Consider the following 473,120-nt stretch of genomic DNA (forward strand, 5'->3'; position numbering starts at 1 on the left):
CACCATAGAGTGCCTAACAACTTCCACAGTGTTTCTATAAACAATGGTTAACAAAATTAATCCAAACCATGACATAAAAACACACATTTAAATTAAACAATAATCAAATAGATTAAACAATAATCAAATAGACCTCAACAGATGGGAAACTCTGACATCTGATCGTTCAGCCTGGAGGCAGGCAGTACATCACGGCCTCTCCCAATTTGAAGAGACCCTTGTCCAGCAGGCTGAGGCAAAGAGGAAGTCACAAAGGAAGCAAAACCAGGGAGCTGGACAGGGGACAGATTGGATTTGTCTTCAGTGTGGAAGAGATTGTAACTCTCGAATTGGCCTCCTCAGCCACACTAGACGCTGTTCCAAGTCCTCCATACAGAGCACGCTACCATAGTCTTTCGAGACTGAAGGATGCCTGCTACTACTAATCAAATTAAGCAACTCAAAGGTTAAAACTTTAAAAAAAAAGGGAATGAAACAAGACACCACCACCCTGTCACACCCAGAAAAATAAAAAGTAAATAAAACAAAAATAAAACAATGGAGAAAGAAGAAAAACAAAACAAACAATAACAACAAACACACACACACACAAAATTTCTCCCCCTGCCCAAACCACTCCCAAACCATGCCTAGGTGTTAGGTACTGCAGTTACCCAGTTGCAATTGTCATAGGTGCAGGAAACCTTGAAATAGGCCAGCAGCTGCTTATGATCTTTGTGGCCAAAAGCCAGGCCCATGTTGAGTTCACTATAATTCCAGATCTTAAGGGCCACCCTGTCGTCGCGGCTGACTGAGTGTCCACACACAAGGACATAAATGTCCAGTGGGAGCACTTGGCAGACCAGATAATCACAAGCCCGGTGCGTCCACATTCGCTGTAGCACATGGAGACATTAGGTGCCAGGTGGTGGTCATCCTCGCTGAGGAGCACAGGGCCTCGGTGGCAATCCGAGGCAAGAACAAGCTCCCAGATGAAGTACAACTCCCAACCACCAGTAGAGCTTGGTCTGCACCTCATAGTGGTGGCAATGGAGGTCAGGAAGCGGGCGTTGAGACACCCCCAGCGCAGTGGGCATTAAGACAACCCTGACGGAGCACCACCACCTGGCCAGGTTGCTCGAGCACAGGTCCGTGCCAGGAAGCTCGCACAAGTAAAGCTGCAAGCTAAATGGAAAAAGCTTACAGGATGACACAGAAGACCACCAAGGCAGACAATACATTAAGCCCAGGTAACCACGAGACCATACACGGCATACGGAAGCTCAGGAGTGGCGGACGGCAGAGGCGAGGGTGGGGGGAGGGCTGGGCAGCCAAACAGTCCCACACCTCCTCAATGGGCCCTTTTTCTTCCTTCCCCCCTTCAAGAACCGCAGCTCACATATGTATGGCTAGAATGATTTTTATCTGTTCTGTGAATGGTTGGATGGTTTCTGAACATGTACAAGGAGTTATTCGAAACCTCCTTGTACAGGTGTAAGCTATGTTTGATTCAGTAGAGTGATCTGTGGTTTGCATAATGGAAAGATGAAGGTAAGCTTAAAGGCAGTTAGTTGGTGAATGCAGTTGGGTTGTCAGAGAGAGAGAGAGAGAGAGATGCTAACTTGGCCTCTGTTGCTGCACAGATTGCTGATCTTCACTGAAGTCTTTTGCTATGGCCTCTGAAAGGCAGCCAATAGCTGACTAGCTAATTAGGACCAGCAGGCTCCACAGTCCATGGTGTCCAACTTAGATGAACAAGAAATACATTGGACTGAAATGACTAGGTCACCAGTGTTGAAAAGTGAATTTGACCCCAGAGTGGTGACACTGGCTGGATGGGGAGTCCTGCACACTTTGGGAAGACACAAAGTGGGAGTATCTCCCTTTGATAGTTCATAGAACAGTGGTGTTTCAGTCCTTGGTTGAGAGTCAAGGCTCTGGAAAGTAATGTGGCCCATACTGAGTATGTGAGTTGATGAGATGAAAGACTACATTTGGAAGAGGAGGGAGGAAGAGGTGTTGGTACCTCAGTGAGAGTTAGGGCCTTTGGACAGCACTGGTTGGAGTGAGTGCCCAACCATATACTGTAATGCCCTCCTAACTGAGTCTGTCTGTTGAAAAAAATACTTAACCTTTCCTTATTATTATTGACACTAAATTTAGAGTTAGGAGTTAAGATTTCAACAAAAGCTGTAGTGCATGAGACAGGAAATAGTAAAGTGATCTATAGTGTTAACAATACAAATGTTAACAGTAGGAATATTAACAGGTTTTTTTTAAACAAAAGTGGGTATGTTAGTATAGTCAACCTTAAGATGCATTGTGCTACAAGTACTCACATCCTCTCTGACTAGTGTCTGTGCTGCCTTGAGATATTGAGATATGTAGTTCAATATATGTGAAGGTATAAAGAGGGAATGGCTGCTGTAGAGTAGTCCTGGAATGCTCATGTTGGATGGAGTTGTTGCATGGAATTGCTCTGATTTTTCAGCGTGTGTCTTGTTTAGATTGTTCCAATTATGGTTTCTGTGTGTTACAATGTATTTGGGAATTGTGATCTTTCATATTGAGGGTGAACAATGTTTCCAGTCTAGGAAGAAGAACACTTAGCAACTAATCTATACAGCAAAGAGAACTGGATGATCAGTGACCTATGCTGCTTTGCATAAAAATCTATGATGTGTTTGCAAGAATTAGAGTTAAATGCTTTTTGTTATTATTTCAATCCTTCATTTCTAAATTGACCTTTTTATCTGTTAATACTTGGAGATGAAACATGAGTGACAACATGTATCTATGTTATGTGGATCATTGATAGGGAGAAAAGCGAGACAGCTAGTTAACATTGCTTTGCACAAGCAATGACATAAAATCCCAAACTCTGGATAGCAAATATTTCTTTTTCTCTTAATACCATTAGAAGCAGCCTCAAAAAAAAAGTGGGGGGGGGGAGAACGTCCTTTCCTTCCTTTATAACAATAAAAGCTAAATTGAATTAAGCAAACACCTCAATCCAATTTAAAATTTCCAGCAGTAGGAAGGCTAGAATTAAAAATCTTCCCAACATCCAGTCCAGCCTTTCACATGATGTATTCTGCGTATAAGTTAAATAAGCAGGGAGAAAATATACTGTACAGCCTTGTCGTACTCTGTAACAGGCAGCCCTGACCTTACCTGTCCATCATAGTTGGGCAGTGAATCATTAGCCAATGGGGTGATGTAGGGTGGGGCAGAAGAGGGAGGAGCTGGAAGAAAAAGGGGTGTGAAGAGAGAGAGAGAGAGATCAGATCTGGAGTGTGAGAGAGAAAGAGCTTGTTTAGAGGCCTGTGTGCCGAAGTGTTCAGTGAGGGAAAGTCTGTGATTGATTAAATAGGAAACAGTGATTGACATCGTGATTAGCTACTTGTGATTTTCATATTTTATTATTATTATTATTATTATTATTATTATTATTATTATTATTATTATTATTATTATTATTATTATTATTATTATTATTATTATTATTATTTATTTATTTATTTATTTATTTATTTATTTATTTATTTATTTATTTATTTATTTATTTATTTATTTATTTAATTTATACCCCGCCTATCTGGTCGGTGAGGACCACTCTAGGCGGCTAACAACAATAAAATACAGTAACAATATAAATAAACAATTCTAATTAGGTAAAAACACTACAATACATTACATAGAGTGCAAAACAGAAACAGTAAAGAGGGAAGAAGGTCAAGAGGAATATGATTTATTTTGTTATTTCAATAAACCTGTTTCGTTTTGAAGGAAACCTTTGTCCTTCTTAAATAGTCATTACAATTGGTGGCAGCAAGTGTGAAGTAGTGCAGTGGGCATTCTGAGAGGCCTGAGTTGCCAGTGACATCAGAGTGGCCTGCTACATCACATACTCCTTTTCCAATTTTGAAGCAATCAGTTGTTCCATATCCAGTTCTAACTCTTGCTTCCTGTCCCACATATAGATTTCTCAGGAGACAGATAAGGTGGTCAGGCACTCCCATTTCTTTAAGAACTTGCCATAGTTTGTTGTGGTCCACACAATCAAAGGCTTTTGCGTAGTCAATGAAGCAGAAGTAGATGTTTTTCTGGAACTCTCTGGCTTTCTCCATAATCCAGTGCATGTTAGCAATTTGGTCTCTAGTTCCTCTGCCCCTTTGAAATCCAGCTTGTACTTCTGGGAGTTCTCAGTCCACATACTGCTGAAGCCTACCTTGTAGGATTTTGAACATAACCTTGCTAGCGTGTGAAATGAGTGCAATTGTATGGTAGTTGGAGCATTGTATTCTCGAAGACTTTCACGGCTGGGATCTGATGGTTGTTGTGGGTTTTTTGAGTTCTTTGGCTGTGTTCTGAAGGTTGTTCTTCCTGACGTTTCGCCAGTCTCTGTGTCCGGCATCTTCAGAGGACTGGAGCAGGAACTCTGTCCATGCTCTGAGATTTATCACAACATATTGAGTTCAGATGATACAGCAAAGATGCATTTAATTTAATCTCAGCAAAACTTACTGAGCCCCTTACACCCATTCTAGAGAAGATGGGGAGAAGAAAACCAAATGTGCAGTGTTGTCAGATCATTTTTGCCTCTCTAGATTAGTATGTTGCCCAGATATAGCCATTGTTTATTTATCTTTTTAAAGTGTCTCTCATCCCCCAAAACATGCTTGCTAGAAGACTGTTATTTCTTTTATGAGGTGATTTTAATGGTTATGTGTGCCACAGGATTTTTAAATTTTTCCACTTCAGATCAACAGCTCAGTCAGTTAAGTGTTCAATGTGTATATCATAGGATTGGTTAAGAGAGCATCTGTAAAACCAATTTGCTATTCTTTAGACTAAGAGAGGAGAACCTGTTTCTAGCATACTTGTGTGTTCATAGATTTTCATGTGCACTGTGGCTTCCTCTCTCCTTTTCTGAATTCAGAGGTGAACTCCATCAAATGCATGGACATTATCCATTCATAAAAAAATAGAAAAAAGGAAAGAGTCTGTGGAAACTTTAGCACTGACAAATTTATTTACAGCAAGTGTGATTTTTCATGGATTGCAATCTGCTTCCTCAGTTGCATTGAGTATGGAGAATGTTCAAGCAGTGAATATAATTATACAGTCTACATGGTGGTGGTACAGAATTAGCGTGAAATAGGACACACAAAATTACAATTGTATTGTTCATAAAATTTGTGGGTAAATGATTGTTTAAAGTTGGGGAGGGTTCTCTGTAGAAATACAAGTGAGTATATGCCTGACACCCAAAACCTGTAAGTTGGAAGAGTTACTGCCCAGAATAGTTGATGTTATGTAATTCTGGCAACAGACCATACAGCATGTATTATAAATCATGGGCAAGACTCTGCTCCAGACCCAAAAACTAACTCCATGCCCACCTTTACACTGGCAACACCGAGGTCCTAACAGTGTCACCCACATCATGAGTTCTTACTTAACTGTTAATGTGATCTGTGCCATCCTTTGCCAGCAGTGCCCTTCTGCATTCTACATAGGATGAATAGGCCAGTCTTTCTGGGACAGAATAATTGGACACAACTCTGACATAAAAATGGCAACACATAAATGCTAGTGTTGGAACACTTCAGCCTGCCAAGACAATCTGTCACTGATACCAAAATGGCTTTTATGGAACAAATGGATTTAAAGGGAAGATTTGAAAGGGAAATAGCTCAAATGGGACATATGCAGACATTCCACTCAAAAATTGAATAGGTGAAGAAATGGACTGACTTTTTAGCACACTACATATATTCATAGGCTTGTCTCACAACAGTTTTGAGCATTGTCATTTCCTGTCCCCATCCCCTTGAAATAAGGACTCTAGATGCAATAGAATGAACTAAGAGGGCAACAAAAGCTATAATTACTGGAAAGTAGAACTTATTCCTTTGAGGTTATTTAACAGCACAACAGCCTGGAACACATATATATTGGTCTACAGATGCCTATTGTTAGTACATTATCTTATGTTTATGCTTACCAGGCTAGATTTTTATGACCAGTTATAATTTTCTGTATCCTGTTACCCCCTTTCACTGTTCATGTAGATAGCAGATTTAACTGAAACTAAAATTTACATTATACACACATGGAGAAGTAGATTGCAATTAATGAATGTTCATATTTAAATAAAGCTGTTAGCCTTAAAGCAGCCGTAAGAGTAATGTTTTTCTTTCTTTTTTTCTCTTATGGAGACGCAGCTACCTCTTTGAAAATTCCTTTGTCATGGGAAAAACAAGGACACCATCTGAATTAGAGAGAGGAAGGAGCTGTACAACTGGGTGAGGGGAGGAAGTATTCTATCATAGTGGCATAAAGTCCTGTGCTTAAAATAAGGAAACCCTATTCTTTAGGAATACGACACAATACATGTCTCCCCTGTGATAGACTGGATATTCTGCCCTGATGTTTGCTTCTACTCTTTCTGTATTCTGTGACATACAAGTAATATTGTACCACGATAAGTCATATTTGCTTCTTTTACATCAAAGGACTCCTAAGAGTTTTAGTTTTCAACTAAAAACATGGCTTTATGTCCAGGCCTTCCCTCCTGCCAGCATTTAAATTAATTTAATTTATTTAATTTAATTTTTTATTTTTTCTTTTCTTAACTATTATTTATTATTTTAGTATGTTTGTTAATAATGGATGTTAATGGATTCATATTGGTTTTTTTTTTCTGTTGTTAGCCGCTCAGAGTGGTATAATTATACTAGATGGGCGGGATATAAATCAAATAAATAAATAAATATAAATAAATAAACATGGCAGGGATTGTGGATGTATTCTCATTCCTAGGTGTTTCAGTTTGTGTCTCTATCAGGAAGGATTAATTCCCCATGGGAAATACATTAGTTTTCAGACATCTTCTCACCTGTGTTTTCTGTGCTCACACAGTGCTGTAAAGCTGTTTTTTCAAGATACCTCATCCATCCCCATGCATTTGTTTTCTAAGCAACAAGACTAATGCTTTAAATCTCCTTGCCAAGCTTAGAAATAAGAATTATAGTAGCAATATTTTCAAAATGCCAGTATAAATATGCAAACATATTTGCAGTATTGGTAATAACCCTACATGATATTTTCTGATGTACAGGAGATGTAATAAGAAGTGGTCATGCTGGTTGGAGGATTCTGAGAATCAGAGCATCCTAGGGGAGTGGGGAGAAGAACCTTGCTCAAGCCCTGGTAATGGCAGAGGTTTATTTCCAGGGAAATGCAAGCAGAGGCCCTTCTTCCCTTTCTCATTTCTTCCCTTGCAAATCTACTGTTGAGGACTGGGGCTGTTCAGTACACCGTGCATGTAATGTTCACTTGAGAAAGAACCCTTAGAAAATAGTTAAGTTCTGCAGTGTGGAAGCAAAAGTACCTCCCAGTCAAGCAAGAGAGTCCCAGTTTGGAACTGCATGTTGGGCTTTTTAAAATGGGGGCCATATTGGCCATATTGCTTTGTCCTTTTGCACATTCTTTTGATTCATTGGGAGCTCCAAAGTTGAGTGAAGCCTACTCCTATCTAAGTAGGAATAATATTGTAAAATGTATTCTCGAAGGCTTTCACGGCCGGGATCTGATGGTTGTTGTGCGTTTTTCGGGTTCTTTGGCCATGGAACTCTGTCCTCTGAAGATGCCAGCCACAGAGACTGGTGAAACGTCAGGAAGAACAACCTTAAGAACACGGCCAAAGAGCATAAAAAAAAACACACAACAACCAATATTGTAAAATTTACACCACAAGTTAAAAGTGAACTTTAGTGTACATGTGGAAGACATTTGTAATTATAATGAGGTTTTATGTCAAGTTTTAGCCTCAATACTCTTCTTTGAGCCCCATGTTTAAGATGCGTAAGATGCTGTTGGACACTGACTGAATCAGAGGTTATTACCTCAGGAAGAATTGAGCTGCTGGAAATTGGCAGAAACAAGTTTCATCTGGCTGAATGACTGGAGGCCATCTGGGAGAGTATAGGGCTCTTTATTATAGATGTTCTGGTGGTGAGTTCAAGAGTGATCAGGAGTATCTAGCAGGTGTTCTGCTTTGATGTCCAGTTCTTCTGTACATTTATATCTGATTTGGCTGTCAGTTTGCTCATTAGTGAGATGCTCTGTTTTCATTTTGCCAGTTAATGAAATGAGAACACCAAAGATGTTGGTCGTACAGAGAAGTGTTAATGAACAAGTATATGGCCTGCAAAGGTATAAAAGGGCTGGGTACTTTGGCCATCATTGACTTTCAGTGTAGACCTGCTCTAGAGAAGTGTTGTCCAAATACTGAGTCCAAGAGCTGCCCATTCACCATTGTTTTGGGATCCCCAACAAGCAGAAGGAGCGTATGGTTGATCTTTCTCTGTACAGTGGTGCCTCGCAAGACGATGTTAATTCATTCCGCGAAAATCGCTGTTAAGCGAAAACATTGTCTTGCGAAACACGTTTTCCCATTGAAATGCATTGAAAACCTGATAATCCGTTCCAGTGGGAGCGAAAATTGCCATAGGAAACATCGTTAAGCGAAACACGGTTCCCAAGCGAAGACAGCCATCTAACGAAACAGAGACCATTAAAAGACTCATATAACGAAGCAAGACCAAGCTGTCAGAAACATCGTTAAAGTGAAAAACAGGGACCTAAAATTTAACCGTCTTGCAAGGCAAGGTCCCTAACATTGTAAAGTGAAAATCACCCATAGGAAACATCGTTAAACGAAGCGCAAGACTGCTCCGAAAACCTCATCGTAAAGCTAATTCGTCATTATGCGAAGCAATTGTCTTGTAAGGCACCACTGTATTCTGCTGGTTGTGCTTTCTGTTGTGTCGTCTCTGTAATAAATGTTTATGTGTTATCCTCCATTAGTGTGTCCATTGTCACCAAATCCAAGGAATCTCCTGATATTCTTGATAGGCATTGGAGGCTGATCCCATAAATTGCATTTTAGACTTGCTACCTTATAACCTAGCCCTGTGCAAGAATATGGGTTCAGAAGGGCTTAACCTAGTTAGGTATGCATTGGGATGCAGCCTTTATCACTGATTAGAATAATACAGTATTTGAATGTTAAAATGCTTGGGACACTTTTGCAAGTTGTGTCTTAATATTAAATATAGAGTTTTTCTGGATTTCTTAGCCATTTATTGTATGTCATTGCTCTGTCATTGAAACTGCTTCATACACCATGGTTGTCTGTACTCTTCCATTATTTATCCCTTTTATTTTAATTGCCTTTGGCAGCATGCCCCAGATGCAGAGGATTTAGTATGTAGCCTTTTGAGAGAATAGAACTGCTTGCACAATATGCTGAATATTTTAATAAATGTAAATAAATCTTACAGCACATAGTTTCAGGAGTAGTGGAAGATTGCCCTCCAAAATGATCTTGTCAAAAGATTTTTAAGCACTTGGTATTTCCAGCAGTGTTGCAAAGGAAAGAGTCATTTGAAGGAGAGTTATTGAAGTCATTTTCTTTCTCACTTTTAGAACTCTTAGAGTACAAGAGGAGCAGGGGGTAGAAAGTAGGTATTAATTCTAAAGCACCACACGATTGAAAGCAAGGTGTCAAGTACATCCTGGCAGATCTCATGGGTTTCTTAGTCATCTATTGCAATTCATCAGAGCCAGCTGTAGGTACAGGCTTTCACAGGGTCCCTGCTTGTATTAATTCTTCCACTTTTCAGGGTTTTCTTTCAAAATATCTTTGTGGTTGTGATAGTTCTGACCTTTTGGGATGGTAGAGGCCAAAGACAGCATTAGAGGATCTAATTCTTCTGATTTTATCCTATCTGAAAGCACATATTTACTATATAGAACTGCAAGATTGAATCTGCTCCTCTGAGCATTGCTGGGACTGCATTGTATCACATCTGAGTTGGTACTGGCTACATAGCAAAGCAGAAGTCACCACAGTCTTGAAGGGAGGACAGAGTTCGCAAATACATGTGGAGCAACCATTAACATTAAAAGTAGCCATGTCATCCACTGATAGAAACAAAAATTCTGGGCTGTAGGCCCACCTTTATTGGACTACTAAAATTGTGCAAATAAGGTGAGCCTCTGAGTTCTCCAGATTTGTTCATCAAACAAAGGTAGTATAAAACTTGGGGTTCCAGCAGAAAGTCCAAAAGTTGGATTAGATATGCCTGTGGCTCATAAAATCATGGCTGTTTTGGATCCCCTGTGCTGCTTTATTCCTCCTCAAAGAAGCATCTAATTCTAATTCCATTTCCAGTGTGAAAGTGAGAGAACTAAAATGCTACACACATTTCCTAAACTCGTAACTTAACCTAAGAATTTGCAATTAAATATGGCAGGGTATGAGCCTTCAAAACCAGGCTCTGAGAATTAATTTCAGAGAGGACTCTGATCTGTCCCTTGGTTTGATCTCAAGTTCCCAGACTGCACCAGCCAGAAAGCAGCATACAGACTTTGCTGTGTGATCAACATGAAGGACAGATGTAGTGCCACTGTTTAATTGCTGGCACAGATGGCTAGTTTCTGCAGGAGAAATGGTTCTCAAAATGTTACTCAGCATTGCTGCTGGCCTACCAAATTTTGGGCAGGCAAAATGCCATCTATTGAGATGTCTGTGGGGGCAGGCAGCCAAATGACTATCAGCTGTGATTATGAATAGTTAAGAACAAAAAACAAAGGCCTCTGCAGCTATACAGGGTATTTTGGCACTCTTAACATCACCTTAGTGAGTAGCATCTTAATAAAGTCTAGGCACAAGTTTGGGATTGTTTGTGCCAGGACACAGTTTGCTGTTGGGATACAAGATCTGTACTCAATTCAGAAGAAGGCTATATTCATCTGGAGCAACGAAAAGACAGATTGCCATGGACCTTGAAAGATGAACTGGGCTATTTTGGCAGGGTCTTTAACAGTCTCCATTAGTAGGTGCCATCGGAAACACAGAAAAGGCCAAGAAGATGTGTGTTGGAGAAAGAGAGAACACATACACAGTATACATGAATAAGAACAAGACACTGAGATACTAAAGGATGTGTTCACAAATAAGAAGCTTCTTGCAGTGAGACTGCCTCAAATAATCCTTGCTATTGTTTCCAGCTCCTGAGGTTTTCTGGGCCAATTTGAAGGCTCAGTTTCCAGGTCCAAACCCAGCAATAAAGATTGAAGCTTTGCCACCAGGCGAAATTAGGGAATAGCACTACTAGCCACAGTCTGACGGTTTACGTCATGACAGTCAGTCTAGAAATGAACGAAGACTTCAGCCACAGGAGATCATACTCTGTCCAGAGCTTGTGCTCCCACTGTCTTCAGATCATTAGACATGCCAACTATCATTTATCTCAGACTTAATCTAAATTGATTAACTTCCAGTGGTCTATTTTCTTTATGTATAATTCATTACAAGAAAGAGCAATGGTACTGAAGTAAATATGTAGGCTAATATTCTGTACCTCCAGCCAATACTTTCATTTCCCCTACTAAATGAGGCAAATGCAATACGTACATTTGAATGTGATCAAATATAATCTGTACATGCCATTTTAATAAATACATGACTAAAGGAAATGTCTAAGTTCTAGACACAAAAAGTATGTTTCATCCTAGACTGAAATGTATGTGTGAGGAATTAGTACTCAGAATTTTATACCACTCTGTGGATTTCAAGTGTCTATTCTACTTTGGAAACTCCTGATAGATTTTTAGGAATGGCACTGTAAGTTCAGAGCAATGTATACCTGTACTGTGCTCCATTTTGTACAACTCCTCTATATTTTTGATCAGGCCAAACACTGATCATATACTCCCAAATTGATCATGTAGGCTGGTTCTTTGTTTCAATGCACAATCATTACAGTTTTATGCAAACAGCCATGTACCAGAGTTGCTATTGTGCTTAAGCTTTTGAAGAGTCTCAGTATACAAAGGATTTACCTTTATAGTAAGCAGACTGATTAATAGGAATGCAGTTGTCTTGCTGAAGTTTAACTTAATTCTCATAACTAAAAACTGCACAGCAGTTATCAGTAATTTTATGTTTACCTTTTGTAATAAGAGGAGCCTGTAGTTCAGTTTTGTTGTTTCAACAATTAAAAATATAGTGTTCATTAGCAAAAAAAAGTAAGGCAAAAGGATCTTCGGACAAGCATGTTACATGTGCTCTTGTACTCTGATTAAAACTAGATATCAATTTTTTAAGAATGCAACTGAGGGTGAGGAAGAATAAAATTTGGGACTATAAGAATTGTAACAAATGTCTCTTTCAAAACGGATTGCAGTGACTCTCACAGGAATGCCGCCTTCCACCTCTTCTGCAGTTTATAAAGAATTTCTTCAGCACCTGCTGAGCCACCACTATATTCAGATAAAAGTTTAGAGGGCTTGTGTTGAAGGAACTCCCTGTCAAAAATCCTGATGAGACCAGGGATGCAGAATTGATTCAGTTAACAAAAGTAAATCAAAACATTTGTACAGGAGCTACACAGAACTGTTCAAGGCAAAGCATACAGAACCCTCTTAAATACTGAGATCTGAGGATAAACTAAAGTATCAAGAACTTGATGTTTGTCTAGAGGGGCACATAGAGGTGAACTGGTTTTGTTTCCAGACTGAGTTATAATTTACATATAGATGTATGCTAACTGACGTTTCATCCCTACAGGTGAGTGTGTCACTGCCAATGCCTCCACTGAAAAGTATCACTCTTGAGATGTGTCACTTGATTTTGCAGTTACTGAGTATTGGAGCATGAATTTGTGAATTCATTCCTGTTAAAGAAGTTGGAGAGCTTCCAGTGAATTAAGTGCCTGTGGTCCTTGACAAATGTACAGTGAAAAAAATTAAGACAAGCAGACAGAGGATCAACTCATGTTTATCTACAGTGTCACTAGGAACCACTCTGGTAATACGTTAGTGACGGGAACTGATGTCACCAGACGGCACTTAAAGTGGTAATCAAAGATTGTGCCCAGGCAAGCTTCTCTGGTTGAGAGTGTTCCATAGTGGAGGTGCGGTGATCAAATGGCCCCCCTTTCTAGTGAATACATGTACTGTACCTAATTTTAGATGGTAGGGATTCAGATGAAAAATAAGGGCTTTGTTCATGCGGGAAAATACGTTTATTGACATACTCAGGTCTTAAACTGTTTAGTGCTCAGTAATATAGTGGTTAGAGGAGTGCTGAGAAATGGATACACAACTACTTCTATCACATTAGGTTTATCAACAAAACATGGTAAATGTATACAAATGTATCCAAAAGCTAAAAGTAGATCTGTAGCCAGACTTACTTTAAAATCTTGATGATATTGAAATATTTCAGCTTCACAATGAATTATGGATTATTATAGGAACTATCCTAATTAATTTTTTACAAATAAATACCCCAAGAACTCTGCAAAGAATACATGTCTCAGGAATCTATTCAGTCATTTCCTGTGTGCTTATTGCAGATTCCTTGAGACTATTCTTTGGCATTTGCATTGATGAATTACAGTATATCTATTCCAGCACTATGTTACCCAAACTATAGATTTGAAGTCTGAGGAATGGTGTCATTGGCTCATGTATTCCCTCCTTTCCCTTTTTACATGGATTCCATTTTGCCCCCTTTGGTTTATATAATTACTATTTATCATGCTATAGTAACTGAGAAAATTCTAGATAGGACCTGGGGTCAGTATAATGGCTTCATAGGGAAGTGTGTACATCTCCCCATGTGTGCATACTTTCAACAGTGTTAGTCTTTCATAAGATGTCCCTTGTAATTCTCAAACTGCTCCTTAAAATCCCTTCACTTCGAAAGCAGATTGAAGGTTTCACACCAACAATCCTGCTAATATGCAAGCTCTGTGTAATTTGTTGTCTAAAAGCTTACACAATTTTTTTCCAAAGAACTAAGGGGTGAGAGAAATTCAGCCACTGTCCTTAACTTCTGTAAATAACTGTAAATATCATCTGAATGTCTAATTCTGGGCAATATTGCCATGTATGTGTGGGCTGACTGAGAGGAATAAGAGTTATTTGCCCTTACTAGTAACAGATCTAAATGAAAATTCAAGAACGATCAACTATGTGGGTATTCAGCTGCTAAGCACATTGTTCTTTTACAATTTGTTGAAATCAGCAGGAGAATTTTTTTTCTTAAACTGCAAGGATAACTGGATACCTATAGTTATTGCTCTTTGCATAAATTTAGAACTAGAAGTCAGTCAATACAAATTCTGATTATAAACCCTTTGATGTTTGTCTACAAGTGCTTTTGTTAACTCCACCTAAGAAACAAATACCATAATCTTTGTACCGTTTGTTCCAGAAAGTCTGGCTGAAACTAACATCTGTTTTACTATTCTGACTTATTTGGGATCATAGGTCCTGTTTAGTTGTGGATTTATTTTTGAGGATTTTTGCATTGCATTAAACTGTTTAGTGTTTAATGTAGATTAGTCTTCTGTAGGCAGCAGCAATGGAAATTCCAGCATTGTATTTGAAATCTTAAATAGGCATTAACCAGATGCTGATGTGTTTGTACCAGCTGGCATTAACCTATAGTTGAAGAACTGAAGTGTGTTTTTCATTCCCTTCAGTGTGAAACTGGATACTTTAACAGGCACAAGTAGCTGTCACCAATATATATCTCTTCTCTCTTGCAATATCTGACATAAAGACATGTGTCATATACAGTAATTGAGTCACGCATTTCTCTTCCTTATGCTGCAAGTAATGTGAAGCAGGGAAGTGTACAGTACAGTGCATAAGTATGTGTTAGTTATGTAAGGATTATATGTTGTAGAGAAGAGGGGAAGAAACATTGTCTTCAAACATCTGGTTTGGCCCTTAAATCCACATCTGTTTTTCCTATACTGTAGTGACTTGTAAAGTTACTTAAGGTAGAGTCTGTAAGACACCATCAATGTAATTATTTATTTTTAAAAGCATCTTATCCTTTTCTCAGTTGTTGAAAGGAACTTTTTGCATTGCTCATTACTTTGAGCTATCCAGGTTACTGCTACAGTCATTCCATTCACACAAAGAATTAAGGTAAAGGTTCCCCTTGACATTTAGTCCAGTTGTGTCCAACTCTAGGGCGCAATGCTCACCCCCGTCTCCAAGCCATAGAGCCAGCATTTGTCCGTAGACAGTTTCTGTGGTCACGTGGCCAGCGCAAGTAGACACAGAACGCCATTACCTTCCCACCGTGGTGGTACCTATTTATCTACCTACATTTACATGCTTTCAAACTGCTAGGTTGGCAGGAGCTGGGACAAGCGACGGGAACTCACTCCTCCGCTTGGATTTGATCTTACGACTGCTGGTCTTCTGACCTTGCAGCACAGAGGCTTCTGCGGTTTAACCCGCAGCTCACCACGTCATTGCCACTTCACCACGAAGTATTAAAACCCCACCAAAATTCAGAAATACAGATAATCTCTGGTATCCTCTAGTGGTCAGTTTTGATGTTGAAAATATATATTAAAAAAAAACAGCAGTGATCATTGTTGCCATATTATTTCCTGATTTATGGCAACCCAGAATTTGTAGATTATAACCACTCAGAAATGATTTACCAGTCCTTTCTTCTGGGAGCCCTCTGGGACCATGCAGCTTGTTCAAGGCTACACGTCACTTAGCAGGATACATGCCCCACACATTCCAGTTGATCTCAACTGACCCTCCTCCTGAGAGTCGCAATAGGGATTTCACTTTCACTTTCGTGTATGGTATGCATCAATAGCTGGTCATAGACATGATAAAACACCATGCAAACTAATAGCAAACATTTCCTTTAAAAACTGGTAAAGGATGAAATTATAACCATAAAACTGACCCAGTTAATGCTGAAATCACTAACTAGAATTGCTCCTAGGAACCAGGAGAAGTGAAGATCTTTTAATTACAGATGTGATGTGTTTCTTTTGAAACATAGCTGCCTTAAATTGTGTGAATTTTGCTGATCCTTCACATTTTTATCAAATATTATTCAAAGGAAGTCTTGATGCATTTTACAGAATTTGTTAGTTACTCTTACTAAGTTGCTGTTTCTTTTCTTCTAGAGATTAGAGCTCAGCTTATAGAGCAACAGAAATGTCTGGAGCAGCAGACTGAGATGAGGGTACAGCTTCTTCAAGACCTCCAAGATTTCTTCCGCAAAAAGGCAGAAATAGAGACTGAGTACTCTCGCAATCTAGAAAAACTAGCAGAAAGGTTCATGGCAAAAACACGAAGTACTAAGGACCATCAACAGTACAAGTAAGTCTGAGCTTGTTATACATTCGGTGGCACAATTCACACGTCACAGTCTTAAATCCTGTCTTATCCAGCCAGGTGTTTTGGTGTGTCTGTTACCTCCCACTAAGCCATGAGTGCACAAACAGGCAACTCCGCCTCCCTCCACACAGCTTTCTTCCACCCCAGCACAGCAATCACATTCAACCTCTTAGATTCCGGTCACGACGGAACCCTGTGTGGGAGGTGGTAGAGTTGTGCACGCACACAGGGGTGAAGTCATGAGAAAATGAGAGAGAGATGCAGAGCCCCACCGATCAGGGCTGAAAGTTAGAGGGTACATTGCCTCCCATTCTGACCTTAGGTGCAAGTATCCTTAAATATAAATGTTTCTCATGATGTTTAAATGTGAACATTCTGTTTTAGAGCTCCTGCCAAACTGGGGCATGAACTATGCACCATGTTTTTGTTTCTTACTCTGGTTTCAAGGGACCAATTAAACAAGTGCCTCAATCTAAATAGTCAGGCATCACAAGAAACTCTGGTTCATTTTAGTGTGGTCATGGCATCTGAACTTCTCCTATTTGTTCTGCTTTTAAAGGATTATTTTGCAGTTTGCCTGGCCTTTTGGCTTGGGGAGCTTTAGTGTGGGTTATTCACTTGTACATAATATTAAGATAGATGTATAAATTAATACATTTATTAATCTGTAGTCTGACTTGTAACAAGCAGTTGGCAGAATCCTATTGGTGATTTGCACCTGCTTAAAAGAAATTGAATAAGCCTTGGTAGCAAATTGTCATTCATTAATGAGGTGCAGGTTACATTCCTGGGTATGCACTTAGTTGCGCAATTAGGTCCACATCCAGAAACTCAACCTGCATCTCAGGTTATATAAATAGCGGTAATTTGCAGCCTAGGCTTATGTGATTCTCTTTATACAAGCATAAATCACTGCTAGGATTCTGTCTAGAATAATTTAGAATCCATCAGTTTTTCTAGTAACACAGAGAAAATAACTTAGGATGTTTATAAGATGAGAGATGGAGAGGTGAATGCAAGAGATATTGTCTGATCCTATTGTTCTAATTTAACATTGAAGGAGAGATTGTTAGAGTTCATGTGTCAGGGTTCTCACTACATATTGGACCATGCTGGCTAGACAGAATGATAGAGTACATAAGTTAAGCAGCAACATGTGCATTATTAAAGTACAACTTTTGTGACAGTTCTATAACATGTCAAGGTTGTGTAGCTAGCTTAAAGTGCTGAAAGAAGAAGAAGCATAAGACAGCCATTCATCTGCTTTGGACCACCAAAAAAAAATAGTCTTCTCAGTACAGCAAAAAATGTTCTTCCCAAGAGAGACCATGGATATGTCCTGTCCCTGAGTTATTTCCTTTATTTCCAGTTGCATGGTACAGCTTTGAATGAGAAAGGCTAAGCATGCTGTTTGGACAAGCTGTAATATTCTATTGTTTGTTAACTTCCTCCTTTACTTCCTGGTTATAGGCTAAAAATGATACATGTAGTACATATTACCAACATGCGAAAACCCTACACATTTATTTTTGTTTTCGTATTGACACAGTATGTTATCTATCTTTCTCTCTCTTTCTTTCTCTGTTAATATCTCTGTTAATTAAAGATATTTGCCATAACTGCTAAAGGTCATTAGAACCATCACCACCCTTCAGTATTCTTGGAAATTACTTATTTATCATTCTTAAATCACCCTGATTTTGAGCATCAAGCAGGTGCTTAAAATGTGGTAAAAATAATAAATGCAATTTGGAATATTTGATCTTCAAAAGTAATTGCTTAATGGGTTGTTGCAGTGAGATTATTGTGGCCACATTTTTGTTGAAACTGGCAGTGTTCATAACTATCACAAATTATGCAACTTTCCCTTATTAGGAAAGACCAGAATCTGCTATCTCCAGTAAACTGTTGGTACTTACTTCTGAATCAAGTGAGACGGGAAAGCAAAGATCATGCCACTTTGAGTGATATCTACCTGAACAATGTCATCATGCGCTTTATGCAGATAAGTGAAGATTCCACCAGAATGTTCAAAAAGGTACTATATAGTGATTTTTCAGCTTTCATTATGAAATTGCTGAAAGACATAACGTTTAAATGAATTATCTGCAGGGATCTTGGTAATGCCCTGCTTCAACATATTACTAATTCCCCTCCAACATTTTGTGTTGCAAATGTAGAGATGAAAGTGGTTTTTAGAATGAGATTGTTCTTTTGAATATTAGAAGGATAAAAGCAGCACTCTTCTTTATTAAGAGTTAAATTGTGTTATCTTCCACAAGGGAAAACAAAAAATAAATTTATCCCAATGTAGTAGAGGAACATTCTGTTCCTATTAAGTTACATGAAATAAATTTCATTCATGGTAGAAGATTGAGAATAATAGGTTGAAGCACAAACTTGCTCTATAATTAATTATATGATTATTAAAAGCTTTACTTGCATTGTATTCTCAAAATTACAATAAGCTGTGATAAGCTTTATAAAGTCTGTATAAATATGAGAAGTTAGTTTTGAGGTCCAAACTGAGCATGCACATTTGCTAAACCTGGACTTGTCAGCCTGAGAATAAACTGTCTCCATTATTCAGTATTGTCACTTAGTGGAGAATATAGGGACAGTTCACTGCTGATCTCTGGGGACTCTATTTCCTGACGAAAGCAGACACCACAACCATATTTAGTAGCCAGATATGTGTGTAATAAACATATATATATTTTCTTTTAATTAATCCAGATGTACCAAAAGTGTATATGTGTGTGTTTGTGTGTGTGTGTGTGTGTGTGTGTGTACACTCTCTCTCTCTCTCTCTCTCTCTCTCTCTCTCTCTCTTTTGGTAAACCTGGATTAATTAAAAGAAAATATACATTTGTATATCTTTATGCATATGCACATCACCTTTGGATATTCCCTTAGGTGCCATTACTGCTGTGCGCAGGTGAATTGGTTTATTTTATTTATGTAATTAGTTAATTATTTAATTTATACCCCGCCCATCTAGACCGAAGTCTACTCTGGGCAGTTTATAGTTTTTATTTTGTACATATGCTGTAGTAAGTTAAATCTTATGTTGTGTCTCAACTTGGCATCTTATACTGTGTCTCATTTATCATTTTAAAAAAGCACACAGTTCACTAGCTCTATCGCAGCTATAGAAATGACAGAATGAGACAGCAGATACCAGATTCTAGCTGGAAACCTATTGATGTTCACCTAAGATTTGCATAACTTGCCACAGCCTCTGGGGTGCATCTCAGTTGTGTAATCAAGTACGTGACAAGGCACACAACCAAGACACATCCCAGCATTTCATCATCTAGCAACAATTAGCTGTGACAAGTTCTACAAGCATACATGGGCCCCAGTAGGATTGTGGTTTCTCTGCTCTGTTGCATCTACAAAATACTGTGGAAGGGAATGCAGGATTGCATATCTAACATGGCAAATTAAAGCAAAGAAGAAATGTTTGAAGAGTTTTTGTACTTGACTGCTCCTAAGGGGAGTGTTCTTCTTTTTTCCCTTATGATTACATGAGATAGTACTTGCTATTTTTTTTAAAATTGAGAAACCTATTGCAAGGTCATAGGAACTTCTGTTCAGCACATCAGAAGCTTCTGTGCCTTCCAGTGTTGAATCATTCTATAGTCTCTTATATTATTCTGTTTTCTCTGTGCACTGAAGTATTTTTAGATGATTGGTATGTCCAGCAGTCATTTAACCATAGCCTACTTTTCAAAGATATTTTTGGCTTTGCAGAAGATGGCAGAACAAGCACCGATTGGGCATATCCACTGGGGCTTTCATGACTCTGCCCAGCTGTCAAAAATTAGCCTTTAAAAAAAATCTGTAGTGCTTCCCTATTCAGCTACATACAGATTGCTGCGTAGGGGAAGCAAAATCTGTATAGTTTGTGCCATCTGTCTATACCGTAACTTTTTTGTATTTAGGATTGCAAATAATTTTAACAGCATTTTGAATATCTGTCAGTGAAAAATAATAAAAATTATACTGACTTATGTTATTAAAATTATACTGGCTTAGGGGGCAGGGTTTTGTTTGTTTTCTTTTAATTTGTTTTATATGTCTTATATGGTTTTAATATTTCCAGCTGTATGTTTTATAATATTTTGTAAGCTGCCCAGAGTAATGGCATGCTCAATAAGTGGGCACAGTATAAATTTAAATTACAAAAATAAAATAAAATAAATCTTATGCCTTCTTAACTTGGGAGAACGTCCCATTGAGCACAATTGAATTTGTTGTTGTTGTTTAGTCGTTAAGTCGTGTCCGATTCTTCATGACCCCATGAACCAGAGCACGCCAGGCCCTCCTGTCCTCCACTGCCTTCCGGAGCTTGGTCAAATTCATGTTGGTAGCTTCGATGACACTGTCCAACCATCTCATCCTCTGTCGTCCCCTTCTCCTCTTGCCTTCACACTTTCCCAAAATCAGGGTCTTTTCCAGGGAGTCTTCTCTTCTCATGAGATGGCCAAAGTATTGAATTTAGAATGGAATTTACTTCTAGTAAATATGCTGTACATTAAAAAAATTTACATTGGATAGCTTTTGGCACATGTTTCATGTTGCTTATTTTCCTTCTAGAGAATCAAATAGTGTTCTTTGTTAAAGGACATAAAACAGCTATATAATTTCCTCACATTTAATTTAATTAGAATAAGTTCTCTTTTCAATTAAGATGTTTACCACAGTTGCACTATTAATTCTTTGTTGGTGATAAACATTCTTTCCATCTTTTTTCTTTTTTCAAAAGCAGGATTGAAATCTGTCCCTGTTTTCTGATTAGGGTACAGGGAAGAGACACACATTCCTTCTGTTTGCTGTCTAGATAGAAATGCTATTAGGGGCTTGTTGGGTTTAGGATCCCGTTAGCTGGAAATACTGACATTTGCTTTTTAATACAAATGTCAAGTAGATATTTATAAAAATTTCCAGACCAAATGTGAAGTTTCTGTATAAAAACATACATAGCATATCATCTTTTAAATATACAACTCAATGTGAAGTAACTGACCCTAGGACAATGATTTGATTGGTGACGATATACTGTACCTACATTTGAATATACAGTATCTGTTTGAGAGAGAGAGAGAGAGGTTGCTCAAAGCTTTGAAACAGTCTATAAAACTATAGGGCAAGGGTAAAAAAGCAGACTGGGGGTTCCAGATGTTGTGGGACTGTGAATTCCATGCTGTTACAGGACTGCTGGAAATTAGAGCCTAGCAGCATTTCAAGAGCCAGAGGTTTCTTACCCCTGCTGTAGTATCAGTGGAATGTAGTGTATTGGATATACTTTTTGCTTTTACTAAGTTCAGAGATGGTAAAATACTGTTCAGAGCACTTGCAGAGAACTTCAGAAGCCCTTGCAAAAACACCTCTAAGAATAGGTCTGCTCTTGGGAATGTAATGTCCTAGTTATCAATTGTTTAATGTTTTAACTTTGTACAACTGTGGCGGTTCCTTTCATCATCATGAGCAGGCGCTAAGGCTTCTAATATTAGGCACCTGTTTTTTTATGCTTAGTATCTTTAGACTGCAGTGGGACTCCTTCAGTGTTTAGATTCACTTGGCAGCAGCTAATGAAGTGGGACACAGTATAGTTACCAATATTTGTCTTCACTTCCAGCATTCTTACACAGTGTTTGAGGGCAAGCAAGTACAGGGGGTGAAGCAAAAGGCACAGGCATACAATCATATGAAAAAGAAAGCACACTGTCTTTGAATTCTATGGTTTTACATATCAGGATATAATAAAAAATAATAATCTGGTCCTCAGCAGGTCTGAAAATTAGGTAAATACTACCTCAGATGAGCAACACATGATATATCATATCATATCATTATTTATTTTATAAAAACAAAGCCAAAACGGAGAATCTATATGTGAACAATAAAGTACATCTTATGACTTAGTAACTTGTAGCAGCAATAACTTGAAGTAATCATTTTCTTTATGACATTATCAGTCTTTTACATTGTTGTGGAGGAATTTTGGCCCACTCTTCTTTACAACATTGCTTCAGTTCATTGAGGTTTGTGGGCATTTGTTTATGTACAGCTCTCTTAAGGTCCCACTACAGCATTTTAATTGGGTTGAGGAGTGGACTTTGATTGGGCCATTGCAACACCTTGATTCTTTTCTTTTTCAGCCATTCTGTTGTAGGTTTGCTGGCATGCTTGGGATTATCGTTCTGTTGCATGACCCAGTTTTGGCCAAGCTTTAGCTGTTGGATAGATGGTGTTACATTTGACTCTAGAATACTTTGATATACAGCGGAGTTCATGGTTGACTCAATGACTGCAACATGCCCAGGTCCTGTGGCTGCAAAACAAGCCAAAATCATCACACCTTCACCACCATGCTTGACAGTTGGTCTAAGGTGTTTGTGCTGATATGTCGTGACACTGTGCATTATGGCCAAACACCTCTACGTTGGTCTTGCTAGTCCAAAGAACATTATTCCAGAAGTCCTGTGGTTTGTCCAGATGCATCTTAGCAAACCTAAGCTGTGCTGCCATATTCTTTTTAGAGATAAGATGCTTTGTCCTAGCAACCCTTCCAAACAAACCATACTTTTTCAGTGCTTTTCTAATTGTACTGTCATGAACTTTAACATTTAACATGCTAACTGAGGCCTGTAGATTCTGAGATGTAAATCTTGGGTGTTTTGCAATTTCTCTGATCATGGTCTAATCTTGGGGTGAATTTGCTTGGACATCCTCTCCTGGGAATATTGGCAACTGTCTTGAAAGTTTTCCACTCGTGAATAATCTTCCTCACTGTAGAATGATGGCCTTTACATTGTTTGGAAATGACCTTATAACCCTTGAATCCATAACCAATTTATTCTCCCTGAACCTTTATTTAATTAGTATTACTTCACAGCCTATGTTACATTGCAGTATATTTTATTTGTATTTATTTATTTATTTCATTGGATTTATACCCTGCACCATCTGGCAACCAGGCCACTCTGGGTGGCTAACAACAAGACGAATAACACAATATCAAAACACGATAAAAATAAGATAATACAAACATTCAACAGATAGCCCTCCCCTGCATCTGGCATTCTGAGATACCTTCCTTTTAAGCCTGGAGATTATACATCCTCATTGTGACTTGCAACCTGCAATAGACTTTTCCTCCAGGAATCTGTCCAATCCCCTTTTAAAGGCATCTAGACCTGATGCCATCACCACATCCTGTGGCAAGGAGTTCCACAGACTAACAACACGCTGGGTCAAGAAATATTTTATTTTGTCTGTTCTCACTCTCCTAACACTCAATTTGAGTGGCTGTCCCCTGGTTCTGGTATTGTGTGAGAGGGAAGAGTATCCATTTTATACGTCTCAATCATCCCCTCTCTGCGCCTTTCCTCCAGACTAAAGAGCCCCAAATGCTGTAGCCTTTCCTCATAGGGGAGGTGCCCCAGCCCAGTATTCATTTTAGTCGCTCTCTTCTGCACCTTTTCCATTTCCACTATGTCATTTTTTAGGTGCCGCGACCAGAACGGTACACAATACTCCACGTGTGGCCCTACCAGACCTGGTTTTCTGCTTAGGAAAGGATGAAGGTGATCTGGGCATGGAGTGGCTCTCTGTAGTTTTAATGCAGTGGTGGGCAATTAATTTCTGTATGGGGGCCACATGAAAAATCTGAACTTTGTTCGGGGACCGAACCAACTTTACTTAAAAATAAAATGAAACAGTGATGTTATGCTTGTTTTTATTTTAAACTTGTTAATCTTCACAAATACTAAAGAGTTTTTTTTACGATATGTTAAAGATAAGCAACTGATCAAGTTTAGACAAAAAGGTACATATATCATCATATATGCGTGATGAGCAGCAACAATTGCTTCTCTATGATCATTGCTGATGTGTTTCCTCCTCGACATTGGATTAACACACACCTGAACGCTGCAGACCAGCAAACTGCTAAAACTTCAGCTTTTATAGAGGTGGTCATGCCTGCTGATCATCTTTTTTTTTAGACTAACCAAATGCCCAATACAAGGTCATTTGGTTAGCAGTACCTGGGTACTACTTAGCCTCTTAATTCCTTTGGAAGCAATAAGGATGTATTTAGTGTTTCACATATGGCTTCTCCATGTTGGCTTTATTTTTGTAAAATAACTCATGACATGATGTAATATGCCAGCTCCTCTGTAGCTGCATTTACCTAATTTTCAGACCTGCTAAGGACCAGTTGATTTTTATTATGTCCCAATACATAAAACCGTAGAATTCAAAGACAGCATGCTCTCTTTCACATGACTATAGCTTCTAACAAGGCATCCCCATAAAAGGGGTTTCAAAATGATTCTGATGACATTGTTTTCTGTTATTGCCCTTTGCAATAATGTGTCAGATGATTTTTCTGCAAATCTATAGTTATTTCTAAAAGATATTTAATTGCTGAACCATGTTAATGCATGTAAATTGATGACAGGACTCACATGTATAGCTTGGATGGAAGACGTATAGGAAGTAGGCATATTATTAGATATCATTAAGCAAGAAGCAGCTATTTATGGATTATAAGGGTGGGATGAGTAATAGTACTGGTCTCATGGCATAAGAGACAAGACTGTTTTAAGTGAAGAAAGGACTTCAAGGGAGGTAGATTGCAGTCAGCTTTAATACCATTATAGTTACTGCATTCACATTTTATGATTAATGTAGGTCACAAATAATCTTGTTAAGAAATAGAAATATCTGAAGTTTTTAAATGTTTAAGTATAGCAAAGTATGACACAACCTATGGAGCAACCTATCAATGATTTACTAAGTTAAACCAATTGTTGTTTGGGGTAGGAGCCAATTACTGTTTTGGGAGGAAATTTGTATCATTATTATATTATATTAATTTTTTGGTAGTTAAGAAGGATATAACTGATGTAATTGTACAAGCATATATATAATTTTATATGAGAGGACTGTTTAATTCTAAAGAAGGTTTAACAAACTAATTTTCTGTTAAGCTTTTAAATGTGTTGCTCAGTGAAACAGTATTACTAAATTACAAAGTCTAATTTTTCAGCATAAATGTTATTATAGTGGTTTGTACTATCATGAGCTTTACCACTAAAAAGTTGGTGACGGGGATAGGAAAGTGTTTACATCTTGTGGGGAAAGTTCTGGTCTATACTCTTTTGCTTCCAAACTTCTAGTGTTTCTTTTTATACAAGATATCCTTCCCATTCCCTGTCTATAGCTCTGCCTTCCCGAACCATTAGGAAGGGAAGGGAAAGGAGAAAAGAATTAAATGTAGAAAAGGGGGATTGGCTATGCAGGACTTTTAAGTTGTATTTATACTAGTTTTACTAAGTAGGAATCTCTCCAAAAAGAATGAATTAGAATAAATTAGACAGTATCTGGAGTATAAAATACAAATTTAATAGCGAGCAAAGGAGTTTTGTATACACTATGGCATTGCTGATTTCAACCTTAGAAGTAGATTACTGAGAAGATTTAATCTGATTATCTAGCTAAATCGGCTTTGAAGAACTTCATAGTAAAAACAGATCTGTTCCTCTGCCAAAGCAGTGGGAAGTCTTGGATAAGATAGTGGTGGACATCCTGTTGTGCAGTTATGCAAATCGCATAACTTTTAGAGATAAATTGCTCTAAGTTAAGAAATCTCTGTAGGAATTATCTGTTGCACGAAGAGTCACCTAAGTCGGTATGCAACAGAAAATGTCTACAGAGATTTCTTAATTTACAGCAATTATCTTCAAAAAGTTATACCTTCTGTGCAACAGCATGTCAAGATTTCAGCCATTGGGTTGTAAAGCATAAAGGAAGGAATACCTCTCTGTATACTAACTCCCCTTGACTTAAGATCGCCTAAGGAAGTCTTTCTTGTGCACCATCTGCCCGTTAACAAGGGAGAGAGTAGAGCCATCTTGTTTTTGGTGCTACAAATATGGAATATTTCCCTTTGAAGATACAGCTGATGCCAACACTGTAATTGTTTTAGTCATAATTCAGAATCTGTTCATTTATCTAGTTATTTATTTGATTGATTGATTTTGAGTGTTTTATTGTATTTGCTGCTTTTTTGTTATTTTGCTTTATTGTAATATTTCAGTTTTTAAAGTTGTTTTCATTATTGTTGATTGCCACCTTGTATCTGTAGGAATGAATGTTGGTTTAAACCTGTTTCAATGAATGAATGAATGAATAACTTATCACAAATTAAAAAATAATGAGGAAAGACAAGTGTTCATTTACCTCATAAGGTTGGCCTGATCACATTGTTCTGACGCCGAGGGAGGCCCGGAAGGAAAGGACTATAAACCGGGCCTTCTCAGCGGTAGCTCCTCGCCTCTGGAATAACCTTCCTCTGAAGATTCATGTGGCCCCTTCGCTGGGTACCTTTAAAAACCAACTGAAAACTTGGATGTTCGTGCAGGCCTTCCCTCCAGCTAATGCCTGACTTCTTTTTCTTTTTTCTCTTTCTCTTTCTTGTTATATTTTTCCTTTTTTCTTTCTTTTCATCTTGAATACCTTGTTCATTGATTGTAAAAATTTTGTTATATTTTATAATTGGTTTCTATGTTGGCAGCTGCGTAGAGTGGTTGTTTGACCAGATAGGTGGGGTATAAATACAATAAATCAATCAATCAACCAACCAACCAATCAATCAAAATTAGTTTATGCACTTTGTTTTCTTTTGACTGTTTCTGGAATGATACATGCATGACGACTTTACAGAAAAGCATAAGTTTTCAATAGACTGCAACAAAGTGTTATCCTCAAGCATTTTCCAGGAAAAAAATGTTGATTTTCTAGGGCTGAAGGGAATCTCTGTTTCTTTCATGGCTGTTTTTTTTAACTTGTTATTCTGATATTTCGGTCCCACTTTCTTATATGGTCTCATCTAGTTGGAGATTATAGACTCTGCAGTGATATCACAGTACCATAAAACAAATTAGATTTGGTTTACATGGTGATGTCCCTGAGGGTAGACAAGGCCTCAGTGCCCTAACTGAATGAATATCAGGAACAGGCAGCTCAGCTCCATTGTTGAAGCAAGTTTTCATCATTTCCTGTTTTGCTATGATAGATTTAATTGCTGTAGAGAATCAAAATGAGGAATATTGTTTCAATTGCCTTGTCAACAGCTGTGTCTTCCTTTCCGTAACACAAGGTCAATGGACATTTTCACACCTTTCTGTAAGGGGTATAAAGTATTAAATGAAAAATGTTAAATGAAAAGTACCATCCCTGCTCCTCCACTTTAAGTCTCAGTTCTACTTTTAAGTGACATTTCCTAATAATATCTTTTTAATTACAGAGCAAAGAGATTGCATTCCAACTTCATGAGGATTTAATGAGAGTGCTTAATGAGCTTTATACGGTAAGCATATTGATTTGGCTTTAGATGAAATAATGGCTTATTGAAATTCTATTTGTACATATTTGAAGTGTTTTTACTTAAATACATGTTATAGAATAATACTGTTTTTAGTGATATCAAGATAAATAAGACTGTTGGTTTAATCTCAAAAGACTCATTCTTCTAGAAGTTTCTGGTCTTCTTCAAAACTGACTATTATTTTAAAATCCACCAAACACACAAACAGAATTTAGATGAATCCTGGCTTGTTCCATTATTAATACGCTCTATTGGTAACTTTTAATTTGTCCCTTCATGTACTTGTATCAGTAATCAAATTTATTTTTCTGTGCATCCTGACTAAAGTAGCTATCTACTGAAACACTGTAGTCAGTAGGAACTTTTCATTGACTTGAGTGGAAACAGAAGAAAATGTTGAATATTTTGCATATTACAATTTTCTGCAGTTTTCTTTGACTTTGTCTTCCTTATGTGTTAGCAAACTCCTAAACTTCCTTTTTCAGAATTTTTACTCATTAAAAAGGCCTTTCTAACATGTTTTACCTTAGTCAGAGATAAGATAAAGCCTTTGACCTTGGTGTGTTTTATTCATTTACTTCCAGTCTTAAATGTACATAAAAAGGAAAGCGTTTTGTGACAATTTTTATCTAGTACTGTACTTCAGTTCAAAGTAGAAAGACTCAAATTCAGTGAATATCCCCACATACAAACCATTATTTAAACCATCAAATGTGCAGTTTCTCTTGTGGCCTTCTAGATGCATGCTGCCCTAAACCATATCTTGTCCAGACTCCTCTTCATAGGTTTCCTCCTCTCTTAAATAGCATGAAAGATAACTTTTAGACAATTTTTAAGTTTAGGGTTTTTTTTCCCCAAGGGAAGAATGCCTTTTGTTACAGTACACTTTAGTTTATCCTTCAGTACAATTCATACAGATAAAATACTATGAAATCTTAGCCGTACTGTTTTTTTTTATTATTATTATTATTATTATTATTATTATTATTATTATTATTTATTATTTATTTATTTATTTATTTCATTTCTATCCCGCCTATCTGACCAAATTCGGCCACTCTAGGCGGCTTACAATCCACAATAGTAAATATTAAAACCATTATATTACAAATACACGAAGATAGAGGTCATAGGAGAACAAAAGAAAAAGCCGTCAGGAATTAACTGTTGGAATTAGTTGTTGGGAAGGCCTGCTTATACATAAATGTTTTTAGTTGTTTTTTAAAAGTACCCAGCGAGGGGGCCGCACGTATCTCAGGAGGCAAGTTGTTCCATAGGCGAGGAGCCACCGCCGAGAAGGCCCGATTTCTGGTCTTTACCTTCCGGGCCTCTCTCGGCGTCAGGCTCCTCAGCCTTACCTCCTGGCTTGCGCGGGTGACACGGGTAGATCTTGGTGGGAGAAGGCGTTCCGCCAGGTATTGAGGTCCTAAACCGTTTAGGGCTTTATAAGTAAGCATCAGTACTTTGAAGTCGATGCGGAATCGGATGGGCAGCCAATGCAATGCGGCCAGGGTGGGGGAGATATGTTGGTATCTTCTCACTCCACTGAGTAGCCTGGCCGCAGCATTCTGCACCACCTGAAGTTTCCGCAGCAGCCTCAAAGGTAGCCCCACGTAGAGCGCATTACAGTGGTCTAATCTTATTATTATTATTATTATTATTATTATTATTATCATCATCATCATCATCATTATCATCATTATCATCATCATTATCATCATTATCATTATCATCATTATCATTATCATTATCATTATTATTATCTATCTACTCTTTAGATTGTTAAAATAAGGATGCTGATTAAAAAAGCAATAATGAATGATTTAATATAATATCTATTTGGGAATTCATTTATAGTTTGCAAAATGCATGTATATTAAATATAGGATGAAATTAAAGGGTTTTGCAGTCACATAGTGAACTAAATAGTGAACTAAAATGCTGAAATAGTGAACTAAAATGCTAAAATAGCCGCCTAGAGTGGTCTATCGACTAGATAGGCGGGATATAAATAAAATAAAATAAATAAATAAATAAATGAATGTCCAAACAAAAACTGCTAGGTCTTATTTGGCTCTGATCTTCAGTATTTCCAGGCCTGAACATGTTTGCACTGCAAACAGCGCTGGACATGGTGTTGTTGATGTAATAAAAACACTGAAATAATGTGTTAGTAGAGGTGTGATTAAAATTAATTGGGCTTTCATCTTGAACATCCTCTCTCTCTCTCTCTCTCTCTCTCTCTCTCTCTCTCTCTCTCTCTCTCTGTGTGTGTGTGTGTGTGTGTGTGTGTGTGTGTGTGAGAGAGAGAGAGAGAGAGAGAGAGTCTATAGATATATATGGATCTATAGGTATGGCTGGATGTTCTTTTCTATTATTATTTTTTTGACTCGATGTATGATTTTGGAAATACAAAATTTGTACATTATTACTATATGACTTTTTAAAAAAAAACTCCTGTTTGAGGAAAATTTACAAATAATTTCTCTAGATTAAGTAGCTCTACATAGACCAATGGTAATAAGCTTTATTAAGTATATGAGTGGCTGCATCCTGTAATAACTGGTGTCAAAGAGAGCCTTGCCTCAAGTATCTTACAAGTACAGCGGGGTCTTGACTTGAGAACTTAATCCGTATTGGAAGGCGGTTCTCAAGTCAAAAAGTTCTCAGGTCAAATCTGCATTTCCCATAGGAATGCATTGAAAACCATTTGATTCGTATCTGCTCTTTTCCGTCCATAGAAACTAATGGGAAGCTGCTATTCCGCCTTCGACCACTAGAGGGGGATATTTTGTTTCTTTTTTTCTTAGGTCAAGAAAGGTTCAGGGAAGGCAGGGAAAATACAGTCCAGGCAGTACAAGTACCAGGCAGTCCGAAGACTGTCTCCCAATCCACTCTCTAAACGCTGGGAGGAGTGAGGGAGCAGACAGGCTCCCTTTTCACTGGCCAACAGTTAACTGAAAGTTCAAATTTTGTACTTTCCCTGCCTCCCACATGGTTTTTTTTCAGTTCTTAACTCAAATCTAAGTATGTACGTCAGGTCAATATTTTCCTATGAGAGCGGTTCTTAAGTCAAAATGTTCTTAACTCGAGCCGTTCTTAAGTCAAGACCCCACTGTAGGCCATAGATGGTTTGTAATGTAGGTGCTGTTGCCACCACCCCCTCCCCCCCCCCCCACTATTTCCATGAATCACCTCTACAGTAATCCAGATTTAACCAGGGAATATGTAACATTATCTCTTCCCAAAGTGGTGATATATTTTCTTTAATTTCTTCCTTTTAAAATGCAGTCATGGGTCACAGTAAGATAACTAGAGATGGTTGTTTTTTTTTCCCTTCATACAAAAGCCAGACAAAAAATTCCTCTCCTCATCCCCATTTGACATAGCCATGTAGCTGCTATCCACCCTTGTTGCCTGAAGTAGAAGAATAACAGTTTGTTGCCTCTTATGTCCCCATATCTGGAAGCCTCTTTTTCAAAATCTAGAATTTACCAATATGACAGCTCAGGTCATCTTGTGAAAATGATTTAGATGGGGTCCTAAATGTCAGTAATTAATAACTAGTCCCTTTCCTAATCTGCCGTCTTCCAGAGGTGTTGACTACAACTCCTATCATCCCTAATCAGCATGACAATTATCTATGCTCAGTGGAGATGGTAGTTCAATTCCAAAACTTCTGGAGAGCCCCAGGTTGTGAATGGCTGAATTAATGTACAGTTTCTATGTGACCACATAACCCATGAAGCGTGTATATAAATAAGGGCAAACCTCCCAGAAAACAGTTGCCTTCATAGAAACAATCCTTTGTTTCAGGAAAATAAAAAGATGGGTGACTGTTGCAACGTTTGTTTGTTTTTGGGTTTTTTCTCTCTTTCTTGTAGGGTTTTTTTGTAATGAAATGAATTTTTTAAAAACAAATAACACAAGTCTTGACATCAAAGGTCCTCATTAGCATTCAGGTAAGTCATTGAACTGTGGAGTCACTGTGTGAAGAAAAGAATTAAAATATTTAATCTATTGCAGTAGAATAAGGAAAAGCTTTTTAAAACTATGTATGCTGCTAAAATTGACATTATTTTGTGCTAAACTGCAATATTGAATGACATTATGATATAAAAAGTAGGTAGAAGACTACTAATTAAACAATATACTATTTGTGAATTACTAATTTGAAGAGAAGTAAGGTCAGTATTCAGATAAAAATACCTTCAAGAATTTTGATTGAATTATTTCATATGAACCAGTCTAACAAAATTGGATCCTTTCAGATACAGTATATACTGCATAACTGCCAGTGAAATTCAGCATAAAAACAAGGAGGAAAGCTCTGGTTTCAGTTTAATGCCTGTATAGATAAGTTTTAATACTCTTATTCAGATATACTTTTATTATTTAGTTCAACAAATTTGAATGTGATTCAATCTTTCATTGAAAACAGTGACACTAATTACATTACAGGTATGTCCCATTGGCTAGGGCACTGGTTCTTAACCTTGGGTTACTCAAGAGTTTTGGACTGCAACTCCCAGAAGCCTTCACCACCAGCTGTGCTGACTGGGGTTTCTGGGAGTTGCAGTTCAAAAGCATCCGAGTAACAAAGGTTAAGAACCACTGGGCTAGGGCTTCATGGGCTATTTAGTTAACAACTCTCTGTTTTTTAAGCTATACTATGAACCATCTTTAAGCTATGTGTGTTTCTTTTTGCACTTTTTTTTCATTAGTGTTTAGTTTTATCTTGAGAAGTCTATGTGACTCCTTCAGTTTAACATACGTATAAGCTTCTCCATTCCAGTACGAAGTTTTACTTATTGAAAATACTGATTTCTGATAGGCTGGAAGCAAAGAAAAAGATCTGATAATCTCTTCTCATTGTGATGGCTGGGACAGAAGTGTGGTTGACATTAAGCTCAGGGACATTTTGGTGAGCCATTTATGAGCCCAGGTCCTTCCTGCTGGTAGGCACTACTCTATACAAATGGATGCCAAGCCCACAGAAAGCTTGACATTAAATAATATATGGGAGTGCATATGCTTTTAATATCCTATAGCAATAGTCTTTCAGAATTAGAAAAGATTTGAAAATTCAGGTGTGCCCTTAGCTCTGTTCCAAGGTTAATCAGTTTGTTGATGGGATGAGGAAAATAAAGATAAACAGTACTAAATTTGAAACAGTAACATGTCATTTGTACAAAGTCCGAATCACTAGACAAGTTTCAACAGACAGCACAGTGGCCACAGCTTCTGTGAATTGTATTACCTATTACATTTCATTGCCACATCTATATTTATGGACCTCAATAGATGGGAAACCTTGATGTCTGAGCGTTCAGCCTGGAGGCAGGCGGTGCATCATGGCCTCTCCCAATTTGAAGAGAAACTTGTACAGCAGGCCAAAGCAAAGAGGCAGTCCCGAAACCAGCAAAACCAGGGAGCTGGACAGGGGACGGATTGTATTTGTCTTCAGTGTGGAAGGGATTGTCACTCTCAAATTGGCCTTCTCAGCCACACTAGACACTGTTCCAAGTCCTCCATACAGTAATTGCATAAAAAGCCATTACTGTACCATAGTCTCTCAAGACTGATGAATGCCTGCTACTATATTTATACCCTGCCTTTCCTCCAGTGAGCTTACAGTGTGATGGTGTCCATTGTCCCCCTCCTCCATCCTTTATACTTACAAAAGTATCCTGACCCTGAGGGAATTATGACTAGCTCAGTTTCAAGCCATGAGTGGCACAGCCAAGTGGGGATTTGAATCTATACTGATTTCTTACCTTACAGCAATTCACTTCCAAAAATTAAAACTCTGGCGTTGTGTTGTTGTTTAGTTGTTAAGTCATATCCAACTCTTCATGACCCCATGGACCAGAGCACACCAGACATTATAGTTGAGGGCATAACTAGTATGATTCTGGCTATAATTATAACATTGTTTAGATGTAAGTAATATTTGCTTGACCATGCCAGGAGTGACCTTTGCAGGAAATGACACAATTAATACATATGGCTGAACAGAAGTGCTCATGGCCACAGTATCATATTTTTGGAATATTTTTTAAATGTAGTAGATGTAAACAATTAAATGTTTTTTTAGACAATGGAAGTCTAAAATGTTAGAACCCATTGAGAGAAAAGCAAGAAGAGAGAATAATTTGGTAGTGTTTTAAAGGGCCTTGGGCTGTTTTTGCATTCCTGGAATGTGAACTCAAATCAGTAGTATCACTTCTTTTAATAACTTGATTACATTTTCTAAAATCAACATAGATCATGCATAAGCCCACACATATCTAAAAGGGAACAGGCAATATTGGTATGATTTTCTGTTGTCCAATAAATAGTTTTGCATTGTTTGACAAAGTTTCGCAAATGAGCACTGGCTATCTCCTTTTTAAAAAAAAATGTTTATTTATTTTGGTAAATGGCTTTAATTTGGATGAATGCAGAATGAAGGTGACGGAAAGCATTTTCAGGAACTGACTGATACTTTGACTCTTAAGTAACAGTAGCAGGAACTCATTTTCAGCTACTTTATTATCAAATAATGGATGTCTTACCACTGACTTTAAAATATATTAGTCCATCACCTGAAATCAGTAGATAATTGGACATTACATGTAAATGAAAAAGAAATGGGTCCAAGGAGAAGAGGTGGCTGGAGTGTAATGCTGTTCCCACCTCCTGTTGAGAAGGTCTCGAAACATAAAAAGCCTTTTTGATTTTCCAGGGAGAAAAACTACCTCTTTTTACTCAATGGTGCTTTAGGCAACTGAAAAAGTGAGTTTCTCTGAAGCTCACAATGCTATCCTTTGAGATGGACTACAAAGAGTTTTGCAGAATGTTGAGTGCAGAAAAGTGAGATATTATGTGAAACATGCAAATAGGAATGGAAAATCTCTCTGAAACTCTCATCTTTATTAGAATATTAAAAACCAGGGAAAACTTGTGTAGCATAGTTGATTTGAAGAACCCAATTTTATCAGTGTTGAAGCATATACCAAGGTACGTGTTTGCTTCAAGTCTTCTCTTTCTGTCTTTTTGCTCATTAATTTGATATGTGGAAAGAGCATGACCACTATCCTTTGTAATTTGGATTTTTTTTCCAAGCTTGCAAAACTGGAGTGATCAGTGTGCACCCAACTTGAAGTTCTCTAAACCCAGTACATAGCCAGTATGTTTAATTTCCATGTAAGTTATGGAGCTTTTAGATAAGGTGAGGTTTGAGACAGTGAACACATAGAAACAAATACCTTAAACCTGATCTTCAATGAGTCATCTTAAAGACTGTGGATTTGGGTATGGGGAGGAAGATTTGGAAAACAGTCATCAGAAACATGCCAATTCCCATGTCTGGGCTTATGTTACAATCTAATTAAATTTAATCTGAAAGAAGGCTTTGCGGTTTTCATGCAGGATAAGGCTGTCAGTGGTATCACCTCCAGTGTCAGAGTATACCTCTTAATACCATTTCCTGGGGAACATGAGCTAGACATTGGCATGGCACTCATATTCTGCATGTGGGATTCTTGTGTGCATTTAATTATCCATTGTGAGAACAGAATGTAGGATTAGATAGGCTTCTCAGCCGAGTTGTATGGCTCTTCTTTTGTTTTGTTTCCATGAGGCGAAATATTTTCGGAAAATGATCAGTATTTAAACTTTAAAGGCTGAGGCAAAATACTTCTTGAATTAATAAATTAAATATGGCTGGTAGGTAATGTAAGATTGCTTCTTTTACTGTGTTCCTGTCAGTTAGATTTTTAAAAATAATGTCTCCTGCACCTCTCTGACTTCTTTTTCCTTTCAACATTCTTCTCCATTCTTCTCTCTTTAATTAGTATTGTATAACAAAGGTAACCCATACAACTTCTGCATGAAACACCTTTCTTACAAAAATCTTCATTAGGGTCATTCTTGGTATGTAACTATATCTGTAACAGGAGGATATCAGTAGCTCATGGGCCTAATCCAGTCTGTGAAGGGTCTGAATCTGACCCATGAAAACAAACGTGATCCACCCCCAGTTAAGAAGCAGGCAAGGGAGTCCCCGTAGTTTTATCCAGTCATAAATCTAAATCAGAAGTAGATGGTTTTTCACTTTCCTAATTGGGAGTGAGTTTGGCACACAGAGTCAGCCCTGAATGCAGCTACCATTTGCAGGAACCTGCTGAGTCAGTGCTCAGCTAGGGTCTGCAAGTGCCAACTGAGAGCCCTTCACTCCAGGGGCAAAGTGAGGTCTCTGGCCAAAGTGCCAGTGACTCAGTGCTGTGTAAAGAAGTACTTTCTTCTGTCAGTCCTGAACATCCCACTGGCCAGAATTATAGGATGGATCCAGATTCTAGGAGTGTGATGGGGAGAGATTCCCTATCCAGTTCTTACACACCATGCATGATTTTATGTAATGACTCTATAACTCTCCTGCCCCCAGTAAATAACCTCATAAAAGAATTGTTTCAGCCACATTTTGGTTGCTGTTTCCTATCCTTCTTCCAACTTTAGATTATACTTTCGGAGATGTTTTGATCATTTGTTACCACTCCATATTAGAAAGTTTGGTGTTATATTTTGGATCCCTTAGCCAGTGATCTGTAAAACACATTTTACTGTTTTACAGATGGTACATATTCGGGTGGCATTTATCCATTGTGACCCCAAGATCTGTTTCTCAGTGAGACTATATGTGTTCAGACTGTCCCCCAGCTTTTTTCCCCCTGTGCAGCAGCCTTCATTTACATTGAACTCATTTGCCATTTTAATGTGCATCCACTGAATATAGAGAGGTTCTCTTAGAACAATTTATAGTCACTCTTTGTTTTTACGTCCTGAATAATTTGATTTAATCCTTAAACTTGGCCATCTCCTTGCTCACTCCAACTCCTGGTCAATAATAGGCACATTTAGAAATGCCAGTTCCAGTACAAATCTTTCCCATTTTGAAAGCTGTTTGCTTTTTTTTTTACTGTTTGCTTCCTGTTTTTTAACATGGTACTGATTGGTAAGATCATTGTATTCTTAATGACTGCTAAGCTTGCTTAGGAACCTTTGGTGAGGGACTTCATCAAAAGGATTTTGAAAGTCTAAATACACAGTATCTGTGTAACCTGTTCTGAACCATAAAAATAGAACAAGGAATAAATCCAATGTGCCTCTGTTTGATGGGAATCCCCCCCCTTCCATTTTCTCTGATTCCACTTATTTTCTGTCATAGGTCATGAAGACATACCATATGTACCATACAGAGAGCATCAGTGCAGAAAGCAAACTGAAGGAGGCTGAAAAGCAAGAAGAAAAACAAATTGGCAGGTCAGGAGATCCTGTTTTTCACATTCGGCTTGAGGAAAGACATCAGAGACGGAGTTCGGTGAAGAAAATTGAAAAAATGAAGGAAAAAGTAAGAACACAAACAACCGTTAATTGTTTGACATAAGTGCAGTGTGGTTCCCAAAATTCTTTGCGGATGAGATACAGGTTTATACTAATGTCAGCCTGAAAATTCTGGAACTGAAAAGAATAATGTCCCTGTAAACATACCCCTCAAACTTCTTAGTTCTTGTAACGCAGGGGGTAAGGCTCAGTGTTTGATCAACTTCTTCAATGATACAGATTTTGTTTCTCGTTTCCTGTTCCCATGGGATCTAACTCCTTCCACAAGGTAAAAAAATCAAAAAAGTAGAAGTTGTACCCTGCCACCTCCATTGACTCTCCACAACAGTCTTGGAGTCCTCGACCTCCGATTGTTCTCCTTCATGGTCTTTTTTCCTGGCACTAGGAACTAATGATCTTTAGCCCTCCCCCCCAATCAAATTGTCATGTTAGTTTGAGTCAATGAAGTGGAGTGAACCCTCTTCACTGGCCTCTAAAACTGACAGGAATGTGTATGAACAAAATGGAGGCAGTTTATTTGAAGTTATGCTTCTTTTCTAGTTCTGCTAATAGAAAGTAAGCACAGCTATGCACCATTTTACGAGCATCACTATTCATTTTCTTGCTGTATTTTGGGTTTGTACATATGCCTGTTTGGGATTTACACATAGATGTTTTGCAAAAAGGAAATAATCAGGGCAAACTAATAAATCGACAAAATTTTACAGTAAATAACTTTTGCAGATGTCTTTTTTTAATTCTGTATTATGTTTGAACTCCAGATTCTTGGATTGCTGTTTTCTTTTTAGTCATAGGGAATGGCTAAAAATAGCAATATGCAGAAAGTACCAGCAATTTTTACATTCTGTATGTGTAGTAGTTTTGCTCTTATGTTCTGAAACACTCATGCATTTATAATTTGTAGCATTATTAACTGGGATAATTGAAGCACTTTGCCATCTTAACCTTTTCTTCTTTTTAGCGTCAAGCAAAATATTCTGAAAACAAGCTGAAATCCATTAAAGCCAGAAATGAATATCTGCTTACCCTTGAAGCAACAAATGCTTCTGTTTTCAAGTACTACATTCATGACCTTTCAGATTTGATTGATGTAAGTACTGGGTGCTCATGCAGTTCCTAAGCTGCAGAATCATGTTTGGCATTTCCATTGCTTATGTTGTTTTTGTTGCTCCTGTTGTTTACAAAGATTTGTGTAATGCTTTGTTGGTCCCAATTGTAATTATTTTCTAAAATGTACTGTCCATTTTGAAGTTACTTTATATTGGCCATGGTATATCACATCATTAAAACATTTAGGTAAGGGCTATTAGAATATTGTATATACTTGCATGGTCAACTCCAGGGTCTCACTCTAGTATTTATGTTCACTTGTCAGGTGTTTTGGCATTATAATAAAAGACTGAACAGAACTCAGAATCTTTCTGGAGAACCTGTTCCTTTTTGCTGGAAGGGGATTCCTTGCGTAATATTTGTGTGAACTAACATGTTGATTGGTTTTCCAGTTAAATAGTTGTTTAGGGTGCACTCAAGGAATATTACCATTTGCTTGAGAAATGCAACCTTGAAGTGGGTATACATATATCCAGTTACTTCTAAAACATGACTTCAAGCTAGAGATGGGAGTATTCGTATACGAATACAAATATCCCCACACAGGTGGCATTAATGAGGGTCCAGCCCCGTGGGGCCGGACGGTCCACTCACTGATCCAACGTGGACCGCGGGATTCTACCAATCGATCCGCAGTGCACTATCCTCTTGCCACTCTTCGACTTCACAGCGAGGCTCATTCTCCTGCATGCAGCCAGGAGTGGCGAGCAGATCGATTAGTAGCATTGTGTGGTCTGCATCTGTGGTGGATCGGTGAGTGCACCATCCGACCCCATGGGGCTGGAGCCTTGTTAACGTCACCTGTGCGGGGATATTCCTATTCGTATACATATACGAATACCTCCATCTATACTTCAAGCAGATACGTACATCTAAGTTAAAAGTATGTTTATGAGACTAGGGAATTTTAATATGTACACAGTAGCCTAGATTTACCCTGTCAGTTTAGGTTTGGGATTACCAGCTTGTCTTTTTGTCCTTCACAGTTTAATTTACATTTGAAATATACAGTATACAATACAATCAGTAATTTTCTAGTGCCTTCGGGTAATTGTTTAGCGGATACACCAGAATTTGATTAGAAAAGACATAGAACGTGCCTGTTCTTATAAGAATAACTTTATAGAATAATATAAAAAATGGTCCTCACTTCCCAGACACTCATTGCATTAGAATGCCCATTTCTCTTGAAATTATTTTTATGAGAATAGGTGATCATTATACCTTCTGTTAACCCAATTTTCTTAAGATTTCTATTCCATACTCAAGAATTTTGGGATAAAGTTTGCAGTATATAGATCTTCTGCTTTAAACATTTTTAACAATAATTGGGGTTAATTGGAAATAATGTAAAGATTAGTTAATAACTGCAGTGCTCTTGTTATATTACCTCTTTCTTCAAACCAGCTTTTTGATCTGCCAAACAGTGGAATGCTCTGCATTTTAAAATGGCATGATATTAGGAAGACCAATTGACATTTGAAAACCCGCTGAAGGTTAAAGAACCTGTGGACCTTACTATGTATGATTATTCTGGTCAACTCATCAGTTTTTTAGAATGGTATTGAAATCTGCTTTCACTGAAAACAATTTGTTTTCATTATTTCCCTTTAGTGTTGTGATCTTGGGTATCATGCAAGCCTGAACAGAGCGTTGAGAACATATCTCTCTGCGGAATATAACCTTGAAACCTCTCGCCATGAGGGCCTGGACATCATTGAAAATGCTGTTGACAATTTGGAGCCACGAAGCGACAAACAGAGATTCATGGAGATGTACCCTACATCCTTTTGTCCTCCAATAAAATTTGAGTTCCAGCCCCATATGGGTGATGAGGTCAGTAGCTGGTAACTCCTTAAGGAAAGAAAAAAGGAAAAATCCAAACAAGTTTTTGTTTGTGCCTAAATGAGCATTTCCCTCTGTTGCAAACTGTGATTTCCTTTTTGTTCATGCCTGGCTTTTATCCACCCAAACAAAGAGTCTAGTTAGAGTAAAATGAGAGCCAGTATTATTCATACGGGCACAAAAAAATCAGCAAATAGCCTACACCAAGAAAACTATTCAGAGAACATTTTGTTTGAACTTAATTTGCCAGCTGCTCTAAACAAATCCTGTGCCAAATGAACCCTTCATTATTGCCCATTGAAATCTGCCACAATATGGGTAAACTTGCTTGCAGCTTGGCCAGATAACAATGTCCAGCATATAAGCAGGGGAAGAAAAAGTTGGCTTTGTATAGCGTTCTAAGCTATTCATGTTTTTCTGAAGTAGCCGTAGGCACATTCTGAAGTATAGTGAGACACCAGCTGCAGATAGGGGATAATATTTGAAAAATTCAGGAGTGGTGCTGCATGATCATCTTTGCCCCCCATCTACACACTCATGTTGTGCATATGTTTGCCTCACCGTGATCTAAATTGTTTTTCATGTGTTTATATTGTTTTAAGCTGTTTTCAGGGGAAAGGTAAAGCTAGCTTTTAGCAGCTCATTGAGTTCTCCTGCATCTGGGTCTGGGGGGAACTTGCTGTGCACCCATTTGGGACAAATATCATGGACATAGGATTAAACTTTTCATATCTAAGGGGTCAGATGTGTGTGTAGCCACAGGACTATTCACTGTTTTTTAAATTCTTTCTTGTCCTGTTCAGCCAATACAGCGTAATCAATGTCATTTGTTTTGTTTCTTCCCCTAGCAGCTGTCTACTTGATTCGTTGCAGTTGAGCAGAATCATAAATGCCTAGTCTATATGAGCTTCCCTCTTGCTTGTAACAAATTTTCCTGTTTTTACTCATTTGTTAGGTTTCTCAGGTCAGTGCCCAGCAGCCAGTCCAAGGGGAACTTATGCTTAGGTATCAGCAACTTCAGTCCCGACTGTCTACATTGAAAATTGAAAACGAGGAGGTAAGATTTGCCTCTAGCTATGGTGTGAGATAAGTTTTTGCTGTCTCTAGAATGTCAAAACTGATCACCTGCACATTAATATTGAATTATGCTGATGAGGCATTAATGGCTAACCTTCTGGTAATATCTGACAGGGAGAATATCCATATCCCTCACCTCTTCCACATGTGGGTTTTCTTCTGTTTGCACAAATATTCATTCCTTGGTCATAGAGTTTTCATATTTTCATTGCTGAAACTGTAAGGCTTGAAATGATTTTTAAAAAGATGGCACATAGGCCATAAGCAAGATCAGCACCCTAAAACTCAACCCTGGGGACAGACTGATCAGCTTTGACATAGTATCCCTGTTCACTAAGGTACTGATAAAGGACACCCTGACACTCATCCAGCAGATCTTTCCAGAAGACATCAAGGCCCTCTTCCAACACTGCCTAATGACCAGCTGTTTCCAGTGGGATAATGAATTCTATGAACAGACTGAGTGGCCATGGGGAGCCCCCTCAGACCGGTTATAGCAAACTTCTACATGGAGCATTTTGAAAAACAAGCCCTGGCTTTGGCACCCCTCACACCCACAGTCTGATTCCGATATGTGGATGACACCTTTGCAATTTGTAGCCACGGTGAAGAAAAATTGGAAGAATTTCTGAACCATCTCAACAGCATCCACCCAAATATACAGTTCACCATGGAAAAAGAAATAGAGGGCCAACTCCCGTTCTTGGATGTCATGGTCCTACGCAAAACTGACCTCCGACTGGGACACAAAGTCTACAGAAAACCCACCCACACAGACCAGTACCTACACAAAAACTCCAACCACCACTCACAGCAAAAAAGAGGCATAATCAAAACAGTGGTAAACCATGCAAATCGGAACTGTGAAGCTCAGTTTCTCAGCACTGAACTCAACCATCTGAATTGGGCCCTACAGGCAAATGGCTACTCCAAAAATGCAATCACAAGAGCCATCAAACCAAGAAAACAACACCGAACTGAAGAAGGAAAACAGCCACCCACAAATAAAGTATTTCTGCCATACATCAAAGGGGTCACGGACCGCATGGGGAAACTTTTGAAAAAACACAACCTACAAACAGTATTCAAGCCCACCACAAAAATGCAACAAATGTTACGGTCAGCAAAGGACAGAAGGGACCCCCTCACCACTGCAGGAGTATACCGGATACCTTGCAGTTGTGGTCAGGTATATATTGGAACCACAAAACGAAGCATCCACACCAGAATCAAAGAACATGAGAGACACTTCAGACTAAAACAACCAGAAAAATCTGCAGTAGTTTAACATGCCCTAAAACAAGCTGGACATGAAATTCTATTTCAAAATACTGAAATACTGGACAACATCAGCAATCATTACGTCAGACTGCACGGGGAAGCCATTGAAATCCACATGCACCAGCAGAACTTCAACAAAAAAGAGGAAACTTTGAAACTGAACAAAACTTGGCTGCCAGCTCTGAAAAATACAGCGTGCAAAAGGTCAACGACCTCTACCCAGCCACAAGGAGCGGGGATCACTATACACAAAAGACCAGCTAATGACACCCATCAACCACAGTGACAGATAGTCTCTCCTTCTTATCACAACAATACACCCACAGTAAGACACACTAATCACCCATCTACAGAAAAAGACAAAAGCCCATCTCACAGCCATAAATACTCCACTCCCAAGCCAACTACACCAGAGCACAGAGTGCTGTCCTCTGAAGATGCCGGCCACAGAGACTGGCGAAACATTAGGAAGAACAACCTTCAGAACATGGCCAAAGAGCCTGAAAAACCCACAACAACCAAAATGTTGTATGTTTGCAATATCAGCATCTTGTTTTTTATGTTCGTATAATGCAATTCTAGTTCAATTCCTTATTTGGGTATTCCAAAGCTGAGTAATATTGATGTGGGGGGGAAGTGCATTACTTCACCCCTTCTCCACTACCATTTTCATTACCCACCACTGTGGAAGACTGTGTTATGAAGAGTAGGGGTTCCTCTATCCATGGAACTTATGCATGCAATTAAGAATACTAATTATCTTGATCTCAGTGTTACAGTCCATGGAGCACCTCCATGAATAGAAGAGGGTCTTCTTTAAAAACATTGACATTCATATGTGGAAGATGATGGAAGAAACCACACATAGGATTAGCCTCATGTATTCAGGTTCTTCAGTTTTAGAATGCCTGACTAAACTAACAGAGTTGTAACTAGTGATTTTTATGCAAGGGAAAAACAAACAAAAAACCCACAACTCTAGGATATACCAAATTAAGAGGGCAGAGCCACAACAATTGTCCTATGCTCTGTTGATTCTTTTTGAAAGCAACAAGGTAAAAGCAGTCATCCATGCAGCCTAAAACTCACCAATCAACAGTAAGAAGTAGAGCACTGCACAGCACCCTGTTGCCAATCTGTAGTCAGCCCCACCCCACCCCATTTACCATCCCCAGAGGCTGGAAAAAGAAAGAAAAGATTACTCTCCACCAGCATGCATCATAGATGCAAAAAAGAAGAGGCAGCTGTTTGCATTCTGAACTCCTTGTTCTCCTTTAATTGCTGGTTTCAAGGCGACATCCTGACAAGCAAAGCATAATGGGAAAGGTATATGGAAGTTGAGTCATGGCAACTGGACTTCTTTCTTATCAGGTTGAAACATTTTGCTACTCATCCAACTTGGAAAGAAGTCCAGTTGCCATGACTCAACTTCCAGATGATCTCACCTGGCTGAATGAGAATCTTCACAGATAGATGGGAAAGGTAGTGTAGTGTTGAGGTTGCTTGCATTTTGAAACAGAGAAAGTACCCTTTCCATGCGTCCCAGGACTTTCCTTTGACACCAGAATTCAAAGTAGAGCCAGGAAGTACATCAGCTGCTTTTTCTTTTTTTTTTTCCTCCAGTGGTGTGGACTGCCAGAAATTTATTTTTTTCTATGGGTTTTTTGTTTGTTTGTTTTTAGTGTCCAGGAGATTGCAATGGGGAGCTGAGTAAGGCTCGTTGGTAGTGGGGGACATGCCAGATGGTATTTCCCAGTACAGATGGTTTAGCTTGGGGCTCCATAACTGTCTATCTTTAGCTCATTGCTTCTGAGGAGGATCAGCAGAGGACAGGGGCATCGTTGTGCTGTGCCCTCTAAATTTGGTACCCTGGGATTTAGTCCCAGCTGTCCTGCCTTGGTTATGACCCTGACACATGCTGTATACTATGGTTGGTTTCACTCAAGTAGTTGCCTTTTCACGCTTGCTTTCCAAACTCATTCTGGAATATGTTTTTCTTTGCCCTTCTTTTTGTTTACCCAGATTAAGAAGACAACTGAAGCTACTTTACAGACAGTACAAGATATGGTCACCATTGAGGACTATGATGTTTCTGAATGTTTCCAGCATAGTCGTTCAACTGAATCTGTGAAGTCAACTGTTTCTGAGACCTATTTGAGCAAGCCTAGTATTGCTAAGAGAAGAGCAAACCAGCAGGAGACTGAACAGTTCTATTTTATGGTAAATGATTAATAATTTCTCAGCCATGAGATGTTCTCTCAGTATAGTTTTTTTTTTTCAAAGTCAGTAGAATGTAGGTAGCCAAAATGTAGATGTGACACACATTGATCTATATGTTTGCAGAAATTCAGAGAGTACCTAGAAGGGAGCAACCTCATCACAAAACTTCAGGCAAAACATGATTTACTGCAGCGAACACTTGCGGAAGGTAGGTGATTCAGAATAAATTTCGTACAAAACTTTAAAACATATTTTAGTGCAATGTGTTCTCGAAGGCTTTCATGGCTGGGATCCGATGGTTGTTGTACATTTTTCAGGCTGTTTGGCTGTGCTCTGGAGGCTTTTCTTCCTGACGTTTTGCCAGTCTCCGTGGCTGGCATCTTCAGAGGACAGGAGCTAGAACTCTGTCTTTGTTCTGATGTAGTGTGTGGGATTGTTGAGTATTTGTAGTTGTGGGATCAGGTTTTGTTCTTTTCAATATATTGAGTGATTCCTGTGATCAGGGTGTTTTTGTTATGGGTGTATTGTTGTGATAAGGAGGGAGATGATACATCACTGTGATTGATGGGTGTCATTAGCTAGTCTTTTATTTTAGTGCACTTTAACTTGGCTGAGATATGACAAGAAACCATGTGGACCAAAAGTGGAAAATTATTGTGTACAATCTCAGTAAAACTAAATTCAACTCTCTATGATGGCCAGACCTGGTAAACTGTTATTTGTTTGAACCAAACTTTGCATCCTCCACTCCTTGTTTATTATGAGCCATTTTTGCTGCAGTTTCTGAATGATAAAGCCCAAAACTACTGCCGTGTTTCCCCAAAAATAAGGCAGGGCCTTATATTAAATTTTGCTCGAAAAAACACATTAGGGCTTATTTTCAGAGGATGTTTTATTTTTTTCATGTACAACAATCTACACTTATTCAAATACAGTCATGTCATCTTCTTCTGATTGCTGTAAAATGCTGTACAATGGTGGAGGGCAGGGTTTCACTTAACTGGGGCTTATTTTTGGGGTAGGGCTTATATCATGAGCATCCTGAAAAATCACACTAGGGCTTATTTTCAGGTTAAGTCTTATTTTCAGGAAAACAGGGTAGTGGGAAAAAACATTCTTCACTCCTGCCTTAAATGATAAATTCTTGAGAATAAATGAGTTATAGACTGATTTCACACTTTCACACTTTGACATGTTCATCATAGATCAATCCCAAAATCCACGTTCCTGTTAGGAAATATTCCCATTCCTTTTTCGGTAAAAGAAAAATTATAAAACCACATACATCTGTGAGGATTCTCAGTCAACCAGGCGAGGTTATCTGGAAGGAGTCATGGCAACTGGACTGCTTTCTTATTATGTGGAAAAGTTTTGCTACTCATCCAGGTAGCTTCTTCAGTCTGAGGACGATTGGTAGGAGATCCCTAATATATCCTCCATGTTGGTTTCACTTTCCCCCATTCAGACCAGGGGAAGGTGAAACCAATGTGGAGGATTATATCAGGGGTCTCCTACCAACTCTCCTCAGACTGAAAAAGCTACTTGGATGAGTAGTGAAACATTTCAGAGTAATAAGGAAGAAGTCCAGTTGCCATGACTCAACTTCTAGATCAGTGGTTCTTAACCTTTGTTACTCGGATGCTTTTTAACTGCAACTCCCAGAAACCCCAGTCAGGACAGCTGATGGTGAAGGCTTCTGGGAGTTGCAGTCCAAAACTCCTGAGTAACCCAAGGTTAACAACCAGTGTTCTAGATAAAACCACATACACTTCCCACTCCAACAACGCTGGCATTAAGGGTTTCAGACCTCCATGTAGTTCAGAATCTGTGTATAATTCTTATGCACACACACCCCAAAATGTAACTACCATACTTCAAATGCTACCTTGGACAGACAGGCCCTCCTGGAGAATCCCTCCCTTGCCAACCTATTTCTTGGAAATGAGGGTTTTCTGTCTTGCACGGCGTACTTGCTCAAGCTTCAACCCACAGAAATGCCCAAGGACAGGATGGGAGGAGAAAATGGCTTCCCTTGCCATTTGGTTATAGGTGGAGGGGGCGGGGGAATTCACATATAACCAGAATCACACTATTTGGATCTGTGCAATTAAAACAAAAATCAGTGTTTTTTGTTTTTGTTTTTTTAACTCATTACAATTCATGGTTATTTTGAGGGGGCGAACCCAATTATGAATAATTACTTCAAAAAAGTCTGGAAGGACTAATAGGCAGGAGGAAATAAAAAAGAAATGGATAAACCTTGCTTTGGCAGAATTAGCTACCCCACTGTGTAAGACCATATGTGACCAATTTGTGTGTCAAATGCTCTGTATTATACCTCCTAGGAGTCATGATATCTTTCTCTCTTAATAGCAGTACCTTGCATCTTCTGCTACAGTATTTATTAACTGCTTCCCTCTAGGCTGAAATAGTGCCTGATAATGAGAAGAATACATTACAAACTTTCTGTACACCAGCATGGTGTCACCCGTTTGTTCATTATATTATTGAGAAAATGTGTCCTGTATTTCAAAGTGTACTCCTAGTGGAGTAATTCTTGTTAACAGTGGGATTTCTTGTATTATCATAAATCACAGAAAAATCTTCCTTTCATGTTTTTCAGTAGGATTAATAATCATGTTACTGGAGCCTTGCAAAAACAAGTTTAAAAATACGTGTTACCCATGTGATTTAGTACCCGCCTCACCTGCCCTAATCTGGGAAGGTCACTTTCAAAGCAATTAAGTCTGTTACTTTGGGGGAGGAATCAGAATGCTACAAACTGCTGGCCCCTGATGCAGAACAAATTCCATTCCCCTTGCAGTCGTTGCCATCTCAGCATCTACAAGAGAATCTAAAGCAGCAGCACAGGGAGCAGCAGGAGCCAGCATTTGAGCCATGGAATATGGTTCTGCCACCATTTAGCGGTGCTACACCACTTACGTTGTTGTTCTTGTTACGTGCTGTCAAGTCATCTCTGATATATGGCAACACTATGAATGAGTGATTTCCAAAATGTCCTGTCCTTAGTTGCCCTGCTCAGCTCCTGCAAACTGAAGCCTATGGCTTCCTTTAGGGACTCAGTCCACCTCATGTTTGGTCTTCCTCTTTTCCTGTTGTCTTCCACCTTTCCCAGCATGATTGTCTTTTTCAGGGAATCCTGCCTTCTCACGATGTGCCAAAAGTAGGACAGTCTCAGTTTCAGATTTTTGCCTCCAGAGAGATTTCAGACTTGATTTGATCCAGAACCCACTCATTTGTCTTTTTAGCAATCCAGGGTATCCGTGAAGCTCTCCTCCAGCACCACATTTGAGACAAATCATTTGTTCTTGTCAATTGTCCAGCTGTCATATACACATAAACACATACTTTCACACCACTACATGAACAAAAAAGTAACTCAGAAGTTTCATTTATACCAACCAAAGAATGAGGGCATTCCTCATTAAGTCCAGATCATAATGTAATTTGATTGTACCCTTCTGAAACTTCTTTGGGAAAGAAATTAATTACTTAAGTATTTGTAGCCAGCTACTTCCAAGTTCTTTACTTGCCTGTATCTGCTACTCCTTACACAGACATGATTCCTCAAGTTTGATTCATTCCAGAGTTTAGGATCAGTCTGCACTGCAGCAATAACAGCATATTCTAGAGTTAAAATCACATTCAGAATGTTCTGCCACCTAATTACTATAATTGTGTTAATTTAGTCTAATATTGGACTGATCATTTGCTGAACTAGCACATGTGGATTTATTTTCTGCACATGTGACTGAATTTACTGTAATACCTTGCAAGGCTTCTGTTCATTTCAGTGAAGCCATTGCAAGAGCTGCTAAGCCATGTCTGTTGAACTCAATGAGGGGTGCGCAACAGCAATAGTAAGTTAATGTGCACCACGTGTTTACATTACTTAATGTGAAGTTTCACATTATTGCGTAACAGTTATTAAATATTTACTTCCCTAGCTACAGCTACATCTAACAAATATGCATTTTTTACTTCGTGACTTATGGCAATATGCCTGGCAAGCTTTACATGTTATTTAAAATTTGGATAGCTCATTAAAATGTGCAAGCCCAGAATAGGAAAACGAAATGAAGTTTGTTTTGCTCAATGTACAGTATAAAACCTATTTACTCCTATAAGAGAGACGCTTTAGAAGACCCACTTTGTTCTAGCCTTGCCTTCTGAATATTTCAAAACATACTTTGGAAATGTTAACCATTCCCCTCAGTATCCAAGCATAAATATTGCAAAAAAAGATGAAAATTTGTAGTTAGAATTAAATTAAGATTGAATATGGTTTTTGTTGTTGTTGTGCATATTGAATTTTAATTATTGTAAGCCGCCCAAAGACCTCTGGGTAGAGTGGGCGGCATATAAATTCAATAAATAAATAAATAAATAATAGAATATAAAGGGAAACCACTTTCAGTTCCATCTGTTTTTACATTTTTACTCCTTGATCCCTTAGGTCACAGAGCAGAATATATGACTACAAGGTAAGACACTGACATGATTTACAATGGTTTACACTGTAGAGAGCTATGAATGTAATAAAGTTGACAGGTTAGAAAAAATATAGCCTGTGATAATATGTAAATCATTCTTTCCAGCGCAGATGCCACACATGGACTCCCCTGGCTTCATGGCTTACCATATACATTTGATGTCCTCAGCCAGCCATAGATCTGTGGAAAATGTATTGTAAGAAAGGAAGCCAGCCTCCTTGGTTAAGGCCATTGAGCATAGGCTCTATTGGATGAAACCAATGCCCTGGATCTGTTCCAGTCGGGCTTCAGGCCGCATCATGGTACATAAACGGCATTGGCCACACTGTTGGAGGGAGGCTGATGGGGGCAAAATGTCCTTGTTGGTCCTCCTTGATATCTCAGCAGCCTTTGATACCGTCAACGACGGTATCCTCCTGAGGAGGCTCTCCAAGTTAGGAATCGGTGGACTGATGCTTGCCTGGCTCCATTCCTTCTTGGATGACCATCGTCAGAGAGTACAGATTGGGGAGGGTGTTTCGGCCCCGTGGAGTCTCAACTGTGGGGTTCCGCAGGGCTCGATCATCTCCCCAATGTTGTTTAATATCTATATGAGGCCACTGGGTGGGGTCATCAGGTCATGTGGGGCCTCGTGCCATCAGTACACTGTACATCTCCTTTTCACCTACCTCAGTGGATGCCGTTCTGTCCCTTCAGCGCTATCTGGAGGTTGTACTGCAGTGTGTGTAGGTGAATGGACTGAGGCTGAACCCAGACAAGACGGAGGTCCTGAGGGTGAGCGGCCCCTCCATTGGTGGTTTGGGAAGCTCCCTCTCTCTTTGGGGGGGTGACTCTCACCACAAAGAGTGAGGTTCACAGCTTGGGGGTCCATCTGGATCCAGTGCTCACCATGGAAACCCAGGTGGCGTCAGTGCTCCGCTCCGCCTACTTCCATCTGTGGCGGATTGCCCAGCTGCATCCCTATCTTGATGGTGGGGCGCTTACCACTTTGGTCCATGCGCTTGTAATCTCGAGATTAGACCACTGCAATGCACTCTACATGGAGCTACCTTTGAGATTGATGAGGAAGTTTCAAATGGTGCAGAATGCGGCGGCCAGACTTCTCAGTGGGATGAGAAAACATCAGCATATCTCACCCACACTGGCTGCCTTGCATTGGCTGCCCATTCATTTCCACATTGATTTCAAAGTGTTAATGATGACATACAAAGCTCTAAACAGTTAAGGGCCTCGATACCTAGCCTTCTCCCACCTAGATCTGCTCGAATCACTCATTATAGCCAGGAAAGATGGCTGAGGGGCCTAATGCCGAGGGAGGCCTGGAAAGAAAGAAGAAGAAACTGGGCTTTCTCGGCAGTGGCCCTTCAACTCTGGAATAGTCTCCCGTCAGAGATTTGCCTGGCTCCCTCACTGGGTGTTTTTAAGAGCCAATTTAAGACCTGGCTCTTTAGGCAGGCCTTCCCTCCTGTCACTACTTGATCTTTACTTCTTTATTTTTCTTTTCTGTCTTTATTTTTTCATTTAAGTTTTATCTTCCCATCTTGAATGATATTGTTGTTGTTGTTTAAATTGTTGTATTAACTGTTTTTATGCTATTTACTGTAAGCCGCCCAGAGTAGACGTTGTCTAAATGGGCTATCAATCAATCAGCCAATCAATAGCCTGTGTCTGCTTGAAATATTGTTAGGCTCAGGTGAAGTTAAACTTCAGACCTTGTACCTAAGAAACAGAACAATAGGATGAGAAGAACAGTAGTGAGATGGTGATGGGACATATCAGCTATTTAAGGTTTACTGGTCCTGCAGTTGTGTACTTGACATGAGCAGATCTTTCTGGGCAAGAACTGCACAGGGTGGTGGTTTGGGGGCTGGGATTCAAAGCTGTACTTCACAGCCTTCATATAGGTGGACAGAAGTATGCTGTGTTTTGCTTTATTAAAATTCTCTGGTCTGTGGTCATCAGAATTTAAATATGTTATTTTATTAAATCTACACACAATAGATCCAGTTCACATAGTTAGCATCTCCTTGGAATTCCATGTTTAAAGACAGCTGTTGAACTGGCTTCATTTTTTGCAATCTAACAAAGGTTTTCAGGAAACAAAATTGAGATTCCAAAAGAAATTCTGGAGTATTGCTATATTTGATACAACACTCCACTTTCTCTAATGTCCTGTAACACATTCTTTCTGTGTGTTCTATATACTGATAAACATATTTCACAATATCAGTTCATAAAATAAGTTATTCTGTTCAGAAGACGTATAATTTTTGAAAGAAAATAACACATACTAAAACCTTGATTGCATTTTGGAAATGTGTATATTATGAAACTGATTAATTACTTTGTTCCTGAACACTGATACTTAAAACCTTATGAAGCTCCTTAGTCCTCCCCTTCTGCCTTCTGTTTGAATATTACCCTCCCTAAAACTCCAGGATCTTTCTTCTAAATGCTAAAAACAGGAAATGTTTATAGCTTGATCTGAACCAAACTGAGAACTATTATTTCAAATTGTTTCTCAAGATTCTGGTCCTGTCCATCTGAGTTGATGGTCTCAACATTTCTTATTACAATGGCCAAAGCAGGTCACTGTGTTCATGCATGTTCTAGGGATTTTCCTTCCTTCTTGATCAATAGAAAACTTATTAGAATTCAGAAAGGAAAAAAAAAAGAATATTATATATGAACACATTCACACATTAATATGAACAATTACTTTTTTAAAAATTAATCAACTTTTCCAGGTGTGACTTAATGCTGATTATTCATTCTGAAAGGCTGTAGGGCTCAAAAGGTGGCAGGGATGGAGGCATGCACATAAAACCCACTCTCCATGTCCCACCCCACCTGATATTCCCACAGACCTTAGTGTGATTGGTGTGAAAGTGGAGCAAGGCAGGAGTTATCTGCATCATCATGCTGCCACCACCTTTTGAGTCCTACACACTTTCAGCCTTAACAGCTGAAAAAAGCTTGAATAATTTCGTTATGCTTTCATTCTTGCAAATGTGAATTTATTATAAGCTCCTGGCCATTTGTAAGTACTTAGTTATTTCTAAGTTTGAAATATACACAATGATTCAAGCAATAACTAGATTTTGGGTTGATACATGTTTTCAGTCCATTAAAAAAGGCAAACTTCCATGTTGGTAGCCTGGCAGTTTTTGTGTGAATTCACTAGGCCGCTGCTACTAAAATATTCTATTATATTGGTTCTGAAAATGTAAGGTTCTCTATGTTTCTCTATGACTTTAGAAATTCCTTGTATTACATGTACATTTATTCTGAATTTTAAGTCTTCTCTGCTAAAATCCATCCTGTTTTTTTTCTGTACTTTCTTTCCAAATAACACTTATAGTCGAGGACGAAGGAACTCACACACAAGGCATCAGGTATCATGTACTGAGTTGAAGGTGCTTCATTTGTTTTGTCTGTCTTTTGTGTTGCCTCTTGTATGTTGGGGACAATTTGCATTCAGAAATGATAGAGGCATGCCACCATTTTCTGGCATTTTTCTACTGAAGTTTTAGATTTAGATTCAGGCTGCTTATCTTACATTAAAGGAATCCACTATATCCAGTGAAAGATGTATAGGCAGCATATCTCCCCACAGCACCACTTTACAGATGCTCAAACACTTCCCATAATACAGGGCTTTATTTGTCATTTTCGGAATAGCAGTTTTTTCTTCACAGTAAGGCAATGCACTTGCAAGACAAAATCTTCTGCTTACCCTTCTCACTCAGTGACTTGGCCTCCATTAACAGAAAAAAGTGCAATAGCAAGATTACTTCTCGTACAGAGAATTGTCTTCCACTCTAGATCCCTGTATCTCTCTCTCCATCATGGAGAAAGGAATTTGGTTAGTTTGCAGTACACAGGACTTATATTTATTCTAGCTAGCTAGCTGTATATCTCAGTGAACTGGAATATCAGGGAATTGCAGTTTGTTTCACAACTGCACCTCCTGGGGGAAGAGCTAACCTTTATAACCTTGAGCAAACTGCACAGTCCTAAAGCATCATCAGAAGTAGTAGAGTGGAGTGATGAAGCACATCTTAATACTGTATACACGGCAAGAGTTACGTTAAGTTGGAATTGACTTGACAGCACTTAATTGATTAATTAATCTGTCCCTCTTGCATTGAAGTTGAAATCTCAGAATTATAACAAACATTAGGATGTAGTATGTGTGAAACATATCTATTTTAGCCTGTAATTTTGTTTTGTTGGATGTCCCAAAATTGCTGCTAGCCACCTGCCTTGTCTTGTGTGCTTTTGTGATAGTTGATTGTTTTATGTTAATTATATTTTATGTTTCTTTTTATCTTTTGTTGCACACCACCAAGAGTAATGATTGTTTGGTGGGTGATATATAAACCAAATAAATAAATAATTAAATAGTGCAAACAGTAGCGTTTCTAGCTGCTTTACGTGCACTGCAGATTTAACATGTCATCAGTATATTATCTATCTCAACTATTTTACTTGTTATGTTGTAAGGGTTTCAGACTTGAGAAAGGACAGATAAATGCAGGAACAGCATTATGGTTTATTTGACCAAGACTGTTGCAGCTGAAAGAGACTGTAGTCATTGTACTTTATTTGCTATAGCAGAATTAATTGTGTTCAGTGTGGCTTCATTGTCATTATTAGCAAGCAGATTGCCATGTTTTTACAGATGATATGTCCCTGGTAGAAATATACTATGCATGTGCTATGTAAGCTGTGCATTCTTGTTCATTTCCTGACAATATTGAAGAAGACTTATTTTAGGTAGGCACTTTGACATTCAAAGTGCATTACTGATGCACATTTGATTTTGTTGTTGTTGTCTAGTCATTAAGTTCTGTCCGACTCCTCGTGACCCCATGGACCAGAGCACGCCAGGCCCTCCTGTCTCCCACTGCCTCCCGGAGTTTGGTCAAATTTGATTGAGCAACACTTAAATTTACAGACCATCATTGGTTTGAGGCTGTAGGAATGTTAATCCTTAATGATAATTAATTCCTCTTTGCAGAAATAACCTCTCTTGTAGTACTTGTGGTATATTTTGGGTGATTTTGTTTCCCACCAGGACTCAGGGCAGGCGATCCCCCTCATAGTAGAAAGCTGCATCCGATTTATCAACTTGTATGGTGAGTTCCCAGATGCCATTTAACTTAAACTTAATTGTTATTGTTGTCTTCCCATTATTATGGTCAGTAATTATTGTGCTTTTTCTAAATGTTTGAATCACTTTCTAATAATAGTAGGAGAAGTTAATGAAGCTTTAATGTTGAACTAAGGAGCCTCATTGCAGTCAACGAGGAAGATCAACCAAAGGAAAAAAGGAGTGTCTTGAAAAATAATGTAATGTGTAGAACAGAGGGGGCACACTGAAAGGCAGCTTTGTTTGTTTGTTCAGTCGTTTAGTCGTGTCCGACTCTTCGTGACCCCATGGACCAGAGCACGCCAGGCCCTCCTATCTTCCACCGCCTCCCGGAGTTGTGTCAAATTCATGTTGGTTGCTTCGCAGACACTGTCCAACCATCTCATCCTCGGTCATCCCCTTCTCCTCTTGCCTTCACACTTTCCCAACATCAAAGTCTTTTCCAAGGAGTCTTCTCTTCTCATGAGATGGCCAAAGTACTGGAGCCTCAGCTTCAGGATCTGTCCTTCCAATGAGCACTCGCTGAAAGGCAGCAGGATTAGCTTAATACAACAGTGATAAGTGAAATGGAGTTAAATGGAATATGCGGTGATTGGACAAGCAATGAATGTGCAGAAGAATGTTGCAGGGAGGAGTAGGTGAAGAGCTTTTGGTTGGAGGGAACCTGGTGTCAAAATCTAGTTACAACTGTGTGTCAAAAAGCTGTAAACTGATTTTAGGATCTGGTAGCTAACACCTGACAATAAGATATAAATGAATAAATAACAGGTTAATAATTATTTGTCATTTGCAATAGATTCGACTCTTAATAACTAATTTCACATATTTATCACTCTTATTTTTCAGGTCTTCAGCATCAGGGTATTTTCAGAGTTTCTGGTTCCCAGGTGGAAGTCAATGATATTAAAAATTCATTTGAGCGAGGTGATTATATATTCCCCCATGCATGTATAATTGTATTTTGGATTTCGGTTCACAAAAGCTTATGGAAACAAATCTGTTTCAGTAACATTAGCTCTGGCATTCTAAATCTTTTAATAGTGAAATGCTTCCATTCCTTGAAACTTAATAATTAAGTTTCAAGGGATACATACAGTGTCTTGCTGCACAGGATTCTGTGTATCTGACCTTGTGTGGAATGTGTCAGCTGTGCTAATGCTGCAGTTTCTTAGAATGACATGTATGTTTCCAGGAAATCAGTGCAAACCATACATGGGTTCATCATTTGTCACTTCTAACATTAAATCAACACCTTAGGAGCCAGCTGAAGCCATTGTCTGGACTTCCTTTTAGTGTTTCTGGACAGCTTATTTTTCCCAACATGCACCACAGTGTGGCCTGCAAACATAATATAACAAAAGATTATTGCATTGAATTATTCAGATTTAACAGGCGACAGATGCCTTGAGTCCCCTTATCAGGAGAAAGGCAGCATATAAATAAAACAAAGAAATAAAGAACAGTGGTTTCTCACTACATAAATAGGATTTTGTAACCCTCCTCCTCCCTTGTGTACCCAAAGAGGGAATTGAACGGGTGCACTCTCAGTTTCAAAATAACTACAATTCATTGTAATGACGAAACGTGGGAAAGAATTTCTTTAATCCAGTGCTGGAGAAATTTTCCCCTCACCCGTGTTTTGAACCATAACCCTTATAATCTCTTACCATTAGTCAAGCTGACAAGTTCTTTTAGGTCAAAAATGTCTAGAAAGCCAAATTCCTCCATCTTCGGTATATGGTATGGATCTTACCTCTTCTAACCTAGCTGCTCACTGATACTGGCATAGCAGCAATTAGATTATACCCCTATCCATGTATGTATGTCTGTCTGTCTGTCTGTCTGTCTGTCTGTCTGTCTGTCTGTCTGTCTATATTTATATTCTGCCCATCGAGTGGCAAGCCATTACTCTGGGCCTCTAACAGCAAACAAATACACATACACCCATCCAGCAACAGAGAATACCCAAATCGTGAAAACACCCCCAAAACCAACTGTGACAGCAAACTTAATTCAAAAACAATCGTATGGGACGGGGGGGGGGAATAATAGGAGGAAGATAATTCTAAAGGCCTCCTTAAAATCTCAGATTTCACATGTCTTGTGAAGGTCAAGAGGGAAAGAGACTGGCATATATCGGCATGCAACATGTTCCACAGTGTTGCAGCCACCACCAAAAAAGCCCAGTTTCTTGTAGTGTTTATCTGGGCTTCTCTTGGAGTGACCACTCATAACTGTGAAGCCTGCAAAAACCAGCCTGGGTAGATGATCTGAGAGAGGGACACTCTGGAACAAGTAGAGGTCCCAAATCATTAAGGGCTTTATAAGTTATTACTAGCACTTTGATTTTGGCACGGAAACAAACAGGGAGCCAGTGCTGATGCACTAGAAACACGGAGTTGTGGCTGTATCTCCAAGCTCCTGACATTTACCTAGCTGCTGCATTTTGCACATTCAGTAGCTTCTATATCACTTTCAAAGGCAGCCCCACATAGACAGCATTGCGGTAATTGGTCCTAGAGATTACCAACACATGGGACGCTGTGATCAGGTGTTTTCTGTCCAGGAAGGGCTGTAAGTGTGCAATCTGCTGGAAATGGAAAGAGGCAGACCTGGCCACAGCATAATTTTGCTTCTCCATGGAGAGTGCCTAACTCAGAAGCACCTCTAAGTCACTGACCTGATCATTTAAGGGGAGAGTGACCCCCATCCAGACCAGACAGAATCCCTCTAGCCAGCTTCCCCTCAGACCAGCATGATCTCAATCTTGTCTGGATTCAGCTTCAATCTGTTAGCCCTCATCCAGTCAATATTCGAGGTCAAGCACCACTCCAGGGTCTGAATAGTTTCCATAAAAGGGAGAGATAAAGTTGTATCAGCATACTGATGACAGCAAACTGCAAATCTCTAGATGACCTATTCCAACAGACTTCTAAAGATGTTAAAGAGCATTGGGGAGATGATCACTCCCTGTGGGAGTCCACAACATATAATCCCCCATGGTCAAAACATACTGAACCCTCTGGACATGGATATCAAGGAAGGATCAGAGCTAGAATAATGCTGAACTCCCAACCCCTAAACTTGACAGGCTTTCCTGGAGGATATCATGGGTGACAATATTTGTTTGTATGTTTGTTTGTTTGTTTGTTTAACTTATATGCCGCCCACACTACCCGAACGTCTCTGGGAGGCTTACAGCATTTAAAATACAATAAAAAGGCAAAATAAAAAGGCAAAATAATTAAAATGCAATTAAAATATATATTCTAAAAATTGCCATCACACCCACAGCTGATATTATTTCAGTTAAAAGCCTTCTGGAACAGGAAGGTTTTGACCTGGTGCCGAAATGTCATCAGCGTTGGCGCCAGACGAATCTCAGTTGGGAGGGCATTCCATAGTCTGGGGGCAGTTGCCAAAAAGATCCTTTCACTCCAGTATTGAGAGCCGTTGAAAAGTGAAGGAGGACCAACAAGGTCACACTATCCTAGTCGGCCTCCCTTAACAGGTTATCAAACTGAGTAACCAGAATAGTTATCAAACTGAGTAACTATGCCTCAGTCCTATGGCATAGCCTGAACTCCAATTGTAATGGATCCAGACTATCGGTATCTCCCAGTAACATCTGCAGCTAACCTGCCACAACCACATACATTGAACATACACAGAGAGGAAGTATATTAGCTGTGACCCTTTGCACATTTCTATCTAGTGACTTTCTGAAGAGGTGTGAATTCTGACTTTGACTGTTAATTCTGACATTGACTTTTGAATTCTGTGAACTTTGATAAAAGTGCTCTGCTTTTATGTAATGTAAAGCAACATTTGTTTGTTATGATTTTCTGAGGACACACCTGCTGTTTAAAAATTGCTTGTGAAAGGCATTGAGAATATGAATGCTGCAATGTTAGTGTGTATCCAGGTCAGGATTTGATACTCAGCCAGCAATTACCTCAGATTCAGATAAAACTAGGTACAATCATTTCTGAAAAGAATAGCAGCTATAAACACACATCCCTGCCCTCCTTTGGGATCTTGCTGACTACTTTTTAATTTGCAGCCAGACATTTACAGATTGTTTCTTCATTAAATAGATCCATGGAGAAAAGCCAGTTCTTTAAATAAAATGTAAGAGCAGGTTATAAAAAATTCTGTTAAGCTGTTCAACACCAGAGCACAAAAATCAAACAGATGGGAACACATATATGTAGAACAGATTTGTCTTTGCAGTTAATGTGTTTGGTGGAAAACATACTTACTCTATTACCTTGTGGTTTTTTAGCAGTGTTTCTTTTAACTCTTTCACTTCACACTCACTTATTTACTCACTTGTGCAGTTACATCTCCTTTCAACCATATAGGCCAATACCTAATTTCAAAATTAAACAATTCACTTTGAAACATTATATTGTGTGTTAAAAGGCTCAGTTTGAAGGAGATCCAAAATAAAATGGCTGACAGTACGTGCCTATTTAACAAGTCTGTGAGAAGCCACTCTTCCATTTCTGTGTACAAATTTCAGTTGGCCACATCTCCAGGAAGGATATTATGGATATTAATATCTAGGAAGGATATTATGTAGAAGGCACAGAAAAAGAGTGAGCAAAATGGCCAAAGGGCTGGAACAATTCCCAGACATTTGTTTTTGAGGCTTCTAATTTAGAGCAATGGGGAACAAGATATAGGTTTGTAAAATTGTATGGGGATACTGTATGGAAATATGTTTTTCTCTTTTTCTTATATTACATAAGCCCATGAATCATCAAATGAAGGTAAATGGTAGAGTAAAGATAAAAGGAAGTAATTAAACAGTGCATAGTTAAACTATGGGAAATGGTACTTACAAGCTAGGGTGATGGTCATCAGTGTATATGTGTTTTTTAAGTATACAAATGCATGGAGGATAAAACTATTACAGTCAACCCCTGACTTTCAAACGGCCCTAGTTACAGACATTTCGACTTACGAACCGCTCTGATAGGAAAATATGGACTCGACTTGCGAACTTGGATTTGAGTTACGAACAGAAAAAAGTGCGTGGAAGGCAGGGAAAGAGGGAAATTTGAACTTTCAGTTAGCGAAGAGGCTGCTTGTCTGCTTGCTCGCTCATCCAAGCGGTTAGAGAGTGGGAAGAGAGACCTGGGACTGCCTGGTATTGTCTTTTTTAAATGTAAAATTTAGTTTAAAAGATGCTTTGTTTGGGTTAAAAGGTGCTTTATTTGGGTTAAACAGTGCTTGGGCAAATCTTAGGTTTAAAAAAAAAGAAAAATTCTGCCCCTAGTGGTAGGAACAGATTAACTGGCTTTCCATTAGTTCCTATGGGAACTAATGTTTCGACTTACAAACTGCCCCTCAACCTAAGAACCAAAAACAGTCGGAACAGATTAATTGGTTTTCAGTGCATTCCTATGGGAAATGCTGATTCGAGTTACAAATTTTTCGACTTACAAACTTCCCTCCGGAACAGATTAAGGTCGTAAGTCGAGTGTTGACTGTACTAGGTCATAAGCATCATCATGACTTTGTGCAGCATGCCTCTCTGTATGAAACAATAGCAAGAGTGAGATATTGCATTCATTACCTGCACGTGGGTATCCACAAGCATCTGCTTGCACACTGTGAGAAAAGGATCCTGGACTACATAGGACTTTGGTTGAGTTAATCAGTCAATTTCATTATGTTACGTTTGTGTGGTACAAACCATTTTGTAACTCAAACCATTTGCTGTGATTCACTTGACACATTAAAAAATATTTTCTAAAGGACACATTGCCCAGATTATTGAGAGAAAACAAATTGTTGTCTTCATTAAATATCATTTACAGTGAAACAGTAAAACTCTTACTTTGGCTAGTTGATGTATCAGTTCACTAGTTAAAATGGAGACAGATAACCTATGAATAACCCTTTAATCTGCTGCCAGTGCTCTTTTCAGTACATGTATATAGTCTTTAAAATCCTAATCTTTCCCCCTGTGATTTGGCATTTAGAATCTGTTCTTTATAATTGCAATACACAGCAGCACATGTGCTCTTTAAATCTCTTTAATTACTTACTCAGTTCAAAGAAAGATGTGCAGCTTGAAAAATATCTTTATTTGTTTAGTATGTGACTTGACTAAAAATGTTGTAAAATTTGTTTAATTAATGCTATATTCCTCTTAACAATTTTTCCAAAGAATACCTAAACTTGGTTCAACTGGGCCATTATGAAATAGATACATTTAGTTTGCAAGTGGGTCAAATGAATTTGGTGGCCCAAATTATCTTCCCTACTGTGGCATGACTTTGGGAAGCAAATTGCCTTAAGCTTAAAAAAAAAAATCAACATAGACATTTTCAGTTGCATGCTGGGTTGTGTGACTTCAGCATGCAGTTTATAATGTCTACAGCATTGGCTTGATTTGGGGTAATTTGCCTCTAAAAGTCACACAACTATGCAAGAGGGTTTCAGCATTTTTGCACATCTATCTCAATACAGTACGTATATTCTTTCTGAATTGAGGCCAAGGGAGAACTGCAGAGAGTCTGGAACCACACCTGTCCCCTCCCCAACAACAACAAAATGGACTCTGGTGGGCAGATGTAGCACTTGGGGCTTCAGGATCTGCACAAAAGGCCTTGGTGGGCTACATGTTACTTGAGGGCCACACAGTTCCCACCTCTGACTTAAGTCATGACTAGGTTACATGACCAAGAAGAAAGTTTATTTATAACATTTGTTTAATTGCAGATTGGGCGTATTAGTCCTTATTTATTTACTACCATTCAGGATCCTATGTCCTCCTTTTTCTTTTTTCTTTTTTTAAGTATTTAATTTGCTTTATCTTTGCAGGTGAAAACCCTTTGGCAGATGACCAAAGTAACCATGACATTAACTCAGTTGCTGGTGTACTGAAGCTCTATTTCCGCGGGCTGGAGAACCCTGTCTTTCCTAAGGAAAGATTTAATGATCTTATTTCTTGTGTCAGTAAGTTGATTTTTTTATAGTCCGTGAGTTATTCTTTTAAAAAGTGTAGTAGCTGCTCAGAAAACCAGATGTATGCATATATTTCCCTAAGATAATTTGTTGTAATAGTTATATACATTGATTCCATGTTACTCAAACATGTTTCCTGATCCTATCTTTTCATTCAGAATGAACAGTATGCAATTTAAGTCTTTATAGATTGAATATATTTCTTGGAGATACCAGAGGGTATATTTAAATACCCTACCTTTTTCTACTGAGAGTAGGAAAATGGGAAGGCCTAGAATGAGATATGTATTGACACATTACAAAAACCCCAGCTGTGAATCTGTAGGATGGCTGTTAACTATAGTACATTTTGGAAGTTGTTCATAGGGTCAGTGTAAGTTCGAAACAACTTCAGAGCACATAACCTCTAGTAAGATCTGTAGCAGAGTCTGCAGAAGAGAGTATTCGCTGTCTAGTCTGTGCTCATGACCCAGGGTTCAATCCCAGGTAGCCGTCTCAAAGTTGACTCAACTATCCTTCTGAGGTCGGTAAAATGAGTACCCAGCTCACGGGGTGTGGGGGGGGAGGCAATGTGTAACCTGCATAATTAACTTGTAAACCACCCAGAGAATGCTTGAAGCACTATGGGGTGGTATATAAACAGCACACTTTTAAGCAGCATACTTTAGTTAGTTGATGCAGTATTACATAGGTATTATTTGTTCTGTTTGTGAATAGTGTATGACCTATATTCATATAGTGGATGTGCTTTATTCAGAGAGAGAAAGAGAGAGAGAGGGAGAGAGTAGTATTTAATGGTTAGTTAATGATTATGTATACACTAAAGATTCTAGACAGCCAGTCAGTGAACATTTAGAAAAGAATGCAGTGATTACTAAGACCTAATATGGTCTCTTAAAAACAAGTCATACTAAACTCATTTCTCTTTTTTGATACTGTGACAAGTTTGGTAGATGTGTATGCTGTCGATGTCATGTATCTAGATTACAATAAGGCTTTTGACAAAATATATTGCATTATTCTTGTGGCCAAGCTGATAAAATATGGGCAAGGTGTTTCTACTCTTAGGTGGATTTGTGACTGGTTCGTGGGTTGTACCCAAAGAGTGCTAATCAACAGCTCCTTATCATCCTGGAGGATAGTGGCAAGGGGGGATGTTGCAGCAATCTGCCCTTTTTTGGTATTTCTATGACTTGGATGAGGTTGTGGAGCGAATGCTCATGAAATTTGCAGATAAGACCAAACTGGAAGAGGCAACTATACCTCAGACTAAAGCAGAAGTGAGTTTCAATATGACCTCAACAATGGAGAACTGGGCCAACAATTTGAGATTCAGTGAGAAAAATATGAAGTTGTGCATTCAGGCAGCACAAGTCATATGGACAAATATAGGCAGGGTGACAGCTGGCTTGACTGGGAGCGTACTGTAGCATGCATTATAGGATCTCTTTTTTTGCAATGTACAGCAAGGTGAGTAGGAGCCTTGATCAGGATAGGGACTACAGCAGGATGTGGAGTGTTAAAGCCTTCTTCAGAGGTGAAGACAGGCTGTGAAAAAGTTTAAAAGCCATTCATTATGAGCTAGAGTTTGACTATATAGGTAATATTGACTGGAAACATTAGAAAGAATTCAGCTGCCTATTTTATACTGCTTTATATTCTTTACCCTCATATGCTACCTACATTCTCTGTTTCTGTATTGCAGGAATAGAAAATCTCTATGAGAGAGCTCTTCACATACGCAAACTCCTCCTGACTTTGCCCAGATCAGTCCTCATAGTCCTGAGATACCTCTTTGCTTTCCTCAGTCAGTAAGTTTGTTAACTTCCTATTCCATTGTTCACTCCCTCATATTATAAGCATGGAGTCAGTTACAGTACCGTTTAAAAAATAACTTGTTTAGTTCAGACATTCCTGCCAAGAAAAAGGATATGTCTCAAAGTCAAATTCTGACAGAGGCTGGAATGACTAACTCCACTCCTGGAAAGCAGGAATTGATGCAGACAGGCCATGCTATCTGAGAGATTCTGGCAGTTGTAATCCAGAAAAGCAGCTGAGCTGGAGGAAGTTTGCAAGAGGAGAAATTACTGGGGGCACCAATGTGAGACATGAGTTGGCAACACACCAGTTCACATTTGCTCTCAATGTCTTTCCCAAAATAGCTAATGCAGGATGATTAGATCATAAAATCATACACCAGCTGAATGCATTTCAACCCCTGGTCTTCCGCAGCAGCGGAACAATATGACAATTCTTGTCCAATTATAGAACACACTTAGAAGAAATCCTGTCTGGCACAAACAACTGTCAACCTGCTTCAAAAAGTTTCAGTTATGTAGAGGGCTTCATTCTTAAGATAGCATCCACCTGCTGATTTTTCAGGAATGAATATGGAAGCCTTTGGAAGAAAGGATTGGAAACATAGGAGATTAGCGAGCACCTCCCGTGATGCGGAAAGAGAAGTAAACTGTGAATGGATAAGGGGGGGGAAGGGGGGAGAATGTAGGTAAGGAAAATGGAGATGAAGATGCAGGAAAAGTGCAGAGAAGGATCATACTGTTGGGGGAGGGATAAAGATGGGAAAGAGGAATTGCAACCTGAGGCAAAGAGAGTAAAGGTTAACAGGGTCCATAAGGTTAACGTGTAGTGGAACATGAGTGTGCAGTATGGGATGCTAGGGAGAGAATAGGACACAAAAGCATTTGTGTTAAAATAATAATAAAAACTTAACATGATTTCTGTATCATGGAATGATATAGTTATTGTGAGTTAATAGAAATACAGTATAATTGTCCTTGGAGTGACCTGTAATGTTCACCCAAATGTTTACAGCTAAAAGCTCATAGCCTCCCCTACGCCTCTTAAGGTCTAAGGAAAATAAACTCTCCATTTCAATATTTGTGTAAGCCTCTGACATATTTGAAGACTTCCAATTCCCTGCTTCAATCTTTTTCCTGCAGTTCAAGTCCTTTATTATCTTTCCTCATCTATGCTGAATACTCTCAAAGTTGGTCTCCTACTCTAGATACATTTCCCAAATATAGCATTGCTATAGATCACTGTGTTCAAAACATGTAACCCATATATCTTTTCACCTTTGTCAGTTAGGAGAAGATGCCCGAGTTAAATTGCTTTTTAAGGTATTTAGTGCAAGATTAAACAACACAGTGAGTCAGCTGTATCATGACTTAGAAAAATGTGTTTTCAGCTCCTATTGTGTAGAAAGTTTTATGTATAATAATTTATTTGAGAAAACTGGAGAAGGACACACACACCAAAAAAAACACCTCATTTATTCTTTTAAATTTTTTATAAAAACAGCCTTTCACAGTACAGTGATGAAAATATGATGGATCCTTATAACCTGGCCATTTGTTTTGGCCCAACATTGATGCCAGTTCCAGACATACAAGAACAAGTGTCATGCCAGGCTCATGTGAATGAAATAATCAAAACTATTATTATTCACCATGAGATCATTTTCCCAGACACAAAGGACCTTGATGGGCCAGTATATGAAAAATGTATGGCTGGCGATGAGTACTGGTAAGTTTTTCAGTCTTTAAGCCAAATGAGCTTGCCCTGCTTTTCTCAGACTAAGGGATCTTTCAGATGGTGTATTCTCTGGAAAGTAGAGATTGATTAATCACTGCTGACATAGGTAAATTTCCCAACATTTAAATGATGTTAGGCTTCTTCATGACCCAATCAGTGATGTTGTATGATTGTTTTTGTCTCTTCCTGAAGCATATTCTTCTTTTGGTTGTTGTGGGGAACGGATTTATGCTGTTGAATTTCCCATTCAGTTCCTCAGTTACAGCTTCCCAGTTAGAAGCTTTCAGTTTGCACAGAAATGACATACCAAAGAAAAGGGGGCAGTGAATGACAGAGAGAACATTTTTAAAAAAGCTGCCAAGTGATTGTTCTTTTAATATTTTTTAAATAGTTTCAAGCTTTTTGGGGGGTGGGGTTGCTAAAGTACTGTTTGGATGCAAATCCCAGTAAGCTTGGTGCGTCTCCAAGGTGAACAAATATGAATTGGGATGTGGGGGGAAAGTTTTATCCCATCTGAAAGAGTCCTGACTCTTAACTTGTAAAGAGCCTTGCCCTTGTCTTCCAGTTTTTAAAACTGCATATTTCTGTAAATCTGGCTCAAACTTCACATCGATATTAATCACAGATCGAAAATGAGTGTGCCTAACCTGAAATGTTTCATTTCGAGGAAAGAACAGCCAGGAGGATACAATCTGGAACATTATACCCCTCATCCTGATCACCACCCTAAGCTCACATCAAGCTTTGGAAACTTGATCTGGATCAGGAATGTGTTCTGAATTCAGTCCCTACTCCTGCTGCTTCTCCAAAATAAAAGCAGTCTGATTAAGTATTCTTATTTTATTTATTTATTAATTAAATTTATACCCCGCCCATCAAAACCGAAGTCTACTCTGGGCAGCTATTTTAAATATGTGACTAACCCGTATGTGTAGTTTGGCCTAGATATTTTCAATCAGCCTTCCTATCTGCTCTATTAGACAAAGATTAGGGTACATCAGATGCACAGGTCAGAGTTCAGTTTTTGTGTACTTGTCTGAAGATACCATTAGTACATTCTCAACGGAACTTCAGTTTCAGGAAACAATTCCAGATAAGGCAAAACATGATGAATTCTTTCCCTTCAATTGAGGATTCCAGCCAGTTAGCCCTGCCTATTCAGAAGCAAAAGCCAGACATTTAAAATAAAGTAGTGGAGTTTATAATTAGATGATCACAATCTTTGGTTAGTGAGACATCTCATCCCAATGTTGTACCTCTTTCTGGTATAAATTGGCCACATCAATTTAAAATACATAAACATTTAAACAATGTCCTCCCAAGTCCATCACTTGGGAGGACATTGGGAGCTTGTGGCTCTCCAGATATTCCAGAAGTATACCTTCCATCATGCCTGACCATTGGCTGTAGTGGCTAGAAGCAGAACTTTGCCTTAACTGGAAATGTTAAGAGATGTTTGCAGAAGTGACAGATTAATATAACAGCTTGCTCTCTATCTGTCCATAAAATATTAATTCATGCTGTTCTAACTCTGCAGCGATAGTCCTTATAGTGAACACGGTACCCTAGAAGAAGTAGACTTGGATGCTGGTACAGAACCACACACCAGTGAAGATGGTATGTGCATTTTGAGTTGTCGGTAATGATCTTCTTCCTCTATTAGAGCAAATGCATACGTAATTCACAGAGGAAATGCTGTTTTCCTCATTTCCCCTCATTTTAAATGGATACTTTTTGGCACAATGGGCATTAATTCAAGCTTTTGTGTATATGTAATTCTTAACACTCATCTGTCACTGGCCAGCTGTTTCCTTGCATCTTTCCTGATTATCACACTTACAGGAAGGTCAAATGAAAATAATTCTGCATTTTCAGCAGAAAGTACTTTCTGGTGAAGTGTCACATTCCCAGTGTCGCTTTAAATGTTGTTGTGCACAACACCACAGCTCATTTTGTTGCCTTCTGTTCTTTGGAGAAAGGGAAATACTAGATTCTTGAGGGTACCATCTCTATTAGCATAGTTCCTGAGGTTTGGATGGGTTTTGGATAGTTGCAGATTTCTTTTGTTCTTCCACTGCTCCATCCTCTAAAAGTCTGCTGTCAGTGATGGAAAAGTGGGCAAGGGACTTCCCATAAATAGCATGGAAAGAGAGAAAGATATTGTTGCCCCATCAACAAACTAGGGGCTCCACCACCAATGGAAGGAAGAGGCGGTGGCAGATATGAAGAATTGGGTCTTCTGCAGCTTTCCAGCTGGGCCTGGATCACCGTTTTTGCCAGGATTGGTCTCATGGTTAACAGACCACTTTGAATCGTTGAATCTGAAGAAGTGGGCTATAAACAATTGGTTCACACAATGCAATACTTTAATAAGATGATAGTCTATATAAGATGCTATTTATGGACTCTGCTGTCACAACAAACTAGACAGTGCTAGACTTCTACTTAACAGCGGGAATGGCCTAACCATCATTCTTCATCAGGACTGATGTCTCTGTGATTTAGAGATGGTGAAGATGCCACCAGGATCTCCAGGCGCCATGACCAAAATAAGCCATCTTCTTTAAAGGATTAGCTTCACCTGCTAGAACCACACACACACACCTGATCAAAATTGTGCCCCAACCGCCTTTTGTTTCATAAGAGGCAATGCATGTGTAGAAAGCTATAACCTCTTTAAGACAAGAGTGGGGGACATTGACCCATCTTCGACTACACGTTTCAGAATCACTCACTATTAATTATGCTGATTAAGGCTCACTATTAATTATGCTTATTAAGGCTGATGAAAGTTGATGCCCTAGAGTTCACACTTTCCCCCCAATTGGAGACAGTTGTATGCCATATAAACCCCAGAGTATCCTTCAGTAATTTAGTGGGACAGTCAAAATAACAGCAGGGGCTGCATTCAATCCCTCGCAGCTGAATTGCTAGAATTCATGCTTGCTTAAAGGGTTGTATGTTTTCAGCCCTGGCTGTTAGATCAAACAGGTTGGGTTGCAGTTTGGGTACCTGCTTGGCATATCATAGTGAAGAGCATCTTCTAGATAACTATGATACCTAGTAAGTTCAATATTCTGTGGATCACTTGGCACAATGTCGGTGTTTTGCATACATTATATAGAAGCTGCATCCCATGAATATACAGTGGTGCCTCACATTACAACGTTAATTCGTTCCAGCGAAATCGCTGTAGAACGAAAATGTCGTAAAGCGAAAATAAAAAAGCCATTCAAACGCATTAAAACCTGGTTAATGCATTCCAATCGGCTAAGAACTCACAGTCCAGCGAAGATCCTCCATAGGGGTGGCCATTTTCGGGTGGCTGTGCAGCGAAAAATGGCTCCTAAACACAGCGGGGAGCCATTTTGAGCACCCGGCAGCCATTTTGAAAACCCGACAATCAGCTGTTTTGATCATCGGGAAGCGAAAATCGGTTCCCGAAACAGGGAACCGATCATTGCACAGCGAAATTCCCCCATTCAAAACGTTTTGCGATTGCAAAAACCTTGTCATAATGCGGATTTGTCGTTAAACGGAGTGCCCGTCTTGCAAGGCATCACTGTAATAAAAATGTTGTCTTCTCTTACTAACGAAAATCTTCTGGAAGAGTTTCACTTATTTGACTTTAAAGTAAATAAATTGTTTTTTTTAAACTGCTTGAGGTCAAGTACAACTTCAGGCTTCCTTCAAAACAGTAGGGTTCAATGCAGCTTGAACTGTGCATGGTAAAATTGTTACGCCAAGGCCCTTGGGAGGACGGAGTATAACTGAGACTGTAAAATATAGGGAGGGGATCTAACCTCTTCCTTCTAGTTTCACCAAAATCTTCTCCTCCACCTCACCCTGTTAGCCAAAAGCTTCCCTCCCAGGAAAAATAGCAGCTTTAAGCTGTGAGGAGGGATTTTTGGGAAGTTCCCACAATGGTAGAAGAATTTAACTGCCGTCCCTGCTCATCCAACAGGCTGTTGTTGTTTAATGCCAGAACAGGCACATTAAATACATTTCATGTCAGTGTTGTTTTAAGCTTTCCATGTGATAGACTGGAATACCACAGATGGTTTGGCCTTATAATATGTTGCAGCCTTGAGGGTGCAGTAAAATGTTGTGTTGGTCAGAATCATTTTGTGTAGGTATGCTAGTGGAAAGTAAATGGTGCAGTTCACAGTGGCAAGTTAATTAACAAGTCCCCATTTGGATTCCCAGTCATTCACCAAGCCACCCAACTGGTACAAAATGAGGATTCAGGGGAGCTTATTAATTCGTCACAATTTGCCACTGTGAGTTACTCTGTTTTCTTTCCATCAGTATGACTGTCCATTAGTATTCTGGTCAATTTTATTACATATTCCGGGGTTGTTTGCTTTTAAAATATTTTCCAATATTTTCAAGGGAATTGCCTCTTTAAATAGCAGTTGTCATTTATCATGTTGCACAGGTTGGATGCTAGACATTTTAGGGAAGGATAGAGAACCACAGGACCACAAATGACAGTATGCAACTGCATTGCATGCAGCATGATTGTACTCTGAAGTACAAGGCAAATTATTCTCCTAGGAATTATCCTTAGGAATGCATTCACTTGGAACAACCTTCAGAAGATTGGTCCAAGAACTGTGTGAGAACACATTTTACCAGCAGTATCTGCAATATTATGCAATTTATTTTGCTGCAGTTAGATACAAATGAAATAGTTTATGATAATTCATTTCCAAAGGAAATCAGAAAGCATTTCCTGAGGAAGCCCCAAATGTTGCTAACGTTGAGTTTGCACAAAAGTGATTTGATACTGTTATTGCCATGAAGTATTCTGTTCTCTATATATGTTTATAGATAAAAGGGAACAGAAAAGTTAAGGAAATTCTATCATTATAAGTTAGTGAAAAGCAGCTGCTTTGTTTTCCTGGGGCATTCATAACAGGGGAACACACTACAGATCACAAGACCTCTCTTATCAAGTCTCTGTAGGAGGTTGTTGTAACTTGACACCAGAATTATCTGTAACTGGAAATGGAGTTCATAGCATGGTTTGTTGAAGAGCAGAGGTTTGAAAAAAAGTATTTATTTGAATGACAATCTCAGAATCCCAAAGCTCACCCACCCACCGCCAGCTTTTCTAAGCTCTGACTTTAGGCCAGAGTTTGACTTCTGAAAGCAGAACAGAAAAGCGCAGTGTCAGGGATCTTGATATTTCAGTGCAAATAGCTGGCACCAAAATAATACACTTAACCAAGGCTTTGCAGATTCCATCCATCCAGCTTTGTTACTGATCCAAAGGCTTCTTTTTTACCTCTGCACTGGTCTCCCAAAGTATTGTAAGGAGATGGGAAAAAGTGCTACATCTCTTGGGTGAACACAAGGTTCTTTATTTGCCCCTGTGAGCAGTGGACCACACACACACACACACCAGAGATCACTCATAATATGATGCATTTTCTGCATCATTGTGTTTTCTTTCTTCACCTTCGCTTATTTTCAGTATAAACTCATGCTTGTTTCTCCGTGCTACTGGAAACTACTTCCCAGGTCTAAAATCTTACTGTTTTTTCTTCCTTTGTAGAATGTGAACCTATAGAAGCTATTGCCAAGTTTGATTATGTTGGAAGATCTGCGCGAGAACTCTCTTTTAAAAAAGGAGCCTCCTTGCTTTTGTATCATCGTGCTTCGGATGATTGGTGGGAAGGAAGACACAATGGAATTGATGGCCTTGTACCCCACCAGTACATTGTGGTTCAAGACATGTAAGCCATAGCTTACCGATATGAAAAGCCAAGCTGTTGCCCTACCGTAAATCAGAGCAGTCTATTCAAATACTGCCCATCAGCTGGCAAGAAGTCTGCAGGCCCTGGATTCAGAGTCAGCCCTACCATTATATAAAGAAAGATAAGCCTTTTAGAACCAGAAGAGGCATTACAGTTAATACATAATTAGAAAGGGGCTCCTTAAAGAGGTTGAATTCATTTGTTGCATAAATGACAATTCAGCTTGTTTTTGTTTTATGACTGGGCATCAAGATCTAAGTAGGAGTAAGTGTTTGTTTTTTCTCATGTCAGTCAGGGAAACATACATAATTTCTCTGGAGGGAAAATGTTCCATCACTTGCTAATTGTGGAAGATGGCATCTTCTGTGTTTCTGCTCTCGGGTAAACAGTGCTGAAGAGAGGTGGCCCTGGGGCATTGTCCTGGGCATCTTGACCATTTCCGTCTGTTGGAGCACAAGGCTTGCGTGCTACACAACTGGCCCTGCACTACCTAGAGTAGCCTTTTGCCACTTGGTGCTGTGGAGTTTGCTGTTCAATTTCCCCTCCTGAACGAAACTTCATTTACCAGTGCAGTTTGTGGAACTGGGATCAAGTGGTGGTCATGATATATTGTCTTATTTGCTTAAGCAGCAAAATGTTTCACCCTGCCAGAGGTAGAGTTTCTAAGATGGGGCCCAAGAAGCCAGGTAGTACGAGGGTATTTGTAAATGCTGGGAACATGGGATGATTTGTAGTTGGCAGACATGAAGCAGTGTCTGAGTACTATTGTCTCCTGTGTGTGGGCTCTCTTCCTCTCCCTCTCTTTGTGAGGGATGGGCGGAGAGGAGCAAACTCCAGTATTACAGTGGTAATTACTAGTTTGCAATCTCAGTCTTAAATTCAAACAATTTTCTCTTCTGAATAAAACATTCTTAGTCATTTGTAACTCACACATTTTTTCCTAAACACAAGATAGCATTTTTCCTGTTCTGTTTACATAAAATACAGCTTTATCTTTGAAAAGGATGTTTTCAGTCTTCTGAAGATATCAAAATTAGGTGATAAGATAATTTGAAGCTGTGTTACTTGTTTACTTAATGCAATCCCCTGTCAGTTTTCTTCTGGAATGCCAAATATCCTTTAGGGGACATTTACAATGCTGAAAGTAAAAACGTATTCTAAAGTGATGCCCTTGTAGGATGTATTTATTCCTCTTCCCACAGAAAGCATTTTGTAGCAGTCCTCATACTGCCCAACATTTGATTACATGTCTACCAAAGGTCTTTGAAGATAGTGGTGATAAAAGGTGACATCTGAAAATGAGATGCAGAGAAGAGCAGGTTACAAAATATGAGTGGTCATAGCAAGTATGTTGATATAATATATTTTCTGTTCAGGGATGATACATTCTCAGATACACTGAGCCAAAAAGCAGACAGCGAAGCCAGCAGTGGGCCAGTAACAGAGGACAAATCTTCATCTAAGGATATGAATTCACCAACAGATCATCATTCTGATTCATATTTAGGAAGGTAAATATAACCAGAAACTTGGTATACAATATTTATATTGCAATTGACAGTCTTCAAAGCATCTCACTAGCCTCTGCAACAACCTTGTAAGGTAACAATCAATTACAGTGGCATAGTGGAGCCATGGCTTGCACATTGGAGTACTGGGTCTTTTTGATTAACAGGGACAAACACTAGGCTTTCCTGTTCCTTCTGAGTATTTGCAGTCCTCCTCGTGCTAGGTGGGCAAATATATTTTTAGACTTATTTATGTTTTTATGTAAAGTACTTTAGGGTGTCTTCATTTTGAATGGACAGCTCAAGTGCATTAGATTTACAAAAGACATACTCGCAGTGTATATAAAAAAACTACTAAAACTGGATTGTCAATATGGATCAACACAGCTGCCTGCAGTTTTTGGATTCTCATTGGGGTTGCGACCATGGGACTGTCATTATGAGCAGGTACCCTTTGAAATTATCACTGCACCACTGGTAAAATAGATCAGTTTTATTGTGCATGAGGGAGGAAGGTGTTTATGCTTCCTGAATAATGGCTTGCCAACAGCCATCTAAAGAGTTCATGGGTAACAACATATTTTAATTTGTGACTTGCTTCAGAGTTCACATTCCTAGCAATGCACTGCTCCATCCCAACACATTTTTTCCATTATTCAGTGACAATAATTCTTTAGCCATTTTTGTCTAATTTTCAATTACTTTGCCTTTGTCTCCATTCAGGCAACGCAAGAGATCTGAACTCCCACTACCTGGCAGACATCCTGGCAGGACCAGTGATGGACATTGTCCAGTTCATCCCCCCCACACCCTTGCCAATTCATCACTAGAATTAGGTTCCCCCAGTCTAGCAAGCCACAACCCTTCTCGAGCTATTCTACAAAACCGCAGCCTCAACGCAGACAGCCCAGAGAGAAGGCGTAGGCCTGGCCATGGCAGCCTCACTAATATTAGTAGACATGAGTCACTGAAGAAGACAGACAGCCCTCCAATCAGAAGATCAACCTCATCCGGCCAGTACCCCGTTTTCAATGACCACAAGCCTCTTGACCCAGAGTCAATTGCTCAGGTGAGATTGGCAGATGCCTTTGCTTTGTATGTTTGTTTATTTCCATACGTTCTATGCAACACATCCTCATCGTACCCACAACTCTAGAATTAAGGATAAAAACATGTGGATTTGAATATACATGTATTTCTGAAAAAGCCCTTGAACCACTGACTAATGCATTGCCGTTGTCCTCCAAACAATCAGAAAACATCTAGTATTGTTCTTCTTTGGATTGTTTGCACCTTATTATGACTGAATAGCTCACACACGTGATATTCATTCTGACCTAACAAAGCCAGTTCTAAAATTAAACCAAGGCCAGAATCAGATTTAGTGATAGTGATGACTTAGAGGGGAATCCTTAACTAAGGAAAGTGTCTGAGTGTAACAGCAGGGGTTTCTCTTACTTCCAGGAACATGTAAGTTGGTTTGCTATGCTTCATGATTGGTCTTTAGGTCTTTGTGTGAGATTCACCTGAGGTCTGATTTCACAAATCAGAAAATCTTAACTTTTTCAACTTTTTAAAAAAAATTATTTCCAGGGTAAGGGGAAATGAATTGGGATAACAGGGAATATATCATGCCATCACATATTATCTGTACTTATGCATATCATTATATTAAGAACTTTTGTATCTGTTACTTGCTTAGATACCTCCAACTAGAATTATTTGACTATTTTGTATTAAAGTTACCACATTTGGCTTTCAGGTTATAGAATGAATCCAGTTTTTCAGAGTCCCATTTTTCAGTTGCTTCTTGGATTGAATTGTCTTTTAAAGCTTCTGTTACTATGTCCATCTCCGCCACTTCCATAATATTTTCCGTAAATTCTTCACTGTTTGTTATTTTGGTTTTCTTCCACTTCCATGCATATAGTATTCTGGCTGCAGTTATTATATGTATTACCAAATGACTCTCTCTCCTATCCAAAGTCTCTGGCAACATATTTAATAAAAATAATTCTGGTTTAAATTGAATATTACGTATTAGAATTTTCTGCATTTATGTGTTAGTATCCAAATTTTTTTGCTTCTCTACATGTCCACCACATACAATATACGAGAAGGTTCCCTCTTTTAATTTACATTTCCAACATACATTTGATGTACCTTTATACATTTTTTAATAACTTATCTGGTGTCATGTGCCATCTGTAGAACATTTTATATGTGTTTTCTTTAAAACTTACTGATTTTGTAATTTTTATATTAATTTTCCATATTTTTCCCAGTCAGCAATTTCAATATTATGCCCTATATTTTGCGCCCATTTGGTCATACAATTTTTTACCACTTCATTTTCCATCTTAATTTCTAATAACACTTCATACATTCTTAAAATCAATTTGTCATCTGTTTCTAATAGTATTTTATCCAAGGGTATTTGCCTTTTTCAACTTTCGAAGCCAACTAAGTTCTCATAGACTGATTCCCTCCCATGTCCTTGGTCAAGTACATGTTATTTAGTCAGAAAGCCATACAAATTATAGCTCTTGCTGTTACATTTGAAAACTTAGTATCTTTTGTTATCGATCTCTGTTCTTACAATGACTTATAAGTAGTTGGCTTCAGGTTTCTTCCCTCACTGTGGTTGGTTAAGAACCTCAATTCTATTGAAGTTAGACATCATTTTGGTTCCAACCCTATGTTAACCAATAAGCAAATTCCAGTTTATTCAGTGGCAGTTTGATACACATCAGATTTCATTGGCTAAAATTCTGTTGCATTGTTACACCTACTGAACGCAAACAGCTTTAACTTACAATGGCTTCTCACTGGCAATTCCTTAAATTTGTGAGTGCATGCCAACCCAGAGACTGGAGCATGCCCAGAAATCCAATCAGGGACTTGCTAATTGCCAGTGAAAAACAGCTGTGTGTTATACCATTTGCCTCCCACATGTGTAACTAGGCAACAGAATTTTGCCCGTTGTAAGAAACACTGAAAACAATGGGATGTTATTTAGTCACAACTAACATTTGCCATTGATTTCAGTAGAATGTTCACATCCAACTGGGGATTGGAGCCAATATTCTTCTATTCCATGAGTATCTATCTCTATATCTGTTTATATGCCTAAGTATTACTGGTGCTTGATTACTAAAACAGGTGTGCTTGCTTTTGTGACACAGTTACAATGCTTGAATGCCCCTAGTGCTATCCTTTGTATTCATTATTAATCTACAGCAGACCTGCTTCCTCTTCTTCTGTACAGGATATTGAAGAGACCATGAACACAGCTCTGAATGAACTCCGGGAACTGGAACGTCAAAGCTCTGCAAAACATGCGCCAGATGTAGTGCTGGATACCTTAGAACAAATGAAAAATTCTTCCTCTGGCACCACCTCGACAGAATCCTTGAGCCCTCGTCACAACATAATCTTAAGAAGCACTGAGCCTCAGATTCGGCGTAGCACTAGCTCTTCCAGTGATGCCATGAGTACCTTCAAGCCTATGGTGGCACCCAGAATGGGAGTGCAGCTGAAACCCCCGGCGCTTAGGCCCAAGCCTATAGTTCTTCCAAAAACAAACCCAAGCCTAGGCCCTTCCTCTCCTTCCCAAGGTCCAGCAGACAAGTCTTGCACGATGTGAAAGCCAGGCAGCTTGTGTGGCGAGCATGAAGTGAACTACCAAAATAATGGATCACCGTTGGATATCTGTTTCCATCACATCATTAGTTTGTGTTTATAATGGGAGAGGTTTTGTTTTTACCTGTTTATAATGTAATGTCTCAAGCTATTTACTACCTTCACATGGGCATTTTGACGTGAGTTCAATTTTTAAACTGGACAATTAAGTATGTAATTTTAAAATGACAGGAAAACACACTTCTACTTGAAGCTTCCACACAGCACCTTTTCTAATAAGAGCATCACAAGTCACTGCCAGCATCCCACACAATTCAATGAAATTGCATTGAGTGTAGCTTTTAGGCTTCATAAGGAATTACAATGATGGTTATTTGAAATGGATTTATAAATAGATGTTTTCTCTTCTATATCACTAGCTCCAGTATGAATCACATTTTTATAAGGGCTGAATGTTTCCATCTTGAGAATTAATAAGCAGCCTAGATAAAATGAATAGAGAAAGCAGGGTCACCCTGATATCTTTTTCAATATACTTGCTGGAGTTATTAGTGTACAGTACTCTGTTGGTAGAATATGGGGAATGAATTTACTTCTCATGCTGATGCAGATGGAAACTTTCCAAATCAAAGTTAAAGCCTGTTATTAGAATTACTGTGAATAGTTTCTAGTAGTTGTAGCTCAGGCTTACTGCATTGCAATAAGGCTAGCTTCTTCCTCTTCTTCTTTGTAGCCACTGATACCTCCAGGTAACTGTTCACAAACAATTCACTACAAAAATTGTTTACATTCCTATGAGCCAAGTGTTTGGATATGTCTGCAGATACAAAGTTTTAGCTAGCTAACCATTTATAACAGAACATTCCTGGAATGTATGAAAGAGAATGATAAGTTGTAGAACTTAGTTTGAATCTGCTAAATCTTCATGGTTATGAAACATGGGAAGAGTGCAGAAGGAAGAGTGGTGTTTCTTGAATTTATTGAAGCAGCATGTTATCTATTTTGAAACTGGAATAGCTCCATTTATTGAGCAAGAGGTTGTGCACAGGCAAAGATGTCATTTTCTATTCTAAAATATGAATAAACTATGTCAGAATCACTTTTTGTCCAGATGACAGTATCAGTATCTTTTATCCTGTATGCGTGCACGTGTGAGTGAAAGCTGTGAACTGGCATAGTGCTGCATTACTAGGATCAACTTTGTCGTTAGGTGTAAACTAACTGTAAAATTGTGTTGCACAAACTAACATTAAACTGCATCATCTCTATATGTTTTTTACAAGGTTACCTTTGCCCAGACCACAGAAAACTCCATTATACATTATTAGTCAAGCAACCACTTACGTACAATCATAAGTTGTAGTTCTGGACTGCAACACCTTGAATGGAACATAGACAAATGAAAGGAATTCATCAGATATCCATCAATTCATGTGAAACTAGATCCAAAGAAGGGGTCTTTTTCTCAGTGCCCTTGTTCTGTGAAGAGGTTTTTGTTTGTTTTTCTATTTGAATGCTTTTGTTCAGATCCTTTATATTAGATGAAATCACAAAAAAAGGGGAAGACTAGCTGTCTTGTGACAAGAATTGTTAGTGTGTAATAGTGTAAGGGCTTTGTAGCTTATTAGCATAAAGTGTGACTGATCTGTTTCTTGCAGTTTACTAACAATAATTAGGTGGGAATACTAAAACATTTGGGCATGATGAAGACATATCAGTAGCCATGCAAAGATGTTTGCAGTCTGTCCACACACATCCACACTAGTTCTTTGTAACTTAATTGGAGGTCCAAACAAATGGGGAGGTGAGGGGCTTTTATTAAGCTTCAAGGCTAGAGGCAAGATCCCCTCTCAGATAGTGAAGCTAATGTCTCTGTACAAACCTTAATTTGAAACTATTATTTTATGGATGGTACTCATTAATTTGGCAATCCACCTGGATAAGAAGGGGTCCACTTGGTAACTACAAGATATACTGGATCATTTTGTTTGAAACAGAACACTAAACTAAAATACAGTATATTGAATTTTTCTGTTTGCTGCAGAGACTAAAATATGGACACATATTATTCACCAAAGGTGCCACTATGAAGAGAGCAACTCTCAGATGTCACTGGAAACTTAATTAAGGTCCAAAGGACTTAGATACTGTAATTGCTGTTCATTGTAAAGCATTGCAGCGGACTCAGGCAAGGTTAAGAATTATTTTATTAAACTTGCCCAAATCAAGAACCTGTGGGACAAACTGACATGCCAGATTTCATCTAAGTGCATTCAGACTCATGTTTGTTTATTTTTAATAGATCATGTGGCATAATTAAGGTGGGTGCCTGTATCTTGAAACTGCATAGAAAAACTCCACTGGCCTCCATACTGCTTATATTATAAATTGTTTAGTGAAGAAAAATATTAGAAACAGTGAGTTTAGTGAATGCTTCCAGCTAGAGCATTCACATGAGTTAAATGTGTGTAGTTTGATGGTTTATTATTGCTACTTCAGGTTTAGTGAGTGGATATGTAACAGGAAGGACTGATACAACAGGCATAGTAAGGGGTAAATGCCTGTATACCTAATCAAATCAGTATTGTCCTTGACAGTTAGTTTGATAGATTGCAGTGCTGGTAGCTTCCTGCTTGTTGACTGTTACCTAATTGTGTCAATGTACATCTGTAAGTATGTACATGTGAAAGTGCCTTTACATTTTTAGAGAAGCTTTAGCTTTGCTCTTGTATTGTTGCATTTCCATCTCATTTTCTGCTGCTCTTGTGCTGCTTCATTTTCATGTAATTCCTTCCATTTTCAAATAACAGACGAGTTGCAATTGCACAGTCCTTAAAGAAGATGACAAAAAAGTACTGTTAAGCTGTTGTGACAATGCACTTTTATGTATAGTACTGTACATTTTGGCATGTACCATTAGAGGCTTCAGTATACTTTCAGATTTGTTTCTCATAATGTAACTTTATAATAAATAAGAATAGATCTGGCCATGTCTGCTTTGCTTCAACTTTTTTAACTGACAGTACATTTTGGTGTGCATATCCTTTTCTGTCCTCAATAAACAAGACCACATGGTATTTGTTATGCACTCCCCTTTCCCTAAGTGAAGGGAAGTTGCAGTCTTCTGTTTCCTTTGGAGGACACAGTACTGGAGTCAAAAGTTATTTGCTTACTGGTGTGCAGGCTGACCAGATGAATAAGCAGTCACAAGCAGCATCAAATATCCATGAAGAACAGCCATCCAGCCCAAAATATTTAGAACTGGTTTCCCTGTTGAGAAGAAAAATCAGCAAAGTTTTCTTTTAATTCCAGTTTAACACAAGTGAGTACTACACATTTTCAGAAGTTTTAAACAGTCACTGCCCATTGCAACCTTTTAGTCAAGATCCTGTTGATCATCACACTGAGTGCTGCATAAAATCCTGTACATAAGGCATCCTACACAGAAAACCAAGTGATTCCTGTGTCATAAATACACCAATCAGTCCTGTGTTCTACATGTACTAATCAGATGCAGGCTGTCCACAAAGATGTATAGTGCCACCCCCAAGTTCCTAGACATGCTTTATGTATTATGAAATTATGTAAAATATGCAGGGAAACAAGGCTTATGTTGAGATTTTTCTAAAGCATTACCAAGTTCTGTTTACATCAGGTGGAGAATCTGTGGTCCTCCATATGTTGATGAACTACTACTGCAATCATTCCTCACCATTAATCAGGCTGATGAGAACCAAACTCCAAGAACATCTGGAAAGCTACATGTTCCCCACCCCAACATGTATGTAATTGTATAATTTAACAGATTATGCATAAAGATGGAATTGAAATATACTTTGCCTTTAAAGGCAAGGCACGACACTTAACATATTCAAATTTATGAAGTGTAAACTTAATAAAACGGCCATAGAGTTCTAAAGATGGGGAAGAGGTAACCTGCAACCTAATGTTAAATGAAGATTGGGAAGTACAGTACCTGTTTTTCAGGTTGTGTATCAACACAAACAGAAATTATGCTGACAAATTATTTTACTCACCCATTATAGTATGGCAGATGTTGAATGTGGACCAGAAGTATTTGACATATAAGAGACAGTAGTTTCCTCCAACCATGGTTTATGGTTGGTGCATTTTTGGTGCTTTCAGGAGGAAAAACAGTTAAAACCCAATATACAGTACTTTTTTTATGTGCTCATGGATGCATGCAGAATTGCAACATGGATCACATATGATACCCATTTAAAAGGCTAATACAGAGAACAGGCCTTTTTCTCCATGTAGGGATTACAGAATATTCACAAGCTAACCCCACTAATACTCAATACTGTGGACATTTTGCCCCATTTTTCTTCCTGTGAGAAACATGAAGTTCCATGAGAAGGAGCTCTTTGGGTTTGCGTGTCTTTGTGGACAGCCTTGCTCAGAAGTCCATTCCCCCAGGGAACTGCAGCAGTAAGACCACTGCACGTGGGGATTTTTACACATATATGTTCGAATGGAAAATTGCATGAAAACATGCAATCTACTGGATGAGCTCATAAAGTTTTCTTTATATATAACCTTGGTGCTGGCCATTAATAAAAAAGGCAAATAAGTATGTGATACTCTTACCTTTCCATCTGTGCAGTTTTCCGCTCCTCCAACAGAGATTCAGCAAGCCAGTTTCCAATTACTTCAGCTTTCTCATGGCAATAGTCAGGATAAATCCACTGCAGGCACAAACTCAAGGGATTAAAAAACAGAGGACTTCGCCACTACAGTCTGTACAAACAAATGCACTTGCCTGGATTTATGAGCAAACATTTCAAAGGTGTGGGGTACATTTTAAGATATGTTCAGTGGAAACAGGAGAGCCAACAGGCAATTAGGCGTCATCTTTCAACATAGGCTGAGGAGACATGTTTAGTTCAAAAGCTGCTGATACACTAGTTCTCACTTGCATAGATCTTGCCAGGCCTCATTGCTCAGGGCTATTATTAAACACAAAAATAAGAATTAGGTAATATCCTTTATTTAGACCACCAAAATGTGAATAAGTGACAAGTTTCCGGTTCCAGATTTATGGAATTATTTATGTTTATTTTCAGGAAAGATATCTTAAATGGCTAAAATGTGTATAAGGCATTCATTGCCCATTCATTCCTTCTCCGCAATTCCTCCCCAGCAAGACTGTAAAATATTACAGTGAAAAAGGAAAACAGCCAGAATGAGGGACATAAAGAAGAAGCAGAAAGGCAGGGGCTGAAGCATTCTCTTTGCCTGTTGCGTATCGCCTAAGCATGTCTGAATTCTCATTAATATTTTTGACCATGTGTTTTACATTTCAACCCTCCTACCATACACAGACGTCTGCCTTCATATTGGACCTTGTTAAATACTTGTTTATAATTAGCAAAAGATGAAAATCTTTAGATTTAAAAATATGGGAAATGTCATTGGCAGCTCTACAATATGATGTAAAAACAGCAAGTAAGGCGGCATTCCTATGTCCAGTTACCTGGAATAAGGCCTTATTGAACTCAGGGAACTTAACTTCTGAACAAACATGTACAGCATTATGTGTGAAATAATGTTCCTACCCAAACTTGTAATACACGGGGGGGGGGGGGGGGAGACAGAGAAGGACCACAAGTTTCATCATACATGTCTATTAGAAAATAAAATACAGTAAGTGATCTTAATTGCCAGAGGTCTTTGTTAGCAAATCAGACAAAAAAGTAAGTTGAAAGCTGAATTTGGTACTGTTTTGTTACTGTCATTTAAATGTAATATCCTGCCCTTCCATCTATCAGGCATCAAAGACTTCTGTTAGTCACAAAGCTGAAAGCTGAGACTCATGGACTCTCAACTGCAACCACTAAGTAATATTACTTTGGTTTTCATCTGACCTCAATTGGCTAAACCTACTGAAATTGTTAAATTATCACCCTAATAGCCAAATAGAGGACTCTGAGTTTTCTGTGTCACCTCCCATCCCTAGCCAAACAGAAACATATCTGTTTAAAAGAAAGGCCAAATGAGGAGTGTGTGTGCATATGACTGTGGCTCTTTGTCTGAAAAACTGGGGTGTGACATCCAATCTACAGCTGCCTCAACTGTAACTTTAAAACAGCTCCAATGCAGCATGCATTTTCCCCAACTTACATCTAAGGAAAACATATTAGCAGAATCCATCTCACCAAGAACTTTTGGTCTTTAAATACAAGAATAATTTTCCTGGCAAAATCCATCTTGTCATGAACTTTTGGACAGGACATTTTGGAGATTGCTCGTTCATAAGCTCACCATATGTTGGAGGCAACTTAATGGTACATAAGGACAAAATTAGATCAAAATGCAGTGAGAATGACTAAACTGAGGCTATTGTATTGAAAGAGAACAAAAGAGAGATTAAATTTTCATTTACCTCACTTTCATTCAAATGAAACATTAGTTGTTAAGATCCTATGCTTTTCAGAACTAAATGAAAAACCATAAGACTAAAAGAAAAATTACCTCTTGTTATTGTTGTTTTTTATTTGTTTCAATACAAAGGTCCCATCCTTAGCCATACATCAGAAGAGAATTTGTGACATAACACTGAAATAAAGCAACTTAAATATCAGTCATGGTGGTTTCACTTATATTTTTATTGTATAGCGGCATGTCTTTTACTCTCTGCTGCTGATTTTATCATGTGCCATTTTATCTTCTGCTACTTTATCTCCTGCCATTTTATTGCAATTTTATATCTTACGATTTTCAATATATTTGCCAACTGCCCAGGGAGCATTCTAAAAATATAATAAACAAACAGTCTTGTTGACCATTGTTTGCAGCAAGGTGTTTCTTTATTACCTTGTTGCTACAGGTTCATATTATACTTTGCTGTGGCTCCAGAAATAACTCCCAGTTTCAACAGAAAGCTGTAGCTTGATGTTACTAAATGACGGAGTAGTTTTTCCTCAGTACAATTCTGTTTTTAATCTTGATGCCTGCAAAGTATCGCCCTTTATCTTTCCTGCCTGTCTTTTAAAATTCTTGACTGTGCATCCTTTTGCACTTTAACAAGAAGCTCGCTTCAATATTTAACAAATACAAATGTTCCTTATTATCTATGCAATAGGAAAGTGGTATCTGGGATATAAAGAATAGCTCTGAAAGGTTTCGTTAAAAGAAGACGTATCAATGTTCAACTGCTTTCCATCTCCTTAATGATAAAAAAATTAAAGAAAACCAGGAGAGGGTAAGCTGACAATTATGGAAAATCATTGTCTTTGATATCATTTAAACAGTGCACTGCACCTGCAGGTAGAAGAAAAACCGCTACTGCCCATTGACAGTGGTGGCTGGAGTGGTCTGGGAGCTGCCCGTCCAAATAAGTAATTTTTCCAAGTTCTGCAATGACCCCAGCCCCTGCTTCCTATCCCTTCCTATCCATGCTGCTGTCACTGCTGTCTACATGTACAAGGAGGGAGGAAAGTGATGAGATGGAGCATATCATCCATCCATACTTTGTCTGGCCAACTGGACTGCTACACAGATTTGGTCCTGATGAGGAGGGTAAACAAGTGGTTAACTGAATTAGTAGCAAGGAAGTTGTAGGCCCATGGAAGTAGTGGTGGGAGCCTTCTGTGGGCATCTTACGTAAGACACTCTCCCCCTGAAACAAATCTGGAATCTTGCATGGGCTTTTCCAAATAAGACTCTCCTGTGTCATCTTCTTCCCAATTAAATCATCCATTTATTGTTTTGAAGGGACAAACCAAAGAAGCTAGTAATTTTTGTAGAATAGATATAAGGGAAGACATACAGACAATTAACTTGTTTTATACAGAGTCAGACTGCAGGCTCATGTTTCCCAGTTTTGCCAACTCTGACTGGCAACAGCTCTCCAGGGTTTTAGGCAGGATTCTTTCCTAATCCTACCCAGAGATCCTGGGTATATCCTGGTGGTCTTCATTCCAAGTATTAATCAGCCCGAATCCTGCTGATTAGCTTCCAAAATCAAAGAAGATAAAGTATATTTACGTATTTAAGTATATTTATGGTGGTGTGGCAGTTAGGAAAATGCACAATGTTGCCATTGCAGCAAACAAGGAGATTACAACAAGTTGTAATGATAAGAGAATGGGCAGGAAGGCTTAGATTTCCACAACATGTTAAGTAGGGAGAAGCAATACATTTGGCACCAAAGCTGGTCTGGAGAGGCAAGATGCAGGAGGTACTGGCTTTATCATGTAGTCTTTCCTTTCCTTTGCTCCATACAATGTATAACTTTGTTGTATGCCTATATTTTATATCTAGACTATCTATGGCACATTGTACACTTTTGTGCAACATGATTATATTGAAAAATTGCCTGCAGTTGACTGTCTACAAAGAAATTGATGGGGGAAACTTGAGCACCATGGAAACTAGTACATCATTACCATAGTAACCAACTGAATATCATTAACTTCTAAAGCAAGTAGTGGTTGAATTATACCATAGGGAGGAAATTGTACCCATTGTAAACAGATTAGCCTTCTGAAACTAAGCATTCACAATTTCCTGTTTAGGACTGTTCCTGTATGACTAATTATCAACAATAAAACAGCTGAAGCATTGCCTGCCCATGTAAGAAGATGGTCAACTTTAACTAACTCTGTATTACAACCTAACTATAATATATGTAACAAACGCTGAGACTACAGTGGAGCACCAATTAAACTCATTACTTTAGGCCATCAAATAAAAATTGTGTCTCCTCTAGAGCAAATCCTTAAATCAGTGGCAAATTGGTGGCACTGCAGTAATAACAAGGAAGAGCTAGTCTGCTGCCTCTACATCAGCAAATTGTCTGATTGTTGTTAATTGCAGAGAATGCCTATTCCATTTATTAGCACAACTGAATCACACCAAGATGGGATTAATGGTGCAAAATATGCATTAGACATGCATGCTCTTCTTACAGGCATGCTTTTGAGTGCTGGTTTGCAAAATTTTCTTTACACAATATAGTAAATAAACATTAGCTCTTTTTTTCTCACGTTGCTTTGGGGGCAGGTTGTAATCAAGATTAAGAAATCATATATTTAATCAGTTAATTCCCAGTTTCTACTTTATTGCTTCTTTTCAGCAGGAATACCAAACAATACAGGTACTTTTTGGTGCATTACAAGCTTAAATATGTTACTCAATTAAGAGTTAATTTCACTCTTCATGAACTCAAACTATCACTACAATTGAGAACATCTTAAATTAGAGATTTCTCACTCATAGGGTTGGAGTGACTTGATGGCCCATAACAACAGTAGCAGCAGCAAAGGTCCTTTGCCTATTACCTACATTAAGAGACTCCATATGATGAAAACATAATCTCTGTTGACTCCATCCTCAACTCTGTGTGACACTGAACTGCATTCCATCAACTTTTTGTTGTGTTCAGAGGCAATCTGGGATGATTCAAAGGAAGGATCTGGAGACATAGCAGGCCTAAAGCCACAAGCGCACTGCCCTTGCCTTGCCACTCTGAGTTCTGAGATGCACTGTTTGTACTTAGCATAAGGCATTATTTAAAGGTGGTCCAGAGAAAGAAAAGGATCTGCCAAAATCTTCCCTCAGCTTCTCAGAGTCCCTCGTGAAAGAACAAAGCTTGGGGAAGTCACTTTTTGGAGTGCAAGAGACAGAATCTCCTGCTAACCTCATCACTAGAAGTGTTGGCTGAGGAATTCTGGAAGCTGACATCTTAAAAAGTAACTTTTCCTTGACAAGCCTCTGTAAATATAGCAACCGTCCTTTCAGCCACTGAAGAAGTGGGAATCGTGGTCAGAACCAGGTGGGAGAACCTCATGTTGGGTGTGGAGCCAAAAGTACCCTTTCACCACATGGAGGTCCTTCATGTAGATAATGCATGAAGAAGTCTACACATAGAACAAGGGATATGGTCATTCTAGCCAAATTGCTTGACAGGATGCTGTCCACATAAACTGTTTCATATCCATCAAGGATTTCAGATAGATATAACATTAGGATTGTACCCTACGTATCCCTGTAATGCCGTTTCAAGATGCTCAAGGAGTTGCAAAACAATTCATGGAGGGCTCCACTACACTGCAATTCATCCCTCTGTTTCAGCTGTACATGATGTTACCGCAAATATTTCCAGTCCTTTTGAAAGGCCATTTGTTACATTTTGCTTGTCCAGGAGGGGCAACTGTTTTTTGTACTGAATGATCGAATGCAATATCAGCAAGCACAGTGTAAATAAAAATTGTGAGCTGATAGAAAACAATAGAAGTTTCACAGTTTCTCTCTTTCTAGCGCTGCCTTATTCCAGTGCATGCTGTGTTGCTCTTATAAATGAAATGATTCTCCAGAAATAGTAGCAATCCACAAGGGACATCAAAACCATTGAGAGATGAGCAGCACGAGGTCACAAAGGATTATCACAAAGGGCTTACACTTACACCAGGGCAAGACTTGGGCCAAAACAGAGATGATGCAGATTTGTGGTCAGTAAAGTTGACTTATAGAAAACAGGGGGCAGATGGGGGTGGGGAGAGAGAAAACTTTCAGAGCATCCTGGGGGAAAGGATACTCCTGATCTAACTGGAGGAATGGCATTATCCCATGCTGTTTTCCTTACCAAACCAACTTTATCTCCAAAGCTCCTATTAATTTTGATTTTTGCTGTGGGGAAGGAATTCAGAAAAAAGCAGAGCTTAGAAATGTTGCTTTTAAAAGAAGGCTATAAGACCTAGAATTTCTCCAGCCAGCATGAACTACAACTCTGAGAATCCCTTGTCCAGGCCAACTTGCGGATTCTGGAAACTGTAGTCCAATCTCTGTCTTTGATCTATTAACTAACAACATGAACATAATCTAATAAAAACAAATACGTCCTGAAAGTACACAATATAGTAGATAAAATGGTACCTACAATGAATGGACAAAGATTATCTGGCTAATAAGTAGTCAGTATAGAATGAACAAAACTTAAATATTATGTTTAATTTCAACGTGGGAGACCTCTGTATCTACTACATGTATCTTAAATACTGCCTTTAGAAGCAGTGTTGTACTTGTGCTTGTCCAAAACCTTTTTCATGTAATTACCACAATGTAGCACAAAATGAATCACATGATTCATTAATATCATATATTACTGGTTTTGTGTTGAAAAACTGCTGGGTAGCTCAGTGGCATAGGTATCTGGCTGCAGATCCAGAGGCTGGGAGTTCAATTCCTCACTCTTCCTCCTTGACGGGCTAGACGCTGTGATGCATACACTCCCTTCCAGCTCTGCAGTTCTAAGATGAGAACTCAGGACACAGCATAGTAGAAAACTGAATCTGCTATTTTTTCAGGGTTATAGGTTTCTGCCTCACGATCTCCCCCTAGTGATACTTCCTGGATGGCTTTGATTTGCAGATTAAAATACTGTAGTGATCACCCTGTGATCTTTTAAATTTCAGATCTCTCCTGCTTCCCAGGATTGTTTGCAGAACAAATAATCCGAATATTCAGGGATCCTTTCAGAAAACTAGTTGCCTCCCCCAATGGCTACTAGTCATGATGGCTATATATTATCTGCAGTAGTGCAGGTGATAGACCTCTGAATGTCAGTTTATGGGAAGCAGAAATAGTAAGGCTCTGTTTCAGTCACATCTTTCTTATGGGCTTCTAGCTGGCATCTAACAGGTCACTGTGGGAACAGAATACTAGACCAAACAGAGCTTTGGGTAATGATCCTGTCAATAATCCAAAATTTGTCCCCCACTCCACCATATGTTTAGAATTGTCTCTCAAGTAAGAACCGACCCAGCTAAGAGCATGATTATAGGAGGCAAATATGCCCTAGTTCACTGGTTCTTAACCTTGGGTTACTCAGAAGTTTTGGACTGCAACTCCCAGAAGCCTTCACCACCAACTGTGCTGGCTGGGGTTTCTGGGAGCTGCAGTTCAAAAACATCCGAGTAACAAAGGTTAAGAACAACTGCCCTAGTTAACCCCTGTTAAGCTTGTTGTAGAAATTTCCAGTCACAAGACTCACAGCCATTATCAAATAAATTACCAGGCTAGTGAGGTAACCATAGTTTATTTCTCCCTCACCAAGAGGCTTCTATTATTTTGTTCTGATGGTGTATCAATATATTCCTTAGTGGTATGACATGTGTACACGACCCTATTGATTCTTTTCTGAAGCTAAGTCACTGGGGAATATGGCTGCCATTACTGCCACATGACTGCCCTGCTTATATAAATATATATTTAACTTTTTTTGCAGCCAGAATGTTGACACATAAGTAAACTTATATCAACAGCCAGGTATGTCAGGGCATTGGTAGATGTTGCATCACTTCATCTACTGCCTGGCAAACAACACAGTCCTGGATGTGCAATTGAGTGCAATACAGTTCTTCCAGAGGCACCAGTGCAACAGAGGAAATTTTACCAAAGAGGAACCCCTTTCTCACATAGTGATGTATTTTTTTTTAAAGACAAAGACAAAGTAAGGGGCTGTAGTGCCCCCCCAAAAGGAAATAAATAAATCAGTACTACATTATTGTTATTGTTATTGTTTGGTCATTACGTCATGTTTCAAGTCTTCATGACCCCATGGACCAGAGCACACCAGGCCCTCCTGTCTTCCACTGCGTCCCAGAGTTTGGTCAAATTCATGTTGGTAGCTTCGCAGACATTGTCCAACCATCTCGTCCTCTGTCGTCCCCTTCTCCTCTTGCCTTCACACTTTTCCAACATCAAGGTCTTTTCCAGGGAGTCTTCGCTTCTCATGAGATGGCCAAAGTATTGGAGCCTCAGCTTCAGGATCTGTCCTTCCAGTGAGCACTCAGGGTTGATTTCCTTTAGAATGGATAGGTTTGTTCTCCTTGCAGTCCAGGGGACTCTCAAGAGTCTCCTCCAGCACCACAATCAAAAGCATCAATTCTTTGGCGGTCAGCCTTCTTTATGATCCAGCTCTCACTTCCATACATCACTATTGGAAAAATCATAGCTTTGACTACGCGGACCTTTGTTAGCAAGGTGATGTCTCTGCTTTTTAAGATGCCGTCTAGGTTTGTCATCGCTTTCCTCCCAAGAAGCAGGCATCTTTTAATTTTGTGACTGCTGTCACCATCTGCAGTGATCACGAAGCCCAAGAAAGTAACATCTGTTACTGCCTCCATGTCTTCCCCTTCTTTTTGCCAGGAGGTGATGGGGCCAGTGGCCATGATCTTAGTTTTTTTGATGTTGAGCATCAGACCATTTTTTGTGCTCTTCTCTTTCACCCTCAATAAGAGGTTCTTTAATTCCTCCTCACTTTCTGCCATCAGAGTAGTATCATCTGCATATTTGAGGTTGCTGATATTTCTTACGGCAATCTTAATTCTGGCTTGGGATTCACCCAGTCCAGCCTTTTGCATGATTTATTCTGCATATAAGTTAACTAAACAGGGAGACAATATACAGCTTTGTCATACTCCTTTCCCAATTTTGAACCAATCATTTGTTCCATATCCAGTTCTAACTGTTGCTTCCTGTCCCAAATATAGATTTCTCAGGAGATAGATAAGGTGGTCAGGCACTCCCATTTCTTTAAGGCACTCCATTATTTGAGAACTTGCCATAGTTTGCTGTGGTCCACACAGTCAATGAAGCAGTCAATGAAGCAGAAATAGAAGTTTTTCTGGAACTCTCTGGCTTTCTCCATAATCCAGTGCATGTTAGCAATTTGGTTTCTAATTCCTCTGCCCCTTTGGAATCCAGCTTGTACTTCTGGGAGTTCTCTGTCCACATGCTGCTGAAGCCTACCTTGTAGGATTTTAAGCATACTATGGTGTAGCCGGCCATAACTATTTAAATACAGTGGGGTCTTGACTTGAGAACTTAATCCGTATTGGAAGGCGGTTCTCAAGTCAAAAAGTCTGTAGGTCAAGTCTTCATTGACCTACAGTGCATTGAAAACCGATTAATCCCGTAACAGGCCGTTTTTGTTCCATTTTGGTTTTTTTCTGGTCTGTAAGTCAATTCTCAGGCTGCAAGTCAAACCTAAATTTTGCAGCCAGAGAAGTCTATAACTCAAAAAGTCTGTAAGTCAAGCTGTCTGTAAGTCAAGGGTCCACTGTAGGAGAAAATGAACCTGCAATGTTAAAACACATTTGAGCAATCACCGTAGAATATATACCACATGGCTGTGATTCAATGCAACAGAGCTAAGGAAAATATAGTTAGAAGTAGGGAACATTTGCCTTGTGTGATCATGGTCTACGGCTTCTGGGGACTCCATCATTAATATCTCAACACACTAAGGCTAACTCTTGCCCTTCCCTTCTCTGATTTTGCTGTCCACCTCCATAGTGGCTAGTCAGTCTTTGTTTTCTTCTTTGGGAGACAGATTTCCTTATAATTTTTTTCAAGGGGAAGGTAAAGCTGCATATTAGCACATAGGCATCATTTGTGCTGATCATGTGCACCAGTGGCTGAAATCCTGGTGCCCATTGTAGTAAACTGAAACTAGACTAAGCCTACTGAATCACTGGGGATTTGGTGAGTCAACTCCTGCATGAGTTCCACTGATTCAATGGATCTACTCTAGTTGCTAAGCAACTGGGTTCAGCCTGCATGTCTGTCTGTGTCCATTAATACACACATTTAGGATTGGGGTGGCAGCTCCACAGACTTTTCAGCTTTGGGGTTTTCCTTTGTATCTGGCTAGTGGACTAGGAGTAAAGCTACGTCTTGAGGCCCAGGTGTGTTGGGGGAGGAGCCCTCCACCTGTCCCATTTTAAAAAGTTGAGTAAGTTATTCTTAAAGGTCTGATACTATTTCTGATGCATCTCTGCATAGTTCTTTAAAAAAATGTACTGAGCCGGACATTGGAATTGATCCAGTTTTCTCACCTAGCTCCACAGCTGATTAAACCTGTGAACCAGACTATTGACAGAAAAATGCTACCCTGGATGTATGGAATCTAAAGAACGCTCTTTTTAAAAATGTCTGTCCTTTGTTATTACAAGTATACACCTACATTCTCACTTATCCATGACATAAGAGTCATTACAACCTCAACAGCGATGACAAAAAGTCTGAGAAATACACACAAAGAATATCTAGCAGATTGTTCTACTTTGCAAAGCTGGAAGGGCAAACATGAAGGAGATTCCATTGTGAAATGAGAAGAATTAAGCCAGGCATCATTGCACTCCTCCTAGAGTAATTCATAGAGGTGCAATTTAAAAAAAAAACCTAGAAGTCTCTTTGCTGTCCATTCTTCTGAAAGAGCCTTGGAGTGTCAGACTTGTAAATGGGTGATCAGCCCTCTCCAAATCCAGTGTAAATCTCCAAGAGTCTACAATGCTAGTTCTACCTTGCCCAACCTGGGCCCTTCCAGGTATGGACTACAGTTCGTGTCTCTCCCTAGCAATGCTGAGAGCAGGTGACATGTGGTCCTACACACCTGGGTTGTTTTTAAAGAAAAAGGTAGCACAGGAATATTTTAAATAAATAAATCTGGAGGGCACCAGGTAGAGGACAGTTAGAAAGATCTAGTTAGCTGGTGGCACAGTTACAAAGTTTGTGTTTGTGTTTTTTGAAATGTAACTCCCATAATCTCCGTGTTGGGATAGCAGGCTGGCGTGTGTTTGGACACTGTAATAAAAAAATTCAAGCTCCAGTTCATGGAAACCATGGCATCACATTCCATAGCATTCCCCTGAATTTCCTTCTTGGTGCCACACATGTGCCCTCTGTGACAACCACTAGCTTTGCTGCTTTTGAGAGACAGCGAATCACATTATATTTTATACTTGAAGGCCAAGATACAAACAAGTTTTATGTATCATCAGATATGCATATATCATATTGAGTACTTCAGGGAGACAGCGGAATTCAAGCATGGGGTGAAGCAAATACTGTATAAAGAGTCCTCTAACACAGCCATGCCTTAAATAGTGGTGGAGTCCTGCCTTGTTCCTTTTAAAAAGATACAGGATAGTAGATCTAAAATAGCACCGCTTTTGTAGGGGGAAAGACTTAAGAAGATGCCATGTGTCCTCTGCAATCATATGTGTGCTCCAAAATATACATATACTTTATGTGTAAACTGCTATTCTCAGATGTCTTTTATCTTTCAGTGCAAAAGCTTCTTAGTCTTTGAGCTCCTTTGTTGGACAGGAGCTCTTCAAAGATGGAATTGTATCTCTGTGCCCACTAGAAGCATATATTGGTGCAGGGAAGCCAGATTTAAGCTGTGACCCAGTCTAGCACCTTTTATTTTCTTCTATTCTGTCCTTTAATGGATTTCATGAAGCAATAGCCTAGGTGTTCCTTTTTACCCTTCTAATACCATCCAAGCTAGTTACTTTTGTTTTACATCCCGAATCCTATTATAACCTGCTGCACTCTACGAACATATTTATTTTGATGTGTGATCATGGATCTGGGCAAATATCAAATATTCTTGCAAGGAAAATACAGGATTAGGCGAAAACAAGAACTCTCCTTTCTGTCCCCAACAAATCTGAGTGGCCTTCAGTTCATATAATGATTAAATCAGATGATTCTGCCTCACTCTTTCCTGCTGAATCTCCTGCCCAAGCATTCAATACATTCTTCCCCCTACCCACCCCAGGAAACGGTGTCTTTACTATTTTCCCCCCTTGCTTCACGGGAAATGCTCAAAACTTCACTAGCAAAAGGTGCACTTAGCATGTCGTCAAAAATTTAACACATTAAATATTTCATTTCCAGACAACAGCAAGCTGCAGAAGCAGTGTAGATCATTGTCTTTTCAAACTGCTTACTTGGGACAGCACAGCCTCAATCTACATGACAGTTCACTACAGTGTGAATTAGAAAAACAACACCACAAAGATCAAGTTGCTAGACATAAGGTTTATAAGGTAAGTATTGAAAATAAAGTTGGTTTTTGAAGTGGTTACATAACACTATAGTTTTAGATGTCTCGATCTTCATGGTATATAAAATATGCATATGGTTCACTCAAAATGCACATAAAACTGGGTTTACAGCCCTCTAACTCAGGCAAAAATGTTCCACAGAGATTTTAATTTGATGACTGCATTGCAATTTATCTGTTGCTTCAAAAACTAGTAAGTGGTTCGCAAAGCATCACATACCAACCCTGGGGCACATACCATGAAATCCATTCATACAGAAGACTTTCTCTATGATGTGTCAGTCCAGGTCATGTACTAAATTCAACAATTTATTTTATTTCTTTATATCTTTATTTATATAAAACACATACTATTTCCAACAGGGTCATCATAACCCATTAACAATTCAATATTAAGTTTGTTGGTACTTCTATTCATGCTTTTGGGTGATTTCTGCTTTGAGCGTAGCAAATGGTTTCTTGTCACTGTAGTCTATAAAGCATAGCCTGACCTTTTTGTTAATGTTCTTTGCTACACTCCAGTAGCCAACATATATTCATAATATCTAGCGTCTCTTCCTTTTCAGAATCCAGCTTGAACACCAGGTATTTCTTGCTCCACATACTGTAGGGTAAAAGTGTTTGTTCCAACTTTTTCAGCATTACTTTTAATGCGAGGATTCTATAGTTACTTCATTCCTTCTTGCCTCCTTTCTTGGGGACTGGTATGTATACTTAAAATTTCCTGACTGTGGGTCATTCATTGTTTTGTTTTTTCTATTTTTGCTGGCATATTCTACTCAGGATTCTGACAGATTGAAAAAGCCTGAAACAGCTCTATCAGTATCCCATCTACTCCTGGTGATTTATTTCAAGTGCTTTCAGAAGAGCTTTAGCTTCACTTTCGAAAACAGCAAGTTCATTACAGGATTCTTCTTCGAAAGAATTGGTCATCTTTGCATCTCTTCTGAATAGTTCTTTGGCATATTGTTTCTGCTTTTTCCATATTTCTGTCCCAGTCAGATCGTTGGTTCCATTAGTCCAGTGGTTCTTAACCTTTGTTACTCAGGTGTTTTTGAACTGCAACTCCCAGAAACCCCAGCCAGCAGAGCTGATGGTGAAGGCTTCTGGGAGTTGCAGTCCAAAAACATCTGAATAACAAAGGTTAAGAACCAGTGCATTAGTCTATCAGAAGGCCTAAACTAGGTTTAAATTCCACTTTGATTTCTTGAATTTTATAGACAAGATTTAATTTAACCTTTTTAGTTGTTCTCTTCTATTTTCTTGATTATTCTAACAATTCTCTTTGTCTCTGTGATAGTTGCCAAAAACCTGTGATTGTAAACTTATTTCCCTCACCTTCTATTTGCCTCTCATCTGTTATCAACAGGGGGGGCATGGTGGCGCTGCAGCTTAAACCATAGAAGCATCTATGCTGCAAGGTCTGAAGACCAGCAGTCGTAAGATCAGATCCACATGACAAAGTGAGCTCCCGTCACTTGTCCCAGCTCCTGCCAACTTAGCAGTTCGAAAGCATGTAAATGCGAGTAGATAGTTACCACCATGGTGGGAAGGTAACGGCGTTGTGTCGTTGCACTGGCCACGTGACCACAGAAACTGTCTATGGACAAACGCTGGCTCTACAGCTTGGAGACGGGGATGAGCGCCACCCCCTAGAGTCGGACACAACTGGACTAAATGTCAAGGGGAACCTTTACCTATCTCCCTTAAAGCCACCTTTCTGTCTGCCAAGGAACTGTTCTAGACTGCCCACTCCCCAAATAGTAGCCCTACAGCTCAATCAAAACGATCCCATTTGACATGGATCAACATTGGGCTGAAGTGCAATCCCCCGTATGTTGTTTGACTACTGAGAAACATTGCACTGGACTACACTGCGAGCACTCCAAATTGCAATGTATTTCCTTGTGTGATCACACACTGAATCTGGCTTTCACTAATCTGCTTTGGGGTACCCTGCTATGAGTGTAGAATCATAATGGAGTCCATCCTCCTAAGGGCAGTGCTCAAGGCTTCCTTGACGCATTTAAGCCCACTTTCACTATGATAAAGTGTGTATCCAAAAGACGAGGGGATAAGGATAGTCAAAAGCAAATCACACTATAATCAGCTACTCAACTTTCAGAACTTCTGGCTCAAAATTGGAACTGTTGTCTTTCTTTTTTTAGAGGAGGAAATACTGCATGTTAGAATGTTATTAAAAATGTAAGAGTTGCAAGAGTACTGGAAAAAAACTCTACTTTTAATACTTTCTATCTTGAAGGAAGACCTTTAACTGAAGTGACAAGATTATAAAATTTGAAATGTGAAAAGCTTTTAGGTTGCTATTCTGAGCAACTGGAGTGATTATGGAGCAGGCAAGTGCTTTATATTTAGCTATAGGAAGCTGCTGTAATACCAAGCAGACCAGCGATGCATCCTATCATTGCATCACTAACCTGAGGCCTTGCACATCATGCTTGCAAGACACCAAAGATTGGACCAAGGACATTGTACAGGCAGAAAAAAAGCTCTCAATTGCCTTGTGCCCTCAAAACTAGCCTGCTGCTTTCAAGTGTGATAGATGTTTTCTAGTCCCTGTGCACGCACGTACTTTTCTCTTCAAATGAGGACTTTGGATTGTAGGGAGGGTGGTGGCTTATCCAGACATGCAAAAATATTTGCTTTTTCAATGGCTTAGTGGAAAGTGGGGGCAAATAAATATCTTCCCATAATAACTGAAAGCAGCTGCTGCCTTTTATCCACAAAGCAACTGTGCAGGCACCACTTATGCGATAACTCGGTTACATTTGATAGAACCATTATACACAGTTTAAAAAAAACTTCTGAGGGGAGAAAAGTTACCCACTGGAGGGCATGTTCCTGCTGCACTGCCATACTACAGTCCATTGAAGACATTATGGTGAGCATCATCTGGGACATACCCACCACTACCCCTTTGGACCAATATAGGCAACAATACATGCCAGAAACGAAACAATGCACGCAGAATTGACACAAGACAGTAGCAGCTCCCTCCAGCCAAGCAAAATGTAATGGATTGACCATTTACAAAGGCTGCAGTTACTCAGAGTTAGCTTTATATTGTATAGCTGGGAGAAATTAAATTGAAATACAGTGCAAAATGCATCTCAAATAGTGTGATATTTTGCAGTGTAGTTGAGTCCCCAGTCTCTGATTCTCTGCACATCTTTAGTCATCTAAAACACTACAACCAATATATGTAGTGGGTTTTGGAAAAAACAACAACAACAAAAGGCTCATTCACAGGCATACCTCAGCTTGTAAATTCGGGTAAGTGCAGCAAATATGGTGTCTGAGTTTTAAAAGTCAGCATTTACTTTTCTAGTATTTAGATGAGGAAAATAATTCAATTATAAATCCCAGTATTGTCCTTTTAACCCAATTCAGTATTATAATTCTGTTTGTTTTGGTGCTATTTCTTACTTTAATCAAGCTTCCATTCCCATTTCATCTCTTGCAGAAGCATTTCTAAATTCCCATCTTTAATTCTATGCATGAACATCCATGACTGATATATAAATATATTTATGCTCCTAAGTTCTTAACATTTTACATATCTATATACACAACCTATGCAATAAAAGCATTAGATTTCAAATTTGTCCTGTAAACTTTAAAGTACTGAAGATGCTCTGTCTCCCGTTGTTAAATCACAAACAGCATCCAAAGGTAAAAATGTCAAAAAAACATGCATGTTCAGGACTGACATCTTATTAGGGAGTTAGAGGCTTCTAAAGAGTGATTGCAAACAAAATTTTCAGATAAGTAACCATAAACCAATGATGCATTTAATTTATTGCAATTATTTCCTTCCAAAACCTTCCAGTGACTATGACTGAAGAGTACTTTATGAAACAGATCTTGGAATAAAAAAAATCACCCCAAAACGCTATTCAAACTGAGTTTCCAGCAGATGTTAACCAGCAAAAGATAAAGTGCATATATTCCATTCAGGTAAGGTCAACAATGTATCACAGACTTAAAAAAATAATTAATACAGCAGTTGAGCAAAATATCATATTGATGATTTTAGTGCATATTTGTGTAGTTTTCATGTTACCAATTCAGCTTTATATCATTCAGATTCTTTCCAAAAATGTTTAATATTAATATTTACCATTAAATACTGAATAGCAAAATAATTACCTCCTTTAAAAAAATATGCAAAATGAACATTTCTAGGAGCCTAGAGCTTGTTGCTTCTTCACAGTCCAATATGCTGCCTTAACAGTCAATACTTTTACCCTTTAAATCCAGGCTTCAGACTTGCAAATGCTTTAGAGTTCTTAAGGGAATATGAAATTTCATTGAGAAAAGAGATAAAGTGGGAGTCTCTCTCAGACTTTTTGGATTCAAAAATAACTACAATGGTAAAGTGAGGTTCAGGACGAGTCAAGAAATATGTGCTTTGAACTTTGTCATCATAGAAGTGGACCACCTTTTCCAATGTGTTCAGGTCAGAAGCTTTGTCAGTCATAATCATAATGACATTGGGCCAATGCATAACTGGTCTATCATTAGGGAGAGATACTACTGCTGGATACTGATCAACTCCTTTTGGGGCTTCCCTGTAGGAATGTGGATGATGATAACCATGTCCCTGAAAGCTTTCTGATCCACGGTTATCAAAGATTAACGAGACATTAACAGCATCGTATTTCCTAATGAAGCTGGAAATTTTGCCAAAATAATCGGGATTGGCTTTTGCAGTCAAAGCTTTCATTTCAGATGGTGTTGTCTGTCGACTGAGTGCCTCATGAAAGTAAAAGCTAAATTTGGCAAGGAGGATATTCTTTAGCTTCATCAGCCACAGGAAAAGGTGAGGAGGCTGTACAGCCTTTTGCGACTGTCCACCAAACAAGTGTTTCTTAGTTTCTCGTTGCTTCTCAAAAATCTGGCCCCAGGTCTGTAGCTTTGTGTGCGCATTGTGCAAATTCACCAAGGATGGGAGGAATTTCCACTCCGAGATCTGTGCCTGGGCCTTCAAAAGATGAGTAAGCACATCAGCTTCTAATTGGAAACTGCTTTCAAGAGGACTCAGGATTGGATGATGAAATCTAGAAAAGAAAAGAGAACCATTTCAATATATAAGCCAGGAAAACTATTATTTTACCTGCTATCAGTCTGGAGCAGAGACAGGCAATCTGCAGTGATACAGAAGCTGTTGGACTTCCACCCACATCAACCCTGAACACTACAGCCAGTGTTAAGGGATGACAGTAGCTACAGTCCAGCAATGTATGGTGGTCCACAAAGTGCCTTTCCCTGTTCTAGTGTGAATGGCTATAATGCAGATGCAGAATGTTATCATTTCTGCAAATACTGTTTTCTGCTGTGATCTATTACCTATGCAAGCAAACTGGTGGGTGGGAGGAGAGAATGGCCAGAATTCTATCAGCTATAGCAACTGGTATAAATCTTAGTAGTGAACTTCCACAAGTTAAGAAGTCAATGTAGGCATTTGCTGTTGCACACTAAGTTGCTAAGCTGACTTCTTAACTTGTGGCAATTCACCATCAAGATTTATGATGACTATTATGCTGGTACAAATAGCATCCTAGCCACAAACAACAACAAAGCACTTTATACACTTTACCATTACAATATATATCTAATGGACACCAGCTAGGTCACTGTGACATTTATAGCTCTAAGGACACAACATTTCAAGCATTATTATTTGATATACACCAAAATATTGCAAATCTTTTGTTAGGCATGTCCACTCCTTTTCCCCTTAGGGCTCTATGTAAATCAGTCAGTATTTAATTTGCAGATGTCTGTGTTGTAGCTGCAAGGGAAGTAAGTACATTCCTTCTGACCTTGCTACAGAATAGGGGAAGGACAGATAATAACGGGACAAGGACATACATAACTAGTAGGATGAACTAGTGTTGCTGTGTTCCTATGGTCCACTAGTATTTGTGCAAATGCCTCAGCAAGGCTTCTGCTGAAATGTGGTATGACGTCTTCAACACTGTAAATCAAAAACCCTCCAAAACAGTGGTTCCCAACCGTGGGTAACCCAGGTGTACTTGGACTGCAACTCCCAGAAACCCCAGCCACCACAACTGGTGGTGAAGGCTTTTGGGAATTGGAGATCTATCTGGGTTACCCAAGGTTGGGAACCACTGCTCTGAAACACAGAATCTGGACTGTGCCATTACACTGCTAAAAAACAGGAAAGGCACAATATACAAAGTACACAAACTGACCTTGAGCTGTATTTTTTTAGTATGGATTCCAAGAAGTTTATCAGTTCTTCAGAGTTGATAAACTTTTGAGTACTGAGACTATACATTTTTTCATAAAAGTCAGCAATTTCCATCCGTGCTTGAACAAAAAAGCAGAGCTGTTCAGACAGGTGAGAAAGCAGTTCCTCTAGGTGTGGGGCTGTCCCTCCCACTGCATTCCGGCCTGTTGCCACCACCTTCTTCAGTTCATTGTGCAGCGATGTGTATATGGTTCGTATGGAGTCCTTTCGGCTGAAGAATGATTGCCCACCTATTGTTTTCAAAAGAAAAAAGTGTGCATTACTCAGATGAAAGATATACAGTACTAAGTAATATGATGGAGTAATATGTATCTGCATTAATTCATTCATTAGCAATTTAAATACTTGAGGGCAAACTTTATTATCAAAAGTAGATTTCATTACTGCATAATAGCCACTTACATTTTAGCAGATTCATTTATATTTATCCCAAATTAATTTTTCATCAAGAACCTTCTTCCACATCACTGCATTCCCTATCCCAGAGAGGTCTCAGTATTAATTTTAGCTGTTTCAGTAAGAATATTTGTAAACCAGAAGCAACCTCATTCCTAGGAGACTGAGACAAATATGTCAATATGAAATGTTAATAACTCACGTTGTTATTAATAACACTAGATGCTAAGAGGTACTTCTGGATGGAGCAAAACACGAAACACTAACTTTTTAAAGCAGCACTGAAATCTGAATTGTACAGTCATGCATATACCAAGTTCTGACTGCAAATCAAAATCCAAGGAGAATAGCCTTATAAACTCAACATCTATAAAAGCACACACACAAAGTACCTTTTCAATTATTTAAAATAAGGAAAGTATAAGTGCACAAGCATGCATTTTCCCCAAGAACCCTACTATACTACAGAATCATTGCAGGGAAAACAGCAAAATACAGTAATTGGAAGCAGAGTGCAAAGCACGTAAAAACAGCATACTTTGGCAGTAATTCCTGCTTCCAGACGTTTGCAGCTGTTTGTAACACATATAAGTACAGAACAGGATAGCTGCTTCTTTGCTCTTTGTCTTTGACATGCTTTATAAAACTGTTGAAACCTAACTTTTTCTCTTGTATTTCTTTCTTGATGCTCTATTTTAACTTCCCCTCATTACCAGGTTATTATTTAATTTCTTCTCCTTTATTTACTAGATTGCTACTCCACAGTAGCAATACCACATTTTTCATCTCTCCCATTGGGAGCTTTTTCTTTTTGCCTCATGACTTTTTTTCTATAGTAAGCAATCCAGCAAAAACTTAATTTTTTTCTATTTCTGTGTAATACTTAGAACATACATACTAGGTGATTTTAGAAGTCAACTATAATGATGTTGATTTTTTTAAAAAAGCAAAAGAAATAGCCATGTAGTCCTTTATGCAATCCCAAAGTAAAAGTGGTGATACCTTTATTTAGATCACTAAAAATCAAACATATTGATGAAACCTTTCCATCCGTCAAACAAGTTCTATCAGCGTGAGAGCAAATGATAACATCAACACATTAAACTTTTAATGTTTCTCTTCACAAAATGCTATCTAAGGGTGTAACTACACAGTGGGAAAAGTGTAAATGGATTTGCTGTGGACCTGCAGATGGGACATAACATTTCCCCAGGCTAATTCATTTCAACTGACCACATAGGATTCAGCAGAGAAAAAGGAGGAAACTGGCCCTCGGCCTTGTTTGCAACTTAAAATACCTCTACTCTAGCTATTCAGATTTGCAGGAGGCACATTTAGAGCAGAGCTACCTTAACAAGTTGGAAACAAAGTTGATTAATAACTTCCTCTTCTTGCTCTGCCAATTTCTCACTCTTTTCTTTCCTTTGGTCACTTAGCTGCCCTAGTGCTAGGACAGCAAGTCTTTAAAAGAAAGAAAACTAGAAACAGAACAATGGGAGGGGAAGAGGAAAGCAAGTAGACCCACGCACCAGGTTTTGAGAAGAAGAGGATTCCCCACTGCCCTGTCTTTCTCACTGCTATAGTAGCTAGGTGCAATGGCTTTAAACAGAACATTTGGAAACCCCTCCACATAGGCTCAAGCCATCATACCATCAAAACTGATAAAAATCCATTCAGTTCTAAAAAAAGTAGATGCTTCAGTGTGTGAGTGCATGGGTGGGTGGGTGGGTGGGAAACCACAACTAGGGAGGAAAAACCCTGGGCTGATTTACATTGACTGGTATATTATGTAGTCAAAGGAAAATAATGTGTATCTGACTGTTGCAATCCTGGGGCATTTCTCACATATCAAAGTAGTCATCTCCTAAATCTCATAGATCTGAATAGAAAATTAACTAAACACATTGAAAATCAGTCAACTGCCTATATGTGATACATTCCATTTCAGGCCACGAAGACCCCATTATTCATCAGTACCTTCCCAATTTGCACTTGGCATTCTTTCCCTCTCTGACTCTTAGGGCTTCCTTCCAAAGTGGGAAATACTACAGTAGTTGCCTGTCAGGTTCTGTTACATCTATTTGGTTCTCATCTACAATCCACACTGCGCTGTCAAGGATTTTAATTGCCAAGACGTTTGCAGACTGTGCAAGCCAGGACATAATCCATCCTTGCAATGGCGGAAACCTGCCTTTTACACAAGAAGTGCATGCCTTGTTAGCAAATATACCTTTGAGATGGCCTTAACTTTGGGATTCAAGAGAGTTTCTGATGAAACCCATAGGTGTGATGCACACCCGGTGGAACCCATACCCCAAATGTATATGGGGGGGGGGGAGGGAGGTTGAGAAAGAGGGGGAGATCTGCTAAGAGGCCAAGAACTGGAGCTCTTGGGGTACAGCACTGAACAAATGAATACCAATTAAATACAGAGTCAAGCCTCGTTCCCCTCCTCCCCCGCAACTCTACCTGCGACGCCCTAGCTAACAGCGGGCCCATCACGGGGGCCAGGCAGCCACGCCCTTGCCATGCTGGCGAGGAAGGAAAGGTGCCAGGTTCCCACGTGTGCCCAGGACCCGGCAGTGCCCCCACCCCCGCTTCCTCCCGGGCGAGCTCATGCCCGAGACAGCCACACAGAGGGTGGGGGGCACGCAGGCCAAGCGGGAAACCTCAGGGGGGGGCGGAAACGTAGGAGGAGGAGGAGGAGGGCGCGAGCGGCCGGGCAGGAGCAGAGCAGAGGTCGAGTACTACCTAGTTTCTGGCCCAGGAAGGTCATACTGTGATAGGCCTTCTCGGCCGCGGCCAGGTGGCCCAGCCCGGCCAGCAGCGAAAGCCAACTGGCGCCGGCGCTCTTGTTCGCCTCCCGCTCCTTCTCCACATTGTCCTTGGCCTTATCGTAGGAGAAGATGCCCAGATGCGAGAAGAAGGTCTCCAGCACCGCCTGCTCCACCGGCACCGGCGCGCCCAGCGGGATCGCCTCCCCCATTCGCCGGCCGCGACGCCCTCGGCTTCCTCGCTGGGCGCTGCTTCGCCAGATACACGCTGGTAGGGCTACACACATACACACAGAGAGACACGCGCGCGCGCGCGTAACGGCACTCACGTGACAGCGAAGAAAGCGGGGGCCATAACACTCCGAGGCTCCGCCCCTTCCCACTCCGGAGCCACTCGGGAGGGAGAGGCTCCCCGCCACGTGACTTACCAGGAAGGGAAGGGAGAGCCTGAGGCGCTTCGGCGGCCCCGCTCGCCCCGCCCTTTCAGAAAACAGCCGGCTTTCCGGCGATTCCAGTCAAGCACTTCCACGTATATGAAAGGTGCATAGAAAGACACTATTGCCTGAAAAGAAAATGCAGGGACTCAACATCATACAGATGTCCCCCGCCCGCATTGTCATTCCAAGCAATAATGTTGCCTTTTCAAAGCCAGTTCTGTACCCCAAAAAATTAGAGCAATTCAAAATGAAGCTCGAGCGGGAGTGAACACCGTGTAGGGGCACCCATACATAGCCTCTAGTCTCGACAGGGCCAAGGTTCTTCCAACCAAGTAGCAGTTGTTCCCAAACCTGGGTCCCCAGGTGGTGTTGAACTTCCAGTGTCAGGTTTCCTGCGTGCAATAACTTGTTTCCATAGCCACGTCTGGCACATCGCTTTAGTGAGCCGCCTTGTAAACGTTCCCTACACACCCGATACTCTGGGAAATGCAACATTTACCCGACGGAGTTCAGGAGCACGTAGGCCAGTTAGTTTGAACATACCACAGACTCAGAACTCTTTTCTTGCGAACACCTAGTATGCTTTGGGAACCGCACTGCAGGACACTACAATTGGTCAGGCAGTAAGGGTCAGGTTATGGAGAAAGGTGGGGTAAAAATATTTATACAAAAATAAATAAGTTTTATGCACTATCAACTCCAACCTATGGCAAATCTTTTCAGGGTTTTCTAGGTATAGAGTACTCTGAAGTGGTTTAGCATGGTGTTCTTGGGGGCGTGGGCTAGGATGGTGCAGTTCATTCCCCTATTAAGAGAAATGAAGATATGAAAATACGCTTTCAGATGGATGAACACTGGAAAAATGTATATGCTGCACTCCCTAGGCAAACATAAGACATCCACAAAACTATACTGTAAAACATTCTTGTCAACACACTCTGATCGTCAGCAAATTTTTTAAAACCCAGTAGCTAGAAATTTGGTAAACTGGTATTCTTTATGCTAGGCATAACAGGACAAAGTACACAAACTAGATGGATTTTACTGAGTTCCCTGTGTTAATAAGAGAAATACAAGAAATGAGAATAAGCATGACTGGTAATTCAAAGTTGCCAATCAATACTTGCATCTTAACCTCCTACATACATGTACGTGTAGAGGACCCCTGCCCCTCATATTCCCTTGTAACTTCAAAAGAAACTGACTCATTAAAGAATAAAGGCAGTCTTTGGCTAAAATCCTGTTGTTTAGTAAGTCACATTAGAATGTACCAGTTGAATCAGAGGGATTTGACGAGTCAATGCCTCTAAAAGTTCAATTGAGGCTAATCTAGCTGCAACGAAGTCACTAAACCCATTTAAATCAATGGAATTTAAGTCATTGATTCACCAAGTGCCCACACTACTGTGACTTATTATACCAAGCAAGAAAATTCTAGATGGTGTATGGGTATGTGCTTTTATGTTACCTTGAGAGCATGTTTGCAATGAAGAGTGGTACAGAAATATTGGAATACGTTTCTGTATTGGATTTAGTTTTGTTCAGAAAACAACACTGTCTTCAAATCTTGGCTCCTAATGCCCTGTGCACAGGCGCACAGTGGACAGAAAGGAAAGTATACCAGGGTGACAGGAGAATGTAGGGAAAACTGGCAACTCTGCTGTAACATTTTCATTTTTTTTTGGCAAGGCTGGGATAAATAACACCTCTAAATAACAAGCAGGAAAAAGAAAACAAACAAAACAACAGGCATTCAAGAAGAATTTTATTCAAACCCAGAGCACACAAACTAAAACTGCATTTAGAAGAAAGTATTTGGTCTCTTGGTGGTGAAACGTGGTTTATGCTGGCGACGCAGAACTCTGTGTGGCAGAGGGAACTTAATTTTGGAATCCTGTATGAAGAGAAGTATAAATAAAGCTTAGTTATCATTGAATTTGTTTCAATAATTCATGTTATTTTTCTTAAGTTGTAATGCAAATTGTTACTAAAAAGACAGTGATTGTATCTAATTTTTCTAGATAGGAATACTACAATGAATATAAAAAAGGATGTGCTTTAATAGCATACCTACATACAGGCAGAAAGGAAACATCAAAAAGGTACTAGAAAATACAACCAATGCAAAATAACTCTTGAGTATCCTCTTTGGACAGCCAAAATAGTTCAATCCCCATAGGCTCTACTTCTTGAGAAAGAAGTATTCAAAACCATTTCTATTAATGTAAAATGCAACTGATTACTTCAACATTAAGCCTCATTTTATGTTATTTTTGAAATGTAGCTTTTACGTATGCGTAGATATGTGTCCATTTGTACTAAGATAAAATACTTCCTCCTTAGCATGATACTCAGAGGCTTGAAAAGAAAATCTCTACTGAACAAATACCAAATAAATTAAAACAACCTTGAATATAAAACAAGGAAAATCACATCAAAGGAATACTCAAAAGAAAATTAAGAAGTGGAATCCTCAGAGAAACTACAGCCAGGTATGATTTATTTACTAAAATTAAGCATAAAACTATAAAAGATATTCCTCTGATAAATTATTCTATTTTACAATGAAAACATTCAAGGTACAAATTTTTATATATTTAGGTAATGTGGAAAGGTCTTTTCAGTAATGAATTTTAGTTCTCCAGCATAAGAACTGGAGGGTCAAAACATAACAAATGGCTAAAACAACGACTCTTCCAGTTATTTATATTTAATGTTTTCTTGGATATTATTACAGTGGTGCCTCGCACAGGGAGGTTAATCCGTTCCGGATTAACCCTCGCTGTGTGAAACATCGCTGTACGGAAGTAAAAAAGCCATTGAAACGCCTCCAATCGGCACGTTTACTTACCGTACAGCGATGCCGGCAGCCATTTTTGCGCCCTCCCCTCGCAGAACGAGGGCGCGAAAATGGCTGCGATCAGCTGTCCAGCGTGTCCAAAATGGCCGCCGGAACAGCCGAAAGGGGACGGGGCGCAGCGTTTTCGCACCCTTGGTAAGCAAGGGGAGGGCGCGAAAACGCTGCCGGAAGCCCCGAAAGGGGTGCACGCAGCGTTTTCGTGCCCTCCCCTTGCTTACCAAGGGCGCGAAATCTCTGCGCCCCCGCCCCTTTCGGCTGTTCCGGCGGCCATTTTGAAGCCGCGGAACAGCTGATTGTCGGGTTGCAAAGCCAAGGTTGGTAAGTGAGCAGCTTACCGACCTTCACTCTGCGATTTCCCGCCTATACGGGCACCATTTTGCGATCGCATTTGCGATCGCAAAAACGGCCTCGTAGAGCGAATTCATCGCTCTACGAGGCGCTCGTTCTGCGAGGCACCACTGTATAATCAATAATAGCTTGCAGTTCCCAGTCTACTAATTTTTTTTTCTTATGCTACTGCGATTAAAACTGTCAACTTTGTGGAGATGAGAAAAAACACATTATTTGCTTTGCTTACGTGGAACTGTTTCACAGCTGGTCTGCGGCACTTGCTAGCAGCAATCTCTTCCACTTTCATGATCTGAATTGAGTGAGCACGAGCCCTATGACGAGCTCCCATATCACGATCTGCAATGTGCCAGAGAAATGTTTACTATTTTAACAGAAACCAGGACAGTAGATGACAAGTATCTTTAAATATCTGTCTGTAGGACCTTCAATTTCACTTTCAAAAACACTTCAGCTCTTGAAAGGCGACAAGGTGCATATAATATCTGCACACATGACAAGAACATTTTATTATGAACAATGTTCTTTGGGTTTGTATGCAGTTTGTTTTCAGCACTAGCAACCACTCATGATTATTCTGTTGTATAAACAGTTCAGAACAACCACAATTTTAAGCTAATTATAAAAATTAATTATAAAAACTGTTTCAACCACACTTTTTTTTACTACTGCATATTCGGCAAAGTGCAGTGAAATAAAAATGTTGAAGTCTACAATTCTTTCTAAATTAGTTATGTATGATATCACAATTAAGAATAGAGGGCATGCTATATTTCAGCTTTCAATTAAAATGAGCCACAGAAAATGCCCACTTATCTATATTTTTTATGTGAGAACAAAACAAACTTAGTTGTCACTGTCCAGAAAAGGCTTTATGGAGTTGAAATTGTGTTTAACAATGAAATCCTAAAAACAGTTATTCTGATTACTGTGATAAGCTATGTGGGAACGTATGTTAAATAATATCTTAAAGATTTATTCACAGTTAATACAGATGTCTTTTTTTTATTACAGTACTGTATTAGTTTCAAGCTGCAATCATTTTACAAGTAGTAAATTATTATGTTTATACAATATTCATTCCAGAGGAATTCTACCAACATCTGGTACCTGAATCATGCCACATCTTTCTGAAGAATATTTTTTTGCTTTTTATACCACTGTGCAGAAGACAGCAGTCTTTTATTTGAGAAACACCAACGTGAGATTATGCTTCAGTCCAATACTTCTTATGATCATGTCATAAAAATGATGGAAGAATTCATCATATAACCATATGCAAAGTCTACCAAACTCATGAATAATTCAAAATATTTTCACCCCCACTTAATGAACTATAGCCTAGAGTATTTCCATCTCATAGATGAAAGATAGATTCACATGTTATATCTGGCTACTTAATAGCCAGGAGAAAAACAACTGTAAATATTAAAAAGTGCTTTAAAACTTTCCACTCACATAACTGCAGATTCTATCATGTGATCTGAAAACAATGCTTTATCATAGAAATAAAGGCTATAGCTGAATACAATAAAGTAGAAAATGTGTAATACAAACAAACGGTAACATTTTTCAACATCACTGATTCTCAGAAGTCCTGGCTAGCAGAGTTCTGGGATTTACAGCCCAAGAACACCTGGGTTACCCAAGGATGGAAGCCAATGTTCAAGACAATTCCTCTTTTTACCTAGATTTGCTCATCAAGTAGAAATGAAACACTCCAATTGGTATCTACTTACAGCACTGCGTAACAGCTCCAGCGGTTGTCAAATCCCGGTACTCCCGATACATGTTGTGAGTTCCACTACGAGAATCATAGCGCAACCAGATGCCAAAGTTTTTCACCTTCAGTGGAGACTTCTCATAAACCTAGGGGTTACAGCAATATGTCAGAACAGCAGCAAATTACTAATCACTCATTTTAAGGCAATAAATTAATCAAAATTTAAACATTTATTAATACTTGAATCTATACATATTGCATATTTGGGTTTCTTTATTACAGATTAGCTACTAATACAACTTAATGAATACAGTGGGGACTTAAGAACGGCCTGAGTTAAGAACATTTGGACTTAAGAACCACTCTCGTAGGAAAATATTGACTTAAGTACTTAGATTTGAGTTAAGAACTGAAAAAAACCACGTGGGAGGCAGGGAAAGTGCAAAATGTGAACTTTCAGTTAACTGTTGGCCAGTGAAAAGGGTGCCTGTCTGCTCCCAGCATTTAGAGAGTGGATTGGGAGACAGTCTTCAGACTGCCTGGTACTGTACTGCCTGGACTGTATTTTCCCTGCCTTCCCTGAACCTTTCTTGACCTAAGAAAAAAAGAAACAAAATATCCCCCTCTAGTGGTCGAAGGCAGAATAGCAGCTTCCCATTAGTTTCTATGGAAGGAAAAAAGCAGATACGGATCAAATGGTTTTCAATGCATTCCTATGGGAAATGCAGATTTGACCTGAGAACTTTTTGACTTGAGAACCGCCTTCCAATACGGATTAAGTTCTCAAGTCAAGACCCCACTGTACCAACTTTTTACAAAATATTATGAATTGCTACATTTCTTGATCTCTTTTCTCTACCCCATTCTTACCAGATACATCTTTCTGGAATCTTTTATGTTACATCAATAAGAATTAGAGCACTAACTTGTCCCTCTACTTGAGTATATCCATAGAAAATAAACATGTATGGAAATAATCTACTCAATCCCTTGTCCCCCAAAACATCCAATCAAGTAGAGATATCCATTTATTTCCTTAATGGAGCAAACCAGGGCCCATTTAGGGAGCATTTATCAGAAGTCCAACTGTGTTCCAAAAAAACTTGCACAACAGCAAGGACAGCAAAATAGTAATTTCTGGTGCAAGTCAACTAATAGTTTTGTGTGATACCCTTCCACGCCTGCTTCTCTTCTGACACCTCTAACAATAGGCTACTAGATTTCCATTTTTTACTAACAGTCAGGTTGCCCTTTGATGACTGGCTGTCTAATTAAAATTTAAAAACAGCTACCTCTACCTGCATTTCTTTGTCTCCCCCCCTCACCATCTTCCAATGTGAAGAAACTAGACATGCCAGTGGCATCTGAATGGATGTCCCTGAGCCTCCTCCTAGTGAATGAAGCAATTCCCATAGATCCAAGGCTGCTTCTCTACTGTCAGCTGACTACTGACAGTGTTATATTTATATTTCTGGGGATCTACCAGAGACTTTCACGGTGAACAGCTCTCTCACCCCAAGAACTCCTCCTCTAGGGCAGATATGAACTTCAGTATCATTATCCCAAATCCCTTCAGATGACCACCGAAGGGAGGATTACTCTGCCTGCCCAGCATTTTCCACAGTAATGGCCAACCAGATGCCACCACAAGCAAAAGGTAAGAGTCCCCATCCCCACATTTAACACTGACAGAACCAGCACCCCTGGAAGCTTATGTAAGTTCTGAAAACAGCCTTGGATCCCAAACAAATGGTCGTATGTGGGCAAGTTCAGTCACTTTAACAGCAGCAAAATTAAGGAGTTTAATATTTAAGACTATTAATTTTGTTATAATCATACCTGTCCACAATACACAATTTCCCCAGAGGACTTCTTCATTTTCTTCAGTTGAGAAACAAAGTACCAGAAACGGGACTTTGCAACAACATGATTTGGAGCAAAGATACGCATACGATAGAGAGGCGGTGTTGGACACTTTGGAGTAGGAAGGCATCTCCCCACCACCTTATACTCCCTCAGCTTAAAAACAAGAGAATACACAAGAAAAGCCATTTTACTATTAGCATTGAAATGATTTTATCTGCATGACCAGAAAAAGCACCAATCTTTCTGACTGCTGCTGTGCTCAATCTAGGTTATACCACAGGTCGCTCGTGTGAGAGTAAGTTGGCATGTTCCTAATCAGAACTTGGTGTCCTAACCTTAACTGAGCTGAATTATTATTAAATTATGCTTTAAAATTTTAATGTAGTTTTTCAACTCTAATTGCCTTTTAATTATATTACAAGTTGCTTTACAACCATGGTTCTAGGAAACAGGTGGCTTTAAACCAACCAACCAAATAAAACCACTATAGATCCTTCCATATACCTTATAAGAAATACAGCAATTACTGATTTGGGTTGAGCTGTGTATGTCTAACTAGTTTAAAAACAACAACTGACTAGTTGTTTTAAGAGTCAAACCTCACTCCACTGAAATTCTTTCACAAAGCATGATACTCATAAACCATCAGCAAAAATCTGCCTCACCAGCTTTCCCAAACTGTCATAGGGTACAATGCCACATCTTAGGAAACACTTTGAACACTTGACATGTTGGCACATAAAAGTAAAATGGATATGTGTGTATGTGTGTGTGTGTGTGTGTGTGTAAATACTGATGGCCTTTTAACGTCTTTCCAACGATACCACTGTCTCTGGGTTCAAACATCCATAGAATCTACCTTGGGCCTAGAAATAACCATTATGAAGGAGGAAAGAGACGAGTTGGACTACTCGAAAGTTAAGCCCGTATTCTCTTTCTTCCTTCAGTCGACCAGAGACTAGAGTGCAGCCTAAAAATCGGAAAGAGACGCCGTTTGGAGGAGCCGCACGCACCGCCGTTGCCAGGACCTCAGGGCCACGGCGCCGGCTCCACGCTACAAGGAGCGGGGGAATGCCATGGCGGCCATATTAGGCGCTCGCTCGTGAAAGACCGACGTTAGATTTGGAAAGGATGCCTCCCCCGTTCCCTCGGGCACCGCCGCGGCCATCCTCTGTGTCTTTCTCCCGTTGTACTCTTGCGCCCCCAACCCCTTTTGCACGAGACAACCCCCTCCCCAAGAAAGGAGCGCTTACGGTGCCCGACGCCTTCATGGTGCTGCCTCGCTCGCGGCCTCGCAGAAAAGAAAGGGCCGCATGCGCAACACCCACACGTCGCGCCCTCTGACGCAAAGCACCACCTTACGGGCGACCAAATCTTACCTATTGGTTCTCAAGAGAAGCATTTCTACTGGGTGGATGAAGCGTCTGTCCTCGGAGATGACGATTCTATTGGTCGTTTTTCTACCGCTTAAACGTACTTTACGTGACGCATCGAATGGTAGCGTCCACAGGGGGCGTTCTTATGTTCCTGGCCAAGTTGCTGTCATGGTAGTTGGGCAGTTATGTCACATGTGGGTCTTCAAATAGTGTTGAATTGCAAGTCCCATCAACCGTAACAAATGCAGCTCCTGATGAGGAATGATGGGAGTTGCGGTCCTCCTCTCTTCCCAGACAAGAGCATATTACTCGCCCTGAGGTTTTCTTCTGCTTTGGCAAGGATACGTGAGCCTTCATTGTTATACGTAGTTTCTGTGGATAATCACGTTGTTTTAGGAAAGAAAATCGCGAGAGGCCAACCGTTATAAAGCTGCCATGTACGTCTTATGGTTCTTTTAACAACAATGGCTAAAATCCTGTTGCTTAACATAATAAGTCATGCTAGAACAGAGTCATTGGATCAATGGGAGTTTGGTGAGTCATACATTGATTGGGCCTAAATTATTTTGGCATTGAATTATTTTAGCATTGTAAGTCACAGTTAATGTAGGCCCATTTGAATCAATGCACTGTATGGAGGTGTTGATTCACCAAATTCCTAATGTGAAAGTGCAGGACTTCCAGAAAGGCCATGTTTCACATGGAACTTAAACTAGTGTACATCTGATTGTTGGTGCTCACAGGCCTAACTAAAATTGATCATTTGATTCTTATTAACAAAGCTGTATTAAAATATATTTTCACTTACTGTAAGCCTTAAAAAGAATTTTTAAAAAACATTTATTTGTTAAATGTCTAATTTCTTAAATGTCTAAATTATTTTAAATTATAAAGTGTCATATACAAGTCGTGGGTTGTTAACATAAACTAGTTTCAGTTGTGTTGAAATTTTATTAAAACTGAACATTAAAGGTTTTCTGCTATTGTTCTAACCCCATTAGTTTCCCCTCTTCTTCAAGAAGTAACTGGTAGATTTCAATGAAAGATCGAAATATGGGTACATGGCATCTAGCACCTAGATTACAATGGTATGATAAATATTTGTTTTGCAGTACATCTTATGGAGAGCATGCTACTTCTTTCAACACTTATGTAAGACTAGACATTGAGGTTTTTCTCTCAATCTTAGATTACTTTTATAAAAACTCAACTGAATCCAGTTAATTTACTGAGAATTTAATCCTGTAATTGCTGCAATTTGTAGACCATATTACTGTGGAACTTAGCAGAACCAGTCAACAGCATAAGTGAGTGATCATCCTTTGTCCAGGATTATCCTTGTGACGAGTACTTCTAAAGATGATTGGGAGGCATATTTCCAAATAGACATTCATGAGTAGAATGGACTTTCAAGACCAGTGCTCTGCAGGAATGTTTGGGAAAATAAGTTACAGTATTTAAACTTTGAGATGGACAGAGGAAAGGGAGTAGTGAGTTTAGGTGGACTTGGAAGTAGTTTAGGGGGGCATGACATAGGACAGTTGAAGTGGCTGGTGTCTTTAGGAATCTAAAGTGTACTTATTAGGCAGTCTTATGCCCTGCTTGACTTTTATGTTTTAATAACAGTAATATTGCAAAGACTCTGTAAATCCAGTGCTGTGTCTTGTAGAGGGAACTTCTAATGACACAGCCCATAGATTTTGCATTAATTGGAGGACTGTGAACTTATTTTGAACAGTTTTGTAACATAACAAGTTTTTCTAGTAAAAATTATATAGCAAGAACCAGAATACAAGTAGCATGCTCAGACATGTGCAACATGTAATTGACATCACTACTCAGTTATAATAAAAGACATGCATTTGAAACTGAATGTTGCTGTGATCTAAATTCCAACAGTATTACTATAGTAACTTAGTTTAAATAAAAGGGTGACATTTATTCTAATGGAGTAATAAAGTTTCAGTCCAGCACTAAGTCAACAAGTACACTGGCTGTTAAATCTCTACTTGTAATGAAGCAAGCTACTTCATTCTGGTATTAGATCATCTTTCTCTCTCATCTCAGTAATCAAGCAGCTGTTGTTTTCGTAGATCATCTCTGTCATAGTGATATTGCTAGCTTTTGACTCCACATACAGTGGACCCTCAACTTACGGAATTAATCCGTATTAGAGCGGTGGCTGCAGGTCGAAAAGTCTGTAAGTCGAGGCTCCATTGACCTACAATGCATTGAAAACCGATTAATCCATAACCAGCCGTTTTTGTTACATTTTGTTGTTTTTTTCCCGGTCTGTAGGTCGATTCTCCGGCTGCAAGTCAAACCTAAATTTTGCGGCCAGAGAAGTCTGTAACTCGAAAAGTCTGTAAGTTGAGCCGTCTGTAAGTCGAGGGTCCACTGTATACTATGAGATGTGAACAATCACATAACTGAACAGAACAAAATACAAGTATCTTCCATCCATTAGGAATCAACTTTCATCTAATTAAACAGTATCCTAGAAGGAAACATGCTTCTTTAGTCCTCAGACAAAATCCAGTGTAATATGTTGTGTTTCTTCTGATGCTTAGTGAATCATCTGCAAAAGCCACCTTTGTATCTGATCGAGATGGTTTAATTAATAAAATCTCACCTAATATCTCACTTTAAACTGAACATCTTAGTTTGAAAAAATTTTCTGTGATGTATTTAAATATGTATAACACTTTGAATTTGATCCTTCCAATTCTTGTGCATTGCCTGAGTTTGTATTATTGATTGAGAAGATACAAATACAGTATACGGGATCATTTTGCTTCAATTAGACATTTGATGCATTTCTCTCAGTGTGTTTCTGCCAACCAAAGTGTATTTGGGTTTCCATTTACTTGTCCTGCAATGATTAACTTAAATATGTTTCACAGAATCTTTAGGCTTCTGCTTTTTGGATTAGCAATAACAAACAGCATTCACGAAAGCGTTCACTATGCCCCCCTCTCATCCAAACATCTTACAATTAACTACTCTAACGTTTGGCCAATGTTACATTGTTTTCAGGCTACAATCCAAGGTCCTATCAAATTTCCAGGGATATAAGGATGTTATTTGGGAATAAATCCGTCAGTCATCTTCCAAATAAACATGACTAGGCTGCACTTTTACATTGTGCCTTGTGTAAAACAAAAAAAGAAAAAACCCAACGTGGCCACCGCATGGAGGTACAGTACTTTAAAACCGATTAAAGCAGTCCTTTGCAGAACTACACCCCCCAGCGTCCTTTTAGGGAAGCCATCATAGTCAAACTGAAACGAGTGTAGCGTTGGCATGCTCGGAGCGGCTCAAGGGATCAGACCGCACGCCGTCGAGGCGAAGTAATGGAACTCAATAATTTCCCTAGGAAAACCGCCGGTTTGAATGACTGGTGGATCTGTTACGAAGAGACGATAAAGATGTCGAGCCCTGCTAGAGCCTTGGGTGGTTCGGGGGTGCCCAGGGGGAACTCCCATTTGACAAGAAGAGCAAAGCCGCGAGACAACGTATCCCCACTAAGCGGGCCAGCAGGAACGAAACTACAACGACCAGCATTCCCTGCTCGGCGCAGACACCATTTCTCCCGGCTGGCCACGGGCTTCTCTTCCCTGATTGGGTGCGCGCCGGGAAACGTCAGAGAACTTTTATGCAGGATCCCCGAGGCGTCTTCTTACTGGGCGAATGGCGTGCCTTCGCGTTTTGTTGCGGGGTAGGCTGGGAGGTGTAGTCCAGTGTCTAGTGGCAGTTTCCCGGGCGGAACCGGGGGAAAGGAAGTGGGGAATACGGCGTCTCCCCGAGACACGCAGCAGCCTTGTGGCGGCTCTCCTGCCAGACTGCGGGCTCTGCAAGCGGGTGGCCGCCGTTGGCTTCCCTCGGTAGCGGCGGTCTCTTGCGAGGGCGAGGAGGCAGGTCCCCTCCTCCCTCATGGAATAGCGGAGAAGGTAAGGAGAAACCGGCGGCGGGGGCGGGCGGGCGTGAGTGCGGCTTTCCCCGTCGCCCGGGCTGAAGCAGGGGGGAGGGAAGGGAGCTTGCCCTCTTTGTGGGATGCCGCTGGGCTTGGCCGCCTTTGGCCCGGCGGGCCCCTGCTGGCAGCGGCTCCCCCGCCTGCCCTCCCTCCCTCCTTCCCTCGTGTGGCCCGGGAGCCGGCGGTTAGGTTCCGGCGTGGTGGGGGCTCCTCGGGGGCGAAAGCCGGGCCGGCGCTTGCCTCGTGCCGCCGAGGAGAGGAGCACCTCCCCCCCTCACGCCACAGGGGTGGGATGGGCGCTTGGCCCTTTACTCTTGGTCCCAAACGTGGAGCGTCAACCATCTGCCGCCTCTGATTCAATTCGGGCGGTCGCTGCAGCCCCCCCCCGGGACTGTCTGTGGAGGGCATTGAAAAAAGGGTGCGCGCCTGCCTGCCTACTTGTATGGGACAAGCGTGTGACAGGCGTCCTCCATTCTAGCACCCTGAGCATGAAGATGATTAAAAAGTAGCCGATTCACGTATGCGTCTCTCCAGCACGAACCCGTTGTACTTGCCGGGCAGGTTCATGGAATGGGCATGCACTGGTCCTATGCCTTCCTGAGTTATATACAGTATGTTGCTACTAAGTAGCTGAGTCCCAGGCCTATCCACTGAAATGCTTTCTGTGTATGATGGGACAGATCCACCAGATCTGTATTGATGGAAAATTAATTCGCATAAAGGGCCAGTACACTGCTTGATGTTTTATTGAGCGAACAAACTTGTTTGTTGTTATGGCTGATTCAGACAAGTAATTGGGTGCATGTGTTTTGGGGGGGATTCAGTTGAGAAATTAATGTGTGTGTGTTAATATGAATCAAAAACTTCAATAGTGTATTAATCAAGCATACAGAAACCCAATGGAGATGCATCTAACTTCTCTGCATACTTAAAGACACTACCTAAAAATATGCCTTATTTTTTGTATTTTTTAATTAGTGATGACTTGTAGGTGTGAGAGAATTACCCTAGACATGACAGAGTTTTATAGTACAGTACCTTGAAGTTTAACTCAGTATTCTGTGTCACAAGTTTTAATGGATTACAGTCAATTTCATCAGACCGATAAAGTGCTATCTTGAATGGAGGGAGGTAACTGTAAACACTGAAGTCACAGGGAATGTAACACAGGGAATGCAGTCAGTAACAATAATATTAAAAGGAAAATACTAATCAGTTGCTGATAACAGAGGTGGATTGGGTTGGGCAGTTTGACACATTCAAAATTTTTGTCCTCATTCAAGATACAAGAGACAGAAATCAGGTTTTTTGTTTAATCAATGGTATCATTGTGGTCTCCCTTGTTTTCTGTTAATGATTCTTCCCTCAGTAATGGTTATGTATTTATTTTAAGTGGTATTTGTTTTCATTACAATTTGTTTTGTTTTATGTTTGTCTTACTCTGGATGTAAATTGCTCAGAGTAGTGTTTATCACTAATCGGTTCAGTATACAGGTGTAATAAATATATACATTAAAATACTTTTAAGTTCAGTGATTGAATATTCTGGGTGCCTGAAATGTTCTGTTGTATTTTGAATGTTGACATTTTTATTTAAGATGTGTGCATAAACTGTAGGGCCAGACTTACCATTTGGCAAAGCGAGGCAGTGGCCTTGGGAAGCATATGCTCAAGGCTGTGGAGCAGTAGCAAAGTGTTAAGGTGACACAACTAGCTGAGGATCAGTTCTCTGCAGATTTTAGCTTCTGTAACAGTATTGCCCAAATAGATATAGGGAGATAAATGGCATCTGATTTTGTGGTAGAGTGTGAGCCTTGTACCCTTTTTATGCAGCCTGTTCCATCGTGTAACTGTTTTAAGTTGGGCAGCTTTTGCTCACAAGTACAGATATTGTTGTAAGCCGCCTAGAGACCTTTGTGTAGAGTGGGTGGCATATAAGTTAAATAAATAAAACATAGCACCCAAAGCCTATATCATAGGATAGGTACAGCTCATTGATGATACATTTGAATAGTGTTAGTTGGGAACTGTAGGTGACAAGAACTGATGTTCTGTCTTTTTCTCACCTATGTTTGTTCTGTGTTAAATTGATATTAGTACCACATGGATGTACCAATCTCTGCCCCCCCCCTTCATTGAGAAATGCATGAAATCATTATGATGGAGTAGGCAACTCTGGGGGTATGAGAGCCAAAATATTAACCTCAGCATCCATCATAGACCACACCAAGCTCAGAAATATTTATTTATTTCATTTTTATAACCACCAAAAAAGTGGTGGTTTATTTTTTAAAAATTGGAAATTAAAATTGGAAATGCATGGATATTCCTTGCAGCTTTGGTTTGGGGGAGTTATAGTGCCCCACTGATTTTTTGTGCGTATTTATGTGTGTAAAAAAAAAAATATGTTCTTAGAAGTCTCCAGAACCGGAAAAACATATTTCAGAAAAAGTATGCCACCTGTGAGTAACGTAGTAATATATCGGCTAAGAACAGAATCTGTTATAACCAGACTCCCTAGTTGTGACAGTGTTGATACCTTAAATGATGATGTCTTCTAGACTTTCTGATTTGTGAACTTGGAGATTAAAATTGCAAGAGTATGCATGTGCTTTCCAGGCTTGTTTTGAGGGTCTAATAGTGTCTCCACTGATTTGTTGAATGGTGCCTCATTGAGTATTCAGGAGCAGGTGTTTCCAGAACTTGATTTTGCAGATCCCTAGGAAATTCCTTCATTGAGTTGTGTAGAACCTGGTTGTATTTCTCAGGGGGATCTGAAAGCAAGAGCCTGTGGAATGTGGTGTTAGCCTATCAGCCACCTGAATTTAGTCCTGCTCATTCATAATCACAAATGTGAATGGCTTTGTATGATAAATTTTTGCTGATTACAATGGCTTTCTTGACAGCAGAGGCATTCTGTGTAGTTCAGTATTATAGGTAACTGCAGGAGAGCATGCCAGTTTTTTTCCTTCCTGCTGACATGTGCAACTTAAGGAGTACTACCACTGTGATACTGAGTAGTATACCAGACATAATTACCACCTTCCTGTAAACCACTAGGTAGGACACCAACACAAAAATTACAAATGCATAACAACAGTTGTTTCTCTCTGTGTCTTTAAGGCCTTTGTGCTCTTCACTTTGTCAGACACTTTTTCTTCCAAGTTGATAGGTAAAAATACATACTACAGAAAACCTGGTATCCTGTAAGAATAGCAGTCTGCTGTCCTGTTATCTTTTACAGATGTGCAGAGGAGATAGGCACTTGCTTTCATGAAGTAATATGCAAAGATCTAATTCTTGCCACACAGTTGCTCAAGAGATGGGTGGCATTACTTTTTTTTTTAAATACAGCTGTCTGAACAGTTCATGGCCACACCAGTATGGACACTGGCCACATTGGCTGGGGTTTTCTAGGAGCTGTACTTGGGAAAAGCAAGTTTCTCTCTCTTGGATTTCTCCAGGAAACAAAACAGGAGTGGGACACCTGCTGTCATCTTGGTCTTGTTGGATTCCATTTCTCATCAATCTCAGCTCGCATGGCTAGTTGATAGGGATGATTGACACTGTAGTCCATCAAGGTCTGGAGGTCTCTCACTTCCATATATTCTTGAATTTAAAAGTCCTTGTTAGTTCCTGTTATTCAGAAGTAGCCCCTGAGTGCCTAAATTAGTTTTGCTTAGAAATAATAATTCAGAAGTGAACACTAAGATGTTATTTCCCATTTCCTCTCTAATGCCATAAGCAACTCTGTCTCACAACACTTTGTGTCATATTTTGGGGTTTTTGGAAGGACTGTTGTTGGAAGTTACAAGGAATTTGCTGCTTCTGCTATAGTTGCCCATACCTAAATCTGGAGTGAACCCAGTAAAATGAGTTAATACAATTCTGTTTCTGCCAAAGTTTTCTAAATAAAATATTAAAAAAACATTTCTGTTGTGGGATGTGTCTGAAGTACATAGAGGCAGAAATCTTACTTCTTAGTGTAGTAAGTTGCAACTGCAGTAGGCCTATTGAATCACTGGGAATTTGTGATTCAGGGTCCTGTTCTTGTTGCGACTCACTATACTAATAGGGTTTCAGCCAGTAGTGAGTTAGAACTAATATAGGCCCATTGAATCAATGGAACTTACATAAATGCTGACTGTACAAATTCCCATTGATTCAGTGAGTCTATTCTAATTGTGACTTATTACTGGATTATTATAGCCAACATATAACAAAGCACAAATCTCTCAAATGTAGAAATGGAACATTGTTTGAGAGTTGGCAACATAATCTATATCAAGATAACATGATAAAGACTACAAAGAGGTATATGAGATGTCAAGATGGAAAGATCCAAAAGAGTTAGATCAAATGCATGTTCGTGTTTCTGGAGTTCTGATTATATTATTCTAAAATGATTGGAAAAAAGTCTAATGGAATAATCAGTCAATCAGAAATAGTGATTAATTAGATTGAGTATCTTTGTTTGGAATATAGCAAAGCAAACGTAGACTCTGAGTATATCTTTTTGTATACTAAGCTGTAAGATTATTACAATTATTACTATCATGTTAAAATGTGGTCCTATATTGTCCCAGGTTATTAGAAAAGAAAAGCCCTCCATCCCAGTACACTTCTAATTTACAGTGTAAAGTATTTCTTCCACATGCAATATCTTTTATAGACACAAACAATACAATAATTTGCATAGGAGTTTAGTTGAACACATAAACCTCTAGATTTGATGGTGATCTGTAGTCTGGTGAGTTTTCATCCTTCCTCCTTTTGGTATTATTTGAGATTCAAAGAATCTGATCCCAGTGCATAATGAAGCAAGCAGCTGGCAGAGAATTAAAAAACCTTTGATCAGATAGTATACTTCAGATGAGCATTTAATTCATCCTGGTATAAAATGGTTATGTTCTTAAACATAAGTTGTGTCCTTCTGATACTGACCCAGAATCTCAGGCAAACAAGGAGCTGAGTAAAAATATGGCAGAGAAACACATTGAGGCTGCATAGTTCCTTTAACCAATGGAAGGTTTGCACATGAACTACTTACCCTGTGGCACAACAGGATATGTCTTTCTTTTGATCTCTTTGCTTATGTGTTGTATAGACAAACCATGAAACCCCTGTTTCCTTAACAAAAATGAATCTGGCAGTAAGCTCATCCTTTTGTTTGCTTATCAGAGGAATAAATGTATGAGGAAATTTGATAACCCTTCAGAAAATCCTGTAGCAATGGCATTCCATAGTTCTTTGTTGCTGAACATTTCTGTCTAGACTAAATTTCTGATTCCTGAAAAAGAAAGCATAACTGTGATGCTTTTAACGCCTGTTTGCACCGATTTTAATTCATCACATTGGTATTTTCCAGATATGTGGAGCTATTAATATCCACAATCCATAGCTACTTGCCCATTACCTGTTGCTGGGTACAGATGTAGGGATCCTTATCTAGCTCATGTAGAGGATGCCAGGTTGAGGAAGCCTGCACAAAATAGTCTTTAGTCTGAAGCTGCAATTACCTGCCACTTTACTTAGGAGTGAGCCGAATGGACATAGAATTTCACTGTACTGTACATGTTGGATTGTTTTTGTTGAAGAAACCTGGTCCACTAGCCTCTCTGTATAAATATTAACTGTGTGTCTTTTTAATCAGTTGTTGAAAAGATCTGCATCTTAAGGGTGCCCATCCTTTTACATGAGTACTGTATATGTGGAAAGCATATATGTTTGTTTGCTCTTCCATCACTAGCTTTTAAATATATTATGAAAACCCTTCTTTTAGTGAAAGATGATCCCTTGATATCTGCATCACTGTCTTGATTTTAAATTATTTAACTTATTGAGTGTTTCTCAGAAGGCTATTTCAGTTTTCCAGAATGAATTGATTTTTTACTGTATTCTAGCTTTTACATTTTATATGTAAGCCTTTTGGGAACACATGAATGGTGATGTATTGATCACCTTTTAATATTTTACCTTTTCATAAAAGTGACATTATAAAGCAAAAAAAGTAGTAACAGATTTACAGATTCTGATTTAACTTATGTGTTTCATATCTCTGGTTACCTAGTGTAGTCTGAATAAATGTAGCAGTCATAAAATTGAAGTTATTCATGTTGCATTTTTCATCTGATATGCAGAGCATTATATTCGAAGTCTCTATGCACTGTCGTTACCTGTTTTTCCTCTAATGAGATATTTTAGGTGTAATGTTTATGGCAGTGGCAGGGTGTTGGTGGGAGTGTAAAGCCATACTTCTAAAGTTCTTGGGAAATTTCTTTATAGTAGAAGATGGGTGAGGCGTGAACACGCTAACCTGATCTACAGCAACCACACAAGTTTCTTGGGATTGCCAATGCCCAGTTTAAAATATGTCCAACTTCCAACACTCCTTATTTTAAAATTTGAATAGTGCATCCTTGTTGTTGTTGATATCTTTTAAGGTTTTGAGGTTCTTTCCAGACTTATAGTATACAGTGCATTTATAATGAACATATCGGCACCTGAGTATAATTTTTAAACCTAAATACACAGGAATTTTAAAGATCTATATCCACGCCAAAGCCCTGGACCTGATAATATAGAACCTTTGCATCATAGATACCTGCTTTTTCATGTCTAGTTCTTCTGTGTTGATTGCTTGTAATGGGACTTACCATGCCAACACAACCAAGAGACAAGCTAGACAGTTTTATAACATGATTTTCTGGATCTTCTCATTCATAAGCACAAGGATCTAATGGTATATACAAATTAAATAGTCTTAATTCAGTTTAGATCTACTAAAAAAAAAAGAATAGTTCAGAACTGCAGAAACTTAAAAGCCTGGGACTTGCATATAACTAGCTCATGGGCCAATCCCAAACTGCAGAAGGAAACTCTTTGTGAACTTGGGCTGCTAGAGGGTCTGTTGCCTTAAGATAAGCTGGAGTTAAGCAGGTCCACGAACTATTGATCTACAACAACTACACAAGCTGTTTATTTATTTTTTATTCATTCTTTCATTCATTCATTCTTTCCTTTCGAATACATATATCTGGCCATATGTTATTAGATCTCAGGGCAGGCACAACAAGAAATTAATATTTGCCAACAATCTTTTAATCCAGCAAAATGTACTTTTAAACATTTACCAGCTGTTGGGAAAAGTGAGCACCTGAAATTCACATGACATGGAACTTCTCAGTAACAGTATGACAGAATTTAAATACAATCCTAGAAATATTCTTTCTTCTAAACTGTTATGTATGATATTACAATTGCCAGACAGATCATGAACTTGAATGCTGACATGGTCACTAAAGGACATCCATGGAAAAAGTAGTGTACTTTTGGATTTAATTATAGAATTCAGGACTGATCTACCTCTTCACTTCAGGGAAAAGTCATGCACCACTGCAGATTGAAGCTGGACACTTAAGAGACTTCTGTACAACCTAACTTGAGAAAGCCTTGATAACCTGTACGACAGGCATTCACAACAGAAACAGCAGTAGCTGTGTCCTATTTACCCTAGACAGAGGAGGCAGCCTTATATTTTATCAGACTGTTTGACCATCTAGCCAGATATTGTCTGCTATAGCTTTCCTTCTACCTAGTGCCTTATACATGCATTGGACTATGAATTCCATCATCTTCAACCAAGGTTGGTTATCACAACAGAGGTTGTAGACCAAAACGTCTGGAGGGCACCAGTTTGGAGGAAGGCTAGCTTGCTGTGACTGACATAATCTATGCAGGCTCTTAAGCAGATATCTCTTGTACTGTATATATTAAATTTTCATTACTCTTTCTACCCTGTTCTCTTGCTGCTTCTACTAAATCTTTAAGGGTCTCCTATTTTCTCCTGTTTTCTTTCCCATCACTGAATCACCCTTCTTGCCTTGTAGCTTTCATCTTTCCCTGTCAGAACATATTGTGTGTCAAGCCTTAATTTTGCTGTACCAGTTTATTAATTAAAAGTTGTATGTGTGATATTTCAACAGTCCTTGCTATTTTAAATTTTATTTTCACTGCAGATGTGTGTAGCTTCTATTGTGGGTGAATGGGATAATCCTGTTAAAAATAAGGAAGCTGGAGCGTAGCAGCAGAAATGGATGAGCAGGCTCTTCTAGGATTAAATCCAAATGCTGATTTAGACTTCAGACAACGGGTAAGTTTATACTTTTCTCATAGTCTTTCTGTCTGTATGTTCATTACTGGACCTTTGCATGACTTCAGTTTCAGCACAAGACTAAACAATTCACACCTGAAGGCAAATAAGGATTAGTAAAAAATAGATGAAGTATATTGAGGCCTTTTCTGTAGAGTTTTTACTGCTGTTCCCTAATCCTTTGAGCTTTCTGTCACCACCTCAATATTGTGTCGGTATAGCCTCTTTTTTTATATACTTCTGCAAGCTATAATTCTAATTTTTCAGAACATTGTTTTTCCACACCATTAATTTAACCTGGCTCCTATTTTTCTCTCTTCTTTTTTGGTAACCTGCGTCTTCCTCTTAGTTTTTGGTGTTACTTTATATCATAAATGCCAGTGAATTTTTTTTTATTTCTCTGTCCCATTCTTTCAGCAATGTTACTTCTAGGCCAGCTTTCCTGGGCTTTTGCTTCCTCCACTTTTTAAATTCTTAGTTCCTGTCTCTCCATCCTGCTGTATTTTTCTTTATTTTACAACTCTGTTTTCATAATATTAAAAAAATCTCCAAAACATTTTCCAGTTAGGTGTATATCTGCCTGCCTACTTTGTTGTTCTTGGCACACTCCAAGTGCACAATTGCTTTTTATGGTTTTTTTTAAAAAGACTAATGCTGCCTTCTTTTTTAAATTATTTCAGGCATTGGCCTATTTTGAGCAACTGAAAATATCTTCAGATGCTTGGCAGGTGTGTGCTGAAGCTTTAGCCCAAAGAATCTACAGGTAGAAAATTTTAAAATACTTGCTTTCTTTAAACTAAATCTGAAAATATCCTTCAGTGTTGACATCTTGGCCCATACAAAATTGTCATGTCAATGTTGCTGTTTAAAAGGCTGTGGTCCTAAACCATATGCATACATTAGTGTTGAAATGCAACATATCTTATATAGTAGAAATGGGATATTCATATTCATATCCTTGGGGATACAAATATGAATATTGGTATCACAGGTGCCTGGGGAAACTGGACCCTCGCCTCAGAACTGGCCGGTCCACTTTCCATTCGCGGCTGTTGACATTCTTGTTGTGCCAGTCGTCGAAGTAGCCTGGCTGGTACTTCCATGCCTCCTCGCACAGCTGACCACTCCAGCAAAGAGGCAGGATTATGAGTCTCCCCACTCAGCTGATGAGTGGTCAGCTGTGCGGGGAGGTGGGGAGGCACCGGCTGGGCTACTTCCACGAGTGGTGTGACGCAAACAATGACAGTTGTGCTTGGCGAGCAGTAAGTGGACCAGCCAGTTCTAGAGGGAGTGTCTGGCTTCCCCAGGCACCTCAGGGATATGAATATGAATGTCTCATCTCTAGTATACAGTAAGAGCTTGCTTTTCTAGAAATGCGGGATTTCTATTTATACATTTCAAGCAGTTTATTAGATCTTTTTATTGTTGATTTTCTTGGGAAAAGTCAAGGCTGAAGGAACCTGAGTGTTTGAGTGCAGATTGTAGCAGATCCCAAAAAGAATTGTACAAGGCATTTGAAAATATTGAGCAGCTGCAGGGGAAAAACATGAATAGATGCAACAAGCATTTATCACCTTACTCTTGCCAATCTGTCCTGCAGACTCAATCTACTTTCTAGAAACTTGGCATGACATGCTTTGCAAGAGTTAGGTCACAATATCTAGTTTGCCCTTGTGACATGGCTACATTCTTTTGGAGAATCTGTGCTCACTCTGTACACTGTCACTGTGGGTTGGGTGGGAGGGTGATTCATAAGAGAAGCCAAATAAGGTGCCTAGGCATTGCTTTAGCTTTACCATACAGGATTAAATTCACTCTAAAATTTTAAATTATACATAGTCAGTATCTGGTATCACATTAATACAAGGGAGTAATCTGAGTTGCAGAGGGTTCTGGGGACGTTCCATCTTCTCCCCAAGTTACACCCTAAGTACAGAGAGATCATCCCTCCTGTGCTTGTCTTCCTGGCAGCAAGATGAAAAGTATCTGATCGCTGGAGGTAACAGTGGAACTTGGAAACAACATGTGTGTGTGTGGAGTCCCTTCTGTTATCTCTGATCACTGATACAGTAATAACAGCAAGGATAAGCTTCAACCATCTTATATATTCCTCAAAAGGCAAAACCATTTCATCCTAATGGATCCTATTGAATTACCAGAACAGTAGGATACTTAGATGTTAGTGGCAGAGAGAGAGATCTCTGCCAGTTTCATTCTGGCTACTCAGTCTCTGCCTACCTAGACCAGAGTTTGGCAATGGTGACCCTTCAAATGTTTTTTTTGCATACACCTCCCAGCAGTCATAGGCAACATAGCTATGGCTATTGAAGTACCAAGATCTGGAGATTTCTGTTTTCTCCTAGAAAAATAGTGCACAACTTGAAGTAGTTCTGCTGAGGTACGGGATTATTTAGAATATCTTTGGATCAAAACATACCAATATCCAATATTGGGCAGGAGTGGAAAATTAATACGTGACTGCAACAGGACTTGATGGGGGGTTGGATAATTTTAATGGTAGATGTACCATTCAGGTTTCAAACCTAACCTGTTGTATCTTTCCATGGCAGGTCTCATGAACCTAAATTGAAAATATGATCTCCAGAAACATGCAATTTCTTTATATAGTTGTGCCTGATTAGGTCCTCTAAGCTTCTTCAGTGAAAGATTGCCTTGGAGACACATGGGGATAACTTTAAGCTGTGCTCAGATAAAGAGCAGAGTATAAATAAAAGCAACAGATAGGCAAATTGCTTATTTTTATATCTGTGAGTCAGGAGGATTATAGCACACCAAGTAGCGTATGGATGTTCCACCTCCGACTGCTGAGATGTTATCAGTCAGTCTGATAGAGTAGTGTGAGCAGTGTTTCTTCTCATATTAGCTGCAAGGCTGAAGGATGGGTTTTTATAATGTAAACATCTTGCCCTTTAGGACATTAAATAAGATATTCAGTACCTAATGCTTGGCTTGTACATTGTTGTCACAAAACACACACCAGGTGGGGAGGCTACAGTTAAATTTTCAAAGTTATTCCTTGTGGTTTAAGATTTACCTCCTCAGAATAGCAGTCCTGGCAGTTGTCATGTACAGCTTCTGTAGTAACAGACCATTAGATCTATGGTTTTATTGTATATTGATTGCATTGTTTTCTTTTTCTTTTTCAGTGATGATCACATAAAGTTCTTCTGCTTTCAAGTTCTAGAACATCAGATTAAATTCAAGTGAGACTTCTTACATTTATAGTATATTAGTGGTAAAAAGTAGGAAAATTGAGAATATCAAACTACCAGCATTTATAGTATCTGTGTTTTAGTGTTCCATCTGAATTATTTGTATTGTTAGTTTCATCCTCTGATGCATTTATTGCAATCCCAAATTTAATTCAAATTTATGTTAGATACTGAAGTGCTATGAAAGGGATGGGAGATCCCATAATAGTTCATTCACTATGAAACAAATAACAAATCCTGTTGCTTGGAGGAAGTAAGTTAACTTTTGTGTGTTTGCTTGGCTTGTGGTATATCATCTAAAATGTTGGTTGGGCTTTGAGCACTGCTGATGAGACATATCCCGTATTGAAATACAGTGGTGCCTCGCTTAACGAGCGCACCGTATAACGATGAAATCGCATAGCGATCCGTTTTTTCGGATCGCTAATGCAATCGCTCAACTTTTTTTGATAGGGGAAAATTCGCTTTGCGAAGACCGGTAAGCGTTTCGCTTACCGATCTTCGCAAAACGAACCCGCCGATCAGCTGTTCGGCGGCCAAAATGGCCGCCGGAAGCCGGGAAATGGCCTAAAATGGCCGCGCGCAGCGTTTTCGCGCCCTCGTTAAGCAAGACGAGGGCGCGAAAATGGCTGCCGGCCATCCTGAAGCTTCGCTGAACGGTGAGTATTTGGCCTATTTGGAACGCATTAAACGATGTTTAATGCATTCCAATGGAAATCGCTGCCCCGTTCAGCGATGCTTCAGCATAGCGAAGGTTAATCCGGAACGGATTAACCTCGCTATGCGAGGCACCACTGTAAATGAAAACTGTTGTCTACTTCTTCTCCCTGCTGTGATGGTAGCTTGGTTTATCTTTCTAGAAAAATGCTTAGAGGTTTTCCAAGATTTCCTGCTGCTATTGTCTTTGTGTTCTGGTGCCCCAGGATACACTGCTAGGATATCAGTGATTCCAAAATAAGAACATCAATAATTCTGGTACCTGTTATTTGACTGGTTAATGTTTTGTACTTTCTGAATGATATGATTAATTTTGAAAGTGAAATAGTTTAAGGTACCTTCCCCATACCTATTTTTTCCAGATGACTTGACTTGCAGTTCTCATCATCTCATTGTTGCAGCATGGCCAATAGTCAGGGATATTGAAAGTTCTAGGCTGAAACATCTGGAGAAACCTGCTTTAGACTGTATAAAATACTGAGGAGACTTTAGATAATCTGGTATGCAAAGCATACTGCTGGTTTAAACTTGTTCTTTTTCTGTACATCCTTACCTCTAATTCTTCCGTCTTTGAAAAAGGCTACTTCTGTGTTATGGTAAAGTATCATGGCATCTGTTGGCAAGGGGGAGAGAATTTGTTTTCTACAGAAGATCCTTTGCCTTTGCTTTTCATGATGAGTGGGTACCCCCATCAGAAGCACTATATTTGTTTTATGATGAACATGTGCATTTTTTCCAGTTCACAGCAGAGAGAGTTACTTCTATTCCTGAGTAAATTTGTCTTGTTAATATAAATATAATATAAATGATCAACCTTGATTGTGCCAATATTTCAAGCTTGAATATTTCAAGCTTGCAGGTGACGTCCTTTGATGACCCTAATTGTAGCTTGCTCACCGTGAAAGCCTAAATCTAACTGCTATTCCAAACTAGAATAGATCCAGATAAATAGTTGCTAAAAAGTGAAAGTTTTCTAGCGGGTCTGTGCCAGATGGGACTACTACTTGGCTTCCAGCCTGATTCCTCAACAGTTACGGCTTATGCTGTCAAGGTGAAAGTGAAAGAAAGAAAATGAAAACAAGAGATGGGAGTGGGATAATAACAAGTATCTTGCTGGCTAGCCTCTCCTGCTACTGGAGCCTAGAGGAATTACTAGAGGCAGAACAAGGGGAGACATCGTCTCTCATGAGACCAGTTTTGAATTAGTAAACTTTCCTGTCTTTAGAAAGTTCAGAATTTCACAATGAGACTGCGTACTTTGAATTTTTGGGGCCATTATTTACTTAATTTGGCAAGTCAATCTGTGATGCATATTTTTATGTCAGCATTAAACTTATGTAAAGCCAGTGATTTTTATTTATTTATTTATTTATTTATTTATTTATTTATTTATTTATTTATTTATTTATTTATTTATTTATTTATTTATTTAGTATTCCTCTTCAGTCACCTAGAAGAATTACACAAGGATTGTTTGGGGCAGCAGATTTTAAAAATTAGTCCTAGAAGAAGGCTTCATTATAGATTAAACTGCAAGCGGTATCTCTTAAATGTACTGTATGTTGAAGTTTTCAAAAGCAAAACTACGATATAGAAATCCCTGTGTGTTTGTGCTGTGTTTCAGGTATTCACAGCTAACGGAAGCACAGCACCAGCTAATTAGGGAAACACTCATAACATGGCTACAAGCACAGGTTGGTTTCTTCACATCTACGGCCATTATCCAGTCTTATTCTGCTTGTGTGCATGACATTGGACTTGGAAGCTCCTGTTTCTGGACTGTGCAAAAAGGGAACTACAGTGTAATTTCTAATTATGCTATCATGAACCATCCTGATTCTGCTAGAGCATTATTTTGTCCACTAATGTTACACTGGATTTAGACCTAAATTCTTAACATTTCTTTGACAACTGTTTGAAAGTATTCCAAAATCTTTTCATTAATTCTAAATGTAAATACTTAATAAGATATATATACAGCACTGTGAAAGATTATGAAATGATTCTTTGTTCTTTTCAAGCTGGTGAATTCTCAGGTGGAGAAGACATTTATACGGAACAAAGCAGCACAAGTCTTTGCTTTGCTATTTGTTACTGAATATCTCACAAAATGGCCCAAGTTTTTCTTCGATATTCTGTCTGTGGTAGGCCTCAACCCTCGAGGTGTGGACTTGTATCTCAGAATCCTTATGGCAATTGATGCTGAACTAGTAGACAGGGATGTTGTTCACACATCAGAGGTAAGTACACACTGATCAGAGCCATACAAAACATAGCACTGTGGATTAATCCCATATGCATAGGGTTGCCAGATACATGTGTATGAAAAGAAGGACATTGAAAGCCAAAAAGGAGGACATATTGGGGGGCTCTGTGCATGGGGTGGGGGGCATGTCCTTTTTGAAATTAGGTATTGGGGAGAACAACTCTTTGATCATGGGGCAATACCATAACCATTCAACCTACTCAGTCTTGAAAGGTCAAGACTGGGAAAGTTTACATTTTTTGGACTACAAAACTCAGAATCCACTGGCCACTGTGTTTTCGTGTTTTAAAAAATGTTTAAAAACAAAAAACAAATCTACATATACACTTACTGGGCTCCCAGGACCAATGGAGACAATCTATTCCTTTAATGGAGACCCATCCTCCTTGTTTTATTTATTGATTATTTATTTTAATAAAAGCATAATAAAATGAAATAAAAAGTTTAAAAATTTGTGTGACAGATTTGAAACACTTTATAAAAACCAGGAAAAAAAACCCAGAAGGCATGGATTTCTCTCAGCTTGAGAAATGCAAAGGGTGAAGAAAATGGATTTGCGCATGCACACGTGCGCGCACACACACACAAAGCCATTTTCTCTACCCTTTGCAATTTCTCAAGCTGAGAGAAATCCGCTTGTGTGTGTGTGTGTTCCAGCTCCCACAAACATAGGGGATAACTCTGCATATACTCCTGGACCTGGAAACACATTCTGCACATGCCCCGGGGTCGGGTGTGTGTGCGTCAGGGCAGAAGGGGGGGGATAAAAGTGCCTCCTGTTCCCTGGCTTTAGGAGGAAGGAGGGACCGGCCTGGCCCCTATTTCCCTGGCTTTGAACTGCCACCCCCTCCAAACCCCAGAACAGCCTCCCCTCCAGCAGGCAAGCAAGTGCACTCACTTCACTCCTGTCCAGGTTTCCATCCATCCATCCATCCCTCTTGCACCTTCCTGCCTTATTCAGCTTTGGCAGAAGCAGCCATCCACAAGTCAGGGATTGATTACCCAGGGCTGTCATCCCTAAACAATCAAGCCACCTTATCTCCGATCGCTGAAAGAACCGGAGGATTTACAAGTGCTGCAACCAAGGAAGTAACAGGAAGAGGTTCGGCTGCAAGGTGTGGGGGAGAAAGAGGGGTGGGTTGGAGATAGAGATACAAAAGCCGGACATTTTGAAGTTTTTTAGTTTTGCCTACTGGATGGAGGACATGATCCTCAAAAGTAGGACATGTCCTCCTTTTGCCAGACGTCTGGCAACCCTACATGTACATGAGTTAACTCTTGGATTCCTATGTAGTGCTAAATCAGAATTTAGTATTTTGTGTGAAATGGGATTACATATATAGAGATTAGGTTTTCTGCATTTAATAAAAGCTCCTTCTCCTATTTTTAAAGTTTAACCAAATAGACTTGCAATGCACACCTATGCAAAGAACTTAAACGCTGTTGAAAAATATTTTAAAGACTTGAAATAAAACTACAGTATCTCTAGCCAAAAATAAGTCCTATTGAACTCTGTAAGCCTAACTTGCTGGTAACTATGTATGGGACTATAGACAAATTTCCAAGCATTTTTTACATTAACATTTTGGGTTTTTTTTAAAACAACCTTCTAGTAATTGGTATAGCCCTGTCTAGTATGTAAGCAAGCAGTAAGGAAAATATCAAAATATTATCCAAATTGATATTTTTTAAAAATTGATTAAAACCCAGTATTTTCTAAGAGCATTGTTCACATTTTCTGAAAAAAAAACAGAATAATTAACTTTGCACATTGGAAATAATACTGTCATGAAAAAGGTATGTCAGCGATACCGATACTTTGTTGGACTAAAGGGAAAGTTAGCACCAGTTATCAACACCTTGCTTGCTATCTCAATACAGTCAGTTTGCAGAGAGCTGTTTTATCTTGACACTAGCCCCACAGTTTTTACTTTAAACACTAATGCCTTTGTTTACATTTACAGGAGGCTCGCAGAAATACCTTGTTAAAAGATACTATGAGGGAGCAATGCATTCCAAGTTTAGTGGAATCATGGTACCAAATCTTACAAACTTATCAGTATACAAATTCAGAGTTGACATGCCAGTGCCTTGAAGTAGTTGGAGCATATGTCTCTTGGATAGATTTGAGCCTAATCGCCAATGAAAGGTAATATTTTTGAATAAGAAATAAATTTATAAGTGCTATGTGTGAATATAATGACTTTAGGTCAGTCTCCATTGGTTCTCCTAGAAATAATGATAGGATAAGCCAGAATTCTTAAATAATAGGTATACAGTATGGTGTAGTGGATAATGTGATGGACTAGCACTCAGGAAACCTGGGTTTGATTCCCTGCTCAGCCATCGATACTCACAGATGCAGGATGGAACTAAATTTTTCCCTTCCCTTGAAAGGCCTATTGGGATCCCTGTAGGTTGGATGCAGCTTGTCAGCAAATGACACAAGCCAGAATTTTTAAATAATACTTCTCATATTTTACAATGCCAAAAGCAGTTTGTCAGGAATCTGAAAACTGTGCTTTCTTGAATGAACAGCAAACCCAAACAAGGAATGCACACCTATTATTCAATTTGCATCAATTAAGTAAAATTTTGTTGCTTTTTCAGGTTTATAAATATGCTGCTTGGTCACATGTCTGTTGAAGTTCTACGGGAAGAAGCATGTGACTGTTTATTTGAAATTGTTAATAAAGGAATGGACCCAACTGATAAAACAAAGCTAGTAGAGACTTTGTGTCAAGTGTTACAGTCTGCTGGCCTCTTCAGTATTGACCAGGTTAGTTACTTTCCATGAAGGAAGAGAAGTATAATGCTGATATAAATATAGTGGTGCCTCACAAGACGAAAATAATTCGTTCCGCAAGACCTATTGTCTTGCAAAATTTTCACCTTGCAAGTCACGTTTTCCCATATGAATAAATTGAAATGTAATTAATGCATTCCTATGGGCAAAAAAACTCTGAAAAAGTCACTTACCAGGTAGGGAACTGGGGAAGCACCATGGGAAGACTGGCAGGGGTTCCCTGCAACCGCGATCGACGCTTTCAGAGGTCCTCCGGCAGTCCTCCGATGGTGCTAGGCAAGCCTTCCCCAGCACCATTTTTTTATTTTCCGCCCTTTTCCCCTGCGTCTTTCCGTTCGGAGGCTTGCCGAGCACCATCTGAGGCAAGCCTCCGAACGGAAAAGGGCGGGAAGTTCAAAAATGGTGCTGGGCAAGTCTTCAGAGGCTTGCCCAGCACCATTGGAGGACTGCTGGGGGACCTCTGAAAGCGCCGATCGCGGTTTCAGGGAACCCCCGCCACTCCTCCAATGGTGCTTCCCCTGCTCCCTACCTGGTAAGTGACTTTTTCAGAGTTTTTTTACCCATAGGAACTCATTAATTAAATTTCAATGCATTCCTATGGGAAAACGTACCTCACAAGACGAAAATATCTTCGTCTTGCGGGGCACAAAAAAACTTGCAAGATGCTTCCGTCTTGCGAGTTTATTGTTGCCCAAGGCATTCGTCTTGCGAGGTACCACTGTATATGTATAATTCATTGTATGAACAGAAAGTTCTTTATGTAGCAACAGGGTAAAACATATGGGCCTAAATCCAGTACAGTACTTCTGCAAACAATAGGATTTCCCACTATTCATCCCTTCCTTGCAGCCCTCTTTAGCACTTATAACATGCTGTTGAGTTACTCCCAGGTTTTTAGAGCATGTGATATCTAAAACTTTGCGCCCTCCTCCTATTTCAAGGGGCACAATGACGATGTTGGATATTAGCTGTTGTAATGACCAAAAGCAAGTTGTACAGCTACACTCATGCAACTTGATATTATGGCCATGGTGGTCGTACAACAGCTGAGGCAGAAGTGAGATCTCCAGGGCACTTCTGGTGGTGTACTTGTTGACTGGGGTGGGGGGCATGTGACCAAGTGTGCCATTGCATTGCACAGTCCTTTGCTCTAGGTGTAATGCCCATCACGTTTAAACTTGCATAATTTTACATTAGATTACAGACATACTGGCTAATATATTTTACTTGCTACTTTTGATGACTGCTTTCTTACAGCCCTGTTTCCTGATTTGTTTTCCTTTTTTATACTAATAGTGTTCAATTTTCACTTACTATAGTTTGCTACCTTTCTTTCTTCAAATCTTCTTTTAATCTTAATGCTATACAGCTCTTCAGTGAATTTACATCCCCATGCCAATGAGTTCTAATTAGCTGTCACTCACACTTGTAATTGATGATATGCAAAGTTCAGGGAAATTTTCTTCATACTTAATGGTAAAAGGCAGGGCTGGATAACTCTTACTTGAAACCTTGGATAACCACTGTCCATCAGAGCTGATAGTACTGCTCCAGATGGACCAAAGGCCTGACTCAATATTAGGCATCTTCCTATAGAGTTCCTAACCTACTGTCCCTTGCTACAGCCCTGAAGATAGAGAAACTATCTTCTCTACTCTAGCGTGTTTCCTTAGAATGGTAGCTTAGCTAATTCCAACCCCTGCACCCGTGTGTTTACCTTAAGAGCGTCCATGCACTTGTCATTCTAGGGAAGTACAATTTGAGGCTGGAAAAAGTCAGTTTGTGTTGGAGCTGTAATTAAAATTTGAAATGCTTTTAGAACAATTGTTTGTCAATGAAAGATGAACAATAAATAATTACCTCTTTGTTGCGCCTAACAAAAGATATCAGTCTAATATGGACTTTGGACTTAATTGCACACTTAATGAACTTTTACAGGAAGAAGATGTGGACTTCCTAGCCAGGTTCTCTAAACTTGTAAATGGAATGGGACAGGCATTAATAGCAAGTTGGACTAAACTTGTTAAGACTGGAGATTTGAAGAATGCTCAGGATACTCTACTAGCTATTGAGGCAAAAGTGGCCCTGATGCTGCAACTTCTGATTCATGAGGATGATGATATATCCTCTAATATTATTGGATTTTGTTATGACTATCTGCATATACTGAAACAGGTAAACTGAACTTCTGATATTAAATCTAACTACATTTCAGGTTTGACACCTAAAGAGGCATGTTAGTAACTCAGCCAAATGTAACCTTATTTTTTGAAGAAGAAAAAAACACCTCAAGGTAGCCATACTTTTTTAAAAAAATTGATAACTTACATTAGTATGCAGATATTACGCAGAACACTTCAAACATTTTTTTTGTTTTTTGCAGCTTCCAGTGCTTTCAGAACAGCAAAAAGCTAATGTAGAGGTAAGAAAATTAAAGTATCATATATATTCACTTTGGCAGCATAATTAAGATAGCCTGCTTAGCTTCTCTGATTCTGCTTCATCCATTGTTCTATGCATGCCCCATGTTATTCAATGTCTTTATCAATGACTTGGATGAAGGAATAGAGAGTATGTTGGTTAAATTTGCAGATGATACCAAATTGGCAGGGGTTGCTAATTCCACAGAGGACAGGATTAAAATTCACAATGACCTTGACAGATTAGAGTCCTTGGCCAAAATTAACAAAATGAATTTCAACAGGGAGAAATGTAAGGTCCTACAGCTAGGCAGAAAAAATGGACTGCACAGATATAGGATGGAAGACACCTGGCTAGACAACAGTACCTGTGAAAGGGATCTAGGAGTCTTAGTAGATCACAAGCTGAACATGAGTCAGCAGTGTGATGCGGCTGCCAAGAAAGCCAATGTGATTCTTGGTTTTATCAATAGGATTATAGTGTTTAGATCAAGGGAAGTAATAGTACCACTCTATTCTGCTTTGGTCAGACCTCACCTGGAGTATTGTGTCCAGTTCTGGGCACCTCAATTCAAAAAGGATGTTGGCAACCTGGAATGTGTCCAGAGGAGAGTGACCAAAATGGTTAATGGTCTGGAAGCCATGTCCTACGATGACTGGCTTAGGGAGCTGGAAATGTTTAGCATTACAGAAAGAAGGTTGAGAGGGGACATGATGGCCATGTTTAAAATATTTGAAAGGATGTCATGTTGTCGAGGGGGCAGGCTTGTTTTCCAGAGCTCCAGAGACTAGGACACAAAGCAATGATTTTAAACAACAGGGAAAAAAATTCCATCTGAACATTAGGAAGAACTTCCTGATGGTCAGAGCTGTCCGGCAGCAGAATAGGCTGCCTCGAAGGGTAGTGGAGTCTCCTTCTTTGGAGGTTTTTAAGCAGAGGAGTACTTTAATGGATGTTCCTGCATGGTGGGGGGTTGGACTGGATGGCCTCAGTGGTCTCTCCCAACTCTATGACTCTATGTCTCTCTATATATATATTTATGCTAATTTGAAAAATAATTTTCCTATAGGCAATTATGTTGGCCGTTATGAAGAAATTAACGTATGATGAAGAATACAACTTTGAAAATGAGGTTGGATGTTATGTTTCACTATTATTTGTGTCAGTAACTATTTCAATTCTAGAAGAAAACATGCAAGAGCATAGTGTTTAAAGAAAGTTCATGTCCAAGAATATGCCTTAAATAGCCGGTTAGGGAAAGGTTACCTTCTAGATTTTCACTGTGCTGAGCAATGAATGTTGTCTTAAATTATCATCCATTATTCTATTTTGATAATCATACTGCTTAATCCTCACCTACAAGCAGTAATAAGAAGGAGCAATAGAGAAGCTTTTCCCCCTCTTATACTGTATTGGGCAGGCCAAAGCAATGAGGTAAACCATTATCCATTCTCAATAGTTGTTCTTTTCTTGGAAGGCATCTGGTGGACCTGGATGAAAGAGAGAGAAAAAAATCTGCTTTAAAGAGCTAATCTTTTCCCCTACTCTACAATCTCCATTACTCCCTGCAATCTGTATATACCTTTTATTCATTTATTGACACTTGATCTTTGCATGGTACAAAGAATGGATGTGACATCTGAGACTGTATTCCTCTCATGCACATATTGACAGGGTGAAGATGAAGCAATGTTTGTAGAGTATCGAAAACAGCTGAAATTGTTGTTGGACAGACTTGCACAGGTCTCACCTGAATTACTGCTGGTTTCTGTACGCAGAGTTTTTAACACTACACTACAGTAAGTTTCATGTCTGGCTTTTTGGAGTTTTTCACTAGTTCAGACTAAAACTTTTTCAGTGTCCAGGATTTCTGTTGATTTAGGATCCCTGAAGGCACACTTTATATGTGGCTTATCAGTCAATAGCAACACATAGCTATATGGGCAGTACTAATCTGGCAAATGGAAAGATAGATATAGACTTCAAAGTGCATAGTCCTTCTGCTTCGACAGTTTCTTCCTATGTTGGGCTGGCCAGTTAATTAAATTGTAAATTTTTATGGGTTCCTCAGCTCCAAGGGAATGGCAACTAGCTTAAGGGAACTATCTTCTATCCCTTTTTCAAAGCTTGTTTATTCAAAGATTGGGGAGGGCAATCTACTTTGCCATCTTACCACAGTCTGTTCGCCTAGAATAGGGGAAAGGGTATGCAGTTGCTTTGAATTCAAGAGACTCAAACAAGAATAAGCACCAGAGAAGTTTATGAGAACTTTAGTCTGTCAGGTCAGCCAAAAGTAGCAGTTTAGAATATTAATGTTTATGTAACAAAGCATTAATAGGAAGAGTTAATTCAGTTTTGTGCCAGAACTGAATCTTTATTGTTCATATTAAATTTTATCTGAACAATACTTAAGCTTTTGCATTTTGCTAGTATACAGAGTTAGAGATTTCTAGTCCAGGATGTACAGTAAAGTGGGTATTAAAGGGTGTACAACTTCGTTAACATTCAATATTCATTTGCTGATGTTTAATTTAGCTAGAGATGGAACATTTGTTTCTATAGATATATTGTGTACTATAAACTACCAAAGGAAATAAAGATAAACTTTAAAATAAAATAAATAATACATAAAAATAATAAAATAAAAACTTTAAAGAATTTAGGGTCATTATGTTTATTCAGATCTATTCTTTTCATAGGAATTGGCAAACTAAGCCATTTATGGAAGTAGAAGTAGCTATAAGGCTGCTGTATATGTTGGCTGAGGCTCTTCCGGTATCACATGGTGCTCATTTTTCAGGTGATACGAAAGCTAGTGCTCTGCAGGATATGATGCGGACTGTAAGTATGATGCAGAGACAGTGTGATTTGTTGCAGTTGTCTTCTTGACAAGCCAATCTTTAATCAAAGTGTTGTACTTTCTCTCCCTCTGCTCCCTGTTAGTTGGTTACGTCGGGCATTAGCACCTATCAGCATACATCAGTAACTCTGGAATTTTTTGAGACTGTGGTCAGATATGAGAAATTTTTCACCATTGAACCTCAGCACATTCCAAATGTTTTAGTAAGTTTCTATTGGATACCTATTTTATTCTTTTATCTACTACGCTGCTACTTTTCTCCTCCTTCCCCAACATTTTGAAAAAGTGCTGAGATATGCTATATATCTTTCCTTAGTTTACTAGCCTCTTGAACTCTAATTAAATTTTTTCCAAATTAATTGCAGATGGCCTTCTTGGATCACAGAGGGCTTCGCCATACTAACCCAAAAGTACGAAGCAGAATTGCGTACCTTTTTTCCAGATTTGTCAAATCTGTCAAGTAAGTTTATCATCTCTGGGTCTGATTTTTATGTAGGTGATGCCTGAATATATGCAAGACTAAGACTAGATTCAAAAAATGTGTAATAAAAATGACATTTGATGGGCACTATGTAATGTGCAGTTAATTCCAAGAAACAGTAAAGATTTGGGTACTACTGTACATTTTACCCATATGCTTTTAAAAAATTATTTCTTCTAAAATGATACTTCAAAAATATTAATCAACTTCTAGATGTCAACACTTTAATTATTTAAAATATTTGTAAGAATATTTATGTCTTATGTTTTAGCAAACAAATGAATCCCTTTATTGAAGATGTGCTGAACAGAATACAAGATCTGTTAGAACTTTCTTCACCTGTACGTATTTCCCATTGAATTTCATTAAGAATGTAGACTCATAAGTCAGAAGGATTGGGTCCATAATAGCAGACGGGGAGAGACCTCTTGCTCGTCTCTTGAGTTGCAGTTTGAGCAAAATAGAGAATACTTATATGGAGGCAGTTTATCCTTATGATGTGGATGTATTGCCCATAGCCTGAAATGCATTATTTCTGGCATATGCGTCATTAGCCATACTTCAAATTATCTTACTATATTTTAAAAAAAGTAGGAAGTCCTGGATTTTAATTGGTGACTAACAATGCTTGTGCGAAGATGGGTTCAACACCGTTCTTGCTAACCTACAAGATTTGTTAGATAACCTTAGACCAGTTGGTGTATGTCAGCATAACATACATCAGAAGTTGTAGGTACAAAAGGGACTGGTAATATATTGCTCTTAACCTTCTCAGAGGAAGGTATTTTGAGGATAAAAACATAGGATGGATCCAAGTTTTGTCATTCTTGGACTAACGCTAACCATTGGGTCTGCTCTAAACATGACTAAGTCTGGATTCAGTCCATATTGAATAGGTTATCTACATGTTTCAAATACTGGATGATTCCTCAAATATATAAATTTAGAAACTGGCTGGGTATCTCCACAGATATATTGCTAGCATGGGTTTTATCTCAGTTTATAGAAATCTACAGTTTTTAAACTCCTGAGCCAACCTTTTATTTAATAGTAGCTGTTTTATACTGTCTCTGATTATCCAACTGTGACCATCTGTCACGCCCTTAGTAACTTTGCTCTCAGTATTCATCCTAATCCCACTTTTTCCTTGACCACCACATTAGTCTAAGTAGTAAATACTAAAACCAAATGCCTATAAATATGTAATTGTCCTCTGAAATGTTGAGCTTTTTGTTTCTGTTATGATGGGACTCCTAGATTCTTTGATGCACTGATGGGAGCAACGTAAGATAGGAAAGGTTGATGACCATTGATCTAGATTCTAGAATTCTATAACTAGAATAACAAAACATAAATAGAAAACTTCTGAATATTAAGTTCTCCTTTTGTTTTCTGGTCCCAGGAAAATGGCTACCAGGCTTTATTAAGCAGCGATGACCAACTGTTCATTTATGAGACTGCTGGAGTACTGATAGTGAACAGTGATTACTCTGCAGAACGGAAGCAGGCTTTAATGAGAAATCTTTTGACTCCTCTAATGGAGAAGTTTAAAGTGCTGTTAGAAAAACTTATGATGGCCCAAGATGAAGACAGACAGATGGCATTAGCTGATTGTCTGAATCATGCTGTTGGCTTTGCAAGGTGGGAGTAGTACAGTTTATTCAACATATATGCAAAGGTATATGTCTCAAGAAGTTGTTTTTGGACTGCTCATGTTATAAGTCTTCTAGTGAATTATAACGTCTGAACTGGGGATGGGGTTTGCTGATGATTATCTCCTGTCTTTCCTTCCTGCAGAAATAAAGTTTGGGAATCTTGATTTGGGGGCGAAATAAAATTGTTTAAAAGTGAGCATCTTGCAAGCACACTCAGTGGCTAGAAAATTGGAGGGCAGCAAAATTAAAATACATTGGGGAAACATTGTTTTGTGCACACACACACACCAAACTATGAAAAATACTTGTCATAGCAGGCATTTATAATGAATATTTAGTTAGCCAATGATATCTGCAAACAGTTCCAAAAGAGATACTCCCTATTGGGTATAGCTGCAGAATGTTTCTTCAATTATAAATTGAAAGTATGTGTACAGAATACAAGTGTTCTCGTATGATAGGTAATAAAAGGTTTTGGAAATTGCTTCAGACTTAATTTTAAAACAAGACTTTGGTAAGAATGGAATGTAGCTTAAGCATTCATAGTAGCTTATCCTAGCGATTTGCTTTCTGTGAGGTAAAAACCTTAGTATAATGGCATTTCCTATTGTGTTTGCACAGCCGTACCAGTAAAGCTTTCAGCAACAAGCAGACAGTAAAACAGTGTGGCTGCTCTGAAGTATATCTGGATTGCTTACGAACCTTTTTGCCAGCTCTCAGCTGCCCCTTGCAAAAGGAAGTACTTAGAAGTGGTGTCCGCACCTTTCTTCACCGAATGATTATCTGCTTGGAGGAGGAAGTTCTCCCATTCATCCCTTCAGCCTCTGAACATATGCTCAAGGACTGTGAAGCAAAAGACCTTCAAGAATTCATTCCCCTCATAAACCAAATCACAGCTAAATTCAAGGTAGGTGTTCACTTCAGTTTAAAGAACAAGTTACATGGTAGTCTAACATGAGCATAACCTTGTCTGGGTGCTGAGGTTGTCATTGGACTCTCCTTTCTTGGGGCTTCTATCATCTGAAGTTAGATGGGAGACAGGAAGAGAATGGCCTTCTCAGGGTCTCTTGAAACTGTTGGTTTTGGTGTCTGGTTTCTGGGAAAACTATGTTTTGGTCTCCCAACCCTCTGAAGGAAAATTTGAAGGGGTAAAAGAATCTCAAGATGAAAAAGAATCTTTTAACCTTTTTTTTTTTTTTTTTTTTTTTTTTTTTTTGCTGGTGGAAACTTTCTCTTAGGACATCTTTGGGATCCAGAGTTAACTATAGCTGGATGCCAAGTATAAGAATTTGTATAAGAATTTCTTTCTTCCACATGCAGAACAATTGCAGATGAAAAATTTTGGCTTTCTCCCCTTTTATTTTCTTGCTTGTCATAAAATTTAACAGGCCAACTTTTATTTTTCTCAACAATAGACTCAAGTTTCCCCATTTCTGCAACAAATGTTTATGCCCTTGCTGCGTGCTATTTTTGAAGTCCTGCATCGCCCAGCTGAAGAAAATGACCAGTCTGCAGCTTTAGAAAAGCAGATGTTACAACGGAGTTACTTTGCTTTTCTGCAAACAGTCACTGGCAGTGGAATGAGTGAAGTCATAGCCAATCAGGGTAAGACTTGATGGGAAACTGGTCTGTAATATTCTGGTAAAAGCATCATGTTATGTAACAGTGAAAGAGCTAGAAATAATCTAGAGAAAAAAGTCCCAAACCTCAAGTTTTCTACTTAGAACAAAACTTCACTTGGATAAAAAACCCTTCAACGCTTGTAGGATCACACACTTTGACATTGTTAGGTTCAAATGTACATGCTTACCAAAGCTGTTTTTGAGTGGTCTTCAAATTCCTTTCACTCTCAGAGAAGCTTCTTTAAGTCGATTGCTTCCATGAGAAATGAATAGAGCTTGTTGTATGATGAGTACTGAAAAATGTATAGAGCTTGCTGTATAATAAGTATTGTGTGTTCCTTGGGAATACAGTTTTGTAGCACGCATCACGTGCAGAAAACATTTCTTCTCACTTTACATTTGCTTGTGACAAACCAGAACAATAAATTCCTTGTTATAGCTTTACTGGATTCAGCTAAAACAGGACTTCTTAATCCTTTGGGCTGGTAGGTACATTTGCTATTTGAAAAGTGTCATGGATGTGTTCTCAAAGTGACACTCATTGAACTGGGAGAGGCTAAGCAATTTACAGGATATCATGATGGACATGGCCAGTCACAAAACAGCTCTTTTCCAGAGAGTAAGCAGCTACCGTATTTTTTGCTCTATAAGACACACCTCTCTATAAGATGCACCACATTTTTAGGAGAAGAAAACAGGAAAAAATAATTGTTTTCTTCTCCTAAAAATTTGGTGAGCCTTATGGAGAGGTCCATCTTATGGAACATACCCTAGGACCCTTTGGAGGCTCAGCCGGAGGCCAGAGGGGGTGAAATCACCACCTTCAGGGACTCTGCTGAAGCTTCCCAAGCCTCAAAAGAGTCCCAGAAGGTGGCGATTTCGCCCCTTCTGGCTCGGCGGGGGGGGGCAGGGTGAGCCACCAAAGGGTCCTAGGGTGTGTTCCAGGACCCTTTACTCACCGTGCCCCCCAGGGTCAGAGGGGGCAAAATCGCCACCTTTCAGGGACTCTTCTGAAGCTTCCCAAGCCTCAAAAGAGTCCCAGAAGGTGGCGATTTAGCCCCCACTGGCCCCATTGGGGAAGCCTCCCAAGGGTCCTGGAAGGCAGACTCGGACCCTTGGGAGGCTCCCCCCACCCCCCTACAGGGCCAGTGGGGGCGAAATCGCCACCTTCAGGGAGTCTTCTGAAGCTTCCCAAGCCTCAAAAGAGTCCCAGAAGGTGGCGATTTCGCCCATGCTGGCCCCATAGGGGGAGCGCTGCAAGGGTCCAAGTGAGCCTTCCAGGACCCTTGCGACGCTCCCCCACCCCCCCACGGGGCCAGTGGGGGTGAAATCGCCACCTTCGCTTCATAAGACACAGACTCCCCCCCCCACTTTTTTTGGGGGGGAAGTGCGTCTTATGGAGCAAAAAATACGGTATTTCTCAAAGGGCAGGCTTAGCTCAATGACATCTGTTTTACACAAGGCTACCAGAGGAAGGAAAGAGGTAACATGACCATTAAACTGATTACAAGACAGAGGTGAAATCTGAGCCATAAATGCCATGTCACATAGTGTAACAAAATAATCATTTCAGAGAAGGGAGACTGGTACTACTCAGATCCTTTCTTATGTACCTCAGTTCAAATAAAAATGCTAATAAAACACTGCAAACGCACAACTGCCCCCCCCAAATAAACCCCACATGGAAAACATATCACTCACTTCTTTACCAACTCTTCAAGCACCAGGTTGCTCTCTAAAATTTAAGCCTTTCCTTTTTCTTTTTCCTGCATAGTAAGGCATGCTTCAAAACAAAAGGGGTACAGCTGCCACTGCTCTCATTTTTCTAAGAAAAGCTCTAAGAACCATTCAGAATGTAGTGCTGGAGCCTAGTGCATCACTGGGCAGCATGCCAGACTGTTGGTTGCATATGTGTGTTTTAAGATTCAGTACTTGTTTTCAAAATGTTATGAAAGGAAAGGAGAGATGACAGGAGCCAGGGCTGTTCCCAGAAGCACCACAGTACAGACCATGGAAATTAGAGTTTGACCTAATTATTCCTTTTTCTAGGTGCAGAGAATGTTGAACATGTATTGATCACAATCATCCAAGGAGCAGTGGACTACCCTGATCCTATTGCTCAGAAAACCTGCTTTATTATTCTTTCAAAGCTGGTGGAACTCTGGGGTAAGCCTGCATTTCTACCTTGATCATTAAGGTTTGATGTACGTAAAATAATTTTGCCTATACTACAAAGAATATACTGTAAACATGTTTTTACTGTTTACTATATTAATTTCTTGTATTTTGCTTCAAACATTGCAGTACAATGGTGTCTCACTGGACGATGATAATCTGTTCCACTGAAATTGCTGTTTAGCAAAATCATTGTCTAGCGAAAAACATTTCCCCATTGGAATGCATTGAAACCTGTTTAATGTGTTCCAATGGGGAAGAATCGTTGTTGTCTAGCGAAGATCGGCCATAGGAAAGCCACTTTGCAAACCACCGATCAGCTGTTAAAATCGCTGTCTTGCGAAGCTTAGGTCCTGAAAACACCTGTTTTGTGAGCGCAGAGGGAGCTGTCAAAATCGTCATCTAGCAAAAATCGGTTTGCGAAGCAGGGACCACATATTGTCCAGCAAAATTCCCCCATAGGAATCACTGTTTTGCGAATCACTATAGTGACCACAAAAAGTCAATGTCTAGCGAAAAAACTGTCATGCGGGGTAACTGTCTAGCGAGGCACCACTATATTCCATGCAGGTCTATGTGGTACACCTGCTGAGAGTTGTTTCCACACAGTGTGTGAAACTACTGTCAGTGAAAAGAATTCAGCTAGAGGAAAAGCTTGAATTTCTTGTTCTGTTGCAGTTTTTGTTTTTCTTTTAGGAGGCAATGATGGACCTGTGGGATTTGCTGACTTTATCTATAAACACATTGTCCCTGCATGTTTCTTAGCACCTTTAAAGCAGACCTTTGACTTGGCAGATGCACAGACAGTATTGGTATGTAAACACGAACACAGACTGTTATGGGGATAATTTATGCCTAGAGATACATGAAACCTGAATGTCAGATCTTGCAACTAAACATAGTCTATAAAGTCTTCTGGATTCCACCTAGAGGAATCTCCAGGGTCTGCTCCCAGAAACTTTGTTATAACCTTAGAATTGCAGAGCTGGAAGAGACCTTGTGGATCATCAAGTCCAGTCCCTGTCAAGGAAGCACAGTGGGGAATCGAACTCCCAACCTCTGGCTCAGCAGCCAGAGACCTAAATCACTGAGCTCTCCAGCAATTCTGTATGTTTGTGGAGAACTGATAAACAGGACTGGCATTCACAGCCCAGCAGCATCATAGAAGATTCAGTCCCCATGTATAATGTTTTACAGTGCACATAGGTGACAAAATTCAACATTTCTGTTCCTTCAGTCTGTTACAGTGGCGAGATCTAAAACCAGTTCCACCCTGGCCAAAGAGTGCATAGAAAAGGGTGGCATTTGCGATGAAATGACATCCTGGTCCACACCAGTGACACTGACAACTCCTGCAGAAGCGCCTTTGAAGCTTTAGTGAGGCTTCTAAACCCACAATGTAATCCAAAAATCATACAATCAGAAAACAGATTCCATCTAAGTAGAATTCTGCCTTTGGGGGAATTAACCAGCCATTCTAGTAATGCTTTAGGTTGTGTAGAATTATGAGGCAGAATTCTGTTTTTGTTGTTTTAATCCTGTTTGTTGCTCATAAGGATTTCCCCCCTAGGAAATGCATGTTTCTGGCTGGTAAATCTTAAACCTGCAATGTGCAAATGCAGCATTTCATTAGAACCATTTTAATTCTAATCTCAAATGTTTGACCTGATGTCCTTTTATTTCATTTTTATAGGCTTTATCAGAGTGCGCAGTGACTTTAAAAACAATTCATCTCAAAAGGGTAAGGCTTAATAGCAGATATTTTATTTGAAATCTACATAGGATTACATGAATTGTTCTATTTCAGTTTTGGTTCACTTTGACAGGTTATAGTGGTTCACCTCTATGTTGGATTGCCTCTCTGTTGGATTTTTTTCTACTCACCATCTGTTGGCTTGACATAGTACCATTGTCAGAAATTCAGAAAGAAAACCCTGCAACTAAATTTCCTGAATTTAGCTTTTTGACATGAACATATTTCAGCTTAATTTCCATATTTTCTGATAGTAATTATACTAAGCTTCCTGAATAGTTAAAATTCTTTGCCATCAAGCCTGTCTATAAAGGAAGGATGGTGCATCAGAATTACTATGAGATAGTGTGTGCACAGGGGGGCAAATTAATGTAGGGACCAGGTATCACCTTGTACTTTTTTGTGGTTAAGGCTTTTCTTTGGCTCAACTGACATTCTAGAAAGCCCACTTTAAAGAATTATTTGTGAAAAACCATAGAGGAAAATGAACTCTGTGCCTTCTATCCAAGCCATTTACTGCTCCCCTTATACAAGCTGCAGTTAAACCAAGTAGTTTCCCTTTTTTCTAACTGTAACAATAAAATTAACAACTTTAGTACAAGCCAAGATTTTTGATCACAGTTGGCATCTGATGAATGTGGCTATGGTCCATACAGTCTTAGATGATAATAAATATATTAAAGTACCATAGGACTCCTTGTTGGTTTTTTCTGTGACAGGTTAATATAATGACTCCTTTGAACTTTGAAATACTGGCTTATTCTAAAACTGGTAATCTTGGATTTGTGGTTTGGACAAATGGGAAATTATAGTTGGACAGCGACTTTCTGGTTTACTCATGGCTCGCAGGAGGAGTCTGGCTGTAGAGCCAAATGTTTGTTCCTAACTCTGCTTCTTAAAATGAAAGACTGATTATCTAAAACAAACCGTTGCATGGTAGAGGCAGATGGCAAAGATAATCTAGAAAGGTTTTGTTGAACTAATTTCTGAGAGGGAGTTTGAAGCAAGTGAATTTAGCCAAGAGTAGGTGGCAGTTCCAGGCTTCTGGCAAAGGAAGCAAGGCCTGCAGCAGATAAGAGTTATTAGGACTTTTCTGAACTTGCCCAAGCATTATGAAACAGTGGCCCAAATCCTCTTACTGTACCTTAATGTGTTAGCATAGCACAAATGGTGTAACCTTTGGGGATGAATTGCCCCAAGTTAAAGAAAATCCCTGTAGACATTATCAGTTGCATATTGAATTGTACAAGTCAGTATGCAACTAATAATGTCTATGGTGGTTTCTTAACTTGGGGTAATTTACCTCCAAATGTTACACCATCTGCATAGATATACAAGAGCATTTTTGCCAGTATCTTGCATTTTTAACTCTAACTAATTTTGAAAAAAGTCTAGACAGAACAAGGGATGTGGGCTGTCCTCTGAAACACTACGAGAGATGGTTACTAGGACCAGGTATTTCAGAAATGCAATACTTAAGCTGTCCTTGTCACATGCTGGGAAGTTGTGGCATCAAATATGAATGCTCAGGAGGCCCAGCGTGTCCCTAGGGCATTCATCTTACAGTCATCTTCTCAGTCAATAAATCACTCTGCACCAATCCAGTAATATTTTTATTGTTTCATTTAATCTTGTCACCAGACTTTGGTTCCTTTGTGTTCTCTGCTCCCCCCCCCCCCCCGCTAGGTCATCTGCTGCCATCTTTTTCTCTTATCCATAGTTCTCATTCCTTCTACTAAGCATAGTTGAATGTCAAAAGCTCTCTACAGAAGCCTCGTTTGATAAGCCTGGATATAAATAACCCAGGAGTGGACCAAATATGGTATTGTCCCACCCAGGTCCACCTTTGGAAGTTCTGGTTCCTGGGCCGCTAGACATTACAAACATGAAGCGAAGCATCTCTTCCCTTTATGGGGCATAAAAGGGGGCGTTCAATGAATGGATAACAAAGCAGATTGCTTCACTAAGCCAGTACAAAGGAAAACTAAGAAAAGGAAGAATCAGTCAGTATGTGTGGATTGCTGCCATTTTGGTGAATTAGTAAAGCAGGATGAACAGTGTGCATGCACTCCTGAGAGAAAAAAATTTGTAGTAAATGGGCCATTGACACTCACTGTTGAGCTAGATTTGAAGATATATTCCAATTTAGCAATGTGATGCTTTGGCAACTGACAAATTTCTTGCAGAATGTCCAGGGAGATGGAAGTGTTTTCCATTTAATGTTTATTTCTAGTTCTTAGATAGCATTGAGTAAGATTACATTACACAAAAAGAGTGAAATAAGAAACATTTAAAACAACTATCAACTTTCTTGCATGTATTTCCTTTTTCAAGGGCCTTGAATGTATTCAGTATCTTCAGCAAGAATATCTGCCTTCACTACAGGTAGCACCTGAAATAGTACAGGTACGTATTCTTCTATACTGGTATATGAAGTACTTTTTGGGATAGTCTTAGCACTAAAGTAGTCTAGATTATTTTGATACCATGATAGTTTATCATCTTCAGGCAAAATGTACTTTAGTGTAATTGCAAAGAGGCAGTAACATTGATTTAGCAGGAATGTTTGTTTTCCCATAGCACATTATTAATTTGTGGGGGAAACCATATTAATTTTGATGCAATCCCCACAATTCATATAACAGTTGAGGTAGACAGACTGGTGGTTGATGTAAGCAAATTTGATTGTATCACTCCGATACTGGCTCACCTCCACCGGTTACCCATTGCATCCTGGATCAGGTTCAAGGTTTTTATACGCAGATATAAAGCTCTTCATGGTTTGGGCCCATTTTTGAGGAATTCTGAGGTAGCTTTAGGAGGCTGAAAAAATGTACCTGTGAGGCTGGATGATCCCCACCCAACCTAGGTGCAGGTGCCAACATGATGGGAGCAGCGGACGTGTGTTGCAGATCACAACTGTGTTTCATACCTTCTGCTGTTATCAGATGCAATGGCAAATCCCATCCTGTTGATAGTGTTGAAATAAGATTCAATAACCAGTCCTGACTGCTTCTATACATGACATAGAGGGGGCAGCACATTGTTCTTAGCAGTCAACATACCCTCTAATTTTCAGCCCTGCTGGGCGGGGCTCCGCCTCACACACAACTTCACCCCTGCATGCATGCGCGACTCCACACGCTGGGTTCCATTGCGACCAGAACCTAATGTGATCACTGCACGGAGGAAGAAGACAGCTGTGCACAGGGAGGCAGAGATGCATGTGCACATCCCCAGCTTAGTGAGAACCTGGTTGGCAGTAAAACATTTCAGAATACAGACTGTCCTGCAAATCCCTTCTCCACTTCCAATTCATATAGTTGATTTGTGCAAATAATGTCAAACATCTGTTTTAGTCGGAGTGTGTGCTCACAGATTAATAGATTTCTAAGTGGTGATATTTTCAGCAGAATTGGAAATAATTTGAGGGTTCCCCCTTTTTCATCATTAATTACTTTTGGAAAGAACAAATTCACAGTTGCTAAAAATATACATGCTAATTTGGAACCACAGTCAAAAGAAACTATTTGTCTGTACAAGCAAATATTAAACCTTGTTATTTTTATAGGAGTTTTGTCAAGCACTTCAGCAGCCTGATGCTAAAGTTTTTAAAAACTACTTAAAGGTAGGTTAAACCTTTATCTTGATTTTATCTTTCATGGCTTACTTTTATCTATTGGATTAAATAGATTTTACATGTGTTGGTTTGAACTCTGCTTTTTCTCACTTGTGTGAACTCTAAAGGAACATTCTAGTAGTTTAATAAAGTGTGTTGTTGGAGTACCTTGCCTTTTCCTTGTTTCTTTCACACTATTGTCGGAAAGTCCTGTTTTTTATATCTGAGGGCTGGGGGCTAGAATGCAAGGAGGAAATGAAATTCTACACAGGAGGCTGTCCCATGTCAACTAGATATAAATGCAAAATTACTGTGGCTTCAGACTTCTGGGATAACTTTTCCTATAGTAAGTAAAACTACTGGAAGATCATTGTATAAATGTAAAAGTCATCTTCATTTATTAACTACATAAAGTAGAAGGAAGTAGAAGATACATATCAAGACTTTGTCCCCAATATCTTATGCTGAGCTTCCTTACCCCCCACATTCTTAGGTTCAGTGTAGATATATTCAAAAGAGTATATGTGTGAAACTGAGACATTTGGTTGTTAGTATGTGAAAGCTTGGGGATGAGTCTAGCCCAGTATGCAGTAATGGGTGGGAACAAGAAGCAAGTACCTGCTACCTTTTACTGACATGCAGCTCCTTCTTGCAAATTATTGTTTTTTAAATTGTATATTTGGAAATGGGATTGTTGAATGCTTCACATGTGTCATAGGATATGGGCAGTATAAAATATTTTAGATAAATCATTTAAACCATCAAAGCTAGGAATAGGAAGCCTTTGGCACTCCAGATGTTTTAAATGACATTCAACAGGCGCACCAGATGTTTTAGATGACAACATTCACCATTCTTGCCATTGGCCAAGCTGGGGGTTGTTGGCCAAAACATCTGGAAGACCAAAGGTTCCCTGCTGTCTAATCAATACAAATTTTATAGTAATATACCTTCACCATTCCTGTTGAAATCTCTGTGCTGTAGTCAATAGTCATGTGAAACTGTCTCATATTTAAACCTGTGTGACTGTGATTTTTAAGTTCTGTATTGTTGGAATTCCTAACACAAGTAAGTCTTGCTAGAGTAGGCCCACTGAATCAGAGGGTATTTGGTAAGTCAACTTCTCTGTACATTCCATTGATTCAAATAGGCCAGTTCTAGTTGTAGCTTACTAGCATAATAGGTTACAACTAGAGCAGGCCTATTTGAGTCAGTGGACCTACTCTAGTGCAACTTACTATGCAGAGCAACAGGATTCCAGCTGTTATAACTTAAATTTCTAAAAGAACTAGGTGAAAGTGGAGGTGGTATTAGGTTATGCATTAATCTTAACATTTCACTTTTTCAGTTTCAAAAGGCAAGTATCAAATGGCTGAAATTATTTCTAGTTATTTGAAATAGTTTGCATTGTATTAGATTTACATATCATAAACTTAACAGAGTTTATGGAAACAGATTTTTTTTGCCTAAAATGACAAGTTATCATTTATCATCTTCTGAGTAGTTGCAGATGGTCCCCTTTAAACTTATGCCATTAGAAGCATGATTTTGATATTGACTTAGCATTGCTGTTTATCTCTGTTTCCTTAAATTCTAACGTACTTTTTTCCCCCAAAACAGGTATTTTTTCAAAGAGCAAAACCCTAAGAAGTCTACTGGAATATTTCCCAGTTTTCTTTAATCAGGAACCCGAGATGTTAATTTATAAGAATGCTAACTTCTGTGCCATTCAGACTGACTTTTTTCTTTTCTTCTGGAAAATGTTGCTCTGTGCTTAACTCCGTATGTGTATTAGCCTTTTACTGTAAAAGTGCAAATGAAATGCCCTATGTTATGTTGGTTGATGCACGTATAGCACACAGACAGCAGAAGTTGCCAGTGTGCCTACTTGGAATCCTTTGCGTAGAATAATTGTATGCTGTAATTAGTACAGCAAAAATGAAATACCTACTTTTAATTTTTGACTTAAAACAATGTATATATTCCTTCCAAGTCCATAAGAATGGTTATAAATTGTGTACATTTTTAAATACTGAGTAGAATATGTGCATATTAGAAATGAACATTTGTTCATGTATGGCGATACAAAATAAAATAATCAAACTCCATTTTGTAGATATTGGTGTCTTTTGTAGGGTCTAGATGCCTACAAAACAGTTATTAATAGATCTGATTGAAAAATAGGATCTGGCTCTACATTTTTATACAGAAAAAATAAATTTTATTCAGTGAAATCTATATGTTGTCTTGAATCATTGGTTATCTTCATGTTGACTGCCAAATCACATAATTCCATGTGCAGTTCCACAGACATTGCTGATGACAAACTTAATCAAGGATTTGATAAACTATAGTGTAACATGTGCTACTCCTATTATAGTTGCCCCAACACTTAGCTGCAGCAAGTTCCACAAACTCCAAAAGCAAGTTACTCTGGCCTGTAAAACAATGACAACACTTGCTTTCATTCTGAAACTATATTTTTACCCAGCTCCTCTACACCACCAGTGCAGAGGACAACCAAATTTTGATTGGAAAGAAGTCAGATGGCTGATGTACCATCATTGAAAAATCCCCGCGCTCACAATTGTAGGGCACCACAAGCAAAATCCATCTGGCTAATTTAAAATCCCAAGTGCTCAGAAAGGCAGTCCTCCAAGTAGCTGAGTCCTGAGCCATTTAAGGTGTCAGAAGTACTTAACAGTTTGAATTGGGCCCAGTGGAGCCATTGCAGAGATTGCAAATACGTTCCTCTCTGGCTGCCTCTGTAAGTACACAGGCACATCATTCCATATCCTGCAACCTCTGGATCATCTTTCAAGGAAAGCCCTATGTACACTGCATGGCAATAATCCTGATCCAGAAATATCCACAACTGGTACGGTGGTCTTGGCTGATCCTAAATATTCATTTTCAGCATGTCCCCCTGGACCCAAAGCGACAACTGTGAAGATGGAAAAAAATACTACCTGAACATTTTGGTATTCTTAAAAAGTATATGTGGTGGGAGAGGTTAAATGTGTCTCAATTTTGATGCTGAAGCAGGAATCATCCATTTTTCCTTCTCTTGTGTTTATTTACAATAGTATACCATCTCTGTAACACAGTTCATAAAGCCAGGATAGGGAAGCAGTTTGGGTGCAAGATCAGCTCTCCATCTCTTGGTCTCCTGCACAAGTCAGATAGTGTGGTCAATGCTCTTGATGCTACCTGTTTCCTGCATGCAATACCGATTGCAGTTACAGTCAGAATCTTGCCCCTCTCCATCCTCCCCTCCCCTGTATGTGATTGTGGTGCACACGCATGTGCAGCTGGTGGTTGGAGAGCCATCTGACTCTTGATCTTGAAACTCAGCTGGTTCTCCAAGCGCTGGCTGAAATGGCTTGTTCTATGCTTTCTCTGTATTTAGGGGTGGGGGTAAGCACAGCTCCACACAAATCCAAGTACTTGCTACAATACATTATTTAATAAACTGTATTTGCCTAAATATGCATGATATGAACAGAGCATAGAAGTAATTTTGTCTTCCAGTTAAAGTTTTTTTTAAAAAAAAATCTGTGCTAAAATGTCCAAGACGACTGGTGCAGATTGTGGATTTATTTATTTGGAGTATTATGTTGACAAGAAAGGTAGCCACCTTACCTCTATCTCTAATTTTCACCCTGGCTTTCATCCAAGGAGGTCCATACATGCTCCTCTATTTTATGAAGCTCTTGTCAGGTAGGCTGGATGAGGCTGTGAAAGAGTGACCTCCAGTCACTTAACTGCCTTCAACCTTCAGGACCTCATGCTGGATCCTAATATTACTGGCATATCTGGAAGTAAATTGTGCTGGTTCATAGAGGAATATTTCCTTCCTTTTTAACTAGAGCCACCTTACTAGCCTCATTGGTATTTTAAAATACTTATTACTGTATTACCATGTTCCTGCTTGTTATCTATAGCCTGAGACTAATTTAGCCACTAATTAGTATTGTTTACAGAACAGTGCTTCCTGGGAGGGGAACGAAATATCAAAAGGGGGGGGGGATCTTAAAGGACATTGCCTGGTATGGAATACCACACTATCAACAACTTGTGCCCAGGAAGCAAGCAGCCTCTTCGTTTTGGAGCCATGTATAAATATTTGCCATTTAGTTTCTTATGTCTGAGAAACTGGACTTGTCCATGAAAGCTCATATTAAAATATAGCAGGTAGTCTGTCATGTTTTTGTACCGTCCTTATTTTTTTTTTCTTTCCTTTTCGGCCTGATACGCTAATGCAAACTAACACGGCTACCTGTTCTAAAACTACAATGGTTAAGAGTTAAATTTTGAACAGACGTGTAGGATTGCCCCCAAAAGTAGCCCTGTTAGTCTGCCTAAGTATATTGGCAAAATTGGGGGTGGAGGTGGGGTGGGGGGGGAGAGTGAGCTGGAAAGGCATCAGGTTAACTCCTTTACCTTCTCTTTAATTTTGGCCAATGTATGTAGGATTGGGCTCTTCGCCCCTCCTTCCTCACATGGGTTTCTGTAAAAGGCCTCCCCCGAACCTTCTGTTTCTATTCAACGAAGGCTGCAATGGTTTTGCATCTTTACTCGAGAAGCTGCGCCGAATACGGCCGTGCGCACTTGGGAAGCAACGTCCACAGGATCGCGCCTCCTTCGCTTCGGCGGCGACAGAGGGCGCGTGGTGGGAGGGACGGAAGCGGGCGTACGAGAGACCCAGGAGGAACCCGCGGCCCTGCCTCGCCGCTGCTCCGCCTCCTCCTCAAGTCAGGAAGCCGGAAGCGGGCGGAGAGTAGTCGGGCCACGAACGAGGATAACTCTTTGGCGGGCCGCAAGCGGGAGCTGGAAAGGGCGAGGAAGGCGTCCCTCCCGCGCTCGTCGCCCGGGGGGGGTGGTCGGGAGCAGGTATCGCGCAGGTAAGGCGACGCCTGAGCGCCCTCGAGGAAGGAGGAGGAGGAGGAGGTGGCGGCGAACCGGAAGCGTGTCGCGAGGTTTCGCTTTCCCTTGGAAAAGCGAGCGAATGACGAGTCCTTTTCTATGGGAGTGGAGCAGATTTGGTTAGTCTTGTAGGCCTCGGGGGGGGGGGAGGAAGGGGGGAATTCCCGGAGCTGCCCGCTCTGGGTGCATTGGGTGGCCGTGGAGCAGCAGCGGCGGCGCCCGTGGGGGGGGGGGAGTTGTCCGGAAACAAGGGAGAAGTTCTTTGCAAACGAAGAGTTGGCGGGTGCACAGGAGGAGAGAGAGGACCCAGGAGGTGCACATCTTTTCCTAAGGTACCCTGGCAAGCTACGCCTCCCCTTTACCCGCCCCGTCCAAAAAGGAAGCAGATCTCCTGTTTTTGAACAGGCCTATCCTATAATCTACCTGTTCTGCACCTATCGGTCAGTGGGGCTTACCCTTAGGGGAAGTAGATGGAGGATGCAGCCTAAGAGATCTAGACGCCCGTTTTGTTTCCGGCGTTGTGTCCAGTAGTGTACAGTACATACTTTGCTTGTTTGTTTATATCTCGCCTATCTGGTCGATATGACCAGTGGTTCTTAACCTTTTTGAAAGAAACGTCCCCTTGAGCCATTGAGGAAGTTATCATCGCCCCCCCTCCCCTTGGTGATGATATCTCGTTTGTTTGTTTGTTTGTTTGTTTGTTTGTTTATTTAAGACACTTAAATCCAATGACCCCTGAAAACAAAATTAAATTCCAAGAAAATGAAATGCCCCCCAAAAAGTAACATTTAATTATTTAGTTGCAAGTGAATTTTAAGACGCAAAAAGAAATATAAAAAGGGCATAAAAACAAATTCAGGAACTAAAAATTTCAAGACAAAAAGTCTGAAACTAAATTAAAATTGGAGGAAAATATATATTCATGCACAATGTAAAAAGGCTGCAGCCATCTTCACAGGTTTGGCTTGCTCCAGCGCCCCCCTACCGCTCCCTTCTGCTCCAGCGCCCCCACGCCGCCCCTTTTTGTTCTAGCGCCCCCCCTGAAAAATGAAATCGCCCCCTGGGGGGCATTATCGCCCACGTTAAGAACCACTGGATATGACAACTCTAGGTGGCTTACAAAATCATAATACAGTAATACAATAATAATAATATTTTTTTTAAAAAGAGATTATGACTCACAGGGAGTACTAATGTGAAATTTTATAACTTCACTGTTATAAATAATACAATTTTCTAAATGGAACTTAATTTGTATAGTAACCAGCACTGCTTATTCGTGGACTTGCTAGAACCCCTTTGCTTTGTGTCTCCCATTAATTAGCGCTACATACTGTGAGTTCCTTAAGCGCAGATTTTTATTTTGTTTTATTAATTACATCTGTAATTCCCATTTTCTCCATTTAGCTGAAGGCCAACAGGGTACCTGATTCTCCTCCTCCCTGCTTTACATCGTCCCAAGAGTTTCATGCATGGCTCAATGAGGAACTGAATACGATTCCACCCTTGCCATTCGCTCTTACCACACCAGTTCAAAGCCAGGTGTCCCAGTCTGTATGCACTGATAGGCCAGTTTAGGTTTAGGGAAGAGTGTATTTACATGTAAACATTGTCAGTTTATGTGCAGGAAGGAGCGGTTGTCAACCATGTATGAAAACAGTGGTTTCATATTGCTTGTTCAGAAATAATTACTTTGTCTTAGGGGCAATTGATGGGTTAAGCTGTGGAGCTTTGAGGGTTTTGCATGTTAATCCTTGTGTCAAACCTGTTCTAAAATATTTCCTTTGGCTTCTCAGGTGATAAAGCACTGCATGTAGGCGGGCATAGAGAAGTAGATGTAGTGGGGTGCTCCCAGCATAAAGCAGTGGCTGTCAGAGGAGGGAACCCACACATACCGCTAGCAAAGGAAACTGCTGGGGGAAAGAGATGGCGCTTTCTGTCCTTCCTTTGTAAGATCTCACTCATCTAGTTAGCAGTGTTGTTGTTGTCGTTTTTGCTGACTAGTACATTTTATGGAGTTATTTTACATGGCTGCCTTACATAGGTCCGTGGCTACTTGCTACCAGAGACTGGGGTGGGCGCTGTGAACCTGATGCTTTGGCCATACGCTCCTGTGAGGAATTAAGAAGTTCTAATTAAAAAATACCTGCACTTTCCTACTTTTATAATAGATTCATATTCTGAATAAATTTGATTTAGATTCTCTCCAACCCCTGCACACCCCAGGGCCTTGGCTACTCCTTTTTCCTTCCTCCTTTTCCTGTGTCTTACTGTATATACATTAATGTTTATCTATGCATTTCTTTTGTTCTTTTTATACTAATATTTTTCAGTTAATTGCTATATACAGTTCTGCTCTGTAGAGTAGTAGTGTAGTGGCTTGGTAATATCCTGTGTGGTGCGGTGAACAGAGTGGCGGACTAGGATTCAGGAGACCTGGGTCCGAATATATCACTTATCTTGAAACTCCTATTAGGGTTAGTACACTATTATGTATTATGTGCCATTAAGTCAGATCAGACAATGTGTTTTGTGCTATAAATTGGACATGGAAATAATTGGAAATGAGAGAGGCTAAAATCTAGTGCTGCTTTAAAGCATGCCAGGTCACTTCCTGCTAAAACTGGACTGTTTTCAGTAGGGAAGGCTGCACAAATACTCCTATTTTTATTTATTTATTTATTTTATTTATACCCCGCCTATCTGGTCATTGCGACCACTCCTACGCAAAAGTACACTGGCTGTTATTGGAACAAATCATTCTGAAGTCAAGGGATTTGCTTTTTTAAATAAATCTGACAGGAACATAGGAAACTGACTTGTACCTAGTCAAAGCATTGGTCCATCTAGCCCAGTATTGTCAATTCTGGCTGATGACAGCTCTCCAGGTATTGAAGCAGAATTTTTTCCTAGCCCTTCCTAGAGAACCCTAATTGATGTTTGCACAATATGGATTATGAAGGACTTGACGTGTTAGTACAAGGGTGAGTGGTCAGTTATATGCTAACCTTTCTACTGTACTTGATTTGTAGTAGTTTGTATCCATCCTTTTCAGCCATTGGTCATTAGTGTCAGAACAGTTGAGAAAGGAAATAACTTTACACATCTCAGCAATTTTGAATTGGCAGTCATATAAGAAAGCCCTCTTTCACTTTTTTGATAGATAAGCTTGAGATCTGCAACTTTTATTACTAGATAGAGACACGGTGTTGAGACTCATGTCTGCGGGGAAGAGAGTTGTACATGAAGCTTTGGGCCTGGAAAATCAGTTCCTTTTATTGGCAAAAGGGAGAAAAATACCAGGCGAGCTGCTTCCCTTCTTCGCTTCCCCATGTCCAGGATGAAGTAAGCTCTGTCAGTCTCTAAGCTGCCCTCTTGCATATAAAGGAGGAATTGATTAGTTACAGGAAAAGAAATATCTTTGCCCCTGCAGACCTCGAAAACTTTGTTACAAAAAGCAAGACTAAGCAAGTGGGGGTTTCTGGGGGGTGGGGTGGGGGAGAGGGCAAGGTGACATCGTGGTTATAATTCATGCATACAGGGCATACCATTACTGTACAGTGTGCCTGTCTTACATGAAAATAATACACTTCAGAGTTCAGAGGAGAAGGCAAAATGTTCCCTTGGGAGAATGGGTGATAATATTGGCACCAACTCTGTTCAAACTTCTATCTATCCCAGCAGTCATGCCTACAAACACAAGGCTCTACTCAGTGCCACAGAAGAGGTGATAGTAAGGCTAGGACTGTTTTAAAAATTGCACTGTGCCACAGCAGAGATGATAGATTTCGGTAACTGGATCCAAACTAAGAGTGTAACTGGGCAGCCAAAGTGGATTGGGCTCAGTCAGGCTAAATAGGGTGTCTTGAGGTCACATAAAGGTGCAGTATGTATGTGGATGCAAGGACTGAGTGATTTTGTGGAAGGAAACCACATTGTACCTCCAGCGACCCTGTTTAGTATATCCCTCCTTTTAAAGGGAAAGGGAAAAAAAGGGAAAATAGCAGCAGCAGCAGCAACAACAAACATCATTTTTGTATACTTCAGTCCCCTGAGGTGGGATGGGAAACAGGCTGAGTGGTGATGGTGGTATTTCTTTTCAACTGCAGAAAAACAGAAAGCGGGACAGGCAAGTGGCCATTGGGACCCGCGCAGCTGTGTCATGCCCCTCTCACTCCCAGTCTCTGCAGAGCCCTGCACTCTCTCCTAACCAGTGGAGGAGAAGGAGAGGGATTCTGAAGACCCTCCAGGTGGAAGGGGGTAGCAGTGCTGGCCAGATGGTTCCCCGCAGCCCTAACCTGCCATGTGCAGCTTCCTGACCTGCTGAATGTGACAGCAGGGGTGGGAGAGAAAGGAGATAACACTTCGGGTAGATAACATCTACCCGAATCACCTGCCATAGCCAGCAGGGACGGCTGAGGGGCCTGACGCCGAGAGAGGCTCGGAAGGAAAAAACTAGAAACCGGGCCGCCTTGGCGGTGGCCCCTCGGCTGTGGAACGCCCTCCCAACAGAAATTCGGCTGGCACCCTCGCTGGGTGTTTTTAAAAGACAATTAAAAACTTGGCTATTTAGGCAGGCCTTCCCTCCAGTCAACTAAGTCTTTTCATTTCTTCTTATCTTACCCATCTTGGTAATTTTTTCTTAAATTAATTGTTTTAATTAATATAGTAACTGTATTTTTAATGATTATATATATTTTATATTGATTTTTATGTTGTAAGCCGCCCTGAGTAGACATGGTCTAGAGGGGCGGGGTATAAATTTAATAAATAAATAAATAAATAAGTAAATTGTCCTCACTGTGAGCTGGAGCTGTCCTCACATCTTACTGGACGGAGGACAGTCACCACTGGTGCCTGTTGGGGTCAATGGGAAAGGCACTTCTGTCCTTCCCTCTCCTTCCTTCCTGTACTGTGCAGTTCCCTGGGCAGCTGTTTGGTAGTGATTACCCTGTTGGCAATTCTAGAACATTTCTGTTGCTAATTTCTTGCTCCCATCCCCCCTCCTGTTCCCATGTAAAATAGTCTCTTAAAAATATCCTTGTCTCCGATTCTACAGGGCAGCAGGAAGAAATGTTCAGCGTTTTAAAAATTATTTGAAAATGATGCATTGATAAATTGGCTTGTTGAGGAACCAGTGCAGCACTGGATTCAAAGGGCTAAAAAAACACAAACCCTCTGCAAATCCTCTTGTTTTCCCCTCTGCCGGGGAGTGGGAAGAAGCTTTCAATTTCCTAGTACTGATTAGATCCCGGAGTGGCTTGAGCAAAGTCAAGACAGCCATTTTGGTTCAATCCTCTCTGTCACGCATGCCAAAACTGAACCAAAATGAAGTGCTCCTGCCCTCATAAAAGCACCCACACAAAACAGTAGCCCCAAAAGGTGGGGGAGGCATAGATAAGGGATGGGCTGGTTCACAATTGCTCATACATCATGTGGTTGCTTAAAAAAAGTGGAGAAGAGGTGAAACAGCCCATCCCCAAAGATTTATCACACTTCAGCGGTCCCCATAGCCACCAGAGCTTTGGGAACAATGTCAAAAAATTTCATACGGTATTATAAGCAGTTGCAGATCTCGGAAATAAAACCACCAGAGCTACAAAACCCAACATTGTTGGGAACAGCATACATATTGCACCAATATTTAACTCAGGTTTTCGGTTAAAAGTAATATCTGTTATATACTGTAATGCAGTCAGTGTTTTTATAATTTTGATTGTGTCTGATATTTCTGAATAATAATAATGATACTGTAGTGCCATCAAGTCAATTCTTACTTATGGCCACCTTTTGCAGGGTTTTTCTAGATAGAAAGTACTCAGAAGTGGTTTAACATTTCCTTTGCAAGACGAATCCCCTAAGTTAGGTCTCTTTGAAATCAGTGTGAAAACTTAGTTGCACTTTCCTTTTGTTCATTTCAATGAGAATGAAAACAGACTTTATATGGATGCAATTCAAGATTTTACAATTGCTGGTACCTATATTGTAATGTGGAAGAGTCATGTATGCAGCATAACAAGGGCAACTTCTGATAGAAGCAACTGTGAAGATACTTAAAGCTGAAGGAACATGAGACCATTTGTCTTGTGACTAGGCATTTAAATATGAAAGTTTGAAGCTGCAGTATTCAAGCATGTTTGCTTTGAAATAACTTCCACTCCAATCACTATAATTTGTAAATAGCAATAGGTGCGTTCTTCTTTGTATACTATTTATTTATTGAAAATATTTTTATCCTGCCTTTCTCATGAAAGAGGACCCAAGGTAGCTTACCTCATTAAAAGGGAATGTAAAAAGCTAAGAAAAGTAAGTATAGAAATACTGTACTAAAAAGGATCAAAGCAATACCATACAAAAAACAGAAGCAATGGCAAAACACATTCAAAACAGTAAGGTACAACAGTCCATTTAAAAATCCCCAGGCAGCCAGTCACTCAGGCAAAGCTTGCCTGTAGAGAAAAGTCTTTGCCATGTAGAGTTTTTGATTCAGCCTGGAAATGGATCGGCAGCTAGTGGAACTGCTGTAACAAGGGGATTGATTATATGATCCCTGTAACCAGCCCCGTTCAGCAGTCTGGCAGCTAACAGACCAGTGAAGTTTCCAGACACATTCCATAGGCTGCCTCACATAAAGAGCATTACAGTAATCCAGCTGGGAAGTAACTAAGGCATGTGTTACCGTGGCCAAATCAAACCTCTTCTGGAGTGGGAATAGCTGGCGCACTAGTTTTAATTGTGCAGAGGCACTTCCGGCCACCACCAAAACCTGGGCATGTAGGCTCAGAGACAAACTCAAGCTGCACACTTGTGTTTTCAGAAGGAAGTGTAACCCCATCCAGCACAAGCTGCATCCCTATTCCCTGATCTTCCTTTCGACTTACCAGGAGCGCCTGTGTTTTATATGGATTAAGTGACATAAGGACCAAAATTATCAGAAGGTAGGATAGAAGGTTTAAAGGTTTCTAACACTTTTTTCAAATGTCTATATTTTTATGCATATTTTTCCATTATGTTTATTTTAGTAGACACTTTCAATTTTTTTTCTTACAGATTGCATTGCAAGTTTGAAAAATGTACAGATAATGTATTGGCAGAAAAGAGATTTCTGAATTGTCTCTTGGTTCATTTGAATAGTTTGCAATAGAAATGTAATTTAAATGTATTGTTCACTCATCCCCAGTTATGGATACTTTGAATAACCCAAAGGGATATGATTTTGTTAAGGGTGGTAGCCCTCCCCTAATGCAGAGACCAGTTATTTCACATAGTTACAGAAGAGTTTATTAGCCATAATTCTGCTGACAAACTCTTCTGGACATAGCTAGCCTAAGATTTAGGTGGCAAACAAGCAGTCTAATGCTAGAGTTGAAGCCATTCATTCAAATATCCAGCTTAGTAGAACTTGTCAGAGCTTGTGATCTGCTGGCATTGTTTTGAGAGCCTCGGAGTTACCTCGGTGTCATGGTGATGAAGTGACTGAGTTAGACGTTGTGGGAGAATTGCAGATATAGTGGTAAAAGTGACTTTATTATGTTTACCTTCTACCTTTTAAATCAAAGATAACACTCAGCATGGCTTTTAAACTTAATTTGGTAAGTAACAAGGAGAGTGTCAAAAAGGAGTTAGTGTATGTAGCGATGCTTTGCATATATCCATTACAGTTTTGATACTGTGATGTAGATCAGTGGACTGGTTGGGGTGGGTGGTGCATGCGCGGTTGGGTGGGCGTGCTTGGGGGTGGGCCAGGCATACTCATGCACATGCATGGACCCCTGATGTACATGGGCAAATGGTGCTGGATTGTGAACTCCACATGGATATCGCCTTAAGGAATTGTCAGTTAACCTGCATGATATTTTCGCAAATTGCACATGGAAATGTAAAGAAACTTTACTCCTCTGGGAAAAAATGTAGGAAATAATAAAAATGTTGCCATATTGACTCAAAACAAATACATTGTGTATTTGGGTTTGTGTTACTTGCCTCCATCTTGTTTTGTTAGATGTGCATGAACAGTAATGAAAAAAATTGAAGGTAATGAGAATTGTAGAAAAACTTTTGCCTTACAGCTTCCTTGATTTTTTTTCCAATAGATTTTCACACTGTTAGCTATTTCTTATATGGCTGTGTGAGACATAAAGACTCGTGGGATTTTTCATTTACAGCAAAAGAGAGACCAAAAGTTGTTTAGCACCTGTAAAACTAAACAGTTTTTATTTTTTGTACGCTTTTGTGTGTCCAAGCATACTTTCTGAAATGGAGTGGCTGTGTGCACTGTGTTCATCTGAAGAAGTACGCTTGGACACATGAAAGGTTATGAAAAATAAAAACTATTTAGTCTTATAGGTGCTACATGATTTTTGTTTTCTCTTTGGTACAGCAGACTAACATGGCTTCCTGCTAAATCATTTTTTCATCTACCGCAATTTGTGTTGTGTGTACTGTATAGAGTTGTCCTTAAAATAGCAGCAAGTAGTAAAGTCCTAGCACACATGAAAATTATACGTGTGGACATAGTAGCCTTCCACTTATGTAAAAAGCTTCCCGACAAGATAGGCTTGAAAACATCTTTCCCTTCTGACTAACAGTCTATCCCTAATCAGACAACACATTTTTGCAGAATTGAAGGCTTGGATCACACTTCTATTTTCCCCATTACCATACATTGATCATATCTTCTGGGAACATCAGCTGCAGACATTATAGATGTTTGCTGGGGGGGGGAATGTCAAATGGGTGCAATCCTGCCCTTATTTGTTAATTTTATGCAGAATTATTATCTAAATACAGTTAAAAGAGAGGATTTATTTGTAATTCCTGGGGCCCTCTTGCTTTGTGAACTTCCTTTGTAATCAAATATGTCATTTTTTCTTACGTTTATATTAACCTCATGTTTAATACTAATGTTTCTCATTTTTTTGGAATAGATTGCTTCCTATGTCCTGTCATAAATTTAAGCTCAATTTATTCAGTGTTTTTTTTCCCAATAAGTGAGTGAAAAAAAGTTTCAAAAATCAGCCAGTTGATCTTACTCTCTTAGGTCCCAGAAGAGAAGAAAAAGGGTTGGATTCTACCAAATGCTTTTTAGAAACTGGAGAATACAAGTTTCCTTTCTCAGCTGAAAGAAGAATTGTCTAATCAAGACCAAACATGCAGAGCACTTCCAATTATCTCTGGCTTTTATCAGACATCCTAGGACAAGGAGCTACTGCAAATGTTTTCCGTGGAAGACACAAGGTTTGCGCAGAGACAAAAATGCTAGCAGTCAACTGAAAAAGCATTTGCATGATCACAAAACTGGTCCTTTAGGGTAGTCTTGTAAAATTATATGGAATCATTCCCCCTTGCATTCCAAGAAATGAATGTGCAGTGCATGGTACAACTCCTGGAAATGAAGCACTGAGAGGGTTTTGTTTCAGTTTTTGGTAAATGTGTGCCATCCCTTTGCTTAAAGATTAGCCAAATCCTGTTCCTTAGCACAGAAAATTGCACTAGAATAGGCCCATTGAATCAGTAGGGATCCAGTGAGGTTGATTCAAATGAGCCTGCTCTGTGACCTACTATACTAAAGTAAGTCAGAACTAGAGTAAGCCTATTTGAATCGATTGAATTTATGGAGAAGTTAACTCACCAAATCCCCATTGATTCAGTGGGCTTACTCTAGTGCTCCAGGGTTTTTGCTGTTGAAAATACAGTAAATGAGAAGACTGAAAAGTGCAATAATTCTGTCTCACTTTAGAAGGTCTAAAACCTGATTTTACTAATGAAAACAAATGAAAGTACTTTCCCACCCCCTATGTTTGTTATTAGTGATTACGACACTCAAGCCTTTGGAAAATGTAATTTGCTTTCTGTCCAGAATCCTATTGCTTAGCTATATGAGTGTAAGTCCAATGGTCTAAATTGCAATAGTGAATTCCAACTAGTTAACAAAGAGCCAACTTCATCCCTCATTGTGCACCAATCACATAAGTTGATGACTTGTGAGCGGTGCCTGTTAAGTAGAGACTGTTCACCATTATGATTTATGCCATTGCACTTAACATTAACTTAATTAACGAATAGATTCTGGCCTCTGTTTTTTCCTCTTCTAGACAATTGTATATTAAGTATACTATATATTAAAATATAATTTTAAAGTAGTTTCATACCCATTATTATTAGCTGTTGAAAACCAAAGCACCTGCCCATGATTTTGTACCATAATTCCATGCATTTTTATTCAGAAGTAACCACTGTGTTCAATGACTCTTAATCTCAAATGTTCATAATATTGCATATTTATTTCTTATAATTTTGTGAGATAGAATTGAGGAGCAGGGTTTTTTTTATTGTGAAATTGATTTGGTTAAATGCTTCTGTTTCTTCAAATATTATCAATATTTGTTTTGCAGAAAACTGGAGACCTGTATGCTGTCAAAGTATTTAATAACTTCAGTTTCCTTAGGCCTGTTGATGTTCAAATGAGAGAGTTTGAAGTATTAAAGAAACTGAATCACAAGAATATTGTCAAATTATTTGCCATTGAAGAAGAGGTAATTAACATTCCTTGTGCTTGTAATTTTCTGAGGATTATTTTATAATGTCAATTTTATGTATGAAATTTCTTTAATTATGTGATGAATTTCATAGCACATAAGCTATGTTTGAATATACAGTGGTGCCTCGCTTAGCAATTGCCTTGTTTAACGATGTATTCGCTTAGCAATGAGGTTTTTGGAGCAATTTTGCGCTCCGTTTAGCGATGTTCCCTATGGGGAAATTTCACATAGCGATTTTCAGGACTTTACCTCGCTTAGCGATGACAGTTTAGGTCCCCTGTTTCACTTAGCGATATTCCGTTTTCGCTATTTTTAAAGTGTCTTAAAATGTTCAAAAACTGTTTTAAATGCTTGGCATCGTTAGTGCACCTTGTAAAACCTTTGCACTTTGAACTGTAGGTTTGACAGCAGTTCAATGCATTCCAATGGGGGGGGAAATTCACCAAAAATTAACAAACAGTCAGAACAAAGCCAAATTAAGTTTGCAAAGGTTTTACAAGGTGCACTAACGATCCCAAGCATTTAAAACAGTTTTTGAACATTTTAAAACACTTTAAAAATAGCAAAAACGGACATCGCAAAACCATTGGAATGCATTGAATAGGCCTCAATGCATTCCAATGGGGGAAACATTGTTTCACTTAGCGATGTTTCCTATGGCAATTTTCGCTTAAGGATGGCAATCCATTCCTATTGGAATGGATTAACCGGTTTTCAATGCATTCCTATGGGAAATGGTGTTTCGCTTAGCTATGTTTTCCCATAGCGATGTTTTTTGGGGAACCAATTAACATCGTTAAGCGAGGCACCACTGTAATGGTTTATTTAGGGCAGGTGTGGGCAAAGTGTGCCCCCTGCAAGGGATTTTTAAAGGCCCTGAGACCCTCCAGAAATATATACAAATTTTAAAGGTATTGCGAATCAGTAGAGTGATCAGCTGCTGTAAATCAGTACTGCAGATTCCCAGCTATTTTTCTAGCTTCATAGCAATTGAGTGTTCAGTTTATCCTGCCTGATTTAGTAATTAAGCATGGTTTATCATTTTACTTGTTGCTTTTTCTTTTTTTGTTTTAATTGTACCTCTATTGTTTCACTTGTATAAGGTTGTTGTAAAATGGTTATTTCTTGGAACATGCCTACTTCCTTAGAGAGTATTATCTTTCTTTACATAATTCAGTGGTTACAGACGGTTGAGGCATCAAAGAAACAAAGAGATGCTAAGCTCTGCTGCATTGGCTTCTGTTTCTGCTTCTCACTGCTGCCTTATTATACTAGAAGTAGAAAAGCAACAGTAATATTAAAATCTTGATTAACTACTGTCTTACATTATATAAATTAGATCACATTTAAGTTAATTTATTCCACATATCTGTTAAAATTATTATTTATCTAAAATTTACTAAGCAACTAATTAGCCAGTTTGGCCAGTCTTCCTCCACTTTGGCCACAACTCCTTCCAGAGTGGCACCTCAGCTGCTGGACAGTCTGAAAACTGACCCTTGGCCCTGCTCTTGCCTCCTGCTGGTTTAGGATCCTGAGAACAAGATTAACTTCTTCTCCAGCTTCTGTGGGATTGGATCCATGAACATGAGGTTTCCCACACCTGCCTGACTCCTTTAATCAAGCCAGCCCAATGCAGGACTACAACTGACATGTTCAGCAAAATATATAAATATTTTGACATAGACCATTGAAGTGTATTATATATGATGTACAGTGGTGCCCCGCATAGCGACGTTAATCCGTTCCAGGATTAACGTCGCTAAACAGAAAGAAAAACCCCATAGGAACGCATTAAACTCCATTTAATGCGTTCCTATGGAGGGAAAACTCACAGTTGAGCGAAGATCCTCCATAACGGCGCCTTTTTCTCCGCCTCGGTAAGCGAGGGCAGTGCACGAAAACGCTGCAGGCGGCCATTTTGTGCACCCGGTGGCCATTTTGGAACCGCCCATCAGCTGTTTAAAAAAACATTGCAATATGATTTTCTGCCATTTAGATCATCACAATGCAATCGCATTAGCGATCGCAAAAAACGCGTCGCTATGCAAATTCGTTGTTAAACGGTGCACTCGTTATGCGAGGCACCACTGTATTCATTTTTGAGGTATTGTTTGCCCAGTTTCGAGTCATAAACAGTTTTAGATTGGTTGTTGTGGATTTTCTGGGCTGTTTGGCCGTGTTCTTAAGGTTTTTCTTCCTAATGTTTTGCCAGTCTCTGTGGCCGGCATCTTCGGAGAACAGGAGTCAGAACTCCTGAGGAAGAAAAACCTTAAGATCATGGCCAAATAGCCCGGAAAGCCCACAACAACTATCAGATGCCAGCTGTGAAAGCCTTCAAGAATACAGTTTTAGATTGCTGTTTACGGTTGCTAATGAATAAAATCCATTCAATTTCAAATAATGAAACAGACACAAAGGAATCCTTCACTGAGTTTTTTTAAAACTCAAATTAGACCTCCGATACTAAGCATTGTTTATTTGGCAGTGATTGCTGCAGTTTTATTAGCATGTATTATGTTATTTGCTGCCTAAGGAAAGAAGAGGGAAGGCAACAAGTAACTTTTACATCACACAGATTTTAGTTTCAAAGCAAACAGAAATTTTCTTTTGTATTTTATTAGCTCAAATTAAATTCATTTGATTTATGAAATCACCAGCAGGGGCTTAAGAGAAAGGTCTGTTGAATTTTTCTGCTTGAGTAGCAGTACCCTATGAAAGTTTTGGCAATGGAAGAACCAACTCTGCTTTTCATTTTGGGAATATGATTTATTTCATGTAAACCTACTGATCTTTTATTTTTCTTTCCTAGACAACTACTCGACATAAAGTCCTCGTTATGGAATTTTGTCCTTGTGGCAGTTTATATACAGTTTTAGAAGAACCATCTAATGCCTATGGGTTGCCAGAAGCTGAATTCTTAATTGTGTTGAGAGATGTTGGTATGTGGAAGTTATTTCCTTATGCACTGTCATGTCTTACGGCCAACTTAATTTGTTATTGTACTGGAACTTGTACTGTGGACAATCCCAGTTTTGCTGTGACTTCATCCAACCCTTGCTGCAGTGCATACATCAAGCTGTACAGCAGTAGGTTCCTCCTAGTGGTAAAAGTTCTCTTCATTTATGCTGTGGAGTAAGTTAAAGTGCAAATGTTATGTCCCTATAGTCTGTCCAGTTCAAGCTTAGTATGCTAGTTGTTTCACCATTAGTTCCCTCAATATTAGATTGCTGCCATATGCTGAATATGCAGCTGCTTCTCAAGAGTGTTCAGAAACTTCTGCTGGTCTCAATGTACTATTTATTGGAAAGACAGGAGTCAGATATCAGGATCATATGTAGCCATTATGATGGAACTTTGTTGGCTTATTTTGGGTCTAAATCTCCTACCTTATCCTTTTAATGAGGAAAGAAGGCATCCTCCCCACTCCCCTCAGATCCCATTGCCATCTGTCCCAGAGGATCTATAGCAGTAACTATGCTTTCAAATGCTGTAAATGACCTCTCTAAACTTTTAAAAAATTATTGAATAGTCTCTTTGAAGACATGGGAGCTGTGGAAGATTTCACACAGTAAGCGTTTGTCTGGAAGACTAACCATTGCTATATGCATTCTTCTTCACTTAGCCTAGGTAGGCCAATTTTATTTCCTCCGTTGCAGGGGCCTGTAGTTGTTTTTTTGTTTTATTGTAGCTACTCTGTGGCTGCCGCTGACTGCCCTTGCCACATACAATCTCTGTATAGTTCAAGTCTTTTTCCTTACTTTGTTTTGAACTTATGTGTTCATATATCTAGAATCTATAAAAGTCAACTTCCTGCTTAAAACTTGATTTTAAAAAAAAACTTATACAATTACTTTTCCAGCCATATATCTCTGGTTAAAACAGGTCCTTTGCCATATATTTTTTTTATTTCAGTAATTGTGTATACACATCTAGGAGACTGAATCCAAGGACGTATAAGTGCATTGAATAGTTATCAACAGTGATAAAGAGAGTTGCTTTTTATAGATCTGTTAGAAAATTATTATACAGCTGATTAAAGTCCAGTAATAGTAGTATATGGCTGCAGTCCTGTACCTGTATATGTGAAGCTTTAAGCTCCACTGTTCCATGAGGCTTACTTCTGTGTAGGCATGAGAATTGTGCTTTAAAGAATATCACTTGTTTTCTGAAACTTCTTCTCAATCAATAAGCACACAATCAAGATCCTAGGATGTTTGTTAATGTTACTACTGATATATGAGCTGATACTTAAGAAATTTATTTTTCTCTTTATTTTATCTCTTACATTTAAGTGGCAGGAATGAACCATCTTCGGGAAAATGGAATAGTGCACCGTGACATCAAACCAGGCAATATAATGCGAGTTATAGGGGAAGATGGCCAGTCTGTTTATAAATTGACAGATTTTGGGGCAGCTAGAGAACTGGATGACGATGAGCAGTTTGTCTCTCTCTATGGCACAGAAGAATACTTGGTAAATTTATTGATTTTGCTATTCCCCCTCCCCTTGTTTATATGATATTTGGTTGCATGGAGCAGCTATCTTGGCAGGACATTGCATGTCTTCTTGAGCAAATTTCTTGCCCAACAGCAACTCTGGAGATGTTTTGTGGAGTCAGTACTATGACAACCATCCTAATTTATTTTTTAGATTGACTTTAGGTCTACAGTAACAAAGTATATTCAAATGTAGTAATAAAACACACAATATTACTTTAAGGCCAATGGAGGAAAATTGCTGCACAGTATTTATTGTTGATGAGAGAAAAGCCAAAACCAAATTATATCATCCTTTTTTAAAAAATAATTGCCGCAGATAAAACCTGTTGACTAAAATTCAGTATCTTAAAACCATGCTTTTTTAAAAAAAGGCCCGGAATAGTGAGAAGAGTTTCACGTGGCAATAAAATGCCTCTCTGGGGAGGCATTCTGTGGTCTGGATGGCCCACTGAAAAGGCCCTTTCCCTGCTAGACATCAACCTTATGTCAAAGCTGGGACTTTGAAGAGGATCTCAAGGTTTACATAGGTTTTAGTGGAGCTGTGTTTTTTGTAGTTGTTGTTTTTAGTCCACTTCTGGTCAAAAATAGTGTAATCGTTTTAACATTTTAAATTTGCTTGAACTTAATATTTCATTTATGTCCATAAATTTAAATTTTGCAATGCTCTAATATGAATAAAGGAGAAAGTGGCCCTGTTTTGTTTTATGCTTGTTTATTCAATCCATAATGACTGGCAGGAAGATTCTTTGACCTTTTCCTATGAGCAGAAGGTATAAGGTTTACCCACCAACACAAATCAACTTACTGAAGTTTTATGTTGAAGAAATAAATTGAGGCAGTGAATTTTATGATTTTGATTAGTTGGCTTCCTTGAAGTGCATTTTACCACTGAAGTATTCTTTGGAGAAAACATTAATTCTTTAAGCCAGTACAATTTCACCACTGTAACGCACTCTACGTGGGGCTGCCTTTGAGGCTGATGCGGAAACTTCAGGTGGTCCAGAAGGCAGCGGCCAGACTCCTTAGTGGGGTGAGAAAATTCCAACATATCTCGCCCACTCTGGCCGCATTGCACTGGCTGCCCATCCGTTTCTGCATCGACTTCAGAGTTTTAATGCTTACTTATAAGGCCCTAAACGGTTTAGGACCTCGATATTTGGCGGAACGCCTGCTCCCACCAAGATCTACCCGGATCACCCGTACGAGTCAGGAGGTGAGGCTGAGAAGCCTGACGCCGAGAGAGGCCCGGAAGGAGAAGACACGAAACCGGGCCTTCTCGGCGGTGGCTCCTCGCCTCTGGAACAACCTCCCTCCGGAGATTCGCGCGGCACCTTTAAAAGTCAATTAAAAACATGGCTGTATATTCAGGCCTTTCCTCCAGCTAATATCTGATTTTTATTTTTATTTTTCCTTTATTTATTTCTTCTGTCTTGTATTATATCTGTTATTGTATGATCTATGTAATATTTTGTGTTGTTTTATTGTTTTATGTTATATTGGAAGCCGCCTAGAATGGTCTTCTAGACCAGATGGGCGGGGTCCAAATCAAATCAAACAAACGAATGAATAAATAAATAAATAAATAAATGAAATAAATAAACAAATGTATTCTAGGAAAGTTACTTTAGTTACTGAAGATACAAATGTAGGCTATATTGTTCTTTGTATTAGTTGTTCATGAATCAATTTATTCTTGTTTTGTTTACCTCTTCCACACCTGCTAGCATCCTGATATGTATGAGCGAGCAGTATTGAGGAAAGAACATCAAAAGAAATATGGTGCAAGAGTTGACTTATGGAGCATAGGTGTGACATTTTATCATGCTGCAACTGGAAGTTTGCCCTTCCGGCCTTTTGAAGGGCCTCGCAGAAACAAGGAAGTGATGTAGGTAACTTAGAATAAATATCCTATGTGCAGTTTATTCTAACCAATAGGAATACCTGAATTTAAGACTTGAAGAAATCATACAGAAAATCTAAAGAATATTCTGCTGTATTGCTGCTGTGTTCTTCAGCACCAAATGACATATTGAATTGCTGCCATTTCCTTGTTCTTTATCTGATAATGTAACAAAATTTCTATTAAGAAAGCCTGATAAATGTTGGTTTTTACAAACCTGCGGAAGGGATAATTTCTAACTGCACTAAGGGTAAATATAATCTGGAATATCTACCAAAGCATTGAAATTCTGTTTGATACTGACAGTGTTAACACATTTTTAATTTTTAAAGTAAGAGTGCTAACATGACAGGTAATTAAATGACTTCAAAAGAAAATATTAATTATTTGTGATTCTATAGATAACAACTGCAAAAGATAATTTGAGCTAGATTTTAAAGGTTTGGATCCAAAGCTGAGTGAGTGACAGAGATCTTCATGGCACTGTGTTAACTGACTCTACTTTAAACTGACTCACACAACCAGACATCTCCATTACATTCCAGTCACTCCCATCAATCAGTATACAGTCATTCAACTACCAATCACATTAGCACTCTGCCTCTGGATAGACATTATACTGGCAATCAATACTGTTCAAATACAAACTTGTATAGTTAATTAGAGATACAGGTACATATATACATGGAGGTTTAAGAAAAGGCAGAATTGTCACAGGCCTACTCCAAAACAACATTCTTGTCAATGTTTCCAGGGAATGCCTAGTAACACTACAAAGATTTATCAGAGTTCTGCACTTTCAGATGACTAGTATGCATTCTGTCTTTATATTACAAAGGTATAAAATTATAACTGGAAAACCTTCTGGTGCAATATCTGGAGTACAAAAAGCAGAAAATGGCCCCATTGAATGGAGTCGTGATATGCCTGTTTCCTGCAGTCTTTCTAAGTAAGTCCATGAAACATTTGATTTATGCCAAAATAATCTGATGCTGAATAAATTTTCTCCACTGTGATCGCTTGCATACTGGAAAATCCTAACAGGATTTTGGCTACTGTGTAAAATTTAGAGTAATCAGATTGCAAGTGGGGAGGAAATAGCTAGATAAAGATGCTTCTTCTTGATAGAAGGAACATTCACTGTCTTCTTCTAACTGAAAGCAGCCCAAGTATATTTATATGGTTGCATCTGTTTATTTTGTGTGTAATTTTTAGGGGCCTGCAAGTACTCCTCACCCCTGTCCTGGCAAATATTCTTGAAGCTGATCAAGAGAAATGCTGGGGTTTTGATCAGTTTTTTGCAGAGACGAGTGATATACTGCATCGGATAATCATACATGTCTTCTCTCTGCAACAGATGACTGCACACAAAATTTATATCAACATGCACAATAAGTAAGTACTCTGTATAGTCACATATTTATTCTTCCCTTAGCTAGAACTGCAGTCTCTGATAAGGTGATAGATCATATTTCTGCTTTTAAATCAAAGAGCTTTTCTTATTAATTCTGACATTTTTCTCTCTCATTTAATATTTTACCACGTTAGTACTGTACTGCATTTATTGAATGTAATCTTTTTATTTATATATTTTACAGTGCTGGCATGTTTCATGAATTAGTCTACAAACAGACAAAAATACCTGCACACAATCAAGAACTGATATACGAAGGCCGGCATTTAGTGCTAGAGCCCACCAGATTGGCACAAGCTTTCCCCAGAACTACAGAAGAAAACCCCATAATTGTAGTAAGCAGGGAGCCTCTAAACATCGTAGGATTACTCTATGAAGAAAGTATGATGGAGTCACTTTCTTTTTTCTCCCTTTAAACTTGTTATAAATATATTCTGAAATAGCATTTCATTTATAAATTCTTCAAGCAGCACAGTGTCTTGTTAGCTAGTTTGAAATGTGTTGTAGTTACTTTATAATTTTTGTAAGGTCATGGTAATCCTTTGCTGTTCTATCTCGTTAGCTGCCAACTGTAGAAATATGATAGCATTTTTCAAATAAGAATATCTTTAGCATCTGAGCAAATAAGTACCTTTTCCTCTTGTTGGAACAAATAATAGTTTGTGGGAACTGTTCATGTAATTATATGCAGGTTCTACTAAAACAAGTAGACTTTACATAAATGTAAATAGGGAATCAAGTTGATTCTGACTTATGGCAACCCTTTTTCAGGGGTTTCTGGATAGAGATTACTCAGAAGTGGTTTGCCTTTTTCTAGGGATGCCCTGGGATTGGGCAGCTTGCTCAGAGCCACACAGGCTGGCTTGTCTCCTAGAAAGGACAATGGGGAATCAAACTCCCAGCCTCTGGCTCTGCAGCCAGATACCTAAACCATTGAGATATCTAGCCGTTTCATAGCCTTTGGGGCATATACATTTATATAAATTAAAATATTCTTGGAGTTCTTACCAAGCCAGACTTCTACTATAGAAGCAGATTAAAATTCAAAATAGCTATTGATTAGCTTGCCTTTTAATATCTACTTGGGAAATATTTCACTGCATTTAATTCTGAAAGATTTTGGTGCAGTTTGCTACATGTTCTTGTGAGATTCTCATACATTTCCAAAAGCATTATACAGTGGTAATGCATGATGTTTACAGAAAAAGTAGCATTTGTATGAATGATTTGATCTGCAACTCTTTGCCCAATTATATGGGAAGCAGTGCCATTTAACTCAGTGGCCTGACTTCTGAGTTGACAAGCATAACATTGCACTAATAGGCTATAATCCTGTATTCCCTTAGTTAATAATCGATGCCTTTAAACTCATTACAACTTGATTCTGAATAGACATGCAGAAGGTTCTATTGCAAGTTCTGTGCCTTAAAAGTCCCTTCAGAATTATATTTCTTGCTTCTCTGAGATTTTAGTCTTATAGAAGATAGACCAGCAATTTCAACTATGCTATAAGCTTTAATACATCTTTGGAAATTAGAATAATAATATGCTTCTGTGGCTTCTATCCTTTTTGTATGTGAACAGCTGAAATGTTCTGGATACACTATGGATTATGAGAAAAGGAACAGTATGTCAGGAAAGCTTAGCAATTTCTGTATCATAACTACTGAACAATTTACATATTAGCTTTAACAGTATGAGCTGGAAAACCACATTCTACTTGCAGTGTATTTTTGCTTACTAGTATAATTAATTATTTATATCCAGTCCACAAAAAATCTGCTGAAATCAGCTCTCAGCCTATAGTTTTTGTTTTTTCAGTTTAAGGAATGGTTTTGTTTTATCTCATTTTCACTTGTCTTTATATTCCAAATGTTTAATTTAAAAACATATGTTCCAGTTCTGCTTCCCAAGGTCCATCAGCGGTATGATTTGGATAGTGACGCAAGTATGGCTAAAGTGAGTATCAAATCGTAAATGGGCACTTTTTTCTCAGAAGTGAAATATGTATCTGCTCTTCAGTTTAAGTAATAGGGCTAGTGAAAATGAGGGCCTTTTCACCACAGTAGATAGGAAGGCATAACAAGAAATTACCGTAGGCAGCTTAAAGGTACCATTAATGGGGACATTTATTTAAGATTTACACAAAGAATAGAGAGACATTATTAATGTCTTTTGTTAGTTCAAGAAGGATGAAACATTTTCAAGTAGAAATCAGAAGAGCAACATTCCATGCAGAAAACAATGACGTGCCTTAAAATCAGATGAGTTGTTACAGAACAGAAATTTTCCCATGCAAAGCAGATTATGATTCCACTAAACTCCTCTGAATAGATACAATCCCAAACAAATTAAATTAACTCTTTAAATGAAATCTCAGTGGCATGCAAAATCAAGACCTATGAAATGAGCAGCCGCTTGAAATATTATCTAGCACCACCTAAATTCCCTCTAGCTTTGACTTTTAGAAGCAACCCTAAAGGTTCTTGACTGTATGGCCGAAAAATCAAAATATGCTTAAAACAGAACTTTAAATATTATATCTACCTAATCCAACACAAGGATGTGACAAGCCTGTTCCCATAGGTCTGGATATATACTTTAGGTCCAGCAGAATCTCCTCCTAAATTCCAGATGGGGGGGAATCCCAGAAAGGCTCGGTAGAAAGTTCAATTGAGAGAAGGATGTGTCACGGAAAGGAAAAGTCCTCCTTTGGAAAAGGAAAAGGATCAGGAACCAAGATTTAGGGGAAATGTTAAGGAAAGAAATCAACATCTGTCAAGTATTGTGGTTTTTTGTTCAATTGACACCCCTAATGATTCCTTCTTCATCGGTGAATAATATGGTGAGGTCAAAACCTGTAGAGGCAGTTCTCTGTTTTCAGGGGGTGACGTAAGCCTAGGTACCATATCTCTGTATAAGGAACATCCCAGGCTCTATGCATTATATATCCATCTCCATACTGGCCCATTGTTTTAGGCTCAAAGAAGCTGGATCAGCCCCATGACATTGTTCCGGGCATCCCATTTTCCAAGCAGCTAGTGTTTCCTCCTCTACATGGGAGCCATATATGCATCTGAGCCATCTTCTTGCCCCTTTTTTTCTGGCTTGTTCCCCTTTTGAGCCCCCTGTTCTTCTGGATGAGGCCTAACAACTAGTGTCCGATTCAATATTTACACATGCAAAACTTCCAACTATGGGAGGTGACTCATCACCAACGTCGTGTCAGATTGATACAGCAGCTTCCACAGTGGGAACTTTGTGAACAAATAAATATGGAACAGGGTACTACTGGCTTGTAAGTGTAAATAACTGTGTAAGTTACTTTTAAATGGTTATTTCTCCTATGGCAGTTACAGAAGTATAAAGAAGTAGCTGAACTGTTTGTGTTTATGTAATAACATGTTAGTCGTGAGATTTAGTTAACAATTACATTAAAGGTACTTTTTCAGGATTTCTGGAGGAGGAAATCAGTCAGATTCAACAATCCTTCATCACACAGAAGTCTCTCTTAAAGTATAAGAGAGGTTTGTTAGTGCAATGCCTAAAACCAAATCTTTCCTTCTATTCAAGAGTTATGCTAGGTTCAGTATCTTGTGCCAACCAGCTAAAATGTATTCTTTATATCCGCTGTTGTTGTTTTCTGCCTTGGCAAATGATCTTTCCATTCCGTTGTCTCCATCACAAATGTTCAGAATATTTGGTTACAAAAAGTTTTATTAAAAATAATTGGCTTTTGGGAAAGCATAATTTATGGCCCTATGCCTTTTATTTGTCTTTCAGGCTGTGACAGGCGTTGTATGTTATGCCTGCAGAGTTGCTCGTGCTTTACTGCTTTACCAAGAACTCATGAGAAAAGGAACCAGATGGTTAATGTGAGTTCTGTCATTGCTTCAGTCTTGTTGAATGTCATTTCTGAGGCATTGGTACTGACCTGGGTAATCAGAGTGTCAATTTGAAAAGTGAAGAGCCTTGAAGAGATTTGTGCTCAATATATATCTATCAAACTGTAGACAAACCTCTGCATTAATTGAATTATATCCCTTGTCCCAAAATCAGTAGAGTTTATAGTGTGTCACAGTTTTCAGTTAATCAAAGGAAACTGTTGAACCAAATATTTATGAATCATTGGCTAGATCCAGTCAGTCATAACTGGAATGGACTGATCAAATCAATGGGGGTTAGACTAGTTATGATTGAACTTCCATTAATTTCAAAGGGTTTTCTCCAACAGAATCTAAAAATGTAGAGAACATGTAAGCTTTCAAGCCTTGTCTGTGTGACGGTACAATGTTAACCATGTTTACTCAGAAGTCAGTTTTGCTCAGTTTAAGGGAGCATGCAGCTTAAGAATTTTATTTGGAATTGCAACCCTGGGGTCTATTTAGAATGTAGTGCTTTTACATGAAAAAGTAAATGTTTTGTCAGTACTGACTTGAACAGTTCATATTCATTTTTAGTAGGCAATTGAGAATTAATGTAAGCATTTTTATAGAAGATCATACAGATTAAGTTGCTGTCTATATAGTATCCATATATTATATAATGAACATTCTTCTAGATTTTTGTAATCTCTCAGTATTTTTCTTTTCTAGTGAAATTATCAAGGAAGATTATAATGAAACATTTCACAAAAAGACGGTGGTTGTTATCAAGCTGGAATTTTGTAACAGAAATATAGAAAAAGCTGGGAAGATGTGAGTTGAGTTGCTCTTTTTACTTTCTTGGGTAGGATGTGAACATCTTCTTCCAAGTCAGTGAGGGCTATAGTTTTTCTTAATGACTTTCACTCATTAAGAAGAACAGTAATTGACTCATTGGCTGAAATCCTGTTGCACAGTTCGACATGCCCAACAGTGATTATCTCATCATCAGTGACAAATTGCCACTGATTAAAGACTTCCTTTGGAGATTCTGGGCAAATGTGACTTTGTTGATTTATGTGTACATCACGTACACCCTATATTGCCTTTATTCACCATTTGGCACTCCTGATGACATCATCATCATTATGCACACGGAGCTGCGCAGCAGGATTTTAGACATTGTAGATGAATGTTGTAAACAGAAAATTCTGTTTTGGGGATCTGCTGTTCAATTGAGTAAGTGTAATTGCTCTTTTTTGTGGTGATATGGATCAAGCTGTAGGCTGCTGTGCCCTAGTGTTTTGCACAAAGTATTCACCTAAAGTCATACCAGTGGGCAGCTTTAGCCTTCCAAAAGCCTTAGGCTACAGGTCCTATGACCCCTTACCACTGACCGTAGTGGTTGGTGCTTTGGGGAAGTAAAGTCCACAATATCTGGTGTCCCAAATATTCCCTATCATTGAATGTTTATACAGCTGTGATAGGGTGGAGTGATTGGTTCTTTTGTAATTATTGCAGTATCTTCTGCTTGGGAAACCTGTTCTGCAGTGCTTTGACTTGCAGCCCACTTAACTTGAATCAGCTTGTGCTAGATGTATTTTTATAAACAGTATTGGAGATGGATTTAATCAGTGTTTTCATAGTCTTGACACAATCCCTTGAAAAATTCTTTAATGACAGCTTGAGTCATCTTCCTTCCTACTGTACATTATATCCTTTGTAAATCAAGAAACCTAAAGCTAGAAAGCAGTAGGTGAGATCAAGAAGTATCATCAGCAACAAAGGGTAATTGTTTATACTGCTATTTTTGAAAAAACAAAATATGTTGCAAAGGTCTTTGGGAGTATTATCCTTTCAGGTTCAATCAACTCTGAAGGAAGATTGAATTCCTGAAGCTAATGTGTATAAGGTTCATGGATGCAATGAAAATACTCTGCTCTCCATCTTGGGCCTCAGTATAACTGCTTAAAGAATTTAATCATTCCCCCCCCCCCCCAGAATTCTGTCCTTCCCCCCCCCTCCAGTTTTTCACAATCTAGCCTGAGTTCTGAATAGCTCTGAAGCATGCATGTTTTCTCACTATATAAGAAAGATATTGCCCACCTGTAGACCAGAAATAACAGTAATTCAGCATAGTTTTTTTTTTTTTACAGTAAACAGAACTCTCATTATTTGTGTCGTTATTTTCCTTTGAATAGCTGTCAGAATTTGCTACAGATCAATCTGGCACCGTCAGAAGTACATGAAATCTCAGATATACATTCAAAGCTGCTACGGGTAAGCATCTTAATGTTACCTCGTTGTAGTGCTCAAAATTCTGTCAAATTCTCTGTGTAGTTAATCTTTTCCTACAGTGGAAAATTGATTAACATTCTACAATGTTGACTAAAGCCTGTTTATTTACATACAATTTCTCCCCGCTTCCCAGAACTGAGCCTTTTATATACAGAAAGAAAATGAAACTCATTAAAGAGAAATTAAATCTCAGTTTTGTCACATGTGTTTCAAAGCAGCATTGTGCAGGATCCATATGGCAAAATAGCCCCGTGTCTCTTTTCCATGTGTAATCAAGAGTTTTTAAGGGTAGGGAAATGGTTCTATGAAAGAATTCTATTTGCGCTGTCTTGAGAGTTACTCCTGAAATTGTAGACATTGAACATTCGCCTAATATTATCTAGTACAGTTCTGAAATTCCTTAGCTCGTATAATTCCCCCCCGAATAGTATATCCTCAGTTTCCTTATACAGTACAAGTACAGTGGTGCCTCGCATTACGACATTAATTCGTTCCAGCGAAATCGCTGTAGAACGAAAACGTTGTAAAGCGATTTTTAAAAGCTCATAGAAACGCATTAAAACCCGGTTAATGCATTCCTATGGGCTGGAAACTCACTGTCCAGCGAAGATCCTCCATAGCGCGGCCATTTTCGCTGCCTGTGCAGCGAGGAATCCGTCCCAGAAAACAGCGGGCGGCCATTTTGTTTACCTGGTGGCCATTTTGAAACCGCCGATCAGCTGTTAAAAAATCATTGCTTCGTGAAAATCGGTTCCCAAAGCAGGGAACCGATCATCACAAAGCGAAATTCCCCCATAGGGAACATTGTTTTGTGATCGCTTTTGTGATCGCAAAAAGTTCGTCGTGATGCAGTTTCGTCGTTAAACGGAGTGCCCATCTTGCGGGGCACCACTGTAATGAAGTTAGTGTTAGTAAAGTATCTTCATTCCTCAACTGGTTCAAGATACACACTTTTCTCAGCTCTTTCCATTCTGCTTCTGCCTTTTGTTGCTATTGTAATTCCTACCTGCCTATTATTTCAGCATCCCTTCATGATACATCTTTATCCGCTTTTTGTTTTTCTCTCCATCTTTCTCCCATCCCCTTTCACCCTCCCAGAATCAAATTATTTAATCCTAAGGATTATTGCCTGGGAATATATAAATTGCTGCACAAGCATACTATGCACTGTACTGTTGCAGCAGCGCATAGGCATAGGCATCCTTCGGTCTCAAGAGACTATGGTGACATGCTCTGAATCGAGGAGTGTCCTCTCCAGAGCATGAAGCCCGGGTAAGGTAATATGGAGGATAGGCTGTTACCCAAGCAGCAGATCCCCGCTCTCCACATTGCTGAAATGGTCCAATGGAAAGGCAAGAGCCAATACAACTGGTTCCAGCAATGTCGCAGGAGTTGGCAGAACGACACATGCTGCCTTCGGGACTCCAGCTCCGGATTTTGCCTCTAGGTTAACTCCTGAAGCCTTTTCCATGAGTGGATATAACCACAAGGCTGGGACACGCTCTTTTAAAACAGAAAGTCCCACAATAACCCAAAATTAAGGAAAAAAGTAAAATTTATACTAATAATAATGTGCTGGCAAGCTGATTCCAATTTACAGTGACCCTTGCCACAGTTTCCATGGTATAAAGTACTTAGAAATGGTTTACTACTCACTTCTTCTGCTGGCACTCTGGGACTGTGTAACTTGCCCAAAGCTACAGAGGCTGGTTCTTCTGCTAGAAGGCACAGTGGGGAGCTGTCCCCTGGTTCCCCAGCCAGATACTCCAGCCAGCTGAATAAAACCAATAGCCATATTTAATGTTATAAAATGAGAGCAAGGGCATCTTTGTACTGCCTAGAAAATATAGCTTACCAACAGTAAGCACAGAATCTTAGTTAACATTTGGAAGTTTTTTCTTCCTCCAGTAGAAGGATTATTGAAATACATTAATGAGAATGGTTCTGAATACCAGGATTTGTGCTTGATTTACAGGATGCTGTTATGATGCACATTCCATGTTGCAGGTTTCTATCAATTATGTCCCATAATACAACTTTTTAATGTCATTGTAACTGAATTGAACACCACTTCCAAATTTTAGGCAAGATTTCAGGACTGTAACATGTTAGGTTGCTCATAGTTGTAGTTTTTACTGAGTATAACTGAATATGTTGCATTTGTGCAGGTTTCTAGTTCTCAGGGAACAATAGAGACTAGCCTTCAGGACATCAAAAGCAAACTCTCTCCTAGTGGCTTGCTATCTGATGGCTGGACTAGTCAAGAAGGCACACATCCCAAAGACAGAAAGTAAGTGTCATTACCTTCTGAGTGCTTACTCTGTGTTTTGTTAAGAACCTATATTTTGGGATGTTCTTAATGTTTTTACTGTTAATTTTCCCCACTCTCTTCTAGCCCAGAAAGGTTACAAGTACTACTGAGTTCTATAACAGACATTTATTATCAGTTCAAAAAAGACAAAGCAGAACGACGTAGGTATCTTTTAATCTACTTTTGGTTCAGCTTCACCTTATCATTAAGAGAGTATTTTAACGAATACAAATACTTTATTGCTTCATAGCCAATGAGGCTGTATGCAGAAAGAGAAATGAAACCACTCTTAATAGATAATATTAGACATCTAATATAAATAATATAACAACAGAAATACATTAAATAATAAAATGCAGGATGTTCTAAGGTGGAGGACATGATACATTTTCTTTATGCATTCTCTTTATGCAAATTTTAGGAATCAGTATCTTACACTTTTAATAGCTGGGATCAATAACAACTCCACTTTATGTACAGTTTTATTTCTGTTGTGTAACACAGACTACTATATGCCCTCTAAATTTGTTAAATGAGCCATGGAAAGACAGAACTAATTGCCTGTTTATTTATTCAAGTTAATTTTACAACTTGATACTTGTTTGAGACTGATTATTTTATTTTTTAAATTATTAAATCTAAGCGTTTATATTGATGGGCATAATAGACTGAAAACCCATCAGTAATTGTTGTATAAACAGATCATAGCATGAATAGTAAATGCAACATCAGTTCACAGTCCAATTTAATTTGATTTTTCCCTCTATAGGACTTCCTTACAATGAGGAACAAATTCACAAATTTGACAAGTGAGTCTTTTTTATTTTTATTTTTGCAATACAGAATTTTAGTCTTCCCCTGTCCCTGATCTTCACTTTGAGGAATAAAGTTAAAACATCTCATTCCTTTCCCCCAGGATTTTTATGCAAGCCGCTGAAGCTAACTTGTAACATGAGAATATAAACTTCAGGAAAGCAAGCATACAAACAGAAAAATTCCCTACCTCCAGTCTTGATGGCTGGTCTATGTTTGGATGGCTTGCTGGTCCCCCTCTGTTGAATTATTGTTGGTGAAATTCTGTCTCCCATTAAAACCCCTTGCTTCTCCTGAATGGAAAGGCTCCCATCAAAGATAGTAGATAGAAAATCCTGAATGGGGGCATTTGGGGAAAGGGGATATTAAGGCATCGTGGGGAGCTGCTCTGTTCCTCCCAGATAGCCCCAGTGTAAGACCCATCATGGACTGACATTTTCCACCTCCCTGCTTGCTGGAAATGTTTTATGTAGGATTGTAAATACACAAATCTACCTTGCTGGGTTGGCTGGTGAATTCTCCCCACCGTCTCTTTTTGCCCAAGGGCAGATGAGACAGTTTGACTCTCGGACTGTCACTCCAGATTGCTTCACCAGTTCATTGTTTCCCCTCCCTCTGATGATTCCTTTACTCTGGATTCTTTCTGCCATGCTGACCCCTTCCAATATGCAAATAACTTTACTCATCTGAGGTATTGTGCAAATGGGTTTACCATGAACAGAACAGAGATCTCTGATTGGTTCCTTCTCTCTCCTCCAAAACAAGTTGCGAGGTGCTCACTGCTGAAAGCAGCACTTCTCCTTGATACACAGCTGTGCACCTATTACCCATCCTATTAACCTTCAAGTTAGCTAGTAAAATGGAATATCTGGAAGTGATGACAATGCACTGATTCTTCTTTCTGTGCTACAGGCAGAAGCTTATTGTCCATGCCACAAAAGCTATGACACTATTCAAGGAAGATTGTGTTAAGAAATATGAAACGTTCTTGAACAAGGCAGATGATTGGATGAGGCAAGATTTTTTTATATTGCATTTAGGTTTTCAAGAGTAGTATTTTCTGTGCCATCCAGCACTTTTATGAGCAGCAAATATTAACAAAGATGTTTGAAAAATGGATGGTAATTTCTTTCCAGGAAGATGCTCCATTTAAGGAAACAGTTACTGACTCTCCGAAATCTGTGCTTTGATATTGAGGAAGAAGTTTCCAAATACCAGGACTATGTATATGAGGTGAAAGTTCTCTTTAATTATGTCACAACAGTATTAACACAGTAAAAAATAGTTACCTAGTCTAAATTTGTAATTGTCTACCCACATTTTAAAAAATGTTTCATGCTTCTCCAGGGCATCTTGAAATTTATCATATACTGTAAAAGGCTTAATCACTGTTCCATTAAAATTACTAGGGACAAGGATAGTTTCATAATTCTGAGAAAAGACCAGGTTTAAGACATCTTCAGTGTTTTAGTTCAGAAAAGATGAGTCCCAGTCCAGCTGCAGTGAGCAATTATGGCAATCTTCTTTTATCAGCTGTTTCAGATTGTTTGTCGTCCCCTCTCCTGCAAGAGATCATAGCAAATGTTATTGTAAATACTAATAATCAAAGTTGCTAATAATAATCACATTTTACATTGCCACCTGTCTTTTGACCATTCCCTCATGTAAATAGGGCGTGTCACTGGCAGCTGTTTTTCCTTTCTGCACAGCAGTATGATTTATTCTTAGAAATGTATCTCCAAGTATAGATTGCCTTTGTTGAATCAGGGCCATCGTTCTTATTTAGCAGACTGTCTGGTATTACAGCTTAATGTGCAACTTAGTCCAGCTTGTCAGAACAATAGGCCAATATGGAATAGTAGTACCACAGAAGCTAGATAGAGTATGGTAAATGCATCATACACGGTCAGTTTAAGTCATTGGCCAGCGTGCTATTTGCCAGTGCACAGCACTCCAAAATTCTTCAAGCAACCTCTACCTTGCCTCATAAGACAATGAGTCTTAAATGTGATTAAGGAGGTAGTGAGTACCCATTTGCACAACTGACATAAAAAGATAACCATGTATGCAACAAGCTGTTGTGTGCTCTGAGAAAACAAACTTTTGGCTACTGTAAGATATTTAAATATGTTGAAATTCGTACTGCATCTTTTTTTATAGTAATTTCAAAGTAGGGAAAATGAGCATCCATAACTTTCAGCTTCTTTCTTTCTCTATGTATATTACATTATTTAACCAGCTCTCTTTTTTTCCAATTTCTAAGCAACCACATTTAATTTCATGGAACCATCAACTTAGCAGTTTATTAGCTAATAAGAGTTTTCACAACTGTTCATAAATACCAGAATAATATATTATACTTAATGGGCACAACTCTGTCTGTACAATCTAATAACAGAAGCAGACATTTTTAAGGCACAGCATATCCAATCATCATCTCAGTGGCATTACCATATGTGTGAATTAACTATTTGTGTTATAACAAATCCGCCTAATGTGGAAAAATTCTGCATTTGACTGATTACCTCCTCTCGTAAAAAAGTTAGGGTTACTTGTGGTTTTTCCAAAGTGGAAGAGATATAAAAATCAGTATGTTTTTTTTCAATCATTAGTAGGGTTCTAGACCAGGCACTCGTTCTGGAAACAGAAATGCCCAGAGGCTGGCTAATTTGTTTCTTTAATAAAAAGAGTCAAGAGAAGAGGAAAATTAAAATTGTAGAAAATGTCCACTTACATATACAGTATTTCTAATACATGAGTTTAGATAACCAGAGTTATTTGTAAAGGAATAGTTGTTGCAGCAAAAATAACAGAACCCTATGTTATATGCTTGAAGATGTTGTCCAGAATTTCAGGTATATATGCATTAATTGGCTTACTTAGTGCCAGGATGGGTGTGTTATCAGCAGCAATTTGGTGACAAGCCAAGTGCATCTGAAGAAGTAGGCTGTAATTCCCAAATGGTTACGCCAAATAAAACCAGCTAGCCTTTAATGTGCCAGAAGATTCTTTATTGCCAACACTCTTTTTTGCATTAAATTTTTCTTGGAACTCACTATTGCCACAGATCTCTTTGTATGTTTAGTTATTTCAGTCTTCAGAATTTTGTACATTCTGATTTGTTAATATTGACTTTGCTTTCAGGGAGCCTGATGTACTTTTAAAGATGTTATAAATAGCCTAATGAGAGTTGACTGTATCCATCAAGACACAGGATTTTTTAAAACTGGTAGATGCCAATCAGAAATACTCAGTGTTTTTGGTTTTGTAATTTACATGACTACATGTATTTATTGCAGTTACAAGAAACTTTGCCTCACAAGATGTTTGCAGCTTCCACTGGAATAAAACATGCAGTTAATCCTGTGTATCCAAGTTCAAACACTTTGGTAGAAATGACCCTTGGGTAAGAAAGGTTCACCTTTTTTAATAGGACACTAAACTATAATTAGTCCGTGTTGTTTCTATTAAAGCAGAAGCTTTGGCCAGTTGGAAGGAAGTCCTCTGTGTTAGGATATGGTCTGTTCTCCAGGTTGTTCTGTGACTAATTTTTGCCTCCCCCCTCTTTCTCTATGTTTAAGAAACTACTGAATAACAATGAAAAATAGGCATATTCTGCATTAGATCAACGTGTGTTAGAAAGAAAGTCAGATTGACTTTGGGGTTTATCTACATTTGACTAGCAACATCTTTTACATTTGTCTGAATGTGTATATTGCATGCTTGTGTAGCTCCATAAGAGATTATACCGCCATGTGTGTTTTTTACTTCCATGTCATCTGCTTATATATTAATGAAATACTCATCACTGAAGGTTATTAGAATCATTCTGAGTAGTTACTACAAATTGCTGGATATCTCAGTGGTTTAGTATCTGACTCCAGAGCCAGAGGCTGGGAGTTCGATTCCCCACTGTACTTTCCTGGGAGGAGCTGGACTCAGTGACCCATAGCATCTCTTCCAGCAATGCAGTTCTGTGATGATTGTCTTTTAAAAACAGTTTTATTTTCCTGTTTCTCAAACTGAAAGTCTAGCATGAAACAGTACATTCATTTTTTTTATATTTGCAGTATGAAAAAACTGAAAGAAGAAATGGAGGGTGTTGTCAAAGAATTAGTAGAGAATAACCACCTTTTGGAAAGGTAAGTGAGCCCTGTAAAGAACTTTATTTGGTTTTTGGCGTATTTTATTTGATTTCCATCCCACCTTTCCCCAAAACTAGAACTAAAGGCAGCAAACAACATTACGTTTTTAAGCACTGAATTTTTTTTAAAGTATAGTATTAAAACACATTTTAATTAAAGTAGCTTAAAAGACAACAATTGTCTTGGAAAGGTACCAACTGTTAGATCTACCATTTTCTTTTTTAGTTATCAGTGGTTTTTTTGGGGTTTTTCCATTTTTTAAAAATAGAGTACAAATAATTAACAACCCCAATGGTTTTTCACGTCTCCCTCCATTTTAATCCCCCTGCCATCCTTGGAGAGTAAATCACAGGTATAAACAAGAGAGTTAGATGAATGTTAAATACAAAAATAAATAATGACCAAATTTTTCTTAAGCACACCTGCTGGTGTATGACTAGCACAAATTTTGGTATGTAATAGCTGCCAGATAAGAAGTTAGTGAATGCAGTTGCTTTGCTTGCTAAATTAGGCAACTTGGTGTGAAACAATAAACCTATGTTAATCTTTTAATTTGCATCAGTTTGCCACCAAGATGTATACCAGTTGCATTATGTTAGCAAAAAAAACTCAGTAGGATTTCGGCCTGCAATAAAGAAAGTGTAAAAAAGAATAATAGCAGACAAGGAAGGAGAGAAGAACAATGAGGGAAATAAGAGAAGAAAATAGCACTATGCACATCTCTTTGGATTTACACTAATCCTTTAATGGTAAACATCACTTCCTGCTCTTAAACTGTGACATAGAAGCTTTCTGTTATTGCCAGGTTTCAAGTAATGGATATTGATGACATTGTGTTCTAAAGGCTTGAAGGAGTTGCTTGAAGAAATATGGGTTTTACTCTAACATCCTAAGCTTTTGATTTCCAGTCGGCTCCCACTGATTAATGCGCTTTCTTTTTACAGATAGATTTTTTTAATTGAATTATGAATGATTATAGTATTTTCTACAAAAGAAGTATACTCTAGATTGGTTGACAGTTGTTTTTATAGACATATGCTGTAAGAAACATTTCTCAAAACATATTTACATGGAGAAAATTAATATATAATCAGATATACAGCTGACCTAGACACAGATGCTGAAAGATGAAATACTGACATAATCTTAGATCCTGTTATAGTATTACCATAATCTGTGACTTTCCAGACCATACTACAGCTTATAACAAGAGAATTACGGGGGAAATAGTTGCCTTTGAATCTAGTAAAAAGTTACCCCTGAAATTAATGAAACATTTGGAATTGTTTGTGAAGCACCATGGGAAAGCTATAGAGGGGAAGGAATTAAGATAAATCACAAATTTACCCCACATGCATGAGTGGAAGTGCCTTATGGGGATAGGACTCCCTGGATCCAAGCCAGTATTTCCTAGCATTAGTATAAGGTGAACTATTTGCAGATGCAAAGTACTGTGCAAATTTGAGGTTTCGCTGTAGTGAGCTAATTGTTACATACTATTGTTAAACATTGTGACTAAACCAAATTGCTCTTTTCTTTAGGTTTGGTGCTTTAACTATGGATGGTGGCCCACGAAATGTTGATTGTATCTAGTTTCCACATCTGCCAGGATGCAGTCTGTTGGCCTTGCACACAAAGGGCATTTATAGACAGAAAGAGTATTCTGCACTTGGCTTTTCTTTCAATATGTAATAGACGTGTGTAAATATTTATATACTGTAAATATAGAAAGTCTCTTTCTTTTGGTAATGTTAAAAGTGTTCTTAACATTTAAGGAACATGAAAATTGTCTATATAAAACAATTATGGCTGCATATTGTGGTGAGCACACTGTTATGATGCATTTACTTCAAATGCTGTTTGTTTTTATGTGAATATTGCTGGAGAAATTGTTGCCCTGAATTTCCCTGCTGTTCAAAAATTAGGCTTCCTCTCAAGTCACTTGAATGCTTAATATCTTGTGTATGATAATCTGGAATTATCTCAGCTTCCTTTAATTGTGAACAAATATCTGTTGCCAAAAATCAAAAACATACTTCTAAACATGAGTTTTTAAATTTTGAATGTGCAGAATATACTGTTAGATTTTTAATCATGTCCATTTTTTGGTATCACTGTATGTTACCAAAAGTGCAATTTGCCTTTATGAAGCAAATATAAATTTAGCCTTCCATTTCCTCATCACAGGTAAAGTAAAAAAGCTACAACATCTTGTAAGTATTTTCTTTGGTAGTATACAGTGGCTGAAATCCTGTTACACAAATGGTATAACTTTTGGAAGTGAATTGCTTTCAGGCATCTCCATAGACATTACCCATTGCACATTGAGTCACACAATTCAGTATGCAACAGATAATGACTCAAATTCTGAAGTTTTGGAATCAAATTGCCATAGATTTTATTTGTTGCATACTGAGTCATATGATTCGATGTGCAACAGAAAAAGTACACAGACATTTCTTAACTTATGACAAGTCACCTCTAAAACTTGCACTGTTTGTAAAACTGTGCAGTAGGAATTCCAGTATATTCCAAATTCAGTGAATCTTAATCTTTGTTGGTAAAAAATTTTAAAATATCCTTTTAAAAACATTAACTTTTGTTGAGACATGCATATTCATATTAAACACTAAGCAAAGACCGTAACTGGTTTCTGTCTTCCATAAATTCTAAGAAAGTAGTAGAAATGTCTTTCTGTTTCAAATTCAAATAGAAAGAGTGGACCACCATTCCATGTTAAATAAAACATAAATATAGAAGCTTGTACACATGTGTTACTGTTACACATAGATGGTTGGACCCAGATGCAGTCATGCTTAGGATAGACTCTTTGATTTTAGTGTCTGCTCTAAAGATGAATAAGTCTGGAGTCAAGCTATAGTAAACATTCATCCTTTATTTTCAGTACTTTATACGTACTTACAGAATAAAACAGGTTGTCACTTTACTAACTTTGATGGAACTTACTTTCCTATGTGTCAGAAAAATAAGACCCTAACTCTCCGATGGTTTATTCTGTACCAGACCTGAAAGGAAACAATTGATTTCACTCTCTTCTAGAATTTAGGAGCCAGGGGCTTTCAACCATGTATTCCAGTTCCTTCCAGTCGGATTTGTATACATTAGATTCCCAATGGATAACATCTCTTTGTCTCTTCCTTTTTGACATGCAAAACCAAATATTCTGAATCTTACACAGAAATACACTGTAATCTCAAGAACCAGTGGAAGACTCTTATAGACCTAGTGTTCTTTATATTTTCAGTTAGTAATGGTGTTTTCTGGTTACTCCATCCTGAATAATTTGAGAAGAACAGAAGTGTAGTTAAGGTTCTTTGTTGCTGTTTTTTCCACAGCCCAATCCATTAGAAAGAGCACACACAAATAGCAAGTGATTTCTTATGTCCTGCACAGAGGTGTTTAAATTCCATTATTAAATGGAATTTAAAGGAGTTGAGGGAGCAATTCTTGGTTTAGAAGGATCAAATTGTAGGTAGTAATCTATGAAATATTGCTGCCTTATATATAAATGCCTACTTGGAAATATAGAGAGTATATTTCTGTAATGCACTTATTTTGTGGAATCATTTTATACTCTTCATTTCACAGAATCATCAATTTGCTTATCTGTATTTGTTCAATATTATTGAATGGGGTTGAGGAATAGAATAATAGATTTTATTTTCTTTATACTAAGCCAGTTTCAATGAACAGTGTAAAAGTATTAGCAATTACTACTGTAATGCTGTAATGCCATAAAAGCTTGCTTTTTACTATTTTTAATATTTTGCACTGTTATTTTAATATTGATTTGTGGGAGAACCCTAGTTTTTAGAGAATGAATTTCAGCCATGCCTGTGAGACTTGTTAAAATTCTTTAAGTGTATTACAATTAGGCAGAATTAAAAAATAAATCTTTTTTCATATGTCTAATTTATTCTCAGTGAAAAAGATTAGTTGCTGCTGGTCTTGCTGTGTAGGCAATGTACTGTACTTCAAGACTGGGTATTGTCTGAAAGATACTGTAATTTAAAAGTGGGAGCTGCGATCTGATACATATGCATTCATTGTAATATACATATACAGTATAACAAACCTATCCACTTAACTATGTAGCAACTCAGGCATGAATAATTTCCTTGCACAAATACAGTATATTCTGTTTAATCTGTTTCAACTATTTTTTAAAGAATCCTAGGAAGAGATCTTTAACCTTAAATTTATCATTCACATTTCTTTACCAAAAGAATAGAAGCAGTGCAGATAAAATTATGTGTGCTGGCAACTTCATACACTTTAATGCAGTTTTAGAAGAGGTAACTATATTATTCTGTGCTAGCATATTAGGACAAAAACATTTTTTTAAAAAATAAAGAAGACAAAAACTTTGTGGCACCTTAAAGACTAACCACTATATTTTAATGTGAACTTTCATGGACCAATCCACTTCTTCAGACTATCTAAAGATGTCAGTGTGCTGGATCTTTTGATTGGTCAACTGTTTTTTTTAGCAATTCCAACTGTTAGAAATCCCATTTTCTTTTACTAAAAGTAGCTTCTCAATTTTCCACAGGTTTCCTGTAACTGAACATTATTTATAGGAACTGTCGTGAGCTTTTGAAAGTATGGTTATTTATTTATTTATTTATTTGATTTTTACCCCGCCCCTCTAGACCATGTCTACTGGGGGGCGGCTTACAAAATAAAACAAAACAGTATAAAAATATATAAAATCATAAAAATTACAGCTACAATTTCAATTTAAAACAATTAATTTAAAGAGAGGATTACCAAGATGGAATAGCAAAGAGAAAGACTTAATTGACTGGAAAGAAGGCCTGCTTGAATAACCAAGTTTTTAACTGGCTTTTAAAAACACCCAGCGAGGGTGCCAGCCGAATTTCTGTTGGAAGGGCGTTCCACAGCCGAGGAGCCACCGCTGAGAAGGCCCGGTTTCTTGTTTTTTCCTTCCGGGCCTCTCTCGGCGTCAGACCCCTCAGCCGCCCCTGCTGGCTATGTCGGGTGATTCGGGTAGATCTGGGTGGGAGAAGACGGTCAGCCAAATATTGAGGTCCCAAACCGTTTAGGGCTTTATAAGTGATCATTAGCACTTTGAAGTCAACGCGGAAACGGATGGGTAACCAGTGCAAAGCAGCCAGGGTGGGGGAGATATGCTGGTGTTTTCTCACCCCACTAAGGAGCCTGGCTGCTGCATTCTGGACCATCTGAAGTTTCCGCGTCAGCCTTAAAGGCAGCCCCACGTAGAGTGCATTACAGTGGTCTAATCTCGAGATTACGAGTGCATGGACTAGAGTAGTGAGGGCCCCCTGATCAAGATATGGTCGCAGCTGGGCAATCCGCCATAGATGAAAATAGGCGGAGCGGACCACGGACGCCACCTGGGTTTCCATGGAAAGCGCCGGGTCCAGATGTATTCCCAAGCTGCGGACCTCACTCTTTGCGGCAAGGGTCGTCCCTCCAAAGGAGAGGGAGTCACCTATGCCACTGACGGAAGCGCCGCCCACCCTCAAGACCTCCGTCTTGTCCGGGTTCAGCCTCAATCCATTTGACTGCATCCATTCCAGTACAGTGTCCAGGCAGCGCTGCAGGGACCGGACGGCATCCACTGAAGTTGGTGTAAAGGAGATGTAGAGCTGTGTGTCATCAGCGTACTGATGACATGATGCCCCACACCCCCTGATGACCTCGCCCAGCGGCCTCATATAGATATTAAATAGCATTGGGGAGATGATCGACCCCTGTGGAACCCCACAATTGAGATTCCACAGGGCTGAGACCCTCTCCCCAAGCTGTACTCTCTGGGGGCGGTCCTCCAGGAAGGAGCCAGGCAAGTGCCAGGCCACCGACTCCCAACTCGGAGAGCCTCCCCAGGAGGATACCGTGGTCGACGGTATCAAAGGCAGCTGAGATGTCGAGGAGGACCAACAAGGACATGTTGCCCCCATCGGCCTCCCTCAACAGGTCATCCAACAGTGCGACCAGTGCCGTCTCTGTACCATAGCGCGGCCTGAAGCCCGACTGAAATGGGTCCAGAGCATTGGTTTCGTCCAAGAGCACCTGGAGCTGATCTGCCACCACCCTCTCAACCACTTTGCTGAGGAAGGAAACATTGGCGACGGGCCTATAATTGCCAATTTCGTCCGCCGGCAAATTTGGTTTCTTCCTAATGGGCCTAATGAGTGTCTCCTTGAGGGCGAGGGGGACCTTGCCCTCCTGGAGATACCCATTAATTATTGCAGTGGCCCATTCAGTTGTTACCGGCCTGGCTGCTTTGATTAGCCAGGCCGGGCAAGGGTCGAGAGAAGAGGTGGTGGCCCGACAGCGATCAAGCGCCTTGCCTACCAAATCTGGTGTTACAGGCTGAAAGGAGTCGAGAATAACCGGGCAGGATGAGCGCTGGACATCTCTGCTCGATCCATTGTATTTTAAAAAGGAGAAAGGTCACGGCGGATGGCCTCCACTTTGGATTTTAAAAACGCTGCAAATTGGTCAGGTGAGATGCTAGTGGGAGGCCCTTCACCCTGACCAATTCCGGATAGATCGCGAACTATACGGAAAAGTTCCGCCTGCTGGTTGGAAGCTTCGCTTATCCGGTCAGCGAGGTAAGATCTTTTAGCAGCCTTTACCTTGGCTAGGTAATGGTTAGTTGCGATCCTGACAGCTATCTTACTATAGTCCGTCGGTTTCTTTCTCCAAGCGCACTCTAGCCGTCTCCTTATTCGCTTCATCACTCATAGATCCTGACTATACCAGGGTCCTGGCCAAGCTCTGCTCCTGAGAGGGCGTTTGGGTGCGATTGTGTCAACAGCCCTAGTAGCGGCGGAGAACCAACCATCGACCAGAGCTTCGACAGGAGCGCCAGACAGTTCTGCTGGAATCCCTGTCATGGTATCCTGAAAACCAATTGGATCCAGTAACCTTCGAGGGCGGACCATCAAAATAGATCCATGCTCCCTCCGAGGGGAGAGCGCCATTGTGAGGTTACATTTTATTAGGTAATGGTCTGACCATGACAAGGGGACTGACACGAGGTCAGTCACCATCAGACCACGCTCATTACACTCGGTGGAGAAAACCAAGTCGAGCATATGGCCACCCATGTGCGTGGGGCCGTTGACATGTTGGGATAAGTTCAAGGAAGCCATGGTTTCCAAGAACTCAAGAGCTGGACCGGATACCTCCGCCTCCGCATGGATGTTGAAGTCACCCAGGACCAAAAGTCTCTGGGACTCCAACAGTGCCGCGGAGACGAAGTCCGCCAGCTCCGGTAGGGAGGTGGCTGGGTCACGGGGAGCGCGGTAACCCAGCAAGATCCCAATACCATCCCTAGCCCCAATCCACACATGAAGGGCCTCCAGACCTGGCTTCACGACCGAGGAGCGCCTAGTAACCTCTAATTATTTTCTATAAACAATGGCAACTCCTCCCTGTCCATGGGCTATCCAGTTGTGATAACTTTGTTGGGCTTATACCTGATTCTATATCACAGGCGGCAGCAGATTGTGGCCGATGAAAGATTTCCTGCTTCAATTTACTGACAGAAAGGTAGACTTATGCATTAACAAATAAAACATTTTTGAAAGAAAACAATGTTTGACAATTTAGTCCCCATTCTCCTTTCCTCCAAAGATTTAGGAGGCATGTATCCCCCACTGAACAAATAGGAGCTGCTTTTTTGTGAAGATGCATAGGTTTGTGCTGTCGGTTTCAGTCACAGTTGTGTATCTCCTGCCATAACCTGTAACTATGGCAAGCTATTAAGACCCATGCCATTATAGATGACCAGTATCATGCTGGTGATCTTGAAACAGCTTGCAATTAGTAAATAGAGCATGTCATGACATACAAGCCAAACCAAATAAGCTCCTCTGCACAACTCAGTAGCACATGCGACTTTTCTATGTTAGTATTCTAAGCAAAGAGAAAGCCACCACTTTACCTTTTAAACAAAACAATGTCTCGTCCTGGCTTTCTAAAAATAATCATGGAAGGTGGCTTCAGCTCTGTATGCATCCCATAACTGAGCGCTGGCGCGCACACACACAACCCTGGAAGAGCCAATAGTGAATAATTCTGGGAGTTGAAGGCCTGACGTGTTCCTAGAGGACTACAATTGCCCACCCCCTTCTGCAGCGTTTGAAGATGAAACTGCAACCCTAGAGATGATGTTGGACTGGAACTCCCATCAGCCCTAGCCAGCATGGTCCATAGTGAGGGATGATGAGAACGGCACTACAGTACACCATTTGGAGGGCTACGCCTCCGCCACCCCTTACAAGAGACGATCACCCTGGTCCATAAGATTTTCAGATACTCATTTGGGTATTTATTTATTTAAACTATTTCTATGCCTCCTTTCTTTCCCAAAAGTACCCAAGGAGGCATAGTTACGGCTACCACGTATCGATAAAGTCCCACAACCCGAGGAGAGTCATCTAAAAATGCATGTATTTAAACTAGTTGAGCCGCCCTCTGCATCCTGGGTTATCCTCTCCAGAGGGATCGGGGCCGGGCATTTTGCCGTCCTGCTTTACCTGCCCTCGCTCGCAAATGACTCCAAGCGGTGGTCTGGCCGACAAGGCAGGTCCGGTTGCTACAGGTGAGGTGACTCGCAGGCGGGCAGGCGAGGGATGCCCTCCCCACCCACACCCCGCGCGGCTGCAAGTCGTCGTGGCCTCTGCTTTCTCGGAGGTGGCTCAGGCAGTTTCTAAAAGTCGTCAGCCGGGACCCAGCATGGAGGAGGCTGCCCCGCTGAAATCGCCTCCTTCCTTCCTCAGAGGGACTCCGAGTCCCAGAGGCAAGAGGAGGCGGGCGCCGGTGGGGAAGGCACCCCGGGGACTTCAGGCGGCGGCGGCGGCGGCGGCGGCGGCGGCGGCGGCGGGGCTCTTCGGGCCTCAGTATAAAGAGTTGCCGGTGCCTGAGGGGGGAAACGGGGCTCCCCCCGCGGTGGCGGCTGTCTGTCCTGTGTTTGGTCGGCGACGTCAGGGACTACATCGACCACGCCATGTTAGGACCATCTTCGAGCCCGCACAAGCCCAACCGCGCCAGCTCAGGCAACCACACCGCTTCAGGCGTGCGGAAGGGCTGAGGACGTGGTGCGACCTGTGCTGCCTTTACATCTTATCGGCGACACAGCGCTGCGCGGGTGAGCCGGCCCGCCCGACCTCTTTTTCTTTTTTCTTTTTCTTTTTTAGTATAGGCCTGTCTCTGTTCCCCTTAGCTCTGCCCACCGCCTCCCTTGGCACTTTTCCTGGCACTGCACGTGAACCAACAAACACTTCAGCCATCGACGCTTTAGAAAGAAAAGGCTGTAAACGCCTCTGAACCTACGGGGTAGCGTGAGATGGTGGCCAAATAAATACCGTGTTTCCCCGAAAATAAGAAAGGGTCTGATACTGTATTAATTTTTTGCTCCAAAAAACGCAGTAGGGCTTATTTTCAGGGGATTTTTCCCCACGTACAACAATCTACATTTATTCAAGTACAGTCATGTCATCTTCTTCTGGTTGCTGCACAACGACAGAGGGTAGGGTTTCACTTAAGTGGGGCTTATATTACCAGCATCTTGAAAAAACATTGTTGCTTAGTTGTTAAGTCGTGGCTGACTCTTCATGATCCCATAGACCAGAGCACGCCAGGCCCTCTTGGCTTCCATTGCCTTCCCGAGTCTGGTCAAATTCATGGTAGTAGCTTCTGTGACACTGTCCAACCATCTCGTCCTCGCCCTGTGTCGTCCCCTCTGTCGTCCCGTTCTCCTCTTGCCTTCACACTTTCTCAACATCAAGGTCTTTTCCAAGGAGTCTTCTCTTCTCATGAGATGGCCAAAGTATTGGAATCTCAGCTTCAGGATCTGAAGGGTTGATTTCCTTCAGAATGGATAGGTTTGTTCTCCTTGCAGTCCAGGGGACTCTCAAGCGTCTCCTCCAGCACCACAATTCAAAAGCATCAATTCTTTGGCGGTCAGCTTTCTTTATGGTTCAGCTCTCGCTTCCATAAATCACGACAGGAAAAACCATAGCTTTGACTATTCGGGCTTTTGTCGGCAAGGTGATGTCTCTGCTTTTTAAGATGGTGTCTAGGTTTGTCATCACTTTCCTCCCCAGACGCAGGCGTCTTAATTTTGTGACTGTTGTCACATCTGCCATGAAATTAAATATAAAAATCATACTAGGGCTTATTTTTAGGTTAGGTCTTATTTTCGGGGAAACGGTAAGTGCAACCCTGTACATGCTTACTCAGAAGTATGCCCCACTGAGTTTAATGGTGATTACCTTCAAGAGGTGAATATACGTATATAACCCGAGCATATATTGGAATCTCCAAAATGAACTACAGTATGTAAGCAAGCTGAACAAGCAAGTGAGAGTGGAATATTTTTCTCCAGATATTAACCATGTTTATCAAGTGTCTGAAAAAAAATGTAAGGTGGTATTTACTCTGTATCAAGTTACCTGGAACATGTACTTATATGTTTCCACATCTTTCATCAGTTAGCTTTACTACAACTCCCTTTTTGCTTCTTTGTTTTCCTTCTGTTGACATTTTATCCAACTGTCATCTTGTTTGAGACAGCAGCATTGAGCAGGGGGCAGGACTCAATGGTTTTATAGGCCCCTTCCAACTCCAGTATGATTAATCAGTTCAATTAATAATGTAAAACTTTTAAAATTAATAATAAGTAGATACTTTAATATAAATACTTATATTTATTTATTTTAAAAGCTTCATCTGGCATCCCAGGCATTCTGTTTTCAGGAGACAGAATAGAGTGTCTCATGGAAGACAATGTTAGCTGTCACATTATGACAGCATTATCTAAAACAAATAATGGTTATTACTTTAGAACTATCATTTTTAAAAAACCCATATGCACATTTATGCAAATTTAATAACTAGATTAACTGAAATTCATTATTAAGATTTTTTTTAATTCAGTGGCAGACCTACCCTTTCTTCTCTCCCTCATTTTTCTTTAGTACACCTACTTTTAGACCTATCAACTGTTTATTATGCAGCACAAACCTATTTATGTTCAGTGAGGCTTATTCCCTAGTAGTAGTATTGGCAGGTATTGTTAACAAGTAGGTGCCTGCTATGTATTCTGATCTCAGAAGAGAACTCAGTAACCATAAAAAGAATATTTATTGCATTAGTCCAAAGATCATTGCAAAATAAAATTATGATATGCAATACAGTTAAAACTTTGAAAAGATACAAAAATGACAATGAAAACTAAATATGTAAATATTGGTACATGATACATATATACACACTATATATCTACAATTGGAAGGAAGGAATGTCGCTTTAATAATATGACAAATTAACATTTCTAAAGTGGAGATATAGGGAAAAAATGCCTTAGATGACCTTTACAAGTTTTATCAAGCAAGTCAAGGTGCCATACTTTCAAGTCTCTGTAGCTATTTTTCAAAATGTAATCCTCAAATTTCTCCCTACATCTGGAATCTCTGATGTCATTGTACAGCAAACAGAGGATGTAATGTGCCAGATCCTCCATAAGTAAATATCTGCAAATATGCAATTTATCTTGGATGGTATTGTTGTTATGTGCCTTCAAGTTGCCCCCAACTCATAGCAACCCTAAGAATGGGCAATCTCCAAAATGTCCTGTCTATGACCACCCTTGATAAGTATTTATTTATTTATTAGACTTATATGCCACCCATCTAGACAATGTCTACTCTAGGCGGCTCACAACAAATAGAATAAAACAATAGTAATATTACAACAATTTAACAACAGTTTCACAACAACTATTTGGATTAAACACAAAACCGTGCTGAAGGGTACAGTATAATTTTTTTTGCTGAGGGGGGATATGCAAATGATTTAACATTTATTTCATTTCATCCATGTTTACACTGTAATTGCCAAGCTAACACTTTATATTTCCCTTGTTTTCCAAAATCAAAGGAAACTGTGTCAGTGATCTATAAAACAGCTTTCATGGAGGTCGGCCAGAGTACATATAACCTGCTGCTAATCTTTTGCAGCTATGGAACTGGTTTTACCTAACTATTCGAGTTGTATAAGTAATCTCTGAAATTACATACGCTTATTTCAGTCAACCTAAGCAGACCATTTTACACATTCTAGGTGTACAAGATATGTGACAGAAGGTGGAATTCACAGACAGTAGAAATATTATTTACATATATTGCATAGTGATACTGCCCTAAAATTTAATTCTGCATTATTTGAATTTGTTCTTTAAAAACAAAATTAGAAATGATTTTTACATACTGTATATTTTTCCTATGGTTCGCTTTTCTGTACAAAGTATTATTATATATTTTTATAGTGACCACAAATTATATTTCTTTTTCTGTGTATCAGTAATATGTTAATAATGATGTGTTAGTTTACCTAGGTTTATCAGAAATAATTTTATTGGCGATTAGAAATATAACCAGGGAGATGGCAAAGTGCATTGGTGGTTCATTTATCTGGTTTGAATTATGTATTTCCTTCCAGGATATTGGTTTTTTTGTAGCCTGTCTGTGTTGAATACTTAATGGCTTTGCTCTCCGGTTTCTCCAAATGATCACCCTATTGATATTTTCTAACTGAGAAAGAGATGTGGTCAAGAGAAGAAAGTAAGGCACTGAAAAGGTTCATAATAATAATAAAACATTAGACCTTGGTATAATATATCTCTCTGTTTCCCATTTGCTTATTTTAGAGCACAAATGTTCTGTTAAATGTCTCCTTACCTAGCACCAATAGTAGAAAATATAAATAATATTCTTATCTTGTCTGTGCATCTGGCAACTTGTATCAGAATATGAGAAGCAAAATTATAAAATTACATCAAATTATAACCCCAAAGCCTAAAATTAAGCATTTATATGTGTGTGTGTGTGTGTATTAAATACATGAAAGACATATGCATTATAGTTCCATACAATTTAGTAAAATTAAGCAAAAGCAACTAAAAACAGGGTGCAGTAAAATTTAAAGTGCTATAGAATTTTATATGTGTGGTATATTTTATACATGTAGCATATTTTCCTATTTATATTTTTGTTTTTAAAATGTGTTGTTTGGGATGCAAAAGAGATGTCTACTAATTTTACCATGCAATTATCAAATCTTATAAGCAAGCTGATTGTTGAACTGTTTTGTATGACAGTTGATGTGAGACAATTGCTCAACAGTTCAATGAATCAGCCTGGTCTCTGGACTGATTTTGCCACAGCCTAAATTATGTGTTTCTCAGAACTGATTCTGGACCATTAAAACTAGAACGTTGTAACTGCATGTAGACAGAGAAACCAGTATATGGGAAAAATTGGTAGGATAACATCTAAACTTCATCCGTATGAAATGTGTCATCTGGTTTATTGATTGGTATATTAACCACTAGGACCTTTCTCAACGCTTGAAACAACACCACTGGTTTCCTGTTCACTTCCTGGGACAATTCAAAGTACTAGTTTTAATTTTCAAAGCAGCCTGAAGCCAGAGAATCTATCTACATAAACGTCTGCTGCCACTGCCTCCGCTTCTGCGCAAGAATTAATCTTTCTATAGATCTTTATTGACCACAAGGAGCTCGTGCAAACTGAAAAGTAAAGCAAAGATCAGGTTATTAGTTTTAAAAAAACTAGGGCCTAACTCCTTGCTAACCCTAACTAGAATAGACCTTTTGAATCAACTACTCAGTAGTAATTTGATGTAAACTTCTTTAATTCAGTGGTTCAAGCTTTAATTCAAGCTAACAGTTGGATTCATTGATAGGCTTTTTGCTTGACTTCCTAGCTGGAAGTGTAAGCAAATACTTCATTTTGAATTTTTATTAGACTAAATAGTTAGGAACGCATGAAGCTGCCTTGTATGAACGAAGTGAAATAATTGTTCTATCTTGCTCTGTATTGTCAACACTGAATGATAGTAGATCTCCTGGATTTTAAGCACGGGCCTTTCCCACTCCTAATTGGAGACTGAAACTGAAACATTTTGCATGGAAAACGTGCATTCAGCCTCCAGTTTATGCCTTTTCCCAAATAATATTAACTGATAATTTAATAGTCTATTTTGTTAAATGTTTTATTTATTAGTATTGATATCTTTCACTTGAAATACAGAAAAGTTCCATAGCTTTTACTACATGTTCATCTTGATTTCCCCATTATGTTAAAACACTTAGTTTCTATATGCCTTCTGGCCCCTTTGGAACATTGTGCAGACTAGTGAGCATTCTTTCAACTGGGTAGCTGCCACCTATTCTTAAACTGACTGCCTAGAGACTTGTGACATATCTAGTCCAAGTGGAAATGTTTGCTTTGTTTTCAGGGACATATTGACCCAGGAAATATAAGCTATCCCAGTTCATTCTGGAAGAAGGCAGTAAGTTAAAAATATCTGAAAGTGGGGGGTTAAATATTTTACATGTCTTAGTCTGTGGGAGTGAAACATGAATAGCTACTCAACAGTTGATACACTAAGTTATGCAAACTTTTTATTCTACAACATTAGCAGCAAAGAATTTTAGCAGCAAAGAATGGTCCTCGCCCGACCAAATAGGCGGGATATAAATAAAATAAATAAATAAATAAATATTCCATAATATCTTCAGTACACTGTTTTGTCTGCCCTGAGCCAAGAAAATGTCAGCTAAATAAGATATCTGAAGGAGACAGACTATACATGTAAACAGATATAAAATACTTTTGTATGAGATCAGTTATTGTAACTGTCTAAAAACATAATCAACATTTTATGCAAATTTGCCCGCTTAAAACATTTTTGTCTTTATGCAATTCATTTATACAGGATGTCATTTTGAGTTTGTAGATTATGTATACTTAAATTTGAGTTGTCCTTAGATAGGCACACTGGATTCTCATTGGGACAGCAAAAGTAATTTGCTAGAACTACAATACTGTATAAGATCCTATACTGAACAGTCTGACTTGTGTGTTCGGAAGAATGTTTGGAATAAAACTTTCTTTTCAGGCAAACATGTTAGTCTCCGCATGGCACATCACTATTGCTTTAAATTTCCTTTATAGGGCTCCAAATTTTAAACAACATTAAAATAACATTATACAGTACCTATTTTAATTGAAAAACTGTTGATTCAGTTCATTATTTTCTAAAACAGGAACTGATATACAACTTTCAATTGTTAGATCATAATATGGGAGAAAGGGGACAAAGAATATGATTTTAAAATCTTATGCAGCTTTTAAGACATACTGGTTAATTTCTCTTGCTGTGACTAAACCACAGGGAAATCTAGTAAATGTGGCTGCATACGAAGATAGAGATCTTTAGATCACTGAATATGGTGGAGAGGATTTAGGACCAACAGGTGGTCATGAGACGTGCTGGCTGAGGTTCTGTTCACAGCTATCTTAGTGTGTACATATTTGAGACTTTTTACTTCCTTTCTATACTTCTGTGAAGTTATAGCTGCTGCAGCAGATAGCTTTTAGATATGGCAATAAGAAATGATTTTAACAAAACCATTAGAAGGATAGCACAATTTTTTTATTGGTTTCCAAAATCACTGGGTAGCCCAAGAAGGAAAAAAATAAAATTTCTTTGGAGGTCTTCTGGTAAGTTTCTAATTTTCTTCTTTCCTGGGGCATGAAATTAAATTGAGAGTACTTGTTCTTAATGGAACTGAGATTCTTTCTCCTGCAGTTTTATGCTAAGTGTTCATTGGCTACTTTATACACATCTAAGATTTTTGAGGATGTCCAAAATGATCTTTTACTATTTCCTTTGAATTGTCATATCTTCATGATATATAGTACATTACTTTTGCAACTCCGTATGTTTCAAAAGCAATTTGCATGTAGGCTTGTAAAACTAGTTCAAGAAGCATACGTTTTATGTGCTGGTTGCCATGTTCTTTAGACCATGTTTGAAGATACTGTAACTGTATTGACCAATCTGAGTTATTTTAAAATCTTAGTTACCCAATTTCACATGTATAATACTATAGAAACTGCTTTACTCCTATGCATTTTATGCTCTTGGTATTTTTAATAGATTTGTTGGATCAGACACAATGCCGTCTAGGTCTTGGGAAAGCATATCACAGTCGGGAAGTTCTACATTGTCACTTGAAACCCAAGATCTACTAAAACAGTTTGGTGCCAAAAGCATACAGTTAGAATTAAAGAATTTGATTATCACAGTTGAATGGAGTTTATAGTCCCCCCACATCACAATCCACCACTTGTCACCCACAGAAGTATACTATCTCTTTGGTATAATTCGGTATGAGTTTTTTTCTTGCTGCATTTTAATTGAAAGTTGAAAGTCCTTGCTGATTGACTTCTAAACATGGCACACTATTTTAGGACTTGCACGGTTGTAGTTATCACAGAGTCCTAGAGATGTTTTGTCCAGAGCAGCCATGTAGTCTTATTCAGTTTTCTGGCAGGGAAAATGGGGCTTTCCTCCCCCTTACCCATACTTGAAGCCTGATGTGCTATACAGTGCTGTACTCTCAGGTTCAGAACTGATTGCCAGCCTTGCCTTGATCCTGCTCTTTTTCTTCTTAGACAAGCATCCAACTTCTGCTGGAATTTATAATATGGAGGAAAAGATGTGAGTAATCCGTAAGATTTAGCCAACTGCTGAAAAATGATCTTTGCAACTTGGTTATGCCTGCACATGTAAGCTTGGGACATCCAGCTGTGATACACTGAATTGTTTCTTTAGATTTTTGACAGTGGCTACATATATCACTTATACCTTGCTTTATAACTACAGTACTTTCTGATAATATCTGGTGCAAATAACATGGCCGTGATTGCACACACAAATCCCTTAATTTCAACCTGAAAACAGCTTGATTTAAACTACAGGTTCAATTGTTGCATGTCAATATTACCATCCAGGAGGTAACTGAGGTGCTGTCCTGGTAATGGTTTCTCAAAGCCATGTCTTGTACTGTGAAACTTTCATTAGTATAGATTGGTTTTCATTTACGAATTGTAATACTATTGGTCTTTTGCAATTTTCTACTATAATCTGATGAAGCAGAGCCATTATAAGTTTCAAAGTTTGACTATTTGATCATAGAGAAATTCTTGAGGTTTACAAGCCTGCCTCCGAATGGCGAATAAAGCTGCTTCACATAGGCCTTTGGATGATGGCACTGGTGCTTGACAGGTCTACTCAGGTTTTCTTGTTTAAACCATCAAGGTTGCTGTACTTCCAGTCCACAGTTTCAAAAGAATATATTAATGCAGAGATTGACCAACTATTAACAACAATAATTTCCCCCTTTGCATCAAGTTCTGTTCTTAGCGCTGCTTTTATTCTATAAAAATCCTTATTCCTGAATAATAGTTTAAATTCCCTGTGATTTATATTGATGTTTTCTTGAATGCCTAGATACTACTACTACTACTACTACTACTACTACTACTACTACTACTACTACTACTACTACTACTACTACTACTACTACTACTATACATTTAAATGTTCTTTAGCTCAGCCCATCAGGCATCCTGATTATGGAGATATCACTATTTTATTTTTAGATAGTCCCATTCATAATTCCAAATAGATACAAAGTTATCCGCTTGATACAGGGAATGAAATTCATATGTTAGAAATGATGTTATTCTATATGTGCCAGAAATTTTTATAAGAACCATCTTCCTTTTAACAAGGCTCATTTTATGTTACTTCTTTTCCTTATAGGATTGCTCTGTTTCTTTAGCAAAGTTCAGCAAAGGGAACATATATTATATTTTGAGCAAGCACACAATTCTGAGATTATGTTTGCAATTGTATTAAATCTTTTCCATAACCTAAAATATAATCCTTCTTTAGAACCATTTTAATGAATAGAATTATTGGCAAATTACTTCATGCTGTTTTATTTCAATTTCATGCTTTTGTTGTTTTGTTGTATATTCAGCACTAGGGGGCAGTAAATAGTAAAGTAAATGTGCTACCTATTTGGATTTGTGTATTTGTTAGAGGTACACAGAGATTGAACTGTATATTAAAAATATATTGGTTTTAAACCTGTTTCCATGCCTAACTATAAATATATAAACACAGACCATACAATCAAACCAAATTAGCTAACATTTTGGAAAAGAGTAAAATGAAAAGGCCTGCTGTCAAAAAGATGGGTAGACCATCAGATTAACTTCTGTGGGAAGGGTATACTGTAAACAAGACAGCAAAAATGTAATGGTAATTTTTCTTAGTTGCTGTTAGAAGATTGAAGGGGCAAGTCCTGCACTGTTGTCGATCCCCCATTGGAATGCATTAAACGGGTTTCAATGCGTTCCAGTGGGGAAACGCTTTTTGCTAGATGATGTTTTCACAAGACAGCGATTTCAATGGAACGGATTAACATAGTCTAGCGAGGCACCACTGTAATTATATGCAGTAGGCTGCATTACAGGCTGTATAGGTTTTAAAGATAAACACTAGCACCAGACCAACCACCACCACTGAAGCTGTTTCAAAAAGGTATGAAGTCCTCTAGAGCTAATTTCAGTTAGCAGCATAGGAGTAGATTCTAAATGAACAGGACTTTCCAAAAAGTCTTCAAAGGCAGGATCACATATAACACATTGGAGTGGTAGAATCTGCAGCTCGCTAAACTGAGCATTTTTACTTGTGGTAAATGAAAACACTGAATGAAAAGAAAGATTTTCTTTGTGTTGCTGGCCTACACTGGTCTAAACATTCAGAAAGTAAATACAGTGGTGCCCCGTATAGCGAGGTTAATCCGTTCCGGATTAACCCTCGCTATACGGAATCATCGCTAAACGGGTAGGGGAAATGTATTGGAACGCATTAAACTTCGTTTAATGCGTTCCAATACCTTTGTTACTTACCCGTTCAGCGAGGATTCCAGGTGCCGGCAGCCATTTTCGCGCCTTCACTAAGCGAGGGCAGGGCGCGAAAACAGCTGCCGGCAGCCATTTCCGGGCTTCCAGCGGCCATTTTGGAACCGCCGATCAGCTGTTCGGTGGCTCCAAAATGGCCGCCGCAATACCCGATCTTCGCAATGCGGGTTTTCCCCATTGCGAAGATCGGGTATGTTTCCGTATAGCGATCCCGAAAAAGGGATCGCTATACGGAAACATTGCTATACGGTGCACTCGTTAAGCGAGGCACCACTGTATAATTTTTAAAATGGTCATTTAAAAGTAATCTCTCTGCAAATATGTCTGTAACAATCTGTACCAAATTGACTGGCTGTGTAAATGGAATGCAACAGACTTGATACCATGAACCAGCCATAGGGTAAAGAAATTCACTGACAGAGGCATAAAGAAATCCAGATTATTGAAAACAAAAGTATTGACAAGTCTGAATAACACAGAGATAGAAGAATACCAACAGGTTTGGTAGCTATTATATACAGTGGTGCCTCGCTTAATGATGTTAATTGGTTAAAAAAAACATCGCTATGGGAAAACATCGCTAAGCGAAACACGTTTTCCCATAGAGATGCAATGAAAACCGGTTAATCCGTTCCAATGGGAACAGATTGCTGTCCTTAAGCGAAAATCCCCACAGGAAACATCGCTAAGCGAAACAATGTATCCCCCATTGGAATGCATTGAAGCCTATTCAATGCATTTCAATAGTTTTGCGATGTCCGTTTTTGCAATTTTAAGTGTGTCTTAAAAGGTTCAAAATGGTTTTAAATGCTTGGAATCGTTAGTGCAGCTTCTAAAATGTGTGCAAACTTAATTTGGCTTTGTTCTGACTCTTCGTTAATTTTTGGTGAATCTTTCCCCCCATTGAAATGCATTGAACCTGATTTTGACAGCTGTGCTACTCCAGTACTCTGAAGATGCCGGTCCCAGAGACTGGCAAAACGTTAGGAAGAACAACCTTCAGAACACGGCCAAAGAGCCTGAAAAACCCAGAACAACCATTAGATCCTGGCCGTGAAAGCCTTCGCGAATACATTGTATTATTATAATTTTGTATATGTATTATTTTGTTATTCCGTTGTTTGTTTATCTGTTGTAAACTGCTCAATAATAATAATAATAATAATAATAATAATAATAATAATAATAATAATAATAATAATAATAATAATAATAATAATAATAATAAATGTTTAAACCCACTTCCTAGCCAAAAAAGGTGTGCTTAACTGTACATTATGTAGTTAGATATTTTTAAATCAAAGTATGCCAAACCTGATTCAAAACCAGGAGTGTACTTGAGCCCTCACCCTAAATGTATCATTAAGTAGAAAGATACAAACAGATACTAAGGAATTTACACTGCCAAAGGAAAATGCATTTTTAAGCAGAAAGATAAAAATGCATACTACAGTGGACCCTCGCCTTACAGACGGCGCCACTTGCAGACTTTTCGAGTTACAGACTTCTCTGGCTGCAAAATCTAGGTTCGACTTGCAGCCGGAGAATGGACCTACAGACCGGGGGAAAAAAACCAAAATGGAACATAAACGGCCGGTTATGGGATTAATCGGTTTTCAATGCATTGTAGGTCAATGGAGCCTCGACCTACAGACTTTTCGACCTGCAGCCACCGTTCCAATAAGGATTAATTCCGTAAATCGAGGGTCCACTGTAATATGTTTATACTACCACAGGAAGTAGTTATTGCAGATAATTTGCAAAGCTTTTAAAAGCAGTTGAATAAACTTATGGAAAGTGCTATTATCAGTGGCTGTTGGCTTTATGGTTTTATGATCCTACTATGATAACAAGCACTCTATAAATTATAAATCTTAGACAGTGACTGGTTCTGACTGGAGCTGGGTGTGCCCCTCCAAATTTGATGTGAGGCACTCCACCATCCTGGTCCACAAACCTCCAAGAGTCATGGTCCCAGTGGCAGAATGTAAATACAGTGGTGCCTCGCATAGCGAGGTTAATTGGTTCCAAAAAAAACATCGCTATGGGAAAACATCGTTAAGTGAAACGCGTTTTCCCATAGAGATGCATTGAAAACCTATTGGAACGGATTATCCAGTTTTCTCCCCCAGTATCGGGCGCAGCCCTTTGGGAGAAGCCTCGGGGGAGGGGGGAAGACGGCTTCGGCTCCTGCCTTCTCCCCCACCACCCGGCTTCTCCCAAAGGGCTGCCCCGACTGTGCTTGCAGCAGCGGAGGAGGTGCCCGGTGGAGGAGAAATGACAGGTCGGCTCCTGCCATCTCCTCCACCGGGCACCTCCTCCGCTGCTGCAAGCGCAGTCGGGGCAGCCCTTTGGGAGCAGCCGGGCTGTGGAGAAGAAAGGCAGAAGCCGATCCGACCCCCCCCCCCACACCGGGCGGCTTCTCCCGCTGCTCCCGATGGTTGGGAGGGGAGATCAGATCGGCTTCTGCCTTTCTTCGGAGCAGCCCGGCTCCTCCCAAAGGGCTGCCCTGACTGTGCTTGCAGCAGCGGAGGAGGTGCCCGGTGGAGGAGAAGGCAGGAGCCGATCAGGCCTTTCTCCTCCACCGGCTTCTCCCGCTGCTCCCGATGGTTGGGGGGGGGAGATCGGACATGGCTGGGAGTTGCTGCTGCGGGTTGGATCCAAGCCGCGAGGGGAGGGTGGGAGGGAGGGATCCAAGCCCGGGATGCCTGAAAGTCATCCGGATCCCACCACCCTCCCCCCGCGGCTTGGATCCAAGCCGCGGGGGGAGGGTGGGAGGCATGGCGGGACTCTTCGGCAGCCGCCGCGGCTCGGATTCGAGCCGGGGCAGCTGCCGAAGAGTCCCACCATGCCTCCCATCCTCCTCAAGCTGCGGGGGGAGGGTGGGGGGATCCGACCCATGGCAGGCTACCCCAGGCATAGTCGGACTCCTGAGAGTCCGACCATGGCCGGGGAAGCCGGCCGTGGGGAAGGGGAATCCTGGCGGTGGCCTCAGAAGGACCCTTCGGAAGGGTCCTTCCGAGGCCACCGCATGCATTTTCCCCCAGCTGAGCTGCGGGAGCGCTCCTTCGGAGGCTCCCACCGCTCAGCTGGGGGAAAATGGTGCCTATGGGGAAAACATCGCAAAGCGATTTTTCCCCATAGGCAACATCGTTATGCGATCGCAAAAGCGATGACAAAAATGCCATTGCTATGCGAATTTGTCGTTAAACGGGGCACTCGTTATACGAGGCACCACTGTACTGTTGTAATAAAGCAGTACAACTTGAGAGAAATGGGTTTAGACAGACACATTTACAAATGCTGGTACTCATCACAAAATATTGCAATTACTGCACAGGTGCAGCACCCCCTGACTAAGGCAATGGGATTTTTTTCCCCAATCAGGAGATCATCATCTAGCCAGAATCAGAGGCAAGTATTAGCAGTAATGGATTCAGTGAATTGTCATAAGCCATAGACTGTCTTTCTAGATTGTGTTTTGGACATGCAGAATAATGCTCATCAATCACCAGTGATAATGCAACCCTCACAGTCACCAAGAATGAATGAGCAGATCGATGGTATTTATTTGTTCCATCAAAATGTCTACATTGCCTTGAGTATAATAGATGACATAGTCTCACAGGCAAATATTTGTATCTGATGGAATACATATGCATCTCATCTTGCATGTCAAGATCTTCGATTTGAATCCACAGACAAACAGGGCATCAAATAAACTGAGCTTTAGGAGAAGGTTGATTCTAAAATATATTAAGAACAATGTTAGGTCTATTTCAATTCTAATTGCTGCCAATGTTTTAAATGTTGTTTTGATTATATTCAGAGTTTAGCCTTCCTTATGCATGTTAATTTGAAAGTCAAACTAGCTAAGTCAAATCGGGATTTTATTGTGCAGGTTTATGAAAGCTGAAAATACGGCTGATAGAATGTGAAAACTTGTGTTCTTGAGCAGGAGCGGTCTGGTTGTTTTTATCTGAGCCAGCATAGTTCAATTATCTGATTCTGCCTGAAGAACATCTGTTAATTTGCCTGTTTGTACAGCCTAGCAGATGCTCTGTGATGGGAACAGCTATATACAAACCATTATGCAAAATCAAGCTTGGGGTGAAGAAAAGGCAGTTAGCAGGTAGGTGGCAACAAGATGAACGCTTGAGGTTCACAATACTCCTAGGGCTGCATGTAATGAGTACATATCTCTGCTAGTTCTGCTGGGATTTTAAATTTTAAGATAAGGCAGATTTGCCTTATTTTCAGTGCTGAACAGAAAGTTGTACTACCTTGTTATCCTACACTCCCCCGTTTCACAATTCTAAATGTATTTTTCTAAATATATATATTTAAGAGCAAGCAAATGAATATAATAGTTAAACATGTAGCAGTTATCCAGTACAGGATTGTGATACTGTGATCGCATAGGATTGGGAGCACTTCCTTTTACGTATTGTGTTAATCTGAGCAAAATGTTAATGTTTGATAATGTTTTTTAAATGACAACACAAGTCGTTGTTGTAATCCAAGCCATCATATTTTAGAAATTATCAGTAGAAAGATTATGACAAAGTAAAGACAAAATATGATTTTGAATAGTAATTGGGATGAGACAGTACTTGTACCATGAACACTCCTCAAGACCAAACTACCCATGCCTTATAATATCTTTAGGTCAGGGTAATGTAGGGGATTTTTCCTGGAATGGTACTGGAAAAGGCTCAAGCAGTCTCCCTTGTGTGACCAGGCCTAATTCTGATCACTCCCCTGCTGCTATTTAATATTGAGGGAAACAATGGTGCAGATCCCCCAAATGTTAATTTACTTGACATGAGGTTTGGTGCTCACTGGTTCAGAGCAATGTGATACAATTGATGCTAGCTTTTTCAGTCTATCAGAATAACTTGCATGCCATGTTTGTGCCTGAGGTTATCATCAATAATATTAAATGTAATGAGAGAGTAAAAACCATACTGAATATTGGAACCTAAAGCATACCTTGGGTTAAAAAAATCAGGATATTTCCCCCCTCCTGATTTTATCTTTAATAGGAAAAATTTAAAATGTATATGACTTCAAATATGCATGCATATGTATTTCAGTTCATTATATTCCAAATATAACTATGACTTCAAATATGCTTATATTGAAATTAATTGTAACAATTACAGCAACAATGAAAGAACATGCTTCCTAATTTGATTCACTTTCCGGTTTTGGAATATTTTCAGGATATTCTCTGATTTGACTTACGGAAACATGTGGGCTCATATGGTAGAAATCAATGAATATAAAGTAAACTAGATGCCAATAACTGTCAGCACTCCTTATTACAGTATTTGTTATTACAGTATTTGTGAGGATACCTTTCTAGGCCTGCTTTGACTCTAGTTCACCAAGGCAGTAATACAGCACATAAATGCAGGGAGACCAGCTCTTTCCTGCCTCCTCCCTAACTGCAGCCTGAAAGCTGGCATCCTATCAGGAACAACGGCTTCTGCTGTTAAGATGGACTACACAGCTGCTAATATGATTTCTTTTCCCTTCCGTTGTGATAAAGAAATAGAGTCACAAGGAGTCATCTAAAAGTGCTCTTCTATTAACAGAACACATCCTCTGCTCATGGAAATGTATTGCATAAGAAAAATGGCAGACACCCCAGAAACAGTCCCTCATTTTGTCCAAGCCCTTGAATTTATTGGACAGCTTGTAGTCCTCCAGATGTTGTTAGACTGCAGTATCCATTATCCTTTATCACAACGAGTGTTGATGGCACTTGTCGTCCAACGCCTAAAGGGCCACAGGTTGCTGAACACTGGCACTGCAAACTCTATTTGTTTTCTTTTCAGTTTGCACTGATAGTACTGTGTAACACACTCCTTTAGCTTTCAGAGGGTGGTCTACAAATCTAAAGCCACAGAGGTTTTGGAGCATAGCTCTCAAAATCCCTGACCATTGTCTGTAGTGGGAGAGGCTTGAGAAAGTGTAACTCCAATAACATCTTGAGCCTCACATTTGGGGACCACTGCATTAGAGGTTATGGAACAGTGCATATGATTTTTCCCCTCTTGTTCTTTGTAATTCTTTGGACTCAAACATAGCAGTGTTTTCATTTTGATTGGGGCTTGGTTTACATTCATCTTGACACAAGGCCTGTCTGAAGGTTACCTTCATGCACAGTTGTACCACATGTTGAGGAGAGCACTTAGACTCCCTCCTCTCCATCCTTACTATCGACACATGGAAAGCAACATGTCTGCATAGCTGTTTGTGTGTATAACATAGGCTTCTCCTCTGCAGATACAGCATGTCACTTTCCATATGTAGAAAGTAATACAAAGAACTGAGGAACTAGGCACTTTACTCAAAGTGTGTTGAATCTGTCCTTGAAGGGAACAGAGAGCTATAATATTTAAATTAGCCCGGTTTCCTTGAGCCATGTAATCTTAATGTAGAGCTATACTACACATTTCACCTGCAAACTATTAAACCTATCACAGTTTTTGGAACTGGCCATAAGAATAGTTTTTGCTTGTACCTTAAGAGTAGTATGGTTCTCAGATAAGATTTTCTGACAGCAGCTCTTTGCATTGTTTGAAAGCCAAAAATTTAAGCTATGTACTTAAGTAGCCAATTTGAGTGAAAACAAAGAAAGCCAGGATTTAAACTGAGCCATCAAACTGGCTTTCCAGTGCCAAGATCGAGCCGTGGAAAGAATATCTGGGAGCATTTCTTCTTTCCCTAGTCACCGAATAATTGTGGCCAAAATCTCTTATATCTCAAAAAATAGTGGGAAAGGTTGAAGAGATTATGGTTTTCAAAGAGGCTTGGTGTCCAACAACTCTGTTTTATTTTTTAAAAATCAACTAGTTGAAGAATTTGATTTTAAATATAGTCGCTTAATTTAAATTATTTTTATTTTTTAAATAGGTTTCTACACATGAAACCTGGACCTTATGTCTAAACTATGGGCATTTTCTCTTAACCCTAAAGCATAGGTAGCTTGTGACTGAAGTAGAGATCCCCCTAATTTAGGAATGAACCATTCCTCCTCAGTCTACTAGCTACTATTGAAAGTAGGAGATTCACTTTTGTGCGTGCAAGCCTATTCTATTGACATAGAAATCTGATTGGGGGATTTGAAGGGTGAAAAGCATGTGGGGCAATTCTCCTTAAACATACTTCCAGTATACTTCAGTGAAGATATGTGTGGAATAAAGCATTAAAGCAATGAAATTATAGATCTTATACTTTATAAATATAGTAAAGCAAAGCAAAGTGAAGTGTGCTGCTTATATACCACTCCATAGTGCTTAAAGCACTCACTGGGTGGTTACAGTTTGATTATGCAGGCTATACATTGCTCCCTCAGTGAGCTGGGTACTCAGTTTACTGACCTTGGAAGGATGGATTGCTGAGTCAGCCTTGAGCCAGCAACTTGAATTCACATTTTAAAACGTGACTATGTCACTGTCATGCGTAGCAATGCATGCATAGCAATTTTTTACTACGCCTTTAAATATATATATATACACCCACCCGCCCACACACACACACAAAATACAGTAATTAACAATGTCTAACATCTTTGAATTCCTAGAATGGGCTAGGTATTTATTAATAAACTTTAATAAACCATTAGGTCTCATTTAATTCTTATGACTTCTTGTTATAAAAAAGTAGGAACTGAGGGATGTAAGAGAAATGCTATTGTTTTCTTTCATCCTCATTCTGCTCCTGTGCCTTTAAAAGTATTTCAGACAGGAATTTAACTGATAACACTTTTCCTGATATTAAAAGAAGTAATGTAAAAACATTAATCTGGCATTTCTAAGCAGAGGGTGAGCTTAATCAAAAAAAGATCATCTTCAAAGAAAATAGCAGTATAATTTGACAGTGTATAGTAGCTGGCTGGTTACACCAAAATGAGTCATGTACATACTTTTAACTGCATCATACATGCAGCTACACACTTCCTAACTGCTAGTGAGTCTAAGGTAGGTAGTACAATGTTAAACCTTATGCCACCCTAATGAAAAATTATTTCTGCTGTGTTTTGTTCTTCAGAATAGCACATTTAATGTAGGGCACATGGGAAGTGTTGTTACCAATTAAATTCACCTGACTACTAAGCTTACTAGATGATTTCCTATCTTCAAGTTGCACACCTTTTTGAAGCTTATTTGCATGGTAATTAAGACAGCTTTACTAAATTTGATCTCCTAAACAGCTTAAAGCAAAGACCTTGCAAGCAGATCAAGGGAGGTTTTATCTGACTGCTAGGGTTTAGCCAAGTTTCTTAATTAACCCTTAATTAACTCATCAGCTTGTAAAATATGCATAATGTTACTAGATATGAAATGGTGACAGTGAAGGGACACATAACAAGAGAGTTGAAAGGGAAAATCAGGAAGGTCAGGTCTGGCTCTGAGTTTTTCTAGAAAAAGTCTTTACCTTCCTTTTCAACTTCTTAAGATGTCACCCCCACCTTTTCCAACCTCAAACATAGAAGAAGCTTAAGTAGAATGTATAACCACAGAGCAGGAATCTGATTGGAGCTTCTTATTTTGTTATTGATTATCACCTTAGTTGTTCTGAAAATATTCTGATATTCATTCAGTATGAATGTATTATTGTTTTTCTGTCTTGCTCTTTTGTGCACCACTTTAAGCAAAACATTGGGAAGGCAGTTAAAAAAGGAGAGAGGGTGAGATTGAAAAATGCTAACAAATCAATAAAGTAAGTTAATTTAATTTATTTAATTTAACTTTTTCTTTTTCTTATCTATCATTTATTATTTTTAGTATGTTTGTTAATAATGGATGTTCATGGATTCATCTTGTTTTAATTGTATTTGTTCTGTTGTCAGCCGCTCAGAGTGGTATAATTATACCAGATGGGCGGGATATATATAAATAAATAAATAAATAAATAAATAAATAAATAAATAAATAAATAAATAAATAAATAAATAAATAAATAAATAAATAAATAAATAAATAAATAAATAGCCCGTAGGGACCAGAATAATATTAGAGGTGAGGAGAAAAAAGAGGGAGAGAAGGAAGTTTTTTGGAGTGTTTTTGCTGGGGAATTTTAAATTCTGGACTTTGCAGTCTTATAGGGAGAAATGTCTTTGGAATCACAGCATATTATATCTTGAGGGAAGCTCAGGGTTTAATCCTGGAACAGACAAAATACATACTGCAGGTTGCTTTAAGTGTATTCTCCCAAAATTAGAGATGGGCATAAACCTCAGTTTGGAGGTTCGTGCAGTTCAGATGCTTGGCACCACGGATGCCGCATGTTACTTCCCCCCACCTCTTCAGCCAAAGGCCCATTCACCAGTCAGAGCACACTCCTTTCCTACTCCTCCTTGGCTATTCAACCAGTCCCCAGCAGGAGCACGGATTTGCCTAGCCTGCTTCCTTGTCTGAGTAGCTGAGTAGAAGGTTGAACAGCCGAAGAGGTGGCGGAGAGGTGCGTGCACTGGCTGATGATTGGGGAATCCAGGCAGGGGAAGGGAACATGCAATACCTGTGGTGCTGTGTGTACGAACTCACACAGACCTCCAAACCAAGCTTTGTGTTCATCTCTACCCAAAATCATTGGACACTCCAGAAAAACATTTGTTCGAAAGTGTACTGCAAACTGTACTCAATAGTCTCTGTTATGCTGTTTGCCATTGTCATGTCAGTTCCCTCTCCAAACAGGCCTGTTTTAGAAACTACAAGTGACCAGACAGGCACCTTCTGCTTAGAAAAACAGGAATTCCACGTTCCTCCCCAAAGCAACAACAGGTATGGGGAGGAATTAAGTTACAGTAGCAAATTTTCCCTCTCCAAGGTGCTGTTTGTCCTGTGCAAGGGACTATATTTTTTTCTCAGAATATTTGAGGTGTCAGAGATAGTGCTTAGAAGGTCCTAGGGGCCCTCCAAGATCTGACCCCCCAGACCCTCAAAATGTATTTATCTCATTCCAGCACCTGTTGATGCAGGAAACACCTAGATAAAGAATGTGTGTGGGATGGCAATCCAGTGTGTGCTTTAAAACCTCTAACAAAAAGGAGTCTTCTAGTTTCTGAGACACTTTGTGCTATTGAGAAACAACTCCTACTGTGAGAAAGCTTAGAAAGTAACATATATTACTTTCCGCTTGAAGTGATAAGCCAGTCCTGCTATATCTGTAGGCCCTCCTTTCAGTCTGCTGGGTTCAACCTTGGCTGTCTGCCTGAAATTCTAGCTCTGAGAACACTTCCATGTTGCTTGGCCATTTTGACATGATTTTTTAGAAATGAAAATGGTGGATAGAATGCTAATAAATATAATGGCTGATATCCTGTTGCTTAGTATAGTATTGTACTAGAGTAGGCCCATCGATCAGTGATGATTTGGTGTGTCAACTCCTGCGTATGTTCCTTTGATTCAAAGAGATTTATGTAAGTTACAGTTAGAGTGGGGCTATTTAAACAATGAAACTTAGGAGAATTGAACTACTAAATCCCCACTGATTCAATGGGACTACTCTAGTGTAACTTGCTCCATTAAACAACAGAGTTTCAGCTAATATAAGGGGAGGTCCACAAAATACAAAACAGCAAGACAGGCTAGCAGTTAAATCACAGTGGAAACTCCCAGATAACTAAGAACTCTAGTGAAGTGTAAGAGTCCTTGAGGAGTGGAGGGCCTAAATGCAGCCAGCCTCTGGTTTGAAACCTTGTGTTCCTCCTCCATTTGGGTAGCTTCATTGTTTGCACTTACAGATCAACATGGTGATTTGGGTTCCAACTGTGAAGGAATTGATTCCTTGGAAAGGAAGATGCAAGCTCTGAGGATGCAAATTTCAAAATCCTAATTCAGGCATCCAGAGAACGCTGTCACATACATAGATTTGATGCTGATGTCCAAATTGTTCATTTCTTCTGCCTTTGATGCTGCTGAGTTAAGAGATCTCAATGGCTGTCACAATGAGCTGGAATCAGAATCCAGGCTAATATTCAAGCTCAGGGCCTTGCTGACAATTATATATATTCAGAGCAACATAATCAGCATGGACATCATGTCTAAATTGCTTGTTGCACTTTATATTTTAGATTGCAAATACACATGCCACTCTCACTGTCAAGATTTGGTACACCTGGACTGCCAACAAAATGGAAAGCTGATGGAATGCAGCTCTGCATATAACAGTTCAGCTGGCGTTGATGATGTGACGGTAATGCAATTTATTTTTTACAGATCTTATTGTTTCCAGTTGTCATTCATTAAAGAAAGGACACCTATCTTTGGATCAGTCTTTCTGTTTCTGAATCTATGACATGTGCAGTGTGTAGGCCATGTTATTAAATTGGGTGGACAGTTTGGGCTCTCTAGATATTATTGGATTGTGTACATTTTGCATCTACTGCTGAATAGTTTTAAAACATATTTCTTATACTTCTGTTTGATGTGAGGCGGGGTCTCAATTGCATGCTTTAGAACTTGCTTTGGACTTAGCTAATCTATCATAATTTGTGTTGTGTCTAAAACAAGGCACAAGATTTCATAATGTAATAAATGGTGAAAGGTAGTTAAATAGGCAACCAGTGATAACCTCATAATTCTGCAGAACAAGACAGATGAGAGGCTCCAGGCATACTAAAGTAATTTTTTTATTTTATAATTACTTGATTGGTAACTGTAGATAATTTCACTCAAAATTAGATTTGAAATGGCATTAAAGGACCTACTCTGGTCTTGCAAGCCACAGGCTTCTTTTATTGAGTCAATCCATCTCATGTTATTCTTATTCTTTCCCTCTCATTACTGTCTTTTGTCTTTGCACAATATATGCAAAATGGTTGTTTTAATAATTTTAACCAGTTTAGCCATTTTAATTGCCAGTGATAGTTCAGGCTCCATTTCATTTAGAAGCCATTATTTTGTCTTTCTGCTGTCTATGGTATGTGTAAAACCCTTCTCCAGTATTACAGTTTAAACCATTTTACCTCCGCCTATCAGGTGTCTTCATTGTCCAGCTTTTATATCTCTATGTGGTGATCAGGAATGACGTATGGATGATCTTGACCTCAGTCTCCAGCTATGCATCCTTACGCTTGATGATATTTTCTAGCTTCTTCCTAGGTCAAATTGGAGTGGGCAGGATCAAGGTAAATAAGGTTGCTTAAAGTCAGGCAGAGATGTGTGGTTTGATCCTTGCATGTTCATCTACATGTAAGGATTGGGTATTTTCAGATCAAGAAACCACACTTCACCTCAGCCAACCCTGTTTAGCACAATCAAGATCTTCCACTTTAGAAGGAAAATGGTTTCCTTAGAAGGAGAAATATTTATCAGGACCTTTAAGGCTGTCCCTCTGGAGAAGCCACTTAATGGAACATTTCCTCTGAGCTGTCCTTTGGAAGGCAATGCGTTTCTTTTTATTCATTATTTACATTATCAGTGATACTGCAAAAGCTGCTTAACATTAGTGAGAAACAGGAAGCTTTCCCTTTAAGTCTTCCTGGCCTTTGGAAACAAACCAAGACAGAAGTGTCCTGTTGCTTTTTATGTCACTAATCAGCACAGCAAATCCGTGACGCTTTGACAGGAGTTAAAAAGAAAACTTTCACAGCACTGCTGATTACAGCAACAATTAAAAAGAAATGCCCTGCCCTCCAAAGCAGGGGTCCCCAACCCCCGGTCCGCGGCCTGGTGCCAGTCCATGGCCTGAGCCGGACTGGGCCGAGGAGACAGATCTCCCACCCACCCTGGAATCCCCCCTGTACAGCCCTTTCATGCATGCGCGTGAGTGCACGTGCACCCACATGAGCACCCCTGCCCCTTTGTGTATGTGCATGAGAGTGCCCGCGTGCCCCCATGTACCCCCACCCCTTTGTGCATGTGCATGAGTATGTGCCCCCTGCATGCCCACCCACCCACCTCCCACCCCTTTATGCATGCGTGCAAATGCACACACCCACACAAGTGCGCCCTGCCCTTTCACATATGCACATGAGTGCGGGGGGGATGTCTTGCCTTCCCAGCACATGGATCCCGTCCTCCCCCAACCAGTATGTGGTGTCAAAAAGGTTGGGGACCACTGCTCCAAAGGACAGATCAGAAGAAGTGTTCAGTTAAATGGCTTCTCTAAAGGGACAGTCAGCCAGCCACTTTGGTTTGATTTCAGCAATCACACACACTCAAGTTGAACCAAAGCCCTATCCGCACCTAAAAAGCAGTAGCACCTAACAGGGACCCAGAAGAGTGTGGGTGGGACGACTCTGTGGGACAACCTGGTTTGCTCTAGTAAAAGACATCAGGTAATCACTGGCTTTAGGAATGAACCAGCCCATCCCTGCAGCAGACTAAACAGTGGACTAAATACTTTTGTAGTCAGATTCTCAATCTTCTTTTGATTTCTTAGCTCTAGGTGTCCATTGTGACTGATGATTGAAGCAAGGTAATTTAGATTTTTAAAAAATCAATATTGAAGTTTGTCTTCTTAAAGTTCAACAGTAATGCCATTTCTGCATTTTCTTCTTTAAATGACATCAGTACAGTATTTGTTTCAGATCATTGTTATTTTCTGCCAGTAATATGTTGTAATTTGTATATCTTAAATTATTCATGTTTCTTCCACCATTTTCTGCTCTGCTTTCGTCTTAGTCTAATCTAGCTTTTCACATTACATGTTTTACATATAGACTGAATAGACAGGAAGATAAATTGCACTCTCATCTGACAACCCCAAGAACATCTGGGGACCCAAAGTTTGGAACCACTGTTTTATGGTGTTCAGTTCTGCTTTATTTCCATCTAATTTAATACATTGGGGGTCCTATATTCCCATGCTATCTCTTGTTTCATTTTGGATTGTCTCATTAAAGGAGTTTTGAGGTACTGTATTTGCCAGCGTACAAGATGACTTTTTGGGCCCCAAAAATGCCTCCAAGTGGGGGGGGGTTGTCTTGTACGCTGGGTGCACTGAATGACGCGGAGCCGCGCTGGCCGGGGAGGAAGGCAGGCGGGCAGGCAGGCAGTCGGTCTGGATGGAGGGAGGGAAGCACAGCCTGCCATGCCTTGAGCGGCCAGAGCCCGCCACCCCACGCTGCTGAGCCAGCCGCTGAGACAGCCGCCGCTGAGACAGCTCCGCCCAGGGCCTGGAGCTACACCCCACAGCAGTGCTGGACCTCCTGGCTTCCTCTGAACCTCCCCCGTCTCCCGGGAAAGCGACTGCGGACCCACCCATCCACCCCCAGGCTCTCGTGCGCGAAGGCCCTCCAAGGATGCTCACTGGGCTTTGAGGGAGAGCCTGAGGGCCGGAGTGGGGCGGGGCAGCATAGGGTCCAGTGCCCCCGCAGCAATGCCTGTCTCTCTGCTGGGCTCCCTCCTTGGGCCTCCTTGGGCCACGACAGTAACCGGAGACTCCCCTCCTTTCCCCACCCCAATGCCCGGTGGCGCTGGAAGATGCCTTCGACCCGCAGCGGTTGGAGGAAGCCACGCGACTGGAGATGCAACTAGATGCTGGTGGAGGTGATGAAGCAGCTGCGCGGCCGGCCAATCCCTCCGGGAGAGGCTTCCTCCAGGGGGGTAGGGGGCCCCAGCTGAGAGTCCCGGGGCTCGCCCGCTGGAGGAGCGTGCGTGGGGGGCGGGCGAATAAAAGAAAGGCCTCTGCAAAAAGGTGGTCCGGCTTGGGCTTGCTCGCCCGCCACCCGCCCGTTTCCCCTCTTCCTCCTCCTCCTGTTGGGGGGGTCGTCTTATACGGCTGGTCGCCTTGTGCGCCGGCAAATATGGCATAAACATTCAGAAGTGGTCTACCATTGTCACTTTCTATGTAGTGCTAAGAATAGTTACCTTATGTGCAACTGCTATTATCTATGGAAGATTTCCTAACAGTGTCACTTTCTATTAATGCTGCTACCCAGTAGCTGCCCTTCAAAAATGGCTGTCCCATTATTGCTGGAACTATAAGTTCTCTTTTGCTAATGCAACCATTAACTCGTGAAGAAGCTGGGTGCATCTTGGGCTGGTATCTCAGCTTTGATCATTCCACCCTGGATAATTGTTGGACACACACCTTGCAGGGTTGGGTAGTGTGTTAGGTAAGCTGAGTGCAGGACTGCCAGGAGGCTAGACTTCATTCCAAGTGTAGATTTCTAGTGGGATTGGTTTGACTAGATATATAATATTTTTACGTATTAGTGAAAAAAGCATGGTTACTAAAAATGCTGAAATTCTGGTATAATAATGTCATTCAGGATAACTCTTGTTATGAAACACAGCTTGGAACATGGAAAACTGCTGTCCTATTGACACATATGGCTTATGAACTGGAAGGGGAGTCACCCATTTCAATGGGGGCAGCTTGTTCCCAAAATTATATGGGGACAAGCTGCCCCCATTGAAATGGTCACAAGCCATTTCTGCTTATTCAGTAATTAATGGCTGACTGAACAATGAGTAGTAGTGAAGGTTGCCAGTGAGTTAGTAGTGAATGTTGCAGAGTGTGATTGTGAGTCCATTGATGTGACTAAGCTTGATGTGAATGGGCTGCCAGAAAAAAACAACAACCAAGAGCATTTCAGAAAGTGCCTTTTTTGCACTTGATTATATTTGAATTATTTGCACAAAAAATGCTGGTCTTGACCTTTTATTGGTTAGACACCTTGCATAAATCTCTGCCAAATCAAACATATGCATATTGTGGAGTGGCTAGAGAGTGGCTTCAGAACTTTGAAAAGTTAATTCTTTGCACAACATTTTCCAGACTGGCTGGGATATTCTGGGAGTTGTGCGCCAGAAGTAAATTTTCTGAGCCCTGGCTTTTCTGTCTGTCACTGAATAGAGAGCTTGAGAGGCAGGCACAAATGTATGCCCACTCCTCTGTCTCGGCTCGCTCCATTCCATTCCATTCCTTTTATTCTGCTCTTCCCCTGCTCCAGTATTGGATGTAAGCCAAGGCAGCTGGGGAAATAGTCTTCAAGAATGAAGTGCAGGGAGGATGGAAGAGATAAAATTCATTCCAGGGTGGTTTGGTAACATTGGGTTAGTAACATCCTAAAGAACTCACCAGTGCTGCTAAGAAGAAGCAGAATGGCCATCAGCAGCAACTATAAAGACTTTTGCATTGTCAGATGTTGTGTTTTTACCACCACTTTTCAAATTAATTTTTAATTTGCATCTGTGATTGATAGCCAGACATCTCCAGACAGACAAGTTATAGCCTTAGGGACCTGCTGGCCAAAATCACTATACATTTGGATTATATTTACATTCTGAATGTCCTGCTGCCACCAGTCAAATGTTTATTTATAATATGAGTAGAGTTCTCTCCCATTAAAATGCTAAAGAGTTTTGTCTGTTAACAATGCACAACTGCTGCATTTCATGTGATTTTGGTCTTGTTCGGTGGGCAGTGAAAGTATTCTCTCTCTTCAGGTCTGGAGATTGCTTGCATGCATTCAAAAGAATCATTAATAAATGTGAATAAACTTGTATGCTGGAGTTTTGGCTGGGCTGATGCTGTAAAAAAGCTTACCAATAGCAATAAAGTTTACAAAACTGACTGCAAATGGATTGCTAACATTTTTAAAAAGTCTCCTAAATGCACACTGTGACTTTTTTATTATGTATTGTATGACATGAAATTTCAATTAGAACCAGTGGTTTCACTGAATGATTGAACATGAGTAAGAATAAAAATTGTTTCATGAGGTTTTTTCTTTCTTTCTTTTTTCCCTGTGCATATGTAAGTTGTTTATTCTTATTGTTCTATATTACATCTCTAAGAGTTGGATTTTTATCATCTTTCTTGTTGTGTCTTAAAATATCTTTTCACATGGTTCGCCCCTCAGCTTTCTCCCAATGCAGACTCCTATCCTTCCGAGGTATAGTTCCCCTCCTTCTTTCCCATTAATATGTATTTCAAAGGCACACAAACTCATCTCCTGCTGAAAAACTCTCAGGTTACCTACAAAAGTCAGCAGGTGCAGCTTTCAGTTCTCTACAAAATGGATCCAGCCAACACTTTCTTCTGCACCCTCTGTTGAGATGGCGGCATAGTTATGTTGCCATAGTGAAATGCAGTGCAGTATCCATCCATTCATCTAGCAGTGGTAGAACATAAACTTAATTGTATAAAACCTCTTTCGCCTAAGTCAAAACAAATAATCTCTTCCCATTACCTTAACAAATAACTATCAGCAAAAATTCCCAAGTTACAAATTCATGCTCATATTAGAAACAGGAATGTAGAATATCAGCTTTCATGGAGTGTCAGACTTGTTGAACTTCCACCAAAGAGCTAATCATATGTGTCTTTCTGAGAGTGGGACGGAGGCTTTTATGTTTCAAGAAAAGGATCTGGGCATGTGCCAATGGAACCACATTTTGTTCTGTCTGACAGAATTTGAACTCACTAAAAGTTAATGAGTTTCAAATGTTCTTCTTTTGTGTACATCATCCACTTTATAGTAGCAAGCTGTTGGTGATTAATAGTGTCTGTAGTTTGTCAGGCATTTTCATCATTCAGAATACCCCTTGGCAGTTTCTTAAAGAATGCCACAGACAATGGTTGTTCTTAAATTGTTAAAAAATGCCACAATTCAGAGTGAACTGTGTAGTGTTGGCAGTACTATGGATAATACTCTAAATGTACAATATTCTTCATCTTTTTTTGCTGGCACCAACCTGTGAATAATCATGCAGAAATGAAAACTAGTATTACCAAACAGCATTCCATTCCCTGAGTCTGAGGGCTAAAAACTGAGACCAGAGAGTGGGTCCTTGTGACACAATTTCCCCCACACACCTGCACCATGGCTTATACTTTAGTGTATATCACAGTTAGAACACATCTATTTGAATCAATAGAACCTATGAAGGGACTGACTAAATCCTCATTGATTCATTGGGCCTGCTCTAATACGATTTACTACACTAAGCAACAGGATTTTGACCAGGGAATTTGAAGATCTATTAACTTAACATTCAATAATTAATCCAGCAAGTCTATTCTTGCTGGGACTAGGATGTGTACTTTGTCATTATCAGTAAGCATAGCTGATACCCTCCTAGGAAAATATATGCGTGTTTTAGGAAAATGAAGTAGAATAACAGTCAAAATTTGGCATGCTAGCTATTACATTAAGCTTTAAGAATCTTGATTGCTGTTGATGATGATTAAATCTTACATAGGTAATAAGCCATTTTGTAACATTCTGTTAATGTTTGCTTATAATTTTAAGAAAAATAGTGTGGATCTTACACAACTAGATTGTTATGTTTTTGAAAATTACAAAAATTGTGTGTAAGAGGAAAGTGTATAGGTGTTTGTACTACGTTCTGCCAACAAAGTCCAACAACTTTGTAGAATTTTCAGAAGGGTGACTGATATTTAACCCTTAGTTTAGCCCAGCTCCTATTAACATTATCAAACCTACTGACTTAAAATACCTTAGCAATTTAGATGTTTCTGTTGCTATCTTTTTGTTGTGGGCAATACAGATACTCGACACCTGTACATGATCATAATCTGTCTTCTTAATTTACTACATGCATAGACATTGAGTATGTGAACAATCCTACTGAAAGACCATTCACATTTATAATTACACATTCATTTCACCAACTGCAGCATCAAGTTTCAAGTGTTTACTAATTTGCAAAATCAAGCAACAGTTGCCATTATCCCCTTTTAATTATCCTGGATATTTTTTTTCCACCTGACATCTACAACCAAATAGAATTTACTTAATTTTGAGCTATGTAAAAGTTTCGAAGAGAAGTGAGATGGAGCTTCTTATATAAGTGAATGGGCATTTATTTTATTTTTGTAAAATGAGACATTTTGCTTAGCTCTGAGGTCATTAATTGAATAATCTGCTTGCATATTTAGCAGCTGTTGAAATTTGTTGGAAGAAAGTTAGTAAATGTTTATTGACCCATTGAAACAGGTGTTGAACATTTGTTGCACTCTAGATAGAAAGTAAGTGAGCAGGAAGATTGAAATGTTTTTTGCCCTTTTTTGGCAATTAATTTTCACAGCCTAAGATACTAACTTGCAGAGTCACTCTTTCAGTTCCTCCAGACTGTGCTGCAGATGCTCATGGTGATTCTTCAGATCTTACCTCAGCTTATTTCTGCATCACACAACCTCATACGCTCTTTGGTTTTTCATGTGACAGTCTCCAATTTCCTTGTTTTCTGAAAATTATTTCTGTCTTATTTTAATTCCATAGAGGAACCCAAGGAAAATTAGTTGTGCTGTTTCTTCCTTTGTTACTGTTATATGCTGTTAAATAGTGTCCAGAGTTTTTGAGGTATGTAAAATGTTCAGGGGATGGTTTATCATTGCCATGCATCAGTAAATTCCCATGACTACACAAGAATTTGAACCCATTTCTCCTGAATTCTGATCCAGTACTCCACCCACTACACCACAATGGTTTCTATTTCTTGTGATAGCATTCTCAGTGTTATCACCATCCTTCATCGTGGTCATCAACAACAACACTCCCAATAAGGGATTCTGGACTGAAAGTCAAGATAAAAATATTTTAATAAATAATTTATTTAAATAATATGTTCAAAGGCAAATATCTTAAATTTGGAGCAAATTTTCTGTCATGTTGAGTGCTTTCATTTAAAGTTGTCTTTGTCTTCTCCTCCATGCTCAGAAGGATGGTTTTGTTGATAGCTAGCCTTATTGATGTGCAGAAAGTTCAACTGGACTCCCCACATCCCTTTGAAGCTTGGAATAGCTGACACTTACCCTTCCCATTTTATGAAAATGTACAATAGATTGTGTTACAATAGGTTATGTGAAGAAAATAATAACATTTCCTGATAATTCCTCATTCTACATTGAATTTTCATTTTATTTAACACATCTGCAGTTCTTATAATATTTTTAACCACTCACTGTACTTTTGGAGTTTTTTAAAAAAATTTCACCAACTATACATAAACATCTCACTAGATATGTAGACTGTGTCTACAGTCTTTTGCCCATTTATCTGGAAGTAACATGCACAATGAGATGACTTCTGAGTAAATGTATAGAATTGCACTAAGTATGCCCTTGCATCATTTCTAAATTTATGTTTGTAGCTGTAGGGTGGCAGTATGGAAACTTTACTTTTTTTAATACTGCATTCTCTTAGGGATGTTATGTTATGAGCCAAATGAGAATGGGGTGATGGGGGGGGATTATTTAGCAGGCAGTGGGGTGGGCAGTTTGGGTGAGGGGATCAGATGGGCGATAGAGGGGTGATCCTGCTGGCAATCGGGCAGGCAGTGCGGGGTGAAGGCAGTGATCAGGCAGGCAGTGAGGGACGATTTGGAAGGTAATGTGGGGGTGGGGGTCATCAGGTGGGTACAAGCACAGTTCTTTCAGTTTTAAAATTCGTGCTATCTGGTATAGCGCTGTATCAGACAGCAGAATTTTTTTTTAAAACAGCAGGGCATGCACACCAATGAATTAATTCTACCTGCACCACAAAATAAATGGATCTCTGCCAGAGGAGCAGAAAACCTTGCTCCCTTGGCAAGTAGTCAGTGGCATCAGTTCATAGTTTTAAATTAGGAGAATGAGACACAGAGAAATGAGTTGGGGAGATCATAGTTAGCTGAAGCTCTCTCTAAGGAAGCTCTCTCTGAAGAATAGATATACTGTAGAGTTAGCAGCTTTTCTATTAACTGAAGATTTATATTTGCTCTTATTGTGCATTGCTTCTACTACTTGTAATTGCAAGGACAGCACATGAAGAGCATAGAATGCTCTCCCATTCATGAGAAACAGTTATGTAGCACTGGGTTCTCCTTTTAATCACTGCCTAGAGCTGTGAGAAGCACTTTTCATTCTTACATATTGATGACAACCCTAGCTAAACCAATAACATATAGTAGCCTAGTTACTTTGACCAAACTCTGGGAGGCAGTGGACGACAGGAGGGCCTGGCATGCTCTGGTCCATGGTGTCACAAAGAGTCAGACTTAACGACTAAACAACAACAAACAACAAGCCTAGTCACATCCACTTCTAAAGATGGGGTGACTTTGTTTGTCCAGATCCACGGTTTTAGGATTTTAGGAGGAATGCAAGAAAATAGTGATTAAACTGTGTTAGTTCAAAAGTATAGTAACAGAGATTTTTCATAGTTGTAAATGTTACACGTGCTGAAGCGGATGTTCAAAGTAGCATTGGCAGCTCACAGTTTGTGTTTCTACCTACTGTGATTGTGGCAAACAGTTCAAAGTTAATTGGGTGAAAAGGCTTTCCCAGAAGAGAATGCTAACAGGCTAAATGAAGATATTTCTAAAGCAACAGGCTCTGACCTTGAGCTTTGTTGATTTACTTTGATTCAAACCATCTGCATTCAATTAGAAGCCTCCAAAGCTCCTAAAAGCTTCCTTCCTCTGATTATAACATGTGTTGCATGTGAAACACCTAATGTATTTCAGATGGGTAGCTGTCTGTAGCAGCAAAGACAACAGAGATGTTTGTGGCACCTTCAAGGTTGAGATTTGTTGTGGCATAGGTTTCTTCTTCGTGGCCTCTGTGAATGCACACAATAGGGTTTTGACAGCACCTGCTCTGGTCCTCGCGGAATCTTCCAGAGCTTTTGTAGAAAAGTAACAAAGTTTAGAGTTGCCCCTATCGCATATGCTCCACCCACCTCAGCCTTCAGTTCCATTTTACCACCTTTAGGCTTGGAACCTCTCGGTCTTAGAGCTCTCAATTTTGACATATTTTTACTGGATTACAACTTCTGACACGGATTTCCCTTGACTATTTGATCTCTCTGTTGCCCCTTGATTACGGACGCTTGATTATTCTTCAATTCATGCTTTGGATTTTTTTTCCGGATCGCTTCACTTTCCCGCCTTTTTCTGGCTTTCCACTACGGCTCCTTCTTAGTGCTATTTCTCCGACATTTTCTCAGAGACTTGGACAATTCTGGACTTTCACCACAATTAATCGTGAGTCCTACTACCCTTATTCTACTTTATGTCCCCCTCAGGACCCTTCAGTAGGTGCGTGTCGTGTTCGCGTAAACTGCCATTCTTGGATGGTCATGACCCCTGCCTTTTTTGTCTAGCAGAGTCCCATCAACCACATTCCTGCAGACATTGTAAAAAATACACAAAAGCCACCCTAAAAGCTCAGCAGCAACGTTTAAAACTTTTCCTGTGGAACAAGACACTCTTGGTGTCAAGGCCGTCCAAGGTGGAGACTATTCTGACACCATTGGCTACCCCACGGTCTGAAGTACGGATTGCCTCCCCGCCTCCGCTGTCGACATCGAAATCTGTCGGCAAGCTCGCAAAAAAAATCATCCACTCCGACCACAAAGAAGCCACCTACCTTGACATCGAGAACCTCTTTGAACTCGTCTTCGAATGATCCCCTGAAATAGAAAAAGTCATCGTCTAAGGACAAGAAAGACAAAACCAAGGACCACAGAAATAGATCCCTCCAGTTTTGGCGTCGCTGCTATCCCTGATTTTGGAGGATTCATCCCAGGACCAGGAATCTCTTTCTGAAGCTGCTGCTTCTCTTCCTCCACAGCAGCTCGACACTTCACCTACTGGACCTGACCACTCTCATGGCATAGCCAGCTAGTTGATGCTATTGTGTCTAGCCCGGCTTCTGCCCATTATAGCCCTGTTTCTACCAGGCAGGCATCACCTGCACTTTCATCACCATCGACTTCTTCGAGGCCAATTTTTCCACCTCAGAAAAGAACAGCAAAGACAAAACATCTATCTCCAGATCAACGCTGATCTTCTTGGTGTGAGGTAGCGGTTCTACCTCAATCTTCTCAGCGCTGACATAAGTCCAAATATGACGACCCCATTTACATCGAGGTTGATCGTAAGAAGTCCCGTCATCAACATGACAACTCAGCCAAGACAACTACAAACTTCGCCCATTTCTCTCCATACCATGCTTCAATACTTAGGCTATTTATTTGATTCCGGTCTGGCGTTATCCACCCTTAAAGTTTATATCTCAGCTATCGTCTCTTTCCAACCTCACGACTCTGATTCACCACGTCTTTTCTCTCACCCAACTCTCAAATCCTTTTTGAAGGGTCTTTCGAATATCTGACCACCTGTCAAACCTCCTGTGCCTCAATGGTCTCTTCAACTTGTTTTACGCGTGTGTATGCGCCATCCCTTTGAACCCATAGCCTCTTGTGACATTTGTCTACTGTCATTTAAAATTCTATTTCTGGTGGCCATTATATCTGCAAGAAGAGCGAGTGAGCTGGCAGCTCTCCGATTGGACGCTCCTTATCTTCAATTCTTTAAAGACAAGGTTATTTTATATCCCAACCTTTCTTTTTTGCCTAAGGTTGTCTCTGATTTTCACCTCAATCAACCCCTAACATTACCAACGTTATTTCCTCAACCTTCCTCGGACATTGAGTGCATGCTCCATTCACTGGACATTCGAAGAGCTTTGGCATATTATGTTTCACGGATTAAGGATTTTCGTGCTGCCCCAAGGCTATTTCTCTGTTTCCATGGGTCACATAAAGGTTCCCCTGCTTCCTTTTCAACTGTTTCTCGATGGCTTGTGTCCACTATTGCTCTGGCTTACGAACTGCAAGGCAAGACTCCTCCAGAAGGTCTGAAAGCACATTCCACCAGAGCTGTTGCAACACCTACAGCCTTGCTGTGTGGTGTCGTTGTCCCAGACATCTGCAGAGCAGCCACATGGTCTGACGCATCAACCTTTGTGACACACTACAAACTAGACCTTCGGGCCAAGAAGGAGAGAAGCTTTGGAAGAGCAGTTTTGACATCTGTTCTGTAGTGACGGCCCTCCTTCCGGTAAGTGAGCTTGCTAGTCACCCTATTGTGTGCATTCACAGAGGCCACGAAGAAGAAAGACAGGTTACTTACCTGTAGCCCTGGTTCTTCAAGTGGACCTCTGTGAATGCACACATCCCACCCAGCCTCTCTGCTGTCCATCACTGACTATGTCTCTGCTAAGCTCAGGCTATTGTGGCGGATAGATGGAACTGAAGGCTGAGGCAGGTGGCGCATGTGCGATAGGGGCAACTCTAAACTTTGTTACTTTTCTACAAAAATTCTGGAAGATTCTGAGAGGACCAGCACAGGCACTGTCAAAACCCTATTGTGTGAATTCACAAAGGTCCACTTGTAGAACCATGGTTACAGGTAAGTAACCTGTCTTTTTGTAAACTAGAGACTAGAGATGGGGGTATTCGTATTTGTGGCAATAACGAGGGTCCAGCCCCATGGGGCCAGGCAGTCCACTCACCAATCCGCCACTGCTGCGGATGCTGCGATTCTTCCAATGGCTCTGCAGATTGCGATCAGTGAGCCACTATTCAACCTTGCAGCAAGGCTTGTCCTCCTGCTTCCTGCCAGGAGTGGCTAGCCGATCGTGATCTGCGGAGTCATTGGAAGAATCTTGGCGTCTGCAACAGTGGCAGATTGGTGAGTGGACCGTCCAGCCCCATGGGGCTGGACCCTCATCGCCACCTGTGCAGGGATATTCATGTACCCCCATCTCTACTAGAGACCATTCTACCTATTTCACAGATGTTATCTATGCAGCACAGAAACTGTAAAAAACCGGGTCAAAAATCATACAGTGGTTGCAGCAAAATCTGAATCATTTTCACACTACTGTATTAATTAAACATGCTTCTGGATGCCCTCTTTAGGATCTAAAAGCTGGGTCCTGCCTGGGTGTGGGGATCTAAATATATGTAAGTTGTAGACCCTATTTAGGAGTCAAGCAAAGATGTTCTTACAGACTCCCTGTGTATTAGCTTTGTTTATGCAGCCTGGAGGAAAGAAGATTCATTTGACCTCCCCCAAAGATCTTAAAACCCAGGAACATACATATGGTAAAGATGTGATCCTTCTAAGTCATTTAGGGCTTTCTAGGTCAGAAGGCAGCACTTTAGCTTATCATCCATACAAGCTAAGGCATCATTTACATAGGACAAAATACAGAGTTTCTCTAACATAAATCATAGCTGGTCTGATTTTCTAACAGGCCTCTCTTCATGTTGCATTACGGGTTTCAAGACAGATGCTGGGAATCAAATTACATTTATAGTGTATTAAAAGGCTGGAATTCTTCTAGTACTTATAAAGCATGCTGAGCTTCCACAGTTGGACAGCTATATTTAAATTACAGTGCCATAGTTGCTGTAGTTTTGCATTTACTGTACATGCTTTTGAACTGCTAGGTTGGCAGGAGCTGGGACAAGTGATGGGAACTCACTCCGTTGTGTGGATTCGATCTTACGACTGCTGGCCTTCTGACCTTGCAGCACAGAGGCTTCTGCGGTTTAACTCGCAGCGCCGCCACATCCCCCTAGGAATTAGAAGAGACCATGATTATAACTGAATTAGAATTAGCATTCCTGAATTAGAATTGCGACCAGAGTTCTTAGGTAGCAGTCATGCTTGGTGTTATTTGTGGGGCAGATCCTGCCAAAATATCTTCTTCAGTCCACTTTCTATCTGCCTGAATCCTGTATAGAAAACAGAGTGCATCTTTTGTCATAAGTCAGTGGGCAAACAATAGAAGCCACAGATAATTGTCTAATAATTTCAAATAGTCCTAACTGGTAGGGGATTGAATAATTATCTATATCGTATAAGAAAAAACAAGAGAGCAGAGTCATCAGTTGTTCTGATAGATTCCCATGACAGAGGAAGGACATTGCTTATCTCACAGAGTCAGCTGCTAGGACTAGCCATCTGTGAAGAAAAGCTTGATTCAATTAACAGGTTTCCTTTTCTTGACCTGTGTGTCTAAATATTCACAAGTCACAGTTTTGATTTTAAAAAGCAATTAAATATGATCCCTGAAAATACATAATATATTTATTATATTAATGTATTCTAAGAATTGTGTGCATTTCATACTGACTTGTAATTTGAAATAATTTTGATTCATATAATTAAATAGCTTTTTCTTTCAACTACTTATATTAGTTTCTTTTTTCACCTTGATGCATGTTCATATTATACACAGAGCTTAATAGTATCTCTTGGGTAGTGATAAATATGCACATAATAAATCCATACACACTTTCTTACAAACAAAATAAGGCAGATAATTTTTGTATTCAGTTTGGTAAAAGAACTCCAAATATGCTGCTCTCAAACCGTGAGAAATGACATACAGTAATTACACTGACAGCCCCACATTTGACTTCCTTAAAGCCATTAATAGTAGTAACAGCAGCTAGCGATTATTATTATTGATCTTAAGGAAATTAGAAATAATTCAGTAACAATCTCTATGTCCCAAAAAAGCTATAAATTTGTAAGAATTGGCTCACTTTTCTCCTGCTACAGCTACATGCAATCTTCAAGCAGAGTGATTAGTAGAAAAAAATGAACATAACAAAAGAAAGATCATGACCCTTTTCCAGGTCTTTTCAAAGGAACTACTGAATAGTATTTGCATGTTACAGAAAAGAGGGCAGTAAAATGCATTTATTTATTCTAGATATATGTATCCTTACTTGTATCTGTGTTGTTGTTGTTGTTGTTGTTTAGTCGTTAAGTCATGTCCAACTCTTCGTGACCCCATGGACCAGAGCACGCCAGGCCCTCCTGTCTTCCACTCCCTTCCGTGACACTATCCAACCATCCCGTCCTCTGCCGTCCCCTTCTCCTCTTGCCTTCACACTTTCCCAACATCAGGGTCTTTTCCAGGAACTCTTCTCTTCTCATGAAATGGCCAAAGTATTGGAGCTTCAGCTTCAGGATCTGTCCTTCCAGTGAGCACTCAGGGTTGATTTCCTTCAAAATGGATAGGTTTGTTCTCCTTGCAGTCCAGGAGACTCTGAAGAGCCTCCTCCTCCAGCACCACAATTCAAAAGCATCAATTCTTCGGTAGTCATCCTTCTTTATGTTCCAGCTCTCACTTCCAAACGTCGCTACTGGAAAAACCATAACTTGTATTTCTTACATATTTTTATTGCAAGATAGAGGAATGTTTCAGCTTTACATTTCTGTTAGATAGGTTAGGCTAGGCTGTGAGATGGTGGTTAGGCTGAGGGCATGGAGGGGGGGGGGGCTCCATGACAAGACCGGTATTATCCACAAATAAAAGATGCATATAGTCATTTGCCATGTGGTAATTTATTATAGTAAAATGAATAAATATGTCATTTCAGGGAAAGCACTTCTTCACAAACCAACTTTGTACAAGGAAGTGGAGGGAGGTTGTTAAACTGTTCCTAAGAGTGTATTTTGTGTGTGAGTGTGTGTGTGTGTGTGTCTCAGATTATCTTGTCTGAAAATAAGTATAACTGACTCTAAGCTTTCTTGCCAGTCTGCAGTACCAAATATACAGTAATAATAACTCCATTAAGAAAATTTAGCAAGCATTCTACGTTAACAGAAGAACAATTTATTGGTTCATTATGGTGATGTGAAATTAACAGAGATGGGCACAAACCTCAGTTTGAAGATTTGTGCCAGTTCATACCTGTGGTGCTGCGTATTTCCTTCCCCTCCCTCCCTGGCTGGATTCCCCCACTCACCTGCTGACGTGTGCTCCTCTCCAACTCCTCTTTGGCTGTTCAGCCAGTCCCCGGCAGGAGCATGGGTTTCCCTGTCCTGCCTCCATGGCTGATTGCCTGCTCAGAGAAAGAGATGGAACAGGCAATCCTGTGCTCCTGCCGGGGACTGGCTGAACAGCCACATAGGAGGAAGAGAGAAGCACATGCCAACTGGTGAGTGGGGAATTGGCCAGGGAGGTGGGGGAAGGGAATGTGTGTCACATGAGTGGCAATAATTGTTAATCTAGAAATTAACAATTAAAATATTATTATGACTGTATCAGAATAAATGAAGTGTTGTACATAAAACAAATTTAAAACATCCCCTGAAAATAAGCCATAATGTTTTTTTGGAGCAAAAATTAATATAAGACCCTGTCTTTATTTTTGGGGAAACACAATACAGTATGTACACTCTTTCATTTAACTAGATGATAGCTGTTTAACTGAAAGAACTTCAAAGGACATCCTGTTCACCACCTTTGCAAACTCTTCAACCTGAAAATTATAATGTACTGTACAGATAATGCTATACAGTACATGAAACTATCCTGCTACCCTTTCCAGCCTTTGAAACTTGCAAAACAATTCAGTAGGCTGCCCGCATGCATTATTGCAGACATTCTATATTTATCTTGAATAAACTCATTCTTTAGCCCTATTTAGCCAGTCATACCCATGCAGAACAATCTATCTTAGAAGTACTGTATCTAGTTTCATACACTTTTGTCAGGTGTTTGAAATTTCAGAACACTGTTCAAATTGTACAATCGTAATGGCTAGATAGAATTTTCCCTTATATGGAAAGAAATGTTTCTCATCTAACCAACAGAGCAGAAGCAAGCCTTTAATTTCAATAGAACAATCCCTAGCACTGCACTCCTAAGCATACTTACAAGGAAATAACGGTCCCTGAATTAATTGGGACTTACATATGTGAAAATATTAATGTGAGACTCAGCTTTAAAACTGAAGCTTGAAGGAACTGAATTGTCTGAACAAATTCTTATTTTTCTATACTGCAATTATATGCAATTAATTGTTAGCCACAGGTATTTATTATTATTATTATTATTATTATTATTATTATTATTATTATTATTATTATTATTATTATTATTATTATTATTGTTGTTGTTGTTGTTGTTGTTGTTGTTGTTGTTGTTGTTGTTGTTGTTCATGGTCTCTGTGAATGCACACTATAGGGTTAAGTCTGTGCTTGCGCAGAGGTTTTCGGAATATTCTTGAGCTTTATCACGCTTTTGCCAGGACCGCCCCCCCAGTACATGTGGTCCACTCATCCTGGTGATTGCCTCAGTTCTTTTTTGCTACCGCTGCGGTTTCATCTCTCGACGAGCTCTCCGTTCACTATTTTCTTCTATTACAAATCTTTAAGGAATAAACAGATGGAATCAGTGAGAGACTTTTTGCTCTATATTACCTCATCCTACCGCTCCCTTCCCTTCCTGCCATTTTATCGCCCCTACAGGGCCAAGAACAGAGCATCATATGAATGAGATGGGGGGGGGGGAGAATATCATTTATCTAAAATGCTGGTTGTTGTGGAGCCAAAATGACACTATCCACACATAACAGGGAAGTAAGCAGGCATGGGGGAACCATGGGGCTTGCAAAGGTAGACAGATGTTTTGTGGGGAATGTCACAATGTGGAACAGACCTAAAACAATTAGAACTGAGTATGCCATAGGGCAGTGACGCCAAACCTTTTTGGGCCCGAGTGCCCAAACTGAAAGGGGGGAAAAATAGTGGATGGCGGAACTGGAAGGGGCAGCAGAAGGGGGAATCCCTTCTCCGGAACTGCCACCAGTGCCAGCTGCTCCGGATCCTGGTCTGCCATCTGTTGAAGTGCCGGCACCGCGGCTGCAGCCGCCTCCTCAGGTTTGGCTGAGGGGGGAGATGAGCGATCTGGCGACTTATGGCTCGCATGCCCGCAGAGAGGGCTCTGTATGCCAGTTGTGGCATGTGTGCTCTAGGTTTGCCATCACTGCCATAGGGTGCACATATATTGTTGCTAGGGATGGAAAGCCAAGAAGGAATGGAATCAAATGGAATATCCTGGAACAGAGTAGTATCTCAGCCAATCTGATATGAATAACAGGATGCCACACTGCAACAATATGTTGTCAGTCTCAATGTTATATGCTAGAAAGTGAACTTCCCTGTCATCCCTTCTTATACAGTACAGTGGTACCTCACAAGACGACGACCCCGCAAAATGACAAATCCGCATAACGATTGCTTTTTGCAATCGCTATAGTGATTCGCAAAACAGTCATTCCTATGGGGGATTTTCGCTGGACATCAATTAGGTCCATGCTTCGCAAACTATTTGTTCGCAAGACGACAAATTTTTTAACTTCGCAAAATGGCTGCCCTGTGTTTTCCGGACCCATGCTTCGCAGGGCAGCCATTTTTACAGCTGATAGGCACTCGCAAAATGGCTTCCCTATGGGCGATCTTCACTGGACGAGGAGGTATTTTCCCCATTGGAACGCATTAAACCGGGTTTCAATGCATTCCAATGGGTAGAGGGTTTTTGCATGACAACGGTTTCGCTAAACAGCGATTTCAATGGGACAGATTATCGTCGTCATGTGGGGCACCGCTGTATAGGCTTCTTTCTCCCCCAAAGGACCTTTTTCTCATATACACACATACACAATAGTTTTAATATCCTGCTCAGAAAGGTCATGGAAGAAATTATTTGACAAGGATTACAACACATATAAGGCAACCTGTGACAACCCCCCCCCAAAAAAAAACATTTTGTGAGCCACTTGGTTGGAAAACACTGCTCTATGTTGTAATACTTGGCAGAGAGCTAGAGCAAAATGTCATCTACAGGTCCACTTCTTCCCTTGTATTTTGCTAATGGCTTTAATGAATGCAAGGACAAATAATACATTAAAGTGATGTAATTTCAAGCATTTTAGCATGATACTAACTTTTACAAACCCCAGACAGCACTGTGATCACATAACAGCTAGTTTTGTTCTCCTTCCTCCTCACTCTGATAACCTGCAATTAGGTCTTCAGAGTAAGAATCTCTTGAACACCTATCTACTCTCAAAGTTTGCAACTCTAATTGTCAGGACAGTAGCGATGTATGGAAGTGACAGCTGGAACATAAAGAAGGATAACCACCGAAGAATTGATGCTTTTGAATTCTGGTGTTGGAGGAGGCTCTTCAGAGTCCCCTGGACTGCAAGGAGAACAAACCTATCCATTTTGAAGGAAATCAACCCTGAGTGCTCACTGGAAGGACAGATCCTGAAGTCGAGGCTCCAATACTTTGGCTATCTCATGAGAAGAGAAGACTCCCTGGAAAAGACCCTGATGTTGGGAAAGTGTGATGACAAGAGGAGAAGGGGACGACAGAGGATGGGATGGTTGGACAGTGTCACTGAAGCTACCAACATGAATTTGACCAAAAACTGGGAGGCAGTGGAAAACAGGAGGGCCTGGGGTGCTCTGGTCCATGGGGTCACAAAGAGTTGGACATGACTTAACGACTAAACAACAACAAATGAGAAATTTCCAAAATGTCCTGCCATCAACAGCCTTGCTGAGTTCTTTAAACTCAAGCCTATGGCTTCCTTAAGAGGGTCAATCCATCTTGTATTTTATCTTCCTTTTCCTGCTACTTTCAGCCTTTCCCGGCACTATTATCATTTCCAGAGGATTTTGCCTTCTTATGATGCGCCCAAAGTATGAAAGGCTCAGTTTCATCATTTTTCGCTCCAGAGATAGTTCACCCTTGACTTGATGTAGGAACCATTTGTTTGTCTTTCTGTCAGTCTAAGGCAGCAGTCCCCAATTGTTTTGGGACTGTGGACCGGCTGGGGGGGGGGAGCGAGCTTCATGCATGGGGGGGCACTCATGATCCACACAGTCAAAAGCTATGCAGTAGTCTATAAAGCATAGAGTGATCTTCTGAAATTCTTTGGTGCTCTCCAGTAGCCAGTGGATAATTGTAATATGATCTTGAGTGCTTCTTCCTTTTTGGAATCCAGCTTAAACATCAGGTATTTTTATTCTTCCTTAACTACAGGAATTGGTTTTGTTTGCATTTTTCCCTAATGATATATCTGGTTTCATTTCCCATTTTGGATGCTGTGAAGGAGAGATAGATCAAAAAGAGAAGGAACAGAGTGAGCCATCCCCTCGAATAGAGATGTCGGAATGAGAGAGAGAGAGAGAGAAAAGAAAGGAAAATAATGGAGAATGAGGAATTGACCGTAGAAGAAGGGGAAGGAAATGAATCAAAGGGAAGAGAAGATTGAGATCTGTTTGGTGGAGGAGGGAGAAGGAAAAAAGAGAGGAGGAGTTAATCCTGCCAGTGTGGGAAGATATAAAAGATCAAAGTGGGAGGAGAGTTTCTAGAGTACCAAGGAGAGAGAAAGTAATAGAGGAGGAGGAGGATAGAGAGAGAAAAAAAGAATCAATACAGATATGAAAAATTAGAAGATTTCCCTAACTTGAAAGTAGGGGGTTTAATGCCTGTCCCTGACCTGGCAAAGGAAAAGAGAACATTGACGGAGGCACTAGAATGGACGATTGTGGTCTTTCCATGGGGACAAGGTCACTGGAGGAAGGTGATCCAACCAGATCAATCCTTCAACCAACCACCACCAGAGGGAGATTGGGCCAGACATCCTTGCTGTGGAACAATATGCGCAGTGCAGAGTACTCCATTGAGGAACCCTACAGACCGGGAACAGACCAGCCCCTCAATGAACCTACACAGTTTACAGACAAAGTTTTCATCTTAGCACTATGGACAGTTACCTAATCTTAGTTGTTTCGATCCTACAGAAGTTGTCGTAGAATCACCGAATGTTAAATCAAATAAATCTGTTGATATTTCAAAAGAGACTCAGTTGTCATTTCCTGCCAAAAGGGAGGAATTGCTTCAAATTTCTAACAAGCTCAATCACAGATGCATATTGTAATACTGTATGGTGAAGGGGTTTGAATGCTAGTGAAGCTGAGAGCAATGCTGTTAAGGCCAGACTCCATTACAAGCCTGGATTTCTAGCAAGGTCACCCAAGGTGGAATGGTCACAGCTGAGACACCACAGTCTTCAGGGATAACTGCTGCATCAGCAGAAGAGAATTGACCATTCTAATGGTGATGGGGTAGCAGCTACTGGCAGCAATGGCAGCTGAAGTGACACTGGCGGAGAGGGCAATGTTTGTGACACTCAAGCTGACTTTCATCATTACTGTGCAGAACATGGCACTGGCAAACCACTGCTGAACTTTTGTTATCTTGAAAACCTTATGATGAGACAGTCCACAATGAAACAAGGGATAGTGCTGGAAGGTGAGCCTCTCAGGTCGGAAAGTAATCAGTCAGCTATTTGGGGAAGAACAGAGGACAAATATGAATAGTGCTGTTGCTAATGACACAACTGGATTAAAGCCAAAAGGATGTCTAGTGGCTAGTGTGCACAGAAGTGAAAGGAAAGTCCAATGCTGCACAACACATACAACATGGAATGTCCCATGAGTTTTTCTTCTTTTCCCTAGAACAGGGGTCAGGGAACCTTTTTACCTTTTACCCCCTAAAAAATGTATATATGCCAACACTACCCCCTTGATTTAAAAGGAAGGATCTTGGTCACGCGCAGCCGGTTGAGCGCTGCCACTGAAGCCTTGCTGCCCATGCCCAGGCCGGCCGCCGTCGCCTCCACCACCGCCTGGCGGGGCCACCCTCAGTCCTTGGCCCTGTGAGGGCAGCTCCCTTTCTCCGCCAGTGGGTGGTTCCTGGACGGCCGTCAAGAACAGCAGGTGGCTTGCCCACCAGGGGTGCCCGCCACCACCACCTGCTCCGGCACCGGCGGCTGCTCAGCAGGGTGGCTGTGTTGGGCCTCGGTGTCAGGGCTCCCATGGACCTCGCCATCGAAGCGCTGTGACAGCTGCCACACGGAGGGCAAGAGGCTTTGCCAGGCCTGGCCAGCCGGTGTGGAGGCACCGCCAAAGAGAGCTGGGTCAGTGCCGCTGCTGCCTGACAGGCTCCTCCAGGACCAGGGACAGGGCATGGGGCAGTGGTGGTGGCCCAGCACTGGGAGGCAGAGCTGGGCCTGGGCCACCGTCATGGCCGCGCCTTCCCACTTCCGCCGGGATCCACCTCTACAGGCACTGGAAGGAGAGGCTCCTCCTGGCTGGGGAGCCCTGGCCACTCGCCCTGGCCTCACCCTCTGCCCTGGCCAACCCCGCCGCCTCAGCTGCCGTACAGTGCCGGCCAGGGCCTGTCGTCGGCCGCCATCCACCATGGCTCGGTTGCAGCTGGGCCGGAGAAGGGGGTGGGAAGGGGGCGATCGGGCAACTGGAACCCCCCATCCGGGCAGAGGAGGAGGAGGGGAGGGGGTTAGGGTCGTGTTCTCATTACTCCCAGGATTTTCATTTTTATCCCATTTGGGGTAATTTACCCCTGACTACTGCCCTAGAAGTAAGAATCAAGACAAAATGGAAACCATAAAGCAAGAAATGGAATGTATAAACACTGCAGTACCTGGTGTCAGTAAACTAAAGTGGACTTGAATGGGATATTTTCAGCAAGACATCTGTAAAGTGTTCTATTTTGTAAATGGAAAACACGGAAGAAATTGTTTGGTTGTAATACTGAGGCAAGATAGTAATTTCACAGATTCAGTTTCTGTGGATTGAAATAATTCTGTAAGTATCCTAGTTAAGTCTGATGATTTATGTCTTCCCAGTTCTTTTAGAGCAGCCTTTACTTAACTTTCTAGAATTGCAGGTTCTTCATTATAAGATTCCTCTTCAAAGGAGTCTGTCATCCTTTTATCTGTTCTGTAAAGGTCTTAACAGCCAGTTAGGGGCTATAATGCAAGGTCTGCCTGAATAATATCCATCAGACTCCTGGGGAAGCTTATCAAGATAGTCTGTGCTCCAGTTACAGATACTGAAGGTGGTGAAATGGGAAGCTTTTATGCAAGCATCTAGAAGGAAAATTGATCACACTCCAAAACAAGACACCCTTATAGACTGGAATGCAAAAATAGGAAACCAAGCAGAACCAAATATGGTTGGAAAGTTTGATCTAGAGAACGGAAACTAAGCAGGAGAACAACTCATAAGAGTTCTGTGAAGCCAACAATCTGTTTACGGTGGTGCCTCGCGCAACGGTCGCTCCATAGAGCGACAAATCCGCGCAACGGCACCTAGATAGGGGGAAATCACAGAGCAAACCGCTTACCGACCTTCGCCTTGAGACCCGCCGATCAGCTGTTCGTAGGGTCCAAAATGGCCGCCGCGCGCCCCAAAATGGCCACGCGCAGCGTTTTCGCACCCCCGTTCAGCGAGGGGAGGGCGCGAAAATGGCTGCCGGCCATCCAGGAACATCGCACAACGGTGAGTATTCGGCCGAATTGGAACGCATTAAACGCTGTTTAATGCGTTCCAATGGCTTTTTACTTTCCGTTCAGCGATGTTTCACACAGCAAGGGTTAATCCGGAATGGATTAACCTCGCTGTGCAAAGCACCACTGTATTTGAAATATATGCTTTAAGCAACTGCATACATGGCCATTACCATGTATTATGCATACATGGTCAATACAAGAATCAAGTAGACTATGTAACTGGAAGTAGGAGATGGAAAAGCTGTATTCTCTCTGCTTAAACAAGACCAGGAGCAGACTGTGGTATTGATAATAAACTGTTAATATCCAAAATTAGAATAAAGCTCGTAAAGATCATTTAAAGAATCATGGCACCAAAATATAATTTAAACCACTGACTGAACCAGAAGAACTATATTTTGTATTTTAGGGTTAGTATATAAATATATACTGCAATGAAATCACGCCTGGTGAGCAATTTGATTTTTTGCTTATTTATTTGGTAGCCTCATTGAGGTGTGTGTAACACTTCCTAGTATGGGACATTCATTTAACAATTTTCATAGCATCTCCATCCCTTTCATATACAGTCATTATAATATCCATACCTTTCCTACTAGTTACTTGTTTACGAAGCTGCAGATACAGTACAGTAGTATTCTTTTGCGCAATTTAATACTTCCAGGGTTTTACATCTGTTGTTGTCTCAGAAAACGGGAATTCGATATAAAAAGTTATAGTATTTACATTTAGGGCTTTCCTGAAGACCTGTATCGTTCTGAAAGGAAGGAGCAATTCTTTACAAAGGAAGATATCTTCCAAGTTCTTGCCTCCCTCGCCTGAAGGGTTTTTTTTACATCACAAAACTTCGCATATCATTCTATACGGATAATAGGCCGGCCAGTTTTCTGGCGAAAAGAGCAAAGGCGCCCTGGGAAAGGCTGAGGTGGCGTAGCGCCATAGCAACGAAACCGAGGAGGGGCCGCCTCCGCCACGCGCACCTGCCCAGGGAGGGGGTTAAAGTCCACCGGAGGACCAAGTTCGCAGTCCAAAGGGGGGGGGGGAGGAGAGGGCAAGGCGGCTGCTCGATCTCTCTCGCTCTCGTGCAGGTGGCCCAGAGAAGGCCGCCCCAGGAAAGCTGCCCAGTAAACGGCCGCTCGGGGGAGGAGCAGGCGGGGCCGGAGGCGGCGCTCGTTCGCTCGCTTTCCGAGACAGGGCGGGCCCGCTCGGTGTAAACTTGGCCAGCGCCAGGGCCAAAGCGGCTGTAAGTTGCAGCGGCAACCGGACTTTCCTCTCTGCCGTCGCGCCCCGGCCTGGCGGCGGGACCTCATGCGGCGGCAGCTGCGGCGGGGGGAACGCCTCCGGGCCCCGGCGGGAACGGCGACCACGGGCGGCGCCCAGGACTTGGTCTAGCAGCATGAGCAGCGGTTACAGCAGTTGGGAAGAGTCGGAGTCCGAGGAGTTCTTCTTCACCGCCCGTACCTCCTTCTTCAGGAATCCCCCCGGCAAAGCCAAGCCAAGCCTTCAAGTAAGTGCAGCCGTCCGGCCAGCTCTCTTCTTTTGGGCGGCAGCGTGGGGGCTGCTCCGGGCGGGAATCCTCGGGCTCATCCCACGCCAAGCCGCCGGCCCTGGCCTGACCCCACGATAGGCCGCGCCTTCCTCGGCTGTCCCCACGTGTTTTCCTAGCCCCCCCCCCCCCCCGTTTTGCTCTGGTGGCCAAGTCTCCCCGTGCTTTTCGCCTCATCCCGCAGAGGCGAGGTTTCTTTCGAGGCTTTCTCGCCTGGTGTTTCTGCTGCCCTGCGGCTTCCCCTAAGCCCCTTTTGTAATCTTCAGAATGTAAATCGATTGATTCTTGATTATTGCAGGAAGCGAGGCTTAGCAAGCCAGACCGCCCGGCAGTGTTTTCCGCTGGCGAAATTGCACGTGTGAGTTCTTAGCCGTTAGAATGGGTCGAAGTTTCTTCGGGTTTTTTGAGGTTGTGGCGAGTGCAGTTCCAGTGGTTTCTCGCCCTCCTGTCTCTTCCCAAGTCCGTGTGAGCGAAGGAAAAAAAAAGATTTCTATGTTGCGACAAAAGACGGTTTCCTAAATTTGGTTGCTCGTGTATTACTTCTGAAACCGCGTGGTGTTGCAGCCATGACTCTCAGGCATAACCAGTTTCAGGATTTCTGGGAAAGAGGAACTGATCAGTTGCCCACACTGCCCTGTCCTGGTGTTTCAACTCTCACCACGAACATGCTGCCTCTTTCTCCAGTTACTCATTTCTGCAGTTTGAATTGGTGAATAACCCACACCTGTTAGTTAGAAAGCTTAAATCTTTATTAAAAATACAAGGTCTTGTGGCACTTTGAAGATGAAATATGCCAAATAAAATTTGGCATACACTTTCATAGATTCCAGTCTGCTATTTCAGATACAGTATATTTGTATCATGCAGACATCATATTGTCAGTAGAATCTGTCAGTCTTGAATGTGCCACGACTTAATCTAGTTTTTGTTGCAGTAGATTAAGACAGACCTCCCAGTGGATTTTTTTAAATTTATTGTTGTATTTTGCTTTCTCTTAGTAACAATGTGAGGACTTGAGAAAGGTACTTCTGTGCTCTCTGTGATGGTGCCTAGAATAGCCTGCTGGTTTAGCCGACTGATATAGAGGTTGTGTTTAAAATGTTTGGATGCCATGTGTGTATAACTGTTTGTAAAAGAAGGTAAAATAGAAGAATCTTCATTTTTAATATGGTTTGTGCAGAGAATGCAGAGATTGGTGGCCAGAGTCAGGGCGTATCCAAGACATTTTGCTGTCTGAGGGAGAGCCATAAATGTGAGGGCCACACTCGAGTAAAGGTGCATGTTGCTCAAAGCCAAGTTACTTAGGGCACATGAAGTAGAAAAATCTCACAAAAGCATCTCTTTCCTGGCAATACAAATATGACTATAACAAAGTAAATGACCAGTTTGTCTTTTTGTGACACTCAAAATCTACTGTCTGAGGGAACTGTCTTGCTCTACCTAGTGACAGGGCCCATTTTGGCATAGGTAGACAGGCTGAGATGGAGTCACTTCATGCTGACGGGCTGCAACATGTTAGTCTCATTAAACAGATGTGATGGCAGCTGTGTGGATCATTTGCATGGGTGTGTGTTTCAGTGTTATCTTTAAATAGGGCTTTCAAGAAACTCTTAAATTGCCTTCTTGGTGTCATGTGCATTCAACTTACATTTTCTGCATGGCAGGTTTAGGGTATTTACATTGCTTTACAATGATGGGAAAAAATGAGGATCAAGGTACAGTAACAGGAATGATCTGTAGGCAAAATCGGAGGGTAAGGCTATTCTGTGGAGAAGGCTTGTAGTTACTCCAAAGTGCTTCTCAGCGTTCTAGGAGTTGTAGCAGTTGCTAGGAGATAACTGGAGGCAACAAATTGCAGAATTCCTCACGATCTCAACAGGCCAATGTTTGGACTGAGCTTGTTGGCACTGATGTTGAAATACAGTTGGTGATTTAAATGGGCAGGAATAGATAAGGAGTTTGAACAACACATTTTATTACTGTTGAGCCTGGCATCAGAGCACATAAGATTTTATAGATATAATGGAGACTGATTCCTCCCCCAAGGAGCTTGCACTCTGAATTGAGGGAGGGGTGAAAGACAACAGAAGAGGAGAGGAGGAAGCAAAAATTAGAATGGAATGTAAAACAGGCATGAAATGAGAAGGTAGGGAAGGAAGGAGTGAAATTAATCAAACCTATACTTAGGTTTAAATTCATTTGCAGAATAAGACTAATGAAAAGTTAAGTCAGGGAGTAGAACTAGTTCTTAGTACAGTGGTGCCTTGCAAGACGAGCGCCCCGTTTGACGAAACCGCATTACGATGAACTTTTTGTGATCGCAAAAGCGATCGCTTTATGATGGTTTCAATGGGGGAATTTCGCTTAGCGATTATTCTTGCAAAACGACGGTTTTCAGCCAGCTGATCGGCGGTTTCAAAATGGCCGCCGGGTTAAAAAAAAGGCTCCCTGCTCTTTTCTGGGACGGATTCCTCGCTGCACAGGCAGCAAAAATGGCTGCGCTATGGAGGATCTTCGCTGGACGGTGAGTTTCAAGCCCATAGGAATGCATTAATCGGGTTTTAATGTGTTTCTATGGGCTTTTTAATTTCGCATTATGACATTTTCATTCTACAGCGATTTCGCTGGAACGAATTAACGGCGTAATGCGAGGCACCACTGTACTGTATTGTATAGTGTTAGACTGCAATTCCTATCTCTTACCACTGGCTATGCTAGCTAGGTCTGCTGAAAGGTACAGTGTGACAGTGCCTGAAGGGCCCATCATTGTTTAAGCCAGTGGTTTCACAGATGGAATGCACAAGGCTGTGGAACTGAAAGAAGAAAAAACAATGTCACTGTGCAGATGTGCTAAAAGGGCAGATGTGAGGCAGCGAGGAAGAATGGATATAGTTTTAAAAGGACGGGAGAAGTATGTATAGCTGAAGTTGGCAGAATTGGGGGAGCAAATGTTGGGGAGAAGAAGCTGAAGTAATGAGGACAGTGTACAGTATGTGGAAGGACAAACTGAATTGCTAATAACACAGAGTGACGAGAAAACAGTCTACGGCCATGTGTTTCTACTTCAGGGTCTTAATGTAATATGAGAGGAGCAGATGAGATGAGCTTTACAGTTAGTAATTTCATCAAAAGTTGCACAACAGTATTTTGGCCAACGAGTCTAAAATACTGAGCTATTCCACTAAATATGCCAGTGAAATACTGTACTGTACTACGTTTTGCTTCTGTTTATACTGGGGTTTTGGTTCTGTTTATACTGGGGTCCAATAATGGATTAATCATTTTTCAGTGCATTGTAGGTCAGTGGAGCCTTGGCTTACAGACTTTTCAACCTGCAGCCACCATTCCAATACAGATTAATTCTGTAAGTCCACTGTAGTTGTAGGTTGCCTGACATCCAAACCCGACAACAAATCCTTCTCAATCATGACTTGGTCCTGGTTTGGAGAGTTTGTATAAACCGCAAATTGTTGGCTATACGCTTTCCACAGGTTGAGAGAACAACAACAATGAGTCCTGTAACAATGAGATTAACTAATTTCTGTTATTGCTGCTCCAGAACAATGTGGCTACCACTTGGAAACTGGTACAAAGAGCTGAAGCGAAAGTGTGTGAAGGACCAATGCTTGTTCATCTAATGCCAAACTTTGTAGACCAACCAAAAGTGTGTCATTTTTTCCTGCTTGTTAACATGTGAAAACAGTTTGAGTCAATCATCTCTAAACATTTCCCTCTTCGGATTCAGAAGAAACAAATTCAGTTTGTGGATCATTATATGTATAATGTATTTTGAATACTGTGAATTATTTTTGCTCAGTTCAAGGTGCACAGGAAATAGGAATTTTTCTAGGGACCTACATTTTCTTATTAAGTAAGCATGTGTTGCTTACATAGACTGTACAGTATATCCATTTGCAGTAGAAGATGAGCACATGGTTGACATGGAGGTCAGCAGCAGCAAATATGAATCATTCCACCTGTCTGCTAGCAGTTAGAGGGCCAAGCCCTCGTTACTCTTATGTAAATGGCAGTGCAAATTGTCAACAATTTCTGTTCTGCCTAGTTCCTGAGGCTTGTATTTATTTCTGTACAGGTACACATTTTTATTTCTTTGAAGTTAAAAAAGATAATGTAAGAATAAAGAACAGTTCTGCAAAATTGGTTATCCCCCCCCCCCCCGATATGATAAGATGATAAAGTTGTTTCCATTGTGTGGATGTAGACAGATGGTAGTGTGGCTGTGTTGTCAAGTTCAGTGCATTTGGTGTTTCTGTTTCCAGTATTTCACTTTGTACTTTTTTACATACTACATGGAAATAGAGTTACTGTACAGTACTTCTATAATATTGCAGAGCTGAAGAAACTCTATAGATTGTTGAGGCAAAATAAGGGCTTTTTCCGCCACATGTTTATCTGAGGTATACCAATACAGATCTAAATCATACTTTCATCCTTGCAATTTGGCAGTTTTTTTGGTTTGGAAATCTAGAATGAATCTGCATCCTACTGGCAACTGCTGATATGAGTGGAAATCTTGGTAAAACTGAGAAAAAGAGGCCATCTTTCTTAGACTACATTCAGGCAGTGACCTGAGACAGGAGTAGAGAACATGTGTTCGACCAGATGCTACTGGACTCAACTTTCATCAGCTTCAACAAGGAAGACCTCCATTTTAAAGAAGCACTGTAAAAAGGCAATTCCATTAGGCTTCCAATTGGTGGGATTCATGTTGGTTGGTTTAGGTATCTGGCTATGGAGCCGATAGTTGGGGGTTCAATTCCCTACTATGCCTCCTGCAAGTAGAGCCAGTCTATGTGGCCTTGGGCAAGCTGTGCCGTCCCTGAGTGCCCCAAGAAGAAGGGAACGGTAAACCACCTTCAAGTATTTTCTACTGGGAAAACCCAGAATTGACTTGACGGCACACAGTGATACTGGCTGGAGGTCTCATTAAACACAAATACTTGTTTAAGGGGACTCCTAACCATTTAAAAAACCAATGGAACTGGAAATTTTTATTTAAATCCAATTTTTAATGTTTTTTTAAAAATCATTTTATCCACCCTGCAGTGATTTAAATCATGATTTAAATTAATTTGATGCTGCTCATAAGTATTGTTCATTTTCAGTGTGTGTTAAACTAGTGAAATCTTAAAATTGACCTCTAAAACATAATTTACAGATGGATTTTGGAGTCACTTCATTGAATTTGCACTGTTGAGGTAAGAACAAAATTAGTGATAGGCCTTGAAATCCTGTTTCTCAAGGTTCTGCATCTCTGTCATAAAGATTTGCTTGGACTTGGTACTTGCCATGAAAACAATCCCCTCCCTTGGCCTTGGGAAAACAAAGCATCAAGAAGTTTAGCCAGTTGCGTGATCTGATTAGCTGAATGTCTTTAATTCCTTTCCTATATATGAAACTCACATAGCCTGCAGGTATAAACTTCAAATACAAAAATAAACATATGCATTATTTCAGAACTCCTTGCTTAGTGAACTGCCATATATAGGCTTTTGTCCTAAAAATATTTCATTGCTATTTTGTGACTCATTTCAATTGGTAGAGTGCATGACTTAATAGTAATGGAGTAAAATCTTGCTTTGTAATTGAACAAAAATACTGTGAAGTATCACTGCTTCCATAGCCTAGTTTTATAAGTGAGTAGCAGCTGGGAGAAGTTTAGATTTAATCTAGTTGAAGAACCCATTTCAGCGGCTAGAGTCTTACTGATTTACTCTTGCATAAGACAAATGGTATTAAGTCTTGGTGGCTCATTAACAAGGTGCAGGTTGCATTCCTGGTTATACACATGCAGCTAGGAATGCAACCAGCATCTTGTTAATATTTAGGTTTTTGGTTAGAACTTGAATCTGTTATAAAAATATTGACTAGTATTATATAATTTTGATTGACTATGCCTGGTATTGTTTAATAATCTTAAAACTGTAGCGCTGGAAGGGACCCTATGGATCATCAAGTCCAGCCCCTGTTAAGGAGATACAATGGGGAAGGAACTCCCAATCTCTGTCTCTGGAGCCAGATACCTAAACCAGCAAGCTATTCAGCAGTCCTGTCCCCTGTGATGTAAAAGGATTAGAAATATGTTGGTCTGTTACATGAGGTGAGAACATGGGGAGAGAGACGAAAGGGGGGGGGGGAAAGAGTTACTTGTTCTTCTCCGTCTGTTATCTTTTGTGATATCCCATTGGCTCCCATGCTGGAAACTCTAGCTGTCAAGATAGCTTAAAAAGCCATGTGAAGCTTGACTGGGAGATGCAGAGAAAGAACAGCACTCCTGAAGTAATGGGAGGGCAAAGGTACTTTTGTGTGTTGACAAAATAGAAAAGGCAGAGTTGTGTAAATAGAAATAACTGGCTGTGAGTTTAGCAACAAATAAAATAAGCGAGTGCAGAGGTAGGTTCCTTCTAGCATTCTGAAGAAACAAACATAAGTGGATTGTCAGCGAGAAAGATTATTCAAAGTTATAGGAAGTTTTTTGTATGTAGAGAAACAAGAGGTTGGCCTCTGGTATACCAGAAACGCTGAATTTACAGAGTGGTTTCAAGTTGTGTGTGAAAACACGTCGCAGCCAAGGGATGTGCTATGGAAGGTACAGTGGAAGAGTTCTTTAAAATGTGATATTTGGACATTTGGAGTTTGCTGCTAGATCAGGACATGTATGTGTTATGTGCTGTCAAGTTGGAACTAATTTATTGTGACCCTAATAAGGCTTTCAAGCTACAGTGGGGTCTCGACTTACGAACAACCCTACTTGCGAACAATTCAACTTACGAACCTGCCCTATAGGGGAAATAAGGACTCGACATACGAACTTCCCTCGAGTTACGGACAGGAAAAAAAGTGCCCCCTCCCTCCCCTTAGAGGCTTCTGGAGGGGGGGAAAAGGTCAGAAACTTAAAAATAAATAAAAGAAAGTCACTTACCAGGCCTTGGTAGCCCCCAAACAGCAGGAAGAAGAGTAGGAAACAGCTAAAAGCCCACACCCAGAAGGAGCCTGGCAGCCATTTTGTGCTTTTCCCGCTCCTCTCCCCGCCTATCAGCTGATCGGCTGGCTCTGAACAGGCTTTGGGAGGCTTGCTCAGCACCTAAAAAGCCTGCCTGTGTGTCTTTGTGCTGAAAAAATCAGCACAACATGCTTTAAAACATGATTTAAAATTGGCTTCGTTGAAAAAAAAAAGATTTCAAACGTGCTTTTAAAACTGTTCCCTGCCTCCCCCTTCCTTTACTGAACCTAAGGGGAAAAAAGAAAAATATCCCCCTCTAGTGGTAGAAGGCGGAATAGCAGCTTCCTATTAGTTTCTATGGACGGAAAAGAGTAGATACGGATTAAATGGTTTTCAATGCATTCCTGTGGTAAATGCAGATTCGACCTATGAACCACATTCCAATACGGATTAAGTTCGTAAGTTGAGACCCCACTGTATATAAGATATTTAACAGGTGGTCTTATCAGTTCCATGGCCCCACTCATGAGTTTCTATGGCAAAGCATGGGTTTGAACTCGGGTCTCTTGAGTCCCAGTCCATAATTCTGCCCACTACAGCATGCTGTGTAAGTTAGATCAACGCATAAGATCATGGAACTGATCTATTTCTGGCTAGAGATGGAACATTTTCAGAAGTTTTGAAGTTATAGGACATGTTTTCTTCCTTTTTTCATTAAAATTGGACGTCTAGAGAAACTAGAAATATATATAATACAGTGGTGCCTCGACTTAAGAACAGCCCAGCTTTCGACCATTTCGAGTTATGACCAGCTCCTGCCGCAAAATTTTGCTTCTACCTACGACCAGAGCTTCCACTTACAAACAGAAAAAGGCAGGAAATTCAAATTTCTAACTGTAGGTAGCGATGAGGCTGCTTCTTTGTAGCTCTTTCACCCCAGCAGTTAGAGAGTGTGGGTCGGAGGAGGCTTGGGCCTGCCTCGTTCTGCTTCTAAGAGCATATGTTTGTGTTTGCAGGGAGGCTTCAGGCTGCCTGGTAAGGTGCTGTTTTCTGCTTTTTAAAAACTGTTCTGGGTGTTTTTGCAGCATGGTTTTAAGCTGGGGGGTTAGGTTTCTGTGCTGTGAAGGGTCTTGGGGGTTTGTTTGTTGGGGTTTTCCCCCCATTTCCGATGGGTCTTGGGGGGCTGCTTTTTGGGTTTTTTCCCCATTTCCGATGGGTCTTGGGTTTGTTTGTTTTTCGGCTTTTTGTCCCCCATTTCCAATCGGTCAGGGGGGTTGGTTGCTTTTTGGTTTCCCCCCCATTTCTTATGTGTCTTGGGGGTTTGGTTGCTTTTGGGGGTTCCCCATTTCCAATGGGTCCTGCATGCTTCCCTTGCTTTTTCCTTTTTCTTTGCATTTCCGACCTGCCCCTTAGTCCTGTATGCATTTCCAATCGGCTCCGTTTGTTTTCTGTGCATTTCCAATGGGTCTTGCATGCTTGATTGTCCCCCCCCCCTTCGGCCAGAAGGAATTAATCGCATTTCCAATGAGTCTTGCCGTGATTTTGGAGGTGGGGATGGTTTTTTTCTTCGGCCGGAACGGATTAATTGCATTTCAGTGCATTCCTATGGGAAATGGTGCTTCGACTTACGACCATTTTGAGTTACGTCCATCTTTTGGAACGGATTATGGTCGTAAGTCGAGGCACCATTGTAGTTAACCTTTTTCAGCTTAAGAACATGAAGAATATGTGTAATCTAGCACCTTATGCCTTTGCCTTAGAAAAGAACAAATGCAAATAAACTACCATGTGTATACGGGAGGAGAACCTAGTTCATTAATGGAATACATTCTTTGAATGCAGAAGGTCCCAGCTGTAGTCATTGGTCTCTAGTTAAAAAGATCAAGTAGAAAAAAAGGACCTGAGGAAGCCCCATCTGGGCTACTTCCACAATTCGCAAGGCACAAAGGATGATGGCCACATGTGCCATGCCTCAAGCGGTAAGTGGATGCCCAGTTCAGGGGGGAGGGTCCAATCAGACTGGCTACCTGCAGTGGCGAATTTCATATTTGTCTCCCCCAGGAGATGAATACGAAGCACCCATCTCTAGTGATACTAGTTGAAATCAAATCACAACTAACTTGTATTGGTTTTAAAAGGAATTTAATGCAATTAACTTTGTTTGAATTGACTCTTTTAGGAGTTTACATATCCTAAATTTTAAGTTTTAACTAGTGATATTAAAAAAGTGATAGTAAAGACAAACCTTATTAATATTTAATAGGGTACCTAGTATATATTAAAACCTTTCATAAATTTTTATTTCAGGACCCTGTCAAAATAATGCCTCTAGTTTGTATATGAAAAGAACTATGTATAAATATAGCACATACCATTAAGAATAATAGAAAATAATTTTATTTTAAGCTGAAATAGAGAGCAGGTCTAAATCTGATGCATGCGAATCCAATGGGAATAAAGTTTCATAGAAAGAATATGGTCCTATTTCTGTTTGTAATATTTTTATAATTTCAGTAGTCATGGATTGATCAAAACACATTACAGTGGTGCCTCGCTTGACGACATTAATTCGTTCCAGCAAAATCGCTGTAGAGCGAAAACATCAAACGAAATAAAAAACCCATTGAAACGCATTGAAAACCGCTCGATGTGTTCCAATGGGCTGAAAACTTATCGTCCAACGAAGAATTTTGGACCATTCTTTGGCTTTTTATCAATGTGATTGTTCAGCTGTCAACTGGATAATACGGGTTTGTTTATTTACAGGATAGTAGCAAATGTTGATTTTGTCAGTTGAGTCAACACTGAAAAATGTACATGATGCTTACACTATTCATTATAAAGAACTCTAGCCATACTTTTCTTGAGTGTAAGAAATGTTAACCTCCAGTAATTCTGAAAGTTGGATATAATTTGAAAAAGCAGTGTGTACTATTATTAATGTAAACTGAGCCTTTTTTTCTAGTAGGAAATTGAGGGCATTCAGGAAAGAAGATATTTTCCTGATGCTACATCTCTGTACTGGGAGTCTACAAATTGGCTGCCAAAAGGTATCTGGGCCAAAAATTCTTTCTCTAATAAGCATGCCTTTTAGAGTTGTACTCCGACTATATCTGCAGTTGCTAGGGGAACAAGGCTTGAGAAAATTATTTCTGTCATCGTACTATGTCTGAATTTGAATTATTAGTACAGCATGGAACAGCCTTCTTGCATTAACGTTTACTGTTGAATGATCGTCGTCGTTTAGTCATTTAGTCGTGTCCGACCCTTTGTGACCCCATGGACCAGTGCACACCAGGCCCTCCTATCTTCCACTGCCTCCTGGAGTTTCGTCAAATTCATGTTGGTTGCTTCGATGACATTGTCCAACCATCTCATCCTCTGTTCTCCCCTTCTCCTCTTGCCTTCACACTTTCCCAACATCAAGGTCTTTTTCGAGGAGTCTTCTCTTCTCATGAGTACTGGAGCCTCAGCTTCAGGATCTGTCCTTCCAGTGAGCACTCAGGGTTGATTTTCTTTAGAATGGATAGGTTTGTTCTCCTTGCAGTCCAGGGGAATCTCAAGAGCCTCCTCCAGCACTACAATTCAAAGGCATCAATTCTTCAGCAGTCAGCTTTCTTTATGGTCCAGCTCTCAGTTCCATACATCACGACAGGAAAAACCATAGCTTTGACTATTCGGGCTTTTGTTGGCAAGGTGATGTCTCTGCTTTTTAAGATGCTGTCAAGATTTGTCATCCCTTTCCTCCCAAGAAGCAGGCGTCTTTTAATTTCGTGGCTGCTGCCACCATCTGCAGTGATCATGGAGCCCAAGAAAGTAAAATCTGTCACTGCCTCCATATCTTCCCCTTCTATTTGCCAGGAGGTGATGGGACCAGTGGCCATGATAGTAGTTTTTATAATGTTGAGTTTCAGACCGTTTTTTGCCCTCTCCTCTTTCACCCTCATTATAAGGTTCTTTAGTTCCTCCTCACTTTCTGCCATCAGAGTGATATCATCTGCATATCAGAGGTTGTTGATATTTCTTCTGGCAATCTTAATTCTGGCTTGGGATTCCTCCAGTCCAGCCTTCCGCATGATGTATTCTGCATATAAGTTAAATAAGCCGGGGGACAATATACAGCCTTCTCGTACTCCTTTCCCAATTTTGAACCAATCAGTTGTTCCATATCCAGTTCTAACTGTTGCTTCCTGTCCCACATACTGTGCAGGTTTCTCAGGAGATAGATAAGGTGGTCAGGCACTCCCATTTCTTTAAGGATTTGCCATAGTTTGCTGTGGTCCACACAGTCAAAGGCTTTTGCATAGTCAGTGAAACAGAAGTAGATATTTTTCTGGAACTCTCTGGCTTTCTCCATAATCCAGCGCATGTTAGCAATTTGGTCTCTAGTTCCTCTGCCCCTTCGGATCCAGCTTGTACTTCTGGGAGCCTTCTTCCATTAACATTTACTGTTGAATGATATCTGTGTAGATTGTACCCTGCTTCTCTTGAAATGAGCAAACTGGCATAAATAGGAAGTGAGAAATTTTGCAAATAAGTGATGAGGGAAGGAGTATGAGTTGTGTTTTACACTGGAAGTATTCCCCAAGGGATTCATTCAGTATCTTAATATTCAGTTCCAGTTTTCACTACAAAAGAATATCTTTTGTGATGGTTGAAATAATCATTAAAATGTGATGCCATTATCTCTAGTAAGTAATCAGAACGCAGTGATATAATTTTACATATTTTAATTCAATCATGATTTTAGGGAATCTATTGTATAATGTGAAGTGAAAATACTAGGAGAGAATAATGTTCAGCTGATAATGTGTGATTTCTCATTTTTTCCTAACTACTAGAGTAGTGGTTCTTGAACTTGGGCCCCAAACCTGGACTGCAACTCCCAGAAATCTGGCTAGCACAGGAAGTGGTGAAGGCTTCTGAGAATTGCAGTCCAAGAACATCTAGGGATCCCAGTTTGAGAACTACTGTTATAGAAAAAGTCTGTTAAAAATCAAACACAGTCAGGGTACAAAGTCAAAGGTGCGTGACCTGGAAAGAGAGAATGTTGTTCCTGCTGCACTTGAATTCCCACCAAGATCAGATCATACGGAGTACAGTTGCTTTCTCCAGTGACAATTGGGTGGAATGTTCACCAGTATTAAAATGCAAGGAATGAAGCTATACTAATCATCATAGTTTTTATAGAATCTCTGTATGTAAATAGATTTTCAATCTGTGCCTTTGTTGCTGACATCTAAATTAAAATATTTGTAAAATACAGAGTTGTAGCCTTCATAATTGTAAAGAATGCAGAAAACACAAAGCAAAAAGTGATGGTTAAAGAAAATTAAAATTAACCTTTTAAATTCCATTATTCTTTGATTTAAATTACTTTTGTATATTATTGAGATTTGATTATTTGTATTGCTAGCAATAATCTACTTCACGTTTTTCAACTGTTAAATTGTTTTACAGAATAAGATGTCTGCCACTTTTTCTACTCAATGCACAACAGATTCAGCATGTCTTGATAGAAAGTTTGGTAACATTCTGTGTTGAAATTTTAATTTTGACTTAAAGGAAGGGTGGATCAGCAGCATTTCCTTGTGACTGATTTCCTGACCCTGCTTATACGGAAGTTGCTGTTTAAAAAAAAGTGTTTGAACCTTGGATTACTAAATCAACACTCATTATTCCATGTACTCTTAAGAACAAAGCCACTCTCACTCTGTTTCCTGATGGCCTCTTTCCGGAGTCAGTCGAATAACTTGCTTATTTACGATGTGATTCAATTGCATCTAAAATCAGTGTCCATGTGTGTGAGTGTGTATGAGAGCGAGAGAGAGAGCAAGCATGAGTATGAGCATATGAGATATTTGTTTGGCTGTGGTTCCACTGCACTTTTTAAATGGCTCATTTTTCATTCATGGGTCATGAGATATGACTTCTGACCATTTAATAGTTGGTTCTCCTTAACATAATAGTATTGCAGCTTTCAGTATGCATTGCAGTGTCTGCATATAAATGTTTTTAAAGCTGTCAGATATGCTCTGTTTATAGTGATTAATGTAGGTATTGTTATTATATGTTTGATGCCAGAACAGATATAGAGGAGCTGTTTACCGATTATCAAAATCCTGGATAGATGAGGCAGGAAGCCACATAGTGATTTCAAGTCAGGATCACTGATCTGCATGCTAGCCAATTTAGAGCAAGCAGCAAATGTGGTCTCTTCCCTCAACATATCCCTGAAAATACTTCATCTTTTGGTGCAAAAACATGTTGCAGAATATCAATTAGAAAGATATTTACGATGATTTATTCTTGTGCATACCAAGTTCCACGATAATTCAAATGATACAAAAGAGTTTCTGCGTAAGTTGTATTTAGCAAAGCAAAGCAACTCCTTTTATTTTAAATGGATATGTAACCTGCTAATGCTTCTTTCTGTAAACGAAGTGCCAGGAGCCTAAATGCTGCTCAGGCAGTTTAGCCTTCAAAGTTTAAACAACCAACTCTGTTTAGAGCTGGCTTGCATGCCAGCAGTTAAAGCATAGCCATATAGGGTATGACAAAACTGGTGATTTTGGAATGAGATCATGGTAAGCTTGATCAGTTACTTTAATGTCACAAGTACATATAAGTTGTTCTCCTTTACTCAACATGCATACACAGGCAGACACAAATTATATTTTTGGGATTTTTTTTTATATCTTTTGTAGCAAGACTGCTATAGTAGATTGTATAGAAAAAGGAGAATTACAGCTGATTTTCCTGCAGAATCACAGACATGGCTTATGAACAAACCGGGTTTTTTTACTAATATGTGTGAGTTTAGTATAAGTGCATATGTTACTTTTTTCGTGTGAAAGTATTCTTAATTTTATCGCTCATAATGTCAAGGATGCAAAAGTTGAGATTGTCATAGGAGCCCCTGTCTGGAACAGATATAAAAAGAAGTTATGTCCCTCTACTTCACCAGTAAAATTAGTGACCGAAATAGAAAATTTCCCAGCAAACCTGAAGGGTTTAGCTCAGAGGTTGTCAACCCCTGGTGGCCTGAGCCGGACCGAGCCACAAAGACAGACCTCCCCCCCCACTCACTCCCCTCCCAACAGCTGCTTTGTACACATGCGTGCGTGCTAGCGCCAGCGTGAACACTCCCCCCTTCAGGCATGCACCCATGCCAGAGCTCCTGCACAAAGGGATGGGTGGGCGGGCAGGTGCCCCTGCGCATGCGCAAAGGGGTGGGGGAGCGCTCACACCAGCGCGGGCAGGTGCTCCCCCACTGCTTCATGCAGGCACCTGAGATTGTGCACCCATCCGCGTGCACCTGTGGGGGGGGACGCCTTCCTCGGAGGTCAGCCGGTCTGCGGTTCCAAAAAGGTTGGGGACCACTGGTTTAGCTGATTTGTTTAAGGATAAAAAAGTTGGCAGAGTGAAGGATTGGATGATTAAAATGAGATCGAAAGTTCAGATTATAGTTAAACTTCAAACTAATAAATTACCATGGTATAATTATGTCCAGTTAGATAGTTGGACAAATGAATGGCTGAAAACTAATGGCAAATGTAGAGAATGTACTAAGTACAAACAATTTCTATCATCACATGAAGACATGCAGAAAGATGCTTTGACGAAGGGAGTAGTAAGTAGAATTTATAACCTAATTTTGGAACAAGAGGAAAAAGAGAAAGAAACAGAAGGTTTGAAATCAATTTGGGAAAATGATTTAAAGGCAGAAATTAAAAGAGAGGATTAGATAAAAATTTGGAGGATGAGAGCTTTAAGATTAATGTCGGTAAGAATAAAGGCAATTTAAAAAATTAGTTTAAGGTGGTATATGACTCCAGTGAAATTGAATATAATAAATTCAAACTATTCTAAGGCTTGTTGGAAATGTGATGAAGAATTTGGCATGTATTATCATATGGAGAGTGTAAATTGATTCAGAAATTTTGGAAACTGATTTTTAAGGAGATATGTGATATATTTAGAAAATAAATTGAATTTAATTCTAAAGTTGCTTTGTAAATTTTTGATAAGATAGAACTTGATTATTGTTCAAAGGAATTGATTTCCAATTTTATGACAGTTGCTAGAATATTAATAGCTAGATTCTGGAAAGATAAAAATGATATTAAATTAGACGATTGGTACAGTGGTGCCTCGCACAACGATGTTAGTTGGTTCCAAAAAATTCATCGCTGTGTGAAACTATCGTTCTGCGAAACACCGTTTCCCATAGGAATGCATTGAAAACCGGTTAATCTGTTCCAATTGGAACGGATTGCCGTCCTTAAGCGAAAATCGCCATAGGAAACATCGGTGAGTGAAACCCGGTTCCCCAATTGAAATGCATTGAAGCCGACTCAATGCATTTCAATGGCTTTGCGAAGTCCCTTTTTCGCTCCTGTAAAAGTGTCTTAAACTGTTAGAAGCCTGTTTTAAATGCTTGCAATCGTTAGCCCACCTCCTGAACCCTATGCAAACTTAATTTGGTGTTGTTCTGAGTCGTCGTTAATTTTTGGTGAATTTTTTTATTCTCCATTGAAAGCCTTTGAACGGTCAATTAAGTTTGCATAGGGTTCAGGAGGTGGGCTAACGATTGCAAGCATTTAAAACAGGTTTCTAACAGTTTAAGACACTTTTACAGGAGCGAAAAAGGGACATCGTTGAGTGAAATTCCCCCATAGAGAACATCGTTAAACGATGGGGGAAATTCCTCAAAGAAACCCATCGCTGTGTGAATTTGTCGTTGTATGAAGCAATCGTTGTGCGAGGCACCACTGTATAATGAAGTATGGGACATTGCATTAAATGATAAATTGACTACTGAACTTAAGATGAAAAGAAGGGGAAAAAGTTCAAATATTTTTATGCTATTTGGGGTAGATTTGTTGAATTTGTATTAGTGAAAGGAAAGGGGAAAGCCTCTAAACAACACTCAATACAATTTTGGAAAGGAAGTTTGTATTAAAAGTATTGTTCCAAGGGGTCCCATGGGTATGGGGTGCACGGTGGTTTAGAATGTATATTAAGTATTTTAAATGTTTGTATTTTGTTTTGAAATTTTAAATAATAATAATAATAATAATAATAATAATAATAATAATAATAATAATAATAATAATAATAATAATAATAATAATAATAATAATAGAGTGGTGCCCCGCTTAACCCTCTTGACAACGAATCCGCTTAATGATGAAGTTTTTGCGATCACTTTTGCCATTGTAAAACGATGTTTTAATGGGCAAAAACCGCTTTCCCTGCTTCGGGAACTGATTTCTCTCATTACGACGATCAAAACAGATGATCGTTGGGTTTTCAAAATGGCTGCCTGCTGCTCAAAATGGCTCCCCACTGTGTTCAGGAAGGAATTTTGTGCTGCACAGGCATGGAAAATTACCACTCCTATGGAGGATCTTTGCTGGATGCTGAGGCATTTAGCCATTGGAATGCATTGAACCGGTTTTCAATGCATTTCAGTGGGCTTTTTTATTTCGCTTGATGAGGATTTCGCTCTACAGTAATTTTGCTGGAATGGATTATCCTCATCAAGCGAGGCACCACTGTAATAATAATAATAAAAAGGAACCCCTGTGATATGACAATCAAATTATGTATATAGTTATGTTACATATACAGTGGTGAGAGCTTTGAGACTAGTTCACTGTGCTGCTGGCTTATTCAGAACTACCCTGTTTCCCCAAAAATAAGACCTAACCTGAAAATAAGCCCTAGTATGATTTTTCAGGATGTTTGTAATATAAGTCCTACCCCAAAAATAAGCCCCAGTTACAGTTGTGTTCAAAATTATTCAACCCCCAATGCTGTAAAGGGGTTTAGGGACTATAGTGTACATTTGGAATTGTATTCAGAATGAAATCCTACAAGGACGTTTTAAAGAACCAAATGCAACTAAAATAACATCAATTGTTTATGTAATACAGTAGTAAATGTTTCTTTTGTGGTTTCTTCATTGCCACAATTATTCAACCCCTTAAAGACTACCACTCTGAAGAAGAGAGGTTCATTCAGGTGTTTTCGATCAGGTATTGAAAACACCTGTGGATGTCACCGAGCACCAATCAAGCATAATAAGCACCAATTAGGCAGCTTTAAAATGACTGTGATACTCAGCTCCTTCTAGACATTTAGTGGTGTGGTTACAAACATGGTGAAGTCAAGAGAATGGTCCAGGAAGACAAGAGAAGAGGTGATTTGTCTTCACAGGAAAGGCAATGGCTATAAGAAGATTGCAAAGAAGTTAAACATACCAAGAGACACCATAGGAAGCATCATTCACAAATTCAAGGCAAAGGGCACTGTTGAAATGCTACCTGGTCGTGGAAGAAAGAAGATGCTGACTTCGACTGCTGTGCGTTACCTAAAGCGTAGAGTGGTGAAAAGTCCCCGTGTGACTGCTGAGGAACTGAAAAAAGATTTGTCAACTGTGGGTATAGAAGTTTCAGCTCAGACAATAAGGCGCACACTGCGTAATGAAGGTCTCCATGCCAGAACCCCCAGGCGCACCCCCTTGCTGTCTCCCAAGAATAAGAAGAGTCGACTGCAGTATGCCAAAAGTCATGTGGGCAAACCACAAAAGTTGTGGGATAGTGTTCTGTGGACTGATGAAACAAAATTAGAACTGTTTGGGCCCATGGATCAACGCTATGTTTGGAGGAGGAAGAACAAGGCATATGACGAAAAGAACACCTTGCCTACTGTGAAGCATGGCGGAGGGTCAATAATGCTTTGGGGCTGTTTCGCTTCTGCAGGTACAGGGAAGCTTCAGCGTGTACAAGGTACCATGAATTCTCTTCAGTACCAGGAGATATTGGATGAAAATGTGATGCAGTCCGTCACACACCTGAGGCTTGGGAGACGTTGGACCTTTCAACAGGACAATGATCCCAAGCATACCTCCAAGTCCACTAGAGCATGGTTGCAGAGGAAAGGCTGGAACATTTTGGAGTGGCCATCGCAATCACCAGACTTAAATCCGATTGAGAACCTCTGGTGGGACTTAAAGAAAGCAGTTGCAGTGCGCAAGCCTAAGAATTTGACTGAACTGGAGGCTTTTGCCCATGAAGAATGGGCGAAGATACCCGTAGATCGCTGCAAGACACTTGTGTCAAGCTATGCTTCACGTTTAAAAGCTGTTATAACTGTAAAAGGATGTTGTACTAAGTACTAAGATTGAATGTCACTTGGGGGTTGAATAAAAACTAATAATGATGTGAGCACAGAAAAGACATTTGTGGTTATTTCATTATAAACTTAAGGTTATATTTCTCTGACCTACAAGTGCCTCTTTCATGTAAATGTAAGCAAGATGACTGAATGATCAAAATCAATGTAAAAATGGCCAAAACATTCAATTTCAGTGGGGGTTGAATAATTTTGAACACAACTGTAAATGAAACGCCATCCTCCACCATTGTGCAGCAATCAGAAGAAGATGACATAACTGTATTTGAATAAATGTAGATTGTTCTACATGGAAAAAAATAAAACATCCCCTTAAAAATAAGCCCTGATGCGTTTTTTGGAGCAAAAAATTAATATAAGACCCATTCTTATTTTCAGGGAAACACGATAGGAGTAGAGTGATAGGCTGAGAAACCTCATGTTCTTTATATTTTTAAAGCAGTCTTTTGTTTGCACAAAGAGGTGTGATCTTGATACACATGTAAGAGCTTAAATGGAAGCTATTTATTAGAAGGGATGTGATGGCGCTGCGGGTTAAATCGCAGAAGCCTCTGTGCTGCAAGGTCAGAAGACCAGCAGTTGTAAAATTGAATCAACGTGACGGAATGAGTTCCTGTTGCTTGTCCCAGCTCCTGTCAGCCTAGTAGTTCTTAAGCATGTAAACTCGAGTAGATAAATATGTACCACCATGATGGGAAGGTAACAGCATTCCATGTCTAGTCGCGCTGGCCTCGTGACTACAGAAACTGTCTGCGGACAAACACGGGCTCTACGGCTTGGAGACGCCCCCTAGAGTTGGACACGATTGGACTAAATGTCAAGGGAAACCTCTACCTTTATTTATTAGAAGTAACTACTCCCAGGCCTATTGATTTTAGTTCTCTGTTGTATCTGTAGCTGATATGTTAAGGAAATTAAATAGATGTTTCTATTCAAAAAAGCTAAAACTTTTATACTACTGTATATACAGTACAGTGTTTCTGTGAGCAGTGGAAATATATTTAGTACATTAGTTTTCAGTGCAGCTTGGGAACAGTGGTTTTTCTCATCACATATACTCTGTATTTAGCAAATTGATTTAGAGCGATATATAAAAGTCAGTATGACCCTTGGCTTAAGCTGGTGCAGACACTGGGAGCTTACCATTACAAGTTAGACTATATCGAAATACTGGAAAGCCAGTAAATTTTAAAGTCTTCTGTTCCCTTATATAATCAACAGTTATTTTTGGTGGGCAGGCTGGGGCACATTTAGAAAAGGCTAGAGATTACAGGTTAATTTTCATTTGAAGACTGCTGAATTGTTTTGGCTTGAGTCCCAAGCTACTAAGGGGGAATTGTTTTCTCATCTTTTGAGTATCATCTTTAAAAACTGGCAGTTTGCATCCTGAATTCCTTCCAGGAATCTTTAAGAGGCATTTTAGCCTTGCTCCAAGATTAGCCGGTTGATTAACTGACCCAATGAGTGTATAAATAAGCAAGAATTTGAATTTCCTATTCTGAATTCTGCCCCTCATCATTACTACTAAACTACAAAGGATTTGCATTTGCAAACTCTTTGATAAATTGTCATCTGAAATTAAAAACTTCAAAGTAGATTAGTGACTGGACATTCAGCCTCCGTATAACTTTCCTTTGATCTGATGTAAAATAAGGTATTCTGTCATCTAAACATAATATACAGAATGTAACTGTGAGGCCCCCAAGATGGAGGCCCTGGTAGGAGTGTCGTCGCTCCCGTCGAGGGCCCAACACACTCGAACATCTCCACCTCCTACACCACCGCGTCGGGAAGAGAAAGGAGTGGAGACCCCTGATTGGGGGAAAGAAACCTCGGAATCCCCTACGAAGAATAAAGGGGTAGATACTAGCAACCTGGAGTCAGCCATGAAAGAGTTAAACATTACCCCCAGGTCTGGGGGAACTTTGGCGGGAAGAAGGGGAGGAGATCGAAGCGGCGGTAGGAGATATAAGGGAAAAGTGGGAAGAGATACCAGGTGGTTGGGAATGGATCTGGATGGAAGATCCGTGGACCCACAAGTGGGAGCAGGTGCGGGTCGCACACGAGGAGGCTGAAAAGAGACGTCAGCTTGGTCTCAAGCCTCGTCCCTCGTATTGGGGAGAGATGGAGACCAAAGAGTGAAGACGGAAGCTGAGGGAAGAGAGAGAAGCGGTGGCCCGTGAGTTGGAGAGGAAAAAGGCATGGCATATAGCCGAGTTACAGAAGTTGGGGGGTTTCCCGGGCCATGGATGGCCGACGATGGAGAGGGGTCGTCTTGGGGGGACTGGAGCGGGGATGAAGAAACCGTTCCCTTAATTGTTTTGGAAGAACTGAACCCCATTCCTGGTGCTGTGAAGTCCTTAACAGGACCATGGAACCTGGAGAACACTAATCCGTTTATTAACAGTTTGTGGACACTTTTGAAACCGAGTTTGGAATTACAAGAGACTTTGAACCCCTTCTTGAACCCCCACCCTCTTAATGTTGATGTAGCAATAAACACAGAACCGTTTGACTTGTTACCACCGTCTCGTCCTTTATTGGAGGTGCCTACAGCTCCAGAAAATGAACTCTCACAGTAACAGCTGGCAATAAAAAGCCAAAGTGAATTTGGGCATGATTTATACTAAGGTGAGAAAAGTGGCTCATTCAATCACTGTTTTTGCTGGTGATTTTGTATTTCTGTAGATCAGACTTGAGCTACTTTGGCAGGTTGGGAAGGAGGCAGTATCAGCCCACGTCCACCCCTATTGTTTCTCAGGGCTGTCAAAACTATGTAGCAGCTACCAACAGTGGGAAAATGGCTGGCACATGGTTTGCTTTCTAGAGATTTTGGAGAGAATGGTACATTTCATACAGTACATTCTATGAAAGAATAGCACACTTTGAGGATGGTGGAAGTTGGAAGAGCATGTTTCTCGTCCTTATAGGAGATATGATTGGCATAGATCCCTTTGGGATGTATTATTATAAATCATAAAATTAGAAACATGAATGGCATTTACTTGTGACACCTGCATTTTGTCCAAAACCAAGATATTATGTTTCTTGCCATGTTTCTTGAAGCACTGGGGAAAGTCCATTTGTGGTTGTCAGACAAAATGGAATTGTGTAAGAAGTGTGAATGAAGTTTCTTCTATCCATATCATGTATTCAGTAGTGAAAGTTTACTCCATTATATACTGTATGTCTGCAGTACGGAATTTTAAGTCAGAACACATACATGTATACTGTAGTTTTTGTACATGGCTTTCTGTTCTTAACATTTTCTCTGTACTGTTTATAAATGCTCAAAAAGATTTAGTAATAGCAGTTCATTTTCCTGTAGCTTTGAAATTCTCAACCTGCTTTACTTTAGGATGTTCAGAAAGAGAGAGAAACTCATACTTACCTTACCAAAGAAGCAGTCAAGGAGAAAGTCCAGATGTACAATGCAGATGTTACTGACAAGCTAAAGATGACACTGGTAAGGCTTCTGTATGTTGTTTTTATAATTACCCATGGTTATAAGATGTGCATGTATGGGCATGTTAAAAATGGCAGTGATGTTAGAAAATACTTTTGTACAGTTTCACAATGTATTTGAACTGCTGGGTTTTACTGTATAGCAGTGATCCCCAACCTTTTCCCAGCTGCAGACCAGTTGAGTTTGTGTGGTATGCCCGCAAGGGGGGCGGCGGAGCGTGCACATGCGCATGTCGCGCTCAAAGGTGTGTGCTCGTGCACATGTGCAGGGGGGCAGAACATGCATGAGCACGATGGCGCTCACAGGGGGTAGGAGATCTGTGTCTGTGGTCCGGTCCTGGATAGGCTGCAGACCACTGCTGGGTCACGGATTGGGGACCTCTGCTGTATAGCCTCATGTGTTTACTGCAAAAGGAGGATTCAGCCATAATGGCTTACAACTTACTAGATGAGAAGCAAAGGACCAGTATTACAAAGTGAAGATGAAAATAAGCAATATCATCGTAATTGTTTCATAGTAAGCAGATGGAATAGTCCTTGTGGGAGACATACAGAAGGGAATGGTCTAAATGTCCATTTCATTTTTCCCTGTTGAACAAAGAACTAAAAAGCTGTATGATCCTTTTATACTGTCCAAAGGTGAGAATGGGTGATGCCTTTAATACACCTCTAAAAAGTGAGATAGAAGCTAGCTTTTGATCCATGCAGATCTTCTTCATACTGAGAACCATAGAACTGTGCAACCATAACCCAAAACCATGGCCATATGTGTGGGCCAGGCTTCTCTGCAAGTTTCAAAATGAAGACTGCAGTCTCAGATCAGAGGTGTGAATTGGAATGTCTCTGCCAGATTTCTTAGGAAAAATAGTTGTCAGTCATTTAGCATTCCCCCTTGTTCTTTGCCCTACATTAAAACGTATGGTTCATTTTTTGGGAGGGGACTAAGGATAGAGGTACACAAAAATATGGCAAGACCCTTATGAAACAGGTTGGTATAAACTTTAGTGTACACATTACATGAGCCTATACTAGCCAAACTAATTGTATCATCTAGCGGTCGAAATGACCAACAGAGCCCTTTGTGAGTGCAGAGAAGAATAGGAAATGGTTGTTGTGGTTTTTTTGGGCTCTTAGGCCGTGTTCTGAAGGTTGTTCTTCCTAATGTTTCGCAGTCTCTGTGGCTGGCATCTTCAGAAGATAGCACTCTGTGCTCTGGTGCAGTTTGTTTGGGAGTTGAGTATTTATGGCTGTGAGATCAGCTTTTGTCCTTTTCAGGAGATGGGTGATTATGGTGATCAGTGTGTTTTCGTTGTGGGTGAATAGGAAACTTCACACCTATGTATATCAGTATACTCTATTTTCCTAAACATGTACCAAGCAGAACTCTATCAAGTTGTCCATGACCTCAGCAATGCTGGACAGCCTAATATGCTTCAATTGAATGTAAACATCTGAAAGTAGTTTCTAGCTTATTTCCAGTCTAAGATTGAAGCCATCAGACAGGACCTGGATTGCTTTAATGGTGGAGTTAATAATGGTGAGATATCTAATGGACTGTCTTGTCCACTTTTGTTGGATCAATTTCAATTTTTAATACATGACGTGGACAAGGCACTTGCATGCTGTAAAGCCACCACTTCTCCATTAGATCCTTGTTTGGTTATCTTTTGAAATCTGCCAAAGATAGGACGATAGAACGGACCACTCAGGTTATCAACTCTACAGGAAGGACATATGCCTTCCTGATTAAAAGAGACTGTTATGTGGCCCATTCTTTTAAAAATCCAATGTAGCGACAGAGAATTTGAAAAACGTTAGACTGGAGATGGGGGTATTTGTATACAAATACAAATATCCCCCACACAGGTGGACATAACAAGGGTTTGGTCAACTCACCATCCGCTGCTGCCATGGGCTCTGCACTCCCTTCCTATCGCTCTGGAGCTCACGGTCGGTTAGCCACTCCTGGCAGGAGAGTGGCTGGCCGCCCAGTCCCTCTTTATGTCCACCTGTGGGGGGGGTATTCATATATGAATACCCCAGCTCTACTTTAGACCTGTTGCTAATATCCAATTTTTTGGCAAACTGATTTAAAGGTTGTGGCCAATCAGTTGCAGGCATTCATTGGGTTCAGCTTCAGGGTTCAGGCTGCATTATGGCACTGAGACAGCACTGGTTGCTCTGCATAATAATCTCTTAAGGAATGCTGACAAAGGGAGCATAACCCTGTTAGTACTCTCAGCAGCTTTTGATACCATCAGTCACGACATCCTTGTGGACAGGCTGGCAGAGTTGTGCATCAGTGATCTAGCACTTCCCTGGCTCTGGTACTTCCTCAATGGCCATGTCCAAATGGTTCAGCTCGGGGGTGCTATCTTGTCTCTTCAAGACATTATGCAGTCTCACAGGGGTTGATCATCTTCCCAGTGCTATTCAACATCTTTGAAGCTGTTGGGGGAGGTTATTGGAGATTTGGCGTTCCTGTCATCAGTATGCTGATGACACACAGCTCTTATCTCTCCTTTATGTCATCTGCAGTAGATGTTATCCATTTGCTAGAGTGCTGTCTGGCCTCAGTAATGGGCTGGACAAGGGCTGACAAGTTGAAATTGAATCTTGACAAGACGGAGATCTTATTGTTGGGAGGCTTAACTGATAGGTTAAGTGTTAACTTGCCTGGTCTTGATGGGGTTACACTCCTACCAAAAGACCAAGTCTGTAACTTGGGTGTGGTCCTGGACCTGACTCTGTCTGTGGAGGAACATATAACAGTTGTGGCCAGATCTGCCTTTTTCCAGCTTCAGCAGATTGCTTAGTGACACCCCTTTCTGGATATAAACTCTTTGACAACACTTGTTCATGCATTGGTAACTGGAAAAATTGATTATTGCTATGCTCTCGGGGGGGGGGGATGCCTTGAAGATGATATGGAAGCTTCAGCAGGTCCAGAATGTGGTGACACTGTTTGTTCTTCATGGCCTCTGTGAATCACACCCTGGGTGATCTGTGCAGATCTAGAGCTTCTGCAGTAACAAAAAACATGTTAGAATAAGCCCCTCTTCCCCCTCATATATAGTGGGGTCTCTACTTAAGAACATCCCTACTTAAGAACAATTCAACTTAAGAACAGCTCCATTTGCTAAATTTTGCTTCTACTTGAGAACAGAAATCCAAGATAAGAACAGGAAAAAAAAACCTTTCCTGCTCTTTTTTTAACCTTAGGTCATCTTAGGTTAAAAAAAAATTCTCCCCCTAGTGGTAGAGTACGTATTAACCAGCTTTGCATTAGTTCCTATGGGAACTAATGCTTCAATGTACGAACGCACCTCTACATAACAAAAAAACAGCCAGAACTGATTAATTGGTTTTCAGTCCATTCCTATGGGAAATTTTGCTTCAACTTAAGAACGTTTCGACTTAAGAACACCATTCCAAAACGGATTAAGTTCTTAAGTAGAGGTTCCACTGTAGTTTCTATGGACGGAAAAGAGCAGATACAGATTAAATGGTTTTCAATGCATCCCTATGGGAAATGCAGATTCAACATAAGAACTTTTCAACTTGAGAACCACCTTCCAATACGGATTAAGTTCTTAAGTAGAGACCCCACTGTAAGTACCTTGGCTCATCATTCCTCTTGCTCGGCACCTCCAGTGTCTGTATACTCCACTGCTTTACCAGCTCATCAGCAAGCTCCGTTTTGACATCATCAAGACACAGGATGGAATAGCAATGATCCTTGATATCCATTCTGGTCCATGGACACTCGTTTTATCCCTCTATTGATGCACAGTTTCCGTTGCCCAATAGAACCAAGCCATCAAACTCGACATTCTTATGACCCCGAGTTCGACACCAATATTCAACCATATCAAACGATGTACATGGACACTTGGATGACATCTCTCGATATCAAAACTCCTCGACACCAACAAATGCCCATGGACATGCCATCTCCATCGACATCGAGCCACAAACGTCAGTACTATGACACTCAACCTATCTACACTGAAGTTGATCAACAGTCCGGCAACTCCCGATGCAATCCCGATTATTCTGTTCATGGATCCAGACTTAGATGCTGTCAGTATTACTTACCTTATCAAAATCCGACCTCATCAATGCCGACCCACCATCACCGGCGGAAGACTTCCAAACCTATGCCCAACTTATGATCTGTATGGTTAAGTCTCTCAATCTCCAAATCTACCATCCTTTGACAGAACCGGTCGATCATCTATACGGCCCAGTCTCTAAAGATACAACTACTCCAGTACACATCTCGATGCTTCCGTCCCTACTCAGCACCACTCAACGATCCCGGACAAAAACCAGCCTCTTCCCATACCACGTCTAAACAAATCGATAACCTCTACAGAGTCCATGATCCTGGAACTTTATTTCTTCAAAAGCAACCAGCTCCAAACTATTTTTGTCGAAGCCTCACAATCCAGATCTCAGCATCGACAAACCCTCATACCACCAAATAAAGACAGTAGAAGGATTGACTCAATGGGAAGATGGCTTTATTCATCAGCAGTGTTCACCATGCTTTTGCTAACTACCAGGGAGCCATGGGTCCATATCAAAGTTTCCTTTGGGACAATATGTCAACCTTTGTTGAATCTTTACCCAAAGAGAAAAAAGTACTCGCCCAAACCTTTCCGTTGCCAAACAACAGATTATTTCTGCTAGGCACACAGTAGATGCCACAGCCAAGTCAGTGGCCACTTCAGTAGCCTTACGACGTTTCTCTTAGCTAAGGACAGCTGGCCTGGCTGAGGATGCCCACGCACGTATTGAAGACCTTCCATTCTATGGGCCAGGCCTCTTTAATGCTGAAACTTATGATATTTTGGAAAACGTGCAAAAGAAAAGATCAGCAGCTAGACGTTGGAGAGTTTGCCCATCTTACCAACAACACCCCCAACAAAATCAATGGAGATGACTGTACAACTCATATCAAAAATTCCAACGTGATCCTCCAAAACAAACATCTTAAACACCCTATTTCAGAAATCAAAGAAATAAAACCTGCCAACAACCCATTACTAGGCGCAAGAACCGCAAGCCCAAACATCATGTTTGATGCTCCCATGTATGGAAATATGGACACCACTCCATCCGTCCTGCCCTCTGGAAACACCTACCTGTCTGGGAATCCATCACTACAGATGCCTGGGTACTGTCCATTATCTGCAACTGCTACCACATCCATTTCTTCCAACTTCCTCCGGCAGCATGTCATCACTCCACCATCTCCAACCCTGCAAGAGAAAATAAGAAATTTACTCCTCAAAGACTCCATATGACCCGTCTCACAACACAACAAAGGGTTTTTTTCTTGCTGTTTCACCGTACCCAAAAAGGACAGAGGTCTTTGCCCTATCTTAGACCTACAAGAGTTAAACAAATACATCATTACCACAAAATTCCGTATGGTTACCCTCGAATCAGTTCTCCCTTTACTCCGCAAAAACGACTGGTTAACTGTCATAGAGCTCAAAGACACATACTTCCATATTTCCATACATCCTTCACACTGAAAATTCCTTCAATTTCAGCTAGGATGACAAGCCTACCAATTCAAAAGGCTTCCTTTTGGCCTTGCAACAGCTCCAAGAGTATTCACCAAGTGCATGGCACCAGTAACTGCTTACCTCAGGTTGCAAAAAAAATATCTCATATTTCCATATATCAACAATTGGCTCCTCGTAGCTCATTCCCATCACAAGGCCCAACGGGATTCACTTCACCCCTACCCTCCTTCGCAATCTTGGTCTTGCTGTCAACGAACAAAACTCAAATTTGAAACCTACAAAGATTATTCATTATATAGGCACATGCATAGATTCCACACAAGCTCACACTTTTCTTCCTCCAGACAAGAGAGAAAATCTCATCGCATTATTTCAAATCTTCACCCCTCATGCTATGGTACCTGCTTTGACAGTGCAATGTGTACTATGCACCATGGCCTCTATGACTTCAGTAGTGCATACATACGTCTCAAGATGAGATCTCTTCACTTGTGGTTTCTCGCCCTCTCTGGCCCGCTCACAGACCCTCCTCACACTCTTTCAAGGGTCACCCCAGAACTTGCCTACCTACTTCAGTGGTGGCGTTTTCCTCCCAACCTATCTGTTGGGCATCCGTTCTGACAACCACGACCACAAATAGAGGTCACCACCGACACCAGCCTCACAGGCTGGGGAGCTCACTGCAAATCTCTCAAAATCCACGGCAAGTGCTCTTCCAGAGAGAAATCGCTTCACATCAACAAATTAGAGCTGTTGGCGGTTATAAAAGCTTGCAAAGCTTTCAGATATCTCCTCGCTGGCAAGATGGTACAAATTGCCACCGACAACACCACGGCGATATACTATATTTTGAAACAAGGTGGCATCCACTCTCCAAGTCGCCCCCATTTAGCAACCGACCTCTGGGAGTGGTGCATAGCACATCATATCTGCCACGACAATGACTTGGCCGATCTACTCAGCCGCACAAACTCTCAAGCTCAAAATGGGAGTTAGACTAACCAGCCTTTCTTTGCCTATGCGAATGATGGGGCAGACCAGCTCTTGACCTCTTCGCCTCCCGTGAGAATCGGAAGTGCAAACGATACTGCTCCCGAGCTGGCACTGGCAAACACTCCCAAGGAGATGCATTCCTCGGCCGATGGCCCAGGACCCTCACTTACCTTTTCCTGCTGTTCCCACTTCTCCACAAGGTCGTGGTTCACCTACAACAAGACAAACCCGATGCCATCGTTATAGCCCTTTAGTGGCCAAGTCAACCCTGGTTTCCAGTCCTTCACAATCTCTCATCAGACATTCACCACCTTCCTCGCTTGCCCCACCTCCTCACGCACAACAACACCCAGGTACTCCACTCGGACTTACCTGTTCTGCACCTGGCAGCTTGGAGGATTCCACCTCGCTAATGAATGTTCTCCATCAATCAAAGAAGCCCTTCACCAGAAAGGCTTACCTGTATAAATGGAACAGATTAAAATCTTTCACTGAAACGTCTTCATTGCCTTCTATCAACCCATCACTTACTACTCTTCTACGTTTTTTGCTTCATCTCAAATCTAGCGGCCTTTCCCTTCTCTTCCTTGAGAGTATACCTCTCCACCATAGTTTCTTATCAGCCCCCTAACTCTCTGGCATCTGATTTCTTCAAGCATCCAACACTGAAATGTTTTCTTAAGGGTCTACCTCATATCTACCCATATACCCGCCCGCTTTCCCCACAATGGTCACTAACACTAGTACTGCAACAACTTACTAAAGCTCCTTTTGAACCTTTAGCTATAACTGACTTATGGCTACTTACCTTTAAAACAGCTTTCCTCGTTGCCATCACCTCAGCTTTACGAGCTAGTGATTTAGCGCAGTGGTTCTTAACGTGGGCGATAATGCCCCCCAGGGGGCGATTTCATTTTTCAGGGGGGCGGTAGAATAAAAAGGGGCGGCGTGGGGGCGCTGGAGCAGAAGGGGGCGGTAGGGGGGCACTGGAGCAAGCCAAACCTATGAAGATGGCTGCAGCCTTTTTACAGTGTGCATGAATATATATTTTCCTTCAATTTTAATTTAGTTTCAGACTTTTTGTCTTGAAATTTTTAGTTCCTGCATTTGTTTTTATGCCCTTTTTATATTTCTTTTTGAGTCTTAAAATTCACTTGCAACTAAATCATTAAATGTTACTTTTTGGGGGGCATTTCATTTTCTTGGAATGTAATTTTGTTTTCAGGGGTCATTGGATTTAAGTGTCATAAATAAATGAATGAATGAATGAATGAATGAATGAATGAATGAATGAATGAATGAATGAATAAATAAATAAATAAATAAATAAATAAATAAATAAATAAATAAATAAATAAATAAATAAATAAATAAATAAAGATATCACTGCGGGGAGGGGGGCGATGATAACTTCCTCAATGGGTCAAGGGGGCGTTTCTTTCAAAAAGGTTAAGAACCACTGATTTAGCAGCCTTACATCACGACTATCCTTATTTATAGTTTTTTCCGGACAAAGTCAAACTATCCATGGATATTTCTTTCCTCCCCAAAGTCGTATCTCAATTCCATCCCTCTCAGCCATTTATCCTTCCTTCTTTCTTCCCATCACCGTCCACAACTCAAGAATCCTCCATACTTTAGTTTAGACGTTAGGCGAGCCCTTGCCTTTTACGTCTAATGCACTCAACCTTTCAGGCGTTCACCTTGACTTTTCATAAGTCATCAACCACCTACTAAAGGTCGCCAGGTGACATCTCAAACTATATCTAGATGGGTCGCTTCTACCATTCACCTTGCGTATCAGCTGGCACGCAAACCAATCCCGAAGGTGATTCGCCCTTACTCCACCAGAGCAGTGGTAACCTCTATGGCATTCCTACGCAGCGTACCTTTTCCAGATGTCTGCTCCTCTGCCACCTGGACATAGCCGTCCACTTTCATCCAGCATTATAGACTTGATTTTCGGCAAAAGTCTGATGCGGCCTTTGGACATGCTGTTCTAGCCTCTACCTTGGTGTGACACCCTGACTCCGGGTAAGACAGCTTTTTAGTCACCCAGGGTGTGATTCACAGAGGCCACGAAGAAGAATGACAGGTTACCCACCTGTAATTGTAGTTCTTCGTGTGGACCTCCCTTCTGTCAAGCCATTCTGCTTAATGTAGCAATAGTTGACACAACTGAAAGAAGAGCCTTAGCGCCAAGGTACTTATACGATGGGGGGGGGACCTTATTCTAATGTGCTTTTTGCTACCACAGAAGCCATAGAACTTTCCGATGAGGCTCCACACAGGTACAGATCACCTAGGGTGTGAATCACAGTGTTCCACTCGAAGAACTACAATTACAGGTGGGTAACCCGTCATTTTCAGGGCATCCAAATTTGATAATATTTTCCTGATCCTGGCTTGCCTTCATTGGCTTCCAGTAAGCTTCTGTGCCAAATTGAAGATATTAGTGTTGATATACAAAGCCCTAAGCTATTTGGGACCTTGATATCTGTCACAGTGTCTCTGCTAAAGAACTGCTGCCTGTGTCACCTGTTCTCAGACCTTGTTGCTATAGATGCCTGCACTGAAGGAGGCCCAGAAGGTGTTGAATGGGAACTGGGCCTTCTTGGTGTGCCTTCATCCGTGGAATTCACTCCCATTTAAGGTACACCAGGCCCCTTTCTTCCAGGCCTTTCACAAGTTAGTTAAAGCAGAGCTTTTTAAAGAAAAAAAAATAGTAATATTCTTCCCCTTGGTAGATTTATGTTGACCTCCGATTGTATCATGTATTTCAGTTGTCGACAGGTTCATTGTCACTGTTTTTTATTAGTTTTGCTGTTTATAATTTTATCATTTGGTGGCTGGGATTTCAACTTTGTTGTGAACCACCCAGGTAGGCAGTGGCTTCTCACTGGATGGATTGTATAAAAATTAAAAACATGTATGCATACATACCATAGAAAACCTGAGGCTGCCTACCCCAAATGCTCTTGATGTTGCCCATAATTGGATGAAAATTATCTGATATGTTCATTAATTGTACTTTGGTGCTTCTGACATGAACAAAAAGAGGATCTTTACCGGGAAGGAAACTTTGATGTTTCCCCTTTCTGGAAAAGATGTAATGTTTGTATATGTGTATATATATGTCATTCTTTTCTAGAATTCCAATGGAGTATACACTGGCTTCATCAAAGTTCAGATGGAACTCTGCAGACCTATCACAGTACAGGCTTCTATGAATGCTGGGAATCATGTCAACAACAACAACAATGAGACTTTTTATTTGCCTAATGGCTATGTGAATACTCTTCATATCAGCAGCACAAATACTGTCCGTGAAGTTATTGAAGCCCTGCTGAAAAAGTTTCTGGTGGCTGATAATCCTGCCAAGTTTGCGCTTTACAAACGTTGTCACAAGGAAGATCAAGGTACACTGCCAGTTACCTTGATTCAGCAGAGTGTTTGAATAAGAGAAAGAGATCTTGTTTCATTGTGTTCAGTTTATAATACTGATGGAGTTGATCATTTGAGGTTAGAGCAGGTTGGAAAACATAGTGGACTAATTTTAAGCGAGCAATAAAGACCAGTATAAATAATGTACAGTGGTGCCTCGCTTAGTGATCGCTTCGTTGAGCGATGAAATCGCTTAGCGATGGGGGTTTGGCCATTGCCAGAGCAATTGCTTAGCGATGGCCCCTATGGGGGAAAATCGCTTTGCGATGATCGCGGGGAAGCGATCACCGCAAAGCCCCCATTTTTGGCCAGCTGATCGGCGGTTTCAAAATGGCCCCTGGAAAACAAAATGGCCACCCGCTGTGTTTAGCCTTGCTTTAGAGGCACTGAAAATGGCGGCCGCAATGGAGGATCTTCGCATAAGGTTAGTTTTAAAGCCCATAGGAACGCATTAAACAAGTTTTAATGTGTTTCTATGGGCTTTTAAAAATCGCTTAGCGATTAAATCACTTAGCGATGTTTTTCCAGAATGGATTAACGTCGCTAAGCGAGGCACCACTGCATTTCAAATACAGTTTCCCATTTTGAAATGCATGTGGTTCCTTTATGCGGCTGTTCTAATGTATCTGCTGAGAGAGAGTAGTCTAATGTTCATCTAGAGCTCTCTGAACACATACTCTCCGCACACAGATTATTAAGTAAACCATTTCTTTTTGAAAACTATGGCAACAGTCCTGTGCCTATCTATTTGGTAGCATCTTTAACAAAGGGGGACTTAATAAAAACTGTTGCTGTATGGTTGGCTGCACAAGCAACAGCCCTGGTAACATGAATTAGAAATGAGTGTGGGGGATGAACCAAAATATGAGTAATATTTCTAAACAAATGCACAGAACTGGCCTGTAAGGTCCTAGACTTTGTATAATAAAAATCTGGTAGCAACAGAGTAGTGCTCTCATAATTAGGTTAAATGTAGATGTTGATGCTCACTGTATAGTACTGTAGTTGTAAGTATTCATAATGGGAAAACACTGTGGAGACTTCAAATAGTAGGAATACATAAAATAGATCATTTATGCAAGTTCCATAGAGGAAAGTGTTGTCTGGTTCTTAACACCTATGATGACTTGGTGGTACCTAGGAACTATAAGGGGGCACAGTTCCCCTCTCCAGTACAGTCTCCAGTGTACCTCTAAAACTGGCTCTTCAGGGGTGAGAACCCAGTTGTATACAACCAGTTTTTGCTGGCAGCAGGAGGAAGAAAATTCAGTTGCAGTTGATCAGTACAGTATTACATTGGGCATAGCTTGTGCTTGATCTGCTCTGAGAAGACCAAAATACTGAATTATGACTTAATTATGCGGTCCTGTTACCTAGCAAATATGACAATAATTGTTTCCCAGTCTGAATCAAGTGGGAAACTGTAGTTAGTTAGAAACTATCCAGTCTGGTGGCTTGAAGCAACAAAGGTATTAAGCATATGGGGAAAGGCTTTTTCCTGCTGTGGCACGTTAAGATGAAATAGGCTTAACCTATACATTTGTACTAAATTCAGATTTCATTTTAAACCAGGCTGTATTTTTTAAAAGTCACAGCTTTATTAAAATTGGATGCTTAAACTAGATCATTCGGGGCTTTTTGAAAAATGTTTAAATTATTGTTAGGAAATTTGTAAGATGAAAACTGTAAAATGTATTTTACCTTATTTTTAAGTTTGGTTACTCACTGATCTACGTTTCAGAGTTGGGAGTCTAACAGGCATTGGGGATAACCCTTTCAGCTTCTTTGAGGAAAGACTAGGGATTCAAATAAGTCAATTGTAATTATTACTCTCCATCATTTAATACTCTGCTTATGATTCTCCACATGTGTAGCAGTGTTTAAAGAGATTTTCAAAAGGAGTCCTGTTTGTATTAACTTTCTCATTTGTAATCTTGTTTGCAGTTTATATGTGCAAACTCTCAGAAACCGAACATCCACTGTATCTGCGTTTGGTGGCAGGCCCAGGAACAGACATGCTTAGTTTTGTTCTGCGTGAGCATGAAACTGGAGAGGTTTTGGTAGGTTGCATCTGTGATTGTGATACAGCTTTTGTTGTTGGTCTTCAAATCCAACTCTGCTAATTTCCAGAATTTCTGTGTAGATGTGTATCCTTCTCTGATGTCTATCAAATGTACTTTCAGTGTATGCACAGAAATAGGAGCTGTGCGAGGGAGAGAGTTAAAATTCGGTGTGTGCATTAAGGTTTTTTATTCACTATTACAGTAACAGCAGTTAGAAGTTGTTGTTGGGTCTGCAGTTTTATGAGGAAGAGACCATTTGTGCAGCAGCACTTCTTCCTCCTTCCATTAAAAACCTTAATTTGAACCAGGTTTGTTTTAAGCACAGTTCTCCAAGTCTGAACATAGTAGAGAACCGTGATTCAAAGTGAAATAGCAGCTTTTGATTTGTTTGCATATGCTTGCATGACGCTCCGTGTTCTCCTGAAGACAACCCTCTGCTAGATCTGATTGCCTAACGAGGCAATGTGTTTCCTTGAGGCATGCATGAAGAAAAAAAACCTTATGGTTACTTATTCATTTGATTTATGCCAGAACCTGCAGGGAGGGGAAGAGCAAAAATGAAGATTAAAAGCAATATTGAAACATAACTTTATTTAAAAAAAATAAGAATAGGAAGAAGTAACAGAAGAATAGGAAGAGCATCTAACTGGTTGAAGTGCCATCAACAAATTGTCAGCTTGAATGCCAAAGGTCTAGTTCAATTTAAAAAAGATGTTTCTGTAATAGCAAAAAGATCACAAAGAAAAAGTAATTGGCAGAAACTGCCTGAATCTACACTGAGGAAGTGTTTTCTTGTCCCTGCCTTTAACAGCACCCCTTAAGGATTATACACCTGGATAGACCTCTGCTGTGGGAGAATGTAATCTTCACATAGCTTGTTTCAAGTTATTGATTTCACTAAAACTCCTTTTCTGTTTCTCTCCTTACCATACAACTTTTTGTATGGGAGATCTTTCATGAGATTATTTTCTCTGTTTGTGTTTTGATGTTTATGAGAAAGGGACATTAACTTTCTGGTAGGATCTTTTATGACAGAGAAGCCCAGGGGAAACTAGGTATTTACCATAGGTTTATCTGCTTGAGTATAAAGGAAATTAAAGTGAACTGCAATTTTACTTTCTCCAGTTTCTACTGCTTACTTCATGGATTTTAAATAAAAATACTTTATTTTCTACAGTGGGAAGCCTTCAGCCTTCCTGAACTACAGAATTTCTTACGTATACTGGACAAGGAAGAAGATGAGCAGTTACAGATATTAAAAAGACGCTATGCAGCATACAGAGACAAACTTGAAGAAGCCCTTGGTGGGGTTTGGAAACCGGGTTAAAATGGAGCCAAAACACTCAGGAAAAAAGATATGCATTATCAGCTATTAAGTAGCATGCCAAACCTAGTATCCAAAACAAGAGTAGATGACAGATTATTGATTGTATAAATTGTATTCTTTACATCTTGCATGTAGAAGCAAAGGAGAACTGCAGTATTTGCAGACTTCTTCTGTGATTTCTTCTAGAGTCTATTTTTCTGATTGTGCATTCATGCTGGTTGTGATTGTGTGATTAATCTACTCTTACAGACATTAACAAGAGGCATTCTTTGCTTTAATGCTTGTAGCTTTTGAAACAAAAGGATGTGCAAATTTTAATTTCATTCTAAGTCCAAATTCAATTTTGAGTAAGAATTAGTACACTGATATCAAAATTGGTTTGCACTGCCTTTCCTCAAATATTTCCCTGAAATATTGAAAACCAAGTTATTGTTATATTAAAAATATGTTTCAAACGTTGTATAGAAGATGTGTTCAGGCAGTAGAAGGGGAAGTGAATGTTGAATGAATTGTTAGAGATAGAGAAGAAAAGGATGTTGAAATGGAAAGGACAAAAGGGATATTCTGCAAGTCAGTGCATTGAAAAGGACGGTTTAGTGTTTATGATTAGTATTATTGAAATTAATATATTCAATACTATTATTGTGGGAGAATTTAATACATATAGCAGAAATCAAGCTTCCGTGCACATCAGGCACATTCTTAACATGTGCTTTGTGATATGCTTAAACACCTAGTTGATTTACTTGAGTGAAAATCTCTGATAGAACTTTTGTAATTGATGGAATGTGTAAAATTGTAATCATACTGGTCTCCATGTGAATTTTTATTACTTAAAGAGGTAAAATTGTAATCCTATTATCTTTTATTTTAAAGTTTTAAAAAAGATAAAATTCATCCTTATGAAACAGGATAGATCTAGCAATTATATAATCATTACCTCATGCTGTGTACAAGCAACTTGAGTTATGTGCATTTTCAGGTTCTGTCTTAAAATATTGAGGTTTCAAAAGGTGCCTTGGATTCTGTATGCTGCTTAACTACATGCAAGGTGTATTGCATTTGACTGACTGTATATTTTCCAGAAATATTTTCTCAGAACGCTGTATTGTAAATGAAACCAAAGAAATGGGTGTGCAATACAAAAGTTAATATTAATGTATAACAAGTCTTGCTTTAAATTTTATATTTGCAGCCACCCAGGGAAAAACTGTTGATGGGGTAATATTTAATTGATATAAAGAAGCATGGCCAGCAGTCATTTTCCCCTCTAATATTTGGGCATTAATTTTGAACTTTCTGTAAAATATCTGCCATTGTGGTGACATCTGGTGGGTATTATATGCAACACCAGTATGTATGTTCTCTTAAAGAGCGCCTTCTTCTTAAACTTTGGCTGCTTTCTATCCTTCAAAAATATTAAGCTCTGGAGTTTTGGGGGTTTTTTTTAGATTTGCCAAGACAATCTTGATATATTTAAAGTGTTAACAGCAAATTTAGAAGTAGAATTAATTATCGAATAATCAGCGACATATCTTGTTTGGATTTTTATTTCACCTGTAATATTATAATATTTTGCGTGTGCCTTTATTTTATTGGAAGACAGAATCAAAGTCACACAAGTTAATAGTGGCATGCAGGATATGTTTGACATTGGTTAGATTTTTCTACATCAGTGCATCAGCTTAGGTTCTACTGTCATTTTGTGATAGCTACTCGAAAGCCATTTGCCTTGTGCTGATAATATAGTAAAACAGAAGTCTTTTTTACTCCCAATTTTGCCCAGTGGCATGCAAAGAGTGCTCTCTCTTGTCTAGAAATATACTGACCAAAACCTTTAGGATAGTAAGTCACTGTGAGAGGAAGCCTGTTTGAATCAATGAAACTTACAAAGGAGTCAAATCACCAAATCCCCACTCATTCATTCCGCCTACACCAAGTAACAGGATTTTGACCATTGCTATTGGGCAGAGAAAGCATGTTTTGCATGCACCTGAGCAGTGTCCATGGCATCAGACATTACTTCTGTGTAAAGTGTTGCCAGAGTAAGAGGCTTTTCTGCTACAGCCAAGCTGAAAATTGTCAGGTGAGCTCTCACCTAAGGAGTTCAGCTGACATATACTACTTCCTTCTTTTTCTTTTGTAACTGTGTTCATTTTTACTCACTCAGTCCCACAGCTGATTCTATTTCGTTAAGTGCCACTTTTCAGACAGGAAGCATTACTCTCCTGTTTCTCCCTCTTTATTAATATATATTCTGAAGCCATATCAGAGTAAGGGCAGGAACAGAAAGAATTGTGGGTACGCATATGCATCCTTTGCTACAATAGGCAGACATACCACCTTTAGGAGAGGACTTGAGTATTTCAGCTTGGTTTTTCCCCCTATGGTCTGCTAATGGGAGTAGCTGATTAAACTTTACATTAGACCTAATGCATTTAATTAGATCAATATTGTTTCAAACTTGTAAGTTTGGATGTTGTTGCTCAGATTTAAATACTGTATTTGAATTTAGAAGTGGCAATGTACAAATATGTGAATTTTATTTCTATTTTACTTGAACTTTGTGTTTCTTTGTGTCCCAGATTTTATCTTGGTGGATTTCTGCACTACAGTTTTGTGTAAGAAAAACAGCTGTTGGTCTAAACATTCTTAACATACTGATTACTGCAGCTGTTTTAAATATATATATAAAATTTTAAAAAATAGGTCATTTGTGACCCAAAGGTTTCTTTTGTGATGTAACATTTGTTTTTGTGTCAGATCTGTTAAAGATGTTGCAAAACATATCTTTTGACTACTTGTTTGTACCCAGATGAAGAAAAAGTGAGGGGGCAATGCAGGAAACACTGACATTATAATGTTTTAAAGAAATTGTACTATTTATTATTTTGAAAATCTTTTTATGGGGAAGCTTTAGTTTCTTTTAAAGTTGTTACTAAATTAGCAAGTGCTGTTCAAGCATTAAAGCTGACATTGACACTGGCATTAATGTCTCTGTTGTTAAATTATTGGTTAAATTTATTGAGCTTCTGAGTATAGATTATCACCAATCCAGAAATCCATCTGCCAACCTCAAGCATACAATATTTCATCTCTTGCAGTATTGAGAGACCCCTGGGGGAAAATGTGTTCCTCCAATTCACTTATTCCTCCAAATGGGCAATAGATGTCAACACTGAATGAATGCTAGTATAAACACTGTGCAGGCAAATTACCCAATAGTTAATGAAGTTTTTCTCATTGTGAATACACAGAAATGTAATGCCTGAGGGATTTTGCTGTATGTGGGTTTCTTTACTAGAGTAGGGTAATAGAAACTGTACATAGCACACCTGATTGTTTTCTCTCTTTCTTTTTTGGGTGTTCGGGTGGGGGAGTTTGAGCTGGCTAGTTCTGAAACAAGTTGCCCATTTTGTTTAGGATCCAAAAGTCTTCATTTCACTGCAGGCAGAAATTGGCTCAGTGGAAAGGGAACGACAATATTCCCTCCTCGTTGTGCTCTTGAAGGCTAGGAAGCCTGCTGTAGCAGGAGTCCATCAGAACCCTGGATCCTGGTGTGACACTGATGGGAGGTTGGTAATTTACCTTCCACCAGGAATGCATTCCTATATTGTGGTAAATCTTATATTGTTGGCAGTGCCCATTGCCTCTAGTACAGAGAACCATCATTAGAATATACCAACAAAAGGCAAGTGTGATTCTCATCGTCCCTTGGTCGTCGCGCCAGCTGTGGTTCTCAGCCCTGCATGAGCTCTCAGTGGACCATGTATGACTTCCACCACTCCCTCCTCTCCCTGCAGAACGGTATATTTCACCCAGACCTGAACTCTCTGCACCTCAAAGCCTGGAGGCTGCTCCCACACTAGCAGATGTCCTTAGGCATGTGTGACACCGCTCCACGAATCTCACGTACTCTGGCAAATGGAAGGTGTTTTCTGCATTTGCCTCTACACATGGATTCCCAGTTCTGCCCACCTCGGTTCCTTCTAGTCTTTCATTGGGGCCTTTCACACTCTACTCTCAGAGTTTATATAGCTGCAATAGTGACCATCAGCCACCTTCTTCCAAGATGGTTGGACTTTTCAGACATCCCATGCTCAAGCAGTTTTTGCATGGACTGAAGAACCTCTGCCCTCCCTATAAACCACCCACTCCTCATTGGTCTATGGGTCCACCCTTTGAACTGCTGGCCTCAGCATCAGATAACTTACTGTCGCTAATGACTGCGTTTCTTCTAGCTATAACCTCTGCAAGGCGGGCTAGTGAACTTGCCGCCCTTCAAGCTGACCCAACTTTCCTGCAGTTTCATCCAGACAAGGTGACTCTATTCCCGGACCAGTCTTTCTGCCCAAAGGTGGCCTCGACCTTTCACTTAAACGAGCCAATAGTCCTGTCAACCTTTTTTCCATCTCCTACATCTAATTGGAAGCGGGCTCTTCACTCTCTCAATGTGAAGAGGGCCCTTGCATACTATGTCTCTCACTCTGCTGCCTTCTGCTTGTTGCAGTGCTTGTTTGTTTCCTTCCGCAGATATTCTAGAGGGACTCCGGTCTCTTTGCAGCCAATTTCTTGATGGATAGTTTCCACGATCCGCCTGGCCTATGACCTGACCAAGACACCTTTGCCTTCTATGGTGAAAGCCACTCTACCAGGGCTATGGCATCCTCCATGGCCTTCCTGAGGGTAAATTTGATAGACATCTATAAAGCAGCCACATAGGCCACTCTACTCACCTTTGTGGCACACTACCGCCTGGACATCTAAGATAAGGCTGAGGCTGCTATTGGCTGTGCCGTCCTGGCATCTGTCTTTTTGGGATGACCCACCACCTGGTAAGTCAGCTTGCTAATCGCCCATTAGTGTGCATTCACAGAGACCACAAAGAAGAAAAAGAGGTTACTTACCTATAACTGGTTCTTCGAGTGGTCATCTGTGAATTCACACGTCCCGCCCTTCCTCCCCGCTAGCCGTCACCTGTGCCTCTTGGCATGCTGTGCAGCGGCGGGCAGTTCTACGGAACAGGCACTCGGTGCCGTGGCGGAGTTATAGGCAGCGTGGGGGAGGTCACGGCACCATGTGCCTAAGCTCTAAGATTCTGAGACTGCTCTACACAGGTGCAGATTAACCCATTAGTGTGAATTCACAGATGACCACTCGAAGAACCAGAGTTACAGGTAAGTAACCTCTTTTTTCTGAGCCCAATTCAGAGTGCTGGTCATTACCTATAAAGTCCTATACGGCTTGGGTCCAGGCTACATGAAGGACCGTATCTCCCTATATGCGCCTTCTCAGCGATTAAGATCAGCAGATAAGACCCTCTTCTTGATCCCATTGCCAGCACAAGCACAGCTGATGGGCACACGGGAGAGGGCCTTCTCTGTGGCAGCTCCCAGGCTATGGAACACTCTCCCTTGGGAGATCAGGATGGCCCCTTCCCTTTTGTCCTTTAAAAAAAAAAGCTAGAGATCCATCACTTCAGGCAGGCTTTTAGCAGTTATAACTAAATCCCTGTACCCCATTTTTCAGATAATTTTAATATTTTTTGTTTTCATGTCTTAATCTTTTAATTGTATTTTAAATCATATATTGTTTAATTTATCTTTTAATATTTAATTTATTGTGTTTTTAAATTGTATGAATTTTAATGTTGTGAACCGCTTTGGATCCCTTGTTGGGAGAAATGCGGCATATAAATAAAACTAATAAAACTAATAATAATAAAACTACTACTACTACTACTACTACTACTACTACTATTATTATTATTATTATTAATAATAATAATGATGATGATGATGATGCACATAAAACATGTTTTAACAAACCTTTAAACTATTTCCCTCCGCAGAGTCCTGGATCAGCATATTAAGTACCAAACAGGTGGCAATCTGCCTAAATAAATGGTAATTCAAATATTCTGAGCCATATGTTTTTCAATATATTGTATGCCTTTAATTTTAATTTTCAAATGACACTTGTTGTAGACAGATATTTACTGAAGTGTGCAGCAATATACAGGGTTCTTCAAAGGGCACTTTCTAAACAAAACACTGTGATTCAGCATAAGAGAAAAGATTTGCACAGTTCGTTATTCTGCATTAGGGAAATACATTAGGAAAAAATAGTTATGCTTAACAGAAAACTAAATAGCCAGCATTTTGGTTTCAGGCAGCATTCCAAACAAAATACTTGCACTATCTTTTTGTATTTATTGATCAGCAGGACAGGGAGAACCAAATACCAAAGGAGGCTGCTGTTGCAATGAAACCTTATGTCAAATGGATAACGGCTGCCAATACAAATAAATCCAACATACATGAGAATAATTTGTATTTTAAAGAATTTGCATTTGGCTCAATTGAGAGGATTTTTAAAGGAACATCTGATATTAGTATAGTCTGGGAAAATACTATCTAAAAATCATCACTTGTTAAGGACATCACTTCCAGCTAAATTTAAATAAACCTTACTAGTTATCCAAATGAACTTGTGTTAGCAAAGTGCTTTCACAAGATATTAGATGGATGCAAGATCTAGTTTGGAATTTAAATAAACTCAGGTCTACTTCTTATGATACATGGTAGATACTCCATCTGGCAAGAACCTGTATGCAATGCCATACCGACAGACATCTTAATTCCCTACTGCAAGATTTGATAACATGCCACTGCTAAAAGTGTTTTCATTTAAAATACACTAATTACAGTCACATGTTAAGACTAATACCTTGTAAGGCCTCCGTTGGTATCCAACAGGTGAACAGCTCCTTCATAGTAAAGTGCAAACAGACAACAGCTAAACTCAAAATCACATATTACCTAATAGAACATACAGGATATGTCACTACTGATCATCTTCATTTTTGCACAAAGTGATATGTGTTAGGAATATTGTATGTTATGTGCTCAACAGCAATGACAGGAGGCTTTCCATCCTTGTGACTCAACCAACTATCAAATCTAAACCTGTATGTCTTTGTCTCCATTTTGAGGATTTGCCTTAGGTGCTTAGAACAGAAGTTAGACAATTACTTGTAGGAATAGTTGAACACTGTCACAGTAAGAAATATTCTAACATACTGCTGATTGATTTTGAAAAGTAAAATCTTAGAACACAATGGTAAAGTACTGAATGTTTTTTAAAAAATCAAAATCTTTCATAATACCCTTCAGTTCTGTATTTACCCTAGACTGCTACTCATTATTGCCTGGTTTATAAATGCATCAGCTGCTTGTGAAGAATCAACTAGTAAATCTTGGTAGAAAGAAATCAGTTTTGAATGCAAACTCTTACCATGTTGTGCACTGATTCTGTGTGCTTAAGCTCCCATATAAGCAAAGCATAGCACTCTGGTTCTTTGTAGTTCTCTGTATGCGCACACATGGGTGCCCCTTAATTCTAAATGCTTAATCTAGACCCTAATTTTGTACATAGAACAGGCTAAGAAAAAAGTTATTTTAACTTATTACTGAAGATTGTACTAATTGTCTTGCTAAAGTATGTGGGAACTCGGGAGGAGGAAGAATCACTTCAAGACTATGGCAAGCTAAAAAATAAACCAGCTCTAATAACAGTAGAATTGACAACCCCTGTCTAATTCGAACAAACTATAAATGTGGCTTGAAAAATTGTTGAGTTGATAGAACAAAGTGTGAGATGTATTTGTTACAATAAAAAGGTAAGAAAAGCAAAACTTTCTACTGATGGATAAGGATTGGGGAGAGATGGCAAGCGCACAATTAGAGTTTCACTCTTAAGGCCATGATCAAGAATTCTATTCCCAATGCAAATCTCAGAGTCACACTTTCTTACTTCATTATGGGCAATTTCTCTGATCTGTCAAAGAAAGTCCTAATATATTTTCTCATTTCAACGATGATGTTCTGATTCAGAACAGTCCTTTGCCAAGTTACCATGCACCTACCAGAAGAATTCCTTTCTTTCAGCAGAGAACAAAAATAAAAGCTGCTGAGATTTAGAAACAGCATTTGTAACATGTAGGTTCTGTTATCTCACTAGTAATATTTCATTATTTCCTTCTGAGAAACACTTATCTAGCCTCTAGTTTGCTGATTTCCATCTCAACAACCTTTTGTCATTTGCAGAAAGTCAATTCTAAAATTCATGCTTCCTCCACAGCAACTGTGCATTTTAAATGAGATTTTATATTGTAGTGCATCAGGTGTGAAAGATGCACACAATTTTTACAATGGCATTTTTGTTTACAAACAGTCTTTCAGTTAAGAGTTGCTTGCAAATGTTTTAAATTAAAAAGCTGCACAGAAATCTTTCACACCAAATGTATCAATGTAATTTTTGTATCCGATTATCATTTCTAAGAAGCTGCCCTAAGATCAAGTATTCTAGATGGCATGTAATGTTTTTTTCATAGGACAGCAGCATTTCAAAACCACTTAACAGAAGGTGCCATCACAGTAAAAAATAAACAGACCTGGATCTTGCTAATTTACGTGCCAGAAAGAAATCTAGACTATAAAGAAGCTTTGACAGTTGAGTATTTTCCAATAACCAATATCCTGTGTACATTCTGAGGTGGAATGGCCAGATCACCTGGCATGTACTATAAAATGTTCACCTGGCTTAAAACAACAGCCTAAACCTACAGGAAACTGCTTCCATACATCCCTACCTCTAACTAAAATTCAGGCTTAATTCTCAACATGACTGCTCCTGAAATCTGACAAAAATGTAACCATGCCGTGAAGATGACTGGTCTGGTATTCGAGCAAACGTCTGGCAGGCAGTACAATACAAAAACACATCAAGGTATATGGGTATTAAATTGAAAGTTATGAAGTGGTAAAATACTGTTAACATCTAAAAGTTCAACAAGGGCTAATACAATATTCACAACCAGGCAAGTGATAACAAAGAATAGGGAACAGAAAGAATGCTTTACTAAGCAACAGGTCTGTGTACCAAAGAAATGTGACTTACACTTCTTTGGCACAAAAGATTCTTAATGCAGGCTTATAACAATTCAGTTCATTTTTATCCTGGAACAACATATAGAAATGAGGCACTGGATCCCCCTTTTTTTGGAATATATAGCCATGTTACAATGTCAAACAGTAATTTACTTCTGAGAATAAGATTTTCAAATAAACGATAATTTTGAATTGCTCTTATACAAGGTAGAAAATATGCTAATGGATGCTAATGCAGCATTTATCTTTGGGAAAACCACTCCTTTAGTGAACTGAAAACTAGAGCTGATGGTATGTAACAGGCATATGTAACATCTGACAGTAACAGGCACACAAATTCTCATCAGCATTTTCAATTGGACCTTGAAAAGCTGAGAAAAAATGAATAGCAATTACCCCGTTTAAGTTAATTATACCAGATTCAGAATATGAACACAACCAAGCAGTACACTTCATCCTCTTAAAAGCTTATCAGCCAGTGGCTGTAATTATGAGACAACAGTTTACAGCCCCCATCTACACAGCAGGTCCAGCAGGCAGCTGCCCAATCTTCCTCATACTACCTGTCCATGTAAGTAAGCTTTTAAGTGCCTCAGTCTTTCATTTACACCAAAGAGGGAAATGCAGATTCATGTTAAACATTAAAACTGAACTTGAGGATGAAACTTTTCTCACATTGATGCGACAAAGAGATTTGAGGAGACTTGGCTGATCCTGTCAGGAATACCTATGTAGTGCACAAGGCAACCAGCTGGGGAGGCTATTTTCTTCCAAAGACAGCTGATCAAGTCTTTCTGATTTAGTCAGAGTGATTAGGCAGATCTTCTGCAGTCACTTTGAAGAAATGGACACAGATAACATTGGCTCCAGTCAGCTAGAAGATACAACTACAATGAACGTGTAAAAAGTCTACGCATCTGAATTCCATGATTGCTGAACATCAGATGTGGGTTAAATTTGTACCTAGAAGGAAGGAGGGGTGGCAAAAAGAAAAATAAATGAGTAGAAATGATCTTGAGTCTGATTTACAATTTTCTATAAACTATTAACTTCTACAATTTGCATGAGCACTCAGATAATGCAGTACAGAATTTAGAGCCTACATTAGATGGCTGAGCTCAACTAAAGTAGACCTGTTGAATCAACTGGGTTTACTTAAGCGCTGATTCATCATTTAGCAATTTCCTTCCAATGTGCTGTCCTTCCTGCAATCAGTTATGCACCTGATTTCACAACCAGTTTGTGATCGGTCATGCAACAGAAAGCCTGATGGGGTGGGGGACATTTGTATGGTTGCACTTTTTAATTTCAAGTGAACATGGGCATAATATTAATTCATCTAGAAAATAACCAAAATGCACCAGAAGTGCAAATTTACCCTAGATCAAAAACTCCTGGCGTGCGACATGTTGCTCCAGTACAGGACTGTAACATCATTAATCGATAGTTCATCTTTTCTAAAATTTCTTGGTCTATTGTTTTAGCAATATTAGTAATCTGGTGTGGATCTGCAGTCAGGTTGTAAACTTCGACAAACACCTGCACAAAAGAAAAAAACTTGTTCTACAACACGTTTGTTGTTATGAAGAGGAGAGTGTCCATAATTTAAATGAACACACAAACAATAAATGCAAACATTTTTCATATGCAAAAAGCAATTTAAATGCCACAGGGTTTATAAGGGATAAAGCTGGGCCACCCATGGAGGTGAGAACGCTGTGAACAGAGCTGTTGTTATAGATGTATCCATCCAAATTTTGGGGGCTTTCTTCCCCTGTACTATAGCCTACTCTCAATCCTCTATGCCAGAGGCTGGTTTCCAGGGCACTGGACGAACTGCTGCCACGGAGAAGAGAGTAGAGAAAAGCCCACATTTCTCATGCCAGCAGTACACACCTAAATGTGGATTCGGCCATTGGAATTTACCTTGGTATCATGGCAGTACAGACAATACGATGTGCAGTATTGCCTTGCCTTGTAATAGCTAGAAGGCAGTGTCATGTGTTCATCAAGTCAGAATCTTGCTAATGAGATTTTAATTTTGCTTCTAAAGAGAGAGGCAAGTCAGCAAAATCCTCTTAAAGCCAATTGTCTTAGATCACTGTCCATGAAAATAAATTCTCTACTATTTGTGCTACTGCAATATACAAATGCACAAGTCCATCAAAACTCAGTTCAAGATTTTCATCAAATACTACTATTTCCGTTAGTTCAGTTATAGAAACCTCCACTTTGATTTGGATCCCAACCTTGTATTTAGCACTTTCATTGCAGCCTATAACGAACAGCATTGCCCTCAGGGTATTGCAACCATGTGCATTAGGAGTACAACCTAGAGCTGCCTACCAGAGCCTTTAGTTTTCTTTTAGTTTTAAAATACACAGCTCTTTAAAGTCAGAAAATAGAGCTGTCTTCCATCAATACCAATGGTAGTAGAGAGTATATGATGACAAAGAATAACTTGCTGACAATCTATTTCTAGACATAATCCCATGCTCTGATTGTTGCACACACAAAAAGTGCATCAATATTATGGAATAATTAAACTAGAACTAGATGCATTATCTGCTCCTATATGAATGGGATAAACAGATGATTAGATTTGGAAAACATATATTTTAGGAACTTGAAGAGGAACAAGAAACAAAACAGGGAAGTGCTTGTCATGAAAGTGTGAGGAGAATGTATGCTCTTTCTCCTCACACAACTTCTTGTCTGTGATGCAAGGTTCTGCTTGTGAAAGAAAACTGCATATTTCACTAAGCTCTTGAGGCATCCAGCTGTGTGAACCTAAAGAGGATAAAGGGCTGTCCTAGAAAAACAAGTTCATACCTGTCAGCTAAAATGTACTACCAGTGTTTTATTTCTGTGGGCCTTAAAACCTACAGAAGAGTGTCATGTTTTCTTTCAAATAACACATCAGTTGGAGCTAGGAAATAATGCGATTAAAATCAATGTGTTAATGCTGAATCAGTTACTTTTTGAATTCAAACCAGCAAAAAGCTTTTTAAATGTAATCTTCTAAAAATAACATTTGAAAAGTTACCACAGCAGTTCTACTGGTTAAAAACATGAGTTTGAGGCATGTGAAAATGCAAAACAAAACTTGGGTTTGTGCAACTAGGGTCTCTTATCTTACTGCAGAAGTTGTGGTGCTGAACCAAACAAAAAGAACTTGGTTCAAAATGTAGCAGCTTAGGTTCTCTCTGTCTGCCAATTCAACAGCAGATCTGAACAGCTTCTGCAATGAGTAACAGTAGGCTAACACCTACTTCTGCCACGTATTTGGGAAGAAAAATATGGAACGACAGTTCCCTTCTACGGCATGGGAGCAACTAATGCTGCCATGAGTTGAACACTCCAAGCTCTGGTATTAGCATTTGGAAAATTAGAACAATAAATTGTCCTCATTTATGAGAAACAGACTTAAGAATCTGGCTAACTGCATAATACAGTGGTACTTCGCTAGACGATGGTAATCCGTTCCACTGAAATAGCTATTTAGCGAAATCATTGTCTAGCGAAAAGCATTTCCCCATTGGAATGCATTGAAACCTGTTTAATGCGTTCCAATGGGGAAGAATAGTCGTTGTCTAGTGAAGATCGGCCATAGGAAAGCCGCTTCACGAACCGCCGATCAGTTGTTTAAATTGCTATCTTGCGAAGCTTGGGTCCCGAAAACACCTGTTTTGCAAGCGCGGAGGGAGCTGTCAAAATCGTCATCTAGCAAAAATCGGTTTGCAAAACAGGGACCAAACATTGTCCAGCGAAATTCCCCCATAGGAATCACTGTTTTGCGAATCGCTATAGCGATCCCAAAAAGTCAATGTCTAGCAAAAAAAACTGTCATGCAGGGTAACTGTCTAGTGAGGCACCATTGTATAATGAAAAATCAAGTCCAAAATTATGGGATAATGAAAAATCAAGTCCAAAATTATGGGACAATGAAATACAAAAATCTGAAACATCTCAACACTATAAATGAAATAGCTTCATTATTAGGTGGGAATTTAATAAAACCATATTAAGTTTAACCTGTAAAGATAATCAAATTTGAGCAATAATATGTGCAAATCCTAGAACATACTTTTCACTTTCAACAAATCTTAACTGTTTCTAACATATCTGGCAGACCTTTACATGAAGAATGGCATAAAATATACTAAAAATGTACAGAAGAATTACCTCCCGATCATCAAATTCACAATATTGCAGATCCCATGAAGCTGACAGTGTCCTTACACAGGCGTATGTATTGTTATATGCATCTTCACAAACACAATCTGGAAAACAATGCTGGGGGAGCAACAAGTCATGTTAGAATGATTTGCATCATGACACAATGTACAACACAGAAAGGAAATAATAATGAAACCTTAAAACCTATCAGCCCACAAAACTATTAAATGAGTAACAGTAGGCTGGCACCTACTTCTGCCATGTGTTTGGGAAGAAGAATACGAAAAACAGTTCCCTTCTATAGCATGGGGGCAACTAATGCTGCCATGAGTTGATTTAGTTTTAAACAGATTTAATTTCATACTTCTTAATATAAACTGTATCTTTTGTCTTAATCTATGTTCAATCACAACTCCTAATTTACATACACACACGAGACTCCTCAGTAGTTCTCTCTAAATCCCTAAAATAAGGATTTAAAAGTGAACCCCCCCCCAAAAAATTAGAATCAAATCAAAACAAAAAATCAGCATGTACATACCGTGACACCAGGGCCCAAGGCAGGGCAAGTAGGATCAGTGCTATTATGTCCTTCTCCTTGGTATTCAACCAAAACATCAGATCTCCAAGTCACATTTGAATCTCCTCTCTAAAAGAAAGCAAACATGAAGACGTTTATGGACAGCATGTTTTTTTTTTTTTTTGCAGCTTAGCAGTCTAAGTGGAATGCAAGCTTCTTAGATAAGAAGGTTTAAGTTTAAGCCATTAAACTTGCACAGTTTTAGTCTCACTTATGATCGCAGAAACAAAGTAAAGGTGAAGAAAGCTAGACTCACTGCAATCTCTAATACTATGACACTTTGTTAATATTTTCATTACTTGCTGTTTCTGCAAACAGAACTGCAGATAAACATTTCTAATTTTGCTAAACTGCATAATGCTTAGGTCAGGTTGGGGAAACTCTGGGGTTGGGGAGCCTTCCCACCCATAGAACCCCGACATATCTAGGCTATCCAAAAGTTGTTTCTACCAATACTGACAGTAATTGCCATGTGAACATGCGAACAAGGAACAAATCGCTCTGAGGAACAAATCTTAGGACAGTCACCTGAATACTTCTTAGCAACCTCATCTATATACTTACTAGCAGAGGCAATAATGACATTCCATCCATCTGTGTTTTATTTAGATCATAGCCTGCAATATCTAAAATAGTAGGACCCAAATCAATGTTTGCCACAAGCATCTAGAATGCAAGAAACACAAAAGTATTATGACTCTTCCAATTACGACTAAAAGAAAATAGAAATGTAAACATTCTTTAGTATCTACTCTGTTAGTCTTTGCTTGCTCCGATAACATAGGTACACTTCCACTGCACTTTGAAGAACTGGGAATACATAGCACCAAATTTCAGGGAAGCTGTTTTACAAGAAAGTACACTTGTCACTCCCCCTGCCTTTCCATGAATCGTCATCGTCATCATAGCTGCCAAGTCAATTCTGGCTTATGGCATCCCTTTTCAAGGGTTTTCTTGGCAGAGAACACTCAGAAGGGGTTTACCATTCCCTTCTTCTAGGGGTGCCCTGGGAACATGCAGCTTGCCCACGGCCATACAGGCCAGCTCACAGGAGGCACAGTGAGGAATCGAACTCTCAGCTTCTGGCTCTGCAGTCAGATAGCTAAACCACAGCCAGCAATTTTTTCCATTACACACATCTTATTTGGCCTTTTTACTGCAGTGTGTTCTGTTCATCTACAGCCAGTGTGCAAGTCTTTTAACTGTTACTGGATTCAGTTCCTATTTATGAGCAAACTGGAGGACATGTACTGGGTACATCTCCAGGAACATAATGCAGGACTATGCCTAATGGCAGTCCAAGTCCATATTTCAGTTTTCTAAAAACAAGCAAACAGAAAACACTATTGCTATACAGAGTTTTGAAGCAGACAATATGAGTGGGGGGGGAAGCAATCACAGAGTATTTTAAAACCTTTAGATCTTAAGAATGGGGTGTAAAAACTACAACCATGCTTCAAGGAATGGTTCTTGAGACCACACCCTCCAGGGGACTTTTGAAACCCAAGTCTGAGACCAGCTCTTTGGGCAGATTTGACACAAACATCTACCTTCTGCTTAGCCTGATAAAAGTGGAATTCTGCCATGAAAGCTTGCAATTGGCATGGATTTTTTTCATGGTCCAATAAAAGATATCACCCAATCTTACATTTGCGTAATCTTAAGAATGACACATCCTTTTCCTTATTCTTGTGGAATAAGAAATCCACTTTTCATTCCCATTAAGTTGTTACAGCATCATATCCAGATCAAGGAAACAGCAAAGTTCACTTAATTCAGGCTATACAACTAAAAATCATCTCCAACAAATGGGAAAAGAGCTTTAGAACATATTTTAAAAAGACACAAGTAGCGAAACAGATACGTGGACAGGTGGGCTAGTCATTTCTGTTACTTTGCAAGGCAGATTCAAAATTGCTACTTAGCATCTTTAATCACAAACTGCTCCCTACTATTCAATTCTGCATGACTGCAACATCCAGTTTGTGCATTATTTGTAGGAATTAACACAGTAGAATGAGTAATTATGTTCAGTGTGTACTCAGAAGACTTTCACTTCTCAGTATTAATTAATTTATTATTTATTTGATTTCTGTATCACCCATCTGGCTACCAAGGCCACTCCAAACAGTTCACAACAGAAAATACAATAATTGACATCCATAAACTAAAATAAAACAATGTCAAATAATAAAGAGGAATGGACATACAGTAAGCATTATAAATCAATTATAAGCAGTATGAACTTAAAAGCAACACACAAAATCAACAACAAATAAAAGTGGTCAAGTGATTAATCTCACTTTTCACAATGTAGAACTTGTGAAACCATACTCCATTATGTAACATACGGTACTGTTCTCAAGTGCAACTCTACCTTGTTAGTCTGGTTGGCTTTCACTCCTGGTCCTCGAACGAGCAATGGAACTTTAATGTCAAACTCATAAAGCTGCCGTTTGTCAATAGGCAAAGAAAACTGACCTAAGAAATATACAATAGAAATTGTGAATTACAATAACATTCTGCAGTTAGCAAAATTTGCAACTTTACTTCTTAATGACTGCTTACAAGCTACTTGAATGATTCCTCTGACTGGATTCTTGTTGGAAACATTATTCTTTATACCCCCACTGCCATGGTGTTAATTTCAGACATTCCCACTTCATCTAAAAATTCTAGGAAGAAACTGGATGTGACTTCAAGGAACAATCTACGCCCATATCTAGATGCTAAATTCCTGACCTCTTTCCTTCCTTTCTCTATTTGATTTATTTTGTATTTTTCCCATCTTGCAGAATCATTTAATTAATTAATTGTTATAAATTTCTCTTAAACTTGTTATGTGTTTATGTTGCAAGCCGCCTAGAGTGGTCGAAATGACTAGATAGGCGGGGTATAAATACAATCAATCAATCAATCATTTTCAAGACCACACATCTGCCTCACTGCTTCCATTTGTTCACAGCAGCACTTTTCTGAAGTTGTCCCAAAAAGCATGTCCAGAGTTCTATGTAAGTTCTCAACTACAAAAATATATAATACCATTTACCTGTATGAAAACCATTGTCTGATGTGTAAAAAATGTATGTATTATTGAGCTCTCCATGAAATTCCAACCTCTTCACAAGTTTTTCTACAAGATCATCCACCGAAAGAAGTGTCTGCCATCTATATATGAACAGGATTTTTCAAGTTGGTGCTATAAATTTAACAGCATGTGTATGCAAATGTGAGGACTATATATATTTTACACCACGAAGCACAAATTATATATTAAATGATAATGTTTGGCTTTTCTTCTGTTCATCTGAGATGCAGTTCTACTATACAAACTACTTGCTTTACTTAAATTTCTGCTTGACCAGATTCTACACAGTCCTATGTACTTTCCCCTCTTTGCCTTTTCTGTCTCTGAAACCTGTACGACATTTATCACCATTCCCAGGTTGTTGATGACTCTTTCTACAGGTGCTCATTCCATTTCCTTTGCTGGCTATGTTGTGCAGATGTTTTGCTACTTCAGCTTTGGAGCAAACAACTGTTTCCTGCTCATAGCTATGGCTTATGATCGCTATGTGGCAATATGCTACCCACTTCAATACCAGGCCCTGATGGACAAGGCTTTTTGTATGAAACTCTTAGCTATAGCGTGTGCAGCAGGATGTCTCATATCGCTGACCACTGATGTTCTTATTTTTAGATTGCCCTTCTGTGGGCCAAACAAAATCAGACATTTCTTCTGTGATCTCTCCCCTGTGATGAATTTGACTTGCACTGACATCTACCTACCTAATACAGTGGTGCCTCGCATTACAATATTAATTCGTTCCAGCGAAATCGCTGTAGAATAAAAATATCGTAAAGCGATTTTTTAAAGGCCATAGAAACGCATTAAAACCCGATGAATGCGTTCCTACGGGCTTGAAACTCACCGTCCAGCGAAGATCCTCCATAGCGCAGCCATTTTCGCTGCCCGTGCAGCGAGGAATACATCCCAGAAAACAGCGGGCGGCCATTTTTTTTTACCCGGTGGCCATTTTGAAACCACCGATCAGCTGTGTGAAAATCGTCATTTTGCGATGATCGGTTAGCGAAGCAGGGAACCAATCATTGCAAAGTGAAAAAAACCCATAGGAAACATCGCTTTGCGATCGCTTTTGCGATCGCAAAACCTTCGTCGTTATGCGATTTCATCGTAAAACGAAGTGCTCGTCTTGCAAGGCACCACTGTATTGAGATTATGCTTCTGTGTGCCATTGTTTTGTTGGACACAGTCCTACTGATCTTGCTGTCCTATATCTGCATCCTGTCAGCTATTCTCAAGATCCACTCCAGCCTGGGAAGGCAAAAAGCTTTCTCAACTTCTGCTTCCCATCTCACTGTGGTGATAACCCAAGAAAAAAATTAGTAAAAAGAAAAAAGAAAGAAAATTCTGCCATGATTCCTATGTCCTGTGTTTTCATTTATCTCCAACACACAAACAGATCAGAGCTGAAGTACTTTAAGGGTAAACATGTAACTGCTCTGAAAAGGATGTCAAAGTAAGGATTTTGCTCAGAGAGAATTTTTTTCAAATGGAAATTTCCTTTCATACTCACAAAGTAGTTAAACCAACAGGTAGATCTCATTTCAGAGCAGCTGCATTTGCAGAGAATGTTAAGTAGGAATTCTGCTGAATTCTTTCTTAAGTGGTGACACCACCCATACACACTGACAGTGAGTGACTAAAACTAACCAGGAAGCAAAAGCTTAGCATTATATATAAACTGGGGATTCAGTGGTCATTCCTTTCATATGCAAAAATCAGAAGCCATGTTTTATAGTTGGTTCCTGATTCATGCCACAAATAGGACTGACAAGCCAGGACTCACAACATTTGTCCTGGTTAATTTTTTTTCTGGTTATCTAAGCTCCTTCTGCTGGCAGGAGAAAATAAACAGAAGCAATGGGACAATATACATTAGTGTACTGTTTCTGAATGGTAAATCACAATTCTCCGGAGTTCTGGCTTATTGTTACACAAGAATATAACCTTGCTGGCATTTGTTATGTTATGAAATGAGAGCATGTTCTGGTCTGCAATATTCATAACCCTGAAATGCAACTGAGCACCAATACAATTCCTTGGCACTACTTACTACAGGACAGCCTACAGTTAATGAATCTGGAATAGCAGAAATAAAACTGGGCTTATCCCTTTCTACAGCCACACAACACCTAATGTCTTTTATTGTATAAAGAGAGCAGCCACTTGGGAGGATTTTTTTTAGTAATGCCAAACTTTACTCTTCACAAACAGTATATTCATTTTGTACCAATGAAACTTACTTTACTACTCTAAAAAAAGACATAGAATACGTTTTCAAAGCCTACATGTTTGAAAAGAATTTGGCTTACTTTCAGATAAGATTTCTTGCAGAAACGATTTAAAGCATGGTATGTATTTCTCACCTTTTCCTGAAAGCATCATCTAGAAACTGTATTGATGAATTTGTCATTGGAGTCTTTGCTTGCCTGATAAGCCAATGCTTGTCCTACAAAATATGCATTTCTTACATTAGAGTGATCTCCTACACCTTCCATTAAGCCAAGCAGCAATTTAGACCACAAAAAGGTAACAAACAATCCTGTTAACCTATTTTATTTATACTGCCCCTGGACAAGTTGAGGTTTAACAAACATAACTGGAAGGCCTGTGACAAGCTACCTTTACTTCCTAAAGCTGCTAGTGTGGAACATTATTACCACCAGATAAATGTATCTGTTTCCTTCCAGATAGTGGGTAACTGTGCAATCCTATACATGTCTACTCAGAAGTAACCTGTCCGAGTTGAGGGCAGCTTATTCCCATGTATGTGGGCACAGGATTGCAACCAAAGAGTTGTACAATTTCTCATTTCGTTTTGTAGATGCCATAAATTAATTTCAGATACCATTCTCTTATATAAAAACAGATAACTGCCACATTTCACTTCTTTCATGAGCAGTTATCATAGTTACTTAAAACTCTTATCTGAACAGAGCTGAAGTAAAAAACCAAGATAAAGCTAAGCATCAGAATTTCCTACAAAAGAACAATTTCTACTGCCCAGTCGCTATAGGTAGTATTTGAATTCAACTGAATTTCTTCTAGAAAGGAACCTACCCAAGCACCAGACTATGAACTCTAACAACTTATATCATGTTCCTTTCAAGGAAGTCAAAGTATGTTAGCTGAACATAAAATATTATTGGTCTGCAAGGAGCTGAAAGAGAAAACATCAGAGCCTTTTTATGATTACAAAATTGGGGCCTTGAACGGGAAGGGACATAGAAATTCAAACACTGAAAGTAACAAAAAATATCATTACTGTCATGCCAAGATGTAGAGAGCTGACTGGCCTTCATTTTCATGCAGAATCAGGATAAATGGCACCAGCCTAATCTTGAGTCAACATAGTGCGTCACTACTTCTCAAACCATATCACAATTTAACAAAACACACTAGAACAAAGTTCAGCCTGTTCAAGACAGGCATCTCTTAAATAGTGATTGAATGGCACTTCTCCTTTGCATCAATATATCTTCAAATATTCAGCACCACTACATAAAAATCTTCAAATTACAGATTCAGTAACTTCAAATTCTGAAGATCCAGTTAGCGTCATTAATGTTCAGAACAATCTTAAATATGTCTACCTACAAACTAGCCCACGCCAAGTTCAACGGGATTTATTTCCACGTCAATGTAGGACTACATGAGTCAGAAAAGTTAAAGAATGTAGGTCAGTAAAGTGCTATTCAAAGCCATTCATTAGGCTGACAAAGGACATTTACACAGGCTATCCTGTATTGAATGAGAACACTAGAGAAGGGGACCAACTGATTCTGTGCCTTCAGGTTTGTGCATATAGTAGAGGGTTGAGGAACATTTCAAACAACTGATCACCGGCAGAAAAAGCACAAACAGAAAGTATAAGGACTAAATGCATTGTGGGGAAACATTCAGAAGAAGAAAGAAAAACACATAAAGATGGCAATGGAGGGAAAATGGCATTCCTAACATTTTAATTAATTATACAGGCTTAGAGACAACACAACAAATATAATTAAACTCCAGATAAAAACATTCATCTGCTATACATCTGCATCCTCTCACACACATATTTTATGCTTAAGATCATGACAGATGTCCATGGCTATCAGATTTTTGAAAGAAGATATAATCAAGACCATAAATAATATTTGGTAATCACTAGTCAATAAATTTGTAATAGATCAAGAATGCATACCTTTCCATGGATATTGAAATTACTGTTTCTTGGAGCACTGACATTTGTAAAGCTTTTCATATACTGAGGAGCAGCTACCCAAGGTGAATGTGGTGCTGGAGTTGCTATCATCATAAAGAATGGCTCAAAGTTGGATTTATATTCAAGAAAATCCAGTGAGACATTGGCCTACAAGCAGAAATTTATTAAATTGTTAAAGAGTGATTTATTGTAACATTAAACAGCTGTTCAGGTAGTCAGAGCTAAATTTCTCAAAAATATTTTTTTTCAAATAACGTATACACAAAGAACTTAAAGTGTTGATTCATTTCCACTTGTTTTCTTGTTTCGTTTTGATATAAGTGAATACCCTGTAGGAATGTCTGTCTTATTCTCATATTAAAGTTCAGAGCTTTTAGAGATGACATAACATGGTGGCATCCAGCAACAAGAAGAGAAGGGTCTATCACTATTTCAAACATTTGCATTTATGGTACTCCATTCCAATCAGTCACTCTTGCCTACCAGTGTATTACCTTATTTAACATCGACACAGGAACAGAAGACAAGAACAGAACACAAGATATCAAAATTGTTGGGATTGCATCCCAAAGTGACATGGACATTGCTATACTCGAAGAGAGAATTTCCCTTTAACACATCCAGAATGCCTTGGAGGTTTGGGGACCACATTGGAACATATGTGGGATGATATAGGCAAGAGACAACAGGGGTGAGGCAAAGGAAAAATGCCAATGCAGAAATCTGCTTCTCCAACCAAATGGTTTTCCTTGTCTGTATTATTTCTAATAATAATAGATAATTTTAAACACAAGTTCTCCATCCTCTTCAGCAGGGCATAATCTTATTATTATTTTCTTAATTATTCATGTTCCATTATATATCATGTGCTGTCAAGACACATCCAATTTACAGTGACCCTTGACAGGGTTTTCAAGGTATGTGAGATATTTCTACCTTGAAAATAATTAACAAATGAGCTATTGGGTCTTTTCTAACATATTTCTGTGATGTCCAGACTTCTGATACTATCATGTGCAAATGTACTACTGCAGCAAGTTAAATTAAATCAACGTGCCACACTGCAGAATAAAAGTATTAGAGTCAAGTTGCTAGATTAGAGTTTATTTTACAATATACAATTGTTATAGACGATAACAATTGTAACATAAAGTACAATTATAACTTATTTCTCTCATGAATGCAGAATGTTACATAACTAGGTTATGTTAAGACTCCAAAAATTATCATATGTTCTTTCAAGCATGCCGTGACCCCTGGCACTGTACAAGGGCATTGCAGAGTAGCTAATGGCTCTTTATCAAAACCATTCTTTCCCAAGAAAGCTTTCAATTTACTATAGTTTAATGTACAAACTGAATTCAGTATTTCATTCTGCTCATTCTTATACACTTGTCACACACCAAAAATGAACATAAATTTTGTGTCATTGATAAGCAGCTCTACCCATTTCTAAATGAACAAGTGACAATACACTATCTCAAATATTTCTCTGTACTCAAAGACTTAAGTAAAATAATTTTGGATTTTGCATATAATACTTCTTCCATTTTCTGTATAATGATAATTACATGCTACCAAGATGATAAAAACGTACAACGATTCCTCCTAGGGATTTCAAGATACATACTACAAAGAAGTGCCTTACCATTCCCTTCTGCTAGGGATGCTCTTGGACTGTATAGTTTGCCAAAGATTACACAGACTGATTCTTTCCTGGGAGACATAGTAGGGAATCAAATCCCAAGCTCCAACTCTACTGGACTACAGTTCCCCAAAATGGGAGTTGTCGTCCAAAGAAATAAATCTGTACTCCTCTAATCTGGGACAGAACACCTGCCTCCAACATATAAATTAAGAATATGGTGCCAGCCATATGTCAAGAAGGACAACAAGAATGGAGAGATCAACACTGTAAACTTTGATAATTAATAGCTATTCTACACAATATAAGCTCTTCAGATATATTTTGCTCCATAAAAAACAAATATGCAAACAAGTCATTTATACCAGCAACTTCACAAGTTAAAACTGAAGAGTCTGCAGGTGCTTTCTGAGGAACAGAGCTTGCAAATCTGCAGTGTCGTCCTAATACAGTGGTGCCTCACTTAGCGATCGCTCCGTTGAGCGATGAAATCGCTTAGGGATGGGGTTTTTGCCATCGCCAGAGCGATCGCTTAGCGATGGCCCCTATGGGGAAAAATCGCTTTGTGATGATCGCGGGGAAGTGATCATTGCAAAGCCCCCATTTTTGGCCAGCTGATCGGCGGTTCCAAAATGGCCACCAGAAAAACAAAATGGCTGTCCGCTGTTTTGCCTCACTTTAGAGGCACCGAAAATGGCCGCCCCTATGGAGGATCTTCGCATAAGGTCAGTTTTTAAGCCCATAGGAATACATTGATTTATTTATTTTTATTTATTCATTTTATTTATATCCCGCCTATCTGGTCGGGTGACCAGATAGGTGGGATATAAACGTTTTAACGCGTTTCTATGGGCTTTTTTATTCCGTTTAGCGATGAAACTGCTTAGCAATGTTTTTCCTGCAACAGATTAACGTCGCTAAGCGAGGCACCACTGTATAATTTATGTGCACAGTGCATGCCCCAATAACACAGTACATCTAGCTGTGTGAATTACAATAATAAAGAAATCTAGGATTCAAGAGGAGTATTTCTCGATCCCAACAGCCTAAAAAATCATTTAGACTGACTACCATCAGCAAATATTTTTATGAGGAACACCACACAGAGCTGCTTAGTCTACAATCTACTGATACTTCTCAAAATGTATCCTCTCCCTGAGATACAGTAGTGGCATTGCACAAAGGGCTTTTATTTGCAGCAGCCGTAAATAGAGATCTCTCTCATAAGATGTTAGATTCTTTTACCTCTACATCTGTACATCAACTGAAGACCATTTTTTCATCAGGCTTCTGAATCTACTGCTTAGAGTTCAGTATGCATCATCTTTAACACTGACTCTCTAAATATTTTTAATGCCCTGGATTATTTTGTTTCATTCAACTTTAACCTTAGTGTTAAAAAATAAAGGGGGGTATGGAAGAAGCAGCCCTGAAAATGAAATTGCTTTTTAAAACGAGTCTTGAACAATAGTTTACTCTAACTATTTCAAAACAATTAGCTAGCTCCAGCCAAGCAAGGTCACTGTATCATAATAATTCTGAATTTGTTTAGAAAATGATAAACACAGATAAAATATACAAAACTTATAATACAGTATGCACTCTTTGTGTTTTCGAATATCTTGGAGAAACAATATTATGCTGTGGCAATATTCTGTCTTTCTAGTTTTCTGGGTGTCTAGACCTTTTATGCTATTGTCCTTTATTATTGTAAACTCGGTAAAATTTTAGTCATAACAATAATGTTAGGACTAAACAACATACCATAGTGGCAACTCACCAGATTTACAAGCCTCTTGGAATTATAGAAAGTGCAAGAATAAGACAATTTCCAACTAAAAAATATTTTCGGATCTTTAAGCTTTTGGACTTCCAAGCCCTGCAGAAAGGATTGTTTATAACTGATAAAGGGATGAGAAGGGTATAAATAATGGTCACAAATTATAGCCAGGGCAAGGAGCAAAGGGTGCCAGGAGAACACTGCTAGAGGGGAGAAAACTCTGCTTGGGGGGTGGGGTTAAGATTTTTTCATAAGGCTGATACGATTTTATAACTGCTTATGCTCTAGTCTAGATTTTTAATAACATAGTTTAAGATACTTTTCATAGATGTGACTTAACTGAGAGTCAAACTTTTATAACTTAGAAAATATGCTTTTGTAACACTTTTTAATGAATAATTTTGTAATAAGAACATAAGAAGAGCTCTGATGGATCAGGCCAAGGACCCATCTAGTCCAGCTTCCTATATCTCACAGTGGCCCCAACAGATGCCTCTGGGAGCACACGAGACAACTAGATACCTGTCTCCTGATATCCCTCCCCTGCATCTGGCATTTTGAGGTACCTTCCTTTTAAGTCTCGATGCCTTAGCTGCACTCTTCTTATTAAATTATGAAGTACCATATTAATTTTGTTACAGGATTTTAAGGTTTTGTTAGCATATTTCCCATTTAGTTCATTGCGTTTCCATAGTCACTTTCCTATAGCATTGTATTAGATTTTTAAAGTCACATTTCTGTATATTCAATAGAGTGCACTTTGTCACATTTATATCTCCTTGCATATGCCTATTCAGATTATTATTTATTTGTTTATTTGATGTGTATAGCATGCATCTGGCTATCAAGGCCACTCTGGGTGGTTTACAAAAAATAAAAATAAAGAACAGTCAACAGCAATAACTTAGAAAAAGAAAAATAGACATCAAAATAATATAAAAGAATAAACATGTCCTAAACATTTTAAATTAGGAACATTATAAACTTAAAAATACAACACAGAAACAATAACATTTAATAAAAGCAGTCAAGAGGGCAGAATCAATAACTTGGGAGTTGCTAAGTACTCTGTATTCCATTGACGGACTATTCTGGAAGGCCTGTCAGAATAACCAAGTTTTACTCAATAAAAGGAAAAAAGTAGACACTTTTTTGGACATTCAGTTTATCTGTCTTGCTTGGGAAAAATAAATTAGAAGGGTATTCAGAGAACCAAATAAGAATGGATCTAGCTTAAAACAAAAAGGCAGTTACTGAAAAAGAAAAATCTTACCAGTACATCTGTGAGATAATCAATGCTGTAGTTTTCACCATGCTTCCGTGCTTTACCATTTACTGAAAGTGTGTAATTGTAATATTTGGAATTTTTTTCCTGTGGAAAAATAAAATCAAAGCCACCTTTTAAGCACAAGGGACAGTCAACAGGTATTGTCAACAAGTATTGCTTCTCAGTTACAATGAAGCAAATTTAAGGCAGTAGAGTTTGCAATGGACAAACTTTAAACAATCCATTAATAAAAAATTGATAATAGTATGGAATTCCATAACACAGAGCTTTATGTGCCTCACATACCACCTCAGGAAATTTTCACTACTTATTTCATGAGGCCAGAATTATCTTCCCTATGCTACAAATCAGTGGCTGAGACTGGAGTTTTTTGATTACTGTCTATGCACAAAAAATATGCTATCAGCATAAACATATGTTATAAGCGAGTACCGTGCATTCAAACATGTTACTTCTGTTACAGGGAGGACAAAACTTAGAAGAATTTACTTTACAACATTTCCCCTCCTTTTATAACCAATCCAGAACTAGCTAATGCCCCACCCACCCACACTCCAAACTCACTTTTACAACTATTGTGACCTGACCAGCACCATAAACTCACACAGGTATGTCACCAAGTACAACATTAAGAGAAGAGAGATAGGGAAGAGAAAAGACAAGACAACAGAGGCTAGTGGAGCAAGCTAGAGAGAAGAGGTAGCCTTTGGAAGACATGAAAATTCTCTGAGTAAAATCTCTGTTCTAACTTTGAAGGTTCTTCTTACAACAGTTTACTTTACAGTGATAGGGAACCAATTAGGTTGTACATGTGGGAATCTGCTGTATACCCTATTGGGAGAAAGGTAAGGTAAAGGTAAAGGTTCCCCTTGACATTTAGTCCAGTCGTGTTCAATTCTAGGGCGCTGTGCTCATCCCTGTTTCCAAGCCGTAGAGCCAGCATTTGTCCATAGATAGTTTCCGTGGTCACGTGGCCAGCACGACTAGGCACAGAATGCCGTTACCTTCTGACCGAGGTGGTACCTATTTATCTACTCGCATTTTTACATGCTTTTGAACTGCTAAGTTGGCAGGAGCTGGGACAAGTGACAGGAGCTCACTCCGTCGCGTGGATTTGATCTTACAACTGCTGGTCTTCTGACCCTGCAGCACAGAGGCTTCTGCGGTTTAACCCACAGTGCCACCACGTCCCTACTGGGAGAAAAGCAACATGTAAATAATATAAATAGAAATAAATATAAAGCTCTCAAACACTAAGCCAGTTTTTCTGACAGTTTTTTCCCCCCTGAACTCTGTCAATCCATTGTCACATTGGACTTTCAGTGTTTGGTCATTCCTAGTGCAGAGCTGCCAGAAGCAGTAAAATAATATAATAAAAAAGACACTGACCAAGGCATACCAAAAGCTCCATCCAGGCGGTACATGGCCAATTCCCCCCGCATCTTCTGCTCCATACTGAAATTAAAAGAACTCAAAATTAATTAAGCCTCTGATATTACAATTCTACTAGCAACAAAACTTGAGGTTGAGAAATGAATGGCTGCAACACAGAGTTCAGATATGACTTCAAAGCTACCGTATTTTAGCCTAGGAGCCACACTTTTTGATTTAAGTGAAACATTTGCATTTGCTTTCACTCACAGATAAGGTATTGTTTTCCTGCAGGAAAAGATAGTCACAATTTATTAGATCATGTTATTTAGGATTTTTAACAAAGTAGCCGAGCTGTTCCTCAATGCACAGGTCCCACAACTGTGAAACCCTTTCTGCATCAGTTTTATTACAGAGTTTGATTATTAGCAATGGTACCATTTGCAGTTCTCGTTTCCCACTTTATGGATGACATGGTGGGACCATGGTGGTCATTCTTCATACCATGGGATACATTCCCTCGAGGCTCTGACAGAATTTTTATACATATTTCTACATTTATGACAGAACCCTGCCATGGCAGAGGGATGCACAAACACCACGCACTGAAAGACTCCAGATGTATACTTTAAAACAGCCTGACTTCAAAATAGCAAGGCAGTTCAATATAACTCCATCACCGACATTCACTCTTGTGTCAGCAAGAACTGTTACACATATTCAATGGTTAAAATCATGTTGCTGCAGCTCCATGTACATAAAGCTGATGATATAGTCAGCCATGGCCTTTTACTGCTAATTTAAAGTTTCTGAAAGGCAACCCTGCCAAGGTTCTGAGGTTCTCAAGATATTCCTTTCACCTTAAGGAAGTCTTTAGGGGCCTCTAAAAATCACTGCAGAGACTATATGCATTTCCTGTATTCTATTTCCTCCTTAAAAAATAACAACCATGACAAGGAACAAATAAAACTATATAACTCATACATTATAGAGCCAGTTTGCTGTACCAGCTTGATATGACTACTTTAGAGTTTTTGATTTTTTTAATGGTCTTAAATAATGTTGCTATAATTATTGGTATATGCTACCATTTTGGTGTATGTATCTTACTATCCAGCTATGCATGCCAGCCCAGATTGTTACATCAACTGTTGCCTTCTTTAGTCATACAAGTTACAAAAAGGTATGTTAAATGCACATAAGTTAATGCTATGAGTGCTACTATTTAGTACTGTAATAGCATCTTGTTACAAGGAAATTTAACTGAATTAAAAATGAAAATTAAAAAAAAAACCTTCATAAAATGTTGTCCCTTAATTATTCTGGGTTATCAGACCATACCTGGATGTGAAACTTCTGAAATTTGCCTATGTCCTATTCCACCATGGTGAAAATCCTACTGGGATCCAGAGTAAGTCAAACCTTCTATATATTATTTATTTATTTAAAATATTTTATCCCACCTTTTTCCTTAAAAAGAACCAAAGGCAGCTTATATAATTAAAAACACAATATTTAAAAGCTAAAACCAATAAGTATGCAAATATTTAAAAGAATTAAACAAATATATTAAAAATAGTAATCAAATCAACACTAAAATTGAGGTTGGTGCTGGTTGTGTGCTTCTTGCTAATTTGTTGCAATTCACTGCCACATTAATGCAATTTCACTTACTTCAAACTAAAATCCAAGTAGGATCCTAACTTGCATATACTTTTTAGGCTGTTCAACCTCTGCCTGAGCTACATTCTTATGCAATGGCAATGACTACCAGAAAGGTTCCCCCCCCCTCAAATTCAGGTAGCTCCATGCAATGTTAGCTGTTGGATATATAAATCTCCCAAGAACATAGAGAATTTCTAAATGAACAGTGAATAAACTCATGATTTTACACTTACATCACAAATATAAACTGGCAACTGGATTTTGACTACTATTTTGTGTAAAACTTTAGAAAGAAATACCGTATCTAATGTTCATTTTCACACAAAGCGTGCCATCATTCTTTCAGTTCTATAGGAATACGTCAATACACAGAAGCATTTCTTACAATAGGTAATTCAAACAAGACACCTCACAAAATATAGAAATATACCTCATTTAAATATTTTCCAGCAAAGAATGTCTGATATCCACACACAGACTTCAGGATAGCTGGAAAGGTATATGGTTCCTGAATCTTCTGCCAGGATTTACTACTGCAATTTCCCTCCAAAGTGTTGTTGACAACATGGTGATTGTGTGGATATTTTCCTGTCAAGATGCTGGCTCTACTGGGACAGCATAATGCACTTGGCACATACTAGAGAAAAGAAGTAAAATATGGTAAACATCCAATATATCTAAAATAGAACCAATGTTCTTCCAGATTTTTCTGCCTATTAAGGTTTTAGTACATGAAAGAACTTAAATTCTTACACTATTTGCTATGAAAAAAAATTACAGACATAATTACCAATGTTGCCATTTTACTAAAAGGAAGATGAAGTGAAAATATTGAGATTTGCCAGACTAAAAGATTTTGTTGGTTTATATCATAACCTTCCTGCTCCACTTCCAAAAGCACCAAGCATACAACTTCCTAATGTCCACATACATGCTATAGACACGCTACAAACGCTAAACTGTAAAATAATAAAAATAGTGGAACAAGTAAAAATACAACAGAACACAACTGTTTAAAATATTTTCAAGTATTCTCAACACTTGATCAGAGGAAGAACCAAATAAGACACCAAAAAGTGTTACATATTTTGGTCACAGAAACAGAAAGTGTTCTGTCATGTATCCTAATCAATCTCACATCAGTTGGCATTTGGGCTCAGCTGCTGATAACAATGCATTCAGAAACTTCCAACAATTCCTCTCAGCAGTTTAATATAAATGCTAAACTGCATAAGTGGTAAGTTCAAATACTGTGAAACACTGCAGACCATACATGAAGGTGTCAAGGAGAAATCCTCCACTCCATCATCTGTAAACTATCTTGCAGGACGAAGTCTCTAGAAAGCAGCACTTAATCCAAGCTCCATTTATGTTACATTGTCAAACAGATCTATAACACTACTAGCGCCTGTGAGAGGTGTACCTTCAATCAATATATATGTAGGCATCCTTCAGTCTCGAGAGACTATATAATAGGGCTTAATTCCTTTCTGAGTATACACCTACAATCTAAGCACCACAATAGCTGCTCTAGCCCATATATACAGAATGGCTATAAGATAAAGAGATAAGGTAGTCTTGTACAGAAAAGGGAATCGGAGAGCCTAGTATTCCATGCCCTATTTGAAGTGCTCTTATGTGTCATGCCCTAATGACTCTTGGGCTCCTTGCCCCCTCCCCTGTTCCCCTGGCTAGAAACAGGCAGATAAGGGATTGTAGAGCCAAGCAGCAGAGTGCAAAAAGTGGCTGCTCCAGTTATTCCTTGTACTTTCTGTTGTTTAGTCTGTACAGTATCAACAACCTAACAGATTAATGGTTCTTCTTCATATGGAAGATGTTCTAACTCCTGAATGATATGTGACCTTTTTCTGAACTTGCTCTGTCTCTATTAATTTCTTTTTGTAATAAGAATTCAGAACCTAATCTAGAGAAGAGCATATTTCTCACTTAAGTGCTGTCTGATGGGAAAAAATGGAACAGTAATTGTGCTTAGAATTATCCTTGCACACCTTCAATAAAACATTTGTCAATTCATGTTAGCCACTTAAACAAGCTCTTCTTTTCCCTTCTGTTTTCCTATATAACCAACTTGCTAGCAGAACAATCGTTTTTGGACTTACAAACCATAGTACAGACAAAGCCTAATTTAGTACTTACTGCATTTGAGAAGGTAATCCCCATCTCTGCAATGAGAGCATTAGTCTTTTTCAGTGGTGTCTATAAGAAAGGTAACAAGCATGAAAAATTATAACAGTAGTATGATTCTGGAAGATTAAGGTGCTTAAAATGGCCATCCCAACTACACTTGCTAGGAAGAAAGACACACTAAACATAGCAGGACTTACTTCTAAGTAAACATAAACAGGACAACACTGTATGATTCTCCCTCCCCACCAGTACACATTTTGAGTAGCAATACACTATATCTAAATCAACATGGTTTAGATATTTTTTAAAGTAACTGGTGCTTAAAAACCTAATAAAAACATACTTCCACCACAGTATTTCTTCCTTTACTGGAAAATTTTTGTAATTCCATATATTTTGAGAGTTCTCTATCGATAAATCAATTAATTTTTCTTTAATTTCAATTTTTCCAACCTCAGTTGTTTTCTGTCTTAAAGAAAAAGGAGGCAGAGAACCACAAATTCATGGTATTAATATTGTATTGACATTAATATCCCACAAGCAGCATTGATCTCTTCACATGTTAAAATAATTTTCAACCTGTATTTATGAAAACAACCAATAAAAAATTGCTTTACTGAAACAAACAAATGACTATTTTACTTAAGTCAAACATCTGTTCTTAAGAATTAAACTTTCCGATTTTTGATGGAAATCCCACCTTCACCATGCTATGCAACACTATGCAGAGGTTACACTAGTTCAAATACTCTTACTCCCAGGCAAGCGTACACAGGTTTTCCTTTAAAAATGTATTAAAATGCACTTATTTCTACAGCTGCAATTGTGGTAAATGATAATATCTATACTGAACAATATCTGAACATTACTTTTGCTAGATTCTCCAGAAAAGACATCTACACAACCAAGGATAGCTCAGTGGCTTAGATCTCTGGTTGCGGAGCCAGAGGTTGGGAATTCAATTTCCCACTGTGCCGCCTTGAGAGGGACTGGACTTGATGATCCATCCATAGGGTCACTTCCAACTCTGCAGTTCAAAGGCTATTTATAAGGTGGACCACGTAAAAAAAAAAGTATGTTGAAGCAGACCAGTTAATTATAACTACTTGATTCCCGGAATGCCCAGCAGGCAGACCCGCTAGTATAAAGCCTCCCAGCTGACAGGAAATCCCTCTTTCTATCTCTCTTTGTACTGGCACTTTTTCAGACTATGTCTGACAGAAAGCTAGAAGAAAGCCAGTTACATCCTCACCAGCCTTGTAAGAAACCATGTTTTTGCTGGATCTTTCTGACAAACATGAGTACTGTAGTAAAACATCTTGTTAATTTAATAACAAACTTGTTGAGCAGGTTAACACTGACAAATTCTGCCATCTAAAGAAAAACGACTCCAAATCAATTGCCTAATGCAAATACTTTATCTTAGGTTAGGACCTATGCTGCTACAATAATCTTGTGCACAGACCACCAGACTTGCAGAAGGAAGACTTTGTAGAGTTAAACCTTAGAATGGATGAAAAAAGCCAAGTTTTATTTCTGTTCTTACCTAAATTAATTCTTCTCAAACTCAGAAGACTGCGATATGGAATTGACTTGAGCAATGCCCTCCCCCACCCCCAATCCTCTATAGCACAATCCTATCAATGCATGCTTATGCTGATGAACTATGCCCCACTTTGTTAAATGGGTATTCCCAAGTAAGCAGCATGCACAAAATTACTTTTTTAACCAGGGCCAAAGGATGAGTCAGTAATCCCTTTCTTACACCTGCCATGATATTCTAGCTTGCAAAGAGTGGTAGGTACTGCACCGTTTTCTTCTGAGGAGACCTCCTTTTAAAAAAAAGGGAGGGGGGAAAGAGGTGTGCTGGTTGCAGGGAGGATGAAGGCACGTTTCTGTTGAATCCACTGCCCTCTCAACCCTCAGAAAACATATGTTCAAATAAGAAGAAAAATGTTTCACACGGGAAGCTTTTTTCCTCCCAGAAAAATGAAGAAAAGGATTATCAGAGTGGGGGAAACAGTTGAAATCTGGCTCCCCCATAACCTGCCAGAACCCACGGAAGAGCCAGACAAGCGTCGGTGTCATCTTGCACTCTTTCAGGATTTCGCCCTAAAGCTCATAGGATGGAAGGCTTTATCAGGACGCGGTGCCCCTCCACAGAGGCATAGACAAGGCGGGCATCGCCTGAGGCCCTTGGAGCGGTTCTGCTTCTCCACCGCCGGCAGTGACGGGGCTTTTTCTGCTCCTCCGCTCCCCACCCCCACCCTGCACGGCTCAGCCCGCTCCCTTTGCCACCCCGACCCTCGACATCCCCGCCGCCGCGGCCAGCGCGCGTCCCTCGCCCGGGCGCACAATTACCATTCCGCCCAGGTAGGTGTCCTGGTCGTCGGTGAGGATGAGGACCACGTTGGGCTTCCGCGCCTCCTTCCAACTGGCGCCGACCCAGGCACTGGAACCAAGGGCCAACAGCAGCAACAAAGGCTGGGCGAAAGAAGCGGCGGAGGCCGGCGCCATCCTTGCCACCGGAGCCAGACTTCCAGGTGGAGGCGAGCGAAGGAGGGAGACCGAAGCGGAACAGTCACGAGAAGTCGATGCGCACGCCTCCCTTCGCTGCCCCTTCTCCGCCTCTTTGTTTGGCGGAGGGAGGGAGGGGGGAGGGGCGCAGGCAGCGTCACATGACCGGGAGACCGACGGCGGCTTCCGCATCGGCTGGATTGGGGCTGCGAGCCCCGCCCGCTTTCCACCCTTCTTCGAGTCCCTCGCCGGCTCACGTCGCTCGCACAGCTGATTGCTGTTGCCACCGCGGCGGCCTCTCCTCTTGTTTCCTTCCTTGCTTGCTTGCGTGCAAGGGCGCCTCTCGGCGGCAGCCTCAAAGACGTGCGCGCGCGCGCGCGTAGTACGGTATTTCATTTTGCGCCTCAGCCTTAGAATTAGGTGAAGTTACAAGAGGAGGTTCCTCCGAGGAAACGCAGCGTGTGTTTTGTCTAGCAGTTCAGGAACACAAAGCAAAAACCCACGGGGGAGCCTTGATAAATTCCATAGACCAAAGGTTTTTGTTTTAGTTGAGAAGGTGGAGTATAATATAGATTCACCTAAGCATAGAGGTACAGCACAGTCCAAAAATTAAACGCACTCCTTCCAATACTCCTACACCGAAGATGCAACCTAAAAAATAGATGATATGCCATCAAACGCTGAGAGGTTGGAAATACCTCATTACAGGTGGTTTGCTTTCTTAAGTGTGAAGACGGGACACTGTAGCTCCCCAAATGTTTAACCACAACTCCCATCATTCCTCACCATCGGCTATCCTGGACAGGCTGATTGGAGTTGTGGTGTAACATTTGGAGGACACAAGTTCCTCAACATTGCACCTGTCTGGCCAGGCCACAAGTTGTTAATAGGGATGTCCTGTTTACAAAACCAATCACTATCCTGCATGAAGTGGAAAAGTAATGGAAGGTGTCACACATCCCTGAAAAACAGGAAAAGGGCTCAATGCTACATTGTTTTAATTTATTTCCATCCTATCCCCTTTTCTTTCTGCATTGCTTTTGCCTTTGTATATTATTGAAGTGTCGGTTGTCAAATTTTCTTATGCTCTGAGTATAAGAAAAATTGTACAAAACAAATATCAATCATGTGAAGTGATTAAATATGATATTATAATAATATGTGAGCTTGGGTAGTGTTGGTGTTGTCGAAAAATTGTTTTATCCTGAGTATAGAACAACCATAACCAAGCAGCAATTGAGTGAGATAGTTGTATATAAGATAACGCAAAAATGTGGGCATCAATTTGATCATTTATTTGGTTTCAATACTTATACTGAAGTAAGTGGGACTTGTGCCCACTTAAAGGCTGGCCCCATCTTTGCTTCCTTTCTCAATCAGGTGAAGACCTTTCTATTCAGGCAGGATTTCCCTTAGTGACTGGCTGTCTTTCGTTTTTTTTGTTTTTAAAAATGTTTTAGTAATGTTTTTATCTAATGTTTAAAATACTATATAGAGTTTATTTAATTCTTTTAAAATATTTGTGTAACTTACTGTTTTTAACTTTCAGGTGTTATATATTAAAATTATATATTCCACCCTGCATCCTTTTTTAGGACAAAGGTGGGGTAACAATATTTTTAATAAATAAATTACTTGCAGTTAAGTGTAGATACCCGGGTCACTACCTGTCATAATCTGATCCTGTAATCTTGAGCAATATGCCGATTTTAATCAGCTCTGTGCTAAGCCTGGCTTACTTGTGACTTTTACATAGTCCTGTTTTAATAATGTATTTAATGAATATATAATTAAAACAGGACTATATAAACCAGGACTGTTACAATTTAAAAAACTGCTGCAAACACTTATCTTTTGGGTGCATTTAGGGCTGCCATGTTGTCACAGAAGTAGAATGATTATCTCCACAGCCAGTGGGCCTCCATGTAATTTCCAATGATGATTTCTGCTTGGAAACTCCAACTTCTGCTCTTGACATTTTCTTGTCCAGTCCTTTGCATGTTCTGTGCAACTGCACAGAAGGGTTTGAAGACACTCAAGTGCCTTCCCATACCATCTGCTGTCTGGGCTTTTCGTTCCAAAATAGGATTGAGATCCAGAGAGCAGGGTCAGTCCGTGCAGAAGGTAGAGTTCATTTCTGGTTTCTTGATCCTTATTTGTTTTTGCCGTTTCACTGCTTGATGCTATAATTTTTCTGCCATGCCAAATGGAATGTTTACTTCCAACCACTGGCAGACTGTGGGCTAGGGAATCTCTGGCTCTTCAGATACTACATTACAGTTTCTACAAGTTTCAGCCAGCATAAACTGTGATCAGGAATTTTAGTTCAATGACTGGAGACACGTAGATTCCCAAGTTCAGCTTTATAAGCCCTACTCTAAACTGTTCAGTCTAAGCCTCTGAAGATGTGCCCTCAGTCAATGACCTCATTCTGCACATTGGAAATAAAACAGAAATAAAAAAACTGAGATTTGATCATCTGTGCACACAACCTTAAAGAGCTTTTCTATTGATATCAAGTATAAATATTATCTCAACAGTTTCCCAGGGAGCAGAACATCTGCTTTGTGAATATACATAGGATTTCAAATTTGTTATTTATGTGGTTTGTATTTTTAAGGAGGCAGAAACATCACAATGAAGCAGATATTACTGTACTTACAGTATTTGACAGTGGGGTAGAAGCACATTTTGCCTGATTTATATTACTCCAAGGAAGATAGCAGTTTAAGCAATAGTTGACAAGCAGTAATTTGACACAGTAAGGTGCAGCTACACAGTGAGGGAAATGAGAATTCACTTGCAATCACTCACTGTGAAGCTGCACTGAGGAATTAGAATCTGTTTGTTTTAAGTGGCTGCACAGCAAAGTGCAAACAGCAGAAAAGTCCACTCTATTGAATTGACTGTAGGATGCACAGTTCAAAAGAACTGCCTTAAGCTGTAACAAGGGCTTTTTCTCCTGTTCTTTCCTCCCTTTATTCGCACTTTGGGGGGATTGGGTGCTGCAGTGCAGCTAGCTATTCACGACCTTATTTTGGCCAAGGTCATAAACACAGTGACAGGTTTGGGCTAAACCTGATAGAATTGTTAAATCAAGTTTGTACATGACAATAAGTATTGACAGGATCAGTATTGTAAAAGAGAAGCAAAGATTGAATATACACAGCTGAGGTGACTGTTACAGCTGTGAATGCAATCACAGGATTGGTCGATACTGGGATAAAACTAGCAGAACAAGCACACACAATCTGTGGGTTGTTGTGGTGATGCTGGTTGGTGTGTTCATGGAGAAGAGTTGTTGTGTTCCTGTGCTGGAGAATCCTGGAGGAAGCCGTGTCTACGTGCTTGGAATTGAAGAGGAACTCTGGCTGCTTGGACGGAACGTATGGTATATGGCTACTGAACTTATTTACTGGACATTCACTCTGATATATGCACTAAACTCTGTGGAAACTGTTGTGCATTACTTTGGAACTGAGAACAAAGACTTAGCTGTAAATACACCTGTATATTCTGTAAATAATACAACATCTGCTATCAATACTACTCTGGTGCTTGGCGTCTTCATAATCTCAGGGAAGATCTTTTGGTTATCACCCCCTGGTGTATACCTGTACTACCGCTACTCTGTCACACACTATGAAAGAAATATATGCAGCCACAGGATTGTACAAGTCATAGAATGAACTTATAAGGTGGTGTGTGAATAATTGCTTCCAGTCTGTGGTCCTCTTCAAATGTCCCAGGAGGCTGCCAGGGGGTCATATGGCTCCCATTGAGAATAGCTGCTCCAATGCATCAGAAGACATCAAGGCCCTTTTCCAACACTGCCTAACGACCCACTATTTTCAGTAGGATAACAAGTTCTATGAACAGACAGATGGAGTGGCTATGGGGAGCCCCCTCAGCCCATTATAGCAAATTTCTACATGGAACATTTTGAAAAACAGGCCCTGGCTCCAGCACCCTTCGCACCCACAATCTGGTTCCGATATGTAGGTGACACAATTTGGAACCACGGTGAAGAAAAACTGGAAGAATTTCGAAACCATCTCAACAGCATCCACCCAAATATACAATTCACCATGGAAAAAGAAATAGAGGGTCAAGTCACTTTCTTAAATGTCATGGCCCTACGCAAAACTGACCACCTATTGAGACACAAGGTCTACAGAAAACCCAGCCACACAGACTGGTACCTATACAAAAACTCCAACCACCACCCACAGCAAAAAAAGAGGCATAATGAAAACACTGGTAGACCGTGCAAATCGGAACTGTGAAGCTCAATTTCTCAGCGCTGAACTCAACTATCTGAATTGGGCCCTACAGGCAAATGGCTACTCCAAAAATGAAATCAAATGAGCCATCAAACCAAGAAAACAACACCAAACTGAAGAGGAAAAACAGCCACCCACAAATAAAGTACCATGTTTCCCCAAAAATAAGACAGGGTCACAGACTACATGGGGAAACTTTTGAAAAAACACAGTCTACAAACAGTATTCAAGCCCACCACAAAAATATAACAAATGTTATGGTCAGCAAAGGACAAAAGGGACCCCCTCACTGCAGGAGTATACTGGATACCTTGCAGTTGTGGCCAGGTATATATTGGAACCACAAAATGCAGCATCCACACCAGAATCAAAGAACATGAGAGACACTGTAGACTAAAACAACCAGAAAAATCTGCAGTAGCTGAACATGCCCTAAAACAAGCTGGACATGAAATTCTATTTCAAAAGACAGAAGTACTGGACAACACCAGCAATCATTATGTTAGGCTGCACGGGGAAGCCACTGAAATCCACAAACACCAGCAGAGCTTCAACAAAAAAGAAGAAAGTTTAAAATTCTTCAAAGCCTGGCTCCCAGCACTGAAAAATATAGCTGCAAACCATCAACGAACTCTACCAAGCCACAAGGACTGGTGATCACTGCACACAAAGACCAGCTAACAACACCGATCAATCACAGTGACAGATAATCTCCCCCTTATCACAACAATATACCCACAACAACAACAAAAACACTGATCACCATAATCACCCATCTCCTGAAAAGGACAAAAGCTGATCCCACAGCTATAAATACTCAACTATCCAAACAAACTGCACCAGAGCACAGACAAGAGTTCTGACTCCTGTCCTCTGAAGAACAACCTTCAGAACACAGCCAAAGAGCTGAAAAAACCCACAACAACCATCAGATCCCGGTGCAAGCCTTTGAGAATACATTGCTCCTAAAGTTTACAACACCGTTTCAAGCGGGAGCTTTCTTTGAGGTTAGCAATTTGTCAAAATGTGGTGACTCGTGGAGCCCTGATTGGCTGAGAGCAGCAGGTGTAGGGTTGCCTGGAGGCCACTACCTGCTGTAAGGGAAGGTGGCAATCACCGCTCGCCGAGCGTAACCGAGTGGAGCGCTCTATTATGAGGAGAACAGGGAGGGAGGTGACACTTGGCAGGTGCTGAGCCTCGTCAAGGGGCAAGAGCCTCCCTTGCCCACCATCTCCTCCTCCTCCTTCCACCCCTTTTCGGAAATAATGGGCCGAACCCGGAACTCTGGCCCAGCCGTTCTCACGCACATGGCAGCGGTCAGAGCGCAAAGAATGTAGCCGGCTCCGCGCAACGAGGCGCGCGCAAGATGGAACTCGCGGAAGTCAACCTGGCCGACGACGAAGAGCCGCCTGGAGGAGGAGGAGGCAGGCGCAGCCGCGTAGGCGAGCCCGCCCGGGGCCGGGTGGGCAGCAGCGCGGACAGCCTGGCGGAGGAGGAAGAAGAAGAAGAAGAAGAAGGGGAGGAGGAGGCAGCCTCCGGCCGGAGCCAGCGGACCAGCCGCGCGTCCTCCCTCGTGAGCGGCCTTCTCACCGAACTCTACAGCGCGGGGCGCGGCCGCCACCGCGACAGCTGGGACAGCTCCACCGAGGCGTCGGCCGGTTCGGACGCCTTCCCGGGGGGCCGGGGCAGCAGCGCCGAGTCGCGCTGCCTGCAAGAGTTGCAGCGGAGGCCGGGCCGGCGGCACCAGAGGAAGTACCTGGCCCAGAAAGGTGAGGGAACCCGAGGAGCCCGGCCACGCCTCTCGTCCCCACCGCCCGTCCCGGCCTGTCTTGGTCGTCCCGTCAGCTCACCGCCGGCAAGGTGGTGGTGGTGGTGGTGGTGGTGGGCTTACCTCGGCTCCCTCGTTCCTGCTGGGGCGTCTGCACCTCGGGTGGGCAGGAACTCAACAGGTGGAGTATTCTGCTCCCCTGTCTCTTTATTAAATGATGCCATACCTGTTGATTTTCTGGCGGATACATAGCAGGACAAAGAAGCTAGCAAAATCCCATTGCAAGCTAAGAAGGATGCTTTTCTTCTCTACAAGCTTTCCCTGACCCGGGAAGTTGCCCAGTCTAGATAAGCAGTTGTTTCTCAGTTTGGGACGAAACATTTTGTGCACAGTTTCATGGACAATTTTGTTCTTTATTGTTCGTATATTGGGGAGGTTTGAGTTATGCTAAGCTTGGCTTCTCTTGCTTCTGCATGCCATTCCTCTTCTCTCCCCGGCAAAAAAACCTCTCAAATCAAAAGGTTTCCTGTTGAAGAGAAATATTTTGTTTTTTTTTTATACCCTCTTCTTTTTCTCTTACTTGTCATATCCCATGAGGAAATCCGGTTTTCCACAAACCATTACTTTTTCTTTTAGCTCTCTGAATGCCATTTGTTATATCCTGCTTGTCTTTTCTGAGTAATAGGAAGGACTCACATTTTGTAAACCTGCCTTTAAGGGAGGAAGGCAGCAAGCTAGATGAAAAAAAATATGCTCCACCTCAAATATTTCCTCTTTCTTGTTCATTATTATTTTTACTGGAATAGTGGTGTTCAGGCATGCTGTTTGGGGGTTTGGATTTGTCGTAAAGCAACATCAGCTCCACCACATTTATCTGTTGACATTCAACAGATGCTGACTATAACGTTTGTAATCAATAAAGAAAGACATGGAATAAGAGTGTGACCTTATCTTGCTGTTACCATTTTAGATTCTTCAAAGTGTAAACTACCAGTCCTCTAATCCAGTGGTTCTTAACGTGGGTGATAATGCCCCCCAAGGGGCGATTTCATTTTTCAGGGGGGCGGTAAAACGAAAAGGGGCGGTGTGGGGGCGCTGGAGCAGAAGGGGGGCGGTAGGGGGGCGCTGGAGCAAGCCAAACCTGTGAAGATGGCCGCAGCCTTTTTACAGTGTGCATGAATATATGTTTTCCTCCAATCTTAATTTAGTTTCAGAGTTTTCGTCTTGAAATTTTTAGTTCCTGCACTGCAGTTTGTATTTATGCCCTTTTTATATTTCTTTTTGTGTCTTAAAATTCACTTGCAACTAAATCATTAAATGTTACTTTTTTGGGGCATTTCATTTTCTTGGAATTGAATTTTGTTTTCAGGGGTCATTGGATTTAAGTGTCTTAAATAAGTAAGTAAGAAGTAAGTAAGTAAGTAAGTAAGTAAGTAAGTAAGTAAGTAAGTAAGTAAGTAAATAAATATCAGTACGGGGAGGGGGGCGATGATAACTTCCTCAATGGCTCAAGGGGGCGTTTCTTTCAAAAAGGTTAAGAACCACTGCTCTAATCTGTCAATTTCCTGGTGCTGAGCAAATATTTACTAGAAAGGGCAATCTTATCTTGATCTTCCTACAGGTTCTAAGTAGGTATTTACTGGAGAGGATGAGCTAATGGTGTAAATAACTTTGCCCATGCCTTTCTCTCCTTATACATCCACTATCTCTGTTCATATCTATATTTTTTATAACTGAGGTGTCAAACCATGGGGGAAAACCCGAAGAGTCTAACACTGAGAAGATTTGATAGTTGTGGGGAAGAAATCTTTCTTTGACACCAAAATTAATGGAACATCGTCGTTGTTTAGTCGTTCAGTCATGTCCGACTCTTTGTGACCCCATGGACCAGAGCACGCCAGGCCCTCCTGTCTTCCACTGCCTCCCGGAGTTTGGTCAAATTCATGTTGGTTGCTTCGATGACACTGTCCAACCATCTCATCCTCTGTTGTCCCCTTCTCTTGCCTTCACACTTTCCCAACATCAAGGTCTTTTCCAGGGAGTCTTCTCTTTTCATGAGATGGCCAAAGTACTGGAGCCTCAGCTTCAGGATCTGTCCTTCCAGTGAGCACTCAGGGTTGATTTCCTTCAGAATGGATAGGTTTGTTCTCCTTGCAGTCCAGGGGACTCTCAAGAGTCTCCTCCAGCACCACAGTTCAAAAACATCAATTCTTTGGCAGTCAGCTTTCTTTATGGTCCAGCTCTCACTTCCATACATCACTACAGGAAAAACCATAGCTTTGACTATGCAGACTTTTGTTGGCAAGGTGATGTCTCTGCTTTTTAAGATGCTGTCAAGGTTTGTCATCACTTTCCTCCCATAATGGAACATAATCGGCAACAAATGTAGAGTTACTAGAAAGTAATTGCAAAGTGCTTTTATCAAATAGTTTGGGAAGATTTGAGCCGGTATAGCTTGGAAATATATTCCAAATGTCTTCTTCCCTGTCATGTGAATGTTTCTTTTTAGAACTGGGCAGGAGGAATAACATTTTCCTCATATAAAAATGTTGGGGCATTCACCTGTTGCTTTACATGACAGCTTCAAGAGAAAGTGCTAATATAAATTTCTGCTGGTGTAAGAATGTAGGAGAGCCAGTGGAGTGGACAGCGTGCCAAATTAGGACACAGGAAACTTTGGTTTATATCCCTGCTTCCCCATGGAAACTCACCAGGGAGTGGCAATGATAAACCACCCCTTAAATATCTCACTTAACTTGAAACCCCTCAGGCTGTTAAAGCATATAACATATTAAGAATCTGGGTGTAGGCTTGGAAATCTGTGGTCCACAAAATGTTGGATCACCACTGGCATCTTTCCAAAACATTTTCTAAACCCCATAGGAGTTAGAGTACAACTCCATTTAGAGGGCCACATGTTCCCCATTCCTGTGAATTTTATAGGGAAGGATCATTTCCTTTGAGCCATTTCCTTAACAATAGCAGTTAAAGGGTGATAGGTTAAGAAAAACATATCCTGTCTCCCTATTTGGATAGTGTCTGATTAAGTAGTAACAGGGATGAATTACTGTACCTCTCTATGTTTTGAGTTTGATTGTTGCACTCGCAGCCATCTTTTTTGTTTAAAATGAGAATAGTGTGTAAATGCTTCTAACAAGGCAGGCAAATCTCCTGTTGTGCTGTTCTAACTCTTTAAGAAGAATTAATGAAGTCCTTTTCAGAAAATTGCTTAGCTTTGTTGGGACCATTGCAGAGACAATGGGTTTTTTCTATTAATGTATAGCTCAATAAGAGAACAGTACACTAGGAAGACAAACCGTATTTGAATCAGATATAGGATGTTTTAAATTGAGTTTTTAAAAGATTGCCCCCCCCCCCCCCCAGGAAGTGTATCTTTTGATCAGAAAGCAAGGTATTTTACTGGGTGGCAAAAGGATTATTTATTTCAACTTGCTGGTGAAACTGATTAGTTTGAATTATTTTGGCATATAAGAATGCCTCTGTCAGTGTAAATTGTGTCTGTAGGTTTTGTGACTCCCATTGCTCACTGGTGTGCCTCCCTCTCAACAGCCCCTGATGTCAGTTCCCTCTCTGTGAGTGTTCCCAGGCATCTGTTTTGCCTGAAGTCCAAACTGCTTATTTTTTTCTGTTTGTAATATTAAGATAGCAATATAGCATTCTGAAAGACATTCAAAAGCATACAGCAAGTGTCAGGGGGAACGTGCTCCCTCCTTCACAAGCCTAGAAGCTGCAATGCTTTGTAAAATGTCTCCTCAATTTCTCCTGTCTTCCCTCTTGCCAGGGATGGCTGCCTGTCTCCCCCCCCCCCTGTGTGTTCGCTTAGATTTCAAGGGGAGATGGTTGCTGTCCACTTATAACATTTAGTGAAAAAATACCCTCTGTCTGGATTTCATGGGCTGCAGGAAACCTGTTTCCCCCCATCTGTTATACTGAGATAACAATGTGTCAGTTTGAGAGACAAAAAATAAAAGAAATATTAAACTGACACCACAGCAGTAGTGGCAAGTGGCCAGTGTGAAGACACACGAGCAGGACAAAATCTCAGTTGCAATGAATTTAAAAGCCTGCGAGCCTGTGTAGCCCTCTCAACTGATATACAACACAGCTTAAAAATGAATTAAAAGTTTTCCCAATTTTACTCTTTGGGCCCTATTAAATTAGAACTTAGCATTACACTGAAATTTTAAAGGAATATTTTGGTTAGGTCTGTTAGTGCCATAATACCAATCCCTCCCTCGGGCTGCACATAACATCTCTGTTGAAGTCCTCTTGCCTGCTTTTTCCTGTTGCCTTTCTGTCTGTGCTGCTGTCACCTTGTTCCCAAAATCCTGAAAGAGGTTACAGTCAAAGAGTCTGTGCTTGTGCAGCACTTTAAATGCAGCTGCAACTCCAGTTATAACCATTCTCTTTGTTTTATTTAAAGAGGAAGAAGCTGTTAAATTCAATGTTGGCTTCTAATCATGCCTGTTGTCTACTAGAGGGTGCCTCATAGATGCACAGAAGTAAAATGAATAGCTTCAAGGACAACTCTACTGTGAAGCAGATTTCTGTAGCTTTGTTCAAATATGTTGGATAGCTTGCTTTTTGTTAAACATAGTCTCTCATTAGACTTTGAAACCTTCTCTAAAGCTTCTGGTGAGCCGAGTCAAATGCTTCAATTGCACATGAGGAAAATGTTAAGAATAAACTTCTAATGCTGAAAGAACAGAGATAGGCACAAACTGAACCATAAACTAGAAAAAACAATGAACCAAGCTGGTTCTGGTTTGGTTCTTGACCCAGTTGGTGGATCCTGTTTTGCCAAAGTGAAACAAAGCCCCAAACCTTTCCCCCCGCAGTGCATCATTTTGCTTCAGCATAATGGGTCGCTCCCCCCAAATTGCCTGCCTACCTGCTCCTGCCACCTCTTCCTTCACTGCCTGCTCCACCTCCTCCTCTGCTGCTGCCACCACCCTCAGAGGCAATGGGCCCAGCTCAGCAACAGAGGCAGGAGAGAGCAGGTAGGGAAGCAACGGGGGCAGTGAGAAGGCCACAGCTGGAGGGCAGAGGGCAGGCGGAGGGCAGGAGCAGGTAGCCCCCCTGGCACGAACCAGAAAAAATAAACCATAGGCCACTTCATTTTTCCAGGAGTTTGCGGTGGTTTGTGGCTAACCACAAACCATCAGGAACCGCCAGTTTTCTGGTTCGTGCCCATCTCTACTGAAGAATGTTAAATTCTTAAATCTCAGTTGTGACCTGTAGAAAAGCAAAGCAATCTTAGAAGCTGAGCTGGCAGTCCTGGACACCAGGAAAAATGGGGAAATTTGTTTTCTGGGTTACACCCCCCCCCCATATTGCAGCATCCAGTATGGCCACTGAGTTTCCTGTATTTGACGGTGTGGTTGTACAACCCATAGGATATATGTACCATTTAGGGGTTCCGTGTATTGACCTCAGAGTTAACACCTCAAGAGCGTACTTACTTTTTCACCACTAGGTTGTGAATTAAAAAGGCATGTAGCTCTCCAGAGGTTGGAGGAGAGTTCCCATTATCTCTGAGTATTGTCTGTGGTAGCCAGGATTGATGGGAGTTGGATCCCAACAACATCTGGGGGGGCCACATGTTTCCCATCCTTATCTTAGGTGTGATACATTATGGGCTGCTTTGAACTTATAAGGAAGCTTCCCTAATGATATGCATGTATAAAATAAGGATCTTTTGAAGAGTATCACAGTTATTATCAGGGGAAGAAATCTGTTCTTAAATTTCGGGTATCAGTCATTGAGCTAATTTTATTTTTTCTGTGAATAGATATCAATGGATTGACGAATATAATACGAGAGCTGAATTACAGAATTTTTGTTCAGTCTGCAAAGCTACTTCGTCTTCTGAAACAAAAGGATAGGCTTTTGCATAAAGTGCAGAAGAATTGTGATATTGTAACAGCCTGTTTGCAAGCAGTTTCTCAAAAACGGCGTAAGTACTATAGAGTTTCTGAATCTTATTCCAAATTATCATTTTGCTCATATAGTGTTTTGAAAATGTTTTTAGTAAAAAGGAAAATATGTCAGGTTTCTATGAATATCTATTTTTGTAGAACAGATGGTAACGTGCCATTCTGAGATGAAGCTTTGTGCCATTCTAAGTGTGTATTATAATTACATTTAATTTTGTAGGGCCTATATATAGTATATTATCTGAATTATGTGTTTTTAAAGAGGAGATACTGCATTTTCAATTTTTAAAAAGGGAATTGTATAACTGAGGCCCAAATCTTATGCATAAGGATGTAAAGCTATAGCTGAAGCATATAAACTAGAAGGGTAGCAAATCCACTGGACCTAGTGGCCCCTATTGGAAAGGAAATATGTACAGAATCAGAATGCATTCAAAACATCTTAATTCTGTCTTATAAAGTCTAAAAGAACGGCTTTACAACACAATATAGACCCTTTAACAATGAAAGTAAAGTTGTAGTAATGTACACATTATTTTGGGGTATGTCACACTGAACTCAATGTTACTTATTTTTGTTAGTCCTGTCAAGTCTTGCTCTTTAAAACAGTAAAATAAAAGATGTAAAACAGCAACACATTCAGTTGCAGCAATATCTGTAGCAATATATTCCAGGCATTTAAATAATATATTGTTAAAAGCCACCTGAGAACCCAAGATACCAACCAAAAAACAAAGATGTATTTCACCTGCTGAAGATGAGCAGATTTGGTGCCAAAATAAAAAATAAAGGGGTAGGGAAGAGGGAGTTTCCTAACAAGAGAGCTTCTGTAAAAAATAAATAAAATGTCTTTCTCTACTGATGAACTGCTGCAAAAGAAAGACAACAGATTTTGAGAAATATAATCCAGATCAAAAACACATTTATGTGTAATATAATATCCAACAATATTGAACACTTATTAGTCTGAGTGACCTACTGACAAGGAGTTCAGCATATGCTTTAAGATTAATAGTGCTTAAAGGGTTTAACTTTGACTGGATTGTATCCACTAAACTATCAAATGGGGATTAACAGTTCCTTAGAATGTTACAAGTGTTATTACTGATTGCTAGGCATACGTCACTCTGCTTAGAGCAGCATAATATATAAAACAGCACACAGATTGTTTTCTTAACACTTTCTAAAGCTAACATTCTTTGTCTTGTATCTTTTTATTAACATGCAGCATGACAGTGAGCTATACTCAGGTACAGTAAATGACATAGCATAAACATTGCACTAAAATGAACTTTTAAGGGCATGCAGCTAATATTAAGATAATCATGCTACAAGGTTTTGTGTTTTTTTTAAAATATGAGAATGTTTCTGTGAATGGATGGGAGAGCCTAATAAAGTTCTCCATGCCAAAGTGAAGTAACTACCTAGAATCTTGAGAGGCACAATCTTATACATGGAAGTAAGAACCACATTATTAATTGGAGTTTATTCCAAGAAACCATGCATAGGATTAAACCTGAGTCTCAGATTCTGGAAGCATGAACAATAGGACCATGTTATCCAAGCCCCTTCCCCTTCCCTGAGGATGCTGGAAAGCATGGATATAAAAATGCTGTATAGCAGTGATGGTGAACCTATGGCACGCGTGCCACAGCTGATACACAAAACTCTCTCTGTGGGCACACGAGCCATAAGTCGCCATAGAGAAATACTTACCAGTCCTCCGATCCTGGATTTTGGCACTCCCCTCTGCTGGTGCAGTGGTCCAGCAGAGGGAATGCAATGGCAACCATTACCGGTCTAGTCCAATGGGGGATTGGAGGACTGGTAAGTATTCCTTTCTTAATATGGCCCATAGGGAAAAGGAAAAAAGCATGTAACCCTTGCAGTGCAGGAGCAGTTATTTTTTCTAAACTGAAACCTTCGGGTTTTAATTGCAGTATTGGCACTTCGAAATAAATAAGTTGATTTTGTGTTGCAGTTTGGGCACTCTGGCTCAAAAAGGTTCACCATCACTGCTGTATAGCATAGTCTCTGGTGCCCTCTAGTGGCCAGGTCTGGTAATATACCTTTGAAATATGTTTTTCTGGGAGTATTTAATATTTTTAGGCAGCAGTCCTTCTCTACTCATTTCTTGCTTCCAAAATTTAGTAACATGCATGTGTTCTTTAGACAGAGATGGGGAATGTGTGCCCATTGCTCCTCACCACTAGTTATGCTGACGGGAGATGGGGCTCAGTAGCAGGTCCACATGATTTCCACCCATGTCCTCAGAATAGGTGCTAACAGTCTTCGTCTCAGAAAGCTTTTCTAAGCTGGCAAAAGATTTAATTGGGTAAACAAATACAGGTCAGTCTTCACCTTGTACTGCTTTTCTGCATAGTGTTTTGCATTGGCGTCCAGAAGACTTGTGTCACATGGGTTGCAAAGGATGTGTGCATGCATTTTGTCCAAGTCAGAGAGTAAGCCATGCTTGCATGACTGAGTATATGTGCTTTTCTCTTTTGACTTTGAGATATGTGTATGAAGCAAAGTTTCCACCTGTTGTCCTATTGTTGCAAAAAACAATTTTCATTGTGAAAATTGTCATTGTGAAAACTGTAAGGTGAAAAAACAACTGTGGCGTTCGCCCTTTTGTCCCTTGCCTGACCCTCCAAACACAGAGCCAACAAAGTCAAACCACTACTCCTTTTTACCCACTGTCACCAGCTGATCACTAAGTCAACATTAATTATGGAAGGATGAAGATGCAGGTCCAAACTTCACTGTCTTTTAAATAAAAGTTGTTTATTGATTAAAATATGTTATTATTAATCACAGGTAACTTCTATTATCATCAATCTCAACCTTCTATTTGTTATTACACTTCTTATTCACTTTTTACTCTAATCACACCTCAGATCTCCCAAATACCACACTCTATCTCTCCACTGTCTCTCCTCTCTCACTCTGACTGCTTTCACTCTCTGATTCTGACTCTTTATTATATTTCTTGCCTACAACATGAATATTCATAACTACTTAACATAATAAGGGTGAACACTACAACAACCATGGCATCACTTTTCATTATACTGACAGTATGCTTTTTATGCCTAAGAACAATAGTTAATTGGCTGAGAAGGTATCAAATATTGATGGATATTTGGGATGCTCTTAATAAAAAGCCTTGCCTAGTATTATCTTTTGGAAGTAGCTTAAGTTGCCTCTCCACTCTCAAAACATGCATGTCCAGTTTTTAAATGCCTGTGTTCCATCATGTGTTGCATCAGTTTATTGTTTGTAATGATTAGTTATTCCTTGATAAAAGTGTACCTTTATACCACAGATTTATAAATTATATTTCTATTAAACTTTTGTAAATCTTCACTGTAAATCTTCACTGACCAATATCTTGTTGCATAGCTCTGATGCTATAGCAAGAATAAAATCATCCAAGCTAGATTGGTGTTCGTTAAAGAGTTCCTGCTTTTGGTTGTTGTAGGTTTTTCGGGCTGTTTGGCTGTGTTCTGGAGGTTTTTCTTCCTAACGTTTCGCCAGTCTCTGTGGCCAGCATCTTCAGAGGACAGGAGTTAGAACTCTGTGTTTTCGTGTACTGTGTGGCTTGTTGAGTATTTGTAGCTGTAGGATCAGCTTTTTGTCCTTTTCAGGAGATGGGTGATTATGGTGATCAGCGTGTTTTTTGTTATGGGTGTATTGTTGTGATAAGGGGGGGAGATGATCTGTCACTGTGATTGATGGCTGTTGTTAGCTAGTCTTTTGTGTGCAGTGACCGGTCCTTGTGGTTGGGTAGAGTTTATTTACCTTTTTGAAGGCTGTATTTTTCAGTGGTGGGAGCCAGACTTGTTGAGTTTTAGACTTTCTTCTTTTTTGTTGAAGCTGTGCCAATGTTTGTGGATTTCAGTGGCTTCTTTGTGTAGTCTAACATAGTGATTGCGGGTGTTGTCCACTACTTCGGTCTTCTGAAATAGAATTTCTTGTCCAGCTGGTTTCAGGTCATGTTCAGCAACTGTCGATTTTTCCAGTTGTTTTAGTCTGCAGTGTCTTTCATGTTCTTTGATTCTGGTGTAGATGCTGCATATTGTGGTTCCTATATATACCTGGCCACAACTGCAAGGTATCTGGAATACTCCTGCAGTGGTGAGGGGGTTCCTTTTGTCCTTTGCTGGCCGTAACATTTGTTGTATTTTTGTGGTGGGCCTGAATACTGCTTGTATTTTATTTATTTATTTGATTTATACCCCGCCCATCTGGTCTAAAAGACCATTCTAGGTGGCTTGTGTTCCTCTTTTTGTAGATTGTGTTCCTCTTTTTGTTGCTGGTTGCATGTGACTATTGTACAATGAAACAAAGTCATGTACAAACTGAATTCAGACTCTTTAGTTGGAGGCACTTGCTATGCCCTCTGTGATAGTGGAGCCATGCAACAGGATTTGACCCCTGCACCCATATTAGAAAAAAAAAAACTAAGAAATTTTAAAAATAGAATATTTTAAATGATAGAAAGAGCATAAGAACTATATTAGATAAGGTCAAAGGCTAATCTTGTCCAGCTTTAGTTCACACAGTGACCAAGTAGGACCTTGTGGCTTGGGATTTCACAAGGGACATAAGTGTAACAGCACTCTCTATCTAATTTCCCAGAAATTGATATTCTAAGGCAGTCCCCAACCCCCAGGCCGTGGACCAGTACTGGTCCGTGGCCTTGGAAGGACTGGGCTGCTGAGACAGATGAGCAACAAGCAGGAGGTGCTACTACTAGGTTCTAAGCCACTGCTGATCCAACAAGAGGCAGAGCTTCAATTGCAGCTCACCTCCTGCTCCGGCTAACCATTGCCTTTATGAGCTTGATTCAAAGCTATCCTCTAACAGCCTACTATATAACAAGTACCCCCTCTGTCCTGATGAGAATGGTTTTTAACTAAACCGGTCCTTGGTGTCAAAAAAGTTGGGGACCACTGTTCTAAGGCATACTGCCTCTCATATTGTCAATAATGTTTCTCCACTGAGAAAGACTTACTGTATTTTTCCTTGTATAAGACGCCCCATGTATAAGATGCCCCCCCTTTTCTAACCCAAAATTTATTTCTTTGCAAAAAGTGGAGGGCAAAAGCTGTAAGACTGACAGTGAGAGCAAGATTCCTCTCACGAGAATGTCGTCCCTCCCGCCCTCTGCCAACAAGGAAGTGCAAACACCACCTATTCTCCCTCCCAGGAAGATAAGACCACCCGGAACAGACCTGGGTATTGTAGAAGGAAAGTTGAAAGGAATAACTGTTAAAGAAAGCAGGAATGTTTTGGTGGGAGTGGAAAGACAGCTCCGGGTAGAGGTAGAGGTGGGGCTTGTAGATATAAAAGAGGGGGAACGGGAACCTGCCTCATGGTTGTGAGTGGACCTGGTTGGAAGATCCATGGGCGGGGAAGGTAGAAAAACTAAGAGTCCCAAAGGAGGAGGTGGATGCAAGGAGGAGAAGTGAGAGTACCCCTAAACCCTCTTATTGGGGAGAGCGAGAGACAAAGGAGTGGAGGAGGAAGTTAATGGAAGAGAAGGAAAAGGTGGAAAGGGAGAGGAGAGAAAGATTAGAGTGGTGGATGATGGAGCTACAGTGGAGGGTCCCTCGGAAGACTATGGCCAGAGAATTGCCCCACACGAGACCAGGTCTGGACAGATGACTGGGATGAAGACATAGTCCCCTTACTGGAAGGGGAGACAGGACAATTATTGAACTCAGACTTTACACTGGACAGGCCAGGACACTGGAACACTCAGGGGTGTAAACCCTTTAAAGTTGAAGAGTAGAAGCCCCCATCTAACCAGTTGTTAGAGGGAGGAAATGGTTGGAATACCTTTGTTGACCCAGGTTATTTGTTAAACAATCCAATAAAGATTACATCAATTTCTAAACCGAGGAAGTCTGTCAATTTATTTGAAGAAAAACCAGAGCCTGAACCCGAACCTTCACAAAAGCAGGAATCAAAACGCTTTGATGATTCTTGCTTTCCCCCTCCAATTTCTTCCAAAGAAAGTGGAGGTGGAAAGCAGGGATTAACGCTCTTTGATCCATCCCCTCTCCTTACAAATGTATCTTGTACTGTATATGACAACCCTAAATTTTTAATCTAAATGATTTAGAGAAAAGTATCATCTTATACACGGAAAAATATGGTAGTTTTATTGAAAGGCAATAGCCTGACAAACTATTGCATCTAAGCCACAGCCTTTGGCAAGATCCTTCTCCTTATATATTAGGCTACCATACATGTACAATATAAACAACAATGACAAATTGGCAGGAGAGCAGTGGCAGTGTTGTGCTGTGTGGAGGAAATAAGGCTGCTTGATCTATGTGGCAGCGTTTTCTGTTGATTTAAAGGCATAACAAAATGCTGCTGTTAAGGTTCAGAAGCTACAGCAGGAACTATTACTTGATGTTTTTCTAAATGGAGAATGTTTGTGCTCCTAAGCTGGAGGAGTCACCTCTCATGTTTGCTGTTGCCATCCCGGCAACTGCAGAATGACTGAAGACACATTTGTAATGCTGACTTCCTTATCCTCTTTCACAGTTTGTAAAGTCAGGAGCCGCTGAAACCACTTCATCCAAGTATCTCCTGAGACTAGTCTTGTGGCAACCCTAATTAACACTGCTGGGTCATTGTGTCCACCAACTCCTAGGGATTGCTTGGAATTGGCAAGGAGAGCAGCCTATTGTTCCTGCTACTGTGACACTGCTGTATCCTGCATTCTCTTAGGGCATTGTGACTCCTTGTAAACAAGCTGGCAGTTTGAAAATAAGTCTGAAGAGGCAAAGGGCCAAAGCATACATTACATTTTAACCATCATTAAAAGCTGAAATTCATTATTGTTCCTCCAGAGTAATATGGCAGACTTTTGTAACTGAGCAATCATACTTGCCCATAAAACATATGCTTCCTTTCTAAAGGTCAACTGCAAAACAAAACAAGGCAATTTGCAAACTACAGGAAATGTACAAAGCTGGTGTTGGAACAATTAGATGTTTTCAGCATACATGGAATTCCTTCTTCTAAAGAAGGACTGTCTGTAAAGACTAGTTTGGCTCTGAAAAAGTAAAGGAAACAAGTGTCTCTTCTGCTTGACAAAGACTACCAAGTCAAGAATACCAAGGTTGAGAACATATAAGTGCTTTTAAGCTCAGCTTCTGGTTCAGGGTTTAAATTACTCACATGATGAGAGTGCTTATTGTTGTCCATAGTAAGGTAAAGGTAAAGGTTCCCCTTGACATTTTTTTGTCTAGTCGTGTTCAACTCTAGGGGGCGGTGCTCATCCCCATTTCTAAGCCATAGAGCCAGCGTTTTGTCCGAAGACAATCTTCCGTGGTCACATGGCCAGTGCGACTTAGACACGGAACGCTGTTACCTTCCCACCGAGGTGGTCCCTATTTATCTACTTGCATTTGCATGCTTTCGAACCGCTAGGTTGTCCATGGACTGAAGGCAAACCCATACAGACCGGAGCTGTTTTTGGCCATGTAAACTTCTTGTATTATTTAGAATTCAGATTTTCGAGGTTTCTTAAATTATGCAGAAAGCCTTCATCAACAAAGGAGGGCACTCTGCAGATGTTGACTTCCAATTCATGTTTAGGGATATGAATGTCAAGGAGAGGTTAGGACCTGAGCCTTCTGTTCTTGACCCCAAACTCCCACATTGTGCCATTTCAGTGCCAGGCCAAGAACAGTTCCCCCCCCTGTTATTTCCAAGAATATATCTGAAAGGCAAAGATTCTAATATTGTTCACTAAGTGCAAGGTTCCTATGTGCTATAGTTTGGCTTCTACTTCTGTTTGTTAAATTATTTGCACGTCTGGACAACATGCAAATAAAGCATGCCCTCTTGGCTTACTTTCAGTCACTATGTGCTGACCAGGTCCATTGCCTGTGTCATTAAGGTATTTCTAAGTCAGCTGTCATTGGGTTTTGCAAAAAGTACTGTAGTGAAGATGAGCTTTGAACTTGAAGCTAGAGCTATACAGTCTGGTCAGGACTGAAAGAGCTATTTTAAATGCACAGGAGGGCCAAGGGCTGGACATAGGCAATGGTTCTTTTTTTACATTCCATTCCATTCCTTAAGGAGCTATTACATTTCTAAATACATTTGCCATGTTTTTGGGATATGGGAGACTATTGTTCAGTAAAATTCCTCTGAATACGTATGCAAAACTAGATTTACATTTCTTTGATTCTTAGTCTCACTGCATTTGAGCATATCTAGTGATTCAAACATATGCTTTTGTTCGGGTACTACTTTGAGCAGCGGGTTGCCTTTATGGGCTGCCCTCCATGGACTTGAATGCTAAGCTGGGAACAATAGTTTCCCCCCTCTCTCCCATGGCTCCATTCTCTCTCTCTCTCTTTTGCATGAGTGAAATAAAAATTAATGTGTTTCCTGCCATTATTTCTCAGCTTGTGTTGGTTTTGAGTCACTGTCACAGAGAATTAGGAAGTCGGGTGTCAAATTATAATGTGTAAAAATGGGTGAGTTTGACCTCTGTTTCATCCTTGGTCCCCTTCATGGATTACTGCCTTGTTCTGACAAAGGGGCTTGAGTAATTCAGAGAAGCTATGGGCTATGCCGTGCAGGGACACCCAAGATGGACAGGTCATAGTGGAGAGTTCTGACTAAACACGATCCACATGGAGCAGGAATCAGCAAGCCACTCCAGTATCTTTGCCCATGGACAGAAACAAAAGGCTAAAAGATATGATGCTAGAAGATGAGCCCCTCAGATCGGAAGGCATCCAACATGTTACTGAGGAAGAGTGGAGGACAAGTACAAGTAGCTCCATAGCTAATGAAGTGGTTAGTCCAAAGCCAAGGATGCTCAGCTGTGGACGTGCCTGGAAGTGAAAGGAAAGCCTGATGCTGCATAGAAAAATACTGCATAGGAACCTGGAATGTAAGATCTATGAAACTTGGTAAGTGGGATGTGATCAAACAGGAGATGGCAAGAATAAACATTGACATCTTGGGCATCAGTGAACTAAAGTGGATGGGAATGGGCGAATTCAATTCAGATGATTATCATATCTACTATTGTGGGCAAGAATCCCATAGAAGAAATGGAGTAGCCTTCATAGTCAACAAAAGAGTGGGAAAAGCTGTACTGGGATATAATCTCAAAAATGATAGAATAATTTCAATACAAATCCAAGGCAGATCTTTCAACATCACAGTAATCCAAGTTTATGCACCAACCACCAATGCTGAGGAGGCTGAAAATGACCAATTCTGTGAAGACTTACAACACCTTCTAGAAGTGACACCAAAGAAAGATGTTCTTCTCATTCTAGGGGATTGGAATGCTAAAGTAGGGAGTCAAGAGATAAAAGGAACAACAGGTAAGTTTGGCCTTGGAGTTCAAAACGAAGCAGGGCAAAGGCCAATAGAGTTTTGTCAAGAGAACAAGCTGGTCATCACAAACACTCTTTTCCAACAACACAAGAAGTGACTCTACAGATGGACATCAAGAGATGGGCAATACAGAAATCAGACTGATTATGTTCTCTGCAGCCAAAGATGGAGAAGCTCTATACAGTCAGCAAAAACAAGACCTGGATCTGATTGTGGCTCTGATCATCAGCTTCTTATAGCAAAATTCAAGCTTAAACTGAAGAAAGTAATAAAAACCACTGGGCTAGTCAGGTATAATCTAAACCAAATCCCTTACGAATACACAGTAGAAGTGAAGAACAGATTTAAGGAACTAGATTTGGTGGACAGAGTGCCTGAAGAACTTTGGATAGAGGCTCATAACATTGTACAGGAGACAGCAACAAGAGCAAGGAGAGACAAGAGGGCCTTCTTAAAGAACAGTGCAAAGAAATAGAGGAAAAGAATAGAAGGTGTAAAACCAGAGACCTGTTCAAGAAAATTGAAGCTGTTAAAGGAAATTTTTGTGCAAAGATGGACATGATAAAGGACAAAAATGGGAGGGACCTAATAGAAGCAGAAGACATCAAGAAGAGGTGGCAAGAATACACAGAAGAATTATACCAGAAAGACCTGTATGTCCCGGACAACCCAGATAGTGTGGTTGCTGACCTTGAGCCAGATATCTTGGAGAGTGGAGTCAAATGGACCTTAGAATGGTCTGAAGTTCAACATAAAAAAACTAAGATCATGGCCACTAGCCCCATCACCTCCTGGCAAATAGAAGGGAAAGATATGGAGGCAGTCACAGATTTTACTTTCCTGGGCTCCATGATCACTGCAGATGGTGGCAGGAGCCACGAAATTAAAAGACGTCTGTTTCTTGGGAGAAAAGCGATGACCAACCTAGACAGCATCTTAAAAAGCAGAGACATCACCTTGCCGACAAAGGTCCACATTATCAAAGCTATGATTTTTCCAGTAGTGATGTATGGTAGTGAGAGCTGGACCATAAGGAAAGCTGATTGCCGAAGAATTGATGGTTTTGTGTTGTGGTGTTGGAGGAGGCTCTTGAGAGTCCCCTGGACTTCAAGGAAAACAAACCTATCCGTTCTAAAGGAAATCAACCCTGAGTGCTCACCGGAAGGAGAGATCATGAAGCTGAGGCTCCAATACTTTGGCCATCTCATGAGAAGACTCCCTGAAAAAGACCCTGATGTTGGGAAAGTGTGAAGGCAAGAGGAGAAGGGGACGACAGAGGACGAGATGTTTGGACAGTGTCATCGAAGCTACGAACATGAATCTGACCAAACTCTGGGAGGCAGTGGAAGACAGGAGGGCCTGGCATGCTCTGGTCCATGGGGTCACGAAGAGTCGGACACGACTAAACAACAACAACATCCTTGATGCTCCTTATTGCCACTCTTCCTCTTTACTTTCCTGAGCTGAGAAGGAAGAGATGACTTTTTGTTCAGTTTTGCCAATATCCTGATGTATATTAGGCAATCATGTCAATTTTACAGGTATTGTATGTAAACATGCTGAGGGGAGAAAATCTGAAGTTTTTGTGAGGGAGATGAATTTCAGATTATCTGTGTCACATTCCTGGGGGTTTCAACAGCAGAGTCCGATAAGCCAGTCCAATGTCAGAAGTTCAGAGAACACAGAGCCAATATCAAAATGCCAAAGCCAAAAAGAATGGCTGCAGCAATTTTTAACGGGTCTTTCCTTAAGGGCAGGCCAATTTGTAAAAAGCCCAACTTGGTAAAAAGCCCAACATAGAGTGGTGCCCCGCTTGACGACGATAATCCATTCTGTTAAAATCGCTGTTAAGCGATATCGTCATCAAGCGAAAGAAAAAAAAAACATTGAAATGTATTCGCAAAGGCTTTCACGAAGGCTTTTCCGGCCGGGATCTAATGGTTGTTGTGGGTGTTTTGGGCTCTTTGGCCGTGTTCTGAAGGTTGTTCTTCCTAACGTTTCGGCAGTCTCTGTGGCCGGCATCTTCAGAGGAAAGCACTCTGTCCCATTGAAATGCATGGAAAACCAGTTCAATGCGTTCCAATGGGCGAAATACCTCATCGTCCAGCAAAGATCCTCCATAGGGGAAGCCATTTTCAGTTGCTGTCTTCCGGAAATAGGTTCGGAAAACAGCGGGCGGCCATTTTGTTTTTGATCGTCGTAATGCGAAGAATCTGTTCCCGAAGCAGGGAACCGATTGTTGTAAAATGGATTTCCCCCAATGAATCGTCATTTTGCAATCGCAAAAACCTCATCGTGAAGCGATTTCATCGTGGAGTGGGGTAATCATCAAGTGGACCACCACTGTATTAGCAATGATAGACCCATCACCACTGTTCCTTTTTTAGCAGCTAGCAGAGAGAGTGGTGGCTGATCAGCTACAGGCACTCCTGGAGGAAACCGATTCCCTTGATCCATTCCAGTCTGGGTTCAGGCTGCACCATGGCACAGGCAGCATTAGTCGCCCTGGAAGGTGGCCTTCTGAGGGCAACTGATAGCTTCAAAATGTCCTTGATGGTCCTCCTCGACTAGTCAGGAGTATTTGATACTATTGACAATGGTATCCTCCTGGGGAGGGTCTCTGGGTCGGGGATTGGTGGCCTGGCTTTGGCCTGGTTCTGGTCTTTCCTGGAGGAACATCCTCAGAGAGTACAACTTGGAGAGATTATGTCACCCCTTGGACTCTCAATTGTGGAGTCCCACAGGGGTCAATAATCTCCCCAGTGCTGTTTAATACCTATATGAGGCCGTGGGGGAGGTCATCAGGGGGTTTGGAGCTTCATGTCACCAATATGCGGATGACACCCAGCTCTAGCTCTCCTTCCATCCCTCTGCAGAGGATGCCGTCCTGTTACTTGAGTGCTGCCTGGATGCTGGGGTGAATGAGGGAAGAGAGAATGAGACTGAATGCACAAAGGAAGTCCTGCAGGTGGGTGCCCCTAGTGTTTGTTGTCTGGGTGCCTCCTTCTCCTTTGGGGCCCCCACTCTTTCTGCTAAGGATGAGGTTGCAGCTTGGGTGTACTCCTGGACCCAGTGCTATCAGTGGAGTCCCAGAGAGCATCTGTGTGGTCCACTCCACCTATTTCCACCATCTCAGGCCAGGTGATTGAGCGTACTGACCCCGAGAGAGGCCCTGAAAGTGAGGACAAGAAACCAGGCCTTCTCAGCGGTCGCTTCCCAACTGGAACAGCCTCCCACCTGAAATCCACCTGGCCCCTTCACTGGGAACTTTTAAGGTATTGTTAAAAACATGTTTTTTATAAACAGGCCTTTGCGGACCTTTAACACCCTAATACAGTGGTGTTAAACTTACATTTTCAATCCTGCCACCTTGCTTTTTTATTGTTATAGTTATTATTAGTTAAATTATGTTGGTGTGTTTGTATTTGATTTTGATTTATACTCTTATGTTTTTTATTTTAACTGTTGTTTAATGATATGTGGTTTAATTGTGTAAACTGCCCAGAGTGGCCTGTAGCCAAAAGGGGCGGTATAAAAACCAAATACTGTAAATAATAAATAATAATAAAATACTGTACATTCATGTGGACAATCACGATGGCTTTCATAGAGAGGAAACAGTAACTTGAGAACTGGCTCTAACAAAAGATAAGACTCATGAAGGTTTTGATCCATATGGAAGCATCTTACAGCTGGCAAAAACCAACTTCCTTATTTATTCATATGTTCCGACTATGATATATATCAGTACGTAGCTTGCAGAGAGACTGGTTTAATATTGAAATATTTTGTGCTTAAGATATACATATCAGTTACCCATGTGGAATCTTTCTTTTACTACACTATATATTATCAAACAACTCAGAAAATAAGAGTAAGCTGTCCCTCTGTTTTGTTTTGGTTAACATTGATTGAGGAGATGGATTGCATTGGAAAGATCACAGTTAAAAGTCCACTGTCCACTAGAAGCTGCAGACAAAAAATGGATCTGTTTGAACAGTCACCAACACTTCCCATCATCATCTTGTGCTATTTGCACGCTCGTCATACCAAAAAAAAAAAAAAAAAAAAAAGAGAGAGAGAGAGAGAGAGACAAAGATGGCCATTCTTCAGATATCAGGAAGCAGCATGTTAGTGATGAATCTGGCTGTGCACATCAGAGGAATTATCACCAGTTTACTCTATAGAAGAAAAAGTGTGACATTGCAGGATTTGGGGAAACAGGGACACATGTCCAAGCTTGCCCATATCTGGGCCATAAGTCTGTTGTTTAATGTAAATTAGACCATCTCTATATGTGGTTGCTCTCTGAAGCATGAAAAATGTGCTAACAGAATAAAAAAATTAAAAATTCTAAAAATAATACTTGGAACATTCATCTCAGAAAATGGCAAATTCCTTGTTCTCACTGAAATGAAAACATTGCCTTTGCTGTGAAGACTGAGAACACAGGAACAGCTGTTTGTTAATTAGTGCCAGCAATATTACTGATTCATGGAGAGTCAGGAAGTGCTGTTACTGTGCTGCAGCTTAGAATAGTGGTCTGAATTTTAATATGTGCTGGTGTTAAAAATACAATTTTAAATAGCTTGTTAGCTTTAGTTCAATCACACGAATAATACTGTTATCTTTCAGACTTGTGGCTGTACATAATATGTTCTTGCAGATAAATTTTCACTGTTCTAATGCTTGATCTTGGCATTGCAGAATTAGAAATTAGTCTTCTGGCACTGATACGGCCACTGTTTGTGGGGCTGTCTCATCATTGCTTTGACATTTTCCTTATGTCAGGATTGCAGAACAAATATCTTCAGCAGCTTTGCAAATGTGACAAAGCTGGGACAACAGGAAGTTCCAGTGTTGAGCCATACATGCTTCATAACTGGATAATGGTCCCCTCACCAGAAATCCAGGAAAAAATAAGGGTGCACCAAAATGGAGAAAATGTTGGCTTCATCACAGCAGCACCTTGTGAAAATTAATCCTCCATATGGGATTATGCCATTTGTCCATCTAGGTGAAAAAGAGATGAGTAGCAACCTCACGGGGTTTCAGACAGAAATCTTGTCCGTGTTTACATGGGGACAGTGAGAACAGAGCCTGAGATCTTTTGCATGGAAGGTGTGTGCTCAACAAAGCTTGAAAAAGTTACTTTTATGGACTGCAACTCCCAGACTGCCCTAGCTATGTTTAAGGAATCTGGGAGTTATAGTCTTACAAAATAATATTTTGAAGCTCTAGTAGTACTGTATTCTAGTAAACTCATGGTTCTTCCCTATGATTCAGGGACTTAACCTAAGCCAAAGACTGAAATTCTGTTCGCATAGCTAAGCTGCATAAGGCTTATGACGTTAACAGCTGGGGGGATTTTTAAACAAGTAAAATATTCTTGAGGTTCTTTCTGTTGGATCCCTTTTGTCATGGGGAAACCACTGGGTGGCGCAGGATAGGTGGAAGTCTTTAATTTCTGAAAATAATCACCTCTGGAATGTTTTTTTGAAATTAAAAACTCCCGTCTCTCCTGCAATCTTCAACAGTTTGCCAGTGGTTTGGATATATATATAGATACTGTATATGGTTTTGGATATAGCCGCCCAGAGTGGTCGACCAGATCAGATGGGTGGGATATTAAATAAATAAATAAATAAATAAATAAATAAATAAATAAATAAATAAATAAATAACTGGCTGAGGAGCCAGTAGTTGGGAGTTTGATTCCTCACTGTGCCTCCATGGAAAAGAGCCAGCCTGTGTGGCTTTGGGCAAGCTGCACTGTCCCAGTTCACTGGCAGAAGAAGGGACTTCTGAGTACTCTCTATCTAGAAAACCTCAAAAAGTATTGCCATAAGTCAGAACTGACTTGACAGATGATGATGTTGATTTCTGTTAAGGCAAATAAGAATTTTTATATTTCAAAAAAATTGCTGTATATATAGACCTGTAAACAGGATTTCAGACGTTGTTTCATGTCTAGATTTATGTATAAATGAAATACCAACCACTCCACTACCCAATTAGAGGTGTTTATAATCCTTACTATTTTGGTTGTTGCCAGTGTTTGTAAAGTAACTTGTGGATTGATTTATAACAGTGGTTCCCAACTTTTGGTCCCCAAATGTACTTGGGCTAAAACTCCCAGAAGCCTTCACCACTAGCCGTGCTGGCCAGGATTTCTGAGAGTTGTGGTCCACAAACATCTGGGGACCCAAGGTTGGGAACCCCTGATTTATAATCTTTGCTTCATTTGTTATAATTTGATATTAAGCCTTCATTTCAAACTTCATCCGAGTTCCTGCTGTCTTAATATGGTTTACATGTTATACTTGCTGCCATGTCTTTACATCACCATTATAAAGAAATATTTAAATTGCTTTTGACATGGTGTTAATTGGGCAGTAGTTTCCCACATAGTTTTTTACTGACTTCCTCAAATATTTTACACTAGTGTAACACAAATGACATCACTTGTAGAAATGACTCTATTCAAGGTAATGTTATCTGTAAGCCCTGAGTAAGTATGTGAAAGATAATGGCAATTTCTTAATTTGAGGCAGTTTTCCTCCAAAAGTTACACTGTTTGAGTGATGTTTGTGGCCATAGCTAAGAGGATTTTTGCCAATGACTTACAGTTTGATCACTAGGAAGAAAGCATGCAGTCATTTCTTGTACAGTATTTATTCTAGGTGGCTCTTATAGGAGTTTTTATGTTTATGTATTTTGTTGGTTCAGAGAAACAAAAGAGACTCCCCCCAAGAAACAACCCCCCCAAACACCCACCATCCAGTTTATAACCATGCTTTCTGAATACAAATATGTGAATTAAAACAATCCTTTGTACTTTGTGTTTTTCTGTCTTTTATCAGAAGAACACAGAATGGCAGCCTTTGTAACTCAGATCACTTTTTACATATGAATAACAATGTTTGTAGTGCTTTACAAGAATACATCCCAGTCAAAACTAATAAAACTCACAATTATCAGCTTTTAAGCTAATACACTCTTTGTACAGCTGAAATAGTGTTCCTGTTGGTGTGATAAGAAAAAGATCCTGTCTTTTAAAATATGCTAGCAAAATAAACATCATTTACCAGGAAGCTTAGTTATTTATTTTTGCAGGCTTGCTAAAAATTGTTTTAGCCACCATTCTGTGTTCTTCTGATAAAAGATTGAAAAGACCAAGTACAAAGGATTGTTTTATTTCGCATATTTGTGAAGCAAAATAGAAACCTTTCACACATTCACCTCACTGCATGTGTACTGTATGTTTTATGTAGCACAAAAATGATAACCATGTTCAACCTTTAATGCTGCCTTTGCTGCTCCATGCCATTATGTTGCCTTTAGTTATTACAGTCCTAATAGGATTTCAAGGTTTGTGAGATGTTCAAGTAGTAGATTACTATTATCTGCCCCACTGAGTTTGTATGGATAAATAGCAATTTGAGGCTAAGTCTCCCGAGTTCTAGTCCAACAACACTATACAACATACTGGCTCAGTGTTGCCTTTTTTTAGCAGGATACAATAGCTAGCCTATGTAACAAGAGTTTAAAAAAGGGAGAGTAGGGAATATAGGCACCCATGGTCATTTTACATTTAATCATCTTCAGTTCAAATGTTCTAAAAGAAAATTATCAAACTTTCAGATTTGGAACCAGTGTAATCATGAATTCTGGGAGTCACTTTAAAAACTGTATAGATCTCATGGTTGCCTTGTTGATAAGACTCCTTGCAGATCATACTGCAACTCCATTGCAGGTTGAATGCCATTGTTTCAGAAAAATGCATAAATTTCATTTGGATCAAAAGGTAGCAATTTATGTCTTTGATGTGAGGGCTACCACAGCAATCACACTGATGTCAAAGTATGGCCACTGGCGTTCCTTCACTGTGTCAGCCACATTATGTAGTGACATCTGAAACCACCCACATTAGAGTTTGTGGATGCACAGGTCCAGGGTTGTGAAACTAATAATGTAAACAAATTTGCATATATGTCAAAAAGGGGGGAAAGCAATAGAGACATGCTACAAGGAGCCATTAATGTTGTTTTCTTCAAAGAGAAAAATGTCTGTGCAAACCAGTTCTGTCCTTGGCTTGCAGCACAAGCAGACTCTATTTGCCTTTTGGAAATGATCCCAAAGTGATGCTTGCATATATCTGGGTTTTCTTCAGTTATTATATCAAGCAGATGATGTACTGCCACAAATACAATGTAATACTGCAAACAGATGTCATTAAAGGGTGAAACCCTGCATTTCTTTCTAATAGTCCATGGGGTCTTCAAAAAGGACGATGGGAAGGAGAAACTGCTCTCTCTCTCTCTCTCTTGTGTGTTGTGTTTGTGTGTGTCTGTCTGTCTGTCTGCAAGTAAAAGACCTGGACGTCTTTGAAGATGTTACTTTCTATAAATGCGGTCAACATATTATTCTGCTGTAAAATATGATTTGTGTAAGCGCTCTGTTCAAAGAGGGTGATGAGAACAAGGCAGGTCCTCGGTTACCAGGCATTGGCCTGAAATCTGAATCGGTAACCTGAATCCTGCTCTTTCATCTGTATTGAAAAGGGCAGCAGCAGGAGGAGGAAGGACGCGCAGCGCCTGATCCAGCCCTGGGCGCGTTGTCGTCTTGTGGCCAGGAGGTCTCCCCCCCCCACACACACACCTAGGTCGGGCGCACGTCCCTCTGCGGCTCCCTCGAGGCGGTTCTGCGCCTCAAGAGCGATTGCCGCCGGGCTTTTCCTGATGGGGGCCGCCCGTTCTTATGATGGTGAAAGGATGCGGCGCAAATCGCTGTCGAGCCCGGTTTATTTTTAACTCAAGCTGCTGCTTGCTGCCAGGTGGTGCCGGAGGAGGAGGAGGAACTTTTGTTTGGCTTTTTTTTGCCAGTGATGCTGTGCTTGTGGGCGGGAGCAGGCCTTTTTTTTCTCCCTCTCGGCTCAGCTGCGCCTCGGCGGTGCGGTGCTGCACTGCGGAGGCCCCCCTCCGGCCAAGAGGGCGCCCCCCCAGGACCTCTGCCTCCCGCGCCGGCCTCTCTGGCGTTTTAGGGCCGCTCCCCACACCGCCGCCCGGCCACCGCCGAGGCATCGCCAGCCCTTCAGGACCTCGGCTGAATAACAGAGACGCCAGGCCCGGGATTGCGTCAGCGGCCGAGGGCGCCGAGCGGCACCTGCCGGCGTCGGGCGCAGCCTCTGGCTGCGAGGGCGCCCCGGTGAATGGCGCAGGACTAGCTCCGGCTCGCCGTCCCTCATGAGGCAAGACCGGCTGACGAGCTCCCTGAGGCGAGGGGGACGATGCTTGAAGCGGCCGAGCACCGGCGGCGGCGGCGGCGTGGGCACCATCCTGAGCAATGTCTTGAAGAAGCGGAGCTGCATCTCCCGGACCGCGCCTCGCCTCCTCTGCACCTTGGAGCCCGGTGAGGGCGGCCAGGCCGGAGAGGGGGGGAAAACTCCCTGGGCGCGCGGGCGGGCGCCCAGGCTGGCGCCGGCCCCGCACTCGCGCCCGTTTTCCCGCCTCGGTTTGAAAGCGGCGCTGTTTTGGCCCGAGGGGCCGCGCGTGGCTTCGCTCGGCGGGCTTTAGCCGGGCTTAACCCGGGCAGGCTTTAATCCCATAAACTGGGGTGGGAGAGAAGGGAGGCCGAGTGTGCGTGTGTTTCCAGCCCCGGGCTCCGCGTTGGCGACGCCGCTAAGCGCTCCCTGCGGATGGCGGAGGCTGGAGGGCGATGAATTCCGTGGGTAGGCAGCCTGCCTTCTTTCGGCCTGGGGGAGCGCGCGGGTCTGCTCGCGGGGGCCGCCGCCACGGCTGTCTCCTGAGAGGTTGCTGCCGCGCCGAGGAGGAGGAGGAGGAGGAGGAGGAGGAGGAGGAGGGCAGGGGCGAGGTTGCCGCGCCTCGGGCGGCGGCGGCGGGGGGGGGGAGCGGCGAGCAGCTCCCCTCAAACGGCTGTGGCTTTGCGGGGGCTCTATCCGGACACAGGCGGGCTCGCTGGCACAGCATCGGGCAGCGGTGGAAGGCGAAGGCACGTCTTCCGTTCTAAAACGGAGACCTATACAAGATATAGATCATCGGTCTCTTCCCGGTTTGGTTAAGTGTGGCTAAAGCTACTAAATACTGTATGAGGAGGGAGATTTAATCCTCCCAGATAATTCCCTTTTTAATATGTTACATAGTTGCCTAAAATACGAAGTCTTGCAAACTAGGGAAATGCATGGAGAGTTAGTTGAATTAATCACCTTTTAATTGCACTTATTTTTATTACATCTGTTTCCCCACCTGCCAGATCCCTTTGCTCTTGTTGCAGTGTTTTGATCAGTGTTTTGGTCTTGGAGACGGTCCTTAGGTTTTAACATAGAATCATGTTTGCTTACTTACATAGTAACTCATCAGCAAATAATAATAAAAATTTTAAAATAATACAATGGAATAAAATCAGAGATTGCCAGTCCAAAATATAAAAACAACATACCAGTTGAGAATCCAGCTTCTCCATCATTACTTTAAGTGTGTGCTGCTTTAAAATCCCAAGGGATTAAAAGGCCTGCTTGTAACACCAAAATTATCATAATTAGAGGCCAAGTCAATCTTGCTAGGTAAGCTGTTCCTTAAGTGGGGTGCACCGTCAAGAAGATCTCAGTAGCTCATCTACTTCAGGTATGAGTAGCGTCTGGCCTGGAAGTCTGAATCCTACAAAGACCTGGACTTTTTTTTTAACTTTTAAAAATAAAGGTAGAAACAAGGTTGGAGAGTGGTACCAACAGCCGGAAGTGGGCTGACATTACGGATGAGGCCATTCAAGAATTTCTGCATGGATCCTCAAAGTATATTATAAGGGCTATTTTAGAAATTACTTTTAATTCTTATTGGGGAATTTAAACCTCAGAAAATGAGCATAGTCTTCATTCCCTACTGAAGGGCGAGCACATGTTTAGAAGCTCTAGGAGGCGCATTGCGAAGAAGATACAAATGTGCTATAGACAGTGTGAATTGCCATGCACTAAATAGAAGCAAGCATTATATGTAAAAGCAATATAAAAATAAAAGGACAAATAAAAAGGTGAGGTGACACCTCAAAGGCTGTTTATTTTTTTATGTAAGCTTTTGTAGCATCAGACTATTTCATTTGAAGCAATGACCTCAATGTTCCGGAGAGACAGTGTTAGACCATAGGGGCTCTTTTGATTGTACTTAACTCATGCTGTTGTAGTTGACATGTAAACATTATTTCTTTCTTGAAACCTACTTAAGTTAGTAGGTTGCTTGCAATATCAAGCTGATGGATGCCTAAAACGTAGAACAGTTGTGTAATTGTTCTAGGAAATTGCTTCTTTATTTGCATGTCTTGTTGCTCCAAAATTTCCTATCAGTTTACCTAATGAATATATTAATTGTTAATATTCTCCCTCTCTGTGTGATCCAGTTATAGAACAGTTTGTAAGTTTAAGATGATCTAACATTTCCAGGTGGAAATTTGGCTTGCTACAAAGGTTCTATCTATCTATCTATCTATCTATCTATCTATCTATCTATCTATCTATCTATCTATCTATCTATCTATCTATCTATCTATCTATCTATCTATCTATCTATCTATCTATCTATCTATCTATTTTATATGCCACCCACACTACCCAAATTGTTTTATAACAATTTTAGGGAACATAGTATTTTTAAGACAGAGTCTTGTGTTAAACGCTGAGTGGAAATTGGTTTCACTAGTGATAAAGACATGATTTTAAAAAACTAAGAGTGTTGTGACTTCTTAAAGTAAAATACACTTCATCTTGTGTAAGTTTTAAGGGGATTCTGTGATGGTACAGTTCCTTGACTGTAAAGTGTGCTAGGTTCATAATGCCTCAGAAGTCAGATTATATTATTTCAGCACCTTGTATTTTGGACAGCACCACTCTGTTATGCAGAAAAGCTCTTTATAGTACATTGTGTAATGTACATGCTAGCTGGCTCAGTGAGTTACAGTAGTTATTCCCCACTGTGCCTTCTGGGGGAAGAAGCAGCCTGTGTGGCCTTGGGCAATCCGTACAGCCTCAGAATGCCCCCCCAAAGAAAGGAAGCGATAAACCACTTCTGAGTGCTCACTAGTACAGTACTCTCACTACCTAGAAAATCCTGAAAAGGATCACCATAAGTCAGAATTGATTTGAAGGCACACAATTATTATCCTCCCTTCTTGGATGCAAACCTTAACATGGTGAAGGGGGGGGGGTGAGTGTGTCAAAGAAGTCAAGAGCAATGCCATCAGGAGGCTAGACAGTGAAGAAAGATAACAGTAAGAAAAATTATTCATTTGAAATATGGTTCTAGAGGAGAGCTTTGCAGATACCCTGAACCGCCAGAAAACGAAACAAGGGGGTCCTATAGCAGATCAATTCTGAGCTTTCTCTGAAGGCCAAAATGACTACTGAGGCTGGGCACACAATGAGAATATAAATTGTCAGACTGGTCTGAAGGACATCAGGACATTTGTTCTTAAAGTCTAAGGTGAGAAGAGGCCAATATTTGATGTAATGTGTGGATTAAACACTATATAGCATGTGGTGTTTTAATCCACATATTATATTACATGCGATAGCGTGTAGCGTTGCTGTTGTTGTTACATGTTTATCAAGTTGCCCCTGACCTATGGTGACCCTATGAATAAACAATCTCCAAAATTTCATGTCCTTAACAGCCTTGTTCAGCTCTTGTAAACTCAAAGTTGTATCTTCCTTTATGCAGTCAATCCATCTCATACATAGCCTTTCTCTTTAACTGCTGCCCTCAGCTTTTCCTAGCATTATTGTGTTTTCCAGTGAATCCTACGTTATAATGGAGCAAAGCTTGAATGTTTCAAAACTTAGTTTTCTAGTGTGCTTATTTGGAGGCAGATATCAATAAAATCATTATCTACTTTATGTATATGGTTTTAACTACAGAAGAAAAAGTATTTAGCTTTGAATGTAGACTACCGAGTTAATGGTTGTTGCCAAAGACTATATTTGTTTTTGAGCTGAACAGCACAAAACAACAACTGTCAATAAGAATCAATCCTCGTGATCAGCAGGTCTGCAGTAACTGCAAAAAAAGTGTGTGAGAAGATTATCCCCAGATAAAATGCAAGTTAGAATTTTAAATAAATACAAATTTGGTATAATACTGTACATCTAGCTATGGCACAAATTTATACTGTATTTGTCCCTATCAAGAGCATAAATATTCTTTAAGTAGGAATCTGCTGGACAAATCCAGTATGTTTCCAGATAACTAGAAATTACTGAACATGAACGTTTCCTATCACTTTTCTTTTCCCATTCTTGCTCTGTGAACACCGTCAGAGCAATATGCTATTGTCAGAAATGAGAGGTCTGTATATATTCCTGCATCTGTAGCTAGTCAGCTTCAGTTGAATTACATGAGCTCCTGGATCTAGGAGAGCCACATACAGATTTCCGATTCCAAAAATTGATTTGGGATACTTCTGGCGGTGAAGTTATCAGGTGGAAACAACCTTTGGCTGAAATGGTTTCTGTTCATGAGTGGACATTGGGAATTCAGATGCATGCAAATGCATCATTTGGCTTTCAGCTAATGTATCTTTTAAAATAAATTGTTATTTATTCTGTAGAGTTTGTCATAAACACAGAGTAGTAGCCAGTTATGTGTACATAGTAGTAGTAGCCGCCACGTATATTGTCCTACATGCTAATTTTGATGTTTGGGGGCACATATATGTTAATATTGACCCAATGGTCTCTTCAATTTCAAATCACTGTTATATTAATTGTTCTGTTTGTTTTATTGCTATAGGAGTTGACACAAAGCTGAAGTTTACACTTGAGCCATCCTTAGGTCAAAATGGTTTTCAGCAGGTAACATACTATTTTTGTTCATTTTTACAAGAATGTGTTCTGAAAACAGATAAAAATTATTTCAAATATGGATTGAACCATGGAGCAGAAATGCATTCTGTTATTCCAGTGAACCTATGTTCCAAGGTGTTCTGAAACCCTGCTGTTCATTTTTCTGTTACAGCTGATAATGAATGGCAAGAATGTTAAAAGTATTCAAGTCATTTTTGTGTAATGACCATTTAAACTATAGATTATCCCCCTCTTTTCTGTGTTCTGTATATCTGCTTGGCTAGTCTCATATTGTATTTAAGTACTTTGTTTACAAATAATTTGTCATAAATATACTAAATTGATATATTTGAAGAAAACATTGCAAGTCTAATTGTGTTCCTGAACTGGAGTCATATAAAGTTGTTTGAATGGTTGCTTTCAGTGGCATGATGCTCTCAAAGCAGTGGCTAGGCTGCCAACGGGAATACCGAAGGAATGGAGGAGGAGGGTAGGTAGAGCTATACTCATTACATAATGTCCTGTCTGTGGATTTCAGAGATCCATAGTTTTCACTACCACATAAGCTTCTTTTGATATAATTGCTTCCTCCTAATTTTAAGAATGAACACTTGGAATTCTCTACTCCTTATGTGATATCTAGGATACTAAAACTAGATTATTTTTGCATATACTTATGTATAACTCCTGATTTATATTGTTTTTTGTGTTGCTTTTGAGGTCTGGCTCACCTTGGCAGATCACTACCTGAGGAGTATAGCAATTGACTGGGATAAAACGATGCGCTTCACTTTCAATGAGAGAAGCAATCCTGATGATGACTCCATGGGAATTCAGATTGTAAAGGTATTTCAAAGCACATGATTGGCCTTATTACATTCTTTATCTTCATTTAAAAATCAAAGATAAAGTTGCTGTTTGTCTGTTATATATGTATATATTTCTTATTGATCAAGCAAGGAAACTTGTATATTTGTTCAAGCCACTAGGATTTCTCAGAGCTGTCTCAACAACATCACAACTTGGTTTTGTCTTTATATGATACACCAGTTCCTTTATTTTTGTTCTGTCAACAGTGCACTTCATTTTCCATACTACAGTGTTCTTTTATATAGTAGGATATAAAATGTGAAGCAATATATGACAAGGCAGCAAAGTAAATAAAGGGTGCAAAAAATAAAATCTGTAATAAGATCGTGCTGTTACATATTTTGAAAGACATGATTTCTTTCAAAGGGAAATTACCATGATGGCTTCCAGAAATGAACATCAATTAAACACTGAGCATCAGATGCATATACTTAGTTTTTTTAAACTATTATGCATCACCATAGTGTAAATGGTTTCCCCCTGCACTGCTAGAAAATGCATTTGCCTTGCAGTACAAACTGTTATATGTCTATTAAGTCTAGTATGTTTCATGGGCTTTACTCCCAATTAAGTGAGTATAATAGGAGTGGGCAACTTTCGCAGGCCCAAGGGGCAGTTCTGACCCCAGAAACCTGCTGTAGATCATGCTGTCTCCCAAAATGTGATTCACCCCCCAGCACATACTGTACTCTCATTTTTCCAAAACTAGAAGAGTTCAGACATTTTCTTCTGATTTGAAAGAAAAAGCACACTAAAGTGTGTGCGTATATTGGAGTTTGGTCAGATCTGGAAGTGGCTTGTGGGCTGCAAAGCTGGCCTTGGAGAGCATGGTTGCATAAGGTACAGGGTTGTCACCTTAGCTATACATTTCAAAGTCACATTTTGGGTTACTTCGAATTTAAAGTGGGCCAGTAAGACATGTGAATACCTCCCTGTTTTACTGTTGTTCAGTAAAATTTTCATTGTTTACAAAGTTTACTTTGTGGAGTATAATATTCTTATTATGGGCAGCACATTTTTTTTTAAAAAAATTGAAGTTTGTGGAGAAAAGGGCAACCACCATGAGGATGTATCTAGAAACCTAGTCATGTAAAATGTGAATGAAAGAACTGGGTATGTTTAGGTTAGAAAAAAGATTAAGGGGAGACAGGATAGCAGTCTTCAAATAAGAACAGCTTTCATGCAGGAGGTGGAAATGGAAATGGAGGCAAATGCTAGAGTAGTTTTCCTCATGCAGGGACAAAAAGGTATGGAACTTTATTTCATTATATGAATACCCGCCTATGAACAGAACAGTTATAACCCAACCACAGAACAGAGAGATATAATCCAGAATATGCAGGCTTACAATATATTGAGGCTTGTGACTTAGTTTTATACTAGAAATAATAAAGCTGTACATCTTCCTGAATATACACGACAAGAAGACTGGCTCTGACTGGCAACTGTAAATTATAGATTTTATTTGTACTGTGCTACATTAAAAATGGATGCTGCATCTGTTTTTCTCTTGCTCACTAATGGTAAGCTCCCTGGAAGTGTAACTCTTGGGAATTTTTTAAAAGCATTGGCTTGATCTCTTACTACCATTCTGTATTCTGATATCTGGTTCTTATAAATGTGCTTATCTAAAACGTAAATGTATTAAATAAAAATCTAATAGTGTCAGAAAAAAAGTCACATGGTTTTCCTCAGTTGTTTAAATTCAGTTGTTGGTTCTAAGTCAGATAGCCCTATTGAATCATAGGTTCTTATAAATCAACACTTCTGCAATTCCTGTTGTCTACACTATTTGGAACTAACAATTGGATTTGGCCAGACAAAGATTGTTACAGATTGAAATGTGGATGCTGCAGTTGGAACACCAGCACGACCTTTGGTACCGCGCACAACAGAAGGTGTAGTCTAACACATATGTAGGGTTTCAGGTTGGGGAAGGCTAGCTTAGCTCTGGTTGTGAGCAGGAGCCCACAGCAGCAGTCCCCAACCTTTTGGGGACCGTGGACTGGTTAGGGGGGTGGGCTCTGTGGGGGGGCATCCCTGCATGAGTGCAACAAGCCCCTGCATGAGCATGACACTCCCCCCACGTGAGCACAACATGGCCACTGTGCGGGTGGGTGGGGGGCGGAGATCTGTCTCCACAGCCCGGTTCTGGCAAGCCCACGGACTGGCACCGGGCTGGGGATTGGGGACCCCTGGCCCACAGGATACACCAAGTTACCTGGGGGTGAAACAGTCTAGTGGTGAACAGGTAAAGCTGGAGTTGTAGAACTCCAGAGAACTGCAGGGGAGCATCTTGTTTCCAGAAGGTCTGAACTCTGGAAGAGGACTTTTCCTCTGCTTTAGCCCAGGTTATCTCCTCTGGGTGCTATTGTCTTTTGTGTGGTTGTGAGTTTAATGGTCTAATTTTTTATTTTGAAGCCTAGTATCTATCCCTCGTTGGTTCCCTCATACATCATTGCTTTACTAGTAGTCCGTTGATTAAGACCATGACGCCTTAGATGGAGAAGCTGCTGGTTTTCTAGATATCACCAGTTTCAGTTTAATGTCTTTTAAAAAGACAGACTCAATACTAGCCTAAACTGCAAGTTTCATCAGATGCATATGAATAGCTATTCTTGGATTTTGTAATCTACCAGGAACTTTGTTGAAAAACTTGAAGTTTACAGTTTGGATAATATAATACTACTGTTTGATGGTTTTGTCGATAGCAGCATGGAACGTTTATTTTGTATTGTCATACTGGTTCCCCTAGTCTCTTCAGCCAGTCACTTTTTGGGGATTTCTATGAACACAAAGAACATTGCACGGTTATGAAGGGCATTCCTTCCCCCACAGAGGGAGTGTCAAAAGTTACACCTAGAATCCCCACACTCTCTTTGAGGTAACACACACAAACTATGCTGCATTTCTCTTTCTCTAGCTCCCTTCCTCCTCTCTATCCCCTGCCAATGAATGATATACAGTATTCATAATAGTAGAGTGGATATTTTAATGATGGTGTTGTAGCTATTTCATGGCAGGTGGCATGTTGGTGTCCTGGTCATCTCATGCTGTCTCATCCCATTTCTTTGCATGCTTGCTCTTCCTCTCCTGTCCCATTCCTTCCTCTCTCTTTTTTCCTGAAGGAGGAGGAGGAAGAGATAGCCATTACATTTCCCACAGTTTACACCTGTGGAGGACCACCAGTCTTGATGCCCTAGCCCAGTGGTGTCGAACTGTGGCCCTCCAGATGTTCTTGGACTTCAACTCCCAGAAGCCTTCACCACCACCTCTGCTGGCCAGGATTTCTGGGAGTTGAAGGCCAAGAACATCTGGAGGGCCACAGTTCGACACCACTGCCCTAGCCAGACAGCAATGAAGTCAGGAGTGCTACTGAGGCAGCCCACTGTAAAAATTAGTGGTGGCATAAGTTGAAGTTACAACCCCAGGCAAGCAATTGGACAGTTGTTGTACTTGTGAATTCCAGACCCTGCCTCGAACATTGATTCATGCCTACCGTTTCATTGAACCTATACAAAACTATCACGCTGTGGGGAAAAAGAGCAGAGCAGTCTGCAAAACAGCTATATGACATATCTCTATCCTTGTTTTGGTGTGAAAAACCTCTAGATCCCCGAAGGAAGTTTATAATAGCTTGTAATTGTGCATCACATAGACATGGCAGACCCAGATGTGAAGATCAACACTTGTTTTGTAGCTGCAAATCATGAAACAGACCCTGTCAGTATTCCTTCAATATGAACTGCTAAGGGCAGAATAGAAGTTAAAAACAGTTCTCCAGTTTTCCATTAGAAAAGAACTCATTTTCTCCATGATAAATCTTAAGATGTTTTCTTTTATGTATTCATTGGCTGTATTTATCAATCAGCACTCTTGTGCCACTGATTCTGTTAGCTGCCTCAAGCATTAGAAATGAGATATGAATGTAGCAAAAATACTTAAACTATTTAAAATTCCTAGATTCTAGTCCAGTGTGCAAAGGTAGTTTGCTTCTGAAAAATAAAATGACTGAAATAGTAGTGTATTTTTTCCCCCTTTCCCTTAGGATCTTCATCGAACCGGGTGCAGTTCTTACTGTGGCCAGGAAGCAGAGCAAGACAGAGTAGTATTAAAACGGGTGTTACTGGCTTATGCCCGGTGGAACAAATCTGTAGGATATTGTCAAGGTTTTAACATCCTTGCTGCCCTCATCCTGGAAGTAATGGAAGGCAATGAGGGAGATGCTTTAAAAGTAAGTTAAATGGAAAAGAATTGTGTGTATGGCATTTTTTTCTACATTGAGAGACCAATATTTATGTTGGAGATGATAACCTTCACATGGTCATGGCTCTGTTAATAATCTATGAAGCAAGAGCAATATTTAGGGAATGCTTCTGTTTTTTTTTTATAAGTGGAAAGACTCTTAATAGGCCCAGAAAAGAATTTGTCCCACGTCTAAATGACATTAATGGTGAACTTTGTTATGCTTTCTTTTCAGATCATGATTTACTTAATTGATAAAGTGCTGCCAGACAGTTATTTTGTCAATAACCTTCGTGCATTGTCTGTAGACATGGCTGTGTTCAGAGACCTGCTAAGAATGAAGCTCCCAGAGCTATCCCAGCATTTGGATACTCTTCAGAGAGCTGCTAATAGGGAAAGTGGAGGTTAGTCCTATTCCAGTTTCCTCACTTTCCATTTATTATAATGGTCAGTCGTAAACTCCCTTGTCCCGAGAGCAACTAATCTTTAAAGCATGCATTTGATCATGAGGCTAAAACCATTAGTGTACTTTAAAAAGCACATGTTTCAGATGAAGTGAATGAACTGGAATCTCTAACGTTCCTTAGGCAGTTAGGCTAATAGTATCAGCAGTCAAGGACCTGGGTTTAACCATGCTACCTGTGGATTTTGGTGTTTCTAGTTGAAAAGAGTAACCTTTTTCAAGGTCAGATTAGGAGTTTTATGTTTTGTTTGCAACAAACATCTGTGTTTAGCTAGTGTGATCTGTGTGAAAAAGATTTATTTCTGTTTCAGTTGGGGAATTTTATATTTAGAAAATTTATATTTATATCCCGCCTATCTGGTCGGTTAAGACCACTCTAGGCGGCTATATATATATATAAATCAAACTAAAGTAAAACAAATTTTATATATATATATATATATATATATATATATTTATATTTATATTTATATTTATATTTATATTTATATTTATATTTATATATTTATATATGTAAAGTAAAACATATATATATTTATATTTATATTTATATTTATATATTTATATATTTATATTTATATTTATATATGTAAAATAAAACAAAATGACTGTTTGGGCAGGAGGACAAGGACATAAGTATAGCATTAATCCTTGTTTTTCCTCTTCTAAAGGGGCATTTTGTTAAAATAAATTGAAAACTTTTGTTCAGGGTGGTGTAAAAATATTTCAGATTGAGGAGCAACTGTAGTTTTAGTTCGATACCTTATAAACATGTTACTTTTGTCAGACCTGGATTTAAGAAGCCTCACTGTGTGTTCTTTAAAAGCGTCCCAATCTAAATTGCATAGGCTTCATCTGAGACTTCAGTTCCATTAATTCTGTTGAGTTGATTTCTAAGTAAGTGTGGATAGGCTTGTACCTTTGGACAATTAACAAACAACAACCCATACAAGAGAAGAGAATATAGGAAAGAATAAGACAAATACAGTGGTGCCTCGCTTAACGATTGCCTCGTTTAGCGATGAATTCGCATAACGATGTGTTTTTTTAGAAAATAATATGCATCGCATAACGATGTTTCCTATGGGCGATTTTCGCTTAGCGAAGTTTGGGACCATGCTTCGCATAACGAATGCGATTTTAGGTCCTCTGCTTCACTTAACGATGTTTTTTTTTTCAATTAAAAAAGTGTCTTAGAAGGGTCAAAAACGGTTCTAAATGCTTGGATTCGTTAGAGGACCCCTTAAGTCATGTGCAAACCTGATTTGGCTTTGATCTGACTTTTCGTTAATTTTTTGTGAATTTTTTTTTTGGCCCATAGGAACCAATGGACCTGTCAAAATCTGACAGCTCCATGCTTTCCTATGGGGGAGAAAACAATTTACAAAAAATTAATGAAAGTTCAGATCAAAGCCAAATCAGGTTTGCACACAACTTAGGGGGTCCTCTAACGAACCCAAGAATTTAGAACAGTTGCTGAGTCTTCATTAATTTTTTGTGAATTTTTTCTTCCCCCATAGGAAATAATGGAGCTGTCAGATTTTGACAGCTGTCAAAAGTTGGGGGGGGAAAATTCACCATAAATTAATGAAAAGTCAGATCAAAGCCAAATTAACTTTTGCATCCGTTTTAGAGGGTGCAGAAGCTAATCCAAGCATTTAAAACCATTTTTGACCCTTGTATGACACATTTAAAATTGCAAAAATTGACTTCGCAAAGCCATTAAAATGTATTGAGTCAGCTTCAATACATTCCAATGGAGGATACATTGTTTCGCTTAGCGATGTTTCCTATGGGTTTTTTCGCTTAACGACGGCAATCCGTTCCAATTGGAACGGATTAACCGGTTTCCAATGCATTCCTATGGGAAATGGTGTTTCGCATAGCGATGGTTTCACATAGCGATGTTTTTTTTGGAACCAATTAACATCGCTATGCGAGGCACCACTGTATAATGAAGTAGTTACACTAATTAAAAGCAAGTTCTTGATCATATGCAGCTGCTGATCTGATCACATGCTGACTATTTCAGTTTATAATGTTTCTGCTACAAACTGAACAGTGCTGTTTTGCAGTTCATAATATTTGGCTCTCCAGATGTTTTAGACATCTGATTGGATGTTCTGGTTTGGACTGATGGGAATTGAAGTCTAAGACATCTGGTGAGTCTGAGAACCACTGTTGTAAAGGAATGTTCCCAGCATATTTAACTACTGCTCTTAGCTTCGAGAACATGGTTTTAGCTTTCTCAATCTGAGCTATTAAATTATAGCAAACTAAGTACAGTGGAACCATACACTATCATTGCTATAACATTATTTCTCCTTCTCCCATGTATTCTGTTGAGAGAAACACCTTGCATGGAACTTATAATGTGACATGTTCTTTCCTTTTCTACTACAGGTGGCTATGAGCCCCCACTGACAAATGTCTTCACAATGCAGTGGTTTCTGACTCTCTTTGCTACGTGCCTTCCTAACCATACTGTTCTAAAAATCTGGGATTCCATATTCTTTGAAGGTTCAGAAATTATATTGAGAGTAGCCCTGGCTATATGGGCAAAATTAGGAGAGTAAGTAATCTCTTTCTGAAAGGGAATCAAATTTTACCAACATGACATGGTATAAAAAGTGTTGGAAATGGTATATTTTCTCCTTGGCAGGATCCCCCATCTACCCCAAAGTACCAGGTTGTCCTTTCTTTTCTGTCCCACTAGATTAGTCCAGTGCCCCTTCTGTGGTGCAGTTATGTTAGGTGTAGCTGCTTGGGAAGAAGGAGGCATCTGCTGGCACCCAAAGTCTTTGTCTGACATTAAATCACTCTCTTCAGGGGTTCTGAGAATCAAAATATAAGGGACTTGTTTATGACACCATCGGGCAGACCTCAGGCTTTAGGGGATCTACTTTGATTTTGACTAGAGATGTGGCATCTTGAGGACCATGAAGGGGAAAATATAATACAATCTGAGGAACAGAGTGCTTCTGATCACATGCAAAACCTAAGAATTTAAGATGAGCATCAGGACCAAGCCTAAAAACCTGTTCACACAAAAATCCTTTCCTGGCTTCCCTCTGATCATTCTTTCTCAGCATTCTAATTTAGAGAGAAAATACTCGCTTTTGTAAGATTTACCACTACATCCTGAGCTGTCCTCTGATCTGGTGGACAGAGTGGATGGGTATACATATATTGGAACAGAGATTTTTTTATTTTTACATGTTTTAGGTGCCTAGGTCATGAACATGGCCAAGCTGTGCTTGTCCAGCTCTTGCACTGCAATTCCCACAACCTCTGATTTTTCGCCATTCTGGCTAGGAGTTGGAGTCCAGCCTCTGTATTTGTCACAAATGAAGAAAATCATAGTGTTTGCACTGTCTTTGCAGCCTTTAATGAAAGCTTGAGAAATACTTTGCAAATTAAAAAAAATGCTCAAAGAAAAAGAAAATGTGCATTCATTTTGGTATTAGTAGTAACAGTCTAATAAGTTAATTGAAAAGGACTCAAAAAGCTATAAGAATCTTTTCCATATTTTGTGAGGAACATTAAACTTTCTTAAATAAAATACCAGCCCTTTTATTGAGATTTATGGTTTTGTTTTTTGTTTTAAATACAGCATTCTTTGAACAACTCTATTTATTCTGCTGGTTAGTTGCATTCAAAACAAAAGATCCAGTCCTCATGCAGTTAATAATGTTTTTTTTTGTCTTTGACTTCAAGAGTAATTGTAAGCAGAAGAGCTATTAGTTCATCTGGAAAAAGCTTGTTTGATTCTATGACTACTTCTGATCCTTTCTTTTGATACCCACACTGTTTTGCTTTCTGTCCTGTGAAAGGAATTTAGATACAGAAATTATCCCTGAATTAAGACCAAAATATATTGTGGCGCCCCTCCCCCCCGTCAGCATTAATGAATAGTGGTTTAGACATTTAGGCTCTTAGGTAATGAATGCTTTTGTTTTGTGTTTTGTATTTTTAAATAATCAGAATTTTATTTCATTTTGCAAAATCATTTCAGTTAACAAAGTTTGGGTGCTAAATTTCTCAGAAATGAGTTGTGGGACATTCCCAACTAACAGCCTAGAGATATGCAGTGTTTCCTAATTTCTCCTCAGCTGTCCATCCTTGCTTTGTTGATTTGTTGGACAAGTCTAGAGATAGCCTACCTCCACCCAGGTGGACATAATGAGGGTCTGGCCCACTGGGGCCAAACTGTCCACTCACCTTTCCACCTCTGCCACAGGCGTCGCACTCCCTTCCTATTGCTCCGGAGCTTGCGATCGACTAGCCACCACTGGCAGGAGGAGGTGGGATGACGATCCTCTGTGCCAGGTCAAAGAGTGGCTAGTCGACCACGAGCTCCAGAGCAATATGAAGGGAGTGCAGAGCCCACAGCAGCAGTGGAATGGTGAGTGGACTATCTGGCCCCAGGGGGGCAGACTCTCGTTATGTCCACTTGGGTGGGGGTATACCCCCATCTCTGTATGGACAACCCATTATCTTCAGCATTATATAGCATTCCACTGAAACACTGGAGAATACAGATCACTATCCTGTTCTCTGTGTACAGTTATTTATGAATAGCTGCCCTTCATTAAGTGTTGTGCTGTTTATATGAAATGTCCTCTTCTTCTTGAAAGAGGTAGAATGCTGTACATTTGTTTAGACTGTAACGTGCTGTTTAAATAATGGGAAACAAATCTATGTTGTGACACAGGCAGATAGATTGTTGCGAAACTGCAGATGAATTCTATGGTACCATGGGAAAGTTAACCCAGGAGATGTTGGAAGACAACCTCATTGATAGCAATGAACTCATGCAGGTTAGTAAGCACTGACTGTATAAATATAAAACTATTGGGGAAGTAGTTCAGTTGGGATATTGTCTTACTTTCCCCAAATGAGAAAAACCTCTTTGAGGAAATATTGTAGCTTAGTGCACATGCCTTACATTCACATGGCTTCAGGTCTATTCCCTAATGTCTCCAGATAACGGTTCAGAAAGACTCCCGCCTTAAACCACAACAGTTTCTGCGAGTATAGGCAGTGCTAAGTACTAAGGTTAACTGCTACAGAGCAGTTTCAGAATAGTATTTTTGAAAACCTTACAGATATTCTCTAGACCTTTCCCAAAACTTGTTGAAGCATAATCTAATTCACCCTTGTGCAGCATGCTTTCTATCCAACTTTGGCAAGAACATTAAAGGTAGGGAAAGAACCTTATGAATAATGCAACTCTACTGTGCTTTTGAAATCAAAGGCAGTGGCTGCCCACGTTGCTCTTGAAATAGGCTTCCACAATTCCTCAGATGTCAGTCTGTGTACTGAGATGGTGTGATAAATGTCAGCTTCATAATTGCCGCCTCCTCTGTTATAAATTATAGTTCAGTGGTTGGTTTGATGTGTGCAGCCACAATAAAGTTATCCGGTTTGGTTAGGTTAAAGCTTGGAAAAAAGGCATGATTCCTTATTCATATACCATATATAACAGAAATGTATCTTTGGTTGCTAATAGAAGCCTCAATCATGGGCCAACTGCAGCCCATCAACCATGCACATTAGCCCACCAAGGCACTTCTAAGGAACCCTCTGCTTTTATAGCCTGCTTAAATACTGCTAAAGTGGGCACTTCTCTCCCTCTGGCAGACCACAATCTGTTGTTAAAAGGATATGTACACTCTTGGTGAGTTGCACATTGCTGTTGCTCTAAAGAATAAAAAGGGAATAGTACAAACTTCAATCGTGTACAATGATCATCCTGCTCGTGTCTTCACAGGAACCAGCTCACATTATAGGCTGTTTTCTTAATCAAATGTTAAATATATTTGAGGATGTTCTGGGGAAAGGTTTACCACCACGTTTAGTTAGATGTTTTTTGGGGGGATGAGGAGTAAGTAGTTTATTTATAAACTAAACCTCTAGAAATCAGCAACACAGAGAAGAATTTAGTGGTGCCATGACTCTTTCATTTGTGGACTAGAGTTCCTATGGAACAGATTGCCATTGACATTAAAGGTATAACTTACTTCCAGGCTCTCCTGGAGTCCTTGTCAGAAAAAAGGTTGTGGTTTACAGTAAAGAAGCAGGTGAAAGTAATCAGACTCTATTAGGGAGGAAATGATGTGATGTTGGATGAGATTTCGCCTGCCTTTCTCCATCTCTTATCCTTGCACAGCATTGTTATTCAGGGGACCTGTTTTTATTTCCATGCTTGCAGGTGTGCTGACACACAAAATGGAAAAGCCATTTTATGTTGGAGGAGTTTTGGTGCAAACTCCTAAATGATGCAAGCACAGAAGAATCTCATTGCCAGAAGGGTTTAATATTTAATTGCTTACATTCAGAACATCAGGGCAATGTGCTCTCCTCTTAAGGAAGAAGTATAGTTTTGATTTCTATGGCAGCTTTTGTATGCTAATTACAGACCAAAAACGTTTGTTCTCTACTTATTTGTTCAAAAGAGTATCTGTTGCTTGCAGGGAATGCATCTGGCATCAGTTCTTTTTTGGCAGCACCAATGCCATTATTTATGGTGTTTTGAAACTTTTATGTTTTTATGGAATGGTAGAAATAAAAAACAAGAGTTTTAGCATCTGTTACTTTATAATTTCAGTGGCTACAGTGTTTTGTCTTAAGGCAGCAGGAGTCAATACAAGATCAACATTTGAGAAATGCAGGAACCTTTATCGGAACCCATTGTGCAGCCTTGCCAAGTGTAAATATCTGTGTAGTTTCAGTAAGAACACCGGTCCTAGATTTTCTCTCAGAACATCTGTATTCTATTCAGTTTCACTTGACATGGAGCAGAATTAGACATCCTTAGAGCTAAAACATGAATGGAGACCTTAGTAAACCACCTTAAATATATCAGTAACATTCTTGAAAGGATGCTTACGCCTTTTTTTTTTGGTGGAATCATTAGTGATATGTTCATCTACAGAAGAATAAGATCTGATAAATACTTCCATGAGAAGCAGCTTTAGATGCCTGGTGACTCTTTTAGTGGTTATTTCATTCTAGCATGTTAAATACATCCCATGGGACAAGTTGTTTGTGATCCAGAACCAGGATCAGTAGAGTTTCTGCTTACTGCAAAATCCTGCTGCTGTAGTAACATGCAATTGTGTCACCTGCATAAGTGGTCTCATAACACAAGTCACCATCTCCACAAAGAAGATTTGCTCTTCTCTTGAGCAACAGCAATATTTATGCTAAGTGGTGCTATCCTGTATTTCTGCACTGATTTCCCATTCAATGAAAGCTCAATAGAATACCCCCCTTCCCTCCCCCCCTTAGTCTGGACTTCACTTTGGATAGGAGGTTAATCTTTAACACTCTTAAGTATGGTAGAGCACACTGGGCCTTCTCTTAAAGCTCACCTTTTCAAGAACTAGAAAAGTTTTCTTCTTGTTACTTTTCTATGCTATGTCAGTGATTCCCACCCTTGAGTAACCAGATAGATAGACTAACCAGCTACTAGTGAGGGCTTCTGGGAGTTTCAGTCCAAGAATACCCTGGGTCACCCAAGGTTGGAAACCACCACACTACATGATCACTGAATAAAGAAATTCTGCTCTTTTAATTGTAAACTGCTTAATAGATTTGTATTCTTTGCTGTGAATATGCCACGGATAAACAGATATTTGGGTTGGGAAGGAACTTCTATGAGAATTTGTGGAATCTTATGGTGCACTTAAGGTAGCAATAGTGATAAATTCTAAGATTTCACTTATTTGTCTTGAAGAATTTTGCCACAAAAGCTTTGGCAAATACTGCAAAATAGCTACAACAGAGTGTTTCCTTAGATTAAAAGAAAAGAGTAAATGCTTTTTAAGAAATGCATTGCCCATCTGTCATCATCTGTGATCTGTTTCTTTAAAAGGGAAGTCAAATTGTTCAGAAACCTAGAATGTTCCTTGGAAGCAAACATGATGGTCAAATATATTCACATCAGTTCACTTAGTTATCTTTTTGGCAATTTTAGTTTCTATATTTCTTGTATGTCATTCTATCTTTTTCTTTTCCAGGAGATATCTATTGCATTTCCAGGAGATACCTATTTCCAGGAGATATCTATTCCCAGGAGATATCTATTGCATCATAAAAATAAAACTTCTAATGCTTCCTTTCAGGACCTCCATTGTTCCATCTTGCAAGCATGTGAGAGTTGTCCTTTACTTGAGTTTGCCAAGAAAAGTTGCTTTAGCATTGTTTTGAATTCACACTTGTTTCCTTTCCCTCCCTCCTAGACTGTTTATTCTATGGCTCAGTTCCCTTTCCCACAGCTATCAGAATTGAGGGAGAAGTATACATACAACATTACTCCTTTCCATGCCTCAGTAAAGTCAACCTCAGGGTAAGTCTTCCTTTCCCTGCCTCTCCAACCTGTGGGCATAATACATCTGATGAGAAGTCCTAGTCTGGTCTGTGAAGGGTCTAAGGGATGCATCTTCCTCTCCTCAGAGTTCTGTTCCTCAGAAACCCCCTTCATCCCACTCACTCCCCACCGAAAGGAAAGAGACGAGGGAAGAGAAATCTTGCTACCAGCAAAAATTCTTCCCACAGGAATAAATCCCACCACCCTTGGGTTATTCATCTTCCCAGCTGGGAAGGCCACACTTTCATTTCCAGTCTTAATCTGGAAATAAATTTAAGGAGCTTTGCCCACTCTTCTCAATTTCTGTGAATGCCTAGCACTGGTCAGAGGAGGATTCCTGCATCCTGCACTTCGTTCTGCAACAACAGAGTGAGCTCCCTGATTGCAGTATTGCTCTAGCCAGTGCTGCCGCTGGGAAACTGTTGATATGCATGGGTCATGGACATAATATCAAGGTCATCCTGAACCATTTTTCCATCCTTGCCTTATAGTTTTATCTAGGCAAGGCAGCAAGTTTGTGTACACAAAAGAGATAAACTGGTGTGGTCATATATATTTGCTTGTTGAACTGTTGAATTTATTGTGGTTGTGCTTTTACACATCCAAATGAACATATGCTTTCCTTTTATAGCCGGCTTGGAAAAATTAGAGACAGTGATGAAGAGAATGATCTTGATGATGAAGATTCTATAGCTAATGTCATTGGTTGCCTGGGACCATTCAGTGGGTTTCTGACGCCAGAGCTGCAGAAGCACCAAAAACAATTTAAAGGTAAACTTTTCAACCATTATGATACTTTTCTGTGAGAGCCCCTTTTTTGTGGGAGCCATTTCCCATGGCTTCATCCCACAGTGCTTTTATAGTATTTAAAGATGGGCAAAATAAATCTAACTGCCTGGGTCCTAAACTTGAAATGTATGCCCTAAATTGTGGCTCGGCTTAAATGGTAAAGGTTCCCCTTGACAATTTTATCCAGTTGTGTCCGACTCTAGGCGGCGGTGCTCATCTCTGTTTCCAACCCATAGAGCTAGCATTTGTCCGCAGACAATCTTCCGCGGTCACGTGGCCAGCGTGACTAGATAAGGAACGCTGTTTACCTTCCCACTGAGGTGGTACCTATTTATCTACTCGCATGCTTTTGAACCGCTAAGTTGGCGGGAGCTGGGACTAGCGACCGGGGCTCACTCTGTCACGTGGATTTGATCTTATGACTGCTGGCCTTCTGACCTTGCAGCACAGAGGCTTTAGCGGTTTAACCCGCAGAGCCACCACGTCCCTTTAATGAACTAAATATAAAATACTCAAAGCAAAGTCTGTGTAATTCAGTGGCCCATAAGAGAAATAAACCCTATTCAGTTGTTACAATTCCCTTTATAATCAGCACACTTCGAGAGGAGTGTTTAGCTCTGCCCACTTCATCATCACAGTGTTTAAGGAAAGACGTTCTTGCCACATGTTGGTTGTTCATTCAAGCAAGAGTCCTGGAAATTCTGGGTTCTTGCTTGTGTATGAAATCTACATATGAGCAGACACTTTTCTTTGGACTCCTCTGTAATCATGTGAACAAAGCAACAATAGAGTGGGGAGGAGTGCTCTATTCTGACTTGTTGATGAAACTGGGAATTTCAACAATTTAACAGGTTTGGAGAGACAGAAGGTATTAAAGAAACAGTTCATGCACAGGCAGGTTTGGTACTACTTGTGACATAATAGCATAATATTTGGCCTCCAGTGCCCAAAAGACAATATACACAGGCCTGAGCATTGCTGTGTCAAAGAAGTGATGGTATGTTATCTATTTTATTAAAAATTTTCCATGTCTTCCTTGATTTACTGTGTATTCTGAGAACTATGTTGTTGAACAACACACTTTGCAGTCTGAAATACTCACCCTGCTGAATATATGGTATATATATATATATTCAGATGCAGGGGAGGGGTATCAGGAGACAGGTATCTAGTTGTCTCGTGTGCTCCCAGAGGCATCTGATGGGGCCACTGGGAGATACAGGAAGCTGGACTAGATGGGCCCTTGGCCTGATCCAGCAGGGCTCTTCGTATACTTTTGGTGGAATTTACAACTTCTGGCTGCCACAGAGCTCTTAATGTTTAAGAACAATTTAATTGGAAGTACGAGTAGAAACCAATATCTAAATCCATGGTTATTTTAACAATTACTCGAGAGAGAATCTACTGTTACTGCATTACATTCTGACGCATTTCTCATGCTTTTCCTGCTCTGTGTAGATCATAATGAGGAACAGAGTCTAAGGTCTAGTAACATCGCAGAACTGAGTCCTGGAGCAGTAGATGCTTGTCGAAGTGAATATCATGCAGTCTTTAACAGTATGATGATGGAGCGTATGAACACAGATATTAACGCTTTGAAAAGACAGTATTCCAGAATAAAAAAGAAGCAACAGCAGCAGGTACATCAGGTGTATATCAGAGCAGGTAATGGCTTGCTTTCAAAATGTACAATTTGACATCAACTGTATGAATGGAGGAGCAAATGATGTTTGTGTGAATTCATCCGTATATAGAAAAAAGAGGAAAGAAGAGGAGAGTGAATGAAACATGGAAGAGAGATCTCATTTTACTACAACAAACATGCCACATAAAAATAATGGTGATCTTTGTTTTTCCTTGTCAGGGTCTGAAGATAACGACCCTGGGATAACATTAGATCCCAGGGACCAGCTGAATAATGGTATTTAAAGATATTTGTGCTAACTTGGGTGTACAGCTTTGGTTTTATTTCTCTCACTACTATCATAGGCATCCTTGGACTTACAATAAAGCCTTCTAAATTCCTTATTATCTAGGCCATGTTTTGGCATCAGAATTAAATTAAACGATTGTGTTGAATTAGTATTGTGCCAACTTTTGTCCAAGTCTGGCTGTTGATAAATTACACATAACAGTCTTAGTGTTTGGTGTCCTTTGTGGCAGTATTTTCAGCAAGATGAAATACAGAGAGATGAAACTTCCATTTGCTGCTTATCCCATTATAGTGTGCAGGGATATGGAAAATTGTATGCCACTTCTGACCCTGAATGGGATTCTGCTCTTCCATTTCACAAGAGCAATACACTTCCGATGAAACATGACTTATAAAATCTGGGAAATAGGAAATAATCATGCTGCCAAAAATAAAGGCTTTCATTTCCCAGGATTGCCGGGGTTCCTTTTCGCTAATCTTAAACAGATATATATTTCAATCTTAGCACTCTTTGCTTTTTTCCTTTCACTTGATGTTCTGTTGGGAAGTGGTCTATCTTAGTTACTCTGTAGAATTACTGAACATTTATTGTCATACTGAATCTTTAGCCAGCTCTTTGATTATAGGAATTGTGTAGTTGTGATGAATTAGAAACTGTAGGCAGAGCCCAGCATGGTTTGGGCATGATTTAGGCATGATTTAATAGTAAATGAAATGTTATGGGAATGCAGATATTTAATATTTAAATTATAATAAAAACATGCAGCAGTGATTGTTCTTTTCATGGATGCTCCCTTAAAAATAAAATCAGGGTTAAGTGACTAGTTTTAACAGTAACTTTATTATTTTATAATGATCATTGCCCAATCTTACTAGCTTTAAACATTATTTTCCACAAATAAAGCAAAGTATGCTCCTTATATACTGCTTCGTAGGACAAAAAAACTCCTGCCGGTCAGTGTAGACAATACTGAGTTAATACTCGTCGTATGATATAGCTTCCTGAGTGTTTGATACTTTTTCTTTAGTTCTAAACCAATATAAAACAAAACAAAACATGTTTCTACTTAATGGCTGAAATCCTGTTGCACAGGTATGCAAAGGCATAACTTTTAGAGGCAAATCACTGTAAGTGAAGAAATCATTGAAGACATTACCTATTATATGCTGGGCTGCATGGCTTGACATGCAACAAATAATGTCTACGGAGATTTCTAAACTTACATTGATTTGCTTCTAAAAGTAATGTACTTTGCATAACTAAACTACAGAATTTTAGACAATGTCTTACATGCTGCCCTGTTTCTTGCACATTCATGTATTTCAGTTAATGGAACTTGATCAGTCTGTTCTTAGACTTTGCTTTTAATATATGTTAAGAAAGTAACTGGCATGCTGAGTTTGTGCTCTCTGCTTCTTGACTCTTTGGATTTTAAAATACTGTATATAACCTAAATGGAACTGATTTTACCTCTAGTGATATTCCTACAGGTTTTTTTGTCTCTATAAGTGCTGATGTGATAATATCAGAAATGGAATCAGGTTATTATTTATAATTATTTGCCTGGCATCTTTCAAGAACATCCTTTTAAATATTTCTTGTTTTCTTTAGATAAAGGACCAGTTACCAGTCTTCTGCCTTCTCAGGTGAATAATTCTCCCGTGATCAACCATCTTCTACTAGGAAAAAAGATCAAACAAAGTAACAAGTCTGCCAAGAACGCTATTATTCATATTCCAAACCATGCAGGAGGCAAGATGTCCCCTGGGTCCCATGAAGACCTTAAAACAAAGCTCAACTCTCCTTGGCGCACGCATATTAGGGTGCACCGAAAGAACATAGCAAGAGCCAGAGGCCAGCTGGGCTATGGAGATACTATAGGGCTGATAGAGGAACAGAGTGAAGGTGGGAAAACCAATAGTCCCAGTGGAAAAGAAGAGTCTCAAAGCAAATCAGAATCTCTGGAACGAGAAGGGAACGAATTGGATGCTGGGACAACCAGGAAACTTGATGGACAGTCTCCTGAACCTGCATGCCAAGATGTCAGTGCCAGTGCCAACATCTCATCAGTTCAGCTGAAGCTGGAAGCATTGGAACTCACTCAGGACCACCAAGAGGAGACTGATTCCTTATCAAGCCTGTGCTGTCAAACACACACATCTGAATCGCCAAGTTTGTCCAGTGACAGTGGAACAGTGCCAACATCCCCCCAAGTCAGCACTCCCAAATCTCAAGTCTTCAGTCCTTTTCCTAGTGTCAAGCCACTTAGAAAATCTGCTGCGGCCAGAAATTTAGGATTATATGGCCCAACTGAAAGAACCCCAGCCGTGCACTTCCCACAAATGAGCAGGAGCTTTAAGAAGCCCACAAATGGTAGCAGTGGGAACAAAAAACGATGATGCACCTGCCACCCACACTTCCTTAGTATTATTGGCATTATTATTACTGTTTTAGTTTTTATTATGTGTGTTTGTGCCCAAATGAATTTATAAATAATTTAATTATTGCATTGAAATAAGAGAGATAAGTAACAACTGCTGTATAAAGTATATTGTTAGAACTCTGTGTTTTTCCATAATGCAGAACAGTATAAGTACATGGTGATGCATTCAGTTTTATGTTAAAACAAAATAAATACTGACTTGCAGCATGGAGTGTATTTTCCAGTTCTTATGTATTATTACCTGCAGGAAAACGCATAGTAAGCTTCTGTCCTTGCCCTCTGCTGTCAAGCATTCACTGATATTTTGGGGACAATTTTCCTTTAGTTTTATTTATGGACTAAGCATTTTGTCAAGACTATCACCACCTTATGGCTGGATTGTTCATTAGTAAACCCTCTTAAGTGCCTCTGAGGAATGGCACTGCATCTCAACACTGAGAGCAATTCAAAACTGCTTGCTGTCTGTATTTGGTATGCTGATAGGTTTGAACACCTAATCTACTAGCAGTAAATCTAATGTTTCCACTACATTGCCATAGGTGTTTCTATTTAAGTATTTTCAGTATAATTTTATTGGGTAGAGAGAGAGAAGTTGCAGTTTTTTAATGACTTTCTCTTGACTGACTGACTAACGGATAGCCTCTCATGAGTATATGACTGCCACCATAGCCTTTTTCTTCTTCTTCCTGTAAGGCATGTAACTTTTTACATGATTAGTAGTGTTGTGTCTTCAATATATGTCAACTCTAATGCAGTGGTTCTTAACCTTTTTGAAAGAAACGCCCCGTTGAGCCATTGAGGAAGTTATCATTGCCCCCGCAGTGATGATATCTTATTTATTTATTTATTTATTTATTTATTTATTTATTTATTTATTTATTTATTTATTTATTTATTTATTTATTTATTTATTTAAGACACTTAAATGCAATGACCCCTGAAAACAAAATTCAATTCCAAGAAAATGAAATGCCCCCCAAAAGTAACATTTAATGATTTAGTTGCAAGCGAATTTTAAGATGCAAAAAGAAATATAAAAAGGGCATAAAAACAAACCGCAATGCAGGAACTAAAAATTTCAAGATGAAAACTCTGAAACTAAATTAAGATTGGAGGGAAATATATATTCATACACATTGTAAAAAGGCTGCAGCCATCTGCACAGGTTTGGCTTGCTCCAGCGCACCCCTACCGCCCCCCCATCTGCTCCAGCACCCCCACACTGCCCCTTTTTGTTCTACTGCTCCCCTGAAAAATGAAATCGCCCCCTGGGGGGCATTATCGCCCACGTTAAGAACCACTGCTCTAATGCATGTGTTTCCCAGTTAAGGAAGATTCCTGATGATATGAGATCATTTCCTATATACTTTCTACCTTTTTTGGGGGGGGGTGTTATTTAGCAGTTTCTACAAGATTTATGCTATCTTCGTCTACATCTTAAGTGAGTCCTATTCTCAGACAAGCTTAAAGAGATTGGATCTGGGGTTGTTTTTTCCTGCTGTGTTGTTACATAATCAATTGTAATAAATTCTTAAACTTGTCTGGGACTAAGGGAGGGAAATGCTTTTCCTCTTATTTCTAGTGAAGACGGACAGTACATAGAATAACGGGATCTTTGCTTCATATTCTACAACACATTGTGCAGAAATATTTTCATTAGTTGGTGTTATGTGGCATCCAGTCACTTATAGTGACCCTAGTAGGGCTTTCAAGGTAAGTGAGATATTTAAAGAGTGGTTTTAACCTGTTCCACCCCCCCCCAAGTTACGGTAATTTAATAATCATCATCATATGCAACAATTTAATTCTGACTTATGGCGACGGTTCTCAGGGGTTTCTAGGTAGAGAGTACTCAGAAATGGCTAGCCATTCACTTCTTCTGGGGGGCACCCTGGGACTGTTCGGCTTTTCAAAGGCCACACAGACTGACTCTTCTATTCTGAAGCAGAGAGGGGAATTGAACTCCCAACTTCTGGCTCTGCAGCCAAATACTTAACTCACTGAGCTGTTAAAACAAGAACAAACAAGGCTCTAGAATATTGTTTCAGCATTAATGCACAGTAAAATCCAGTGAACAAACTGAATAGGCTTGGGAGATGTTATCTCTCTGAAACAGTTTGTAGTGTAGAGTTAAGTATACAGTACAACCTTTTGGTAGGAGGTTTCTTATGGTCAATGAAAGGGCTATAATTATGCAAGATTAAGTACAATAAAAATTATCTGTTGAGATAATAATGGCTGTTGTTTCTGAATAGAAGTCAGTTGTGTATAAAAAGCACTTTATTCTGTTCACAACAGTGAACCTTATCCTTTGTGTATAAAGGAATAAAATTGATGTTTCAGTCTTCCTTCTTTCCTCCTTCAGTATATGGTATTCTCTTGTTAAAAAAAAAATCAACTTTGCCTTTCCAAGGCTGCTTCTACATCCCTCGGGAAGAAGATCTCATAACGTGTAATCTTTTGCTTTGCACTCCGTAGCTGGTGCAGGTGGATCACAGCCACACAAGCTACTATGATAAATGAACTGTTGTTGGCTATATATATAACTCTTACATTTGAAGGGATCAGATAATCATATGCAATCAGATAAAATACCAGTGAAATAAACTAAAGTGCTTTAAAAGGGGATGGGCGGAATCACACAGCATCTTGGCTTGTGTAATGTAGTTATCTGGATTCTTGTTATTGTTTAATCTGAAACATCTGGAAGATTAGTGCTTACAGAAGGTGTTATTCTCCATATTTTTTTTTAAAAAAAATAATTACATTATATTTGGTGCCAGACACAGATTGACCCAAACTTAATTTGAACTGCTGTTGGTCCTTGAAACATTTCTATCTCCTTGCCTTTAAGTTACATATAGAACTATTATATTCTTTGCCTCCTGAATTCTTCAGAACTTAGGCTTTTCCAGGCTGCATTATTATCTGTTAGAACTGTGTTCCTAAAGGAGTAACAAAAGACAGGTTATCTCCATGATTAATGGAAAGCTCTTCTCCCACTAGGATTAATCAAGCTGTCTTCCCCTTGCTCCACAAAGCTCTCTGTTAGAAAGATTTGGAGAACTATTTCCATTTACTTTTGTTTAGAAATCATCTCTGTTACATGCACATTGAACTTATTGCTAGGTGGAACACCATATGGGCATGATAAAGGAGTATCTCTACATGAATAGAAAGTGCTCTGATTGGGGCCACTGTCTTCACCATAATGTGAGGTGCTTTGGGGATTATCATTATTTACTGTATTGTCATTTGAATGCTGATATGAGATTGAAGTAACATCCCAGATTTGTGTTCCTGTCCCATCCTCTGTCTTAAGAGACTGTTGTGTCATTGAGGTTTCTTTTTTAAAACATTGTTTTGTACATGGTGTACTGTAGATAATATTGTACATTATAAATATACATAGGATGTGTGAAACAGCATCTTGGATCAGCTTCATCTATTTTCTGTGTGCGTATTGGTGAATATAGATATTACCATGCTCAATTTTATATATTTCTACATTAGGGTTTATTTAAAAAAATACCACAACAGAATTGCTTCTAATTTCTTAATAGTTAGGCAGAGGCCCTCAAATCTCAAAAATTTCTAACTAGCTAGCACAGTAATATGGTTAACATTTAGTTTTAGAAGAGGCTATCGTGGTAGTTTTTTCAAGCATATCAGGCAAAATCCAAAGGAAGACAAGGATATGTGGAACCTTAAAGACTATTATATTTTAATGTAAGCTTTCATGTCCACGAAAGCTTACATGAGAATATAATAGGTAGTCTTTAAGGTGCCACATGATAGGGACGTGGTGGCGATGCGGGCTAAACCGCAGAAGCCTGTGCTGCAGGGTCAGAAGACCAAGCAGTCGTAAGATCGAATCCACGCAACGGAGTGAGCGCCTGTTGCTTGTCCCAGCTCCCGCCAACCTAGCGGTTCGAAAGCATGCAAATGCAAGTAAAGTAGATAAATAGGGACCACCTCGGTGGGAAGGTAACAGCGTTCCGTGTCTAAGTCGCACTAGCCATGTGACCATGGAAGATTGTCTTCGGACAAACACTGGCTCTATGGCCTGGAAACGGGGATGAGCACCGCCCCCTAGAGTCGAACACGACTGGACAAAAATTGTCAAGGGGAACCTTTACCTTTACCTTTTTAAGGTGCCACATGCTTTTGCCTTTTTTTTTGTCTTTTGTCTTTGTTTCTTTGGATTTTACCTGATTAACTTTTAGTTATCTATTCTGTGCCGCCTGGGGCAGGGGCAGACCGGTGTGCATGAATGAGATCTCACAAATTAACATTTTAACTGGAAAGCCTTTTTAGCTACACAAAATGCTATGATATCATGAAAAACACCAGTTAGTGTTTATGATGACATAGGAGCCACTTCTAACAGTGTTTTTGAACACAATGAGATGGCATTTGAAATTATTTTTATAGCCGCAGAAGTGCATAATTATTCTTCCGAAATGAGTAATCTGTGGAATTGCTTAGAGGTAGTTCTTTAAAATGTACTAGGTTGACATTAAAGCAATCTGTATTTGAGCATCTGTTTTCAAAAATTACCTGACTACTTGGTTTATTCACTATTTAAGCACTAATCAATATTTAATCATTTCTTCATTTGTCTTTGATGAAGCCATGCAATATTTCATCCCATCCTTCAATTTATAAGTTGATTTACAGCTGAGGTTTTTAGGACAATACGCACATTGAGCAGGGGGTTGGACTCAGTGGCCTTATAAGCCCCTTCCAACTTTGTTATTCTATGATTCTATTATATAAATTTGTGTGTGTGTGCCTTCCTGCCATAGCAACTAAGCCCATGAAGCCTAGGCACATGAAACTTGGCATGACTAGTAAGAGAGGTCCGGGGGTTATGCATCTCATTATTATTTTGCTTTTAAAGTGGAATAATTAATTTTAGTTGATTAAAGCATATCTGTCGCCAACAGTACCTTTTGGTCTCTAAAGGAAGCTGCAGTCAGGTGTGGAATATTCATTTCTCAAGATAATATTTCGTTTTTTAGACACACTTTATTGAAGGAACATAAAGACAACAAAATAGTAAGTACAGGTCTTTCACTAGAAATGTATAATCTGGTACAGTATCTACACTCCATTGTAATCTGCATCAGATTAGAATATCACACCAAAGAATGAAATTGCAGGCTAGTATAAATAAGTTTTGTCCATTTCAATAACATTAAAAATAAAAATATTTCCATTTGTGAGCTGCAGTGGGGTGGGGGAAGGGAAAGGACACTGAGAAAGAAAGCATGGGAAAGAGAAATGACAGAGATGAAGGAAAAAGAAGACACTTTAGGGTGGAGTGGAATTAAAAGGAACTGGTTACCTCTGCCAGTACAAAATGTAATAAAATGCAGCCAAATACTGTACAATTGTAAAAGTCCTAAATTAAAAAAAAAAACACTCCAGCATATGACATCACCGTAAGCAGTGTAGATTACACTGCTGGATTGTAGTCAATGTGAGAAAATGCAGTTAAATATTCAATAGACAGTGATCTTTAAGTTTTAAATTAATTCAATTAAAATTTAATTAATTAATTAATTAATATTTTACATTAATATAAAGTTTCTTCCTTATACAGTATTTGCAATACTAAACATGTTTCTGTATGGAAATATCTGGGTAGATCAGTATCTGCAAGCTGCTTGTTGGTGTTTAACTGCCCTAAAGTGACTGGCTATGAACAGCAAGCACACTTACTTCACAATTGGCTGAAATGTGTTCAATCAAAGTGCAAGCAAGCAGGACTTTTCTATTTTCCGTGGTTTTTCTGCTTTTCATTATGCACTCACATACCACCTAGCTTGCCTCTTGCAAGTCAATTTCTAGATCTATTTTTTAAAAACATCATCTGGAGGCATGTAATACAGGAATCATGTAAAAACAACCAGCAAGGCACTGTAGAATAATTGACTTCCTTGGAATATGGACCAGAATGTTAAATTTGGGAAATGAAATACATATTCTCTTCATATTCCCCTTTCTGAAGAAGTGAATTTCTCCATGTTTAAATTGAGTTGCTTTTCATGGGAACCTTGTGCTGAATCAGACCACTGATCCATCTACCTTGTTCTGGAGCAGGGGTTTTTCCAGTGCAATCTGGACATGCTGGAAATTGAATCTGGAAACTAATGCATGTAGATCATAGTAGTGACAGTGCACCTAAACCCCACCTCCTAGTGTTTTCAGTGCAGAAAACCAGGTCAGATTCAGATGCATGATAGGGGGCAGAGCCTTATTAAGGTAACATTGATAGGTGTACAGTAATCTGTTCATGTATATATGTAGGCTAGTCTTGCCTCATATTAAAAATGATTAATATGGTGGGCGGAGTGTTTTTATATTGTAAGAATATATGTTAAGAATGTCAAGAGGGCAGCACTGTACACCAGGGTTCCTCTGTCCATGAGGCCTGACTGGTGTCATATTTATTTATTTATTTATTTATTTATTTATTTATTTATTTATTTATTTATTTATTTATTTATTTATTTGATTTGTACCCCGCCCATCTGGTCTATATGACCACTCTAGGCGGTCATAAAGGGACAGAGGACAGGTATTGCCCATACCTTGTCCGGAAGTGCTTTGTGTTGAGTTTTTGATGCAGAGAATTGCTCTGTGAAGTCCGGAAGCCATGTCCCAGTACACATTTGTTCTTGAATTTACATGTTGCTTTTCTTGAGGTAGGTGCCCAAACAGGTAACAACCAATAAAAACATAATTATTATGACAAAAACCAAAATGATCAGTTCGTCAAACAAAATAAAGCAAAAGCAGGCTTAAAGAAACCAATGTTTTACATCACCTGTGGGGATAAAAAGGCTCTCATCTATTGGTATGACAGGTGTTGGTTTCAAGCAAACCACCTTAAGTGGACTGTTCAAAGCTGTTGAAGCACCTCACTGTTAAATACATTACAACCATAATTTATTGAAAATGATTTCAGCATTAATCTTTTAACTGTTATGCAGTCTGATAAATAAATCAGAGCTTTACCATGCATCTAGCTTAAGAACCCTGCTACTCCAAAGCACTGTGTCCATTGTGTGTCCATGTGTGTGCGGGTGTGTGCACTTCTATGAAAATCCAAGAACGAAGCAACATTATATTTAAGGAAAACTGGGCCAAATAGTAATTTGAAGAGAGAATTTATTTTCCCTTTAATCACTAGATGTCACTATTGATCTACACACATACTGATATACAGTTGAGAAATACTGTTGTTTATGAAATTATGTGCTGATAAAATGAATGCTGCATAAGTAATGTGCTTTTGGTCAGTTTAATAAAGTACACTTTTAAAACTAATGTGTGTCCCTTGTAAGCCTGTGCTGACTGCTAAGCATTTATTGATTACTGAAGTCCTCTCCAAAACAACGGCAGGAGGCATAGGGAGTTTTTAGAAACCACTTTGTACTGGATCTGGGTTTGTTAGAAAGGATAAAGGTGTTGTCTCCCCTGTACAAGTCATGTTGCAGAGTGGGAGGGCAAGTATTAATAAGAGGTGATACAAAAGGGAAAAGAAATGGAGAGAGAGGAGAGAAGCAAGCACCACCACAACACATCCTTTGGCTGACTTTACCAGGTTCACTGCCATTCAGATGGGCATGGTTTTCCTTATTATACAAAGAGGCATGCATGTTAATCACAAAACCATATTCAACTGGAAGATGAGCATGATCAAAGACACTAAGATAGTGCTAAGAATCTTGGAGAAAAGTCACAGCGTGTCCTGTAATCATGGAATGTAAGATTCAGCCTCTTCTTTCCTACCACTGAAGGATTTTTTTAGTGCAACTGGCAGTATATACTGTTGCATGAAATGCTCAAAAAACACTGTCAGTAGACAGTAGAGGGCCAGATGTGCTAATAGTGGAATCTTACATGAATCTATTGGTGAAAAACACCACTGACCTCAATGGGACTTATTCAATGGGAACATATATAGGATTGCATAGTGGCGGGCAACAAAGGTGCTCCAGATGTTGTTGGACTTCATTCATTCATTCATTCATTCATTCATTCATTCATTCATTCATTCATTCATTCATTCATTCATTCATTCATTAAATCACTGCTAGGAGTGGCTTACATAACATAAAACAAACCATACAACCAAAATTGAAAATAACCCTCACTAACCTACTCAATATTAACAGAAACAAAAAATGGTGACCCACAGCTGACCCCTGTCATTAATAACTAATCACAAATTACAGAACCATAACACAATATGCAGATACAAAATATATCCTAAATAATAAATTACAAATAAAATACTATCAAATCCAAATCACATATATAGGTAATAAAAACATTGACTGTTGCCATTGGCCTTCCTAAACAATTCCCTCTTAGTGATCTTCTGAAAGACTGTAGGGTGTGTGTGTCTAGTCTCAAAAGAAAGTTTGTTCCACAGCAAGGATGCCATTGATAGAAACACCTGATTCCTAGTGATGGTTTTCTTTACTTTCCTCAGGTTTGGCACCCTCACTAACAAGGTCTTGAGATGAATGGGTTGACTGGGCAGTTTTTTTTTGTTGTTTTTGTAATCCCTCACTACTGACTATATTGACTAGGGCTCTTGGAAGTTGAAAGCCATTGACATCTGGAGGACCAAAACTGCCTACCCTAATATTAAACCTTGTCCCTTAATTCTCACAAAAATCAATTTGTGCAGCAAAGCCCCATCCTTCACCTTACTGCCATAGGGACTGCAGCAAAGCTCCGAGGCAGCATAGAAGCCTGAATGGGCTGGCTACCATTCTCTCTGGCAGACAACACAGCACTGTAGCTGTACTGGCAGGTGGGTGAAATCTTCAGTGGGAAGGCATCTAGAAGGTTCTTCAAAGACAAAAAGTTACCCTGTACAATAAGCAATGCTTTATATTTACAGGGCAAACATACATGCCCACTCAGAGGTAATAGTCAAGATTTTCAGTAGTGCTTGCTTGTATCCTTATAAAATTTTATATTCTAGTCAAATGAATATTCCCCAGATGTTCTTGGGCTAAAACTCCCAGAAGTCTTCACCACTAGCTGTGCTGGCCAGGATTACTGGGAGTTATGGTCAAAGAACACCTGGGGGGGGGGGGCAAGGTTGGGAACCACTGTTTCTAGTGCAATTCTGTGGAACTTGTTGCTCTCCGGATTGCAATCGACTGTAATTTTCATCAGCCCCAGACCAACGGCTAGGAGTGAGAAGAACCAAAAGCATTTGATGGCAACAAGTTTCCCTACCCTGCTTCATTTCTATGGTCTGGTAGTCCTGTTAGCTCCTAGGTGCAGTTTAACCTAAGGGAATCTGTTCTTAGATTCCCTGTGAGCCTAAAGTCCAGTGATGCTGGTAATAGAACTTGAACAATATCCAGAGTGCCACAGATCCCCTGAGGTAAAGTTTGGGTAAGGACTAAATGTGACTTTAGATTCGTGCCTCTTCTTTGTTCAAGGTGAAATAAACCACCATGGGAAAACTACACATGCTTTTTCAAAAGGCAAAGGCAACGGATTCCTTCTGGAGAGAAAACAAAATGGAACAAAGTGAAGATCTTGACTGCTCTTTGCAAGAGAAAGCAAAGCACCAGACAGGAGATTCAAGGGAAAGGAATTTCCTCCCATGTGATCACAGATTCCTCCCCCTACCCGCGTAAGTCAATATCTCTTTTAATTCCCTTCATGCCTTGACGAAACATGGTGTGTTTTTCCAAGAGCCCCATTGGAGTTCACTGTCTCCCATTAAACCAGAATGCCTTAGTCACTGATGCGGTCTGTTCTACGATAAATGAAATGTCGAGCTGACACACTTGCAGAAACCACACCAAGATGAGAAGTGACGTCTCGCCTACTCCACCCAGCACAAAAACGTCCACCCTATTATTCCTTTATATTTTTACCATATGCATCTGTGCCTGTATCTTTCACTACTGCCTATGTTATTGCCTTCTGTGATTCAGGCAGAGAGAAATAATATCCTTCATTCATACAGTATATTGCCAGGCTAGTGAGAATATGGAAAAGAAATTAGCAAGTGTGTTTTGCTTTGTTTTCTTTTTCTTTGATTTGCTTGGCCCATTTTTATGAATGGGCCGTGCATTCCAAGTGAAACCAAAACACAATACTTTATAGAGGAGTGTTGTGAAGAAATTAAAGGACTTGGGATCTAATGTAGCCCTCTTAGGCCATGAGGAGATGAACCTTTCCACTGAAGAAACAGGTGTCTTTGCACCCCTTCTCTTTCTCCTTTGTTTCTCTGGCATGGGCAAAGTAACTTAAAGGGAATTTGGGATTAAAAGGAGTTTATTCCCCTGAACTCTATGCTTGGCAAATGGCAACACCTTTGAGTTGAGAGGCTATTGGTATAGGAGGCAACAGGTGCAGGAGGATGCCTAATATCAGGATATCCTCTGTTCCACAGAAGATCAAAAAAGAGATCAAGGACTATTCAAGACAATCCACCACTACTATAAAAGATCATGGAGATAAAAGCTTAATCTCTTCACTCCATTTCTAGGGTAGGAGGAGTGTTTCCAAGGTGAAGGTTTGTGGCTGTGCTACTCACAAGTACGTAGATTTTTGCATTCTGAGGCTTATCTCTTTACTTAGTAAAGAGAGTAAAGGATAAGATAGTACAAATTGTTTTTTTTTTGTAAATTTTCCAGGTGTTACTGTTCTATGCTCTGTATTCTGTATCCACATTTATGTGAATTTGGAATTGATAGGCTATTTCGGCAATATCCTTTTCTTTTCCTTATTTTCTTTTCCTTTTTGAAAAATTTGCTAAACTTAAGCCATGTCTGAAAGGGGATGCTTGGAGAGGAATGGTGTAGTATTTCTTCTAGTCCTGATCTCTTGGTCTCAATACCAAATGACAGATTGATATCTATGAGAGAAAAAGGGCAATGGTGGCAGTTTAATTAAATAAAGACATTTGGATTTTTTTGTTTTAAACTGGATTTTGTGGAGCATTTTACACCCACTATCCACTGTTGGGAACTCTTTTGCCCAGTCTCAGTGGGTGGGACATTCCTGACATGGTCCCAGTGGTGGATGTGGATCCATGACAGGTGCCTATGCCTCAGCTCTGCCTGTGCTATCAGGTTAGAAATAATTTAAACTGGGATTCTAAAACTTGACCAAGTATTGATCTAGATCACTGGTTCTTAACCTTGGGTTACTCAGGAGTTTTGGACTGCAGCTCCCAGAAGCCTTCACCACCAGCTGTCCTGACTGGGCTTCCTGGGAGTTGCAGTTCAAAAAAATCAGAGTAACAAAGGTTAAGAACCACTGATCTAGATTACTTCACAACTGTTTGAAACATCATTTGAGATTACCATATAAAGAAGACGAGGCTGAGATATGCCCAAAAAACAAAAAACAAACTAAAAAAAACTTTTAAAATTGGCAACTTTGGTTGGGACTCAGATAAAATAAACAAGGCAGTATGTCAAATAGAGAGCAGGATTAGAAGATGGCACTGTATTTTTCATGTCTGAAGAGGAAAGTTCTCCCTTGAGCCATTGTTCTATCATAAGTTGTTGTGAAAGGAACTGTCTTATGCCATCCACTTGCTATGACTTCAGCACTAGACAATGTCAATTTATTTTATGTACAGATGCCTCTGGTAGTTGGTGGATTATGCTTCTGATTAGAATCCAATTACTTGTGCAGTTTAGCGCGAATTCCTGATGTGATTCACTATTTTACAACAGTATTAAAGAAACATTTCCCAGCGAATGGTTCCTCTTAATTAATAGAAAAATGGGAATTGCCCTGAAATGCTTCTAGTAATAAGGAGTGTGGAATGATGATCAAAGATCATCTAGGCTTAGATTTGGAGAGGTAGCTTGATCCAGTGGCCTACAGGCAAGAAATAGGAAATAAATAATAAACAAACTAACCAATCATTAAAATTATAGACCATCTTTAACATTATTTTTAAAACATCCCTATTTTTCATTCACTGAAATTGCTTCATAAACACATATATGTGCTTCACCTCCACATTCATGGATTAAAATGTTTCTTTATACATTAAAATACCCCTACACTTTATAGGGATTCCCCATGTCTGCTGATACCTTTGGCTTGTGTGCAGCTGTTGCTGTTTCAGCTACACAAGCATTGGCACTGGAAACAGACTATATGAGAATTTAAAATAACTTGGTGACAAGAGATATCCAATCACAACATTTTGTGTGTATGTGTAGGTGGAGGGTGGGACAGTGTTCTAGTCAAATACTGTGATTTCCATTTTGCCAAGCTGAGGTCCAAGCTATAGTGCTGTTAGAATGTTTTGAACACCAGAGGAATGACTTCACAACGTCTGAGGAAAAAAGATCAGCTTATTAATTTGTACATGTAGTCGTCACATGTTTCCAGTTACATTAAGCTCTAAGGAAAGCGGGGGCTGATTCTTTCCCACATCAAAAGAGATTCTGTTTCAAATTATGGAGAAGAACCTGATACGGAATGATAGATCTAAATGTGTCTTTTAAAAAAGAGGGTGAAAAATGAATTCCTAATAAGTTTCACATTGTTTAAGTGCCACTGTTGGACACGACGGTGATGAAAAGATGACAGGTGCAACTGCTCCCTGAGAACTTCCGTTGAAGTGATTTGCTTGATAGTACATTTATCGTTGGGATTCGCTTAACTTTTCCTTTGATAGCTGCTGCACTGCTATCATTCACACACACACAACATTTTTCAGCTCCCCATATGTATGGCATAAAGTTGCCAAAGGCACAATTTCCCCACCCGCATTGTGGAGCAAATACTACACAGCTGTGGTTCTGATCAAGCACGGCAAGGCAGCTCTTTCAGACAGCAAAGGTTGGAGCAAGGGCAGGGAGTGATGATGGCAGGGCCAGGCAAAGAACTTTTGTGGCCTGAGGCTGGAAGAGCAGATGTCATCCCTTCAAAATGCACAGAACTCAAAGCTACCCAGACATGTGAGACAGAAAATCCTACAAGCACAATACCCACCTCTCTGTTTGTGGCAATAAACAACATAATTTGTATATTCTCCCCTTTTATGACACTTCAAAAGGAGGTAGCTGCCTCATTTTGCTCAATGACAGGGGTGGCTTTGCACAGTGAGGTTCCTGGATGGCCCTGCCGCATGGGTATGTCCCATGGTCTGCCTTGAATGCCCACCAAAGTTGAACTTGAAGGTTACGTACAAGGAAAGATGCTGCATCTTCTGCAATCTTGAGGTAAAATTCAGATGCCAGTTTGGCTGACTTCTAACCATGGGATGGGGAAATAGGAATCTTGTCTTTTGCCTTCTACTGATCCTTCCATTATAATCTTCATTATAATGAATCCATTATAATCTTCCATTACACCAAGGCTTCCAAACCCTGTTATTCACATGAAGATTGAAACCCATTCATATATTAAAATGCATGGAGTTTTTCTAATGTCAGTTGTCTCTCGGAGGAAGCATGTAGACTGGGTGCTATGGGGAGCTAATCTAAAACAGTGGAAGTAAGCCCTTTCCCCCCCCCCCCATCCATTAGCAATCCATGGGTTATAGTACATTTTTTCTAGCAGTTTAAAATGTTACTGAGGAACACAATAGCACATGGCTCCAACTTCATTTATTTATAGCTGTCAGTATTTTTAAAACTCTTTGAACATAACCTGATTTGAATTCCTGTATAAGATTCTAGTCACACTCAATATCAGCAAGTACTATGAAGGGAATCCATTTATTAAAGGTAGAGTCAGATACAAGTATAGTTCACATTGTCTGCACTTTTTGTATGTTATAACATTCAAATTCTATTTATTCACATAACTGTTTCCATCTGTAGAATGTCTTTTGGAACAGTGCCCATGAATGCCTTACAGGAAATATTGTGTCATCACAGGTTATCAATATAATTTGCTGAATGATAATGATATAATATACCATCTCTCTCTCTCTCTCCGCTCACAAGGCAATATTTAAAGAAGCAGCATAGTGACAGATGATGATGAACTATTGACCCCTTAGAGAAGTACAGAATTCGGAATGTTTTAGGCATTCTCCAGTTCGACTGAATGGCTGAAGCCCTCAGTCAGGCACCTAGTCAGTATAACTCTATACCCTGCCTGCTTGGCTGACTTCTAACTATGGGATGGGGAAATAGGAATCTTGTCTTTTGCCTTCAACTGATCCTTCCATTATAATCTTCATTATAATGAATCCATTTTAATCTTCCATTATACCAAGGCTTCCAACCCCTGTTATTCACAGGAAGATTGAAACCCATTCATATATTATTATGAATATTAAACATCTGAAAATGGAGTAAGTTCAATTATTTGGCAGAACAGGAACCTTCTCTATTGCTGCTCTCAGACTTTGGAACTCCCTCAAAATGCAACTAGGTTGGCCCCATCTTTGCTGTCCTTCCGCAAGCAGGCAAAGACTTTTCTTTTCAGGCAAACTTTCCCTTAGTGACTGGATGCATAAGTGGGGTTTTAAATGGATGGTTGTACCTTACTCCTTTGAACATATTGCTTATGTTTTTTTTTTTAGATTGCTATTTGATCTTTTTAAGCATTTGTACACTTTTTAAGTATTTGTTAGCTTTAAATTCTGTCTTTTAATGATGTAAGCTGCCTTGGGTAGCTTTTAAGGAGAAAGTGGAGCCCCTGGAGGGGACTTGCTTAGAATCTTTTGAACTTTTTTTTTTTAAAAAAAATAAACCTTGCATGAAGTGATCTGTGTTTTTTTCTGATACTACAACGAGACTCCCTTATAAAAAAAGCAAAGTGTGCTGCTTATATTCCACTCCATAGTGTTTAAAGCAATGTGACATACAGGGTATGGATCCCCCCAACCTCAGAAGACTGGAAGGCTGAGTCAACTTTAAGCCAGCTGCCTGAATCTGATGGGATCATACACAGGCTGTGAGCAGAGTTTTGACTGCAATGCTACAGTTCAACCACTGCACAATGCTTTTATACTATTGGATAGTACTGATGGTTAGCATTTATAATATGGGATTGTAATGATTGAAAGACCAGCAGTTTGAATCCACGCGATGGAGTGAGCTCCCGTCGCTTTGTCCCAGCTCCTGCCAACCTAGCAGTTCTAAAGCATGTAAATGTAAGTAGATAAATAGGTACCATCTCGGTGGGAAAGTAAAATGGCGTTCCCTAGTCATGTTGGCCACGTGACAATGGAAACTGTCTTCAGACAAGCGCTGGCTCTACGGCTTGGAAACAGGGATGAGCACCGCTGCCCCCCCAGAGTCGCACACAACTGGACTAAATGTCAAGGGGAACCTTTACCTTTTTACCTATAGTATTGATGGTTAGCATTAAGTGTTTAGGACTTGTTAGCCAGGTTAGATTGGAGGGAAGTAACAGGTTTCTTGTACACATCTGGTAGTTTGTGACTCAAAGAGAATTCTAATGTCCTCGAACACATCACATCTGCTTCTTTGCATCATGGTTCACTATAAAATGGTATGGTTTTGGGTTTGGTCTCAATACTTTGGCCAGGATGAGCAAATGAATGAGAAGACATAACAGTATCCGTCTGGTAAAAAGCAGTAGATTTGTAGGGATTTTTGGTGTGCGTCCCAGCTGGTTTTTGTTTCATCAAACAAACAAACAAACAAACAAACAAACAAACAAACAAACAAACAAACAAACAAACAAACAACTCCACCTCCTGTACATGTCAAGTGGTTGAAACTTTGGGGCATTCTCTACAACTCATCAGGTGACAATGGCACAAGATTGCGATGTTGCAACTCTGGTTCTCTGTGGATTCTGTAACACAAGGTGACCCTGGAGACAAAAATACAGTATCACCTCCTAGTGTATAAGTGTTAATGCCCATATTAAAAGTCCATCTCAGGGCCCTGCCCCTAAACACTTTGTATTCAGTTGTAATTGTAAGGACATAGGAAAAGCTCTTTTGATTCTGACCAAAGGACAATTCAGTCCAAGTGCTCTGTTCCCCAGAATGGCCTGCCCCTTGCCTATAAGGAAAGCCAACTAGCAGGACATGACCACCACAGCCCCCTCCCGCATGTGTCTCCCACTGACTAATATTTGAGAGTGTATTTTCTCAGATATGGGAGGTAATACATAGCTAGTAGCCACCGATATCCACAACCTCCCTGGAAAAAAAAGAAACTTGTTGAGGTTGGGATATGGGGAAAATATAACTGTTGTACAACAAAATTGTAGTCTATGTGATTCTTAAACTCAGAATATTGTAATTACCTCCTGCTGTGCCAAAAAGCTGAAGAGCTGGGAAAGGACAAATGCTTTGGGCTTGCTCCCAATTACACCTTGGAATCTCAAGTCAAAACAGTGACTTCTGAAGAAGTGTCTAGAGGCAGTATTAGCATCAGCTTTGAAAGTGCCACAATCCTCTTTCCCAGGGATTAGAGTGGTTGTGCATCCTGTCTTACAGGGAACACTTTTCTATTTGTCTTGCAGAGTTTTGAAATTTGTTTAAAAACCTGTAGCTATGCAGCAGAAGTGCAGAGACCCACAGAGCAGAATTATCTTCAGGTCTCCTCAGAGCAGACAGCCCTTTGTTCTGAACAACTGGCATTTACAGTCTCAATAACTCACTGTGAAACATTGACATTGGTAAAAGAAAGAATAAAAGGTATCATTCACTCACAGTTGAACAGATTAAAAAAAACACAGCATACTGAACAAAAATGATTGCTTAGAGCAACAGGCCTCAACAGACTCACAGCCTGCTTCCAACAGACTCCTGTAGACTACATTTTAACATCACTAACTGCATAACTGCTAGCAGACTGAAAAGAGTGGGAAAAGGATACTTAAGTAGTCATAGCTTTATTTAAAATCAGAGGCAGGGAACCAACAATTGGTTATTGCTGGGTTGATTGACAGTCACCCCAGCCCAGGAAGGTCCCTTCTAGCCAGACCTACTGAAGGCAGCACACAAGGTTGAAGTAACTCCAATAATTTAAAGCACTCTAGCGAATATGAGCTGATAACCTTTTGTATAGTTTGATCTATGCTGGTTTTTATCTGCATCTGCTTTAATCTTATAAACTGCTGCAAGTCCTTGTTTTGAGGGAAAGGTGGGGTCTGTTAATCACTGCACTAATGTCAGGCTTAGTTTAAAATTACTTGTGAGATGGTAAAGGTCAAAATATTAACTAAAACTGTACCGAAGCATATGGCTGTACCGAAGCCACCCACAAATAAAGTATTTCTGCCATACATCAAAGGGGTCATGGACCGCATGGGGAAACGTCTGAAAAACCACAACCTACAAACAGTATTCAGGCCCACCACAAAAATACAACAAATGTCACGGTCAGCAAACGACAAAAGGGCCCCCCCCTCACCTCTGCAGGAGCATACCGGATACCTTGCAGTTGTGGACAGGTATATAGTGGTACCCTGCTAGATGCTTGTCCTGCATGATGTTGAAATTGCTTGACAATGACATTTTTGCAATTGCTATTGCGATTGCAAAACGATCGTTCCAATGGGGAGAATCCACTTTACGTCGATTAGGAGCCTGCTTCGCGCACCGTTTGTATGCAAAACGATGTTTTTTCTGGCTCCGCAAAATGGCTTCCCTCCCTTCTCAAAATGGCTGCTTTCCGGATGGAAGCTTCGCATTATAGTGATTTTTAACAGCTGATCAGCAGTTCTCTATGGGAAATCTTCACTGGACGATAAGGTATTTTCCCCATTGGAATGCATTGACCGGCTTTCAATGCGTTCCAATGGGGATTTTTTTCCACTTGACGATGATTTCGCTTAACAACAATTTTGCTGGAATGCATTATTGTCATCAAGCAGGCACCACTGTATATTGGAACCACAAAATACAGCATCCACACCAAAATCAAAGAACATGAAAGACACTGCTGTCTAAAACAATCAGAAAAATTGGCAGTAGCTGAACATGCCCTGAAACAAGCTGGACATGAAATTCTATTTCAAAATACTGAAGTACTGGACAACACCAGCAATCATTATGTTAGACTGCACAGGGAAGCCATTGAAATCCACAGATGTTAGTAGACCGACAGACATAATACATTTAACATGCTCAGAGGCTAACACAAATATACCTAAATGTATTCCTGCACATCATGTACATCCCAGAATCCTCTGTATTGCCTTTTACTTCCTTTAATATGTATCTAATGCTAACTTTTTGTAGTGCTAACTTTGAAGCAATATGCATGTACCTTGTAAGCAATGTAATACTTTACTTCTGATCATTGCAACAGAAATGTAACATTTTATTCTTGAAATGCATATCCTGAAGAATGGCCAGAGAAACGAACAGAGTAGAAGGAGAAGGGGGAACCAATAGTTTACACTTCAAAAGCTACAACATGCTTCACTTGTGAGATAAGCCAGACTAAAAGAGGAAACAATATAGAGTAATATAAGGCCATATCCTCAGCTATCTTCCTCCCCAAAAGAACAACAAAGGGGACATCTGACTCAGAACAGGCAGAGTCATCAAGGACATTTATGAAGACAAATACCCTAGATAGTTGACCCTAATGTGCGAGGAGAAGAAAACAAAACACCACAAATCTAGCAACTTGGGTTATTTTACATATACAAAGAAAGTAACATCAACATGGGGAAGGGAGATAAAAGTAATTCAGATGCATTCCTTGCAGACATCTTGACTCCTCAAGAGAACATCTCAATCCTAGGTCAACTGGACACGAGGGCATAACATGGACATTGTAGTCCGACCAATTAGAATAACCTCTGGAACTTCTTTGGCCAATAATCAGGAAGATCCTATGTCAAAGACCCAAAGAACCAATCAGGTCAAGACCCCTATATCCCCAACGCTGTATCTCAAAACCTATATAATGTTTATGCTCCTATTGTTCAGGGTCCATCTCTGCCTTTAAGAGGTTGGGCCCTGGCTGTGTATTCTAATAAATTGGCATAATAGACAGCCGGTCTTTGCATCTTGGTCTGTGTTCTTCGCCGGAGATAAAGAACCCAATTTTCGGGGTAACACAGACACCAGCAGAGCTTCAACAGAAATGAAGAAAGTTTAAAACTCAACAAAGCCTGGCTCCCAGCACTGAAAAATATAGCTGCAAAAGGTCAACAAACTCTACCCAGCCACAAGGACCGGTGATCACTGCACACTAAAGATCAGCTAACGACACCCATCAATCACAGTGACAGATAATCTCTCCCCCTTATCACAACAATACACCGACAACAAAAAAACACACTGATCACCATAATCACCCATCTTCTGAAAAGGACAAACGCTGATCCCACAGCTATAAATACTCAACTATCCAACAAACTGCACCAGAGCATCAGGGCACAGACCGAATTCTGACTCCTGTCCTCTGAAGATGTCAGCCACAGAGACTGGCAAAATGTTAGGAAGAAAAACCTTAAGAACACAGCCAAACAGTCTGTAAAACCCACAACAACCATCGGATCCCGGCTGTGAAAGCCTTCGAGAATCCATATGGCTAAAACCTTCACAGGTCATATGTATTTCTTCAGTATTTTTCTCTTATGAAATCAGAGAAATTATTGGTTCAGGAAAGTTAGTGTAAAATAAAAGAATGTTTGGATTTTAAAATGTGTGTCTCCATTGTTCTTTTGCTATCCATTTTCAGGAGTCTACCTCGTCTTAGGGGACATGCCAACTGTTAACCTGTAGTTCATCTGAACATCCTGCAGTTTGAAAAGAAAGGGAAACCAGAAATTCCACTTAAAATTCCAGTCTGACTTGTTTCTGTAATTTACAGCTCTGGGGAATTCCAGATGGCTTAGACCTGCTTTTGAATAGATCATTTGTTCTCATTAGAATTTTCATCTTGGTTAACCTGTTCCATTTTTACTGAATGGAGACTAAGTAGGTGGACATATCAACCTTCTTGACATAGGGTGAAAATAGTTTATAGGAGATTGGTGGACACCACTGTAACTTTATAAATGGAATTATTTAGATTTATATGAAGGTTAAATAGTGCAGATTTAAATATGTTAATTGTGAATTTTAATAAAGATAGCTGCTGTTTGTAACTAAGTTACCAAGCAAAAAAAAAATCCTTCTTTTGCAATGTGTTATTTATTGTTTAATGTGGTTAATCCTTTGATCTAAAACCTTCCGTAGCACTTCTTGTATGCATGTTATGTGCCATTTAGTCAGAACCTGCTTGTAGCAACCCTAGTATGATTTACAGGATAAGTGAAATATTTAAGGAGTGTATTTACCAGAGCCACCTCGCCCTACTAGTGAGTTTCTATGGCTGGGCAGGAACATGAACCCAGATCTTTTGAATCCCAGTTTGTCACACTCTTTATCCATTACACTACACTTTGTGTCACCTAGTAATTATTACAAAAGGCTAAATCCAGTTTTAGTCATATCTAGTCTTAGATTAGACCAACAAAAAGCAATAGGATCTAAATTCCCATTCCTTCCATTTGGTTTCTCTAGGTAAGACTAATATTGGATTTCATCTGAGGACAGGAAAGCCACACTGCAAATCATTCAAATTAAAGCCATTTTCCCTCTTACACATTCATCTTTTGGGTATTCAGGCCCATTGTTGTCAGACCCATTCTTACATTGCCAAGAAAAATGAAAGAAATAGATTGCATCAAATGATAATTAGAAAAGGATAGTACGAAGCCACAAAGATGGATTCAGAAAAGATCAAAAACATTATGCTGCTGAGATTTTAAATAATTTAATTTTGCATCTGTTGTACAGAAACAGTGTGATTTATTTCTCAAATTCCTGGAGGGTCACAAATATCTGCTAATCCTTTCCCATTATTGTGACATAATAAAGGGAAACGTCTTTCAATGAGCAGATTGCATTCTCACGAAGTTATTATAAGGGAAGTGCCTTACCTTTCATTTCTGGGGTTCAGGTAAAGGATTTCCAGGAAGATGAGTTGTACAGAAATGTGGTGAGCCCTCTAGTGGTTTGTTATTTGTAGATATCTTATTCTTTCCCACCCTGGTGTTCTCCGTGTGTGTTGGACTACAGTGTCCATCATGTCCATACTGTTTATCTATGTTGGGCCTTCCAGCTGAACATACAGCGAGGACTACAGGCTAGAAGTGGCTGGTAGACAGTGAAACTGATGCCCTATATATACTAAACTCGGTGTGTTAATATTCATAGAGGATTGTGGTCTCAGATCACTGAGCTTAGATAAATCTCTGTCTCGGGAACCGATTTTCGCATTACGACGATCTTAAAACAACTGATCATCGGGTTTCAAAATGGCCACCGGGTGTACAAAATGGCCCCTTGCTGTTTTCTAGGACGGATTCCTCGCTTTACAGGCAGTGAAAATGGCCGCCCCTATGGAGGATCTTCGCTGGACAGTGAGTTTTCAGCCCATTGGAACACATTGAACAGGTTTTCAATATGTATCAATGGGATTTTTTCATTTCGTTTGATAATGTTTTTGCTCTACAGCGATTTTGCTGGAACGGATTAACATTGTCAAGCGAGGCACCACTGTATTGACACTTTGTGCCCAATGTGGACATTGTCACTTAGGGGAGTACTCACTTTTGTTGCCAGTGGTTTAGACATTAATGGCTGTGTGTTGTGTTATTTTGAGGGGACAGCACATTCACACTGTTATACAAGCTGTATATGCACTGCTTTACATTGTAGCCAAGTGTCATTTCTTCATTGTTGTCACATGAAAAGATATACAGTACTAAAATATTTATGAAATGTGAGGGGGTGTACTCTTGTGATATACTGTAGTATAGCCAGATCTATAGGGACTTCTGGGAGATTTAGTGCAAAAATGTAGATAAAAATCTACATAAATTTTAATTAATTAAATTAATGCCGACATTAAAAAATAATTAATTGCCTGCATTGAAGCAAATGTCTTTGCGTAAATTTAGGCATGGAATCCCAATACAGATTGGGATTACAATGTGAGGCAGAGTGGTAACTCCTACACTCTCAGAAATCATCCACCCACCTGGGATGATATTTTATAAAAATAAGATATATATTTTTAATGCTAGAACTAAGTGAGCTAGCTTAATAGTTGAGTGGTTTAGATATCTGACTGTGGAGCCAGAGGGTGGAGTTTGATTCCCCACTGTGCTTCCTGTGAGTAGAGCCAGTCTCTGTAGCTTTGGAAAGCTGCTCGGTCCCACAATGCCCCTAGATGGAGGGAATGGTAAATCACTTCTATGTATTCTCTACTTAGAAACCCCTGAAATGGGTTCACATAAATCAGAATTGGTGGGATGTTTCAGTATGTGTGTGTGTGTTGTTACTGCGGAAGGACAAATTACACCTTACCACCCTCTACATGCCATGGCCTCAATCTTGCCATGAGTGAAGTAAAAAGCTGCACACAAAGTATTTACTATTATAAGTTGTCTGACCCACAGACTCCAGGAAGGGAGAAGATTAGAACTCCTGAAATAGCATTTTCTAATCGTCTTAGAGTCTTAAGAGTTTTGCCCATTTGGAGTACCTGCCCTACAAACTCCACTTGAATGAAAGAACATTCCATAAGGGGAAAACTGTTATGCAGCAACATCCCATTAATTTCAGCAGTGCTTGTTCTAGAGACTAGGGCCAGGACAAGAGGCTAGAGACTAGAAAAGGGAAGTGCTTAACTAATGTGAGCATCTGAGTGTTTAGGGATGGCATTCCTCTAATGTCTGATTTTACAAACACAGAAAAATGTTAACCCCTCTACAATGTTAACCTGTGTTCAGCTCTAATTATGGGCTATTTCTGATGTCTGTTTCTGGCCTAGACCATTGTGGTATGGTCTATACTCTTTTACTACAATTTCTTTGTCTCTCTCCAAAACATAATTGAACATATATTGGAAATGTTTTCCCCTCAGAGACTGCTAAAGTCAGTTTTCTGAAATGCCAACATTACTTAACCCTAGAAAAATAACAATAAAAGGGATCTTGAAATATAAACAAACCACATGGCTCCATTCTGCTATGTCAGTTACTCTTTGCCAAACTGGAAGACTGGGATGTAGGGGTTTTCATACAGCTTTACATAAAGGCAGACTTTCATTATTCTGCACTCTGGGTAACCCATGAGTTACTTATATTTATTTAGGACATGATCCAGTCAACTCAAATTTAATTTACCCTAAGATCTACTGATAGAGGCTAGGCAAGAAATATATAAAACCAAACCAAAGATCTGCTAATTTCAGTGAAAAATGTTGAAAGAAGTACTGTACTTAATTCTCCCACTGAACTCTCTCTCACAAAATAAAATACGGGATTTTTCTCTTGTTAAAAAATAGCTTTTAAAAGATGGCCGAACATGATTTATCTATGAAATAATACAAAGAACATTAAAATCACAATTAAGATTTTGACATGGCATGAGGTAATTCAAAGCTTGATGCCCAGTGTGATGTAGAGTGTTAGACTAGGATTCAGGAGGCCTGGGTTTGAATTCCTGCGTAGCCATGGGAACTCCCAGGTGGGTGTGGAACTGGTAAAAACACTCCTTAGCTATCTCATTTAACTTGAAAGCCCTGTTAGAGTTGCTACAAGTTGGTTCTGACTTGATGGCACATCAGTTCGAAGGTTATTTTCAAGTGCAAAGGTATGTCAATGTTAGTTCTTTTATCCAATTTGCTGACTGAGCTTTCTTTTGAATTTTTATTGCACATAATGAATTGGGAACTCATAACTAGCTTCAGCATCAAAAATCCTGTATCTATTCTAAGGCAACCAGTTGTGTATCTCAGCTCTAATCCCCAATTTTTTCAAGCTACCAGTTGTGCTGGCTGGGGGATTCTTGGAACTGTAATTTTAAAAAGTAAAATTTTCTAGTCTTTTAGGAATGTGGAGAAAGCAATGACCAGATTGAGAACAGGGCTTGTAAAATGACTTTTAAAAAGGACAAACACAACAACAGGTTGATGCACTCCATGCATAACCAAGCAGTGTAAGGTTGGTGTTTCGGATTCCTACCATAGATCAGGTATGGATGGCTTGATATTCAGTATTCTTAAAAATAATTTTCCAAGCCTTGGCTGAGATATTCTTAGCTTTAACAATGCAAATGCATAACGGTCTTCCTCAGATCAGGTTTGTATATATGTAGAAATACCTGGTTTGGTGCAGAAACGGACTTAATGGACAGGCTGTGTTTAGAATAAATTCCTTAAGGAATTTCTGTATGTGACACACCAGGAACTTCTCTCACACAGATGAGCTTGCTTTGTTTTGTAACTGATCTTCTGGAGTTAAATGCAGAATTCTTTGAAATCTGACTCAAACACAAAAGACAGCCTGAATCATGTCTCTCCAATACTAACATCTTATCAGTCTAATTATTGGCTGTCTCCAACATCTGCCCTTTGACAAAAGTGAAGAGAAAATGTCCTCAGCAGATTTCACTGCATCTTGTAAGCAGCAATAAAACACTTGTGAAATTCCATTTTACATGCCAAAAATTGTTTGTCAAAGTAATTATCTCTGCACTCTCTTATAATGTAATTAAATTTGGGGCCCTCTGTACTTTGTTTAATTGGTAGCATAATTTTGGACATCGTAGGACTGGGTGAGAGGTTGCTTTTCCTCTCTGAATTAAATAATTAAAATTTCTTCCAAGCTTGCACACTCCATAATGGGATTATGTCTCTCTTGAGCCAAAACGCTTGGAATGGCTTGGTGATTCTGGGAGTTTTAGTTCCAAAAAGTAATTTTTCCAGGCCCTAGTTCTAAGCTGAAGTGGATTGTAGCTGTAGCCCTGCAATGCCTGTGCAAAAAATTAATAATAATAAAATAAAAAATCTAGTAATCATTATGTAAATACTACTGGAACTGTTTTTGTACAGTTCAAGGTGTCTGACTTTGAAGAGAACTGATTTTCCTGTGTACACAAAGTACACAAATTAGAAATTGGAAATTTGATTTAATTCTATCATGGCCTTTGTAAGTACCTTCCCACAGAATAGGTTTAAACACTGTTAAAACAATAGGGTCTCACTGGAATTTCTCTAAATTTTATGCAACCCTCTGATCTCTGCATGAAGAGAGCAGGCAAATGAAACTGTTGCCCACTTAGGTGATAAAGGCCTTTCTGACATCTCCACTAGAACCCAGCTATTTGCCTTCAAGGCCATCCATGCCGACCACTGGCAGCTCCTGTTTTCTGCTCCATGGACAAATTTGCATTCCATCTGTTAATTCACTAAGTTTGTACACCGCTGTTCCTTCCAAAAAGATTATCAAAGCAGTTTATGATAAAATTATAGTTTTATGGAATAAAGCTTTGAATCGTTTAGGACTGAGGTTTATCAAAAACTAGCTCCTCCTGTTTCTCAGGAAATGTGACACTTTTAGCAAAAGCACTGTTGTTTATCCCTCTGCTCTGCTCTGTTAGATTGGTGAGTACATGAGACAGGGCTTTCTCTGTGGCAGCACCTTACATGTGAAACTCCTTCCCAAGAGAGCTTAGGGTGAGTTAATCTCTGCTGAGCTTCCAGCAGGTGGTCAGAGCCACTGTATATTGTTCTATATAGGTTTTGGCTTGTAAAAAACTGATTATTAAAAACAGCACATGTGAAAAACAGTCAGCAACCAGCTTGAACTGAACCTGTCCACTATCTCCTCCTTTAAAACAAAAGAAGCTCACTCTATCTGTATCAGGGCCCACACTGCCTCTATGGTGGTTGAAACAAACTATATCAGGTGATACCATGAAAGGAGGATAAATGAAGGCAGGAAGCAATACCAGGACAGAACAATAACTTAGTGGAGGGCAGGGTGGAGAAGGGGGCTTGCTTCTCCCTGGAATCCCTGCACTGTGTTGTAGTGCCACATGAATGATGCTAGCATGTGACTATGCAGCTGTACACTCACACATTGTTGCTATGTTCATGAGCTGCTGTGGGTGGTCTTATGCCACTAACCCCTTCCCATTTAAATTGTTGGCCCAATGGGGCTGAGAGAGAACAGTTCTATTGAGCCTAGAAGAAACAATGAGAAGGCACTTTTGGGGTGGTGGAAAGGCATCTTCTCTGAGTTGCATCGTGTTGTATAAGTTTCAGTTTCCAATGTTCCATACCTATGGAAGGTGCTTGAGTGTGTGGTGGCATGTTAACTCCAGGTCTTCTGGATGCTACAGGTTATCTAATCCATTCCAGTCTTGATTTCAAGCTCAGTTAAAGGACAGTTAAAGGAGCTTTAAATGATTTGTACCATGAATATGTCGGTTCTGTTGGACATTTCATCTGCTTTCTGTATAGAACGCTGCAGCCAGGCAGTTCATAGAGGTTAGTTATAGAAAGCATGTAACAAAATTCCAAAAAATTATGCAGGCTGCAGTTCTGGTTCTGAATACAGTTCATAGTTTTGGATTATGATGTACAGATGCTGTCTTTGTCCCTTGGAGCCTCTGTTATGGGGTCCCACAGGGACTGATCATCTCCCTAATGTTTTTTTAATATCTACATGAAGCTGTTGGGAGAAGTTGTACAGAGATTGGGTTCCCAGTTTCCTACTTTTTATCATTTTTTATAAAAAGCTCTATATCTTATTTTCTTCTTCTGTGGGTGATGCTGTACAGGTACTTGAACACTGCCTAATGTTGACAATAGTTTGGACGAGGTCCAAAAAACTGAAATGGAATCCTGGTAAGATGGAGATCCTACTGTCAGAGGGATTATTGGACAGGTTAGAGAGAAATGTTCTTGGCCTTGATGGGGTTACAGTTCCCCTGAAGGATTGGGTCTGAAACCTGAGTGTTCTCCTGGACCAGCCACTCTCTATGGAGGCTCAAATGTCTACTGTGGCTAAGAGTGCCTTTTACCCACGTTGATTGATTTCCCAGTTGCACCACTGTCTATTATTTTCTTTAAATCGTGGAGGATGGGTGAAGGGCTGGATGTTTGGAGGAAAACTAACATCGTTCCTATCTTCAAAAATGATAAAAAGGAAGAAACTGGGAACTACAGGCCAATCAGCCTGGCATCAATTCCAGGGGAAATTCTGGAGCAGATTATAAAGGAGTCACTCTGCAGGCACTCTGAAAATAATGCAATAAAATAATGCAATAATAAGTAGAATCCAACATGGATATATCAAGAACAAATCCTGCCAGACTAATCTTATCTTGCTTTTTTTTGGGTGGGGAGTGGGATAGACAGTGGGGATGCTGTAGACATAATATACCTTGACTCTAGAAGAGCTTTTGACAAAGTGCCCCATGATTAGCAAGCTAGTTATGTGTGGACTGGATAGAATAACTGTCAGGTAGATACACAGTTGTTCACAGAATCATACTCAGAGAATGCTTATCAGTGGCTCCTTCTCAAACTGGGAGGAGATAACAAGTGGAGGACCAAATGGCTCAGTCATAGGCCCTGTTCCCTTCAGCATTTTTATTAATGACTTGGAGAGAGGGGTGCAGGGAATGTGTATCAAATTTGCAGATAACACAAAATTGGGTGGAATACCTGGAAGACAGAAACAAAATTGAAAAATATTTTGATAAGCTCAAGGCTGAAAATAATAGAATGAAATTTAACAGAGATAACATTCTACCCATGGGGGAGGGGGAAACTACAAATACACAGTTACAAGGCAGGGCTACTTTCCTCAGTAATGCAAGTGAGAAGGATCTTGTAATTCTTGTAGATCACAAGCTGAATATGGGCCAACAGTGTGATGTTGCTACAAAAAAAAGGCAAATACAGTGGACCCTCTACTTAAGGAATTAATCCGTATTGGAATGGTGGCTGCAAGTCAAAAAGTCTGTAAGTCGAATCTCCATTGACCTACAATGCACTGAAAACCGATTAATCCCATAACCAGTGGTTTTTATTCTATTTTTATTCCATTTTGGTTTTTTTCTGGTGTGTAAGTCGATTCTCTGGCTGCAAGTCGAATCTAAATTTTGCAGCCAGAGAAGTCTGTAACTCGAAAAGTCTGTAAGTCGAGCCATCTGTAAGTCAAGGGTCCACTGTACTATTTTAGGCTGCACTAACAGTAGTCTCCAAATCCTGTGAAGTACTAATTTTCTTCTATTCAGCATTGGTTAGGCTTCATCTTCAGTAATATGTCTTGTTTTGGGCCCCGCACTTGAAGAAGGATGCCAACAAACTAGAATAAGTTCGGAGGAGGGTGAAAAGAATTATCAGGGAACTGGAAAGTAAGCCCTGTGAGGAAAGACTGAAAGAACTGGGCATGTTTAGCCTTGAGAAAAGAAGACTGAGGAGAGATGTGATAGCACTTTTCAAATACTTGAAAGACTGTCGTACAGAGGGCCAGGGTCCGTTCCTGATTATTCCGGAGTGCAAGACATGTAATAATAGGCTCAAATTAAAGGAAACCAGATTTCAGCTGAATATCAGGAAAAATGTCCAAACTGTTAGAACAGTATGGCAGTACAGCCAGTTACCCTGAGAAGTGGGAAGTGTTGCAATGCTTGAGGCATTCAAGAGAAAAGTAGACAACCGTTTACCAGATAGACTTTGGTTTGGATTCCTGCACTGAGCAAAGAATTGGACTCAGGAGCCTTACAGGTCCCTTCCAACTCCTTTATTCCATGATTGTATGATGCTCTTCTATGAATGGCTTGGTTCTATGAAGGACCTGAAGAACCAGTTTCCCATATGAGCTTGTCAAGGCATCAAGATCCCTGGAAGGGCCTTTCTTTATCTGTCCTGGCTACATTTGATGGCCATTTTGCAGGAACTCACAAAAAGAGAACTTGTTGATGGCTGTGCCCAAACTTTGGAACGCCATACAGTGGGAGACTCTTATCCTATAATTTATGGCTTCCCACTGGTGTGCAACCCATTTCTTTATCCAAACAGGTGTATGGTTTACTGAGCTTAATTTGGTCTCCTCTACATTGTATAAATCAGACATGGATTGGACTGCTCTTCAATTAGAGGGCACCTTCAAAATGAGGGTTGTCCTCTCCTGGTCCTTCAAATGGAGGCATGTCCTAAAAAGAGGGCATGTGGCTACCTGTCCACACGAGTGAAAGAATTTTGGAGAGATTCTGAACACTGAGAGGAATGAAGAGAGTTGGCAATGCTACTTCATTAAGGGAGAACTTTAATTTATGCCCGGCAAAAAGACTATCATCTTAACATTCCAAACATATCTGGGGTTCTTATTCTGGGAAGGTTAGCTTAGGTTAGGTTAGGCTGATTTGACTGGAAGATAGCAATTACATTCCCTCATGCATGCCACCAACCAACACTATCATTAAAAAATGGGATAAAATTTTGTTTACCCATTGGAGGCCACACTCAAACCTTTACAGCATAGATTGTTGTAGGTATCTATTTCTGTAGTAAAATATAGCTGTCACAAACCATGTCTTGATTTTTATATATGATATTGTAACAGTTTTCTAGTCTTTTCGGATTTATTCACTTTTGTCCTGTCAAACCGAAGACGTGTTGTTAGTCTAAACAACAGGCGGGCGGGCTTGAAGGTAGCTTTAGATAACCATGTAATTATTGCAGTTTGCTCACACTGTAGAGTTTCAAAAGCAGCTTCAGAAGCTCCATTCCGAAGGTTCAGTTCTATCTCATACTGCGTTGTAAGCTAAACAATTAACATTAAATTGAACCCTCATGTTCAGGGTACAGCTGAATTCCTTGATAATACCTTGCACTCCTGAAAAATCAAAATATATGAACTCCCTTCTAAGTATTTATTTCCCATAATTTTTTTCTTCCCCAAAATAGAGTTTTAGAAGATTCTTCATATAATCTGAAGGTGGGCGCAGAGGAGTTTAGCAGTGTTGGGCAGAATCACTTTGCCGAAACATAAACTATGACTAAAACCAATACTGTATCAGGAAGAGTACATATTTTTTAAAAACATAGATGATCCACAAGACTTTGCTACCTGCAAAACAGTCCAAATGGCTTCTTCTCCTCCTTTCCAGCACTTTCTGCCCCATTGAGATATCAGCTCCTTGATTCTTCAGACCCCCCCCCAAGCATGTTGCCTCAACTTGCTAAAAGACAGATCAAATGCCATGAAAAACAAACATTCACCTGATGTCTGAAGGAGAAAAACAAAAGCACACACTTAAAGAGGGAATCCCACAATATGAACACCTGGTGCCATTATATTTATCTCAGAAAAAGGCCTCTCTCCAGTTACACTCCTCCATCAAATGTCAAAAGATCGGGACACCAAGAGAAGGACCTGAGAGAAGACAAGGCCATCAAGGTTTACTGGCCACCATGCAACAAAGGCAATATGGCAGGGGCATGTTGCTTTTGCTTTTATGATAGCTTCTTGTTGGTTACAAAGGGAATAGAATGGAGGACTAGGTAGGCCTTTGATCTAATCCAGAAGGTTTTTTCTGTTCTTCAATGATTAGAATCTTCATATATCACTGCATCCCCTGCAACCAGAGAACTGGTTTTGGTGGTTTAGGCTCTTTGTTGAAGTTGTCCTAGTACAATGGAATCTTATTTTACTCATTTTAAATAAATTTACAGAAGCTTGCACTCAAGGTTATAACTCTAAAGTGGCATTGATGACAATAAAACAATTTAATCTTTATCTAGACAATGCTTCAGGCTTGGTTGTGAATACAGCAGTATGATGTCATGATTAGTGGAAGATACTATTGCTTTTTTAATTGGTCAGCGGAAGGTTCAACAAGTTGAATTGGGAGCTAGGAACATCAACAATATTGTTGCTCGGTCAGAGGCAATTTGAGAAAGATTGGATAGTGTGAAGAGAAAGAGAAATCAGATGGAGATGGCCAGAAGAGATCTGATGGTCAAAATGAGAGCCCAGAGGTGGGGATGAAAAACTCTCTGAAAGAATTCTACCACAGCTGAGACCTGAAGCTTATGACTGACTGAGAAGACTCTGTCAATAGCCTTATAGATTCCCTTCTGGCTCAATTATTCTATGATTCTAAAAGCAAGCAATCATGCTGTGAAGATGTGGAGAATGTCTGAGCAGGTAGCTCAGCCCAGCACCATAAGGTTTGAGGCACAGTTCTGACTAGCAAAAACCTCACCAAGAAACTGTAGAAGACCCAAAGACATTAGGAAGAGCTGGAAGCAAAAGAACATGGCTGAACAACATCTGTTGCTGGTTGTTAGCATCAGCTGGAATGGAATGGAGGTTTGAGAAACTTTGTCTGAGGAAAAAGCTGTTGTGAGCTTATAAACTGGGGGAGAACTCTTTTTAAGTGTTAGGAATAATAACCAAGCAACTTTAAGTAATCTGAGTACATTTAAGCAATCTCAACCTGTTATCTGAGCAGTCAGTTTATTTCCTGTGTAACAATTCACTTCATTGACATCTCAGATTTGTTCATATTGACTCTGTGAACAATGTCAAACATGTGCCAATGTCATAGAGAACTGGCTACCGAATTCTGTAAAGTACAGGGGATTTATTTTTGAGACGGAGGCAGAATGTGGAGAAATTATTTTTCCAGGCTACAGTCCCAGCATATCTAAACAATAATGAATGTTGACCATGTTGGAGAGGACGCACGGTTTTCTAAAAAAATGTCAAGCTTCAGGGAAAGATTGTGGGTGACATTGTTGAGGTAATATTTCCTAATTATGAGGGACTTCATTAAAAACTGTAGTAGGAAGATATATAGACCAAAGCCTCAATGTTTTAGAAAGGCTCTTCAGCTGGAAGATCCACAGCAGAGTTTTGACAGTTATGGGAGACCATCACTGTTGCTGTGATATTCTGTGACAATGGGGAAATAACTTACTTTTTTATCCCAAGTTAGAGCATAAATTCTTGTAGCTTGTAGTAATCTACCCTGATTAGCAGTAATTCTCCAGGGTTCCAAACAAGCCTTTCTAAGCTCTATCTGAAAATGTCAGGGACTGAACTGGGGGTCTTCTGCATTCAAAGCATGTGCTCAACTACAGAGTTTCAGAGAAAGACGTGTTCTTTTCTCTCCTTAAGGACTTTGCTGAGCTTGGTAATCAACATTCTAGTAGGGAATAACTATATAGATTATTCCACACTTGCCATCATACAGTATATGGCATATGTAGTTGGTGGTAATCCTGTGCTTTTAACAATATCTGAATGTACACATGTGCACACAAAAACAACTGAAACTTTCATCATGATTTTATCGCCATACCAGGGAAAGCTCCATAACAGCCTTACGACTTTAACTTCAACAGCTTGCACTGCAGGAGTGAAGGTTATACTGTATAGCAACAGCTATATGCTATATGGCTAATGTCATTAAAGAAGCTTGGTTGGGTGAAATTTTTGCAGCTAATGGTTAACTCAAGTATAAACTTTTGCCCATGCCTCAGAAACTGAATTCTGGCTAAACATTGCAATAATTAAAATAATAAAATACCTTTATTGATTTGCAAAGGACCTTTGTGCATAGCATGCCACTAATGTGTACATTTGCTATGATTTAAAAAGTTCAGAATATAGTTGTTTTTCAGTAAAATTCTCCACCCCAAACATTCTTAGTGGGTACATCACAAAAGGGGCTGGAGACAACTTTGTTCTGCTCTCCTCCCTCTTGCACGCTTCCCCCCCCCCGCCTTACATTCCTATCCAGGCAGAATAAATCCTTCAGCAGCGTTCTTTATCCCTGGTTGTTTGATGTAGTTCCAGCAACTTCAAACACAAGATCCATCCAGATTGCTTAAAGTCGAAATGGCTGGGATTCCACCGTCAAGGAAACTGGCAATAGTGGCAATGTGGGCCTGACTGTGTCATAAGGAAAGCTGGACGGGAAGTACACTGGCACCAACGGGCTACCCTGCCTTTCTCTCAGCCCTTCTGCTCTTCAGCTGTCCTTGATGTGTCTTTTGTAACATCTATTACCAACAGAACAAGAGAAAGGGAGAATAGCTTTACTGCTGTGCTAAAAGCAATGGAATGGAAATGGGAGCTCAGTGTAAAACTCCCAAGAAAACTTCAAGGAGGCTCTGAATGAATTGCTGAAAAACAACAGCATGGTTTATGTTGAGGGGTTTGGCTGAGCTTAAGAATTTCACAGCCCTCCATTTCAATGTTGGAAGAAGTGCCTCGCAGCTTCCCAGCTGCCTGCAAGGGCAGCTATTTCTAGAAGCCCATACTATTAGCTATAGGCTTTGCAGTCAAACATATTAAATCTCTCTCTCTCTCTCTCTCTCTCTCTCTCTCTCACACACACACACACACACACACACACACACACACACGCACACACTTCTTATACTAGTATCTGAGGTTATTCAGCGAAGACAAGTGTTGGGAGATTCAGGACAGACAAGAAATACTACTTCATGTATAGTTCAGCAGTTGAAGTCACTGCCACAGGATGGGTGAGATGGCCACCAATTCAAATGGCTACGAAAGGGGGTTGTCAAAAACAACTGAATAAAAATAGCAATATATAAAAAGGTAAAGGTTCCCCTTGACATTTAGTCCAGTGGTGTCCAACTCTAGGGGGCGGTGCTCATCCCCATTTCCAAGCCATAGAGCCAGTGTTTGTCCAAAGACAGTTTCTATGGTCACGTGGCCAGCGTGACTAGACACGGAACGCCGTTACGTTCCCACTGAGGTAGTACCTATTTATCTACTCGCATTTTTACATGCTTTCAAACTGCTAGGTTGGCAGGAGCTGGGACAAGCGACGGGAGCTCACTCCGTCGTGTGGATTCGATCTTACGACTGCTGGTCTTCTGACTTTGCAGCACAGAGTCTTCTGCAGTTTAACCCGCAGTGCCACCATGTCCCTTTAGCAATATATAGAACCCATTTATTTTAAAAAACAGAGGGTTATACTATGTTGGTAATGTAGAGTGTCCAGCCTAACAATGCAGAGGCCAAGAGCTTACACTATTAAATAGGCACAACACAAGGCAGTAGTATGTCCAATGCTGAGAAAGCAGTAACATAACATTATTTAATGTTATATAATTGGAAATATGCAGTACTGCAAAACATGAGCCATGAACAGAGAATGTAAACATTAAAAGGCTATCAATGGCCACTAGCCATGATGACAGCCATTTATTACCTCCAGTAATCAGAGGTAGTACAGTATGCCTCTAAATACCAATTGCTAAGGGAACACGAGCAGGAATGTGCTGGTGCACTCATGTCCTGCTTGTCATCTTCCCATATAGCCACTTGGTAGGCCACTGTGGGAGCAGACTTGATCGACTCTTGTCTGGTACGGCAAGGCTTTTTTGTTACTATTGCAGGCTTAGATGCCATAGATCTGAAACCAAAAAGTCTTGGAAGTGAAACAATGAAAAGGAGCTGTATTCTTTGCATTGCCTATTCTCCCCTCCCAAGCAAGGAAGCACAGTGCAAAGATCACTCAAGTCGCACTATATTTTCTTACAGTAATCAGAATTCAGGTGTTTATTGTGCAATTGCCTGCTTTTTTTTTTTTTTGAAGTAGATCTCAAAGTTCTGTCATATTCCATTACGGTCTTACTCTGCCCACTACTGTGTCTACTTCTTTTCTTGTGCAGAAAATCCATTAAAGAGAAAAGGTCTTCTGACCCAAAATTTTCTGACTGGGAAAACTAGGAGCTGTCTGACTTCAGGCATCATAATCTCTGCTGTAGAAGCAAACAAACAGATATAAAAACAAGAGCAACATGCACATACAGTGTTTTTAGTGTTTTTCAAGGGTTGAAAACCAGTTGTAAGTTCAACTATAGAGTAGGCTCACTGAATTAGTGGATTGTACAGAGATGTTGATCCCCAAATCCCCACTGCAGTGATGGGCCTACTGCAGTTGCAACTTACTGCTGGATTTTGGCCATTATATTAGTCAGCACATCAGCTACCTGTTACATTATCAGAGCTATTTTCTTCATTTTACAGGCCTGGAGTTGAGGCTGAAAAGGTCCCAGATTCAGTCTTCAGTGTTTTCAGGTAGAAACTGGAAAGCCAGGAGAGCTTAAACTGCCAATCAGTTTAAATGAGATGGTACTGAACGAGATGAACCCATTATCTGACTCAATAGTGGGCAGCTTCCTATGTCTCTCTTTTGCCGGAGTCTACTTGGTGGATTCATGGCTGAGGTCAACTTCTAACGAAGGACTACCCATCTCATTGTTACACAGTCATCCACAGTGCTATGCTGTATACTAGCCTGTCCAAGCTCATGTATTGACCACAGGTTGGGGTGGGGTGGCTATTCTCTTTGTTTTCTCAAACAAAGGTGAGAAGTAAGTAATTCTGCTTGCTGCTACTCTTGTTGGGCAAAGAGAAACTGCTAGTTTCCAGCTGATTATAAGTGTTCTGGCATATTTTATGTAAGTAGCACTTACAAAAAGAGTAAGAAGGAGGGGCAGGGGGAAACCAGAATGACAAATCTCAGACAAACTTCTCAGAACCACCAGCATTACTAAAGATCCAGTTTAAGATCTTTCGGAAAATGGAATAGATTGTACTTATTACATGTGGTTACATTGGTCCATTAACGTTAAAATTGTTCAGCCTAGTTGAATATATTGCAGTACTCTTTGTTTGTGGTTTAGCCATCACACTTTCTAAGCTCTAGTTAAATGATTTACTGTACAACTTAATGTCTTTCAGCTGTCAGTCAGATAAAAGAGATCCCTAGAACAAGCTGCCAGTGGGGTGAGGAGGCAGTATTTATCCCAATGCAGAGTTTGATGAACAGTGCAAGATCCTGTTTGGCAGAAAGTAAAGGAAGGGCCGTATAACAACCTTTGATCCACTCATAGTAGTACTCAACGGGGGGGGGGGGAAGAGCTCACATGTTTGTGACCTTCATATCTACTTTCTACTAGCACATTCAGTTTTAAAACAGATATTTTCAAAGAAGTAGACCCATGGAGATATTGGGTTGTGTTTTTTTTGTTTTTTATTTTATTTTGGCTTGTACTCATTGATGCATCCAATGGGTAACGGAAGATGTGTGCACTGCACCGTATGCTGTAAAAAACTCCATAGCAATAATTTTGTTAGTCTGTTGCCATAAGAACAACAAAGCAAGGTGCAGTAGTTAAAGTACTGGATTGTAAATTGAGAGAGCCAGGTTCCGGTGCACTCTGACCATAATGCTCACTGCTCACCTTGGGCCAGCTAGCAGTCCACCTTACAAAAGCAAAGCAAAGTGTGCTGCTTATACACCAGCACTCTCTGGGCAGTTTACTATTTAATTATGTAGGCTACACATTGCCCCCACTTCTGCAAGTTGGACACTCGATTTACCAACTTCAGAAAGATGGCAGGCTGAATGAACCTTTAGCCAACAACCCGGGAGTGAACCAGAGTTTTGGCTGCAGCACAACAGTTTAACCACTGTGCCATGAGGCTCCTTGTTGGAAGGATAAAATGGGCGGGAGAAAAGCCACATGTACTGCTAATTGAAAGAAAGGTGAAATGTAAATGTACCTAATAGAAAAACAGAAACATGCTATTTCACATTGTGACATAAGCAATCCTGAAACACAGTGTACTTCTTTAGATGCGTCTGACAAAGTGGCCTCCCCACCATACACATATTAGTCTTTAGGGTGCTGCTGTGTGTATTCCAAAACTGGATCTGGGCTATTGGTGTGCAGTGCTCAGAGAAGAGAACCAAACTAATCAATCCACAATGGGGGAAGCCATCCTCAGGGTTACTGGCCAATAGGGTCGTTCCCAACATTAAAGAAGGTGATTAGGTAATGTCTACACATCAGGAAACCCCTATGATGAATTTCCTCCTTTGATACCAGAACTCTCAACAAATCTATTGCTGAATGTTTTCCCCTTACAGTTCTCTTGACAATATGTTATGTAGGAGCATTCTTCGCTCAAGTCTGGTCTTAACATTCAGCATCAGGCAGAAGAAGCTGGTAGTGGCAGTGACGTATTAGAAGAAAGATTTCCAGGCACCAGATGGCTTTACCTTCTGACAACAGCTTATGTGCTGTTGTCATGTGTTGTGTAAGGTGCTCTCTACTTGCATGTGTAGAATTCAGCTGCCAGTTCAGTTGGCTTCTGTAAATGGAATTTAAGGGCAGGATATCTTGTCCTTCACTTCAGGTAGGAAAGAATCTTGGAATCACTACACTTTCCATACATGAATGCTGTCAATTGCAACATGCAACCCAAAAAGCAATGGCCTGCTTAACAGAGAATTATTGAATACCATAAGTAGCAACTGCTGTGATCTGAATAATAAAATACATGAAATGAATAAAGACAGTGGGGAGAAAAGTTTAAGAGAACTAATGAGATAACTCCTCACTGCATGTCCCCATTCATTTCTATGCAACGTTTTTGCTGTTGTCTGGAATTTAGCAGTGAGATGCCAGCATCTCGTTCTGGTTACATTCATCTCTTTGACTTTAATTATTTACCTCTCCCTTCGCTAATTAAAAAAGAACCCTAGAGGACCCCATGAGGAATAAATAATCTTTCATTGCAAAAGCAAGGGCAATCAAAAACAAATGGCACAATGGGCTTAGATTAAAGTTCCCATTGGAAGAGTGCAACTTTCATGATCTTTTCTATTTTTGAACATGTAATTTTTTAAAAAAATAATTAGACAGTTAGGAGCTTACATTTCAACCTTTTGTGTGTGTTTAATTAGATGTTCTGTAGTTATTTAACAAGTGAATGTTTGTCTAAATTTTTAAAATACAATAAGCACTATCCCTTGTATTTTCCTTGTTTGATGACTGCCTTTATTTAGTTGTTCATTTTTTCTTTTGATGCCAAAGAAAATTGATTGGTCCTTCTCAGGCAAAGGAGAGCCATCCACACACAATCAAAAAGAGTTTCAGTCTAAATACAAATGAATTGTTTTCCCATTGTTCCTACAGTCCTTAAGATATTGTACAGGCCTAGTATAGCTAGCTTTCTTTTGTCTGTGGGTGGTCTCAATATACTCCATCAGGTTTCAATGGAAAAGAAACACTTCATCAATACACAGAACAAAAGAATGTGCCATTGCAATATTTAGTGATTTATTTAGTATATAAAAGGATTTTATACCACTTTTCTACCCTAATAAAGACCCTAAAGTGACTAACATAAAAAAGCCAGAACAATTCAAAATGCCACGAAGTAGCACAAAATGAAACAAAAGCTTAAAAATAAAGAGGAGCAAAGTTAAAACTAGTAGTTACGTATTAGAAACTGTGTGGCAGTTGTATCCCTGTCTAGATAAAAAGAGATGTGGCTACAGTGAGTCATGCCTTGATTAACCATCACATGCTGTCAGGTCAATTCTGACTTATGGCATCCCTCCCAGGGACTGCTAATAACCAAAGGTGGTTTAAGACTCTCCTTATGGTGACATTCTGGGACTTGCCTAAGGCCACATGGGTGGCAGGGCAGGTCCCTGCATCAGCTAGCCACCTGTGCTCTGAGTGATCTCAGCTGGTCTGTTTTCTGGAAGGCACAGGACGCCTGGCCCTGCAACCAGGCACTCCAACTCATTGAATTATATCAGCTTGCTTCTAAATTATTATACTATAATGCACTCTATGTGGGGCTGTCCTTTAAAAAAGGCTCAGAAACTACAGCTAGTGCAAAATGCAACAAACAGATGTATCTGGCATGCTCTTTAAAGATTATATATTAGTGGGCCTGAACAAAGTGTATGGGCTTCTTCTTTTTCCCCAAGCAAAATTCAAGGGTCTGGTTTTTATCTTTAAAGTCCTAAATGGCTTTGGGCCAGGATATTTAAAAGACCACTTCCTTCTCTGTGACTCTGCTTGGAATTACAAGTCTTCAGCAGAAGCCTGTTGCATATCCTATCAACCTTAAATGTTAGGCTGGTGAGTACACACATCAGCAGCTGCCGTTTGATTGTGGACATCCCTCCAAAAAGAAGTTGACACCTTTCTTAGTGAGCTTCTGGTAAGCAGTTAAATTTGTGTTGTTGTGGCTTTTAAATCATTTTTTAAACTCCTTTTTTAAAAAATGCTTTAATGTCTTTAGATTTTATAATGCAACTCTACTGAATTTAGCCCTGGAGACCAGAACCGTTATATATAGGTAAGGTGATCACTTACACATTATCAAGGAGGGCAGTTATTTGCATAACATTACATGCACTAATTAATACTTATCGATGCAAAATTAGAACTGTTTTTTGGTAATTTAAGCAGAACCACATGTATGCGACTCAAACAAGGAGTGCTGGGACGGGATCACTTGTGCACCTGCTGAGACTGCTGTCCAGTTGTTTATGGACAACTTCAAGGTCTCTCATCTCCTTCCTTATGATTCTTTACCTTCAGATCAGAGTTGGAGTGGATAGCTCTTAAATGGAGAACACCTTCAAACAGAGATAGTTCCTTCTGGCAGATCTTTAAAGGGAGAAATATCTTTCCCAAAAGAGGACGTGCCCCTCCCCCCAGGAATAAAGTAACTCTCACATCCTTTCAGAGGATTTTCATAACCAGGATCTTTGGTTTCCAGCCTTCTGGTCTACTTTCACTGTGGTGAGACAACTCAGAGAGCTTCTAAAGATTATTTCAAGTCGTTGGGGAGGTTCGTAGGAGCAGAAGCCACCATTCAGATATCTTGGTCTGAACCTTTACCTTCATGAATTACAAATTCTTGGTCTGAGGTTATTTTTCATAGTAAAGCATTTTCTGTATGTTTTTGATCATTGGTCATGAACCTATCTTATAAATATCTTTTAGTTAATATGTTAATGCATTAAGTATGGAATGTAGGTTAGCTTTTATTAAGTCCTTATATGCTTTTATTGTATGAATTATTAATGTGCATGATATGCAACACATGTAGTATTTAAACAGAAGATCTCTCATATCAAAGGCCTGTTACTTTTTTAAAAAAATATCACACACTCCACTATTAACCCTTTTTTAATGTACTGATCCATACAGAACAAAACAGAACTCAAAATAAAGGTTAAACAAGGAGTGCTTAGGCTTTTTAAAACAAATGTTGGTGTTTGATTTGACAACTCTTGAGAAACTTACAGATTATAATGCAATATATGTAGTTAAACTATGGTATGTTCAGAAAAACCTTTTCCCGGCCCATATCTGCTGCTATGGGTGTAGATTTTGGAAGGCTTGATGACTAAAGCTAGAGGAGCAATCATCACTGGTAGTTTAGCAGTGGCTGATGGGAGTGTTGTGGTTCCACTGCCAGTTGTTAGATGGCATGCATCATGCAGCTTTTTGAGGAAGCTTTTCAGTAAATAGCAATAAAACTGATTCATAGCCCTCAGACAAAACTAACAATTTGAGTGCCCATAGTAAAAACTTGGCAGACACTGACCTAGTTCATTGACATGTTCACTCAGTTGATGTTTATTTCACAGCAGTTTACTGAAGTGCTGTCTAAAATTGTTGTGTTTACATGAAGAACACAACATCTCTAGTAATGGAAACTTGGTAGCTCAGTGAGTTAGGTATCAGAGCCAGAGGCTGAGAGTTCAATTCACTACTGTGCCTTCCAATCAGGGTGGATAAAAATAAATAAGTTTTTTAAGAAAGCAAATTGATTTAAATCATAATGAAACTTCATTTTTATTTAAATCATGAAAAAGTATGATTTAAAAAAAATCGAATAGTGATTTAAATCAAATCCACCCTGCTCCCAGGAGAAAAAAAATACTTCTTGGTCAAGCAGCAGTATTGTACCTAGAGTGAGTTTAAAGAGGACATGGTGGACTACAGTTTCCATCATACTCTACTAGTACTGTACAACCAATGTTTTCAAGTTGTAAAAGGCTGCTTTACATATAAGATGCCCTGCTACAGAGCAGATCAGACTAGGTTACTGTTCTGCTTCTTTCAACCACAGTCTGTGGTTCTGTTCATTATACATTTGACAAATATTTATGAGTTGGATTCGGATTAATGTAGACAGGAGCTTTCATTTGGCAGCTCATGGATGGATATAGGTAAACTGAAGAAGAGCTATCTGGAGAGCCAAAAATGCATATGGAGAAGGAGATTTAGATACAGTGGGGTCTTGACTTAAGAACGGCTTGAGTTAAGAACATTTTGACTTAAGAACCACTCTCATAGGAAAATATTGACTTGACTTACATACTTAGATTTGAGTTAAGAACTGAAAAAAACCACGTGTGAGGCAGGGAAAGTGCAAAATGTGAACTTTCAGTTAACTGTTGGCCAGTGAAAAGGGTGCCTGTCTGCTTCCTCACTCCTCCCAGCGTTTAGAGAGTGGATTGGGAGACAGTCTTCAGACTGCCTGGTACTGCCTGGACTGTATTTTCCCTGCCTTCCCTGAACCTTTCTTGACCTAAGAAAAAAAAACAAAATATCCCCCTCTAGTGGTCGAAGGTGGAATAGCAGCTTCCCATTAGTTTCTATGGACGGAAAAGAGCAGATACGGATCAAATGGTTTTCAATGCATTCCTATGGGAAATGCAGATTTGACCTGAGAACTTTTTGACTTGAGAACCGCCTTCCAATATGGATTAAGTTCTCAAGTCAAGACCCCACTGTAATAGGGATTCTACCTAATGAAATACTTTGATCTTATTCCAACAAATGTTACATTTGACTTACATTCTCATGACTAGTTTCTTCCACTAGTTTCTCATAACACCATGGTGGCCTTGACAGGCCTACTTTCTGAGTACTCTGTAACTAGAAAGCCCTTAAAGGGTTCACCATAAGTCTTAATTGACTTGAACACTAGGGATGATGTTCTAGTATGGGACCATATACACCTCTCAGTTTTTCAGCGATAGAAAAATCATGATGCATTCCATCATTTCCATAGTTATATTGCAAACAATTATTTTTGGCGTATCTGTGTTGGTTGTATCCAAGTGCTGATATCACTGTCACATAGCTGACACAGGAACACTTAAACAAAGTGTTCAGGGGTACTCTTCCTAGAGATCTCAAGGAAATGCCAAGGCTTCAGGTCAGCTTACCACATTTTCCTGGTGTTTTGCAGGTGTTGTGGACTACAATTTCCACCATACACTACTAGTACAAGCAATGTAATCAAGTTTGTGAAATGTTGCTTTGTGTGTAAGATGCCCTGCTACAGAGCAGGAGATCAAACTAGGTGGCTGTTCTGCCACAGCCACCTCAACAGCCTTCCTTAGGAGTGTTCCCCTACTGGATATATGCAGAATGGTGACATGCAGCCATCCCACCGCCTTTGTGAGACACTACCGCCTGGACGTGAGGGCTCATCTAGATACACATTTTTAGCAGGGAGGTGTTGTCATCCAGTCTACAATAACATTTGCTCGCCTCCTTAAGATAAGCTTGCTACTCACTCATTGGTGTGTGTTCAGAACAACCACAGAGAAGAGCAATTTGTTTACCTGTAACTGTGGTTCTTCGAGTGGTCACCTGTGAACTCATACAACCCGCCTGCCTCCTCTCTTAGATGTCACTGTCTTTAGAGCAGACTGAAAATGAGAGGAACAGGATGGAATGGGCCAACCTCACCTTAGGAAAAGGGTGGAGCTCCCACAAAAATGCCTTAGATCAGCTCTGGAAGGTTCCGAGATGGACTGCACATTGGTGTGAGTTCACAGATGACTATTTGAACAACCATAGTTACAGGGAAGCAACTTGTTCATCTTAAGCTTTAACAATCAAAAAAGTGCCTTATGGTATTTGTTATAAGCTAAGCCTGGCAGCTCATCAGTTGCAAAATGGAACAAGACATTACAGTATAATAACTAGACAAAGAGCTGCTGAATAATCATGACACAGACAAACCAGAACACAAAAAACAAATGACTTGAACAGTAGCCAGAATTACTCAGAAAATGTGGCAGCGAGCATTCTTGGAATGTAAAGAAACACCAGCCCTAGCCTCCTTCTGTACTTGATACCTATGTAGTCATGTACATTTCCTTTAAACTAACTATCCTCCATGGATTGCTGCCTTGTTGATACAAAGCGGCTTGAGTAATTCAGAGGAGCTATGGGCTATACCGTGCATGGACACATAAGACAGACAGGTGATAGTGGAGAGTTCTGTCTAAACATGACCCACCTGGAGCAGGAACTGGCAAGCCACTCCAGTATCTTTCCTAAGAAAACTCTATGAACAGAAACAAAAGGCTAAAACATATGACGCTGGAAGATGAACCCCTCAGGTAAGAAGGCATCCAACATGCTACAGAGGAAGAGTGGAGGACAAGTACAAGTAGCTCCAGAGCTAATGAATGCTCAGCTGTGGATGCGCCTGGAAGTGAAAGGAAAGTCTGATGCTACAAAGAAAAATACTGCATAGGAACCTGGAATGTAAGATCTATGGACCTTGGTAAGCTGGTTGTGGTCAAACAGGAGATGGCAAGAATAAACATTGACATCCTGGGTGTCAGTGAACTAAAATGGACAGGTATGGGCGAATTCAATTCAGACGATTATCATATCTACTATTGTGGGCAAGAATCCTGTAGATTAGAAGAAATGGAGTAGCCCTCATTGTCAACAAAAGAGTGGGAAAAGCTGTACTGGGATACAATCTCAAAAATGATGTAATGGTTTCAATATGAATCCAAGGCTAACCTTTCAATATCACAGAAATCCAAGTTTATGCACCAACCACCGATGCTGAAGAGGCTGAAACTGACCAATTCTATGAAGACTTACAACACCTTCTAGAACTGACACCAAAGAAAGATGTTCTTCTCATTCTAGGGGACTGGAATGCTAAAGTAGGGAGTCAAGAGATAAAAGGAACAACAGGTAAGTTTGGCCGAAGCAGGTTAAAGGCTAATAGAGTTTTGTCAAGAGAACAGGCTGGTTATCACAAACACTCTTTTCCAACAACACAAGTGGCGTCTCTACACATGGACATCACCAGATGGGCAATGCTGATATCAGATTGATTATGTTCTCTGCAGCCAAAGATGGAGAAGCTCTATACAGTCAGCAAAAACAAGACCTGGAGCTGATTGTGGCTCTGATCATCATCTTCTTAGAGCAAAACGCAAGCTTAAACTGAAGAAAGTAGGAAAAACCACTGGGCTAGTCAGGTATAATCTAAACCAAATCCCTTATGAATACAGAGTGGAAGTGAAGAACAGATTTAAGGAACTAGATTTGGTGGACAGAGTGCCTGAAGAATTATGGATGGAGGCTCGTAACATTGTACAGGAGGCAGCAACAAAAACTATCCCAAAGAAAAGGAAATGCAAGAAAGCCAAGTGGCTGTCCAACGAGGTCTTACAAATAGCAGAGAAGAGAAGGGAAACAAAATGCAAGGGAGATAGGGAAAGTTACAGAAAATGGAGTGCAGACCTCCAAAGAAAAGCAAGGAGAGACAAGAGGGCCTTCTTAAATGAAGAGTGCAAAGAAATAGAGGAAAAGAATAGAAAGGGAAAAACCAGAGCTCTATTCAAGAAAATTGGAGATATTAAAGGAACATTTTGAGCAAAGATGGACATGATAAAGAACCTCTTAATGAGGGTGAAACATGAGAGAGCAAAAAATGGTCTGAAGCTCAACATTAAAAAAACTAAGATCATGGCCACTGGTCCCATCACCTCCTGGCAAATAGAAGGGGAAGATATGGAGGCAGTGACAGATTTTACTTTCTTGTGCTCCATGATTACTGCAGATGGTGACAGCAGCCATGAAATTAAAAGACACCTGCTTCTGGAGAGGGAAGCGATGACCAACCTAGACAGCATCTTAAAAAGCAGAGATATCACCTTGCCGACAAAGCTCTTCATAGTCAAAGCTATGGTTTTTCCAGTAGTGATGAGAGCTGGACCATAAAGGAGGCTGATGGCTGAAGAATTTATGCTTTTAAATTGTGGTGCTGGAGGAGACTCTTGAGAGTCCACTGGACTGCAAGGAGAACAAACCTATCCATTTTGAAGGAAATCAACCCCGAGTGCTCACTGGAAGGACAGATTCTGAAGCTGATGCTCCAATACTTTAGCCATCTCATGAGAAGAGAAGACTCCGCGGAAAAGACCCTGATGTTGGGAAAGTGGGAAGGGAAGAGGAGAAGGGGACGACAGGGGACAAGATGGTTGGATAGTGTAACCGAACCAACATGAATTTGACCAAACTCCAGGAGGCAGTGGAAGACAGGAGGGTGCTCTGGTGTGCTCTGGTCCCTGGGGTCACGACTTAACGACTAAACAACAACACCTAGAGTTTGGAAACAATAAATTACAAATGATGTTACAGCTGGTTGGATGGCTCAGGTTCAATAAGTTGGGTACCTGGCTGTTGACCCAGAATTTGGGAGTACAATTTCCCAACCATTCCTCCCTCTTCCCTATCTTGCCCATCCAGGACTGTTTGATGCACTACGCAGCATTTGCAGAGCAATGAAAAGGCTACTATGGGAAAGAGGCGTCAGTGAAGTCCACTACTACTAGTAAGTCAGTCAACCAGCAAAAATTTTATTGTGGTCAAAGACTAGCACAGATGCAGTCAAAACTGTTGAATAATTAAAGGTTTGGTAAGGCTATTCTATTAGTATTAGTTGCCATTTAATTTCAGGTGGATAAGTATGTTAGTTTGCTTCAGCAAAAATAACTAAGAGTCTTGTCACTTGTTAAATATGAACAAATTTTATTTGGCATAAGCTTTTACGGGTTGCAGCCCACAAACCTTTATGCCAAATAAAAGACATTCTTGAAAAGATCCTCCTTAAACCTCACTGTACTGAAGAATTACTCTCCAGCCTGAAACACTGAGCATGTGGTGGCTTCTCAGCTCCAGGAGTTCCTGCATAAGATGAAATATCTACATCCATTTCAGTCTGGTTTCAGGCCTGGCTATGGGAAAGAGACAGCTTCGGTTATTTCAGTGAACAATCTGTGCTGGATCATGATGGAGGTGTGTCCCTGTTGATTCTGCCTGTGCAGTGGCTCGTGTTCTTCCTGGAAAGGCAAACTCAGAAGGTGGTGTTGGGGGACTCCTGCTCACTGCCTCAGCCTTTGACCTCAAGGTTCTGTTCTGTTCCACATGTTCTTTAACATATGTATGAAACCACTGTGAGAGATTATCCTGAGCTTTTGAGGTCTCACGCCACCAGCATGAAGATGTCACCTAACTCTATTTCTCCTTTCCATCCAAAGTTGTTTGAGTTCTAGGTTGGTGTCTCTGTTAGTCAAGAACTGAATCAGGGCGAACAAATGGAAGCTTAGGGATTGATTCTACTGGCATTAAAAACACTGTTGCATCACATTCTGCTTTTTAAAAAAAGGTTTAAAATAAGGTGTCTCCATGACACAAGTGGAACCACACATTATTTTGCCAGGGAAGCTTGCTTTCTGGTTGGAAAGCAATGTAAAATACTCTTCTGCCACAGGATTGTTTATTTTAGCACACATGTGAAACCTGATTTATTTCAATAGTTTTTGCATATGTAAGCCCCTCTGTCGCTGCAAATTGTGTCTTTGGGTAACTAGCTGAGGCGGTGGGAATTGTAGTGGTGGAAGTAAGGAGGGATAGATGGACACAGGGAGCCTGAGAGGAAGCTTTATTCATCCCCACTTCAAATCTCCCACTCTGCTTTTGGTGGGTGGTGATTGGCTGGAAAGCCATAGAAAAAATTTAAATCAAACTAATTATCAGAGTTGGTATACTGTGGCACCACAGCCATAAGTCAAGGCTGCTGTAATAACCACTGAGATAGATGCGCAAGCAGTTGAGCAGTCTGTACACAAAGAAACCACGTCCTCAAATACTGAAGTGTTGCTTGCAGAAGCATCCTGCATCTGGTACTTGGTTTAAGGTGATTACGGCACATGGGTTTTGCCTAGTCAAGGAACTACCAATGAAGCTTGGAATTCAGTAACATGAGGGGGCATGGATATGCCACTGATGTCATCCAGCATCTCAAAGACTCTGTGTGTGTGGGGGGGGTGAGGTGGGGGGGTGAGAATCTGGTCTCTCATAGTTAAAGAGGTTTTCCTGCCTTTGGTCTAGCATTCCATTTGCTTCCACTTCAAGCATCTAGATCCAACATAACAAGTCCACTTCAATAAATCAGCTCTAGAACTATAGGATTGGGTAGGAGTATATACACTGAATATATTACTTTAAATTTGTTGTTGTTGTGTGCTGTCAAGTCAAAGCCAACTTATGGCAACTCTAATAGGGCTTTCAAGGTAAGGGAGATATTTAAAGAGTGGTTTTGCCAATTCCATGTGCCTCCCCCCCCCCCCGGGGATGAGTTTCTATGGCTAAGTGAGGATTGGAACCCTGGTCTCCAGAGTCCTAGTCTGTCACTCCATCCACTATACCACACTGGGTATCTATCTGAAATAAACTGGAACTTATTTATGACTAAGGTAAGTCCATTGATTGCAGCAAATCTACTCTAGATAGGGCTAACATTGAAACTATCCCGACAGTGTCTCTAGTGTGATACATGTCTGATCTTTCAGAGACATAAGGTAAAGGTAAAGGTTCCCCTTGACAATTTTTGTCCAGTCGTGTTCGACTCTAGGGGGCACAATGCTCATCCCCGTTTCCAAGCCATAGAGCCAGTGTTTTGTCCGAAGACAATCTTCCATGGTCACATGGCCAGTGCGACTTAGACATGGAATGCTGTTACCTTCCCACCGAGAGGGTACTTATTTATCTACTCGCATTTACATGCTTTCGAACCGCTAGGTTGGCGGGAGCTGGGACAAGCGACAGGCGCTCACTCCGTCGCGTGGATTCGATCTTACGACTGCTTGGTCTTCTGACCTGCAGCACAGGCTTCTGTGGTTTAGCCCACAGCGCCACCACATCCCTTAATAGACTTTTTGTGCACAGCACCCGTGCACTGGTACACATTGTCTCCTTGTAGTCACCTTGTAGGCCGTCCAGTTCACCTCTGTGTTTGATGCACAGGAAATCCGTCCAACCATAAGATCAGGCCTTCTCCTTCCTCAAATATTATGCCACATCACATCACACAAAAACTAAAGCAGCATCTTTATTTCATACATAAAAATCAGTATAAAAATGTTTATTACATAAGAGCTGTTTTGTGTGCAATATATTATATTGCTATAAGCGAATGCAAACATTTGTGTTCATACTTCATAGTTCCACATTGTTCCCAATATATTATATTGTTTCAACACTACAACCACATTGTATTTAATATAGAACATCCTGTAGACATGGGAACTGGTTTTAAATTAGAAAGCATTTGTTTTATTTAACAAAACAGGTAAAACTCCCATCATGCCAAAATTAAAATTAAATCTTCTAGTTGTTTAAGCCATCTAGGCACAATTAAGAAGAAGAATTTGTGTGAAACCTGCATTTATAACACTCTCCTTTTTTGGATTCTTAATTTGTTCTCAGGAATTTCTGAACAGGAAAATATTGATTCAATGAAGAATTGAAATACTGGACAAAAAGAAACCGGTCAAAAGCTATGGAAACAAGAAGCCTATATAACTGAAGAAGCCTATATAACTGTGCTAGAGAAGTAAAACTTAAAAAGGAATAGTAAAAATATCAGCTCAGTGGTTTATAATGAAACTAGTAAAATTCAGGCCAGTAATGTTAAAACGTAATGAACAGCATTTGAACATTCAACACATGAAAGGTTAATGAAGGCTATGAACTTTGTGTAACATAAAACGTTTCAGATGTTTGCAGTTCACCAGATATAATTGGATTCAGCAGGCTCTTGCCTCTCTTCAGCCCTTTTAGGTGAGGGTGTGTACTGCCGGTGCTTGGTGCCTGCTGGCCTCAGGGCGTTCAGAAGGTTGGCTCCATACCCTGAAAAACAATCCCGTTCAGGAGCAAAGAAATTACAAAAGCAGGCTGCTGTCTTCACTATGTCATGTTCATGTACCATGGCTTCATGCAATGGAAGGCAGATAGGTTGACTACGTACCACACATAGTCCCCACACCAACAAAGGCAGTGCCATGTTGCAAACAGACCCCTTCTGATATTCAAGCTTAGAAGTACAGTACTTAGTTGCCAATAACTAGTTACTTGCAATTAATTTCTTTTCTGATAATGCAGTATAAATGTGTTACATTACATTGTAACTTAATGAAGGATAACTTCATTCCTTTTATGGTGTAGCTAAAATTTCTGAATATACTTTTATGGGGTTTTGGCCACACTAAATAATGTAGGAGGAACATGACATGGTTCAAGTGCTGGATCGTATTGTGTCTCATGCTGTGTTGTGGGTACATAAGGAGAGGATAAGACTGATGAGAGAAGTGTTTTATGTATAGGCCAGTGACTTATACTGTTCAAATTTTTAAAAAGTAGCTAAAATTATTTTGGTTACCTCTGTGAAACAGGAAAGGAAAAGGTTACTTTTAAAAACAACTATAGCAATAGCTAACTATTGGAGGAGGGGGTTGGAAATAATGACTTCTCATTTTCATAAACAACATTCTAAGCTCTGACCTTATTACATATACAATCTACACTGATCTGTTGTATGCTGTCTCTATCCATTGTGAAGTCAGGTTCTGTTATCTTAGGTAACTGCGCAGCATACAGCACAACTTTTGGTCCTCCAGGTCAATCTATGACCGACATAGGCAGAAACTGAGCATCTCAATTGCATATTTGCAGTGGTTAATTTTGCCATAACAGCAGTAGCAGCAGTTTGGGCATATAACCAATTGGTTGGGGAAGATGACTTGTGCAATGGTCACATTTCTAACAAGCTTTGCTCAACCACGTTGTGCTTAAGCAACTAATGTACTGTAGAAGAGTAGCAATGTATGATCAGAGAAGATGTTCACCTCAAGCCAATATTCTGCATTTATAGAACTGATCTGTCATACCTTATTGGTACCACTTACTTTTATTGCAGTGCCTTCCATGCCAGCCTTCTTGACACTGGCATGTATTGGGTTCAATACAGGTGCCATATAATCCACAAGCAGGTTCACAGACAGCTGTAATAAGACATTTATTGTATCATAACTATGTATCTTTCTGCTATCTAGATGATAATATTTTCTGTAATATAAAATTCTAACTCTTAGTCAGATTTTTAGAAAATGATCAAATGGGTTCAGTACTTACGCTTTGAACAAAGCTCTCCTTGGTAGCCTTTGGAGCACTTGCATTTATTTTTACCAGTACATTTACCTCCGTTTCTACATGGCTGATGGCATTTACCTAGAAATAGAAGAAGAAAAAAAGGACAACGATGCCTATAATTCAGTAAAAGCTAATCAAACACCATTAAGGACATGAATGAGACCACTTCTATGATCAAGAAACGCTAACTTCCCCCAGACCGGGTACCTATTCCAGTATGAAGTAGGATTGAGTTGCGTGTGCGTAATTCAGAAGTGCACAGTTTGAAAAAGGGTGAGGGGTTTTTGGCACTAATTTCTGGACTCTTCCAGTTATATATTTAAAAAGTAATATTTCTAAACATTTGAATAGAATATGGAGAGGGCTGGTGTTCAGCAGAAAAAAAAAGCTTAAAAACTGATTGGGCTACATAAAAGCTTTTGGCCATAACCGGGGTAACTCTTTGGACTCTAACTGAGAATTCTAGAGTTGCTGGACAACACAAAAATGTGTATGGAAGCCTTGGTGCCATATTTTTTTGTTTTTAACTTCAGGTCAGGATTCATTTAACCCTTTTTTCACCTGTAAGTTCTCTGCTCAAGCTCTGTTCTTTTCAAAACTGTTTTCTTTGAGTTAAACCACCCCCCAAACTATTGACTTCCATTATGTGTTTGCTTATAACAGTGTGGGTGATTGTGGCCTTCCAGATGTCCTGTTGGCCTATATCTTCCATCAGCTCTAGCCAGCACAGCAGATGGTGAGGTATTATAGGAGTTACACAAGAGCTGCAGAAGGAAATTTAGAACAGCTTCTCACTGTCAATTAAGAAATCTCTGCTTGGATATTCAGGCAGACTCGTGTGCTGGGTTGGTATGCACCTGAACTCCAAAGAGGGGCTTGTTAATTGCTAGGAAGAAGTTGCTATGTGTTATGCTATTGGCTTCCTTGAGTGTATCTATGCAAAACGATTTTGGCTAGTCTATATTAATTAGATGATATGGGTGAATCATGGATAACCACTAATATGATGAGTGCAGCACGTGTGGACCTCTGGTAATTTCTGGACCACAGCCACCACTGTTCTTTGTTGGCTATGCTGGCAGCCCCCCCAAACCCCCACCCCACAAAAAACAAAAACCTGAAGAGCCCAATATTTCCCATCCTCACTATGATTGATTTTACCTGTTATCTTGCCCCATTACTTCCTTATTGTTAGTGAAATGTATACAGGACAAAACTGAGTCCTGTTATCCAATGCCCAAGACTTTAAATATTTCAGGAATCTCAAGGAGAATACTGTATCTTCTGTTTAGTGAAAACAATAGTGAAGAAGTTATGAAAAACCAAGAAATCGTAAAACTCTAAAAGGCAGCAAGCACAAGTACTGTACTTTGGTCACAGAACGACGAAAGGAAACATCCAGATTGTTAAAAAATTTCTGAGAAAGAACTGTAGGAAGGAAAAGAACTTACTGGCTAAAGAGCCTTGGAGATTGATTTGGATGTAGCAGAACATCATTGTTTAAAGCTGACGCATCCGAAGTCAGTGCAGCCAGGATAACATCCAAACAGAGGAAGAGGAGAAAGCAAGGGGAGAAACCAAAAGGAGGAGAAAAAAAGAAAAGAAAAAGGGACTCGTTGATTTTGGTATTTTAAGGGGGGGAGGGGAAATGGCACTCACTAATTTCACACTGATCCCCCTCAAGGCCTGCTGGGCAAATACATTTTCCAGGATAAAAACATGTTCCTCCATTGAAGCAGGTAGTGGTGCAGTTTACTAAGAGGAAGAAACAGAACATTAAAATATGTAACTTTTAAGTATACTTTTGGTAGAGTACAACAAAATTGGGGGCTATTTCAGAGTTATTTCATGAGGATGATGTAGGGAGGCAATGGGGGCAGTGGGAAAGGGGCAGTGGGAGTGAGAAGAGAGTGGGGGGAAGTTGTGGGGGGGGGAGAATAAACCAGGAGGTTCATAAACCATCCCAAAATTCATTGCTTTGGGAAAGTTCAGGTTCTCCAGTTTGGATGAACTTGAACTTATTTGAAACAATGAACAGGCAATTTCTCATGAATTTCCTGGTTTGTTTTGGGCTTTGTGCCCATTTCTACTCTACTTCTAGTGAAATGTATAGCTTGGACCTTGGCCACATCTGTATTTGGCACACTGGCCAAGTTTGGCACTGGCTAGGAATGGACATGGAGTAGTGGGACTATCCCACACTAACGGGGTGGGCAGGGGCAAGAAGCGGGACTAAGCCAGAGAGAAGGCCCTGGAATCATACTGGGAAAAGAAGAGCACAAACCATGGATGGCAAGAAGGTAGTTCAACCTGATGGATTTTTAAGAGCTTGCTTGTTGGACTTGTTGAAGATCTATTCTTTAAAATATGAATTTAATGGCTCATCCCACTGATTGAATCCAGGAAAACTTGCAGGAGTAATCCCAATCCTTCTCAGCATACCTTTATCACAGTTGATGCCATAGAAACCAGGTGGACAGATGCATAATCCAGGCATGACGCAGAGTCCACCGTTCATGCAGTGTGGTGTACATAGAGCTGATGCAAAAAAAAGGGAGGGCGAACCAACATCACATTAAGTTTCTTATAATGAATGCAGAGATTAACAGGGTTGACTCAAGGATAATTCTTGTTAAAACCAACAACAATGGATCCTGAGTCTTCAGTTTTTGCTGGACATCAGCTCCCAGAAGGCCTACTGAGACCAGGTGATAATAAGGAATTCTGGGAGTTAAGATTACCAGATCTCACGGTGCCTGTTGAAGGCGATTCCCAAGGAATTATTAAATCTACACCCGAGAGAGGGATAAATCTCAGGGTCATTGGCACTGAAAGAGGAGCAGATTGGAAATTTGTGTATGTGATAATTTTAAAGCCTGAACGGTCATCTTCACCCTTTCTCAGCTAGTGATGGGCTTTATCAGTTCCATTCAAAGGTATCTGTGTGCTTATTGTGCTTGTGCATGCCAACAAAAGCAGGAAGGAGTGGAGATGATTCTGGAGACAGCAAGTTAGGCCCATCATGAGCTATAAAAGGAGTGGGGCAAAAGTATTGTGACCTGTGAACCATTTTGTTGCAAAAGCCTGCAGCAGCAGTTCAGGATCTTGAAAAAAACATTCCCTGTGGGCTGACGGTGAGCCTTCTATTACATCCCATCAACAGTGTAGGGCTCAGAGGAACAGGATGTGAGCCCTAGAAGGAATGGCAGCAAACACTCCAGCTGCTGAGTGCATTTTGTCACTTCCTCGGTGTGACGTGTGCCATGACGTCACCTGCCTGTCTTGGCTAAGGCTGGAGTTTCCTGGCCTATGGCAAGGCAGGAGGTGGGTCTTATAGGGGTGGAGCTTGTGTATATAAGGGGGGTGTACAAGGAGAGAGAAGGTTGTTGAGGGTTGTTGTTGGGGAATTAGAGAGTGAGAGGGTTAGATATAGGTTAGGTAGCTGTGTGAAAAAAAAACTAAGAACTGTGCAGGGTGAAGGTCTGATAAATATAGTAGTACAAGTAATTCTTTTAATCCGTGATTATCATTATAAGTCTGTATTCAATAAATCATTCCTTTTATTTTTAAAATCCACAATAAGTCTGAAGTGTCAGGTTTATGTGTGGTTGGTGGCAGCGAAGAAGTACTGTGTGTGTGTGTGTGAAAGCTCGTGACCTGTCATCTCTAGTGGTGACGTAAGAAGAGGTGGCAGTCGCGACAAAACTGGTGCCAGCGTGTGGGATACGAATTGTCCAGTTGCCCAGTTGCCCAGAAAAGCCTTGGCTAGTGTGACCAGAGCAAAAGGATTTCAGTTAGGAGCACCTGAAGTGGGGTGTGGGTAACTCTCTAGGATTTGTCTCCAGGGGGGAGCAGATCTAGTAGAGAGGCACCTAAACTTCAGAGTGAGGGAACTGACTTATGAGCTCTAGAAGGTCCATTTTGTGAGGGAGATTGACCCAAAATAGAAGGCTGTTGTGACTTGGTCTGAGAGTCCAGAGTTGGGAGAACTCAGTAGGGACAGACAGACCAAGGGCAGCGAAAATTTGGGATCTCTCTAGTGAACTACAGAACCTGAGAGAGGGTGAAGCTGTGGTGGATTTTGAAGTAGAGCCAAGGGCAGAAAATTAAAGTAGCTCTAAAATCTGGCAAGAGGCCCAGTGAAGGGGCAGAAGCCATTAGAGACTACAGTAACAAGCCTAGCCATATCTGTTGGTATACCCTGTTGAAGAGTGTCAGACCTTAGCACAGAAAAAAAAAAAAAGTGACGTTTTAAACAGAGGCTTGAAAATAGAAAAGAGCCTTCTGTGTGATTAAAATGCCTCTCACGCGCAGTCAAATGGCAGAAGTGAGTGAACAAAGAGACCAAGCAATGTCAGACTGGTCTGGGGATGAGTCAAATGGTGAGGGAAGAGTTGCCTCAGTGCAGGAAGAAGCTAATGGTGAACAGTTATCAGAAATTAAGAAAATTCAATTAGCCCAGGAACACGAATTTAGATTAAGGGCCCTAGAAAAAGAGGAAAGAGAAAAAGAGAGACAAATAGAAAAGGAGGAAAGAATAGAAAGGGAAAGAATTGCTCTGGAGAGAGAGCGTATGGCTTTTGAACTTAGGAAATTGGAATTACTGAACCAAAACAACAACAACAACAGAGATTCTGGTACTGAACCAAGCCAGTTATCAAAATCAGATTTGAAGAAATTTCCTACATATAAACAGGGGGATTGTCCTGAAAATTTCCTTAAAATCTTTGAACGAAGTTGTGCTGATTTTTCTGTGAGGGAAACAGAGAAAATGATAATTTTGAGGTCTCTCCTGAGTGGAAAAATGGCTGATGTGTATGCTGACATGCCAGTTGAGCTCAGTAAAGATTATTCAGAGTTCAAAAAAATGGTTTATAATCGATTTGGCATTAATTCAGAACATCTGAGGTTGAAGTTCAGAAAACTTACTAAAAAATCAGATGAATCTTATACCCAACTGGGTTTTAACTTAGAAAAGTGTTTAGATAGGTGGCTTGAACAGGAGAATGTAAAAACTTTTCAGGAATTGAAAAATGTTGTGGGCCTGGAGCAGTTTTATTCCTTACTCCATGGGGAACTTAAATTTTTAGTTCAAGAACGAAAACCAACTGATGTTAGAAACGCTGCTCAAATAGCTGATTTTATTTCTCAAATAAGGGGTCCTAGTTGTTATGAGGGGAGAAGTGTGAGGAAAACATGGGACCCAAAGTTCTCTAAAGAACAAGCACAGAGACAGACTAAAGTAGGCGGCCATTTTAGTGAAAAGCCCTCAGAACAGGGCCAGCACAGTAAACAAGTTTTGGAGGGAAAAGAGAAACTTGAGAGATTTGATGGGAAAAGCTCATGGGGGGAGAGAATCTGCTTCATTTGCAAAAAGAAAGGCCACATTGCTTCACAATGTTTTAATACAAGGCAAAATAAAGAAATTCCACCTCAGAAAGTTAATGTAAAAGAAGCAAAGGCTGTATTTTGTGTTCAGAGTAAACCTCAAGCTTCTTCTAGTGAAAGCTCTGTTGTCATGGAAACCCAGGCAGAGGCAGTTAGGAGCTCTGAATTGGATACATTGAAGGAGCTACCTCTCGCTGAAGTTGTCCATTGCTATTACATACAGACCAATGCTGCTTTACTGGAATCTGCTGGGGACAGGATAAAAGTTTTTGAAAATGACTATTCAGCTTTGAGAGACACCTGTTCTGAAATTTCCATATGCCACTCAGACATAGTACCACAAAGTTGTATGATTGCTGACCAGACTCTATCTGTGAAAGGGATTGGGTCAGAACTAGTTTCACTACCTGTAGCTGATTTGAAAATTGAATATCAAGGTTGGAAGGGACTGTGGAGAGTGGGGGTGTCTTCTGAGATCCCTACCCCTTTTCTTATTGGTAATGACTTAACAAAGCATGTCAAGAGTGCCCTGGTGGTAACACGTGCACAATCAGTACAAAGTGAAGCCAGTAATGAGACTGACTCTCAAGAGCCAGAGAAATTTGTACCACAACCTGAGGCATTCTCAGTTGAAATACCTCAGAAAAGCCTCTTTGTCAAGGAACAAACAGCAGATCCCACCTTAAAAGATTGTTTTGCAAAGGTGACTGATAAAGATTTATCACCTGAGTGCCCTGAACGCTTTATTATTAAGGGTGGTTTACTGTATAGGGAAAAACTGAATAATATTTCAAAAGGGGGGCCTGAAGTTAAGAGACAGTTGGTGGTGCCTGAGAAATATCGCCCTATGATTCTGGAAAAGGGACATGCAGACATTTTCTCAGCTCATATGGGGATTAACAAGACCAAACAAAGAATAGCCCAAAACTTTTACTGGCCTGATATGGGTAAACATATTGAGAGTGTCTGTCAAAGATGCCATATTTGTCAGAGACAGGGCTCTAATTGTGATAAAACCAGAGCAAAGCTATGCCCATTACCAGTGATTTCAACTCCTTTTACACGTCTAGGGGTGGATATCATAGGTCCAATGCCCAATGCCACTAAGTGGGGGAACAGATTTATTTTAACTATAGAGACCCAGACTGTAGCAGAAGCCTTAGTGAATTACAGGAGTAAGATGGGTTTTCCTTCTGAGACAATCACAGACTTAGGAACCTCTCATATATCCAAACTTATGAAAAGGTTAGGCAGGGGGGTCATTCACATAAATGCCCTGAAGCCTTATTACAGAGAGACCATCCATGTGCAGGTTGCAATAAAAGAGGCTGATAAGGAGGAACATGGGTTGCCCTTTGGGGAAAGGAGGGGCCCACAGAAGTTCAATCCACAAGAAGTGCAGATCAGCCCTGCTCTATCCAGAGAACAGCAAAATAGTTGTAGAGCGCTGGTTACAAAACCTCAAGAAGTGTTCTCAAACAAACCTGGTGTTGACAAGGGAATGCTACGCAGGACTGACACAGGGAATGCTTCTCAGTCTGTAACACCATATAGAGTAAGAGGTTACTACTTTGACAATATTCGCAGAACGCTAGACGAAATGCTAAACGATCAAATTATTGTACACTCATCTAGCGCTTGGTTAGCACTTGTAGTTTTAGTAGTCAAGCCGGATGGCAGTGTCAGGTTCAGCGTGTACTACAGCAAGCTATATTCAGTAACCAAACCTGATGCTTATCCTAGGCCTAGGCTTGATGACATAAGTAAGATGATTGAAGGAAGAAGTGAACCTAAGGCCCAAGAGAAAAGCGCATTTGGTAGTCCATTTGGCCTGTTTGAGTTCCGGGTCCTCAGTTTTGGCCTAAGAAACTCACTAGCAACGTTTCAAAGGCTCATGGACCATACTCTGAAAGGGCTTAGTGACTTCACAGTAGCTTATATCGATGACATAGGGGTCTTTAGCAACACCTGGCAAGATCACCTACATCATCTAGAGTTAGTGCTACAAAGATTGAAAGATGCTGGCTTAACTGTTAAAGCTAGTAAGTGTCAGCTAGGTAACTCAGAGATGAAGTACCTAGGTCACATAGTGGGAGGAGGCCTAATCAAACCTTTAGAGGCCAAGGTAGAAGCAATCGTGAATTGGCCCAGACCTACCACTAAAAAGAAAGTGAGGTCCTTTCTAGGTCTGGCAGGGTATTACAGAAGGTTTATACCTGGTTTCAGTGAGATTGCTGCACCTTTATCAGACCTGACAAAGAAGCAGAGCAGCAACAGCGTTTCCTGGTCGGAAGAGTGCGAGATGGCGTTTGGACGCCTGAAAGATGCTCTAACCAACCATCCAGTGCTGCATGCTCCTGACTTCAACAGAGAGTTCATCATCTACACAGATGCGTCTAATGCCGGTGTGGGAGCGGTACTGTGCCAACAGGATGACAGCGGAGACCAACATCCAGTGGCGTACCTGAGCAAGAAGTTGCTTCCCAGGGAGAAGAATCTTTCTACCATCGAGAAAGAATGTTTGGCGATCATCTTTGCGATCCGGAAGCTGAAGGCTTACATCTGGGGTCGACATTTTACCTTGTGCACTGATCACTCACCTCTATCGTGGTTGAGGACTATGAAATCACAGAACAGTAAACTGATGAGGTGGGCGATTCTTTTGCAGGACTATGATTTCGAGGTTAAGGTGGTCAGAGGGACTATAAACTGTGTGGCTGACGCCTTATCCAGAAGACCAGAAGACGACACCTAAAGGACTTATGGACTCTGTGTATAGTATATGGCAATGTAAAGTGTTTTGAAAGTTATGTATTGTATTATGATAAATGTTTACATTGCATGTTTTATTTACCTGTAGGAAGGAAGTGTAAGTATATTAGTAGTTGTGTTAAATTGTGTAATAAATGTAATGCTTTGTGTTTGTTGCAGTTGTTTTGGGGAAAAAGCACCTTAGCTTTCCCCCACAAAACAACTTATTAAAGGGGGAAGGTATGTGACGTGTGCCATGACGTCACCTGCCTGTCTTGGCTAAGGCTGGAGTTTCCTGGCCTATGGCAAGGCAGGAGGTGGGTCTTATAGGGGTGGAGCTTGTGTATATAAGGGGGGTGTACAAGGAGAGAGAAGGTTGTTGAGGGTTGTTGTTGGGGAATTAGAGAGTGAGAGGGTTAGATATAGGTTAGGTAGCTGTGTGAAAAAAAAACTAAGAACTGTGCAGGGTGAAGGTCTGATAAATATAGTAGTACAAGTAATTCTTTTAATCCGTGATTATCATTATAAGTCTGTATTCAATAAATCATTCCTTTTATTTTTAAAATCCACAATAAGTCTGAAGTGTCAGGTTTATGTGTGGTTGGTGGCAGCGAAGAAGTACTGTGTGTGTGTGTGTGAAAGCTCGTGACCTGTCATCTCTAGTGGTGACGTAAGAAGAGGTGGCAGTCGCGACACTCGGCTACCAAAAAATACTGGCTCCCTCCTCCAACTGTTACTAGCTTGTTAGTGCTGGTTGCCCTGATTTCCCTTTGTGTCAGTTTCCACAATCAGTTAGCCCAGAAGCCATTCTGGTTCTCCCCTAAACCCTTCCCTTCCCTACCTTTGTGGCACCACAATGGCCCATTTCCTGGCCTCCTGCTCTGGTCTGACCTTGCAGGGAGCAAGACACTGATGATCAAGCAAACCTATTGGGTGTTCTAGTCAAACATTTTGGGACTCACAGGTTGGAAACCATGGCGTATACATGCAGTGTACTTTTATCTCACAAATCATGTGACTTAACTGCCTCCTCCATAAACAACATTATTAATTCCACTGCAGACAGAACCTCCAAATGTAACAGGATAAACAGGACTTGAGGTCTTTCCACCCCAGCCAAGTCTCTCTTTCAGCCAAGCACTCTGAACGCCATAATACAGTAAAGGTAAATGACGAGTTTGTTCTCTGCTGTGTTTAAAGGGCTTTAAACGTGGCCAGGCTGAGAGTTTTGCTTCATAAGTGTGCTGGGGCCAGACCTTCAACAAAGATGTGCCCACTAGCCATGTCTTTCTGGTAGCTGCCTGTGAATTGAAACAGTGTGTTTGGGGGGGAACAATCCATTTTTGTCAGAGCCACGGTAGGGGAGAAGACCCTCCTAGGTTTAAAGCAGGGATGGGCAAAGTATGGCTGTATCCTGCATGCACCCGCTGCAAGTGCCTCCCCCCTTTGATAGCCCTTGAAGACTCCATAACAAAACATGGAAACAACAAAATCACTATGGGAATAGAGAATTGCCATTATGCAGTAGAGAAGCACTTTCTTTAATAATAATAATAATAATAATAATAATAATAATAATAATAATAATAATAATAATAATAATAATAATAATAATAATAATAATAATAATAATAATAATAATAATAATAATAAAAAACATAGCAATTTCTCTAATGCACAGGAATGACCTTCTATCATCACAGTGATCCTCTGTTGCAAACCTGTGGGAAGAAAGATCATGTGCATCACGCCTTTTATTTTTTAGCCATTATACATCTTTCATTCAAATTGATTAGCTTAATTACCTTGGGAAACAGCCCCCTCCTTGTTCCTTTGTCACTTCCTTCTTAACAGGAGGCACGCCTACCATTTCCTGTCTGTCTCTAATCTCATTAGGGCTATCAAGGAAACACAGAATGACACAGCCGCAATTCTATGAGGCTGTTGCTACCTTTCCTCGTTCTCCCCAGTCACTGAACAAAGTAAATATGACTACCTAGTGGAAATGTGAGGACCCAGACTTACCTGGGAACCCCTGCCTGTTGCCAGGACGGTGGCCCAAAATCAGGAGGGAGCTGTGCCTTGGGATAGCAGCTCCTTCTGGTCTCCTGGGCTGTGCTCAGGAGGCCAATAAATCATCCACTCCTGGGTCCCTTCCTGATGGCTTCTCTATTGACTGGCTGGCTGGATGGCATAGGAACCTGAGAGTGGTAGACCTGAGGAGACCAGGCTTCACTCTGATCTGACACTCTATCCTTCGCAGCAGTCTCCACTTGACTGGTTTCCCCATCTATGCGCTCTGTATACTGTATGTTTGGTTAAAGTAAGTCTCATAATTGTTGTTTTGACATATATACTGCGCCATGGAGCTTGGAGCACCCTCTGGGTAGTTTACAACATAATTATGCAAACAACAAGTCCCCCCACCGTGAGCTAAGTACTCATTTTACTAACCTCAGAAGAATGGAAGGCTGAGTCAACCTTGACCTGGCCGTTGGAATCAAACTCTGGTCTTTAGCGGAGGCCTTGACTGCAATACTGTATTGCATTGTATATAGCTTTACTGTTTAGCTGTTTATTTGAGGTGTGGGGCTGGGTAGCACTGTTTGGAAGATCTATACTATGTGTGGCCACACTATTGCTAAAAATTTATTGTATATGACTGTTTTGGGAGGATTACTTCTTGGGGGGATTCTGCCTTCCAGGATGTTTATGTTGAATGAGTCTACATCATTACTGCTAGTGGACAGGGTCCCTCTGTACAGAGTATTATTTTAATCCTCCTCCTTTTCATTGCATGTTTGTTGGCAGTTCGGGGCATTGGGGTGGATCTAGGCATTGGAAGTCAGCAGGTGAGAGCTTGGTAGCCCTGGCTATCAGATATCAGAGGAATTCTCTTCAGGAGAGTTGGGGGCAAGGCAACTGTCACACAGATCTCTATGGCAGGGAGCCAGAAAGTGGCATATTCTCCAATGGACATCAGCTAGGAATTGTGTGATCGGCGCTGGGAGGAATTTAGAATGTCTGCTGCTTTGGATCCTTTCCTAGTGCTGTGCTAGGGATACTGCTACTGTAACTAATAAAATTGTGGCCTTTTTATTACAAAGAATTATGTGTGCATGCAGTTCGTTGTTCCTGTGGCCTGGGGTGAGCACAACGTTAGGCATACAATTAATGAACTAAATACAAAATCCCTTTTGCCTTCTGCAATGAATTTAACAGATGAATGCTTTTATGAACTAATATAATTACATAGGATTTTTTAAGAAGTTATATTACTTCTTTGATTCTTATTTAAGTATGCTTTGGTCCCATGGAGCTAACAGTAGTAATTGGAGTTATATTATGGTGGGCATTTACTTTCTTTATGAATTGCTACTTTTTAGGGGAATTATGAATTCAGACAGTTTTAAATTTTTTTAAAAAAGAAAGAAAATGTGCAAATTACTCTCTTTGGTATGATCTCTTGGGATTGTGGCCCTCAGGCTGCTGGCAAATCTGAAACATGGCTCTCAACCTTATTTGTTTTGCCCCTTCCATTCTAGAGGCTGCGGAAGCCCAGAGCTTGGCAAAGTTATTTTTGGACTATAGGACCCAGACTCCCTTAGCTAACACAGCCATGCTGGTGGGGTATTCTTAAGAGCTTTAATTGAAAGAACTAACTTTTTATGCCCTATTCATCCTTCTCTGTGGAGCTGTTATGTAGATGGCCAATCAGCCAACCAGGATATGTTAATTGCATCAACACAAAGGGCTAAGATAATCAGGTATAGGTTGACCTTTATCAGCATATGCAGTGGAGAATGTCTGCAGAATGGTTCCATATTTGGCACCCTCCAAACCTGGCACCCTTCAAGGTATGGCCCTGGGGGGGTCAAATGTACTGGAGCTGATAGAAGTAGTAGTTCAGCACATCTGAATGGCATTACCTTGTGCATGTCCTCCCCCCCTCCTCCCCCCCAAACCCAAAAATGGCTCAGATATGAAAAAATAAGGACCAGTCCCAGAAAATATTCCTCATTGGAAATATGCTATGATAAGACTCGTATTTGCACAGTTTAATCCTCTTCACAGATATAGACTTGCTCTTATGATCAAAATGGGATATTTTCTTCAACAACAGCCGAGTGCAATAACTGTGGTATTTAGGTTTACAGTTATTGCTCATTAGCAAGAGTGTTCTACTTAATGTTTTGCCAGATGGACTCTCTTTCAGCTGTTGGTCATTTTTATTCTGCCTTTTAAACCCTTCATTGGAGACTGCTTTATCTTTTGTCTAAACAATCCATGTTTTCTTAGAAGCCACAGCTCATAAAATATTTTTCTTATGTGCTTAGATTTAATTTTTGGAAGCCTCTTACCCACATCTGAAAACTTCTACAAAACAATATTTTGAAAGGCAGCGACCGCCTGGCTGTCCTTGTAATATAAATAAAGTACATACAATAATTGAAGAAACTTTTTTGATTACCTTTTTCACAGTGAGGACCATAAAATCCATCTGGACATTCACAGACATGTCTTTCATTGCAAAACCCTCCATTTCTGCATCCTCCAGGACATTCAGCTTCAAAGAAGATAATAATGCAGATTAAATGAATTGCATGTGTTCCAAATAATTTAGTTGTTTTTTGAGTTAGAGCATCAGATGCTCTTCATGATATAATGGTTAAAGGTACCCAGGGAGCAAATCCCAGTGTCCAACTGAACAGCTTCCATTTTGGGAATACATATTGACTGAGATGTTCAGATAAAATCAAAGCTTAGAAAGTTTACTTCTTAGAACACTCTTCCCAGAATCCTCCCATACCCAGCATTGATATTCTGGGGGTCATAATCCAAAAAGTAACTTTCCTAGCCTCTGGATAAAATGGATGAAAGCCTGTTGCTTAGCATAAGAATATTTAACTTGAGTGGTTGTTCAACTAGATAGGCGGGGTATAAATGCAATAAATAAATAAATAAATAAATAAATAAATAAATAAATAAATAAATAAATAAATAAATAAATAAATAAATACATACATACATACATACATACATACATACATACATACATACATACATACATACATACATACATACATACTTTCAGCCTGTTCCAAACCAGCAAATGTATAATCCCTGCCACAATTCTTGGGGATGAGCACACACCATCTGTGAATGTCTCCCCCTCTTAAGAATCATGGCCAGGACTCTCCACTTGCTAGGTAGGAAGAGATGGAAAGTTATACTAAGCAACAGAATTTCAGCCACTTTCTTGTATATGAGAAAACTACATCTACAAGCTTGTATCTTAAACAAATGTTAACTGAAATGAAGATTAAGAAAGAGGAAAACCTATTTCCTTGAAGATAATTTCCTTATAACATGAACTTTCCTGGACTGTAGCCCATTTATCATGTGCACAAAAGCTTCTGCTATAATAAATTTGTTAGGCTTCATGTCCCATGGGAATTTGCTTTTTCCCCCCTCTGCAATCGGCTAACATAGCTAGAATTTAGGTTTTAGAAGGAAATTGTCTTGTTTCCTCCCCATGCTGCTGCAGACCCCAAAAAAACCTCTCTGGAGGATCACTGAACTGAAGATGTGGAAAGGATTGGTATATGTGATCTGCTGTTGACAGTCTCCAAACAGGAAAGCATGTTGCTGGAAACTGAAAGCATTTACTGTTTGAGTGACACAGTTTCCGCTTCTAATGATGTGCCATCTATATTGTATGTTTTGGCTCTAGAATGTGACAAATAACTCTCTCTTTAGATCACTTTCACTTACCTTGTTGACATGTTTTAAAGAAGATGGCATTCTGTGGCGTTTGGAGTATAATATTGCCTTCTGAATTCATGATAATTACTATAACTTCAAATGCTGCCACACCATCTTGCTTCCCAAGGCAAGGAAATCCAATCTGAACAACTATAAGGAATTCACACAAACCCCAAAACAAGAAAGAGATATATTAGCAATGCTGCATTAATTGTGTAAGAGACAATCTTATTATTTGTGAACTTTGAAAATGAAGAAAAGACACTATACCAGTGATAATCTATTGATGACTATGGCATAAAATGTGACAAAATATATTGCACTTGCCCATATATTTCATTCTTGTTAAGTGAACACGCAAGTGGTTATTGACACATGGCCCTGTGCTGGCTGTGAGTTAATCAGAATTACACACAGGGTGGAGCAATTGCCCCCTTACCCCAGTTGTACCATGCCCTGAAACCTTGATTTTTAAAAAATAATGTTTTACAATTGACATGACAATTACAGTATCCATTTAATGAATGAAAGCTTGATTTAAGTACAGGAGCAATGTAAGAATGGGATCCTCTGAAATAATAAATGTGAGTACAGAACAAAAACCTCATCTGGAAGAGCTCCCAAAAATCTTCTCATTCAAGTTTTTTCCTTACTAAGGGTTGATTTTTCTTTATCACGATCACCTTGAATAAATGATCCTGAAAACGACAGCCTGTATGACACTTTAAGAGTTAAATATTAGAACTTTGTATTATGGGCTATATTTTGACTGGCCAAAATGTTAATAGAAAAGCAAATCAATACTAGTGTGTTCCAAGTCATTTGCCAGCAAAGAGTGGCCTTTGCAGATATTTACCAACTTATGGCTGCTACAAAGAATTTTGCCTGAAGAACAACCCAAATGTTTTGAACCAACATTTTCAATTCTAACTAACCCACAGAGACTTTCAGTGACTAAAGGTTTAGCAAATATGGATTTTTTAAACACTTGAAAATAATAGGTCTGCTAGCCTTATTTTTAATAAAATGTTTGCATTAATTTAATTCCAGGAAAAATCAAGAGTGACAACTGTGCTAAGATATTCTTTTTATGTGCTATGCAGTTTCCTTTATCTGAAAAGGTATATTGTGAAGCCACCTTTCAGAAAGCTTTCTTGCATGTTTGTCAAGCATTTAAAAAAAATTTACAAAGGAGAAGCCTATTATGAAGTAAATAGTTTACAATGTTAAGGACTCAGTCTTACAAAGTTCAACACAAAAGCTATCTGTATTTTCTTGGCACCACACACAGTAAAATTATTTTTTAAAAACTACACATATCCAACTAGTTTTAACTTTTTAGTTATAACAAGCTATTCAGATTATTTTACCTCTTTTGCTTTCCTCTTGTTCAGTGTATCTTTGACATTTCTTTTTTCTCATGGAAAAAATATATATGCCAGTCCTGTTAATGCCTGATGTTAATATTACATTTTCTATTAACTTTAGCTGTATGTAGGCCATTGTAAGTTAAAACACTCTCTGCTTGGAAGAGGAGTGATGGGGATGAACTGACCCTAACATCCTCTCTACCAGTGAATGGCAGAGATTAGTTGACACCATATACCTCCTCATAAAAAATACCCCACCTAGAAAAGTGGATGCTTCACCTAATCAGGGAGGCTGGCTAAAGGTGTGGTACCAGGCTGCCGAAGGCTAAACAGAGCTTTAAGGATCAAATTATCTTGTCCAGTGCACTCCTACCATGGTGGTTTTAATACAGTGTGCCTATTTTCTTGACATCAGTGCATGAAGCAATCTTTAGAACAAGAGAACTTACAGCCTGGATTATGTCAAAAATCCATCTGTTTTGGCATCCTGTTTCTAACAGCAGCCAGCCAGGAAGTGCACAAGTAGAATGTGGAGTCAACATTGTTTTTCACCGAACATCTGTTGTTCAGTAGTCCACTACCTTCAAACATGGAGGCTATCAGAGCTAATGCCTGCTTGCAGACGTCAGTGGAGTAGATGACATAGTGGGAGATCCTGATATCTAGGGGGTAATGACTGTTACTGTTAGTGAGGAACAGCTGCACAGAGGAGAAAGGGGGATTTGATCAGATGTACTGCAAAATTTGGGAGAAGGCTTAATTGTTCTCTGATGCAATTTTCCTCACTTTAGTTGCCCCTCAAAGTTGCTGTTTGCCTTACAAGAAAAACAGTATTTTCTGAAGAGAGATTTAGATGGGGAAGATGGTGGGACAGCCTTAACTCCATCCAGTTTGTGGCTCCTGTTTCACATTAACTGCTTTAATGTTTAAAAACCCACATGAGAACCTTTGCAGACTTCCTCCCACTTCATGCAGAGATCTAACTATGTAAGATATTACTTGTGTCTCCTGCAATGTTGTGCAAAGCTGTTGCTGTTTTTAAATTTTAAGGCTAAACACACTTGGGGAGGGGACAGACCAATTGAACGAAGATCACAGAGGTTTGACCCTTCCATTTCCTGCTATGACTGTCACAAAAACTGACTCTCAGCTAAACAACAAGTAGTAACAGGAAGAAAAAAAATCACTCCAGAATTTCTTAGCTGTCCATGTATATCCGGTTGGCCTAAAAGCTCACTTTTCAAAGCTCTACCTTCAATTCATGAAGAATGAGGTCTAAACACAGTGGCAGAATCCAAGGTATGCTTAGAGTTAAAAGCTCTGACCAAAACTCTGTTGTTTTCTGTACACTTTAAGTCTTTTCCCTTCTCACTGCACACCAGTCACATCCCCAGTTTTGCAAATGGTGTGAGACCAGGTCCATAATGATGAGCCTGCCAATTGTATAAGAGAATAGGATTGAGGTTTCAGTTAATATGGGAGAAGAATTATGAGTAAATATATAAATGTGGTGTTCCTGTTTGAACTTACAGGCTTCTAAAATGGCTACTTTAAGTGATACTACATATTATTGTTATGTTTTTTTATTAAATAATATAATGTACGAGAAATCTGGGAGAAAAAGATACAGGTTGCAAAGACACAAGTTTAACCAAGTGTATAAAGTATCTTAAGTGCAAAAAATATATACTTCAAGACAACTGCTCCTTTCAATACAACCTTTTCAAAAAATGCAGAGGATCAATGGGAAGTAGTGAATTAGGAATATTTTTAAAAAGAGAAAGACCTCATACATGCACAGCCCTTCCCTGCTATTCTATGGTTGATTTATCTGAAGACCACTTAAGATTAATAGTGAGACCTTCTGCTTTCTTCATGGCTAGTTTTCCTCTCTCATTGATGCTTTTAAAACATGCATTTGTTAGTCAATTTCACATGTCTTGCACAGCACATTTTAAGACAATGTAATGTACTTCTAAGATGTCTGCTTATCATAGTTTCAAGGAATAAAATCTATGTATATGGTTATCTTGTTTTTGCAAACAATAAATAATGTAAATAGAAAAAACTGCAGAATTCAGCACACGCTCACCATATGGGAATATCTTCTGCATTTCTATAACTGTCTCAGTACATTCTCACAAAACCATTACCACCATGAGGCCAATAGTATTCAGCCCAGACCTCCCAAAATAATAGCAAAGGAGAGTTCCTACTTGACCCAGGAGGTCCTCTTCCTCCAGAGGACTGGACAAGAAAAATAGTCGAGGTTGAGCACTTCATGTCTACAAGAAATGTTTGTGCTGACTGTCAACACTATCTCAAGCAAAGTGCAACATGTGTCACTCCACTCTTTTACATACAGAAGCCAACTGGACAGGCAGTTGAATCTGACTTTTATGCTGGTGAGGGACTATACCCTTCACTGTACCGGAGGCTGGCACACTAGCCTAAGGGGTGGGGCATTGGGCTCTGACTCCAAATATCTTGCTTCCTCTTTCCCTCTGTGGCATGTGCCTAATAAGAGAGTCAGTCCTTGTGACTGACGTACTGTACCTTGAACCAGGGATTTCCCCATGCCTTGCCTGATTCATATGGGAAATCATATTTCACAGCACATTAATTTAATTAATCCATTCCTAAAGTTTGCCATTCCTCCTCTCATTCTTTTCAGATGTGGAACATATGATACGCTTACAGTGAAAATTCAAGAGCTTTTGTGGTTCACATGTTGTTAGTTCATCCAGCACAAATGATTCTGCATGGCGGATAGTGCTTTTGTCTGCATTTTGTATGCATCTTCCCAACTTCCAGTTTGAAAATTTTGTATACTTTGCATAACAAGTACAATACATTGTCCAGATACATGGCTACAACAACAAGTAAGAACTTGTATGTGTGAAGCAGCCATCACAGATGGAATGCCCAACACAGACCTTTTACAGAATCTCACATTGACTCAAAGGCGAAAATTTTCACAGGAGGCACTTGCTAGATTGAGCTGAGGGTGAACAAGGGAGATATCAATGGCCAACAAGATTTTAATAGAAATATGAGACGTGTATGTGTTAGCCATCATTTGGGAGGGACCCGCTACAAATGTTGCAGAGTAGAACACCCGTTATCCCCGACTACCAGCCCTGCTAGGGCTGAAAGAAGTTGTAGTGAAAAATCATCAAGAGAAATCCAGGCTGGGGAAGGCTAACTTATGCTGTGGGAAGCATCTGGAAATGTTTTTATGAGCCAGCAATTTATGTGGCACAACTGGGATTGACACTCCTTGCTTGTATCCCAGGCCGCCAGTGGCTGCAATGTGTGCCAGTCACCACATGGATTTCCTCTAAATCAATGTTTGCCAACCCGAATTCCCAGAAGCCTTCACCACCAGTTGTGCTGGCTGGGGTTTCTGGGAGTTACAGTCCAAGAATATCTGTATTACTCAAGGTGGAAACCATTGTTCTAAATGGACTGTTTCAATCACAGGTCAATTTTTTTAACCAATACATTATATTCCAGAAGCAGTAATATCATTATATAGAAGTACTTTCAAATTAACAATGCCATCTTACCACAGAATATCTAGTGTAATAGAACACATATAAGCTATGCCTGCCTCTGCTTAATACACTGATGCCTCCTAATGCTTAGCGATCTACTTGTTTTTGACTAGCTCGTCCATACCAGAGAATGGAGCAGCATCAACTCAGGTTTTAATTGTGGTTCAGTACGTTCATAGGTTAAGCCCAGCCAGAGAGTTATGACAGATGCAAGTAGGTGTCATTAGTCAACAAATGTGTTTGCTTAGTACTGAAATTATTTCAGTTGAACTGGACTTTTACTCTTGAACACTTAACCGTACGTACCGAAGTCAGCAGGGTACTAGGTTTTTAAAGTTTGACATTTTGCCACCTAGGACATATGCTCTGAAAACACGTAACTATTTTTTTGGCCAACTTCACAGTTAGTGTCCACAGACTGGAGCAAAGTTCCTTTAGCTACTGTGGTTGAGATGTTGAAGACTGAAAATATTTAACGCCTTTGTGTACATTCTGAGTGAGAATCATGTTTTACACACATGTATTTTATGCTTTGTACTTTGAACCAGCTCCTATTAGATTACCGCCATTAATCATCGTCATTATCATGTGCCGTCAAGTAAATTCTGACTTATGGCAATCCTTTTCAGAGTTTTCTAGGTAGAGAATACACAGAAGTAGTTTACCGTTCTTCTAGGACTGTGCAATTTGCCCATGACCACACAAGCTGGCTCTTCTCCCTGGATGCCCAGTGGGAAATCAAACTCCCAATCTCTGGCTTAGCAAGACTAAAGAGCTTGAACTGTGCCAAGAAAGTTTTTTTTTTAAAAAAAAGAGATGCTATGCTGATTGTACATGATTTCTATGAAATAAATGTTCAGTGTTAGGGTAAGTCCAGTTTGCAGTATTACATATTTCTAACGATGGAGTGTTGTTTAAAAATTGGGGAATAATTTCATGCCCCCATACCAATTGCTGTTCTCCCAATCCAGCTAGTGGGCCTTCTCTAAAGCATTGTCCACTCTTTTTATGTCTCCCCTCCCCCCTCTGTAGCCATTTTACACCAATTCTCAGCTATTTACTAGGGAGATTAGGTTTCAACCTACTTTCCACACAATCTCCCTCTCACTGGTTGCTCAGTTAATATGTTTGAAACAGCTTCAAACTAGAGAGGGATCGAGCAAGCTCTCTAGGTTGCTCTCTTCCTGCTCCACTATCTTGCTATATTCCCATGCTGCATATTGAGACAGGGCATTGCTTTTTCAGTCACAGCAGAAAAGCCAAACAACCTGCCAGTGGAGTAATGCATTGTTCTCTTTCTGCACCATCACTTGGCTTTGCTTCTGTGCATTGCACCAAGAACGGGATGCCCCCTTTCTCAGCAGCCCAGTGCCTAAGAAGGCACTGAGTTGGTAATGGGGAGAGAGACAGACCCATCTCTCAACCACAAGCTCACTCTCCAACCACTCTGTACGCTCAAAAGCTGGGTGCAGGGGAGAAAGAGCAGGGGAAGGAAAGAAGAGAATATAGAGGGATGAGGTAAAAAAAAAAGGAAAGAGAGGGAAAGAGAGAAAGGGAGAAAACATATGTGGAATAAAAGCAAAGGAGAGAAGAAAGAAGATTGGACAAGATAAAGAAAGCATAAAGAGAAGAGAGATAATAGGAGGGATTGAGAATATATCTGTAAAATTTACTTGTGTTTCCTCACTGGCACGTGGCCCCAGAAGGCGGGATGCAAGAGAAATGTGACCAGGTGTATGTCCTTACATTCTTAAATCACTAGAACATGTTTGGACAGACACATGCACACAGATGTCACAAACCTGATGCTTGGTGGGGTACTGTTCCCAAAAGAGGGATGTTTACTGTTGGGTCAGCCATTATGCCTTTATCCAGAGACCGCAAAGACAGGAACTCATAGAAATATTCAGCCTATAAGAAAATAATAATAAAAAAAGATAGTAAGTAAATCTAAATGTTAATTCTCTCTCTCTCTCTCACACACACACACACACACACACACAGTAAGTCACAACTAGAATGGGCCTACTGTATGAATGGGGACTTGGTGAGTCAACATATGTAAGTTTCACTGATTCAATGGGCCTACTCCAGTTGCAACTTATTACTGTATTTCAGACTTCGTCTTCTTTTGTCATACTTGGATTTTAAGACAAATTAAATCACAAATTTATTCAAAGTAGACTGCGATTTGAAAATGTTCATGCTGAAATAAATTTGCTAGTCTCAAAAATGCCACAGTACTTTTGTTTCTGGTTTTGTCATTGCAGAAACACACTAACACAGACGCAGACGCCTCTCTAAAACTGAATTACTCACAGTTACAACCCCAAGATCCCAAAATAGTTATTTAATTAGTTAGCTACTACTGCTACATGGTATTAAAATAACTTTACTTTTTTGTGATTATACGAAGTTTTTAAAAGGGAGAGTCTTTTTCCTTCATGCCATGTGGTATATAAAAATGTCAAAGTGGTCTATACAGCTCAGTTTATGAACATGTCCCTTTAAAATAGAATAATCTGTTCCAAAAAGTAATATTTTTCTTACTGTAGATCCTGATGAAGCCATGGCAAGAGAGCTACTGCTACATTGCCTGTTTCTCATTATTCAGCTTTGATGTTTTAATTATATTGAAAACCAGGTTATAATGGTTCCACTGATTAAAACAACATGGCGTTTGCTGAAAACAACAACTGGTGAGTCAATCAAATAGTTACATACGTCTCTCCACGTCTCTCCTTCGTAGTGCTGTTTGTTGCATAAAGCTAGTTTACCACATTAGAACATAGGCGGTATTCTGAACATGGGACTAAAGAGTATTGTAAGGCTGAGAACAAACCAATTACAGTAAAATAGGCATAGCAAGTACAGGCACATTCAGATCGTGGAAGTTGGAGCAGTCTGCTTTGTATTTCAAAGGTTCTTATTCTTAGTGTAATCTATTTTATCTTCACTTGAGGGATCCTTTCGTTTACATTGATCAATGTTTTTTTCCACTCCAGGACTTTGGTTCACTCCAGTTTGTCCCCCTTCTGATTAGAGACACTCCCCTTCCCATCACCATTCCAGTCTTTTCCCATGGCTCTCCTTCACTGAGCATGGAAACGTTCCTGTTTTTGCTAAATAAAGTAAGTGATGTTTATATATATAACACACACACACACGGAACCACCAAACTGCACTGAATCCATGTTGGGATTCAAACATCTCACTTTTAACAGAGACTTTTCTAGTGAGGATCTGAAAGTTGAGAGTCTGTGCCATCCTGGGTTGGATGAAAATGGGAACACACGTATAAATTTAAATGGCAGAGACGAAAATAGAGGAGATGGGGTTCTAAGTTGTCTCTTTCATCCAACCCAGGATGGCACAGACTCTAAACTTTCAGATCCTCACTAGAAAAGTCTCTGTTAAAAGTGAGATGTTTGAATCCCAACATAGATTCAGTGCAGTTTGGTGGTTCGGGGGGGGGGGTGTCCCCCACTTAAGGATCAACTAGAAACCTTCATTCAATGTTGTATGGTTTAGTTTTTCATCCCAGTATAGGCACCATTGTCTGTCTGATTGAATTATGAGGTTCAGGTTGTTTTATTATCTTAAAACGAGAAGAGATTTTTAGTTGCCATGGGCGGGGGAAGACAGATAGGGAAAATGTATATCCCATGTTTGCTCACTCAGGCTTCATTTTTATGCAGTACCCACTTACCTGGGTGTAAGGGATGCATGGGAATTGCATCGGCAGGATCCAAGCATGGATTTGAGCATAAACCCTGATGCCACTTGTATTTTCACATAATACAAGTAAAATAGAAATAAAAAGTAAAAAAAAGACAAAAAAGTGGTGGCATCTTAAAGACTAGCTTTTATATTATTTAATGTGAGCTCTCATGGACATGTCCACTTCATCAGACATGAGAAAGAGATTCAACTGTATTATAACAGTTGCCATGAGATGCAAAATGGAAATGGAAAGGAAAGCAGATGGTGCTGTCAATCTTTTAAAAAGCCCTTTCAGAGCATCACTGATGTGCTGTGTCAATTAGCAATAATTAAAAAGAAATGCAAAACTTCCTGTCCCTCCCCTCCACAGGCGAATGGCAAGGAAGCTTCCCATTTCTTAAGTAGCTTCAGCAAAGGGACAGCCAGCCAGTTGCTTTGGTTTGACCTAGCAATCATGTATGCTGGAATTGAAACAAAATGAAGTGACCTAACCTGTGCAAAAAACACCAAAAAATGTAGCAGCTGATAAGGGCCCAAAAAAGGGACAGATCATGGCTGATCTGCTAAGGCATGTACATCATGTGGTCACAGGACCAATGGCACAGGACCAAATGCCCCTCTGACTGCACCCCGAAATTATAATTTCTATATTACTGAAATTATAACATGAGTCCTTCTCCCCATACTCAGATCCTTATCTGAACCCTCCTTTTCCTTCTCATTCTCTTTGTTCCACCTCCTTTCCTTACCCTCTCCTTTCTACTCCAACAAAAGTGGCAACATATGACAAGAGAAAACAAAGATTTTGCACGTCTAGCTATTTGTGCATTAATTGAGTCTCAAATACAGGCAAGCTATAGAATTTGTCAGGCTAGACATAACTCACTGGAAAAACTAGCACAAGCCTCACCAAGTGTCTCTGAATCCAGGGGGAGAAGAGGCAGCATTCTTACCTCACTGAGAAAAGCACCATTCCCCCTTATTACTGATGGGTCTTTGGGACTGCAGGCACTTCCAGCTATGTTTCTGCCTATTAACGTCAAGAAAGTGGTTCAGAAGGAAAAGGTGGACATATAGACTCACAGATTTGGGGGACAATTTCTATGGGAAACTGCAATTTTATACTGAAAGAATATGAGCATTTGGACATCACAGCCAAATGATAAGGCAATACTGTACTGTACATCTAAGTTAATTAGCTGGCATTGTTACTATTAAAAGGTTTTACATTAAAGAATCCAAAATGCTGGTTGGTTTGATTTATTTATCCTTTTTCTTTTTCCAGAAAAAAAAAGGAATGATTCCCCTCCCCACACACATTTGGAAGATTAAAGAAAATGGACATTGGAGCAAATAGAAAAGATGTTTAGAATCATTTGTAAAACATGTTTCCAAGTGACATAACCGATAATTAAGGGCACAGACTTAAAGATTTCATCTGTTGATGACAGAAGCTTACCTGACGTGATCAGAGAGAAGAGTTCACAGCCTATGGCTAGGATAATCGACCTCTTTGAATTATAGGAAGCATGAATAGAACACACAAGCTCATTTTTGGCCATGCTTCAAAACTGGTGAACCTTTGTACTTAAGGTTCAGAAGACAGCTTTGAAGTTTGGGATAAAACTCCTCTAACACATCATTACCAAAGAACAACCTTTTGATTATGATCTCATGAAAGTATAATCAATAACTTATGCACGCAAAAAGTGTAGTTAGAAGCAAAGGTTTTGTAATTGGAACTTTATTCATTCCGTGACTTTCTCTACTGGTTTTATTTTGTACTCCTGTATAATAAATCTCTCTTCTCCAAAAGGAAACTCTCTATGGAGCTATGAAACTTTAGTAGCTACTGCCAGTCATTGACTAGTTAAGGCCATGAAAGCAGGCTTATGTGGCATCTTTTAGACATGTACACTTGTTGAAATCTAAAGTTTAACCATCATCTGTCATTAAGATAATATTTTTCTGAGTGAACTAATTTTCTGTAAAGATTGAAACAATAAATGCTTAAGAAACAAAAGGGAGACATCAATCTGTCACCCATACTTTGTGGAGTTTATTTTGCTGTCAGAGATACTTTGGTCTAATTAGTGAAATCAACGCAATCTGACTTTTGTTAATTCAATTGTGTATGGCTAAAGCAACAGACGTGTGTGTTTCTTTTGAAAAAGGATGTGTCCCGTTGGTTCAAGGAGAACAGCAGGGGTGGGATTGGTGGCAACAACAGCTTCATGTTTGTGACGCACTGTGTATACTGTGTATGACTGTAAATGGAGGATGCCTACTGACCAGCATTTACTTCTTGACTTGTATCTCAACTTTCCCTCAGAAGTGGGGCTCAAGGCAGGTCACAAGATTAAAAGCAGATACAGATTAAAAAAAAAACACAAGAAACTATAATAATAAAAGCACATTTGAATAAATCATAAGATTAATCAATTGAACTAAAAGGCCATTTAAAAACACATAGTGCCATTCCCTGGCAGCCAGTTGGTTGCTAAAAGCTCACCTGGATAAAAACAGCTCCCTTTTTTGTCCTCCCTTATTTACAGGCACAGATGGGATATAAAAGATAGCATGGGGCCATTAGGGTGAATAGGAAATCTCTGACTGTCCTTATGTTTCCTTTCCCTATCTAGGCCTTTTTCAGGTTACAATTCATAGAATCTCACAGTCCCATAGTGGCCATGCTAGTTCTAGGGGTTTGGAGCTGCTGTCGCAGAAATGTCCACTTTCCACTCTAGAGAAGTGCCTTGTGCCCTATGTTGCAAAAATGTTCTCCTCTACCAACAGCAGAGCTATATGAAATGAGAGAGATACAATACAATGGAAGCAAACAGTTCCAGTACAGTTATTGGAGGGAGAGGTGGGGCTGAGTTTGCTGGCCTTGGCCCTACATCTTCAATGCATCACATGATTTAGAAACCTGTATAATCAGTAGCCTGAGAGCTGAAACAGAAGGGGAAAATCATTAAGTGATAATTGTGTGTGAGCTTCACAGCAGGAATTTCTCTCACTTCCTAGGGTTTTCAAATTAGCTTGCTTTAGCAAGCGATTGGTCTTTAGGACCAAAACAAAGGATTCCTCTGGGAACCATTTATTCAAACATACTCTGCAATCTAAAATGCTTTCAGCTCTCAGGATGAGCTATGTGTAACTTCCACTTTAGCCCTTAAGTGAATACAGGCAATGCAGTTAGCAGTAATTAGAAGAGGAATTCCCTTAAGAGGTTAAATTAACTTATTTACTCCAACACTACGGTTTTCAGTTCTGCAAATGGTAAATTAGCTCGCTTTTGTTTTGTGCTTGGTCCTTGGGAGCTAAACCCAGGATTTGTTTGCAGGTATGACTGCATAATCACAGAGGGTACACAGCATCAGTTCTCTGGAAGATTTGATTTTATCATCTAATTATGAAGAAGGCCTCTATTTCTGCCCTAAATCACACAGGAAAACCACATGTGCACAGCAGGCTTGATCTTTTCTCCAATATATTGATGAGGGTCAGCAAGGATGTGCTAGAATGGCTATATGATCCACACAATCAGCTGAAGTAGTAGTTACTCTTGGTTCACATGTCTGCATGGACTTCCTTCTGAAAAGAATCTGATGTCCTGAATTACTAACAGGCACTGCAAAGCCTCTGGGCTGCAAGGTCAGAATATCAGCAGTTCGAATCCACGTGTCCCAGCTCCTGCCAACCTAGCAGATTGAAAGCATGTAAAGATGTGAGTAGGTAAATAGGTACCACCATGGTGGGAAGGTAACAGTGCTCTGTGTCTAAGTCGCGCTGGCCATACGACCACGGAAACTGTCTATGGAAAATGCTGGCTCTATGGCTTGGAAACGAGGATGAGCACCACCCCCTAGAGTTGGACCTGACTGGACAATTTGTCAAGGGGAACCTTTTCCTTTACTCAGTAGTAAGAATCCTGGTATAGCTCAGTGGATTGTAGCACTTTACTGCAGAGCCAGGAGCTTGACACTGAAATGCCTGTTTTGCATCCTGGAGAGAGGCCAGCTGAGGTCATCCAGAATGTGTGTTGCTGATAACTTTATGTGCCTTGCCACCTTTATGGTCTCGGGCTAGCTACATGGTTCCACAGCAACACCAGAAGGGAATTGAAAATTACTTTTGAGTACTTTATACTCAGAAAACCTCAAGAGGGTTGCCGTAAGTCAGAACTGACTTGATGATATATCATTGTGATCATCATCATCATTGCTCCGGTAACAAACCTCTGACTTTGTAAGCTTTAAAAATCAATGCACGAAAGCCAATTTGCAATAACATTTTGCACAACTAAACATTACCTGATAGTTACAGCTGTCGCCTAATAATCATAATTATTAGCCCGAAAAACCCACAACAACCAATCATGATTCTGTGAAGGAGGTTTTAAATATTACTTTTCCTTAATAAAGCCTTTCCTCACTGGATAAACTTTAAAGGCAAATGTAGCAACCAGTCATGTTTCAGCAAATGTGCTCAAAGATGGAAAAAAATTGTTTCTCAGGGTGAAAGCCCCAGACGTTGGGGGAATGAATGTGTAGTTAAAAGAAAGACTACTTATTTTTGTGCCAAAAATTAACTTTTGAAAAATGCCAAGCAGTCTGGAAACTGTGTGTTACTGTCTGCTGGTGAGAAAAAAATTAAGGAGCTGTTGCACTAAATCAAAATTATTGCACAATATCAAGAATTTTCAGAGACTTTAAAGAAGACATATTGGCAAGCCATGGCTGCCATGGGGTCCCCAGAGCTCATCACTATGGCATACTGGGGTCCTTGTTATCCCCTCCCTCACAACCAGTGTGTTCTAATGGATAGTGTTGGACTGGGACTCAGGAGACTTCGGCTCAAATTCTTGCTCAACCATAAAAATTCACTGGAGGACGGCAGTGATATAACTACTTCTTAAATATCCCATACATCTTGAAAATTCTATTAGGGTTGCCATATGTCAGACGCGACTTGACCGCACATAATAACTAGGGAATGAGACTTTTGGATTTTTTGGACGATCACTTAGAACAGTGGTTCTTAACGTGGGCGATAATGCCCCCCAGGGGGCGATTTCATTTTTCAGGGGGGCAGTAGAACGAAAAGGGGCAGTGTGGGGGCGTTGGATCAGAAGGGGGCGGTAGGGGGGCGCTGGAGCAAGCCAAACCTGTGAAGATGGCTGCAGCCTTTTCACAGTGTGCATGAATATATATTTTCCTCCAATTTTAATTTAGTTTCAGACTTTTTGTCTTGAAATTTTTAGTTCCTGCATTTGTTTTTATGCCCTTTTTATATTTCTTTTTGCGTCTTAAAATTCACTTGCAACTAAATCATTAAATGTTACTTTTTGGGGGGCATTTCATTTTCTTGGAATTTAATTTTGTTTTCAGGGGTCATTGGATTTAAGTGTCTTAAATAAATAAATAAATAAATAAATAAATAAATAAATAAATAAATAAATAAATAAATAAATAAATAAATAAATAAATAAATAAATAAATAAATAAATAAATAAATAAATAAGATATCATCACCGCGGGGAGGGGGGCGATGATAACTTCCTCAATGGCTCAAGGGGGCGTTTCTTTCAAAAAGGTTAAGAACCACTGACTTAGAATTTCCCAGGATCCCCAGGCAGAATTCTTGGAGAGGGAGTCAAAACACAGATGCCTACAGAGGAGCTTTATACACCTCCATTTGTTCTTGCATCTGCCTGCTGCTTCTTTGAAAAACAAGGAAACTGCTCTAGTATTCCCTGGGAACTGCAAGGCTCCCTGGGAAAAACAAGGCTTCATGGGAGGGGTAGTCAACACTCATTAGGCTCTTTAATGGGGGCTTCTTCCATGGCAAAATAGAATGTGCCTCTGATTTTCCTAGGCACCAGAAAATTGCTTCTAAACTACTTGAACAGCTATGTGCTTCTCTCGCTGCCCACTGTATCCATTGCACTTTTAAAATTCTAATCGCTGAAAGCCAGACATGGGGTGATGCTCATTAAAAACCCAGCTGTCATCTAATGGAGACATACAAAACCAAAACCAATGGTGGGGGGAAAGATGTTTACCAAACCAAGTAGGTAGAAAGGCAAACAGTGTAACTTTTACTCATAAACTGCTGTAAGTTAAGAAAGCTTTGTAGCCATTATCTGTGGCATGCCAAGTCATGCAACTCAGTATGGAACCTATTGCTATTTCCTTCCAAACATGATGCCATTTGCATATCACCACAACAGGATTTCAGCCAGCATCCTTCATAAGATCTGTGGCAAATAAAACATACATAAGAATAGCTAGAAAGCACTGCTAGGTCAATTTAGAAGTGTTTGCAACAATGGCAGACAAATGCTCCTGAAATGAAATGTCCATATGTAGTGTATCACAACAATCCTTTCTCTTTGTACCCCCTCCTTAAGAGGTACAAACAGATGATTTTCAGAACATGTGGGGCTCATGGATAGAATGGGGCAGCAATGGCGCCTGTTGAAACTTTGGGGTGATCTTTCCCAGTACAGGCCACCTGCTGCCACTTTTTAAAAGAAGAAATTCACAATTCCCTTTATACACTGTGGTTAACAGCAATTTTCAGACCTTCATGAATTTGTCTAACCCTCTTTTAAAACCATGTAAGCCTAAAGCTATACAGATCAATTCCACACATTCTATTTGTGATAATGAGGGGTATGCTATCTTTTATGGCAACACCAGAACCTAGGACAATGGCCTGTGGAAGACTAAAATGAGATTAAGTTTATACAGTGGCAGGGCTTAAGTCAGGCACAGATAAACCATAATTTTGCTGCAGCAGTCTAGTTTTCCCTGGAGGCAGAAAGATGTTGCAGGTAGTCAAGAGGTCTTCTAGTCTGATCAGTCTAGAAGAGGTTGGCTCTCAGTTAAAAGGGCAACCATTTGGTTCTGAGGCTTGTGCTCCTGGCAACACTTCCAGGGCTGGTGTAAAGAAAGGAACACAGGAAGGTGAAGGCAGAACTCCAGAACGTAGGAAATTTCTCTGAAGGATATTAGAACTGAAACATTTTTGAAAACAGGTGACAAAAGAAACAAGCTTCCTTACTCATCTTTTTCCTATTAATGCCTAAATATCTTCAGCTAATATCCTGTTCTAGAACTCTACTGGCATAGTGAAAGTGATGTGACTAGAAGCAGCAGATTGGCAATAAAGTATTCTTGCTTCAGTTCTGGGTTGTATTTGACTTCTGTGCAGTGAGGTGAAGTAATGTGCAACCCAAAATCAAAGCAGAAGCAATCTGTTGTGGCCGCTGCTGCTGATGTCACTCCTGCTGCACCAGATGAGCTATGGAACAGGATAATAATCTTTGTGAGGGGTGCCTTGGCTGCTGATTCCCAAGATGGTCCAAGGAAAGGGTACCTCCCATAAGCTTAGTTCTCTCAAAACAGCCTTCCTCAACCTAATCTCCTCCATGTGTATTGCAGAATAATGTTCACGGCCCCTAGTCATGAAGCAATTGGCCCTACTGAATCAGGATGGTGGGACTTGCAACCCAAGATTTTGGGGGGAAGATAAGGGATGGGTTGCTTAACTGAGAAAAACCATCTCAGGATAGTTCTTTTGATGCTGAAATGTCAATGCCTCAGTTCTGAAACAAGACACCACCTGGAGGTTGTTGTGGGTTTTTTGGGCTCTTTGGCCGTGTTCTGAAAGTTGTTCTTCCTGACATTTCGCCTGTCTCTGTCGCCGGCATCTTCATAGGACTGGAGTAGGAACTCTGTCCTCTGAAGATGCTGGCCACAGAGACGGGTGAAATGTCAGGAAGAACAACCTTCAGAACACGGCCACAGAGCCCGAAAAACCCACAACAACCATCAGATCCCGGCCGTGAAAGCCTTCGAGAATACACCACATGGACCTCAGCTTACATATTGCCAGAAAGTAAATGTATTTCTCACAGTCGTTCTTACAATGGGCCTCAACTACAAAATAGCCAAAAAACAAAGAAAAAAGCCTATGGCGAGAAACCTGCTGCTTACTGTGAGTTTGCATAAAGGCAATTGTAAAAGCAGCAGTAGCTGTTTCCTTGCCTGCCTACCCCATTTCTTGTCTCACCCCTTCTGCCATTGGTCATGAGACCAGGCATACCTACTTCCATAGGTGGCCTTGCACATGCAAGAAAATGTCAGTAGGATTTGAACTATGCCATAGTTTCTATATGTAGCAATACAGACTGAAATGAAGAAAGCTAAGGAAGAAAACCAGAACCATATAAAGTTCCATGTTAAGGGTGTTATTATGGAGACTTCAAAAAACAAAACAAAACATGTCAGTTACAGGGGAAGTTTAACGAAAGTTCTACCCAGTGAATTTATTAAAGATTCATTATCACTGTTATCTGTAGATATCTGAACGCAAAAAACCAGGTAGAACCTTTTATTTTTGCAGCCATAAAGGCTAGACACTTTATGCAATGACATTTATCTTCTGTTCCATTAGGAAGATTGGACACTTGTTCTTATCTACTGCTAACTCGGACTGGGAATTCAAAATAAGAGAACACAGCTTTCAATCTATATTTTAGTCCAGGTGGATTACATTCTGTAAACATACAAGAAATCAGGCTCTATGACCACAATCTATGAGTATGACTATGATAAATCAGGAGATACATTTCTGGGATTGCTGGGCAGTGATTTGTAGCTTTTTCCAACTGAGCCACGAGCAGGGGAAGGAAATTTGAAAAGATAGCCTGAGTGTCATCACATCACAGAAGCAAAAACTGAAAGAACAACAAAACCATATGTTTTATACATCAACAGACTTCAAGCACATCATTGTGGATTTGTCTCTATTGTCACTATGCAGAGTTCTGGTTTGTATACAGCTTTAAAATAATATTTTGAACCTATCTTTCAGTGAAGTACTTATATCTAGTGTAATTTCTGCGTGAATTGTGTGCATGCATCATGTTCATTCAAAATTTTGAAATATTTTACATGAATTGTAATGTTATCAACATGGATTACATATGTTATGGTGAGTCAATGTTATGATGTGTTATAGATGTAATAAGCCGCCTAGAGTGGTCTTAAGTGACTAGATAGGCGGGATATTAAATAAATAAACAAACAAACAAACAAACAAACAAACAAACAAATAATTGGAGTGTGTGTGTGTGCGCGCGCACACACATGCATGCAGATGTGAAAGGCTCTGCGCACAATTCATTGTGGAAAATGTGGTGTACAAATAAACTCACCACCATGTCTTACCATTTCCAGGTGTTGTTTGTTTTCTACTTTGCAATGTTGAGTCCCTGTCTCCCTGCCATTCCCTTCCTTTGTTCTGCATTCCTGACAATGACCTGTTAGATTCCACTCTTAATTTGTCATCTCTCGGATGAGCCACTCTTTTTAAATTTTTTCTACTTCTTCTATATTGCCTTGAAAGAAAATGTGGGGAGGAATGTGGTATTTTTAAAGACGAATGCTAAGAACTTTCTTATCCAAAATGTTGCTTTATACTAGCTTAGTCATTTTGTCCATTGAGCTCAATATTGTCTTATAACACCATCTATTATATTTCTGTTTATAATTGTGCACCTGCTTCAGCACTCTTACACAGGCCTCTGTTTACAATCTTATAGTATTCTGCTTGACATGGTTGACTCGGGTAACAGGCAGTGATTTAATTATTGAGAAGCTGGGAGTGTCAAGTCTATCCTCTGATTTTATTCAGGAGAAGGAACACTGCTTTCTGTCTACCCATGCATCCCGAAGACATGAAGACATCTTCATGTAACATTCAAAGCAGTATCTGGACTCCCTGCAAGACTGGTTGGTCCAAGTTGTACCAATAATGTTAGCTGAGATTAGTTGAGGGATTTTGACTATAGAAGCAGAGGGCCAGGAGCAGGGGAAGGCTCCCATTAAGGTCCCAGCATTTAGCACATCCAGATTGTGACCATCCTGATACCTATTAATTTGGTGCCCACTGCCTCTGAGTCAAGGAACTAATTCACAGTTGCTGGAGTGATCAATTGACCTGCTCAGTTCACAGCAACTGCATTGGATATTGGATGGTGTTTTCGAACAAGCCTGAATTTACAGTAGCCTTTGCTACTGCAAGTACTAACTATACTTTCCGCACAAATAGTGCACCTACAGCCCATTACAGCAGATGTAAAAGCAAACTTTAATTAGAAGAGAAAGATCATGTCATTTTATTTAAGAAAACACAAAAGTTAAATACTAGGAAGACCAGCATCATTGCTTCTCTTCTTTCTGGATCTTCTCAAGGTTTATGATACTCCTATTATATATCCAAGAGGAACCCTAGACTACTAATCCATTAAGCAAAGGCTGAACAATCCGTGCAAGTTTTAGTGGTGAACACACACCACTTCAGTCCATTTATGTCAAGCTTTCTCTATCAATAAACATTGCCTTGAAAATTTCAAAGTAAAGCCCCAGTCTGTTCTCTTTCATCCAGATCTCTTTCTCTGCCAAGCTCTTGAAAATAAAAGAAGTATACTAATTAAATTCAGCAGGGTGAAAAGGAAAATAAGCTGAATGTAACGAGATGCTAAAGTCACTGCGGCCCAGAAGTCTCAGTTTCCCTTCGTGGCCCCACATGTGTGTGGAAGAATTTTGAGTAGCAGCCTAACAGGATCTTACAGGAGAGACCTTAGCAGAAAGTAAACATTGACCCAACACTACACTCTGGAATCTCTCCGTATGCAAAGGAAGGGGGGGGGGAGAAGCTATTTTCCTTTAAACTGGTGGTCCATAGGCGAAGGGCCTGTACAGGAGCAGAGGACATTTCAAACAAACTTATGTCAGAAAAATCGATTTTGTTTTCCTCTACAACAGTGGCAGACAAAGTTCAGCCTTGAGGGTCACATGTATCCCAGTGCCCAGTCCAGCCCCCTCTTTTACTAGCATGTGAATTACACCTCCAGGAAGCCTTCAGGAATGGCAATTTACCTTTTAAATGGGTTATAGCTTCCACTGTACCACATATGCCCCCAAAAACCCATTTCATTTTTTGGGAGTTGTAGGCATCTTCGGGGTCTGAGTGGCCTCTGGAGCGTATAGGACAGAAAATTGGTCCCTGGGCCCGTCAACAAAGCTCACCTCAATCTGCAATGAAGGAAATCTCTTCAATAGCATTTTGCAGACAAAGTTACTTGGATTCATTCTAACTTGGATGCTGTAGTTTATACAAGTCTTGCCAATGCAACGCTGGCTTCGTTTTGTGACATTATAGTGGATACTTCTCAATCTGGGCAGCCTGAGGATGTGGACAGCCATCCTTTGAGATATGAAAGCCACTACATGTATGTTGGATCCTTGCCCTTCCTGACTTATAAAAGCAGCCTAAGGAAGACTGGCCAGTTGGGTAAGAGGTGTAATAAACATCTCCTTGAGAGAAAGTATGCTGCCATTTAAAGGAGGGAATTGTAAAACCTCTGCTGAAAAGACCTCCTCAAACCCCATTAGATTAACTAATTATCAGTCAGTCTCCAGTGTTCCATTCTTGGGCAAATTATTAAGAGCAGAAGTGGCTTCTCAGTTCCAAAGGTTCTTGGATGAAACAAATTATCTGGATTTATTTCATTCCAGCTTCAAGCCTGTTTATGGGTGGAGATGGCACTGGTTGTCTCAATGGATGTGCCATGCTGGGAATCTGACAGAGGGAATATGTTCTGCTGGACAGCGCAGCAGTTTTCAATACCACCAACCATGGTATCCTTCTCAACCATCTCTCTGGGATGGACTTGGAGGGACTGGTTTTCAGTGGTTCTGATCCTTCCTGGAGGAGCAAACTCAGAAGGAAGTGCTGGAGGACTCCTCTTAGATGCCTTGAGTTCTGGCCTGTGGTATCTCACAGGGTTCTGTTTTATCCTCTATGCTATTTAATATTTACATGATACCAGTAGAAGAGGTCTTCTGAAATTTTGTGCCACCCTGATGACACCCAACTCTATCTTTCTTTCCCATCTAACTATAAAGAAGCTGTTCCTTTTCTAAATCTGTGTCAGTTGTCAGGGATGAAGTAGATGAAGGCAAACATACTGAAACCTAATCGAGAGAAGATCAAGGTGTTCCTGGTCAGATGTGAAAGTTTATGTATATAGAGTGTTAAAATAATTAGGGGAATGTAGAAGAAGTACTCTTGAAAAGTATAGTGTTTTAAAAATGAGGCTTGCAATGAGTTTACTAAAATGTGTTTGAAAACAAATAGCCTGCTCTCCAGCTGAGCAAGGCCACTATACATAACCATCACCTAGCAAAAGGAATTAATTGCTGACAGTCAAGCCATGGGAGAGAACTAAAAGCATATTGAGATGAGCAGAACATAATTCTGTTGTAATGTGTTAAAATGATTGGAGATGGTGTTTGCAGGTCCTATAATTTGCACTCTTTGTAGCTACAGTACTCTGGTGTTCCAGATCTTTTATGATAGTCCTTTATTACTTCACTTTATCATCACAATGACAGCTTGTCAGATTCTGAGCCACAAGCTCTTGGAGGTACAGTATGTGCAATAACAATAGAGAATCCTATTGCAAATTTTTCCCAGTGTATCAGACCAAGGATAATTTGCAAGTCCTGGAAAACACATTGTTTACTGTCTGAAGGGAAAAGTAAACAACTGGAATAATTATAAATATAAGAAGCCAAGACACACACATTCATTCAGCTCATCAACACAATGCCTCACACCACACTACACCACACACACCAGGTGCCAACATTTGTGTAGCAGCAACAGAGGCAGCAGATGAGGACAACGTTGATTTTCCACCATAGATTCAAACTAGTTTGGCTGGGTGAGTACGGAGAATAATTTCCATGTGTCTAGATATGCTAAAAGGCTAAGTAATATATTTTATTTTCATAAATTTTTAATTTTAAGAACTTTGATATTTTTAGAGATGTATTCCATGCTTTTCAATGTGCCTTTTTAGGCTACAAACTCTCATATTTTTAGAATGCAATTGAAACATTCTCATTGTTCTTTTTTACTTTTAAAAAAATGCTCTTGAATAATTATCTAAATTCTACTTACAACTTAAGTTTGGTTTTTGAATGTATTTTTGTTTGCAACTTCTCCTAACTGTAAGAATTTTGGATGACCATCACCTCTGCAGTTTTTCACAAGTTCTGTTTAAGTATTTGTGCCTACCACATAGCTTTTGAATATTTTCAATATTTGGGATGGTATTTTTCTGCTTATGAAACACAGAAGCAATATAGATAAATAAAGCCTGTAAAATTGAACAAGCAGAATCATTACAACAATGAAAAGAATTATACCATGATACCCATATGACTTTTGATATGATTGGAAATGATTATCTCTTTTCATTCTGGAATTAACCCTTAACTGGGATAAATGCCAGTTGTGATGAACACAGGCTTCAGATTTTTCCCTAGAGGTCTATGAAGTTCTATAGGGAGAATTCAAATTTAAGATGCTCTGACCTTACAAATCAAAAGGCTGGTCAGGAAACAGGGATTCAATCTGTGCTGGATGGTGTTAACTTCCCCTTTAGAAATAGGTTCACAATTTAGGAGTATTTCTTGATTCATCTTTGGGTCTGAAACCTTAGGTCTCAACTAGAGAGGAGGGTATTCGTATTCAAATATCCCTGTGCAGCTGGAGTTAATGAGGGTCCCGCCCATGGGGCGGGACCATCCATTCCCATGTCTGCTGCCGCCACTGGCCCCGCTCATCCTTCCAATTGTTCCCGAGCGCCATTCTCTTCCAGGTCATCTAGCCACTCCTGGCAGGGGGAGGGAAGACGAGTCTCCCTGCAAGGCTGCTGAGTGGCCAGCTGAGCAGCGCTCTGGAGCGATTGGAAGGAAGAGAGGGGGCCGCCAGTGCCAGTGTACGTGTGAGTTGATGGTCATTAACTCCAGCTGTGTTGGGATATTTGTATACAAATACCGCCATCTCTAGTCTCAACTGTGGCCAGGAGTGCCTTTGCATTTTAAACTACTGTGCCAGCTGCGCCCATTTCTTGAGATGTCTGATTTCGCTGGAGTGACACATGCCTTAGTTGCATCCTGATTGGATTACTGCAGTGCACTCCATATCGCTCTTCCCCTGAAGACAGTTCGGAAACTTCAACTGGTGGAAAATGCTGCAGCTAGACTGCTGACAGGGCTGGTTACAGGGAGCATGTAACTCCTCTGTAAGAGCAGTTTCACTGACTACCAGTCTGCTTCCAAGGGTTATCCAAAGTGCTGTTATGAGATATAAAGCCAGATATAGCTTGGATCGAGGTTGTCTTGATAACCCTCCTCATGTCTTAAGATCTTCCAGGGAGGACCTTTTCTCAGTCCCATAATCTTTTCAGGTACATCTTATAGAAATGCAAACAGGGTGTTTTATGGTGGCTTCCCCCAAGTTATGAAAATATTATTATTATTATTATTATTATTATTATTATTATTATTATTATTATTATTATTATTATTATTATTATTATTATTAGTATTAGTATTAGTATTAGTAGTAGCAGTAGTAGTAGTAGTAGTAGTAGTGGTGGTGGTGGTGGTGGTGGTGGTGGTGGTGGTAGCAGTAGTGGTTTTATTATTAGTTTTATTATTAGTTTTATTTGAAATGTCCTCCCCCGTGAGGCTAGGCTGGTGCCCTCACCCTTCTCTTTTAGGAGAGAACTCAAAACATTTTGTTCAGGAGGGCTTTTAATGTTCAATTTCAACATAGCTTTGATGCCATATGCTTGATGGCGTTATATACTTTCTGTGTGTGTTTGTGTTTTAAGGCTTTTATACTTTTTATTTTTAATGATTAAAAATGTTTGTGTTGAAATTTGTTTTAATAATTCATGTATCTTATTTTAATTTTTGTTTTAATGATTTGTGAGCTGCCTTGAGTCCTGCCATCTGGAAGAAAAGTGATATAAAAGTGCAATAAATTAATACACAATCCACTGGATAATAGCACAAATCCATTTTTTACAGTTATAGGTTGAATATTTCTATCTGTCTTTGTTAATCCATGTAATTACCTTCTTCTGTCATGGAATTGGGGTGCAAGACATTTGTGGATCCAAAGTAAGGTTATCATATACTTAGGTTTTTGTGCTCATCTGTCTGGATTAAATGGCAGCTTCACAATTAAGAGCAGAACTGGTTTGAAGAGTAGAAAACATCTGGCTTTCCTCCAATGAAAGCATGGTAGAACTGGAAAATTTGTACCTTGAGTGATGATAACTCATCATTTCCTAGTTGTGAACTTGTAGTTTGAAATAGGCACAAACCAAAGCATGAACCAGAAAAACTGATGAATCAGGCTGGTTAGTGGTTTGGTTTGTGACTCAGTTTGGGGATCCTGTTTTGCTGAACCAAAACGAAGCAGCAAACCTTTTTCCCCCCTCAGTGCTTTGTTTTGTTTCAGCCAAACAGATGCCTGCCTGCCTCCTTCCTATTGCCCCCATTGCCTCCATACCTGGTCTTGCTGCTGCCACTGCTACCTCCACCACAGCCGCCAGTGTCAAAAACAGAGGGCCAGCTTCCTTTCCAGGAGCCATGCCTCCTGCCTCTGCACATGCGGCTGCTGCCCAGCTGATAAATAGGTCCATGCCCAAAGACAGTGGGCTGGCTCCCCTTCCCAGAGCTGGCTGCTGCCTCTGACAATGGTGGTGGCAGTGGCAGCAGGACCAGGGAGGAAGGAGAGGGGGGGCAGTGGAAAGGGGTGGGCACTTTCGCAGTGCCCCCTGGAACCTCAAAATACAAACCTCAAACCAGTTCGTTTTTGGTCCCCCCCCCCCCCATGATTTGTGGTTTGTGCCCATCTCTACTTTTAGGTTAATCTAGTTTGCCCCACTCCTGTTTCCTCTCTCACTCTCTTCCCCATCTCTCTCTCTCTCTCTCTGTCTGTCTGTCTGTCAAACACACATACACTCCACTCCACTGAATTAGCACGTATATATAAACAAAGACTGGTACTTCTTGAGGAAAATTATTATTAAAGAGGAAATGTTGTGACATCACCACCACCTCTTAATCACCCACACCTCATCAACCCTTGGCATCTCAAATCTTCAGAATTTAGAGAAAACACATTTGTACATTTTTGGAAGCATATTCATTAGAGACTTACTTCCAAGTAAATATGTTTAAGATTAATTTGAATACTGAATACTGTAATATCAATCATATGTGATTCACACTGTGTAGCTTCTATGTAGTTCTGCAGTTAAGTGTTTGGTGTTAACTATCAGCCTTCTTTGCATGCCAGTTGCTCTCCATTCTGTGATCCTTAACACTTGTGCACCTGCTATGAAATGAAATGCCAATGTGAGAAAATGAACATGTTGATGAAATGCTATTGCAAGCTGCTGTCAAGGTGGTTATCTGCCAAGCGTTTATCTAAAGAATAATATATTGAACGGGTTTTTCTTTTTTCACCTTTTTTTTTTAAAAAAAAACCTTTAATGTTAACATTAAACAAGTGAAAAAACAGATAAACATATTGAAAAGCTTCAGAAGTTGCCACTGCACAGTTAAAAGCCACCGGCTTCAGCCAAAAAGAAAGAAAACACAATCAATTTCTCTACACAGGGGCCCTGACAGAGGCATTTCAGTTCTGGATTACCAGGACAGATAGTTAAAACTTTCATAACTTGCCCCTGATGTGTTTATTAACTATAGAGGGATTGCAGCTTTCAGGCTAAAGAAATAAATTTCTTTGCAGGTATCAATAGTTAAATTTGATTAGCTATTTTAACAAGACTCACCTGTTGTGAGTTGGTCATCTGTTGTTGTGTAATGCCAATAGAGAGTTCATTTCTTTCTTTTTTTTAAAGCTCCTGATTTGGGCTTGTGGGGTTAGAGGGGGAAGTAGATGAATGGAAGTTTTAAATTTTTCTTACCTACATGAGGTGACTCTGATTCAGTCAGCAAGCAGAGCAACCTTATTTGAACATAAAAATTTGAAAATGAGACTCAACTGCATGCTTTGTATTAGGTATGATCCAAAATCTCTCAGACGAATGAGTGATTCACTTTGACTTAATGATATACTGGCATAAAAACAATAAACTACTCTTGGACTCCAACCTAGAAAATAACTTACTATAAAATTAAATTTCTGTCTTGCCTTTTCTGCTACACATAGTTCTCAAAGCATCTAACATTAACAAAATAAAAAAATAAAATTATGCTCTAAACATAAAAGAAAACCAATAAAAAACTTGGCAGGGAATCTCTGGGCCTGCAAGCAGCCATTGAAAAAATTCTTGCTCACATTCCCACTAAATGTGCCTCAGATGACAGTGAGGAAGTGGGAAGGGCCAATCTCAAGGATCTTAAAATGTAAGCAAGCTCTTAAAGGACAATGCAGTCTTTATAATGTGCTGATCCTTACACCTGCCATCCTGTATAACCTGCCATTGTTTTGCTAAACAAAAGCAATGTCTGGTAGTACTGACTGATTTGCAAATCAAACTACCTACTCCAGACTAACTATTTTTATCAGTGGGCTAGTCTGTCTTATGTGCTGCTAACAAAGGTAAAGACAGCACTGGAAAGGACAGAAATCTTTTTGGCACTAAGCTTCTGAAGTAGTTATTGGTATACCATTGGCCATCTTAGGCTGCTGCTGAACATTGACAGTAGAAGGCCTGCTCCGAGGGATGACACCAAGGGCGTGTGCATTGGAAAGGGATGTTTCCCCCAATACTTCCACTTCCTCATATGCTCCCATCACTTTCAGTCATACTGCATTAAGGTCTTACATGACACACATTAATTCCTCCAGTTTGTTACAGCAAATTGTTTTTCTCTTGAGTCATCTCTAACTGATATAGCAGTTGCCTATCAGTATTTCATACTGGGCTGTAACACCACAAGAGGTCACTTGTGAAGCATATGTGTTAGGGCTATTCTTACTAGCACTGAGCAGAGCAAGACAGCCACTTCACTCAGTAGATTGTTAGTGACAAAGGGCTCGGTCATATGAGTAAAAAAAAAACCCCATTTACTATATACCAATTTGGCCATTATTTAGATTGTTTCATAATTTTCCATTCACATGATGCATTTGCCCTGGCAATCAGTTTATTTCCCCCTCACTGGGAGGGTTGTTTTAAATTGTACTGACGATGTACTGCTTCATTCCTTATAGTTTCAGTGTGTGTGAACATTGTTGTCAATTTATTTCCTTTGTGATGGGTAGGGTTTCTGGACACTGTGTCCACTTCATGGCCACTGCACTTGTGCCCCCTCTTTAAAATTGTTTTTTTAAAAGAAATATATCTAAATTGCTAGTAGCAGCCGTTGCTACTAGCGAAAACAACATGAATACATTGTTCAGAAGGAGACAGTTTGAAGAAGACAGCCTTCCCACCCGGCCTTGTGGGTGAAAGAGAGCTTTAAATGGATATTTTCTGCTTTGAACTGCAAAGAAAGGGTGTAGCATTAATGTACTTCTCTCTCTTTTTAGGAAATAAGGAAAAGGGGATGAGTAAAGGATATACCATGTGACTGCTGAAAAAATGTATTGGTATAACAGAAGTAAGAAGATAATCGTTATAACTGGGGTTCTTTTTTTACAGCCAGGGGCTGGAAGAAGCATTTGCAAGATTTATTCCTCATATGTCAAAACAACCTTACTGACTCAGTGCTATGCTTTTGGCTTTGGGCAAGCAGAATGAGGTGGCATTATGCTGCAGGGATCAAAAATATCATGAGCTGACCATACTAGGAATTCAGTGGTAGAGAAGAACAGAAAGAATATAAGGCATTTCCTGCAAAAGGTATCCCAAGGGTCTCTGAAGCCTTGGGATCTGCCTATGTTAATTCAATTGTGTTCTTCAATCTGATTATGATAAATATTCAGCAGGAATAAGAGCTGTATCTTTCTAGATGACCGACTTTTGTAAGGGACAGGAGTCTACAGTAGCCACAATGCCGCAACCTACTACAAGCATGACTACAGCTCAGTCTCGCCATTCCATAACTCCAATAGCTATACATTCCAGATACCCAATGTTGCCAGTACTGTGTAAGAAAAGCAACTTATTGCTTTAATGTTTTTAGTCAGAGTTTTGTTTTGGAGATGAACTCACAAAAGGAAAGAATAAACCCTACTGACGACTTTATTTGCCAAACATTTGTGCTGCTGTAAAGAAAGAAAAAAGAAAGAAAAAAGAAAGAAAAAAAGAAAGTAATTCTTCAGTTTACGTATATACCGTGTAAATTATTATGCAATCCAGATGTAGCTTACAAGGTACCTTGTAATTCATCTCTGCTGAGCAATAAAGCCTTTTTGGCAAAAGTCTGAGAAATTTACTGCTGTTTTCTGTCAGCTGCTACAACAGATGGCTGGCACATGCCTCCCTCACTAAATGAAGTGGAATCGCTACAGCATGGTTCTTTGATCTCCAGTGGCATGTCCACAACACCAAGATGCAAAATACTACAGCAGAGAAGAATCTAAATATTAAATGTACCGAGGTTTGCTTTTGATATAAGGATTACCTTCCCTCCCTTCTTTTTAATTGTGCCTGCATCATAATCTGTAATGCACTGAAAGTCAGAAAAATATATTTCTCCTATTCAGTTACAGGAAAGCACAGTGAATGTCCTATTTTGTGGATGAAAAAGTAAATATGTCTACGGAACCTTGAAATGGTCCTTTTTAGGATTACAAGTGCAAAACACCCACCCACACCACAGCATGGTCCATGCAGGCTAGGGGATTCTGGGACTGGTATCAGAAAAGTTACTTTTCCATCACATTAGCAAAGAAATCATAGACTGATGGCTTTGGTAACTTATCTTTTGTGTGGTTCAAATAGGCACACAATGGCTATACATGGAATAAAAATATTTCCTACTGGTGATTTACAAATATGTAAGTGAACTCTCATAATTAATTAGATGTTGATCACTTTCCTAGTTGTAATCAGACATGCAAGCAGAAATATGATCTGTACTTATATATTGTGGTGGCAATTTGAATTATGTAAGTGTCAAAAGTAGGATTCCAGTCAAGAAATATGAAAAAAAGGGAAAGAGCTAGATACCAAATCTATATAGTTAAATTCATCTATACGTCTTCAACAGTTGCTTTCAAAAACTATTTGAAGTCCTGCTCCATACTTCTGTAACACCACCTTTCTGAATGGTGTTATCTAGCTGTCCTTATGCTTAGATGGAGAGGATCTGGGACAAAAATGGACAGCCATAGTTACAAAATTCTCATCTTATTTGCCTCAGTCCGTTCTAAAGTAATGCCTGTGTAAATGTAAGGAAATGTGAACAAGAAATCCTTCGGCATAGGACTGGCTGATAAACGCCAAAGACAAAATGAAAGGTGGTCAACTTGTGCCCTTACAGATGTTGCTGAACTTCAATTCCAATAGCTGTGGCTGTGCTGGGGCCAGGGCTAGTGAGCTGTATTTTAGGAACATCTGGGCAGCCACAGCCTGCCCATTCTTGGACTAGAGTTATGCATATTTTACAAATATTCCTCTGGAATGGGCATCTCTTTTGTGGCCCTTAGAATTCTGTAAAGTCTAGATGGAGATAATAGAAATAACCATTCTGCATATGTGATCTCCCAGCTATTAACACAAATTCCTATGATCATAAATAAACCTATACTAATAATTGCCACTCCATGCTTCATTATCCATCTTGTGTAATAAGGGGAGAAAAGTAGTGCATCAAAAGGGCCCCTGATGAAAACTGCACAATGGCATAAAGCAATCAAAAACATAAGAGCTCTGCTGGATCAGGTCAAGGGCCCATCCAGTCCAGCTTCCTGTATCTCACAGTGGCCCCACCAGATTCCTCTGGAAGCACAGGAGACAACTAGATACCAGTCTCCTCATCCCCCTCCCCTGCATCCGGCATTTTGAGGTACCTTTCTTTTAAGCCTGGAGATTATACATCGCCATCATGGCTTATAACTTGCGATGGACTTTTCCTCCAGGAATCTGTCCACTCCCCTTTTAAAGGCATCTAGGCCCAGATGCCATCACCACATTGCGTGGCAAGGAGTTCCACAGACTGACAACACTCTGGGTCAAGAAACATTTTCTTTTGTCTGTTCTCACTCTCTCAACACTCAGTTTGAGTGGATGTCCCCTGGTTCCAGTTTTGCTTGAGTGGGGGGGGGGAAGCTTCCCTCTATCCACTTTATCCATCCCCTGCATCATTTATATGTCTCAATCATGTCCCCCGTCAGGCACCTTTTCTCTAGACCAGGGGTGTCCAACCTTTTACCTTCCCTGGGCCACATTAGAAGATGAAAATTTGGTTTGGGCCGCACATACATTTGGTTTGCGTCACATGGGGGGGGGGCAGCCTTAGCCATCCTCCATAGCCCCGCTCCAAGTGCGCTTACCGGCAGCTGCGATCTCAGACAGCAGAGGCTGCCAGCTTGACTCCGGCGGCTTTATGGGGCCGGGAGGGGGTCCACCTATTGATGGGGATGGCGCAATGCAGTCACGCAGCCCCCCTGTCCCCTCCCCTCCCACTTCTTCCTTCCTTCTCTCTCTCTCCCTCTACTGTTATGACATGCCCCGGCCACATTCCGGCCACAAGCGCTGGCAGTGTAACTTGAAACTTTGGAATTTCTTTAAAAATAAAAAATTGCACTGGGCCGCATTACGAGCTGACCTGGACTGCATGTGGCCCTTGGGCCGCAGGTTGGACAAGCCTGCTCTATACTAAAGAGCCCCAAACGCTGTAGCCTTTCCTCATAAGGAAAGTGTCCCAGCCCAGTAATCATTTTAGTTGCTCTCTTCTGCACCTTTTCCAGTTCCACTATGCCTTTTTTGAGGTGAGGTGACCAGAACTGTATTCAATACTCCAGGTGCGGCTTTACTATAGTTTTGAACAATGGCATTATAATATTGGCTGTTTTATTTTCAATCCCCTTTTTAATGATACCTAGCATGGAAGAAGTTATACAATGCTGCACGATTAGAGAAGCAAACAGCCCCACAAATAAACAGAGAAACAGATGTGTGCCACAGGTGGGGAAATATGGATTTGCCTGGCAGCCAACGGCCTCTGAAGAATAGGCAGAGGGAGGGAGCATATGAAGACACCACAACAGACCCACAGATGGTAACCAAACCATGTATGACTCAAATATTTTGACAAAATGAATAACAGTACTGTTTGGGGGGGGGAGTGGGGGAAACAAATATTCAAAATACGTAAACAGATAAAAAGCAAGGTGAGGGGAAAACCACAGGATAATTTACTCTTTAACAGACCCAGCAAGATACAGTGCATGTTTATTCCATTCCTGGATCCTATTTGGCAATAGGATTCTTCGCGTTAGAATCCTAACACAGAATCCTACTGCAAGATACACCTTGCTGATTTCATCATAAGAATACAGAAGAACTTAGAAACATTACTTTTTTTAATTACATCTCTCAAAAATCCCTCAGCCAGGATGGCCTACATCAAGTAGAGGACTCTGGCACTTGTGGTACAAAAAGTAACTTCTCCTGCATTTTCCATACACAGACAGGAATGATGTCTTCACAAACACAACTGGCAGTTACAATAAAAGCTTCAGACGATCATGTTAGCAACTTGCATTAAAGAATTTTATTTAGTTCCTTACAGAAACAGTCTTTTGGGATCCGTTCCCAGTTATGATTGGGTTGGATCCATGCTATTATAACCCTATACACATGTTAATAGGGAGTAAACCTCTCTGACCGCAATAGGGCTTACCTTTGGATAAACGTGTATATATTTATGCTACATTTTAATCATGCTTTATATCCACTGAAATTAATGGGGCTTATTTTAGTCATGATTAAGGATGCTAATGAATTGTTTCACAAACTCTCAAGAAATTCTACAGAGAAATGAGATTGTGTCAGGTCAAAAGGTCTGATGCTTGAACACTTTCCCAAGAACTCTGTTAGACTTTTAAAGACTTCTAGGAAAAAAATCAGAGCTGGCTGGATAGTTCAGGGGTTTAAGTATTGGGCTGCAGAGCCGAAGTATGGGAGTCCAACCGCCCACTGTGCATCCAAGAAGAGGCCAACCTGTGTGGCCTTGTGGGAAGCCTCACAGTCCCAGGGCACCCCCAGAAGAAGGGAACGGTAAACCACTTCTGAGTATTCTCCACCTGGAAAACCTTGAAAAGGACCGCCCTAAGTTAGAATTGACTTGACAACAGATGATTACTATTCAGAAAAATCAGAAGCTGCTGTTCATCACAGCAGGTTTTATCCCCATTTAGGGCTAGCTTTCAGGCTCATCTCAAATAACATCACCCAGGCTGGGAGGCAAATGCTGGACGCCACTAAAACATTCTGTCCCCTCAATATCATTATTTCAAAGGGACTTTCCTTCTGATCCTTCCTTTCCTAAATTAATTTTACCAGAGAGTGTGCTGTAGTGGTTTGAGTACTGGACTGTGAACTTAGACCATAGGTTCTTAAGCTGTGGTCCGTGGACCTCCAGGGAGCCACAGTGTCCTCATGAAAGCTTGAAGGAATGTCATGAGATTTTTCAGTTAAAAAAGAAAGAAAGAATGAAATAATGAAAGCAAGAAAGAAAAGGAAATGTAGAACAGAATCTTAATTCCCTTGCTTTTTTTGTGTAAAACTTGGCTTTTCTAACCTACTGCCTCCATTGAAACCACACAAAAGTAAAAATTGGTTATGAAAATAACTGTTTGATAGCAAATAACGGTTTTGATATTTCTGCATATTATGAGAATATACAAATGAATGACACTGAGTGGTTGAGAGACGGCAGTGACATTTTTTTTTTACTGAGCCAGACAAACAGAAGCTGTGGGAAGAGAGAGTTGGAGTCTGTCAGTGTCGGAGTGAGTGGAATGTTTGGATGGACTTCATGATCATGTTTTTTTCTTTGATTTATGCTAACAAAACTGTTTGGTTATTGTTAGGTAATGAGACTTTTTGATATTATTACAGTGAATTTTGTAATAATACATTTTGGCTGAGCCAAAAATTTGATGCACGTCAGGGTTTAAAATTTTGAGTTAAGTCTTGGTGTCTGTGGCAACAAAAGAAATTTAAAAGGGATCTGTGGTAAAGAAAAGGTAGGAACCACTGGCTTAGGCAATACAGTTTAAAATCCACATTGACACATTCATTAGGTAACCTTGGCTCTCTCAGCCTGGCCTACCTCACAGGGTTTTTTGTGAGGATAAAGTGGGGAGGAGGAGAACAGTCAAATCTGTGATCTTGAGGAGGCCAGAGAAAAGGTAGGAATATAGTAACAATCTATGTGTATATACCATGTAAGATTTCAGCTCTCTCTTATATACAGCAGATGGTATTTTCTCAACGTGATTATTTATCATTTGCTGGTGCAGAAACAGAGTTTCATTGAAAAGTGGGAGAGGGAGGCGGGGGAGGGGGAGAGAAGGAACACTGTATATTTTTGCCTGGCATAGAGTGGATTTATTAATATTTCTTATGACAGATGATTCATGGTGTCACTTCATAGCAATCTTCTGGCACACCTTTGAAATATTTCCACAAATATATACATAACCTAACATTTGGTCCAGTTAAAAATATTTTTCACCCCCCCCTCCCCGCATGACGGCCACCAGTTTCAAGCTGGACCACTCTCTCCCCACTTCTACGTACCTTTCCAGTTGCTTGCCAGGTGAAATTCATGGAGTGAATATTGACTGGAATAGCTGGCATTCGCTGCTGAGCTTTTCTGAAATCATGAGTGAAGGGGGCCATCTTCCCTTCTGAAACAATCAGAATATCCTCTTCAAAGCCTGTAAAACAAAACCAATTAACTCAAAACAGGTGGGAGATTAAATCCAAACGTGGAATGAAAAGCAAACATTTACCCCAAGAGCTTTCACAGAAAGACAAACATGCAGGCTTCCCCCAGAGAGGCCGCTCAAGCTTCCTACATGGAAAGCCCTTCTGTGTGGAGGGAAATGTGTGCAAATCACATGTCTATGGCCATGTGAAACAACTGTGCACAAAGCAAGTCAGCTGCCTGCACCCAGGTGAGAAATCAGTGACTGGCTGTCACAGACAAATGTTGTGGGGGAATGATAATCACCCATGACATTCTTTACATCTGACTTTGCATGAAAAAAACAATGGACAGCTTTCTGTTCAGGAGGGTAGACACAATTCTGCAAGCCTCTCACAGTCTGCAAAATGTTTTTTTTAAAAAAATTCTCCCCCAGAAGCCCTTTTTTGGACAGACACTGAATTCTGTCTGAGATTTCTCTCTTCCCTTTTTCTATTCAAGCTTTGAAAAAGATCAGCACCACAGAATTTATACGCTTCTTTAAGTCCTTCTATGAAACCAAGCGACAGTCCATTCAAATTTAGGACTTCGAGCCTATGCATACTAATGTGGGACTATGGCCCACCTTAGTCCATCTTAGAATTAGGTGGGCCATGGAGGAAAACATCTCTCCAGCTTCTTGTCTTTCTATGTTGGCAACCTTTAGATCTGTTTCTGAAACTTTATTTGGACAAAACGAGTTCAGTCTTGTGTATGTGGAAGGGTGGGTGGGTGGATGACTTTTGAAATTCCCTGTGGGCTCCTGACATGCCCACCGTCCCTCCTTACAAGCAGATAAATATAGGATTGCCCCTGTAAATATATTTGACCTGCAGGGCACAAGGGACAGGTATCCTGGCTCCAACATTTCAGCTCTCACAGTAGCCATCAGATGCCTACAGGGAGGATGCAGAGATGCACAATTGCCACCCTTGCTTCTGCTACCCAGAAACTGGTATGTTGCCTTTGACACTGGAATTACGATCCACTTGCCCTTACTGGTAACCCTTTGAAAGCTGCCCAGGTCAAAAGCCATAGTTATATACTGTGGTAGCACATTTCACGACTAAAAAGTCAGCGTGATTCAGTATGGAGGTGGGCTTATGCCTCCCCTGAGACCATGAGACTCCCTGGGCGACTTTGGGGCAGTCATCCTCCCTCAGTCTACCTCACAGGGAGGAGAACCGCTAGCTAAGCACCTTTCCCTGAGCTCACTGTGGATAAAAGCGAGATACAAGTAGTATAGCCAACAACCTATGTTGCGCTATCAAGGTCTACTTCGGGGCGCCCACCCCCTCCCTCCAGCTACTTAGTTCTACGTCTCCCTTAGCGGAAAGTGGAACCCAATGTCCCCCAAGGATTTGTCCCGCCGAGAAGAGACCGGGAACGGCGCCTGCGCGCAGTAGAGACCTCCTCGCGTGCGCCTCTTCCATCCTGCGCGCTCCCCCCTCCCCCGCGCGGGCGCTCCTAAAGCAGACAGGCACGCACCCCGCTGGCGGGAGACAGGAGGCTGCAGCGCGAGAGGGGAGCCCGCCTTACCTATTAACACGCGAGCTTGGTGGGCGTCAATCCACAGGTAGAGGGTGTCCTCCTGTCGCTGCGCGGCGTGTGCTGAAGGCAGCCTCGCGGAGAGGCACGCGAGGGCGCACAGCCACAGCGCCGCGGAGCCCAAAGCGCTCCTGCAGCCCCTGCTTCTCTCACCGGCCATCCCGGCTTCTGAATTGTCCCGTCGGGCAAAGGAGAGGGGATGGGGCAGCTGGCTTGTGTCGGTGGGGTGGCCCCCCTCTACGGGACTGCTTTGGCGGCTTGCTGCGGCTCTTCGAGCTCTCCTTTCACGCCGCTCTTTCGTACGCGCGACCCCAGCGAGAGTTTCCCAACTCTGTAAGGTCAAGGCGGGCGGGCGAGCGGGCGAGCAAGGCGGCTGGCTTTGCTTTGCCTTTCTGAGGAGGCTGCTTCCGAGGGTGGGTTTGCCGCTTGGCAGCCGCAGTCGTTCTGAGAGGGGGGACGTGCCCTCGTGAGAGGTACAGGAGGACGCGACCCCGTTCAGCTCCTCTAGGTGGCGCAGTGGCACTGAAGACGTATTGAAGCCGCCCTCTCCCGAAAAGTGCGCGCGGGCTTCGTGCGGGCATGGAAGAAGCGTGTGGGGGCTGTGGCGGGGGTGGGGGGTGGGACGCGATCCCTCCTATGGGATTTGGCAGGCTCAGCCCTGAATAACCAGCTGCTTTGCCACTTCCCCTGTTTGATCTTACTAAGGCTTCTCTCCCCCCCCTCACCGCGCCACTTCTTCAGATGGTCTCTCTTTTACGTTATTTATGTTTGCACTATTAATTTACTTTTTAAAAAAGCAAGTTTGTGCTTTTCCGCCTTATTTGACAGAGAAATCGTGCTCAACCGTAGAGTGAAGGCGATTTTTCCTGTTATCTGGTGGATTCTTCTCACTCTGTCTCCAAAGGACTGTACCCAAACTCACTGAAATAATTAGGACTCCTGCAAAAACAGAAAATTGACCTGAGGATGTTTGAGAGACAGAAGGAGACTGGGACTGCATCTGTCATGAAGACCCCATTCAGAGTACAGTATGTCTGGGATAAAACACCTCAGCAGAGGAACTTGGCTCAGTCCACTGCTTCTCACCCTGGTGCTTAGACTGCAACCAGATGTGCGCCACATCCACCCAATGGCAGTGCTGGAGGTGGAAAAGGCCAAAAGAGCAGAAGTGGTGCCAGCAGCAACAACCAACCCCACCGAGCCTTGAGCCCTGTCCATACTGCAGTCTTAAAAAACATTCCTCCTTGGGGTTCCCACCTTTGGTCTTGTGTAAGGACGGCTGTTAAAGGAGACCAAGGCCATGCAGGCCTCCTTGGAGTAACTCAGGGCCTGGATCAAACTGTGACTTTGCAGAGGACAGTTCTATTAACTTTGGCGCTGGGAGAAATGACAGGAGTAAGTGAACTTCTGGGGCTGTCACTGCATTTTTCCATGTATAAGATCCCCCCCCCTTTTCTAACCCAAAATTAAGAAATCTAAGCCCGCTTAGCAAGTGGAGGGGGAAAGCAGGGATCAAAGCGCTGCAGGATCACTTTGATCCCTGCTTTCCCCCCTTTTTTTCTAAGACCGCTTAGCAAGTGGAGGGGGAAAGCAGGGATCAAAGTACCTTGATCCCTCCCCCTTACTTCCGTGTATAAGACAACCCTCAATTTTTAATCTAAAGATTTTAGACAAAAGTATCATCTTATACACGGAAAAATATGGTACCTCCCCTCCCTGTTTTACAATAAACCCATTGACGCCAAGATAAAACCCTTGAGTTAATGGATATGAATGTGGAGGAAGGATTGCCTACCAACCCCACAAGGTGGGTGCGAGGACAGGGGGTGCACAATTTCTTTGTGTTTTGCTACCTCTCCAAAAGACACATAAAATACTAATCTGCAGAATGCTCCTGTATCTGAAGTCATATAGAAAATGAGTCTGTTCTGCCGAGCCTGGAAGTTACTTTCTAAGAATTCAACCACTAGAATTTTCTGGATAGCATGGAATCTGGAGGATTCTGATAATTTTTGAAAAAAAAAAAGTAATTTTCCCAGGTTGAACTCAAAAACTTTAGTTGGAACATATTCATGTGTATTATGTTAAAGTTAAGGCAGTAGCATATATAGCAATGTTGGAACCTTTTCTACACTGGTTTCATATTGTATTTGGGCCCAACTCAGTTCTGTCACTAGAACTGGAAGGGCAATTCCCTCTCTTCCCTGCATTGTCCTGTCTCGTTCCCCCCCCCCCCCCGCACCCCTTGGATGTGCTCTGGAGCAAGTTTTTGAATGATTCAGGGAGAAATACAATCCAACCACTAGTGCTAGAATGGCATTGCATTGATGGTAATACATAAAGGTTTTATTAGTTTCGTTTCGTTTAGTCGTTTGGTCGTGTCCGACTCTTCGTGACCCCATGGACCAGAGCACGCCAGGCCCTCCTATCTTCTACTGCCTCCCGGAGTTGTGTCAAATTCATGTTGGTTGCTTCGCAGACACTGTCCAGCCATCTCATCCTCGGTCGTCCCCTTCTCCTCTTGCCATCACACTTTCCCAACATCAGGGTCTTTTCCAGGGAGTCTTTTCTTCTCATTAGATGGCCAAAGTACTGGAGCCTCAGCTTCAGGATCTGTCCTTCCAGTGAGCACTCAGGGTTGATTTCCTTTAGAACTGATAGGTTTGTTCTCCTTGCAGTCCAGGGGATTCTCAAGAGTCTCCTCCAGCACCACAATTCAAAGGCATCAATTCTTCGGTGGTCTGCTTTCTTTAAGGCCCAGCTCTCACTTCCATACATCACGACAGGAAAAACCATAGCTTTGACTATGCAGACTTTTGTTGGCAAGGTGATGTCTCTGCTTTTTAAGATGCTGTCAAGATTTGTCATTGCTTTCCTCCCAAGAAGCAGGCGTCTTTTAATTTTGTGGCTGCTGTCTTCATCTGCAGTGATCATGGAGCCCAGGAAATTAAAATCTGTCACTGCCTCCATATCTTCCCCTTCTATTTCCCAGGAGGTGATGGGACCAGTGGCCATGATCTTAGTTTTTTTGATGTTGAGTTTCAGAACGTTTTTTGCACTCTCCTCTTTCACCCTCATTACAAGGTTCTTTAATTCCTCCTCACTTTCTGCCATCAGAGTGGTGTCATCTGCATATCGGAGGTTGTTGATATTTCTTCCTTCAATCTTAATTCCGGCTTGGGATTCCTCCAGTCTAGCCTTCCGCATGATGTATTCTGCGTATAAATTGAATAAGCTGGGGGACAATATACAGCCTTGTCGTACTCCTTTCCCAATTTTGAACCAATCAGTTGTTCCATATCCATTATTCAATATTTATCAATCTGTATTAAGTGCTATAAAATTTAAGCAGTGGTGTTTTCTTATTGGTACTATTAATTTAAAAGTGGATTTTGCATATGTAACTGCTGTCAGTGTAAGGATGCCCTCTGGTGGGTGATATTCATAATAGCAAAGTATTACTAAATTAGTTTTTACCTTACTTAGTTTTTTCCCATCCCCAGATTTGTCTGGGGATGGGGAAAATCTGATAATATTGCTTTCTCTCATGTTTAAACTAATTAAATCTGGTGTTCTTTCTGCATCAAATATGACAGATTCTGTTAATTTTGCTTAAATTCTGGCCGCAAACAGATTGAAATACTCTCCACGGCCATCACTGCTATTTATCCTGTTCTGTCCCTCCAATTAAGGTGGCATATGCCCCTCTCTTCCCTGCATGCCCTATCCTCTTCGTTAATTTACCCTTGCAGCAACGTGTGAGTTAGGCAGGCCTCTAGCCTTGTAATGCGGGACAGCCATATTTCTATGCCGGACTTTTTTTTAATAGAGAGGCACATAGCACCAATTAACAGACACACCTCTCACTGATTGAGAAAACGAAAGGACTAAGATACTGGAAGGGAAATGCCATGACTCTCCTCTTCTCTTCTCCTCCATGCAGAAAGTGCATTGACTTACATAATGAATTATGCAAAGATCAGGTTAGCAGAAACTTTAGTACAGGCATTTTCCCTGATTTCACTCCTCCCAGGGAGCCTGGCTTTGGTAATGCTCAGAGCCATACATTCTGGAAACAGAGAGGGAGTACTGCTGGTGGGCTGTCCTCTTTCTTGGTCTAACTAAAAAAATAGCATTCAGGGATTCAATTATGTAATGAAGCTTTAAACATCTGGAGGAACAAACATTCAGCCTGCCTCTCACTGCTCAAGTGGTGGGGGTTGGCAGGATATAGAAAGGGTCCCTGATAACGAGAGAGAAGTTTCAATCCTATATTAGTAACCCAAAACTAAGTTAATTGAACTAATTGGCACTGACTTCTGAAATTGCATTGCTGAGACAGCAGAATTCAAACTAGTATGCTCTGGAGTGACTGCTATAAAGCTAGCCTAGCAAACTGTGTTAGATTTTGCCCAACAGCACCATCACATTATCTTACCCTTTTGTGGGGGAGAAAACTATATATACCTCTAAAGAATTGTATGGTGTTGGAGTAACAAGCTAATGGGAAGATTATAGGATTAGACTGCATTTTGCTCATTTCGAAAAGTCACTGGACAAAGAATCGTAAAGAATAGTTCTGCATGTTGCAGTTAATGTAGTTTATGAATCCACTGTAGCTGCTGAGGCTCCCTTCTACAGGAGCCTTGGCTGTGTAGTTTGTTGAGGTGCTTTTGTGTTATCTGCTGTAGTGCATAGGAATGCGCTAAAGCTCTCTAGCTGAAAATTCTGTATACTTCATTGAATGACTCTACAAATGCAAAGATCCCATTGGATGGAGCTATGACAGGTAGAGTGGTATCAAACTGCTATTACTGTGTAGTATAGATCCACTCCTTGAACTGAATGATCCCACAGATAATCATGGGTGACACAATTTGTATTTTGCTCCTTCTGCCGTGCAGCTCCTTAAAACTTACCCTGGTGGGCTAGGGGATCTTCCAGAAGAATCTGTGGGTTAGTGCTAGAGGCTTATAGGAGAAAGCCATTCTGACTTATTCCTCCAGTAGAAAGCTACTCCTGGATCCCTGGAAGAAGTCCTTTTCTGTTCATACAGGGACAATTCTGGATGAAGTCCAATGGATACAATTATACCCCTGTTTTTAATAACATTCATCATCTCTAGGAAGCAATTGTAAGCCTGGGATCATTTAACTAAATTTAGGACTGTGAAGAGGAGCCTAATGTCACAGTCAAGCCTGGAAGTGAGCCGTCTTCTTAACTGTCTGGGGTGGAAAGTGTCAGAACCCTTTTATCCACTTTGCCTACGAGGATGGAAGACCTAATTGTAGGGGGACGGCTGACTGAAGAGAGAAAGGGAGAAGAAAAGGCAGGAAAAGGGAAGGAGGTGATAGAAGGCTTCTTGATGACAGGAGAGGGAGAGACGGAGAGAGTGGGAAGTTGGAGTTCAGAAAAGTGGATTGGACTGGAAAGATAAGTAAAGGAGGGAAATAGTGCAGGGCCACAGAAGGAAGAGGAACCCTATGTGTTTTCTGTTCCTCAGACAGAAGAAGGAAAGAGGAGGTGGCTATGCGCCGGGACGAGGAGGTCCAGGATTAGAAATACAATTGGGGGAAGTAGATCCTTTAGAATGGACCATGTATGTATATCTGAAAGGGAAGGGTCCCTGGAAGAGGGTGGTGGGACCAGACCCTATTCCAGCAACGCAGACACCGTGTGAGGGAGATTGGGCTTGAACACCCGTGCTGTGGAACGATCTGCGTGGTGAGGAGCAACCCTACAGACTGCAAGAAATTTGGAGTGTTTCCGCGTTAAAGGATAATGGACTAGTTAATGGACTTCCTATGTTGTGGTCTGAATCTTCATTAGTTGCCAGTCCCATTGGACCTACAGAAGTTGTAATTGATCCCCCCTCTGGAAAGTAAACGTTTGGTTAACAGTACTGTGTCTCCTGTGATTAATCCCGTCAAAAAAGAAGAAATGCTTAATTTTTAAACAGAACCAAATCACAAGGGTCCTCGTGTGAATGTAGTAACCTTGAGTTCCCACGTGCATTTTTATAACTTGGTGATTTTAGCACTGTACTCAGGTTTTGTTTTGGTCAAGCATCTGCTAGAGTAAACTCGCTGTGGCTTCCAAGCATGGTTACAAACTACCTGTCAGAAGTCAGGCTGTTCTAACCTCTTTATGCCTCAATATTTTAATCTGCAATATGCTCATAACTGAACAATTACCTAGGTCCTCATGAAGATAAAACTATGGTATTACGACAACTTCACTACATTATGCTTTATAGCAAGGGTTAGCAAACTGCAGCTTCTGTCTTAGTTCAGGAGGCCAAGAAACATGAATCAAATGGATAACGAGCCTACAGATGGGGGAGAGGTCCTACTGTATTCCTCACTTTGTGGACATTTCTGCTCAGCTGACCAGTCTCAACCAGAAAGGGCTCCTAGGTTGCTATGCTGGGCCCTCCAAGGAGAGACTGCTTTCACCACGCTAAAGGAAACTCTATGTTGATCATTTGTTCCAAAGATCCTCAGTTTTTCCAAGCGCTCCAAGAAACTCTGTTTCATGAGTGAAGGAACAGTACACCTCCCACCCTACTCACCATTCACTGAAGGATACGGTCCATTGCTTACTATAGCAGGCCCATTGTACCAATAAGAATTTGGTGAGTCAATGCCTCTGTAAATTCCATTGATTTCAATGGGCCTACTCTAACTTATTTTAGCATAGTAAGTCAGAGTACTATAGACCCATATGAATCATTGGAGCTTATAAAGGAGTTGACTCTTAATTCTACTACTGTGAACATCACTGGACCCACTACATCAGGTTTGGAGTATGTCCAAAAAGGGCAAGAAATCTTGCTACTTAGGGCAGTAAACTGCACTAGACTGGGCCCTATTGATTCAATAGACCTACTCTAGTGTGTGATTTCCTGTACTACAGTATTTTGGCCACTGTTTTATCATGAGTAACCCTGAAAGCTTTATCCTGAAATTAGGGGAAAGAGAACTTGTGTAAATAAATCTTAAGACTGAAGAAAATTAAAAGCAACAGAAAGTCATCATCCTGGAATATGCACTGATATTAAACAAAGCTTTAAAGCTTTGACAAGAATTACAGTGCCAAACATTATGCTGTATTAAATTGCACCATGTTCTTTCACTGATTTAAGACCTTTTAAAGTGGTACAAAAGTCTAGACATGTCCTAATATATAAGCATTAAAGCCGTCTATAAAGACAGTACAAGGAGCAAAGCTCTTCCTTTGGTCTAATTAACAAAGCACTCCCTTTAGCTTACCAGATCTATTGGTTTTCACTGAATTGCAAATCAACTGCAGAAGAGAATAGCAAAGATTTAGGTGTAGTTTTGAGAGACAGGTGCTTTGAGGTAAAAACACAAGAGGGGCTGTAACTGATTTATTTATTTAGAAATGTATACCCTTCAAGAGACCACCACTATCCAGAGTAGCTCACAAAAATATAAAACCACAATTCAAGAGAAAATCATGCATGCAATAAAAATACCCTAAAAATACAAAGGCAATAAAAATACAGAGGCAGAGAGCATAAATTAAACAACCCTAAAACAAAGCAGGCAAAAGCCTTCTGGAATTGAAATATTTTAATGGAATCTAGATAACTTTTTTTCTTCCAGGAATCCCTGAAGCTATGATGTCAGTCCATGTCCCTTGCTTAAAAAAGGTGTGTCTGAGAATGATTTAATATGGTGGGATCTAACAGCAGGCTTCTTTATTCTGTATTTTCATTACTGAAAGCCGTAACTCCACCCATCTTAAAGGCAGGTGGAACTATACTCTCCTCTAAAGGGGCATTCACAACTCTTTTCATCTACTCAAGAAAGCTTGTCTTAACTGCCTCAAATCAGCCAAGCACAAATAGGATAAAATGCATATACTGTAGTCCCTCCATTTAATATTACAAAACATCTAGTCTATTTCCTTGGGTTGTATAAACAAAAAACAATCCAAAATATATATGAGTATACAGTACAATCAAATACAAAGTTATATCATTAAGAACTGGTATCCAAGCCCAAATCAGATTGCATAGGTATGATCTGGAATACAGACATTATATAGTAAAACATTACTTTTAGTAAAGAGAATACAGTGTTCGATTGTTCTCCTTTATAGTTTTATAAAGTTAATAAGAAATGTGTGTTTACAGTATTTTCTCTGCAATATTGCTTGAAAATAATGTGTAAGTGGAACTGCACTGATGGATTTGTGAAAATACAGTATGCACTTTAAACATAAAAATAGCTTGATAACATGCTTTCACAATGTCTTCAGTGCCTGTAACAAAACAGTTTTTTTCCAACTGAAGTGCAAAATTGCTGGGACCTAGAGTTCTCCATAGCACCCCAAGGAGGCTAGAGTATGAACTTTTTTTTAAGTTGAAGTCATAAAGGTAATTCAGATCTGCAGGTGGGCACATGATATAGTTTTTCATGTCTCTAGCACACTATGTGGCCAGGAGAAAATAAAGAGAAGGTGTGAACAGTATACTGAAGGGACAAAAGGATGACAGACTCGTTTGAAAAGGAAGCCTATGATGAAGAACCTGCAGTTCTAGAAAGTAAATTAAAAGCTGCTCTGAAATCATTAGGAAGAAATCACCAGGGGTAGATGAAATACCGATAGAATTGTTTCAAGCAACAAAGAATGCATCCACCAAATCCTAACAATTTGTTGACAAATCCATATGTCAACAAATATGAAAAACGAAACAATGGTCCGCGGACTGGAAAGTCAATATACATTCCAGTTCCTAATAAAGGAGATGCCAAGGACTGCAATAATTATAGGATCATTGCTTTAATTTCTCATCCAAGCAAAGTTATGCTTAAGGTGTTGTAACAAAGGCTTTTACCTTATATGGAGCAAGAAATGCCTAATGATCAAGATGGATTTTTGAAAAGAAAGAGGAACTCAAAATCACACTGCAAATATTTTCTGGCTACTGGAGAGAATCAAATAATTTCAGAAAATCAGTCTATGCTTTATAGACTACAGCAAAGCCTTTGACAGTGTAGATCACGAGAAGCTATGGGTTGCTCTGAAAGAAATGGGTGTGCCTCAGCACTTGATTGTTCTGATTCGTAACTTGTATTATGCAACCCAAGTTGGTGCAGGGAAGCCATGGAGAACCAGGACAAGAATGGGTATCCATATATGGGTGTGTGTGTGTATGTATATATGTGTATATACACACACAGACAAATCTGTTTCAATATCTTCATTGTCAATGTTAAAGTTGTGTAGTTCTTATGTAGTTATGATTTTTGTCTTCTTAACATGCAGTTGGAGTTCTGCTTTGGCACTTCCTTCTTTCACTTTCCCTAACAGTAGTTTCAAGTCATTGCTTTTTGCCAGTAAGATGGTGTCCCCTGCATATCTCACATTACTGAGATTTCTTCCACCAATTTTCACTCTTCCTTCATCTGAATCCAGCCCAACTTTCCGTATATGTTCTGCGTAGAGATTGAACAGATAAGGGGTTAAAATGCACCCTTGTCTGACACCTTTGCCTATAGGAGAAACCATTCTGGCTCTCCATACTCTGTCCTAATGGTAGCTTCTTGTCAACAATATAGTACTGGAATTGGCCTATCAAGGTGTTTGAACTGTTAATTTTTCCAACACCAGCACAGGAGGAGGGAAACACATGTGAGGTCCTGACCCATCCCATCTCTGGCAAGGAGGCTAGTAAATGTAAGCTACTGAGGGTAGCTTGAGGAATGCGCCCGACCCCACTGGATCTCTTCGTTTTGGACTTGCACTCGTCCGCCTCATCGAGCGTTTAAGGTTTGTCCTGCTCTCCCTTTCCTGCACTACAGTGCCTGAAGCAAAAGTTGTCCACCCAAATAAAGAAGGTCCAAAATTAAGAAGAATCCCAAGGACCTACAGTTCTTAAAAAGCAAACAAGCTAAAAACGCGGATTTTATAATTTTCTTAAATGGTCTGGCCCTTGGAAAGGCGCGATCTTGATCTCAGCCGACCCACCCCTCCCCTTTTGGCGGGCGCCGCGGCGCCGCGCGCCGCTTTCACGGTGACGGGCGGGTCTAGGCCACAGTCTAGTGCGCACGCGTCAGTTCCGGCTGGCGGAGATCAAAGAGACAGGGAAACACTCGGGAAACTTCTCTCAGCTGTCATTTTCGGTTGCTGTTAGAACGTTTTTCCACCTGGAGGGAGAAATGTAGATAGGAGACCAATGTACTGTACTTTGAAACAGCAGCCGCCGCTGCAACAACTGGTGAAGTTTTGAACCCTTTCCCTTTTTCGCTGTAGAGTTGAAGTGAACAAGGCTTGTACCCGCCACAAAGTTATTTTCTCTGCGAGATAGGCCTCTTCTTCTTCATTGGCCGCAGCAGGGATAAAATCCTAAGGTTTCAGTTGGGGTTGATAAACTGAACCTCGCGTGAGATGGTGGAAAGAGGCGGGCGAGTCGCAGAAGAGCCTTGAAAAGCCGGCGTGTCGCAAAGCGGCAGGAGGAATATTCATGAATTTTATGGTGTAAGCCGCCTAGAGTGGTCGTAATTGACCAGATAGGCGGGAAATAAATAAATAAATAAATAAATAAATAAAGGGATAGATAGATAGATAGATAGATAGATAGATAGATAGATAGATAGATAGATAGATAGATAGATAGATAGATAGATAGATAGATAGCCAGCCAGCCAGCCAGCCAGCCAGCCAGCCAGCCAGCCAGCCAGGTTGGCTCCCTCCCTCCTCTGACCTCGAGTGAGCACTAGGGTGGTAGAGGCAGAGTGAAGGAGCCGTGGCAAGCAAACGGGTAGAGAGCGGGAGCAGCCCGCTGGGACGGCCTTCCCCCTGGGCCGCAAGGCATTCCCCTGAAGCGCCGAGCTGGGTAGGCGCCCGTCCGGCCCTGCCATCCTCCCTCCCCCTGGTCCCGCTGCCTTTGGGTACAGCGGCGGGCGCGGCCCCCTCCCCGGGTTTCGAAGTTAAGAGTCCCCTGCAAGGCCTCCGCTTCCGTTCATGGAAAGGAGGTGGGAGACCTC

The 473,120-nt window shown here is 40.1% G+C and overlaps 9 protein-coding genes, 4 long non-coding RNA genes and 1 other non-coding gene across 25 annotated transcripts in view; 7 read left to right on the forward strand and 7 right to left on the reverse strand.

Moving 5' to 3' along the window:
- SRGAP1 (SLIT-ROBO Rho GTPase activating protein 1) overlaps window positions 1–78,656 on the forward strand; it is a 145,842-nt gene extending 67,186 nt beyond the window's left edge. The window contains exons 1-22 of one of the 3 annotated variants that reach the window (XM_078376893.1): window positions 12,817–12,865; window positions 16,017–16,212; window positions 18,106–18,268; window positions 27,554–27,616; window positions 36,843–37,025; window positions 37,980–38,108; window positions 39,743–39,964; window positions 40,929–41,030; window positions 44,354–44,551; window positions 44,675–44,759; window positions 49,029–49,056; window positions 52,427–52,460; window positions 54,146–54,206; window positions 55,067–55,144; window positions 61,058–61,192; window positions 62,907–63,012; window positions 64,523–64,747; window positions 66,294–66,373; window positions 70,317–70,497; window positions 71,895–72,029; window positions 72,750–73,095; window positions 75,295–78,656. In XM_078376893.1, coding sequence (XP_078233019.1) covers window positions 12,832–12,865; window positions 16,017–16,212; window positions 18,106–18,268; window positions 27,554–27,616; window positions 36,843–37,025; window positions 37,980–38,108; window positions 39,743–39,964; window positions 40,929–41,030; window positions 44,354–44,551; window positions 44,675–44,759; window positions 49,029–49,056; window positions 52,427–52,460; window positions 54,146–54,206; window positions 55,067–55,144; window positions 61,058–61,192; window positions 62,907–63,012; window positions 64,523–64,747; window positions 66,294–66,373; window positions 70,317–70,497; window positions 71,895–72,029; window positions 72,750–73,095; window positions 75,295–75,672 — 3,162 coding nt within the window. In that variant the 5' untranslated portion in view covers window positions 12,817–12,831 and the 3' untranslated portion in view covers window positions 75,673–78,656. Of the gene's footprint in view, window positions 1–12,816; window positions 12,866–16,016; window positions 16,213–18,105; window positions 18,269–27,553; window positions 27,617–36,842; window positions 37,026–37,979; window positions 38,109–39,742; window positions 39,965–40,928; window positions 41,031–44,353; window positions 44,552–44,674; window positions 44,760–49,028; window positions 49,057–52,426; window positions 52,461–54,145; window positions 54,454–54,749; window positions 55,145–61,057; window positions 61,193–62,906; window positions 63,013–64,522; window positions 64,748–66,293; window positions 66,374–70,316; window positions 70,498–71,894; window positions 72,030–72,749; window positions 73,096–75,294 lie in introns of those variants that run through there. The other 2 variants (XM_020786024.3, XR_013537065.1) reach the window with 2 other exon arrangements.
- Window positions 78,657–96,348: 17,692 nt separating this feature from the next.
- Window positions 96,349–102,341, reverse strand: KICS2 (KICSTOR subunit 2). The gene is made up of 3 exons (XM_020786072.3): window positions 101,996–102,341; window positions 98,790–99,078; window positions 96,349–97,631 (listed from the first exon to the last, which is right to left on the reverse strand). Exons 1-3 carry the CDS (start codon window positions 102,303–102,305, stop codon window positions 96,815–96,817), a joined length of 1,416 nt encoding a protein of 471 aa, XP_020641731.3. The 5' UTR covers window positions 102,306–102,341; the 3' UTR covers window positions 96,349–96,814.
- A 1,862-nt stretch (window positions 102,342–104,203) lies between these two features.
- On the reverse strand, window positions 104,204–110,627 carry RPL18A (ribosomal protein L18a). Its single transcript, XM_020786082.3, has 5 exons — window positions 110,506–110,627; window positions 109,226–109,405; window positions 107,403–107,532; window positions 105,893–106,002; window positions 104,204–104,349 (listed from the first exon to the last, which is right to left on the reverse strand). Exons 1-5 carry the CDS (start codon window positions 110,521–110,523, stop codon window positions 104,257–104,259), a joined length of 531 nt encoding a protein of 176 aa, XP_020641741.1. The 5' UTR covers window positions 110,524–110,627; the 3' UTR covers window positions 104,204–104,256.
- LOC140707928 (small nucleolar RNA SNORA68) lies at window positions 106,078–106,206 on the reverse strand. The gene has a single exon (XR_012088057.2). It is a non-coding gene; the product is annotated as a small nucleolar RNA SNORA68 (small nucleolar RNA).
- Window positions 110,628–110,804: 177 nt separating the features above from the next.
- Window positions 110,805–113,271, forward strand: LOC144583329 (uncharacterized). The gene is made up of 2 exons (XR_013537068.1): window positions 110,805–111,065; window positions 112,927–113,271. It is a non-coding gene; the product is annotated as an uncharacterized LOC144583329 (long non-coding RNA).
- A 1,166-nt stretch (window positions 113,272–114,437) lies between these two features.
- On the forward strand, window positions 114,438–150,599 carry XPOT (exportin for tRNA). Its single transcript, XM_073000423.2, has 25 exons — window positions 114,438–114,578; window positions 122,620–122,753; window positions 123,434–123,516; window positions 125,921–125,977; window positions 128,328–128,397; window positions 128,725–128,943; window positions 130,934–131,118; window positions 131,580–131,748; window positions 133,714–133,950; window positions 134,159–134,197; window positions 135,266–135,328; window positions 135,871–135,995; window positions 136,896–137,037; window positions 137,140–137,259; window positions 137,422–137,516; window positions 137,809–137,878; window positions 138,940–139,178; window positions 139,814–140,099; window positions 140,608–140,797; window positions 142,864–142,980; window positions 143,686–143,801; window positions 144,683–144,730; window positions 147,077–147,148; window positions 148,314–148,370; window positions 149,982–150,599. Exons 2-25 carry the CDS (start codon window positions 122,694–122,696, stop codon window positions 150,006–150,008), a joined length of 2,886 nt encoding a protein of 961 aa, XP_072856524.2. The 5' UTR covers window positions 114,438–114,578; window positions 122,620–122,693; the 3' UTR covers window positions 150,009–150,599.
- LOC140707369 (uncharacterized) lies at window positions 125,070–134,165 on the reverse strand. The gene is made up of 4 exons (XR_013537067.1): window positions 134,104–134,165; window positions 133,493–133,566; window positions 127,053–127,148; window positions 125,070–125,954 (listed from the first exon to the last, which is right to left on the reverse strand). It is a non-coding gene; the product is annotated as an uncharacterized LOC140707369 (long non-coding RNA).
- LOC144583328 (uncharacterized) lies at window positions 134,568–153,021 on the reverse strand. Its single transcript, XR_013537066.1, has 4 exons — window positions 152,805–153,021; window positions 152,004–152,176; window positions 147,580–147,710; window positions 134,568–135,686 (listed from the first exon to the last, which is right to left on the reverse strand). It is a non-coding gene; the product is annotated as an uncharacterized LOC144583328 (long non-coding RNA).
- Window positions 153,022–153,123: 102 nt separating this feature from the next.
- Window positions 153,124–189,006, forward strand: TBK1 (TANK binding kinase 1). Of its 3 annotated transcripts, none has more exons than XM_073000424.2 (21): window positions 153,124–153,265; window positions 162,328–162,524; window positions 163,682–163,822; window positions 166,641–166,770; window positions 168,124–168,305; window positions 170,056–170,216; window positions 171,070–171,180; window positions 171,447–171,626; window positions 171,830–172,026; window positions 173,546–173,604; window positions 175,429–175,520; window positions 176,241–176,342; window positions 177,710–177,788; window positions 179,975–180,096; window positions 180,202–180,278; window positions 180,887–180,926; window positions 181,843–181,944; window positions 182,067–182,163; window positions 184,230–184,336; window positions 185,001–185,072; window positions 186,617–189,006. In XM_073000424.2, the coding sequence occupies exons 2-21, from the start codon at window positions 162,438–162,440 to the stop codon at window positions 186,666–186,668; spliced, it is 2,190 nt and encodes a 729-aa protein (XP_072856525.2). In that variant the 5' UTR covers window positions 153,124–153,265; window positions 162,328–162,437; the 3' UTR covers window positions 186,669–189,006. The 3 variants fall into 3 exon arrangements, with proteins under 3 accessions (XP_072856525.2, XP_072856527.2, XP_072856528.2); XM_073000426.2 differs by lacking the exon at window positions 153,124–153,265 and adding an exon at window positions 153,278–153,406; XM_073000427.2 differs by lacking the exon at window positions 153,124–153,265 and adding an exon at window positions 153,468–153,619.
- Window positions 189,007–193,960: 4,954 nt separating this feature from the next.
- On the forward strand, window positions 193,961–278,451 carry RASSF3 (Ras association domain family member 3). 3 transcript variants are annotated; one of them, XM_078376895.1, is made up of 6 exons: window positions 193,961–194,241; window positions 215,049–215,170; window positions 261,990–262,097; window positions 271,781–272,048; window positions 274,018–274,133; window positions 275,314–278,451. In XM_078376895.1, the coding sequence occupies exons 2-6, from the start codon at window positions 215,120–215,122 to the stop codon at window positions 275,461–275,463; spliced, it is 693 nt and encodes a 230-aa protein (XP_078233021.1). In that variant the 5' UTR covers window positions 193,961–194,241; window positions 215,049–215,119; the 3' UTR covers window positions 275,464–278,451. The 3 variants fall into 3 exon arrangements, with proteins under 3 accessions (XP_078233021.1, XP_078233020.1, XP_020641681.3); XM_078376894.1 differs by lacking the exon at window positions 193,961–194,241 and adding an exon at window positions 212,633–212,695; XM_020786022.3 differs by lacking the exons at window positions 193,961–194,241; window positions 215,049–215,170 and adding an exon at window positions 239,961–240,426.
- Window positions 278,452–281,395: 2,944 nt separating this feature from the next.
- Window positions 281,396–309,103, reverse strand: GNS (glucosamine (N-acetyl)-6-sulfatase). The gene is made up of 14 exons (XM_020786005.3): window positions 308,724–309,103; window positions 306,372–306,431; window positions 304,645–304,851; window positions 302,568–302,633; window positions 301,164–301,262; window positions 296,445–296,612; window positions 294,625–294,707; window positions 292,223–292,341; window positions 291,551–291,654; window positions 289,738–289,839; window positions 289,135–289,242; window positions 288,600–288,710; window positions 285,793–285,953; window positions 281,396–285,377 (listed from the first exon to the last, which is right to left on the reverse strand). Exons 1-14 carry the CDS (start codon window positions 309,069–309,071, stop codon window positions 285,302–285,304), a joined length of 1,812 nt encoding a protein of 603 aa, XP_020641664.3. The 5' UTR covers window positions 309,072–309,103; the 3' UTR covers window positions 281,396–285,301.
- A 284-nt stretch (window positions 309,104–309,387) lies between these two features.
- On the forward strand, window positions 309,388–363,448 carry TBC1D30 (TBC1 domain family member 30). 6 transcript variants are annotated; one of them, XM_020786051.3, is made up of 14 exons: window positions 309,388–314,931; window positions 320,743–320,907; window positions 344,071–344,132; window positions 344,548–344,613; window positions 344,844–344,969; window positions 349,042–349,227; window positions 349,474–349,642; window positions 352,105–352,273; window positions 354,416–354,521; window positions 357,948–358,054; window positions 358,707–358,846; window positions 360,323–360,529; window positions 360,729–360,785; window positions 362,410–363,448. In XM_020786051.3, the coding sequence occupies exons 1-14, from the start codon at window positions 314,529–314,531 to the stop codon at window positions 363,195–363,197; spliced, it is 2,751 nt and encodes a 916-aa protein (XP_020641710.3). In that variant the 5' UTR covers window positions 309,388–314,528; the 3' UTR covers window positions 363,198–363,448. The 6 variants fall into 6 exon arrangements, with proteins under 6 accessions (XP_020641710.3, XP_020641711.3, XP_078233022.1 ...); XM_020786052.3 differs by lacking the exon at window positions 360,729–360,785; XM_078376896.1 differs by lacking the exons at window positions 309,388–314,931; window positions 360,729–360,785 and adding an exon at window positions 322,116–322,137.
- A 23,499-nt stretch (window positions 363,449–386,947) lies between these two features.
- Window positions 386,948–437,792, forward strand: LOC110075089 (uncharacterized). The gene is made up of 3 exons (XR_002299909.3): window positions 386,948–402,094; window positions 435,052–435,177; window positions 437,055–437,792. It is a non-coding gene; the product is annotated as an uncharacterized LOC110075089 (long non-coding RNA).
- On the reverse strand, window positions 411,098–462,682 carry WIF1 (Wnt inhibitory factor 1). The gene is made up of 10 exons (XM_020785991.3): window positions 462,094–462,682; window positions 460,386–460,525; window positions 433,849–433,957; window positions 427,129–427,269; window positions 425,825–425,920; window positions 415,657–415,752; window positions 414,874–414,969; window positions 413,197–413,292; window positions 412,971–413,066; window positions 411,098–411,915 (listed from the first exon to the last, which is right to left on the reverse strand). Exons 1-10 carry the CDS (start codon window positions 462,260–462,262, stop codon window positions 411,794–411,796), a joined length of 1,161 nt encoding a protein of 386 aa, XP_020641650.3. The 5' UTR covers window positions 462,263–462,682; the 3' UTR covers window positions 411,098–411,793.
- Between the last annotated feature and the right edge of the window lie 10,438 nt (window positions 462,683–473,120).

The sequence above is a fragment of the Pogona vitticeps genome, chromosome 5 (genome assembly GCF_051106095.1).
Source record: "Pogona vitticeps strain Pit_001003342236 chromosome 5, PviZW2.1, whole genome shotgun sequence".
NCBI lineage: Eukaryota > Metazoa > Chordata > Lepidosauria > Squamata > Agamidae > Pogona > Pogona vitticeps.

Coding starts and splice junctions, on each gene's coding strand:
- KICS2 (XM_020786072.3), bottom strand. CDS start 102,305: ATGTGTGTAGCCCTACCAGCGTGTATCTGGCGAAGCAGCGCCCAGCGA. Junction 99,079..101,995: donor CTTCCTGGGCCAGAAACTAG/GTAGTACTCGAC, acceptor TGAAAACAATAG/GTGGGCAATCATTCTTCAGC. Junction 97,632..98,789: donor CTAAAAAAATACAGCTCAAG/GTCAGTTTGTGT, acceptor TTTCTTTTCTAG/ATTTCATCATCCAATCCTGA.
- RPL18A (XM_020786082.3), bottom strand. Junction 107,533..109,225: donor AAATTGTGTATTGTGGACAG/GTATGATTATAA, acceptor TGTAACCCCTAG/GTTTATGAGAAGTCTCCACT. Junction 106,003..107,402: donor TGGAGCTGTTACGCAGTGCT/GTAAGTAGATAC, acceptor GGCACATTGCAG/ATCGTGATATGGGAGCTCGT.
- XPOT (XM_073000423.2), top strand. CDS start 122,694: ATGGATGAGCAGGCTCTTCTAGGATTAAATCCAAATGCTGATTTAGAC. Junction 122,754..123,433: donor ATTTAGACTTCAGACAACGG/GTAAGTTTATAC, acceptor AAATTATTTCAG/GCATTGGCCTATTTTGAGCA. Junction 142,981..143,685: donor AAAGCTGGTGGAACTCTGGG/GTAAGCCTGCAT, acceptor TTTTTCTTTTAG/GAGGCAATGATGGACCTGTG.
- TBK1 (XM_073000424.2), top strand. CDS start 162,438: ATGCAGAGCACTTCCAATTATCTCTGGCTTTTATCAGACATCCTAGGA. Junction 182,164..184,229: donor ACCAGGACTATGTATATGAG/GTGAAAGTTCTC, acceptor TATTTATTGCAG/TTACAAGAAACTTTGCCTCA. Junction 184,337..185,000: donor TTGGTAGAAATGACCCTTGG/GTAAGAAAGGTT, acceptor TTATATTTGCAG/TATGAAAAAACTGAAAGAAG.
- RASSF3 (XM_020786022.3), top strand. CDS start 240,316: ATGAGCAGCGGTTACAGCAGTTGGGAAGAGTCGGAGTCCGAGGAGTTC. Junction 262,098..271,780: donor ACAAGCTAAAGATGACACTG/GTAAGGCTTCTG, acceptor ATTCTTTTCTAG/AATTCCAATGGAGTATACAC. Junction 274,134..275,313: donor ATGAAACTGGAGAGGTTTTG/GTAGGTTGCATC, acceptor TATTTTCTACAG/TGGGAAGCCTTCAGCCTTCC.
- GNS (XM_020786005.3), bottom strand. CDS start 309,071: ATGCGGAAGCCGCCGTCGGTCTCCCGGTCATGTGACGCTGCCTGCGCC. Junction 292,342..294,624: donor GATGATGCTTTCAGGAAAAG/GTGAGAAATACA, acceptor GTTCATATATAG/ATGGCAGACACTTCTTTCGG. Junction 289,243..289,737: donor TGTCATTATTGCCTCTGCTA/GTAAGTATATAG, acceptor GCTTTCTTTTAG/AGAGGAGATTCAAATGTGAC.
- TBC1D30 (XM_020786051.3), top strand. CDS start 314,529: ATGGAACTCGCGGAAGTCAACCTGGCCGACGACGAAGAGCCGCCTGGA. Junction 344,970..349,041: donor TGGGAATTCAGATTGTAAAG/GTATTTCAAAGC, acceptor CCTTTCCCTTAG/GATCTTCATCGAACCGGGTG. Junction 358,847..360,322: donor GCACCAAAAACAATTTAAAG/GTAAACTTTTCA, acceptor TGCTCTGTGTAG/ATCATAATGAGGAACAGAGT.
- WIF1 (XM_020785991.3), bottom strand. CDS start 462,262: ATGGCCGGTGAGAGAAGCAGGGGCTGCAGGAGCGCTTTGGGCTCCGCG. Junction 433,958..460,385: donor CCTGGCAAGCAACTGGAAAG/GTACGTAGAAGT, acceptor ATTTTCTTATAG/GCTGAATATTTCTATGAGTT. Junction 427,270..433,848: donor AGTACCCCACCAAGCATCAG/GTTTGTGACATC, acceptor AATTCCTTATAG/TTGTTCAGATTGGATTTCCT.